Source organism: Gopherus evgoodei, chromosome 5 (genome assembly GCF_007399415.2).
Source record: "Gopherus evgoodei ecotype Sinaloan lineage chromosome 5, rGopEvg1_v1.p, whole genome shotgun sequence".
Taxonomy (NCBI): Eukaryota; Metazoa; Chordata; order Testudines; family Testudinidae; genus Gopherus; species Gopherus evgoodei.
In genome coordinates this window covers 136824896-137401611 of record NC_044326.1, presented here as the reverse complement: position 1 = coordinate 137401611, position 576716 = coordinate 136824896, and the positions used below count along the sequence as shown (strand labels likewise).

The 576716-nt window shown below is 44.4% G+C and overlaps 1 protein-coding gene across 11 annotated transcripts; it reads right to left on the bottom strand.

Annotated features, from left to right (window-relative positions):
* Positions 1-100622: 100622 nt before the first annotated feature.
* Positions 100623-523057, bottom strand: EPHA5 (EPH receptor A5). Of its 11 annotated transcripts, none has more exons than XM_030565412.1 (20): positions 522458-523057; positions 499637-499701; positions 449359-450022; positions 335077-335232; positions 327088-327423; positions 272749-272873; positions 263898-264057; positions 255954-256059; positions 240579-240644; positions 227348-227415; positions 224360-224485; positions 222574-222759; positions 213929-213990; positions 211586-211795; positions 209650-209799; positions 199218-199411; positions 195904-196059; positions 176881-179799; positions 153865-153871; positions 152169-152180 (listed from the first exon to the last, which is right to left on the bottom strand). In XM_030565412.1, the coding sequence occupies exons 1-18, from the start codon at positions 522591-522593 to the stop codon at positions 179694-179696; spliced, it is 3072 nt and encodes a 1023-aa protein (XP_030421272.1). In that variant the 5' UTR covers positions 522594-523057; the 3' UTR covers positions 152169-152180; positions 153865-153871; positions 176881-179693. The 11 variants fall into 11 exon arrangements, with proteins under 11 accessions (XP_030421276.1, XP_030421272.1, XP_030421269.1 ...); XM_030565409.1 differs by having other exon boundaries at positions 255954-256056; positions 522458-523055; XM_030565416.1 differs by lacking the exons at positions 152169-152180; positions 153865-153871; positions 176881-179799 and adding exons at positions 100623-100654; positions 101934-102037 and having other exon boundaries at positions 522458-523055.
* Between the last annotated feature and the right edge of the window lie 53659 nt (positions 523058-576716).

The window sequence follows — 576716 nt, the reverse complement described above, 5'->3', positions numbered from 1 at the left end:
GCAGATTTAATTCCAAACTGTGGAACAAATATGGAAACCAAATGTGATTTTTTGTGTGTGTTTCATGCCAAGAAAACCCAGATGATATTGGAACAATGAACGAAGGAACGAACTTGTAAACTTTTTTGATGTAACAGACAATTACAGTGTCACATCACAAAATGAGCCTGTTTAGCAAATCACGCACATGGTTTCCTTATCAGCATTCAGAATGTCACCCAGCTGGAATAGATCCCTTTTGATAACCAATTCCAGTTGCCAGCATAGAAATCAGAATTGTGGTTTCTTCTTCTCTTCATTTTCTTCCTGTTTCCTAATGTTATTTAGACTGGTGAAATAAATGCAATTCTAAGCACTTGGGTGCTGCTTCCAAGGTAGGGACAAAATCTCATACCTTTAAACATTTAAATCCAGTTTTCTGTTCAAGACCAATAAAAAAAATTAATTTGGCTGCCAAAGAAAACAACCTAGAATAGCATCTTCCGAAGATCTGAGAAAAAAAAACAGTTGAAATGTTTCCAGTCAAAGGCATCAATCCTGCAGTTGACTCAGAGGAAGTGACCTACTAGGCCAAACCCATGGTCAATCCAGCTCCATATCCTGTCTCCAGCAGTGCTCAGAACCAGATGTTGGAGATGACAGACTCCCACGTAAGGCAAAGGCAAACTGTCGAAGTGGATGAGACCTAAGACCTGAAGCACATGCCTTCCAAAACTGTTGTCTAGGAGCCATTGTGGGCACAGAGCAAGAGGACTCTGTTCTGGCATGTGATCTGCCAATGGGGACTCACTTGCTATTTTCATGTACCCCATTTTCCCCTACCAAAGACTGTCATGTCGTAGCTCTTCCTGTGATCTGCATATGACCATAGAGATCGCTGGAGTTTGCAAAACCATTGTATGAATATGACCAAGGCATTCTAGTTTCTGAGGTCACTAGGATGAGATTAAATTCTTTCATACCCATGGGTTAGGTTCTCTCGTGTCCACCACAGGGGCAGGGGGAAAATCCCTATCCTGTAACCAGCCATGTGTCAGTTACTCCCAGGTACTGTTCTCCCAGCCAGGCTTGCACAAACATAAAGTTCTCTGGTCCCACCCCATCCCCTCTCTAGAACTCCCTTACGTCATTCCCCTACAAGAGGGAATTGCCAGCTGGGTGTTTAAGGAGGCTCGCAATAGAGAGGTGCAAAGGAGACAGAGAATATGGTTCTTTTAATTATGATCAAGGCAGAAATGTGTTAAGTTTGTAGAGGCACATTTCCCTACTTGCATAAGCCTGGTTTTAAGTGTAACAGTAACTGTGAACTGGCTGCATTTCCCCTGCTTGTTTTGTTTTTTGAGTTTAGGATTTGTGACTCCCCACCTCCACTTTTTTTGAGGAGCAATGATGTTGTCTTATTTATATAGCAATATAGAAAGTCCAGGGACACAGCGAGTATTTTACATGGATGGGTGCATCTCCACCTCCACTTTGGTTTCACAATATCTGTTCATTTGAGAGCCTAATTTGGACCAGGCGTATTAGCTCCAGAGCACCTTTTAGCACAGCCTTAGGTGTGGACATGCACCATCCCCGAGTCATACAAAGTGAAGATGTAATAGGTCTATGCAGTCAACAAGTATGTCTCTTGCTAATGCCCCTCACGGCCTGTTCTTTGTCCAGTTTTAAAGGACTCAGGCACTTTGGAACTTAAACCATTTTGTAAAATGAGATGTAGGCTCCAGCAGAATGTAGGAGCAAGATTTTCAATGGTATTGAAGCACCTAACGCTCATTGATTTTAATGCAAGATAGGCAACAAAATACGTCAGAAATCTGGCCCTTAGGTCTTGTGATGGAGTGCAGAGCAATGCTTAAATACCCGAACCTTATGCAATGAGGTTTCCATTACTCACTTTGGGAGACGATTCCCTAGTGCATCACCTTCCACTGATAGGAAACTAATGTTCAGTCTAAATTGCCCTTGGCTAACTTTCATGCCATCACTCCTAGTTCCACCTTTCTTAGGGCCAACCCGAACAATTCCTTTCCTTCCATTCTTTAGTCCTACAGCTTGGATTCCTACCACTTTCTTCCACACAGTGCTTTCACAGAGGCTGGGAAGAATTTGATTTTTGTATAATTCCAATGGATAATGTCCAATGTCGAATAGAGGGGAATGATCACATCCCTCGATCTGCTGGCAATGCCCCTACTTATATAGCCCCAAATGCCGTTAGCCTTCTTGGCAACAAGGGCACAGTTAGCTCATATCCAGCTTATCGTCCACTGTAACCCCTAGGTCCTTTTCTGCAGAACTGCTGCCTAGCTACTCGGTTCCTAGTCTTTAACAGTGAATGGGATTCTTCCATCCTAAGTGCAGAACTCTGCACTTGTCCTTGTTGAATCTCATCAGGTTTCTTTTGGCCCAATCCTCTAATTTATCTAGGGCCCTCTGTATCCTATACCTACCCTCCAGCATATCTACTTCTCCTCCCACTTTAGTGTCATCTGCAAACTTGCGAGGGTGCAGTCCATGCCATCCTCCAGATCATTAATGAAGATATTGAACAAAACCAGCCCCAGAACAGATCCCTGGGACATTCCACTTGATACTGGCTGCCAACTAGACATGGAGCCGTTGATCACTATCCTTTGAGCTTGACGATCTAGCCAGCTTTCTATCCACCTTATAGTCCATTCATCCAATCCATACTTCTTTAACTTGCTGGCAAGAATACCGTGGGAGACCATATCAAAAGCTTTGCTAAAGTCAAAAAATAACACGTCCACTGCTTTCCCCTCATCCACAGAGCCAGTTATCTCCTCACAGAAGGCAATTAGGTTAGTCAGGCATGACTTGCCCTTGGTGAATCCATGATGACTGTTCCTGATCACTTTCCTCTCCTACAAGTGCATCAGGACTGAGATGAGGCTGACTGGCCTGCAGTTCCCCAGATTCTCCTTCTTCCCTTTTTTAAAGATGGGAACTACATTAGCCTTTTTCCAGTCATCCGGGACCTCCCCTAATCGCCATGAGTTTTCAAAGATAATGGCCAATGGCTCTGCAACCACATCCGCTAACTTGTTCAGCATCCTCGGATGCAGCGCATCCGGCCCCATGGACTTGTTCTTGTCCAGCTTTTCTAAATAACCCTGAACCACTTTATCCACAGAGCGCTGGTCACCTCCTCCCCATACTGTGCTGCAGTAGTCTGGGAGCTGACCTTGTTCGTGAAGACAGAGGCAAAAATAGCATTGAGTACATTAACTTTTTCCACATCCTCTGTCACTAGGTTGCCTCCCTCATTCAGTAAGGGGCCTACACTTTCCTTGACTTTCTTCTTATTGCTAACATGCCTGTAGAAACCCTTCTTGTTACTCTTAACCTCGCTTGCTAGCTGCAACTCCAAGTGTGATTTGGCCTTCCTGATTTCACTCCTGCATGCCTGAGCAATATTTTTATACTCCTCTCTGGTCATTTGTCCAATCTTCCATTTCTTTTTTGTGTAAGACTCTTTTTTGTGTTTTTAAGATCAGCAAGAATTTCACTGTTAAGCCAAGCTGGTCCCCTGCCATATTTACTATTCTTCCTACACATCGGGATGTTTTGTTCCTGCAACCCCAATAAGGATTCTTTAAAATACACCCAGCTCCCCTGGACTCCTTTGCCCTTCATGTTATTCTCCCAGGGGATCCTGCCCATCGGTTACCTGGAGGAGTCAAAGTCTGCTTTTCTGAAGTACAGGGTATGTATTTTGCTGCTCTCATTTCTTCCTTGTGTCAGGATCCTGAACTCGACCATCTCATGGTCAATGCCTCCCAGGTTCCCATTTGCTTTGCTTCCCCTACTAATTCTTCCCAGTTTGTGAGCAGCAGGTCTAGAAGAGCTCTGCCCCTAGTTGGTTCCTCCAGTACTTGGACCAGGAAATTGTCCCCTACACTTTCCAAAAACTTCCTGGATTGTCTGTGTACTGCTGTAATGCTCCAGCAGATATCGGTATGATTAAAGTCCCCCATGAGAACTAGGGCCTGTGATTTAGTAACTTCTGTTAGTTGCCTGAAGAAAGCCTCATCCACCTCATTCCCCTGGTCTGGTGTTCTATAGCAGATTCCCACCATGACATCACCCTTTGAAGTAGGCTCCCTCCCTTCTTGTGTATCTGGAAAGCACCTTGCTGGTTGTGGATGCCCTTTTCTTCACAAGGCAGGGAGTCTCTAGTTTCAACAAAATCTTTTCCTTTAAGAGTTACATCAGCACCATAATGAATGAAGTTTGGATCCAGTACAGAAAGGTCCTGTCTCTCTCCGTGTCTCTTCCTGTCCTATTTCCTCTCTGCCTTGTTAGATTCATGTTGTGCTCATCAGATGAATCTGTGCCATAGTGGGCCTGGCCATAAATAATAATTTATTATTGCCACTGAAATCAATGGCAAGACTCCTGCTGATCTCAGTGGGAGCAGGAACAGGACACTTCCAAAGGCAGTAGTTAGACAGATGTGGTGCATCACTGCAGTTTGTTATAGATTGCCGTGTCAGAAAGAGTATGTTTTAAGCAGTGGGGGGAAAGCAATTCTGAGAATGCTGCTGGATCTGCATGATAACTTTGTCCTTTAAATTCTCCAGCAGTGAACAAGCAATACGAAAAGGACACCATCGAGGTATTTTTTTTTCATAATTTAAAATGATCATTGTAGTTTATCTGCACCGTTTATATTAATAACCCCACTCAATCTTGACACTGAAATCTGTTTTCTTCCCATGCACATTCCCCTCCACCATGCACATACAACTGTCTGGTTAACAGAAAGAGGCTGGCGTTGAAATGTTGTTAATGTTTTCCCACACTAAAAAGCATCAGACCATTTGCCTTGAAAGAAAACCCATAGAATAATGCTACTAGCTGCGAGGGGAAGGGGGTGTCATTTTTTAAAGGACAGGAGGGCTGATGCCAGATTAGTGTGGGGGAAACAGATCAGGCCACAGAATAATGGGAGACACAAGGGAATCTAAACGATATCTGAAGAGGAGAGAAAGAAAGGTTTTGTCCCTATGGCTTAAAAAGGACTTTAATGCTGCATAGGCCTTGTGTTGATCATCTCTGTAGAATAGGATCTCACCTCTTTTGCATGAGCAGAAGGGAGCTGCTTATTTATTCAACCGGGGAGGGAAACCAGACACTAGGCAAAAACCCAGTTCTGCAACTGGCCCAGTTTGGGCTTTGAGGGGAGTACAAGGCCACATACAACTCACACATCAACCTGAAAATACAACACGGAAGCAATGTTTCAGGAGGTCCCTAGAATTGTTATCCTAACTAGAGCATGGCGGTCAAAACTCCAGTTCTGTGTCCAAACTGCTGGGATTGCTAGTCAAAGCGTCGCACTGCTTTGTGGCTGCTATGTTCCCATTGCTTCAGAGTCAGCCAGCCAAAAAAATTAGAAAAATATAACGCTGTCCTCAGGAGCCAAAAGAATCTTACAGGTGAATCTTATAGGTAAAACAGCGTCATATCGAACTTGCTTTGATCCACTGGAGTGAGCAGCCCCCAGCCCTCCCCGAGCACTGCTTTACCACGTTATATCCGAATTCGTGTTATATCAGGTTGCGTTATATCGAGGTAGATGTGTATGTCTAGTAACATGTAGCATTCATAGCAAACTTTTAGCATCTCTGGGCCAAATCCGCAGCAGGTGTAATCCTCAACTAAATTTAAGGCAGTGGTCCTATGTGGATTTACACCAGCTAAAGATCTGGCCCTACAGAGTTTCTTACACAGGTATCTCACATGTTCACAGCATTTAATGTTTCCTTTTACTGACTTGCATATTTATGCATTGGAATTGAGTACGGTACATTCATTGCACATGGTGGCCTAGATCACTGGCTGTGGGTGAGGACCACACAGTGTGACTCAGGGGGAGGGATACAGACCTGGTCTGAAGCCACCTTTGCACATTACCCTGATCCTGGGATGGCTGTGCACTGGGATCATTTGCATAAGTTAGAGCAGCCTGTAGGCTGCTCTACAGGAGGAGACAATCTGCACACACATACACTGTGAATGGTCTACATCAGTGCTTCTCGATTTTCTACACCAGAGCCTTCCCCCCCACACACAAAGACACCCCACCCCCAGTACCCTTGTACTCTCAGCCCACTTAGTAATCAAGAATAGACTGATTAGGACCCCCAGGCACTCCCTAGGTTGAGAACCTCCGTTCCAGACTGTCCCACTAGGAGGGCACAATAGCATACCCTAGCCAGGCAAATGGCTGTCTAGTCCTCCTGGGGTGCACTGGAAGCATTACCAGAAGTTATTTCACAGTGCAGCATCCACACAGAATTGGCTGCACCGTCCTTGTGAGTGTCTCCTTTCAAGAGACGAGCAAATTAAAGTAAGTTTCTTTCAAACGAAATGGGATTCTTCCCCAGCCTTTCAGGAGTGGCACCCTTCCACTGGGACCGGCGAAGCAAGAGGGTCAGTTCTTGTACTGGATCCTGAAGATCAGGATCAAAGTGAGCACTTATGGTGAGGTACAGATATGTTACAGGGACCTTCCCAACAAAGAAAAAGGCAAACACAGCTCAGGAATTGTCGCAACATGTGCAACATTCACTCCATTGCTTAAGAGACTATCAGGATAAATATACAACACAATTTTAGGTCAGAGTATATAGTCCATTCAGGGGGAAATAAGTGGTTTAAAGTGGTTTATTGACTGCACAAGAAATCTATTTACCTAGCTCTGTAACTCCACAAATACTAAACTTCCATTTTTAGCCACTGTAAGAAAAAAGACAAGTAGTGAGACCTTCAGAGACTCATTAGGCCCATTAGAAAAATGCTTCTAGCAGCTCCTATCAAAACAGCAAAAATAAATAACCTTTGTCCCTGAGATTTGGAATCACCCCATTTTCTGCAGCAGCATTTCCTGTTGATATATTACAGTCATTACCATCACCTATGTAGGACACTATGTACACAAAGTGTGATAGCTTCACCTCCCAGTTGAGGATATTTCCTGCGATATGAATCATTTGTCCATGTCAGATTGGCCAAGGTGAAAGAAGAAAATTTTAAACATGAAGCATGGCTAGGCAATACAAGCACAGAACATGTTTGTCACCCTGTTATTGGGCAGTGGGAAAACCCGCCTCTTTGTTGGCCAAAATAAATTAATTTAATAATAAAATACCATAAGCAGATGTTCTGCTCTTTTCATTTATAAATTACCAGCACCAGCTTCTCCTAACAAACAACTAAGGTCTCCAATTTTCTATAATTTGATGGCATTTGATAACAAAGCTTAATATTATAGAGGGATTTTTCTTAAAAGGAGAGATTCCTGAGCAACAGATATCCATCTGAGAGATGCTGCAAAGGGTTTATCTTAATCTTTTGGAGGATGCTTTTCTCCCCCCACAACGTTAATCAAAACCTAGAATATAAATTTTGCCTGGTATAGAGTAACCCAAATACATTACCCTGCTTGATGAGTTGCTAATCATTGCTAAGGATTTTTTGTATCATTTCAAACTTATGTATTAAAAAGTGTGCCTTTATGCGGATCTTCTTCATGCTCATCAAGTATGTTTCTTTGTTCCTTAAAAAAAATATCCACACCTCTCCAAGTTCACTGGCCACATTTTGCAACAGCTTAAAATAGAGAGAGAAGAAAGGCCTTAACCATTTCTATTAGCATCAGTTATGGCTATTACGGAAGTGCTCAGAAGGCCCAAATGAGACCAAGACCCAACTGTGAGAGAAAGTCTCTGCCCTGAAGAGATTACAAGCTAAATAGACAAGACAGAGAAAAGGTTGAGGGAACGGAAGTGCCATTATCCCTGATCTGCAGACAGGAAACGGAAGCACAGAAAGTGATGGTGGCTTACAACAAATGTGTGTAATTAATTTTTCTGCCATAGGAGTGTTCAGAGTCACAAATATCCACAATGATATGCACTGGGGCAAAAGTTCTCATCTGGGGTGTTCCTATAGCCATCTTGAAATCACTTGGATTTCTCTCCTCTTTGTGAAAACTTAAGCCATGCAACCAGGGAACTACAGATAGCATCATGCAGTTGACTGACCATTCACAACCCCTCTTTCTGCTCCAAGAGCCTGCCCCAGGATTCACCCCTGCATTATTCCAGTATTACCCTAGCCTCATGCTGAATCATGCCCGCCCTTCCGCCCTTTCTTAAGGATCATCAGCTTTTGCTGCTTACTCCCCACCTGACCTAGATCCCTAGGCTGGCACAGCCAGTGCACAAAGCCGACATAAACCCAGCTTAGGAGCCATCTGGAGACCCGGTCTTGTCAGGGCAACATCACAACGGATGGAATGTTGGACCCATCGCTTTTCCCCATTGTCTCATTGTCACCTGGTGCTCCCTGGTTTGCTGTAGCCACGTGTTGTCTTGGGTGTTCTATTTGGAGCGCAAGCTGGTCAGGGCAGTGATTGTCTCTTTGTTGTAGCACAATGGGGCACTGATCAGATCTCTGATACAAACACTAATGACTACACCTGTACATATTATTCTGCTGGGACACAAGGACCAGCTCAGGTGAGGAACAAGCAGCAGGAGCACAGAACCTTGGAGTGGAGGACATGGATTTGGTAGCATTTGACCCTCACTCTGCACAAGTCACCATGGGCACACAAAAAGATGCCAAGCACTGAGTCACACACGCAGATTCTGTGCCTGACCTCTCTGTTACATCCCCAAGGACAAATCCTCAGCCACCTCACCAAAACCAGCAGAGGTGCACTACTGTAGAAACAGTGTGAATGACAGGAAAGTCACACCCTCTGTGTTCCCTGAAATGTCCCTAAGAATATTTCAAGAAGGGGGAAAGAGGATTAACCAAACCAAACATAGCCCTTGTAAACACAGCTGGTTAGACCTTTGGGGCAGTAAATCCAGGACAGATGTCAATGGAGCTATGCTATTATAACTGAGACAGGGTCTACTTACCCCAAGAGCGCCTCCTCCTGACCAGGTGTGTCTAGTGTCTTATTTCCCATATGGCACCCCCTAGCAATGGTCTCTCCATTGCTGCAGTGGTCTCTGTTCCCACAATTCACAGTGCTTGCTCCTCACAGTTCAGCCCTGCAGCTAAGGCACCACAGAGTCTCCCCTTCCAGGGTATCAAAGTCTAGTCAGACTAGCTGTCTAGATAGCACCTCCAGCCGTCCTGAAACACTTCCCATTGGCTGAGGTGGAAATCTAGGTTCTCCTTTACGCTGAGTTCCAAGTCAGCAGCCAAGGATTCTGCAGTCTCCCTCCTTGTTGCTCTTCCCCTGGGCTTCTTCCTCTCCTGTTGTCTCAGACTCTTTCCCCACTTTCACTAGGGCTGACCCTTCTTCCAGGGCTAGGATCCCAGGGCTTTTTCCTCTCCCATCTCTATGTCCTGAGACTGACTGCAGATTCTCTTCCTGCTACTGCAAATGTCCTCTCTTTGTAATCCTTTCCCAGCTTCTCTTCTATCAGGGCTTCCACAGCAATTAGTAGCTATACATCCCAGGGCCTCCCATCAGGTGCAACTGTAACAGTTAATTGACCTCTTCTAGGCCATTTTAACCCCTTCAGGGCCAGTGTGGAGTGAATGCCCCATCACAGTAACATGGTAAGCATTTGGCCTATAGATTCATAGATTGTAGTACCAGAAGGGACCATTATGGTCATCCAGTGTGTTTTCCTGCAGAATGCAACCCATAGAACCTCACCCAGTAATTCCTGCCTCAAGCCCTTATCGTGTGGCTGAGCTAGAGTGTTAGTTTTAGAAAGATGGCCAACTGCATATTGCTTATTGTAACAAAGTTCTGTCCTTGACTTGATGGGTCCTGAGTTTCCTGGCAGATTTTTGCTAGCCTCAGAGGCTCCCTGTGACCCTCCACATAGCTCTTCTCTCTCTAGAGACAAGAGTCACAGCTTACTGAGCCATTTTCATCATGAGCCAACAATGGAGGTGAGGAGAAGCAATCTCCCCTCGCACAGTCTCTGTTGTCTCCCAATCTCAGTGATTAATCAGGGAGGGGAGGGGGGAGCCCAGGCCCACCCTCTACTCCAGGCTCCAGCCCAGGGACTCTAAAATTAGCAGCTATGGTAGCTGACTTTTTGGAAATAGTCCATGTACAATTCCCTGGGCCACTTCTCCACAGCAGCCCCCACTCAATATCTCCTTCACTGTTACCTCAGGGTCTCCTTCCTTCCACCTGATATGACTTTATACTGCTTCTCTCCTCCAACAGTAGCACCCACACCTCACTGACTAACTGGGAGGCTTTTAACTAGTTCCAGCCAGCCCTTGATTGGCTTCAGGTGTCCCAATCAATGTAGCTATCTCCACTGCCTTCTAGAAGGATCTTAATTGGCCCCAGGTGTCTTGATTAACCTGGAGCAACTGCCATTTGGTTACCATAGTACAAGGGGTTTGTTTAGCCTGGGGCTAAGATATCTGTTCCTCACTACTTTACTGTAGCCATCTGGCCTTGCCCCATCACCTTATATACTGAGGGCTTTTTATCAGGAATCAGCTGCTGTTTATGAAAAATCCATTGAGTGCTAGGCAGGCGGGCGGAGTGGGACAAGCCCCCGTGCTCCAACCTCACTCCCTGGCAGGCATGCCAGATGGAGAAGAGCAAGTGATGGGGCCAGAGCAGAGCTGGGGGTGGGAGCTGGGCCTGGATTCTAACTGGGCGAGTCATGGCCCACCCAGGCCCATCTGTGGCTATGTCCCTCACGTAGGACCTCGGCTTGCGACTGCTGCTCCTTATGAAAGTGTCTTCAAAATCCTACTTCAGGGAAAAGCTAACTATTGTTGCAATATATCTATGAGATGGGCCAGGTTTCCTTTGCTTCCCCCCGAAAGAGACATTAGATGTCTCTGTTCAAGTAAAAACTATATAGTAAACCCAGTCTAACTTACTGGGGCTCCAATGGCATATCAGGAGGCTACTGGGTTCTCCCCTCCCCCTCTTTGGGATGAATAATTAAGCAAAGATTGGCATGAATTCTTCCATTATTATACCCTGAAAACACCCCTGTTGGGCTTGAGGAGTTAATGACAACCATTTTCATGCTTATAATACAGAAATGATGATATTGCGGCTATTTGGATGATAGTGTCTAGCGACAACCATGTTGTCCCTTTGCCAATGTGAGGCTCTTAGGGGCTCCATGCCACACCTTGGACCCCATTTCAGTGGTGTGCATATCAACAGGAGGGGAATAGGTGAAATTATTTGAATGGTGGCTGTGATGAATCTCAGAGAAGCCAGGACCATACGTCACCTTGTTACCCCTTACTTCCAGCGAAAGGGAGCCTGGCCCATGCCGTCCGGTTGTCAGCTACCTAACATGACCAGCCTTTCAGCAACTCTCCTCTGGGCTAGGTTAGCCCTCACTCTGCCTTGCAGGTTAACAATAGGTACGCCTCAATCGCTGATCCCGTTGAAGCATTCCCCTGTGATATCCAGCCCCAAGGCTGGCTGCTCACAGAAGTCCCAGATTCTCTGTCCCCGCAGGAACAGTGTACCGCAGTTTACTAATTTTACCTTAAATCACTGCTCGTATCTAAGACACAGGCCTTTGAGTGCTTAAATAAACATGCTTTTGTTTTAGTGTAAGAAAGAACAGTGCTTCAACTGGAAACAAGAGCGTGATGGATACAACATTGTTACAACACAAAACGAAATCAGAAAACAAACTAGGGCCTAGGCTTACTAATCATTACCTTGCCTAAGTTACAAGCCTTGTGGAAATACCTTACATATTACCACTTATAGATAAATACCCTGCAAGTCACGGGGTTGGTGTAATGAGTTTGTCAGGTCTGAGACAAGAGTTGTTTGCAAAGAACAGGGAACCCTTTGCCAATGGACCTCTGTGTCACAATGGTCAGGGGCTAACTAATATCAAGTTGTTAAAATATAAGAAATCAAGTCCTGGTGACTTTCTAGAATAAGGACAGCATGGTTGTGGACTCAGTTTGGGAATGCTCTTCTTGATACAGGACAGAAGATATCACCCCCAACAGTTAAGGGGGTGAAGCCTCGTACCCCTAAGGCTGGGAGGTCTGCTGCCACCACTGATAAGAAACGTAGGGTAGTGGTGGTTGGAGACTCTCTGCTGAGGGGGACGGAGACACCCATCTGTCGCCCTGACCGTTCATCCCAGGAGGTATGCTGCCTGCCAGGGGCCCGTATCTGAGATGTTACAGAGGCATTGTCGAGGATTATCCGGCCTTCTGACTACTATCCCATGCTACTCATCCATGTGGGCACAAATGATACTGCGAGGTGTGACGCTGAGCAGATCAAGAGTGACTACAGGGCTCTGGGAGTACGGGTTAAGGAGTTTGGAGTGCAGGTGGTATTCTCTTCGATTCTTCCTGTTGAAGGTAGGGGTCCGGGCAAAGACAGATGCATCATGGAGGTGAATGCCTGGCTGCGAAGATGGTGTCGCCAGGAGGGCTTTGGCTTCCTCGACCACGGGATGCTATTTGAGGAAGGACTGCTAGGAACAGATGGCGTTCACCTTTCGAAGTGGGGAAAGGCCTTATTTGCACACAGACTGGCTAACATAGTAAGGAGGGCTTTAAACTAGGTTCGACGGGGACAGGTGAGCAAAGCCCACAGGTAAGTGGGGAACAAGACCTGGGAGATGGGTTGGAAACAGGAGGGAGCACGGGCTATAATGGCAGAGAGGAAGGAGGGTCAGGGCAAAGCTGGGAGGCAAGATCAAACCAGTATCTTAGATGCCTTTATACAAATGCAAGAAGTATGGGTAATAAGCAGGAAGAACTGGAAGTGCTAATAAATAAATACAACTATGACATTATTGGCATTACTGAAACTTGGTGGGATAATACACACGACTGGAATGTTGGTGTGGATGGGTATAGTTTGCTCAGGAAGGGTAGACAGGGGAAAAAGGGAGGAGGTGTTGCCTTATATATTAAAAATGTACACACTTGGACTGAGGTGAAGATGGACATAGGAGACGGAAGGGTGGAGAGTCTCTGGGTTAGGCTAAAAGGGGTAAAAAACACAGGTCATGTCGTGCTGGGAGTCTACTACAGGCCACCTAATCAGGCGGAAGAGGTGGATGAGGCTTTTTTCAAACAACTAACAAAATCATCCAAAGCCCAAGATTTGGTGGTGATGGGGGACTTCAACTACCCAGATATATGTTGGGAAAATAACACCGCGGGGCACAGACTATCCAATAAGTTCCTGGACTGCATTGCAGACAACTTTTTATTTCAGAAAGTTGAAAAAGCTACTAGGGGGGAAGCTGTTCTAGACTTGATCTTAACTAATAGGGAGGAACTTGTTGAGAATTTGAAAGTAGAAGGAAGCTTGGGTGAAAGTGATCATGAACTCATAGAATTTGCAATTCTAAGGAAAGGTAGAAGGGAGTACAGCAGAATAGAGACCATGGATTTCAGGAAGGCGGATTTTGGTAAGCTCAGAGAGCTGATAGGCAAGGTCCCATGGGAATTAAGACTGAGGGGAAAAACAACTGAGGAAAGTTGGCAGTTTTTCAAAGGGACGCTATTAAGGGCCCAAAAGCAAGTTATTCCGATGGTTAGGAAAGATAGAAAATGTGGCAAAAGACCACCTTGGCTTACCCTTGAGATCTTGCGTGACCTACAAAATAAAAAGGCGTCATATAAAAAATGGAAACTAGGTCAGATCACGAAGGATGAATATAGGCAAATAACACAGGAATGCAGAGGCAAGATTAGAAAAGCAAAGGCACAAAATGAACTCAAACTAGCTATGGGAATAAAGGGAAACAAGAAGACTTTTTATCAATACATTAGAAGCAAGAGGAAGACTAAGGACAGGGTAGGCCCACTGCTCAATGAGGAGGGGGTAACAGTAACGGGAGACTTGGAAATGGCAGAGATGCTTAATGACTTCTTTGTTTCGGTCTTCACTGAGAAGTCTGAAGGAATGTCTAGTATAGTGAATGCTTACGGGAAGAGGGTAGGTTTAGAAAAGAAAATAAGGAAAGAGCAAGTAAAAAATCACTTAGAAAAGTTAGATGCCTGCAAGTCACCAGGGCCTGATGAAATGCATCCTAGAATACTCAAGGAGTTAATGGAGGAGGTATCTGAGCCTCTAGCTATTATCTTTGGGAAATCATGGGAGACGGGGGAGATTCCAGAAGACTGGAAGGGGGCAAATATAGTGCCCATCTATAAAAAGGGAAATAAAAACAACCCAGGAAACTACAGACCAGTTAGTTTAACTTCTGTGCCAGGGAAGATAATGGAGCAGGTAATCAAAGAAATCATCTGCAAACACTTGGAAGGTGGTAAGGTGATAGGAATAGCCAGCATGGATTTGTAAAGAACAAATCATGTCAAACTAATCTGATAGCGTTCTTTTATAGAATAACGAGCCTTGTGGATAAGGGAGAAGCGGTGGATGTGATATACCTAGACTTTAGTAAGGCATTTGATACAGTCTCGCATTATATTCTTATAGATAAGCTAGGAAAGTACAAATTAGATGGGGCTACTATAAGGTGGGTGCATAACTGGCTGGATAACCGTACTCAGAGAGTAGTTGTTAAATCATGGGAGACGGGGGAGATTCCAGAAGACTGGAAGGGGGCAAATATAGTGCCCATGCCTTTCCTGCTGGAAAGGCATAACAAGTGGGGTTCCGCAGGGTTCTGTTTTGGGACCAGTTCTGTTCAATATCTTCATCAACGATTTAGATGTTGGCATAGAAAGTACGCTTATTAAGTTTGCGGACGATACCAAACTGGGAGGGATTGCAACTGCTTTGGAGGACAGGGTCAAAATTCAAAATGATCTGGACAAGTTGGAGAAATGGTCTGAGGTAAACAGGATGAAGTTCAATAAAGATAAATGCAAAGTGCTCCACTTAGGAAGGAACAATCAGTTTCACACATACAGAATGGGAAGAGACTGTCTAGGAAGGAGTATGGCAGAAAGAGATCTAGGGGTCATAGTGGACCACAAGCTTAATATGAGTCAATGGTGTGATACTGTTGCAAAAAAAGCAAACATGATTCTGGGATGCATTAACAGGTGTGTTGTAAACAAGACACGAGAAGTCATTCTTCTGCTTTACTCTGCGCTGGTTAGGCCTCAACTGGAGTATTGTGTCCAGTTCTGGGCACCGCATTTCAAGAAAGATGTGGAGAAATTGGAGAGGGTCCAGAGAAGAGCAACAAGAATGATTAAAGGTCTTGAGAACATGACCTATGAAGGAAGGCTGAAGGAATTGGGTTTGTTTAGTTTGGAAAAGAGAAGACTGAGAGGGGACATGATAGCAGTGTTCAGGTATCTAAAAGGGTGTCATCAGGAGGAGGGAGAAAACTTGTTCACCTTAGCCTCCAATGATAGAACAAGAAGCAATGGGCTTAATCTGCAGCAAGGGAGATTTAGGTTGGACATTAGGAAAAAGTTCCTAACTGTCAGGGTAGTTAAACACTGGAATAGATTGCCTAGGGAAGTTGTGGAATCTCCATCTCTGGAGATATTTAAGAGTAGGTTAGATAAATGTCTATCAGGGATGGTCTAGACAGTATTTGGTCCTGCCATGAGGGCAGGGGACTGGACTCGATGACCTCTCAAGGTCCCTTCAGGTCCTAGAGTCTATGAGTCTATGAGTCTATGGGCGGCAGGCATTCCTGTCTGACACCTGCGCTGGCTGGCGCTCAGCAAATTGTTACTAACCCTTAACTCCTATAGGCCTTCTTTTCATCTCATGCCAGTTACTGCGGATTAATTCCAGCTCTGTTTCGTATTTCTCTTCACCTGGCTGGAAGGCTGAAAAGGCTGAATGTAGACAGAACCAAACACCACTGGCTTTGTACCACCCATGGGCTCGTCTATGCAAAGGCAGTCTCCAGCTGGCTGTTTAAACCAGATTACCAGGGTGTCATAAACAGATAGCTAAGGATTAATGTTCTTTTACCTGTAAAGGGTTAACAATGGGAACCAAACACCTGACCAGAGGACCAATCAGAAAACAAGATTTTTCAAATGTCAAGGGAGGGAAGTTGTTGGGTGGGTGTTCTTTGTCTTGGTTCGGTGGCCCTCTCGGCTCTGAGAGTGATCTCTCTATCTCCAGGCTTTCTAATCTTCGGTTTCCAAGTTGTAAGTACAAGGATAGTAAGACAATAGGTTTATATTGTTTTTTTGTATTTACATGCATGTAGTTGCTGGAATGTTTTAAATTGTATTCTTTTTGGATAAGGCTGTTTATTCATTTTTTCTTTTAAGCAATTGACCCTGTACATTGTCACCTTGATACAGAGACCATTTTTATGTCTTTTTCTTTCTTTTTATATAAAGCTTTCTTTTGAAGACCTGTTTGAGTTTTTTCACTGGTTAAGGCTAAGAAACGAAGGGAGGGGGAAAATCTCTTTGTGTTAGATTTACTAAGCCTGACTTTACATACTCTGTGGGTGAGGGGAGGGAGAGATTTGATATCTCGAAACTTGTGTTTCAAGGACTTGAAGCAGGGAAATCTGGGAGGAGGTAAAGAGGGAGAAGGGAAGTGGGTTATTTCCCTTTGTAGTGAGACTCAGGGCATCTGAGTCTTGGGGGTCCCCCAGGGAAGGTTTTGGGGAGACCAGAGTGAGCCAGACACTGGAATTTTCTGGCTGGTGGCAGCGATATAAGATCCACGCTGGTAATTAAGTTTGGAGGTTTCATGCTAGCTTCTCATGTTCTCAACTCTAAGGTTCAGATCTGAGTAGGAAAGTTATGACATGAGTGGCAGCGGTGTGGGATAAGATAAGAATCCAGAAGCCAGCAGGAATATTGTTTTCTTTTTCTCTGCTAGGGCTTTTAAGCAGAAAAAAAGAATTTGGTTTTAAAAGGAGCCAGAGAGAAAATTTTTTTTCTGTTCTCTCGTTGCAGTTTGGCTTGCATATTAAGCAAGGAACTATTAAAGGTTGACAAAGGGTCTTTTGTTAAACTATAGCACTCCGATTGACAGTCAAGTACCCAGCACAACACACATGCAAATAAAGTGGTTTTTCTGGTTTACTTTACATTTAAAAGATTAGCTAGAGGAAAAAAAAGCACTGTTGCTAGGCAAACCCCAGGATACAACAGAGAGCCAGCAGTTCAGACAATAAACACCGGAGGGCACCCCAACACAAGAAAACAGGAACCATGACTTTCAAGGCAAAACGGGATGCAGAGGGAAAAATCAAAGAGGCAGACCACAGGCGAGATATGGAAAAAAAAACTACAAGAGATGGAGCTGAGAGAAAGAGAAAGAGAGGTAGCTTACAAAAGAGAACAAGAAGACAGAGAGGCAGCCTACAAAAGAGAGCAAGCAGCCAAAGATGCAGACCACCAAAGACAGCTGGAACTCCAGAGGGAGACCTACCGGCAGGCCCTGGAATTAGAAAAGGCTAAGCAACAGAACACAGCCAATCCTAACAACCCTGCACCAATGATTGTTCCACATCACAAGAAATTTCCCACCTACAAGGCAGGTGATGACACTGAGGCCTTCTTAGAAAATTTTGAAAGGGCCTGCCTTGGGTACAGCATCTCTGAAGACCAGTACATGGTAGAATTGAGGCCACTGCTCAGTGGACCCTTAGCAGAGGTGGCGGCTGAAATGCCTAAGGAGAAAATGAACGACTATAAACTTTTTCATACCAAGGCCAGATACAGAATGGGGATAACACCTGAACATGCCCGTTGGCGGTTCAGAAACCAAAAATGGAAACCAGATGTGTCATTCCCCCGACACGCCTACCACATTGCAAAGAATTATGAAGCCTGGATATCAGGAACAAAGGTTAACAATCTGGACGAGCTGCACCTCCTGATACAAATGGAGCAGTTCTTAGATGGTATTCCTGAGGAAATAGAGAGGTACCTCCTAGATGGGAAACCCAAAACGGTAATCGAGGCGAGGGAGATTGGAGCCCAATGGATGGAAGTGGCAGAAAAGAAAAAAGCTACTGTCAAGGAGAACGAATACCCCAGGGGGCACACCGACAATAAACCCTACAACTGAGGGCAACCAAAGACCCCACCTACAATCCAAGGAAAGCCACAGACGCCCTATTCTTCCACCTCACCAGTCTCCAGTAACCCATCTCAACCCAGTGACCAGTCAGCTGGAAGATGCTTCAAGTGTAATGAACTGGGACATATAAAGTCCAACTGCCCAAAGAACCCCGACCGGGTGCAGGTCATTACACCACCCTCACACCAAAGATCCCCAGGCCCAGATGCCTCTCAAATACCCTTGGAGTGAAGGGAAATTTTGAGAGTGGGCGGAAAGAAGGTTACTGCATGGAGAGACACAGGGGCACAAGTGTCAGCTATCCACCAATCCTTCGTCGACCCCAAATTCATCAACCCAAAAGCCCAAGTGACAATTTACCCCTTCATGTCACAAGCTGTAGACTTGCCTACAGCTGAACTGCCTGTCCAGTACAAAGGCTGGTCAGGAATGTGGACTTTTGCAGACTATGACAATTATTCCATCCTCATGCTACTAGGGGAAGATTTGGCCAACCAGGTGAGGCGGGCCAAGAGAGTGGGGATGGTTACAGGTAGCCAAACCAGGCAAGCTTCCAGACCCATTCCTGTTCCTGAGCCGCCCACTGAGGACCCGTCTGTGTTACCAGACACCCAGACAGAGGTAGTGGACCCGGATCCCATGCCAACAACTGAAACAGCCACAGTGACTCCAGTCCCAGACCAGGAACTGGAAAAACAGCCAGCACCAGAACCGTTGCCAGCACTGATACTAGCGCTTGCAAATCCATTTTCAACCCCAACACCAGAGGGCGCCAGCGAGCCTGAACTGGCAGAAGCAGCAGACAACCACATCCAAGAGGCTCAGCCAGAGCCTGAAATACTCCCTGGTGCACCAGCGGAGAGTGGTTCACAAGCAACGGAAACAACCCCATCACCTACATCGCTTCCAGAGGGACCAAGCCCAAGTCCACAGTCTAAGGAAGAACTGGTGTCTCCAGCTTCAAGGGAACAGTTCCAGACTGAGCAGGAAGCAGATGACAGCCTTCAGAAAGCTTGGGCGGCGGCACAGAGCACCCCACCGCCTCTCAGCTCTTCTAATTGATCCCAATTTGTTGTAGAACAAGGACTTTTATACAAGGAGACTCTTTCTAGTGGACACCAGGAAGACTGGCACCCGCAAAAACAGTTGGTGTTCCAGCTAAGTACCGGGAAAAGCTCTTAAGCTTAGCCCATGATCATCCTAGTGGCCATGCTGGGGTGAACAGAACCAAGGACCGGTTGGGGAAGTCCTTCCACTGGGAGGGGATGGGCAAGGACATTGCCAAGTATGTCCGGTCTTGTGAGGCATGCCAAAGGGTGGGAAAGCCCCAAGACCAGGTCAAGGCCCCTCTCCAGCCACTCCCCATAATTGAGGTCTCATTTCAGCGAGTAGCTATGGATATTCTGGGTCCTTTCCCAAAAAAGACACCCAGAGGAAAGCAGTACATACTGACTTTCGTAGACTATGCTACCCGATGGCCAGAAGCAGTAGCTCTAGGCAACACCCGGGCTAACACTGTGTGCCAGGCCCTAACAGACATTTTTGCCAGGGTAGGTTGGCCCTCCGACATCCTTACAGATTCAGGATCTAATTTCCAGGCAGGGACCATGAAAGAACTGTGGGAAACTCATGGGGTGAACCACTTGGTTGTCACCCAGTACCACCATCAAACCAATGGCCTGATGGAAAGGTTTAATGGAACTTTGGGGGCCATGATCACTCCAATAACTAGGACCTAGTGTTGCAGCAGTTACTTTTTGCCTACAGGGCTGTACCACATCCCAGTTTAGGGTTTTCACTGTTTGAACTTGTGTATGGTCACAAGGTTAAGGGGCCATTACAGTTGGTGAAGCAGCAATGGGAGGGGTTTACACCTTCTCCAGGGACTAATATTCTGGACTTCGTAAGCAACCTACAAAACACCCTCCGACACTCTTTAGCCCTTGCTAAAGAAAACCTAAAGGATGCTCAGGAAGAGCAAAAGGCCTGGTATGACAAACATACCAGAGAACGTTCCTTCAAGGTAGGAGACCAGGTTATGGTCTTGAAGGCGCAACAGGCCCATAAGATGGAAGCATCATGGGAAGGGCCATTCACGATCCAAGAGCGCCTGGGAGCTGTTAACTACCTCATAGCATTTCCCAATTCTTCTCTAAAACCCAAAGTGTACCATGTTAATTCTCTCAAGCCTTTCTATTCCAGAGACTTACAGGTTTGTCAGTTTACAGTCCAGGGAGATGATGCTGAGTGGCCTGAAGGTGTCTACTACGAAGGGAAAAAAGACGGTGGCATGGAAGAGGTGAACCTCTCAACCACCCTGGAACGTCTGCAGCGGCGACAAATCAAGGAGCTGTGCACTAGCTTCGCCCCATTGTTCTCAGCCACCCCAGGACGGACTGAACGGGCATACCACTCCATTGACACAGGTAATACTCACCCCATTAGAACACCACCCTACCGAGTGTCTCCTCATGCCCAAGCTGCTATAGAACGGGAGATCCAGAACATGCTACAGATGGGTATAATCCGCTCATCTACCAGTGCATGGGCATCTCCAGTGGTTCTGGTACCCAAACCAGATGGAGAAATACGCTTTTGCGTGGACTACCGTAATCTAAATGAGGTAACTCATCCAGACAACTATCTAATGCCATGCACCGATGAGCTATTGGAAAAGTTGGGATGTGCCCAATTCATATCTACAATAGACTTAACCAAGGGGTACTGGCAAGTACTGCTAGACGAACCTGCCAAGGAAAGGTCAGCATTCATCACCCATGCGGGGATGTATGAATTTAATATACTTCCTTTCAGGCTGCGAAATGCACCCGCCACCTTCCAGAGGCTGGTAGATGGTCTACTAGCAGGACTGGGTGAATATGCAGTTGCCTACCTCGATGATGTGGCCATTTTTTCAGACTCCTGGCCTGAACACCTAGAACACCTGGAAAAGATCTTTGAGCGCATCAGGCAGGCCGGACTAACTGTTAAGGCCAAAAAGTGTCAAATAGGCCAAAACAGAGTAAGTTACCTGGGACACCAGGTGGGTCGAGGAACCATAAACCCCTACAGGCCAAGGTGGCTGCTATCCAAAAGTGGCCTGTCCCAAAGTCAAAGAAACAGGTTCAGTCCTTCTTAGGCTTGGCCGGGTACTACAGGCGATTTGTACCATACTACAGCCAAATCGCTGCCCCACTGACCGACCTGACCAAAAAGACCCCGCCAAATGCAGTTAAGTGGACTGATGAGTGTCAAAAGGCCTTTACTCAACTTAAGGTAACACTCATGTCTGACCCTGTGCTAATGGCCCTGGACTTTGACAAGCCATTCCTAGTAACCACAGATGCACTTGAGCATGGTGTAGGAGCAGTTCTCATGCAGGAAGCAACGGATCACAACTTCCATCCTGTCGTGTTTCTCAGCAAGAAACTGTCTGAGAGGGAAAGTCACTGGTCAGTCAGTGAAAAGGAATGCTATGCCATTGTGTACGCCCTGGAAAAGCTACGCCCATATGTTTGGGGATGGCGGTTCCAGCTACAAACTGACCATGCTGCGCTAAAGTGGCTTCATACTGCCAAGGGGAACAACAAGAAACTTCTTTGTTGGAGTTTAGCTCTCCAAGATTTTGATTTTGAAATTCAGCACATTTCAGGGGCTTCTAACAAAGTAGCTGATGCATCTCCCATGAGAGTTTCCCAGAATACACTGGTTAAAAAATTGTCCTTCATATGTAGAAGTCTGTTAGTTATATACTTAGTAGTATATGTAAAGGTGCATGTGTTGTATTACTCTGTTTATGACACAGGGCCACTGGGAAAAAAAATACAAAAAAAATTATATAATTTCTACCAAATAAACAGCTTGTTGAATATCCAGCCTAACGGCATCATTATCAGAAGCCATCTGTAGCAGTCACTATACAGCAGAAAGAGCTACTATTTCTAAAATAGGAGACTAAGGTCAGGTTCTGCAGGCCACATGTTCACAAACCTTTTGCATCCACAACTGGGGAAAGATTTTCAAGAGGAACTAAGCTCCTATTGAGAACAATGGGTGCTCCTGCCTGCTAAGCCTTTCTTCTTCTTTTTTTTTTAAACTGGTCACTGCAGTCTCTAGGGGCTTTAATGGGAGCTGTTGGGTGCGAAGTTGAGCTCGTTGAAAATTTTCCTATGGAACAGTTTGCCATCCAAAAATGTTGATCTGACATCACCAGAACAATTTGCAGGAATATATTGATGTAGTCAAAGTGTCCATGGGAAATTATCAGGCTCTTTAATTTTGACTTTAATGTTTCAATAAGGCCAACACAAAATTGTTTCAGAATATTCCATTTTGCAAACACTCAGAAATTGACAAATTTTGAAGTCTCAGGATTTCTCACAGGATGGAAAAGCTGAATTTTGACCAGCACTAGAGGTTTCTGGTACCTAAAGAGGATTTTTTGGGTGCTGAGTATATTCAACATCTTGACCCTAAATCCTTATTTGGGATCCTGGGCTGAGATTTGCAAGGAATTTGAATGCATACATTGAATACAAATGAATAGGAATTGATCAACTCTACCGTGTGGCTTTGAAAGTTCTGACCCATAATCCTTATTTAGGCTTCTAAATAAGCAACCTCATTAGTAAAGAGGTTGAGTTCACATTGACCTCAATGGACTCTATTGGTTGCTCAACATGGTTGAAGTCAGGTTATTTATTTAGGTGACTAAATGTGGACCTAACTTTAGACTCCTATTTCTGGAAATCTGCCTACATGACTTGGAAGTAAACAAAACTTATCACTTTCCTAGTCTAATGGCTTTTTAAGCTTTTTTGTATTTTGACCCATCGGAAATACCAGCTCGAAGATTTCGTCTTCTCCTCTGTCTCCAGAGAAACCACCATCATTGTCAAGCAAGAGTGATTTTCAGCTTGTTTCTGGCAAATAAAAAAATGCATGAAAATTTGAGCATCTCATGCCAAACACATCAATTCCCTTCACTTTCTCTAGAGTCCCCCGTTAAGGTTGGTATTGTGTTTGAGAGATGGCACTGTGTCAAAGTGAATTACAATAAGGGTATGAGGATGATCTATAAGAAGTGGGATGAGGAAGTGTAGTGCAAATGGTGTCAAATTCCTCTCACTTCCCCATTCATCTTGTGGTTTGGATAAAATAGAGATAGAAGGCAACAGTGAAAACTCATCTATTTGAGGGGATTGCATTAAAGATTCTAAGCTGTAACATAGGGACAATATAAAGACATAATAGTGAAATATAATCAGATTCCATTCTGCTCTTTCTGGACAATAACTCTGATCTATGTTCTGGAATAAACCTAATAGAGCACTTTACATTTCATTCCTTCCACTTTATTTTCTTTATTGAGTTCGCAATCTCTCAGGCACCACATTTTAGAACAGTAACTGATCCACTTGGGAACGTAGCCCACTATAATATCATAGTAAGTTAGAAAATAGGCCTTGTTGCTCTGAGGTTAGTGAGGGAGCGCATTGTCAGGTCTTAATCCTTTCTTTGGGAAACCCACATCAGCAAAGTATGATAATCAGCAGGGCTGGTGGGGTAAGGTAACATTTGATTATACTGATAAAGAAAAAAAACCCAGAGGGAGCTGTCTTTGACTGGCGAAATTGAGCTGGAAATCTCACCAGTTATGGCTCTTGCAAGATCCCTGGTACTTCCAAGCTAAAATCAAAAAGTGCAGAAAATCATTTAAAAACATCAAACAAAAAGAAAAACCCAACCCCCCCCCCCCCAAAATAAAAACCCGAAGGCAACCCAACAAAAAAAAAAGAACTTTGCAAAAAGTTCAGGTTAATTTGAGTGGTTGGTGCTGAGATTTAATTTCTAGAAACGTCCCTTTCTGAGAGCTGCATTTCCGATAACAACTGGGACTGAGGCCTTGCCTCACAACAAAGGCAGAAGGCCAAACACCCAATGACTGCCCTTGCTAAGTTATTAATTCTATTGTTATTTATTGTTAATTGCATGACAGTTCATCTAGAGTTCCCAGCTGAGATCAGGGGCCCGGTGTTCTAGGCACCGTGCAGGGTTAGAGGAAAAGCCAGTCCCTGCTTTAAAGGGCTTACAATCCAAGGGTCTGATTGTCAAGACACCACAAGCCCTGAAAGAGGGGCAGTGCACAATCATTCTACCCCAGGAGTAGACTGAATACTGAACCATTCAAAGGAGGGGAGTTACCTGTGCCTGCCCTATATTAGGCATAGATTATTTCCTCCCACATGAAAATTCAGCTGCACTGGCTGGTGGAGTTAAGGCTTCACCTGCGCCCCACCCTTGCCCACTCTATCTGTCAACCTGTGAAGGAAGCAGAGTAGCAGCCCTGTGGAAGCTGCTTTCCATCAGCACTGTAACCTGGGACACAGGTAGCATTCACAGGGGAATGAGGAAGCACCCTGCACTCCTCTGCACAGGCACAAAACCACAATCTCACCTAAAGTGGACAAAGTGAGCATTAATGTCCCCATTTTACAGATAGGGGAAATGAAACAGAGAGATTAAGTGGCTGACCATGGTCATACAAGGACTTTGTGACACAGCCAAAAATGTAACCCATATCTCCAGCGCTCCAGTCCAGCACACGAAATCCACGACCAGCCCTCCACTCTGCGACCCTCTATTTGCAGATGTCCAAATCTTCATAGGGTGGTTCTGCATGGGCCTGATCCTGAGCTCACATCCATGCAGACCAGGAACAAATCCATCATAGGCAACAGTTACTCTAGGAAAAAGTGAAATCGCCCATCATGGCTCTTTACAAGTTTGTCAGGCATCCACACATTGTCATCAGGACATGACATTTTTTAAAAGGGACAAATTTTGCCAGATGTAGTAGGAAGAGACAACATGCTGTTAGGAAAATTTCATTCTATTAGTCCTGATTTGCATGACAATAGAGGACATGGTTCTCCCCCACAGCCCCATGAATTCTAACTTCGTGTCAATTCTGCACTCGGTTACTATAGCCATTTATTTTATGTTCATAACACATTCAATGCATTGAATCAATCTAGTCGTCCTTTGTTGTCAACGGTGGCAGTGCTAAGTTCTATTTTTTATTTTTTTTTATTACTGGGCCAACAGAGGATGAGCAATCAGGAAAATGTTTAGCGACCAGGAGCGTACTTCTCCAAGGGGAATAAGTTTCATATGTGACTACTGCCCCTCAATCATCGTCCCCCTTGACCATATATTAGAAAAGTTTGTGGTTATCATGTCAGCCCCTAGAAATCAATGTCATCAATTACCCAGCCAAGTATAGAACAGAGAAATCGGTCAGTGCCACTATTATCACGGATTATCTCAATTTCAAACCTTGTCTGTGGGAATCGCCCTCTCCAGAGTCTGGAGACAACTGGAGTACTACAGAAAGAAAGTTAGCCTCTGTGTAAAACACACCCAAGCTAAGAAAATATCTCTGGTGTCATGGTTCTCTGTGGGGAAATCAATCTGCTAGCCATCATTTGAGACTGTGAAACCCATTTTGGGCCTGATTCTGGCAGCCTTACCCTCACGACTAGCAGCACCTTACTTCTCAAATAGTGCCATTGACTTCAGTGGAGCAAGGTGCTACTTAGCATGAGTAAAGGGCAAAAGAATCTGGTCTTTTAGATTGGGGGGGGTTACAAGCATTTATGAACGTGATGTATTAGTCTACATCATCAGGTGGATTAAATAAGCACAGCTCCATTGACTTTAATAAAGCCAGGCCTATTTAAACCAGCTGAGGATCTGACCTCTTCTTTCTAGTCTGTTTCATACTATTTTTGCCAGTCATTGGTGTGACATGCTGTGATGTTCCATACCTCAGCGGAACTCCCAGCACCCCCATGTTCATCCTCATTATATAATTGTGTGGTATTTAATGCAAAGTTTGTCACATTGGGTGTCTTCAGAAGGCGCATGATGCACTGAGCAGGGTTGTTATAGTGATGTTACAATAATTGTTACAATAATGTTACAGGTTATAATTTCATGTATATAGTTATGAGGCTGAAAATGTATCCTCATGGCTTAAAGCAAGCCCAGGCAAAAATTCTCCAAGAACAGAGAGGCAGTTCACACCTCATCAGGACAGGTATGGGACAAACCCAGCCCAGACTCACAGGAACAAAGGACGCTGGCCTAGGCAGCAACAAAATCTGTTAGACCCTGAAGGGAGTCACCCCCCTTCCTTTGGTCAGTTTGGAACTGCAATGAGGTAATGCCCACCTGACTCTGAAGGGCAGGGGGACAAAGCCAAGAGGGAAGAAAGGATATGATAAAAGGGAGAGACATTTGCCATGCTCTCTCTCTCTCGCTCCCACCTACATCTACAGACACCACCACCAAGCGAATAAAGCATTGATCAAAGGGGAAAGCCCGGCTGAAGAGCAATCAGTCAGCCTGTGCTGAGAAGTATCTAAGTTTGTAAGGGTATTGAAAGTGTTAAGATCAGCTTAGAATGTGTTTTGCTTCTATTTCATTTGACCAAATCTGACTTATTATGTTCTGACTTATAATTACTTAAAAGCTATCTTTATAGGTAATAACTTTATTTGTTTATTCTATGTGAAGCAGTGTGTTTGGTTTGAAATGTGTCAGAGACTCCCCTTGGGATAACAAGCCCGATACATATCAATTTGTCTCATATAAGCTTGCAGCGTCCAGTAGATATAACTGCAAGATGAAGGTTCCTAGGGTTGTGTCTGGGACTGGAGATATTGGTTAGTGTCATTCAGTTTCACAATCCAAGGAGCAGCTTACATGCCAGAGGCTGTGCGTGAACAGCCCAGGAGTGGGGGTTCTCACAGCAGAGTAGGGTAAGGCTGGCTCCCAGGGTCAAGGATTGGAGTGACCTAGCAGATCACCAGTCTGGATAATACCAGAAGGAAATGTCACACATGTGGTGTTGAAGATCAGCTTGATAAAGAGCTGTATTGTGTGAAGGTAAGTAGGAGATGGAAGCTGAGAAGTAAATTCTGAAGGAGAATGCTGGCCAGCCTGAACTTCACAAGGGTGCCAGAAAAGAGCATTCGAGATGACTGAAAGGGAAATGATCCAATCATTCTAGATCAAAAATTGTACCAAGGAGGAGGACTGGATTGCTAAATCATTAAGGTTAAAAATGCTAAATATAGGACTTGAAAACTTTCATCCTGTTCAGGGGCTAGCACCAAAGGCCATTCATTACTTGTTTGTAAAACAATGCCCAATTCACCTAATAGGTGATTCACAGTGAATAATTCAATCCGCTCCAGAAATCAGAGAAAATGTTCCCATAGAGTCACTCAGAATAAGGCAGTGAAGCACTTGGCAGGAAATGGGTCTATTTCCTGTTTCTCTTGCTGTGAAAAGCCTCAGCCTCAGCAACCCATGCCAGCAGCATCAAGTCAAGAAAATGAGGTGTCTGGTAAGTGAAGAGCATGAGAGTGTCTCCCAGGTCATCTCCATAGTTAGGATCTGATGAGAGTTCTTCCAAGAATTTAGGAGTTTGTGTTAAACTGTGTGTGTAGTTTCAAGACCCAAGGTCAAATCAGGTCCTTCATTTTCCACCTACAGTTCACTCTGTGAGGCCAGAAGCTACAGAGGCCTCATTTTTAAGCCTTGTAAAGGAACAGTAGCTTTTCAAGGGGGCCTAGGGCAGTTTGGGATTTCTATGGGTGTTGGGTTCCTAACTCCCCTAGGATCCACTGAAAAAATCCCACCTAGGATGTTCAGGAACTCTCATGCACTCAAGTGTTACTAGGGCTTGAATAGGACAGGATCTGGCTTATGTGTCCTCACAGTATATTTCTTCATAGCAGTCCCCAAGAAATGAATACTTGTGATCAAGCAAATGATATGTTTGTAAAAAAAAAAATCAAGTCATTAGATGTATACAAACGTGTAGGTAAGAGTAACAGAATAAATCCATTTCATGTAAAAAGTTCATAATTACTTGTTTTCACTGGGCTGCAATTTTAATAGTCAAATAAATGAAATGGGAGAGTGGTACTTCAGAGAGAATATTAATGAAGACTATTTATAATATCCCCTGGAAGAGACATGTTTATTTTATATTCACTGTACCTGCTGGATATCTGCGGAGCAAGATGGGACTTCAGGGAACCGCAGGCCTCCCATTTGAAAAGGGAGAAGAAAAGTAATTGTGAGTCACTCTTATCTACTACTGGATATATTACCTGGTATAACACATTAGTAGCTCTAGATAAGCCTAAATATATATTTGTGCCTGAAAACTGTAGATGATTATTTAGAAAATTGTGATGGGAAATAAACTTTTGCGAGACAAAATCTCCTCATTTTGTGAAGGCCACAGGATAAAAGATGCTGCTGCAGGGGACTTAAGAAGAGCTCAGTGGGCTGGATTCTCAGCGGGTGTAAACTGACATAGCTCCACTGAAGTCAGTACAGCTACATTGATTGATACCAGCTGAGGATTTCACTGGACAGGCACCAGAGTAAAAGTGGAGTAAACGAGCAGGGAATTAGAACTAGGTCTTATAAGGGTTTAAAGAGTTTTCACTGGAAAATTACAGTTCAATACTCCATTGAACGAAGTTCACTATTCTTATTCAGACTTAGAAAACAGTCTTAATCAAGACTGAAAAGTGCAAACTACCTATCACTCAAGGGACTCTGGGATCCAAAAATGAGGAGACAGACAGCTGGAAAAAAGGGCTGAAAGCTTCAATAAAAGGAGCCTCCTGGGAGAATTTTCAATCTCTAGGATGAGATCTTGAGAACCAGCTCTTCTTCCCCTCAGCACCGCTTAGGGGATAAGGGTACAAAGGTAGTTATAACCCCAGTGTCATAACTTAGCTCATAAGAAAGAGGAAAACACAAAATCTAAAGTACCTTTGACCCATTAGACACCTCACAGTTATCCCCCACAAACACAGCTTGCTTTCTGAGGCATTCCCACCTTCCTAAGATGCTTATCCAAACTACTCCAGAATCTGCATTTTCAGAATCAAACAAGCCATCCTTGGTATTACTCTGTGGACTACATTCTACCCATTAGCAAACCATGCAACCCCACAGACTTCAGATGAGGTGTTCACGGACTTCAGATGAGGTTATTTCATTGCACAACATCACTGATTTCACCTTGGATACTACTGCAGACATTTGGCTCCTGTGTTTATTTGGTCTTATTCTGGAACCCTTACCCAGGGTGAAAATACTCTGTAAGCAGCCTCAGTGAAATCAATCAGTCTGCCTGCCCCAGAACGTATTATAGGGTACGATAATGGGAAACAAAATCTGCCTGTCTTTGAGCCAATGAAAATATTGTGCTTGGTTTTCTGCTCTCCTCTTCTGTAAGAAACAGGGATGAAGATTCAGTATGGAGCAGCTTCCATTTAGGCTCCTAATGAAGTGGGCAGATCTTCAGATGTGCTTAGCACGCAGAGAAGCTCCTGTGTGTCTCAGTGGAAGCTACTGGGTGCTGAGTACTTTTGAAAAATCTGCCCCACCCTGCATAGATCTTATCATCATTATTTTAATTAGGTACCTTGACTGGCAATTTCTCTACAGGCTGATTATAAATGAGATATTATGACAATTTTATTAAGGCATGCTGTACAGTTAAGTACCTATTCTAGTACAGATCCACTTTTTAATGAGCTTTTCTTTCTAAACGTCATGTAAAATCTACAAAATCAGAAACAATTCTTTTGTTTAGGAGAGGCAGGATGAGGCCATGGACCAGCCGCAAAATTACACATTGAGTACATGGCAATCTGTTTCCATGATTACACTTATTAGTGTACATCTACAATCTGCAACCGTCCCATTGTATTCACAGGTGTTCTCTTGCCCAAGTTTTATTGGCCATGCTGTTTTGGGAACTGAAGGTGTCTGATTCTCTGTCAGTCTCCATTGTGTTCCTCCTAAGAAGGGTGTATGTTGGAAGAACCTTTAAACTGTTGTTCATTGCAGACAGGTACATTATACATGGCCTTTCTCCTTACGTTCCATTGCTCCTTGCCTTAGATTCTGTCTTCCTGGGTTATTACCAGCTGTTGAATTACACAATTGATTATACATTCTCCCAAGGAGATCACTCACTGGCCATGGGCGTGGAGAATAATGTTGGCAAGTTAATATAGCAGTCTGAAGTTGAGAGTCCATCTTAAAAATAGGTCTAGAGAAGGTGACCAAGCATAATTATTGAGCCCAGGCAACTGAGCTGCAGTAGCTTAATGTGTCAGTGCAAAGATATTTAAGTGCTGTCCTTCTGGCTATGGGAGGAGACTAATGGAGATATCACAATTATTGGAACCTACCTATGATTTTTTTGAATGAATATCCATTATCTCTAACAGGATTGATTTGGGACCTGGTCTATGTTTAAGTGCTGAACCAACATTCATGATCACATGCATTATTGTGCCATTCTGATTGTTGGTTGGCTAATTCACCACCTGAAGGTGACTTGATTGATTTTTGACTATTACATCATGAGTAGTAACACAAGGACACAGGTCTTTCTCAACAAGGGAGGATTACCCTACATGCTGTTCCCTCAGAGAGGCCCATGTCCTATTTAAAAGATGGAGGGTGTTTTGTTTTTTGCATCATGCAAAGTAATCTTACGTATGTTCTGCAAAATGAATCCCCATTCTGTAATTAAATGTCACAGGAGACTCTAGGTGAGTGGTTCTCTTTTTTCATAATCCTTTATAGAGGAGCAGATTGCTTAAAGATCAATCAGATTTGTATTAGTGAGTCTTGGTAACATATGTTTCAGAGCAGGGAAAGTGGCATAGAACTCTGAATTTGAGGCTCGAGAAATCCAGGACTAGAAAAAGGAAACCTGTATAAAAAGCATCCCATTAACATCCATTAATTGGGTACCTAACTCCCTTGGTCACTTTTGAAAATCCCATTCCAAGATTTTTAGCTCTTTGGAACTATCTCTGACTATGTGTCCATGCAAAGCCAAGCACAATGAGGCTCTGAAATTACATCGGCTTTTTAAAAATGCTCTTTCCTTATTTGTTGAGTGAAGTCCAAGGCTAGTTTTTGAAAAATGTCTGATAACTTTGGCAATGGCATTAGCAATGACAGCGTAAGACAGCATAAGACATTACAGTGATGTAAGATATAGTCCTGGCTACCCTTCCAAGTCTTCTTTAATAGCTTTCAATACTGGAACTAATCTAACCCTAACTTCCCTTTCTCTAATTTCCAAATTAAGGAAAAGCCAAACTCCTATGCCGGTCAAAAAAAAAAAATCAAACCCAACAATTTGAACGTCTAATTGAAATGACATTTTTCAATGAGATTTTTTAGGTTTTCAGATGCATTTTTAGAATTTTTTTCTAATTGAAACATTTTGAGATTTCCAAAATTTTTTTTCAATTTTTTTTTAAATCAACTGAAACTATTCACCAAATTCCACCTAATTTTCAAAAAGTTTTGGTGCCCCCCCAAAATGCATGTTCTTGGTGAATTCACTATTTGCCACAAAAACAAAATGAACAAAAAAAAATTCTCCCAGCTCTACCTAAGAGGCATTACCCAAGAGTAGAAAAATGTTGCTATTTCAATAAAACATAATTGTCATTCCTTTAAAAATCAAAAGGTAACCTCATTTATTGGCTGAGAAGCACCAGAATAAATGAGCAATACATATAGTGAACTTTCTAAATATTGCTAAAATAATTTCTTTTCAGTGAGATAATGCTCATGACTCAAGCACAGGTCCGTTGCTGCTCCAAGTTAGTGAAAGGCAAAAAGAGGGAGGGAGGTAGCTAATTAACCTGGCCCATCACTATAAATCACTTGTTTTGCCTCCTCTGCAGCTGAGTTGCAGCCTCATATTGCAGAACTAGTGCATTAGATTTGCTTCATTAGGAGTCACTTTGGACTTCTGCTGCACATCACTGTTAAAACTCAATTCATTCGTGCAATTATAAGAACGGTCATACCGGGCCAGGCCAATCCATCTAGCCTGGTGTCCTGTCTTCTAACAGTGATTGGTGCCAAATGTTTCAGAGGGAATGAACAGATCAGAACAATTATCAAGTGACCCATCCCCTGTGTAATCCCAGCTGCAGCAAAGAAGGGCAATCCTGCCATGACTAGGTGTTATTATTAAACCCAGATAGCTTCTGGCACTCATAGAATCACAGAATCATAGAATATCAGGGTTGGAAGGGACCTCAGGAGGTCATCTAGTCCAACTCCCTGCTCAAAGCAGGACCAATCCCCAACTAAATCATCCCAGCCAGGGCTTTGCCAAGCCTGACCTTAAAAATGTTTAAGGAAGGAGATTCCACCACCCCCCTAGGTAACCCATTCCAGTGCTTCACCACCCTCCTAGTGAAAAAGTTTTTCCTAATATCCAACCTAGACCTTCCCCACTGCAACTTGAGACCATTACTCCTTGTTCTGTCATCTGCTACCATTGAGAACAGTCTAGATCCATCCTCTTTGGAACCCCCTTTCAGGTAGCTGAAAGCAGCTATCAAATCCACCCTAATTCTTCTCTTCTGCAGACTAAACAATCCCAGTTCCCTGAGCCTCTCATAGACTCAGACTTTAAGATCAGAAGGGACTATTATGATCATCTTGTCTGACCTCCTGCACAATGCAGGCCACAGGATCTCACCCACCCACTCCTGTAACAAACCCCTTACCTATGTCCGAGTTACTGAAGTCCTCAAATCATGGTTTAAAGACCTCAAGGTACAGTGACTCATGCCCCATGCTGCAGAGGAAGGCGAAAAACCTCCAGGGCCTCTGCCAATCTGCCCTGGAGGAAAATTCCTTCCTGACCCCAAATACGGTGATCAGCTAAACCCTGAGCATGTGGGCAAGACTCACCAGCCAGCACCCAGGAAAGAATTCTTTGTAGTAACTCAGATCCCACCCCATCTAACATCCCATCACAAGCCACTGGGCATATTTACCGCTAGCAGTCAAAGGCGAATTAATTGCCAAAATTAAGTCTTCCCATTATACCATCCCCTCCATAAACTTAACAAGCTTAGTCTTGAAGCCAGATATGTCTTTTCCCCCCACTACTCCCCTTGGAAGGCTGTTCCAGAACTTCACTCCTCTGATGGTTAGAAACCTTCATCTAATTTCAAAAATTCCTGACAGCCAATTTATATCCATTTGTTCTTGTGTCCACATTGGTAGTGAGCTTACACGATTCCTCTCCCTCCCTGGTATTTATTCCTCTGATATATTTATAGAGAGCAATCATGTCTTCCCTCAGCCTTCTTTTGGTTAGGCTAAACAAGCCAAGCTCTTTGAGTCTCCTTTCACATGACAGGTTTTCCATTCCTTGGATCTTCCTAGTAGCCCTTCTTCGATTCTGTTCCAGTTTGAATTCATCCTTCTTGAACATAGGAGACCAGAACTGCACACAGTATTCCAGATGAAGTCTCACCAGTGGCTTGTATAAAGGTTCTAACAGCTCCTTATCTCAACTGGAAATACCTCGCCTGATGCATCCCAAGACAATAGCTTTTTACACGGCCATATCACATTGGCAGCTCTTAGTCATCCTATGATCAACCAATACTCTGAGGTCTTTCTCCTCCTCTGTTACTTCCAACTGATACCTCCCCAGCTTATAACAATAGTTCTTGTTATTAACCCCTAAATGCATGACCATGATGATGCCCACTTCTCTTTTTTGAGTGGTGACTGCCAATTTAGACCCCATTGTTTTGCATACATTGCTGGGATTAATGTTTTCCCAGTGTGCATTACTTTGTCCTTATCAACATTATATTCATCTGCAATTTTATTGTCCAGCTACTCATGTTGCACTGCATCTTCATGTGTGTGTATCCCCGCTGGAATTAACAAGACTGCTCAAGGAGTAAAGTACTAATCTTAGGAAGGGAGGCACAATCTCATCCTATAGATATAAGTGTAGATCATCAGACATGGCATTTTAAAAATACGAAGTTCCTTCCACCTTCTGAATTTGTCATACTTTGGTAGTCCAGGACCCACCACTGCACAGGGCCTGTAAGCCAGTCGTGTCGGGGCTTGTCCCTCTCAGGCACGGCGGGGAGCCAGGGCGCCTCCTTACACACTGCAGTCCGGGTAGGCTTAACCCCTCCGCAGGTGTTGAGGGGGGTACAGGATCTGCAAACAAGGTAGAGCCCCGGCCCTCTAGCCGGGGTCGGGACTCTCAAAGTAAACAAGCCCCAGCCCTGGGGCAGGGCGGGGCAGTAGCAGTTCAAGCTCAGGCCTCTAGCAGGGGCTGAGCAAACACAGTATCAGCCCAGGCTCTTGGCAGGGTGGGGCAGTAGCAGTTCAAGCTCAGGCCTCTAACAGGGGCTGAGCAAACACAGTATCAGCCCCGGCCCCTGGCAGGGCAGGGCACCAAACACAAGTCTAGTTAGCTCTGGCCCTCTGGATCAGGGCAGAGCAGTGGCAATAGGCGGGAAGAGGGGGAGTCTGCCACCTGGTTACGGGTGGCAGGGGGAACGCAGGCCCTCCCACTCCACTGCGTTCCAGCCCAGGGCCCTAGCAGCGGTCAAGACCTGCTGCGGTCAGTGGGGATCCTGGTCGCAACACACTGACATGGGTTCGGGCTCTTCAGGAGCCAAACCAGGGTCGGCTACCCCCGGGCCACTTCCAACCTCCCCCTCTCTGGGTACCTAGTCCTCACTGGCGTCGTCTGGGGGGTCCCAGACCATGGGCCAGGCTCATCCACGCCCCCCAGGCGGGAAAGGAAGTCTGCATTGGTGTGGTCCTTCCCCGCCCTGTGGCGGTCGGTGAAGACGTAGGGCTGCATGGCTAAGTACCACCGTTGAAGCCGCATGTTGTGGTCTTTCATGCGGCATAGCCATTGGAGGGTGGAGTGGTCAGTGACCAAGGTGAACGGGGCCCCAAGGAGGTAGTAATGCAGGGCATCGCAGGCCCACTTCGCCACGAGGGCCTCCTTTTCGACGACTGCGTAGTTTTGTTCTCTGGGAAACAGCTTCCGGCTGATGTAAAGAACCGGATGCTCCTCCCCATCCACCTCCTGTGAGAGGACAGCCCCGAGCCCGACTTCCGACGCATCTGTCTGTAGGACGAACGGTCGCTGGAAGTCCGGGCTAAACAAGACTGGCTTGCTGCAGAGGCTTGCCTTAAGTGACTGGAAAGCCTCGTCACACTCGGGGATCCAGCATACGTGTCGCGGGCTGTCCTTGGTGAGGAGCCCGGCCATCGCTGCAAACTGGGGGATGAACCGCCGATAATATCCCGCCAGCCCCAAGAACTGGTGGACTTGGCGCTTCGTGGTTGGCGGTGGACAGGCGGCAATGGCCTGAACCTTGTCCACAAGAGGTTTCACTTGTCCATTGCCAACGGTATACCCCAAGTAGGTGGTCTCACACCAGCCGATGCGGCACTTCTTAGGGTTGGCTGTTAACCCAGACTCCTGCAAGGACCTTAGGATGGTGGCGACCTTGTCCAGGTGGGTTTCCCACTGCCGACTGTAGATGACCACGTCATCTAGATAGGCTGCGGCGTAGTCGTGATGCGGTTGGAGGAGGCGATCCATCAAGCGCTGGAACGTTGCGGGTGCCCCATGAAGGCTGAAGGGCATCCGCGTGAAGTGGTACAGGCCGGTCGGAGTGGCGAACGCAGTTTTCTCCCGGGAGGCCGGATCCAGGGGAATCTGCCAATACCCCTTGCTTAAGTCCAGGGTCCTGATATAGCGGACCTCTCCCAACCGGACCAGCAGCTCGTCTATTCGGGGCATGGGGTAGGCGTCAAATTTGGAGACGGCGTTAACGCGCCTAAAGTCGATACAAAAGCACTGGGAGCCATCGGGTTTAGGCACCAGGACGATGGGACTACGCCACTCACTTTGTGATGGCTCAATTACTCCTAGGTCTAGCATCGCCCGTACCTCGTCTTCAACGATTCGCCTTTGGTGATACGGCAGGGGTCTGGTCGTGGCCCGGATCACCACCCCCGGCTCCGTCTGAATCTGATGATAGGCCATGGAGGTGTATCCCGGCTGGGCTGTAAAAGTACGAGGGAATGCATGAAGGAGGCAGCGGGTTTGCTCAATCTGCTCTTCTGTCAGCATTTCCCCAAGCTGGGGTCCCTCGGGGTCTTCCTTAGTGTGTACCTGGGGCCCTAGTTCGGGTTCTGGTGGACAGGGATTGATTAGCAACCCTTCTCATTCCCGCCAGGGTTTAAGGAGGTTGACGTGATACCGTTGGAGATCTCTCTGTCGGTCGGGCTGACGAATTTCATAGGTGACGGGGCCCACTTTTCGCACCACCTCGTACGGGCCCTGCCATCGAGCCAGGATCTTGGACTCGCTGGAGGGGAGGAGGAGTAAGACCCGGTCTCCAGGTTGGAAGTCCCAGGTGCGCGCATCCCGGTTGTACGTCTGGGCCTGCATCTCTTGGGCGGCTTTTAAGTTTGCTTGTGCCAGGGTCCCAGCCTGTTTGAGACCCTCTTGGAGCTGGATCACGTATTGCAGGAGACCCTGGGCGGGTGAGGGGGTTTGCTCCCAGGTCTCCCTCATCAGGTCCAACAGGCCCCGCGGTTGGCGGCCATACAATAGTTCGAATGGCGAGAACTTGGTTGAGGCTTGGGAAACCTCTCGCACCACCAAGAGCAAGGGCGGGAGTAGCTGGTCCCACCGGCGGAGGTCTTCTGGGGGGAATTTCCACAACATATCCTTTAGGGTTCGATTAAACCTCTCTACCAACCCGTCGGTTTGGGAATGATACACCGAGGTTCGCAGTTGCTTGATCCCCAGGAGCCTGCACACCTGCTCCAACAGCCGCCAGGTGAAGTTGGTCCCCTGATCCGTGAGGATCTCCCGGGGCAAGCCGACGCGGGCGAAGACCTTAACCAGTTTGCCTGCGATGGTGCGGGCGGTGATGTTACGGAGCGGGATCGCCTCGGGGAACCGGGTGGCGTAGTCCAGCATCACGAGTATGTACTGGAACCCCGCAACACTCTTAGGGAGGGGTCCCACCAGGTCCATGGCCACCCGCTTGAAAGGGGTCTCGATTAACGGCATCGGGACCAGTGGTGCCTTGGGTGTCCTCGCCAGCGCGGTCAACTGGCAATCCGGGCACGAGGTACAATAGTCCTTCACCTCGCGGTATATCCCCAGCCAATAGAAGTGCCCCAATATTCGGGCCAGGGTCTTTTCAGTATCCAGATGTCTGGCAGCCGAGATGTCATGGGCCAGTTTCATGACCGCCCGCCGATGACAGCGGGGTACGAGGAGTTGTGATCGGGGCTCCCTGGTGTGTGGGTCCCTCTTGACCCGATATAAGCGGTTCTGTCGCAACTCAAAGTGTGGCCACCGGGCAGCTCGCCCGGGATCGAGAATAGTTCCATCCATGGCGGCGAGCTGTTCATATGCCTCACTGAGGGTGGGGTCAGCTCTTTGGTCCCGGCAGAAGTCCGTGGGGGCCGAGGGATCCCTGGCCTCGCCCGGGGAAGCATCGTCCCCATCCTCAGCGGCGGGGTCCTCCGGGGGGTTCAGCTCATCCTCTTCCATTTCTGGGGGCCCCCGCTCATCGTCCTTCCCTTCTGAGGCCTCTCCTTCTAAGGCTGGTACAGGACCCAGGCTGCCTCCGGCATGTCGGCGTAGGACGGCCGGAAACCCGGGCCATTCCCGGCCCAGGATCATTGGATATGCCAGACTCGGTGCGAGACCTACCACCATCCGTCGGGTCTCCCCGTCTATTGTCAGTTGGGCCCAGGCGCTGGGGTACGGCCGTACGTCGCCGTGGATACATTGTAAGCGAATTTCCCCCAGGCGTGCATCCGCCGGGGGACTTAAGTGGTTGCGGATTAATGTCTGTCGCAGCCGGAGTCGAGGAGGGCCACGGTCGGGTACCCCTCAACCACCACAGGCGCCGTAATCTTGGCGGGCTGTTGGCACCGGGCCCGAGCCTCCCCGGAGCAGACTTGGCCAAAGGTACACTCCATTTGGGGGCAGTCCCTCTGGAGATGTCCTGACTTGCCGCAGGAGAAACAAGGCCCTAGGTCGGGTCGTCCGACTCAGGGCCGGGTCCTGGGGGAGTCCCTTGCAGGGTTCCAGGGCACCGTCCGGGGAGCGGGAGTTGGGGCTTGGGCCGGCCGTGCTGGTGGGGTTGCAAGGTGCTGGAGGCATTTCAGCTGGAACTCCTGCTGCTGGTGAACCAGGTCCTGGATCAGCTGGCGCTGTTGAGTCCCTAGCTGCTCGATAAGCTGCTGCTGCTGCTGGACCTGGGCGGCCTGCTGCTCCTCTTGCCGTCGTGACTGCGCCGCCTGCTGCCAATCCTGGTTCTCGGTCAGAAGGGCGGCGAGGTGGGACAGGTCCGTCTTGGGGGAGGGGGCTCCCTCTCCCGCAGCCCCCCGTTCACCGGCGTTAAGGGTCCGCACCCACATCCTGGGCGACAGTCCCTGGTCAGGTACCACGTGTAAGCCGGTCGTGTCGGGGATCGTCCCTCTCAGGCGCGGCGGGGAGCCAGGGCGCCTCCTTACACACTGCAGTCCGGGTAGGCTTAACCCCTCCGCAGGTGTTGAGGGGGGTACAGGGTCTGCAAACAAGGTAGAGCCCCGGCCCTCTAGCCGGGGTCGGGGCTCTCAAAGTAAACAAGCCCCAGCCCTTGGGCAGGGCGAGTCAGTAGCAGTTCAAGCTCAGGCCTCTAACAGGGGCTGAGCAAACACAGTATCAGCCCCGGTCCTTGGCAGGGCGGGGCGCCAAACACAAGTCTAGTTCACTCTGGCCCCCTGGATCAGGACAGAGTAGTGGCAAAGTCAAAGGGGGCCCAGCCCTTGGTTCGGGCGGGGCACCAAACACAAGTCTAGTTAGCTCTGGCCCTCTGGATCAGGACAGAGCAGTGGCAATAGGCGGGAAGAGGGGGGAGTCTGCCACCCGGTTGCGGGTGGCAGGGGGAACGCAGGCCCTCCCACTCCACTGCGTTCCAGCCCGGGGCCCTAACAGCGGTCAAGACCCGCTGCGGTCAGTGGGGATCCTGGCCGCAACACACTGACATGGGTTCGGGCTCTTCAGGAGCCAAACCAGGGTCGGCTATCCCCGGGCTACTTCCAACCTCCCCCTCTCTGGGACCTGGTCCTTGCTAGCGTCGTCTGGTGGGTCCCAGAGCATGGGCTCTTCCGGGTACCGGTCGTGGGGAAGCTCAGGCCACTCCTCCAGGTAGTGGGCGCGGGGCAGGTCCGGCCAGCGCTCCTCCGGGTAGTGGGCGCGGGGCAGGTCTGGCCAGCGCTCCTCCGGGTAGTGGGCGCGGGGCAGGTCTGGCCAGCGCTCCTCCGGGTAATGGGCGCGGGGCAGGTCCGGCCAGCGCTCCTCTGGGTAATGGGCGCGGGGCAGGTCCGGGCAGCGCTCCTGCGGGTAATGGGCGCGGGGCAGGTCAGGCCAGCGCTCCTCTGGGTAGTGGGCGTGGGGCCGGCTGGGCCCGGCGGGAGCCCGGGCGCCAGCGTCTGTCGTCTCCGGCAGCCTGCGCCCAACTGAGCGCTGGGGCCAGGCTTTTATACTTCCTGTCCCGCCCCTTGACTTCCGGGGGGCGGGAACAGGCAGTGCTGGCTCCGCCCACTGAGGCACCTGCTCTGGCTCGTCTCTCTCAGGCGCGGCGGGGAGCCAGGGCGCCTCCTTACAGGGCCCCAAGAGGATTTTATTCTACAAACAACCTTTTCCCAATGGTAACCAAGCATCAAAGGCTCAACTCTATTCTCCTACTGATGGAATGGATTCCATCCTCTATCATCACGTAATACTAATGGTAGCTGATGATAGGGAAACAATAATACATTTGACTTTGTATCTGCCTAAACCAAGCTGAGAGAAAGATAGGTGATAAACCACATCCACCAAATGAAGAAAACCTTGTATAGCTATAATGGGCCTTCATCTGCTCCCCCATAGGCAAGTCAGGCCAGTTAACACAGTATCATTAGCCTTCCTCTCAGCATTGGAACCAAAGCTGATCTCTGCTAGTGTTGAGAATCCCAATCGTTTGGTTAGCTTTGAAAGATTGTATTAATTTGCATCTCACCACTTCTGTTCCCACCCCGAAGGAGAAGTGCTGAAATACTGTGAGAAGTGGTAGTCCGGCTGGAAGAAGGAAGTAGCAGACCTTTTATGTGAAAACAAATCCAGGCCAATTTTGAAGGCTTGCAGGGTTCACATACTCCAAGTAAGGATCAGTGACGTGCCCACACTTACTGCTGCTTGTGCAAACTAAAGACAGTCAGGGGCACATTGGGCTGCCTTGCGGAAGCTGAGTGAATTGATATTTTTCCTGGAAGCCACCATCAGATGTTCCAGAACCATTAAAAAAAATGAAAGGCCAGCTCCTCAGCTGGGGTAAATTGGAGTAGCATTGGTTTCAGTGCCTCTCCCCCACACCGTCCCAATTTTCCGACCTCAGCCCCTCACTCCAGGGACTGATCCACCTTCCACCCCAGCCTCTTGATCCAAAGGCTGCCCCCTCTGCTCAGCTGTGCCCCGATTTCCCTACCCAGGCCCCTCGCTCTTCGGACTGACCCCGGCCATACCCCGCTGTGCCCCAGTTGTGCAGGTGTCAGCTCCTTCCAGCTCTGCAGGTGGCAGGTGAGTCCTGGGGGGTGGGGGAGTAAGCATGGGGCAGGTGGGGCAGGGGAGGAAGAGGAAGGGCAAGGGCGGTGTCTCAGAGGAAAAGGCGGGACAGAGGTTTTTGGTTTTCAGGGATTAGAATGTTGGCAACCCTACTCTCAACCAAATCGTTCTAGTATCAAATTCACCAAATGTTTTGGTCAACCCAAATCTGCATTTTTTGGCCAAAAGGAAGTGAATCTGAAAAAAAAAATCACCCAGTGTTCTAAATATTATTTTTAGTTATAACCATAATATGCTTTTTGCAACGTTCCTCTGACAGGATGCTACTCACCACTTGTCTGGTGCCTCCTCCTGGTCTATCTGGGGATTACCTCAAGGCCAGCATGCCTTCCCGGAGTCACATACCACCACACCCTCTCTCTCTCTCAGGTCTGCAGCTCCTTTCTCATCCCAGAAACCACAGCACCTTCATCCTGACTCAGCCCGCCGGCTCCGTCACTCTGTAATCCCCTCTTCCAGGGTATAGTCCTTTGATTTTTTCTCTCTCTCTCTCTGTCACAGTGACCCAGGCAGTCTTCCAGTTTGCTCTCATGCCCTCGGTGTCTGATAGGGGAACCCAGGCCTACCCACTACTCTGGGTTCCAGTCCAGTAGTTCTGGGCTTTCATCTCCCAGCCATCATTGCTCCTTCCCTGGCAGCTTCCTACTGCTCCTGGTTCCCCTCCTTGCCTGGGGTGTACCAGCTCCAAACCCTCTTCCCACAGCGTGACTGCAGCCAACAGGCCTCTGCAGCCTCTAAAACACTTCTCCATCTTCCTTGGGAGTGACTGCCCCTTCTCAGCAGCCCCCATCTGTTGCCAGCTTCCTGGTTTTATAGGCCCCACCTGTTTCTGCACAGCTGCACCTGCTTGCAATCAATTCCCTGCTCCCTGGCTGTCCCTTCAGCTGCAGCCTGTGGACTTGATGGGCCTACCTGGCCATTTTAACCCTTTGCAGTCCTGTGTGTGGTGGCTGCCCCCTCAAAGTTCCCTTTGTTACACTGTGCGCAGATCTAACTTTTTCTGGACCTACCTCTCCATTGTTGTGGCTTTCTGGATGGTAATCGCCTATTTTCTGTGCCTCTGAGTGTGTGCAATTGCTGCTGCCTTTCCCTAGGGTTTCTGTCACCAATAACAACCCATCCAAGCTAGCTGAGAAATTATGTTTCTTCCTTGTGAAAAATTTTGATCAAAACCTTGGTGGAGAGTGGGGGTCATTTTTTCAAACCAAAATCTAAACCTTTTCAATGAAATCTGAACTTTTCCACATGTGTTTTCATTTTATCAAAGAAACTCCCATTTTTTGCCAAAAAATATTGACAGAATTTTTTTCTTCACTCTAATAAATGTATTTTATAAACATTGGGTATTTTTTTGTTTGTTTGTTTATACTGAATTCCACCTACCCTGGCTCTCAGTTTTCACTTGTTAGTACATCAGATCTCATGACATCCATGATCAAAAAAAGTGTGGTTCTTCTATGCTAAATTTAATCCAGGTGCAGTGCTGTTTGTGGTGCATGTAGGTACCAATGGCATAGGAAAAGGTAGAAGACAGCTACTGGAGGCCAGATTAAGGCCACTAGTTAAGAGACTGAAATCCAGGACCTCCATGGTAGCGTTGCTCTTCTTCAGCTCTGTGTAAGTTCAGAAGCTTCTTTCTCTCACCAACAGAAGTTGGGCAAATAAAAGGTATTACTTCTCGCACCTTGTCTCTGTAACAGTGCGTTCTGTCACACAATCAATTACAAACAGCATGAATATCTCCAAATGTCTTGGAGATGGGAAGTGGAAAGGCATAACTGAGCTACTGAGAAGCAGCTTAGAGGGGACATGATTGTTAAGAGCCAGATTCCAATAACTTCATGCACGCATTACTATGCAAATAGTCCCACTGAGGAAGGGAGGGTAAAGCGTTATTCAGGGTAAGGATCTCACAATCTGCCCTAAAAAAAATCAACCAGGAAAGATGATTTTAACTGTCTGGACTTGATCCCATAACTGTTACTCTGTGTGGAGCCCCAGTGAAATAATGGAGCTGCTTCTCCTGAAGTAAGCCTGGAAGAACATGGATTTTTGTTCTCGTTTATTTAAAAAATGAAAACCAGGGTGGGGTTAAGCAACAATGGAGAGCTCAGAAAGCAAAACAGGGTTTTTATTGAATTATTTTGTTTCTATGTAGAACACATAGCAAGGAGCAGCACTGGCACTCTTACTGAAAGAAGTTGAGCAATATCGTATATCATTCAGGATTGTGTGTTAAAAACAGTTACACTCTGAAATATTAACTTACGCCATTAGCAAATGGTTTATCACTGGCTGTTGGAAAAAGAAAGCCTTTTAGCAAGTCCTGAAACATGTCACATTTGGCCACAACAAAAATATTTCAAAACACTCACAGAATGAAATGATGTTTTGTTGAGCCAAAAGGAAAAAAATAACTATCAAAGGAATCAAGCTGCCAACACTTAACACTTCATCTCCCTGATTTACGGGAAATGACGGGCTCATTTATTGGAAGTTGGAGCTGAATTCGGAATCCTTCTCCACCTTATTGATGTTTTGCCTTTAGAATGGGAACAAGGACTCGCTGCGTTACTGACAAATGCTAAATGCACTACTTCTGCCCAAAGAGACCTTTAACTCGAAAGCAAGATAGGAGACTCAAAAAGACAATTCCAATGAACTCTCATTAAATTGTTAATGAGTCTTAATGTTAACTCCTTGACAATCTTCAAGATCTCTATTGATATCACTCTGTGCTGCTCCCAAGTCTGGATGAATTCCAGGGGCTCTCAGATGTATTTAGCATTGCTGTCACGCTTCTGAATGTCTAGGTATCTCTTTTTCAGATATATTAATGTTGATTAAATTCATGTATACATGCAGAGTCATTTCATTAATATTTGGACAGTGGTAGGTATAATCTGGTTAAATGTGCAGTCCACACTAAACCTGTAATACAGCAGAAACATGGCATGGGCAAAAAATAAAATAAAATAAAAATCAACAGGGGGGACGAAGCACAAATGTACTTTTCCCCGAACTACAGTATGTGTTAAGAGGTCTTAAGTACATGAAGTGCTGCAATCATTCTTGTTAATGCCTGTATGCCTTGCCAGTTTATATTCTGTATGGTGCTGCAAACTCTATTATCTTTGTACTGTACATTCGGTGGCTCTGATTATCTCTCTACAGTTCCAGGATTGTTAATGTGTGTGCCACTCGGATGCCTAGAACGTCTGTTGCGTCGATGTGAAGCAATGAAAACAGATACAAGCATGGTTTAGAGCTCTTTTTGTTTAGAAGATCATCAGGTTCAATCATCACTGGGACTGGAAGACTTGTACCACCCAATTTTTAAGTTCTCAGCCATTTTCAGCTTTTTAAACCAAACCGAAATGTGAATTTACAAGTCAGTCCATGCTGTCACATGAGTGTTTCATCAACTAGTGTTATATACGATCAAGTGCAGGTAGACTTATCATCCAGTTCTGGAGAAATGTGTGATATTCAGTGACCACGTAGTGCTTCTGGAGCTTACAAGAGCTCTGCTTTATTCAGTGTCTGGTTCCAGCAGCATCAGAGTGCCCCACCCAGACTCTCTGGCTGGGAAACTCAGCTCTTAAAGACGTAGCCACTACTACAACAAAATGTGCTTCCTTTGCACTAGGTCTCGTTCTGTGAGGCAACGTTGTAAAAAGCAACACTGCAAAACGAAGTGTTGAGAGACAAGAGCCCATCATGGGACAGATCCTCGGGTGCATAGCTTCACTTATTTCATTGGAACTATGTTGATTTCCAGCAGCTGAAGATCTGGCCCATTGACTCTATGGAGCTATGACAGTTTGCACCAGCAAAAGATCTTCCCCCATTTCTACTGTCTGAGTAATTTAACTTGAAGTGGGGAATAAACAGTAGCAGAACAATGGGAGACGCTGGTGCTGAGATCTTTGGAAAACTCTGCCTACCTCATTTAAATGCCTGAACGGGAGCAGAGTTGAAAATCTGGCCCTGACAGCTGGAATCTTTTCTAACATTTCCCTCCCGTCAGAATTTTTGTTGTTGATGAATTGGCAAACATCCCATTGAGACTGTTAGATATCAGTGCTGAGCCGATGGAGCCCACACAGCTCCCTGGCACCTGGGGATTCCAGCACATGTGGCCCAGAGAAGCCCAGCAGAATTGCCCCAGAGCCAGGGCTCCATTCCCTTTCATGGAGGATGTTAACATTTTGATTTACCTTCCCAATAGGAACAAAATCAAATCTAGAACCATCGGAATTACCTGTCTCCACCTGCGGTAGAGATAGAGAGATTGGAGCCCATGGGCTGGTGCGGGGCGTAAGGTCTGAACCAAAGTCAGGAAACACCAATCTGCTTATGGCAGGGCCTGACTTTTGCTCATAAAATCTTGCTTACAAGTTCACAGTTTGGTACATGGACTTGGCAAAGGCACGGTGAGCGTTGCTAAAACACAGGCACTCCTAAGAAACACTAGGCACTGGATATTCATATAGACACATTCCAGAAGGCTAGTATGGGTACACGCCAACAAACACAATCCTGGGAGATGGTACAGGAACACATCGACCCTGAGTATGACAAGAACAGGAGGACAGCACAGGGTGATGGATGAAGATGTTTTGTTCGAACCAGGTGTGGGGTCAGTAACTATGTCAGGAGAGCAATATGCAACTTGTTTGTATCAATGTATAAAAGAGAAGTCAGACGAGGGTAGTGCTGCAAGTAGAATTTATTTCTACACTGCAGCAGTTAAAGAGTGGGGGGGCACCCGACCTCCCCAAAGGACCCCCCACGTGGCTCTTCACCTGATCCTGCCCTGACCACAGCCCAAGGGCCCGTGCTCTCTCCCTCCCCTCCCCATGATCCATCCTACATTACCTATGGGGGGTGCTCTGTCCTCCTTCCACTGTGCTTGAGACTACTGAACTGCACGGTTCTCCGGAACCGCAGCGACAAAAGGAGCAGAATGTGGGGCTGTCCCTCCAGCACGGCTCTACCAGTACTGCCCCCAGCCCCATCCTCCAGTGGGGCTGTCTACAGACCCCGGACAGGAGACGCTAGATGCAGCTGCATGGAAGGGCTGGAGGCAGTACAGCTGAGGTGGAGGAGCTGCCAGCATGGGGCTGTCCGGCAGCTCTACATTCTGCTGCTCCTGTGTCTTTCTGGCACAGGGTACCGGCTATAAATATCTTACTGGTATGGCGTACTGGACCACCTTACTTCCACCACTGTAGGAGAGGCACCTCCATTCAGCTTATGGGGCAGCAGAAAGTCCTGCTGCTGACAGGGCTGGGTCCATTCTCAGGGGCATACATGTGTTATTGTTCCTGTAGAGTCAATCAGGCACTAATACCATACTTCATTGGCAATAAACCTGGCCAAGTGCTTTCACCACTGAACCGAATCTATGGTCTTTCTGCATAGTACTATCGAGGTCTGCTGGGCTGGTGGCTATCTGCTCAGAACTGGGGCGGCACATGGAGAGAACACCCAAGCACACCAACTGACATCATCACTCCAGCTCCAGTGGGGCACCTTTTAGAAAGTCTGTCCCAACATGCTTTTGTTTCTTCATAAGCTGCCATGCTGATTGTTGAGTTTAGTGTGTGCCTGCTTGATGGTGTTGGCGGCTTGTAACGGTCAAGATCCGTAGGTCTAGAACCTGGAGTTGTGAGGTTGTGGAGACAGATGCCTCCATGTTCCCCATTGGGGAGCCAAGTGGAGCAGCATCCAACAATTACTGGAGAGTTAGGCACTGTGGGAAGTACTACCCAGAGGCCAGAGCAACCGAATCCTGTGGCAACCTTATTGGAGCACACCAACTACATAAACTAGAAAGTTACCTCAAGGAGCCTTATGAGCAATAATGCAGACTCTGGCGTGCTACTGTTTCAGACCTCATCTTTTGCCCTGTCTTGCTCCTGATCCAACCCTGACCTGGCTTTACCTCGGTACCCATTTCCTGACTTGGCTTGGTAACTAGACTACTCCTTCCTTCGACCCCAGCCCAGGCGGCAATACTGGCCCAGCTGCCTACCTCCCAACCATTACCACAATATACCAAAGTCAGACGAAATGATCTGGTGGTCCTTTCTGGTCTTAAACTCCTACTCCTCTTTTTCCTTGCAAAGTTTTTTGGTCTCTTCAACAGAGGACAGCCAGAAAGAACAATTTTGCAGAACAGGAGTTAACCAAGAAGTGCTTTCACTTTCCCCCTGCCCCATCTTCTTTCAGATCTGTTTTTCTAAAGACTTCTGTTGCCAATTTTGAAGCTGACATTGGGGTCAACTAAAATAATTAGGATCAGACAGCATCCAAACATCCCTGTTGCTAAGCCAAGATGAGACACAATCAATGGTGCTGAAAAGAACGAACCAACTTCCACCAGGACTGCTGTGCATGCAACTCTAGATAGAAGCACATAATTACCAGATACTAAAGAAGATTGCAAGGCACTAAACATCATCCATAGCTTATTACACTGAGTGATGGATGCCCCTCACTGCCTCTGAACAATGCTACATACAAAGTGCTCCTTTATAGATCTGTGATTCAATGAGGCAGCTAGATCAGGGGGTTAATGAACTTCTTGCTGTGGGAAGATGGTTTCAAAGCATGATACCTGCAATTTGGGTTATTTTACTTTGTCTGTGGTTTTGTAAATGCATATATCAAAGTAACCATGGGAGAAATGCTATGTACTTTTTATTATTATTATTAAAACCAAGGGAATTGAATTGATTTAAGCTTCCTTGAACAAATTCACTGATCCCGTTGATGCACTAATTTCCCAGACAGAAGGAGAACCAGTTTCATCTAAACCTAAGCCATACATGCAAATTATAAATAAATACAACATAAAAAGCTTCAGCATGTCTTCGAGACATTGAAATGAGATCTAGGAGCCCGAGGTTCAAGTGTAAAAGTATAATTTTGCAGGTCAAGGAAAAAAAATTTGAAGAGCAACTAGCGAAAGACAAAAAAAAAGTTAATTATTTTAAGTACATCAGAAGCAGGAAGGCTGCCAAACAATCAGTGGGGGACGTGGATGATCAAGGTGCCATAGGAGTACTCAGGGAAGACAAGTCTGTTGCAGAGAAGCTAAATTATTTTTTTGCATTGGTTTTCACTGCAGAGGAAGTCAGCGAGATCCCCACACCCGAGCCATTCGTTTTAGGTGACAAATCTGAGGAACTGTCACAGCTTGAGGTGTCAGCAGAGGTGGTTTTGAAACAAATTGATAAACTAAACAGGTCACCAGGATAAAGGGTATTCACTCTTGTAACCAGGCGCGACTCACCCCCGCGGCGCCTCCTGCTGGTTGTCCTGGGAATTAGCTCAAATTCCAGCTTGGCGCACCCTCTGCAGGCCGGTGATCTGCCTTGTTTCCTGCTACAGGCCCTGTGTCCCTCCTTGGACCCCGGTGCCCCTTTTATGTGGGGTTCTGCCCCCTGGCAGCAACCCCTTTTCCTTGGGGGTTTCCCCTCCCTGGGAACACCCCACCCTCTATCCCCACTTTGCCTCAGCGTAGGCTACTGCCAGTCATTGTCTAGCCCCACGCCCCAGGGGTTTGGACCTGCTGCCTTGGTCTACCCCCTGGGTTGCACCCTACAACCCCGGTACCTCCCGGCCTAATTCTAGGCCGCAGCCTGGGGCTTTCCAGGCAGGAGCTCCCCAGCTCCACTGCCTTTCCCCAGCCCTACTCCACGCTAAGTACCTTGTCTGGTTTTCTGCAGCCAGGCCCTTCCCTCTCTCTGAACACAGAGAGAGGAAGACTGTCTGCCCTTGGCTTCCCTGGCCTTCTTATTAGGCCCTGTTGCTCAGTTTGGGGCGTGGCCCCCAGCTGCTGCCACTTCCCCAATCAGCCCCGCCTAAAAGGCTGCTTTCTCCAGCCCCCAGCCCTTATCCAGGGGCTATTTTAACCCCTTCAGGGCTGGAGCAGAGATCCACTCTGCTACACTCTAGAGTTCTGAAGGAATTCAGATATGAAATTGCAGCACTAACTATGGAATGTAACCTATCACTTACATCAGCTTCTCTACCAGATGACTAGTGGATAGATACTGTAATGTCTTTTTTTTTTTTTTTTTAAGAGCCCGGAGGTGAACCTGGCAATTAGAAGCCTATAAGCCTAACTTCAGTACCAGGCAAATAGGTTGAAATTTATAGTAAATAACAGAATTTTCAAACACACAGATTAACACAATATGTTAGAGAACATTCAACAGCTTCTGCATAGGGAAATCATGCCTCACCCATCTATTCAAATTCTTTGAGGGGGGCAATAAACACTGATGAAGGGGATCCAGTGGATATAGTGTTCTTGGACTTTCAGAAAGGTCCCTCACCAAAGGCTCTTAAGCAAAGTAAGCAGTTATTGCATAAGAGGAGAGCTCCTCTTGTAATAACTGGTTATAGGACAGGAAACAAACGGTAGGAATAAATGGTCAGTTTTCACACCAGAGAGAGAGAATTCAACACATTTATAAATTATCCAGAATAAGGGGTAAAGAATGAGGTAGCAAAGTTAGTAGACAATACTAAATTACTCAAGATAGTTAAGTTCAAAGCCGACTGTGAAGGGGATCTCACAAAACTGGGTGACTGGGCAACAAAATGGCAGAAGAAATTCAGTGTTGACAAATGCAAAGTAATGCACATTGGAAAACATAATCCCACCTATACATAGAAAATGATGGGGTTTAAATTAGCTGTTACCACTCAGGAAAGATATTAGCATCATCTTGGATAGTTCTCTGAAAATATTTCCTTAACATGCAGCAGTCAAAAATGCTAACAGAATGTTAGGAACCATTGGCAAAAAGATAGATAAGTCAGAAAATGTCATAATGTAAATCCATGGTGCAACCACATCTTGAATAATGCATACAATCCTGGTCACCCCATCTCAGACAGTACAATTGGAAAATGTACAGAGAAGGGCAACAAAAATAATTAGGGATATGGAATAGTTTTCATGAGAGGTTAAAAGGACTGGGTGTTCAGCTTAGCTAAGAGACAATTAAGTAGGGGAGAATATGATGGAGATCTGTAAAATCATGGTGTGAGGAAAGTGACTTAAAAAGTGTTATTACCATTTCACAAAACACAAGAACCAGGGGTCAGCTGATGAAACTAATAGTCAGCAGGTTTAAAACAAACCGAAGAAAGTACTTCTCCACCAGGGCCGGCTCCAGGGGGTTTGCTGCTCTAAGCAGCTTAAAAATAAAATAAAATAAAATAAAATAAAATAAAAAAAGCAGCAATCGCGATCTGCAGCAATTCAACGGAAGGTCCTTCGCTCCGAGCGGGAGTGAGAGACCTTCCGCCAAATTGCCGCCAAATAGCTGAAAGTGCCACCCGCTCCAGAGTTGCCGCCCCAAGCACCTGCTTGATAAGCTGGTGCCTGGAGCCGACCCTGTTCTCCACACAATGCACAGTCAAGCTCTGGAACTCGTTGCCAAGGGATATTGTGAAGGCCGTAAGTATAAGTGGGTTCAAAAAAGAACTAGGTAAGTTCATGGCAGATAGCTCCATTGATGGCTATTAGCCAAGATGGTCAGGGACACAACTCCATGCTCTGGGTGTTCCTCGGTCTCCGACTGCCAGAAGCAGGGAGTGGACAAGGGGATGGATCACACAATAATTGCCCTGTTCTGTTCATTCCCTCTGAAGAATCTGGCACTGACCTCTGCTGGAAGACAGGATACTCGGCTAGATGGACCATTGGACCTAGTATGGATGTTCTCACGTTGTTCTACTCCCAGGTCTGAGTTGCTGTTTGACCCTGGCAAGTCATTTCACTTTTCTGTGTCTCAGTTTCCCCTCCTGTCCTTTGTTTGTTATATCTGCAAGTCATTGGGGCAGGAAGAGTTTCATATCTTGTGTACAGCACCGAGCAGTAGGGCCCTGAATCTTGGCTATTGCCTCTAGAGGGCTAATAATAATGGCTGTTACTGGCCCATGCTGGGACTGATATATAACTGCTCTGCTCCAGGAGGAGGAATTTGGCACCCCTGGAGCAACCTGGCATCCAGACAGCAACGCTGCTGCCTTAAAGGTCATGCAACCTGGCTAACCATCTCCAGAGAGTGGTGCAGGCTTGCAAGGGCAGCTCCCTCCATCCATTCCACCCTGTCCCCTTTAGAGGGGCAATCAGGCACTCCTCATGTGAAGTCTCTGTGCCCAGGTGAGTACAAGCACAGAGTTAGTCCCTGTGCAGGTCTCTCTTCCACACCTGCACAGCAGGCACCCATGCTCTAGCTCACCTGGGCACAAAAATAATTTAGGGCCAGATCTTCCTACCCTTACTTACATTTGGTATCACTTCTCTCCATGGCTGGTCCCATTGACTTAAATAGGCTTACCTGTGCAGCAAAGTGCTTTATGAGTAAGGGGATCAGGATCTGGTCCTTAATAGTGAATAGCCCTAAAGCTGTAGGTCTCCCAGGATACACTCATCTCTCTCACCCCAACATCTGCTGAAAGGTAGAGGGAAATAGGAAAACTTCATCATTTATGAATTAAGCAGTCCAAAAAGGACCTATGCTAGCACAGTGTGGCTCTGGCTCTGTCTGGTGGCTCGACCATGTACGGAGTTTTATGACTCTTCTTGCTGATGGAGATGATCTTTTAGCTCCAGCAGTAGAGGCACCTGCTGCTAGAGCCACAGCTCCAGAGTGCATTTCCTGCAACCAACTGCAAGGGCTGGACTTAGAGATACAAACGTATCTTAATGGGGCAGATGTGACGTGAAATTGTTTCTGGTCTGTTAGTGTTTGAAAGTGACCCAGGTCTTGGGGTGCTAGAAACCATGGGCTCAAGGTCGCCCATCCCAGGAGAGCAGTACAAAGAAAAGGATGAAGGGCATTTGGTTCTAGCCTGAGGCTGGCTGCCATAAGACAGATGTTAATAGGGAAATGATGAAACAAAGGACAGCGAGAGTTATGTACAGGCTGCATCAGGGGTGACTGCTGGGGAGAGGGTGAATGAAGAGATGATATAACTCAACACTGCATATTAACCAATGGATACCCACTAAGAGAACCGAGATAGTCTGTGGAAACATTAATTGTTTAGAAATTAATCAGTTCCACAAACTGCATGCATCTTTGTAAACGATGATCTATTATTTGTATCAGAGGGGTAGCCGTGTTAGTCTGGCTCTGTAAAAGCAGCAAAGAGTCCTGAGGCACCGTATAGACTAACAGACGTATTGGAGCATCGTGCGTGAATTTGTAGAAGTCTCAGAGATTGCTGCCCCATTCTGCTAAGTGTTGTATGCACAGATAGCAAGAGTCAATTTCTGTTAGAAAACCTTATAATCCAACTAGGCAAGACAAAGCAGAGGAGGGGAAACAGAAGCACAGATGGGAAAAGTGACTTACCCAAGGCAAAATAATGAATTCTTTTGAATGATGAAGTAGCATGCAGAGGCCCCAGTCAGAATCATGTCATATTTTGTTTGTCCAGGGCCAAAGTCTCTGCCCGAACGAGCTCATGATCTAAGGGCTAGATTGTGCATCAGACTACATACTCATGCAGGCGTGTAAAGGAAAAAGAAGAAACCCCTCCTATCCTAGCACAACTGATCAAACCTGGATCTAGGTGCAAAGATGCAGGTGGGCAGGAAGTGGATGGAAGGGAGTGTATGCACCAGTCAGTACAGGTGAGTCAGCACGGGTTGTATAATAATTCACTTCTGCTATAGGTCAGTGGCCAACTCCTCACCCAGAACAAGAGAGAAACAGGAAGCAAACTATACCCCTGTTGACTTCAGTGCCAATTGACAGCAGCTGAAGAGCCAGCCCTCTGTTGTGATAAGGGACCTGAATGCCTTCACATGCACAGTATGCTCTTTGGAAGATTAGTTAGGAGCCACTAAGAAAACCCTCCCCCAAGTAGTTCTAACTGTCATGGCCACACTAGCCATTCCCATGCAGGTGAAGAAATTGGCAAAGGCCTTTGAAATGCACAGATGATTGGTACTGCCATGTGCATGACTTGCCTTTATGCAGCAACTGCAGAATTCCCCCTCTTTAAAAAGGGCGAAATGCAGCTGACAAAGGGAAGTGTCCAGTTCTTAATATAGCACCTAAAGGAATCTAGCCTCTAATTTGGTTCTGTGTAAAGATCTGTTCCCTGCAGGGCTGGACTGGGCAGGCCATCAGGGAGCCTGCTGCAACTCCCAGCTTCTTGTCCTAAACAGTTGCAGTCCCAGCATAGGTTACAGCAGCCTAGAGGCTACTTTAACTTACACCATCTGGTAATGATCCCCAGACACCATCCATCACCTGACAATTGGCAGATTGCAATGAGGCTCTGGTTATGCTCCTGCCTGCCTCCCTCCCATCCCCTTTTCCATTTCAGTCTGCAGGAGGGGTGGGGTGCCTTTGCAATGCCTTATATATGCCAGCATCAGTCGATCAGTTGCACAAAGGTTAAGGTAGATGAGCTGACCGCTCAGTGATGGAGTACAGGATAGTCATCACCAGTAAGAGAATCTCTGCTCCTGAGTGCAACTTAAACAGGTTTGTAAAATGCCATTATAATTTAGGAGAAAAATGGATTAATAGCATTTAGAATGGGGTCATCAGCTGCCTTGGGAAATGTACCTTAACCTTTGATAAGTGACATTTACTTGCCTGAGTGAGGGCTTAAGGTGGCTGGCCTTGTTAACCTGCACCACGGTGTGGAAGATGTGAGTGATCCCTAAAGAGCCTAGGGAAATTATATTGGTTTACCCAAACAAGAAGGTTGCACAGAAACAAACAATTGTATTTTCTAAGAGTTGCGTAGAGTTTGCTAAAGCCCATCAAAAACAGAAAGATTTCCACTGGGCTTTGGAACAGGTCCTCAGTCAAAGTCAGTGGCCAACATCCTCAAACGCAGGTGCCTAAAGTCAGATACACTAATATTCAGAGGTTCTGAGCGCCCATACGTCCTCTTGATTTTAGTGGGAGTTCAGGGTGCTCTGAGAATCAGGCACTTGATTTCAGTGCCTAACTTTAGGCACTGAACTTTGAACATTCCCCTAAGGGCTGTATACACCCACAGACGGCAGTGAGACAGTATACCAGACACCTTGCCCCTGTACGTGGCCCAGACCACTGCAGCATACAGCTAGATCTCAAGGAAAGCGAGAATCCTACACTGCATCTCTACCAGCTGGAAAGTCACTTTGCAGAGGGGAATCACTGGGTGCCCTGTTAAGTCAGTTTCATGTTCCCTTTGTGCTTTGGAAGTCTGAGCTTTAGAAGTCTGATGTTTGCACACACACCTCACATATTTCTGACAAGCTGAGAAAATATCACTGAAATACAGCTTGTTGAACTTTTCAGTAATTAATGATGTTGTAAGTGGATCCTTCAAAGAAGTCACATACTTGTTGAGCTCAAGGTAGAATATCATTAAGAGACTAAATCTTGGGTTTTCATTTCAAGTGAGCCATGGAGAATTAATCTTACCTTTTTTTTCCCTTCGTTGTGTTAGCTAATTCTCTCCCCCTTCAAGGACTGGGAAAACCAGTCAATAAGTGACATTGGGCATCTTTAATTTGACACCAGGATATCAATTATATCACGCTTACTGATTGGCCACCTCCATTCTCGCTCTCATTATCTGGAAACGATTTAAGGGCATGTTATGCTAGGCACTAAGTTGTGTTTGGTGACCAAGCACTCATCAATTTTCTGGGGCATGTCATACGGGCATCCAAGATCTCCTCTAATGCAAGACTTTGGCTAACTGTGGCTTGAGTTGACCACAAAAAAAGAGGGCAAAGGTCAGAACCTTAGGTGGTGGTTCTCATGGAATCCAGAAGACCATGGAAATCCTCATCCAAAACTAAGTTTAATTTAACTCTACTCCTCTGCATGCAAAAAGCCCAAGATGGTCCTGGAGTGGCTTTTATCCATGTAGAATGCAGCAAGCTAGCTAAAGCCATCCCTTTAAAGGCCTACTACTGGCATCTAGTCCAGTGAGAACATCTACATTTCGGCTAGAACAGGGGTCGGCAACCTTTCAGAAGTGGTATGCCGAGTCTTCATTTAGTCACTCTGATTTAAGGTTTCGCGTGCCAGTAATACATTTTAATGTTTATGGAAGGTCTCTTTCTATAAGTCTATAATATATAACTAAACTATTGTTGTATGTAAAGTAAATAAGGTTTTTAAAAATGTTTAAGAAGCTTCATTTAAAATTAAAATGCAGAGCCCCCTGGACCAGTGGCCAGGACCCGCAGTGTGAGTGCCATTGAAAATCAGCTCACGTGCCATAGGTTGCCTACCTCTGGGCTAGAAGATGAAGTCAAAAGCAAAATCCAAAAAAAGGAGGAAAAGTTTTGGATTCCAAATTAGGACACTGTCAGTCTTTGCTTATGACTCCACAGTATTGCCAGGGGGGGGAAAAATTCTTTCCCATTTACAGCTACTGTGTAATGTCTTTTATAACCCCATTGATTTCAATGGAACAGAACAGATTCCCCAGGGTCATAGCATTTACGAGAGTTGAGGAGCCATTCCTATGAGCCCACTTGTAGAGTCTGGAATTACTCAGCATAAGGACAATAGGATCTTGCTCTAAATGTGCATTTTTGTTAATCATGGGATTTCCTGAGCAGAAAAACTGGCAGAATAGAGACAAGAGACAAACCAAATAGACTTACTTTTGAAGAGTGAAAACACACTTTTATGCTCGCCTCAGAGGGAGAGTCACTTGAATATAGAGAAGAGCTCTCTGGAGGCAGAGAGAGAGAGAGTTGAAGAGAGCTGCAATTTGAAAGAAGGAGAGAGATGTGTATTACTTTTAACAGATTAAATGCCAGGTAAATAGTATTTCATAACAAAGCAAAGTGGTTGAAATACTTTTTTTTTTTAAGTTAAAGTGTGAATCTTTGTAGGAGAGTACAAGGACTATATCTAAGGAGAAACCCAGTGCTAAGCTAACAACACGATTACAGCAGAGCACAAGTTAACATAGAAGAGAAAGACATGGAGAAAACACACACACCCCTCAAGACTGACAGTTATACAGAGGGACGCACATTGTGCTCAGATGCACGTGGGCATTTAGGAGCTGTGTGCATTTTGCAGCAAATGTCCAATGATAGATTAAGGCTTTTCATTCCTACAGGAGAAGTATAAATTTGGGAAGATCACCTTGAAAATATGAGCATCGTTGTGGCCCTTACTGCCAGCAGCAAATAATTTCAGTTAAAGAAGCAGAGGCCTTTCTATTTATTGCTGGGTTCAGAATGGCCGGAGAATTAGCAGGCAGAGCAGATCTTTCATGTGCTTCAAAAGCAAGATATAAAGTATCTTGACGGTCACCCTTTCCTTCATACTGTCAGATAAGAATGGATGGGAGGAAAAACTGCTCAGATGTTACTGAGATGCCCAATGGACACTATAGGCCAGAGGTAGGCAACCTATGGCATGCATGCCAAAGACGGCACACAAGCTGATTTTCAGTGGCACTCACACTGCCTGGGTCCTGGTCACCGGTCTGGACGGCTCTGCGTTTTAATTTAATTTTAATTGAAGCTTCTCAAAAGTTTTAAGAACCTTATTTACTTTACATACAACAACAGTTTAGTTATAGATTATAGACTTATAGAAAGAGGCCTTCTAAAAACATTAAAATGTATTACTGGCACGCAAAACCTTAAATTACAGCGAATAATTGAAGACTCAGCACAGCACTTCTGAAAGGTCGCCCTGCCATAGGCAAATAGAGACCATATCCTCCTCAGTACCACTTTCTCAGCTGGTGAGAATCAGCATCTCCCACTGACTTTCTTTTGGAAATGGAGATATAGATTGGGAGATGTCTGGGAAAGTTTTAAAGAACCATTCACTAAACTATTGTCCATTTGTGTTTATAATTTTTCTTTCACTTCCCAATAGATATAACAGGACCAATCCTCAGCTGGTAAAACCAGTGTAGCCCCATTGATTACCATGCCCTTTTGACCAGTTGAGCATCCAACTCATTACATGTAAGACACATTTCAAAATCAAATCTTCACAAAGGTGAAGAAACCTCACCCATGGGTAAGAGGATGCTATTAAGATTGACATGCTCAATATTTATGCCACCCTTAGCAGGGCAGAACCTCAGCTGGTGTAAATCATAGAATCACAGGGTTAAAAAGGGACCGTGAGGGTCAAGTCTAACCCCCTGCCAAAATGCAGGACTTGTTGTGTCTAAACCGTCCAAGACAGTTGGGAAAGCTCCATTTAAATTAATGGAGATTCACCCATTTCCAAGAGCTGAGGATCTGCCCCAATACCTTGTTTAAACTTAGTTCTGATCCTGACCGATCTCTCCATCCACTAGCAGGAGAGCTGCAGCATTAGGAAGATATCAGATACTCTACTACTCCCTTTCTCCTTTAGGAAACAGCAACAGATCCAGGCTACAAGGTTGGGGTGCAATCACAGGTGTTCAAGTGGGCATATGTCAGTATTGTCCCACCTGCCTACACTAAAGGGAAACAGGTGCAGTCCTCAGCATGGAGGAATGGGATGTGCATGACAGAGGGATCACTCACACACACACCCCCCCCCAAACCATAGGTTTGCCAGCTTTGACATGACCCTTTAAAGGCTGCTTCCCCATTGTAAACATTCTTCAATATTCTGAATCTATTTGGAGACAACTTTGTTTATATCTCAAACCCAGGGCCAGCTGTTCAGCTGGTGGAAACAAGTGTAAGTGGGACACTGCTGAATTACTAGCTAAGGAACTGGCCAATCAGCCACATGCTCATGGGGGCAGGGACTATCTTTTTGTTCTGTATTTGTGCGGAACCTCGCAAAACTGGGTGCTGGGCCATGGCTGGAGCTGGGAGTATGGGCTGGATGCTATGCTGGTGTCGCTCAGCATAGCTCCAGTGCAGTCAATTACACTAGCTGAAGATCTGCCTTAAAGATCATGTTTTCACACAATAATCCCTAGATGTAATACAGAGAATATACATGAGACATAACCAGAAGGGACTCAAAAATGCTGCACTCACAGGTGATACAGGATAATCTCCCACTGGGAGTTTTGGTTTCACAGGAGTGCAGGATCTGCTCTTAACAATATTTTAAGATTTTCCATGAGGCATCAGTAAATCTTAAGCATATGAACTCACTGTGACAGCCTAACAAGGGAATATTAAGACTACTAAATTAACTAATCTACTGCCTTTAGTTAAGAAGATCACTAAAAGCAGTGATCAAATAGATTCCTGTCTAATCCCCATGAACAACGGAGATTCACTGACAGCCTTCATTTTACTTGGAATGTTAAAAGGATTAACAAATACTGTGGCATAAATAACACTTGACCAAATAAGACTTGACCAAGAGAGAGCCCATAGAGAAGAAACCATGGTCTTGTGGTTTAGTGTTGTATTGGAACTCAGAAAACTGGGGGTTCAATTCTCAGTCTTCCCACAGGCTCACTTTGTGACCTTAGTCAAGTTACTTCAACTCTTTACTTCAGTTTCCCATCTGTGAAAAAGGGATAAGACAACACTCTTGCAATGCACGAAAAAAAAAGATTAAAAATCCACTGATGACAGAGGGAATATAAATACATAGAGGCAGATAGTCAAGGCCAGGTGTAGATCACCATAAATCAGCTGCTGGAAATCACCATAATTCTATTGATTTCAATGAAGTTATGCCAATTTACACTACCTGAGACCCTCAGAGGTTGTTTTGGTCACGTCTATTATCTCACTTGCCAGTGAAATGCAGGTTTCAGAAATGATTCTGAAATACCATATAGCATGTTGCTGAAAATGGTTATGAGTTAGATCAACCTTTTGTACTTTCTCTCTCTTCTGAGATGCATCAGAAATGTCAATTAGCATCTGGTTAGAGTCAGCAGGGACCCTCAGAGCAGCCAGAATGAAAAACATCCCTCACCCAGGAAAACAATGAGAGTCAAAGGGTGCCAGATATGATCTCAAAGCTGACCTACAAGAAATGGGCACCATAGTTGCAGAGACATGTGGCATACAGCTCCTGAGTGTGAGAACTGCACGCTTGATATATACAGATTGGAAATGTCATACTGCTGGCACTAGGAGAGCCTAGCAAATGACTAAGCAAAATGACAAAAGCAACTATGTTCTTCTTTCGGTATAAAATAGCACTCAAGAGAAAGCGTTAAATTCCTTTGTATTTCAAGCTCTCAAGCCCAGATCCTCCCCACTCCCCAACACCTTACAGTTAAGGCTGTATTCCCTAGCAACCAATCATAGAAGACTAAAGAAGTCACCAGTTAAGGCAATGTTACCATCCAGACTAGCTAGGTGTGAGGGTACCAGGCTCCTAAAATAACCAGGGGGTCAGTTTTAGATCCCATTGTTCCACAAAGGATGTCAGAATTCGGTCCGGCTTTAAAGTTTCATTCTCATAACCTTGCATGTCCCTTGCATGTGTGCGTTATGGTATGATCTTCAGTTCCATGAGCAGAGACTAGTTCTCAAATACAAGTACAGCATTTTTTTCTACAATCTCCTGCTAAAACTTGTCTGTGAATGTAGCCAAAGGTCATACGAAATCTGTGTACACTCAACTTTTAATTTTCTAATTATGTGACCAAATATTCAAACATGGGCTACTAACTCCATATTATCAGATGGGTGGCCGTGTTAGTCTGTAGCCACAAAAACAATGAGGAGTCTGGTGGCACCTTAAAGAGACTAACAACTTTATTTGGGCATAAGCTTTCGCGGGTGTAAAACCCCATTTCTTCAGATGCATGGAATGAAAAGTACAGATACAGGCATAAATATACTGGCATGTGAAGAAAAAGGAGTTACTTTACAAGTGGAGAACGAGTGCTGACAAGGCCAATTCAGTCAGAGTGGATGTGGTCCACTGCCAATATTTGATTAGGCACTTCAATAAATAGGTACTTGACTTTAACAAGAGCTGTGAGTCTCAGTACCTTTAAAAAAAACACTTTTTTTTTAGTTTTGCATTTTAATTGTGTCCTTTTAATACTCACTTGTTTCCTACTGTAACAGGGTCAGGCCAGATGGCTACAAGAGAGTTGTCAAAGGTAGATACATTAGCTCCAGGTTAAGCAGGTCCCTTTTCCCTGGGTAAGATAACAGGGACTATTCCAGAACACTCAGGAACTTTCTAGAACTAATTCAGGCAGGCAGGCTAATTAGGACACCTATAGCCAATTCGGAACTTATTAGAATTAATTAAGGCTAATCAGGATAGCTGGTATAAAAAGGCTCTCACTCCAGTTAGTGGTGTGTGCGTAAGGAGCTGAGAGTGAGAGGCTGTGCTGCTGGAGGACTGAGAAGTACAAGTGTTATCAGACATCAGGAGGAAGGTCCTGTGGTGAGGACAAAGAAGGTGTTGGGAGGAGGCCATGCGGAAGTAGCCCAGGGAGTTGTAGCTGTCGTGTAGCTGTTCCAGAAGGCACTCTAGACAACTGCAGTCCACAGGGCCCTGGGCTGGAACCTGGGGTAAAGAGCTGTCCCAAGTTCTCCCCAAAACCTCTCAATTCCTGATCCCACACAGGAAGATCTCTGAGGCTAGCAAAATCCGCCAATAAGCACAGGACCCACCAAGGTAGAGGAGGAACTTTATCACACTACACATTGATAAATAAAACTATAAAATGGGTCTTCTACCATGTTCTAAACATGGTTAGAACCTGTTAAATAATAGATCAAGTGATTTTGCAAAAAACAGATTTTCAGAAGAGCTCAGGTTTCATTTAGTTATCCACATTTGTAATAAGAGTAAGAAGTGACCACACAAGCTAAAAGTAGAAGTTAATAGTCGTTCCTTCCCCAAAGCACATGTAAATGTAAGTGCCTAGTACTGTGGAAAGCATAGCTGCTATGTTCTCTATTAAAGCAGTGATTGGGAACTGGATACTGTGAAATTTCAGAAACTGCTATTGATCTGAGACTGGGCAATAGAAACCAACATGCAGAAGTAATCATGTATACTAATCTATACAGATTCTAATTTTATTGCTAGACATAATTTACTTACATTCATGCAGATCCAGAGATTTAATGGAATGAAAATTCCCTGGGAAAAAAAGTCAAGAAGGATCAGTTAATATTAGCTGCCGACCAGTTTCTACAGGAAATACTAATGACATATCATGGAGGGTACGGGGAAGGCGAAAAGTTGTTCTAAAAGTTCAGCCTTGAGAAATGTGGAAATTAGTATAGCTAGTAGAACTGGAGAAAGAGGGTCATGGTTTCATGAAAGACCCAGTTTAGCACAACACCAGGACTCAGCAATGTAAGCTGGGTCACAGGCTGCTTGCACTCAATACAAAATAGGATTTTCATTGTGCTCCATGCAGATCTCTTACCTGCAAGAGTGCCTGCCTGCTGCATCATTTATAGCAAATGGAACAGTGTAGCACTGCAGACTCACCCCTGCAGCATCTCCTGCTGGTCATCTCAGGGAATTAGTTCTCCAGCCATTGGAGTGCCCTCTGCAGGCTGGTATCCCACTACCGCTTGGCCCCCTTGTCCCTCCCGAACCCAGTGTCCTGTTATCTGGGGGCACTGCCCCCTGGTAGGAACTCCTCAGTCTTAGGGTCTCTCCCCTGCCTGGGGAACCCCCACCCACTATTCCCACCTCACTTCAGTATACAGCTACTGCCAGTCATTGTCTAGCCCCACGCCCTGGGGCAGACTGCAGTATCAGCCTACTCATCACTGGCAAGGAGGGTTTGGACCTGCTGCCTTGCCCTATCCCTGGGCTGCCCTCTGCAACCCCCAGTACCTGTTAGCCCAATGCTAGGCCGCAGCCTGGGGCTTTCCAGGCTGGAGCTCCCCAGCTCCTCTGCCTTTCCCCAGCCCTGCTCCACTCAGGTACCCTGTCTCTAACTCCCTGCAGCCAGGCTTATCTCCCTCTACAGCCAGAGAAACTGCTGAGCTCCTGGTTCCCAGCCTTTTATATAGGGCCAGCTGAGGCCTGATTGGGGTGTGGCCCAGCTGTGGCTACTTCCCCAATCAGCCTAGAAGCTTTTTCCCCTGCCACAGCCCTCTCCCAGGGCTGTCTTTAAAACCCTCAGGGCAGGAGTGGGTGACCACCCCGCTACAAACAGATATTACTTACCTGACCACCCCCCCCCAAAAAAAAAAAAGAAAGCATCAGAAAAGGTGTGGCTCTTTCATCCCATTTCTCCAGCTGCTATAAGAGCAAGGACTAGGCCATAGGCCAGTATGGGCTTGGAGAGCTGCACTCCACAATGGAAGAGGTCTTTGTGTCATTCCCCTTCTACTGCTGTCTCCATGTGGATAAGCATTGAAGGGAGCCAAAGTGAGTCCCATACAAGCCTGCTTGGCAATAAACATTGGTGGGACAGAGGAGAAAAGTCCTTTAGTGCACATCAGGGAGCTACAGACATAAACCAAGGCTCTACTGATGACTTTGTTTAGCCTGGGATATTCAAAGGGATCTGAGTGAGTTAGGCACCCAACCCCCATTGGCTGAGGATCTGGCACTCACTGAGAGGGGTGGGCTAACTCCCTTTGCAATGGGAGCAGTGTTAGGCCAACACAGCCTGTCTGAAAATCCCACCTGACATTTAGAAGAACCACAAAGTTGCCCCCATTCGCCTATTGATAAGTAATAAAAAAACCCAACTTTGAGCTCATCAGAATTCACCAGGCAGAATAAAACTCTTGAAAAATGTGACCATGCTACTGAAAACCCCTAAAGAAAACATTCAGCTCTCCAGGTTTTACTTGGCCCAAATGAGAAGCACATCTACACACAAAGATCTATTCTAGATTAGGAAAGGTACATGAACAGGACTTGCCAACTCATAAGTCTGCTCAGCCTCCAGCAGGCCTGAGTCCAACACCCGCTCAGCCTCCAGCAGGCCTGAGTCCAACACCCCTGAACGGCTAGTCTCTAAGGTTTCACACAACAGTCACGCACTGGTTCTTAAAACAAAGAAAGAACAGTTTGATGGAGGGCAGCATAACTTTCAGCGGTCTGATTGTGGGAGTCAGCTCAGTCCAGTCCAGCCACTTCTTCAGCAGACTTCAGACATCCTCATGGCTTACTGGGTTATGCAGTTAGTGCAGGGGTTCTCAAACTGGGGGTTGGGACCTCTCAGGGGGTCACGAGGTTATTACATGGGTGGTCGCGAGCTGTCAGCCTCCACCCCAAACCCTGCTTTGCCTTCAGCATTTATCATCGTGTTAAATATATAAAAAAGTGTTTTTAATGTATGGGGGGGGGTTGCTGTGTGAAAAGGGTCACCAGTACAGAAGTCTGAGTTAGTGTAACACAGCCAGCCAGCACCACAGTGCCCCTTGTGGCCAGGGTGCCCTTGCACTACCCTGCTCCGTTTCCCCCACTCTTTGGAGCTCTAAGAACTCACTCAGTTCAAGGGTAGTTCAGTCAAATCCCTTCTCGGAGTTCCATTTACTGGGGCTATCTCTGCCCACTGGCCTGCTAGACCCCAAGCAGTTCAGGGTCTTTCCTGAATAACCCACAATAAGACAAAAGACAAACTCTCACAGCCTTCATCCCAGCTGCCCTTTCGAGTCCTTGCCATCTGGTCCAGGTCTCTTTGAGGCCTCCCTGCCTGCAGGACTTTCTCCCACCCTTTCCTGTTCCTGCAGCTTTCTTCCCTGCTGACTCAGAGCCCTCTTGCTCCCTAATGTAGCTACAGACATAAGGGCAGTCTCCTGGGCCTTCTCCCTTTACTGCAACTTCCAGTTCCTTTTATATTGAAACCACCTCTCAAAGGGAAGCTCATCCTGTAGTCAGGGCTGGCTTAGCCCCAGGTTTTCCAGCCCACCGGACAAGCCGCCCTGTTACAGTAACTATCAATACATAGGGATTGTAGAATGCTGGTATTGTAACTGAAGATCTTCCCTCCCATGTGCAAGAGTGTAGAATAAATAGTTGAAGCAAATGTGATATGTACATGAATCCATACTTTGGAATGGGACTACTTGGAATCACTCAGACAGTGATGCCCAGAAAAAGGATGAATCTTAGATAGTTTTTTTGACTGTTATCTCTTTATTATGGCAGTGTGTACAGGCCCCAGCTGAGATTGGGACCCAGTTGTGTGAAGTGCTGAACGTACATGTAACAAGAGACAGTTGCCGTCCAGAAGAAAGTACAAGCTGAACATATGATACAGACAGAGGCTGGAAGAATGAAAGTGCTGTTGACCCCATTTTACAGATGAGGGCTTGAGACACAGAGGTATTAAGTGATTTTCCCAAGGTCACATAGGCAGTCTGTGACAGAGCCAGGAATTACACTTGTGTCTCCTGAGTTCCAGCCAGTGCCTTATCCACAAAGCCATCCTTCCTGTTTGCATAAATGCAGTTGCCACCCAACTAGCCATATAGTCAGATGAGGCCAGATTAATAATAATAATAATTAATAATAATAATATAATACATTGTAAATCGAAGCACTCAAAAAAATCACTAGTTAGGTCTCATAAAGTCAACCTAAAAATTAAATGATTTTAAAAATAACCAGTACTGGCTTCTTTTTATTTGCCATCTGGCATTTGAGTCTTGAGGGGTCATTTTTTCAAGCTTTTCCCCACAGCCAGGAGGGCTAGAACATTATTATTGTTAAATGAAAGCTGAGATGCTGACATAATCACCTGACTCCAGCAGCTGGGCCTTTAAGAGAAACACCAAATATCACAAGACTTGCAATAAAATCAAGAAAGCTGGAAACACTGGATGAGCTCTGTACCCAGTAACACCCATTTAAACTCCGAAGTGGCCAAATTTCCTAAAAGATCTTTGGATAATTTGGCCATTTGACTTAGGTGGCTGATTAGGAGCTGAAACCCAGAGCTAGGCACATAAATATCTTTGAGGACCTGGGTCAGAGCTCTTTCACATATTTGGTCTAAGCTGTGAGTGCTGAGTACTTCAGGAAATCAGGCCTTCAGTGTTTAAAAAGAACCAGTTGCGACCACGGTAAGGAGCAGAGACCTGACCTATTTTTGTTCTTTAGCAGGGGAAAAGCTACTGACCTCTTTGGTAAAGCACTGTGCCGTACTGATGAAAATTGCTATCTAAAAGGTAGGTATTACTCATGAGAGTAATTTCAGGACTTCAGCATTATTTTCACAGGTAAATAGCCTTACTAATTACAAAGTTTCAAACCACTTTTCTAGCTAACATCCCAGGACTCTGCTTTGCGTTTCTGGATGACTGCCTCCCAGATTGTCTGGTGAAATATTCCATATTATCCTATTAGCTAGTGGCTTGCTCAGAACAAAGCTGTAATATGCTGAAATTCAATACCCAGCGGCCACAACCGTAATAAACTTTCTTTAAACAAGTAATCGTGTTTTAAAAGGCCCCTGAGCAAACCTCTTATTTCATCTGGACTGGGGCCCTAGATTTAGGTTAGTATTTTGCATAGCATTCATGGAAACACACCAAGGCTCCGATTTACAAAGAGTTCTATGGGACTTCGGTGCTCAGACCCCCACTGAAATCCCAGTCCAAAATATTGGCTCAGCAACCTGAGTTTCCTGATGCTGTGAAATGTTTTGTGCAGTTTTTGTAATTACACCAGAATTTAGACTGTTCAGAATGGAAAAGCATTTCAGGACAAGATTTGCCTCCATTCTCCATAGGGCAAGTGGAAGTGTCCCACTGAAACTAATGGAATTTATGCAGAAATATCATGACAGTAATACATCCCTGCATTAGGAAATGTGCTATCCGGCAAAAGAGAATAATTACTATGTCTCTGAAAGCATTTTGAAAGATTCCCTGGATGTTAAGTGAAGCTATTAACTTCTGCATATGCTAAAACATCCTGGCATGGCAATACTCCCATTGTCATCAACAGGACCAGAAGAGGACCGCACTGAAGTGAACAATCAGAAATAAATGCTTGAGTTTCTGCTGAACTCTTCCAAAAAAGACACTGCATGGAATACACTAAGGATAGTAGAATGAAGTGCCTAGATTGCTTCCTAGGTATGATATAAGAGGAATTATTTACTGTGATACACAGGGGTACACCTAAAGCTAAAAAAAGAAGAAAGGAAGAAAAGTACAAATAGTTTCCTTGGGAAGGCTGTGCAATAAGCATTGTCTAGAAAATGCACTTTAGGAAAGAACCCTGCATTGACTAGGAGATGTAATAGATGAGCCAACTACCAACTCTTGAGTCTAACCAAGATAGATTAGACCAAGAGAGAGCTAGAGACTATCATGGCAGTATCTGAACACCCTGCACATCAAAGTAATCCTTCTCATTCACAGGTTTGATTAATGTAATTCCATTGATTTAACTGGAATTGCTTATGAGTTAGAGTAGGAGATCACAGTCGGATCTCTCTATCAGAATTGTTTTTGCACCTTTTGACCAGCTACATGGGAAATTTTGAAACTACTTCTACTTCTCATGGTTCAAAGTGGACCCATTTTCAATTTTTTTGCTAGAGATTTTTTTCAACATCCTTTCATTATTTTTAAATCAAAATGTTTATAAAAATTGTTGATATCTTCAAACATTTTCATTTACCAAAACACACTTTCATTAAACAAAAAATGATTGATAATGTCTCACATGATCTCAAAAATATTGCAGAAACTTTTGCAAACACCAGAAAACTTCAAAGATCTGGACAATTTTTCACAAAAAATCCTCTTTTCTTAAAAAAAGACCATGTTTATGCTGGAAAAAACTTCTTGTACAAAACATTTCTACCATATCTATCTATGCCATTTGTAGAACTATCAGCACCTTTTGGAAAATGAACTATGGGTCATTTGGCTAGAGCAAATATTTTCCCCAGTTCTGAAAAATCCAAGATAGCCTATACCTTCCCAAGTGTCTGTTTTAGACAGTCTGAAATACAATCTGAGCTAATTCTTTTGATCATTTATTGTGCTGGTAAATCATTTGTTTGGGGAGAGGTATTTATTTGTTTGTTTTAAATAAAAATCTTTCCCCCACAAAAATCTTCATGTAATATATTTAGCATGGAATCGTTTCCTTTTGACTCTCATCAGATATCTGCTTAGTCAATCACAAACCAAGAGATGTACTCTGATGACTTTATTCATTTTTAACTCTCTGGCTCTCAGGCAAAATGAGTTTGGCCTCTACATCTAGCCTGACCAAACCTGGACCGCTGGATGCCAATCTTGAATTTCAGTATTGGAACTGTCCTGCAATTTTCAGGATGGGTGGGAATCCTGACTTAGTCAAATATCTCTAACAGATGCTCCGATGAACAGAGTGAGCAACGCTGCTTTGGATATTTTTAAGGCCATAATGAATTTACAGTTCTTTCCAAATTACTAAAGTTAATCTCCCCACAAAAGAAGCCATTTGATATAATTACATACTCAGTGTACTTTGCATAATTGTGTTAATGTCTACCTCTGTGTAATGTGTGTCATGCCAACATCAGCTCACCAGCTAACAGCACAGCTGAGGCGTGAAGAGGCAGTTGCCTTGCAGAGTGCATAATAGGTAAGCACATAGTGTGGCAAGGCACCTCCTCTGTGTCACCCGGGTTTAGCACTTCCACCTTTGGTGCTGGTGCAGCCTGGGATTAGGCAGCCCCACTCTGTTTATCGGTATTTTCAAGGTAGACCTAGGGCAGGCCCAAGGAGCGGTCCTCCACCAAACAAAAGAAACAAATTCACAAACACAGAATAAAGAAGGACACCTTTCCCTGCGCCCTCTCGAGGTGGGGGTGGGTTGTAGTCCTGTTATTGGCCCCGAGGTGCCAGTCTTTCCCCTAGACAGGCTTTCAGCTTGCTTGTTTCCCCTGTAGGAAGGAGAATAATCTCTTGCTCTGGAGAAGCCGATCTCCCTGCTGCTGCTAGTCTTGCAACAGCTTGTCTCTTCTCTTCCTTCTGTCCCACAAGAAGAGGGGTTCTTAAAGGTCTCATGGAGCCTTTAATTGGACTCAGGTGTCCCTAGCTGGCCTGAGGTATCCCCTTCGCAGGTTACAGGGAAAAGGGCCTTAGCATTCTAGGGCTAATATCCCTGCCTTCCACCACTCTCATGCAGCTGCCCAGCCTGACTTTGTCCCGTAGGAAACATTTGCTTCCATATTGCCCACTATGCCTCCCTCAGCCAACAGGGAAGTAATGCAGCTTATCAGACTGAGAGTGCACACCCTCAAAGCCTCTGGTATTGAAAACAGAAGACAGAAATTGTACCACTTTGCCAACAGGGGGAGTAGTTGAGAAATGAGTTTCCAGAGGGCCCATCCTTTCTGGATTGGGAGAGGAGATACCATGAAGCCAGTCATGCCACATGTTTTGTGGATTGGTCTATGTAAACCGTGATGCTATTAATAAGCAGAGCTTAGTCTACCTATCACTTCCATGCAGGACTGGTCAAGAATTTTTCTACAAAGCCTAAATTTTATGGAAGTATATTGGGTTTGAGAGGAAAGGTTTCTGGGGTCTAGGATGGAATTTCGTGTCAAAACTATCAGGAGAGACCCACCCCAGAACAGACAATTGAAGGGATTGTTTATGGCCTGGAAAGTTGGAGCATTATCACCGGGGTCATCTCTGAACTGCAACTTCAAATCTGCAATGCCCCACCCACAAGATTCAAAGAACAGAGTTAGATCAGAATCCATGGGACCAACCCCACTCATGTGGAGTGGGGTTCACATTAGATATGGCTTCCAAATTGAGTTTCCCCTCATAACATTCGCTCCTCACCCCATTCTTGCCCACTATAGATTCATGGCCTGATTTTCAAGAGGGCTCAGCTCCTATTTATGCACTTAAATGAACTGGCCAGATATTCTAAAGTGCTCCACACCTTGCACTCCCCATTGAGATCCCCAGGAGTGGCAGGATGCTGGCCACTGTTGAACAGCTGGCCTTCTATGTGCGTGTATAAAACATGTCAAAGAAAAATGACTTGCCCTGCCACAAAACAAAACATTGAACTAACATGACATTTGCCAGCTATCACGCTTGCTTCTATATTGTTTCACTTCCCCTCCCTCTCTTTCTTTGCCTTGTTTATTTACACAGTAAGCTCTTGTAGGAAGGGACCATTTCGTATAGGTTTGAACGGTGTCTTGCACAATCCTGACTGGAGTCTCCAGGTGCTATTCTATATTTTATTACTATGTGTCTTGTTGTTTAGATAAAGATGGGGCAGAATGAATAGGCTCTGAGTACATTCTTATGCTTGTGACAGAAATAAGAGGTGCACTCAGGACTAAAATTAATGAAGACTGTGATGGATTGGATCACAGAAACCCCCTTGGGAGCTGCCAACTGATGTGCCAAGACTACTTCTATCCCTGTTTTTCCTGCCAGCTCAGGACTCCAGCACCCTGTCTTGCTGAGCCAGACACTCTTGTCTACTTCAACAAAGACCCAGAGTCTGAATTACCTGCCTCAAAGGTGCAGGTTTACCTGAAAACAGCTCACAGAAGTGTGCTTGTCTTTAGCACCCAGATGCTCAACTCCCAATGGGGTCTAAACCCAAATAAATCCATTTTACCCCGTATAAAGCTTATGAAGGGTAAACTCATAAATTGTTCGCCCTCTATAACACTGATAGAGAGATATGCACAGTTGTTTGCTCTCCCAGGTATTAATACACACTCTTAGTTAGAATAAGTAAAAAGTGATTTTATTAAATAAAGTAGGATCTAAGTGGTCCAAGTAGTAACAGACAGAACAAAGTAAGTTACCAAGCAAAATAAAATAAAGTGTGCAAATCTCTGTCTAATCAAACTGAATACAGATAAGATCCTCACCAGTTCCAGAATGCTCCCTTTTACAGGCTAATCTCCTCTTAGCCTGGTCCAGCAATCACTCACAACGCTGTAGTTACTGTCCTTTGTTTCAGTTTCCTTTAGGTATCCTGGGGGGGTGGAGAGGCTCCTTCTTTAGCCAGCTGAAGACCATATGGAGGGGTCTCCCAGGGGTTTAAATAGACTCTCTCTTTTGGGTGGAGACCCCCTCCTCAACTTGTGTAAAATCCAGTCACAAAATGGAGATTTGGAATCACATGGGCAAGTCACATGCCCATGCATGACTCAGGACTGGCAGGCAGCAGCCATTACCCACATGCTACCTTGAATGTCCTCAGGTAGACTTCTTATGTGGATTGGAGTCTTCCAAGCTCTTTTATCTGTTAAATGCCTCTTGATTGAGTACATTCCGTTCCCAAGAAGTGACCAAGTGTTCTAACTAAGGCTACTTAGAAATCAAGCAATTATACAGCCAATGTTCATAACTTTGAACACGCAAATGGTGCCTGCATGCAACTAGGATGAACATAACCTTTACATAGATATGTTACATGCTATATGTAGCAAACCTCTATTCCAGTTATATCATACATACATTTATAAGCACTCCCACCCCATAAAGCCTTATGGGGTACACTGTCACAAAGACCAGAATGTAACTTAAGTATAGTTTAAGCAGCAGGGAAACCCACCGTGGGGAACATACATGTTATAGAGAAAATATCAGAAATCACCCTGGAAATTATTCAAGCAACAACAGCCCTCCACATCAGCTTTATTTTCCTTCTAAAACAAGTTCTGCAGCTGTAATTTGGCTTTGATTAGCCATGACTATCCATCCGTGTTAACATTACATTTAATTAATTGTTAGCAGAGAAGTTTTCAGGTGTGGGGGAGGAAGAGAACGGAAGATGGTTTGAGAAAACGAGGTGAAAGCTTATGGAAAATATTTCCTTGCAGCAGTGATGAGAGAAGTAAAGAAAACTTCAATAAAAAATGGACAATCCTCAGGGATACTTATTTTTAGAATTCAATTAACCCATCACCATCTCAAAATCAAATATTAATTGATTTTAGATGCCTTTTCCTGGGAATGGAAATTAGTTTTCTCTGCACCAGATTTATCAGCCAGATGTACCTTTTGATACTGCTGAGTTAATCTCCACCAGGTGAACATGTAAAACCCCAGTTCACAAAATGAGGACATTTTCCCTGTCTATCACTTCTCATTAGTCTGAAGGTAACCAAAGCTCATGGATTTTGAGTGAGCTTGGTTCATTCAGATCTTAAGATCTACAATGTTTCCGTCTTGAATTTGGATTCAATGACAAATATGCATGAGGGGTGTGGAATTTTTGATAGTTACACATCAAATAATCATAAATAGTATGAACAAGGATTGACAAAGTCTGGTCTTCCTAGTCTGCAAAGTCACTTGAAATAGGGATGTGTGTGTGTGTATGTGTTTTAATGTGTTCTGTTGTTAATAAGAGACATTTAGGCCCCAATTCAGGAGAGTGTCCCTATGCAACAAGGCACATAAAACAATGGAGTTTAAGTACATACTTAAAGTTAAGCATGCGCTTAAGTCCTTTCCTGAACTGAGGCCTAAATCAAGTTCTCTGCCCTCCATCCAGGCACATATCCAGATGGTAGTGAAAGATCTCATGGATGACTTCAAAAGCGGTGTCCTTGGCAATATGCCATCCCTCTTCTGAAAAAAACCCATTCTACTGTGTTCCATTGGCCACTGTGTTGTCATCAGTAGCTAAGTCACTGATCTGTGGACTTTGTGCTTCTTTATCAATGAAAGGACCTTAGATAAAACTCCAAATACTTTTCTGTCCTGCTGTGAAGGATGAGCTGAATTTGATGGGCCAGATTCTCAGCTGATACAAATCAGTATAGCTCTGAGAATCAAGTTAGATATATGTGAATGCTGAGATACTAGGAAAATTGAGACTTCTGGGGCACTATCCTGATTCTATCAGGATATCCTGAATTTAAGCAGTGTGGCATTTTCGGGGCCAGATCTCCAGATGATGTAAATCAGCAGCGCTCCACCAATGTCAATGATGCTGCAGTGATTTACATCAGCTGAGGATGTGGCTTATCTTGACATCTTAAAGCAATTGTTAGGCAATGCGTCCATATTGCAACAGTCTTACAAGTTCAGTTGTGTCCCCCAGATACGGTATTATGTTTATGTGACATCAACCTCCCTTGTAACTCCATCCAGGTTTTTGAAGGCAGAATTGCAGGTGCTATGAGTTCTTTCTGTTGCTCTTCAAAGCTAAGCTGACAGAGAGCCTGGAGATTAAAGCAATGACTCTTGGGGGTTTTCCCCAGATGAAAATTAAAGGATGAACCTAAAATACTCCAAGATGCAGAATAACTGATTTCCTGATTTCCTTAAACACTTTGGATTGCAGGAGTTTTTTTTAATGTGACAATTATCCAAACTAATGGCAGGATCCTCTTCTCTTAGCTCACATTCTATGTTTGCCATCTCCACCAATTACTAACAATTACTGACAAAAAGAAATCTATGAAAATGATATTGCTGTTAAAACTCTAGCTGAAAATTGCCACAGCACGAAGCAATCCCCTTTCCAATGTCTCCACTTTCCCCGTGACATTCTCCCAGCTTGGATGCTTGCTACCGTGAGTTTATCTGCCCAATGATATAAACCATTCAAAAATATGGTGTGCACATTTCGCTTTTTTATGTTTGAACATAACCTTAACATCTTGGGTTTTGCAAGAGAGAAAAAAAGTGAAACCTCCTAATTGGAGCTCAGCCACAGAAATGAGTTTGCTAGAAAGAGCTAGAAGGAGCTGCTGTTCTTCACTAAAACAGCATATGCTTCCTCCCCAACCTTAGTAGAAATCATTGTCAGACAGGCCTCAGAGGAATATGAGTTGCGTGACCTTCCCAATGTGCATTACTTTGCACTACGCATGTTGCATATTTTTTAAAAACACAGATTAAGATTATGGTCTTTTTAACTGACCTGCATTCATTCCACTGAGTGCTTCCAGCTCTCAGGCAGAGAAGCCTGGAGGCTCTGCCATCCAGTGGGGGGCTAAGAACAGGATAATGTCAGAGATTTTATATGCTATTTAAAGGTGGACCTTAAGCTGCTGTGATTCATGGGAAATGTGATGAAATGAAGAAGTGTTGAAGATAACAGAGAACCATTGGCAGTGGTCTCCAATAAGGAATGATCTTGTGGTTTTGACTCTGATCTGGGACTCATAACATCTAGATTCAGTCCCAACTCTACCACAGACTTCCTGTGCTGCTGAAGGCAAATCACTTGGTCACTGTCTGGCACTGTTGTATGTATTGCAATAGGCCCTAGAGGCCTGAGCTGAGATGAGGGCCCCATTATTCTGGGTGCCGTACACACACACGAGAGTCCTGCCCAGAAGAGCTCACAGTCTGAACACACAAGACAGATAAAGCAAATATTGTTATTCCTATTTTTCAAATGGGTGCCTGTGGGGTTTCAATAGATAGCCCACTGAACTGGGATTGTGGTGAGGTGGGTTATATTCTCAGTTCTACCACTGACTTGCTGGGTGCTGTCATTTTCTACCCCACCTATTGTCCTTTCTAGTTAGATACACAATAGAAACAATAGTATGTTGCATAAATGATCATATACAACCAGCCAGCACCATTCAGTGCATGCCATGAACCATTTGCCATCATCTCCGAGAGTTTAAAAAACAAACAAACAAACAAAACCAAGCGGAAACAATTGCTGAATCAATTTAAATAATGAACAAGAAGAAATCTCATTCTATTCTCAGAGCAGAAACAGAGGCTAAACCCAGTTAACTTTGGCCTTGATTCTGTTCTCTCTCACCACAGTATAAATCAGGTTGACTCCGTTGGAATAAAAAAAGTTAGTGTGTGAAAAGAATGGCAAAGAGTCCCGTGGCACCTTACAGACTAACAGACGTATTGCTGCTCTTACAGATCCAGATTAACATGGCTACCCCCTTGAGGTGTGAAAAGAGGATCAGGTCTGTTATTTGTAGTGAAATAGTTGTAGGCATCAGCATATTGCAAAATCAGGGTTTTTACTCACTCAGGTCTGGAAGCAGTGCTGGGGGACGGAAGGCAATTATTTTTCACAATCTTTTTTTTAAAGTGGAAAAAATTACGTCTCTCAAAATAAGAGAAACTCAGTTTTTTTGGTGAAAGTTTACATTTTCAAAATCTTTTCTTTTTTAAGGAAACTCAAAATGTTTACTGAAAAATATTGGGTTTTCATTTTATTTTGTTTTTTCGTAAAAAAAAAAAAAGAAAGAAACAAAGAAAGAAAAGAAAATTTCAACAAACCAAAAATCTCCCAGAAATTTCAGTTTGAGCAAAAATGTTTTGACCAAAAATTATTGAGCTGCTCTTTGCTATAGTGGTAGTAATAGGACTGACTTTTTGAGGAGAAAACCCAGTGAGAGGGGTGGGTCTCACAGCCCAGGCTTCAAAACCTAGGAAGGGGATGAGTAGCACCAGGTTGAGACAGCTAACTCAGGCTCTGAGACTTCCTGCTCTGAGGTTGGTGTGTGTTCACATGCAGTGTAGACATAACCTAAGGCTCACACACCTTGTGAGTGATCTGGATCTAGGTGCAATAAAGGCTGGGTCCATTAGTGGCAGGTTTGCATCATTTGAACTCCTAACCCAAAGTAAAATTCCGTTGGGGCAAGCAACTATCAACGTGTGCCAACCACAGCTGCCCAGAGGAATAGTCGCAGAGGAGGGAGGAGGAGAGGGGATATCAGGAGGGTTGCGGGAGAAGAGGGGCAGGGGAAGGGGGAGGTGCAGGAGGACAGGGCTGGGGGAGGGTACAAGGGGAGAGGTGCAGGTGAAGTGGGAGGTGCGGGAGAAGCGAGAGTACAAGGGGAAGGGGTGTGGCCAAGGAGTGATGGGAGGAGGTACAAGTGAAGGTACAGGGCTGCTAGCGGGGTGGGTGGTGCAAGACTGAGAGGGGCAGCTGCTTCCCCAGCCCCATGCAGGCAGAACCGAGAGGACAGACACTGACCCCCAGGTGCCCAAGCCACGGAGGTCCCTCGCTGTGGCAGTATCCCTGGCTGCCCCGCTCAGAGCCGGGCTCTACCTCTCCCCGCCCCTGGCGCTGTGGAGGCTCGGGGCAAGTAATGCGAGGCTAAGGAGCAGGGGAGGTGCATGGTAGGCAGCTCTGGCTGCCCAGCCACTCACCCCATCAGCGCACGAGCCAGGATCCACGCCCCTGCACAGCCCGGCGGTGCCCTGCACAGCCCACTTGGGCGGGGAAATGCCATGCCACCCTGGGGAGACTCAGAGCAGCAGCGGTGGTAGCAGCAGGACCCCGCCTCTCTCCCTGCATCCCAGGCCCCACTTCCCTCCCTTCCCGGCTCCTCACACACTCCGGGAGCCCCTCTCATCGTCGCAGCCCAGGCTCAGCTCCAGGGGACAATGCTCTGGCTCCCCAGTGGCAGGGCTCTGGACAAGGCCAGCTCCAGGGCCACCCAGAGGATTCAGGGGGCCTGGAGCAAAGCAATTTCAGGGGCCCCTTTCATAAAAAAAGTTGCAATACTATAGAATACTATATTCTCTTGGAGGCCCCTGTGGGGCCTGGGACAAATTGCCCCACTCCCCGCCCCCAGGGCGGCCCTGGCTAGCTCCTGGCTTTTTCCTGCCCCAAGCCAAAAAAAAAAAAAAGAGGTTGGAGTGCCGCCCCTTGGAAAGTGCCGCCCCAAGCACATGCTTGGAGCACTAGTGCCCAGAGCCAGTCCTGAGGAGAAGGCTTAGACCTGAGTCACAGTTAGCTCTGTGCTGCTGCCTCATTCCCACAGCTGGGTCCTAGGACCCAGATCTTGAGTGCTTGCTGCCCTGAGTCAGACTGACTTGTGTGTGGAAGGAATGGGGGTCTGGGATTAGTGTGCAGTGTAGACACACCCCTAAAGGGCTAGGGTCACCCTGTGACAAAGCCAATATCAGACAAAGATTGAAAAGCATATTTCATATACTATGTGTAACCCCACACCTCCTGGGTGTGGTGCTCTGTCCCATCTCTTGGCATCGAGACCACTTCGCGAGAAAGATTAATGAGTCTGCTCCGCAGCCTTAGCTAACAGCCAGTTGGCTTTTAGCTCATGCTGTAGAGGCTCATGCACAAAACTCCAGAAGCCCCAGGTTAAATCCCAACCCTGACGCTGACCAGGTCTGTCAGTGTCACATATATGTGAAGTTCTACCTTATCTCTCTCCCTACACTGGCCAGCAGGTTCGTCTTCCAGGGCTGGATTCCGATACCAAAAATTCCCATGGAAAGAGAACAGCATTGGCAAAGATGTGGAGTTTTGACAGCGCCGGACGTGCTCAACTGGAAATATGTGGAAGCAGCAAGAGCCAAGGTTTGAGCCACACCCTTAGAAAGGAAATTCCATCTGCTCCTATGCACGGTCTACATGGCCCTACCAAACTAATAGTGAATTGGTCATTATATTCCTTCCTCTCCGGTGCCGTCGTTCCCTGCTGAACTGGAGACATAGCAGAGTTTGGAGGTGAGAAACCCTATTTTCAAACCCATGATACACGCACAAAGAGATCGTTTTGAGGCTACGTCTGCATTGCACAGTTAACTCGAGTGATGGCCATGTCGGTCTGAGCACCTGGGTTAGCCTAGCCCAGGTGTGAGTACCCCACCCCCGTTGCTGCACTGCGTGTGTCTGGTGGCACAGCCCAGGGCCCTTTGGGCTGACATGCTCTAGGATTCTCTCACAGCAAGTTGTGGGAGAACTTGACTGTCCTTTGGAAGAAACTGTGGGAAGACACTGGAGGACTATCGGCCCTCAAATCATGCATCCTGCATCCTCACTGCAAAATGGCTGGCTTCCAGCCTGAGTTAAATTGGACATCTAGTTCTAACCTTTACCCTTGCTAGCCTGAACTTAAAGCACCTCCAAATCCAGGGCACAGGTTTTTTCTGAGTGGATGGCAGAGGGGTTAAGGATAAAACCTGGGTCAGAGCCTGGGTTGACTGTGCAGTGGAGACATGTCCATAGGGTGAGATTGTCAATGCTCTGATTGAGCTGCATAGAGTAGTAAGGCAGAATAATTCCCCTATCTAGTCCTCCTCGGATTGTGACTCCAGCCCAAGAGAGGACAGAGGGGGGTTTCTCACGTGGGCTGCTCAAAACAACGAGAATTATTTTCAACAAAAATCAAAACAAAAAAGAGATTCATTTCATTAAAAATCAGTGGTGGGACTGTCCGATCTCCCAATGAAGTGATTCAAAACTAAAAAAAAAAAAAATTCCTATTGAAGCATTTCTGTCTCCCTTCAAACTGGAATGATCATTCAGAGTTTATGGTTATTTCTCTTTTCCCCCCCTTTCAAAATACAGAGAGAAACAGGGGTGGGAAGGGACAGAAAATGGGGGCGGGGATGCCAAAATGAAAAATTTCATCCATTAAAAACATTAGAAATGGTGAAAGGTGGAATAAAAAAGTTTGAATCGCTTGAAAATCCATTTTTTAAAATAACGTGATTTTTAATCAGGTTGGCTGCTTCTCTGATACTCCCCCTGTAGTGAGCAAGAGGCTGAGAAGGGGTGGAAAGGGTCAGGGACTGTGGAGACCCCTGGGTCCACCCACTCTGACTGGAGCCCCTGGCCAAACACACAAGCCACTGTGCAAAAGGGGATGCAGTAAAATCCCCCCGTCCCGAGCTAAGAAGGTTGCGGGGTTTAGGTGAATCCAGGGACAGAAATGGGGTTGAGGATGGAGTTGGAATGTGGATGTGGAGACAGAACTTGTGGCAGCAGTGAGACAAGATGTGTTTGTATTAGGGCCAGCTAGGAGAATAGGAGCAGGGCCACCCAGAGGATTCAGGGGGCCTGGGGCAAAGCAATTTCGGGGGCCCCTTCCATAAAAAAAATAGCAATACTATATTTTCGTGGGGGCCCCTGTGGGGCCCGGGCAAATTGCCCCACTTGCTCCCCCCTACGGGTGGCCCTGGGAAAAATAAACCTTCTGCATCTTAGCACAAAACCAGTTTTGAGAAAACTTCTTTACAAGGTATCACTGGTTCTCAGCATCAGCTAGTGCTAAAAGGCACTCAAGCTCATTTAAAAGGTTGGACAAATATTTTCCATCAAAATTTTTTTTGGATCGAAAACTAGGGGTTTTTAAAAAGCAGGAAAAAATCATGGACAATGTCTGCTTTCCTTCAAAATTTGTTGTGGTTTTTTTTAATTGAAAAGCTGAAATTAGTCTGCCAAAACCTGAACATGGTTTGGGGTTTCAGAAGTGTGTGGCCACGTATTTGCTGCTTGCAGTGTTTGATTGATTGGAATGAGCAGCAGATTACATCCAACATGAACCCACAGATCTCGGAGAAGCAGCCAGAGGCCAGGGTTCTCTACACAGAGATCCAGACTGGGATTTTCAAAGAAGCCTTAGGGAGCTGGGTACCCAAACCCCATTGACCGTAGGCACCTAATTCCCTTAGGCAGCTTTGAAAACCCAAACCCCAATCTCACCATAACAGCTCCTGGCAGCACTGTCCAACCTGGCTCCCTTGGGGATTCCCTGCCAAGGACTGCCCACCAGCAGCTGCTTCTGGCCCCTCTAGGAAGGGGTTCCACAGTGCAGATCCAATTCTTTACTCTGCTCCATTTTGGTTCTCATACTGCTCCCATCACCCTGGTATGTGAGCACCACTGAGCCTGGAGCTGTCTCTTCTTTCACATGGACCCCCTGCTGGCTGCTGTGGGTGTGGGACAGTATCCATAACACACCCAGCCCTGCATCCTTATAACATCGGCCCCAGATGCTTTACAGGTTTCCAGGATGGGCAGGGGTGGAGACTACTATACAAGTGAGTGAACTCACCTCCAATAGCCAGAAATCTTCAGCAGAGCATACCCTAGTGGTAAGATCAATCTCAGAGTATTGTAGTGTGCTATATCCTACTGATTACTGCTCCCCTACATAACCGTGCTCTCAATGACAGTCTAATGGATTATATTAGTATGTGGGCCAGATCCGCACCTTTCCGTACATCGGCACAGCTTCATTAAAGTCAATGGGCCAGAGCCCCAGCTGGTCCAAATCACCATAGACATCAATTTATCTGCACCAATTTAAACCAGCTAAACATCCAGTTTAAGGTGTTTGTGTATTTTTCTTACAGCGCTGGGTGCAAGCTAAAAAAATATTTACAACCTGAACAGCATTTTTATAACTACTAAGAGACCATTGTCCTTAAAAGTAATGTGTTATTTTTCCTGTTGTGATTCATCCTCAGGCTCTCAATTGTTCTTCTTGCCAGGCGGATCAAACAAAAAGTTAGAGAACGAAATGTTGTGCTTTGTAGCAAAATGGCATTTCTTGGAGTGTCCAGAAGAGAGCATGCACAGCTCAGAGACTGGCGTGACTGCAAGCGCTGCGGGAAGGAAGATAGCTTGTCATGGAAATGATTCATTTCCTTGGGTTGCTCCTCAGCTAAGTCAGCTGTGATGGAAGGGGCTGGCGGTTGCTATTATTCCAGTGAGTCAGGCTCGTTCAGTTCGGGAAAGGCAAGCTCTTTTGAAAAGCCTAACTCTATGAATTTATTTTCCAACCAAAGCCAACTAAACCCTATGCTCCAATCTTTAGCATAGCACAGAAAGGAAGAAGGCCGCTAATCTAATCACAGAATGTGCCCCACCCCGACAAAAAGAGAATGAAATTAGGGAAAGCGCTCTGCATAACACGGTGATGATTAACAGCACACTGTACTCTCTGTGTTAGTGGGGTGTGGGATGCCCTTCCGACCCCAGGAGAATATTTTAAGAGTTAATGGGAAAAGAAAGGAGTCCTGCACAGAGAGGAGATGACCTCTGCAAAGTCAAGAGCAGGGCATGGGCTATAGGAAAGAACAGCACTTCCTGCCATGTAAAGAAATTCCTCCTCTGTGCCTCACAGCTAAGGTGATAAATGACAGCGCACATGTTTATTCTGCCTCACTTTCTGACCTGGACACTGGCTTTTTGTTCACAAATAACACTCTCCTGTTAAGGATAGCCATTGATCGTAGGCTTTCCCTATAGTAGGAGTTAAAGGTGTGACATTATCCAACTGGATAAACTCTGGTCAAAGCGATTGGACTTTAGCAGGCACTGTACTGGGGGCAGCTATTCGCACACACTAAAGTACAATCACTGTGTCTTAACTAGAGATTTAGAAGGAGTTAATTAGCTCAAGACAGATAATACCATCTAACAAACCATCTTTAAATCCTAGCCTAGACAAAATCCAGGCCTTGACTCCTCAGGAAAAAAGGCATATTCTGAAGTTAGTTAGTTAACCCAGGATAAAATCATCTTGAAGACAAGGCCAATGTAGTTTTCATTCAAGTTAGCAGGCTGGGGTAGGTAGCTTTAACTCTACCTGCTAGCTCATATGCAAACTACACACACCTAAGGTTTCACCTCCAGTTTGCTAATTGGAGTTAAGGACAGACCTTGTTTTCTAATGAAGAAACACCTTAAAGGTATGTCTGCGCTTCAGCTGAGAGTGACCTTCCTCACCAGGGTAGACACACTCACACTAGCACACCAGAAATAGCAATGTGGATATTGTGGCTTGGGTGGAAGCTCAGGCTTCTAGGCACAGCTGCCAACTTTCACGCGGTAAATAAACCCCCCCGACTTTCACAATAAGCCAAAAATCAAGCTAGTCCCATTTCAAAACAAGGCCAATCCCTAAGAACCCCAGCACTCTATGTGACCAGATCCCGCCTGGTGTGCAGTCTGGAGCTGTGGTGGGCCCACTGTGCATCCCTGATTCTTTCCCCCCATTGCCCCTGCATGCCCCTTGCCCCTGTTTGCCAGGAGCTGATTAAAAAAAAAAAAAAAAAGCAGCAGCAGCAAGCTACAAGCCAAAAACTAGCCAAAAAGCAACTTACAAGCCAATTAAGCCAAAACTAAGAGCCCAATTTCTGTGTTTTTTCTGTGGGGTTTAGCATGTCTCCTTCCAGGTTCCTACCATGAACACGCTCCCCATTGTACTATCGTAAGGTGCTGTGCCAATAGGAGAGGACCGGATGGTATTCACCCAAGAGTTCAGAAGGAACTCGGAGATGAAATTGCAGCACTGTGTATGGTGTGTAAGCTATTGCTGAAAGGAGCTTCTGTATCAGATGAGTGGATGTGACACCAATTTTTACAAAGGGCTCAGAGGAGATCCTGGCAATTACAGATAATTAAGCCTAACTTCAGTACCTGGCAAATTGGTAGAAACTAGAGTAAAGAATAGAATGATCAGGCATGTAGATAAACATGATTTGTTGGGGGAAGAGTCAACATGGCATTTGTAAAAGGAAGTCGTGCCTCACAAATCTATCAGAATTTTCTGAGCGTGTCAACAGACAGGAACACGAGTGATCCAGTCAATATAGTGTACTTGGATTTTCAGAAAAAAACATTGACAAGGTCCTTCACTAAAGGCTGTTCAGGAAATTAAGTAGTCATGGGTAGGGCTCTGGATCTGTCACAGAGGTCGCAGAAGTCATGGATTCTGTGACTGTCTGAGACCTCCGTGACGTCAGCAGGGGCCAGTGTGGCTGACCCCAGGGCTGCCCAAGCAGCTGGCTCCAGGGCCAGCTGCTCAAGGACAGCCACACTGGGAACTGCTGGAGTGGCCCCAGGAAGAATCACAGCAGCCGCCGCTCCAGTGGCCTCTGGCAGCAGTCCTGGGGTGGCCAGAGCAGTGGCAGTCTGCAGTCCCTGGGCAGCCGGCTGGAGCAGTCATGGTCTACGGCCCCAGGCAGCCGTCCCTGGGCAGCCAGCCAGAGCAGTCGCAGTCCATGGCCAGCCAGCTGGAGCAGTCACAGTCTACGGCCCCAGGCAGCCGTCCCTGGGCAGCCGGCTGGAGCAGTAGCAGTCCATGGCCCCAGGCAGGTGTCCCTGGGCAGCCAGCTGGAGCAGCCTCAGTCTGCTGGACCCAGCCGTGGTTCCTGGGCAGCCAACCAGAGAAGCTGTGGTCCGCTGGCCCTGGTAGTGGTACCTGGGCAGCCAGCCAGAGCAGCCGTGTTCCACAGCCTCTAGCAGATGGTGCCACTGGTCCCAGGCACCACCCCACCAGCAGCAGTCCCTGATCTCCCTTCCCAGCATCTTCCCCCAAGATTTAATCACAGGTATTTTTAGTACAAGTCATGCACAGTTCACAGGCCATGGATTTGTGTTTATTGCCCATGACCTGCCCATGAGTTTTACTAAAAATATCCATGACTAAATCTTAGCCCTAATCATGGGTAAGAAGGAAGTTCCTCTCATGGATCAGTAACTTTTTAAAGGATAGGATGAAATGGTCTGTTTTCAGACAGGAGATAGCAGTGTCCCCAAGGATTTGTACTGGGACTGGTGATGTTCAACGTGTTCATGATCTGGAAAAGGGAGCGAACAGTAAAGTGGCAAAGTTTGCAGACAATACAAAATTATTCCAGATAGGTAAGTGCAAAGCCGACTGCGAAGAATTACAAAAGCATCTCACAAAACTCTGAGGCTGGGCAAGTAAATGGCGGATGAAATTCAACAGTGTTACATGCAAAATAATGCACATTGGAAGAAAAATGGGTTCTAAATGAGCTGTTCCCACTCAAGATAGAGATCTTGGGGTCACTGTGGATAGTTCTCTGAAAAGGTAGCTCCGTGCACAGCAGCAGTCAAAAAAGTTAGGAAAGGGGCACAAAATAAGACAGAAAATATCAAAATGCCACTATATAAATCCATGGTGCGCCCACACCTTGAATACTGGATCCAGTTTTTGTCTCGCCATCTCAAAAAGGATATTGGGGAACTGGAAAAGGTTCAGAGAAGGGCAACAAAGATGAACCAGGGAATGGAACAGCTTCCATACAAGGAGAGACTAAAAAGATTAGGACTGCTGAGCTTAGAAAGGAGATGAGGGTGGTGGTGGGGGAGGTCTATACAATCATGAATGGTATGGAAAAAATGAATAGAGAAGTGTTGTTGGCCTTTTCCCACCATACAAAAGGCTGCAGTCATCCAATGAAATTAATATACAGCAGGATTAATACAAACAAGAGGAATTACTTTGCCATACGATGAGCAGTTTGCCTGTCGAACTCACTGCCATGGGATGTTTGGAAAGCCAAAAGTATAAACATTTTTCAAAGTCTGGCCCATCATGCCCGGTGATGAGGTTTTATCAGGGGCTTCTCTGGACAGTTCGCTGCCCCAAGCACGGCGGCATGCCGAAGGGGGCACTCTGCCGGTCTCCGGTTCCGCGGCTCCGGTGGACCTCCCGCAGGCGTACCTGTGGAGGGTCCACTGGTCCCGCAGCTCCACCGAAGCCACGGGACCAGCGGACCCTCCGCAGGCACACCTGCGGGAGGTCCACCAGAGCAGCCTGCCGCCCTCCCAGTGACCAGCAGAGCGCCCCCTGTGGCATGCTGCCCTAAGCACACGCTTGGCACGCTGGGGCCTGGAGCCACCCCTGGGTTTTATATTATTCCTGTCAGTGCTCAGTTTCTGTCCAAGTGTTCAATGCATGATAGTAAAAGGGGACTTGAGAATATACTGTAAGCTAACCTCCTCCCCACCATTTTTTATCCTTCTAATTTCCACAAGTCAATTAATCTGGCCCTACCTCGATTTTTAACCCCGTCACGTGAAGTCACAAAAGCTTCCTTCAGAATTGTCCTATTTAGCAACATCCAAATGCTCTGCAGTACACCCAATAAGAGAGATGTTACTTAATCAGCTCCACGTCACTTAATCATTTCTCTTGCTTCAAAGTACCAATTTTGTGTGCAGACATAATAGAGGTTTGCATAATTTCTGGCTTGATGGGAAATCACGGTCTGTCTAAAAGATGTAAGCATTGCTTGACACGTCTAATAAAAGGAGCAGATTTGGGCTAAATTTTTCCTTTAAAAGCATCTCAAACAAAACATTGCTGTATCAGCCCACAAAACTCAGTGGTAAAGCACGAAACAATAATTATATGTTTCCACAAGCAGCAGCAACGTTCTTCCTTCCCTTGGACTCCACAGAGGAGTCTCTAAAAATCCAGGGATTCACACAGGGAGAAAGTATGAGATGGGAATAGGACCAAGGGAATGCCCATCAGCCCTGGCAACAATGAGAGAAGGATCTAGAGGAAACGTACTGGAGCCACAAGTCATACAACAGCTCTATGGAAATACTGCCTGAAAAGTGAATAGAAATGTTTCAGTGAAATTAAGAAATAAATGAAACCATGGATGGAAATCATCTGTGCATGAATAGGTCTCCTGTTTTTGCAACCCTAACACAGCTCTGCTAACTCTTGCAATTTAATGGTAAGTCTCACAAGATTTGGCCTTTTTCTTAAAGTCCCAGATCCTGGAGTCATGTGAATGTGAGAGACTCTTGGTTTTGTTTTGTTTTTAAGTACATTTTTAGCTTTCATGGTTGCAGAGAAAAACTAGAACACATGAGCCTCAAAGGCTCAAAACCCAGAGGGCAAATAAAAAGAACCCAACCTATATCCATTTTTTAAAACAAAAATAAAAAACCCTAATTCTTAAACTAATCCCATGATATTTCATGGCCTGACTCGTGGTTTTTGAATGTTTGGGTTTGGCAATACTGCCTCTACCCACAAAATCTCTCTCCTCTTTGCACAGGCAGTCACCCCATCATTTGGATTAGACTCGCCTCGAGATTCTAGCATAGCTGACATGTGTTGGCATAATCATCCCAATGGTATACATTGTATTCCTTCTGCTGACCCATAATGCACTTGAGCACTGCTCAGGTGGCCTGTCTGGACATTCTTTGCAAAAAGCATTTTACAAAACTGTCGCACACCCCACTGACCCTAGAGCTGTACACCTCCACTCACCCCACAACGGCAGCTGTGGCTACACATTTTGATATCTGTATGAAATAAACAACTAAGAGAGGAAGGATTTGCTTAACAAGGCACAAGAAGATACAACTGGAAGTGCTGACAAGAAGGATGGTGGTCTGGTGAATAAAGTACTGACTTTGGACTCATAAGATCTTGGTTCACTTCCTGCCTTGTCCACAGACTTCCTAGAGTGACCATAGGTAAGTCATACCCACTCTTTGTGCCTCACTTCCTCCATGTATAATATGTGGCTACTAGGTCTTTCTTGCACTTATCTTTTGTCTATCATCTATTTAGAGGTAAGTCTTTGAGGCAGGGCCTGTCTCTGACTAGGTGATGTACCAGTCTTGCCAAACTCAAGTGCTCAAAAATCATAAGTAGGCCTCAAAAATATCATATTGGCTTAAAAATTCATCACTCTTTTCTTTGTCTTTTTGTTTCTGAGCTTTTAGGTTACACTGGGCTCATGTTTTCAAGCTTTTTCTCTGAAACCACAAGGACTAGAAGCTTACTTAAAAAATAAAACAAAAAATACATTTAAAAAACCTGAAAGCCTCCCATAATCACATGACTCCAGGAGCTGGGGCTTCAAGAACAGCAGCAAATATTGTGTGAGTTGGCAACACTGATACAGAAGCTAGCTCAATGTGTTCCCAATCTCAGCTGGTGCTTTTAGGTGCTACTATAATACAAATATTGATAATAATCCAGGAAATAGATTGAAAAAAAAGATGAAAATCAGGAAACACTTCTTAATGGTAGACTCCATGTGGCTGTGGAATGATGTCCCAAGGGAAGTCATGAAAGCCCCATTGCTTTAAGGTCTTTGAAACTAGTATTAACAAAATGCTAGCAAATATACTGTGGGGACAATCCTGCACTTGTTCCCAAGGGAAAAACTAGATAATATAGTGGCTCACACTTCCATCTCTAACTTATTTGAACCCAGTGTAAGGTAAGAACCTTCAAAGATAAGCCCATATAGGGCTAAACACATCCCTGGTGTAAATGAAATCAATAGAGCTTTACCAGGGAAGAATTTGACCCATACTGAATGGCTTGCAGCATTTAACCTTTTTTTTTCTCTTTTTTTAAAGTATATCAGCTTGGAAAAATAAGAGCAAACTATGGTTTTTCTACCGTGTAAAGCCAAACTTGTCCAAGAACAATAAGGTCAGACTAGAGAGTAAAGCAGTGATAGTCCCTAGTATGGGGCTATTGTGATGGAAATAGCGGTTTCTAACAGAAAATATGACACCCTTTTCAGATGTATCCCACTTTACTGTTCCTTTGGCCATACTAAATCAATTTGCACACATATTAGGGTTATACGAGTTATTTTTTTGCTCAGATGGTAGGGATATATTTATTGTTATTTTACTAATCTTTATTAATATCAAATCAAGTAAACTTGGCTAATGCTACAGCCAAACCAAAAAAAAACTAAACCGTCATGCAAAAAAAAATCCATTTGTTCTCAAAAAATGCCATATTGCATAACTTTTAAAGATACATTTTCTCATAAATGTCAACCAACAAAGATTTTTGCCAAATGTGTTTTTATTAATAAAACTATTGCAGGAGAAGCAGCCAGCAAAGAAAGAAACTTGTGAAATATTGTTGTTGGGGTTTTTCCCAAATGCAATAATCCTGGCTCTATAGGGAAACAGAAAACATCAAAATGATGTTCTTGAGAATACAAAGTTACCAGTTGCAATAAACAATAAGTCTGAATTGAAGCTGGGGAAACACTGCTGATAAAATATCCTTTAAATATAGGCAAGCTTCAAATGTATCACTGGGCCTGTCACTTAATAGGCAGTCCAAATATCTTCAGAATAATGACCAATTTTTGAGACTGCAGTGTGCACCTGCAAAACTGGCAGCTGCATTTTTGCACTTACAATTCAACTGCAGATGCAAATCTGAGTGATTGTTTACATGTTAAGTTGGGTTAAAGATTCAAAGGGTTTTCGAAATCCCAGCCCCATTGAAGTCAATGACTAAATGCCCATTGACCTCACAGAGGTCAGGATTTCACCCATAGATTAAAGCCAGAAAGGACCATTTTGATAATCATAGAATCATAGATTATTATGGTTGGAAGGGACCTGAGGAGATCCTCTAGTCCAACCCCCTGCTCAAAGCAGGGCCAATCCCCAACTAAATTCCCAAATTGCCCCCTCAAGGATTGAACTCACAACCCTAGGTTTTGACATGGGCTGTAGCATTTCACCCAATGGGGCCTCCATCTAGCCCCAAAACTTGTGGCTGAACCCTGCCTAACTTTTAGGAAGACATCCACTTTTGAGACAGAGACTCCGAGTGATGGGAATTTACCACATCCGTTGGTAGTCTGTTCCAATGGCTTTGAATTATCCAGTCTCCTCCTGAAACAGTAACTATGGAACAGATTTTGCCACCCTAATTTATGCTGAACAGTCCCAGGGACCTTGCTCCAGCAAGGCATTTACGTGTGTGCACTTTTAAACACGAGTAGTCCTATTGCCTTAAAATTACAGAGGTGCTTAAGTGCATTTCTGGACTGAGGCCTTGCTCCATGACAAGTCACACTACTCACAGGGTAAACTATTACTCAGTATGAATAAGGACACTGGAATCTGCTTAACTCAGAAAAATCAGACCCTTCTCCATTCCTGCTGCCTCACATCGAAATATGACTATCCAGCTAGCTCCAGATTGATGAACAATGGATCACCATATTCTTATCCATTCAGGAATTTATCATCATATGCTGTAGCAGCAGCATTAGTGTTATGAGGTTATTGGCTTCTTTATTAAGGATGCATAGCTTTGTCTTTATCAATTTGTGGTTCATCTCATTTGCTGCCACATGTTATTTCTGGTCTAGCACTACATCTAATTAATCACTCCATTTTGTTGTAAGTTAATGCCTCTTCCCTCCAGCTCCTTTTCTCCTCTGCTTCTTACTGAGCAGCTAGTTTCTGAGCAAAGGAAAGCAACATTTAGTGCAAAAGCTCCATGAACTATGTAAATGCTATGAGGCTTAAATAGGATGATGCTCCAACCACTACTTCAGTGCAATCGAAATCCTCATTATGGCACCTCTCGATCTTGCCTCGAATTCCCCCGAGGGCACTCTCTGTTAAAATTGCAGCGTCGCCAGCATCCAACCTGTGTTTTCGTTGTCTCCAGCATTATCCACTTGCAAAGGGAATCCTGACCCAATAGGCCATATTGAAATGTGAAAGAAGGCCCAGCCTTCACACAGATGTAATTAAACATTGGCTGAGTCCTTCGCTAGGTCATGGAATAATACCAGCGATCAGCTACCATTTCGGACATTTGTTCCTGGCAGGAGCTATGCTGGGTATCCACACTCTGAATCCAAGCTGGTAGGCAGCTGGGTGCTTATGGCACTAAGCAGGCTGAGAAGCAGCCAGTTTGGTATGTTTCTTATGCTGGGGGATTGTTGCTTTCAGAAGTTAGCGGTGGGCATGGCTTTCTTTCATGTTTACAAGGAAGCCATGGCCAAATATGTCTCCTGCCCACCGGTGGCATATTAGGCATCTGGAGAAGCTTGGCCCCACTGCCCATGTAAGGCTGTGCAGCTTTAGTGTGTCAACTCTTCACAATCCATCGGCTTCAGATAGGAGTTCCTACAGGAGGTTTTTCCTCTCTGCCTTCCTGCTAATTTTTTCTATCCATGTGCAGAATGAATTTTGTTATGCGCACCAATATCGAGGTAATGTGCGGGTGTGCGCCACCTGTAGAAACCAAAAACCTAGCTATAATGTATATGTTTAAAAAGTTACCTTAGGTATGGAAGAAAAAGAAAGAATGTTAAAATAAGGGATCATTAACAAGTGCTGACGCTCACATCACAGCACAGTCCAGGTGGGGAAAGTGACCTGGATGCAGGGAGCCCTGGTGTTGTGCGGACTGTGTAAGGGAGACTGTATGTTGTGTTATGTTGTGGGCAGTGTGTGTGTGTGCCTGAGTGAGTACATGAGGCAGCAGTATGCACAGATCCCCCTCTGTCCCATCATCCCAGCTCAGTGGAGACTGGGTATAAGGGCGGGGGAAGAGGGGCACCCCGACATCAGCCTTCTGCTCTCTCTTCCCCTCCCCTTCCTGCAGGGGCAGCTCCGGGGAGGAACAGAGAAAGGGGGAAACAGGAGCAGCGGCAGCTGCACACAGCAGAGGAGCAGAGGGGAGGAGGGAAACCTCATCTCCAGAGAAACCACCTGACTTGGCTGGTCATCCAACTGCTCCCCCTAAAGCTTGGCTCCCTCTGCCCTGTCCAGATGCTGCCACTCACCTGCCCAGCTGCCACCTCCGTCAGCCCAACTGGCTCTTGGCAGGTCAGGTGGGACTCAAGCAAACCCTGCACGCGGCGCCCCCTTTGGAAGTCTGCCCTTAGCCACCAGCCCAGCACAGCGGTAATAATCAAGTGTGTGGCCCTTGATGGACCATTGCCAGGGCCGGCGCTTCCATTGAGGCGAACTAGGCAATCGCCTAGGGCGCCAGGATTTTCGGGGGCGGCATTTTGGCTGGGGGGGCGGCAGGCGGCTCCGGTGGACCTGCCGCAGTCGTGCCTGCGGAGGGTCCGTTGGTCCACGGCTCCGGTGGAGCTGCCGCAGGCATGCCCCTGCGGATGGTCTGCTGGTCCCACACGGCTCCGGTGGACCTCCCGCAGGCACGGTTTTTCAACTGCAGCTTGGCAAGTAACACAGAGTTTGTATTGACAGGTTTTTTCTCCCATCCTTTTTATCTTAGGTACCTATATTCCCTGCTCCCCATAGACCCTGAGCTGTCTCACAATAATTAATGCATTTATCGTCACAGCACTCCTGTGCATAGGCAGTGCAATTATCCCCATTTTACAGCTAGGAAGCTGAGGCACAGAGAGGCTAGGTGATTTGCTCAAGGTCACACGAGCTGCTGTGACAGAGCAGGGCATTGAATCTAGGGGTCCTGAGTCCCAGGCTAGCTTCCTCCTCTGTCTGTGACAATTATTTAGGTTGTAACATATCGGAGCAGAGACTCTCTCTTACTACATATCTGTACAGCACCTGGCGCAATGAGGCTCCAATCTCAGCTGGCCCCTGCCAGAGCTACTGTAATAAAGATAACAAGAACTACAACCAATAAGGCTCTCCAGCTATACAAGGGGTGTTTTCTTTTGTTCTGAAGGGGGAGAGGTAGGACTCTGACTGCTTCTTGCTAGGGCACACTAACATTTTCTCTTTCTGTGGCTTTCTCAAGACTCCTCTTCCCAATACAAGACAATCAGGGCAGAGGCTGTTCTCATTGTCACTTCTGTATGAAGAGAACTAGCAAGACTTTGTTTCAAAAGTAGCTTCCCACATATTGTCCTCAAACAGCCACCAGCTGAACTTAAATTAATGCCTGTGACATCCAGCTCCAGGGAGACCGAAGGACAATGGACATGCTGAGCAGGGACACATGGCTGAGAAACGGGGCTGATCTCAGAGCTGGTATTGTTAATAATTCATAATACAGTATTGTCTAGAGACCAACCAAGAACATGGCTCAGTGTGCTGGTCACTACAGAGCCACAGAGTAGTATACAATGGTTCCTGCAAGGGAGAGCTTCCAGAAAAAATAGACACAATAGATGGAAGGGTCTCTGCTATGTATTTACTTCCTTGGCCCTCATTGCTGCAATATCTAAGCACTTCTTAGTTGTTAATGGGCTTTATCTTCACATGACACCCCAGGGAATTACTACCCCATTTTACACATGGGAAACTGAGGCACGGGGTAGAGACGTGTTCAAGTTAGTCCATGGCTGGTCTCTTGAATTGCAAGCAAGTGTCCTACCCAATAGCCCATCCTTCCTACCTGTTGTGGGTCTCCTCCATCACAGACTCCAGCTCCAGGGACCACAGGAAAGTGGTCAATGGACAGCATGTTATACAGTGGGCAACTCAAAGTATTTAATGGCTTGAATTCCCAGTTACACAAAGGCCCTAGAATGGGTGTAAATGTAAAAGGGCCTTAGTGTGAGTGAGGATTAGGCTCTGTGGTTTCTGGACATGACCCGTTATCTTCAGCACCGTAAGGGAACCCCCAGAGTCAGGCTGGTTTGGGTTTCTATGCGCCACAGCCTTCTACAGGACACCGGTGCCTGGTCAGGGCTGGCGCTTCCATTGAGGTGAACTAGGCAATCGCCTAGGGCACCAGGATTTTCAGGGGGCGGCATTTTGGCAGGGTGGGGGGCAACAGGCGGCTCCGGTGGACCTGCTGCAGTCGTGCCTGCGGAGGGTCCGTTGGTCCATGGCTCTGGTGGAGCTGCCACAAGCATGCCCCTGCGGACGGTCTGCTGGTCCCGCAAGGCTCCGGTGGACCTCCCGCAGGCACGGCTGCGGCAGCTCCACCGGAGCCATGGACCAACAGACCCTCTGCAGAAATGGCTGCGGCAGCTTCACCGGAGCCGCAGGAGCAGCGTGCGGGGCGGCGAAATGGCCATGCGCCTAGGACACAAAAAACTCTAGCGCCAGTCCTGCGCCTGGTTTCCTCTAGCTGAAGCCATTCCTTAGGAGAACTGGTTAGAGAGTTCCCTCTCCTCTTCTTGGCTCTGACCCCATGGAAGCCCTTGAAAAGGCTTTCATTGAGATGCACTGGGTTTGGATCAAGCCCTTTCTCACTGGCCTCGAGAGGTCCAGATCCCCCTCCTCCTTGGCTGAGAACTCACCAGACAAGAGAACCTGAAGGAAGAGCAACTGAAAAAGCTGGTGCCTGGCTGAAGGGTTTATGGTACTTGTTCAACCTTTCCTTCTCAACAGCAGCACCTAACACGGAAGAAAAGGTGACTTCTAAACACCTCCCCATCCCTAAAGGAAGATCAGTGCTTTCACCCCATCAACTCCCCAATGAAAGAAGCCTTCTATTGCCTCTCCCGTCAGGAGAGAAAGAGAGAGAATGCATAAAGGTTGCATAGGACCTCATTGGCAATGGACATGCATTGGGTAACGCATTGCATGGAGCCTCATGAGTAATGCCTTAGAATCCTCTAAAAGCAGGAACATGTGGGAAAAGACCCCTTGTTTGCATTTGTATTTATGAGTATTGGTTCTCCACCATGGCCAAGTCTAACTGATGAGCTCACTAGGAAATGGGATGGGAAGCAGCCTTGCCCCTGTGCAGTTTATTTTTGTGCAGGCACATGTGGGTGTGCGTGTGCACACACACACACACACACACACACACTTTTGCTTGGCTGGCTCTTGATCTACTGCTTGGGGACATTAACTCCTGAATGTTTCTTCTCCTAACACCTTCCCTTTTCTCGCTGCACCGCATCACCTCAGAATGTTGAGATCCACAATGACACTCAGCAAATGCTGAGTGGCGAGTTCCTCCACACGCCTTTCAATCTGCTGTGGCCACCCAACCCCTTTAGTAAATTTGCATCGCAGAAACCTAATGGAACCTAGTACTCAACTTTGCTGATGATGCACAAGAACAGAATCCAGCCCTCTCTTGCTTTGCGTTGTGTCGGCTCTGCAGAACACAAGTATTTTTGTACTCATGGCAGCAGATAAGGCTCTTAACACTCACCAGGAGTAGATGTGTTGCATAAGACGGTGCAGAGACACTTTGCATATTAAAGCTGCACTTTAAGAGGCTGCTGAAATATTTATCATCCTGTATGCTGATTGTGCTGTCTACGGGCAGCTCTGCACAGGGAGGCAGTGGTAGTTGTCAACATATATTGAGGGAAGAAGTTAGCCGTGACTTTTCATGCACTGGGGGGAAAAAACTGAATCTAATTATTATACAACAGCTTTTCAGTTTCCCATCACCATCTCTATGAGAGTCCCTGGCTATTTGTGTTGCACCTTTGTTCCTCATTAGAGGAGGTTAGCATGTTTCATCCCGGCACTGTTATTACAGATCAGCTGGCAGGATAGCGATGGGCTGGCAGCGTCTAGAGGAGTCAGGTCTCTGCCTCGCAACATTTAAGCGAACAGCAGCATTCGGAATCATGGACCTGATCCAGCTCCACTTGAAGTCAACCGAAAAGCTTCAGTGAGAGCTGGAGGAGGCACAATATTCACTTCATCACAGAGGCCTACCTCGTTTAGCAAGCCCCAGAGTCACAATCACACAGCTACTTTCAGTTAAAAGCTAGCTCCTACCTCTTTGTAACTACGCAATGGCATATTCCATTGCTTACAAAGGCAGAAAACACCAGCCCCCCAGAGTCTAGGATGTTCAGGAGTCAGACACAGCATTGACAAGCTGCCAATGTGTCAACAAGAGGCTCCTACCTACAGCTGGTTGGGAATTTTCCAAAGAACAATGGTTTTTGTGTCAAAAAAATGTTGATTTGTCAAAACCAAAACTGTTTGCGGGAAAAGAAAACGGTGAGAAATAACTTGCCTAAAGTCACAAAGAGGAATAGAACTCTGGCCAATCTTTTGACTCCTAGTCCAGTGCCCAAGGCCATTGGGAGTTAGGCACCTAGATCACTTTGAGGATTTGAACCCTAGCAACTAGCACACTGGGATATTTTGAGGAATCATCCAGAGCAGCAAGGGGTTCGGTCACTGCCTGCCCTGTAACCTGGTGATGCCTTAATGCCTGCTGTGGCTCAGCTCCCCGTCACCAGTCCACAAGCACAAGGTCTCACCCTGGCTTCCACCAACCTAGTTACTCCTTGCAGGGTGACACCAAGAGCCCATCCAGTCTTGAGTCTCCCCAAATCAGTCCTCCCAGAGTTCTTAATTCCCAGGCATTCAGACTGTTCCCCTCTGGTTCGTCAGCCCGGAAGGTGTGAAGCCAGCCCCTCAGATATCAGCTCCCTTTGGCACACACACTCCACACAATTTGCACAACACAGACCTGCTTGGGTGAAAAGAAAAAAGTGTATTTAATAGAAAAAACAGTGATTCAAAAGTGAACTTGTGTGGGAGCCCAAACAGACACGTTACCCAGGAAATAAACAGGAAGGCACTACCTCAGCCTTGACCCTCCCTTTTCTCATACCAGTTATTATAGCCTTTGAGCAGTTTCCCACCATACCCCCTGGCTTAGGGGAGGGCCGTGTCCAGCATTTCACAGACAGCTGCCTGCTTAAAGGCTGCCCATCAGTTTCTGAGGGCCTTTCGCTTCAAGTCCCTTCGTTTCAGGAGTGGTTTTCAGTGTCCTGTCATTTTCTTGAGTCACTATCGATATTCAAAGAGGAGAAGCCCCAGTTGTCTCAGTGTCTTTCCATTAACTTTAGTGCACCACTGCTGGGTTATGCAATGGATCGTTACTTGAGTCTTGTTTTGTGTAAACACCAGGCTGGGAGGTGCCTTTCCCTGTCTGATCATTCACTGTCCAGGTGTGAGGTAGAGCGGAAGTTTTGTGCAGCACAAGTTCTCTACATACACAAAGATGTAAATTCATAATCACAGCTTATATTCACAGCTCATTATAATTATTAGATTTAGAACATTACAAGTTTTTAGAAAAGACCTTAATCGACACATTGTACATTAATCTTGTATATAATCAGTGGCTTTGACTGCTTATTCTTTGGGGTTCAAACCTGCTGTTTCCCCCTTGGGGTGGCTGGATCCTGATTATCACAAGTACAGACAACTCCCAAGGGCAAATTCTAGGTCCAACTCCTAATAGTACGGCTGCCAAAGGAATGTGAGGACCGGGAAATGGCTGTTCACCTTTACTTTGGATTTGCAAAAGATTATTTGTTGGTGTTTAATTTGCACAGTGTGCTGTCAACCAGGTGAGCAGCTTTGTACTCGCTCATTAGATATTGTATTAGAACAACCTTATTAGAATGCCTGTTTATTCTGCTCAGTGGGAACTGCGCTCAAGTGAGGAATGGAGGAGCTGGATGAAGGTAGCAGAGGTGACGAGCAAAATTAGAACCTGTAACTTTCTGTATCTCACACATACACGGTTTGGTATAAACAACCACATAGTTTTCCCAATCTCATTCAGGGTAGAAGATGAATGGTGCACAGGGAATAAGGAGGAAGGGGTACTCGCTCACAACAGCACCATTGTCCAACAGGTAGGACACTGGACTCGGAGCCCAGACACCTTGGTTCCATCCCTTATTCTACCTTTCACCTTGCTTGTACATCTGTGTTCTCTCCTTGTCTCTTTAGACTGTAAACTCTTCTGGAAGATGCCTTCTCTGTTTCCTACCATATTCTTCCCTTTGTACAGTGTCTAGACTAGCCTAGCACCTGGGAGCTTTGATATTGTTTGAGAGGGCTCTAAAAGCTATTGTAACCTAAATAATAAGTGTTAGAACAACATTAAACATTGAAGATTAATCAAATTTTGAGCAGTTGTTTAATTCACTGAGCACCATCCAGCTTAAGCAATAATGTAGGGTCCTGCAGGAAAAGTGTATGTGGTTACACAATTAAATATCATATAATGCATGCACCCAGGAGGATAAGCAGCCATAACTGTAATTTCCTGGGTTTTGTGTGCACCACTTTGTGACCTTAATGTTTTATTAACCAGCACAATCCACAAACTGGCTGGGTCCAATAGCTTTTCCTGTGTACTAAATGGAATGCATTGATGGGACAGTAACAGTAGAAGGAGAAACATGACCCTTTCCACCTTGTTGAGGTGGAAAATATTCATGTGGGGTATGTGCTTTAGGGTGATTTCTTTTTCTTTTGAAAGTTTCAACCAAAAAACAGTTCAGCCATTTCCAAGAATGAAGCTAAGAACAATCCAGCTGTTGTGCCCCTGTTAAAATATTAATGTGACCTTTTCATTGAGAAGCTCTGGCATCCCTCTGCTTTAGAGAAGGGACTTCAAATTTGGCAGTTTTGGCATAGAGGCAGCTCCTGTGTTAGGGGTTGGCCTTTTGCTATTCCTGTGAAAATGCATCGAAATGTGGCCAACTTTAAGCCCTTGACAAAAAAAATTGCAGTTCACACATGCTCATTAGAAACTTTCTAGTGCTTTGCAGCTAAGTTCCCCAAAGATTCCGGCACACTGGGCATGCTCCACCCTAGGCTGTCTAAGCTGTTCTCTGCAATTGCAGAGAGAGCGGCTGAAGGCTGTGCCAGAATGAAGGTCACCTGTACAAAGCTCCCATGAACCTCAAAGGGGCCAGGATTACAGGGGTTATAACTGTGTGCAAACACTCTGGTTCTGCGATCTTTGAGGGCTATGCTCATGTGGGTTTAAATTATATTGTGAATTTCTGCCTCCTCCCCACTCCCTTTCATGCTTGAAGAGTTGTCATTTCTTCTGCTTATCTTCCAGCTCATACTTCCCTGGTTCTAGCATCTGCCTTGTGCCTTGTCTATCTTTTTAATGGATAGAGCACAGAACTAGGATTCAGGGACTTGCCTTCTATTCCCAGCTCTGCTACTAACCTGCTGCAAGTCATGTCACATATCTGTGCCTCAGTTTCCCCAGCTGTAAAATGGGGATAATGACACTGATCTGGTTGGTAAATTGCTCTGAAATCTAGTGAGGAAAACTGCTACTTAAGAACTGGGTATATTATCAGATTCTTTCACTTCCAGGATAGATCCCAGGTAATGTGAGAATGGGCCAAATTTTCAGAAAAGCTCAGCTCCCATTAAAGTACCACATTCCATTGGGTGGTGAGCCCTTTTGAAAATCTGGTTCTACATGGTTTGTTCAGGGGCACTTTCTATTCCCTCCTACAGCTGCTTGCCTAGGTTGCTTTGTAAGAGCCCCTGTTAGAAAAAGAAGCAAAACTTTTCCTAGAGTTAGCAAGGAACCCTAGTACAATGGCTTAAGCATGCGACCATCCCATCTTCTCTAGCCAAAAAGAAAAAGATACCCCGTCTTCGCCAGTGCAAGCAACATGCCAATTCATTGTCTATGACACCAAGAGCAAATAACTGTCACCAAACCATCAAACCACAAATTGCATCATAGGTACAGACCTTGCAATTGTCCAATATTAGATGATTTGACACGATTTTGTGATTCTGTCTCCATTTCCACTGTCCGTATCCTGCTTCTTCTCCATATTATATATATATTGTGACAAAGTTCCTCCTCTATCTTGGTGGGTCCTGTGCTTATTGGCAGATTTGCTCACCTCAGTGATCTCCCCCACAGTCTGGATCAACTCCTCCTGTGTCTGATCAGAAGTTGGGAGATTTGAGGGGAACCCAGGCCCGCCCTCTACTCCGGGATCCAGCCCAGGGCCGTATGGATTTGCAGCTGTCTATAGTGCCTCTTGTAACAGCTGGGTGACAGCTACACCTCCCTGGGCTACTTCCCCAAGGCCTCCCCCAAACACCTTCTTTATCCTCACCACAGGACCTTCCTCCTGGTGTCTGATAACGCTTGTACTCCTTAGTCCTCCAGCAGCACAGCCTCTCAGTCTCAGCTACTTGTGTCTCTTGCTCCCAGCTCCTCACACGCACTTCCTCTCCTCTGGCTTCTCCTCATCTGATTTGAGAGAGTTCCTTTTAAAACCCAGGTGCCCTGATTAGCCTGCCTTGATTAGCTGTCTGCCTTAATTGGTTCTAGCAAGTTCCTGACTACTCTAGTGCAGACCGTGCTCTGGTCACTCAGGGAACAGAAAACTACTCACTCAATGACCAGTATATTTGCCCTCTACCAGACTCCTGCACCCCACTAGCCTGGGTCTGTCACTATATATATATTTAAACAAACATTCTTTTAGATAGAGCTTCATAAATAAAGAGGCTAGAAGGGACCATTGTGGTAATCTGATCTGACCCCCCCGTACAATACAGACCAGAAAACTGCCCCCAAATCATTCCTAGAGCAGATCTTTTACAAAAAGCGTCCAACCTTGATTTAAAAATGATCAGTGATGGAGAATCCACCATGCCCCCTGTCAAATGATCCAATGGTTAATTACTCTCTGTTAAACATTTTCACCTTATTTACAGCCTGAATTTGTCTTGCTTCAACTTCCAGCCATTGGATCGTGTTATCCCTTTCTCTGCTAGACTGAAGAGTCTGTTGTTAAACATTTGTTCCCCGTGAAGGTACTCAGCGACTGTAAGCAAGTCACCTCTTAACATTCTTATCCGGCTTGTGTGTTATATCCCTTTTCCCTAACTCATGTCTGTCTTGCCTAAATAGCTCTGAAGGGCTGGACAGTTTACAACTATTTGTACAGTGCCTAGCACCGGGGGTCCCATTCGTCTTTGGTCCCTAGAAACTAACATAATACATATAATTATTAATCATCAGCATCATCCTGCTCTCATTAGCTGGCTTTGCATAACAAAGTTAACTAAAGAATCCAAAAGGCTTATCCATTAGGTGATCTGAATAGACACATAACATTGTTCCACAGTCCATGGCATCGTCAAAGGAGGAGAAAAGCTATAGAAATGGATTGGATTGCAGCAGCCCTCATCAAATGAAAAGATATATTATTTTGGGAGGGGGCAGGCTGGGGGAAGAATGGAAATTGCAAAACATCTTTAATATTTATGAGCTTTGCAGCTATCTCTCTGGTATGAATGTAAATGCTGCGGATGCTGTCTCTTCATCCAGTCCTGACATTTACCGAACAGAGTTCTGTTATTTGACCTCCCTCTGTAAACATTGACATTGCATTCCCATGTATAATAGATTTCAGTCTGTTTTACCGCAGTCGAATGTTTCCACTGGGAACGTTATTACTTATTATGGCTGGAAATGCACCTACACCAGCTGTGAGGCTAAACATAAAAACACACCAGCCTAAATCCCGGAGTCTCTTAACAGACCTCTGCTGCCTTATTGCCATGAAGCCAACATTTATCCTGAGATGCCAGGAAAGAAAGAAAAAAATCTCACGACCTTTTATCTTCCTTGGAGAAAGGCTGAAGAATTCTGAGTCTTTCTCTTAAATCATTCACCTTCTTCTAAGATTACACAATTAGCTGTATCAGACTCAATAATTATGTCTAAACTCTGTGAAATACAAAATGATGAGGGAACAGGCTTATGCATTCAACCCAGGTTTGTCGTTAAGATGCTGGACTCAGGAGAACTACGTTTAATTCCTTACTCTGCTAGACTCTCTGAATGACCTTGGGCAAAGCCACATTTTCACAGTCTACATGCATCTGATGAAGTGGGTATTCTCCCACGAAAGCTCATGCTCCAAAACGTCTGTTAGTCTATAAGGTGCCACAGGACTCTCTGCTGCTTTTACAGATCCAGACTAACACGGCTACCCCTCTGATACTTGCCACATTTTCAAGAGTTCAGTGTTATGTTTAGAACAATTACAGAGGGAAGTTTGATTAAAAACATAAAATGCTCTCGATGAAAGGTTGCAACATAACAGAATCCAGAACCCTACACATACAGAAACTGAAAACAGAGAGAGACAAAACAGGCTGCTCCCTAAAGCAGCAAGGCACAATTCATCCCGCCTTGCTCTAGGCTGTGGTTTTTTTTGCAGTTTGACTGCTCAAGAGCCAGATCACACACTATCTTACAGAGACCCCTGCAAGCAGGACCAGAAAACCTTGTATAACTTAAAAAGATAGCTTGTAATTTTAAACACAGTTTTCAATACTCCACATTCAGAAGATTCCATTGTTCTCAGTGAGAGCTGCCATGTGCTGAGCAGTATGGAAAAAGCGAAGCATTATTTCTCTGTGGCTCAGTTTCCCATATAAAAATGTGAACAAAATGATTTCATTTCTTCCTTCTCTGTCTGCTGAAATTGTAAACTGTTTGGGACAGTTCTAGTCTCAAGTATGTCTACACTGCAGCAGAACTGGTTTGTGTCTCTAGTTACAGACCTTCAAAATGGGAGCAGAAACTAGACATCTGAACGCATTTCCCCAACTTTAACCTAAGGCTGGGAAAATAACAACCTTTTTCCATAGCACAAAATCTTTACCTTATTTTTTTTTTTTACAGTTAACTCTAATTTTGTTCCATTGTTTTTCACTTCTGCACTTAGTAATTTGAGCTAGTATTGGGAACAAATACAACTGAATTCTGCAGGAAAGGCTGTTTCTGATGGTAACTCTGGAGAAATTACTAGGAAATCATCTTTAGTCCTATTTTGCACACCCAAGAGGTTTGGAGACACTTCAGATCCACATTCAGGCTGATAATTTTAAAGCTGTATAAGAGATTTGGTTGGATTAATATTAATAGGAACTGGGCATCCAAACCCCCGTGGCAGTTTTGAAAAACTACAACTCAAAATATCAGTTGTTCATCCAAATTACACCTCCAGACTGTTGGGGGTTTGCCCAACCCTGCCTCCTTAGCAGTCATCTAACCCACATATGATCACGCTCCATAACAAGTACTACAGAATTCTCTAGCAATGGAACACGACAAGAAAAGACATGGAAGTAACTTTGTTGTAATGAGAACTGGCTGCATGGTGGGTGTCACCATTTCTTCATCGGTCATAACGGAGAATAGCAATTTCAAGACAAACTGCTGAGAAATAAAGCAGACACCCCCAAATTGGTGGTTATTCTCCCATAAGATATACCAAACCAGCAACAAAAGTAAACTTCTGTTTCACCACACTGGCTAACAGGAAGTCAGAAAAGTCAGCTCCTTGGGCATTCCACTCCTTGTAATCACCACCAAAAACCACTAGACTTAAAGATGAGTGGTTCTTTAAATCCAGTTTCATTAAACAAAGGGTTCTTCTGATTCCAAAGGACCAGCCACATACCCAGGATAATATACAACTCAGATCTTACCCAAAAATCACACTGTTACCAATCCTTTAGTATTTAAGAAAGAAAGAAAGAAAGAAAGAAAGAAAGAAAGAAAGAAAGAAAGAAAGAAAGAAAGAAAGAAAGAAAGAAAGAAAGAAAGAAAGAAAGAAAGAAAGAAAGGTGAGAATTAAGATTGGTTAAAGGAATCAAATACATACAGTAATTGCAAAGTTCTTGGCTCAGGCTTGTAGCCATGATGAAATAAACTGCTGGCCTGGTAAGTCTCTGGTTGCTTCCAAATCATTGGAAGTCTTCAGTCCCTTGGCTGGAATGCTCCCATTAGAATAAGCCGATAGTCCAAAGGTTTGAGCAGGAAAGAGGTAAAATGGTGATGTTTCTAGGGCCTTTTATAGCTTCTGCCAAGTGAAGGGAATCCCATTGCTCTCACTGTGGAAATTACAGGTACAAGATGGTGTTTGGAGTCACGTGGGCAAGTCACATACATGGTTTCACTCCGTCATAGCAGAAGCCATTACCTATTCTCCAGATGGAACAGTCACAGGAAAGTCCATTAAGTGAGTTCAGTATTCTTTGATGGGCCATTTGACTTGAATAGTTCCTTCACAATGTGCTGACTAAACACCTTGTTGGTGTATTCACAGGAGCAAACGTGAAATCCAGGTACAGAGCCAATACTCAGAACTTCAAATACAAAAACGATACATGCATACAACTAACATAATCATATCCAGAAAATTATTACCTTTCTATAGACACTTTACTTGACATACTTTGTACAAGATTTGTTGCAATTATATAACAGTGGGAGCAACAATGATCTACATCGTCATATTTTAATCTAATAACGTCACAGTGGTAAACATTGTTCTCTCAGTCCAACCCACGATTCGATTCAAACAGGGACATTCAGGCAACTTTCTGCTCTAGAGGAATGTCTGCTGAGCAGCTTTAGTTCATGTCAATGCAGGCACTCAGATGCAAATGAGGAAATTCATACATGAGAGATTGGCCCAATCACCCCAAACACACTGGCTTTTGGGGTTTGAGAGCCAGTCTGCTAAGGGGCATGAAAAGAACAGAAGGGTGGGGAAACCAATGACTCTTGTGCCAGCCACGTCAGCCCCAGCACAAGAGATTTGCCAGGTGAGACAGATGGACCAAGGAGATGGAGGAGCAGAGTGCCACCATATTCATCCTGCAATGCCGTAAGGTATATCAGCCCTTAGTCTGTCTGCTGGAGCTGGGGCTTGGTTGCTGCCTGTAACCCACTCCTCACCGCCCCTGTGTGCTGAGTGCAGTTCACACACTGAGCCCCTTGATTGCCTCAGCCCATCTCCCAGGGTGGTGGGAGGCTTGTCACCCCATGGGGATCAGCAGGTGTCATCCTGCCTCCAAGTCATAGAATTTAAGACCAGAAGCAACCACCACATCCTCTAGTCTGATCTCCTGTGTGTCACAGTGCTTCCCAGAGCAACCCAGCCACCCTGTGAGGAGACTACATTCTCCTCCATACAACTGGCCAGGCCACTGGACATAACAAGGGGCAGATTCACTGCTATGCAGAGAAGTCTTCTCTTCTTGTTCAATCAATAAAGGCATCAGTTCAGCCAAGCTTAAGTCTCCTTAGTGTTTGGGGCAAGAGTCTGCTCTTTTCTTCTGTGTCAGGTCAGCACCTCGCGCAATGAGCTACCACGATACCAACTATATTAGTAATAGCTTTTTTCTAAATAGGGGTGGACTTAAGCATGCTCTCAAGTTAAGCACATGCTTAAGTGCTTGGCTGAACTGGTGTCAACGAGAGGATTACACTCCTGCAATCTGGTACCCTCTAGCAGTATTAAGCTCACTACAGTTTGCGGGGGGCGGGGTGGGGGAATTAAATAAAAAGGCACCGTTAAAAAATACTTGAGATATTGGAATTTCTCTCAGACACTAAAAAAGAAAAATATGCTGCACTTACCTGGCTCCAGGTCAGCAGCCATCTGTAACCAGCATCTGTTTTGTTTAAATTTTACCTTTTCAACTTGCAGATATAGCGGTTCTGTTCCTTCTTCCTAACAGCTCCTGTGAGACAAGAGAAACAGCATGTTGTTGTTTTTTCCCCAGGTGTTTTATTAACAATCTGGATCTCTCAATAACTCCTCCCAAGAAGGATCCCTCAGTTGGAAAGCACCCTCAGGATTTACCTTTTATACTTTGCTTTTACTCAAGTTCTCTCTCCCCCAAGTCGTTGTGGGAGAAACCTTTGCTATGTAGTGCCACAGCTCTGGTAAAAATGCTTCCCTTGCTAAGGTCAATGTGATCTTTCCCCCCATTATCATATCATATATCCTCACTTAAAAGGGAAAACAGCATTGTAAATCTTAAAAGAAGCCAACACATGGGCAGTATTTCAAAAACATCTGTGCTTTCATGTTTTTTGGTACATCTGGTAACTTTTATAACATGGAAGCTTTCAGGTGGCTGCCTAGAATCCTCGGTCTTGCAACACATCAAACAATTTGCAGGTACGAAAAACATCCTCATTAAAGAAGTATTTCAGGATACTTAGCTGAGGAGCCAATTACCTGGTTTGGGTGAATATCAAATTTTGCTAAATAGCTTAGCTTCTTCACCTACCATTCAGATTTATGCATTTCTCATCCATATCCAGGCTTTAATGACATTCTTCTTAACAGAGCACGAGGGGTACGGTTTCTATCATAATATGAAGAAATATATATGTGTACACATATACAGGTGCATTGTATATAGGCAGAAATGATGGGCTATATTTATCAAAAACTTGATTAAAAGATTCCTTAAAAAATCAAAATATTCACAGAAATTGTTAATTGCAGCTAAATTTCATTTGGGAAGAAACCTGAAATGAAGTGTTTTGATGGTGAAGTGTCCCATTTCAACCTTTTCAGAAGGGAATGCTTCAGTGTTTCTTCTTGAACCAACTGTTCCAAATGAAATTCATTGAGTGTTTGTTTGTTTTTTTTAAATATTAAAGAATGTTCTTTAAAAGTTTAAAGAAGGCCAAAATCAGATTTTAAATGTTTTGATTTCATTGTAATGAAATATTTTGAGCGATCCTCAAAGCCCTCATGTTTCAGTTTGGCTGTGCTTACATTAACATTTTCTGCCTTATTTAATCATGGACATCTGAAAGAGAATATAGGTGCTTCTTGGAGTCTCATTCAAACCCATATGAGACCAAAGAGGCTTCCACTGATGAGGGAGGGAGAGGAGATGCTTCTTGGGTTTGGACTCTGTCTTCTTGGTTTCATTTAGAAGGAATCTCTCCTGAACTTGTGAGAGAAAAGGGGAAATATGAGAAACGGAGTCTGACATAGGGAAAGAGTGATTTAAATGACTACAGATTTCTTATCCTCCTCCTTGAAACTCTTATAAACATCTCTGGTTTTCACCGGAGAATACCAGTTTAATTCAAGCTAAACTGGGTTTGCTCTGAGATTGCTCCAGTTTCCATCTCTCTAGTGGGAGGCCGGAAGACCTTTCACATTCTTCTGCCAAGTTTCCCTCTTCCAATTCCATCCTCCCTTTATAGTCCCTCCAGGTAGGACTACACAGAGCAACAATGTATGTGTTTCAAATTAGAAGTTAGATCTGTCAGCCTTATGGCATTTTCTGGAGTATCTCTCTTTCCAGGAACCTTGTTTCTCAGACTCTGTTGGGCTAGCAAACCACCTTTTATCCCTCAGAAAAAAGCTTCCACAGATTGAAATTTATTGGCTGACTTCAGCTTCTCTGGTGATTAGAATTTTCTTTCTATGCTGTTATTCTCGGGTATTGCTGGCCTCTTCCTATACCCCAGGGGATAGGAGGGGGTGTTCGCTTTGAAAAAGCAATCAAAACATCTTTGCTGGAAAAGATTTTACCAGAAGGCTCAGAACTGAGAATAACAGCTTATGACAGAAAAATAATGTTTAATACGCTTGTACTCCTATGCAACTATCCTTCCTGCATATTGTAATCAATATGCATTTGTTTTAGTTTTTAAGTTTCTAAAGATTATGGCAATCTAGCCATTAGTTCTTTATGGAATGTATTATCTGTTTTCTCTGTCGATATACATTCTGGAATTGCGGGAGGAGGTGGTTTCTTCAAAACTTAAAAGCTCAAACTCCAAACTGGAACAAGAAAAGATTCCCTGGCCCTTTGAGATGAAAGCAGCCCAAGAGAAGGTGAAACTTGATAACCTTACAAGTCTGCTGCAGATGAATATTGCTGCTTTGTGACACTGAGGAGTCAAAAGAGGCACCTCATGGAAAAATGATTTCTCAGGATGTAGGATGATTTTTCATCAGCTCTGCTTCTACTGCTATATCTGGGTGTCCTATAGTCACATTTTAAAAATATATGTAATAGTCATTTAAAGCTAGACTCTGGCCACACTTAGGACTATGAGGAGGTAAAAAAATTTCCTTCTTCCACTGCATGAGTAAATTTGTATCATGGGTAGCAATATCTTCAGTGTTGGGGTTTTGGTGAAATCACAGAAAGTTTCAACAACACTGGGCATTTCCCGCCAAAGTTTCCATTTTGATGAACAAGTCATTTTTTTAAAATCAGACTAACGTTTTGAAGGAAATATGTTGACTAGCTCTGCTGAGAGCTACCAAAGGAAATTGAGTTCACACTCACTCGATGTCATGGACAGCAGCCCAACCCAGACTCACTCACACCTACTAAATACAACGTACTACAGGATGACATTGCTGCAGTATGTAATGGGGGTTGAAACCTCTTACATATTCATGAGAGCAGCAAAGAGTGCTGTGGCATCTTAGAGACTAACAGACGTATTGGAGCATGAGCTTTCATGGGTGAATACCACTTCGTCAGCTGCATGTAGTGGAAATGTACAAGGGCAGGTGTATATATATATATACAAGCAAGAAGCAGGCTAGAGATAACGAAGTTAGTTCAATCAGGGAGGATGAGGCCATCTTCTAGCAGCTGAGGTGTGAACACCAAGGGAGGAGAAACTGCTTTTGTAGTTGGCAAGCCATTCATAGTCTTTGTTTAATCCTGAGCTGATGGTGTCAAATTTGCAGATGAACTGAAGCCCAGCAATTTCTCTTTGAAGTCTGGCCCCGAAGTTTTTTTGCTGCAGGATGGCTACCTTTAGATCTGCTATTATGTGTCCAGGGAGATTGAAGTGCTCTCCTACAGGTTTTTGTATATTGCCATTCCTAATATCTGATTTGTGTCCATTTATCCTTTTCCATAGAGATTGTCCAGTTTGGCTGATGTACATAGCAGAGGGGCATTGCTGGCATATGATGGCGTATATTACATTGGTGGACGTGCAGGTGAATGAACCAGTGATGGTGTGGCTGATCTGGTTAGGGCCTGTGATGGTGTCGCTGGTGTAGATATGTGGGCAGAGTTGGCATCGAGGTTTGTTGCATGGATTGGTTCCTGAGTTAGAGTTACTATGGTGCGGTGTGCAGTTACTGGTGAGAATATGCTTCAGCGTGGCAGGTTGTCTGCGGGCGAGGACTGGCCTGCCACCCAAGGCCTGTGAAAGTGTGGGATCATTGTCCAGGATGGGTTGTAGATCCTTGATGATGCGTTGGAGGGGTTTTAGCTGGGAACTGTATGTGATGGCCAGTGGAGTCCTTTTGGTTTCTTTCTTGAGTTTGTCTTGCAGTAGGAGGCTTCTGGGTACATGTCTGGATCTGTTTCCTTATTTCCTCATGCAGTTATTGTAGTTTTGAGAATGCTTGGTGAAGATTTTGTAGGTGTTGGTCTCTCTCTGAGAGCTTGGAGCCGATGCAGTTGTATTCATGAGAGATCACTTTCCAGATTCATGGGAAATTTGTTTCTTACTAGTAATATTAGAATAGTACTAAGGACATTCCCTCCCTCACCTTCTCCTCCTGCCCCACAGTATGTCGACACTGCACACTAACGTCAGACTCTGACTCAGGTTTGAGCCCACCACCCCCTTCTGTCCACAAACAAATCAGTTTGACTCCAGTCACCAAGCACTCAGGACCCGGGTCTTAAGACTCTGCTCAGGGGTGGGTCAGAGTCCTTCTGCGACTTGAGTCCAAGCCCTGTCATTTTGCAGTGTGGACACAGGTCAAGCTGCAGACTCAAATCAAAAGGTCTGCATAGCACAGCCTAGACACGTTAGCATGGCGGTGAGACGAGGGTCCAGCAATGGAAAACCCAGGCTTTGAATGGAGCATGGATACTCAAATGCAGGCTTGGAAGCACCAAAGCCCACAAGTCCAGGTTCCAGAGACCAGGGCTCAGGGTACAATGTAGACAGACCCACAGGGTGCTGGTTAAATAATGTCAGGGTTTTAGGATCTAGAACTGCAACTTAAGCCTAAGGTAATATCTGAAAGTCCACCCTTAGGTTGTTGTGGCTTATGGTGCTGTATGTAAAACTCACTAGTATTTTAAGACCTCTACAGTTGAGTGTAGGAAAAAAATAGCTGATAAGTCTGAATTTCCCTGGTTTTAGGACAGAACACAACATTTTTAACAAACATAAACAACTTATTATTTTGCATATGAATACAACTTCATGCTTTCATCCCTTGACAAGATGTTCATTATGTGCATTAACTGCCAGCTGTGAAATTGCCACTCCTTATAAAGAAAGGCAAGGAAAATTAAAAAAAAAATAAAAAATCAATGTTTATTCTGTACTTAGGCAAATTCACAGAACAGGAATCTCCTTCAATTCACATTGCTGGAGAAATGAATCTTTTTATGGGCTCTCAGCACAGAGGCAGCATTCACTCATTATGGCATAGCCAGGGGCGGCTCCAGACCCCAGCATGCTAAGCATGTGCTTGGGGTGGCATGCCGCGGGAGGCGCTCTGCCGGTCACCAGGAGGGTGGCAAACAGCCAGCCTTCAGCGGCATGCCTGTGGAGGGTCCTCTGGTCCCGCGGCTCCGGTGGACCTCCTACAGGCATGCCTGCGGGAGGTCCACCAGAGCGGCGGGACTGGCGAGCGACAGAGCGCCCCCCACGGCATTACGCCGTGCTTGGAGCAGCAAAATGCCTAGAGCCGCCCCTGGGCATAGCAAGTATCTGCCTGTTACTGAAAGCCCAGACTCCTTTATACATCTCTTGCACTTGTTTGAAGTGTAACAATGCTTGGCAGTTCAGTGAGGTAGGGGATCTTTTTTTTCCCATTAAAAAAAAAACAAAAATCAACTAACAAACACCTTCAACTGCATCTCATTTAATTCTGAGGACAGTTTGTTGGGATAACAAATGGATTTAGCCCTTGCTGTCAAATGGGCCCAAAAATCCCACACTGGTGAATGGTGTTATTGAAATCAGAGAATGACTAGGCCACCTTTTGCTGAAACCCTTCTTCAGCCAGGCCTGCATATTAACCAACAGTTGGCACTGAGCTCTCCCATTCTACTCTATATGGCTTTTAAAGGGTTATTTAGTCTATTCTGTAACTATAGTTTGTTCCCCTGGACTCCAGTCAGGGAAGGTCAAAGGGGCTCATCCTGGTCTTGCTAGTCGCCATTATCTTCCTAGATACTGCCCGATAGATGAGCCGGTCACAGCATTAAACATTTGATAGTGACGAGTTCCCCCACATATTGATGACAGAACAAAGAGTTGAAAAAAGAACGGAGTTCTACGGTTTGGGGCTAAATGTAAAGCCACAGGGATATGAACCTAGAAGCGGGCACTTAGCCAAATGGGTGTGTCTCATTCACTTGTTACATCATGTCTTATAGGCATTGACCCTGCAATTTACAAAGCACCCACAGTCCCTTGCACCCAAACATTGTAAGTTTTAGAGTTGTGGTTGTGTAAGCTCTTCAGGGCAGAAACTGTCTTTCCTATATAGATACATGTACAGCACTTCCTCTGTCTGGTTCAGGTTCCTTGGTGCTTCCACAATATAAATGTCAAACAAATAAATAATAATATTAAAAGTAACATAGACAGCAATTATGGGCCGGATTCATCACTGAGATACTCGACTTTTACACAGATGTAACCCTATTAATTTCACTAGAGACTATAAACTAGAGGAATGCAATAGTGAAACAGGGACAGAAAGGTCAGCTATGACTGAGGAACAATAACACGTTAGTTCAATAAGAGCAGAGCGGTATGCAGTCATAATCTAACAACTCTTGTGTAGCAATTTTTATGAGTGGATCTCAAAGCATGTCATAATCTTTAATGGTTTTATTCCCTCCACACCCCTGTGAGCTAAGAGACAAACTCCTGGGCTATCACACAGAGATCTCTGTGCATCAGTCATCCAGCACACTTAGCCATCTATGCCATCATGTGAAACATGCATTCCGCTTATTAATCCAGAGGACACGATGCTCTTACTAGCTGGCCTTTTCCAAATTCTCCCTTTCACTAGTGTCACACCATAATTCCCACCTCTATTGCCAGAATTCTGAGCATGCGGAAAGGATTGTTAATGAACTGTTCACACTGGAATCCTGGAGTCAGTTACCAAAATGCAGATTAATAAATGGAGATGTTGTATTGTCCATTTTTACTAGCCTCATTTCAACTCCCTTAGAAAAGTGGGATTTAATGAACTCTGAGGAGTAACTGAGTCACAAAGAGACAAAATTTTGCTCTCACTTGGACTCAAAACCCCTGCAGTGATATCAGATTTAGTCCCCATTTTATGGGAATGAATCCCTCTTCTATGACACTGCCACTCTTCAGTGCTATAAAACATGCCAGGAAAGGGGGGAAAAAAAAAGACAAGACCTATCATTGCCCTATTTGTTTAAAATAACAGACCAGCATGTGGAACACTGTGGTTTCTCTAATCATTCCATCCATGCATGATGAATTGAAATCCACATCTGTCCTGTAAGTTCTGCTCTCCCAGGACAGGACACTGACTTTTCAGTCATACACCAAGACCTGGTGCTGATTTATTACACAAACTGCACCATCAGAACAAGGTCACGCTGCCCATGTGCTAACAGGCATCCTTCTTTAAAGCAAAAGGTGCCACAATGATGCATTACTCACCTGAATCTGTCCAAGAGCAGGCCTGGTTTAATAAGCATTCTGACTGATGCTGGCAGGCCAGATGCCAGCTCCTGCCAAGGCTGCAGGCATTAGCTAAGAACTGACAAACTCATAGCTAGAGACCAGACCAATTCATGTATGTGTCAGTGTTGCTCAAAATAGACTATATGTGGTGTTTAAAATCCATAGAACATTTATAAGTTGCTGCATGCATTCATCTTATATGTAATGTCTGTATTCCACGCTGAAAGGAAATATGGATGTTTTGCCCTATAACTTTGAAAATGTTTGCTCTAAACTTGTGAACCCAGATGGGAAAAGTGTTTCCCTCCCCTCTCTCCTCCTCCCCCCCTCCCTCCGCTTCAGAAGAACCATAAAAATCAGATGGGCCACCAAGGAACATGGCAATACCGAGGATCAGTTAATGGCCCCATCACACCTTGGAAATGCTATGTGCAAGGAAGCGCCTCCTATGGCCTTGGAGGCTGAATGAAGGAAATGAAATAAAAACAGAGGAAAATTTTCCATCCACTTTGCTGTTTGAACTCTCACAGGACCAGAGACACCAAATTGAAGGCAGAGATCCCCAGGGACTACCTCCTGGGTCTGTCCTGTTTTGACAAGATCACTACAACTCTGTCACTCTTAGGATTTAGATTGCATTCGTTTGTGTGTATCTGTTCACTTGCTTTAACCAGAAAATAACTCTCCTATTTCTTTTCCTAGTTCATCAACCTTTACATAGTTCATTACAGGATTGGCCACAGGTGTTGTCTTTGGTGTAAGATCTAGGGTACCAATTGATTTGGGGGCAGTGACTGGTCTCTTGGGACTGGAAGCAACCTGAATGTGGTGTGATCTTTGGTGCAAGTGATCACTGATCACTAAGTCCAGTTTGTCTGGGTGGCAAGACAGAGTAAAGAGTCTAAGGGGACTGTCTGTGACTCTGTGGTAAGACTGTTACAATGACCATAGAATGACAGAATACCAGGGTTGGAAGGGACCTCAGGAGGTATCTAGTCCAACCCCCTGCTCACCCGTAATCCCAAAGTTCACTTTTGTTACTGGCTTGGCAAGATCTAATCATGGAACATACCCCCAGCGTGGTGATATCGACCCTGTTTTTGGCAGTCTGCCCTGAGGTAGGCACTAGTGGTCATGAGCCCCTCCAGATAGTGAGACACTGACATTGTCCTATCAGAGTACCTGCATCCGGATGCAACACCCTGGATGCTTGTTTTGTCCCGTATCTGATAGGGAGGAAAGAACTCCCTTGAATGTCTGGCATACAAAGATAACATTGTGCGCCATCATTTATGGATGAATGAGATCACACTTTTAGAGCCTTAACTTTGATTGGATAAAGCATCTCATTTCTGTTCTACACTTTTACAGCCTTTCTCTGCACTGTCAATTTTCTCTCTCGCATGCAATGAAGAAATGTTAGTGGCATACAGTAAACATCCCCTCTGAATGTAAAAGTGAACAAACACAGCCCCATAAAAATAACATTTCAATATATAATATTTACTGCCTTGTCTTAAATATCAGCTCTGTTGCAATTGATTGATAGTGTCACTGCACCAGGAAATAAACACTGATGCCCTCAGGTTTTCGTGGAATTAGGTTCCTTTCAGGTTATTTATTTTACCAGCCCTGCTACAATGAACAAACTAAAGCCATCCAGAATAGCCCATGAATTATTTCTTTTCTTTCTAACTTACCTCTTTGGGGACATCTCATAAAGGGGCATGCTCCCTCTTCCTCTGACCACACATCTGAGCTCTGCAGCTGGACAGATCTAGGTAGATCAAAGTCTTGAAGAGCTAGTTAACCCAGATCCCCAAAGGTATTTAGGCACCAAAATCCCATTGATTTCCACTGGAGTTAGGCATCTAAATACCTTTGGGGATCTGGGCCCATGTCCCTTCAAGTTTCTGTATAGGCTGAACTTGGATTACAGGCCTGCACAAGGAAGCCAACACTCCCTATTGGCTTATGTGCAAGCTGGAGTAAGCAGGTGCTACATTCCTGGTTACTACCTCCCAGAGACAGGAGAGTGGAGATGGGCAGGCAGTATGCAGAGTCTTTTCTTTGCTGTGACTCACTGGCCACCACAATGGAGCTGCCGTTGGGGCATTGTCAGAATTTCCTGCTGGTACAGGTCAGCTGCAGATTATTAACCCCACAAGGGAAGAAGTGAGGAAACAGACAGGCTCTGACACTGGATTTGGGGAGATCCTGTTAGGTGGATAATGGGAAATTTCACAGTTGCATTAAACTTAGATTGGATATAAACCATCGTGTTTCAGGGCATAAGCCAACAGGAGTCAGGAAGAAACTTCTCCTCTATCAGGTTATTCCATAACTGTATGCTACAGGGTTTCTTGCATCTTCCTCTGAAGCATCTGGTATTGGTTGCTACTGGAAACAGGATGCTGAGCTAAATGAACCACTAGTCTGATCTGGAATGGCAATCACATGTTTCCACTAGGCTCAGCTTCCAGCTGATGGCACCTCCCTCAGCTACCGCGGAACCCTGGTTGGGAATTAGCAGCAGAGGCCCTTGGCTGTTGTGTGCTGGCCTGGTGGGGCCTGGTACAGCAAATCATCCCCTGCATGGAGCACCACCAGGCATCGCCTCCCCTCTATTATCCAATGAAACCTTCCAAGGTCTGCCCAGGACAAGGAACTAGAGCTGGTCAGAAACTTGTCCAGGAAAATTTCGTTGTTAACAAAAATGAGGTTTTGCTGCAGGGTCAAGAATAAACCACTTCCTGCCTTGCTCTGTGATTAGCTGGAGGCTGATGGGACACAGCAGGAAGAAAGCTATGTACAGCCCGATGGCTGAGTCATGCAGCCCTTCTCCTTTGTCTCCCCACCTTTCCTAAAATTATAACATGTATTTTGAGCACCGACTGGATCTCACTCACCCTTCATGTTCACAGGGTCTTTTACTGTGGTAGCAGAAGCGCCCTTTTAAAGGCTGGATCCTCAGCTGGTGTAAATCAGTGTAGTTCTGCTGAAGTCACCCTCTGAGCATCAGGCCCCTGATGCTCAGAGTTCCCATTTGTTAAATGCACTTATGTTATTGTTAAGAAGGTCTGACTGAAAATGATGCTATTTACTAGAAGATCTGTGTCCCCATTTGGTCGTCTGCTTACAGTCATGTTATTTGATCAGTGGAAAGGTCACTGCAGTTTGCACTTTCGATGCAGACAGCCTGCTGTTTGCATGGGTAGCCAATAATACCAGCCTTGTCTGTGTTTTTCTTCTTAATGATGCAACTCTCTCTGTCTGTTCCCATACACTGGTCAGCTGGCTACATCTGATTTCAAGCTCACACAACTGGGCGGTGGCCAATGCTTTCCCCAGACTTTTATATGGTCTAGCATTTCTCCGTCCCTGTCATCCGCGCCAGCCAGCCTCTTTCAGTCTTGCTCCCCAGGCATCAGACCAATCACAGAATAGGCATTTTAGAGGTAGATCTCCACCAAGGGTCAGCTTTAAATGGGACTAAAATCAAATCGGCCATGATTTCCCAATCCACAAGGATCCAGGTTAGCCACAAAGCCACTTGCAATTCAGCTCCCAGGTCTGAGACTAAAATAAACCAGAAAACTAATCGGTGGCATGTTTATGCAGCATAAAAATAAACTTTCTGTAGCTGTTCAGCTCCAAACATAGCTACTGAGCAAATACTTTTCCTGTTTCCTTTAGAACACCAACTCCTCGTTCGCTTGAATGGAAAAGAAATGTTACAGTGACGGGAGAGTACACTGGCAAAATGATTGCATCCAAGCGTGTGGAGACTAGACTCCAGTGTCAGGCCATTTTTGATGGATGGCTCAGTTTCAGCCAGAGGAGAGTTTGACAAATTGGTCATTTCATCCCAGGCAAGTCTACAAAGACTCAGCGATAATGCCACCTGCGTGGGGTCCGGGAGTAGAATCCTGCTCATTTTACAGCACTAGAGGGTTTGGCCTACTGGGTTCACTGGATCTGAGTGCAGTTTACACCAGCTGAGGAAATGGCCAATTGACTTCAGTGAAGCTATGCTGGTTTGCACCACCTGAGAATCTGAGCTTCTGCATATGGGGAAGGACTGCCTTGGCTCCCAGAAACCCATATGGAACTATTTTAGGGCTTACAAAAGTTGTCCTCCAGTGATGGAGATGTAGCTAGGAAAATATATTGGGGGATTTTTTTACAATTGGATTTTTAATTTTATATTCCACTTCCTTCTTTCCTTTTGACCTGATTCTTAATTCACCAGGAATTTACTCAGGCTAGTCCATTGGGGAGGATTCCCAAAGGTATTTAAGCACCTAACTCCCACCGAAATCAGTAGGAGTTAGGCATCTAAATACCTTTGGGAATCTCACCCTTAGAGCTCAACTGTCTGTGCAATGCAGCCTGGATAAGGGAGTAGCATGTAGTCACACTGCCCCAGGAGCAGAGCCCATATCAGAGCACGGCTCTTCATAAATCTGCCCATTGTACATAGTGGCTGAGAATTTCAAAGACACCTAATGGGGAGAGAGAGAAGAGGAAGCCAAATCCGCTTGAAAATCATTGGGCACCCAACTCCAATTGTCTCCTTTGAAAGTCCCAGCTTCAATCCAGGGTTTCACAAATCTTTATGGGAAATATATTTGTTGTGGTTATGTGCTAAGCATGAGGCACACACTAAATATCCTCCTGCTACCTCCTTCCACAGGGCTGGAATCCATTGGCAATGAGCTCTACAATGACAGACACAACCATCCTTTCAGGCCCTGCAATACTCATGACCGCGAGGCCTCCCTGACTTGAGAGCACCATACATGTAAAGGGTCATCCGAGTTCTTCCTTTTTTTTAAAGCAAATTTCCAGCCCTTCTTCTGGGGCAATTAGCCTTAAAAAAGGAAACCACAGCTCAAAGTTTGTCAGCGTTTGACAAAAGATCCTATGTGACATTCCATGCTACAACCCTTATTCACCGGCATCTTCATGCACTCTGGGGGTGGAGAGGCCCCCTGCATAACCAGGAGACCCCTAGGGGTTTGTCTAATTTAGGGCAGCCTCCCCAGGCTGCCTGCTAGGCCATACAGCTGCCTGCTGCAGCACTAGATGCTGCAGCCCCACCTCGAACAAACTCCTCCCACCAAGTAACCCCACCTCCAGCACACCCGCTACACCAGGGGTCCTCTGAGGGCTACCTGACAGTTGTCTTCCCCTGTACTTAGCAGGGACTCTTCCCCTGGCCAGATTCAAGGTTTTGAGAGTGCCTCTGCACTGCGCTGGCCCCTTTACCTGGCATATAGGGGCTGCAGAAGGTGCTCACTCACTCTATGAGTTATTCCTGGCCATCCTATAGGACACATGAACCTATGAATTCCATGAATCACAGAGATTTTGGCGCGATCCCTAGATTAAGTCACAGTTGTAGGGGCCGTGTCACTCAGCCTGAAGCTAGCCCAGCCAGGGCCGGTTGCAGGCACCAGTGCAACAAGCAGGTGCTTGGCGTGGTCAACGCAAAGGGGTGGCACGTCCAGCTCTTCAGCTACAATTTGGCTGCGGACTCCTCCGTCCCTCTCGGAGGGAGGGACCTAGCGTTGAATTGCTGACAAAGAATGAAGAGGCGGGATACAGCTGCCGCCAAAGTGCCACCGATCACGGCTTTTTTGTTTGTTTGTTTTTTCATCACTTGGGGTGGCAAAAAGTCTGGAGCCGGCCCTGAGCCCAGCTGCATGCTCTTCCTCCAGTTGGTTGCCTTCACCCAATGAGATGGAAAGGGGATTTTCTAGAACACCCAATGGAGTTAGGCACCCACTATGCTTCAATGGGAGCTGGGCACCTAACTCCCTTAGTCACTTTTGAAATCCCCATCCTTACAGTATAAGTGGCTGAGAATCAAAATGTGCCGTTGACAAAGCACATGACTGAGAGATTCCTGCATTTTCACCCTGGCTCTGACACCAAATCCTTCTAGAGCCTCAGTCAATTTATTTATTCTTCCTCCATATATTTCCTCTGTGCTAACCTGGGCTGTCGAAACAATTAGTAAATAGTTACATAGGTTACCCAAAATGCCTCTTTGATTAAGTACTAAGATCCAGACTCTGGACTGATTTCCAAGCTCCTTTAATGCAGAAGTTTCCTACAAAGTGTCACACTTTTTTTTTTTTTAAACTTGAGAGAGAAACAAAGTGATCGAGACTTGACTGCATTATCCCACTGTGGCTTTGTCAAGAGAGGAATTAAGTTCTGCTACTAGGGAACATCAGGGGGAAATGACAAGTGATACAGACTCCCAGATGATTACACCTTTTGACGTGACAGTCATTGCTTTGTGCCCAGGGAAACTGTCATGGTCCCCAGAGAAGTCTCTAATTTTCCAATGTTTACTGCAGACTCTGAGCATTTTGTTTTATTTCACCTGTCACTGTGGGTTCCAAAGGAGTATTTACAGCACATTACGGAACTTCTTCCTAGAGCGGTGGAGAAAAGCATTTAGGATAGGGTAGAAATCAGTAGTTTGTGCCAATAGGGGTCAGGTTTGAGCTGGTTTCTGTACAGCGAGTGTAGCCTTTTTTAATTATATGCATCGTTTAGCATCTTCATACCACCAGTATAATGAGCACGTCACAGCCCCCATTCAGCGTTTTCTCTTGAAGTGGAGAATTGGAAGAATATCCTAATAAACACATTTGCTCATTGTGTTAGTCACGTGTCCTGCGTGTTGTCTCATCTCTTTGCTGTTTCTGCTTCGTAAGAACACATTCTGTTCCATCCCACACCTAACTTCCAGAACTGAGCCAGCATTATAGACAAAAAAACCTACAGTAGAAGAACCATAAACTTACAAAGTCGAGTACTCAAAAGTTGGAATATGTCAGAATGGAGGTTATGTGTGCAACCTTAATAGGGCCAGTCTCTGATTGCACGTTGTGATACAGTCATTAACTGCGTAATTGAGTACTATTTTTCCCTCTGGACTCCTGCCTCATTTAGTGATTATAATGGAGGATGGAGAAGGACAGAAGCCAGGATGGGGTGGATAGGAGCAGAGGGGGGAAGGGACAGGTTGAGGGCATGGGATGGAAAGGTCTAGAAACTCTACACTTCCTTCCACAACCTGGAATTGAATCTTGGTGTCTTAGGCATCTACATTGTTCTGCTGGAAACAAATAGCTGAAAGGCCACTGACCAAGTGTGTGTCAGAGAACTGGAACTTAGGTGGTCAGGCCAAGTGGCCAGAGCGGGAACTGGGCCTAGAGGTTGGAGCAGGAGCCAGGCCTAAATGTCAGAGTCCAAATTCCAGAGCCAAGGGCTGAGGCAGACTCAGAATCAGAGACGAAGGTCAGAACCAGATTACCAGGAGTCAGGGAAGGCAGAAGCAAGGCTGGGACAGGATAGGAACACAGATGGGTGCTGGGCAGGATTTGGGCTGGAGCTGTGGAGGAGCTGAGCATGACCAGAACTGGGAGAGATGAGCACAGGGAGGCAGAGAGTTCGTGGGCGTGGGCGTTGAGCAACCAATGAGCCACTGTCCGGTTTAAGAGCCTCCTGGCTTCCTCAGCCAGACAGATAGGGAGGTTTGTCAGGCAGCCTAGTGGCTTGATAGGGTTTCAGAAGTACCAAACAGGCACAGCTAGGGCCTTACTCCTGACAGTATGTCTCATTCCCCCACCACCACCTCAGTGGCTGGCCACATAAAGGATAACAGCCTATTACTGCTACAAGTTACTCTATTAGCTCAAGTGGTAGAGGTCTGTGCAGTGGACCTATGTGTTTCAACCCTGCTGATGACACACATTTGGGGTTAATATGGTCTAACACATTTGAATTTCTGCATATTGGAGATAGATAGATAGATAGATAGATAGATAGATAGATAGATAGATAGATAGATAGATAGATGATAGCAAAGTCAATCAAATGTTATGAAATTTTAGAATGAATGTTGCCCGTGCAACCTTAATTTGGCCCCTTTGTTTCTATGCTTTAAGAGTCTGTGATAGATACATGGCAAAGTTGTGGAAAATTTCAGCCTGAATAGTTAAAGATTGGCCAATTATAAGCAACAGAAAACAAGGTCTTGTGATCAAAAGCATAGGGTGATAGGCATCACTACCAGCTCCACTTATAATTTACACACACACACACACACACATACAGAGGGTGTATACACATTACAACAGATATATAGTGCCTCCATAGTTTGGAACAAAGGTTTGAAATTTGGCCGAGGGTTCACCCTGCTACTCAGGATGTGCCTTTTGTTCTCAAATTTGGCAAACTCCTAAACCATTGACAAATCGCAGTTCACACATGGCTAGTAGAGACTTGTGGAGATGAACAATAAAGTGCCCTATAATGCCAAACACTCTGAAAAATTAGATCATAGGCATTTCAGATTGGGTACCCGAAGTGATTGGATTCTTTTGACTTTAACGTCTCTGTGCCTTAGTTCTCCAGGTGCACAGTGATGATAACAACATTGCCCCCTGGCACAGAGGTGTTGTAAAAATAATTTCATTGAGGCTTGCAAAGTACCCAGAGAGAGGCTGAACCAAAGTAGGCCTGGCCTTGGCAGAACAGTGACACACTAGGTATTAGATAACCAAGTAAATACATTTCTGACCGGAGAGAATGGTACAAGAACACCCAGAATTCTTCAGTAACTGCGTAAACAAATTCCCAAGAGCTGGTGCACGAACACACTGACCCCTCATAACTTAAGGCGAGGATGACAAGATAATGGGTAAGGATGTTTTGTTCGAACTAGCAGGTATAAGGTATAAGGGTGGTAACTAACATGTAACTTGTTTGCATCAATGTATAAAAGGAGAAGTCATAGGATGGGGATCTTTGTACTGACCTAGGGGACACCACCATGTTCTGTTGATTGAGCTGGTACCTTGTCACAGGCATACATGTGTTGGGGTATCTGTAGCTCCTATGGGGGAATAGAACCATGCTTTTTCGACAATAAACCTGGGCACCTGGCTTTGCCACTGAACCAAGCCGTGGGCTCTGTTTATTAACAACATTGAGGCCTGCTGAATCAATGTGCTGCATTCTCTGCTAGTGTGGCTAATGCTGGAGCTCCAAGAACAGCCTTGCTAGCATCATTAACAACCCTGCAGCAATAACAACCACCATCTTGGCAAATGCCTTGAGGAAATTAATAATTCACCTGACTCCAGGAGCTGGGGCTTTAAGAAAGACACCAGATATTATAAGACATGATTTTTAAAAAATTACAAGAGTTCACGGTACCAACACTGCTTATTCAAAAGGCAGTTGGATTTTTTCTATGGAAAAAATAGTGCCATATTAGAGCCCAATCTCTCCATGGCCATCAGGACACCCGAGCTGAGATTTTCAAAGGAGCCTAAAGGCATTTCAATGGAATCTGTGCCTCTAACTCCAATAGTGTCCTTTATCAACCCCAGCCTAATTCAGGTAGGGGCTCCCAGAGCTGGACTGCTAAGCCCATGAAAGCCAAAGGCAGCTGGGTGCCTAACTCCCTTGGTCCCTTTGGAAATCATAGCCTGCGGCACCCAAATAAGTGGCCTGATTTTCCAAAGTGCTGGGCACCCAACAGCTCCCACTGACCCAACAGGGGCTGCAGCAGAGATGATCACTTTTAGATGATGCAGACTGTTCCCCCAGGCATGCCTGGCTAGCTCCATCCACTGGTGCATAGTACAAGGTCCCACCCACTCTGCATCCTCACCTGGATGCCATGCTCCCCAGGGGCACTCATGACACTGCTATTGTGGTTGGCCCCTACACAGGAGATAGTTCCTTGCATCCTTGCACCAGGGGCCTAATGGCAGGTTTTCAAAAGCACTCAGTGCTGGTCTAACTTGGCTTCCATTGTACTGAACGGCAAAACTCCCATTGGCTTCAGCGGTAGCCAAGTGCTTTTGAAAACTCAACCCTGCCTATTTCATGTTAAAAGCGTGAGCAGAGACAGAGCCACCCTTCAAGTTGCCTTCCACAGATTGCTTGAAGCTGAAGAGTGGATTTTGTATGGGCTTTTGATATTCCCAGCCAAAAGATTTTCATTCATAAAGCAAATACCCTGTCAAGTGAAACCCATTCAGAATATATTCATCACAGCTTTTGCATTCAATCATTTTCCTGGGGCTAGCAGGCACAAAGAGCAGCCTATTCATTTCGTCCCTATTAGAATTATTGAATATCATTGCCTAATTGCTCCAGGTATATTACACCCTCACAAAGCCGAGGATCTGGCCTCACTCCGCGTAGCTTCTGTTTTTAGTGGAGAAAGACTGATCTGCATCAACAGAGGATTTGGCCCAGTAATGTGTTTTCAAAATCTTAAAATTGAGATTTTCGTAAGTGACTCATGAAGTTTGGCTCCTCAATTTCTGGGGTGTGCAACTTCAAACCCCTGGAAGGGGGCTGATTTATAGAAAGTCCTGTGCAAGCAAGTTCTGAAAATCAAATCCAAAAACAGAAGGATCAACGAAACTGAGGTATCCTCTAGTCATCTTTTAAAATCTTGACTGAAACATTTGCTTCACTAATGAGTACGGCAGAAATAACCTTCAGATGAGATGTTAAACCCAGATCCCTTCTGCCTCCCTCTGGTGACAGTCCATGTGCAAGGTAAAAGACCGATGACCCAAGTATGTCTACTCAAGCTGGGAATCACCCCCTCATCTCCAAGTATAGATATACCCTTAGTGTGATGACCAACATCTTCTCTCAATGAGAGGACTTCCATAGACCATGGGAATGTCAGAACTGCGAAGTGCTAGTGGATGATCTGCCACATTACCAGTATTTAACTCATCTTCTTGTAACGTGCTTTGAGACACCGAGTATGGAAGCTGTCCTGCGTGTGTGCGTATAAATGAATGCTCTGCATTTTGCCCACTGATGTCTACAATGTAATATACACACCATGGATGATGGGAAGAATCTTGGTCACACAACAAGGACAAAGGGTAAAACAGGTTGATCCCCGGACTGGACAGAGGACGGGCTATATTTACCTTGCCTATTGTAGTGATGGCTTGCATGAAGAGAATGCAATCAAGGCATGGGATTGAAATTCAGGAGGCCTAGGTTCAATTCCTGATCCTGCCAGACTCCTTATGTGACTTTGGCCAAGCTGCAGTCTCCCTGCCTCATCTTCCTAGTAACACTGCCTTCCTAACACATTTTGTTTGTTTAGATAGTGTGCTTCTGTGACAGGAACTGTCTAATGTCCATCTTTGTACAATACATAGCACCATGGACTCTCATCTCAATGGAGGCCGATAGGCCCTACCAGAACATGGATTTATTATTATTATTAAATACACACCTAAGGCCAAATTTCTGTCATCTCCCTTTAAGAACAATGGGAGCTGCTGGGTGCTGAACTCTTTGTGAAAAATCTGACCGTATCATTTAGAAGTTTAAACGAGCACTGAGGTTTTCTGAAAATCCACATACTTCTTTAAGTAAGTACTGAAATCAGGGCTGCTGATTGCTGAGCTGTAGTGGGAATCTGGCCTTGCAAAGAACAAGCCTGTAACTCTTTGAGATACGTAAGAAGTACAGGTGTACATACATTTCTTTTGCCCAACACCATGCATCAGTCCCTGACTAACTGACAGTACATATCCCATATGAAATCGGTACCAGGCAGAGTGCAATGATTCAGCTAGAAACGAAGTGGGCAAACAAGCCTGAGAAAAATGACTGAACTTCCTAAGATTCATGTATTTCGCTGTTTAACAAAGCTTTTGCCAAACAGAGATAAAACATCTATTAGTTCCAAAGAGCCGTTAATCTTCTAGCAAACACATGGTTGTAGGACTGTGGAGATAAGGTAGCCAGGGGTTGGGACGGCTGCTGAATAAAACTGAGTATGATTCAATATTGTTTCAATAGATTTCCTTATAGTTCATTTGGAAATCATGATATCACTCCATGACACTCCCACACACAAGCTGTGCCTCAATGGGAATGTGTTCTAAAGACCTGGGTTTTTTTGGTAGATGTCTGGCATTGCTCATTTTCTTCGTCCAGCGATTAAAACATTAAAACAGCTGATTCTACAGTGAATCCTTTTTTCTCGCCATCATGAAAGACACATTTCCTGTCTTCCGCTTGTGTCATAATTAACGGAAAGTGTCAGGACACTTCTTTTCTGACTCCATCCCTTTAATCAATCTGACCTATTCTGGGAGACAACAGAATGGAACCCCCAAAAGCAGATCCCTTTTGGAAAAGGAAATGGAAATCTTATTATCCCAGTGCAGGGTGCAACAGAAAAACCCGCTAACTGGTATGTTCATGAGCAATGAGAAGAAAGCCCAGCAGGTTGGATTTTTGGTTTGAGACTTAGTTGGTGTTCAGGAGCATTCTGAACCGCTCCTTGCTGGGCAATAGGATTCCAATAGCAGAGATAAAAACCAGCCATTGTGAAGTTCAGGGTATGTTACTGCCTAGAGATCCCCCACCAAATACACACAATTTAATAAATAAATTCCCCTCCACACAATTTATATAGCCTTCCCACTAATGAAAAAGGTCACTCATATTTAACCTGAAATCAATTGCAGTTTTGCTACTGGTGTCAACAGAACTCTATCGGGGCCATTTATCTTGAGTGGAAAGGATATACAAACTATGGACTAGATCCTCAGCTTCTGTAAGCCAGCCTAGCTCCATTGACTTGATGTACATTAGTGGAGGACCTGACCCCTTATTTCTCTGATGTCACACACTAGGGAAAAACAGCTTTTCCTCTCCACTAAACAAAAGACATAAGAATAACCATACCAGGCAAGCCCAGTTTCCTGACTTCCGACAATGGCCAATGTGAGGTGCTTCAGAGGGAATGAACAGAATAGGTAATCACCAAGTGATCCAGCCCCTGTCCAGTCCTAGCTTCTGGCAAACGGAGGCTAGAAGTCTTACAAACCTGCTGGACATTCTGTAGCTTCAATTTAAGTGCAGTTGGTCTGAGAACCGAGACCATCCCACGTTCACGGTATGCAGGTCTCCAGCATATTACAAGTGCCCAGACATTTGCATCCTGAGAGTTTCCTGTTCACAGAATGGTCTTGCACCACCATATTTGCTGTATTGCCACTTCACACCAAGTTTGTGCGTAAACCAAAGGCATACTAGGCAGAGCAGCTGGATACACTGCTGCCTGGTGTGTATTGTCTTTTATTTCTCTCAGCACAACCTTTCTCCTTTGTTTGCCCTCTCTTCTCCCCCTCCTCCCCCCTCTCCCTTCCACTTGGCTTTATTTGAAGAGGGAGAGGTCCATTTGGTACTAAGAGAGGTCCACGGATTTAGCTTAATAAATGCCAAGCCAAAACCTGATTGAAATCAGCTGTGCCTCTTTCCAGACCGATGGATCTTTTCCAGGAAGCCTTAATGTGCGCATAAAATGTCAACTCCCTGAAATAATTTGCAGAAGATTAGTTCCATGGTGATTCTATTTGATAAGAATGGGTATTAACAGTACCTCAGTGGGCCTATTTGTACTCTGCCCAACTTACTGGGCATTTCCATAAAGATCACTGAAGTGTGAATGATAAACTAGCAGGAGAAAGCCTCCCCCCGCAATATCAGCTGTGTCTGAGTTCTGGATCTGAATGCGTTATGCTGGCCTAATTTATTTCTCCATTACATTTATGACCTAGGACCTGGCTTTGCAGCTATCATTGTCAGCCTTTCGGCCCTCTAATTATGCTAACGACAGCACCTGAATGCTAATCATCTTCCCTGTTCTTCACTTCAGGGAGCGACAAAGAACTCATCTGATTTCCTAAGCCTGTTATGAGAGGAGAAGGGGAGGAAATATGAGCTGCATAAAGGACTCTTACCTAACTGGAAGCTGTCCAAAATAAACCACAGTCAGGCTAAGGTCTTGGCTGTCCCTTGGACTGTCCATGCATACAGGAGCCTAATGGGGAGTAAGAACACTCTATAGTCAGGTAGGTAAGAGAAACTGGGCATCATGTACCCACTTCTGAACAATAAGTGGGGAAGGATGGAGAGAGGGTGGAGTGAGGGCTCCACCTTAAGAGCCAACGAGAGTACAGGCTTGAAGCAAATGTGTCACAATCCCAAAGCAATGGGACAGGACAACTAAGACTATAACCGTGAGTCTGTCCGTCTACACGGCACACACAGTGTGGGTCTGTGGGACCCAGACTTGGGACTGTGTTTCTATGCACTTGAGCATCTACCTGGATTTACAATTACTCAAGCTTGGTCTCACAATCATACTAATGCCGCTATACTGCCCTGTAAGACCTTCTGGCTGCGGTCTGCCACATGACCAGCATCCACCCTGCAAAATGACAGGATTTGGACCAGATTCAGACCTTGACCCAGCCCCACAGCAGGGCCCTAGGATCCAGGTCCTGTGTGCTTGCTAACCCAAGTCAAACTGATTTGGGTGTGTATGGTAGGGGAGCTTGGGTTCAGCATGCAGTGTAGACTACCCAGTGGGAGCCATCACTATGTGCCTCCTAGTTGGCAGGTGTGGCACTGCAGTGAGCCCCACCTCACCTTCCCTACTTGGGCAGCAATACATTTACTCCCACAGACCAGGACAATGAGAAACCAAACAAACTAAGCAAAATAAGCCTGTCTCAGACACAGCCTCATGGCAGGAGCATGGCAATAACAGTTCATAGGGCCCAAACTCAGTCCAAATACAAAGTCCCTGCACCTGCTCAGGTTAGTCTCCCAGAGCAAGAAAGAACTCGCCACCTGAATAGCTTCTAATCCCTTCTCCCTGTTCTTCTGCCTGTTCCTGTTTAAATAGACCAGCCACAGGGTGGGGCAGGAATCCTTCTTCATTGCACCCAGATGGTGTTGGTTGAGATTTGGCTGTCTCTTAAAAGGGTAATACATTCCTTCACTGGCAGCCTTTCTCCTGAAAATCCATCTCTGATACTGTGTTCAGAGCAATTATAAAAATCTGACCCTTTGATTTTTTTTAAATAAAATTCAAAGAAATAATATATATTTATAATGTTTTCTTAGAGAAAGAAACCCTACCTAGATATATGTGAAGGGGTGGGCGGAAGTAGATTCTAAAATATATAGTTCGAGGTCAAGACAATAGTAAACATAGCTGGGTGGTACGAATTTCATGGCAGTGCAGGTAACTCAGGCATTCACTATGCAGTAGATGTTAGCTCATTTCCCTAGTGCAACACTGGATGATTTAGTCGGTGTTGGTCCTGCTTTGAGCAGGAGGTTGGACTAGATACCTCCTGAGGTCCCTTCCATCCCTCATATTTTATGATTCTATTAGTTAAAGTCCTCAGGCCTGGGGGTTTCCATTTGTAAAGAAGAGGGATTTCATAGCTGGGATAGCAGACTTCTGATCATTTCATAGCCACAAAGTATGACTCTTTCCACTAGTTAGCCAAAGGATTTCTTCCCTAAGTCCCGGTCTCCCTTCCTCCACTGTAAATCAGGAATAACTCAGTGAATCAGTGAAGTTATGCCACAGTGAAGTTGTTCTTTACCAATGCACTCTGCAGCAAACTGACACCCAGCATTCTAATGCAGCGTCGCAAAGGGTTGCGATGATTAGATGGCAGTGATTCAGCAGGCACACCCTACACTTGCAGAGAGAGTTACGGCTGGGTTTTAATGTCAAGTCAAATTTCCCAAAGCGCCTACAGAACTTAGGCACCTAAGTCTCATTTTCAAAAGCACCTAAGTCACTTAGAGGTGCAATTCACAAAGGTGTTTAGGCATCCAATGCCCATTGATTTTTAATGTTAAGAGCAGGACTTGGGAAGCCATTTGCCCTGCATAACAGCAACAATGACATCATTGCCGATACAACAGCTGTAAATGCCTACCCTCCAGCACTGGCCTAGTTAGTTCAATGACTCAGGGTGGTAGTGGTGTAAGACCCCTCTGTTCCCCTCCCTTCTACCTGCTCCAGAGAGGCAGTAAGAGGACACTCCTATTAGGGTGACCAGACAGCAAGTATGAAAAATTGGGACAGGGGTTGGGGGGCAATAGACACCTATATAACACAAAGCCCCAAATATCAGGACAGTCCCTATAAAATCAGGACATCTGGTCACCCTAACTCCTATGTGCCTGTGCCCAATATCTGGATAGCTCATGGAAGGGGTATGCTTTTCCCTGGATGTGCAGCTTGAGGGAGGAATTAGCTGTAGTATGGCGACTGTGCCTTTTAAGGCTGTGTTTCCCAGCCAGTCTGAATGGGGCAGGGTGAGGGGAAGTTCTTGCTATTTTGCACAGCCAGGTGGCACCAGGCATTGAAGAAAGCAGAGCTGTTGGTAGCACCTTAGGTGTGATGTGATCACTGAATGAACAGGCATTCAGTCTACAGGGTTGTGATTCTGGCACCTTACAACAGCAGCTATGCTGGGATTTTCAAAGAAGCCTAAGGGAACTGGACATCCAATTTCCCTTGATTTTCAATTGGAGTCAGGCACCTAAGTCTCTTAGGCTCTTTTTAAAATCCCAGCTTAAAGTCATATCAAAGGCTGGCTTTTTATAACAAAATATTTAAAAACAAAAGGAAATTTTGCGTCCAGGAAATTAAGCATTGGCCTTTGGGTGTGAAGGGAAAAATATTAAATTGATGCTGTCCTACAATTTACCTTTAGCACAAAACTAGAGGCCTGAAATGGAATCTGCCTAAATAGTGCTGTCATAAACAGATAGCTAAGGGTTAATGTCTCTTTCACCTGAAACACCTGACCAGAGAACCAATCAGGAAACCGGATTTTTTCAACTTTGGGTGGAGGGAATTGTGTGTCTGAGGTCTTTGTTTTCTGGCTGCCTGCTTCCTCTGAGCTTTGGAGAAGTAGTTCTGTTTTCTAATCTTCTGTTTCTAAGTGTAAGGACAAAGAGATCAGATAGTAAGTTATATGGTTTCTTTTCTTTGGTATTTGCATGAATATAAGTGCTGGAGTGCTTTGATTTGTATTCTTTTTGAATAAGGCTGTTTATTCAATATTCTTTTAAGCAATTAGCCCTGTATTGTATCACCTTAATAAAGAGAGATCTTTTGTATTTTTTCTTTCTTTTTTATATAAAGCTTTCTTTTAAGACCTGTTGGAGTTTTTCTTTACTTCAGGGAAATTGAGTCTGTACTCACCAGGGAATTGGTGGGAGGAAGAAATCAGGGGAGATCTGTGTGTGTTGAAGTGGCTAGCCTGATTTTGCATTCCCTCTGGGGGAATAGGAAAGTCCTTTTGTTCCAGGACCGGGAAGGGAGAGGGGGAGTCACTCTGGATTCACAGAGCTTGTGTCTGTGTATCTCTCCAGGAGCACCTGGAGGGGGGGGAGGGAAAAAGGATTATTTCCCTCTGTTGTGAGACTCAAGGGATTTGGGTCTTGGGGTCCCCAGGGAAGGTTTTTTCAGTGGGACCAGAGTGCCCCAAAACACTCTAATTTTTTGGGTGGTGGCAGCAGGTACCAGGTCCAAGCTGGTAGCTAAGCTTGGAGGTTTTCATGCTAACCTCCATATTTTGGACGCTAAGGTCCAAATCTGGGACTAAGGTTATAACAAGTGCAAAACCATCTTCTTCTGGCTATCCCAGCGCATCTGTGTCAGTTGTTTAGGGCCCAACTCTGGTGTTCGTAGCCATGCCGAGTAGTGTCGCAGGAGTGTTCCATATTTGTATGTATGAAAATAGTTAATAGAGAAGGGGTAACATTTTCAAAAGAGCATAAAAGACTTGGGAGCCTAAGTCTCACTTAAAAAAAAAACAATGGGACTTTGGCACCTACATCACTGAAATGCTTTTGGAAATTTTAATGTTAGGCTTGTAAATCACTGAAGCATTTTTTGACAATTTTGCTCGAAGTGCCAGTAGCTGGTATTCAAGAACATGTAGCACAATCCCTGGGTTTTGTAGGGTGAATGGCATGTAGGGTTGCACCCGACAAATGGTTTCCTCTCTGCAACAATTTACATTAGCTCTTCACAAGTACTACTGGACTCCACAAACTGAAGTAGGTGGGGATAATTTGTGGAGTATGATGCTGCTCAAATGACTAAGGGTACCAGAATCTGGCCCTTACACTATAAATTCCTTGAAAACAGGATTATCTTTTTCGGTTCTTGTATACACTAAGTAAACCTGGTGCTCTAAACAAATAAATAATAATCATTAATTACACATGCCCCTCAGTCTTCTAGGGTCCTGCTAGTTTATTCAGTGAAATACAAATGCCCTTCCTAAAGTGAGGGTACTTCTTCAGAGCCACTATAAGATGACAGATCAAAAATACTGGAGTGTAGACTAGCTATGTGCACCAGAAGGAGGAACTTATAATAAGCAAACAGAATCATTACACATCACAACCCACTACAATCCCATTTTCATGCCAGTTTTCTACCTACTCCATGTTGGCAAGGGCAGGAACTAGATTTATATCTAGAGCAAACCAGTTTTGCTTTCCTGTTAACATGATAAATAGAGATGCGGGGCGGTCGGGGGGAAGACATCAGTGAGTAAAGAGGCACAATAAGGTACCTAGGATAGCATAAAAACACAATCCCTGAACCATGAGGGGACTGGAATTGTTTAGTCTGCAGAAGAGAAGAATGAGGGGGGATTTGATAGCTGCTTTCAACTACCTGAAGGGGGGTTCCAAAGAGAATGGATCTAGACTGTTCTCAGTGGTAGCAGATGACAGAACAAGGAGTAATGATCTCAAGTTTCAGTGGGGGAGATTTAGGTTGGATATTAGGAAACACTTTTCACTCGGAGGGTGGTGAAGCACTGGAATGGGTTACCTAGGGAGGTGATGGAATCTCCTTCCTTAGAGGTTTTTAAGGTCAGGCTTGACAAAGCCCTGGCTGGGATGATTTAGTTGGAAATTGGTCCTGCTCTGAGCAGAGGGTTGGACTAGATGACCTCCTGAGGTCCCTTCCAACCCTGATATTCTATGATTCTATGAGCCGTTACACAGGCCAAAATTCAAGCACCTGATTGTTTGTGTGTCTAGCGGATTGATTTTTATGGCAAATGTATTGCTTGGTGGGTGGAGAGGTTGGGTTTTGTACATCTCAGCTGAAGCAGAGCAGTTTGTGGCTGTATGGTGGGGTGTTCACCCCATACTAGCCTGGAAAGGGTTAAATGTGGATGAAAAGGGGCCAGTTAAGCAGATAGCAAACCTAATTCCCCTCAGGTGTGGCCTAAGTTACCCCTGACTGATGATTGAGCCCAACTCCGAAGGAATAGGCAGGGCTAGTATAAAGCTGTCAAAACCTAGTCCCAGATTTGGACCTTAGCATCCAAAATATGGGGGTTAGCATGAAAACCTCCAAGCTTAGTTACCAGCTTGGACCTGATACTGCTGCCACCACCCAAAAATTAGAGTGTTTTGGGGCACTCTGGTCCCCACAAAAACCTTCCCTGGGGACCCCCAGACCCAAATCCCTTGAGTCTCACAACAAAGGGAAATAAACCTTTTCCCTTCTCCCCCCCTCTCCAGGTGTTCCTGGAGAGATACACAGAAGCAAACTCCGTGAGTCTAAACAGAGGGACTCCACCCTCCCCGTTCCCCAGTCCTGGAAAACAGAATTACTTCCCTCTTCACCCAGAGGGTATGCAAAGTCAGGCTAGTATATCTAACCCACACAGATGTCCTCCTGACTTCTTCCTCCCACCAATTCCCTGGTGAGTACAGACTCACTTTCCCTGGAGTTCTTCACTAAAGAAAAACTCCAACAGGTCTTAAAAGAAAGCTTTATATAAAAAAGAAAGAAAAGTACATACAAATGGTCTCTCTCTATTATGGTGACAAATACAGGGTCAATTGCTTAACAGAAATATGAATAAACAGCTTTATTCAAAAAGAATACAAATCAAAGCACTCCAGCAACTATAAACATGTACATACAAAAGAAAAACAATAACCCTTATTGTTTTTATGATCTCTGTACTCACAACTTGGAAACAAAAGATTAAAAAGCAGGAAACAGAAATCACTTCTCAAAGCTGAGAGAGAAGCAGGCAGACAGACAAAGAACTCAGACACAAACTTTCCTCCACCCAGAGTTAAAAAAATCCGGTTTCCTGATTAGTCCTCTGGTCAGGTGCTTCAAGTTACTTTTTTTTCAGGTGAAAGAGACATTAACCCTTAGCTATCTGTTTATGACAAAAGCCAGGAAGTTGGCAGCAGAAAAGGGGTGCAGGAGAAGCAGCTGCAGCTACTGGGAGCTGGACATTTGAGTAGGACCCCATGGGTGGGCCAAAGCACCGAGAAAGAGAAGGGATGTAGGAAGGAGTATAGGGAAATAGCAAAAGGGTCTGGGAGTAAGCAGAGCATGGTTTCTGGATAGAGGGTCCCTGTGCTGGAATCCAGAGGAGAGGGCAGGCCCAGGTTCCCCTTACAGCCACTGGGAAAGTAGCACAATCAGGACAATGATCTGAAGATTGCCAGGGATGGGTCGTTGTGTGGGATTTTGATACCCCAAAAGAGGGAAAATGCCCAGTGACTAGTCATGAGGGCCAAGCCACAAAGAGAGAGCAACTGAGTTAAAGAGACAGGGGAGGTGCAGGGCATATGAAGGAGAGATGGAAATGTACAGAGCTAATTTCTAGAACAGCCGGGAGGAGGTGCCTAGTGCTGAGTCTATCCTAGGACAGGTGAAATTACATTGCTGGGCTTAACCGCTACTTGTTCACATTATGTTATAGCGACATGCATTGGTTTGTAAAATAGTTCTGGGTTTTTAAGTCACTCTCATGCTGGTTTGGGGCCTGACGCGGTTTTTGAACAGATGAGGTTAGCATCACTCTCACTCTCTTGTGTGGTTGCAACCGGGCCCTTAACGAGAGGGCACCCTCCTGAAGGTGATGCCAGATTATGCCCTGGAGATGGAGGAGGCACCACTGAGAGTCTCAGAACCCTGGGTTCCCTCTGAGGTATTAAGACACAGGACACAGCTCACTTGCTGGCTCTGTTCTGCTCCCCAATGCAGCTCGAACTAAATGCCTCTGAATGAAACGAGAACCATCACTTGCGCCAGTGCTGCCCAGAGGTCCAGAGCAGGCACTGAACAGAGCTACAGAGAGGTCTGCTGCCATCTTACAATGGGTGATGGGACGGAGATGGGCAGGGGGAATTCTTACATCACCCACTACTTCATTGTTCTCAGGTGCATTTTTCTGGGAGTAAATAATTAAACTTTGGAGTACAGAGTTTCATGTTTAAATGTCAAGTTTGAAATGTATTGGATGAAAAGAGAAATCTTGTCATAAGAGAAAGAGAAATCTCTTGTCATAAATACGGCTTTTGTTGGTAGCTAAACAAGAAAATGACTGGACATTCCATCTCATGTGTTTTCTAATTCTTGTTTTCCCCCTCACCCGACAGATACATCACAGAACTGACGAGCAGGCACAAATACTTCCCCCTTGGACTCTGCATTATTTTAGGTCAGGAGAGTGGTCACATGTTATTAAAGAGATATTTCCCACCTGCATGCTGCCTGATTATTATATTAACAGTTTGTGGGCTACCACACAACCCACAACGTAAGCTTTCCCTTTTGTCTTCTCTCATGGGAATCACTTACTCTCTCTGAGGCCCAGCTGGTGTAAATCTCAGCTGGTGTAAATCTCCTGGTTCTGATAGAACTACACAAGTTTACACCGCAGAGGTATCTGACTCTGTGTCTCCTCCCCCCGTGCACACACTTAGACAGCTACTGCTTAGAATCAGCTATTTTCTTTTGGTTTGCTCAAACGTGCCAAGCTCAGAAACGCTGCTATACATTTTGGAAGATTTGCTTTTTCGATAGTTAAACAATAATCTTTGAGAGAAATAAGTCATCTACAGAAGATGTGTCAGTCGACAGCTTCCAAGAAAGCTGAATCTTCTGATCAAAGCAAACCAATAGTTAGCTCTGACAAGGGATTTTGAAAGAGCAGATGAGTATAACACCACCAAGCTCCCATACAGCACTTTTCATCAGTGGATCTAAAAGTGCTCTACAAAGGAAGTTAGTATCATTATCCCCATGTTACAGATGGTGAAACTGATGCACAGATCAGTGAAAGGACTTGCCCAAGATTACCCAGCAGGACAATGGCAGAGCCAGGTCTCCTGAAGTCCCAGGCCAGTGCTCTAGCCAGTAAGCAAGCATCTTTTTCATCAGCTCAGAATCATAGCCATGGTCCAAATAAGCTTCCTTCGGATGCAAGAGAAATGCTCAACTGCTTGCTGAAAATCAGATGGGGATGATTGCTTTCACAAAGCACCCAGAATTTCCAGGGCTGACGCTGAACTGAGCTGTAGCTGAGGGATCCAAGCTTCTTGAGTTTGCAAAATCAGGCTGGAGTTCTCAGAGAGACAGTTGTTCAGGTGCGATGATTGCCTCTTCCTGCGTCTAGCCAGAGGTGGTGGAAATGGCATTCACTGGGTGGTGTGCAGGCACCAGAAGGAGCTTAGGTGAGACAGTCTCAGCACTGCACCATTCCAGGGCAGGCCAAGGCAATCAGATTTTAATGGCATGATAAGCTCTACACGCATTGTCAGACCCTTGAGCTGCCCAGGTGCAAACTCTGCTACCCAGCAGAGGCCACGCATAGCATTTGGGGTCTGATCCCCGATGTTCATTCGTCATTGTCCATACTTGATCCAGTGGCAGATTACCACAGAACACAATGCTGTCTCTGCCATCCTCCTTTCGACCAGACCCAGGTTTGCCTGGTGATTTTCCAGTGAGAACGTATTTATGGTTCCTGTAAGGAAATATTTTTCCCTGCACGCCCTTGTAAAGGGTCAGTCTGTCTGTCTCTCCTCTCTCACGCTGGGGGCACAGTCTTTAGAATGCCCTTTGTGCTGCCCAAGTTACAGTGGAAGCACAACACAGCAGTTAAGATACTTGCCCCAGAGACCTGAGTTTGAGTTCTGCCCCTGACTCCATGGGCAAGTCAGTGAGGCCCAGATCCTAAAAGGCATATAGGTGCTTATCTGCCTCGTTAGCTGGCAGAGTCCACAGTTTAGAGGGCACTGACATTTTCAAAGTAGGCAGGGGAACCCCTCACTACCTTTAAATGTCTGGCCTTACTCTCTCTGGGCCTCAGTTCTCCACCTGTGAAATAGAGATAACTGCACTTTAGAGATGTTTAGAGGGTAAATGCATTTAAGACTGTGAGGTGCTAAGATACTAGAGTAATGGAGACCAAATACATTTGCTGGAACTTTCTTGAGGCAGAGTGGGCATTCAGTGCCAGCCATAAACCTGCCGTATAATGCTCCCTGTAACACTCTGCCCATGCACTGCAGGCTGGTGAGGAGAGGGTGTTGGGGTGGGACGATGGCCCTGCCTCTTTCTTGCCCCCTTTGGCTAACTTGCACATCCTAGGGGGCACAAGGAGGACAGGGACAAGCAGTCCCTAAAGCACCCGTGCAAGAGGAGTAAGGGAGTTACATGCCCTTCTGCCCTTGCATGGAACACAATACAGCCCTAGGAGAACTGCCTTTCTTGCAGTAGTTTGGTGTTTCTGTTTCTGGTCTCAGAAAGGGTTGGAGCAGATGTACGTTAAAGAATAAAAGCCAGATGCTCACCTGTCTTATTCATCTCCATTCACTACCTGCATTGTATTTGTGTGGTGAGGAACTCGTAATCACTCACCATCAGTGGCAACAACAAACTCTTTCATTTTGTTTTGACAGGAACAGCAAAAACTACAGCAAAACTGGAAGCAAGGAGGAAGCAGAACTGAACCCTGAGCAAATCCCTTCCTCTTTAAACAACTCATGGATACTAACAACAGCACCCCCAGTGAGTACATTTCCCTACATAAAACTATAGTGATACAATGATCCTATTAGAGGCAACCTAGAGCTCATCTGGACAGTTTAAAAATTGTGTGAACTCCATAGGCAGTTTCCCATGTGGCCATCCTCTTCACACATATCCTTTCCCAGTTGAGATTATATACCAGTACCAGATCCTTGGCAGTCATTTTTGTGACCTGGTCGACCTTAAGAGGAGGATCAGGGAAGAATTCTAACATCAAAACTTCATTTGAAGGAGTAACGGCACAAGCTGGCATCTGTAGCAGCATTTGGCTTAGTGCATTGGCATTGGGGATGAACCTTCCTGGTGTATAAACAATTGTGTAGTCGTAAGCACTTAGCATGACAATCCATTGATGCACTCATGGTGACATGACCAGAGGTGTCGGCTTGTTATTGGAGAGAAGTGGTTTGTGGTCAGTTCGAATCTCAGATGCATAACCATAGATGCAATAGTGGAATTTCTTGACTGCAGCAATGATAGCAAGTGCTTCTTTATCAATTTGTGTATAGTTTTCTCTGTGGATGTTAAGGTTCTTGAATAGTAGGCACTAGGTACCTCAGTTCCATCTGACAAGGAATGGCTGAGAACAAGTCCGACACCATAAGGTGATACATCACAGGTAATGATCAATGGCCTCTGTTCATTGTAGTGGATGAGGACTGAGTCAGGCATTAGTAACTCCTTGATGTTCTCAAAAGCTTCTGAAGTCCATTTTCATGGAACTCCTTTGTTAAGCAGATGAAGAAGTTCAGTGATTGTTCCCTTTTTGGAAGAAAACTGTGGTAGAAATTGACCAATCCAAGGAACACTTGAAGTTCTTGTTTGGATTTTGGGTCGAGGCATCATGGATTGCCCATAACTTGTTTCATGTTGGGTGGATACCAGATGCATTGATGTGATGCCCAAGAAGGTGACATTTGTAACTCCAATTTCATATTTTTCCTTCTTGACTTGAATGCCTAACTTCTCGAATCGGCACAAGACTTCTTGAAGTTGCTTGGCAAGTTCATCCTCAATTGATCCCATAATCAGAATGTCACCAAAATATAGTACAGAGTCTGGAATTCTGGAAAGTAGTGTTTCCATGAAGCGTTGTAAAATTCCCAGTGCAATGGAAATTCCAAACTGGAGACGCTTGACTTGATTATTGCTCATTAAAGAGCAATAATCATCTGCGCATCTACAGCATCTTCATCAACAATCAGCTGTTGATACACTTGGGCAAGGTCTAATTTTGCGAAGACTTTTCCTCCAGCAAGAACAGTGAACATCTGGTAACAGTAGGCATGTCTCAGTGCCTTGTTCCAGTGCACTTATAATTGCTACAGATTCGCACATCACCACTTGGCTTGAGTGCAGGTATGATTGGGATATCCCATTTTGTATGTACAACTGGTTCAAGGATTCCCTGTGCAACAAGATTCTCTATCTCTGTGTCAGTCTTCAGATATAGGGCAAATGGTACATTCCTGTCTTTCATGTGGATTGAAATAACTGTTGAATCCAGATGGAATGATACAGGTAGGTCCCTTTTAAGCTTCCAATTCTTCAGAAAACACTTGAGGGTATTTGTCAATGATTTTTATTATTGCTCTTTGTTGATGTCATGGATGCCTTGGACACAGATTACCAATGCTGTGAACCAGAGATTCTAGTTAAGAAAGACTTTTACATTTACTTTTATGGTGATGAGAGGCAATCTTCCACAGAAAGAGCCTGTAGAGGGACTGCTGCCCCACTCCACGGTAAAAGGGATTAAGAACAGCTGAGGGAGGCTGGCAAGGTAGTTGGCCCCGGTTGTGGCCAGCTCAATCAGGGCCCAGCTGGCCCTGATAAGAGGGCTGAGAGCCAGAGCAAAAGAAGTCTCACTCTAGCCCTGGAGTGGAAAGGTCTATCTGCCTGGGAGTACAAGGTACCTGAGGTAGAGCAGTGCTGGGGAAGTGCAAGAGGAGCTAGGGAGCTGCAGCCTGGCAACTCCCTAGGCTGAGGCTTTGGTTGAGGCCTAAAGATGTATGGGGGCTGAAGAGGTGTAGCCTGGGAATAGGCAGAGGGTCCAACCCCCTTGCCAATGATGAGTGGCCATGATAGACTGCAGTTTGCCCCAGGGAGAGGGGGCTAGATGATGACTGTCAGTAGCCACTGAGACAAGGTGGGTTTAGAGGGTTGGTGATTCCCCTGAGAGGAGAGACCCAGAGGGTGGGGGTATTGATGGGGCAGAACCCCGAGGTAAAGGGTCACTGGGGTCCGAGAGGGACACGGGGCCTGAGGCAGGTGAGACATCGGCTCTGAGGCTAAAGAGCTAATTCCTGGGACAACCAGCGGGAGTCTACTGCATTGGTGAGTCATCCATCTGCTACAGAGCCATAAGAAACATCACATCACAGCTTCCAACGAGGTTGACATTTTATCCATTGTAGTCTTAAAGGTTGTGTGCCAGACCTGACAATTTGGTAGGACAATGTGGGGAAAAAAAAAAGACAGAATGTGTCTTCATTGTTGATTGACACTCAAGAACCAGAGTCAACTTCTTTTTCTCATTCATGGCCATTGGTGAGCATTATTGTGAACATTTCAGAATCTCAAGAGTCCTTCTTGCAGACATTCTGAATATGGTAAAGCTTCTCTACACCTCGTTGAAAGAAGTGTCAAGTTTGTTTGATGCTTGAGGAGCAAGGAGACGGTATTGAAGCACTTTGTTCTGAGCTCCACAAACAAGGCAATCTCACAGCATGTCAGGAATATTACAAAAGTTACTATGTTTGGTGATTCAACATAGCTTAGGAATATAGGCAGCAATGCCCTCATCAGCTCATTGATTTTGTTTATGAAACTGAAGTCTCTGAACAATGACAACTGGCATAAATGAGAAATGTGCCTTAAGCAAAGCTACAATTTCATTGTATATATTGGTCTTGTGCAAAGCAGGTACAACTAAAGATTGTATAACATCAAATCTCTTGGCCCTGCAGACTGCCAAGACAATTGCCTGTTATTGTTCAGCCACCAGTTTTATTGGATTCAAGATAAGAACAAAATCTTTCTGAATAAGAATCCCATGATTCAAGTTGACTTACATTAAAGTCCTCATATGTCCCAGTGTGGCCATTTCAAGTAACTGGCGAACAACACTGGTTTAGATTCCAAGATGACGTCTTCAAACTCAAATGCTTTCTGGTTGTTCTGGAGATCATGTTTTTCTACTGGGGTGGTTCCAAAATCCTGCTACTTCTTTTTAATCTTCAATAGGATCCCATCTTCATTGACAGAAAAATTAGGTATTGTATTTGTGTGGTGAAGAGCTCGTAATCACCCACAGTCAGCGGCAACAATGAACTCTTACTTTGTTTCAACAGGAACAGCAAACTAGAGACAACTGCCTGGTAGCAAGGAGGAAGTTGAACTGAACCCTAAGCAAATCCCTTCCTCCCTAGACAACAGCTCACAGGTATGAGGAGAGATTAAAGAGGCTAGGACTTTTCAGCTTGGAAAAGAGGAGACTAAGGGGGGGATAGGATAGAGGTATATAAAACCATGAGTGGTGTGGAGAAAGTGAATAAAGCAGCACCTCTGGGCGAGTGCATTCCCCTACACAAAACTACAAAATAAGAAAATAAGAACGGCCATACTGGGTCAGACCAAAGGTCTATCCAGCCCAGTATCCTGTCTACCTACAGTGCCCAATGCCAGGTGTCCCAGAGGGAGTGAACCTAACAGGTAATGATCAAGTGATCTCTCTCCTGCCATCCATCTCCACCTTCTGACAAACAGAGGCTAGGGACACGACTCCTTACCCATCCTGGCTAATAGCCATTAATGGACTTAACCTCCATGAATTTATCTAGTTCTCTTTTAAATCCTGTTACATTCCTACCCTTCACAACTGCCTTAGGCAAGGAGTTCCACAGGTTGACTGTGTGCTGTAGGAAGAAGACCTTCCTTTTATTTGTTTTAAACCTGCTGCCCATCTATTTCATTTGGTGGCCCCTAGTTCTTATATTATGGGAACAAGTAAATAACTTTTCTTTATTCACTTTCTCCACACCACTCATGGTTTTATATACCTCTATCCTATCCCCCCCTTAGTCTCCTCTTTTCCAAGCTGAAAAGTCCTAGCCTCTTTAATCTCTCCTCATACGGGACCCGTTCCAAACCCCTAATCATTTTAGTTGCCCTTTTCTGAACTTTTTCTAATGCCAGTATATCTTTTTTGAGATGAGGAGACCACATCTGTATGCAGTATTCAAGATGTGGGCATACCATGGATTTATATAAGGGCAATAAGATATTCTCCCTCTTATTGTCTATCCCTTTTTGAATGATTCCTAACATCCTGTTTGCTTTTTTGACCTCTGCTGCACACTGCGTGGATGTCTTCAGAGAACTATCCACAATGACTCCAGGATCTTTTTCATGACTTGTTGTAGCTAAATTAGACCCCATCATATTGTAGGTATAGTTGGGGTTATTTTTTCCAATGTGCATTACTTTACATTTATCCATATTCAATTTCATTTGCCATTTGGTTGGCCAATCATTTAGTTTTGTGAGATGTTTTGAAGTTCTTCACAGTCTGCTTTGGTCTTAACTATCTTTAGCAGGTTAGTATCATCTGCAAACTTTACCACCTCACTGTTTACCCCTTTCTCCAGATCATTTATGAATAAGTTGAATAGGATTGGCTCTCTCTGCATACATAATATGTATCCTGGTTAGCAGGACAGTGGGGAAGCTGTATCTACACAGCTACCACTCCCTCTCTTGCTCAAGTGGGTGGAGCTCAGCTCTCCCCCTACCCACAATGCACTGATTAGCACAGCTGTACCATCATTCAAGAAAATAGATATGGGCGAGTGCAGGGTACGTTACCCCCAGAGCAAGGGGAAACTGGGAGGCAAATTTTGATTGACCCAGGGTCTGCTTCCAGCCTAGCACGGCTACACTCTGCTCTATAGACAGGGCTTGTGGCAAAACCTAAATCTGGACCAAAATTAACAGAGCACCATCCAGTCTCATTACTGTTTAGGTTCCCTGTGAGATGAAGACACATAGTACAGGCTGTATTTATTCCATCCACTCCCTTGCCCTGGCTGGCTTAGCTTTGGGTCCAACTCCCACCACCTGCATTTGCAAGCTCGGTTCTTGCTCTCAATGCTGCCAGTTACAGAATGGGGTTAGCATGAAACTCGTGCAGAGCACCAGGAGTTCGGCAACATGTACATTGTAATTTATAATTGAGGCAGGCAAGTCTTGCTAATCCCTGGCAGATAAATAACTACTCCATTCCCACTTGACCCAGCACTGCCCCAAAGATGACACTGTATTAATATAATCATTATCCAACTGAAAAATTCATTTCTTACTCTCAGTTATTTCTTAATTGAGAGTGTCGTGGGGAAATGAATTGGGCAATAGGTGTTTAATAGAAGAGGAGGGAAGCAGCTACCATTGCATTGGTGCCATAGTTTCTTGTTTGGATGGCTCCCACTCAGACACATTTTTAAATCTGGTTCTTGTTTACTCCAGCTAATTTGGGGCCATATTGTGAAGCAATTATATTCCTCAGGAAGCAGTTACTGACCTGAGCAATCTCACTGAAATCATCAGGACTGTTCCAGGGAGTAAGTGCTCTGCAGGGGGAATTAAAGTTTCCACAATCTGGCCCTTAGGAAATATGAAATTAATTATCTCTGTCAGGGGCTTGGGGTTCATATGTCCAGACCTATTAAGGTGAGCAGTTCTATCCTCTTCTGCCTTTCACAGGCCCCTAGATGAATTAAGATGTGACTCCTCCTGCCCAATATCTCCTTCTCCCATGGAAGGCCTCCTCTGCATGTCACAATAACTAATCTCAAGAAGCTCAATAAACTTGAACCCAGAAAAGATAACTAAAGGTGAGAACGTGTAGGGAGGACAGCAGGCCATGGGTGACACGGATGGGATGTGAGTGTATGCGTGCAGAGCCCTGTTCACCTGCAAGCATAGGCCGAAGGGAAAGTATCTACAATTGTCACCTCAGACTATTCAGGGGGCTGAGACTTCTCATGTGGACTTCTAGAAACAGGGCATCTCATCTGTATAAGGATCCACTGGGTGAGGAGGCATGAGGGGGAAGGGGTGTGGTGGGTAATGTAGTGACTGTTAGGCTCGCAATTCGGGTAGGCCAACTGGGCTTAACTGCAGGAAGTGGATAGGTGTCACAATCATAGAATCATAGAATATCAGGGTTGGAAGGGACCTCAGGAGGTCATCTAGTCCAACACCCTGCTCAAAGCAGGACCAATTCCCAACTAAATCATCCCAGCCAGGGCTTTGTCAGTGGGAAGAAGGTGTAATGATATAGGAAACAACATCCACTGATTCTGTGCCTGGAGCAAAGGGGCAAGGAGCACAATGACATCTAGGTCACTTCCATGCACGGTTAGAGTCTACACAAAATAAAGGAAGAAGCTGTCAAGTGGCAAACTTGATCCTTATAGGCCTATGATAAAAGTCAGTCACACTCCCCTTCTTGGAAGGTAAAATGATTCTGGTGTTAGATAACATCAATAAAGGGGAATGATAGCTTGCTGGCAGGTAAAAAGGAAACATGTTTCTCAATGAGACTAAGAATCATAGAATATCAGGGTTGGAAAGGACCTTAGGAAGTCATCTAGTTCAAAATCCTGCTCAAAGCAGGACCAATCCCCAACTAAATCATCCCAGCCAGGGCTTTGTCAAGCCTGACCTTATAAACCTCTATGGAAGGAGATTCTACCACCTCCCTAGGTAACCCATTGCAGTGCTTCACCACTCTCCGAGTAAAAAAGTTTTTCCTAATATCCAACCTAAACCTCCCCCATTGCAACTGGAGACAATTACTCCTTGTTCTGTCATCTGCTACCACTGAGAACAGTCTAGATCCTTGCTCTTTGGAACCCCCCTTTCAGGTAGTTGAAAGCAGCTATCAAATCCCCCCTCTTTCTTCTCTTCTGCAGACTAAATAATCCCAGTTCCCTCAGCCTCTCCTCATAAGTCATGTGTTCTAGCCCCCTAATCATTTTTGTTGCCTTCCGCTGAACTCTTTCCAATTTTTCCACATCCTTCTTGTAGTGTGGGGCCCAAAACTGGACACAGTACTCCAGATGAGGCCTCACTAATGTCGAATAAAGGGGAATGATTATGTCCCTCGATCTACTGGCAACGCCCCTACTTATACAGTCCAAAATGCCGTTAACCTTCTTGGCAACAAGGACATACTGCTGACTCATGTCCAGTTTCTCGTACACTGTAACCCCTAGGTCCTTTTCTGCAGAACTGTGACCAGAAATCAGATACGCTGGAGGGTAGGGATAGGATACAGAGGGAACTAGACAAATTAGAGGATTGGGCCAAAAGAAACCTGATGAGGTTCAACAAGGACAAGTGCAGAGTCCTGCACTCAGGACGGAAGAATCTCATGCACTGCTACGGGCTAGGGAGCGAGTGGCTCGGGAGCAGTTCCCGAAAATAATCTTTCCAGCTAAAGGGAAAAGTGAACAAGGGATGTTGGTCAAACAAAAGCCTTATTCATAGAATCATTAGAACCATAAGGTTACAAAGAACTGCAAGGGTCATCCAGTCTAAGGTGCAGGATTTGTTCTGTTTAAACCATCTAGGATGGCTATCCAGCCTCCTTTTGAAAACCTCCAGCTTCCACAACCTCCATAGGCAGCCAGTTGTCTGTTTCATTGTGCTGCTGTTCTTACAGTTAGGATGTTTTTCCTGAGATTTAATCTATGTTTTTGTTGCACTTTTGTTGTTAAAACTTGTGTCACTCAAGGGTGTGAAAAAAACCCTCACATCCTGAACAACAAAAGCTTTAAAAGCAGCAAAGAGTCCTGTGGCACCTTATAGACTAACAGACGTTTTGGAGCATGAGCTTTTGTGGGTGAATACCCACTACATGCATCCGACGAAGTGGGTATTCACCCACGAAAGCTCATGCTCCAATACATCTGTTAGTCTATAAGGTGCCACAGGACTCTTTGCTGCTATTACATATCCAAACTAACATGGCTACCCCTCTGATACTTAACTAAAGCTTTAACAACAAAAAGTGTCGGAATGGACAGTGCTTCATTTGCGTGAGGCACTCTCCTCTGATAAAGCTACTGCCCTCATTGGGGTGTTATCTTGTCATCAGGAGAGCTCGCCTCCATTTACCATAACAATTAGCTGGGTTCCTGACAATAGACTATACAGACTGCCACAAAATTATCCTGGAACTTGCCAGTAGTTTTGCTGTGAGAAATTTAAATGCCTCCCAGAACTTTTTCAAAATGTTTCTTATAGTGGGACATTGGTTTTGCCTGTGATTTGGAACAATGGTGTATCATTTATTCTCAGTCCCTCCCCATCCCACCAAACATACGCCTCTAATCTCCATCTATAATTCACATGCAATTAGCCCCCCTGCTTTTAGCCATAGATTCCATCAGATGTCCCTGGCGCAAGATTTCCACTTTAATTTTGATTGTAGCTCTGGTGCTTGTAACCAAGCTGAAGATGAAAATTCAAGTCCCCTTGACTAATCAGAGCCCAAAAAGGAAGTGAACAACGAACTGCTGCAATTTACTCTTCTCTCCTGCATCAATATAGATCAGTTAATTAGGGAACCTAGACACAAACTGGCGTTAATTTGTGTTTTCTGCCCCATGGGCTCATTTTCACAGCTGGAGGTCACTTGAATTAAAATATGTTGATGACATTTATTCAGAAAGCATCAGGAACCCTCTACGCTATTGGAAGGATACAGGCTATACACTCACAACCAGCATTGCTTTAGCTACCATATGCCATAATGAGCATATGGCAATCCCACAATGAGGAGAGACAGAGTTGTTCAATGCATCTTCCTCAAACCACTTGACTTTCACTGTGAATTATAGGTGTGATTAAATCTAGCATGGTCTTCACGTATTTCCAAAAATCAGAGCTATAGTCAAGCGCTACAGCTGACAGCTTGTTTTTGATTGACGTGCGCTATATTTATTATTATGCCATCTCCTTGGTCCCTTAGTTTTATACAGCTTCACAAAGCTCACACTTCTGAACAGGGATTTCTCAAATGCTTTCATTATACCGCATAGCTAATTGTTAGTGATTCTGCTGCATCTGCAAGAGATAAATATATTTGAGATCCCTTTTTTCTGTGGGAGAGGGGTGAAGGTTATGGCTGGTGGACAAAATGTACAACTTGACCTTTTTCCCCATAACAGAATTAGGAGTTGAGTGCAAAGTTAGCCAAGCCAGACATAATCCTAAATGGGAAAACACTGGGTAAATGGCGTACTGGACTTTCTTCTACAATAATTCTGCATTCAACCACTAGGCTAGAAATTCATGCCTCTGGGCTGTCCATGTCCCTTGGAATGTCATTTTACTCACTCATAATTTGGTTAAATGTTATCCTGAGTCAAAGAAATACTTATAAGTGTGCTTAAATCCCCTTGACGCCAATGAGACTTAGGCAACTGCTACAAATTAAGCACCTGCTTAAATACTTGCTTGAATAGGGATGCTTTCTTGTAGGAAGGCCTAAAATGCTTGTGTGGGAAAGTAGTGATTAACGGTTGTGATTAACGGTTTCAAAAAGCAAAAGGCATTTATTGAACCAAAGACAAGGTCAAATGTTGCTCTTCATTTCATCTCCCACTTCCTTCCTTCTCAACTGGGAACTTGGATCAAATCTCTCTATCCCTCAGGCATTTCAAATACTGCAATAGCAAGGTGGGAGGTTAAAAATTAAGAGCTTCATTAATAGACAATTTCAAAGACTTTTCTTTGTACTGGGATACACACTCAGTGAGGGTCGCCACAGGGTGGGAAGGGCTGGTCTTCTTTTTTTGAAGCTCATCAGCATCCTGCAACTCCCTGCAGCCCTTTTCCACAAGAACAGCTTACAGCAGTTACTGCAGCCTTTGCAACTGATCAAGGGACACTTCTCAGGGCAGTTCCTCAGCTGATGGAAATGGTTCTCATTCCATTGACTTCAACGGTGCTAGGACCGTTTCCACCCGCTGAGACACTAGGCTTGACATCAGTGGGCATTAGATTAGGCCCAAAGGTCCCAGATACACTAAGATATTTAGGTATTGAAATCAGTGAGTTAGACATCTAAATGTCTTTGAGGATCTGGGCCTATGTCATCAAAAAAGTTTATTGAGGGAGGTGTAGAAGACCCAATAGCATCCACCTTGAAATATTGGTTGATTTTTTTTTTAAATTACTTATCCCTCTCTATTAAATTTCAGATTCACACATGCACATACTCAGTTGCTGGGTATAAATACAGTTTGCTAATATATGTTCCAATAACGCTCAGGGCAGAGATGTTCTCACCAGGGCAGAACTGCTGGCAATAACAACTGCTATTTAAATTTGCAATCAAGGAGGCAAATAGTAGTAACTTGAGATTCTGTTCTTTCGGTTCTTTAAACCATGAATGCAACAACAACAAAAATGTACAAAATTAAAACAAAAAACAACAAAACACTGAATCTCTAATTACCCTCCGTGCTCTCATCCGTTGTGCTGCTCCCGTGTGTGAATGATGCCATGCAATGTGCACTGGGATTTTTCCCCTCTCCATAGCAGGATTGTTCTCAATATGAAATTCAAGAGCACTCAGGAGTTCCTGAACATATTATCTAAACCCCAGCAGCATCCCTGATTTCAGTAACTAAGTAACTACACATGTAATCTTTGTCAAGGCTTTCATTAAACTCTGAGGGCAGTTGCTCCCTTCTGTTTCAGGCTTCTGATAGCATTTCACTTTCAGTTGTGATTTGAATTGCTTACAAGTGTACAAAATGAATAATCAACAGTTTTCAATGGACCAGGGTAAACCCTTTTGTTGGTGGGGCCGCTCTTATTAACATTTCCCCTTTGATATTTACATCTGATTGCGCCTTTCCTTCTTGATTCTTATTTTCATGCAAATAAGGCCTGACCTTTAGCATTAGATGTGTTATTAAAAATGCACACTTGGAAGCACGTGCATCCTAATTAGAGAAACATCAAGGGTTGGGCGGGGGGGGGGGAGCGATGTGGAGCAGCATTAAGTGTGGTTAAATTCTTTTTCACATCAGTGTTGCAGAGGCACAGAAATGCTTATTCTGCTGGGCTGTAAAGCGTCTCCTGGAAACTGAAGCTTTTGCCAACCACGCCAGTAAGACAACTTGGTAGAAAAGTCTCCCTCACAGATTTAAAAGCAAAGCATCAGAGCTGACTACATCTAAAGAGATTCTGAAGTGCCAGAGGAAGGAGGTTGGTGGGCATGGTTTCATTGCAGCATGAAACGACTCATTCGCTAGTCACTAAATTAATACACCTGATCAGATTTAGGTATGGAGTGGCTCAGTTGTCCAGGTGTTCTGAATGATTGTATTGGGTCAAATTCACGTGGAATAATTTAAGTGCCACAATCATGGAAGTCTGAGTTAGATTCTGCAGTGACAAAAATGGTGCACGTGATTCTCAGCTCAGAACAGATTTTTTTTTTTAAACTGGTGTTACTCCACTGGCTTCAGTGGAGTTGTTCTTGGTTTACATCAGCATGAGAAAGGTCAGTATCAGTTCTTCTAAATTAATGTGAGGGGTGATTATCAAAGGAGCAGAAGGAGTCAGGCACCCAATTTCTGTTGAAAACCAATGGGATCTGGGTGCTTAATTTTTAAGCTCCTTTGAAAATCCAAGCCATGAACTGGGGCCCAGACCCTCAGGTGCTTATTTAGCATCCTTTAACTCCATGAGATCCTTTAAGGGCCTGGGCCTAGCAGCTTTACTGACCACATCCTATCAGGCCTGTTCCTCACAGACATCAGAGGCACAACTGCTGCTGACTGTTGGGGTGCAGGCACAAATTGTATTTCCTGTTCGGAAGTGTCCCTGTCTTCATACAAAGCAAGGGACAGATTTGTTAGGCAGAGTCTCTCTCTTGTTTGTTCCAAAGCTGATGAGAGGAGCAAGATTGGATAATTAAAAAGATGTTACCTGAGACTTATGTTAGACTTTTCACTTCTTGATTCTTTTTCCCATATACAAGGGGTAGGAGAGACCCACTGTTATGCTGCCTGCAGTGATTGGTGAAATCTAAGAACAGGACTCGCAGCTCACCAGTCTTCAAGTGGAGTCTCCTCAGGCACTGCAGCAGCCTGAACATGGAGACACAGAGTCCCTCTGGGAACTCCTATCTGTCTCGCCACCCCAGGTGAGTGTCCCTTTGTGACAGATGGCCCCTTATGCCAAAGATCACGGCAATATTCTGGTTAGTCCCTGTCCCAAACGACCAGTCACTTACCCCAGGTCAGTTGCACCTTAGATCTCACACCAAAAACAACATCTGGAGTAAATCCTATAAGAAACTATATAAAGATTTATTAAATAGGAAAAGGAAACTGGGGCGGGGTTTGGGTTGGGCTTTTTATTCCCCTCCTGCCATGAGCTCTGAGCTGGAAACTTGTTGATGTAGAAGAATCCATTTTCATGACTCATCTTTGGGGAGCTGGGGGGAGAGGGTGGAACAATATTTTTTTTTCTCTCTTTAACGTCCCGCAATTGTCTGTCTTGTGTCAATGGATCTTTCCTGCTGGGAAGGATGTAACACCTTCTGTTGATGATCTGAACTTCACACTTTTAAATGTTTCTCTCCTGTCTGGTGATCGGAGGCTCACAATACAGTCTCTCAACTATTACCTCACAATATGGGATGCAGATGTTATAAGTGAGATTAATGCAGGCAGCAACACACAAGCATACAATAAAGTCAAAACACTGAACACATTCTTATAAGTCTAATGCTTATGTTAACAGTATTAACATGCGAGTCAGACTGATTCCAGCTATATTTCTGTCAGTGTTCAGTTGAGACATGGTGACTTTGGCATGAGCTGGCACGGTCTGCCCGTGTCACACCTACAATCCTTGGCCACTCCTTCCTGTCCATGGCACCCATTCATAGGTCTTGGAATTCCAGTTCTTTTCTCTTAAAACTTCTCTTGGCAGATGCTTTCCATCATATTTTGACTGTCAGCAGCGACCCCCTAACAGCTAGTAGTTTTATAATAGCTGGCAACCATTAGGGAAAATTGGACATCTCACGGACACAGTAGCCTGAACTTTTGAACTGTCTTACCTTATCAGTCTTGAGGCAGTTGAAGCTGGTCCTAAGCAGGTTTTTGCTGAGCAGATTGCAGAAGTGCAGGGTTTGCTAACCACCAATCAAATGCTAACACAACCGAAGCCTGTGTATGAGTGTATATAAAAGATTCTTGGGTTTTGTATGGAGCAGAGTTTTTTTGTACCAAGGTTCAAAACTCTCCTTTCTTCTGCAGAATAAAGCAACCTTTCCTTATCCCTGTCTGATTGTCATTGGCTCTCAGCTAGGTGGACCTGACATTTCGGTAACAGTTTCTGGTGACCACGAAGGGACTCTCCTAGCTCAGACATCAGACTCCGGACGGCTTCGGCGAACTAGGAGCGGTGCCACCGGGGAGCTTAGCCCCTCTTCCTCACTTCACCGTGGCCCCTGGGGTTCGTGCTCCGATAAGGTGAGCCCTAATAGGATAAGGAAACACCTTCTGGGTTCTGGTTATATTCTGGTTATCTGGTTACTGTATTTCTGTCTTATACCTTTGGGTGTTAGGTGTGTGGGCAGAACTGAGCTTTTTATTCATAATTCCTCAGGGTGGAAGCTATAGCGTGCGAGGAAGCCCTGAGGTCATATTAAGATCCTTCTGTTCCATCCCCTGTAGCAGTCAGTGTAAGCAGAGATTGCTGGCTTGGATTTTTTGGATTAGACCATTATTCCCTGCTTCTTTCTGTTTAATTCTCTATTTGAGTGCCAGAAAAGGGGATGGGTGGGTCTCAGTGGAAACCCTCTTAGGATAGCCCTTTGGATTACATGTTAAATAAATGGCTTTTACCCAGTGTTCAGAAAGGAATGTCAAAGAGGCGTTTATTGCAGCTTTGTACCCAGGATTGGCCAGCCCTGGGTACCAGTTGGCCTGAGTTGGGTCTTTTGACATTCCAACTCACTTAACTCCTCTGCGCCTGGTGCTGGAAGCCAGGCACCAGAACAAATGAATTATTGGTTCTTGTGGGACAATGAAGCTTATCATCGCTTAAAGAAAATACAGATTCAAGCCCCTCTCTACCCAAAACCTTCTGCCCCTAAAGAGGCCGATTTTTGGGAAGAAAATCCCCCCGTATACTGTCCTTGACCTCGGCCACTGGTAGCAGCAGCACTACCAAGTGGGAAGGGCTTGATACCCTCCTCTGCAGCCGTGGGTTCAGAGACAGCAGCCCTACCACAGAAACCCCCGCCCGGGAGAATTGAGGACACTACAGCTCGAGAAGACCAACCGGCTGCTGGCGGGATGATGAGTAGTGGGTCAGAGTCTTTTAGCCTCTTGGATTGTCCATCCCACACTAGATTGAGGTCAGTTTATGGGAAAAAACTCATGGGCAATTTAATTCAAGCACCCCTCCGGGTCAGCCCAGTTCCAACGACAGAAGGGAATGTTGTGAACCATCACATTCATGTTCCGTTTACCACAGCGGACATTATGAATTGGCAAACCACTACGCCCCGCCTCAGAGATGACCTGGATGTCGTCCATAGGCGATTCCGTACCATTTTCCAGTCTCAGAATCCCGACTGGCAAGATGTGGGCCAACTTTTGGATTGTTTGTTATGCACAGAGAAGAAGGAGAGGGTCCTTTGGGGTGCCTGGGTTACCGCGGAAGCCAGCAGCCATTCCCGTGATCTTATAACCCTTGCTAATCCGGCCCAATGAAACCCGAATAATCCAGCCCACAAGGCGAATTTAAAGAGATTCCAGGACTGCATTTTAATAAGTATCGAACAGGCAGGAGAGAGAACTCTGGATTGGTCAAAAGTTCATAATACTTTGCAAGGGAAAGAGGCGCAACCTTCCAATTTTTATGAAAGACTTTGTAAAGCATTTTGTACCTATACTAACCTAAACCCCAAGACTGTGGATGCACAGTCCACGATCCGGCTTACCTTTATTTCTCCGTCAGCCCTGAACATCAAAAAACGGTTACAGCGACCTAAGGGCACTGAAGGGAAATCCTTGGAGGAACTGGTAAGCGTTGCCACCTGTGTATATAACACAAGAGAGAAGGTACAAGAGACAAAGCAAGTGAGAATGTTGGTGGCTCTTGTAAAAACTGGGAATGAAAAACAAGGAGAGTGGAGGGCACCCCCCAAGAGGCAACCTGAAATGGACAGGGTGGGGGGCCCAGGACACGCCAAAAATATGTGTAACTATTGTAAGCAGCTTAGTCATTGGAAAAGAGAGTGCTCATACCGACCCACTGGGTGGCAGCCCCACCGCCCAGACCCACCGCTACACCAGATGACTGTGGGGAGAACAGACGTTAATGACAGTGAGGAATGACGGCGACCAGGGGGTTCTTCTATCACCTATTCAAATGATTTTACCACTTATGTTTGTTCCTCCAATGACCCCTAGGTCCATCTAACTTTGGGAGGGACTGTTTATTCTTGTCTTCTAAACTCTGGGGCTGCCCTCTCCACTGTTACTGTCAAGCCGAAGAAGGGAAGCCTCATGAATAAAAGTATTCCGGTAATGGATATAGGCGGAAAGCCATTTGACTGTTCTTTGTTGCAGGAGGCTACTGTTGAAATTTCTGGTCTCTCTGCCTCCCATGCCTTTTTGCTAGCCCCGAATTCCCCAGTTAACCTCTTGGGCAGAAACCTGTTATGTAAATTGCATTCTCAGATCTTTTTTTCAGATGATAGGATCGTCCTCCGGTTACCTCAATACCAGCTTCCCCAGCTGTGTGCTGTTCTGACCCAGGCTTCAGAGGACTTGATCCTGCCTGCGGACCCGATCCTACCCAAGTGACTCAGACAGGAGGTAAAAGCCTCCCTATGGGGCACTTTAAAAACAGACTTGGGCACTCTTCGGACAAAACCAGTGCGTATAACCTTGAAACCAGGCATTGTAATTCCTCAAATTCGTCAGTATCCCATCCCCCAAGAAGCTCTGCCAAGCCTCCGGAACTTTATCACCACATTTCTGCTGTTGAGAGTGCTAGTTCGCACCAAGTCTCCTTTCAACACCTCCATTCTGCCAGTCAGAAAACCTGACACAGATTCAGAGTAAAAACCGGAATACCGATTTGTCCAGGACTTGCATGCAGTGAATAAAGTCGTCCAGGCTAGACACAATGTGTTACCTAATCCTCACACTATCCTAACTGCCATTCAAGCAGGTACTGCTTGCTATTCGGTAACAGACTTGTGTAATGCCTTTTTGAGTATTCCCCTAGATCAAGACAGCTGGGATATCTTTACATTTACATGTAAATGCTGCGCACAAGCGACCAGGGAGCTTAGCGACCAGGAGCTGCTAACAGGGAGTTTTGCAAGGGAGTTCTCCAGGTGAAGGAGGAGCGCATACAGCATCTGTGGGGTAAGTGACTGTCTGCAGTGTTTGGGTTTGTGTGTGTGTTTGGGGGTTACTTGCTGTGTGCTGAGCTTGTGTTTGTCAGTCTGTTTGGTTTGTTTGTTTGAAGGACCGTGTGCTGTAGCTGGCAGTTGGAGGTGGAGCTACTAGGAAGGTTTGAAAGCTAGACGCCTCTGGTAATTGGCTGAACCTTAACCAGTGGGCGGGGCATTCACTCAGGCCAGGGCTTTATAAAGCTGCGCACAAGCGACCAGGGAGCTTAGCGAACAGGAGCTGCTAACAGGGAGTTTTGCAAGGGAGTAGGAAGGGGGGGGGCCCTTGTCAGTCTCATCTGTGACCCATTGGTCCCCTGAACCCATAACCTGAGCCACATCGAAAACCTTTCTGTTTACAGCAGAGAGGAGCGGACAGGGAGCTGTAGACGGGAATTTGCAAGAGTTTGACAGAGGGAGGCTTACAATGGTGAGGAGGACCCGCAACACCCGTGCCAGCACTGCTTCTGTCTCCTCCACCTGCGCCTGTAGCCAGACAGAGCACCAAAGCATGGATGCTTTTACCCAGATTCTGGTGTGGGCTTGCAAAGACTGTAATTTGCAATTTCCACTTACTGATATCCAGGCTGGGGGTGGCATCCAATGTGAAAGGTGCCTACTGGTGGAATCTCTCAGGCAGCAGGTGGGAGAGCTACAGGAGGAGGTGGCCAGGCTGAGGAACATCTATGTCCATGAGCAATTCCTGGACAGTATCCATGTGGAGACAGCTGACGGTGCTGTCCCAGTTGACAGGACTACCGACACACCAGTGGAGGAGGAGATGCCTCAGGGTGTGTCTGACACACCAGTGGAGGAGGAGGCTCAGGGTGGACACAGCCAGCTGGTTACTTCTAGCAGCAGGCAGTGCTCCACCGCTGCTGTGAACCCTCCTGCTGTGGTAAAAGATAACCATTATGCTCTTCTTGATACAGGAGAGAAGAAATCACCCCCAGCAGTTAAGGGGGTGAAGCCTCGTACCCCTAAGGCTGGGAGGTCTGCTGCCACCACTGATAAGAAACGTAGGGTAGTGGTGGTTGGAGACTCTCTGCTGAGGGGGACGGAGACACCCATCTGTCGCCCTGACCGTTCATCCCGGGAGGTATGCTGCCTGCCAGGGGCCCGTATCCGAGATGTTACAGAGGCTTTGTCGAGGATTATCCGGCCTTCTGACTACTATCCCATGCTACTCATCCATGTGGGCACAAATGATACTGCGAGGTGTGATGCTGAGCAGATCAAGAGTGACTACAGGGCTCTGGGAGTACGGGTTAAGGAGTTTGGAGCGCAGGTGGTATTCTCTTCGATTCTTCCTGTTGAAGGTAGGGGTCTGGGCAGAAACAGATGCATCGTGGAGGTGAATGCCTGGCTGCGAAGATGGTGTCGCCAGGAGGGCTTTGGATTCCTCGACCATGGGATGCTATTTGAGGAAGGACTGCTAGGAACAGATGGCGTTCACCTTTCGAAGCGGGGAAAGGCCTTATTTGCACACAGACTGGCTAACCTAGTAAGGAGGGCTTTAAACTAGGTTCGACGGGGACAGGTGAGCAAAGCCCACAGGTAAGTGGGGAACAAGACCTGGGAGATGGGTTGGAAACAGGAGGGAGCACGGGCTATAATGGCAGAGAGGAAGGAGGGTCAGGGCAAAGCTGGGAGGCAAGATCAAACCAGTATCTTAGATGTCTTTATACAAATGCAAGAAGTATGGGTAATAAGCAGGAAGAACTGGAAGTGCTAATAAATAAATACAACTATGACATTATTGGCATTACTGAAACTTGGTGGGATAATACACACGACTGGAATGTTGGTGTGGATGGGTATAGTTTGCTCAGGAAGGATAGACAGGGGAAAAAGGGAGGAGGTGTTGCCTTATATATTAAAAATGTACACACTTGGACTGAGGTGGAGATGGACATAGGAGACGGAAGGGTGGAGAGTCTCTGGGTTAGGCTAAAAGGGGTAAAAAACACAGGTGATGTCGTGCTGGGAGTCTACTACAGGCCACCTAATCAGGCGGAAGAGGTGGATGAGGCTTTTTTCAAACAACTAACAAAATCATCCAAAGCCCAAGATTTGGTGGTGATGGGGGACTTCAACTATCCAGATATATGTTGGGAAAATAACACCGCGGGGCACAGACTATCCAATAAGTTCCTGGACTGCATTGCAGACAACTTTTTATTTCAGAAAGTTGAAAAAGCTACTAGGGGGGAAGCTGTTCTAGACTTGATTTTAACCAATAGGGAGGAACTTGTTGAGAATTTGAAAGTAGAAGGAAGCTTGGGTGAAAGTGATCATGAAATCATAGAATTTGCAATTCTACGGAAGGGTAGAAAGGAGTACAGCAGAATAGAGACAATGGATTTCAGGAAGGCGGATTTTGGTAAGCTCAGAGAGCTGATAGGCAAGGTCCCATGGGAATCAAGACTGAGGGGAAAAACAACTGAGGAAAGTTGGCAGTTTTTCAAAGGGACGCTATTAAGGGCCCAAAAGCAAGTTATTTCGATGGTTAGGAAAGATAGAAAATGTGGCAAAAGACCACCTTGGCTTACCCTTGAGATCTTGCGTGACCTACAAAATAAAAAGGCGTCATATAAAAAATGGAAACTAGGTCAGATCACGAAGGATGAATATAGGCAAATAACACAGGAATGCAGAGGCAAGATTAGAAAAGCAAAGGCACAAAATGAACTCAAACTAGCTATGGGAATAAAGGGAAACAAGAAGACTTTTTATCAATACATTAGAAGCAAGAGGAAGACCAAGGACAGGGTAGGCCCACTGCTCAATGAGGAGGGGGTAACAGTAACGGGAGACTTGGAAATGGCAGAGATGCTTAATGACTTCTTTGTTTCGGTCTTCACTGAGAAGTCTGAAGGAATGTCTAGTATAGTGAATGCTTACGGGAAGAGGATAGGTTTAGAAGAGAAAATAAGGAAAGAGCAAGTAAAAACTCACTTAGAAAAGTTAGATGCCTGCAAGTCACCAGGGCCTGATGGAATGCATCCTAGAATACTCAAGGAGTTAATAGAGGAGGTATCTGAGCCTCTAGCTATTATCTTTGGGAAATCATGGGAGACGGGGGAGATTCCAGAAGACTGGAAGGGGGCAAATATAGTGCCCATCTATAAAAAGGGAAATAAAAACAACCCAGGAAACTACAGACCAGTTAGTTTAACTTCTGTGCCAGGGAAGATAATGGAGCAGGTAATCAAAGAAATCATCTGCAAACACTTGGAAGGTGGTAAGGTGATAGGGAATAGCCAGCATGGATTTGTAAAGAACAAATCATGTCAAACTAATCTGATAGCGTTCTTTGATAGGATAACGAGCCTTGTGGATAAGGGAGAGGCGGTGGATGTGATATACCTAGACTTTAGTAAGGCATTTGATACGGTTTCGCATGATATTCTTATAGATAAGCTAGGAAAGTACAATTTAGATGGGGCTACTATAAGGTGGGTGCATAATTGGCTGGATAACCGTACTCAGAGAGTAGTTGTTAATGGCTCCCAATCCTGCTGGAAAGGTATAACAAGTGGGGTTCCGCAGGGGTCTGTTCTGGGACCGGTTCTGTTCAATATCTTCATCAACGATTTAGATGTTGGCATAGAAAGTACGCTTATTAAGTTTGCGGACGATACCAAACTGGGAGGGATTGCAACTGCTTTGGAGGACAGGGTCAAAATTCAAAATGATCTGGACAAATTGGAGAAATGGTCTGAGGTAAACAGGATGAAGTTCAATAAAGATAAATGCAAAGTGCTCCACCTAGGAAGGAACAATCAGTTTCACACATACAGAATGGGAAGAGACTGTCTAGGAAGGAGTATGGCAGAAAGAGATCTAGGGGTCATAGTGGACCACAAGCTTAATATGAGTCAATGGTGTGATACTGTTGCAAAAAAAGCAAACATGATTCTGGGATGCATTAACAGGTGTGTTGTAAACAAGACACGAGAAGTCATTCTTCTGCTTTACTCTGCGCTGGTTAGGCCTCAACTGGAGTATTGTGTCCAGTTCTGGGCACCGCATTTCAAGAAAGATGTGGAGAAATTGGAGAGGGTCCAGAGAAGAGCAACAAGAATGATTAAAGGTCTTGAGAGCATGACCTATGAAGGAAGGCTGAAGGAATTGGGTTTGTTTAGTTTGGAAAAGAGAAGACTGAGAGGGGACCTGATAGCAGTTTTCAGGTATCTAAAAGGGTGTCATCAGGAGGAGGGAGAAAACTTGTTCACCTTGGCCTCCAATGGTAGAACAAGAAGCAATGGACTTAAACTGCAGCAAGGGAGATTTAGGTTGGACATTAGGAAAAAGTTCCTAACTGTCAGGGTAGTTAAACACTGGAATAGGTTGCCTAGGGAAGTTGTGGAATCTCCATCGCTGGAGATATTTAAGAGTAGGTTAGATAAATGTCTATCAGGGATGGTCTAGACAGTATTTGGTCCTGCCATGATGGCAGGGGACTGGACTCGATGACCTCTCGAGGTCCCTTCCAGTCCTAGAGTCTGAGTCTATGAGTCTATGGACGGATCCGGAAACCAGGAGGGCAGAACAGCTAACCTGAACTCGGCTACCACAAGAATATGTTAAATCGCCAACCATTTTCTCCTCTATCCTGACACGCGATTTAGCTGACATTAAGCTACCTGGTGGGCCCACTTATCTGTTGTATGTGGATAACATCCTGGTTTGTTCTCCTGATCAGGTAACGTGTGAAACAGACACTATTTACTTGCTAAATTGCTTGGCAGATAAGGGACATAAAGTGTCCCCTTCTAAGCTTCAGTTTGCCAAGGACTAGGTAACCTACCTCGGTCATGTACTGACCCCAGGACATCGAGCTCTATCTAGTGCCCGTATCCAGTCAATCCTTAACATCCCATAGCCAAAGACTAAACGTGAAATGCGGGAATTTTTAGGCCTTGCAGAATTTTGCCATTCTTGGGTTCCAGGTTTTGGAAAAATGGCAAAGCCCCTTTATGAGCAGATAACCCATGATACTGAGGAGCCCCTGCACTGGAATTCTGGGGCTATCAAAGCCTTTCAGGAGGTTAAAACAGCCTTGGCCTCAGCCCTAGCCCTTGGGCTCCCCGATTATCGGAAACCCTTTGTTCTCTATGTGCATGAGTGACTAGGGGTGGCCAGGACCAGCACTAGGGGTTTGAGTGCCCTAGGTGGACGGCAATTTCGCCACCCTGCGCGCTGGTCCCGTGGCTCCGGTGGAGCTGTCGCAGTGGTGCCTGCGGAGGGTCCAGCGCTCCGCGGCTCCGGTGGAGCTGCCGCAGTGGTGCCTGCGGGAGGTCCACTGGAGCCGTGCGAGTAGCTGACCGTCCGCAGGCATGATTGCTGCAGCTCCACCGGAGCCGCCTGCCACCCCCTCCGGCAAAATGGCGCCCACCAATTATTCTGGTGCCCTAGGCGATTGCCTAGGCTGCCTAAATGGTAGCACCGGCCCTGGGGGTAGCCTCGGGTGTCCTGACCCAGACTTTTGGGCCCAGTGGCCTACTATTCCCAAAAATTGGATCCGGTGGCACAAGGCTTTCCTGGTTGCCTTCGGGCGGTGGTTGCTGCTGGCCTTCTGGTACCCCAAGCAGAAAAGGTTACTTTAGGCCATCCGATGGTCCTACGGACCCCACATGCGGTCCAACTACTGCTAGTCCAAAAGGGCACTTAGCATTTAACCTCTCAAAAACTAACCTATTTGGAAGTTTCTTTATTGTCCAGAACCAACTTAAAGATTGAGCAATGCCATACCTTGAACCCTGCAACCCTTTTACCTTTTCCAGACAACAATCATAACCCTTCACATGATTGTCTTCACGTAGTGCATTATCAGGAAAAACTCAACCAGATCTTTCAAATGTGTCCATTCCAAATGCTGACCTGGAACTGTATACAGATGGCTCGGCATGGGTCGTGGAGGGCCAACAAATATCTAAATTTGCAGTATCTACCCAGTTTGAGGTATTACAGTCTGCACCCCTGGGACCCTCCACCTCAGCCCAGGCGGCAGAATTGGTAGCCCTCACCCAAGCATGTGAGCAGGCAGCAGGTCAGTCTGTAAACATCTATACTGATTCAAAATATGCTTTTGGCATTTGCCATGCCACGGGGCAACTCTGGGCAGAGCGGGGTTTTATTACCTTCGGTGGCACTAAAGTAGCACATGGGCCCTTAATTCTAAAAGTATGTAAGGCCGTGCACCTGCCATCCAAGATTGCCATTATTCATGTTCATGCCCACCAGAAGGGAAATGATCCCACCGTCCATGGGAACTGATTGGCTGAAGCAGCATCAAAAGCAGCCTCCCTACAACCTTATATTACCAACCAAATTGTGCTCACACCCTCTCCCCCATCAACACCAGTCCCATTTGTCCCTGAACCATCAGAGGTTAGTCGCTGGGAGGACGTAGGGGCCACTAAGACACCAAGGGGGGAGTGGCAGCTACCTGATGGGAAAAGAGCCTTGCCCTAGGCTGCTCTGCAGCCTGCCCTATTTAAACTACACCAAAAAACACACGGCGGAGCAGAGGCCATGGCAGCTATTGTAAACAGACTGTGGTATGCCCCTGGGGTATTCCAGAAAGCCAAAAAAGTCCTTTCCACCTGTAACATTTGTGCAAAATTCAATCCAAGGGGGGAACCAAAAGGCCCCTCTGGAGCAAGGTTATGGACATATACGCCCTTTAAATGGCTCTAAATTGACTATTCAGAGATGCCCAAGTGCCAAGGCTACAAGTATCTTCTTGTAATTGTATGCCAACTAACTGGCTAAACCGAAGCATTCCCAACTAAACAAGCAACTGCCTTGGAAGTGGGGAAAACCTTATTAAACCATGTTATTCCTAGGTTTGGTCCTCCTAGGTCTATTAACTCTAATCAAGGGACTCATTTCACTGCCCAGGTTATTCAATACATTGCAATACATTGCAAAGGCCCTAGGTATCACATGGCTTCTACATACTCCGTGAAGACCACCATCTTCTGGGCAAGTAAAAAAAATAAACCAAACTTTAAAGTTTAAGCTCTCCAAAATATGTGCACAAACTGGGTTAAAATGGCTTCAGGCTCTGCCTTTTTGGCCCTCTTGGAAGTTCAAACTGCCCCTAGGGGTCGCCTTGGTCTCTCACCTTTTAAACTTTTATTCGGCAGGCCGTACACCAGATTTGCTGACCCAGGACCTGTAACTGATTTAGCCACTTTGGGGGACAAAGACTTAACCAAATATGTTGTTTCCCTCCAAAATACTCTCATGTCTCTTCACAGGTATGCAGCCCGATTTCAGTCCCTACCTGCTAATGTACCTGCTCACCGGATCCAGCCAGGGGATTGGATCTATGTAAAAGAGTGGAAAATCGAGCCTCTCCAATCCCGGTGGGCTGGCCCTTTTCAAGTCAAGTGCTGAGGTGGCTATTATTTCTGAGCCTGCCCCTTGTACAAGCCAACCCGCACCCAGCAGCTAAACCTCTTCAGCAACTGGCCATGTTGGGACACTTGTCTGACTGTTGGTTGTGTCACTGAACTCATTCTGAGGAAGGAATAGGACTGTGGGCTGTACCTTTAAACCTATCTAAAACTCTCTCCCTACAAGTGGTGTGGAAAGCTGAGTGGTGGTGGAAAGGAAAATACCAGTCTAATAAGTATGGGAAAACATTTGAGGTTTGGCATCATAGTTGGGAGGCCCAAGGGATCCCTCTCTTCAATATCCTTGGGTTTGGGTATAAGCTGGCCCTATGTTTTGAGGCTGTTAACGAAATCAGGAAGAAACTGGGTTACATCCCCTTAAAAGCCTATAATCAAACCCTTAGGTTTAGTGTTAAAAATGAAACTTTTTACCCCTTAAAAATTGGTGTAAACACCCAGAGACCTCCCTGCCAGTTTCAAAAGGCCTATATTGCAAAATTAACAGGCAAACGTTATCAAGGGGAATGGTTTCCTTCATTCCTTACCTTGGGTCCCATAAATGAAACCCATGTATATTATATGAACATCTTCTCTGGCATTTTATCACCTCACTCATCCCTTGTAAAAATCTCTAAATACCAGGGGGTGCTAGTAAGCTTTACATCACACTTGTTTGCTATTACATACTGTGGGGGTATCTTAAACAACACCCACGCCATGGGACATTTAAATGCATCCCATTGGCGGTGCCGGGGCTGGGTACTTGGCACCTCAAAACATCGAGATGTTAGGGCAGATTGGAGCCATCGAGTAGCAGGAAGCTGCCTCACCCTTTATTTACAGAGCCCCGGTCTATATTTTATTTGTGGCCATAATGCTTACAAAGCTCTCCCACCAGGTTGGCATGGCCGGTGTGGTGTGGCCAGAGTATTACCAGACATTCAAGTAAATACCACACTGAACTCATGCCAAATCCTCAACCTGGAAACTTATTCTCACAAGCTCTTCACACCCTTAAAAGGGGCTCGGGTTAAACGTGCTGAAAACCCCCTAGTAATCAGGCAAATGGGATTTCATTCCTTTATACGTGAACTAATTCCGGAACTGGGGGTGGCGGATCTAAAAAGGGCAGTGGTAAACATTTCTGCAAAACTTAAAAAAGCAGCTAATGCTTCTTTGGACACATTCCAAAAGTTACAACAAAAAATTAACATCATAGCAAAAGTAACACTGCAAAATAGGCATGTTGTAAATGCCATAAATGCTGAAGTGGGGGGGTCTGTGCTCGCATTGGAAAAAAATGCTGTTTTTATATTAATCGCTCTGGTTAAATTGAAAAGAATTTGCAGGTCATCAAGAATGCAGCTGTTGTTTTCCACACTGTATCTCTTAATCATACCCTTAATTTTGAAAACCTCCTCTCAGACCTTGGGTCATGGTTTACTGGCCTTTTCCATAAAATTGTCAAATGAATTATTTTCTTTCTTTTCTTTCTATGTGTCATTCGGGTAATGTTGCAATGTGCAAAATGTTTGTGTAGTGCTGTTACTAAGGGCTCTACTGTCCGTAGGAAAACACGATATCTCTCCCTCCAGCTTAATCGCAAATTGCGTAACGGGCCTGACAATTTGGATTATCAGGCCTGAAGGGGGGACTGTGACAGTCAGCAGCAACCCCCTAACAGCTAGTAGTTTTATAATATCTGGCAACCATTAGGAAAAATTGGACATCTCACGGACACAGTAGCCTGAACTTTTGAACTGTCTTCCCTTATCAGTCTTGAGGCAGTTGAAGCTGGTCCTAAGCAGGTTTTTGCTAAGCAAATTGCAAAAGTGCAGGGTTTGCTAAGCACCAATCAAATGCTAACACAACCGAAGCCTGTGTGTGAGTGTGTATAAAAGATTCTTGGTTTTTGTATGGAGTAGAGTTTTTTTGTACCAAGGTTCAAAACTCTCCTTTCTTCTGCAGAATAAAGCAACCTTTCCTTATCCCTGACTGGCTGTCATTGGCTCTCGACTAGGCGAACCCAATATTTCGGTAACAATATCCTCAGTCTTCTATGTCCTTTTTTGCTGTCCGCTTCCTCCCTTACTTTCTTTGCTTGATTCTCCTACTAATTCACTCTGTAACTGGGATGGCAAGAGGTGGACTCAGCACAGTGCCTTGTCTCAGTGCCACCATCACTTCAAACCTCTACAGAACTCCAGGTATTCGTGCCACCTTACCTCTTGACTCATCTGTCACTTGCTCTTCTGGAAGTCCCACTCCCTACCATCTCAACACTCCAAACTTCAGCTCCTGTGGAACAAAGCCATATGCTTTCTCCACATCAATAAATACACTTTTCTTTTTTTTAAATCATTCTTTCCAACTCCTGTCTCATTGAAGATATTATTAGACTCCCCTCAGCATGAAATACTTAAGAGTTCCTAGTACTATCCTCTTTCCATCCCCCAGCCCACATGCAGGACTGGCGCCAGGGTTTCTTGCGCCCTAGGCGCACGGCCATTTCGCCGCCCCCCGCGCTGATCCCATGGCTCCAGTGGAGCTGCCGCAGGCATGCCTGCAGCAGGTCCACCAGAGCCGAGGGAGCAGAGGACCATCCGAAGGAATGCCTGTGGCAGCTCCACTGGAGCCGTGGACCAACGGACCCTCTGCAGGCATGCCTGCGGCAGGTCAACCAGAGCCACCTGCCGCCCCCCTGGAAAAATGCCGCCCCCTCAATAATCCTGGTGCCCTAGGCAATTGCCTAGACTGCCTAAATGGTAGCGCCGGCCCTGCCCACATGGCCCAACTTTCACGGAATCTCAGAACTTTCTTTCAAAATCCCCAACTCCTTTCTCCCTTCTATCTATCTCATCACATCAGTAGGAATCTCTCAGGGCTCCTATGTATATTGACATGCAAAACATTCCACATGAAGACATGGAAATTGCTCTAGGTTCACAATGGATTCACCTGTTTATCAGTTTAGTAGATTACCCTCTGTAACATCAGGACAATGACAAGGGCTTGCTTAGCATAAGCGGCTCGTTAAAATGCAATCAAGATGGGAGAATGCTTTGTGTGTAAGTTTCTTATAGTTTTAATAATCCTGACAGAAAACAATGGGGGACACAGATACGTCTCCGTTTGCCATTGAGCGGTCTAGACTTTTCTTCGGCTGCGTGAGTTGATACAAAGGGCTTAGCTGCTTCATAGGGTTAATTCTCATTCAAAAGCTTCACATTACCAGCAGGAGCAAATGAGAAAAAGGCTTTTCTTTGCCTCAGAATGATGATTCCTGAAATAAAGATAACCTTGTCTTGTGGGACCCGCCTGCCTGTTTCAATTAATGCTGCTTTTCAAGATAAAGTAAACAACTTAGCATTTAAAAACCCCACCACCTGAAATTTGTTTCCTTGAATTTGCAATCATAAAAATGCCAAGTTTCTCCCCCCCCCCCAACACCACAATTTATAAGGCAACAAACAAAAGACTCTGCTGAGGGATTTCGCCTCTGTATTTGCACTAGCTGCCAGCTTTGAAGGCACTGGAAATTAGCCCCCTGGAAATCTTGGCAGAATAAATAAAGGCAGTAATAGGAATTTCCATAGACTCTTTCACAGCCTGCTAATGACTTGGGTGACAGGTCTGGGAAATGCCATGTTTGCGCTTTTTATTAGATCCTGTACCACTCACCTAAATCAACAGCTGTATTGATTCACATTCATGCAATTGGGGGCAAATTGGTTTTCAGTCAATATTAACTGGAGCAGAGCTCAACGGAGGAAACTTGTACCAAAAAACCATTCTGCTCTGAATAAAGCAACAGCAGTATCCAGGACTGTGAGAAGCAGCAGCCTCTCTGAGCGATGCCACATGCGCAGATGAAGAACTCCACATGGAGAAGGCTCCAGGTCTGCTTTACTGACCGCTTACCTCAGGGCTTGACCACACTTTTAGGCACAGGAGTAGCCGCAGGAGTAGCCCCAGGAAGTGCTGTGATTCAGGCCCCCAAGTCACAATTCCGCCTCTCTTCTTGTTTCTAAGACAGTAGTAATTTACTCCTGGCCAAATGGCAGGTGAGTAGTGGGAGACGAAACCAAGGTCCTGCCCACTCCCTGCCACTCCCCACCCACTGTCCCGCGACAGCGCAGCATCTGCTGACTCCTGCACAGCCAGACCCCAATCCCAGAAGCCCATTCAAGACACAAGAGTGGGGTGTTCTAACTCCTTCCTTCCCGTAATCTGAGTCCCAATCTAGTCCTAAGTAACTACAACCTTCAGTCTGGCCTGCAAAAGGCAGTGAAACACGCTGCTCAGAGACTGGGAGCCCTGGGTGTGCCACGTAGAGCTGCCCGAGCACCTCCCGGCCATCTAAGCAGAGCCGAGTGTTTAAACAGGGGTCAAGCAGCACAGGGAGCTAATCACTGGTACAGGTAAAAGAGTGGCATATTCAACCCAGACAGAAATGCAAAGCTGTCAGTCAGCCGTAAAGATAACATTTCCTCAGAGTGACAGGCAGGGCAAGGTGATGGAGACACGCCAGACTGACACCCTGGGATGCCAGAGTCCTCCTTGGATTCACAGCAGCAGTTAGAAGTCAGACCAAAAGCACAACCAAGTACATATGTTGGGTCTAAACTTTTGGTGAACCTTGGGAGCCAAAACACACCCAGACTGGCCGTCTCTGCATAATCCTTTCTGAACCCTTTTTGATCAAAGCACTGACCTGCAAACTACTCATGACACCCCCTTTCTCAAGTAGCCATTAGCCTTTATCTCTATGCATTTACTTGTTAAACTTGCTTTTCCTGTAAAATCTTGATTGATTATGCATGACCATTATCTTTTGTTAATCACTTTGTTTACTTCTGTGTATAAATATTGATGCTCACCCCTAATAAAGGGGCCACACTTATTCTAAAGCTTTTGGGATAGTGTGAGCCCGTTGATCAACGCATTGGTGTCTGGTCTCTGACAGAATTGTGTGCCCTATACCAACTCCGCACAAACTCGGGTGCTGGAGAGGTGAGTGAGGACTTGCTTTATTACCTAACACATACACATACAGAGAGAGAGTCCAGGTCTCATTCTCACATGGGGGGAGGATAAACAGAGGCACAGAAACCCAGATCTCCTGGCTCCCAAACTAACACTGTATCCATTAGGCCACACAGTCTTCCAACTGTATCATCTACCCCGTGGCTTATTTATGCTTATTGTGCTCATCCAGGATCAGGGCTGGCTCTAGGTTTTTTGCAGCCCCAAGCAAAAAAAATTTTGGCTTCCCTCCACCTCAGCCCTGGGGTCCCGCCCTCCGCACCACTGCCCTCCCTGCCACCCCAGCACTAGGCTCTCTCTTTACCCCCCACCACCTGCACTCCCTGCTGCCCCAGCACTGGGGTCCCCCACCCAAAGTGACCTCCTCATTCACCACAGAAATCCCACTTGCAGTGGGGATCAAACCTTTTCTCCTATTTTTATTTGACTTTAGTTATAAAACTCTCCCCCATCCCCCACAATCCCATCTTTAGTGCTGCAAATGCATGGAAGGCATAGGGACTAATCCTCAAACCTTGAAAGGGCTGGGGATCAAGCAAAGAGGGTTCAGGCAGAGGAGCGGGTGTGGGGTGCTTGGGGGCTCTACACTGGCAGAGAAGTGGGGTGTGATGTACTAGTGGAGGATGGAGGAGGAGGAGAGGGGGTATCAGGAGGGTTGCGGGAGAAGAGGAGCAGGGGAAGGAGGAGGTGCGGGAGGAGAGAGCTGTGGGAGGGTACAAGGGGAGAGGTGAAGGTGAAGTGGGAGGTGAGGGAGAAGCGGGGTGTGATGTACCCATAGAGGAGGGAGGAGGAGGAGAGGGGGTATCAGGAGGGTTGTGGGAGAAGAGGGGCAGGGGAAGGAGGAGGTGCAGGAGGACAGTGCTGGGGGAGGGTAGGAGGGAAGAGGTGTGGGTGAAGTGGGAAGTGTGTGAGAAGCGGGGTGTGATGTACTCACGGAGGAGGGAGGAGAAGGAGGGGGTATCAGGAGGGTTGCAGGAGAAGAGGGGCAGGGGAAGGGGGAGGTGCAGGAGGATGGGGCTGGGGGAGGGTGCAAAGGGAAAGGTGCAGGTGAAGTGGGAGGTGCAGGAGAAGCGGGGTGTGATATACCCACGGAGAAGGAGGGGGTATCAGGAGGATTGCAGGAGAAGAGGTGCAGGGGAAGTCGGAGGTGCAGGAGGACAGGGCTGGGGAAGGGTACGAGGGGAGAGGTGCGGGTGAAGTGGGAGGTGCGGGAGAAGCGGGGTGTGATGTACTCGTGGAGGAGGGAGGAGGAGGTGAAGGGGTATCAGGAGGGTTGCGGGAGAAGAGGTGCAGGCGAAGGGGGAGGTGCGGGAGGCGAGGGCTGGGGGAGGCTAGGAGGGGAGAGGTGCGGGTGAAGGAAGAGTACAAGGGCAAGGGATTCGGTGAAGGAGCAATGGAGGGAGGTACAAGTGAAGGATGGGGTGTGCAAGGGCTGAGAAGGGCAGGTGCTGACAGCTGCTTCCCCAGCCCCCTGCCGGCAGAGCCGAGAGGAGGGACACTGACCCCCAGGTGCCCGAGCCGTGGGGATCCCCTGGCGGGCAGTATCTCCCACTGCCTCGCTCAGCGCCAGGCTCTGCCTCTCCCCAACCAGGGCAGGCAGCGCGGGGCTGAGGCGGGGGAGATGCGCAGCGGGCTGGGTGCCAGGGCAGGAGGGGGCAGCTCCCTGGCAGCTCGCTGCCCAGCCACTCGCCCCATCAGCGGGCAAGCCGGGATCCACGTCCCCTGCCCATCCCAGTGGGGATGAGACTGATTGAGATCTGTGGGTGGAGTGGGGAATCCAGGGAGATACTCTGACTCGCCGCTACTCCAGTGGCAGCTCTGGCTCCATCCGATCTGCCGCCATCAGGGCTACTTTGGGAATCGCTCTCCGCTTGATCTGGCGTGCCTGGCTCGGTCCATCCCGAGCGTGGGGTGTTGGAGGGGGGTGAGCTGTGGGAAACAGCAGAGTCTGGGAGATTTCTCCTTTGCTTCTCTGCTATGAGCAAGAAGAAAAGGGAGCTGGGGAAAGTCACAGCAGGGGAGGTGTTAGATGAGTCTCGGCGAGCCCTATGGGGAGCCACTTTCCATACAAGGAATAGGAGGCACTTCCAAAGTCAGCATCTGATCTCCCGAGCTTGGGGGGTGGGGGGCGGGGACAGATGGTGCCTAGCTCCAGCCCGCAGCCAGCCACATGCTAGAAAGCCCTGCACAAGGCAGCCTCGTAGGCCAGGCTCCAAACCGGGCTGGGTTTGCTCCACAACGCACTTTGTGTTTTGTTTTATTGACTGGCCCTGTGCTGGAGCCCAGGCATCCTGGGAACTGGAGCGCAGAATGAAGCACGACTCCGGCTCACCGCCTGGTTTGAAAGACTCTCCTGGCTTGTCGCTAGCGGCCCCCTTGGCATGAGCGGCTGGGTCTCTGCACCTCTTGGGCTGCCCCCTGGGTCTGATTCTCCCAGGCAGCCCCTGGAGCTGAGCCTGGGCTGCAGCAAGATGGGCTCCCTGAGTATGTGAGGAGCCGAGGAGGGAGGGAGGAGGGGTCCTGCTGCCGCTGCTGCTCTGAGTCTGTCCAGGGCGGCGGCGTGTTTCCACGCCGGAGTGGGCTGTGCAGGGTGCTGCCAGGCTGGGCAGGGGGTGTGGATCCTGGCTTGCGCACTGACAGGGCGAGTGGCTCTGGCCAGGGCTGGCTCTGGCTTTTTGCCACCACAACCAAAAATAAAGGGGGGGCGTGGAGTGCCGCCTCTTTGAAAGTGCTGCCCCAAGCACATGCTTGGAGGGCTGGTGCCTAGAGCCAGCCCTGTCCAGAACATGACTATGTAAGTGATCAACCCAAAGCAGAGAAAGACCAAAAAGACCTGCAGAATGGGAGAGAGGAGCCAGTTGTTCACATTGGACGCACCTTAGGTCGAACATTCCCACTGCCTTCCAAGGAACCACTCCCAGGATATTCAACGGGAATACGAGAGTCAGAATCCGGCCCTGAAAGAAATCCTTTGCCCTATCCATGGTGAAGAATTGCATCTACCTGCCACCATCCAAATAGAAGATTTCAGCTTCATTACTTTCCTCTCTCAAACCTAAATTTCCCCCTTAATGTGATATTAAAAATAATGAAAAAGAAAAACCAGGTGAGTTTTAAAAAGCCATTATAATTCAGTTTTAATACTTATTGTATTACTGCATGCCAGCAAGTGGATCTGAGCGGCTTTTATAAGATCTAGGGTTTTATTATTATTATTCTTAACACAGAGACTGGCAATACATTATGTTTGGAAGCACCCTCCAGAGGCTGGTAATTCAGATAGAGTTTCCTTTCTTATCGCTATTAGAAAAGGATTGTAACAATTGTGTAGAGTGTCTTTGCATCAGGCCGCTGCAAAGAAGAAAGCCAGCTTCCCCGGCACAGCTCTTTATGTTCCTACTTCCTGCAGTTCCAATCACTCCAATGAAGAACACAGAAAGCCCCAAATGAGTTTAGAAATGTACCCATTATTTTTCCCAAGCATTTTTCTGCAAAGCCCAGTCAGGATAGTCAATAGCTATTGGCCCACTTGTCACTTGTGAAATTATTTCTCTGGGTAATGTATCTAATTTAGTTTCCTTGTTTGCCAAGCACCATAGATCTACATCAAGTGATCCTCGATATTCTATATGTTATTTTTAAAATTCTATGTCCAGGCCAGATTGGCAGCAGGGCTGAATGCTCAGCAGCTCCCATAGAGTTCACTTGGTTAACTGGGAGCTGAGTTCTTTGAAAATCTATGTGTACACACTATTGGCCAGATTCTGGCATCCTTACCCCTGTTAAATATTACCTTACTTGGAGAGTGGTCCCATGGAAATCCATGGAACATCATGCAAAGTAAAGAATCAATGTGCAATATATGGAATAGTCTAACTTAAACAAGGGTAAAATCCTGACCCTACTGAAGTCAACAGGGTTTGAAAATTAACTTCAGTGGGGCTAAGATTTCTTTATTAAAAGAAAATTACAGACAACCAATTCCACTGAAATCAAGGGGGTTACACCAGTGGAAAGCGGGTGTAATGATATAGGAAACAATATCCACTGATTCTGTGCCTGGAGCAAAGGGGCAAGGAGCACAATGACATCTAGGTCACTTCCATGCATGGTTGGAGTATACACAAACTAGAGGAAGAAGCTGTCAAGTGGAAAAATTGATCCTTATAGGCCTATGATAAAAGTCAGTCACACTCCCCTTCTTGGAAGGTAAAATGAGTCTGGTGTTAGTTAACACCAAAAAGGGGGATGATAGCTTGCTGGCAGGTAAGAAGGAAGCACATTTCTCAATGAGACTAAGAATAATATAGAACTATAGAATATCAGGGTTGGAAGGGAACTCAGGAGGTATCTAGTCCAACCCCCTGCTCAAAGCAGGACCAATACCCAACTAAATCATCCCAGCCAGGGCTTTATCAAGCATGAACTTAGAAACCTCTAAGGAAGGAGATTCCACCATCTCTAGGTAACCCATTCCAGTGCTTCACCACCCTCCTAGTGAAAAAGTTTTTCCTAATATCCAACCTAAACCTCCCCACTGCAACTTAAGACCATTACTCCTTATTCTGTCATCTGCTACCACTGAGAACAGTCTAGAGCCATCCTCTTTGGAACACCCTTTCAGGTAGTTGAAAGCAGCTATCAAATCCCCCCTCATTCTTCTCTTCTGCAGACTAAACAATCCCAGTTCTCTCAGCATCTCTTCATAAGTCATGTGTTCCAGCCCCTTAATCATTTTTGCTGCCCTCCGCTGGACTCTTTCCAATTTTTCCACAACTGGATCTCCTTGTTTAATGTCATTTTCCCAAGGGAGCGATGGTTAGAAGCCTCCTGATCTTATGCACGTCTCCCAAATGCTGGACAATGTGAGCTGAACAATGCTAATAAAAGGGGAATGTCAACCCTTTAGTCAATCTGGACCCAGACCTAGATTCCAGCAAGGTTTCCAGTGAATTCCAGAGAATTATTTCCTGGCCATTGTGTTGTATCTTTGCATAGGATGGCAGCACCGGACTTGTTTCCCACAGCTAAGGGATTTGTTCATCCGAAAGGTCTGGGAACAAACTCTCCTCTCAGATCTACTCATTCACTCTCGCCTCTGAGATCTGCAATTTTAATCAATCTATATTAGGATAGCAGCTAGTGTCCCTGACTGAGACGAGTGCCCCATTGTGTCAGGTGCCCCAGGGTGAAAGAGACAGACGCCTCCCCGAGAGTTTACAGTCACTACAGACAAGACAGAGAATGCTGGGAGAAAGGAAATATCCTTATTCCCATTTGTAAAATGGAGAACAGAACCAGAGGGTGAAATTCTGGCCCAGTGACTTTGAGGCTACGATTATATCCAGGCAGCTCAAGAGTAGGGGCTGAGCACCTTCAAATCTGGCCCTAAATGCTTTTGAAAAAGCAGATCTAAATGACTTCTCACAGAAATATGTGGCACAGTGGGGAATTGAAGCCCGGTGCCCTGAGTCCAGTCTAGTGCCTTAACCTCAATCAACCCTCCCCTAAATCTTTCAGTTTCTCTTTACAATGTCTGATTTCTGCTGCCTGCTGTTAATTCATTCTTTCCCCTCTCAATGGGGACTCACGAGATTGCTGTTGCTAGATTACATGTTACGTGCCTATTGTGAGATCTGGCATCTCTAAAACGAAAAGTGGAAGGGAATCCTCAACTGATGCCATGATGAATTTGTACATGTAGTTGTGGAATCTGTTAGCACAACCCCCTCCTGATATGGATAAAAGTCATTGGAGGAGTCAGCGTAATAATATGCTTGAGGCCACCAGATGACGCTGTTACCAGGTGCCTCTGGGAGCCCCGATATCTTAGCATATTCCTATAATCTCAGCAAAGCGGGACAAGACAGAAGGGAATATCTAAACCCCAGGACCATCCATTTCATCATCCCTATTCCATATCATACACTAGATCCTGAGCTGGTATGAATCAAGAGCAGCTCTATTGACTAAACCAATTTACATCAGTTGAGGATCTGGCTCCATTTACCTGGTTGACCACATTTTAGGACCAGGGAATGCATTATAAGAATGATGCCCCAGCATGTGAATTCAGAGCATCCAAAAAAATCCCACTCAGCAACCCCACAGCATTCAGCAGAGCTGTTGCCTAGCACACTTGTCAGAATTCCAGCATTTTTTCAAATGCACTCAGAGAGAGGACTCTCCTAACAGAGCAAAGAGGCAATCAGTAGAACCAAAGAAATGCCATAGCCCTCCCTTTGCCCCCGACAAGTAAACAAAATACAGCTAGAGATACAAGGCCACTGAAATGGTCAGAGGAAGATTTTATAGATGGGATTGGAATTATCATCTATGACAGCAATGAAAAGACGGGATCACGGTCAGTGTCACTGTGTAACATGACAAGAAAAAACCTGCAACCTTCTGCAATCTTAACTATTTTTCCTTTCTTTGTCTCTCATCTCATCCAAGGTTCATCTCCCCTACTTATTCTTCATGTCATTTATTATACATACAGACCTCACATTTTTTTAAGGTTGAAATCTATAAATATCATCTAGATATTTGGATACATAAGGAGAAAGCCTAGGCACCAAAGAAAGCAGCTGAATTTTCATAAATCAAACGGCCAGGAGGCGCCCACCTGTGATCACCTAATCTGACCTGCTGTACAACACAGGCCATAGGACTTCCCTGAATTAACTCCTGTTTGTGCTACAGCACATCCAACAGGCACAGGAGGGAAGAGAAACTGAGGCCCAATCCAATGCTCTACCCACTAGACTGTGCTACTTCCTCAAAACTAGAGATGCCACAAATTAAGCCCAGAGTATATGCTGTACAACCGACCTACATCCCCACTCAGGCCACCTTTCAAAGGGATCAACAGAATGGGCATTGAGCTCTTTGGAAAAATCAGTCCTTGATTTCAGAGCCTAAACGGGAGCTTTGTTCCTGGGAAAAATCTGCCCCCCCCCCCACTGTGGGTGCTGAGCACTTGAAAATATGGCCCTGAGCACTTCTGTAAATCTCGCCCAAAATGAAGTGGCCCCATTCTCAAAAAGGGAGCAGTGTCCGTCGGGACAGCAGGAGCTTCAGGGCACCGAGCACTTTTGAAAATCTGGCCTCTAGTCTTCAGCACCAGGCTGCCTCAGAGCCATAGCGCAGGAGCGTACCGGGAGGGGAGTGGTGGGACAAAAACCTCTGTATTCCTGTTCATTTCATCTTTCTTCTCAAATTGCTTCCGTTTAAGTAAAAACCATTACGTAGCATGGGAGCACTGAGGAGTTATGCAGAGCAGTGTGAAGAAATTCCTGTCAGAACCTTCCAAGTTATTTCCCTCTGTGACAGAAAGAGGCTTCCTCCCTGATGCTGCTGTTTGCTCAGCAAGCCAAGAGCAGGGAGGAGAGTGCTTCAGATACTGTTCGATTAGAGCCTGATCCTGCTCTGATTCAAATCAATAGAATCTCCCCCATCAACTTTAAAGATGATCCAGGCCTCAGAGTGCATCTTGTAGGCAATGGCCCCCGAAAACATTACAGCCATGAACCCGTGCCTGAAATAAAGCTCACAACATGGCGGTGAGGCAGGTAAGTGTTATTATTCCTGCTCCGCCATTTTGTTAGCCTCTCACAGAAAAGGGAGCAAAGAGCCCAGATGCTCTAAGCCCCAGAACCAGTATTGACTTCCCCCCTTCCGCCAAACTTAAATACACTCTTCCCAACCTTGGGGGCCCCCTGGGATTACAGTTTAACTCTTTAGGGGGAGGTGAAGTCAATGGGCTCACAGACTTTGCAAAGATTTCTAAACAGCTACTTTCCACTTAGAGCGCAAAAAGCACAGATCCAGCCAAAACAATAAAACACCTACCTGTGTTTCGCTGCCTCAGTTTCCTCACCATTCTGGATCATTTTTTTGGGCAGCATCCTCTAAGGAATGTAGGCTCCTTCCTCTCCTCCTGCCATGACTTCTTCTCCAGAACTCAGTTTTTCTAAGCTCTTTTAAAGAGGCACTGCTAGATCCTCTTTTATAACCTTTGCCAGGTGACTGAACTCCGGTGGGGGGGACAACTTAGCAGCTAATGAGGCAGACTTAACCCTGGTTTGGGCTGGGTGGTAGCTATTTCTTTGTCCAAGCAGTGCGCATCCAAATGTAAGGGCCCTCTGTTGTTAGCCTTCCAGCACCTGCGAATTTTAGTCCAGAGGAGAGGCAGAGAAAGATTAAGAAGGCTAAGACCAGCCTTACAAGCAAAATGGAGTTTGTAGGCTGAGATAGACATGCAGAGTGCCCCAGGTCCTCCAGAATTCCTAAGCCGCACACAGCAGCTCTGTCAGGTTTAATTAGTTTAATTCATCAGTTTTGATTTAGTGACAACAACTGGGCTTTTGAGGATTTGGCCATTGACACTGACCAGACTGAAGGTTTTAAACAGCCGTGGAAAAGTTTCCCCTATCAAATGCATGTCCCGCCAGGGACGGGAGACAGGTGTGGGAGAGAGTCATTCTCACTTCTTCTGCCTCGTTCCATAGCAAGGGATGGGGGACAGAATGCAAAACGCTGGGGAAATACACAGATGTCACTAATGAGGTTCATGCAATTCTCATGGCCTGGCTGGTGGGGGCCCTATCACAGTGGGTGATGTTAAAACCAGCAGACAAGCCAATGCAGTCATTTGGGGAAGAGCAGAGGGGGCGCCGAACAAGACTATTGCCCTGTTGCAATGGTGCATTTGGGCTAATGGTGTGTATGTGGGGGAGGGGTGCAGACTATCGCACATCCACCTACCTGGGAATTGTTTCACCTTCCTTTGAAGCATCTGGCGCCTAACGCTGTCAGAGGCAGGGCCGGTGCAAGGATGTTTCGCGCTCTAGGCGAAACTTCCATCTTGCGCCCTCCACCGTCCCCGAGCCCCCGCCCAGAGGCGCCCCCCTCTCCTTGGCAGCTCCCCCCCTCCGCCCTGAGGTGCCCCCCTTGCGGCAACTCTCCACCCCCCACCTTCCGCCCTGAGGCAACCCCTGCCCCTGCCCCGCCTCCTCCCCGAGCATGCCGTGGCTGCTTCACTTCTCCAGCCTCTCAGGCTTGCAGCACCAATGAGCTTAGGCGCCGCAAGCCTGGTAGGCAGGAGAAGTGAAGCAGCGATGGCGTGCTCGGGGAGGAGGCAGGGCAGGGGTGAGCTGGGGCTGGGAGTTCCCCTGCATGCTGCCCCCCCCTTACTTGCAGCAGGCGGCCCTCCCCGCACTCCCTTGCCCCAGCTCCCTCCGCCTAAATGCCGGCAGCGACTGGGGTGGCCGAAGATCCGGCCATCGCGGTCGCTGCCAAAGAACATGGTGCCCCCCAAATCCCAGCGCCCTAGGCAATAGCCTAGGTCACCTAAATGGTTGCACCGGCCCTGGTCAGAGGCAGGATACTGGGCTAGGTGGACCATCGGCCTGCTCCACTCTGGCGATGCCTGTGTTGCTCTGCCCAAAGCAGAGAGCTGGCTCCCATGGAGAGTAATCTCTGTGAGATTATTTGGCATGAGCTTCTCTGACAGTGAGTCTCACTGTCTCTCTGCTGCACGTTTGAGTGGAGAGACGGATGCAATAGACTTCAAAAACAATGGGAAATGTATAGTGATTTGGAAAAAAAAATTAAAATCTCTCTCACCAGCTGACTAAGATAGCCAATCAAAAGTCACAGGGTAGCAAAACAAAGCAAAAGAGGATGGGACGGGGAGAAGCAAAAGTATGTTTTCAATGGACTGTATTGATCACGAAAAAATGAAAAATAAGACCCACAAAAATAATCACTTTCCAAACTGACGCAACAAAAATGATTTTGAACTTTGACATGATTTTTTTTCTTTTTTTCTATCAGGATTTATTATTTTACAGGTTCCAACTCTGGGGAAGAAATGTCTCTGTCCAACAAACAAGTTGGAGTCAAGGAAAGTGAAACGTAAGGACTGGGAAAGAGGTGCGGACTGGGCCCCAGAACTGGCGTGGGCGGAATCTCTGTTCAGTTTTGTCCCACGCCCTGTGAATCCTGGCTGGCGTCTGTTGTTCTTATTCACCGACAGCCACCCCAGAATTTCGTGAGCCACTGATCTCACTCACAACTACACATACACACTTGCTGTACTGTGTGAGCTGCTGTTCTCCCTATCTCACACGCACACAGTTGTTTGAGGCAATGTTCTCTCTCACACAAACATCCACCCACAGTATTGTGTGAGCTGATGTTGTCACACACACAGACACACACACTGTGTGTTACTCTTGCAATCGAATAACCACATTGGATACAAACCCATAGGCCAATGCTGCTTGGGGTGTTCATTGCCAGGCACTTTGGGGCTGATTCTCTCCTCTCTCTCCCATGGACTGGCTGCAGCGGTATCCATGTGCAGGCTGCCAGGACCCTCTGCAGAACTGTGCACTGGAGCAGAATGCAGAGACCGATGGGTGCAATACACTGTGGGTCTAGGGAAGACTCGCCTCAGAGCACAGGAGATTTGTAAGGTGTTTCCCCTTTCAGGCCACAGGATGACAGTCTATATGGTGATTGCACCCTCACTCTTCAGGGTGTTTAGCTGGAGGCTATGCTGCTTTTCCTTGCCTTGCCAAAGCATCTCTTTCCACCAGGAACTTCCCATCTCCCTTTCTCTAGATACCTGTGGTACTCACCTGGCCCCCAGCCCCTTCACAGTCTGTAGTGTGTCTATCTTCCCAATGCCCATGTGAGGAAGGAAGTGCTGTTACCTCCAGGGAGTTGAGGCACAGATGGTACGGCCCACATCCACAAAAGTATTTAGGCTCTTTCCGTTGTTATCACTTGACCATGGGCACACAGGAAGCGTGTAGCAGAGCAAGGAGCTACTGATGGTCCACAGATGGTCTCCTCCCCTTTAAGCACCAAACTAAGAATTGCTCTGATTCTACTGTGTTTAAGGACAACCACAATGATTTACCCTGAAAAAAATATGCTACCTATCTCCATAGCATTTCTGTTTTACTGATTCAAAAGTAGTTGATTGTTGCATGCCATGCCATCTCTTCTGGTAGCCTTGCTGACTGGGTAGGGTGTGAGTGTGGTGTGAACTTCATATCACCATGACTGGAGCTGCAGGTGGGGGAAAAGGAGTTCCCTTGCTGCCTGAAGGATGGCAGGAATTCACACGCATGCTACAGGCTTTTCCTGGATTAGCTTAATAAAGCTGTGTCCTGAAAAAGCCTATTAGCCTGATTCAGAGTCCATTGAAGACTCCCATTGACATCTGTGAGCTTGGCTCAGGTCCTATTTGACTATCAAGTGTCCTGAGTAAACTGGAAGTGGGTTCAAATCCTAGACAGAAATACTTAGAACTAAGATACTGTCGGTGGGAGTGTTATAAATAGCTAGACAGATACACAGCACAGTATTGCTAAAGGTAAATGTTACAAAAATTAAGAGGCAGGTACCTCTTGAAATAAGGCGCTTGTCTTGAAAATCATGAGATTTTTTAAAAAGAAAACAATAAATCGTTCTTTATATTTGCTTACTGCTTTCTGAGCCTCTAGTGTTCATCTGTTCAGACGTTTCTCAGTAACCATAAAGGCTAGACATTTATTTTTCTTTTAAATGGAGGCTGAGATTCTCAGGGAATCACGGGACTCCAGGAGCTGGAGCTTTGAGAAAAACACAACTATTGGGAGGCTTCAGATAAGTATCATGAATTCACAGCACTGTAAGCAAGTCAGAGAGAGGAGAGTCTAGCATTTTGTGAGAATCATTGGAATTTATGAGTAGAAACATAAGAACATAGGAATGGCTATATTGGTCAGACCAATGGTCCACCTAGCCCAGTATCTTGTCTTCTGACAGTCATAAAGAGCAGGTGTTTCAGAAGGAATGAACAGAACAGGGCAATTATCGAGCAATCCACCTCCTGTTGTCCACTCCCAGCTTCTGGCACTTGGAAGCTAGGGACACTCAGGGCATGGGGTTGCATCCCTGACCATCTTGGCTAACAGCCATTGATGGACCTGTACGCCGTGAACTAACCTATTTTTTTTAACCCAGTTATACTTTTGGTCTTCCCAACACTCCCTAGCAACAAGTTCTACACACTGACTGTGTGTGTGTGAAGAAATACTTCCTTTCGTTTAAACCTGCTGCCTATTCATTTCATTGAGTGACTCCTCGTTCTTGTGTTATGTGAAGGGGTAAATAAGACTTCCCTCTTTATTTTCTCCACACCAGTCACGATTTTATAGACCTCAATCATCATTTTGAGTCATCTCTTTTCCAAGCTGAAAAGTCTCAGTCTTATTATCTTTCTTCATACGGAAGCTGTTCCATACCCCTAATCATTTTTGTTGCCCTTCTCTGTATCTCTTCCAATTCTAAGATATGTTTATTGAGATGGGGCGACCAGAACAGCACGCAGTATTCAAGGGATGGGCATCTCATGTATTTATATAGTGGCATTATGATATTTACTGTCTTATTATGGATCATTTTCCTAATGGTTCCTAACATTCTGGTAGCTTTTGTGAGTGCCACTGCAGATGTTTTCAGAGAACTCTCCACAAGGACTCCAAGATCTCTTTCTTGAGTGGTAACAGCTAATTTACACCCCATCATTTTGAATGATTAGTTGGGATTATGTACAAAGTACCAAGAGCACAAGCGGGATCCACATCAGGATGTCACTGTTATTCAAAGATTTTTATTTTTTATGAAAAAATATAAAATTTTATATCTTACACTACAAAAACATGTACACAAACAAAATGCACATAAAGCATCAAAGGAAAAAAAAATAAAAATAAAAGGAAATAAATACAGCAATGCTAAGCTTTCTATGAGTTAAAATGCCAATGCAGGAAATTGAGCTTAATGTGATTGGGGCAGTGTTTAATAGAGGTGCTCCGAGTCCTGACCTACCTGCACTAAGGGATTTAGATGGACTTAACAATTAAGGACTCGAAACTCTATGTTACTCTCAGACTGCTATCAATGAATTTCACACACTTCTTAATGACTAGTTTCAAAACTACAGCAGTCTTAAGAGTCACATTTTTTTGACCACTGGGACTTCTACATGTTTATATTCAACACCGAACAGACACAACTTTTTCACCTTCATCATATTTTTGTTAACATAGAGAAGGAATAAATAAAGTTTACAGCTGACTTTTTTCATCAATCTTCTGTTTTTTTTTCTTTTATGATTAGATAACTTCTCCAAAGAATAAAGGGAGGTCATTCTAAACAAGAACTGCGCCTAGAAAGACTTCCTCCTTCAGAGATGAAAAAGAACGTTATGAAAAGAATGTTCCTATCTACCATTCCCTTTGAAATATTCCCTTACAATTAGCAGCAAAATGGATTGGAAAAAAGTAATCTATGTAACCATGTGGGCTACTGAGTTGGAAAAGCAAACCACTTTGACTTACCTAGGTATATGCTCTAAGTACAGCTAATATGTAATTCTGAGGATCAAACTTCACCATCTTAATGTAGGTAACATTTGCATTTTTCTTTCAGGTTTTAATTTCTGGTACACCACTAGTAAGCACAGCTAACTATAGTACTTAGTTTTTTCCCCCTCTATGTTTAGACAGAGCAAAACCAGAAAAATATTGTGACCTGATTCTACTGCATGACAATATATACAATATTCCACTTCTAATACCTGATTTTAACCTACAGTATATAATTTTACTTGCTACCCTTTCTTGTATAATAACAAAAAATACCTTCCAAGAGAAAAATTTCTCTGCTTGTGCTTTGTATGATATCTCAACTCTGCTAAGGTAAAATAAAGATTCATTGACTAAGCTTTTAGGCTGCAATTTTCAGAGGGACCTAAGGGAGCTAGGTGCCTAAGACCAGATCCTCAAAGATCGTTAGATGCCTACTCCCATTGGAATCAAATGGAAGTTAGGAGCCTAAATAGCATTGGGGATCTGGACCTGAGTCCCAGGGCCCCTTTTGAAAATTCCAGCTTAAAAACTGGGTGCCTAAGGATTGGATCCCATATCCATATTTAGGTAACTAAATGAATGGCTTGATTTTCTGATATGCTGAGCACCCAGCAGCTCCCTCTCTGGCTACAATAGGAATCTTGGCTGCACTTTGGAAAATCAGGGCACTTATTTAGGCCCTCCTGTTTTCAAAAATCATGGTCATGGGTTTTTTTCACTCATATACAGAGTCTATTATAAACAGATCTGTAGCATCGGAAGTGCTTGCATTAAATATAACAAGATTTGTATATGTATTTAAATCAGTAATTAAGAAAAAGTGCCCAGCCTATTAACAAATGCAATCTGGTTATGGGCATTCCTTTTTCTGCTAGTTAACCATAAAGATATTCTGAAGGATGGTCCAGCAAATGGCAATTGATTACACAGTTCTTGGACAGTAATTCTCACCCTCCTGTAGTAAATCTCCCAAACACTGTATACGCGTTTGAAAAACACAAATGGCCAAGGGACTTTTGTTTTAAAAGCCCACAAAAAAGAACAAAACCAAACTCCCCCTTGCATTTTTCACAGAGCGCTAATTCACTCCATCAGTTAACAAGTGACTGAAGAGAACAGATAGAAAAGGGAGAGGAAAAGAGCTGGAAGTTGCTAAGAAAACTCTCTCCAAGTACAGATGATTGGCGCAAGTGGCAATTGAAGAATTCCTCCAGAAGAAATAAGTTGTCGTGTCTGTCTTCCTACGGATTATTTTATAAAGCACTGCAGGCAGGAAGACGCAGAGGATCCCACAAGGGTTCCCCTGACAGCTCTAAAAACATTATTTATTATTTGACAAATCTCCTTTACGTGCGGCAATTGTTATGTCTCAATTTGTTTTTGTTTTTCTTTGTGGCCCAGTGGCTGACAAAAAATAAAATAATGGGACAAGAAATCACACAATCAAGATTTGTCAAATCTCCCCTTCTGCTTTGCTGCCTCACTGCATCTCATGAAAGCTCCTTGTATAAATTGTCTCTTTTCCATTTCTCACATTTGCAGATGAATTTGGTACCTTTCCAGTTGGTGACAGGTCCAGGGGTGAACAGATGCAGCAAGAAGGCATTTCTTTACTCCCTTTCCAGATACATCTGCCTTCTTCCTACATCTGTTCACCCCTGGACCTGTCACCAATTGGAAAGACAGTTCTAGAAGGAAGATGGGTTTTTAGGTGTATGCTTTTACTAAACAAGTTTTCAGGAAACTAGCAGATGTATCAAAGGGATTTAGAAGCACAAGCCCCATAGAAAAATTTTCTTTGTGAGAGATTTTGTTTTATTAGAAGCTGCTATTTGTATTTGGGGGTTGAGGAACTATAAAAAGAAGAAATGTTTAAGAACCACCAAAGTGGTATTCAGATCCTTGCTTCTGAATGAGAGGAATGAATAATTTAAGCAACAGATTAGAAGCTCTTTTTTGCCAGAGGTGAAGAAGAGAAAGGATATCATCTTCAAGAAAGAATGCTGCAAGATACTATCCAACCCACATAAGCAACTAATATTCCCTAGAATAATGAAAAATATTTGCCATCATTTGAGCAAGTCTTTCAATACTTATCTTTATCAGAGCCTTTTTTCCTTAAAACAAACTATGAGGCCTACTATGGACAATTGGAGAATTCCATCTATACAGAAATACAATCAAAGTCCCTCATTGTTTCAAGATGGGATTCAATGGGAGCTGGGTGCCTACTTCCCATAGGTTTTTTTGAAAATCCCAGCACCCGTGCTTTACAACGTGCATGTTCAAACAAATGACTTCATTACTATAGGATTCCACTGCATTTATCAAACTGAGCACATTTCTCCTTCTGCTCCTGTATGCTTTGGGACAGAGTGAGACATGTCTGTATCAAACTGTAACAAGGTGGAGGAGGTAATATCTTTTAATGGACCAATTTCTGTTGGTGAGAGAGATGTGCTATTGAGCTACACAGATCTCTTCTTCGGGTGTGGCTTTATGTAGCTCAAAATCTGGTCTCTTCCACAAATTGAAGTTGGTCCATTAAACGATTACTTCACCCCCCTTGGCTCTCTCATATCCTGGGATCAACATGGCTACCACACAGTAAAGAATCAAATTGTAACCTCCATCTTGTGTTAGGAAATCCATTTTGTATGATGTGCCGAACACAAGCCTAATCTTAACCAAGGGCAGGTTATTGAATTGTTTTGCAGATAGACACCCTATCCAGGAAAGCTACTTGACATCTCACCGAAGGGACATTAGGAGAAAGCATCAATATGGCAGTCTAGGGCCATCCACTTTGATGGTCTCCCAACTGCTGACCCAATGGAACAATGTTTTTTCTACACTGGGGCCTGAAGGTGGGGAGGGATAAGCTTTCCAGAGGAGCACCTGGGCAAAGGAGACAGAGACTGCACTTAAGAAGGGTGCTGCTCTGAGTTGGGGAACTGACCATCACCACAGAACTAAAGTCTTGGTGGAACAAGAGGGCAGGAGAGACTTTGTCCAGACCATAGGCTCACAAGACTAATGGAGCACTCAGGACTTCTGTTATTTTTTGATGCTCTGTAACTGCGATGTTTTGAAGAGTAAAGTGTCTGTGGTGAAGAGATTCCTTGCCTAAACTTGTGCTCCCTGCTTCCTTGCCATGTTGTCCTTTAAGGCATTAACCTCATACCCCAGAGAACCCACAGCCTCAGTGGAGTTCTGGGTGAGCGTGTGTAAGCAATTGAGTGGCTCGGGAAGTCACTGGTTTTATTGACTAGGGTGGTGGACTGACAAGCCGAGGAAGGACTCAAGGCTAGAGGTCTGAGCCTGGGAGTGCCCTACAGATCCAGAGCTAAAAACAGTGACTAGTCTCCACCCAGGCCCAGTTGGCTTGGAAGCAAATGGGTCCCTGAGATTAAATCCATTTGCAGCAGACTGGTTACAGTACACAGGGGTGCTGAGCCAGGCCGGATATTTTAGGGGGAGACTTTCAAAGGTAGAGAAGAAATTAGGTACCCAGCTGCCACTGAAAGTCAATGTGAGTTGGATGGCTAACTCCCATTTATGCTTTTGAAATCTGCCCTTTAATATCCAGATCTCATGTAGAAATAGAGGGAGAAATGACTTTTATTGAAACGCATGGTTGTTACCTCACATATGTAATTAAAACTCCTGAAAGCTTTGTTGTTATATATTGTTTGAACCAAAGAGCAGCAAAAAATACAAGTAAAGTGGTAGCACAAAACAACCCAACCCAAACCAACCAAAACCAAATCTAACCAAAAATCCTTGTACCTGGGTGTGTAGCAAACTGTACAGTATATACATATTACTCATGTATTCATCTCCCAGAAGAGCAAATTAAAAGGAACCGTATAACACAGAGGGGGAAAAATATACACCCTGTATTGTATTTGCCACTGAGCAAGCAACATGTTTCTACACTAGTCTCTATAACTTAACGCTGTGTAACAGCATTTTTTTTAATTTACAAAACAAAATATCTATCAAGAAATAATCGAATCATATTGCTCTTCAATACACTTCTGTAGACAATTAAGACTTGAAGTAAACTTCAGTAAACTGCAGCTTTTGTTAGCCCATGAATGGCTACAAAACTTTTCCATTCAAGTAAGTCCTTGGAAGTATTAACATGTGCTGCCATAATTCAGTATATAAAGGTGCTCTCTATATATTCCATGTACAGACAAAGTGTGGTGGGAAGGCTTTTTCTTCTTCTTGTTGCTGAAGCATAAGAAAATGGTTACCCTCATGTACAGTAGATCCATTTCCATGCATGTTACATTTACTTCATGAAGACACAAATAGGAAGGAAAGGAAAATTTTAGTCAAACACTGATTATAAATTATGCGGCAGAGGCCAGCCAATGTCATTCAGTTATAGAAATAACCGACTTTCCCTTTTTTTTTCTTATAATAAATCTCAGGGCTAGTTTACAAAGTGCAGGGTCAATCACTTGAGAAAGTGATTTTAAAACCAAGTTACAATGGCACCATCCCATTCACCAACTGGACCTTCATCTCTTGAAGGCTGCTCATTATCTTCTTCTGGTGACCAACAAGTGTCACTCCAAGCCGCCTCAAATCCCTGTGTGGAGAAAGCACATGTAGGTTCTCTAGATTACTGTGGGCAGATCTCAGTATGTAAGAACTTTTAGGTGCTGTAAATGGATAGTGATACTAACACCTCACGCTTACCGTACATGGATCTCAGACTGCTTTACAAAGGAGATATCATTATCCTTTTTTTTTTTTTAAACAGATGGGGAAATCTCAGGCCCTGAGAAGTGAAGTAATTTGCCAGGAACATATAGCAGACCAGAGCTTAAATAAGGAGCTAGGAGCCAAACTTTAATCTCCTCATTCTGAAAAAGTTGGACCTAACTGTGTAAATGTGAAACATCTGATTTGAACGTCGTACCAGACAAAACTATTTCCTTCAGCTGATGTTCTGAGCAGATTACAGTGAATACATCAAAATGATGGCATAGCCTCTGGCTTTAATTTTCTCATCAGATTGGAAAGCCAAAGCTTTATTCCTTTTATCAAACACACACAGAAATGTCTGGTTGCAGTGAGAGCGCTGGGGGCTACACTAGTATGAAAATCAGCCTCTTAATCAAGCTGTTTTGCTCGATATGTGTATTAGCCAAACCTCAAGTGGGCTCGTTTATACCACAGGAGCAATTCAGCACACTAGGGATGTCCAGTTCAGACTTCCCACTCCTTGAGAAACACCTCCCAGTCTGGGCAACAGACTTTTGGGGCTCAGTGTAATTATCTTAATGGGTTATATGGATATAAACTATAAGCCTCAAGATAATCTGCTGGCAATTTATTGAGTTGGAGGCTGTTGAATGAACCATGCTTGATCCTTGGGAAATTCTGAAGTATGTATAAAAATTTTGTTGCTTGTCTCCACCAGTAGGTGCCAGCGTTAAGCAGAAGAAAGTGCTCTTTTACCTAAAAGTGAATTAAATATTAAAGATCCAATTAGGACTTCATATTTTCTTAAGGAGAACAATTTGAATGGGGAATTTTGCTGTAAAAATTATGCCATAACATGTCTTTAGGGCTATTATTTATGCTAATGTTTTGGGAGGGAAGGATCCAGTCACATGTATTTACATTTCTGACATAAGATGACATGATTGTTAGAATACTTATCAATGATAATGAAGGGATGAGAGGCCCCGTACTGAAGCCTTCCTACGGGAAGAACTCTAGAATTCCACTTGTGAAATGCCTTCTAAATCAGATCTGGAGTAATTAATGTAGCAATTTTTATGATACAAGGGTTCTAATCTCCTTTTTCCTACACATACATAACTCCAATTGATGCCAATGGGAGTTTCATGAGAACATTGGGTGGGATTTTCGAAAGTGCCCAAGTAATTTAGGAGCACTGAAAATCACTGGGATTGTGCTCAGGAACTTCTGAAAATCCCTTCCCTCGAGAAGAATACTGATCACTGTGAGGGCCAGATTCTCCAAATTGCTCGGCACCCAGCAGGTCCCAAAATCTGGCTGCTTCCTTCAGGTGCCTAAATGGGAGCAGAGTTATTTTGACAATAGGGATTCTGTGCTCAATAATCAGACTGTATCTCAAAAACTGTTTTGTACACAAAACAAACAGAACTAACACGGGTATTTTAACAAGTAATCCTGTCCAAGGGAAAGCTAGATCTGTCCTCCACAGACTGACAAATTTTCAGCCTTTTGAGTTGGAGCAAGCCCGCTTTGTTTAGTTACACTGCTACCTTTTAGCTGGTGCGTGAGATGCATAAAGGAAGTCACAACCTGCATGCGACAGAGGTCAGGGAACCACAACTGCATGCTCGCTATTTGGAACAAAGGACTTTTAACGGCTGCAAAAGTGTCTTAACTTTTTCTGAGACAGACCTTTCATTTTGGCCTTCACTGAATTGTGAAAATGGTTCAGCAAGCGACATAGCAATCTTAATAATGAAGAAACAGGTGGGAATGCCATTGCAATAGGTGATTTATTTTCAGTACACAGCACAGCTGGTAATGTACACCAGAAATAGGATGGTAGGGTCAGATTTTTAAAAAGGCTCATAACCCTCCCCCCATTTTTTTTTCAATGGGAACTGTCGGGGGATGAGTGCATTTGAAAATCCAGACCCCTCACTTAAAAGTACCTAAAATGGGAGCTTAACTTTTCTGGAAACCTGGCCCCAAATATTTAACACATTCATAGTTTCTCTGATGGTATCACTCTGCTCCAGCCATGCAATGCCGACCAACCAGCCTGAAACGCTAGTGAGTGTTTGCATTCCACATGCAATTCTATTAATCCAATATTAAAACTCCCTCATAAACTAGAGTAGCAGTTGGTTTCCTCTTCCCAAAGCCAGTCCAGAATTTTTGATACTTACTACCCTGCTCTTTTCCCTTGCCATAACATACCCTCCATAACCCAATATACCTCTTGATTGAAAAGAGAGAGAAAGAGAGAGACAGAGAGAGAGACTGGGAAAAATACAGAAGTTTCCATTTTCGGAGTATAAGCTGTCACCAGGGGATCTACTTTATTAATCAAATATTGGAGTGAAGGGTCCTGATCCTGCTATATATGAAGCCATTGGACATGATTGTGGATGGTACCAGCGCAGGGGAGAGATGTCATGGTGCTCCTCCATCTGCACAGGGTGTGGCCACAAGCCCTTTGGAGAAAACAGTCCATGCTCATCTTTACAAATCACCTTAGCTTCTATGGAAGTTTTCCTTCCTAGTGCCCCAGTGGGTGCTAGCTATCTGAAAGGTTATAAAGAAGGGCAGCAGTAAGGCAGAGCAGGGGAAGACAAGGGTTACTTACCTGTAACTGGAGGGATGTGTAGTCCCTATCTGTATTCCACAGAGGGTTTATGCATGTGCCCATGCATCCAGAGCCAGAGAATTTGAAAGTAGTTGTGTCCGTTAGTCTATGCATGCACCTTTTCTTCACCTCATGGTTCCATCTGAAGCGATAAAGGGCAGGGTGGACTGACCGCATCTATGATTCCTTCTCCACTGCGAATCGAACAGATCTACAGCAGAGGGGAAGGAAGGTGGGACTGGAATACAGATAGGGACCACACATGTTGGACGAACCTCCAGTTACAGGTAAGTAACTTCCTCTTCTTCTTTGAATGATGGTCTCTATTGTAGTCCACTGAGGTGATTGACAAGCAGTACCTAATTCAGAGAAAAGTGCAAGGAAGAGGATGAAACAGTTGAATGAGGGACAGCCAAGCCAAATGAGGCATCCGTTGTAGAGTTCTGCACCAAGGCATAGTATGAAGCAAAGGTATTCACCGAACACTACATGGCTGCTCTGCATAGGACTGGAAGCAAGACATTGTGGAGGGTGCCTGTATTTGATGCCTGGGCTCTTGCAGAATGTGCTCTCACGCCAAGGGGTAGCTGCAGTTCTGACAACTGGTAGAGTGTAATACACCCCGAAATCCATTTGGAAATCCTCTGTGTGGAGATTGCCTGCCCCTTAATCTTCTCAGTTATAGCAATCAACAGTCTAGGGGACTTCCTGACTGGTTTTGTCCTCTATAGGTACAAGGCCAAGGCCCTGCAGACAGAAGGTGTCACGTGAAACTTTGGAAAGAAAGAAGATAAGTGTATAGGTTGGTTGACAAGAAATCAGGATATGATCTTTGGTAGAAACTTGGGATGTAGCCGCAGGGAGACTTTGTCCTTGTGAAACATGGTGAAAGGGGGATCTGCCATCATGGCCCCAAGTTCACCTACCACTCTTACAAAAGTAATAGCCAGTAGGTAGGTGACTTTCATGGAAAGGAGGTACATAGAGCATGAAGCCAGAAGCTCTATGGGCAGTTTCATTAATGCTGATAAAATGAGGTTGAGGTTCCACTGGGGAGTGATAGGTGGTTTGGGTGGGAAAGTCCTGTGGAGACCTTTTCAAAATATGGTAGTCAACGGTTGTGTAAATATGGAGTGTCCTTTCATGGGAGAATGGAAGGCACTGATGGCTGTTATGTGGCACTTGAGAGAATTGATGGAGAGCCCTGATGTCTTCCAGGACAGGAGGTAGTCCAAAAGAACAGGAATGTCCAATTCCCCGAAGGAAAGCCCTTTCTGCTGGGCCCAGGAAGTGATGTGTTTCCACTTGGCCCAATTGGGATTCTTGACTAGTCTCTTTCCTGCAGCTCGAAAGGATGTCTTGCACTGCTGATGAATACTCCCATTCTAGAGAAGATGCCCTTCCAAACACCAAGCTCTGAGGTGAAACATCTGTGCATTGGGATGTCTAATCTTGCCTTTGTGCTGCATGAGCAGCTCCTGGAAAGCAGGTAGGGGAGTGGGGGATGGGCCGACATGTGGAGAAGGTTGGGAAACCAAAACTGAAGTGGCCAAAATGGGGTGATCAGAAGAACTGTGGCTCTCTGCCACCTGTTCTTGTGGAGGACTTGTGGGAGCAGTAGAAGAGGGGGGAAGGCATAGCTGGTCTGGTCCGACCAATGGAGGATGAAGGCATCGCCCTGAGAATGGATGCTGACACCCTGCCTTTAGCAGTATGTACTGCATTTTTTGTTGACATGATAGGCAAAGAGGTCTTTGGTTGGAGACCCCCATTAGCTGAAGAGGTCATTTAGCCTGGAGTCATGAAGCTCCTGTTTGGTGACAAATCTTCCGCTGAGAGAGACTGCAATCACATTCTGAGTCCCTGAAAAATAGGTTGCTGACAACAGGATCTTATGGGCAATGCACCAATCCCAGAGATTGACTGCTTCCGCACACAGAGTAGTCAACTTTGTGCCAATTTGTTTGTTGATGTAATAAATGGTAGTGGTGTTGTCCAACTTCCTAAAAACATGATAGAAGCAAATGGATGGGAGAAATGCTTGACATGTTCAGACCACCCAGAGTTCCAGAATGTTGATGCACATCCTGGAATCCCGATGGGGTCCATGTCCCTTGCATCATGTGGTCCCCTATGTGTGCTCCTGATCCTTTGAGGGGTGTATCCATGAGGATCGTCCTGTCCTGGGAGGATGAGAGGAAGGGGATTCCTATGCAGACCTTCCGGGGTCCATTACTGGAAGGAAGATAGCACTTCATGGAGTGACTGACAGCATAAGGTCCATGGCACATCACGTAGGTGAGTAAACATGCTCAAGCCACATCCGTAAGAAGTGAAGTTGGAGGTGAGCGAAGGCAGTGATGTATGTGCAGGCTGTTATGTGGTCAGGGAGGGATTAGCAAGTCCTGACTGGGACAGACTGTTGACTGCTTGGTCAATGAGTTCCTGCAGCATCTGGAATCTGTCCCTTGATAGATAAGCTCAGGCTGTGACTGAATTGATGGAGGCTCCTATGAAGTCCAAGGACTGTGTGGGAATCAAAAGGTGATTTCTTGACATTTGGCTCCCAGGAAAGAAAGGAATCTGAGCAACCTGGAGGTCTAGATTCGAGTTTCGTCTGGATCATGCTGCTAGTAACCAGTTGTTGAAATAGGAAAAAATAAATACCCTGGAGTGCCTGAGATGAACTGCCACTACAGAGAAAACTTTGCTGAAGACCCAGTGAGTAGTAGTGAGTCCAAACGGACCCTGAAAATGCTAAGGACCCAAGATGAAACTCAGGAATCTTTTGTGTGGTGGATGTATGTCTATATGAAAACAGGTGGCCCACATACTGAGAGTCATAAACCATATGCCTTTTTTCTAGTGATGGTATGATGGCCTCTAAAGTGACTATATGAAAGTTGGGGTTGTGGATGAAGCGGCTGAGGTGATGGTAGATCCAGGATTGGTCTCCACCTGCCCTTCTTCTTGGGTACGAGGAAGTAAGTTGAATAGAATCTGTTCCCTGATAGCTGGAGGAACACACTCTATTGCTCCCGTTTGTAGTAAGGAACCTACTTCTAGAGCAAAGATGCTGCCGTGAGAGTGGTCCCTGAAAAGGGATTGGGGTAGAGGATGTGGATGAGGTAGCATGGTGAACTTGATTGTTTAGCCATAGCGGATGATATCCAGGACCCACTTGTCCATTGTTATTGCTCCTGAAGCTGGTAAAAAGAGAGCAAGGTGACCACCAAAGGGGATGGGTTTGTTGCATGACAGTGTTTGTTCCATGCGTTTGTTGCATGGTGGTTGATGGCTTTCTAGCAGCTTTCAGAAATATCGTTTCTCAGAGGATTTAACATGAGATGATGAAGACTGTGAAGGGGAGTCTGGAGACCGGGATTGTTGGGTCTTTTGGCTTTTATGAGGAGATGAGTATGGTCTTTGATGGAAGAACTGGGGAGTCCTGATCCAATGAGTATGTGGCAAGTGGTAGAATTTCTGTTGAATGCAGATGTATGGATACCCAGCAATTGAAGTGTGGCTCTGAAATCCTTGAGGGAGTGGAGGGAATCATGGGTCTTCAGATTAAATCGGTGTGACTCATGTCCAGTTTCGGGCTCCATACTACAAGAAGGATGTGGAAAAATTGGAAAGAGTCCAGCAGAGGGCAACAAAAATGATTAGGGGGCTGGAGCACATGACTTATGAGGAGATGCTGAGGGAACTGGGATTGTTTAGTCTGCAGAAGAGAAGAATGAGGGGGGATTTGATGGCTGCTTTCAACTACCTGAAGGTGGGTTCCAAAGAGGATGGATCTAGACTGTTCTCAGTGGTAGCAGATGTCAGAACAAGGAGTAATGGTCTCAAGTTGCAGTGCGGGATATTTAGGTTGGATATTAGGAAAAACTTTTTCACTAGGAGGGTGGTGAAGCACTGGAATGGGTTCCCTAGGGAGGTGGTGGAATCTCCTTCCTTAGAGGTTTTTAAGGTCAGGCTTGACAAAGCCCTGGCTGGGATGATTTAGTTGGGGTTGGTCCTGCTTTGAGCAGGGGGTTGGACTAGATGACCTCCTGAGGTCCCTTCCAACCCTGATATTCTATGATTGAAAGGAAGATCCTCAATGGTATTTTGCACCTCTATGGGGAAACGGGATGAGGGCAGCCAGGATTCCTTCTGCATGACAATGCCCATGGCTATAGAACACAACTAGGTATCCACATCATCTACAGCCAACTGCAGTGGTTTGCCACCAGTTTGCCCTCCTCCAGGATAGACTGGAAACACATTTGATCTTGCTGAGGCAGCTTTTCAGTAAAGTTCTCCAACTGTCTGTAGTTGAGGAAGTCATATTTAGCCAGCAAGGCCTGGTACTTTGAAATTCAAAGTTGAAGTCTAGAGGGAAGACTTTGCGTCCCAGAAAGTTTAAGCATTTGCCCTCCTTATCTGATGGGGTGGAGTGTGGCTGTTGCTGTCTGCACCATTCCATTACTGCTTACACCAGGAAGGAATTGGGGGGGAGGGATGGGGAGAGAAAAGAAACTCTGACCCCAGGGAGAACTAGTAAACAAATTCCCCAATGGCCTCCCTTCTACTAAAACTGCTACTAAAAACTAAATTATTTTAAAAACAGCAAAAACTAGAAAACTAACTACAAACTGGGTTTGTCAGAGATAAGAGGACACTAGCAGCTCCGACTTGGACCATGTATCAGTGAGAAGGAACTGGAAATGCAGTCGGTCCACTCCTCTCTTTATTACCTCAGATGAAACAATGAGGTGAAGCAAGGGCTCATGTGCAGACCAACAGACACCACTACTTACAAATTCTCCAGCTCTGGACTCATGCTGTACATGCGTAAATCCTCAGTGGAATACAATAGGGACCATCACTCGAAGAACATCCGTGACTTATTTAATGTTGCCTTGTACATTACAAGGCAAGTGGCGATGTTCTCAAAAGCACCTAAGGGTTGGTCTACACTATGAACTTCCATCACCATAGTTACATCTCTCAGGAACGTGAAAAATCCACACCCCTGTGAGATGTATCTATATCGACATAACCTCCAGTGTAGACAACCCTGGATTGACAGAAGAATTCTTCCATTGACTTAGCTACCATCTCTCAGGGAGGTGGACTACCTACGGTGATGGGAGAACCCCTCCCATTGGCACAGGTATTGTCGACACTGGAGCACTACAGTGGCGTAGTTGCAATGGCACTGCTGTAGCATTTAAAGTATAGACAAGGCCTAAGAAGCCTAGAGGTATCTCTGCAGTGTGATACAAGATCTGTGGCACAGCTGAGGCTGGCCTGGGTCATCTGGCTTGGGGGTTAAAAATTGCAGTGTAGATATTCAGGCTCAGGCTGAAGACTAGGATCTGAAACCCTGTGGGGGGCAGGGACTTGCACCTGGGCTCCAGTCTGAGTGTAAACATCTAGATGGCAATTTTTAGCCCTGCAGCCCAAGCCCCAGGAGTTTGAGTCAATTGACCTGGGTTCTGAGACATGGTGCTGCAGGTTTTTTATTGCAGTGTAGACATATCCTAAAAGTCCCATTTTCATAAATGAGTTAGGCTCTTCTGAGTTCCTAAGGATCTAAGTCGCTTTTGAAAATGGAACTGAGTCATTTTTTGAAAATATTTCCCCAAATCTTTAAAAGATACTTCATCTTCTCCCCTACTCACCCAGGCGCCCACCACTGGGCACAGGCATCAGGCAATTGAATGTGTAAAAATGGCTGCCTAACCATTTGCAAATCAAGTTATTCACTTGTGTGCAGGAATGGCACACAGGATCCTGGGGATTGAGGGTGCAGCAAGGGAGGTTTAGGCTGAACATTAGGAAAAAGTTCCTAACTGTCAGGGTAGTTAAACACTGGAATAAATTGCCTAGGGAGGTTGCGGAATCTCCATCTCTGGAGATATTTAAGAGTAGGTTAGATAAATGTCTATCCGGGATGGTCGAGACAGTGTTTGGTCCTGCCATGAGGGCAGGGGACTGGACTCAATGACCTTTCGAGGTCCCTTCCAGTCCTAGAATCTATGAATCTAAGAATCTGTGCAAGCGCAAAGGCATTGAGCCTCCATTTGTTAAAATAGGTGCCCCAGAGTATCAATGCAGCTGCCATGTCTACACCGTTAGGAGTTCTCTCTTTCTTCGTTTCCTTTCTTTGGTCTATAGTTGAAAATGAAAATAAACATGAGTTCAAAGCTGTGTGCTACAGCTGTGTTAATGATCTGACATCAACAGACCAAAGCCAATGAAATCAGAGCAAAAATTGCTGTTTTGTCCTTAGCTCTTTCCATGGAGCTCCTTCCTTACATCACCACAGATGGCATGTGCTTCAGGAATAGACACTGTCCTGAAAGCTCAGCTCCAAACATAGTTCGGGACAATGCGGTGGTCTCTTTCACTGTGCTATAGCTTATACTTCCATTAACCGAATTCTTATCCTTAAAGATTGGGCAAGAAAAATCTTTAAAACACTTTATTCAGTGACAGTTCTGCTTATACACCATGGACCAGATTTTCAAATTCAAGGCAAAAGGGCTAAGCTTCCATTTAAGCAACTAAGTAAAGAAGGCAGATTTCCAGAAATGTTCGGCACCCAGCATCTCACAACCTGGCTGCATAAATCAGCTGTTTTCCATTTCCCATTTCAGGGCCAGATTCTGCCATTCTTACTCAGGTTGTGTGGTACCTTAGTCCTATGGAATCAATGGCACTGCTCCAGGTACCATATAACTTGAGTGAGAGTGTATGGATCGGTTCCTTAGGCTGCGATTTTCAGAGGATCTAAGGGAATTAGGCACCCACTTACTAGAGACTTTTGAATGAAATAAGCATCTTTGTTTTTTTAAGAGTTCATTTGCTCTTGTTCATTATTCCCTCCCTGAATCATCACAAGGTCAGAGCTGGTTCCTCTGGAAATAACCGTGATGTCACAAACTGAGGATTGGGGTTTTAGGATAAGAACAAGCAGCAAGAGCAGGTGAATCCTTGAATATTTGTCATTCAAATTATTTTTTTAAAAAATTAATAATTAATTTTATTGTATAAGAAAAATTACAATGCAAAGCAACACAACACATCATTACAAATATTCATAGCTGTTCAATTAATAACAACCCCCCAGGTGTCCTGAGATTCAGTAAATACAGATTTTTTCAAAAAATATGGGATAGTAGTCCACATTTCATTAGTAATAGGTCCGATCAAGTGCCAGATTGAGAGTCAAGTCATGGTCTATCTATTCTTGAGTGTTGTCCTGGTCAGGTTATTCTTGTTGTGTAATGAAAGAGCTCCAGACACACTCAAAGTCACTAGCTGGTCCACAAGTTTAAAGAGCAGGCCTTCTCCAATCCACACAGTTTCTTTCAAGTCTGATATCCATTCGGAAACAAGAGCTGGTGGGTGACGCTCCACCTTTCACAAGGTGATTCATCCCTTTGCAAGAATTAGAACTAAATGTAGACATCATTCTTTGAACACATTCATTTTCAGGTCTTTGCTTAAGCAGGCAGAGCTCGGGACTTGGGGCGATATTCACATTAGCGTTTTGGTTTTTAATTTTCCATTTGTTGCTACCAGGGAGTCATTTCTGGGACACATACATTCATTTGAACCTGCCATTGGTGGTAGTTGAGATTTTTATTTGATTGGTGAGAGGACAGAACAGGATTTTCAAAAGTAACCAGTGATTTCAGGGGCCTCCATTTTTGGGTGTCCAACTTGTGATGTCTTAATGAGATCTAGTTTTCAGAAAGCTCTGAGCAGCTGCTCTTTGAAAATCAGACCCGTTTAAGATGACTCTAGTTGGGCACCCAAACTCACTAGTCACTTTCAAAAATTTTGGTTGTAGTCTTTGAGAGGGCTTAATATAATTTTTCAGGTGGAATGTAGAACAGTTCTCTTTATTTCACATTCATTATATTATTCTGTATTATTGGGCCAGGATGGTCCAGCTCTCTTCTATCTAACCTTCACCTCTGTCACCATACAGGTTGAATTTTGCATCTACAATCTTAGATAGTGTTTGGAGAAGACCTCTGTATTTCAAAGGATGTTTTACTGGTGCAATTTGGGAAATGAAAACTACTTACAAATGCTCTTGTTTTTACCTGATCCCCCCAAGTCCCAGCTCTGGAATATATTGAACAATTGCCTATATTGACAATGACGTGTAACATTGAACCTGAATTCTTATTTGCACTGTACAAAATATTATGTTGTCCCCTTTTATGAAAAAAAAATAACCTTTTTAACCAGTAAAGAATGCTGTGTGTTCCCAGGTTCATTTTTTTTCCTAATAGCAATTAAAGAACCTATAGAATTGTAGGATGGATCCACATTAGTAGCCAGAAAAGCATTTCTTTCCTTATTTGAGAAACAACGTCTCAGATCCTCAGTTGGTGTCATTCAGTCTAGCTTTGTTGACTTCAAAGGAGTAATGCTGGTTTACACCAGCCGTGGATCTAACCTCAGTCTTTGACCATTTTCATTTTGGACTATTAAAGTCAATGGAGATTTGCTAATTGACATCAGCTGAGGACCTGGCCATCTGTGTTTTTAACATATATAAAGGATATCACAGAGTTTTGCTTTGTTTTTGTTTTTTTTTTCCAATTAGCCTGTTATAATTTTCTCATGAACACCCTTGACTTGAGTGCAGATTATCTAACCAAACCAAGGTAGCCTGTGTTCTAACTGTAAAGTGAGATTGTACAATGGCAGAAGCTGTCTCAGAACCCAGCCTGACCTGTGGGAGCACCTAGATTCTCTGTCTTTTATTTGCTCACAAAAATACCTTGATAGGGCCTGATCCCGAGCAGGCATAAACTGGTGTAGTCACACTGAAGTCATGGGACCTTTACCGATTTATACCAGCTGATGATGTGATTTATGGAAACTAAGCATAGAAATAGTATGCAACTCAATTTTAAAGGAAACTCCCCATTGATTTTAATGAAGAGTACATTATATGGGTATTTCTTAGGGCTCCGTTGTGTAAGCCTTATTCACATTGGTTAGCAATCGATCGGGCACATAGTCTCATTGACTTCATTGGAATTACATGTGTGAGAAAGGGCTCGTTGTTTTGTTTAAGGCAGTGGTTCTCAAACTTTTGTACTGGGGGACTCCTTTCACACAGCAAGCCTCTGTGTGCGACCCCCCCTTATACATTAAAAACACTTTAACAAATATTTAACCCTATTATAAATACTGGAGGTGAAGCGGTGTTTGGGCTGGAGACTGATCGCGACCCCCCATGTAATAACCTCCTGACCGCCTGAGGGGTCACGACCCCCAGTTTGAGAACGCCTAATTTAAGGTCTTTAAAGAATATATGGGGGAGCAGTGTGGATATAGTTTGAAATATATCATTACAGTTTGGAAGAATGGCCAAGTAGTTGCTATTTACAAAAACACGACTTCAGAATATAACATGGATCTTTCTTTTCAGTTTAAAAAGTCAAACACAGGAAAATAGAATTAAAAAGCCTGCGATACTCTCTGGGGTTCCAACCTCTTCGCATTGCTTTGGGGTTGTGAAGGGATTTCAAGGCAGCTAGATTTGGCCAGCTGAGCAGTAACTCATTGTGGCAGTGCTAGTAAAGGGACAACAGACCCTGATACTGTCCCATCCCAACACAGTGTTGGTATGGGGCCCTAGGATACTGTTACCAGCAGGCAGAGTTTAGAGCATTTCCAAGCTTGCTATAAACTCAGTGAGGGACTTCCCAGGGCAGATCAGGTCAGTGTATCAGGGAGTCACAATTGTTTTCCCCAGCCTCCATATTCCAAGCAAATCCTGGTGCTACGGTGACCAGACAGCAAGTGTGAAAAATTGGGAAGAGGGTGGGGGGTAATAGGCACCTATATAAGAAAAAGCCCCCAGAATCGGGACTGTCCCTATAAAATTGGGACATTTGGTCACCCTACCTGATGCAGAAGAGAATTTCACCCACAGGGCCTGTTTTCACATAAACATTTTCAGGAACGAGAAGAGAGAAGCACAGGAATATTGGAGATAAAGGCTGCGGCCACAGTGGAACATTTTCCAGAGTTATCCATGAAGCATCAGATGTTCTTTACTCGGGGGTTGGACAGGGCTGGTTTGCATCTATCTGATCCCCTGGCATAATCTTCTAACCTCTACTTCTGTGTCCCGTGCTGCTCTGCTACATGCACGGGCAGCACAGCTAATGAATTTAACAAGGTGTCTGTGAGATCCATTAAAGCAACAGCGCTCCATAGATCTTGTTAATTTCTGGCACCTCTGTTTGCAGCAGCAGTGAAGTGGAGCAGGGCAGAGGAACGGAATGGAGGAGCTGAACCAGGAGGAGGAAAGGCTGGGGAAGCAGCAGGAGATTGGTAGAGGGAGGCAAGGAGGAAACTGAAGCAGGAAGGAGGGGAAAGGAAAAGTGGAAGAGGGGGTAAGTGGAGAACAAGAAAGGGAACAAACTCAGAGGGAAAGAAGTGAAAGAGGAAGGGAGAAAAAAAGACAAAGGAGAAGAGGTGAAAGGAAATACAAGAAAGGAAAGGAGAAAGCAATCACAGGAGACAGCAATCACAAAATGAAAGGATGGGTATAAGCAGGAAAACACCACGTGCAGTAAGAAGTAGAGAGGAAACAATGCAGGAAGTTGGGACCCTGTGATGGCAAATGATGGAGCAGGGTGAAAATGATCCACAGTAACTTTTCTCCATGAAAATAATGACATTTTGGCACAATGGGATTTTGTGAGGAAATTTCCACCTGAGTGAAAACATCACAGGCTTTTGATGAAAAATTCCACAAAACAATTTTAAAAAAAATCTCTTGCTTTGCCATATTTCATGTAAAATGAAATATGTCTTCTAATCAGCTCTAGGGGTAGATCCTGAACTCAGTGAAGTCTTTGCAAAACTCCCATTGGCTTCAAGGATGCACAATCCAGTCTTAGAAGCTGGCCGCCTACATGCAGCCGGGGGGAAGCGAAAAAGACATGGGGAAACAGCACAGAGAACTTGGGAGGACAGAGACATAGAGTGGGGTCACTGGTCATCAAAGAAAAAATAAGCAGGCTTCATTTACTTTGTTGATTTTATATTTATAAATAATTCCTTTTGGGTGGAGAACTATCTACCTCTTTCATTTTAATATATGTTGGGATGGGCCATAACCATGTAATCATGTAGCAGTGATCAAATATTTCTGATGAATTAAACCCTGATTAGGTGCAAATACAAACCAGTGTGGGGTGTGGTTTTACATCCATTTCATATGACACGATGTTGAAGAAATATGGAAGAACTTAACATGATGAGTGGTGGAAGGCAGGGACGGTGAGAGTGGAGTATCTTGGGATTGTGGGTTTAGTCAGTGGGCAAACCACCACACCTGGACTTCTTAGGCATGTGCTAAACTTTAAGCATTGGGAATAATCCTAGCAGCTTCCACTTTTCTGCTCAGCTCTAGTCATCCTTCCCCAACCCTATTTCTGTCTGGTGCTCTTGGCATGTCCCCTCTGCCATGTAGATTGTGAGCTCTCCGGGGCAGGAACTGTAGTCTTTGATCTATGTCTGTGCGGTGCTGGGCACAACAAAATCATCACAGAAGCATAGAAATATCAGGCTGAAAGGGACATCAGGACGTGATCTAGTCCCATCCCCTGCACCTGATCCTGGACTGAGGTTCCTAAGGTGCTCCGGAAATACAAATAATCAAAAATAAGATGCTGATGCTACCTCACAGTGCACGAAGTTAAACAGGAGCATGCTTACAGGACTGGGGTTCGAGATTGCAGGGGTGGTGAGGAATGTTAGGACTGTGGACATGGCAAGTAGGGCCTGAGTGAGAGAAGAGGCGCTGATACATTTTGACCTCTGCTCTTTAATGTTAAGAGCACTGTGGGGGGATTTTCTACCCTGTGGGGTGAATTCCACTGAGCAAAACTGAGTTCCTATGACAAAGTGACTCCCTTGCTGCAGGGTAGGAAAAACGTTAAGGTTCTGGGAAAGCAGGGTTTTTATTTTATTTTAAATTGATGCAATAGGCATATTGGCCGGCAGCAAGAGAGAGAGAGAGAGAGAAAGAGAGAGAGTGTGTGTGTGTGTGTGTGCGCGCGTGTGTGTGTGTATACACACACCCCTGGATCACAAGGGGTCATATTCCTTTACATTCTAATTCAACATCTGTGATAACCTGACTTCAATTTAATCCCGCTGGAAACACACTCTCTACGCTCAGTTTGAATAAGTGACAGGATAAGGCATAGACATTATTACACAAACAATACACGCCATTTAAAAAAACAGCACACAGTTCACCAATAGCCCTAAGGCATTTACCACATGACTGTAGTGCTGTGGATTCAGTCTGAGCCAATCAGGCTGATCGCAGAAGAATATACACATGCACACATAAAAGGTCCCCAAAACTGTTCACCCAGAGCCTAATTCTGCATGGTGGAGATAGAGTTCTGCCCTCAGAAGAAGCTGACTCCTCCTGCGGGAGTTGAGCTTCGGGCTGGGCTCTAGTGTAGGATCTGAGTTGTCCTTGCAACATTATATACGATACAGAAGTACAGTTAATGATCAAAATGATCCTAATTCTTCTACTAACAGCTATGTTTTGGACTGGATGTTTTTCATGCACATTCTGGGTCTGATTCATATTTACACTAAGGCCTCTGGCAGTTTAAATGTAATTTATGGCCAATTTAAATCCTCTTTACACCACCAGGATTCAGAACTCAGAATCCAGCTGTGGGCATTTATTACACAGATCTAGATTTGACTGATGTTTCTCAGTTTGTCACTGTTGCAAAATCAGCCATATCAATTGTACCTAAATTTATTTGTATCTTTTCTAGGTAAAAATCATATGCTATGACATCACTTCCTGTGCCTGACTCCCCACTCACAGTGGTGTAAGTGAGGGGGAACTCCGCTGCAGCCAGTCATACCAGTGTGAAAGCACACTCAGCGAGAGGACATTTTTGCCCCACTATATTTACTTGCATAAAACTGTGCCAGCAACAGAACTTTAAAAAAAAAATAGCAACCCATAATAATCCCATTGCTATTATGCCAGAGAATGGTTTGTCAGTTATTCAAACTCAAGTGTAAATTTATTTCAGTAAAGGAGCCAAGGTATTGGCTGCAAGCACAGTGACCGTACGTTCAACCCTCTCATGCATTTGTTATCATCGACACAGGCTATAAAAGACGAAGCTTCCTTGGAAACTGCTGACTGCGCACAACAGTTAATTGCTCCCCTTTTTCTTTTCCCCTCCCCCAGATCTCTCTACTACATTTAAATCAACGTGTCTTCTCCCCAACTACAACAAAGCCGGTGAAAACGATCAGAAAACTACTCACTCCAAGGTCACCTGAGCCACGGCATCCATTGAACTGTATCCGTTTTCCATGAAGATCTCCGTGTACCGTCCCATTTTGATGGCTTCCAGCCATTCACCTACGGATCTGTAGGCACCACTTCCCAAGGGGCTATGCTCTACTAATAAATTTGACACTCTAAAACAAACAAAAAGGTCAGTTTGAAGATGTACCCAACTCCACTAATTCACTTACAATGTTTTTAGATTGCACTTTCCTAGATAAACCAGATACTTGTGCCCTTAATTACATCAAGAGTTGCTTAATCATAGAATCAGTTGCATTAGTCTGCTTACTTACACATGGGAGTAAGTATTGCTCAATATGAGTAAGGGTACCAAGGGTAGTCTAAATACTCCTGTCAATCGGAGTTTTCCCATTGACTTTGGTGTGAGCACTTAGGCCGACGCTGAAAGCTTTTGAAAATCCTGCTCTTTAAACTATTTTACCAGCAAAAAGAAGAGATGAAAGCATCACAGAGGACCAGATAAGCAAGAATTTGCACAGATCACAACCTGCCTCTTTATCTGTTTGCATTATTCACTGCAGCATTACTCTTTGCACCATTCTTTTGCTTTCCAGAGCACAAAGGAGAAGGCCTCAGCAGAACAATGCTGTTAGCACTTGTCAGTAGAACTGCTCATTTGTAAGGAGGCTGCCATTCTATGTGGTCCCGGCTCCTAGGAGTAAACTGCTCGAGACTGCATACCTTCAGGACCTCAGTTTTGTCATTCTCCTAAATCAAAGAGTCCAGATCCCAGAAGCCAAAATCTATTTCTAAGCACGTCAGGAGGAGGAAGGCAAACACAAATCATATTCCCCAGTACTGAGAAACCAGACTGTGGTTAGAATATAAATGCCTGATTCTGCAAACTTGGACAAGATTCTCAAAAAGTGCTCAGCACCCAGCACTCCCAGTGATTTCAGCAATTGATTAAATCAGGCCATGGATTCAGGAGGTTGGCTTTAGGCACTCATTTAAAACAAACAAACAAAATTATAATAATCTTGGCCTATGATTCAAGTAGCTTAGGTCATGGGAGTTGTTCCACTGAAGTCAACAGAACTATTTGTATTGTGTCTATCACAGTGAGGTCCCATTCTTGGTTGGTCACTAGGTACTACTGCAATATAAATGACAATCCCTAGCTCTTATACAGCACTTTTCAACAGCAGACCAGTATCATTATTCCCATGTTACATATGGGGAAACTGAGGCACAGTGGGGTGAAAGGACTGCAAAGTCATCCAGGTGAGTTGGGGATGGAACTCATGCTTCCCAAATACAGGTTAGTGATTTATCCACTAAGTCACGCTGCCTAATAATAATATAGCCCTGTGGAATGCTATCCACAGGTATCAGCATTTGCAGGGTTGAGCCCTGAATATGTAAATTCAATTCAAGTGTACCTGACTGGAAGAACATCCAGGATATTATATTATTTAGCACTTCAGGAATCTTCATATATTTTATGATCACATTAGTATTATTTGTTAACTTAATGGCTATACTGAAGGGTCCAATAAAATGTAAATATTGCCAGTAACAACAGCATAATGCTTTCACATGATGTTTTAAACATAGAAGGGATTTAAACTTCCTTACTAATCAGAACAAAAAAGTGGATTCTCAGTATTAAAGCCATGAGGAATCTACTGCTGTGCACACATTGTAATGTCACTGTTCCCTCTTGTATTTGTATTAATGGGACATTTTTAATACGGAATATGTTATGTTTGAAAACATCATTTAGTTCTGCATTGCATTTAACTAAGGATTGATTCAGTAATGTTCTATTATGGATACAGAATGATATGGGTAAAAGGAACCTGACTACAAAAAAAAGGCTGTTCGGATACACCACTCTCTTTGGCAATACTCACATTAGTAGATATTAGGAATTGTTTGAAACTGTAAATGCATTAACATATCAGCAAAGTGCTTAGCACCTATAAGAAATGGTTTACTGACAATTTTTACTTTCTGTAGTACACTCTGATAGAGCAGTGCATGAATCACTACACAACATGCCCCAAAATGATTATTCCAAGCTGAAAATGAAAGAGAAGAGTTCCACATTTTATGCTACCATAAACCTTTTTTATGCAGATGTGCTAGGAATGACATTACAACTGATTGCTAATAAGATTCATTCTCCAATAGCTTCCTCAGAAAGTTAATGATTCATGGGAAGAAGCCTGAAGAATCATGCCTACTTTGTATTTAAAAATGACATGTACCCCAATAAACAAATATTGCCTCATAGGTCCATATCTTCAAATGTATTTAGGAACCTAACTCCTGGAGTTCTGTGTCTAACTTTTAGGATCTGTGTTATGGAGCCAACTGAACTGTTCCCAACATATTGCTTATTTCTAGACTGTTGCTACAGTTAGTCTCATCAATATAAATACTTGTGTAATATCCTCCCCAAGATGAAAATGCAGCTCTTACAAAGCCAGGGCCAAATCCTCAGCTGGTGTAGATCAGTGTAGCAGTATAATTAAGTAGTAAGTAAAATAAGGCTGCAGAGAAAAAATGCAATGCACCCATAATTAAAAAAGTTATTCTTCCCAGGCTTCTGCCATGGTGGTAAAATTGTTATCTGAGATGACTGACCGGCAGGAATTTACCAAAATATTTATACTTCTATTTCCTACCACGTCAACCTTAATTGTAGGCTTGCATTTATCATGTTTCATACTAATATTGCATGCTGGCTCTTAATGTTTTTTATAAACTTGTGCACTTTTTTTTTGGAAACCACATGGATTTATTAATGTTTGAAAATCTGTTAGAAATGGAAGTAGACACTAATGGACTTCCGAATGATTGTGGTTGGTTATATCAGGGTAGGAACACATCTGGTTTTACTAATCCCCAGAATTTGCCCTAAAGGATTTCTTTCCTATTCATATTACCAGGATAAAGTCAACAGAGAGATAATTTGAGTGATGTTTCATATATACTTTACAGGCCAAATCCTGCCCTCCCTTTCCTTGGGTGTAAATCACAAGTAACTCCATTCTGTAGCTCTAAACATAGCTGAAACTCAAGCTTTTCCAAGACAGATCATGATAATTTCAGAATGGATGCATTTATAATGTGATTGAATTGGTCACGTATCTGCCAATTTACACAGAAAGAGATGATTTGGGAAAACTATTCTGGACACAATGAAGCTTGCGGTACATCCTCCAGGGTTTGCACAGATCGGAGAGTGAGAGCTATTTCAGTGCCAGGGTATTATAACATGAATCATGCATGGAGAAACAGAAATGGCCTGAATTTATACCTGCTCGACGCATTAACCAGTGTCTTCAAGCTGCTCGGGTTACGGATGAGCTTGTCCAACATGCTGACAATTTCATCAAACTTGGGCCTGCTGTTCCGATCTTTCTGCCAGCAGTCGAGCATTAGCTGGTAAAGAGCAGCCGGGCAGTCCATGGGACTTGGCAAACGGTAGCCCTCCTCCACAGCTTTTATCACCTAGGGGAGACAAAACAAGAGAGTGGGTTGTTTTCTTGTGCCAAATGCAAATTGTTTTAACTAAAAAGCTTCATGTTCATCAATTCATCCATCGTTTCTTACCAAAACACACCACAGATCTCTGTCAGACATGTCACTGCCCCATGTATCTTTATTAATCAGGAAAGGAGGGGTTGAAAAATTAATTTTCATTAACTGAAAGAAATTTGATGAAGATCCTCAGCTGATGTAAATTGCCATAGAATAACTGAAGTCAATGGACCAAATCCTCCGCTCCGTTTAAATCTATAGGCCTGAGATTCAGCGGGTGTACATTGCCAGAATTCCAGTGAAGGCAGGCAATTGCTTCGTCAAAGTCAATGGACCTACTCCAGTTTACACCAGCTGAGAACCTGTAATCCATCATGTTTATCTGCTCTTGAATTCTGGGAACAGCAGCATATGCTCTTTTTAGCAATTTCTCGGAAAAGAAAATATATATTTTTTAATTTAAAGGCATGCGCTGGACCACACATTTGTTATGCAACAATAAAAGTCCACCTTTATTTCAAACCAGACTTTGAATGCTAAATGATGGATAGATTCAAGGCAGAGGCAGCATGGCCATCTCATACATCATTCAATAACGTTGGGGTCTAGTCATTTGTTATTGTGTACACATTTCTACCAGGAAATGAAAATGCTTGCATGATGGTACCTGGCCAATAAAAGCAGAGTAGGATTAAAATCCATTGATTTTAAATGGAAATGTAGAAAAATATGATATTTTCATAACATGGCTCTGTAGCTAAAAGAACAGTTACAAATGTGTGCTTTCTTGTTTCCTTTAGAGTGAAAAGACATGAGAACAACACACACTGAGTGCAGAACAGACCTTTTTTTTTTTTTTAATGAAGACAGAAAGTAATCAAATCCATTCTGATTACAAAACAATTTACTTTCACCATTTTGGTGCATTAATTAATTGAAAGTTATGAGGTAAATTTTTAAAAGAGGTCAGACCCAGCAGCTCCTAATTAGGTATTGTGACAAAGTTCCTCCTCTACCTTGGTGGGTCCTGCGCTTATTCGCAGATTTGCTCACCTCATTGATCTTCCCCACAGTCTGGATCAGCTGCTCCTGTGTCTGATCAGGAGTTGGGAGGTTTGGGGGGAACCCGGGCCCACCCTCTACTCCGGGTTCCAGCCCAGGGCCCTGTGGATTGCAGCTGTCTATAGTGCCTCCTGTAACAGCTGTGTGACAGCTACAACTCCCTGGGCTACTTCCCCATGGCCTCCTCCAAACACCTTCTTTATCCTCACCACAGGACCTTCCTCCTGGTGTCTGATAACACTTGTACTCCTTAGTCCTCCAGCAGCACAGCCTCTCACTCTCAGCTCCTTGTGCCTCTTGCTCCCAGCTCCTCACATGCACTTCCTCTCCTCTGGCTCCTCCCCGCCTGACTGGAGAAAGCTCCTTTTTAAACCCAGGTGCCCTGATTAGCCTGCCTTGATTGGCTGCAGGTGATCTAATCAGCCTGTCTGCCTTAACTGGTTCTAGCAGGTTCCTGATTACTCTAGAGCAGCCCCTGCTTTGGTCACTCAGGGAACAGAAAACTACTCATCCAGTGACCAGTATATTTGCCCTCTACCAGACTGGTCTGGGTCTGTTACAGTATCTAAACCAGTCACTGGATTTTCAGAAGAGTTCATCTTTTATTTAGGCACATATGGTATGTGACTATTCCAAGATAGTCTTAACGTCCCTTCCTGCATACTCTGTGCTCCCAGTCCTGTTGACTCAATGAGGTCGAAGGTTGCTGCCATTGATGGTGAATGTTATGTGATAAACCATGGTGTTCTGATTGCGTGGATTTCAAAGAATACCTTGCAAAAAAGTCTCCATCATTTTAACACCCTGCAGGACTTATAATTACAGACATCTAACACCATTGTTTTCAAATACAGTCAGCAGTTAGCAAAATTGTTCTTGTAATCTTAATCCAGACTGCGTTCATCTGTGGTAAAGGCAATCAGGCAGACCCACTACAGGCAATCATCATTATTAAGAAGGTTACAAAATGCAGGTCAGCTATAATACCTGAGTTTGCTGATACAAGTCATTTCACATTGCCCTCCACCAGGGAACCCTGTCTACAACTGGTTGGGAACTTTTTGACTGATTGATTTTTCATGGGAAAATGCTGTTGAGACCAAAACTTTTTGCAGAAAGATATCGATTTCAACATGAGTTTTGTCAGGAAGGTTTCTCATATTCAGCATGGAATTAATGGTAAAACCAGAGAGAGAAGGGAAAAGACTTTAAGAATAGCCAACAGCCTAGTGGTTAGGGAACTCTGCTTGGATGTTAGAGATCCAGCTACAGCAAGGGAGATTTAGGTTGGACATTAGGAAAAAGTTCCTAACTGTCAGGGTAGTTAAACACTGGAACAGATTGCCTAGGGAAGTTGTGGAATCTCCATCGCTGGAGATATTTAAGAGTAGGTTAGATAAATGTCTATTAGGGATGGTCTAGACAGTATTTGGTCCTGCCATGAGGGCAGGGGACTGGACTCGATGATCTCTCGAGGTCCCTTCCAGTCCTAGAGTCTATGAGTCTATGAGGACCGTGCTCTTGCTAATCCAGACCAGGGCCTTAAAACAAGGCTCTCCCACATTCCAGCTGCTCTAATCACTGAGATTCTGGGTCTCTCTTTTTTGTTATTTCATGACAAAATTTGAAATGTCTTGGATTTGGGCCACATCAGAACAGAAACAAATGCTGAAACCTCAAATTTTTCAGGAATTGGAATTTTTTTATACCAGCTAGAACCTAGTCTTGCACCAGCTGGAATAGCCCCTTTCATTGGCAGCACTGACCCAGGAGGGGAATGAGGCCATCAAAGCTTCTACTAGCCGAAACTTTGGTGCTATCAAGTCTTCTAAGGACATATCCTAGTGAACAAAATTACACGGTGCATTGTATTTTCATTGGGTGCTGATGGGTACTGAGCACTTCTGAAAATGCAGCCCCAGTGTCTACATCAAGTAAACCTTTTGAGCCCAAATGAAGACCCATCCAAAGCCCTCTGATGTCAATAGAAAGACTCCCATTGACTTCAATGGCCATTGGAGCAGGCTCGTGGTTCTTCTATCCCATTTAGGCCAGAATTAGTGAGTGGTCTTGCTCTGTGATAATGGTTTTGTTCACAGCACAGTAAGTAGGCCCGACCTACTTCTGTTATCCAGATTCTCTGCTTTTTGCATCATGTTTCTAGTCTCTCCTTGAGATCAAATTTGCAGCCATTGAATAAAATCATCCCATGTGGCATGGGCAAAGGATCATGCAGCGCCTAAGTACTCTACCTGCACGTGTATTTATAACCCAGAGGGCTCCTCCTGCAAGATACACCAACAAGAATATAGTAGCAAGATGGGTAGCAGACAAGCTGGAACCAGTACAGAATAGATCTGAACCATATCTGCAGTGAGGGTAGGTACATTTTATATTCCTGGCACTAACATCAATAAAGCAAACTCAGTTTAAAGGATATTGTCCATTCTGGCAATACAATGCAAATGGTATCACAACACTGTAAGATGCCATGATGCTACGGCATCTTTTTTTCACGGTGCAGATGTTCTCAGGCATCCAGTATGAGAAAGAAGCAGCAGCTAGCAAGGCTCTGGAAGCAACCACTGTATGGGGGCATCACACAATTTTGTTCACTAACACATGCACCCTTTGATGGGCCAAACATTTGAGCTGAGAGAAGACTTGAGGGCCCTAAGACACCCTGTAATCATTGCTGTCCATTTACAGAGCAGTGCCAGTTGGCTCAGGGCTGCTTGGTGGAGAATGAAATGAGATAGCTTGTGCTAACGCAGGTAATATATTTAACCCAATGGTTTCACTAATTTTAAAGCCAGAAGCAACCACTACAATCATTTAGTCTGATAACCTGCATAACACAGGCCAGAGAATTCCACCCAACAATTTCTGCATCAAGTCCACATCTTGTGGTTGACCTAGAGCATGGTTTTTAGAAAGACATCCAATTTTGATGTAAACACTTGATTTGTAGCCTTCTGAATAACAGTGACTGCCCATATTGATTCTCCCTATACTGCTGTTAACAATGAAAAAAAACAAACTGAATTACAATTAGAGAACAATTTTGCTAACCACTGACTATATTTTCAAACAATGTGTTTTAACTGGCTGTAATTATAAGTCACACACCGAGTAAGAATGATGGGAACTCTTTCACGAGTTGAAATCCATGCAATCAGAGCACCATGGTTTACCACATAACATCTACCATCAACGTCAGCAACCTCTGACTCTTTGGCCAACAGGGGTGGTAGTTGAGTATATGGAAGAGAGGAGGCAGAAAACACTCTGGGAACAGTCACATACCAGACTGGGAAACACCCTTGAGTTAAATTTGTTTGTTTACTATGATCGATTCAGTTGCCAAGTATATGCAATATAGGCGCAGAGGTAATCCAAGCAAAGCTTGGACAGGAACCAATGCTAATTTCAAGAGCCAAATCTCTTATTACTTCTCTAATCTGCATGTTTTGAAGAGCCAGATTAATGCACCTCTTTTCCAAGATGCATTTGTGAAATTCATTCAATGTCCAGCAGGATGTAGCTAAATTAATTTTCTCCTTTTTTTTTTTAAATAAAGGGTTCTAGAAAATGTTCATGTCTGAAATGTTCACTATCCACAAGAGTGATTCCTCTGGCGGTGGGGTGTTATCTTGATGACTCCATATTGCATCCTAGTTTATAGCTTGGCATTTACCTAACATCTGTGGCATCTCAGTGCATTTGTATTAAAGCCAGTTAGAGCTGCTTACTGCAATGGCAGAAGAGACAAACTTGGGACCAAATGTATTCATTTTCTGCATTGGGCATGGCAGAAAGTTTGTGATTAGATTGGGATAATCCCCTGGTAGGTGTACATAGCATCTTAAGAGATGACTAAAAGGGGATACGATAGAGGCCTACACAATCATGACCGGTGTAGAGAAAGTAAATAAGGAAATGTTATTTGCTCTTTTTCATAACACAAGGTCTAGGGGTTACCAAATGAAATTAATAGGCAGCAGGTTTAAAACAAACAAAAGAAAGTATTTTTCACACAAAGCACAGCCAGCCTGTGAAACTCCTAGCCAGAGGTGTGAAGGCCAACACTATTATAGGGTTCAAAAAAGAACTAGGTAAGTTGATGGCAGATCGGTCCATCAATGGCTATTAGCCAGGATGGGCAGAGATGGTGTCCCTAGTCTCTGTTTGCCAGAAGTTGGGAATGGGCGACAGGGGAGGGATCACTTGATGATTTACCTGTTCTGTTCATTCCCTCTGGGGCACCTGGCTTTGGCCACTGTTGGAAGACAGGATACTGGGCTAGATGGACTTTGGCTGTTCTTATGTTCTTCATGGTAAACTTCCTTTAAGTAAGGTAGCAACTGAGATGGAGAGACTTAGGGCCATGGTTGTTCTGAGTCAGCAAAATAGCAAATCTGTCTGCCTGGCTGAATGCTTTCTCTGCCCTTTTTGCTATGTGTGACGGTAAGATACTGTCTTTGCTTGGATGTTACCGCTGACCAGGAAGGACAGATAGGATTGTTCCATGCAGCAGGTGATCACACACTTGCTTATGGTGACAGAGGCGCTAGATAAAATAAGGGAGAAGCAGGAGTCTCCAAAGGAACTTTTATGGTCAAGGTAATTGCTAACACCAAAAGGACAAGACCATTTTATTTTAAACATTGGGTCTCCTGCTCCCCTGTGTGTGTTGGGGAGAGGTTGCCGCCATGGAGAAGGGGAGTTTTGCCCATGTGACACGCTCCCTTCATCCCAGAAGTCTCTCTGAGAGGAGGAGCAGGTAGAAAGAGGCAGTGATCAAATGCCTGCTGGTCTCTGCTAGAGTCTTCCCAACCTGTCTCACGAAGTTCCTAGAGGCAGAGGAGCTGTATTTTTCTTCCATGTTGTGAAGCCCCCTTTAGAAGTGCCTTTGAAGCCTAGCTCCTGCATTCAGTATGGTCCAGGGATATGTAAGAACCAGGCGGCAAAGAGTAGGCAAGGGGAATTGGAATGAATACCTCCTGCAGGCCCCTGAGACCCATGTGTATCTTGGAGCATCTGTGGATGAATGGAGTGCAGCTTCTTCCTGGGCTATGGGATTCAGACCAGGGCAGAATTCAAAGGGAACTCTATGAATTAGGTTTCCCAGGCTTCTCTTTCCACTACAGTGATTATCCTGGCTTGGAGGTAGGATGGTACCCTGCATTTCTTACAATGCTGGCCTTAAAAGTAATGCAGTCCCATTAAAAGTAATACAGTGAAACCAGCTTCGGATCCTATTCATTCCGCTCTCTATGCAAGGAAACGGGAATTTGCTATTGACTGAAAATCATATGTCAGAAAAAAGCCCAACATCTAACTCATGAGACAATAAGAAAGCAGCTCAGCAGCGGAATGATGAGAAATGGTCTGGTATTCTAGTAACCAGTCACTACTCAATCATGCCTATAGTGAGAGTCATGTAGGGCCAGGTTTTCACAAAAGCTCAGCTCTCAGTTAGGCACCTAAGTAACGGGTCCAACTTTTCCAAAGCAGCTCCCTTGGAGGATAATGACGGGCACTGAACCCTCTCGAAAGCTTGTCCCCTCCTTTAGCTACATACCGAAATGGAAGCTGAGCCCTTCTGAAAATCTGTCTCCGCTTGTGGGTTCTGAGCACTTTTGAGAACGTAAGGTTAAGCGAAGCATGCAATTGTCATGAAAGGCCCTTAGTCTCTATGCCTTACCCTGCAGTCATTAATCACTTGACCGCATGCTTTTCTTTATGCAGACCCCCTGCTTGGTTCAACGTGCAGGCTGGAGTGTGTGCACAGAGTGAGGGAGGATGCACCAACTTATTTTTGAACAACTTACTAAGGCCGAAGAGGACAGCAGCACACAGCAAAATTGCTGCTGTCACTTCACAATATAAAATCATTTATTTCCCCGATGAAAATTAAATTGATATTCTATCTATCCATCACATTGATTAATTGCACCATACTATATTTTATTACATTATTTTTTAATCTTCACTGAATACTACCCCACTCCCTCCATTCACCGTGGACTGGATCAGCTCCTGGGTGTTATATCAGCATAGCACCAAGGAAGTCAATAAAGCATTGCTGATTTGCATTACCTGAGGACCTCACCCACTGTCTGACCTGCACACTGAATTCATTCCCATGCAGCTGCTCCCCACAGAGGACTGAGATCTTCATGCTTCTCCCAGAAGCCCTTGCTCACTCCCAGTCAGATGTCTCAACAGAGGCAGTGCACAATCAAAATCCAGGGTATACAGGCCCCTTAAGGGTATAACCTGGTCTGAATTACTGTTGTGAGTATGAGCTCCTTTAACATCAGGCATTCAGCGTGCTTTGTAGTCCTGAGGGAGAGCACCTAACTGAGTTAAGGCATCCGGCCGGCAGCAAGCAAGGGCTTCTGGGAGCAGCAGGCTACATACAGCCCTCTGTGTGCTGAGGGGAGCAGCTGCTGCTGTTGTCTGTGGGCTGCTTAAGACTTCTTAGTCTCTGGTAGCACCTTGTGTTTTGACCAGCTTGTGGAAGCCTGCTGTTCTTAGTGACACTCCAGCACACATGCTTCCAGCTGCCAGAGAGATACACATACTTGCTCACGGTGGGACTGATGTGACAGGCAGGCCTTGTTGTGGCTCTCTGCACATGGGTGGTTTCACCCTGACAGAGGCAGGGGCCCCGAATCTCAGGGCTGGGTCCAGGGGTTTTGCCGCCTCAAGCAGTTATTAAAAAAAAAAAAAAGTGGCAATCGCGATCTGCGGCAATTCAGCGGGAGGTCTTTCGCTCTGAGTGGGAGTGAAGGACCCTCCGCCGAATTGCAGCCGAATAGCTGAACATGCAGCCCCGCTCCGGAGTGGCCGCCCCAAGCACCTGCTTGCCAAGCTGGTGTCTGGAGCGGCCCTGCTGACTCTGGCCCCAAGTCTGCAGAGTGGTTTGAGTTACTTTAGAATAAAAAAAAGCTCTATTATACAGGCAAACTACTGCAGTAAAAGTGAAACAAGATAACCATCTTGGCCTGATGCAACTTCCATTTATTCAAGTTTCCTTGACTTAACCAGCAGTTGGATTGGTCCCTCGGATTGATATCCCTGGACTTTTCTTTGAACTCGCTGAAAACGACAGGACTTGAGTTTGCAGCATTTAAATGAAACGTTTTGCTTGCTTTAGTTTTACTCATCTCTCTCATCACAGGGATAAAATTATGGTGCTACAGCTGGCATACATTCTGCAGCAACTAAAATGTGCCAATCTGATGGTACATTGATTTAAAACACAACCTTGCAGGATATTTAGCATTCTTGGTAAACATTCAGCACCTCATAGGCCCAAGCATCTGTTCCATTATTATTATTTATTTGTATTACCCTAGTGCCTAAGAACCCAGCCATGGTCCAGGACCCTTCTGTGCTAGGTGCTGTACAAACAGAACACAAAGACAGGGCCTGCTCCAAAGACCTTACAATCTAAGTAGACTCATAGACTTTAAGGTCAGAAGGGACCATTATGATCATCTAGTCTGACCTCCTGTACAACACAGGCCACAGAATCACACCCACTCACTCCTGTATCAAACCCCTGACCTATGTCTGAGCTATTAAAGTCCTCAGCTTGTGGTTTAAAGACTTCAAGGTGCAGAGAATCCTCCAGCAAGTGACCCTTGCCCCATGCTGCAGAGGAAGGCGAAAAAAACCCCAGGGCTCTGCCAATCTGCCCTGGAGGAAAATTCCTTCCCAATCCCATATATGGCAATCAATTAAACCCTGAGCATGTGGGCACGTATAGCCCTAGCAAAGAGTGTATGGCCCTATTGTGCTAGGCATTGTCTACGTACGATGAGAGACCATCCTGATTTAGGGTAAGTCTATATTACCCGCCAGATCGGTGGGTAGTGTTCAATGTATCGGGGATCGATTTATCACATCTTGTCTAGACGGGATAAATTGATCCCTGAATCGACGCCCGTACTCCACCTTGGCAGGAGGAGTAAGCAGAGTCAACGGGGGAACTACAGCAGTCAACTCACCGCCGGGAGGGCAGCCAGGTAAGTCGAACTCAGATACTTTGATTTCAGCTACACGAATAGTGTAGCTGAAGTTGTGAATCTTAGTTTGAACCCCTGCCCCCCGCTAGTGTAGCCCAGTCCTTAGACGTCAAACTCTTCAAAGCAAACAAGACACAGGGTTGGAGGGGAAAAAGCGATGAAGTGTCATGCTCGTGGTCAATGGCACAGGCAAGAAGAGGATCTAGGTTAAGAGCCCTATCCATTACACCACATCACCTCCCTCTCTCTCAGACAGATCTCAAAAATGAAGCTATATTTAGGTAACTTTGTTTTCAGTTTTTGCTGATTTTTTCGCCCAAATTTCGGACCATTCAAGTATATGGAAATATGGATTATGTTAAGAAAATCCATTCCATGACATTAAGTAGATGTGTTTATGTTACTAATAACTTAGTCTAAGTGTAAATGTGAGCTGGCTGCTAAAGTATGGCAAGGTAGTAGAAAATACATATGCATACACATGTATATGTACTATTCATGTACAGTTCATGAAATAAACCACAGCTTACACTGCTTTTATTTTAAATACTCTCACGTTTATCTATTTGTTGCTTTTTTCCTCTCCTCTTGTCCCCCAATATTAACCTCAATATTTACCCAGAAAACCGTGAAGTTAATTTTTCGTACTGATTTTTACTCATTTTTTAATTTTTATAATAAACACGGATACATTCCCAGTAAATTTTAAATGAAATAAAAATGGAACCCAAAGGGCTTTTGCTATAGTTGACTGGATGAGTTTGTAAATGTAGCTGAAATTATGTCATTTATCAATATGCATCCTTTGGCAGACCTTCATCTTTAAACATAATACTGATGGACTCTGGCAATAACTGCATCAGCGGCACTACAACAGTCTGTCAAGGGAGACAGTCTTTACTCCGTACAGACTTACTTCTCTTTATGCAAAGCTTGTTTTGAGCTGCAGCATAAAAGGGCATTCAATAAAAGAAATTTCAGGGGGAAAGCAAAATCATTTCACTGGGCTTTTTAAAAGCAGCTCTCACTTTCAGACTGAAAGCCCTGTGCCAGTTCTGTCTCTGATAGCAAGAGACTTGTCATACAGTGGCTTTGGCAAGTACTTACATCTTGATTGGTCATCTCCCAGTAGGGTCTCTCTCCATAAGACACTACTTCCCACATCACTATCCCATAGCTCCAGACGTCGCTAGCCGAGGTGAATTTGCGGAAGGCGATGGCTTCTGGGGCTGTCCATCTGATCGGGATCTTCCCTCCCTTGTGTGAAAAAAAGAGAAGGGGGAAGGGGAGAGAAAAGCAACATTTCTTAGAGCATCAAGGGAGATTTTTTTTTTCTGTTCCTGAATGATGCTGGAAAGAGATGTAGAATTGTAAAGTAAATCTGATTGACAGCATGAGGCCCTTCTCCATATTATCTCAGCCCATAAGCATTTGGAGCTGACTACTAATTGGCTGACCTGAAGGGTTGTTGTTTAAATTCCATTTGAATGCTGGAACATGTTTAGCAGCCACATCTCCATTATGTTGCGTTGGTTGGTAGGAGGAAAAGCCAAGCACTCAAGCAATCGATACAGTGAACTTTCAAGAGTTTCTGACAGCAAATGGGGAAGGAACAAACATCTTAAAAGCTCTAGGTGACTCTGGTGTAATGTGAACTTCATGCAAATTACAGGGCAGGGAGCTGGATTTTATTTTACAGATCTTTGACCCCAATCATGCAGTTGGATCCAGGTAGGTGGGCCACTGAAATCAATAAGGTCATGAATGCAAGGTCAGCCAGTGCAAATTTGATTGCAAGACAGAGGCCTACGTAAGAGATGAGGAGGCCAGATGAGTGACAAAAACATCAATGATTCCTTCTCTCTTTGATGATTATTGATTTTTTATAATATTTCTTGCATAACTAACGTCTCCCTGCACACATCTAGGGATTTCAGGTTTAGGATTTTCTCCCTGCTTTCTAATTTTTAGATGTTTAACTTTATGCAAATTATAATAATACTTTAATGATAATATAAATCATCCCTAAGATTTTCAGGATTAAAAAGAGGATATTAGTCAGGATTTAAAGAATTGTTTTCCTTGAATTATATCAAAATAGGCCCTCCTTTGAAAGCCATTGCTCCCAGAAATGAGCCACATGCAAGGCTAGGGGATATTCAGGGAACCTCTTCAAACAATTTTTACCTCTGCAAAAACAGTAAAATTTCGGGTATATTTTTAGAAAACCTTATTCTCACAATTTTTCTTCAGTGAAGCATTATTAGTTCAAACCTTAAGCCAGTGGGGGCCAGATTCTTAGCTAATGTCACTCAGCATATCATAACTGTTTATCCCAGATGAAGATCTGGCTCCAAGAAACCCTTATATGCCTAACTAGGTTCTGATCCTCCAGTGGACAGGCAGACTCCAGTTGCCAACATTTTTCCAGGGTGAAATCTCCAGATAAGGTGGTGGCTCTGAGTTACTGGAGGGTTCTGAGCACAGATGGTGAATTTATGTTACATGCAATATGATACTTTAGTCATATGTGTAAAAAAAATTACATGTATATGTTGATGAATATGAGCTGAAGCTATGATAAGAGGATTCCATCCAACTTTCACTATTACAAAAGGTCTCATTCTCACAATGTTTCCAGTACATTTTCAGTACTGGTGGTATATATTAACATATTTGATAGATATGATGAATCCCTGCATCAGAGTTTATGGATGCCCTAGCCTGTTTGCATGAAGCTCTGTGGGATTTCTTTCAGTGGTCTGTTCTTGATTTTTGTTGCCTGGGTTCGAGCTGCCTGCCTCTAACAAATTCTGTCTCGATGAGCAAGTCTACTCTGGACCTCCTGAAACATGGGATGGGCAGCACTCTTAGCCTGTCAGTCACATGGCCAATGTAGGCACCTAAGCGAAATGACAACTGATGGACACTGAGCGCTTTTCAAAATCCGGCTCCAACTGCAAGCGTGAGCACTTCTGAAAATGCCACTTGGCCGTATCCCTCATTTCCTTTCCTTCAATGGTCCAGTATCCCCAGCACCTACCCTTGTTGTGTACGCTGCTTCAGGGTCATCTTCTAGGACTCTGGAGAGCCCGAAGTCAGACACTTTGCACACTAAATTGCTGTTGATGAGGATGTTTCTGGCAGCAAGGTCTCTATGTACGTAACCCATGTCTGACAGGTACTTCATGCCTGATGCAATGCCTCTCAGCATCCCAACCAGCTGAATGACAGTGAACTGCCCATCGTTCTTCTGCAAAGATAAGGGGGGATTTCAATCACTGTGCGCAGTGTTCTTCACACCCTAAGTTACACACATGCACAAATAACGAGTCAGGGGCAAGTCTCATGCAAAGGCAAATAGAGGAATTCATAATTAATGACCATGATGCTCCGGCCCAGAGGCTCCTGAAGGTGTCATTATTTGGAATAGTGATCTCTAAAGACTAATCTGAGACAACAGAGTTCTTAACTCATGATTAGGGAATTTCCTAATGTGACACATATAGTGTACATACCTATCTATGTAAGCAAGGTCAGAATGAATTCTCCCCTGGCAGCTAGCTAGGAAGGGGAGAGACTTCAGGAGCAAACTGTATTTACATGAACACACTGTATTTACATGAACAGTGTTGCTCAAAGTAATCAACTTTGGCCGGTGTTGAGTTACAAATCACTTTAGTACTGAATGCAGGGGTAATGAAATGCTGTTATCAATGGTGCTGTCACTATGGTATGAATAAAGGGGAGAAGAACTGTGCTTAATCTGTCCCAAATGAGGGGGTCACCCTCAGTTGAAAGGACCTCAGTAAGCCAGGGGCTCAAATGCCAGACCCCTGTGAAAGTAAGAGAGGTAAGGACTCTCCCCAAGGGTCCCCAGTCTGATTTAACCTGTTTCTCCCCACTGTTCAAAGAAAAGGTTAAATAGGCTTCATTAGGAGCCTCTTTATTACTTTAAATGCTCAATCAGAGCTGAAATCAGTTGTGGTGGGACTGTGTGTCTGCCCAGCCTGCTAAGAGCGAAAAATCACTAGGGGCTTGTCTACACTGGCACTTTACGGCACTGCAACTTTCTCGCTCAGGGGGTCAAAAAACACCCCCTGAGCGCTGCAAATGTCAGCTCTGTAGAGTGCCGGTGTAGACAGTGCCCCAGCGCTGGGTTCCTGCACCCCTCATGGAGGTGGTTTTTTTATAGTGCTGAGATAGCTCTCTCCCAGCACTGGTGCCACGACTACACAAGCCACCTTAAAGCGCTGCCACGACCAGCATTTTAACATTGGTAGTGAAGATGTGCCCTAAGAGACTGACCTGCAGAGGTCACAGTAGAGACGCAGGTAGCAATAGAAGTTGACTGGCTGACGGGCGGCCGGCAGGAGCGGCCTGTGAGAGCGGTGAGCAGGTGGCTCACGAGGCGGCCAGCAGAACAAGCAGCTTGCAGAGTGGTCTGCAGAATGAGAGGCTGGCAGGGCAGCCAGCCAGAGCAAGTGCTCAGATGGCGGAGGAAGGAAAGTGCCTTCTTCCCCGGGTGGGAGGTGAGCTCACACAGATGCACCCCTGAACCCTGGGTCCTCACTGACCAAGGAAAGCCACTGTTAGTGGGGCATGGTAAAGGGACTTTTGGTTGTATAACGCAAGAACATGAGGCAGAAGGCACTGCCTCATGCACTCTGGGGTGGGTGTCCTGCTCACAATTTTATGGTTATGAATCCTGCTAGTGTCATTTTCCCTAATTAATGTCGGGTAACTTCTCTCCTTTCATTAAAAGTTTCTTTTCTACACTCAGACTCTGTTCTTGTGAGTGGGGGGAGTATTGGTTCTCAGAGGCACCCAGGGTGGTGTGTAATTTTCCCAGGTTACTGGGTGGGGGCTCGAGCCGATTCTGTGTTGTATGGTTGAAAAGGAACCCCTAGATATTGAACCGGCCCTGGTTGCTGCTGGCTCCACCTGGCAGAAGGATTACATATGTAAAAACCCCACAGATGACTATCCCTCTGAGTCAAGGTTGTAAACAACACAGCTTACATGCAACCCCCTCCCTGCCCCCGTGTTTCTTGCCCACATGATCTAATCCTCACTACTGACAAAGTATCATCAAAACACATGTAAATCTTTACTCCACAGGGTCATTTGGAGGGTTGGTGTCAAAATGCAGTTGTGTAAAGGGAGGCATGAAAACCAGTGCTTTCTGATGCAGAGCTCCTCACAGAAAGAAAAGGGATGCTTTGCATTTTGTTGTTATTTTATTTATTTGTATTGTGGTAGATGGAGCTAGGACTTGGGGACATGTAACTCCACCAGCACTTCATAGTATTTCCCAGGGGGAATGACCTTTACAAGAGACCCCATTGTCCTCCAAGAAAAACCATCTGAGCATTTTGAATCTTACCTTTAAAAATGTGTCGAGAGAGCCATTCTCCATGTACTCTGTCACTATCATTACTGGCTTACCTGAAAAAAGGAAGATAGCAAGTTTATTAGCTGCAATTCATATAAAAGAAAACCCCCAGAGTCTGTCCACTCTGATTCTTAATGTGCACACACAGCCATGTTGAACCCATCTGTCAGTCACAAACATGTACAGATACACAGTGAGAGACAGTCCCTGCCACAAAGAGCTTCCAGTCTAATTAGACAAGATTTGCAACGGGTGAGATAAAGGAAATATTGTTATCCTCATATTAGAGATGAGGAACTGAGTCATAGCCAGGTTGGGTGATAACGTCACACAGGGATTCAGGAGAAGGGCCAGAAATTGAACCAGATTATGAATCCAGTCCAGGGCCTTAACTATCAACTCAGCTTCATCTTTTTCCTCGAGTGAGCTGAAAGCCTGTGAAACGTGCTCTGCCCAAAGGAACCCAGGTTCCATTGCACCAGATGAAACTTCCCAACCATTGTGGGGAGCTAAATAGATGGAGGAGGAGAAGAAAGCAGAGTGGCCACTCTTGCGGATGTTGAACTGTATGAGGTAACGAAGAACCTCTGCAAAGACCTACCAAAACTGGCACAAAAGGGAGGAAGTAGAACTTCCAATCACTACCCCCCAAACCCTCTCCAAGCACCAACCCAGGGCTGTGTGAAGGAATGTCATCATACACACGGATGCAAAAATATACTACATGAGGTCTAAACGTCGTGACCTCTCGTACAAATGGGCGATATTTATTCCAGGTGTCATTCCAGTGATGCTGGGGGGACAAATTTGACCAAATGGTTTGTGCTTCATCATGAAGCCTATGGAACTCATTGCCACGTGATTTTGATGCCAGGAACTTGGTGGGATTCAAAGAAGGATTAGACACTTCTATGGATAACAACAATATCCAAAGTTAAAATAGCAACTACATTTAAAAAAATACTTTGGAAGCGAATACCCTACGCTTTAGGGTTTAAACCAATCTCTAACTAGTGGAGACAGACCATCATAACTGCCTACTGAGGGTTTTTTGTTTGCTTGTTTGTTTTTTGTACCTTCTTCTGAAGTGCCAGGTGCTGCCCACTGTTAAAGATAAAATACTGAAGTAGATGGACCATGATGTGTTAGACTAGAGTAGTGTTTCCCAAACTTGGGACGCTGCTTGTGTAGGGAAAGCCCCTGGCGGGCTGGGCCGCTTTGTTTACCTCCTGCGTCTGCAGGTTTGGTCACTTTCGGATCCCACTGGCTGTGGTTCGCTGCTCCCGGCCAATGGAGGCTGCTGGAAGTGGAGGCCAGTATGGCCCTTGGCCAGCACCACTTCCCACAGCTCCCATTGGCCTGGAGCAGTGAACCGCGGCCAGTGGGAGCCGTGATCGGCTGGACCTGCAGATGCAGCAGGTAGACAAAGCTGCCTGGTCTGCCAGGGACTTTCCCTGCACAAGCAGCATCCCAAGTTTGGGAAACACTGGACTATAGGATGGACAAGCTGACACAGTACACCAGTTTCTATGTTTAAAAAGAAGTGCACCCAATTACACCCAGGAATCCTGCTGGAGTTGCAATTAGAGCCAAACTTTGGCTGTGGATGTTAGGTATACTCTCTACTGATTATGGTAACCGAAAAAGGAAGGTTTTTCTCCAGATACATGTACTGAAAATATGGCCTAATTCAGGGAGGAAGAAAAAAGACGATCCAAACAAAAGTTCAAAGAAGACTGTGGCCTCCAACAGTTGGTAGGGATAAGAATGTTTTTCCAACTCCATTTGATTAATTTTCATGCCCGAGTCATTTTAATGGTAATTATATATAATTTTTGCTCAGTTTTTATATCTAATTTCTCACTAGCTTGCTACCACGACATAGCACTAATTAGCGTGGCTTGCTCCAGGCCTTGTAAGTCAATGAAATCTTATAAAGAACATGTACATTATTTTTTATTTAAATCAATTTCCATTAACTAGCATGGAACACAGACAAAAGAGAAACCATCAATTATTTCTAAACTGCATTACAATGACTCGCGTAGAAATGATCAGCTAAAGCTGCTGCATGTCATAACATGATTATCAAGGTAACTGCCCTTAAAATAATTTTCTATTTTGCTGTTTAAGTTGATCTTAACCTTTGTATATTCCTGTCATGTTAATTGTTTGACTAATTTATGGTTTAATAATCTATGTAAATAAACATAATTATGTATTCATCAGTCAAAACGCTGAGTGCCATGCAGATACGACCCTGGAGCATTGTGGGTTTGCATTTCTTTAATTTCTCAATGAGCATTGGAGTTACCCCCTTGTATGAGTTAAAGATTTGGCAGCTGTGTTATTATTCATATTACTGTGGCAGCTCAGGGCTCTATATGAGATCAGGACCCTGTGTAAACACAGTCTCTGCCACAAAAGATCTTACAATCTAAACAAACAGGGTGAGAGGAAACAGAGGTGTGGTCACTGGATGATCAGTGGCATAACTAGGAACAGAACCCAGCTCTTTAGTACGTGAGCTATCAAACCCTTGCCACTGCCACTCCCTCAACAATGGTATTGCTATTGCCATTATAATGACATTTGGTGTTTGTCCTCTGCCAACCTTAGGTGCTTCAGGAAGGAGGGTGTGTACTGTAATCTCCGTGTGCAAGAGGGGGACGCTGAGGTATCGATAGGTGAAGTGACTTGCCCAACATCACGTAGCAAGTCTGTGACTGAACTTGGAACAGAGCTCTGTGGCCTCCCTATTCACTGGCCCCGTTCGGCTTCTTCAAGTCAAAGCTCACTATAAAACCCTAAGACTGTTTTCTGGGAGAAACTCTGACCTGGCAGGTCTGCCACCCCTGAAGTAGAATGATACATGATTACCTCTCGGGGACTGCTCTAACCACTGGTTTATAGAGCGATCCTCAATTGTCCTCTGGCCCAATTAATATTTCATTAAAGTGGGATGGCTTGAACAAGAGAGACTGAGGGAGTCTCATAACCTAATATCCCATAGTCAGAGCACTCACCACAGAGAGGGGAGACGTCTGTGAAAATCCCTTCTCCTCCTCAGGCAGAGTGGGGCATTGAAATGGATCTCCTGCAGCATCCCAAGTATGTGCCATAACCACTGGGCTAAGGGTTATGGGGGAAGCTCTGCTAAGTCCCTGTGTAAATCAGTACCACTGGTGACGTAGCAGCATCTGCTGGAAACAGCTGTAAAAACTTAACTGGATTTCTGATCTTCTCTCCTACTTCTTCTGGAGGAGTGGGGCAGCTTTTTTTGCCCAGAAGAGCAGAAGACTGTAGAGTGCTCTTTCCTCCCATTCAAGGAAGAGCTGGCAGAACACAACATCCTATAGAGGAAGTACTCAGCACCCTGCAGGACCAGGGCTGGGGTTTCTTTCTTCCAGAACTTGCTCAGGGCCTGGTATATTTCCATTCTGTTATTCTTTGAAAGGTTGTTGGTTTTTAATGTGAAAAAAAGTCAGTCCTTTAAATAAAAAGAGCCTGTGAAACTCCCCAAAGCCCCCACTGTGCATGTGTGCATGCATTACAGCAAGACGTCTCTGTGCATCATAAATGAGTAATTGAAGGTAAAAGACTCTTCAGTAATCAAATCTCTGCAGACATCACTGCATTTATGGTGTGCCCCGTTTAAGGACAGATCGCAAAGGACTGCAAAGTTGGGTCCCTTATCTCTGATATTACCAGGCAGTGTCAGAGGGAAGATAGCAGCTCAATCTGACACCACCTTGAGGAGTACTAATCAGGGTCCCAACTTCAGTCTCAATTAGAAGATTCCCTAGCACTTATGTTTCATTATCAGTGTGCTGCAAATGGAGAGTAACTGTAGAATAAATTAGCATCATACCAGACAGCATAAAACTAAAATTACAAACAGAGTGAGATTCAACAAGTGCCGGCTTTCCTGACCAACTGGTCTGATTCTTATTTGCACTCTGGCTCCTTTCTGGCAATAGGAAGGGGACTTGAAGTGGGTGTGAATGTCTTTTACTAGGGTGACCAGACAGCAAATGTGAAAAACCAGGACAGGGGGTGGGAGGTCATAGGAGCCTATATAAAAAAAACAAACCAAAATTGGGACTGTCCCTATAAAATTGAGATATCTGGTCACCCTAGTCATTTACACAAATGTCAAGCATATACTGGTAGATCAGTGAGAAGGGGCATGAATGTAGCTCAGGCCCTGATCACCTTTGTGAAGCAGACTTGTCTCTTTGTGGCTCTGAGAGACGAAGTGAGAAGTCTGCGGCAAAGTAGGGAATTGAACCCTTCAGAGAATTTTTACTGATGAGAAAGTGAGGTGCAGAGAAACGATGTGACTTATGCAAGGTCACACAGCAAGCCTTGATAGAACACAGAATGTAATGCAGGTCCTCCCAGTCCCAGGCTAACACCTTCCTCCTGCCTCCCTCACATTTGCACAGGGTAAAATGTCACTCCATTGATTTAGCTAGGCACTGACAGGATTCAGGGCCTCTCATTGACTTCCAATAGGGCTTGGGCTCCTAAATCCCTTAGGCACACCTGAAAAATCTCCCCATATTTATTATCCAGCAGTCACTCTATTTTTCAGATGACTGTGTGATAATTATGTAAACAATCCAGGACTTTGTTGCAGTTTGGTGTTTATATTTAAAGATTAGGTTTTCTTTAAAATGGAATTTTAGCCTGATAAAGATCAAGAAGGGGGTCAGTGGATACAATTTTGGATGGACTATTGAAAGAGAAGGGAAACACGGTTTTACGTTACTTAAATTTTGAATTTGTATTTAAATTAATTATTTTCCCTCCAGCCCTTGAAAATGTTGGGGTTTGGGACCCAAACAGACTTCATATATACAATTTGAACTGAAGTGAACAAACAGGCTTACGCCAAGAGTGAGTATGATGTTACCAAGGGGCAGGGGAATGTAGAAAGCAACAGGTGATCCAGAATTTATTAGATTAATCAGAGCTACTTCTTTCAGGATTCTCTCTCTTCTTAAAGAAGCAGACTCTTAACATAGGGCAGGGCAACTCTGGTTTTTTTAGTCTGAAGCTTGATTACATGTGAGCCAAGGGCACTGAATTAAAAACTATGCCTGTAAAATAGTCCACTCTCTCCTGAATAGTTTCAGGAATAGTGGCAAGGAAAAGGCATATCCAGAAAGGACCTTTGCTAAGGCCTTAATACAAGTGGAGGCAGTTCACAATGGACCAGAAGCCCAAGGGACTCAGCGGCTGAAGTGCAGTACCAGTGACAGCTCTTATCCACCCATGCAGATCAGCTTCAGACAGAACACAGCAACAGAAATAGACCAAGATCTGCTAACTCTTCTAAAGCAATTTTTAAACACATTTTTTAAAAGCAATTTTTAGTTCAGACAACTTCTTTTCTAGGCTCTATGGCATACGAAGGGATGCTATTTATTGTATGGTATGCATCAGTGTCAGAAGCAAACAAGACTAAGTTAAAGAAGTTATGGGGGGGAGTGGGCAGGGCAAGTATTTTCTGCTTCTTTAGTTTTGATTTTCTTTCTCTCGTATGAATTATAATATATGATGTAACTGATATAAGTACCATAGAGATGGAGGCGATAGATCTGCAGTCAGGAGATTGGTGAAAACATGATAACTTGCCTATGACTGCATTATCTGTCCCCCAATCCCTCTCCCTGAGATTTAATCTCACATCCAATCCCCTGAGCAGCTTCAAGGATTTGAAGTAAATGGAAGACTTGTGCAGATTTCAATGAGTTTGGGTCAGACCCTCAAACAGCATTGCTCTAAGAAAAATCAACCTTCCTTCTCTAAATGTGGAATTCTGACTCATGAGTAACACCTATCCAAGGCCCAGGATGCACAAGACTCGGGCCTGGATCAGACAAAAAAAAGGTCACAGTTTGATTTAGTTGGGGATTGGTCCTACTTTGAGCAGGGGGTTGGACTAGATGACCTCCTGAGGTTCCTTCCAACCCTGTGTTTCTATGATTCTATGATTAAAGTCCAATATTACTCACTCTTGTAGGGCTGGACATAGGAGTTTTCCACCAAGAACCATAGAAGAGTCATAGCAATCATATGACCTGGCAGATTGTGCATTGGCCTGAGACTGTTGTTCTGTTCCCAACTTGGTCAGTGACTTTGGGCTAGCCACTTTAATGGCTCTCTGCCTCAGCTTCCCCATTTGTAACAATGATACTGACCTCCTTTGTAAAGTACTTTGAGATGTACTGACGAAAGTGCTAAATAAGAGCTAGGTAATCTCATCATGTTGGTTTTATGCCTAGAAAGGCTATGTAAGGCTAACGCTGAGAGTGTTTGATGTTCCCTTGCTCTGAGTTCTGTACTGTTGAACTCCTGGTACCTAAGGCACAAGGCTCCTCATCCCAGACTCATACTGATAAAACCTCTACGCTACACCTCACAACCATGTATTCCATAGTTAGTCGGATAGAATTGTTCATTGGATTTTACCTGTTAAGTGACATATTTTAAAGTTACCTTTCATTGCACTAGTTATATACTTCGTAAATATTAAAATAAAGAATAGTAAAAAAATGGTGCCTACTAACTAAATTTTTCTATAGGCAAAACTCCGAAATGGAATGGGCAAATTCGGAGGGTTAGGTTAAATACCCAACTACCTGATTTGCACATGCAAGTGCAGGCTGTGTGTACTGGCAAAGCCATAGAGTATTTTTCATTATTTTATTTTTTTCCTAAATCTTTTAGGAAATTAAATCTAGTACAAACACAATAAAAAGAGTCAACGACAAACAAACATCACTTCTCAAAATACTGCAGATAATGTAGATCAGCAAAGACAAAGTGAGCGGCTGGAACTTTTTATGGGCTTTTGTTTTGCAAATCCCAATTAAAATACCTCATTGCTTTAAATAAAAGGAATCATAACATTTGCGAAGCTGTCTCTGGCGACTGTGGGGTATCATGTGAAGTTTACCAAATACCAATAAAGTTGATATTTAAATGGTTCCAACCAATCTTTGAAGTTAACCCTCATTAAGGTGGGTAGACTAAAGTGGGTATTTCTCAGCTGAAGATTTTTTTGTTCTCCAATGCTGAGTTAAAACTAAATTGGCTAATATTGTTAAGGCCCTTTGCAACAAAAAAAGGCTAGAAATAGCTTCCTTTAATGAAGCTCAATTTTTGCTGGAAACTGCCAAAAAATCCTGCAAATGATTAAAACTGGATATCTGACTCCCCACCCCCTACTATTGTAAATCTGCAAAGCGCCAGATAAAGCTGGTTTACCTCAGCTGGGGGATCTGGCTCAACATCTTTAACCCTATAATCTCAGTTTTGTTCAAAAACTTCGTTTGCACTTGAAAATTTCCACGCTTATTTTCAGACCAGAAACAATTTGTCTGAAACAAACCATTCAAGCTGTTTTGGAGTGAAAAGACAATAAAAACTTAACATCTTTCTGATATTTGCAAAAGACAAACAAGCACAACCCTTTTGTGTGTCTCTACAGCTCCCATATGGGCTGGTTGTACAAGCTCAGAGGTCTCATCCATTCAGTCCATCTTAAAATCTAGAGTCTGGAACAAAACTGGTTTGAAGAAATTATTTAAGGTTTTGCTAACCCACCTGTTAGACTCCAGGGGCATTGGTACCGGGATATGTAGTCAATGATTTGACAGTTAACCTTTCCCCAGGAACCCCACACACTCCCGCTCCCAGCAAGGGGGATTTCTATTACTCTTGGCACTGCGAGCAGTTCTAGAGGAAGCTTGTGTTGCAGTATATCTGCATTGCAATCAGAGGTGTGACTGCAGCATGTGTAGACACACCTGAGCTAGCTTTGATGGCACTAGCTTGAGTAACAATAGCAGGGAAGCCGAGTGGTAGCATAGGTTGTACAAGACCACCTGGGACTCTGGATATGTTTTCAAGTGACCAGTCTGTGCTGCTGCTCATGCTGCCACAGCTCCAGTGCTACGGTTCTGATTATAATGTAGATATGCCATTAGTTAAGGTTATTCATAGTCCTACCCTGTTCAGATGTGCTTCTGTCCCACTGCCCTGCTACCAGAGTTCCTACTGGCACCTTTTAACCCCAGTAAAGGGGCCACTCCATGCAACAAACATAAGTCTACTCACAGCATTGCAGACTGGGAACTTGCTGCATTATTTAACTGCATCACAACAGAGCGGGAGGAAGGAAGGGAGAGGTGCAGCATGGCACCAGCCCATAGTGTTCTGGGTAACCCAGCTAATCCAGTCATGACAACTTCACAGAAACACTACAACTTAGAAGACTTGTGTTCTTTTCCCAGCTCTGGTCACTAATTGGCTGGATGACCTTGGGCAAGTCACTTCACCTCCTTATGCTTTGTCTTGTCTGAATAGCTTGCAAACTCTTCAGGATAGGAAGTACCTCTCATTGTGTGTGTACGGTACTTAACACAATGGGAGCACATTGTGCATTTTTTAGTTTGCAGTTAGAGTAACTACAATGTTCCTTCCTGGCTGTTTTTGTGAGAGATGACAAGTTTAGCAACCTTCACTTGAAAGTTGAACAAGTTCTCCTGACTCCCGGGCATTATAAGGAATATCAACCTATTTGCTTCATCAATGAGCAGACGTCTACAGCAGCAGGTACGTACTTTTTGTGACAACTCCTTCCAAGTGAATGATATTGGGATGGTCGAACTGTCCCATGATGCTTGCTTCCCCCAGGAAATCTCGTCTTTGCTTTTCAGTGTAGCCCACTTTGAGGGTTTTTATGGCTACTGGAAACTCGCGTTTTCCAGGCAGTTTCAGACGCCCACTACAAACTTCTCCAAATTCCCCTGAAGAGAACAAAGTAAATAATTATTGTATGTCTGAAAAGCACCTTGCAAGTTTGTGGACATTTCAGTACATTGGAACAGTAAATTATGATTAATGATAAACAAGGATGACATAGTAAAACCAGAAGAGACAACTACAATGATCTAGTCTGACTGCCTGTGTAACACAAGCCATGGAATTCCATGCACTCAAGATTGTTATAGAGGCCAGAATCTTGTGGATGAACATGAGTATATCTTTTAGGAAGACACCCAGCCTCGTTTTACAGACTCCAAGTGATGGAAAATCTACCATATTCCTAGGTAAGTTGTTCCAATGGTTAATGATCCTCACACTTGAAAAACTGCCTCATTTCCAAATTGAATTTTCCTAACTTCAACTTCCAGCCATCGGATCAAGTTATGCCTTTGTCTGTTGGATTAAAGAACCCTCCAGTATCAGACATTACTGGAATAAATTGCCTAGGGCGGTTGTGGACTCTCCATCATTGAAGATTTTTAAGAGCAGGTTGGACAAACACCCGTCAGGGATGATCTAGATAATATTTAGTCCTGACAGGAATGCAGGGAACTGGACTAGATGACCTCTCAAAGTCCCTTCCAGCCCTAAGATTCTATGATCTATGATCATCCTGTGTAGGTAATTAGAGACCATGATCAAGTCACCTCTGAATCCTGTCTCTGGTAAGTTAAATAGACAGAGCTCCTTTAGTTTTCATTATAAGGTGTGAGACAAGGCAGTTGAAGTCAGATAATATCTTTTAACGGACCAACTTCTGTTGGTGGAAAGTACAGCTTTAGTGCTACATTGAGATCTTCAGGTCTGGGGAAGGAAATCAGAACGTCTGAGCTAAATACAACTTGGAATAGATTGTTAAGCATAAGGGGTAACATGTTATAGGTGGTCACCTGAAAGGAAGTGGACAATTGAGGGTTAGATTGTTATATAGAAAAGGTTTGAAGTGGGCAGTTAAGGACAGTGGGCAGTCTGGTGTGTTACAAATTGTTGTCATGAGACATAAAAACAGTGTCCCTGTTAAGTCCATGGGCTTTGGTGTCTAGTAAAGTTATGAAATTAAGTTCCCAAGCCTGTCTTTTTGAGGTATTGTGCAGGTTTCCTTTGAAGATGTATACTGAAATACAAGATATGGAGATCTGTGAAAAGTGTTTGCCCATGGGTGATAGGGCATCTTCGTCTTTTTAATCACTATGCTCTCAGATGAACTCACATAAAAAATGATAGAAAAAAACCCAAACACCTCACCTATCTTGTCTCTCTCAGATCCTGGGATCAACATGCCTAAAGCAATGCGGCAAACAACATGGAAAGTGTGTTTTCTGCACCACAATTCATTCTCAAAGTTCTTCTCTGAACCCGTTCCCATTTTTCAACAACCTTGTTAAAGTGTGGACCTCAAAACTGGACATGGTATTCCAATAGTGGTCTCGCAAGCACTGTACACTAAGGTAACCACTCACAATGGGCATACACAATACAAATATTTGACTGGCCCGTTCTGTGATTTTGAACAGCAATGTGATAAGCTCCTCCAGGATGTTAATGGCAGTTAGAAGATGGTGATTAAAGATAGCTCCATACCGGCTCCGATAACTCTTTCAATTGTTATACATGAAGCTTCAATTTCCTTGGCAAATTCATGGACGGCTTGATTGGGGTCTTCATAGGTATGTGGGTCAATGTAAGTCCTTAATCCGGGCAATTTAACTGTAAACATAAATTAAAATTTAAATGGCACATGTAATGATGGGTGAGGATAATACTAAGTTTGTCTCTTGTGCCAAATTTACTCGCACTGGAGAACACTGTCGAGGAAAACCAATTTTCATGCAAAAATTAATAGCTGGACACTTTTTTAATACTTTGTATCTTGAAATGCAAGGCAGGTTCACACTGCTGGAAAAATGTTACATTGTATTATTCAAGAAGAATATGGTGCACACGTAACTTTCCTTACTACATTCAAAACCACTGGGGTGGTGTTCAGCTAAAATCATACGCAGACTTATAGGCTATATAAGTGCTGACTGGAGATGTATAAATATCTTCTGTCTGTGTGTTCCATTCTATGCATCCGAAGAAGTGAGCTGTAGCTCACGAAAGCTCATGCTGAAATAAATTTGTTACTCTCTAAGGTGCCACAAGTACTCCTGTTCTTTTTGCGGATACAGACAAACACGGCTGCTACTCTGAAACCAGTGGTTAGAGAGTTAGCCTGGGTTAGTAGATCTGGGTTCAGTTCTCTGCACCGCCACAGACCCTTGTGTGGCTTGGGCCAGTTATGTAGGTCCAGATTTTTAAAGAGACAAGGAGGGTGAGGTAATATCTTTTATTGGAGCACCTTCTGTTGGTGAGAGAGACGCTTTCAAGGTTTTACAGAGCTCTTCGGGTCTTCTCCCACACCTGAGGAGAGCTCTGTGTGAGCTCAAAAGCTGGTCTCTCTCACCAACAGAAGTTGGTCCAATAAAAGATATGACCTCACCCTCCTTGCCTCTCTAATATCCTGGGACCAACACAGGTACAGAAACACTGCATACAACAGATTTTTGAAGGTATTTAGGCACTGCTGCACTCAGTGTGGCAAAATCTACCAATTTAGGAGCCTAACTCTATTTTCAAAAGGGGTTTAGACCTTCAGGAGCCACCATTCTGTTGACAGTCTATGCAATTTAGACTCCTAAGTGCTTAAATCACTTTTGAAACATGAGATGTGGGTTCCTAAATCCATTAGGTATTGCAACGCTGAGCACATCAAAGCTTAATTACCTTCACAAAACTGGATCTTATTCTCAGAGCCCCATCTGTAAAACTTGATAATCCTGCCCCACCTCACAGGTATGTTATGACTAAACTCTGTGAGGTGCTCATTGTTACGGAATAAGGATCATAGAGAGAAGACAGCCTAGGTGGACAACCCAGCCAGGGGAAAGGCGGACTGAATGTGAAAGACCAGCAAGGAAGAAATACGAAGGACCAGATTTTCAGAAGAGCTCAATTCCCATTTAGACACATGGGGGAGGTTTTTTCCAAGTGATTTGTGTGCCTAATCTTTGAAAATCTCCTCTCTAATTGAGAACAACAGGAGTTGCTGTGTGCTGAGTCTGTTTGAAAATCTTGCCCAGACAAACCATCACCCTCATGCTTTGGAGCTGCAATGAATTATACCAGGGGTAGGCAACCTATGGCATGTGTGCCTAAGGTGGCATGCAAGCTGATTTTCAGTGGCACTCACACTGCCACCGGACCAGGACGCTCTGCATTTTAATTTAATTTTAAATTAAGCTTCTTAAACATTTTAAAAACCGTATTTACTTTACATATAACAATAGTTTAGTTATATATTATAGACTTGTAAAAAGATATCTTCTAAAAACATTAAAATGTGTTATTGACACGTGAAACCTTAAATTAGAGTGTTTAAACGAAGACTTGGCACACCACTTCTGAAAGGTTGCCGACCCCTGAATTATACCTCTCACCTAATCAACTAACTACATTAGTTCAAATAGCATTATCATGAATTAAAAACTGCCCAGATCACATGTTTGCAATACAACACATCTTCAGGGTTGCACTCCTATGTAATAAATAATAATAATAAATAATAATAATAATAGGCTTTTTCCATGGGACTCAGGAGCGGGAAGGTACTTTCACAAGAATTATTGTTACTTTTATTGTAAGTTTGTTTTGAGAAGCATTAAAGCTACTGGCAGAGTAAGTACTCATCAGTTTGAGTAAGAGGTTCACAATGCAGGCCTTGAATTGATTGGCTTCCTGCTGTCTGCATTAAATAGCAGGGATAGAGATTTGAATATACTCTAGTGCAGACAAGGTAAAAATGCTTTGGATAAGTAACACCCCGCTCTTATATAGAAGTGCTTGTCATCTATAGATCCTACAGCACTTTACAAAAGTTTTGTAAAATCAGACCCTAGATTTATAGAAGGGCTATAGTAGTACTTCACACGTTCAAGTCCACCTACAATTGTTAACTAACTAATTCTCACAACACCCTAGTGCAGAAGAGAAGAGAAGTATTATACAGCTGAGGAAACTGAGGAAGAGAGCTGAGGTGGACTAAGTCCACATTGTTAGCAAAGAGAAAAATCTTCAGGTTCCAAAGGTTGTGCTCATTCATGCAAACTACAAAAGTGTCTGGCTGCAATGGATTAACCGAGGAAGATTAAAATTACGTGAATCATAGAGGAATGCAATAAAATTGTTGAGATATTACAGACTAAAATGGTAAGTTACAATTAAATCACTCATTTGGGCCTCAGTCTTGCAAAGACTTATGCACATGCTTAACTTTACATGCGAGCACTCCCACTGAAGTCGATGGGACTATTTTATGCATAAAGTTAACCATGTTCTTAAGTCTTTGCAGGATTGGGATCTTATTGCATAAGAGAATCAACTGATCTCTTTTCCTACTGGATACCAACTGACCATCTGCTGAAGAAATCTCGATTGTTATTCATTATTTGTTGTAGTAGTAGTATCGTGCAAAGCCAGAAATAGAAGCTGAGCCACAAATACATATACGTATTTTAAGTCTTCACTTACTATGACCATTATGAAAATGCATCTTTTCTTCTTCTGGATCTTGTTTAGCTTTGCTGTATCCACATCGCCTGGAACAGAATAAGCTTTGATCAGTCAGATATAAAAAATCATTTCATTAAGTCAATCATATGAAGCACAAGAACCCAGAACAGATTCACAGGGAGCCAATATACCTATGTCTTGCTGCCAGTGTTATGTCATCAAAATATTCCCCTTTGTCTTTTATTTATTGAGAAGGAGGTTATTTGAATTTGTCAGAAGGACATTCCCTGGCTCTTATTGGCAGTAGATCTCAAAATGCTTCACAAAGGAGAGCAGCGTCACTATATCCATTCCACAGATGGGGAAACCGAGGCACAGAGTGATGAAATGATTTGCCCAGGGTGACCCAGCAGGCCAGTGGCAGAGACAGGAATAGAACGTTATTCTCCTGAGTCTCAACGCTATGCACTAGCCATTAGGCAACACTGCCTCCATCTACATGGCCCACTGACTTTCAGTTGGAAGTGTGCTCCTAAAACCTTTGGCTTTTTTTTTTAAATCCCAGCCAAAGATATTGTTAGTTTTGCTATTATTAAAAATAAAGGGATGAGGAGGAACAGGGAAAGACAACTGACAGGAATGTAATAAAACACAACAAACCTAGTTAGCATTTATACAGCACTTTTAGATCTCAAACTCTTTACAAGGGAAACCAGCTGCCATTATCTCCATCTTACAGATAGGCCAAAAGGAGGGAGCATAAAGGGAATGGGACTTGTCCAGAAAAACCTCACAACCTTCACAGATGGTTCATGCGTGCCAAGGATGTAGTGTGCTTTCTGGGCAGCTCCAGCCTTTATGCATGGGCGCCATCATACATGCATTCCCCTCTTGCTTGTTAATCACCTTACCTGCCCAGATCTTGAGATAAGTGTTTAGCTGCTTCTGCCTCGGCATGACCATCACTTGCTTGTGCTGCTCCCCCTCCCTCTAGCAGGTGTTAGTGCATTAAGATTAGGCGGATACCTAAGCTGCTCCCAATATGAAGATGTAATCAGTGGAGCACAACATGGGCACAAGGGGGCACGGTGGACGGCAGGATGTATTCTGCACATACCGTATCTAGATGGTACCAGAATTTTTCAAACTCATCACTTATGGACCAAGGATCTGATCCCATGTGGGTGGATCCTCCCTATACAAATCTGCCTGTAAGGTGGAGTACAGGCTGCAGGAAGAAGGAAGGCTACAGGTACAAGGCCAGCATGCTTACCACAGTTGTAGCACCTCTGGCAGGCACCCTGGGTCTCAAACTCACATGGGAGCCTAGCAAAAACTTTACCCTCTGTACCACTGTACTGCAAGGTTTGATGAGGGAACCACAGCTAGCACCCCACTGCCAAAGGCTCCCCCTCTGACTCAGCAGAGTCAGGTGACTAGCAATGGACTGCTGATTGGACACCACCAGCTATAAAGCTTCCTGTTCCTTTCCCACCCCTTGTCTGAACAACTAGTTGCTAGCCTGGTCTGCTGATGCCGCCTAGACTGCTGAGACCAAGTTCCTGTCTCCTTGCCTGGTTCTCGCTCCTGTTTCCTTGCTCTCCAGTTACTGGCCTTGGCTTTGATCCTTGGTGTGACTTCGGGCACCCGTTTAACCCTCACGCATGGCTTCTGACTCTGCCTTCAGCTGTGGCCTGTGGCCTGACTCCTGACCCTGACTCTACTTTAGGCTCTGACCTCTAGGTCAGACCATCCATGTTCTGTGCCCTGACAACCTTTGTAAATGGTTCTTAATAAACAGACAGTTTAGCTTTAGAAACATGGAGTCCTGCTATCATCCAGCACACGACACATGAAACATGGTGGCAGCAGTCAGTCTAGTGCAGGGGTATGCAACCTATGGCACATATGATTTTCAGTGGCACTCACACTGTCCGGGTCCTGGCCAGCGGTCTAGAGGGCTCTGCATTTTAATTTAATTTTAAATGAAGCTTCTTAAACATTTTAAAAACCTTCTTTACTTTACATACAACAATAGTTTAGTTATATATTATAGACTTATAGAAAGAGACCTTCTAAAAATGTTTAAATGTATTACTGGCACGTGAAACCTTAACTTAGAGTGAATAAATGAAGACTCAGCACATCACTTCTGAAAGGTTGCTGACCTGTGAGACCCATAGTGAGATTAACAGGCCAATAAACCAGCACTCAGAGCAAGGCAGGAGCTGTGAAACACACCTCGTCCATGTGGTGTCCCACAGAAGTCAATCTACATGGTTATCAGGGTCCAAGCCACAGACCCAATTGCCACATGAGGGCCTAAGAGTTGTAAGGAGGTGTCATAAACAGATAGCTAAGGGTTAATGTCTCTTTCACCTGGAGCACCTGACCAGAGGACCAATCAGGAAACCGGATTTTTTCAACTTTTGGTGGAGGGAATTGTGTGTCTGGGGTCTTTGTTTTCTGGCTGCCTGCTGTCTCTGAGCTTTGGAGAAGTAGTTTCTATTTTCTAATCTTCTGTTTCTAAGTGTAAGGACAAAGAGATCAGATAGTAAGTTATATGGTTTCTTTTCTTTGGTATTTGCATGAATATAAGTGCTGGAGTGCTTTGATTTGTATTCTTTTTGAATAAGGCTGTTTATTCAATATTCTTTTAAGAAATTGCCCTGTATTGTGTCATCTTAATACAGAGAGACTATTTGTATGTATTTTTCTTTCTTTTTTTTATATAAAGCTTTCTTTTAAGACCTGTTGGAGTTTTTCTTTACTTCAGGGAAATTGAGTCTGTACTCACCAGGGAATTGGTGGGAGGAAGAAATCAGGGGAGATCGGTGTGTGCTGAATTGGCTAGCCTGATTTTGCATTCCCTCTGGGGGAATAGGAAAGTCCTTTTTGTTTCCAGGACTGGAAACGGAGAGGGGGAGTCACTCTGTGTAGTTTCACAGAGCTTGTGTCTGTGTATCTCTCCAGGAGCACCTGGAGGGGGGAAGGGAAAAAGGATTATTTCCCTTTGTTGTGAGACTCAAGGGATTTGGGTCTTGGGGTCCCCAGGGAAGGTTTTTCAGGGGGACCAGAGTACCCCAAAACACTCTAATTTTTTGGGTGGTGGCAGCAAGTACCAGGTCCAAGCTGGTAACTAAGCTTGGAGGTTTTCATGCTAACCCCCATATTTTGGACGCTAAGGTCCAAATCTGGGACTAAGGTTATAACAGGAGGCTAGTGGGAAAGTTGGGGGATGGAAGGAAGGAGATTGTAGAGCTCATGGAAACAAAAGGGAGGCAGAGAAGAGAAGATGCTAGAGAGTGTGGGGGAAAGGGATGTTGAGAGACTATGGTTGGAGTGAGCTGAGGGTGGTGGGGTTGGCAGGTGAAGGGGAGTCTTCAGTAAGCAAAAAAGCCCACAGTGCAGAGCATGACCATGGCAATGGTCAGGGAACTTTCACCAGCAGAGAGCAGCTAGCACTGAAATCGGAGGGTAATTTGGTAGCCGGGTGAGAGTCACTGTGATGTGGAGTCCTGGGCAGCAGGGAGTCGCTTTTTCTGGTGCCTTGGCTCTGTTGTTGGTGGCTGCATATTGAGGCACTAACCAGTGGCAAGGGCCTTTATAACCTTGCGCTAGGATGTGTATGGGGTCGGGTGGTTTGGGGGCAGCCCTGGCTACGTATGTCTAGGGCAGCAGTGGTTAGTCTCTCTGATGGGGCAGAAGTCTCCGCATTCCCTCCTGGGTCTGCTGGTAATGGATATAGGCCAAGGCACTTTCCTGATGGTTGGTGGGTCTTTATAACCTGCCTTAGGCTGGACACAGCAGGAAGCTGCGCCAGCCTCATTAAAATATCCTAAAATCCTTTGTCCTCTTTTGTAGGTGAAATCAAAATTAACCATTTGTATTTTCCTAAAGATCCACATATTGTCAGCTGTTTATTTTAACATCCAATCACATGCCACATGGTACCATCAGGTATTCTCTGGCTAGCTGGCTTAGTTGAGCTTCTGCTAGGGAATTATGAGAGCTTGACTTAGTCTCCAACAGTTCCCCTGGGCTCCCCAAAGTATCCTATAAGGCCCTTTGAAATTTCCTAGAATCACTTGCTTAGGGGTGCTGTCCAAGAGATGTGAGACAGTTACCCGAAGGTAGTGAAACTGTAACGGTGTAGTACCGGAGCAGTGTGGACATGAGGCAAAACTGATATGGTCCTTAGCTCAGAACAACATGGCCAATCTTGATTTTGGGCTTACAATGGTGGTTGTCCACTTATTCAACCAGTCATTGTTCAATTTTCTAGTGTAGACAAGACTTCCATTTCATAAGAAAGTTAATCAAATTCTGCATTTCTTGCAGGCCCCAAACTCCACCCAGCAGGTGAACTCCATACTTCAGTGGGAGTTTTGGGTTCACCAGATCTAGAGCAGAGCTGGTTGAAAATGTTGGGTATTGTCCCCCATAGAAAATTTAAATTCTTTGTCAAAACGTGAAACACTCAAAACTGATTTTTGGTTGCTTTTTGGCAAATCAAAATATTTTCAGTTGAAAACTACCCAAAAATGAAACATTTATAGCTCAAAAAGTTTAATATTTTCACCTAAAAATTGCCCCTAAATAAAACATATTTTTTTAATTTTCTACTAAAATATTTTCAGTTGTGTGGATTTCAGTTTTGGGATAAAAAAATTTCAGGGAAAGCAGGGAATTTTCATGACTTTTTAGTTAATCAAAACCCCAATTGTCCATTTTAAAAAAGGGCTGTTTTTCAACAAGTTCTATTTCTAGGAAAAGCTTGTGCAGACCCTTGTCCTGTTTACCTTTTAAAGCAAACATGCTCCTCTCTCTGTCACACTCAAATCTCTCATCTGAATACCTCTTCTGTAAGTACCCTTTCCTAACATTACCTTTCTCATTAAACAGGGCTCCTGAAAATTTAATTGTATGGAGATGCCTACTATAAAATTGGAAATAAAACCTTTAATCCCTCACAAAACATGCTCTAAGAACACACTGGTGCAAAGTGGTTAATGTTTTACTAGCTAGGGTGATATTCAGAGAGTCATTTTTGGTTGTGGCCATCTCTGGAGTTCTATAACATATGCAGCAGCAGGTCACATTAACATATAAAATCAGGCTCCGAAACCCCTGAAAGCACCATTAAAACAAGTAAAACTACAGCTGGTGTATGACTGGGTCTCAAGTAACTATTCAGAATTGCTAACAAACCAATGTAGAAAAACTGTCCATTACATGTTATCTTCTGTCTCTGTCACCGATACACAGTCTTAACCAATGCGATAAATAAGCAATAAAAACCCCGTTCCTGGCTTAAATTGTACTCCTTCTCTTCTGGAATTTTAACAGTTTTTTTTTTTCCACAAGGAAGAGGCATAGTGTTCTTTCTTTACTTCTCCCCACCTTTCTATTGAAATTATATTTGATCTATTCCATCCAAAAATATGTGATTTCAGGATTATCAGGCATATGACATGCCTTTCAATAATGATCTTCTCCCATATATGTGGTGTTTTTGGCAAGTAAAAGTATCCAAATATTCTGCTTTTAAAAGACATTGGTGTAGGAGGGGGTGACGGGAATGGTTCCACTTTGTTGTATAATTTGATTTTCACATGTGCATTTATTTTTAATATTGATTGTAAAAGATGCAGAGCAAAGATGCCCAATGGACCTTCATCACTGTATTTTGATGGTGGCTGTAGATAATATAGATTTTGTCTATCTTTTCTATATCACATATTGTGAAGATATAAAGACGTTGCTACTCGCTTTCTCTCCCACTGCTCTGAAGAAATTGGACAAGAAACTCAGTAAATCTGGAAAGCTCCTGAATCTCCACTGATTTACATTTGCTGAGGATCTAGATTTGTTTCAGTATCTTGAAAGCAATGTCCCCCCTGCAACATTATGTCGGTAGGGCCCATCACGCTGAAGAGTAAGACCTCAATCATAGCTTGTGGTGTTTTTTAATAAAAGTATAAGAGAGGAAAAAAGACATTTAGATTTTAAATATTCTTATGGCATCGTGTCTGATATAAAACCTGCTTCCACACTGGCAAGCAGCTAATAAAATATTTACTGGGCAGATTATAAAAGTGAGGTTGTAAAATGATCCGAATATGGGTTTATAACATAAAGTGGAATGGAAGAAAGATGAAGAATCTGATTAGCAAAAGGTAGGACTGAACGTTACCTAGCATAATGTAAATCACTTCACAAGAGCAAAAATGGAGAGATTGAGATAACTTACTGGTCTAAATTTGTTGTCTGTAGTGTGTGTGTTTGTGGTGTACTTGCTGCTTGACTGAAATATACAGTGTGGTCTGTTGGTTGGGGGACACGTGTGCTGACCGTGTGTGTGCTGAGTCTAGCAGCCTCCTAGGCAAGGCTGAGAGCTTCTTAAGGAGGCTTTGATCCCTAAGCACTTTAGCATCCATTAATCCTTAAGAAGAGAGTGGGGCTACTCTGTAAGACCAGGACTTTAAAAAGCCCACTCCTAAGTGACCAGAGGAACTAGCGAACAGAAGTAGATAACAGGGGAGTTTCATAAGGGATTTTAGAGGCGGGAGCCTGAGCCGGGAGGCTAGACACACTCAACATTCTTTATACTTAAAGTCAAGCATCCCCTGATAAAAACAAAACAACAAAGGAACAAGCTGCAGGAGTAAAAGGAGAATGCAGGCAGAAATCCAGCAACAGAGTTGGGGCTATCCAGTTTATTGCACCCAATGCAGCATGTATGATTACCTGCCCTATGGGCTGGTGGCATATGTCTGCATTCGGTTCCAGGGAGCTCCTTGCCCTTGGAGACTGCTTTTGGACTTTGGAGACCAGAGTACCTGAACTGAAGGAACTAAGGGAGACAGAGAGGTACATAGATGAGACTTTCCGTGACACACTAGAATGGTCCCACCTCCAGTCTGATAGACTCTGTGCTGTTCAGGAGGAGAAAAGTCTCAGGAAAAAGAACATCCAACTGGAGCAGAGGGAATTTATCCCATAGTTGGGACCCTTCTTACAGATGACGTTGTGGTGTCCTCTCGCACAGAGGTTACCTCTCCAGAGGAGGGAACTCCAGTTATTAGGAAGAGATAGCTATTGGTAATGGGTGATTCAATCATTAGAAACATAGATAGCTGGGTTTGTGATGACCAGGAGAACCGCATGGTGACTTGCCTGCCTGGTGCGAAGGTTAAGGATCTCTTGAGACATCTAGATAGACTTATGTGTAGCGCTGGGGAGGAACTGGTGGTCATGGTACATGAAGGTACCAATGACATAGGGAAGGATAGGAAAGAGGCCCTGGAGGCCAAATTTAGGCAAGAGATTGAAGTCCAGGACCTCCATGGTTGCATTCTCTAAAATGCTTCCAGTTCCACATGCAGGGTCAGTTAGACAGGCAGCACTGCAGGGTCTCAACGCATGGATGAGACGATGATGTACGGAGGAGAGGTTTAGATTTATTAGGAACTGAGGAAACTTTTGGGAAAGTTGGAGTCTATACAGGAAGGACAGGCTTCATCTAAACCAAAATGGAACCAGATTGCTGGCACTTAAAAAGGTCATAAACTAAGTTTTTTAACTAATGGCTGGGGGAAAGCCGACAGGTGCAGAGGAGAAAGTGGTTTGGACAGAGACATCCCTTAGGGGAGGATCTACTAATGGAGATTGTCTATGTCTTAGTAAGAAGGAGAGGATGGAAGATGGTAAAATGCAGGTACAATCTGATAAGAAACAGTCAAATGAAAAAAAGTCCCATTCAATTACATTACGTAATGGCAGACAGCTAAAAAGTGACAAGTTTTTAAAGTGCTTATATACCAATGCTAGAAGTCTAAATAATAAGATGGGTGATCTAGAGTGCTTAGCATTAAATGAGGATATTGATATAACAGGCATCACAGAAACTTGGTGGAATGAGGATAATCAATGGGACACAGTAATGCCAGGGTACCAAATATATCAGGAGGATAGAACAGGTGGTGCTGGTGGGGGAGTGGCACTCTATGTGAAAGAAAGCATAGAATCAAATAAAGTAAAAATCTTAAATGTACCAAACTGTAGCATAGAATCTCTATGGATAGTAATTCCATGCTTGAATAATAAGAATATAGCAGTAGGGATATATTACCGACCACCTGACTAGGATGGTGATAGTGACTGTGAAATTTTCAGGGAGATTAGAGGGGCTATTAAAATTTAAAAAAAACAACTCAATAATAATGGGGGATTTCAACCATCCCCATATTGGCTGGGTACATGTCACTTCAGGACGGGACGCAGAGATAAAGTTTCTTGACACCTTAAATGACTACTTCTTGGAGCAGCTAGTCCTGGAACCCACAAGAGGAGAGACAATTCTTGATATAGTCCTAAGTGGAGAACCAGACCTGGTCCAAGAGGTGAAATATAGCTGGACCACTTGGTAATAATGACCATAATATAATTAAATTTAACATCCCTGTGGTGGGGGAAACACCACAACAGCCCAACACTGTAGCATTTAATTTCAGAAAAGGGAACTACACAAAAATGAGGAGGTTAGTTTAAAAGAAATTAAAAGGTACAGTACCAAAAGTGAAATCCCTGCAAACTGCATGGAAACTTTTGAAAGACACCATAATAGAGGTTCAACTTAAATGTATACCCCAAATTAAGAAACACAGGAAGAGAACAAAAAAAGTGCCACGTAGCTAAACGACAAAGTAAAAGAAGCAGTGAAAGGCAAAACGGCATCCTTTGAAAAGTGGAAGTTAAATCCTAGTGAGGAAAATAGAAGGGAGCATAAACTCTGGCAAATGAAATGTAAAAATATAATTACGTAGGCCAAAAAAGAATGCGAAGAACAGCTAGCCAACTACTATCATTCACGGTGTCACTTTCTTTTAAAAGTTGAGGTTATTTCAGACTGCGCCTTCTTTCAAGTATTTTTCTCTGTAGGGCAGATTATTGTGAGTTAATATTTGTACTGTGGTAGCCCCTAAAGGTGCCAGTTATGGACTGGGACCCTGTTGTGGAAGGTATGATGTGCCTATAATAAAAAGACATTTCGTGTCCCAAAGAGCATACGGTCTATGGCCTTGATCTTGCAAAAACTTCAGTGCATGCTTTACTTTAGGCACTGACTTGAAGTCAATGGCATCTCCCAGTGACTTGGACGGAGCTAGAATTTCACCTTGTCAGTAGTCCCGTTGACCTCAATGCATAAGTCTTTGTAGGATTAAGCCTAAGCAATGTTGAGTTGTTATTTTATAAGTGGGTTTTTATTAAGGACAAAGGAATTATTGTGTACACTGGGATAATACTCAGTTAGAAACCTTTATATAAGGTGTCAAGCCACAAACCCAACATAATGCATTCCACTCCCAGTGACACAACAATCAGGGCTTTGTCTGCTTGGTTTAAAGCCCTTGGCTTCAGCTTGGGAGCTCTGGTTGTACATAGAGATGATCAGTGGATAGGGTTTCCCTGCTTATGTGACAACAACTTTATGCTGGGCTAAACATACCCACAGATTGAAAGGCTGGAGAAAATCTTTGCTCCGCGGAGGTCAATGGCAAAACTCCCTGGTGTTTAGAAGCCCCTGATGTAGTTACTACCTTAAAAACACAGAGGACCCTCCTGTTATTATTCATCCTTGTCTAAAATGCATGCTCCTCTGACTGAAAGGTGCTCTCTATCTTCCCACCCACTTTCCTCCTTTCCGTCTTGCATTCAGCCCATCCCTTGGGAGGTGCACCCACAGGAAGTCATTTTTGTTCCACTTGGTCAGATTCCCAGGGGAATCTGGCATAAAGTGATGTAGTTCATACCAGCTGAGAATCTGGCCCATTACATGTACTCTGAACCCTCTCCCCCTTCATACTGCTGTAGAAGTGCTCCCGCCTGAATAGTGGCATCAGAAGAGGACATTCATTTTTTTCTCAGTTCTTGACGGTGGCTAAACTACGGGGCTGAGAAACAGCATAGTTTGATCTGTGGCTCATCTCATTCACAGAGCAAATACGTGGCTTTCCCTGCAAGTGGAGGCTGTCCGAAGCACCAGGCAAATTTCTCCAGGTTTTCACCGCACTAACCTGATGCAGTTTGTAAACTTCAATGATAATAGCTGAAATGGTGCCTGTGCTGCGCCTTGCTCCTAATTGCAGACTCACTGGCTTTCTCAGCAATTTTTCCACATGCATTGGCCCACTCTGTACCGTACTATGCTGTCTTTAACCTCAGATTGACTGGGAAGTCTTACAAAGGAAGTTTTGAAAATGCAGCAGAAGTATTTTTAGCTTTTATTCTTTCCCTCTCATTGCTTTGGATGGCTTCTTGCCTTCTGCAAGAACTAAAAATAATTTAAACAAAACACCGTCTCCCCCTCTTTGCAGGAAGCTATCTCTGAAGTGATCTCTTGAAAGAGGCTGCCCTGACATCCTATAGCACAGTTATCGTATTTGTGCCTGGAAACCACTTCTCCCGTTGCCCCCTTTGCAGAACACCAGCTTGCTGCTACATTATTCTCCCTACAGTGCAGTAGTAAACTTCGGGATGGTTTAGAGATAACACTTTCCAGCTCAGCCAGTCTCTCATTTATATCTCTTGGATCTCTTTCTTTTTTTTCTCCCACCCATATGTTCTGGTAAACAAAATGGGCATGATCATTCTGATTTTCTGGGCTCTTGAGCACCTTCTACCCTTCTGAATAGGCATGTTCAGAGCTTCCAAACACTGGCAACCCTTTAACATAAGAACATAAGAACATAAGAACGGCTGTACTGGCTCAGACCCAAGGTCCATCTAGCCCAGCATCTGTCTACTGACAGTGGCCAACGCCAGATGCCCCAGAGTGAGTGAACCTAACAGACAATGATCAAGTGATCTCTCTCCTGCCATCCATCTCCATCCTCTGACAAACAGAGGTTAGGGACACCATTCCTTACCCATCCTGGCTAATAGCCATTTATGGACTTAAGCACCATGAATTTATCCTGTTCTCTGTTATAGTCCTAGCCTTCACAATCTCCTCAGGTAAGGAGTTCCACAAGTTGACTGTGCGCTGTGTGAAGAAGAACTTCCTTTTATTTGTTTTAAACCTGCTGCCTATTAATTTCATTTGGTGACCCGTAGTTCTTGTATTATAGGAATAAGTAAATAACTTTTTCTTATCCACTTTCTCAACATCACTCATTATTTTATATACCTTTATCATATCCCTCCTTAGTCTCCTCTTTTCCAAGCTGAAGAGGCTAGGACTCTTTCCTCACATGGGACCCTCTCCAAACCCCTAATCATTTTAGTTGCCCTTCTCTGAACCTTTTTTAGTGCCAGTATATCTTTTTTGAGGTGAGGAGACCACATCTGTACATAGTATTCGAGATGCGGGCGTACCATGGATCTATTTTATGCCTCATTGAGGAAATCAGGGCTCAAAGCATGAAACAATAATACCTGCATTTCTGGGTACAGATGGGCCATCAACCTATTGGAATCTTTCTTTTGACATCATCATGGCAAAACTGACAAGTTCAAACGATAACTAAATATATCCACAGAACACGTGGCAGCCAAACACTTCAGACTGAGCTTCTGAGTCCAGTATTTCAATGCCAAGCATTCAAGAATCATAAGGCTTCATCAAAAATCATGATGTGTTAAAAATAATACAGTTGGGGTTCTTTTTATTTCTCTTCTGGTTCTTGAGCCTGTCAGATTCATGTTTTCAAGCTCTGCACTGCAACCAAGAGGGCTAGAAAACGCAAGAGTCTCACATAATCACAGGAGCTGGGGCTTTAAGAGAAATACCCAACATAGATAGACTGGCAATAAAATCATGAGAATTGGCAACAAAACAAAACAGAAAAAAAGATGTTTTCTGTTTCTTGTACCTGTGTAAGCTCAACAGACCTGATCCTTTCTTCACTTATGAATATCTGTATTGCTATAAACTGGAATAATTTGTGTTTAAGGAACATGAAAATATTAAAACAACCCACCAAAATACAGGAGGTTGGAAGGGCTGCAAACCCTCCTGTCACAGGGCATGAGCCAATCGAGGTCAGATGGAAACTTTCTTGGAGGAATGTTAGCCCATAAACGCTACTGTAGGGTTCTTACACCTTCCCCTGAAGCATCTGGGGTGGCCATGGTCAGAGACATGACAGTGGGCTAGATGGACCATGTGTCTGATCCACTCTAGCAATTCTTATGTTTCACTCAGAAGACTGCACAATGACTAAACTGTAGCTCTGCAGAATCTTGATGCTCCCCAGGACAGCTCTGTGTATTTCCATTGTGTTTTCACAGCAAGGCCTGGCATGAGCAAAAGTGGGAGGTCTTAGCTCTCTGTTTCAGTTATTTATATCCTATGAACTCAGATGGACACTTCCTGAGTGCAATTTTATGAGTTGCTCTCCAGGCTTAGCCAACTGGGAGCTGTCTGCCTGCACCCTCATCAGCTGATTCAGAAATCTAAAATAAAAAATAGTTTTTGCTTCTCAAACGATCCAAATCTAATATAAATACACTGCTATCTTGATATAACGCCACCCGATATAACACAAATTTGGATATAATGCAGTAAAGCAGTGCTCTAGGGGGGCACACTCCGGTGGATCAAAGCAAGTTCAATGTAACACGGTTTCACCTGTCACACAGTAAGATTTTTTTGGCTCCCGAGGACAGCGTTATATCAGGGTAGAGGTGTATAGTAAAAGCACCGCCCATTTTTTCAGTCAGCAGTGTGAGCAACCGCATCGGAATGGACATTGCTTATGCAACTTGGAAAGGGATCGGGTAGCTTGTGGGACAGGCGACTAGGTCTCAGCACAAAGAAGCGTTGTTAGTAGTGGCATGACACTGCAGAAAACAACACACTTCCCTTCACTGTCATACATGCTACACGCCATGAAACGCCGCAATCTTTACCTCTGTCTTTTGGAAAATAATCCCTTAGTGATGATAAACAGGAAGTGTCCCGCACATGAGTTATATGATCTTTGATTTTAATGATTATACATGAAGCTTTTGGTATGCTGTCTGGGTCAATCCATCATGGAATAATAGGTCAGATTCTCCATGGGGACCCCGTTCTTTCTGGAGACATATATGGGGCTATTTTCTGTTGTTGAGACAGACAAGCTGGGTGCTGAGTTCAGATGAGAAAGAGAATCCAGGCCAATACAAGAAAGGAAGAGAAAGCCAGGCTAAGCACAGAAAACACTGAGGCAGGACATCAAATAGAGCAGGTGGGAACACTGACCATATTAGGCTTGGATACGCAACAGCACGCAGGGAAGAAGCCCACCCACAGCCATGATTGCAGCAACTGAAAAGCAAACAAAAAGGCCCAGGATAAGGCATAAATCCCACTGCCTTGGCAATGTGCAAATATATTTGCAACATTTGCATATGCACTGTATGCATTTGAACCCTGAAAAAGTGGGTTTCAAGATTGTCATTGCAGAAGCTATGAAATGGGGATAATCTCCTTGAGATATTGCACAGGCCCCAATCCTCTGAAGCATTTAAGAAGGACTTTATTTTACTTATGTAAATATTCCCACTGGAGTAAGTGGGGCTACCCATGTGCTTAAAGTTAAACAGGTGCCTGGGATGCAAGTGCTTAAGTGATTTTATGACACACAGAATGTGTTCAGGATGATCATGCAGTTATCATTTAATATCATGTTCAAAGGGGTATGAACCTGTGTCCTTATTTTGCAAACACTTAGGAATGGTGTACAAGGAGCATTTGTGCACCTCGGCTGGGGTTGAGACTTCTAGTCTGTCCCAGCATGCAGTGCACTAACTGTCTGTGCAGATCCTGGTGGCACACACTAAAAATTCCCTAGTGCACACGGAGGTACTCTAGTCCTGTTTGAAAACAGGACTCCAGGAACACACACTAGGGAACTGTTAATGCATGCCAGCAGGGTCCACGTGGGCCAGTTAGTGTACAACATGCTGGTGCACACTAGAATTAATACCCCAGCTGGTGCTCACTTACACTGCAAGTACACAAGCCCTTACACAAATGCGTAACTTTACGCACTCCCATTGACCTTCATGGGACTACTCATGTGAGCAAAGCTAAGCACAGGATTGGGGTTCTATTTGCATGAGTGAATATTCTGGGGTATCCCTTCTCTTTAGTGATTTGCCCAGAATGTGTATTCAAAGGACACTGTGTGAAGCCACAGTTCATTTTAAGAAGATTGGTGAGGAATAATTCCAAGCTAAACAGTTCATCTGACATCAGTCAGTTCTGTGAAGCAGGATGTAACTCTGTTAGTGGCTTTTATCCACTAGCACAGAAGATGCCCTTTGTTACCAAACTTCACATAATATTAAAGTCGTGTATCCCAGAAAAGAATACAGTGCAGGAGAAATAAATAATGTGTCACAGGTTCAGCTGGGGTAAGTCAGTATAGTTCCATTTTCTTTAGCAGAGCTATGCCCAATATTTCTAGCAAAATTATCATAATGTGCACTTCATTTTAAAAAATGATTCCCTCTCCAGATTTTTAAAGTAAACTCTAAAAGAACTTCTTATAAATGTTCTACCAGTAAAACAACTTTCACACAGCATTGCCAACTCTTGTAATTTTATTACGATGTCTAAAATATTTGGTGTTTTTCTTAAATCCCCAGCTCCTGGAGTCAGGTGATTATGTGAGACTCTCAGCTTTCATTAAAAGAAATGCATATATGGTAAATTAATAAGAAGAACCCAATATTTAAATGATTTTTAGGTCATGGCTCACAATCTTTGAATATCTGGAGTAAGCAAGGCTAGATAAGACCTATGTAGCCCACTCCAGGTTGTAATAACTCTCTCTCTCTCTCACTCACACACACACACACACACACCACACACACAAACACACACACACACACACACACACACACACACACACACACACACACACACACACACACACACACACAATTATTCCACCTTCTACAAAGGAATGAAATCTATCATTCTAAAATAGTAACACTCTAGCTAGAATTTTCTAAAGTCTTCAGCAGCCAGAATCAGGATCAGATTTTCAAATCAGTTCAATTCCCTCTTGGGACATGTCTACGCTGCAATTAAAAACCTGTGGCTGGCTCATGCCAGTTCACTCCAACTCATGGGTCTTGGGCTAACAGCTGTTTAGTTGCAGCATAGACATTTGGGCTAGTTCTGAAGTCTGGGCTACAGGGCTCTGCAAAATGGGAAAGCCCAAGAGCTTGGGCTGTGCCCTGAATCTGAACATCTACCCTAAAATTAAACAACCCCTTAGCCCAAGTCAGCTGACACAAGGGGATGTCTCATTGCGGTGCACACACACCTTCAAATGCCAAAAAAACTGCCTAGATTCTCAAACGAACCAAGGTGCTAGGTGCTGAATTTTTATGAAAATCTGGCCCTTCTTTAAGTGCCTAAATGGGAGCTGAGCTCTTCTGAAAATCTCGCCCCAACTGCAGACACTGAATATGTGTAAAGCTCACCCTGAGTTTATTGGAAAAATTGGTCCCCAATTTCAGTGGAGTTGCTCAGGTGTCAGTGAAGGCAGAACTTGCGTCTCAATACACTTAAAATCTGAAATTTACAGGCAAGTTAAAGTTATTTTTCTAGATCTGTGTTGCACAAGATTTTTTAAATAAATGAGAATCCAATAGGCTCAGAATAGTACGTATATCTTACAGAAAACACACATCTGTTTTACAGGTAAATTAAATAGATTCATGGGAAAACAGAATTAACTCCTGGATGCTAGAAATCACAACGTCTTGATGGCAAAGAACACAGATGCTTGCACTAGGGCAGTTAACGCAAAAGCAGGTTTTGTGATTGCTAATGTACAGTACCCATCATCTTGGTGGTGACGCACTTGAAAACCAGATATTAGAGCAGTTGTCTTCTCTATTAGCTGGACCTCTCAAACGGACTTCAGAGGCTGCCTTAGTAGAGCATATTACAGCCTGTTGCCACAGGCTGAGCTGGCCCTTTAATGGGGCTCTGCTAACCTCTCCAGATGGAGGGATTGGAAACAAGGGTCACATGGGGAGCATCTAATGAAGAACCAGGCCTGCTGGGAGAGATAAGGGCAGCCATCAGGAGCGTTCAGAGAGAGACTCAGGGCCTGGGAGGGGAAGAGTTGAGAAGATGTCACTGGGGATTTGGTCTCTGTGAACAGATTGAGCCCAGCATCCCTGGACTAAAGCAAGGGAGCCTAATCTAGCTAATTAAAGATGGTGGGACTACACCTGGGCCTATAAAGGGCTGCTAGCAGGCAGCTGAGGAAGAAGGAATGAGACAGGCTGAGCCCTGGTTGGCAGAGGCCACACTGGAGTAAAGCTAACTCCTGTGGTGGGTCCCTAGAGCAAGGGGGCTCAAGGAAGGAACCCTGGGGGTCCAAGAGGGGAGCAGAGCTGCAGGAGTCAAGGAAGCTGCCAGGAGTGGAGAGCCACACACCCCTGAGAGGGGTGGACTCGAAGCCTGCGGGACAGGTATTGAGTTAAGACTGCCTTCTGCTGGTCTGTTATAAAAGAATAAACCTTGACTGGGCCTGGATGTGGCATCACAATCTTGGGATGGGGTACAGCGGCGGCCCCCTGGTGACAGTGGGGTATGCCATACAGCAAGAGTCTCCATTGCTGCCAGGCAGGGGCTCTGGGGAGTGCAGATCTGCAGAGCGCGGAAGCCAGCTACAAGGCTGGAGTGTGGGGGTGCTTGCTGCCAGAAAGCCCTGGTGGGGACAGGACTAAGAAGCCTGCACCGAGGGTGGTGAGCCAGCTAGGAAAGTCCATTTGAAGTTCCTGGGGTGTTTTTTTTTTAATGTGATATTAATAAGGATGTGGTGTGTGCCTGTAATCCCAGCTACGTCAGAGGCTGAGGCTGGCAGATAGCTCAGGGGTTCTGGGCTACGGTGCACTATGCCGATCAGGTGTCCGGTGCCACTGACAGCCTGGCCAGTAGGTGGCTGAAGGACTGGCTAGAACAACACGGAGGACGTGTTCTGATCAGTACTCTCTCTGTGAGGGATGATGGACCGATCGATCAAGTGATATTAATAAGATGGACTCCAAAAGGTGGGGGAGTTATTGAGACAACAAGTGCTGAGTGACCTTTTTTTAAATGGGGAAGCTGAGGCCGGGCCCAAACCCACACCTGGTTAGTCCTACTACACTTGATAGTAACACAGGTGTGGATGATCCAAAGCACCTACTTTGGAGCTATGGCCACTATCTCCTCTCTAGAGTCAGATGGTAAAAGGCAATCCAAGCCATTGATGCTACCTGGGAACCCAGGAGCATGGATGCACTATGGAGGGCCCTGTGAATCTTTTTGGTGGGAGCAGGATATACACACACAAAGACCATCATTAATGTTGCTAGATGCTTCCCCCAGGCAATAAGCATCCCTTGTGCCTTGGCTAGGTTGAGCAGCAGTTCTTATGTGTATTAGATGGCAAAACGTATGATCTTCAAGTTTCAGAAAAGAGAATGCTGTGCTACCAACATATAGCATGTCAATATAATACAAACAAATTGCATTGTCTAGGCAACAAATGAAGACAGTTGCTCTAGGAATACTTCTATATCAGACATGCTCTGATTTGTTACAAAACAGTGAGTCTGCCTACTTCATTAATGAGCCCATATATTGCAGCTACCAACCAATGTGTTATAGCTATTAATCAATGCAGCTAGAGAACCGAAAACTGACAGATAACGCAAAGCCTGTTTGTTTTGCACCTTGCATATTTGTGGTGACCACAGATGCAACTATGAGCATCTGCTGTACACAATTCAGGTCACTCCGAGTTATACGTTAAGGAATTGATCATGAGAATCAAAAGCACTGTTCTTAGTTTTCATAAGATATTCTTCTGAAGTCTACAACTGGAGAAGACAAGATTCTAATGTTAATGGAAGACTTTTTTCTAACATTGTACCCAGCCCTAAGATGAGGGGTGATTATTCCATATATCTGTATAGCAGAAGGCCAACAGGGTCACCTAGCTCCCACTGAAATGATACACTTCTCTCAAACATGAGAGGAACAACATTACATATTGCAAGCTGTTGGGAAAATATGTCCAGCTTGTCTTGTTTCAATACTCAGTTTTATTGCTATCCATATGACTTTCCTAATATGGGTATATGTGATCTCTTTAGCACTACCTGCTAGGGCTTACCCAATTTACATGTTCAGACATGTCACCAAGTTTTTTTTTTTACAGTAACTGATAAGAACAAAAGATAGAGCAGATGATATGTATGCAGTCAAAGAGAGAGAGAACAACTTTCTAGGAAAAGCATTGTATTTGAAAAAGACCACTTGGAAACATGTGCTTGCAGAAAACATCATCTTATGCCTAGGTTATGGGTCTATTACAGGGGTGGGTGGGTGAGGTACTGGCTCGCAATATACAGGAAGTCAGAATATATGATCACAATGGTTTCCTAAGGTCTTAAAGTCTATGAGATACAAATAAGCCCCAACTGATTTTTTCCCCTAGACCATACGATTAATTCTACACCCCTGATGTATATCTAATAGAGTTTATCTTCTATCTTCTCAAAGAGCACCCAACAAGATAGTATTTGAAGAGCTGAGAGCTTGTTCTCTTCCGCCCCCTATGCTTTATCCTTTCCATAGCCAAGAAGAGACTTTGTGAATTCTACAAAGTATTAAGGGTGGGATGTTCAACAGTGCGAACCAGTGGCCTAACACTTCTCCCTCTGACGTGAATGGAATTCCCGCTAACTTCAGTGGGAGCAGAGTTAGGCTAATGCAAAACATTTTTTACAGTTCCACTCTAAATCTTTATTTCATGAATATCACAGTATTCACTGCATCCCCTCAACTAACACAGGACTATATGGTGACATCATCTGTTAAGCAGAACTTCCTTGTTGATTTCAATGAAGAGTTCTGCATGATGTACCTCATGATGGGTGACAACCCCTCACCATGGTTTGCGATATCTTTCCCTTCCACCCTCTCATTAGAAACTTTGACTGAATATGCGACAAGATTTAGACATGCTAAATGCATACCTACTGTTAGCCATTCTTCAAGATCCTCACACCTGCCAAGTTCCCTGCCTGATGCTAAAATGACATCCTGAAAAACACTACTTTAACTAGGAGTCGGTCTCTGGGTCTTAGTGCTTAATAATGGCCCTGGCCCAAGTGGGGAGCATTCAGCTCACTGTCTGAGCAAGGAAACATGAGCAGAGTGAAGAGTACTTGGATTGGCTGACCCTCTAAATATCCCATTTTCCTAGCTGGGAGCAACAGCCTCTAAAAGGACAAATAGGAAGAAAGGTGGCAATTAATCCCTGAAAGCAGGTGGCTTCTGCCTGTCTTTTGAGGCTTTGCATATCTGTGCACTGCTCTGAGGTATTTCTAAGGCAGGGTGGTTGGTTTTGTTTTGGTTGTTGGGTATGAAGAACCAGGTAAGTAGATCAACAAGGGAGGTTAGTTCTAGAGAGAGAGAATTCTTGGAAGATGTAGTTGAGACAGTGATTGTGGCCTGCAGGCTGGCAAGACTGGGCCCCTCGGATTTGGAGAGGCGTAATCTCATCCAGAAGAGTTGGGAGAGTGACTAGAACTCTTTTTTAATAGGGCAGCTGACCAAGTTTCATTCTACTTATAGTAGCCAAATTCACTTTGAGTGAGAGGGCATTGCCAAAAAGCTGAGTGGCCATTGGGGTGATGACCTGGGGCAGGATGCTGTAGCTCTTGGATCAGCTTCCACTGACTTAAATGAAAGCAGGATTGCCCTTCCTGTTATTGGCTGTGACTCTTGACAAAAGTGGGGCCTGTTCTCCCAAAGTCCTGCTTGTTATCAAATGTATCTTGGGGGTGAGGTGTAATGCACTGTACTAGGAAACAGACATAAATCTTTATCTGTATATTTCTGCCCGCTTTCCTGTAGGGCATCACCTAAGATGCCCTACAGGAAAGCGGGCAGAAATATACAGATAAATATGTCCTTTAAAATGGCACAACAAGTCATGACTCATGCCATGAAAATCTGTCACTACTTCTGAAAAGCATTATCTACAAACTGTCTCCCGTGTTTCCTACGGAAATATCAAGTAAAGTGAACTATTTTAAAGCTCTGGCACATACTGTAACAGTAATTTTCTTAGTGGAAAAACTCATCTGTTGTGACCTTCCATGTCACAGAACGTTGCAAATCTTGGCTCAGCACCTCCGGTACACAACTCACTCACCCCAAACCTCTCTGCACTGCGAAAGTCACCTTTTAAAGAGATGTACATTTGTGTCCAGAAACTAGCCATCTGCAGCTGCTGGGGCTAACATTTAAAAGGCTAAATCAACTGAGGTCAAGGTTGGATAAGCTGCAGAAGCCAGCAACTGCCAATACCCAAGTGGCAAAATTGCCTTTTCTTTTCCTTTTGAAGGCTGATTCCTTGCCAAAGGAGAAATTCTATATACAGTAACTCCTCACTTAATGTGGTAGTTATGTTCCTGAAAAATGCAGCTTTAAGTGAAATGATCTTAAGTAAATCCAATTTCCCCATTAGAATTAATGTAAATAGGGGAGTTAGGTTCCAGAGAAGTTTTTTTCACCAGATAAAAAACATATTAGAAATTGTTTGTTTAAAACTTATGCTGTGTGTGTGTGTGTGTATATATATATATATATATATATATATATATATAACCCGGGCCAGTGGGGTACAGGAGTCTGGTAGAGGGCGAATATATTGGTCACTGGCTGAGTAGTTTTCTGTTCCTGAGTGACCAGAGCAGGGGCTGCACTAGAGTAATCAAGAACCTGCTAGAACCAATTAAGGCAGACAGGCTGATTAGATCACCTGCAGCTAATCAAGGCAGGCTAATCAGAGTACCTGGGTTTAAAAAGGAGCTCTCTCCAGTCAGGGAGGGGGGAGCCAGAGGAGAGGAAGTGCATGTGAGGAGCTGGGAGCAAGAGGCGCAAGGAGCTAAGAGTGAGAGGGTGTGCTGCTGGAGGACTAAGGAGTACAAGCGTTATCAGACACCAGGAGGAAGGTCCTGTGGGGAGGATAAAGAAAGTGTTTGGAGGAGGCCACGGGGAAGTAGCCCAGAGAGTTGTAGCTGTCATGCAGCTGTTACAGGAGGTACTATAGACAGCTGCGATCCACAGGGCCCTGGGCTGGAACCCAGAGTAGAGGGTGGGCCTGGGTTCCCCCAAATCTCCCAACTCCTGATCAGACATAGGAGGAGTTGACCCAGAGTGTGGGGAAGATCACTGAGGTGAACAAATCTGCCAATAAGCGCAGGACCCACCAAGGTAGAGGAGGAACTTTGTCACTATATATATATATATATATATATATACACACATACACACACACATACAGCATAAGTTTTAAACAAACAATTTAATACTGTACACAACAATGATGATTGTGAAGCTTGGTTGAGGTGGTGAAGTTAGAGGGTGGAAGAAGAGGGTGGGATATTTCCCAGGGAATGCCTTACTGCTAAATGATGAACTAGCACTCGGCCGAGCCCTCAAGGGTTAACACGTTGTTAATGTAGTCTCACATTCAACAAGTCAGCACAAATAGAGGGGGGGGAGACAGCATGGCAGACAGAGACAGACACACACCCTATGTGTGTGAGAGAGATGCCTATTGCCCCTTTAAGTACGCTGACCCCATTCTAAGTACATTGCCTTTAAAAAGATCAGGCAGTTGAGGCATCAGCTGCTACCAGCAAGCTCCCTCTGTCCTGTCCCCACCCTGCTCTATATGGAGAAGGGGTAAGCGTGGGGCAGGAGGAGTAGTGGGGAGGGGGACACTCTGACATTAGCCTCCCTCTTCCCCCCTCCCCTGCAGAGCAAGCAGGAGGCTCTGAGGAGCAGCTCCAAGGCAGAGGGCAGGAGCAGCACATGGCAGTGGGGGGAGGGACAGCTGAACTCCTGGCAATTGTTAGCCTACTGGGTGGCTGCTGCACAGGGAACTTAGGGGAGTGGAGAGCCAATGGGGGGCTGTTGGCCCATTCTGGTTCCAAGCCCCCACCAGCTAGCTGCAACGGGCTGCTCTTCCTGCAAGCAGTGGACAAAGCAGGCAGCTGCCAAACAACCTTATAAGGGAGCATTGCGCAACTTTAAATGAGCACGTTCCCTAACTGATCAGCAACGTCACAACAAAACAACGTTAACCGGGATGACTTTAAGTGAGGAGTTACTGTATGGATCATTGAGGGCAAGGGGCAGTTTTCTTTGTTTCAAATGTATCTTTCCGAAGGTCCATGACAGACTCTCTTGGATTCTTTGGCAGCTCACTTTAGATGAAAAGGTCATCAATAATCAGCAGTGCATACATGACATGTCCACACCCCATGCGTTTGCTATTTTGAGTGGGATTTTCAAACACGTTGTTCTAACTCTACGCCCACTGAACTCAATAAAATCCCACCCCTTGTTCACGCTATAATGCTATAAAACTTTTTTTTAAAAGTCTCTTTACACCCATCTTAAGATTCATAGTGTTACAAAGGAGCCTTAATGTAAAGAAGAATCAAGCCTGTTAGTATCATGTGCTATACATTATTATGTACACTTATTTAGATCTACACACACCTACACATACATGTCAAGTGAGAGGCCTATTTTGGCAGCTCTGTAACTCCTTAAGGGCCAGTGATATATAGCAGGCTTGAAGTTATATTACTTTGAGCCTATGATCTGTGTCCCAGGCTCTGTAACAAACCACAGAGTTACCAAAGTATCTTTTGTCTCACGTGATGCTTTCACATTTGGCTACCTCATGACACATTCCTGCAGCACGGCTGGCATGTCATGCACCCAGCAAGACTCCTGTGATTCTCTTATAGATCTTCCTCCGGGCCAGCAGGGTCTCTGGGGCAAAGGGATAGCGAGACATCAAGCTGTCTCCTCCTGCTTTCACTGCTTCCCTGGGTGGATCTGAGCCCAACATGGAGCAACTGAGAGCAGATGGTGGTAGCAGCTGTGGCTGAGGGGACGGGATCAGAGAGGCTGAGAGGGGCAGAAAAGGGCAGAGGGCCCCAGAGCTGCAGAAGGATTGACTTCTGCCCCCTTGCTCCCACTTGGCACCAGTGGGGAAACAGACACAATGAACCAGTGGAATAGCAACGGGGTAGCGCAGGGCAGCATGGTGGGTCTGCTCAGGGACAATCTGCTGCCGATCTTTGCCTCCTGCTCAGGTGGGTGATGAGTGGCCAGCAAGGGAAGGTCCCATGGGAATGAGTTGGGCTGGGAATAGGAGCAAGCAGGGTGTCTGGGGCCCTGGGAGGCCCTAGTGTTGAAGTCAGCTGGTATGTATTGGAACCCACCTGATCTTAGCCTCCAGCATTTCAAGGGAGGGCCTCAGCCACGGTGCACCTGTGCTGTGGTACCAGCCTGTGCCATGCCACCTGGGATTATCTGACAGCAAGGGTTGGTACCACAGGAGACCATGGAGGGAAGAGAGCGTGTTTTCAGTAACTTCTTCACCCTGGTTAGAAATGACACGTGGTGAGCAGCTCTGAATGGATCTTGGAAGGATTGTGAGACACTGAAATTCCAAAAGGAATTGTTGGTTGTTTGGGGGGCGGTGGATTGTGTTTTGTTTTGTAATTCACACATTTCAGTCAGTAATGAGAATGCGTGCAGTACCCATACAAACACTGCTAGGACAGCAAAATTTAGCATGACTGGTAATTGTAAAATGACTCCGTTTTTTGAGGAGAGCAGGTAACCGTAAGAAACCCATAACGATAGCAACTATATATTGTGTAAATCAATGCTTATGCCTGGCTTCACAGTGGTTTTTGTAAGACAACTCTCTTTCTAACTCATTAACAACAAAGGTTTAATTTAATGAGCTTCCATTTTAATTTTCAGGTCGGATTGTTATGCAATGGCTAATAAATTATTCTATGTCACTTTATCAAAATAAAAAAGCAGTTCATTAAAATAATTATCAGACATTTTGCTCAGCAACTCTATGACCTTGTTCAGAGGACAGATTAGTTGCAAAGAGTTTCCTCCAGCAAGTAGAACAGGTCTGCAATGCAGCTTAATTGTTTTGGGTAAAGCACACACAGTTTCAAATTCCCAGGAACCTCCCGCTTCAGCAACAAACTCTGTTTCTACAGATGGACGCTGGCGTGCGGAAATGCCACAGTGACTAATGGTTCAGCTGACCTTTGGTTTAGGGCTGGCTGCCAATGGGAAGAGCCAAGCTGTTATTTACATTCACTGGAAAGACAAGAGGAACTGCAGAGACACCGGAAGGCAAATAAAAGGAGGTGTGGAAACATCTACCTTAAGGGACCCAGCAGAAAAGAGACTCTACAGCCCTTCAAAATTCCCAGAGGCTGGTCCAGATGTGGAAGCGATTTCCTATGGACCCTCTACGCTTCCCCACCTAGGACCAGTTGAGGGATTAGATATTTGTTGAGACCCTTCTCCCAAAAGGCTCAAATCAGATCTCCTTTCCCAGCCTACCAACTGAGGGAGGTGTTGTCCTCCACCTCCTCCCTCCCTCCTCCCAAAATATCCCAACGTGCTCTTTTACATTCATGATTTAACCTGGCTGATTGAAAGCCAGACACAAACCTTCTCCATCTGGCAGCTGCATGGGGAGCCCGGTCTACTGCAATTCTTGTGGCTGTGCAGCCACAGGGAGGGAGCACGGCCGATACTCTGAACTGGGAATAGCAGAGAGCCGGAGGCAAGGAGCTCAGCTGCCTGAGCTGTCCTACCCTCCGGCTGCTGTACTGCTTTTAACCCCCAACCTAGAGGATTTTTCCATTGTTGGTTCTGCTGCAGGTTGATCTTTCCCCTGTTCGCCTGAAGCAGCAAGAGCGTAACCACAACCTTGTGCAGTGGATCAGTCCAGCTGAATCGGATCCCGGAGTTCAAACTGTCTGTCTTGCTGGAACTCACAAATGGGAAAGCATTTGAAAAGCAAATATCTGACCTTTGGTGCCAGGCACTGGAATGTGTAAATGCTCAACAGACAGAGCATCTTACAGATCCAGACCCTAAAAGGGATTACACCGTGACCTGGCATACATTTCTCATCCTGGTACTGTCGCAGCATGATAGTCACTCCAGGAATTGTCTTGAAATCATCTCCAAGACAGAGCAGCATGACTGAAATATTTTAGTGGCATTTCTGCTTCAGCGGTGACTTTTTTTTTATTTACTTTGTTTAATTTCAAAACTGGCTGCCAGCTTTATGGTTTCTGTGGTAGTGGTTTATTTTTCTGTTGTCAAGAGACACTCAAAATACCAGTCAAGCTTTACAGTTTGCAAGGAAAAGAAACTTCTAAAAAAGCCCTGCAATTCTGAAGCCATTTTGCTAACGATGGAGGGGAATTCGTGACAATTACAAAGCTGCTCAAGGCTTCTGCACCAATCACAGCTGAGGAGCTGACTAGACTCCCCTTGATCTGGGGGCTGAATCTGCATCTACTACCTACTATCCCAGACTTTCAGACTTGAGCAAGAAGCCTTTGAAAACAGCATTTGTGGGACAGTGGGGGAATACCAGTTCTGCCTCGCATTGTAACTCTCTGTGTGTGGAAAAGGAAACTGTCATAGCTCTGCTGATGTCTGTGGAATGCCATTTAGAATTTACACCAGCTGAGCATTGGCCCCCGGGTGTTTTAATTCATGCATTTCCCAGAAATGTTCTGTTGAGGTGGGAGAGGCAGGGTTCACCACCCTACAGAAGAAGCTAGAGGTTCTGCCTTCCTCAACTACTGATCGGGCCCACTCCCACCAGGCTGCGGCCAAGATGTTCAAAAGTGGCTAGTATTTAGTGCCTCAATTTTGGGGTGCCTGACTTGAGGGATCTGAAAGAGGCCTGATTTTCATTAGTGTGGAGCACCTGCCTGCTGAAATCCAGGCCCCTTGCACATATCTCAAGGTGGGTGCCTCAGACCACTGCTCAACTCTGAAAATCTCTCTGTAGGTGTATTTTGGCTGGTTCCCCCTCCAGACAGTGCAGGGGTGGGGAGAAGCCTTGCCCATTGCTCTGTCCCCTCCTACACACACAAGCTGACCCCAGGACTTGGGAATGTCTTCTGTGTCCCCTAAGCCTGGATCAGTGGACAGGGATGGGAGCGCGGGGCCCCAAAAAGAAACATCCCTGGTCACTAGGGCCGTTAAGGGTGGCAAAATAGCAGAGGGCATTAACATTAGCCAGAGGAGTTATGGGTAACAAAGAGTTTTTACAAACATATCAAGGCATACTGCTCAAGAGGAAACTGACAGAAGCCCATTAACAAAGGAGAGGGAAATTAAATGAACTAGGATTGCAAAACAGCGAAGACACCGATACACTGCGGCTCGGGGCTCTCCTGGGCCTTCGGTGCCATGCCATAGAGGGAAAGAGCAGAATGGCCACCCAAATGAGCATTCAGGCAGCAAAAGTGGGCTTCATAGCATGTGCTTGCTCCTTGCCAGGAGCCTGTTGGAGCTCCAGTCTGCCCTTGCCCCACACCCACACACGGTTGGGGATCTGCATGTGTGGGTGGTAGGAATGTCAGCGCTGGGAGGGGAGAGAGATGGCAAAGAGGCGTTCTCTGTGGCATGCTAAGCACAACGCTGAGCAAACACTAGCACAGAATTCAGCATGGATGGGCAAAGGTGTATTATAGGGAGTCAATGGAAGGGGCAGGAGGACCCCCAGGGTGGCGTTGGCTTTCCTTGCAGCTATCCCAGAATCCATTGGCAGCAATTAGCTCAGCAAGTCCCCTGAACTCAATTACAGGGAAGCTTTGAGGGTGTCCATGAGCCTGCCCTTGACGAGAGATGCCCAGGCAGGCTACCTGTACCTCTGTGGACAGGAAACAAACCAGCATGACCTTACAGCTGCCCTTGGCCTGCAATCATGCTACTCAGGCTGGCTGGCCTCGGCACAGACTGCTTTGTGTCAAAAGAAGCTAGTCTCCTTATTGAAATAATATCCTGATCCAGCCAGTAACTTTCCAGTTGCTCTGTCGCCATCTCACAGCTATCCCTACAATCGGTCACCATTATACAGCCGTGCGGTATATCCAGTATACCTCGCACACAACGATATACGGCGATCAAAGGGGAAAACATCTACTTCCCTTTGTGTGGTGGGGAGGAATGGGGAGAGGCAGTGAAATGTACAGATGTTGGCATGGTGTCTTCTGTTAGTTTGTACGAAGGGCGCTGGACTGGTTTGACAGCTGCCATAAAAAATAATTTGCATTGTGCTTTGATAGGAGTTCATTAAAAAGATATTTCATCCTCTATTGGGAATATGTAGTATATGAACACATGTCTCATATCCTGTATATTGGCATCTATGAAAAATTAGAGGTGCAGTAAAAATGGATATAGACAGAAATCATAGATTTTTCCAACCCTGCTGTTCATTTTGCATTGAAGACTTCTATTGACTTCAGCTGGAGTTGTCAAGAACTGTACGGCTCCAGCCCAGTCAGGTACTGAAGCATCTGCCTGCATGTAATCACATGAAGTCAATTCAAGTCACTGAAGTCACTGGGACTACTCCTTTGGTTCAAGTTAGGCACATGCTGAAAAACCTCGGTGACTCAGGCCCTAAGGACGGACCCTCCATCAGAGGGTAGCTAACTACTGAATTTACCCATATTCAGTGTGTACTTAATTTTTTATGGCCCAAAACCTGAACACAGGGGGTGAAATCCAGACCCTACTGAAGTCAGCGGCAAATTTGCCACTGGGCCAAGATTTCACTTCTTGTCTGTATTCATGTTTTATATCACCACCCAGGGAGTTTTCCCGAGAAAGGCCAATTTGCAAAATATGAGTGTAAGCCATGTTAGAACATCTGGATTTGAGAGTGACTGTGTATAAAGGTACTTGATTCCACAGTGCATCAGGGGACCTTTTGTACAACACAAATTCTGCTTATTTTTAAACAAATGAGAAAACACTCTGGTGCGAAAGGAAGCTAATAATGAAACAGGGTCTATGTATATCAGTAGTGCCCCAACTTTTTCTGTCCGCGCCTCCCTCTCCAGTACTTCACAGAAGAGGCTTACTCAGCAACAGAGCTTGGGCTGAAGGCAGAGCTGGGAGCTGAAGTGGGGAGGGGGGAGAAGCTGAGGCTAGAGGGAATGCGGGCAGAGCTGGGCTGGGGATGGAGCAGAGGTGGAGTAGAGCTGCAGCTGGACGGGGAGCGGAGCAGCACTGCAGCAGGGCTGGAGCCGGACAGGGAACGGACCAGGGGATGGAGTGGAGCTGTGATTGGGGGCGGAGCAGCACTGCAGTGGGGCTGGAGCCGGACAGGGGACGGACGAGGAGGTGGAGTGGAGCTGTGACTGGGGGCAGAGTGGGGCTCAGTGATGCTCCTTCCCTGCCCCTCCCCACCTGCCATGTGCCCCCCAAATGTTTCTCTGTGTCCCACAGTTTGTGGGCCACTGATCTAGATAGAGATGAAAATCACTGGGAAGCAAACTACATATATAACGGACAACATGTGTTTCTGATTTCAACATATTTATAAAATCAGGATGTCCACAAACTGCACTGTGTTACATGACAGCATTCCCTCATTTTCTAGCCTCCACCAAAATATAGATATCTATATAGGCGGAAAAAGTATAAATGCACAGCTCCTTCTCTTACCTTCCACTGAGAAGGAAACCAATCACAACCGCCAACAGGATAACTCCCACTGTTACTGACACAGCAATTATAGGAATCTGGCTCTGATCACTGGATGCAGCTACTGCTGAGATGAGAAACAAAAAATGGAGATTAAGGTTAAAATGATAGCCAATACTCACAAGAAACTTTATTTCAAGGCTGCCAGAGCTATTGCAGTTTCACCAATTCATTAATTATTTCACAGGTTGGTTGGTTGGTTTTTCCTCATCTATTCTTTTTTGAAAGAAAAATGGAGGGTGGGGGGAAGGGTTCAGGTTTTGGAAACTTTAATTTACCATCCTCATCAAAATGTCACAGAATTTCCAAATGGTAAACTGGAATCTGTTTTCCTGATTGTGCAGTGCTAGAAATCAGTCAGGGAGGAGGAGATGGACACCAAAGAAAGTTCTTTTTTTTTGTGTGTGACTATTTAAAGACAAAGTTTGCGGATTTAATTCCTATTAGCTGGAAGATATGACATAACAACGGTCTCTTAAATAAAAGGCAGATATAATGCCCATGACAAGACTGAATAAAATTACCTCAGCCTTAGGAATCTTCTGAGGCACCTGCATTAACTCTTTGTAGCACCTCCAGCGTAAGACCAGCTGGTGCTCTTTGGAATAAAGTTGTGCTGAAGACTAATCTTTTGGTTGATGTCTGTTTACTGTAAGGAAAGCAGAATTGCTTCCAGATTGTGTCCTTTCAAAAATCCCCCTCTGCAGATTGCTTGAGAGGAAGGATTGTTGCATGATTAAAACACTGGACTAAGGAGACCTCAGTTCAATACCTGGCTCTACCAGCAGCTTCCTGTTAGACCTTTAATAACAGACATATTAAGTCTGTGCCTCAGTCCCTGTCCGTAAAATGGCGATTATAATAGCACTTAATCTCTGCCTTGTCTGTTTAAATTGTAAACTCTTTGGTGAGGGAACTGTCTCACTATGTGTTTGTACAGAATCTAGCACCATCAGGCCCTGGTCTTGGCTGGGGCCTCTCAGCACTTCTATAATCAATAACAAAAAAATGTCTACTCTTTAGAAACACAGTGTCAGTGTTCAACCAGTAGCTAGTCTCATATTTGAGGTTAAATGCAAGCATTTTAAAATTAATTCAAGCTGTCTCATTTTGGCCTTAAATCATATGACCTTCCTAGTGAACTGCTTGCCTAGAAAACATTAATCATCCTCCTAACTGGGGATAAATGTTATCTGAACCATATTTACATTTTCACTAAAATGTCATGGTTCGAATAGATAATCAGAATCACTCACCACAGTAGATATAAATGTTATAGACAATGGTCACTATTGAAAAAAAATCAAAAATTGCCAGCATTTAACATGCATTGTTTTTTTAGATTAACACAGTGCTTCTATCTCCTTGGAATAGAGATATCTGCAGAATCTCTGCAGTAACAGTTGGCATTCTAGCCTTCATGGTTGCAGAGAAAAGCTTGAAAATGTGAACTCTAAGGGCTGCAATATCACAAAGCAAAGAAAAATTAGCCCAAATTTGGTGTTTTAAAAAATTGCGTGTAATTGAACAGGGCTTGGCAGAATTTGATTTCTATACATAATGTTGATGGACAATATAAATATTCAAGAATTTTTTTTTACATTTTTATCCATTTGTGGGAAATCTTGGGGGTGGTCAAGCAGTAGGAGTAGGGTGTCAAACAATAATTATTTAGTGAGAATAGACACCGAGATTCAAAAAGTTAAAGCTTGATAACGGTTTAACACAAATTATCAATAGCATATGTCAAAATATACAAAGTAAATATAATTACATCTAATTCTAAGAAGTTCTCCTGTGGCATTTTCCTGACTCTGATTTCACTGATCATAGATGGAAACATGCTCTGTCTGTTTGTGTGTGTTCGGTGAGATCAACGTTTACCGACATTCACCGATAAAATTAGACTTGGAAGGTTTAGATTGTTAAAACAATCACACAATTTTTGGGAACTCTTGGGGTTGGCAGTACTGAAAACTGGGTCGAAAAAGTGCTTTCCACTGTGCCTTGGAGAAGGGAGGAGCTGAAGCAGAGATAACTATGCCCCTTAATTTCAAGGGCAGGGGATATTGGCATGTAGAGGTCTCCTTGGGACATGGCTGATCAGGGGAGGCATGGTCAAACTCATAGTTATTTTGGGAGATGGGCTTCAATACAACCACAATTACAGTATGACATGGGGGACACATTAGCACTTTCCCCCCAAAAGATCAGCAGAAACTGATTGCCGTCAAGCAGGCCTTCAATTAAAAGATGGAAGGGGAATAGAGTCCTTAAATTTATGGAAGCTATAAAATAATTGGATAAGGTCCAATATTAAATGTTAAAAAACACATAATGTATTAAACATTGATTTTGCAATAGGTTTCCAAGTAGCACTTTATATGGTAACTCTCTGATTGGCAATTCATTACATATAGTAGGGCCCAGCTAAAGTACAGTCGATGATTTCACAATGATTGGGCCAGAACATTGAATCTTTTTTGTCTAACTACTCAAAACCTACACCATCACCTAGAGATTTTACTAGCATCACAAATGTATAGTTGTCATAGACGGATAGTTAAGGGTTAATGTCTCTTTTACCTGTAAAGGGTTAAGAAGCTCAGTAAACCTGGCTGACACCTGACCAGAGGACCAAAGGGGGGACAAGGTACTTTCAAATCTTGGTGGAGGGAAGTCTGTGTTTGTGCTGTTTGTTTTGTTCGTGGTTCGCTCTTGGGGCTAAGAGGGACTAGACGTACACCCAGGTTTTCTCCAATCTTTCTGAATCAGTCTCTCATGTTTCAAAATAGTAAGCACTAGCCAGGAAAGGCAGATTAGTCTTATGTTTGTTTTCTTATTTTGCAAATGTGTATTTTGCTGGAAGGATTTTTACCTCTGTTTGCTGTAACTTTGAATCTCAGGCTGCGGAAGTCCCTCTAGTCTATATGAAGCTGAATACCCTGTAAGCATTTACCATCCTGATTTTACAGAGATAATTTTTACTTTTTCTTTCTTTAATTAAAAGCTTTCTTTTTAAGAACCTGATTGATTTTTTCCCCCTTGTTTTAAGATCCCAGGGGATTGGGTCTGAACTCACCAGGGATTGGTGGGGGGAAGGGAGGGGGGGAAGGTTAATTCCTCTTTGTTTTAAGATCCAAGGAGTTTGGATCAGTGTAGCCTCTCAGGGTAACCCAGGGAGGGGAAAGTCTGGGAGGGAAAAGGAGGGGGGATGGTTCATTTCTCCTTGTTTTAAGACCCAAAGGGTCTGGGTCTTGGGTTCCCCAGGGAAGGTTTTGGGGGAACAGGAAGTGTGCCAAACACTATATTTTGGCTGGTGGCAGCGTTATCAGATCTAAACTAGGAATTAAGCTTAGAAGGGTCCATGCAGGTCCCCATTTTTTGGACGCTAAAGTTCAAAGTGGGGAAAAAACCTTGACAATAGCAGTTCCATTTGTAATTTTATTACTATTTGCTGGGGGATGGAGAAATAAAGCCAAGCTTGCTGGGAGATGTTGGGGGTTCCCAGGCAGCAGAGGAGAGCCAAGATGTTAGGAATCATAGAAGATTAGGGATAGAAGAGACCTCAAGAGGTTCTAGTCCAACCCCCTGCTCAAAGCAGGACCAATTCCCCAACTAAATCATCCCAGCCAGGGCTTTGTCAAGCCGGGCCTTAAAAACCTCAAGGATGGAGATTCCACTATCTCCCTAGGTAACCCATTCCAGTTCTTCACCACTATCTGAGTGAAAAAGTGTTTCCTAATATCGAAATATCAGGGTTGGAAGAGACCTTAAGAGGTCATCTAATCCAACCTCCTGCTCAAAGCAGGACCAACCCCAACTAAAGAGGATGAATAGCAGAGAGAGGGGGACCTGCATGGTGCGGGAGAGGCAGGCATGGGGCGTAACTGCAGTGGAGGGCTGGAGAGTTAGGTGTATGAGGGGAAAGGGGAGCAGCTGGGTAGTAGTGAGCCAGGCTGCTGGAGAGACAAGACAGTTAGCACCAGTAGATGTGAACGTAGAATCCTCATTTAAAATTAATTCAGGGCAGGATGTGCCCCCACTGCCCTCTTGCCCTGTTGCTAATATCTGCAAGTTGCCGATGTTAGGCTTAGAAGCTGTAAATAACCACGCTGAGTTTATTGCACTGACCGCTGTAGGGCCCAATCCTGCAAACCTTTGACTGGCACATAGCAGAATCACCGGAGTGACAGGTGACAGGAAGCACGATATGTGCCGATCGCAGAATCCTGTCCATAAAAACTAAGGGCTGAATTGAGAGGGGAAGCAGAGAAGCTGCCAGATCTTCTGTGTTACAAGGAGCCCTGTTGGCAGATGGCAGGATTCCAAACTGCTGGCTAACATTGCCCAGGTGGGACATTCATTGCTGCTTCATTCAGCTGGTACATACTGCTCAGTACTAGAGCTGGCAGCTTCTGTTGGCATGCTCTAGCTAGCCAGCCGCACTCCTTTCCCACACAAATCAAGCCTCTTTAGCGTGTGATACACCCTGCAGGGTGGTAGCAGCTCGTCTCTCCCAATGCTCCTGCTTGCTATGAACAGACGTACACTAGCAATTCAGTGTGACAGCGGCTGAGACTGTGTGCAGTATAGGGCCTGCCGATGCACTTTCCCCTCTCTGCCCCACTCAGAGCAAGAGCAAGAGCAAGGTTTCCCTTTTACATGTCTGTCAAAAGAACTGCTTCCTGCGCGGCATGACCAACATTAAAACACAGGCCTAGGAGCTGCCAATCTGAACTGTATTCCTGGCTTTGCCACACGCTTCGTGTGTGACCATGTGGAAGCCATTTAGGGCCAAATCCTCAAAAGAATTTAGGTGCGTAAGTCCTACTGGTTTCAATGAGAGCTAGGCATCTAAATGTCTTTGAGGACCCTTGTCAGAGGGCTTTTTCCAAAGCCCATTGAGGTCAATGGAGCAGCAGTTGAGCAAAACATTTAAGCACATGCTTAAAACCCATCCCTATTCTGCAAGGCTTTTAAGCGTGTGCTTAAGTCAATGCTGAAGTGCTTTGCTGCATAGGGGTGCAATGCTGAATTGGAGCCATTCCATTGACTTCAGTGAGTTTTGTATCAGACGCGTAATCTTTGTGCCTCAGTTTCTCTAGCTGCAAAATGGGAATATTAAAACAGAGGGGTTTGCAAAAATCAATTAATTAATTAGTGGTTGTAAAGTACTTTGAAACATTATGATGCTATGCCTTGTAAAGTACAATGAGCATTTCCAAGATTTACATGATTAGTCGTTCAAAACTATGATTCTTTTGGCTTGTGATATTAGGTCATGGTGGCAATGGACCAAATGTGTAATAGTGCCACTCTATTACTTATTAATATTCTCAAACATGATTACCGAACTACTCTAAATTAGAAATTTTTCTACTGCATCCAGCCCTTGCCTATCATAATACAGAATTATTTTCCAGCATAATATGGTTTGGTTTCTACTTCTAGGACATGAGTTAGTGGTTAATGCAATAAGAAATACATTCAATAGAAAAGGCTTATTGCATTAAGGTTTGCATCATTACGCTATTTGCACTATGTTAGCTTTGCCACTGACCCCAGAGCTAGGATGTGAAAGGGAACTCTCATTGAAATGACAACATTGTATCTTTCTTAAAGAACTTGATGATGACTTTTAAATGAACCAAGGAAGCAGTAATTAAACAGCTGATGAATGTAAATTTATAAGGAAAACATATAGCAGGACTTGTTATTCACCAAAGGAATGAACAGAATATTACAGTGATGAAGCCTCTCTTGCATACAAATAGTACACAAGGTTAATAAATATCACTTGTACAAATTGAAATAGGTACACAGAGTACATATTTTATGACAGTGAAAATTATCACTGACACCACCGCAAAGAATAGGTAAGAAAGGGACAAAAGGTATTTCTCCATCATAGTCTATAAAAGCAATTGAGGCTATGTCTACACTGCACTTTTGCCAGTAACATTTTTGTCAGTCAGGGGTGTAAAAAAAACACATCCCTGGCTAGCTGTGAACTAAATTAAAGTGCTTAGGACTTTGCCCACATGGCAAACAGCTTAAAACTGATCCTTTAAATATAAGCAGGGCCCACACACTCCACAAGTCCATGGAATTCACCCCTGCCACAGAATTACGCTCTGGAATCTGAGCTTCTATTTAAAAAAAAAAAGTAGTGTTCAGTCCTTATGGTTGCTTGAAAACGTGAACTGGTGCAAAGTGATGCAGTGTCACCCACCTGAGCATGCAAGCAGCCTGAATCAGTTGCTCTATGACTTTGCCCCTATGGAATTTAGCATCTGCCCACTGTACCACAGAAGAAAGCATTTCCTCAGAGAACTGGCCAGTTTGCTGCAGTCAGATGCCCAGCACTTTGTTTTCTATGTCCGTGCCCTCCCTGGACCTGGCTGCATTTGCCTCTTGCTCTCCATCTAGAGGAGAGAGCTAACGGGGCTACAGGGCATGCTTCCTGCACCATTACATCGAGCCAGGCAGCAGGGGCATGTTTGTGGGTGGGGAGCGGGGGTAAAGGGTATTTCCTGGCTTTAAATTAGTCGATTTAACTGGCTATGAATTTACACAATGGCATCTCTAAATACGCACCAACAGATTTAGGTCCCAAACCTGCAAACATGCAAGTGTGACCCTTAAGCACATGCGTTGCTCCATTGAAGTTATGCTAGAAGTTAAGTGTGTGTGTAAAGTGTATATGGGAGTGAATCCTTAATAGGCCAAATGTTGCCCTCTATTTTATCTGTACTGTTATTATTGTGAGAATTTCGATACCACCTGGGAACCTCAGTCATAGACCAGGACCCTGTTGGGGTAAGTGTTGTACAAACACTGAAGTCAATAGGGCTGTGCAAAAGGGCAGAAAATAGCCCAAGGAAATGATCTGTCATTTGCGCTCAGGACATAATCTTCAAATGCTCAAACTTTAGATACTCAGAAACATTTTATTTTTTTTTATAAACCAAACAGAATAATTAGTCTTCAAGGAGAACTTTTCCCTGCCCCAGGCCAAGGCTCACATTTCAGACCTTTTGTTATAGCCCTTCCCAAGAAAAAAAAAAGTTTTGCTTGATTACGTTGTTGTTGTAAGTTGTAAACTGCATCTTTTCACTTCCAGTAAACTCAAAAACACATGAAAGGATTCTTCCTCTCCTAACCAACCCTCCATCTCCCCTAAATTTCAGATCAAAAGGTGACATTTTGGAAAAATTAGGAGCACTGGGATGGGGTTGGAAGCAGTTTTTGCAACTTTAACTACAGTGCTTGCAGCAGAAAGATTCTAAATGTTCAACGATTTCTTTGATGTCAAAGCTCTTTCTCTTATAGATGCACCACAAGTGATGTTGGGAGGTTTTTCTATTAGAACCTTTTTCTAGCAATATGTTCAGAAGATATTTAAGAGATGTCTCAGAATCCTCCACAGACCACATTAAGAGGTGTGCAACAGTACAAGAGCCTGGTGAAATGTATGCCAGCCTCCCTTCCGCCCTGGCACTAACTTTCAAGGGTTCTACAGGGAATTCCAGACTATGGGAAGAAGAATGCAGTAAAAACCCAAAGACACAGTAATGAGTAAATGGCAACATTTCAATGCAAGGGAGACAGCAGTAAACAGACATTTTCTGACCAGCAAGCTTCATAAATTTCCTAAGTTTAAAGACTTCCTGATTTTTTCATCTCTCTCTAGACTAAATGAAATGAGGAAACAGGGACCAATGTATGTTCACTTGTCTAACCTGCAGCAATAACATGACTGATACGTCTTCACTAAATGGATCAGATCAAAGAGAGAGAGAGGATGATAGGGAGACTGACAGAGTTCCTTGCAAAGATCCACTAACTCTTTTCTGGTAATCATTTCAGAGACATGAGCTGACAGTAATTAAAATGACTTACACACTGGACTGGTTTCAAACTCAAATCTTCGACTGAAGCCACCATATCCTGCTGCCGTGCGCGCTCGGATTTGGAAGATATATGTCGACGCTGGTTTCAAGCCATTCACCGTGATTTTCGTCTCTTTCGATTTGATGATGGTGTAGCTGGTCTCTTGATCCTTCCCCCCCACAAAAAATGCAGAGTTCAAGCATGTAAACAAAAACACTAACAAAATACAAATTGCTAATTAACACAGCAGCAATAGTACTAATAATGACTATACCAACATGTTTAGAAAGAATAACTAAACATGTATTAATGAGACTCTCTACCCCACAAAAATCTATACAAAGACTACATACTGCAAAGACATGGGGTCCAATTCTCTATTGCCCTTCACTTTATATAGTCATTTACGCTAGAGTGAAGTGGATGTAAAATATAACAGGTCAGGAAATTTTCCATAAAATGGTGGTGGGGGGGTTAATTGGATAATGCTGATTTGTTGAAATCGAATCCTTCTCTGGTCCAGGATGGAATTTCTGATTTTGGCCAGAGAACATGCGAGACGTCCATCCCCCAGAATAGCCAATGGCCCAGTGGTTAAGGCACCCACTCTGGCCCAATAAGAACAAAAGAATGGCTATACTTGGTCAGATCAATGATCCATCTAGCCCAGTGTCTTGTCTTTTAACAGTGGTCAATGCAGGGTGCTTCAGAGGGAATGAACAGAACAGGGCAATTATCAAGTGATTCCTCCCCTGTCATCCAGTCCCAGCTTCTGGCCCTCAGAGGTTAGGGACATTCCTAGCACGGTGTTGTATTTCTGCCTATCCTGACTAACAGCCATTGATGGATCTATTCTCCATGAACTTATCTAGTCTTTTTTGAACTCTGTTATAGTTTTGGCCTTCACAACATCCCCTGGCAACAAGTTCCACAAATTGAATGAATATTTAATTATTTGCCCAAAATTGGAAGACCTCCAGTGGGACAAAGAGACTGACACTTTCTATATATAGCAGGGACTTGAACTTGGTTCTCCTATGTCCTAGGGAAGTGCCCTAATCAATGGGGTGACTCACCCTCTCTTTCTCTTGTTAGTATTTTTTTTTCCCCAAAAAAAATTCCCAAGGTCAAATTTTCTTTCTGATGCAGAATTTAAACAAAACTCAAAACCTCACAATTGTTAATGAAACAGAAGTCTTGTTTTCTGGTCAAACGCCACTGACTCAGGACACAGCATTTTAAATCCACTTTGCACAAGGGTCAACCACAACTTAAAGGGCCTGATCCTCATTTCCATTCAATCCACTTTACACTGCTCAGGCAGTGCAAAGGGCCACAAAGTAAGCAGAGGTTATATTTACACTGCCAGAACAGTATAAATAAGAATCAGGGCCAAAGTGTAGGGAGATGGAAAAATCAGTCCCGGATTCACACTAAGGCCACTTAACATCTTTCTGGCAATATAAAGATGCCTTAAAGTGAGCCCCTTTATATGACACAGTGTACCTTGCCAGTGGCCAGAGTGAAAACGAAAATCAGCGCTATTATCTAGATTTTATGCCTGGTTAGAAATAGTAACCAAAAATACTGAAAATCAAATACACACAAACAGATACAGCTATCTACACATACACATATTATATACAGATATAATGACACACACTTTTTGTGTGTGGTGAGGTCCTTTTAAATAAATTTGCTGAAATAATCTGCAAGTAAATAAGTTTTGAGTGTAAACGAGCAGTTTGTGGTCGTCTTTGATTTAACATCAGACTCAAATGTTTGGTAATTGCCACTAGAAATATTTACTTACTAAACAATCAGCATCCGATCATGTAAATTAAGGGCAACAGCATTGAACACAGTTTTGTTTTTTAATTACTATATCCCTTCCGATCTCCATATTGGTATTTCAAGGTAAACACATGATTTCGAGGCAGATCTTTTAAGGTCTAATGCAAAGTCTCTTGAAGTCAATGGGCATCTGTCACAGGATGGCTGACCTTTAAGGGGATTTGGTCCGAGCCTTACCTGTGACCCAGCAAGAGAGTCTAAATGCCAGCAAGTATGAGGGAGTTGTGGGAGGAGTGGTGCACTCCTGTGGCTGGGCCTAAGTGAGGGAGCAGGTCATGTGTAAGGAATGGCTTCTAGGTCCCAGCAGCCTGTTCAGGGAAGAGCTTTGCTTGGTGTTACCTTCTGAGTCTGATGTTCAAAGAAGACAACAGTGCACTGAAAGAAGGGCTGAGCAAGCTTTGGACATGGTATTAGTCCTTCCTGGGCTGAGGGAGACAGGCCACCAGCCCCACTAACGTTAATGAGCTGTGGATCAAGCACCCGAGTGATCACCAGAAAACTCCAAACGTAGGGTACTCCATTTTCTAATTAAACCATGGAAAATTTGCCTGCCCAACTAATGGGCCTGGGTTGGACAAAAAATGGAAAAAGCTATTCTGTTTACTTTTAGGATGTGATTTCTCTTAAAAGAATGAGATTCAAGCCTTAATTTTCTCAGACTCTCAAGACAAATAATTCTTATAACAAGGGGACATGCTTTCTTAATTTATTATTGTACAGGGCTCTATGGCAAGAGAATGCAAATTAAGTTAATAACAAATGAGACGTGCTAAGGATGACATAGCAATTAGCTGAATGAATAGTGGGGAAAATGGGATGTTAATATTAGTTCAAATTCTGACTTGCATTTCAATCCGATTACATTCACAACTCATTCATGTTTGCTTTCTGCAAACTTTTGAGTGCATGAGCTTTACTACTGAAAATACCAAGCTTCAGTATTAACCAAAAGCAAATTTCAAACTATATATTCAGTTTTATAATTTACATTTATATTGTTTAGTTACGTGAAAAACCTAGCTTCCAGTTCAGCAAGGCATTTAGACACATACCTGACTTTAAGCTTCTCCATACTCCCTTTGAAGTCAATGGGACTACACACATGGAAAACTAAGAACATGCTTAAGTATGTTGTAGATTCAGTGCCCCCAATCAGATAACAGAAACAATACCACATGACTTATGTAAATGACCAAGACAGCGTACATTATGAATGGTTGCAACAGCTATTTATGAACAATTTGCAGACTAAGAACTATTTGATGAAGATATTTGAGAATAATTTGAATAAAACTTGTGAACTATTTAAAGACAATTTGCAAACACAACAAAAGAAAAAAAATAATCATGCATTTTTCATTGTTAATTACTGGCTCATCATTAATGGTGATGATAGCAGGCTAAAACATCGGAAATAATTTACCCCAGTCTAGTCAAAGGGAAGTGCGAAATGTACCGCAGCGTAACGTTGGTGACATATGTAACAAAAGAATTAATGATTGTTTATTTCAAGCAAAGACAAATTCTAGTTCCTTGCTTCATATCTCATCACAAAAATCACCATTTTGAAACAGCTACATTTCCAGTGCCGAGGAAAGTTCAATTTCAATCAACACTTCAAAAATAACAGGGACACTTCAAATGTGCACACAGATCTCCCCTATGTTAAATTCTCCTCACACCTTCTATGGGTCATCTCAATTATCACTTCAAAGGTTTTTTTTTTCTCCTGCTGATGATAGCTCATCTCAATTGATTAGACGTTTCCAGTTGGAATGCATACTTCCACCTTTTCATGTTCTCTGTATGTATAAATATCTCCTGTCTGTGTGTTCCATTCTATGCATCTGATGAAGTGAGCTGTAGCCCACGAAAGCTTATGCTGAAATAAATTTGTTAGTCTCTAAGGTGTCACAAATACTCCTGTTCTTTTTGCGGATACAGACTAACACGGCTGCTACTCTGAAACAAATCTTAAAGCCCTTCATCTTCTGAATATGGAGACAAAGAAGGTGAGTACTTCTTCAGAGCAAATCTTTCCTGGAACTATGCCTAAATCAAAAGAAATTGATCAACCAAAAGTCTTTTCTCTCTACAATGTCAGTGTTACTTGGACTCACTGGAGTAGTGGTATTGGGTCCCATCCTGAAATGCATTGCATACCCCCTGGCAGCCCTGCAAAGCTGAAACACAATCCTTCCCCAGAGTTTCTCATAGCATGTGCCAGCCCCGCTCTGCCCCAGAGACGAGCTATACCCCACAGTACAATCCAGCCCGATGTTCGGACTGCCCATTGCAAGCCTTATAAAGTAACCCAGGACAAAGGGTGAAACCTGGACTGGCATATATGGACAAGTTAAACTGAGAGTCAGCTTTTCAAAAGGTTTCAGCACCCAGAAGCTCTCACTGAGAACCACTGGGTACTGAGCGAAAATGTGACCCCACTTGTATAAGTTGAGTGCTTTACAAAAGCTGTCCCTGAGAGGTTTATTGGGGGAGGGGGTGGAGATAATAAGAGAATGGGTTTATTTTATACTGAAACCATGACCTTTGGTGTATGTGCATTTTAGCACATGACCAACATTGTAGTTGTGAACTAACCAGTTTATTTTCAATGCAGGGTATTAGCGCCCGGATGTCATTCAGAATAAAACATTGTTCTCTCCTTTTATGGGAACAACTGACTTGAATCTTTTTGGAAAAATGGAGCAAAAATCCATTCACCTGAAGCTCTGTTAAAGGACTTTCAAAGACGCAGTAGGCACCAGTATCAGCAAGGGCTTTTCTGGGTGAAAACAATGTTCTAAGCACTCTAACTACATCATTGCTGCACGCTGTTGTGCCTACATAGTTAAGAAACTTTGGCATATTTCATTGTTACTTGACTGATCATTGCTGAATGTCCTAGGGATCTCTAGGGTGGGAAGGAGTGAGGGGGGAACAATTGTGCAGCTGACTGTATCAGCTATGGCCTCACACAGCACTGATTCTGTGGACAATGGCAGCACAGCTGGTTTGCTGGAGAACAATCAGTGAAAGGGTTAAAGGCCAACCTTCTTGTTTTTACTGTTCTCTAAACACAGCTTGTTGCATTCATCTAATGTAATTTACACAATTTGAGAAATATAACCACAATTACAAGGCTTCTCTTGTGTGATACATTCTTACATTCTATTTCACTAACCATCCACATTTAGCAGTGGATGTACATTTCGCATACACGGCTCTAAAATGAATCAAGTCTTTTCCAAGGGATTAAGGACACAGTCCTGGAAGGAGCTGAGTAGGACTGGTCTAAATTTTTCTGTTAATTTTTTTTTTCCAACAGAAAACTAAAGTTTTTTTTTTTTGCTGAAAAGTGCTTTCTTCAGAAAGTTTAGATTTTTCATTAAAAAAAATACAAATACCCCAAAACCAAAAAAAAATTTTTTCAGATGAAAACTGAAATAATTTTATTTGGCTATTTATCCTGGTGCCTCATAGCAGTTGTGGTTTAGTTTCCTCTTGTCCCCTCTTCTCTGTGGGCCAAGCTCCTCAGCCAGACTTTATCTCCCATGATTCACCATGGCCAGGGCCTCCCTCCAAGTGTCAGAGGGGAGACTGTTGTGCACTATGGTAGATGTATTCTGAACAAGGAGCCTGGCCTATAGAAGAGAATGGGAGAGTGAGGAACCTGAACTACAGCTCCCACAAAAGGGACATTTCAGAATCAAAAATTTTTTTTTTAAATTATTTCACCAAATAGTTGGGATTTTCCATGGGAAATCCCCCTGCCCTCATTTTCCAACCAGCTCAGTAGCCATGCACCCTCAGCACTTGTTGACTTCATTGGGAATTGAGGACATTCAGCAATTCACAGGATTATATTTTTCTAGGAATTGTAAACCTCACACAGCCTTGAAAATTACTGTATAGCATGGTCAAGATTTACAAAAGTAACTAGTGATTTTGAGTGCTTCAATTTTTTGATTCTTAACTTGAGACACTTTTAAAGGTCCTGATTTTCAGAGGTTGGGTGCACAGCATTTTTTGAAAACCAGACCCTTTTAAGGTGTCCCAGGTTGTGCATCCAAAAATCAAAGCACCCCCCATCACTAGTCACTTTTGAAAATCTTGGCTTAGGTGCATAACTCTCACATATTATTTATACAATTGTATTTGTTATAATGTCTATTGTAATGTCGTCTTTTTTTTTTAAAAAGTAAAGAATAAAGAACATTGTGTAAAAGAGATTTGACACTTATGAGCTAATCAAATATGTACAAATATTAATAATTTGTTAAATAATTTATTCATTTGATGAGCAAATGCAATTGGACTGTTCAAGCCAGGTGAGTAGGATGATGAAATATATGGTAATAATACCTATTCTATAGCACTTTTCACCAGTAGATCTCAAAGTGCTTTACAAAGGAAGGTAGTATTACTATCCCCTTTCTACAAATGGGGAAACTGAAGCACAAAGAGAGGAAGTGATTTGCCCAAAGTCACCCAGCAAACCAGTGGCAGAACCAGAAACAAAACTCAGACTTCCTGAGTCCCAGTCCAGTGCTTGGTCCATAAGGCCACACTGTTACCCTACTCTCTGGTCAACATTTCTGGGAGCCAAAATCTACTGTCTGTCTGGCTGATGGATGAACAGATTTCCATCTCAGACATCTGGACTTGGTTCTGCCCTTCCGAACCTCTCATCCCCTCCCCTTCTGCTCCACAGAACTCATCCTTATTCGTTTGTTAGCAATACTGGCTACTTCCCTCCCTCCTAGGCTAACGTGTCACAAGGTGAAAAAGTCTCTTCCTCTGAACTGGTGGTGTATTCCTCTTGGAAGCAAGTTTCTGTTAGCATCTGCAGTGCCCCAGAATATTTTTTTTTTCCCAGTCAAAACTTAGATCCACCCTCTTTCCCTGCCAGAACTCCTGAGCTTCACTAAGTGTAACTTAGCACAGCTGAGGACTGAGCCCTGTGAACCTAGAATATTTTCATCCTTCCTCAAGCAATCTGTCCTGGAGAAACGGCATTGGGGGGTGGGTGGGTGGCTGGTACTGACACTCTGGGTGGGACACAGGATGTTGTATGTATTGAGAGCAGTGAAGAGCTAATAGCAAAAGAATCAAACATCCAATTTGGCTCAACACTGACAGGTTCAGATGCTCATTTGCAGTTTATCCCAATTCTTTGTGTTTAGAAAACCGGGCTAGGAGTTACATCACACCCAGTGTCCTTGTGAGATGCGAGATATATCCTGTTCCAGCCAGGTAAGAAGCAGCAGAAAAGCCTTGCTCAGTGGGTTTACCGGGGCCCAGAGGCACTGGAACAAGAGAACTATGCAAAAGAAAACAAACATCCCAAACTTTCTGGAGAGCACAAAAAGGTTCCAGTTGGAGATCTGGACAAACACTCAGGGGGTGCCGACTATATCCAAACGAATGTGCCTGTCCTGAATGACATGGAAAGTTGTCCTGATTCTTAGCACCTTTGAGCCACTGTTTATTTTGAAGACTGAGGGCTAAATTTCTGCCCTCAGACCCAGGGAAGCAATTCCAACTGAAGCCAGTGGGAGCTGCATGCATTTCTGGGGGCACAACTTGTCCCTAAATGTCTTGGGCCAGGTACTGATGTCCCTATTCAGGCTGCCCTTTATGTGGGTGCAGAGCACAAACAAACCTTCCCCACCTTGTGCTGCCCAGGCCAATGCAAGAAGATTTGAAGGCCCTGTGCTCTGGGTCACTTCCTCTGTTACACTGCAAAACTAGGGTGACCAGACAGTAAATATGAAAAATCAGGACAGGAGGAGGGGGGCAACATAAGCCTATATAAGAAAAAGACCCCAAAATGGGGACTGTTCCTATAAAATCAGGACATCCGGTCAGCCTACAGGAAAACTGAGCTGGCCTGCTTGCATAAAGTAGTAAGTTGCACCCCATGAAAGAGAAGGTTGTGGGGATGCTGCTTCTATCAGCAGACATCCTGCCTTTCTGAGACTGGAAGCTCCCTGGTGCTCTCCTTGGAGCATGGCAGCTCCGCTCTGCTCCAAGGATGGGGACATGCCTATGTGGTGCAATGACACTCGCCATTTTAAAGTATTTTGTGCCTACCATAGTGCCTAGATGCTCCCAGCCAGATCAGGGCCCCATTGTGCCAGGTCCTATGTGTACACACACACACACACACACACACACACACACACACACACACACACACACACACACACACACACACACACCACAAGAGACAGTCCCTGCCCCAAAGAGCTCACGCTCTAAACGAACAAGACAGATGAAGTGAGGAAGGGGAAACAGAGAAGAGAGAGGGGAAGGAACTTGCCCAAGGTCAATCCTCTGTCTTTATTCTGACAAGCCTCCTATGGACTTCAGTAAGAACTCTGCCTCAAGGAAGACTGCCCAGTGCTTCAGGATGTGGCCCCCTCCACTGGAAGTCCCTTGGGACAGGGATTGTCTTTTTGTTCTGACTTTGTACCATGCCTACCACAGTGGGGTTCTGGTCCAGGACTGGAGCTCCTAGGTGCTACCATAATGCAAATAAATCGTAACAACAACAACCTATTGCAGAGATACAATCAGAACACCAACATGCCCTGGCAGACAGTTCACTGAGCACTGGCATCAATGCCAGCTGATCCTTAAAACCAAAGCTGAAGTGTAAAATTAAAAGATTGGGGATTGCCTGATGCTCTGTGTGAGAAGACGGATGCTAGTTCCCAGGTTCCTTTGATTCATAACAAATTAGTATACTTTAATTTAATGTGATAAGACTGGAGATGAAACTGACATGCAGTTTTAATTTATTTGTTCAACAGAAGTGGCACACTAATGGAAAACAACACACACATTTCAAGTCTACCTAATCATTTACTGCAGAATCAATCTGACATTGATTTATGCATAAAATTGCTTCATTCCCTTCCAAGCATAGGATAATTATAACTAAAAGAGAAGGACAGCAAAGAGAAGGTACTTAGGATGCTTTGCAATCAGTCAGTCACACCTTTTCAAAATATTTGATTTCATACTCCAGGATGATGCCGTTGGGTCGATCCGGCTCCTGCCAGGAAAGGGAGATGCTATTTTTAGCTATCTTGCCTTTTTTCACAATACTGATTGGAGAAGGTGCTGCAAGACAAGAGAAAAACAGAACAAGGCAGTAGTTAGTAGGACAGTATCTTGTTTCCTAATTTAAATTCAACATTGTGGATGCTACTACGTAGAGTCCACTGATGTAAATCGGTGTAGTGCACTTTGACTTCAGTGTGGATTTATATCAGTTGGGATCTGGCCCTTTGGTCTCAGTGGAACTATGTGATTTTCACTAGGTGAGGCACTGTTCCCACTGATGATTTCTGATGAATTCAGTCCAGCTGCTGTTACAAAAACTCAGTGTTGTTTTCAAAGAATTGTTATGAGGCTGGGTAAGGCAGAGCAGGAGAGATTGTCAAAATTCAAGGTTTTCCAAAGGAAAAGAAAAAGGGAGGGCATTCTTTTCACAAAATGTTTGCAAAGAAAATCCATCCCATTATCTAACCAGCTCTAGCAACTGGCAAGATCCGGAGTGGGGAGGCGGGCACTCAGAGGGAGTCAGAAGTGACGCACAAGGGATTAGGAGTGTGAGCCCAGGAGTCTATGAGAGCGGAGAAGTACTGCTGCATGGCCAGGCAGATGGCAGAGCGTGGGGAGGAGAGAGAGAATTTGCAGCAAGGCAAGTCAATGTGGGCACAGTACCTCTGCCAGAGCTCCCCACCAGTGCGAGGATCAGTAGGTGCTGGGGGCAGCGAGGGGTTGGCAGTGTTGTTCAGTGTAGATAATAATTTAAGGAAATTTTACACCCTTGGAGGCCACTGACGTACTTGAAAAAATCAGCGTTTGTTTGGCATTTAAACTTGCTGTCAATGCTGCATGTGGAAGGAAAGTCAGCACGGTGTGATGGTGCCTTATTTTTCAAAATGATTGGTGTTATTTCAAGCCAGGGAACACCTCTATTGATCTGCCTGCTGATCCACCTGCTGTACCTAGCTAACCTCAAACTTTATAACACAACCATCTCCTCTGTATCTGAGTCTGCTTTACTGCAGTGTGGTTACTGAGAGAGTGTGTTGTCCAGCTTTGCTCGCAGGCCGTTGGGATGGAAGCATAGTGCCTGATCATTTAAGTTCTATTTTTTCATATATTTTCATCCTCACTAAATTTGCCTCTAGAGGGGACATTGTAGGTTCTTTGTCCAGAAGAGCTCCAGAAACAATGGACAAGTTTGGGATGTCTCAAGGAATGCATTCAGGGCTTGTCTTTACTGCACTGTTAGATCAAGCTAGGAAGGCTTCTCCCCTGTTAGTCTAGCCTGAGTGAGGACAGGCCCACTGGCAGCATGGTGATTGTATTAGTAGTACAGAGTAGCGGCGGCAGCCCTGCACCAGCAGCGCTCCAGCTGCAACTTGTACCCCTCAAAGGGTCAGGGTAACTTGAGTTTAAAGCTTCCCTTCAGTCAAGCTAGAGATTGGTGTGTGTGGACAGGAGTGTAAGTTATCCCTCCAGGTAACACTGCAGTGAAGATAAACCCAGAGACACCAACAGGGCAGCGTGCTGCGCTGGAAGTCTAGCTAAGCATGTGGAGGCTGATTCTTGGGTCTACTCCAGCCCCTTTGGGCTGCCCTGACAGCTGTCACCTAAGGGTGGCAGGAAATGGTGTTGGCATTCAATAAGTCCCTTGGCTCATTCCTGACTTAGGGTATGCCAGCATGCACTGCAATAGAAAATCCTGCAGCAGCGAATCTCAGAACCCAGATCACCTGACTTGGGCTCGCAGGGCATAGGCTGCAGGGCTAAATACTGCCAGTGTAGATGCGGGAGCTCAGGCTGCAGCCCAAGCACTGAGACCCTCCCCCCTCACCGGGTTTCAGCCTGAGTCGAATGTCTACTGCTATTTTTCGCCCAGCAGCCTGAGCCCCGAGAGTGGGCTCAGAGACTCACTGCTGTGGGTTTTTCTGTTGCAATGCAGACAGTGTCCTGGCAGAAAGAGCCCCTGCTCTGTGCTAGCACAGGCACTGCTGTGCACAGGTTAAAATAGCTCCATCTGTTGCTCCCGAGGCAGCTAAACTTCAGTGCTGAATACAATGGCTGACGTTAGAATCTTTACCATTTCCTTGGTTTTTTTAATTAACATTGCTGAGATGATACCCTGGATGCCACCATGACATCAATTCCTTGCAAATGGAAATTGTAACGATTTTAATGGAGACCACTAGGCAGCAAGCCCAGTGTGCGGTTTGTGTATTGGACTTTGTGCCGGCTCTTGGAACCTGCAGAATTAAAGGAACTATATAATTTTACTATTCAACCTTCCCAGGCTATTTGCTATCTTTCCAGCTCACACATGCACTGCAGATATATTTGATGGTTCATTTTCAACTCAGAGACCTAAACAACTTTTAAAGTTATGTTTTTTACAACCGCTACCAGCTCCCTCGCAGAATGTCCCGTGGAAAATAAAACGTGGTGCTTTTAATGCTCTCCTGAGTCCTTGATGTGTCTGCGCAGAGTTGACTGGGGCTGTGGTGGTCTCCAGGGATCACACACAGAAATTTGGAAGGGAGTCAGAAAGAGAATGATGCACAAGCTAAATAATACCAGTGTTTTTTAAATCGATGGCAAAACCCACAGGTCTAAAAATGACAACAAGGAGATATGAGAGCATCAGGGCAACACACATCTGTCTAGGTACCTAGACTCCTTGTTGTTTTTCGAGATACCTATATGAACTCCAGTACCACAGTATTTGAGCACCTCACACGACAATGTGTTTATCCTCACAACACGCTGTAGAGTAGGAGGACGACACTTATCCTATTTCACCCATCAGGGCGTAACATACGCAAAGACTATGTGACTTGCCCAAGGCAAGGCAGGGAATTGAACCTTTCCACCCCACTTCACTTGAAGCTGGCATCCTGCCCACCATATCATCTTTTCTTTTATAGATGAGATTGCATAGCTTCTCCATTCAGCTCCGCATCTCTCTCTGCTGCCCAACAAACAATAAGCATTTTGTGTTTGCTGTACAAATGATAATCCTCAATTCAAACATATTTTATCTTACAAAATTTCACTGAACCATAAAAATATTACTTTTCGTAGGCAAGAGGAACTAATTAACATGCTACCAAAAAAAGAAAATCCCAGTTAAATAACAAAGACAACAAACAAACTCATTTTGCCAACTCCAATCTTCAGCCAGAAGGAATATGAGAAATCTTCCAAATGTTTATTCCTGGATTGGACACTGTTGGAAAGCTTGTGTTTTTACAATCAGGACCCTAAATCTGAACCTCTTCCAGGTAAACATATTCACCTGCTGTCTACTAATCTCTCATCCCTTTGGCTTTCTGAGGACACTGGAGAGTACTACTCTTTCCTGTATGGTCTTTTCAGAAGAGCAGGTCTCAGCTTCACAGTCACAGCACACACTCCAGGGTGCCCAGAATTGAACTGCTGAGAGGGTATAAGCCAGAGAGGTGTGAACGGCCTTGAAATTGTAGACAGTTTAATTGATTCTAAGACCAGAAAGGACCACTATCATCATTCAGTCTGACCTCCTGCATAACCAAGCTACAGATTTTCACCATTTACATCAAGCCCAATCTGATGGTTGAGCTAGAGGATATGTGTAGAAAGACATCCCAGTTTGATTTAAAGAATTCAAGTGATGAGACTCCCACCTCTGACAAATGAGAGTGCCTCCCTTGAGTTAAATAGGACTCTGCTTGTGCAAGTGGGGCTTCCGCTGTCTCTCACACCTAGAACGAGCTTCTGTATTACCCATCCAAGCACCTCAGAAGCTGGAACTCCGAGAAGCACAATACCTCCCAGAGGACTTGTGCTGCATGGGGAACGGGGGAGTAATCTACTACAACTGTTTTCAGGTGCAGGCTACTCCCTGTCTTTGTGCAACCAGCCAAGCATGGAAAGGGGAGAGATTGGGGAGATGCCATGGTTTTGTCTACTCCTTCCTTCCTCTCTATCCACTTGCTTCCTGGACAGACCATCTGGCATGTAGCCCCCACCCAGCCCCCAGCAGCTCTGGTCTGGACAGCCCCAAAACAGATGCAAAAGGCATGGAAGGGAATGGAGGGAAGAATCATCCCTCATAAACTCTTATGCAGCCACAGTATGGCTAGTACTGTTCTTCTGATGGATTTACATCATCACACAGGAATCTCCATTGGTACTGATCTCCCTCCTCCCCCGACATGTGATGACCAGGTGTGATGTATCAGACATGTGAGTTGTGTGCATGAGAGACGTGTGTGTGTGTTATGGGGAAATATTAGCCAATAGCGAGGGGGCAGTGGTGAAATCTCCCATATTGGGAAGAAGTTGCTCAGAACACGCTCCTCTCATGATCCACATGAAATTGAGAGCTAAAGGAGGCCAAGCTGTCTCCTCAGCCATTGAGGAGCTGGTCACATGTCATATAACCAACACCTCCTTTTGGGAAATGGTGTGTTTGGGCCAAAACATAACTCATTCTTTACTTTTCTTCTCTCAGCTTCTCCCCAGATCTAGGGATCTAGAGCTGTGCCTACCAGGGCCAGCTCTACCATTTTTGTCGCCCCAAAAAACACTCAGACTGTGCTGCCCCAAGAATGGCCGGAATGCCACCCCTTAACATGTTCCGCCCCAGGCATGTGCTTCCTTTGCTGGTGCCTGAAGCCAGCCCTGGTGCTTACAGAGTCTCAAAGGGCATCAGGAGTAGCCAATGTGATCTTTAAGAGACTGCAAGCTTTGCAATGCATTTATGTCCCTTTACGCTGCTTTGCACTTTCAAAGTTCCCTTCACAAAAAGGAAGGCTGTGGAACATATGTTTAAAAAGAAAAGAGAGAAATCTGAGATTATTTCTCGAGTTTGTACCCTAACCCTAACGAATCAGGGAAACATCAGACCATAAGATTTACAGCGCATGTTCTGCAGCTCAGCTGAATTTCAGCTCTTCCTTTCTGTGTCCATGCATCTCAAGCTTTCCACCAGAAGACAAAGCCTCAATAGAAGCGACTTAGCATCAAGAATGCTTTACCAGATAAAAGACCTTTCATTTGCTATGTGGTAGATTTTCTAATTTGTCAAAGAGATTTAGGAGTGCAAGTCCCATTAAAACAACGCAGTTTGTGCTCTTCAATCCCATCAACCCTTTTGAAAATCTCCCTCTAAGATTTTAAAGGCAGTTCGGTACATCTCCTATAGCACAGAAATCAGGATACCAATCTCCTTTCTGAGAACACATGTAACAGAAAATGTACCATCCCTGGCTCCAATTATAGAGAAAAATAAACATAGCAGGGGTATAGTAATAAGCATGTTCAAATTACCGTGCAAACAGTAATCCTCATCATGACACTGGGACGGCGGAGGGAGGAGTATGTTTAGCCCCATTTTAATAATATGAAAACAAAAGTGGAGTTGAAGTATCTTGCCCAAGGCCATGCAATCCAGTGGAAGAGCCAGGATTAAATTTCACAAGCATCTGATGTGGCCAACTGGCTCACATGTTCAACTGCAATCCCAAAGGTCATGGGTTTGAGTCTTGCTCAAACTCACACTGAAAAGCCAGCCTCAGAGTAGAGCCTAGTCTGTGGGGTTAGGGAAGCTAAAAGGAGTCAGATGTGATGCTAGCAACATCACCTCCTTGTGTACTATTGAATATGGAAACTGACATGTCTGCCTGCTGAACTACCTGGCTCAAGGCAGACTTTGAGTGTCTCACTTCTAATGGCCTTAAGACATAGCTCTGCCTTTGCAAGCTTACAAACTTTAATTTCTGGCTGCATAAGTAGCCTGCATGTTCGGTTGCAGCCAGGCAGAATGCTGAACTCTACCGGGAAAGAAAAGCAAGATAAGAAAATGGGTAAGCGAACTCCCAAAGTAAATTAGAGAGGCAGTAACTGTATCCATTTTGGATCTTCTTCCTAAGAAGTGTTAAAGTGTAATCATAAGATAAAGACCAATTAAGTATATTTCATCAATCCCAGTGGTGCTGGAATGATACCGCAGCTTCTCTGCATCCTTAACACATTGAAGTTACAATGCTCTGAACTGAAGGAAAGTATTAAGTATTTTAGAGTTTTCTTTATCAAACAAAATGTAATTCAATCTGAGCCATCAGACAAAGTCTGCAATCATTCCATCTTAAAAGCTTGCAACTGAATACTGTGCTATATGATCTCAGGAAAATAAAAGGATTATACTGAAACTTGCTTTTTAAAGGTCACTGGTTCTACAAGGGCATTATCCTTTTAATAAAAGGGAGCCCATCCACTGAAAAGTTCCATTTAGAGTATAAAATTCAGGATGTGTAGAAAATATAATAATTTTTGCACAAAGGGGTGAGTGGGTAGGAAGGAAATTCTTATTTAAATCTTTGCCTTGATGTCAAAGGAGTGGATGTAAATAATATTTCCTTCTGATGCTGTTTACAAGCGAATCTGCACATTCATGCTAACTTCAAACAAAATTTGTAAAATGAAAGTGGGAGATTACATCATTTGCATTTACTGGTTGCTGTTCACCAAAACAATCATGAACGTGATGAAGACAAACAGAAAATGTGACAAGGTGTGAAATTACTAATGTACATTTTGCTTTCTTGACACTAAACCTAATCATAAACCAAATAACATCTCCAAAAATTGGTCTTACTTTTTATGCTGTTTGTAATATTTCCTCAATAGCTTTAAGTGGCCAGACTAAATAAATAAAAGTCACTGCCAATTAACCATCATTATTCACATCTGAATAACTACAGAACAGGATTTCATAAGAAAAAGACCTTTTAGAACATTTTTCCTCTGCAACCTTTTATAATGACATTAGCATTGAATTAGCCAGTGAGGCGCCAAACATAGTATCCAAGAAGTACTGCACTGAGCCTTAGTAAAATCTAATGTACAACAAAGTTTATGGAGATAAAATCTTAATTGTATTTTAAGACAAACTAATGTTATCAGGTAAATGACCACTGCATCAAGATAAAATAATTAATCCAGATTCTATAAGTCATATTCTAGATAATGCTATCCCTGGCCCAATTAATTTTGTCTTTGTATATTTCACTTTGGCACAGACAGCAGCTAATGTTTCTTCATCTCACTTCCCAAACCCAAATCTGGTGCAGCTTTAGATTAACCAGTAGAGACGCTGGGAGAAAAATACAAGTTTGGCTCATTCTTGTTGCACTAAGCAAGCTATTTTCCCCAAGCCAAGACCCTCAATCCACCCCTGATCTCCATGGGGCCAGATTGTCACTTGGAGTAAATCATCATGCTCCTCTCAAATCACAGATGCATGCCAATTTACACCAGCTGAGGAGCTGACCCCACTTCTCCTTGTTGTGAGCTCTCGGCTTCAATTTCCTTTTAAAAGAAGATTAAAGTATCAGCAAAGAAAAAGATTCTGCTCTTGCTGTCTTAGCATTGAAAGCCACAGCGATCTGTACCGTACATGCAGCTATGCTATGGACCTTAGCTTATTTTAGTAGTGTTTTATATCTGCCGGCAATTTACTGAATCCGATTACATTTCTCTATGTGTAAACATGCTACGGTCTAGAATTTCAACCTCCTAAACACCTTGGCATTCTTTCCTAGATCTTGTGCCAATGTTGCCTTGCAGTCGGAAATCATGGCAAATGGCACAAATGTCAAACTCATGTTTAAGATTAGATCGAATCCATCAACTGTCATCACAGAACCAGAAAACCCACAGTATCATTAACACACGGTAGCACAGGAGACTGGCTGTAACTGGAGAAATGCAGAGTCTACTGGAAAATTAATGTTACTTGTTTCCTAGTTAACACTGGCCACACTTCAAAAGCCTAGTTTATTGCAATTTTTCATTCTGTTTCTAATTAATGGCATTATTGGATTTTTTCCTTAAGGTCTTTAGTTATTGCCGAATGTGGAAGCTACATGAGCGTTGCTCAATTTGAATGAAACAACGTATATTTCCAGGTAATGAGAAATTACAGTAAACTTCCCACAGCAGTGAATTTATTTGTTTTTAATGATAATGGTTTAGAAAAACAGAAATATGAAGTTAAAAGGGACGGTGGGGAAAATGTTAGTGACTTTATTGTCTTCTCTGCTTGGATTGCTAGATAATACACCTATCCTTTTACCTCAGGCATCTTGGGTCATGCTTCTAAAAGAGCTCAGAACCCACCAGCATCTCAATCAGCTGTTGCCTGTAGCACTTTTGAGAATCTAGTCCATGAGGTGAAATTCACCTGAGCGATACACCACTTCGGTTCCACTGCAATTCTATTTTGAGATCCCGCCCTGGCCCATTTTAAGGGGGTGACTATTACCACACGATTAAATTCTGTACATTATGCAAAATAGGGTCCCACTCTTGTAACATCTGAGTCGTCCTAAGTCAATAGGGCTCCTTGAATGACTAAGGTCTTCTTTGTGCTAGACATCTACACAGGGGCAAAACTTAGCCTGTTTACATTAAAACATGAACACATCCTCTATAAAACAATGTCATTTCCTTAGAACTTCTACCTGCCCGAGTTCATAAATAAATGCCAGGCCTCAAACTGACCCCCAGCTTCCCTCCCCCACCCCCACTCTGAAAGCCGCAGAAAACAGAGAGGGCCCTTGCAGCAGGCCCTGAAATTCAGCAGACTCAAGTTCTCTCAAACCAATGGGAGTTGCAAGTTCCAGAGTCGAGGGACCCTCGCTGAAGATGGGCTCCCCATCTCAGTCATCCTGGGCATAACTAAGGAAAGCAGCCCAATTAATCTTAGCTGTTTTAGCTCCTCCTGAGGAGAAGGGCTCTCTCTCAGGTTGCTGCCACCCCAACTCTTCTGAGTTTTAACAATTAAAACCAGATTCATATCAGGCTATTAGCCAGAATGGGGATGGTGGCTGAGGCTGGAGCCAGAACAGGCAGAGGCTGGAGGTGCCAGCTGGGAATTCTTCCCACAAGGTAACATCACTGCGCAGACTGGAGTGGCTGTATCTCTTAGGAACCTGCATACCTGCCTTGGGGGCACCTGGTCAGACCCTTGGTTGTGGATTGGCTGGGCCCTGGTTGGCATGGGCCTATCATCAGACTTGCAGGGATGACTCGTTGGGCTCAGAACACTCATCAGCTCAGGCCCGGGGACGGCTCCTCTCTCTCCATGAAGCAGACAGCAAGATGAAGCAGGAGCCAGCTCAGATCACGAGGCACAGAGTCCACCAGGAATCTGCACCTCTGGACCATATGGGGGTTTTGAATCAATCCAAGCACATTGCACATGGAGACGGAGAAACGGAGTTTGTTTTTTTCTCTCTTCCATTGGAGATCCCTGTTGTCTTTCATGAGGTCACTCCCCACCACTTTACTTCCCTTATGCTATCCCAGAGATGGCTGGGAAAAGCTACAGTAGACAGACAGAACTGTGTTACGAGCACCATCATCCTTTTGTTTTTAAGTGACAACAAATCCCCTGCAGATAAGGTTTGGGCTTTTTAACTCAAAATTAAAGCTTCACTTTCTCATTCCAATAATAACAGTTTACGAAGTCACTTGACAGCATGGGACTAATTTTTCTTCTTTTTTATATTACAGCAGTGCTTTCAGAGCCAGTCGAGATTAGGACCTCACTGTGTTAGGTGCCGGGCAGATGCATAGGAAGAGACATTCCCTGCTTGAAGAGTTTGCAGTCTAAGGGTACTGCTACATTGCAAATGAAAGTGTACGCCCGCTTTAGTCTAGCTAGCACTTGTAATAACGGCAGTACATCAGTCTAGTGCTGTAACAAGACCATGGCTCCATGTAAAGATACCCTCTAGTTCTGTGCTGACTTCCACTCCACTGAACCCTCTGACTCCAATGAGATTGCATGGAATGACCATCAGGAAGAATTTAGCTCTATATTTAAAATAAAATTTTATATATATATATATACACACACACAGAGCTACACAGAATTTCATAGAAACTTAACTACTTTCTATTGTAGAACTACTACCAAACTACAACCAAATCATCTACAAAGTTCTAATTGCCTTTTGCTGCAGACCCATTTATAGGGCCCTACCAAATTTACGGCCATGAAAAATGCATCATGGACCATGAAATCTGGTCTTCCACTGTGAAATCTGGTCTTTTGTGTGCTTTTACCATATACTATACAGATTTCGCGGGAGAGACCAGTGTTGCTCAAATTGGGGGCCTTGAGTTACAGGGGATCACAAGGTTAGTTTAGGGGGGTAGTGATATTGCCACCCTTACTTCTGCTCTACTTCAGAGCTGGGTGGGTGGAAAGAGGCGGCTGTTGGCTGGGTGCCCAGCCCTGAAGGCAGTGCCCTGTCAGCAGCAGTGCAGAAGCAAGAGTGGCAATACCATATATACCATCCTTACTTCTGAGCTGCTGCCTTCAGAGCTGACCGATGGCCCAGCCTGCAGGCAGCAGTGCAGAAGTACGGGTGGCAATGCCATCCCATGCCACCCTTACTTCTGTGTTTCTGCTGGCGGCAGCTCTGGCTTCAGAGCAGGGCTCCCGGCCAGCAGCTGACCTGCTCCAGCTGCCCATCTCTGAAGGCAGCGTCGCCACCAGCAGCAGCGCAGAAGTAAGGGTAGTTGTACCACAACCCCCCTACAATAATCTTGTGACAACCCCACAATTCCTTTTTGGGTCAGTAGCCCTACAACAACATCAAATTTCAGATTCAAGTAGCTGAAATCATGACATTTATGATCCAGTGACCATGAAATTGACCAAAATAGATCGTGAATTTCGTAAGGCCCTATCCATTTAATAAAATAATTTGGTCATAATATTTAGTTATCAATGTAAAACTAAAACAAAATTGCATAGGAGCCATATTAATGCATGTACAAAATTATTACTCAAATCATTAATACCTTAATTTGTGTTATAAAAATACATCCATGAAATATGTTCATTTTATTGAGATTTTCCATCACTTACTGATGTATGTATTATTAAGATATTAGAAAAAGTATGGCTTTGAAATGTTTAAGTTCAACAGCTTTCTCTTAATCAAAGCACAGACCTAATCTGAATTAAAGCAGTGCTAGACGCTTAGATCTTAAAAGATAGTTGCTGCAATTCCAGCTCCGTTGAAGTCAACGGGAGTTTTACTACTGGCTTCAAAGATAGACTGACCAGATAGCAAGTGTGAAAAATCAGGGAGGGGTGTAATAGGAGCCAAATAAGAAAAAGCTCCAAATATTGGACTGTCCCTATAAAATCAGCACATCTGATAACCCTATTCAAAGGAGCCAGGATTTCACACAGCTTCTCCTTAAAGAATCAGAGTGAAGGGAAGCAGTATACGGAAGAGCTGCAGCCTATCTGTTTTGTCCATGTGTTCTCTGGCTAACATTATTAATTCAAATCATCATTTAAGCTGAATTTTACATATGGGGCCACAAATTGATGCACTAGTTCAACCACTGGATGGTATTTATTATTTTAAAGCAAAACTTTTAATAAAAAAAGAAAGAAAAAAGTAAAAGGTTTATCTCTGCAATTTAGATGGTAAAAAGTTACAGGGTCTTTTAGCTTATAGAAAATGGATAAACAGCCTTATCCAGAAAAAATACAATTTAAACTATTTCCAGCAAACTACACATTTGCAAATACAGAAAAACAATGTAAAAGCCTATATTGTCTTTCTACCGTTGTACTTACAAATTGGAAACAGAAGATTAGAGAGCCTGGAGATTCGTGTGGTCACTCTCAGAGCCCAGAGAGAAAACAGCCCAAGAACAAAGGACCCACACCCAAACTTCCCTCCACCCAGATTTGAAAGTATCTTGTCTCCTGATTGGTCCTCTGGTCAGGTGTTGCAGGTCACTGTTTGTTAACCCTTTACAGGTGAAAGAGACATTAACCCTTAGCTATCTGTTTATGACAACCCCCCATCAGGGATTGCTGCTCCACGATTATATCTCCACAGCCCACAGCAGCAAGCATCCTTCTTCTCTCCCTAGGCTTCAGAGCCTGAGCTCCAGCCCCAGCCACAACTTCAATGCACTGTCTGTGCAGCTATTTTTAGGGCACCAGAGCGAGTTCTTGTCTATCGACCTGGGTTGAGAGGCTCACTGTTGGAGGCTGTGTAGATGTACCTATTGTGCTAAGAGCTGTGCACACACAAAATGAAAGGATGATCCTGGCCTTTGCAATAAACACATGACAAGAGATACAGATACAGGTGACAGAGAGAGGCAGCACCAGGTAAAAGAGTAATGGCAAAGCAACACAACATAGAGTCCCTAAAGCAGTGAGCTTGGCAGGAGAAGGCCTTGGTCCTGCCTAGTTCTTACAGGGGGTTATGGGCATTGGGAAAGCAGTAAGATGCTCCCCACTTTGCATGGCCTATGAAATGCTGCCGAGAGCTGCACAACACCCCAGTGGGATAGGGAGAGGAGAACATTAGATGAAGCAATGGCTTCACCCCAACTCCTGCACTGGCCCATTGGCTTGGTTGGCTGCATACTTGCTTCCAGATTCACAACCTGATGCTCCATTTTTTTAACTTACTTCTAAAAAGTACTTATAAACAATTATAAAAAAATCCTGCAAGGACTTTGGCACTTGCACTTGGTACTATGTAATGACCCGACATGGGATTGCTCACAATGCATAAAGTTAGGCATATGCATACATCTTTGCAGGGACCCTAAATTATAGGTTCATTTGGATAGGAGCCATCTTTTCAGAGTGTGTGTGTGTGTGTGTGTGCGTGCGCACGCGCACTGTGCCTAGCACACTGGGGCAACAATCTTAACTCCTTACTGCTAGAGCCTTGACAGCTCCAGGCATTGAAAAATCCTGAGTAAGCCCCTCAAAAATCCTAACACTGGCTTACTCGTGACACATACTGGGTTCTTGTAAATTAACTTCTGGTTATTGAGCCTTTAGGGTTCATGTTTTCAAACTCTACTCTGCAATCACGGCGGCAAGAAATTTACATTTTAAAAGCAATGAAAGCTGAAGTTCTCACAATCACATGACTCCAAGTTTTGGGGATTTAAGAAAAACACCAGATATCATGAGACTCATGATAAAATCGTGAGCGTTGGCAACACTGCTCCAACCATCCCAGCAGGATTCATAGAGGATTCATGCAAACAGTCCCTACATGCTGGCCACGCACACAGCTCTCCCAGGGCTTATCTGGAGCATATATTGTACATACGCTGAACAGATATGGTCAATATTATGTTAAAAGCACCTAGTTACCAGAATTTTAAGAGCATGTCAAGCCAGGAATGCCCACACAGGGGAAGCCCTGATGTGCTATTTTCATGCTCTCAGAGCATTTCTCAGATAATTCAATACAATTTTGTACAATATTTTTCTGAAATCTTATGGCCCAATGTTACGACCATTTGTACACCAGAGTCATTTTACCAGTACCATTCAGCTGGACGGGGCCCCCAAGACCCACCTGTGGAGGAGGTCCTGGGACAAGGCTGTGGGCAGGGCTGTTATCAGTTCCCAGTGGCCGGCTACTGCAATACACTGATTTCCTGTGGGGGATGCTGCTTTAAGATGAATCAGCCACAAGTGGATCTGCCATGGCCCACACGGAATGGCAGGCCTCCTACCATGACACCATTTCTGACTAGAAGCAGCTGCCTGCAATGGCTTCTGTACCTCTGACCTCCCATCCCCCCTCCTGTGGCCCTTTCCCCCAACTCTCTCCCCACCACATCAGCAGCACCCAGGGCAACCACTGAACTGGTTGGCACCAATCTCCACTCCTCACCCTACCTCCTGCCTGCTCCTATCACCTGTTGAGTCCATCACTCCATGCTAGCCTCTTCCCACATGGCCCAGCATCACCAGCCCATCCTCCTACCATGCCACTCTTCAGTGGCCAGCTCCCATAGCAGCACCAGCTGCTGCCCTCTGTTCAGCCCCTCCTGCCACCCTGAAGACATGGGAAGAACTTTGCCCAGGTTGTCTGCTCCTCCAACAGAACTCCCTCAGAAACTCCCCTGTTTACAGCTCTGTTTGCTGGCACCTGTGCCGCTGCCTGACTGGCTGGCTACTTACCTGATTAGGGGTCCTATATAAGTAGCCAGCCAGTCAGGCAGCGGCACAGGAGCCAGCAAACAGAGCTGTAAAGAGGGGAGTTTCAGAGGGAGTTCACAGGGGGAGGTTGCAGGGGAGACTAGGACAGAGGGACTGACAGGCTAGGTAAAGGAGTGGGTGGTGGTCTGGTGCCTGCTGGGGGGTTGTGTTGTGTTGTGTTGTGTTCTGTGGACTACCAGGCTTTAGGTGGGAAGGCTATGACTGATACAAAGGCAGCAGTGAAAGACACAATGAGGATGACTGGATGTGGAAGCTGCGGCATGTACATCATCCTGGAGGGGGCACCTGAGAAGAGCTTTGTCTGCATGAAGTGCCGCCTGATAGAGCTGATGGAAGAGAAGATCCGAGGACTGGAGATGCAGGTGGAAACTCTGGTTGAGTTTAGAAGAGGGTTTGAGCAGATGATGGAGCACAGACACAAGGGGGCTGAAGGGATAAGCTCACACGTGCAGATGGAAGCAGGACCAAAGAATTCAGAGGAGAGACTGCTGGGTGAGGAAAGTGGACGGTGGAAGCATGTGACTAAGAGAACCAGGCAGAGGATAAGACGGGCCAGTGAAGGAGAAATAGAACTCAGGAACAGGTTTGCAGAGTTGGAAAATGAAGAAGGGACACAGCAGGTGGCCGCTGAAGGAGAGAGGGCAAGGAAAAAGAGAAGAGCTGATAGTCCTACAAGAGGAGGGGAGGAGTCAATGGAGGCAACACCAAATATGAGCCCCAGGAGGATTGCACGGGTGAATAGGAATCGAGAGGACTTGCAGCCAGTGGGTGCAGGGGATAGACCGGAGAATCACACTGTCCCCAGGAAAAGGCAGGTCTACGTGACTGGGACTCCTTACTGAGAAGAATAGACAGGCCTGTAACTAGAGCTGATCCAGAGAACAGAAGGGTGTGCTGTCTGTCGGGTGCTAAGATACAGGATGTGGACCTGAGGCGGAAAAGGATCCTAGTGGGAGCGGGAAAGAATCCGTTGATTGTCCTTCATGTGGGAACGAATGATACGGCTTGATACTCTCTGGAATGTATCAAGGGAGACTATGCAAGACTGGGGAAGACGCTTAAGGAAATCGAGGCTCAGGTGATCTTCAGTGGGATTCTGCCAGTTCCTAGAGAAGAGCAACAAAGGTGTAACAAGATTATGGCGATCAACAGATGGCTCAGGCAGTGGTGCTATAAGGAGGGCTTTGGGATGTACGGCCATTGGGAAGCATTTACGGACAGAAGACTGTTCTCTCGGGATGGACTTCACCTGAGTAAGGAGGGAAATAGACTCCTGGATGGAGGCTCGCCCAACTGATTAAGAGAGCTTTAAACTAGAAATTTGCTGGAGATGGTTGGGAGATGTCCAGGAGATCTCCACGCCGGAATTTAACCTTGAGAGGGAAGTAAACAAAGTAAGAGGGGATACAGCCATGGACAGAAAAATTGGCATAAGGAGGAAGGGTAGTGTAGAAAGCAGACTAACAGGTGATGCTGGTGGTAGAATGTCTGTGCCTAACAGGGTAAAGAATGTCAGTGAAGCCAAACGGCAAAAATTAAGATGTCTGTACACTAATGCGAGGAGCCTAGAGAACAAAATGGAGGAACTAGAGCTACTGGTGCAGGAAGTGAAACCGGATATTATAGGGATAACAGAAGCATGGTGGAATAGTAGTCATGACTGGAGTACAGGTATTGAAGGCTATGTGCTGTTTAGGAAAGACAGAAATAAAGGCAAAGGTAGTGGAGTAGCATTGTACATCAATGAGGAGGTTAACTGTAAAGAAATAAGAAATGATGGAATGGACAAGACAGAGTCTGTCTAGGCAAAAATCACACTGGGAAAGAAAGCTACTAGAGCCTCCCCTGAGATAGTGCTTGGGGTGTGCTACAGACCGCCAGGATCTGATTTGGAGATGGATAGAGACCTCTTTAATGTTCTTAATAAAGTAAACACTAATGGGAAATGTGTGATCATGGGAGACTTTAACTTCCCAGACATAGACTGGAGGACAAGTGCTAGCAAGAATAATAGGGCTCAGATTTTTCTGGATGTGATAGCAGATGGATTTCTTCACCAAATAGTTGAAGAACCAACAACACGGGATGCCATTTTAGATTTGGTTTTGGTGAGTAGTGAGGACCTCATAGAAGAAATGGTTGTAGGGGACAACCTTGGTTCGAGTGATCATGAGCTAATTCAGTTCAAACTAGATGGAAGGATAAACAAAAATAGATCTGGGACTAGGGTTTTTTATTTCAAAAGAGCTAACTTTAAAGAATTAAGGAAATTAGTTAGGGAAGTGGATTGGACTGAAGAATTTGTGGATCTAAATGTGGAGGAGGCCTGGAATTACTTTAAATCGCAGCTGCAGAAACTATCAGAAGCCTGCATCCCAAGAAAGGGGAAAAAAACCCTAGGCAGGAGTTGTAGACCAAGCTGGATGAGCAAGCATCTCAGAGAGGTGATTAAGAAAAATCAGAAAGCCTTTAAGGAGTGGAAGATAGGCGGGATTGGCAAGGAAAGCTACCTTAGTGAGGTCAGAACATGTAGAGATAAAGTGAGAAAGGCTAAAAGCCAAGTAGAGCTGGACCTTGCAAAGGGAATTAAAACCAATAGTAAAAGGTTCTATAGCCATATAAATAAGAAGAAAACAAAGAAAGAAGTGGGACCACTAAATACTGAGGATGGAAAGGAGGTTAAGGATAACCTAGGCATGGCCCAATATCTAAATAAGTACTTTGCCTCAGTCTTTAATAAGGCTAATGAGGAGCTTAGGGGTAATGGAAGGATGGCAAATGGGAAAGAGGATATGGAGGTGGATATTACCACATTTGAAGTAGAAGCCAAACTTGAACAGCTTAATGGGACAAAATCGGAGGGCCCAGACAATCTTCATCTGAGAATATTAAAGGAACTGGCGCATGAAATTGCAAGCCCATTAGCGAGAATTTTTAATGAATTAAATGAATGAATGAATGAAACTCCTGAGTTTGTACCGTACGACTGGAGAATTGCTAACATAATTCCTATCTTTAAGAAAGGGAGAAAGAGTGATCCGAGTAACTATAGGCCTGTTAGTTTGACATCTTTAGTACGTAAGGTCTTGGAAAAAATATTGAAGGAGAAAATAGTTAAGGACATTGAGGTCAATGGTAATTGGGACAAGTTACAACATGGTTTTACTAAAGGTAGATGGTGCCAAACCAATCTGATCTTCTTCTTTGAGAAGGTGACAGATTATTTAGACAAAGGAAACGCAGTAGACCTAATTTACCTCAATTTCAGTAAGGCATTTGACACGGTTCCACATGCGGAATTATTAGTCAAACTGGAAAAGATGGGGATCAATATGAAAATTGAAAGGTGGATAAGAAACTGGTTAAAGGGGAGACTACAACGGGTCGTACTGAAGGATGAACTGTCAGGCTGGAAGGAGGTTACTAGTGGAGTTCCTCAAGGATCGGTTTTATTTAACCTTTTTATTACTGACCTTGGCACAAAAAGTGGGAATGTGCTAATAAAGTTTCCGGATGACACAAAGCTGGGGGGTATTGCTAACACAGAGAAGGACAGGGATATCATACAGGAAGATCTGGATGACCTTGTAAAATGGAGTAATAGTAATAGGATGAAATTTAATAGTGAAAAGTGCAAGGTCATGCACTTAGGGATTAATAATAAGAATTTTAGATATACATTGGGGACACATCAGTTGGAAGCAACAGAGGAGGAGAAGGACCTTGGGGTATTGGTTGATCACAGGATGATTATGAGCCGCCAATGTGATATGGCCGTTAAGAAAGCTAATGCGGTTTTAGGATGCATCAGGCGAGGTATTTCCAGCAAAGATAAGGAGGTGTTAGTACCGTTATATAAGGTGCTGGTGAGACCCCACCTGGAATACTGTGTGCAGATCTGGTCTCCGATGTTTAAAAAGGATGAATTCGAACTGGAACAGGTTCAGAGATGGGCTACTAGGATGATCCGAGGAATGGAAAACCTGTCATATGAAAGGAGACTCAAAGAGCTTCGCTTGTTCAGTCTAGCCAAAAGAAGGCTGAGCGGGTATATGCTTGCTCTTTATAAATATATCAGAGGGATTAATATTAGGGAGGGAGAGGAATTATTTAAGCTTAGTATCAATGTAGACACAAGAACAAATGGGTATAAACTGGACACTAGGAAGTTTAGACTTGAAATTAGATGAAGGTTTCTAACCATTAGAGGAGTGAAGTTCTGGAACAGCCTTCCAAGGGGAGTAGTGGGGGCAAAAGACATATCTGGCTTTAAGACTAAGCTTGATAAGTTTATGGAAGGGATGGTATGATGGGATAGCTTAATTTTGGCAATTGATCTTTGATTATCAGCAGATAAGTATGCCCAGTGGTCGGTGATGGGATGTTGGATGGGATGGGATCTGAGTTACTGCAGAGAATTCTTTCCTGAGTGTTGGCTGGTGAGTCTTGCCCACATGCTCAGGGTTTAGCTGATCGCCATATTTGGGGTCGGGAAGGAATTTTCCTCCGGGGTAGATTGGCAGAGGCCCTGGAGGTTTTTCGCCTTCCTCTGCAGCGTGGGGCATGGGTCACTTGCTGGTGGATCCTCTGCAGCTTGAGGTCTTCAAACCACAATTTGAAGACTTCAATAACTCGGACATAGGTTAGGGGTTTGTTATAGAAGTGGATGGGTAGGGTTCTGTGGCCTGCTTTGTGCAGGGGGTCGGACTAGATGATCACATTGGTCCCTTCTGACCCTGGAGTCTATGAGTCTTGCAGGCTCACTACTGCTTGTGCAGGAACAGAAGAGGAACATGCCAAGGGAACTCTGCATGTCAGGTAACAGTCTCCGAAGACCCTAAGTGATTTAGGAGCCAAAGTCCAATTTCCAAAAGCTGTTTTGACTTTCAGTGAGAATTCAGCTCCTAAGTCACCTAGGCACCTTTGAGAATGTTACCCCTCCCCTCGTACATCCCTCGGCCCACGCCACTTCCCGCAGCCCCCATTGGCCTGGAGCAGCGAACCGTGGCCAGAAGGAGCCACGATTGGCAGAACCTGTGGACACGGCAGGTAAACAAACTCTGGCGGGCCGCATGCCAAAGCTTGCTGATCCCTGACATAGGAAGTAGGCGTGGCAGACTTTGATTATTAATATTTTATAAATTTGATTGATAATATTCACGTTTATTTTTAAGCATTTTTTTCCAACTTTTCTCCATTTAAATGTTCACAGTTGCAGGAAATTATGGGGGTTTGTCAGACTATAGGAAGGTCTGTTGAGCCACGTGCCAGAGGTTGCCGATCCCTGTCCTATGTCAAATATCAAACCAGATACCTTTGAGCAGGGGTGGCCAACCTGAGCCTGAGAAGGAGGCAGAATTTACCAATGTACATTGCCAAAGAGCCACAGTAATACATCATCAGCCCCCCATCAGCTCCGCTCCCAGCACCTCCCGCCACTGGCAACTCCATAGATCAGCACCTCCCCCTCCCTACCCACACCTCCCGATCAGCTGGTTTGTGGCATGCAGGAGGCTGGGGCCAGGGGAGGAGCAAGGGCAGGGTCAGAGGAGGGGGCGATGGAGTAGAGACAGGTCCTGTGGCAGAGCCAAGGGCTGAGCAGTGAGCACCCCTGGGAACATTGGAAAGTTGGTGCCTGTAGCTCCAGCCCCGAAGTCGGTGCCTGTACAAGGAGCCGCATATTAACTTCTGAAGAGCCATGTGTGGCTCCGGAGTCCCAGGTTGGCCACCCCTGACTTTGAGGTATTGACTCTGGAGGAAGCCAGTATCATGGTAAAACGATTACTTTAGGCCAAAGCTTTCCAGCTGGAATGTCTGCAATTAGGCATCTAAACCCATGACTGGCCACTTAAATAAATGGTCTGATTCTGTGAGCCGCTCAGCATCAGCAACTCCAGCTGACTTTGGGTCTGTCTGCACAGGAGCTGTGAGGTCTGATGTATCAGTGCTAGTTCTGCTCAAGCCAGCACCAAAAAATGGCAGGGTGGCCACAGCCCCATGGATAGCTGCCCCAAGAAAATTCCTGCTCATCTTCCAGGGTACGTATTCGGGCAGCGAGTCTCAGATGCTGCCCATGCCACCATGGACACAGTGCTCTTTTTAGAGCTTGTGCCAGTCCGGCTATGCAAGCTGGGAATTGCGCCTCCCAGTTCAAATGTAGACGTAACCTTGGATGGGAGTTTCAGACTGTCAGCTCCTCAGGAAAGCAGGCTGTTAAACTCCTTTAAAAGATGGGGAACACTTGATAGTTAAAAGCAGAGTTTGGTTTCTTCACACCTGCAAATGCCTGTGATTTCCCTAAACGATCTACATTCCATTAGTGGTTTTGTGGTAAAACTTCAGAGTCCTAAGCAGCATGTGCTGAACTTTAAGCATGTGAATAGTCAGAAGTCAGTGCGTTCAAGGGCTTTCCTGGATCATGGCCAGAGCAATCATCTTGCAGCACTGAAATCTAAACTATCAAAGATTCTAATCAAGGCATCTTTCAGCACAAAGAATACTTCTTCTACTGCTTGCTACTCATCTGTCCTTAGTACTTGAATTATCTCATTTGCATTTAAACAAAAGCTTGCTTCTAAAAACCAGGGACTATTACCAAAAAATCTTCAGCCAGCGAATGAAATGCACAAAATATATTATTCTTCCTCTCTAGTGTGACAAAGTTCCTCCTCTACCTTGGTGGGTCCTGCACTTATTGACAGATTTGCTCACCTCAGTGATCTTCCCCACAGTCTGGATCAGCTGCTCCTGTGTCTGATCAGGAGTTGGGAGGTTTGGGGGGAACCCGGGCCCACCCTCTATCCCGGGTTCCAGCCCAGGGCCCTGTGGATCGCAGCTGTCTATAGTGCCTCCTGTAACAGCTGCATGACAGCTACAACTCCCTGGGCTACTTCCCCATGGCCTCCTCCAAACACCTTCTTTATCCTCACCACAGGAATTCCCTCCTGGTGTCTGATAACGCTTGTACTCCTTAGTCCTCCAGCAGCACAGCCTCTCACTCTCAGCTCCTGGTGCCTCTTGCTCCCAGCTCCTCACACACACTTCCTCTCCTCTGGCTCCCCTGGCCTGACTGGAGTGAGCTTCTTTTTAAACCCAGGTGCCCTGAGTAGCCTGCCTTGATTGGCTGCAGGTGATCTAATCAGCCTGTCTGCCTTAATTGGTTCCTGATTACTCTAGTGCAGCCCCTGCTCTGGTCACTCAGGGAACAGAAAACTACTCATCCAGTGACCAGTATATTTGCCCTCTACCAGACTCCTGCACCCCACTGGCCTGGGTCTGTCACACTAGATAAACACTTTCCTTCAACAAGACCCATTGCACTGTTCTCCCAGCTGTTATTAAATGCAAACCCCAATAAATATGCTAAGTTTGTGGCCCATTTTTAAACGGTGTGGGAAATTTCCTCCGGTGCCTCCATGGGTCTGTTAGCTCATGTTTAGAGCACAACAGTGCTGCATCTGCATGGGCCTATGCCTCAAACCCACCTGGAAACTGAGCAGCTGCCTTACTAAGCAAAGCATCTCATGGGGACCAATGGTCTGCTCCCTGATTGGTTCTGGTGGCTTAGTGGTCTCCAGTTGGAGTTTAAGGCATTGGTTCTGACCTACAAAGCTCTCAAGAGGCCTGGGACACCCCTATGACATTCTATCGTGGCTGTGGTCAACTGAGGTCCTCATGCAGGAGCTTCTTTCGGGTCAAAGAGAGGTAGCTGCTGGCAGGATGTTCTCCACAAGGGCCTCTTGGCTCTGGGTCCTTGCACTCGCTCTAGTTCAAACATAGCCCACAGTGGAAAGACCATGGGTGAAACGCCCTTGATTTCACCGGGGCCAGGATTTCATCCTGTGGGATATACCTTTGTTGGGGGTAGAGAATATGGGTGTGATAAAGTTTGGGTGGAGACTGGAATGAATTCTGCTGCTTCAAATTATTAGCTGGTCAAGGTAACTTGGCTTTGCTGTGGCGGGAGGGAGGAGGTTTGATGCTGGGTGGCTCTTCCAGGGTGGACTGTCCTTCAATGATCTGTCAGGGAATGCAGAGCTGGGGACAGATATCTGGCTGGGTTTGTATTTCAACTGCAATATTAACATCATCTGAGCTACCAAAAAAGCCAGACCCTGGGAAAAGGTCCATTTTGATGTTCTACAGCTCACATACACCTTATTTGCAACATGGCTAGAATGCCACCTACTCAACAAACCTTTCAAATCTCTACAGAAACCCCTGGGTTCCACCACTAGTAAATTCTACAGGATTATCTCTATCACAATTAATCTTTTCTCCCCAAATCTACGCTGTATAAATGTGAGATGCTGACACTAATTGGCATTAAAAATGAATACAATTAATCAGGCAGAGTAATTAAATAACAGTAACTGTAGATACTGCGGAATATTCATCTATCTGCCTGCTGACAATGACAATTGATGGTTCCTAATCTATGCCAAAAACAAAACACAGATTACCGCCTTTTAGCAATCCAGTTTCTGCTCCCATTGATGAGTTTCCCTCCGAACCATTTATACAAAAGAAAAGCACATTAACTAGGTCTGACTGTTCTTAGTTCAGCAGCATTGAAAACTGCATCCTAACAGTGCGTGCAACTGATCCCATTTTTAAAAAAAATATCGACTGGGACTTTTTGGGGAGTAGTCCACATGATCTAAGTGTCCATATTATCAAGGTTACTGCAGTGAACACTGCGATACAGAGAAAATATTTTTTCATTTAGAAAGGTTCCTCTTAACACATAGCCAAATGGTGGCCAAAGAAGACAAGTCAAGTGTGAGAGCTTTAGGCCAGGTCTAGGCACAAAATTGTGTTGGTTTAACAAAAAAAGATGTTCCATTTTCAAACCAGTTTAGGTAAAATCCTGCCTGGAAACTTTTAACTCAGTCTAAACCTGGCATATGCCAGTTTAGCTTCTGTCCACAAATTCACAAATATGAGCCAAATCAATATAACCAGTTTTAAACCAATGTTTCTATAGTTTAAAGCCAGAAAGGACCATTGTGCTCATTTAATCTAATCTCCTGCAGAACAGAGACCAGAGAATTTCTCCTAGTATTTCCTGCACAAGCCTATAACTTTTGGTGAGCTAGAGCATATTTTTTCAATAATCCATTCTTTATTTAAGGCCTCCAGTCCCCACTCTTCAATAGTTCTTCCTGACTTTCATAACCCCTACAGTACTGACTTTATAATACATAGTCCTGATGGTAACCGAAAGTCTTCTACATCATGGAAAAGTATGGTTTGTCATGGGTCGGACTCCCTTTCTAGGATGCCACCTGATGTGCTGGGGTTTAATTGAGCCTCCCCTGTTCAGTCAGCCTGGGTTCCCTCTTACTGCTTTGCTGAATTAGGCTCTCCGGCCTCTTGCAGCACACACACAGGTAGGACAACACTCAGCTGCAGACATGGACTGAAGTCAGCTCTGTGTGAGAGGATTCACCCACCACTCACATGCCCATCCCTTTTGGGAGATAAACTCAAACTGCTACTTTCTTGCACTATATAGAAATATTTGTACACCACAAGCTCATAAAATTCTCCCCCTTCCTCAATGTGGAGGGAGATATGTACAACTTCTTGCCCCCCACCCTCAATGAGAAATTACATAAACTGGGTTATATTATAAACAAGAAATAAGTTTATTAACTACAAAGGGTGAATTTTAAGTGAATATAAGTGATAACAGACAGAACAAAGCAGATTACTGAGCAAATAACGTAAAAGTAAAAGAAGCAGTGAGAGGCAAAAAGGCATCCTTTAAAAAGTGGAAGTTAAATCCTAGTGAGGAAAATAGAAAGGAGCATAAACTCTGGCAAATGAAATATAAAAATACAATTAGGAAGGCCAAAAGAGAAGTTGAGGAACAGTCAGCCAAAACCTCAAAAAGTAATAGCAATTTTTTTTAAGTACATCAGAAAAAAGAAGCCTGCTAAACAACCAGTGGGGCCACAGAATGATTGAGGTGCTAAAGGAGCACTCAAGGACAATAAGGCCATTGCGGAGAAAATAAATGAATTCTTTGCATCGTTCTTCACAGATGAGGATGTGAGGGAGATTCCCAAACCTGACCCATTCTTTTTAGGTGACAGATCTGAGGAACTGTCCCAGATTGAGGTGTTATTAGAGGAGCTTTTGGAACAAATTGATAAATTAAACATCAATAAGTTACCAGGACCAGATGGTATTCACCCAAGAGTTCTGAAGGAACTCAAATGTGAAATTGCAGAACTACTAACTGTAGCCTATCATTTAAATCAGCTGCTGTACAAGATGACTGGAGGATAGTTAATGTGACACCAATTTTTAAAAAGGGCTCCAGAGGTGATCCCGGCAATTACAGACCTGTAAGCCTGACTTCAATACTGGGAAAACTGGTTGAAACTATAATAAAGAACAAAATTGTCAGATACACAGATGAACATAATTTGTTGAGGAAGAGTCAGCATGGTTTTAGTAAAGGGAAATCACTCCTCACCAATCTACTAGAATTCTTTGAAGGGGTCAAGAAGAATGTGAACCAAAGAGATCCAGTGGATATAGTGTACTTAGATTTTCAGAAAGCCTTTGACAAGGTCCCTCATCAAAGGTTCTTATGCAAAGTAAGCTGCCACAGGATAAGAGGGAAGGTGCTATCATGGATCGGTAAGTGGTTAAAAGATAGGAAACAAAGGGTAGGTATAAATGGTCAGTTTTCAGAATGGAGAGAGGTAAATAGGGGTGTCCCCAAGGGGTCTGTTCTGCGCCAAGTCCTATTCAACATATTCATAAACGATCTAGAATAAGGGTAAACAGTGAGGTGGCAAAATCTGCAGATGATACAAAATTACTGAAGATAGTTAAGACTCAGGCAGACTGCGAAGAGCTACAAAAGGATCTTTCGAAACTGGGTGACCTGGCAACAAAATGGCAGATGAAATGTAATGTTCATACATGCAAAGTAATGCACACTCGAAAGCATAATCCCAATTATACATATAAAATAATAGAGTCTAAATTAGCTGTTACCACTCAAGAAAGAGATCTTGGAGTCATTGTGGATAGTTCGCTGAAAAAATCCACTTAATGTGCAGCGGCAGTCAAAAAGTGAACAGAATGCTGGGAATAATTAAGAAAGGGATAGAAAATAGGACAGAAAATATCACCTTGCCTCTATATAAATCCATGATACATCCACATCTTGAATACTGTGTGCAGATGTGGTCACCCCATTTCAAAAAAGATACATTGGAATTGGAAAAGGTTCAGAAAAGTGCAAAAAAAAATTGATTAGGTGCATGGAACGGCTTCCATATGAGTAGAGATTAATAAGACCAGGACTTTTCAGCTTGGAAGAGAGATGGTTAAGGGGAGATATGATTGAAGTCTATAAAATCATGACTGGAGTAGAGAAAGTAGATAAGGAAGTGTTGTTTACTACTTCTCATAACACAAGAACTGGGGGTCACCAAATGAAATTAACAGGCAGTAGGTTTAAAACAAATAAAAGGAAGTATTTCTTCACACAGCGCACAGTCAACCTGTGGAACTTCTTGCTAGAGAATGGTTGTGAAGGTCAAGACCATAACATCGTTCAAAAAAGAACTAGATAAGTTCCTGGAGGATAGGTCCATCAATGACTATTAACCAGGATGGGCAGGGATGGTGTCCCTAGCCTGTTTGCCAGAAGCTGGGAATGGGCGACAAGGGATAGATCACTTGAGGATTTACCTGTTCTGTTCATTCCCTCTGGGGCACCTGGCACTGGCCAATGTCGGAGGACAGGATACTGGCCTAGACAGACCTTTAGTCTGACCCAGTAGGGCCATTCTTATGTTCTTAAATAAAACAAAGTACACCAGCTAAGCTCAGTATACTTAAGCAACAGGTTACAAAATGTAATTTCGTACCCTAAATATCATTTTAGGCAGGTTGCAAAGTTTCTGTGGTTCAGAGTTCTAGTTATATTTCTTTTCAGATTGGACACCTGTCTCAGTCTGGACTCCCCCCTGCCCTCCCTTCAGGTGGCTTTAGCAGTCTTTCTTTTTGGGCAGACAGGCCATGGAGACGTGGAGTCCCGTTTGCCTTCCTCTCCATACTTAAATAGGAATTACATTAGGCAGAAATCCTTTGTTTCTCAAACTTGACCCTCCCTTCTTTTCCAGTGGAAAGTTACATGAAGTCCCAGGTAATGTTTAGTTTAAGGTGACAAGACCACCTGAGCTAGTAGTGTCACAGTTAGGTCCCTGGACAATTCCCAGGAGGGAGAGAGATTAGTATCTTCATGGTTTTGTTGTTCCTTCCTGATGGCTCTTCAAATCTGATGGCCTGTCATCTGGTGGGTGTCTTCCCAATACACACCCAGTTGTAATTGTTACATAGTCCATATTTCTAACTTTAGATACAGAAATGATACATGCATACAAATTGGATAATCGCATTCAGTAGATCATAGCATTTCCAATGATACCTTAGAAGACCCATCTTGAATAAAGTATATATCAGTTATGTCATATTCATATCATAAGCATATACCATAAAGAATATGGAGTGAAACATCACACGGCTATTTCCGGAAATGCTTATCACCCTCTCTTTTGCAAGCTATTTCACAATGATGCTACAACACATTCCATTTGTCCAGCACAATATGAAGAATGCATTTTTCCATTTACTCTTTATAGATGCATTAATGTCTCCTATCCATGCTGAGTGAGTACTGTCCATGTGTTTCAGATAAGAAAAGTGCACCTCAAAGAGCAGAACACTCCTAGTTAAAAAGGAAACAGTAATTTTCATGCTTCAGGGCGTAAGATGAGTGCTGTAAGAGTCAGGAAGTCATTTTCAAACTCCCTCTGCTACCATTTTGTGAATTTAGCCCTTCATTTCAAGTGCCATGAAATAGTTCATTTTGGGATTGAAGGAAATGGCTTGTTTGACCCGAAACAATAATTGTCAACTTCTTTGATTTTCATTTTCAGTTTGGGTCAAACTAAACTTGTTTTTACTTTTCCCCAGAACACCCATCAAACTGAAAAATCAGTGTTTGCCCAGCTCACGTGTGTAATTTAAAGAGATAATGTCAACTCAAATATATTTTAAAACTTAGCTCTTGTACAAAACAGATTTTTGTAAAACCTAAGACCAATAAAAATGCATTGATTAGTGTATCTTTAAAAATTAAAAATTATTTTTATTCAAATGACTATACTGTCACAACATCTGAAACCCAAATCAGACTTTATCGAGAACCTGAAAGTGCAAAACAAAATGGAAATTTTCCATTTTCATAATCAAGGGTTGTATTGGAACACAAGTATGAATATATGTTTAAATATGATTTTTAAGATGACTAAAAACAAGATGGAGTCCTTGCAGCACCTTAGAGACTAACAGATTTATTTGGGCATAAGCTTTTGTGGGCTAAACATGAAAGCTTATGCCCCAATAAATTTGTTAGTCTCTAAGGTGCCACAAGGACTCTTGGTTCTTTTTGCTGATACAGACTAACACGGCTACCACTCTGAAACCTGTCACCATTTAAGATCAGTGTCCCTCTAAGACTGTCAGACAAATGCCACAGAATTTTGCAACATTTATCAGTCTAATACATAGTTTGCTCATGTTCACAGTTTAAAAATACTGTAATGATGTGCAAGTATCAAACCATCATATTCAGTCTGTATGATCTCCCAAGCACTCAGTGCTATATACTTTTTAAAAGCACAATGGTTAGAATTCAGTTCTGTGGATTATCTTCACAAGGAGCTTTTCTATTAGTGATTAGCGTATAAAAGAAAAGTGAGATCCATTGAATACATACTGTATTTTTCCTCCTCTCTTGGAGTCCAACTCAGCGTATTAATCAGCCAAGCATAAAACAAATTCCACTCAATTCTACAAGCTACCAAACAATTGTTTTCCAAGCTGTATATTATTTCATTTGGAGCACCACACTTACTGTACTCCAAGCAAGAATTTAAAATTACTCAAGCCATTAGTGCTTATCAAGCTTCTTGTTCATTGATCTGTCATGAATTTCAAGTTGCCTACCGATTTATCCTGTCAAAACATCTCCATCCCCTAACTAGATGGCACATCTTGCCATATATTTCAAGGAAAGTGCTATTACAATCACTGTGTTGATCACCACTGGCTGCTCCTTTGTAAATTTGGACCATAAAGCAGAGTTTCCAAGTGGTACCACTGGATGCTGCTCTCATTTTAAAGCTGCTGGAACTACTGAAAAGGTGGTGGTGTCTTTCATGTGAATTGGGAGCAGGGCTTTTCATGTCTGGGTGCAGCATTTAAAATGATGGTTTCACTTTATATCTTTCCTGTTGTCTTCTCTTGGCAATGAATGCGACTCTCTCACTGGTACATGGCTGTCTTGGTATATAGTTGTCTCGCTGTTTTAATTCTTTGGACCAGTTTGTTCACTAGCTAGACCAAGATAGTTACTTTACTAAGCCGCAGGGACTAAAAGTACTTTAGTGACTGGGTATCCTGAGTTCACTGCTCTCCCTCGCAGCAAGATGAGATGCCCATACACTCTGCATGTCCAAGTAACAAAACAGCTGCAAATGGATTCTCATGAAATTGTGGCAAAAAGCAGTCTGACCACAGGAATTGAAATAAAAAAGGAGTGAAAATCAAAAGCAACATACTTTGGTAAACCAAGCTTGGGCAGTTTTTGAAAGTCCACGAGAAGCAATAAAGAGGAATATGGAAGAAAAAATGCCAGGACCACTGGAATGTGAGCAAACAGCTGTGCAGGCATTGAGAAAATGTCAGGAATGATTTTAAATCAACTTTAGACAGTAGGCCTTATCCTGCTCTCTCTTCTGAGGGTGGCAACTCTTACTCATTTCAGCGGGAGCAGCCACCATGTAGCTGAGAAGAATTTCATCCATTTTGAAAAAGTGTAGTGTAATATATAACTCTGGGTAGTAAATCAACCTAAACAACAAACAAAATGTCCACAAAAGGCCACCAAAACCAATTTCCCTGGCCTCAATTAGTGTACAAGTAGCTGTCTTTGCCCTTTATGAACTGAGCCCTGAAAGACTTGTACAATCAGAATAAGGCATGTACCATCTCCTCACCTTGATGAGGTAGGTAGGCAAGTCACTTCACTGCTCTGTGCCTCAGTTTCCCTATATATAACATGTGGATGATGGCACTTGCTTCTCTGGCAAAGCACTTCATGATCTATGAATGTTAAGTGCTCCATAAGACTCAGATATGCATGGGCAGGCACAGGTTATCACCATCGGATGTTACAGTTGTTGCCACCTTCCTATCCTCTAGCTAAACCCATAACTCTCTGAGATATTAATTAAACAGATTTTTTTAAAAATTAAACTCTCGCTGCTGCTGATTTACTGATGTGATTCTTTTATAGGAAATTCCTCGCCATTGTCCAGTTGCTTCTCCATTACTCCTAGCCCACAGGTTTCAGTCTTGCCTATTTCTCTAACAAGCTTCTTTCACTCATGATTCGATGCACTGACAATAAAATTTAGATAATCCCTATCTTCAATCCTCTCCTTCATCGCGTGATCTGAATTATTTGATAGGTGCGTTTCTTACACACAAATCATGCCCAGCGGTCAATGTTTCTATCCACCAATTATGGTGTATGGGAATATCATACACAAGTGAGCTTAAATGGAAGTGAACTTGGCTCCTCCCCTACCTGAACCCTGACTGAATTGTTTCTGTTTATAAAACATATAGTAGCGAATACTGCAGCAAAACGAGGGGAAAGCACCGAACTGCATAAACACCATAGCTTGTGAGCCAGCAGCCTTCAAATTCAGCAGTGCTATAGGAGATGTTTATTGCCTATGTGAACCCTCTCCTATCACTTCTTCAGACATCGGCCCAGATGAAAGGGACACCATTCTAACAGGCTTATACATATTCTAAACTAGAGTAATCTATGTGTAACATGCAGCAGAAAGGGATGGGTTTTTAATAGTCCACAGTGCCAGGTTCCATGATCAATATACACTTCCTACACATGGCTAGGGCTTTTTCTTTAATGGCGTTAAGATGATTCCATTATAGTAAGTGCCAGATGAGAGCCTGGCAGTTATACTCCATTTTATCTTACTACGGACATTCTTTTCAATAAACAAAGATTATGGTTTGACTGTACCAAAGAAAAAAGAGTTGCTGCTTAGATTCAGAGGTGAGTTCCTGGCTCCATTGAAGTTAATAGATACATTCCCACTGATTTCAATGGGGCCAGAATTTCACCCAAACTGTTGAACTGCTATTAAATTATGCTGCTACCCTTTCCCTTAATTAATGTTAGGGCGTACCACTCCTCCAGATCCCCAATGACTGAATAGACAAACAACAAGGAGTTCTTGTGGCACCTTAGAGGCTAATAAAATTTATTTGGCTGTAAGCTTTTGTGGGCTAGAGCCCATTCATCAGATGCATGTAGTGGAAAATACAGGAGCAGGTATAAATACATGAAAGGATGGGGCTGTTTTACCAAGTGTGATGTTAGTCTAACGAGATAAATCAATTAATAGCAGGATACTGAGGGAAGAAAAATAACTTTTGAAGTGGTAAGAGAGTGGCCCATTACAGACAGTTGAGTGATGTTATCTGAAAAAGAAGTAACATTGCTGTACCTCAGTAGCTAATTCCTGTTACCGCACAGCTAGAGTTTCAGCATGTGTCATTCAATGGTTTCCAGTTTTACCTTTACTCTAATGAAGAATATTGCAGTATTTGGAGTATTCCCTAACAGTGGATTGGGAATCTGGAGACCCAGGCTCTATCCCCAGCTCTGCCACTGGTCTACTGAGTGATGATGGACAAGTGATATCCCTGCTATTTGCCTCAGTTTCCCCATCTGTAAAATGGGGGTAATGTCAATGACCTCCTTTGGAAAGCACCGTGAGATCTACAGAATTGAAAAGTGTTACATATGAGCTGGATATTACTAATACACAGAATACCAAAGTAACGAGGCATAGTGAATCAATTACACACCTCAACTATGGAGATTTTAACGGCAGCCACTATAAGTGTAAAAGTTATAATACAATAAGGAAGCTTCAGTCAGTCACTGAGCTCTACAAGAAAGGAAGCAAAAGGTAGATTTTTCAAAAAAGAAATTGATATTACCCTAACACCGCTCGCCACTGATGCCGACAATAAAGCTCACCTTGATTCCAATGGGAGCAAACTTACACAAACCCTGGATGCTTTTTTTAAGATCCCATCCCAAAGTTACTTCCTGACATTTAAATGATAAGCTCTCATATTATATGGGTAAGAAACCTACTGCATGAGGTTATAACAAGGTAACCAATGTCCAGGACAGGGAAACCATAGTTTTAAAACTGTTCTAACCAGCCATGCAAGTGGGGAGACAGATGTTGTGATATGTCTGTGTCTGCCTTTTCTGGACTGCAATTTTACAGCACAGAAAGCAGTATCACCGTAGTGCGGTGATTGCAAATGATCTTTCCCTGACTCTTTTAAAAAGAATAAAGAAAGCTTGCGTCTGACCCCTTTATGAGCAACTTGCTCTTGGGGAGGGTAAAAGGAAATAAACACCTAAAAATAGAAGTGTGCAAATGATGCCATTATGAGTAGCAAGATTGTTTACCATACTTCTTAGCCCCAGATTTATCACCATGCTTTTAACACACAGAGTACATCTTTTTTTATTTATTTTTTATAATTGGAACTCAGCCTGTGAAATGTAATTAAAGAGCTCATAAATATTGCCAGCAAGTGCACCTTTTCCCCTCAACTAACTATTAAAATTTTCAAGCAGATCTCATCAAACCTTGATGGAATATGAACTAAAATATCTATTTGCACATGGTTTGGGATTGAGAAATTAATCTGTCTTTCTGTCTTCAATAAAATTAAAGTCACCTCTTCCCCTCCTTACACTTCTTCCCACAATCTACTCATTTCTTTCATATGATTTATCCATTTTCTAATCTTGAACAAAACTCAGCACTCAAATAAAGTCAGTGTGGTTCTGAGTAGAGTTCGATATTGTAGCTGCCAGGTTTCAGTTTTGCTTCTTTCCGCCTTACATCTTGTATTGAAATAAGAGCACCTTTACCTGCATTTAAGGAGGATTATTTGGTGCAATCTAGAGAGTTTATTCATGCATATGAGAAAAATTCTTTTCCATTCAGTGTAAATGACTGAGACCTGAACAATGAAACTCAACCCCATACCGAAGACCCTCTAATGGTACTTCAAAGACTTTGCTGGGCCCTAGAGGGTGTGGAGGGGTGCCCAGGGACTGAAAGAAGGCCCTGTAAACAGAACAGCTGGCCTCCAGACTTTGGTCTGTGAGAAGCACCTGCTTCTCTTTGTGAGGCAAGTGCTCCTGACTAAGCCAAATGGCAGCAATGGAAAAGTTCGACTGAGGCACATCTTGAGATTCACAATCCTTTAGCCGCCACAGGGTGTGGAATGAACTTCAGGGTGCTTTCATAAAGACAAGTGATAAACCCCTTCATATGAACAGCTACAACGTACCCTCAGGCACAGCCCTGTGTGAGCTGCAGTATCCCAGGAATGGCCCCAAGGGATAGGGGAACTGAGTGTTCGGTTTTCAACCGGAACATTCGGTCAAAAAGGGACCCTGGCAGCTCCGGTCAGCATGGCCGACCGGGCCATTAAAAGTCCAGTCGGTGGTGCTGCGGAGCTAAGGCAGGCTAGTCCCTAAATATCCTGGCACCACGCTGTGCCCCGGAAGCTGTCAGCAGGAGCACCGGCTCTGCACTCCCAGTGGCCGGGAACTGCATTCAATGGGAGCTGTGGAGGCGGTGCCTGCTGGTGAGAGCTGTGCACAGAGCGGCCTGCCGTGCCTCCACCTGGGAGCCAGACCTGTTGGCTGCTTCTGGGGCGCAGCACAGAGCCAGGACAGGCAGAACATGTGCCTTAGCCCCTGTCACTGCACTGCTGACTGGGAACCACCCAAGATAAGCCCATGCCCCAACCCCCTATCCCAGCCCTGAACCCCCCCTCAAACCCAGAGCCCCCTCCTGCACCCCAAACCCCTTGGCCCCATCCCACACCCCCAGTTAGAGCCCTCATCCCCCTCCCACACCCCAACCCCCTGCCCCAGCCTAGTGAAAGTGAGTGAGGATGGGGGAAAGCAAGCCACAAAGGGAGGGGAAATGTAGTGAGTGGTGGGCAGGGCTTCAGGGAAGGGGCAGGGCAGGGGGTGTGGCCACAGGGAAGGGGAGGGGCGAGGGAGTTCAGTTTTGTGTGATTAGAAAGTTGGCAACCCTAGGGGACCACTGTGACTTGGTGACTCCCTTCAGAGATGTCATTCCCCCTGCCTTGCTCTTTTAGTCTTTGGGATTGTAATCTGCTGCTGGTACAGACCTCACCGGCAACAAGTTCTGGCATCCTGCAATGTGCCGGCTCAGCTGAACTAGCTGGTGCATTGGGGAGGGTGGGAACACAGCCCCTTCTCAGCCATCGGGGCCCAGTGCCAGCTCTGGGCATCCCACCCAAAGGGAGGATGGGATTTTTTCCCTCTCCCGTTCTGCCCTGCACAGATGTTTAGCCCAACTCACGGTCCAGTCCAAAATAAATGGTGTGCGCAGTAATGCTGATGCTACTGTTTTAACGCCACACAGAGAGACTACAATGGAGCCAGGACCTTAGCTGCCACACTCTGGCCTATGAAGCAAGGGATGACTTCTGGTGACAAGATACCACTGTCACCAGTCATGTCACTCTCATCTTTTAAGAAAGGTAAAGGGAGCCGTGCTCGAGTGAAATCAGTGCACTGTAGAAAAGGCTTCCCATGGAAGGTAAGTGGTCCTATTACCATAGTATCTGAGCAGCTCACAACCATGACATGAATCTATCCTATGTCTCCCAAGTTCCAGGTTAGCCCTCTAACCCCTGGACCAGCCTTCCTCTCCTTTCCCCTGGTACAGACCGTTTTGGAGCCCATTATCACGGTTCAAAAGTTAAAAAATACCAGAAGCAATTGAAATCTTTGGGAAGCTCTCTAGAGTAAACAGCGTCGAGTCTTCAGCACTTCATTACTGCTTATCTTTTGATTTTGTTAAGTGCTGTTTTTGGCCCCTCATGGATGAACTGTTGCCAGGATGTTCTGAATACTATTACTGCCAAAGGCAGAATAAACTGAACGTATTCACTGACACAGTAGCAAAACACTCTCTCTTTGGGTAAGAGATCATATCGTTGGCATTGAGTTACACTTTATCATCAAAGCGCAGGAGTTTGCAAGCCCTGGAATGAATGCAGTTCTAACGGGTAATGGATCTGTTTTTTGCAGATGAGGCAGAGTTCATCAACCAAACATTTGACATTCAGTACACTCCACTCTGGTTATGAAGGGCAGAGACTTTACTTACAATAAACAGTTTCTTGTCATTCCAGTGCCTTAAAAGGGAGGGTCAGGAGAGCTGGTAGGCAGCTGTGCAGAGAACTACTGTACAAAATGTTCCCTGTAAAATATTTTTCCATAATCTATTTACATTATTTTAGTCCAACAAACACTATAAAGGAAACTATTATGATGAACTGTATTCTAGTAGCAGCGAACGGACCCTTTGTGCACGGGACTGTTCAAATTTATAGTAAGAGAAAGTCCTAGCCGGAGAGCTTAGGGTGTGAACAGACAAGGCCGACAGAAAAATCAAGGAACAGAGAAGTGAAGTGACTTACCTAAGATCATACAGTAGTTCAGGGGCAGAGCTGGGAACAGAATCCAGATGTCCTAAACCCAAGTCCAGTGCCTGATCCATTAGACTGGGTTTTTAGTAGCAGACCATTTTTACTTTTACCCTTGTGGTGACCTTGAAACTAGTTCAGTAAAAACAGCTCCGGTTGCATTAAACCAGATCTGAGCTGTGGTTGTAACCTGCTTTGAAATCAGCTTAGCTGAACTACTTTGAAAACTGGTCAGAAAATTTCCCCAGGAAAGCCAGGCCCTGAATCCATGGTAGTGACCATCCACATGCCTTCTCCCAGGTCCTCCTACATGCTAAGCTCTGCAAAGCCCATCTCCATGGTGTGCAGGGTGTGCAAATGCCCCTATGCACCTGTTCTGAATCTGCCATTCCCCATGTTGTGTAACTGGGGCAGCCCTGCTGTGCTAGGGCTCATGACCACTGCTACATTTGGTGAAAGCCACACAGTCAAATATACAACATGAACCAGTGGATCAGACCTGGAAACAATGTGTCTGCTCTGTTTTCAGCCTGATTCACCTCGCTCTGTATGATCTATAATGTACATCATCAGCGGCTACCTGATGTGGGTTTTTTTTTAATAGAGGTGCTATGGAGGAGGCTGCATATGTCACCAGAGTTTCAGAGTAGAGTTTGGGGCTCTATGCTGGCAATGCCTCTGCCTGCTTATTTAGAAGGCTGGCAAGCCATGCCTGCATACCTGTTTTTGCTCTCTGTTTTATGCTCTTAGGTCCAGGTTTTTGACAGTATTTAGGCATTGCTGTGCTCGGCATTGAAACACCTCACTAATTTAGGAGACCAAATCTCATTTTCAAAAAGATTTATGCACTTAGAAGCCTAAATCCCATCAACTGTCAATGGGATTTTGGCTCCTAAGCACCTAAAACCCCTTTGAAATGAGATTTAGGCTCCTATATCAGGCATTGCAATGTTGGGGCAGCAATGCCTAAATATCTTCAGAAATCTGGACCTTAAATGCTACCCCTTGCAAGCATTCACAAATACACTCAAACTGAACCAAGCACATAGCGGCATGTTTGGAATAGGCAAGGCAGGAGCATATTTTTGGAAAATATATAGTTCTGGACATGACAGAGGGAGAGGTTGGAAGCGCAGACGTGTCCATGGTAACAACCCGAACTAACAGTATGAAAAATGACTGTGGTGTCAGTGTGATTAATAATCCACTCAGCCGAGCACACATTTCTATGCGTTGTTTGAAAAACAGCTGGAAAGATGTGAACTATTAACAAGTTTCATGCAGTGCCCTGAAAAGCCACAGAGACCAAAAGGGGCAGGGGAAGCCCAGATCCCTTCCTTTATGTTATTTCAACATTCTCTCCTTTCATCTCTTTCAGGAATACCGAATGGAGCAGTCGCCCTGCTCTCACCTACTGGAATGAGTCATGAGCTCGAATGAGTGGAGATGTAATTCCAATAGTGTTTGCAAGAATATTCTCCCAAATATTTAACTGGCAAGATGAGTAATTGCTATGCAAACCGCCTTGAAGGCAGTGACAGTGAAGTTGACTCTCCTAGCAATGCCAATTCCAACCTGGCACAGCAAGAAAGGAAATTCCTGTTAATGGGTACAAGTGTGGATAGAGGAAGAGGAATTCAGTTTCTCTGCTGGTGCCCTGCATTGAAGCTTCATAGTATTCACCACCAAAATCCTGTGATTTTCCTTTTGACGCTATGGCACAGAGCCACTGGTGCCAACTGGCCATTCTTTACCAGCAACTCCTAGCTCAGACATAACAAACTCACTACACCTAACATACCACTGTCATGGTCTTTATTCAGAAAGGGCAGCATGAGAGGTCTCTGATGAAAGCCTGTAACTTTCCAATACTCCTTATCATTGTGAGATGTGTGTGTGGGTAATACTGAAGGAATAATGTAACTATATTGAAAACTATGCCCGTATGCTCTTGGAGTGAAAGTGAGTCACTAGTGAATCATATCACTCAGCGATGGCCCACTCAAGTGTAAGGGAGTTGTCACCCCTCCCTGGCTAGCACATCATGTCCACTTTTGCACCAACTCCCAGAAGTCAGTGGAAAACTATCCACAAAACTAAGAGCACCGAAACCCCTTGGAAGTGAAGAGGAACGACAGGGCAGCGAGGGGATTGCCATCAGTCAATCAAGACAAAAGACTGATTCAGTACGGCACAGGGTGGGAAAAGACCTGTGCATCCATCTACTGAGCAGGAACCTTAGTGAGCAGGGAGGATCCAGGAAAGACTGGGCCCTGGCTCCTTGGGGCTAGAAAATGCAGCAAAAGACTGAACTTTGGGCTATTAACCTACTTTCTTAGCTAGGAAAGGGTAGGGCCTAGGTTGTGGTTTGTGATTTTGTTTTGGATTTAACCATTTGTTTCCATCTCTCACTTGTTTCTATTTCTTTCCTCAAACAGATTTCCTTTTGTTTTCTTACAGCTGAACTCAAGTGCTGTGTGTGACAGAGGAGCAGAGGGCTATGGTTAAACTGGGAGACGTTGCTCCCTTGGGAACGGAGGATTTGGGATTCTGTGGGTATCCAGGGGAACATTCTGAAAGGATTTGGTGGCTGGGACACATCTATTGTCAAGAGGCAGAGCTGGTGTAGCCCACAGGAGAGCGCCTGAGCATCCGACAGGCTGGTGGCGAGAGGGGGTAAACACCCAGCTGACAAGAGCAAGACTCCGTCACACTGCAGGGAGGTGACAACATGGTGACTGAAAGCCCTGGGTGTGCCAAGAAGCGTCACGGTGGCAGCTTCGATTCTCTCTGCCGAAGACGACACAGGGCTCTGCATTACGCAGCACAGGGGAAAGCAAACCAAAACCATGCTAACGTGTATGTACTTCTGTGGCGTGTAACTGCCTGAGAGTGCCTGGGAGAGCAGGCAGCCTCTACTCCAGTCCACTCCACTCCTCTCCACCACACAGTTCAGGGCCAAATTTTCAGGTGTTCAGCATAAAATCTGGGACTAGATTTTCAAAATGTCTCAGCACCCAACAGCTCTCACTGGGACACTGTTTGGGGCTGAGCTCTTCTGAAAATCTGGCCCCAGTTGCGGGCAAGCGCCTTTGAACAGCTGGTGGCTGGTGTGGGATTTCTGCTCCCGTTGAAGTCAACGGGAAGTGTCCCATTGCTTCCACAGAATCGAGGGCGAGTGTAATGCTGACTCCTTCCATATTTCCCACAGCCATGCTGTCTTGTCTCTCTGGAAGGACACAAGTGTATCTACATGGGAACCAGGTGGCTGTCTTAACCCTTCTTTTTGTACCCTGTTTAAAGTCAGCTGTAAAATTTGGCTCATATGTGCAAGATCCTGCATGCTCTGACCTGATCCTGTAAGGCACTTACGCTCTTGCTTAGCTATGCACGTGAGCATTCCCACTGATCTCAGCTGTACAGATGGAGGCGTGGCCGATCTGCACATAGTACCAATCCTGCTCTCTGGAAATGCAGCCGTGAATCAAATATACTTGTTTGTTTCCTGGCTCTTTCCCATTTTGCCATTTTTCCAAACTTTGAAATGATTTGTTTCAGGCCTTCCAGTTGAACGGATGAGGGGCAGCATGTTCAAATTAATACTAACTAGCCCCTGTTTATCCATTGTATTGATCCTTTGCTGTAACTCATGGATGAATACCAATGGCACAAACAGTATTTCTGAAGGGTTACTTTTTTGCTTTGTTGGGTTTTTTTTAGTATACTGTAGTATCAATGTACTTCTGCGGAACAGGCATCTTTAAACCTTTACAGTCAAGCTGAAAAGTGACTCCCCAAGAAACAGAATGTCAGAGTAGGGAGGAAAATAAAGGATCATCCAATATCATTTTTCTAACACTCTAAAAGACTCTTAATGATTAAGTGTATCTTGGTGGAAAAAAAAAGTAAATGGTAGAGAATGACCAGGAGAGTCTGTTCCTGATTCAACAAGATGCTAAAGCACGTGCATAATTTTAAACCTGTCAGTAGTTCCATTGAAGTCAATGCTACTCATGTGCTGAAACTTACGCTTGTGCTTAGGTACCTTACACAGAATCAAGACCATTCTCTGTTTGATAAGTTGTCAGCAGCATCACCAGCAGCAGGAGACAGAGTTCACAGAGGTTGCACAAAGAGACTGGTGCCATGGTTAGTCTCCTAGTCCATAAGCAATCACAGAAGCTACAGCTATACCCAACGTATCAGGCTTTGGATGTACTTTGCATGGACGTGGTACACGGCCTCTTGCTATTTTTCCTAAGTTAACCGCAATCTGCTCTTGTACCTGCCACTTCTACCCATCACTCTACTAATTTCTGTGGTGCCCTGATTGATACCAGGCTCAAACAAGACACAGCAACAGAGATCGATACAGCCCTATGGAAAAGCGAGAGAGCGGCTGATAGAGGAACAGAGCAATAAGCTGGTAAAAAGAAGAGTTACAAACCAAGTTTTAAGGCCTGGGCAAAGGCTCACTAACTTCAGTGGCGTAGCATGTTCTACACAGGAGTCCATCCATGTGCAACAAGTTGCAGGATTAGGGCCTCTTCATTTAGGGCCTGACCCAAAAGTCATTGAAGTCAATGAAAGTAATTGACTTCACTTGGCTTTAGGTCAGGCCCCTTCCCTCACGGAGCGTGGGATATAACTAGCAGGAGAGGAAAGGAGGAATAGAATTCATATAATATCACACAACACAGGATTTAAGTCATAAATTGAATCTAATTACTAGTGTCTAATTGTAGGGCTGGGAACTTTGATGTCTTTTTTTTTTGGTTACATGCTGTGTTTATTTATAGCTATAAATAAGACATTTTAATTTCATGTCATAATTAAATAGTCTTTCTGCAGATATATGCAACATTTTTATTTTACCCTTTAATGTGTTCATATATCAATGAGTGCAGAGAATCACCTACTGTAAGAATAAAAATGATCTAAACTGGTGATAATATTCTGAACAGAGAGAAAGTTCCCCCATTTCGAGGAATTCTTTTACTGTTAAAATGGATTACATGTTTCTACCATTCTGAGTATTATATAAAGTCTGATAACAAACTAAGAGAAAGCAACAATTACCCATGAGGGACTTATAAATAAAACTATAAAATATGCAACTGATCCATAATTCATTTGGTAGCAGACATCCAGCCATCTGGGCTGGGATAAACATGCGACTTAGGAATAGGATGGCTGGTGATGAAGATTTTATGTATGGAATGGATACAGTCATTGCAAGCTTGTGTGTCGCTAGATTTTAGGCTTTGTTTTACACAATCGGTACCTCCATTTCTCTATTCCTCTGATTATATGGGATAAGACTTCATAAAAATCACATGTGAAATCCTGGCCTCACTGAAGTCAATGGGAGTTTTGCCATTGACTTCAATGGAGTCAGGATTTTACCTCATCTATGTATGTTTTTATTTCTGTTGAGCATGTGTTAGTGTATGCAGCTTAATAATATGGGATTCTGTGTGTTTATGTCTATTTTTAAACTGTGTTCATTGAGGTTAAACATCAACATGCACAATTCAAATTTTAAATGAAAATATCTTCTCCTCCCCCTGCCTTAAAAATACAGAGACTAAGGGCTTGATCCTAAGAACACTGATATCAATAAGAATCTTTCCATTATCTTCAGTGAGGCTTGGATCTAGCCACAAGCAAAGTGTGAAGATGACAGGAGGCTATTTTCAAAAACACTCCATGCTGCCGTAACTGTTCTCACTAAAGTTAATGGGAAAACTCCCACTTACCTCCATGGGAACGATGAAGCCAATGCTAAGCGCTTCTGAAAATCCCATCTGGAGAATAAATGACCATATCATTCTCATTGGAAAAGAAAAGCAAAGTTATCGCTGGAAAAACACAACAACTGAGCGCCATCCTTAAGGATCTTTGTGTACTTTATTTCATCTTCCTCCATTAGTCTACTTAAAAAAATAATAATCTGTTCATATAGCTAAGAAAATTAAAGAGAAAGAATAGAAATTCTTCAGGGTCACAGATAGGGTGACCAGATGTCCCGATTTTATAGGGACAGTCCCGATTTCTGGGTCTTTTTCTTATATAGGCTTGTATTACCCCCCACCCCCATCCCGATTTTTCACACTTGCTGTCTGGTCACTCTAGTCATGGAGGTGAGGGATTAGGGAGGGGGAAGGGGAAGCAATAAGCTGGTAAAATGAAGAGTTACAAACCAAATAAGTGCTACTTACACCTAAATTCTGACCGATTTGCATCCAGTGTGCAGCCAAAACTAGAAGGGACACTGTGGCTGAATTTAACAGCAGGGTCGGTTTCTCATTTCCAGAAAGGCTCTTTTACACCCCAGCACTAGAGAAAGAACTTTAGTGTAAATAAGAATCAGTCCCAGCTCTTTGTAGTGACAGACACCCAGCAACTGAGACAACGGAAACCATCAGGCGTTTCTGCAGAAATATAAATGCACACTTCCATTTGGGTGAAAAGTCCTTCTCCAACACCTTTTTTTTTTAAACAAGTGTAAAGCACTGTTGGCTCAGAGATGTTTATGCCACACAACTGTGCCTCATTATTAAAATGAAAGAAAAGTGGGGAAAATGAAAACAAAATGATGTGAAAATGGAAGGGAATATCATCCCTTTTACTGGTGACAGATCATTTCCCCACCAATTCTAGCACTGGTGAAACAACTGCCACTTTCTGGTGGTGAGTGAAATGAGCAAGAATGGTTGCATTTAAAAACATAGCAAGATGCAAATCCAGGTCTTGTTTCTTGTCTGAGACCTTTGGGTAGAGTACTTATGCTATACACTCTACTTAGAGATGATTCCCTGTTTGAAATTCCCTGCCAGGCTGAGTGAAGACATTCAGGCATGCAAGGCAAGCAATCCCTGAACTTTACTGGACTTCACCTAGATGTTTTTCAGTGGTAAAGTCAGAAAATAAACACACTATACATGTGTGCGCACACAGCCACACCCACACAGATGAGGATGCTGCCTTCATCATCGTTACAAACACGTTTCCCTATGTAGTATAATTTTCACATGGCTGCAGCCCTCTACATGGTGTCTACCGACTCTAAGTGCACACGGTTTTTGACATAAGATTATAACAAGATGTACATTGTAGGTGCCTCCTCACCAACTTGTGCTGGGTTGGTTTTCATAGACAAGAAAAGCCTAACAACTAAGGATAAACGTGCTGAAACGCCCTCTTTCCCAGCCACGTTGCCCAGTCTATGCTGTTGGAGTTGGGACAGAGAATCAGGACTCTTGCCAGCAGCCCAATTGATACAGCATCTCATATTTTTTCAGATACAGAAAGACACAGTGCTCAGCAGTGACCTGGCCAGGTTTTCAGATTGGCTGTGCTGGCTGCCGGATGCCCTCAGCTAATGTGGTTACTTGGCTTTCAGCCACATCAGCTAGGACAAAGTTCTCATCATTATCCTGGCCTCAAAGGGGCAGAAACAAATCACAGAAAATCAGATTCTCTTGTATCTTAGGGTGGCCCTGTTCTCCCCTTTAAGCAGCCAGTGTCAGTACTGGGGTCCCAAGAAGCCCATGGTCTCAGGCCCCTCTGATATGGGGTACTAGAAATGTAAAAGAGAAACTCTGTTTTCATTAAGTACAAAAAGCATCCGGATCTTTTTCTTGAAAAAAACAGTTTTGAAAATGCAAAGTGACAAAGGCCAAACAGTCAGATTCAGAGTGGCATCCACTTCTGCAGCAGGAGGCTGGTGGGGACCTACCAATCCACCATGTATATACCCCCCACCCCTTCATAAGGCCGAACCTGTTATCAGCCTGACCTCAAGTGCAGCTTGGTGCTCTGAAGCTCAAGACTAGCATGGGCTTTGGAATGGCTAACCTATTCCAGTGTTCAAGCCGGCATGCCCACTACCTGTCACTAACAATGGTGGAGAAATGTAGCCATTAATATCAATAAAGTACCTGTACCCCTTTCAGTATCTCTCGTCACTGCAAAGCCACATCATGTTACAACATGATGTTGAAAAGTCAAGCGAGATGGCTTGATGTCTGCCATGACCTTGCAGGTGAACCAGTTGTGTTAACATTGCATCCAGCTGGGTGTGGTTAAATCCTGATCCACTACAGTGGTGACCATGACAAGCTGGCACATTTCTAAGAAGAATTTTCTTCTGCCAGGGAAAGGAGAAGATCAGAAGACTCCATGAAGCCCACTAGAGATCTCACCATGCAAATCTATTTTATCTGAAAGTGCTTAGATACTGTATTTGATGGAAGCTATAGAGAATATTTATATAGACAGACATTCCTCCTTTATAATGCCCTGCACCTTCCCATAGTATCAATAGAAGACGTACAGTATTTGCAACGCAGTCTCCAAAAGGTTAAAAACCATGGAGACATGCAGCCAGTGTCACAGATAAGAGGAGAGAAAAGCTGTAGGATTAATTTATAAAATAATGAGAATTTGTCCATCTTCAAAAGATACTTATCGGGTTTAACTTTGGATAACACTAAAAAAAAAAAAGCGGGAACCATTCATTTACTTTAGTTGGGAAGTGATAACGGCTGCGATGCAATGCCAGATAGATAGAACCTTTCATTTGAGTCAGACCCACTAGCCCAACACAATTCATTGTTTGAATAGGTAACTAAACGGCAGTTTTCAATATGTGTTAAATCCTCTGGCTTTCTAGGCATGAAGAGTAAATAAGCTCTCTATTTCTTTCTTACAGATAAGGGAAATCAATAACAAATAAGGCTAAAACATGGGGCACATAGGATTTCCAATCTTCCATGACCGAAGGTGAAAGTAACTCAGAGGACTTACCAGTACACTGGAATCCTGAGCAGGGGGCGGGGCCTCAACCAGAAGGGGCGTGGCCTCAACTGAAAGAGACGGTCCTTTAAATCCCCAGGCCCTTTAAATCTCCGCCAGAGCCCCAAGCCCTGGTGGTGGCAGCTGGGAGTCCCCGGGGCTCCCTTGGTGATTTGAAGGACCTGGGGCTCTGCTGCAGTAGCAGCAGCTGGGAGCCCGGAGCCCTTTAAATCACTGCCAGAGCTACCAACAGCAGAGGTGGCTGGGAGCCCCAGGGCTCAGGGGCAATTTAAAGGGCCCGGGACTCCACCCACCACTACCGCAGCAGAGCCCCAAGTCCTTTAAATCACCGATGAAGCCCCAGGGGCTCTCAGCTGCTGCCGCTACCACAGGGGTTGGGGCTCTGGCAGAGATTTAAAGGGCCCGGGGCTCCACTGTGGTAGTAGCGCCTGGAGCCCCGGGCCCTTTAAATCACCACCGGAGCCCTGCCGCTACTACCCCAGGTCTCCGGCAGCTGGGCTTGGGTGGCGATTTAAAGGGCCTGGGGCTCAGCCACTGCCAGGAAACCCAGGCCATTTAAATCGCTGGCCCAGGGAAACCAGCCCGGTACAGAGTGCCGGCTCTTGGCAGTATGCCATACCGGACCATACTGGCTTACTTTCACCTCTGTCCATGACCATTCTGACTTTTTCCATGGTCTGACCAAAAAGACATTCCATCCATATGTGTTTCACCCGGTATGTATGTCAAAACCTGTGAGCTGCCTGGAGTCCTGATCATACATATCACAAAGGATAGGTCTCTATATAAAAATTCAGGGAAATAACTCTGTTTGTGCAAAGATCAGAGGAGGCAGAAGACCTCGGGGGCTCAGATATCAGGATTAATAGTTACTGTGCTATTTAATCATAAAGCTTGGAAAAGAACTCAGAATAATCTCACCCGACATTTGCTTGGGCAGCAAAAGGAATTAATTACAGCAGTGCTCACAACCCCTTTTCGGGTTTGCGTTCTGTGAATATTCTCGCAAGCCAGTCTATTGGCAGCAATGTGCACCGAAACAGTGATCAACACAGACTATTTTTGGAAAGTGAATTTTGAACTTGCAAGCATGAGTATTCATACTGAAACCTGATGCCATGAGTTACATTTGTGCCATCAGGGAACAAAAACAGTATAACCTAGTTGACCGGTCATTACGCAACAAGGACCTAATATCCCCAGACTTTATTCATCAGAGTCTTACTCCCACCATTAGTTTCACTGATTTCAGTGAGGCTGCTTGGCTGAGCAACAGCTTACAGGGTTAGGCCCCAGCATAGCTGAATTTTACATATAGAAAACAGGCAACTAACAGCTCATGGTCAACCTACAGACCAGGAATGCACCATGGGAACAATATGCCAAAGCGTTTCACAGAATGAATATTCATGAGACAATTGTAAGCTGCCCACAGACCATTGTGAATAAGGAAGAGGCTAAATTCCTCAAATAGTGATGTGCTCTGAATTATTCCCTACGCTGGACCCTGTCATAAGATGCAGCACACCTTCCAGTGCACCGGCTGACTGAGGGGCACTGCACCGCATCTGTGGCCAGGGAGGTGGTGCTGGGTACAGCTTTTATAGCTATACCCATTGTAGAAGAAACTTTGGCCACCCTGGAGTTGGTGCACTGGTGGAGGGAGGGCGCCAAAACAATCCTCCGGCTCTTGCATCCATGCATCAGAGCCTCACTAGGGAGCGGAGTCGCTGCTTCCAGGTTGAAAGAGGGGGGGTGGGATGGGACGGGAGCGTGACTGAGAAGCAGCCTGTGGAAAGGATGGTAGGGCAACCTCTGTAGGGCAAGCGACACCCCAGAGCCATCCAGAGGAATTATATTTGAATTGGCCCAGCCTGTCCCAGGACCTAAGCAGCAAATACTGCCAGCATGTCTGAGGGTGTGTGGGATACACTGAGGGCCTTCGCACTGCATGCCCTTATTCAGGCCTGCTGGGAGAACAAGGAAACTTCTCATCTGGTGCAGCTTGCATAACAAGCAGCCACAACTGGTCAGGGGAGCACAGGTGCTGTTCCTCTCTGCGGCGTGTCAGACACCTCCGTGGGGAAAGGAAAACCAGACTGTGGCCCCACTCCCTTCCCCACCTGCCCAGTGAGCAAGCTGGCGACAGTACAGCCTGCAGACTGGGCCACAGGGAGTTTGGGGAAAGACCATACATCATCCCTGAGGTACACACAAACTCCAAACGCCCATTGGGGTGGTGTCCCTCTGCAGGGCAGTGCTTGTCAGGCACATTTCGGCTCTGAGAGCGCTTGGACCGATAATGTACCAACTGTCCGACTGCCATAGCAAACAATAAGCACGGGCGAGGACCATCCAATTCTAAGTGAGTTAAGAGGTTCTGATTTCTCTGAATTGACGGAAAGGGATTCTCATACAGCAGTTTGGTCAGGTTAGGTTTTTTTCGTTGCAATGTTCCTAACTTTAAATATCCCTCTGTAACAGGGCCAGCCACCTCCTGAGCACCCACTCATGGCCAGAGGCAGGGCCGTCCTTAGCGTCCTTAGGCATAGGCAACATAGGCAGCTGCGTAGGGCACCTGAAAATTTGGGGCACCACTGGGTCTTAGTGTCCACCATCTTGTTTTCCTATCCCTGTTCTGACCCTTCCTGCAGGCTCCCACAGATGGCTGCTCTAGCCTGGTGAGTCTTCCTTGGGAGGGAATCTAGTAGTTAGAAGTGAAAAAACCTCCAGTCTGCCAGACCTATTAGCACAACATTGAAACTGTTAAAGAGACATTCAAGGTGTAATAAAGCCATTTAACAGGCATTTGCCAACCCCAAGGTATATACTGACAGGTTTCAGAGTGGTAGTCCTGTTAGTCTGTATCAGCAAAAACAAGGACGAGTCCTTGTGTCACCTCAAAGACTAACAAATTATTTGGGCATAAGCTTTTGTGGACTAGAACCCATTTCATCAGATGTCCACGAAAGCTTATGCCCAAATAAATTTTTATACTGTCAGTTTCTGACTTTACTGACAAAAACAGTTGTGCATTAATGTAATATTTACACAGAACATGTCAGTCTACAGGACCTTAGTTTAAAATTTGCTTTAAAAATATTTCATTAGTGAGCTGGTGAAGATTATAAAATCACATTTCTAAAAAATGCTTGCATAGAGTTTTAGATGCACAATCATCTTTAGCCTTAAATGTGTGGATCTTCACACATAGTTTTTTAAATAAATCCTTCAAAAGACCTCCCTTATCTAAAATACACATTTTAATTACTATAGTTAAAAAAAAAGGGCTTCCAAGTCTTCCAGTCCTTTCTGTCCATCCCTTCACCACCTCTCCCCCCACTCCCCACTGAAGAGAGCCCTTAAAGGGACAACAGTCCTTCCCTTCCAGATAGCTGGACAAAGAGTTCCCTTTCTTTACTTCTGACTATCCGACAAACTAGTTTTAAAAGAACCCTCCAGCAAAATCAGTACCTTAGTAAGACAAAATCCTTGTTATACCTAAAATCTTTGGAAACATATTTTTTTAAAGTTGGTGAAATTTCATAACCATGTCTATTATTATGGAGATCACGCAAAGTAAATTACTGTTCCCTTTTTCTAAAAGCAATGAACATTGTTATGAACACACTAAACCTCTCTGATTAATTTAAAAGAATGTCTTTGTTTCAATGAGTTAAATATGTAGTAATCTGGAATGCTGGCTTAAGATTTGAGTACATTTAAAATATAAATTCAACTTAGAAATACTGATGAAGAAAATGTAAAACAGAGAAGAGCTGCATCATGTTTTCCATTATATGTAATGTTGTATTCAGCAGGACAGCTGACTCACCCTTACTATGAAGTTTTTGCAAATAAATCTCTGACAAACTTCAGGACATATCAAAAAAACCTGTGACTGACATTTTTTATTCCCAAATTTTAGTGCTTTTAATTAGGTACTTTCTTCATGTCCATTCTGCATGAGAGAGAGGGCATGGAAGTCTCTGCGGGGAACTGTGACTCTCCGCCACCATGAGGCAGGCTGGGCATCTCATTATCCTTTGCTGTCAAGTCCCTCCTCCCCCTCCCCCACCAGGCTGTGAGCTTGGGCTGCCATCCGGCATAGGGACACCAGTTTAATAATACTGCGTAGGGCCCCATAAATCCTAAGGACGGCCCTGGCCAGAGGAGCCTCTACAGTGCCCCTGAATACCTCACAGTCCACAGGTAACTACCACAGTCCCTTCCTAGGGTCTCATTTATCGAGTCTTTACGTACTGACCCTCCAGCCCTAACCCTGGCTCTCCCCCTTCAGATAAGGAGCCCCCAGTCCTTTTCCCAGAGCTAGGTCCCAGCTCAAAGTCTCTCTGGCTTTACCTGGCTGGATATCAGCCTTCCTCTGCCCCTCTGGCTTCCAGGCCCCAAGTCCTTGGGTCTCCAGCAGGAGCTAGGCCCAGGACTCCCAGGCTTTACCTGGCTGACGCTTCCTCAGCAGTCTGGTTCTGGCTTCCAAGCCGAAATTCGTCTTTCAGTCAGGGTCTCTAGAAGGAGCTTTCTGTTCACAGCAGCTCTTCTGTGTCACAGCCCCCTTGGTCTCAGGGTCTTCCCCGCAGGAACCTTTCACACTCTGTAGCCTCACCACCATTTACACACACACACACACACACACACACACACACACACACACACACACACACACACACACACACACACGATCATAGGCTTCTGCTGCTCCTTATGGGACAATCCCCCTGATCTCTCCCAGATATAGCTCGTTCTCTAGTCAGGGTTAGCTAGCTCCAGTCCCTACGGAAGAACTATGCTAATACACCCCTCCCACCAGGAAATCCCACAACGTGGAGTAAAAACACACAGGCTCCATACTAGTTTGGTTCTCACTAAAAACACTGAATACTCAAAGTAGATTGTAGATGTTCTCTGCACAAGTCTTGCCTGACCTAGATACATGATGCACAATCTGTCCATGAAACCTTAATTCAGATGCTTGGGCAAATGCGTTATGACACCACCTTTAATTACAGGACCACAAAGTAGTTTCCCCACCACCGTGGACCCCTGCCTCACCCAGGGAATAGATCTGAACTATGCAGTGATAAAGACTGTTCTCTGAAGGACAGGGGCTAGCAACGTGTACGTACATGGACACAAGAGTCCATGGTAAATATTTTGAGGCCCATGGTAATTTTTCCAAAAATGGAATGACTGAATGACATACCCCACCCCCAATGTCCATCACTAAGGACAGTAATTTTATCAAGTGTCCGTCGCACCACATGGCGGTGCCGACCCCTGCTGAAGGACTCCTACTTCATCCACTCTAGAAGACGGCATCTACAGGATGAGGCAGGGCACTCCAGGGAATGAAAAGTCTGGGCCTAAGGTGCTTCAATACTAATTTTGGGCCCAGTTTGCTTTCTAAAGATTATCCTTCTCCCTCGGGGGGAGGGGGAGGGATAGCTCAGTGGTTTGAGCATTGGCCTGCTAAACCCACAGTTATGAGCTCAATACTTGAAGGGGCCATTTAGGGATCTGGGGCAAAAATCTGTCTAGGGATTGGTCCTGCTTTGAGCAGGGGGTTGGACTAGATGACCTCCTGAGGTCCCTTCCAACCCTGATAGTCTATGATTCTACCCCCTGACTCTGCATGTTCCCTTTGAATGGTTAATGTCCTCTGCTACCTCCTTCCCTCCTACATTCCTTCTTCCTTTGCTGCCTTCTCCAGGAGCAGGGAACAGGGAGTCAGTTGGTGCTCAGCACTTCAGAAAACCAGGCTTTTATATAGAACTCTAAAAAGGGATTTAAGAACCTAATTTTAGGCTCTTATTTTTTAATATCTTGAACTGGTGCTGTTCAACATACTCATTAGTGATCTAGAAAAGGGCGTGAACAGTGAGGTGAGATGATACAAAATTATTCAATATAGTTAAGTCCAAAGCTGTCTGTGAGGAGTTATAGGAGGATCTCACAAAACTGGGTCCTTGGATAATAAAATGGCTGGTGAAATTCAGTGTTGATAAGTGCAAAGTAGTGCACACTTGAAAAAATATTCCCAACTGCATATATATAATGGTGGTGTTTAAATTAGCCGTTACCAAGAAAGAAATCTTGGAGTCTTGAGTGAGTCTCTGAAAACTTCAGCTGAATGCACAGCAGCAGTCAAAAAGGCTAACCAAATGTTAAGGAGTATTAGGAAAATATCATACTGCCACTATATAAATCCATCGTATGCTCACACCTTGAATACTGTGTCCAGTTCTTGTTGCCCCCTCTCAAAAAGGATATAGGAGAACTGGAAAAAGTTCAGAGAAAGGCAACAAAGATGAGCAAGGGCATGGAATGGCTTCTGTAGGAGGAGAGACTAAAAAAAGATTCGGGCTGTTCAGGTTAGAAAAGAGATGCTAAAGAGGGTGGAGATATGATAGAGGTCTATAAAACCATGAAGGGTGTGGAAAAAGTGAATGGAGAAGTGTTATTTACTCTTTCCCACCATTAATAGACAACAGGTTTAATTCAAACAAGAGGACATACTTCTTCACCCCACATGCAATTAACCTGGGGAACTTAATGCCATTGGATGTTATGATGGCCAAAAATATAACAGGGTTCAAAAAAGAACTAGATAAGTTTATGCATGATAGCTCCATCAATTACTGTTAGCTAAAATGGCCAGAGATGCAACCTCATGCTCCGGGTGACCGTAAACCTCTGATCACTCCAATGGCCCTGCTCTGTACACTCCCCTTGAAGCTCTGGTACTGGTCACTGTCAGAGACAGAACACGGGGCTAGATGGACCAGTGGTTTGACCCAGTACAGCAGTTCTTAGAAACAGTTTCAAGAAAGCACGATTTTTTATTATCCTTCTCCTAGAGACTGCAACGGTATTGTGTTTGTGACAATGTTGTTAATACTGATAGACAGTCATAAATTAATCATTTAATCACTCAACTTCTTCAGCAGAAAATCATTATTGGATTCCATACACTGATCAGCAGAGTTAGCTAATCAGTTTAATCTCCCAGCTTACTGTAATATTTTTTTCATCTTGCACACAGAACTAGCTATTTTTCTTGTACTATCAAATCTAATTTTGAATCGAGACGGTTCACACATGTCTTGCAGTCAGAAAGGAAAATTACATCAGTCTGAAAATGCTAGACTGACTACTGGTGCCAGTTTAAAAAAAAGAAAAAGAGAGAGAGAAAAATTACTTAAGAAATAAACAAATTTTTCAAGAAACAATCCCTACAGGAATCTAAAACCAGATACACACTGTTTGTTGCCAAAAGTTTCATATATAAAAAACATCTGGTGCGTCCAACATCCTGCTGTTTGTGCATTTTTTAAAGTTCTGAAATTAGCAAGGTCTTGGGATTGACACAGCAAAATGAAAGAACAAACCCAGGCAATCCATCTGCGATGCTGCTTAGTAAGTATCTATTAGCATGACGTGCCATTTTTAATTTCCATGGGCCAGTATTTCTTATAGCAAGAGTTCTTTTTTCCCCAGTTCAGTCCTCATACCAACCCAGTAGGAGTCTGATTCTCTAACCCACTCCACCAGTTTCATGCAAGCTTAGTTCCATGCTGGCATGCAATGGGTGTCATAGAATGGAGAATTAGACCCTTGATCTCTGACTGTGTCCACCCACGCCATCTTAAGGCACAGAGAACTCTCACTGAGTTCCGTGGGAGCTGGAGGTGTATAAAGCCTACAGCCTGTCTCTGGGGGTCACACGTTTTCAATCTCAGGGTGAGCGACTGATATACTGCAGTTGTGGTGGCAGGGGGTAGGGGGGAAGACAACTACAGGCTCCTAGGTGCACACATCTTGTTTAGTAGCCACAAAGGAGTTTTCCAAAGGCACGAAGAGCAGTCAGATGTTCAATTCCTATGGAAAGTCAAGGTGAGTAATTCCCACTTGTAAAATCCCCCCCTCTAGCTCTATCTCCCAGTGCAAAGGATCCTCTAACCTTTGACATCTAAGGGTATCTAAAGCAGCAGGAAACAACCTAAACTTCCAGGCTCTTTCAGGGGAATGTTTGATATATAAATCCAGCTACTTTTAGCTCATGCAAATAACTCTTGCTCATCTTCTGAATAAGGACTGAAGGTTGAACCAGAAATACTGCATTCTCCTGGCGCTATTGTTTAATTTGGACAGGGCTCTACGATGCCTACGTGGATGCGTAATGGATTGTGCAAACGTCACATACTGAATCAAACAGAGGAAGCATAAAGATGTCGCTTCAAGACTGCACAATGAAATAAACACATAGAGTCCATTTTGCTATGATGTTACTCCAGTTCTGCTACAGTGAGATTCCATTGATCGCAGTGCAGTTCTGCTGGCGTAAATCCAGAATATCACACTGGCGAATCAGGGCTATAACTTCCATTATTTTTTGACATGAGCTGCATTTATCATCCAAACCCAACAGGCTACGATTTCCCCACAAAAGATCTGGTAATAACTGTATAGTGGGTACATTCTTATCTCAGTGCACAGAGAGTCAGCTATGCATATAACTTCTAATACAACTAGTGGGAGATTTGGGCATAATTCACAAGGTGGAAGCGTTTCTTTACAGAAAGTGGGGATCGTTCATATTTGATCATCTCACCTACTGCTACATTTATCAATCTTTATGTGCATTTAGCTCAGCGCATCAGGGAAACCTCCACTGCTGTTTATGAAATGCTAGAGTCAACCCAATAACCTATTTCGCCCAAGAAGAGAACTGCTGGCAGCAGGCTTTGTGATGGGGACAATGGTAAATTTCGTTAACGGCCATGACACTTGTTTATTTGAATAAAACAGGTGTTTTTGCAGGTGTCATGCTGGCTTCTGCCAGTGCTACCCTTGAAGGCTTCCTGCCACGTCAATCAGCAGTGAGCAGTAACCCAACAGTGCTTTTATTTCCTCTCCTCGAGCTACATTCGCATGCTTTGCCTGACACATCAGCAATCCAAATTAATTACCGGGGCACTGACTTGATTAGTTACAACACATCAATGGCCTCTCAGGTGGCTGCTGAACCTACAAACGTGTACCTGTGCTGTTCTAATGAAACTTAATCCTGCTCAGCCTTGCGTCCTTCTGCTTTGCAGCCAGGACTCTGAAATTTGTTTGTCACTCGGTAGCTCGTGCCAGATTTCTCCAATAAGAGCATTTCCTTTAAAAGGAGCAGGAAAGGCTGGAATCCGGCAGCAGAGAAATGAAATGTATTTGCGAGAGCTCTGAGGCTACGTCTAGACTACCCGCCGTACCGGCAGGTTAAAATCGATTGCTCGGGGATCGATATATCAACGCGATATATTGATCCCTGAGCGCGCTTATATCGATTCCAGAACTCGACAGGGGGAGCCGCAGACATCGATTCCACGCGGTGAGTAATCCAATCTTAGATATTCAACTTCAGCTACGTTATTCACGTTATTCCCCCCGTAGTGTAGACCAGCCCTCAGTGTGGATCATAAGGCTGGGTCCATGCTCCCAAATGCCATTAGCTGGCTATGCTTGAGGAGCAGGGTACTAAGCCCTTGCAGGAAGGAGCACCTCATGCTCCTGGGATTGCAGGAAGCTGACTGCATGGGTTCCGCATTCAGCCCTCCAGTAAGGAAGATCATTTGCAATACAGCAGCTTTAAGGGAGGGAGAGTGAAGAGAGGCAGAACATGGTAGGACTTTTGAGGGCTCTGACCACAGTGCCTACCAGGGTGTATGAGATGCAGAGAAGGGTGCATACGGTGCTGCATCCTGTGTACTGGGCATAACCATGGCTGCCCCTTCCTTGACACCCTTGGTGTGTCTGTGCTTCCTGAGTACAAACTATGTAAATTTGCTTGGGCTTTACATGGCCTGTGCGAGGTGGGTCAAGCTCTCTATTCCCTCTGCTCCCTGTCTGTGCACAGAGCCTAGCCCTGGGTAAGGGGGGAAAAAATCCCCACCATCTTCATTTGCACGATGCAAAACTGAAATGAGACAATGAGCAGTGACATCCCTGACCTGAGCCAGCAACACCTCCCCATCCCGAATCTGTTCGGTTTTTCACTGCGATGCTAAAGGGGCACTGGGGCAGCCTCTATCTTTTCACTTTCACTCCAGCTGCCGCTCCAAGATCAATTAGCCATTTGCTAAACCAGCGAGTCCATTTAAACTGCACTACACCTGAAATCTAAAGGTTCCCGCTATGACGTCCCTCCACCAATAAGGGAGACGATTACGTTGCCCTTGTTTTAGTGGGTGAAGACATGGAAACTTTAAGCTATGAAGGATTCTTCGTGCCTAATTAAAAACAAAAAACCCCGACCAAAATGCACCCTGCTGAGAGGGAACATTCCTGGTGTTCCAAGGCTGCAAGAATTATTCTGTGAAAAACGGAGGGGAACGGGGGGACCACAACCGCCTGCATATGAAAGGATTCAAGGCCCAGTCTTGCTACTTCCACTTATTTCAATGGGAGTTCCACGCAGGGCGGCCGAGAGCAGGTTCAGGCCCCGGTGAAAAAATTTGTTCGGGTCCCTCAGCAAGGGCTGACGAAGCCAGGGAAGCTGGGCCCCGGGCCCCCTTCCAGACTTCTGGGCCCCGGTAATTTGTACCAGCTTCTCTCCCCTCTCATCGGCCCTGGTTCCACCTCACGGAATGGCCAGGGCCTCCCACCCCAGAATCTTAGCCCTTTTGAAGTTCCACTTACCTGCCTGATTTGTGGTTACATTTACAGCTACATACTGCCGCGCTGCAGGGCTCTGGTCGGACACTCCATTCACTGCCTCAATTTCAAAGGTATAGTTTGTGTGAGCAAGCAGGTCCACCATCATGACAGAGGTGTTTTTCAGGCCGATTTGCTGGGGGAGGTACCTGACATGACTGCCACACGCCTCACACAGCCCCGAGGGGGAGCCGCACTTCTTGCATGCAATATAATAAGACACATCTTTCCTTCCACCGGTGTCAGCCGGGGGAATCCATTCCAGGAAGACACTAGTCTCGTTAACATTTGAGATGGCATTCCGAGGAGCTGAGGGGGGTCCTGGTTTGTAAAGTAAAGTGAGAAAAACACAGGGTAAAAATAGCATTCTTGTCCATCCAGTCTGCGCTACTCTCTAGGCTGAAAAGAGGGGCTGCACGGCTCGCATGCCATGAGGCACCCGCAGCCAGTGCACAGCAGCAGCTGAAGGGCTGGCAGGGCAATGGGGGGTCACTCTTAGCTGTCCCTCCTCACTTTGAAGTGTGCGCGTTGGGACCCACCCACCCATCTGATCCAGGAAGACAGGGAGGAGTCTCCTACCAAGTGTGTTCCCTTGGATGTGCTCCAAGCCCCTGCCAGCCAAGAGAGCAGGCATCAAGGCTGAAATCCTGGCCCCACTGAAGTCATTGAGGGTTTTGCCATTGATTTCAGTGGGGTCAAGGTTTCACTCTAAAGGTACGTTTGCATGGCAGCTGACAGCTGCAGTTCCCAGCTTGGGGAGAGAGAGACAATGATGAGCACGCTAAATATAGCAGCAAAGTGGCGACAGCACGGGAAGAGGCTCAGATTCGCTGCCTGAATGCAGACCTTGGACGGGGCCTGTACTTGGGCGGCTAATCCACTGAGCTGTCCGCATCTCCATGTCCATGCCGCTGATTTCAGTGCACTAGCTCAATCAAAGCAAGCACATGTCAGTCAAGTCGAGCTGTGAAGAACCGTCCAGCTGCAGTGTAGACACACCCCGTGTGGATCTAGCTCCTGTCTAGACACACTCCGTGTGGATCCAGCTCCAGACTAGACGTACCCCGTGTGGATCCAGCTCTGGTCTAGACGTACCCCGTGTAGATCCAGCTCTGGTCTAGACATACCCCGTGTAGATCTAGCCCTGGTCTGGACATACCCCATGTGGATCTAGCCCTGGTCTGGACATATCCCGTGTGGATCTCGCTCCCGTCTAGACATACCCTTTGTGGATCTAGCTCCCATCTAGACATACCCTGTGTGGATCTAGCTGCGGTCTAGACATACCATGTGCAGATCTCACTCCGGTTTAGACACATGCTGTGTGGATCTAGCTCTGGTCTAGACATGCCCTGTGTGGATCTAGCTCCAGATCCTGGAGAACAACACATACCGAAGAAATAGCCTACCCAGACTGTAAGTGATATTACTGCATCCATGTGCTAAAACAGCAGCCTTTTCCTCTGCCTCAACAAAGTGTTGCATGACAAGATGTTTGAATGGCTATTCTCCAGTTTCTTATTTTGCAGAGTGTCAACGCTTAGGATGTCTGCCTCGCCCGGGGAAGGGTGTTCAAGGGTTAAAAGTGCTGATGCAGCTTTTCGCAGCTCCTATAAGAATGGTACTTCTTTGCCATGAGCCATATCAGATATTCAAGCCAAGATTTTCAAAAGTGACTAATGATTCTGGATGCCTCCATTTTTGGGTGTCCGGCTTGAGACACCCTCAGAGATGCTGACTGGTAGGAAATGCTGGCCATGTGCTCTCTGAAAATCAGATCCCTTTCAGGATGATCAAGTTGGACATCTGAAAATTGAGGCATCCCAAATCCCTAGTTACTTATGAAATTCTTGGCGACACTCTATGGTGGAACTCCCAGTGAAGCCAATGGGACTGTCACACATGGGCTAAGGGCAATGCATGAAACGAAGGACATATGGCTTTTTTCTGGCCAGGTTATAACAATCGCAAGATCACATTTTCTTTTTCAAATCCTATTGAGTTATCAACAGATATTGATTTTGGAGGAGTAAAAATACCAGCCAAACTCTGTTTTAGGAAATATTTTTTTATAAATTTGCCTTGGAGACTGAGGACAAAATTCTCCTCTGATGTGATGTGAAAGATAATTTTGTACAGAAGGATGGCAGTAGCATACAACATGCTGGTGATCTTAACAACAGATCTGCACATTGTACATTAACTGCATTATGATGCAGGAGGAAGAAAGGAACATTTATGAAAGAGTTTCGCTGGTTTTGAGTCATGGTGTCACTGGGATTTTCAAAAGCCTAAGGGAGTTAGGCACCTAATTCCCATTCAGTCTGAATGGAAACTGGGTGCAAAATTCCTGTAGGTGCTAAAATCAGTGAATATCTCCTTGGAAGCCAGCTCCAACGTGCCTCCCCCTCTCCCCAGAAAGTGCATGCAGATTTATTTAACTGCATTTCCTGACTCTGTGTGATTCTAGTCATATGGCTATAATATTTAAATATTTCAGATAGGTAATTCTGTGAACTTGCAATTATTTTGTAAACAATAAACTGTTTCCCTAGCTACTTTTTCCTATTTTCTTTTTTTATGTCCGTAAAATTGATAAAACTCATTGGGAAACCTTGTAGCAATTTGCAGCACGTGCGCTATTTCACCTCAAGCTGCTCTGATTCTCCTAGGAGATAACATTTTAGCCAATTCTAAGAGAAATTTGCCCTCACCAAACAAAACAAAACAAAACAAAACAAAACAAACCCTTGATGTAAAATGAAAACAAAAAGAATGGCTTAGGAAAGTGCAACTCAGCTTTTTCGGAGTTATATATTCAATTCTGTGGATTCTGTTTTTAAAACAGACTGCCTTAACTGCACACACACAGGCAGTTAGTTGAGCGTCTAAGCGCCTATTTGTGCATGCAACTGAAGGAGCCATTGGGGAAAATTTGTCTTTGTGTGTCTGCTCTGAGTCCAAAGAGGTGGAGTTGAAGAGGCTAGTAAGAACTGAATCCTGCAAATGTTTATGCACACACATAGCTTTAAGCACGTGAGTGGTCCCATTTAAGCCAATGGCATCTTAAAATAAAGCATATGCTCAAATCATTGCAGGACAGAAGTGTATGGAATGAATTGCAGCATATGTGCAACCAGGGCCGCCCCTGAGGGGCGGGGGCAAGTGGGGTAATTTGCCCCAGGCCCAGAGCCCCACAGGGCCCCTGCAAGCTCTGGCCCAGCGGCGGTCTGGGTTTTTTTGGGGGGGGGGCTTCAGTGCTGCAAAAGACACGGAGTGATTGAAGGGCCCTCCGCTGCTGAAATGCCTTGCGAGCCTTGACCTGGCAGCGGTCCAGGTCTTTGGCGGCAGGGGGCCCTTCAGTTGCTCCGGGTCTTCGGCGCATTTCAGTGGCAGGGAGCCCTTCAGTGCTGCCGAAGACGTGGAGCGACTGACGGGCCCCTCACTGCCTAAATGCCGCCGAAGCCCCGGACCACCGCCGGGTGAGTACAAACACCGCAGCTCCCCAACTTTGCCCCAGGCCCCCTGAATCCTCTGGGTGGCCCTGTGTGCAACTCCTACTGTAGCCAAAGGGAGTTTTTCATGCAAATGAACAACAGTCATTCTAATGATAACTATGGCATATTATTCAAGCCAGAAAACAAAAATTAAACAAACTCATACAAACTGTGGCAATTTGCAGTGAGCACTCCCTCAAAAGTATTTGAGAATCTTTATGGATTCCACGTTAACACTCACAAACCACCCCAAAGGCATCCAGCATGATTTAGCTAATGACATCATAGCACATGAACAGTTAAAACAACTTTCAGCCCGTCAGACCTATACTACGGAAGCTACAGAAATTCAGGCCTGGAGTTGTGCTGAGTTAAATGCATTGAACACAACTACCTTTGACCTGTTAAATTGCCCAGTTTTTCTTTCCACTATGTGATGACTCTTCACGTATACTAATAAACTAAGGGGGAATGTAGAGTGCAGGAGGGGGAAGTCAAGGCCAAGAAACACTTATTGGACAATGTGTCTTTAACAGTAGGTAAATTATTACTTTACTAAAGTTGCCAGAGTTTTTTACTTGCTCTGTACAGAAGAGTCAGCTGCTCTTCTGGAAGGCTTAAAACCATCAATTTCAATAGCAATGCTTTGAAGTCACTGGCACTCCATAACCGATAAAATTGGCCTTCTCAAAGGGGCTCTACGAATGGTCTTTCGTAGTTTGGAGAAATCTAACAAGTACTATTTGAAGAATCTTGAAACTGTGCTCCACTAAAACTTTGAAAAAAATCACAGTGGTGAGAACAAAATGCTATTTTATTTTCTGAGGATCAGGGAACCTGCTATCTGCTCAGATGGTACAATTTTATTTATTACCTCTCTTTGTCAGGGACAAAAAAGTTAGTTTACCAAAATAATCATAATAAAAAAGACAGCTAACTTGTATATTAAGCAGATATTGACTTACCCACCCCAGATCATGATTAACTGACTCAAAATGAAACTGGCTGAAGACAAAGTCCAGATTTTCTTTCATGGACAATAAATCTGAAATATTAAATCAATGTGTGTGTTTTTTAAATACATTCTCAGAGACAAATTCTGCTCTCTGATACTTACACACAACGCACATTAAAGGGAATTGTGAATTTTTTTTTGAGGGCAAAATATTCCCTGAAATGGTCTAATCAGAAACTTCTGTTTTATGTTACATTTTATACCATCTGAAAACTTCTCCACTATGGCCATAAATTTCAAAAGTGTATCCGTTGTTTTTTTTATTTTTATTTCCTTTTAAATTGATGTCCCAAAGAGGACAGAAAGCTATCATTTTATTTTTAAAAGCTATTTATCTTCTGGGAAGTGAATAATAATTTTCACAAAATTCCCTGAGAAAAAGACACAGAGTTTGACTGAGAACATTTTTCCAAAATTTAACAGTGCATCATCGATTTTAAATTCACATTAAAAAATTATTACTTATTGTTACAAATTTCAGTTCTAAGAAACTAGAACTTAAAGAAATTAAAGAACAAAACATCTTTCTCGACTCCTTTTTTGTTATTCCTTTGACCATTTGACAGCCCTTCATCTATGATCAGTTTCTGTTTCGCTTTTATGGTGAGTTAATCAGTTTCCCCTGTTTGTTTGGGTCTTTCACATAGCAACATGGAACTGACAAGCATTTTGAAAAAAGCCAAGAAGGCATCATTATAAAACCATAAATATTGGCAGGGAGACTGGGCAATGTAATACTTAAAACTAATTTTAAGACCCCTTTTACTAGATTTCAAGTTGATGAAATCTCTTAGTGCAGAGGGCTGGACTAGATGACCTCTTGAGGCCCTACATTTTGATGATTCTATTAACTTCTGAAGAAGTAAACAACAGAAACTTAGTGGCTCTGAGGGTACGTCCAGACTAGCCGCCGGATAGGCCGGTAGCGATCGATTTATCGGGGATCGATATATATCGCATCTCATCTAGATGTCATATATCGATCCCCGAACACACTCTCGTCGACTTCGGAACTCCACCAGGGCGAGCGGCGGTAGTGGAGTCGATGGAGGAGCCACAGCCATCAATCCCACGCCATGAGGACGGGAGATAAGTCGAAATAAGATATGTTGACTTCAGCTACTCTATTCCCGTATCTTACATCGACCCCCCCCACCACCACCAGTGTAGACCAGGCCTAACAAATGACTCTTGTCAATCAAACATGATGCAGGATTGTTTTTTCCTGTATGTAACTGTGGAGTGGTCATCGAGGTCCACAGTTTCACCAGAGAGGACCAGGATGTGTTGTAGAACGGAGCTTAATAAATAGGTGGGAACTTCCTGGTGACCAAGTTCTCTAGTTGCTGCTTAAGGCCTGGTTCTTTGTATCTGTGTCCTCACATAAAGTAACACAGAGCAATAAGCCACAAATTGGTGTGTGTTGGTAGGAGGTTTGTTGCAGATTATAGGTGTTGTAACTTTCATCTGCCCAAGGAATACCACCAAACCCTACTAACGCACAACCTGGCATGCCTTATTCTGCTGGCAGAATTGGACCTATTTAACATATGTACTCTTCCACTATACAGCTGGGATTGTCACAGAAACCCAAGGGAATCAGCCACTCACTGGCCACTGACTTGCAATGGAAGCTGGGCAGCTAACTTGCCTGAAGCCCCTTTGTGAACCAGCCTACTCATATAACTAGCTTTTTATCTATGTTTGGAACGTCTTTTAAAATAAAGATTTTTTTCTCCCCTCCCCCCCCCCCCCCCGACAACACCAGGATTTCACTAGCTGGACTCTTCTTCCATCTATCTGCCTGTGACCTTAACGCAGCATTGAATATCACAAATGATGTGAGGCTCCCCCTTCCTGCCCTGGAGTCGCACGGCCCTTTCAAGATAGCAGCACGTTTCAAGTCACCTTCTACTGTGAAAACCAAGCGGAGAGACGTTCAGTGTTCCTAGGTCAGACCCCGATCCTCCGGCTGTTCTGCGTGAGCCATCCCTTCCAGTGCCTGGAGCCCCCTGGAGGCAAAGGGGTTCATCGGTGTGCAGCAGCTAACAGGATCGGGGCCAAAACCGAGAGCGAATTGGAAGTGGCCAGAAAGAGCATCAGGGTTCATTGGGAGACATGGGTGGGAACCATTCCTGATGCCCCGACCCCAGGCCCTTACTTATTCCCACTTCTCCCTACAGCCCCTAGCACCTCTCTCCCAAGGTGCTTCTGTCAATTTATCCAGCCTAGCTTAGAACCTGCCCTGGGAACTGCTGCCTGTCCTGTTTTCTGCAGCAAGGGTGCTAGTCAAATAACCACAGTGACACGGCGCAGAACAGTAGAGTGCTGACTGGTGCACAGCTCTTCTAGGGCCATCATGACATCTAACCTTCTACTGCTGAAAACAGTCCCTAGTAGAAGGAGAGGAGAAAAATGGAGAGCAGAAGCTCCTTCTTCACCTTGTCCCAGCTGTTCTGAATATATTGGCTTTTTATTATCCCTCTTCCATCTCGGAGGGTCACTTCTGCCTGTTCCCAACCATAGAAGCTTAGGTACTTTTTCAGTTCCTATCAACTCCCTTTCTACTATAAAATTCCATCTGGAATATTGTCCAGTTCCTAGTGAAGGCCCTCATCCTGCAAAGATGTGTGGGCATTCCTAACCTTATGCACCGTGGTAAGCTGACTTCAGTGGGACTTCTGACAGGGTGAGGTTATGCATGTGTGTAAGTGTAAGTCTTTGCAGGACCAGGGTCAAAGTATTTAGAACAGGAAGTGGCCAAGATGCAGCTACTGATCTACAAGCTGCAGATGAAAGGGTAGCTTCATACTTTGTGGAGAAAAGAGTGATTGAAAACTATCATTTGCCCCCTTCCTCTCCTCTGTTTCCAGCTCCCAACATACCAAACTGCTTGTTATTTCTCCCCCTACAATATTTGCCTCCCCCATCCACTGAATATTGTGGACATAGGGTTTCTTTCTTTGCGGTAGCTTTAGACAGTCAGTAGCTCCCACCAATATCACTATCCTGAAGTAGCTAGGAGTGCTAGACACCTCATTATTTCTCTGGTTGCTCAAGCTGACTATTGGGAAATAGAATAACTCGTGACACTAAGTGGCACCCATATATAGTGTGTCTACCTAGATCTATAGCTAAATAACTGTAGTTTACAACACAAACACACACCAGCAGCGTGCAATTCTAGATGCTGCACGTTCAGTTCTACATGCTAAACTCCACAAACACCTACTGGATCAAATCCCTACTTTAGAGGCCAAGAGCCCTGATTCTGCTCTCAAGACCAGTGGTGTAAACCCGGAGTAATTTAGATGAAGCCAGAGGATTACAGCAGTGTAAAACTAGCACAAGCCAGGTCAGGATCAGCCCAAAGCCTGTAAAAGCACTTTCTTTATTGTCGTTGTGCCCATTCCTTGTGTGCAACAGCGCAAACGGATTAAAAGATACACAGTGTGTGCTTACTTGTACAAGCCATGGTGGGTGGGTCCGACTCCCTTCTGAAATAGTGTTCTTCACACAGACAGGAGGTGGATGCTTCCTCATGCGTGTAGCTGTGAGGGGGGCATTTACTGCAGGATGGGCTCTGGGGAGAGGCCTTGAAGAATCCAGGTCTGCAGACTGCAAGAGAGGAACCGGAGACTAAATTCTTCCAGCAAATATTCATCCTCTTCCCATTTCTTTTTAACACACATCTTTAGAGGCCCTCTTCACTGCAGCGGGGAGGTGGGATTCCCGGCTCAGCTAGACATTCATGAGCGAGCTCTGCTCAAGCTGGCGTGCTAGAAACAGTAGCGTGGCTGGGGCTGCATGGGCCAGCAGCTGGGATCTCAGGTGGCACTGAACTTGGACAGGTAGCCCAAGCCACAGCCCACATCGCCTTGGCCACGCTATTTTTAGCCTGTCAGCTTGAGCAGAGCTAGTGCCGGCATGGCTCCTCTAGCTGGAAGTTACCCCCACTGCAGTGTAGACATAGCCTTAGTGAGAGAGACAACAATAAACACTCATGAGCTATTTTCTCATGAATTATTTAAAAAAACACAAGAGAGAGATGGGAGATTTTCATGATAATATGTGGTACATGTTTAAAATATTTGTGCAGAAAAGAATGAGGTCATTTTGGCCACGGATTTCTCTAGAAGCAGCATTGGTCAGATAGTTATTTTCCTTGCTGAATGTATTAGACCTAACAGATCTTCTGGCTTCTCTCTCTGCTTTGGAAACCATCAAAGTATTGCTTTTTCACTCGCTCTTAGACACAACTTAGGAAAGCAGTAAAATACATTTTGTGGTTTTCATTTAAGATGTCCCATGCTCAGAAATCAATGTCTCAGCAAATAAAATAATCATGCCATCCTGGAGAGGACGGGATATCTGTACAGACAGCTTTAAGACATTCTAATAAGACTTTTTCCCCAGGCTTTCTTCCAGAAAACCTGTGAAGAATTTTGAACCGCTCCATATAAGACAGCTATCTCTGGGTACCCCCGGAACTAGACATGCTCACTGTATAATACATTCCCTCTAGCTGTAATGTATTTGTATGATGGGCCTTACAGACTGAGAGCTATTATTTTTGTTCTCTTTTTTCCCCCATACACCACACGAAGCCAGTTGGTCAGCTCAAAAATGCTGTTACTTTTCTGATTCCTTGAGAATCACTGTAAAATAATTATGACCATTCTGTTACTAATGATACATAGGCATTCAGATATACTTACAGAAGGTACATGGAAATTAAAAAAGACTTTCAATATGTCATTCAAAGTCCTTGCCTGGCAAATATTGTGCAAAGAAAATCCAGTATATTGGCAACTATTAAAATCCTCACTACCACCACAACAACATGATGTACAACTACAGTATCAGTTTTTAAGATCTGTTGCATGAATCTGAGATCAAAATGTTGCCATCATGTTGGATGAAGTGTGGATTTTTTTTTCTTTTTTAGTGGATCAGGGTAAATTATGCAGTTAACCAATTTCTAGTCTCTGCACATATGAAAGATTTCACACAACTCTTCTTCTATCACAACTCCTGCACATTGGCTTCTTCTGATTGAACATGATAGCACAACACCTTAAGTAGTTATCATGACAACAGGGTGATGCAAAAGCTACTCTGATTTCAGTTCCTCCCCCCACCCCTGATAGGGACAAACAGTACTGTTGAAATCAACCAGCCACCCTAGGATTAAAACTGCAGCTCCTGCAAATCTGGCTGCATTCAGAAACAAACAAGAAACATGGCAGTGTGGTAAGAATACACAGAAATTCTCCATATTTCTTTGGTTTATATACCATGGGTGATTGACAGTTCTTGCTTCTGGAGAGGAGGAGACAGAGTGAATACAATGATTACAAGATGGACAAGACAAGAGAGAGACCAACCAACAAACAGCGACCTTAGACATGGTCACTGTAGCAGCGACAGTAGTTCTTAATTTTCCTTACACTTCGAAAAGGGATTGGTGCATACCCTTAGGGAATGTTATATATTGAAGACAATGGGAAAGTGTTTAAGGGCAATCATTATACTTGGCCCATGATATTGACAAGGAATTTTAGCTTGTCAAAAAGGTTAAGGGGTAACCTTTGTAGCCTTTTACTGTATTTAATGTGAACTTTGTAATGTGGTTTTACACCACCACAGGTTCGACTTTGGTGGCTACAGTTTCAAACTTAAGACAGTGAAAGTCATCTCTGCTACTTGCTTTAGATCAGGGTAGGCAACCTATGGCATGCGGGCCAAAGGTGGCATGCGGACTAATTTTCAATGGCACTTATACTGCCCAGGTCCTGGCCACCGATCCAGGGGAGCTCTGCATTTTAACTTAATTTTAAGTGAAGCTTCTTAAACATTCTAAAAGCCTTATTTACTTTACATACAACTATAGTTTAGTTATATATTATAGACTTACAGAAAGAGACCTTCTAAAAACGTTAAAATTTATTACTGGCATGCAAAACCTTAAATTAGAGTGAATAAATGAAGACTCGGCACATCACTTCTGAAAGGTTGCCAACCCCTGCTTTAGATGTAGAGTCTCTAAGAACACAAAGACCAAGGGTAGTGACCCCACAGTCATTCATAAGTCCAAGGTCTAGTCTGTTCTACAAGTTTTATTAAAGTTACAATTAAAGTGATGATTACCCAAGCATATAGAAATTCTATACAGACCTATGCACAAGTTACAAATACAGTTCTACTCATATTCTTCACAGTAGTGTTAGGGTCTGATGGGTCTCTCACAGATTGATCATCAGTTGAGGAATGGTTCCTGCTGGAGTTTCTGATAGGGAGCTCAATTTTCCTAACCTAGGCACCCTCTTTTATAATGTGATTCAGACTATCAATCATTAGCATTTCTGCACATAGCGCACTCTGTGGTTAGGGCATGTGTTAGAAAAAATGTGATTACCAGGTATCTTGTAAGCAAAATATTACCTTTACTGTTATTTTTTTCCAATATCACTAATTGGTATATCTTTTCCAGTAATCTTAGGGCGTCGGGTTATTCTTTAGTCACCTACTTATATCAGCGCTCCTTAACTCTATGGCTTACATATGGCTAAGCTAAAATCTTACAGGCCTCAGCCTACAGGTCTTGCATTTCAGCCCTATTTACTTAGATACCAAATACATGATTATTCTCTCTACATACGGATTAATCTTGTACTTTTATAATCCTATCACTTAACTCTATTTAGCATACAATGATTATATCTGACATAACATGTTAGCTAGTTATAATATCACACAATAGATGAACAAGAAACTAAAATCATTGGCTACACCTTTAAAATTAAAATGAAAGTTTAAGGGCCCAATATCCAAAAGAGCTCAGCACCCAGCTATTTCCAGTTTGGCACCTAAATAAGCTGGGGCTAAACTGTATTTAAAAACTGCTCCCAGTGGTGGGTGCTGAGAACTTTTGAAAATCTGGCCATAACCATCCGTATAAATAACAGAAACAAGTAGCCTTATAGCATGCTCAGCTTTGAATTTATTCTGGAGGGTTGTTCAAGAACTGGCATGATTTATGGCACCATGCCCAGCTCCACGCCTGAAATTCAGGCCTTTTATTTACTTCACATCTACCTCCAAGTTTTGCCTTATCTCTAATGATGCATCGTGTTACAGTAGAATATCTGCAAAGATCTGGGGGAGAAAAAATACACCCAGTTCCTCCCTAATCCCAATTTGTACTTCAAAGCTAAGCCAAATTCACATGCATACGCAGACAACATAGAAGATGAAATGAAAGCAAAAAATGCACATCATCTAACAAGGACAACTGATGTCTAGAGTGTACAATATGTAATTAGCCTTCAAAAAGGTCTTGAATTTATCTCATTATGTTTCATCAAGAAAGACAGAAAATCATTATGGCACAAGAGTTTGCTGTGGTTCTATTTTCTGTGAAGCAGCACATGCAAGATAAGTCAGCTTTCTCTGACAGATTTTCAACCACGCACAATTTGCCAATGACAGTGTGATATATAGCTCGGCTTGAATAGAATGTTTTATTTTCATGAATAAACACGTTGCTAACAAATATGCCCCAATGCTTGCATCCCAGGATATGCACATAATATTTTAATAATGAACATTAAATGAATATAAAAGCTGTATCCTTTTTCACAGCAAACTGAATGCCCACTCAGGCTGTATGACACCCTTCTGTGGAGCAGGCTGTATGACACCCTTCTGTCGTAAATCACTGCTGCACTTGGCAACCTTAACATGGGATGCTTTTTTGTGCCCATGCATCCAGGGGCAATTTATGATGCAAGTATTTTTACCCTTGACTGTTCCTGCCACATCACTGTGTAGAAGAATTGGGGGAATTTGTGCGTTACACCATGTCAGGGGCTGAACAATGACATCACGCCGTAAAGCAGGATGTTTGTTGTGGAGGTATTCTTGTTGTACCCCTCACTCATCGCACAGCACATGGGAGCTTGCTGTGCCCTTCTAAGACGCTACCTGCACTTACTCATCTGATTGCCAATACTGACTGCCACCCCTGAATCACCTGCTACTTATGGCCATCTCGTTAAGCAATGTCGTTGGTGACCGCGGCAGTAATCGGCATTGAGGACAATAAGCCAGTTTCCATCCACTTAATTTCTGGTCCAAAGTCTGGATTCAGTCAGGTGCTTACAAACACCCCAAGGACTCCAATGGGACTAGTCCCATGATTAAAGTCAGGCACTTGTTTAAGCACGAAGAATCCATAGGACAGTATTAGTACAGTAACCAAATGCACACTCACCTGCAGTCTGAGCTCTCACTTCATTCTGATTATGTCACTTTCATCAAGATGCCACCTGCCAATGGGAAGCTCAGAAACTGGAGTTTGAATTAAAACCCTTTTCTTTATAAACATGTCACAGTCCGCACGAGTCTTACACAAGTTCCACCTTCTGGGGAAAAGGAACAATTAATGTCATTTAAAATGCACGTATCCTAGACATTGTGCCGACTGAACTGCCTGCCTGAATTCTGATGGCTGAGCTAAAACACATGGAAGAGGAGGTCCACAGGCATCTCAGAAGAATATACAAGACTGCAGCAATTGTGGGCATCACATCTAGGACAAAGCTCAGCCCATGTAAAGCCTCACAACGGAACAGAGTCTGAGCCACCTAGAGGAGGTGTAATGAGTTCCAGTTCAAAAAGGGAACTCGACACAGAGATGGGAAAGGAAAGCATCAGGGAATGACCGAGATGGACTTGTCCTGAGGACGCAGTGACTCATAGGCCGAGATGGAACAGTGCAAAAATAGCCAGGATAGAAGTACTGTCTTCTGAGGGATCCTTAAAACAAGTTGCACGTGCTGTGTTGCATGCTGCAAAGCAAAAATGCTTTTGGCTAGAGGACAGGCAGAGAGCGAGCGAGAGCGAGAGCGTGTGTGTGTGTGTGTGTGTGTGTGTGTGTGTGTGTGTGTGTGTGTGTGTGTGTGTGTGTGTGTGTGAGAGAGAGAGAGAGAGAGATATCTCACCGCCACTCTGGTTACACACCTCCCCAGCCACAGACACCAAGGCCCACAACTCTAGTGGAAAGTTCTGCCTCAACTTTGAGGGAAGGAGTCCACTTCTTGTCCCAACGACACGCACTTCTCATTGCTGTAAAGGAGTATCTGGGCCACAGAGGCCAGCCCTCCTCACCATGTGAACTTTTCCGTTCCTAACATGAGCAAAGTAAAGCTTATTGTCTGTTCCAACTAGAACCTCAACAAGACACCCACGCAACTAACCTGAACAGGTTTTCTTTAATCCAGGCACTGGGTGGGATTTTTAAAGGAGCCTAAAGGAGTTAGGCACCTACCGCTCACTGAATTTCAGTGGAAGTTGGGCACCTAACTCATGTAGATCCCAGTCATAATTAATAAATGCAACAACATTCATAAATTACCGTATATTTAGTAGGACGGCTGCCGTCATGACCAACATGCTGGACACTGAGTCTGGAACCTCCAGAGCTAAAGCACAAACTGCCTGAGCTAAACAGTCAAACCGCCATAGCTACAGCTGTAGCAACTCATCTTCTCCAGGGATTGGGCACAGAGGGGGCCTCTACCACAACCTCCCCTATGGGATATTTAAACATATCTTGAGATCTGGTCTATTATTTCACAGATTCTCTGCTTCCATTCCCTCTGAAAAGCACTTTATGCAGTATACATGACTTTACTTAAAATTACCCAGGTCTCTGGGGCTTAATTTCTAATAAAATCTTACCTTATTCCTCTTTACTTTATTTTACTATTTCTTATTCACCAGCTTTTGAAAAGGTACTTATCTCCAGCCTGACATACAGATTCATTTTCATGGCAGCCCCTCTCATTTCAAGAGAGGAGAAAAACCAGTAGTGATAACCTCTAGGATTCCCTCTCATTTGCGACAAGACAGCTACAAGAATTCAAATAAAGTTTGGAGCTGTAAATGACACCCATCTCTTTGTTCCTAAAATTAGAATTGCTGCCCACTTCGCTGGTTAACCAATGTGCGAAAATATTCTTTAAGTACAAATGATGCTAAAGGAAAAGGTCTTTTTAGACACAGCAAATATGCCAGAGTCCAGGGACAATATGGTGGAGTCAGACACAAACAAGAATTTGTTTCTGTCAGCAGAACATCCATTATTAGCAAGTCAAAAATTTGGCCTTTTTCAGTTTTAGGGAAAAAAAGGAAAAATTTCCACATGGACTAATAATAGCTCGCTATAGCTTATTCTGTGCGTGATTCAGTGCTGGATTAGCAATGTGAGAGAGGACAGCAGGAAGAGCCTATTGGATCTGGAATCTTGTAGACTGATTCCTCAAACTGGCAGCTGGATTAGGAAGTGAAGCTTTGCAAGAGGCTAGGATGACCAGACAGCAAGTGTGAAAAATCAGGATGGTGGTGGGGGGTTATAGGAGCCTTTATTAAAAAAAGACCCCAAAATCGGGACTGTCCCTATAAAATCAGTACATCTGGTCACCCTACAAGTGGCAGAGAAGATCCATGGCTGGAAACTGTCCCAGAGATTAGGGGTGGGGGGAAAAGGCATTGGGAGGGTTTCATACTGGCCTTTTGCAGTGATACAGCTGAACTTCCTGTGCAATGTAAGTACCCGAGGCAGCAAAACACAGTAGCAAACATCAAAGACAGAAGCAAAGCAAACCAGACAAATACCAAACTCACGTAACAGCTGAACTGAGGCCAAACAATCCTTGGATTTTCTTAACATTACATGACTAGAACCATAAATAACCTGGGCCCAATTTTAACAATCTCTTTCCACTACTCCGCTGACTCAAAAAGGCCACAAAGCTGGCTGATCTGGCAACCTGGGAATTTTCCCTGTGCAGAGGTTTTTGGAGCCTTTATCCTCTACGACTCTGCTATGTTTTATAGGGGTCTGCAATAGGCTCTCACTCTCTGATGTCCCTTTTAAGGGGCTGCCTTTCTCCAGGCTTGACAAGCCTCACACATGTGCTGGGTTGAGGCTGATTGTGCTCAGAGGAGTTTTTTACTCCTTCCTGACCATGAGGTGGGATCTACACCACCACAGGGCCTGATCCGAGGTCCAATGAAGTGAGTGGGAGTGCTTAGTGTAAAAAAAGAAAAAACTGCCTGGGTACCTAGAAGAGAAGGCAGACAGAGCCTTCTCTCCCTTGTGCCCTACATACAACAGGAGCCTCTGTGCTCCCATGAGTGCTCCCAGCCAATGCTCACCCTTGGGCGTACAAAAGGGAAAAAGAAGAGGCAAGACACTTCCTTCCTCACCACCAAGCACCCAAGAAAAAAGCAAGCTAGCCCCTGCTAGAGGCTGGTGCAGAAGGCACACTCTCCCTGTGGTGAGGAGAGCCCTCAGAGGTGCAGCCTTTCTCTGAGGCACAGTGCCTTCCCATGCTCTCGTGGGCTGATGCAACTCCACACCACCTCTCTCCTACGGCAAAGGCAACTGGCACAAGCCTTCCCCGGTCATTCCACAACGATTTGGCTCACTGTTAAATGTCAGCGTTGAGTCAAACAAAATACAGTAGCACAAATTAACAGTTTGCAGCCAGGGAGATTCAGGTTCAATTTAGGAGAAGCTGTCTAATTCACAGGGTGGGTGAGTACTGGAACAGGTGACCTAGGGAGGCTGTGGTATCCCCATCACTGTAGGTTTCTAAGAACAGGTTGGACAAACACCTGTTAGGGATGGTCTAGGTTTACTAGGTCCTGCCTCAGCACAGCGGGCTGGACTTGATGGCCTTTTGAGGTCCCTTTTTAGTCCTACATATCTCTGATTCTTATCAAAAGTGCTCCAGCTTGTCTGGAACTGATACATCCTCCACTTACAGGATATGACCTTAAGCCTCTCAAAGAAAAAGGAACTAGGCCCAAGCACAAGTAAAAAGTCTGTTGTCTATATTCAGCTGCCTATATTCAGCAGTAAGAAAACAGCTGCTAATCAACTCTGCCTTCATTAGCACATTGCTCTAGCAAAGGGAGTACACTTTGAGATTAGGCAAAAAAGAGTTACAAATAAATCAGATCCAGTTCGGAGTTTCCAGAGTTACTGTGCCTTCAAGCATTTAAATCAATATCTCACTAACTTCAAAAACAAAAGGCCAAGCAGGGTTTTTTTGAACAAATTTTGAAGTATGGAATCAATTTAAGCAACCGAGTTGTTCTGAACCTTGATTTGTGATAATGACATACATTTCTACTTAAAAAAAACAGATGAAGCAGATTGTCATGGTTGTCTTATAACCAAAAATATAAAACAGATGATCTCTAAGCCCTTTTAAACAGTGCAAAAGGACTCCACAGGAAAATCAAATCTGTTCCTGCAGGATTTTTCAAGCAGGTTGTTAAGAATTAATCCTGTACTTCCTAACAACTGTCCTTGAACTGCAGGGTAACTCAAACTGCTGCCAAGCATATACTGCCGCAGGAAACATATAGACTTCCCTAATAATGTCTCCTTTTTGGTTCAGCGTTAGTGTGTGTGTCGTTCTCTCTCTCGGCATACCTTGGGGAGCTGAAGGGAATTGAATAAATATCCACTAATAAAACACTATAAGGCAAAGCTGTCAGTTTCTCTGATGCCCTGGGTCTTCCCAGAATCCTTAGGCAGCTCAAGCACCTTTGCTGCAGTTCAAGATCTGTTGAACGGACCTTTTAGGCAGTTGCATGCAGTTGTTGAATAAATAGGTCCTCTGACTGATTTGCACCTTAAAGAAGAAGGCACAGAAACTTATCTTGAAGGTAAGCACATGGGGAACATTCTTTTAGAGAGGGCATGTTCTTAGGGAATATCATGTATTTTTATGCTAATCTGCCCAACCTCACTTCAATCCAGGTTTAAGGGTTATGTAGGCATTGTGCATTGAAATCATCTCCAGCTTCTGAATAAGAAAGCAACCTTGAAAACTAGAGTATAAATAAGTTAGTGCTTTCACTTCCTCCCCCTGAAATATCACTTCTTCACTATGTGAATCACTAAACTATCGGACAGCAATTTATGACAGGAGTGCACCATCTGGGAAACCAAGAATTAACAACTATTAATGAACTAATGAGGGTCTTCTAAACTGAATAAAACCTCATCAACATTTCATTACAGGCATTGTTCTGAACATGGCATCAGATCCCCAAATCAGCTAGGTCTGCAATCCATAAAGAGATCTATGATACAACATATAGGAAGGTATAGTGGCCTAGTGGAGAAAGCACTGAACTGGGACTCAGGAGGCCGGGGCTTTATTTCTGGCTCTGCCACTGGTCTGCTGGGTGACGTTGGGCAAGTTGCACCATCTTTAAAATGGGGATAATGATTCTGACCTCCTTTGTAAAGTGCTTGGGGATCTGCTGATGAAAACCACTAATTAAGAGGGATTATTGCCGTTATTAATTATGATAGGATGTGGGCTCTGTGGTGGTGGCATACTGTAGGGGCTGGGGGACTGACTGGGCGCTGAGTACTGTTGGGGTGGCTTGTGGGTGGCTCTGGTGGCCTTGTAAAACCTAGTGCAGCTGGCTGTGGGGGGAACGGAAGGAGCCAGGGCCCCTTACCTTGCTGAGACCCCTTCCTCTGGCTGCCACACCCCACTGCCCCTTCCCAGCTGCACACGAGGGGAGGGGAGGCAGTGAGAGAGGAGAGGTCCAGCCGCCTGCCCTACAGGAGCCAACACAGCCTCCAGATGGCACAACCACAGCTTCTGCCTGCCAGTCGGCCAAGGGTGAGCGATGGAGGCTGGGCTGTGGGCAGGTGGGCCAGGGTTGCCAGGTAGGATGAGTGCCATGTGGCAGCCCTGTCATTTGTTTGCACACTGAATTCAAATTCCCTACCCTCTGGGAGCCCACTCCCTTTCAGACAGCGTTAGAAGGTGCCCGTCCGGGTACGGGGGAACTCACCAGGGAATATTAATCATGTGTGCACACAGGAGTACACAGCCTCAGAAAAGCAAAAGCTTGTTTTAATCCGTGCCACATTGGGCTTCTCCTTTTTCCTTTTCTTGAAGAGGGAAAGCTGCAATCTCCATGAATGGGCTGAGATACTAAACACAGTTATGGCTCCCGCAGCATCTATAGCTCAATTCCATTGCATATACTTGTTTATTTTGATTTCAGTAAGAAGACACCTGTACAAGACTACTGTGTCATTAGTATTACAACCAAAACCACCCAGCTGTGTTACAATGACCATTCAAACAGGCACTCTGCCCACTAAACCAGCCCCTCTCCCCTGCTTCATCACTGAGGGATGAGTACCCTTCACCCTCTCCAAACCACCCCCGATCAAACGTCAGCAGATCCCCCTGTTCTCTGTGGCACCATGAGACCAAATTCCAGGGTATCAGCCTCTAAACTGTCCAGAGCCAGACAAACTCAGACTGGAAATGAGGCATTTTTAAAAGTGAGGGTATTTAACCATTGGAACAACTAACCAAGGTCTGTGGTGGAGTCTCCGTCCCTAGCAATGTTTAAATCAAAATGAGATGTTTCCCTAAAATATCTGCTCTAGCTCAGACAGGATGTACCCCGGGGAAATTCTCTGGCCTGTTATTCAGAAGCTCAGAAGAAATGATCACAGTGGTCCCATTTGGCCCAGGGATCGATGAGTGTATAAGTCCCATATTGGCTTTCATGTATTCTATTGCTGAGAGCCAGGCTTTGTTTCCATCATCCCATCCCCTGCACCAAGGTGGCAAGGACTCGTTCATGTACAATTTCTCAGTGACTGTTTTCACCTGACGATTTCTGAGAAGGGTTTTTGGCTCTGCTGTATTACCAGCCCAGCTCCTACCCTGTTCCCTTGAGCCAGTTCTGACACTTCCAGGGAAAGGGGGCACCTCTAGCTGGCCTCATCTCCCCAGATCCTACAGGCTTCAGCTGCTGCCCCGTTTTCCATGCAGTCCCGCTCAGCAGTCTATGTTTTTGGCTATCCCCATTCCCCAACTGCAAAGTGGATTCCAGTTCTGGCTTCCCAGCCCCCTGCTGCCTGGCTTCACTGAACAATGCAGGGAGCATGTGCAGTAATCCAATCCGCTCCTCCTTGTGGGGAAAGCTGGGGAACATGGGGCAGGTCCCAGCAGGGCAGGGAGACAGAACCCAGAATGCCCGGGCTTGGCTGCAGCGAAAGGGCAAATTCCATAGCAAAAATGCTGAATTCTGCTGCATGTTGGGAAAAAGCCAAATTCTGCAGCCACAGACTACGTGGAGTCCTGACTGAGATTAAAAAGACTGTTTACATGTCTCAGAACAATTATTGTAGGCTCTCTGCAGACTCAAGTAGGCAGGCTAGAAACATATATCAAATGAAAGCTGAGATTCTGTAGATCATTTCTGCTGCCTGGGGTGAATTCCACAGCTGCAGAATACATGGAGTCCTGATAGTAAGGCATTATATATCTGTAAGATTTTTGTATAGAGAGAGAGATTTTAAAAAGGAAAAATAAGCAGCGCTGGATTCTTTCATTTGCTTTGTGACCTTTGAGCCTTTAGGGTGCACCTGGGTCACATTTTTAAGTTTCGGTGCAAAACCATTTTTAAAAGAAAGTTGAGATTTTCATACAGTCACATGCCTCCAGGAGCTGGACTTTTAAAAAACAAACATGCAATGCAATGAGACTTATGAGAATTCGCAACAATTTATTCCAAAGTAGAAGTAGCCAATTTTTTCACTCACTTTCATAAGAGTGAACTGGAATAACTCCATTCATTTCAAGTTATCCACGGTATATGCTGGTGTAACTAAGAGTAGAACATGGCTTCATATATGACATGAGAACATGTGCCAATAAGCATGACTGTAAATTTCCTGATATTTGTGTGAGTAAAATATCAGCCACAAGATTGTAGGCATATTTTTTTTTTGCATCTGCAAATACTCTGGTGTTATTGTTCTACTTTATTCTCTTTTTACTACATCATTTTTACTTGAAATGTCAGGTCAGCATCATTACTACAATTTTTAAACCAAGACTGCATGTTTTTCTAAAAGATATGCTGTGCAAATTATTTTGGGGAAATTCTGTGATCATAATGGTCCTTTCTGGCCTGGGACTCTATGAATCTATGTGCCAAGTAAGAGGAACAGCAATAGGCCAGATGCTTCAGTCCTTATTCAGGAAGAACTCCCGAGGAGTTCAGTGGGAGTTTTGCCTGAATAGTGACTTAGGGCTTGTGTACACTACCCACAGGATCAACGAGCAGCATTCAATCCGGCAGGGGTTGATTTATCTAATGTGATAGATGTGATAAATCAACTGCCAAGTGCTCTCCCGTTGACTCCTGTACTCCACCGCCGTGAGAGGCGCAGGCGAAGTCAACAGGGGAGCATCAGCAGTCGACTCACTGCAGTGAAGACACCGCGATGAGTAGATCTAAGTATGTCAACTTCAGCTGCGTTATTCATGTAGCTGAAGTTGCATAACTTAGATCGATCCTTCCTCCTCCTAGTGTAGACAAGGCCTGAGTAGGAATAGAAGGATTCAGTCCAAAAGGTTCAGTTCTACTCCCATTAAAATCAGTGGCCCAACTCTCACTGAATTTAATGGGAGTGGGATGAAGCAATAGTGCCTGAAGTTCCCTACATGTTAGCACAGACATCTGTGTCTCTATTCATGTAAAAATAATCAATTGGTAAAATCCACTGGAAAATGGACTAACTTTCCCAAAGCCAGATGTTTGCTGGCACAATATTGCAAAAAAGATCTAGTTCTCTATTTCAGCCTGCCATATAGATTTGGATCCTGGCCAGCAAAGACAGAAAGATTCTCTAATTATGCTGTGGTTTAGAAAATTGCAGCCAATTGTGGTTAAGAAATATGACATTTGGGAAGATTTATGTTGATGATTTATGTCATAGATGTTTGTTCAACTAGCATTTCAGGGCTTTCACCTAAACTAATGCACTATAGATGTGTTGCCTTTCAGCAACAACTAAATATTCTTGAGATGCAACGGTCTGGATGATCTTATGTTGTATGACTTCATCTATTGGAGATGTGGGCCTGCCAGTTCTGGAGTACTTCTAGTGACAGCAAGAGTCCGTTGGGGATAAAGAAATACAGGATTATTGTATTTTAAACCCCTTTGGGCCTGATCCTCAGCTAGTGTAAATTGGCATCTCCTTCACTGATGTCATTTGGCATCTGGGTCCAAAATGAGCTTCACTAGTCATTCTGCAGGAGGGCTAGGGCATCAAAAATTATTATTTTAGAAAGCTTGATTTAAACACACACACACACACACACACGCACACACACACGGCTTTGTTTTCATAGAATCATACAAATTAAGACCAGAAGGAACCTTGAGAGGTCATCTAGTCCATGCAGGATTAAGTAAACCTAGGCCATCTCTGACAGGCATTTGTCTCATCCAGTCTCAAAACCTCCAGTGAGGGGAATTCCACATCCTCCCTAGGCAGCAAGCTGGAACAGGTTACATATCCGAGTTAGAAAGTTTGTTTCCTAATATCCAACCTAAATCTTGCTTTTTGTTTTTAGACTTACAATCATCTGTCTCAGTAGAACTTAATCTGTAGCGTGTAATTTAATTTTAAATCAGTTTAATCAAATGGAATGGATTAATATGCATCCTGCAGAACACCTCTATTCAAATTCCCTCTGAGCACGATTCAGACACACCTTGTACACTCCACAGTCTCTGGGCCCTCAGTGCAAACACACACAAGGGAATAAACCTGAAGTCAGGTGGGCTACTCATGAGAGTAAAGTGCAGAAGCATATGCAAGTCCAGACTCTATTTCATTAAACCCCAGAAACACCACCGGATAATGAAACTTCCCAGTAGTTCTGCTGCAGGTGACATTCCTGTCAGAGAGGCTGGGCACTGACTGTCACGCTAAAGCAACACTCAAATCTACTGTGTGGCTCTCTCTTTTGACTATGCTCCTTTTCCCAAAAATCCTGTGGCAAGACATCCCAATCCAATTCCGCCCTCATTTCCATCGATGCAACTTCCATTGGGCCAGATTCTGCCCTGATTTACAACCCAGGCAATTGCACTCAGTTCAGTGAAGTCAAACAAATTAAAGAATGTACGAGGGGGATCCTCCCCGAGGGCAAGTATGAGTGCTCCAGGACACTTTACAGGGGAACCCAGAGTGACTCACTCACGCTAATGCAGGGGTGGGCAAACTACAGCCCACAGGCCACATCCAGCCCGTGAGACCGTCCTGCCCAGCCCTTGAGCTCCTGGCCGGGGAGGTTAGCCCCCGGCCCCTCCCCTGTTGTCCCTCTCCCCCACAGCCATGCCACCATGCTGGCAGCGCTCTGGGTAGAGGGGCTGCGAGTTCCTTCCAGGCAGTGCGGGGGCATGGCTGGCTCCAGCCAGGGAGCGTGGCTTATAGTCCTGCCACTCTGAGCGCCCTGGTAATGGGGCGGGGAGTGGGGGGGGGGTTTGGATAAGGGGCAGGGAGCCCCCAGGGGCAGCCAGGGGACAGGTAGCAGGGGGCGGTTGGATAGGGAGTGGGGTCCCAGGGAGCCAGTCAAGAGAAGGGAGCAGGAGGTGTTGGATGTCGGGGTTGGACGGTGGGTGGGATTGGTCAGGGGACAAGGAGCAGGGGGGGTTGGATGGGGTGAAGGTTCTGGGGGGTGGTGGTCAGTGGATAGGCAATGGGGGGGTTGGATGGGACAGAGGTTCGGGGGGTGGTCAATGGATGGGGAATAAAGGGGGTTGGATAAGTGTGGGAGTTCTGGGGGGCCTATCAGAGAGTGGGGGTGTGGATAGGTCAGGGCAGTCAGGGGACAGGGACTGAGGGAGATGGATAGGGCGTGGGGTCCCAGGAGGGGGCGGTCAGGGGATAAGGAGCATGGGGGGTTGGATGAGGTGGGGATATGAGGCGGTCGGGAAGGGGAGGTGGTGGAAAAGGGGTGGGGGACAGGCTGTTTGGGGAGGCACAGCCTTCCCTACCTGGCCCTCCATACAATTTTGCAAGCCCGAAGTGGCCCTCGGGCCAAAAAGTTTGCCCACCCCTGCGCTAGTGGGTCCAACAGTGTCCACAATCTAAGGCGTGATAGTGTATCCGAACGCATACACACAGACTTAAAAAAAACAGTGATGAGTCCCTCTCTTTCCCTCCTGCCAGCCCTCCTGGGGCTTCTGTTAAACTAACGTGGTATCAGAATATGGGAAAGCTGATTACCTTAGTCCATTACGATTAAGTGAATACTATAACCCCCCAACTTTCTTCCTAACAGCTGTACCAAATAGAGCCCCCTTTACGAACTACGCAAAATGAATGGAGTTCTGAACACATGGAATTATGCATTGCTGCAACTCTAACAGTGTTACTGACAGTCCCACAACATTTGGGGGTTTTCTAAAAGCCCCATCTCCTGGAGTCATGTGATTATCTGAGACTCTCAGCTTTCACTTTAAAGACGTTCCTAGCTCTGACGGTGGTGGGGAAAAGCTTAGATATATGAACCCTAACGGCTCAAAAACAAGGTGGCCAATAAAAAGAGCCCTGTTATTTACTTTTAAAAAATCACTCAAGATTTTAAAGACAATCTCAAGATTTTGGAGGGGGTTGGCTCATGACTTCTGAGTGCCTGGGGCTGACAGCCCTGCTTATGTGTTAGTGAGGAACAATGAATACCCAGTCACAAGCACCTCAGGCCTAAGGACACATGAGGGACGAGTCCAGAGCAGAGAATTTTGCCTTTAGATTCTAATTGGCACTTTGGTGGGTATTATTTGGAATAGAAACACTGAAGATGCTTTTGTGTTTTGGGACTGTTCTCCTACTGCCTGTGTCCAAGGTCGATTAGAATTCACCTGCTCTACACTTAGCTGTGCTCTGGAATTGGTCTCTTAGCAGGTGCAGCTGTTCCAAAACTTTGGAGGAGGAGAAGAGAAGCAAAGCAAAGGTTTCTTTTCTTTCCCTACACACATAACCTGACTAGCCTTCCTTCCCTGACAAACCCAGTTCCCACTGCCAGACTTCAACATTTCATCAAGCACTAGCCTGCAGCGCATCTAGCAGCAGCTGTTCTGCTGGTTCTGGCAGTTCGTCAGATTTAGAGCTGTCAAAGCTTGATTTATGAAAGTTTCATTCCCAAACTATTAGGAGGGATTACTATTGCTCATCTTAAATGTAATTGGTTCCCCAGCTATACCCAGAAAAATAACTAGTGTCCACAAGCACATATTTATGTTGGAAACATACAACATCTTATTAAGATTACCACTCCTCTCTTCTTCCTTGTATTAACTTACAAATTCTTCCCCTTATTAATTACTTCATGTTACAGGGTAAGGGCTTCCCTATTTCAAACAAAACATATATGTGTCGAGTTAGGCACTGGTAACCAAAGACCATCTTCTTCCTTTGTTGCATGTGTGGAATACTACTCACTAAAGTAAATGAGAGGTCTGTGATAAAGTTGAAGGCAGAGTATGCCCATAAATCCATCAAACTAGAATCGTCAGAATAATAGTAGGGAGTGACATGTTACTCCAGGTGAGAGAGGCAAGTGATGACCTCTGGGAATATCTTGAAAGCACAGTGACCAGCATTTCTCCTCCCCCACATAAAAACTTGCCATTGTGAATTCTGTTCCATGGATGAATGTTCTCCAGTGTTGCCAACACTCATGACCTAATCACTACTCCTATGGGTACCTGGTGTATTTTTCTTAAAGCTCTAGCCCCTGGAGTCCCATAACTCATAGGAGGATCTCAGCTTTCATTAAAAAAAAGTAACTTTCTAGCCACCCTGGTTTTACAGAAGTGCTTGATAACACAAGTTCTAAAAGTTCAAAAAACAGAAGACGAGTCACGTTTGGGTTCTTTGCTTATTTTCTTCAAAATCTTGTGGGTTTTTTTGAGTCAACCTCACGATTTTTGAGTTACCGAAATGGGCAATATTGTTTTCTAGAAATCTCATGAAATGTGTTTCTTTGGTGTACTTAATTGTTTCTGATGTTGTAGAATGTACATCAGAAAAAGCCATAGAATGTGCAGAAACGGCACTGTGGTTACTTATTGTTGTGTTGTTAAGATGCTTGCACACCCAGACACACACATGCCACGGACATGATTTTGATATCCATGACACACGTGAATGAGCAATGGAATCTATTGCATCTTAGAGGCATATTTGACTAACTCACCTGCACTCTGCCCATCAGTGCAGCCTTTGTGCCACTATCCTTGCATCTCTGCATTCTCCTCACTAGTGATGCTAGGCTAGTCCCACACAGTCCTTGTGCTTCAGTATTTCAGCAGCTCTGTATACTAGTATCTCTAGTCCTGTGTGGTCCTTGTGCTGAAGCAAGACCAAGGACTGGGACTGTGGCAAGCATCTGAAGAGTGGACACAAGATAGGAAAGCTCCAAACTTTCTCCCTGCTCCTATGCCTGCCTGTCTCTTTCCCCTGCATCTCTTCCTGTTGTGAATCATTCCCTCCTTATCTTCCTTTCCATTTTCCTGTGTCCTTGCTATTCCCCCTTCTGTCCCACTCATCTCATAGCAAGCCTGCAGTGGAACCAGCTCAGTGGATTTCCAGACCTGAGCTTTAATCACAGACTGCATCCATTTGCTTCTCCAACATCTACAAATGACTAAGATATGTAGGTGCTTTTGTTTTTAGAAAGAGAGAGAGAGAGAGAGAGAGATGCGTGAAATGTCGAATCGCAATGTCTAAGGTCATGCAACTTAACTCAGTTTTACATAACTTTTTAAAAAAGCATATGGATAAGTGGTAAAAAAAACCATAGGAATTATTATTTTGAATGCAAGTTCTCCTGCCATCCAGCCAACTTTAAAAACAAAAAACATGGCAATTAAATTTGTTGCTACTTTATGTAGATGCATTCTATTTATAAAATGCTTCTATAAAATATTTCCCTTCAGCACGGTGAGAATATACTGCACTTTTATCAGACACTTTCTCCCCTGTTCACAGATTTATGTTGTCAATGCTGGCTACCCTATTTTTTCCTGCATTACCTAATGCTCATCATTTTACAACAACTGTCTCTGCTACTTTAACTTTAAAGAATCACGGCTGTAATCTAAAGCTAACGTTTATGTTTGCGTTGATTATTTGTAAGCTAGGTAGCAGTTGAATGACAGATAAAGAAGAACTGGTGCATTTCCTTTACTATTTCAAGATTTTTTCTTCCTCTACATTTCAGTCTTAAGACTGCTAGAGTAAATGAAATATACACACGTACTGCTGCCCAAGGCTTCAAAATGCATATTAATTCTGCCAGGAATTATAGACACTCCGAAGAATTGCTAATTTAACAATGGACTGTGAAATTATTTTTTCTTTCTTTATTAATTGCTCTGCTATTTGAAAATGACTTCCCTGCCCTGGACTTTTTACTGTATGACGAAGTGTGGGCAATTCATTCCAGCATATTGAAAGCTCTCTCTCTGATAGCCCATTGCTTCTAACTAACTATAAATATGTGAAACAATCTCTGATAAAAATAGGTTAACATTAGGCAGGTGTTGCATTGTCATTTTATCTGGGTGATATTAGCAAAGTCTGACAGGAGAGCGCAGCAATACATTTCACTCGTGTCTGACATTTTGAGTCTGTTTGTTAGAGTGTATGCGCAGGGATCTGGCTTTCTCTCCAAGACCTCTATTTCTGTCAGCCTGTGCAAACACTATTTGACAAGATGTCCATTTAACGGGGCGGGGGGGGGAGGAGAGACCAAGCATCTGGGAAAGCTGCAGTCCAGTACAAAAATGGATGCTCCTCACATACTGAATGGCTTATAAAGAGAGTAGCTTGAAATGCAGCTTGAATTGCAAATTTTAATCAATATCTCCCTAAAGGAAAATGACCAAGAACAATATAAAGATTGGGTGGAACAGGCAGTGAAATGTTAGCTATATATTCACCTTCATGAATTTTTCAACTTTTTTTTTGGAGGGGGGAGGGCGGTTTTTTTTAAGCTCTCTCTTGCTCCCGAAGAATAAGATACAGGGATCCATACACGTAAGATGCCCAAAGGCAAGATTCTACCTTCAAAAGATGGGTTACAGAGTGGTAGCCGTGTTAATCTGTATCAGCAAAAACAACGAGGAGTCCTTGTGGCACCTTAGAGACTAACAAATTGATTTGGGCATAAGCCTTCGTGGGCTAAAACCCACTTTATCAGATGCATGGAGTGGGTTTTAGCCCACGAAAGCTTATGCCCAAATAAATGTGTTAGTCTCTAAGGTGCCACAAGGATTCCTCGTTGGTTTTACTTTCAAAAGAGTACTCTGTACGGCCTCAGATAAGTGAAGGAAAGGGTGACAGAGTCTCCTTTCCCAGGAGTGATGCAAGTGAGTGTCCTGGGTATTGAGCCCTTCAAAAATCTCTCTCTCAAAGAACCTGGATTTAATTCAAACCAGCTAGAAGGGCTTCAGGGATCTATGAAAATGATTAAAATGACGGCAGAAGGATTTACCGGCAGAAGCAGGAATGACGGATGGAGCCTCTCCGTAGAAATCATGGCTTAAAACCATGCAAAACTTCACCTCCAGGAAGATGGAGTAAAATACAGAGCTCAGCAGCAGAAGGGATGAAGCAGAAAATAAATCTTGTGTTTAAGTAACTGACAATAACGGGAGGTTAGTGATTCACCTTTCTTTTTTTTTAGGGAACAGGTTTCCAAGGGAGGCTGTAGAATCCCTGTCATTGGAGGCTTTTAAGAACAAGTTGGACAAACACCTGACAGAAACTGTCTAGGTTGACTTGGTCCTGTCTCAGCCCAGGGGGCTGGACTTCATGACCTCTCAAGGTCCCTTCTAGCCCTACATCTCTATGATTTTGACAGCCTGAAGGATTCTCTTCTCTTGTAATTTCAGCAAGAATACTTTCAAAAGGAAAAGGTCCTGAAGTTGCACCAGCATCGCAAACTCATAATTCATGTCAAATTTAGAGAGACTAGATTCTCTCACAAAGGTCTTAAACAGAGGTATTTCAATCCAGCTGCAGGCTTTAAAAAAGAGTCAAAACTAAGACCCCACCCTCACCCCCAGGATAATTCAGCATTATTAATTTTACATCACAGTTTCTTGGGAATTTTGGAGTTGACTGAGAATAACAGTAATGTGAAAGCCAAATAGTCATGACAGGATCTGGGTAAAAGAGGGACATGCCTTCCAATGAAGTTTTGCAAAAGCATTCCTGTGCTGATGAGCAAACACGTAAGGGTGAAACCTTCCAAGGAGATCCACTGAACACATCTGAGATACAGTGAGTGGCAAAAGCAGCATCTTCTCTGGTTGCAATACGGAAATGTGGCTTCTCTAGATAGCTCCATGCTACAAGTGAAGATGTTTGCAGTCTGAGCACCACATGAAGCTTGGTCACAACACATCTCTCATGGCTACTTTGTGACTTTAGGCTCAGCCCCAGTCGAGGGAAAGTGAGTCAACTACACAGCACCAAGGTTAGCCCAGAAGACTTTGTACCATTGTAGCTGCCAACACAATACTCCTCTCCCCATCAAATCCATTTGGCTCCTCTTCACCCATTCACACTACCACCTGCTCACTCCTGTGCACCCTAGGAGCATAAAGGGGAGGTCTTCCTACCTTTTGGCATGAGCGTGTAGTCCATATCACAATCTATTAGCCAGGGTAGGCAGGGACGGTGTCCCTAGCCTCTGTTTGCCAGAAGCTGGGAATGGGTGATGGGATGGGTCACTTGATGATCACCTGTTCTGTTCATTCCCTCTGGGGCACCTGGCATTGGCCACTGTCGGAAGACAGGATACTGAGCTAGATGGACCTTTGGTCTCACCCAGTATGGCCCTGAAAGGGGGTAGTCTGTCCCCAAACTGGTGGTTTTGGATGCAAATACAGTCTATTGATTAAATATAAATCCATGCCAGGTGGAAGATACTCTTAGCAGGGATAACTGATGAGTAGCAGCCAACACAGAAATGAAGACCCTCTGAGCTAGATTCTGATCCCCTCTCTCACACTGCATAGCACCTTATTCCATGTTGACATGAATGGCACCAACCATGGAATAAAAAAGTAGTATTCAGCCAGACTAAAGGTATGAGAATCTGGTCCTATCACAGAAAGATGGAGCAACGTGCAGCAACACATGCACTGATATAAAAGGTCATAAACCAAATACAGTAGAACCTTGATTTTATGAATACCGATCTTACGAATGACTGGTTGTACAAACCATTTTTCCTGATTGGGCAGGAGGGAAAAATCATATAATGAAAGTGATTTCAATGAAGAACAAGTTGACAGCCTTTCACATTTCGATGCCTTCTGTGCATTGGAAATTGCTTTGCCATGATTTGAAGGACAAGAAGAAAGCAGTGTGCCGTACTGCAATTTACGCACTTCATCTACTGTAATTTTGAGATGTTCCATTTTATAAAGTTTTCAATTTTATGAACACCTCAATTTCCAATTAGTTAGTAAAATAGAGTTTTTACTGTAGTAGCAACAGAATCCCAACATGAATGTGGACATCCCACGGAAGATGAGTCTCAGAACCCCCTGATATAATCAGGAAGATTCTATCTTCCTGTGTGTTTGTTACTCTTCCAATTTTGGTGTCATCAAGAAGCTTGATTTCAGTTTAATTGACACCAGAGACTCACCTGACAAAGAATGGCATGAAGCTGCGTAGGTTTAGAGTTTTAAGTCTTGTTGTTTGGAATAATCTCTGGCAAGCCAAGATGAGGACTGAGCCACAGCTGAACATCCAAAACCCATTTCCAAGAACCATGCAGCTTCCAGAATGAGCCACTACCTCACAAAAGAGAAGGCAGAGAGAAAGGGAGAGACACATTGGATCTGAGTCACATTTATACTAAGACCTCTTCACACTGCTCTGACATTTATAATTTACCTTTATATTGCCAGAGATGTGCAGAGAGGCCTTAGCGTCATTCAGAATCAGCCCTCTCTCTCTTACTAGTTCTTCTAGAAGTAGGAAACTCATTATCTCTGAAGGCTTAAAGTGTTTACGGTTACCTCTCAAAACTAAATAAAATTCAGGGCTGTAGGTAAATAACTGACCCCTCTGTCCCTCTCTATCCCTCTTATTCATGCTGCAAAAAAACCTTGGCTTTTCTCTGTGGCTTAATAAAACCTGTCGGGAATCTATTTAAGGTTTTCATTCATTATAGCTAGCCTTTAATGTTACATTCTGGATTTCCTTGAGGGGAAATGAACAGTTAAGAATAATTAATGATTTACCGATAGACTTACCAACAAAGATGCATTGTATTGAGTTACAAAGCTGAAGGCTTCTAAGTTCCCATTTGTGGCTTATGATTTCTACTTCTTTTCCAAAGCGTCTGTATTTTAATTCAGTTCACATTCTGCTACTGCTAGTAAAGTGGCCTGAAGCAGACGGCAAGAGGGGAGCACTAAATCAAACACTTAAATTACTTCTTCCTCAGTTCCATGGCAGATTTAAAGAGCATCCTGGCACTAGCACTTTGAAATAATATACTGTCAGATCTGACACAGCAGAGAGACTCTGCTTCAATCACACAATAGTCCAGGTGACCGTGCAATTACAATTAACCTCCTACCCACTGTGCCTAATGATAAACGATCATTTGAATGATAGACTCAGCAAAGCACCCAGGTATTGGGGAAATGATTTCTGATTCTTACATATTTAAAAAGCAATTTCCAGTTAGGAAAAAGCCAAGGGACACTAATTTTAGTTTTGTATCCAAAAGAAATTAATAATCTCTGCCGATAAGCATACAGGCACAGCTACACACTGTCAGCTTCCTAGCAGCAAGATGTATGCACAGCACTTGAAATATTCTGAGAGTTGCCTTGCAAAGTCTCATACTGCTAGAGTGCTGTAATCAAAAAAGACCTAATGATCCAAATGGCCATATGTCTCAGCAAGCCAGGCCAGATCCCCTGTAATTCATCCATGATAAAGAACAGACTAAAACATTCATATTGCACAAACTATTATGGAATCTTTGTTGATATGTATACTGGGACAGTGACCAATATCATCTCCTTGTTTTCTTGGTGCTCTTCAGTCTATATTCACCTGTTGTCTCTTGTCTTATGCTTAAGGCCCTGTGTAAATCGTGGGGTTTTTTCCCCCAGAAAACAATTCCAGCAGAGTCCCAGTTAAGTGTTCTAATTTCACGGGATATTCATGGCTGCCAAGTCCTCTCCCTTCACCTGAGACGCTGCGATTTTTCCAGTAGCAGGGAGGCTGGTGAGGAGATGGGGGCGTGTGGCAATTTGAAACCCAGGCGCAGCCCAGCCTGTCCCACAGCAGCCCCCGGCAGAACCAAGAGACACTGCAGCGCTGGCTGATAAGGAGCTGAGACCGGGATCCGCCACTTGGAGCACAAGCAGGCGTATGTGGCGGCCCTGCCCTGCATCCGGTTGAGTCCAGGATCTATTCCTTCCCCCAACACACCCCGATCTCCCTGCCAGGGCAGGGGCTCAGCTCCATATCACGACACTTTGCCTGGGCCACCCACCCCCCCAGAATGTAGCAGGGGAGCGACCCAGGCCCCAATCTCTGCTCCCCAGACGGGGCTGGACCAGATGGCCAACACCACCCACTGTGAGCAGACAATTAACCTAATACTGTGATTTAGCAGCTGAATTTGCCAATTCTTGCTCCTGCCTCCGCACTGGCGGTGCAAGGGCGGGGGGGGGGGAGGAAATCACAGTATTGGACTAATTTCATGATTTCCATGCAGTGCATGAAATCATGATTTACACAAAGGCAGGGACCATCTCTTTGCCCCTAAGACAATGGAGCACTGACCCTTCCCTGGGACTCTAGGTGCTACGATAATACAAGTCATAATAATGAAGATCACACTCCTGTCTCCAAGGGCTTGCCTCGGGTGATAAAAAGGAGTAAGACCCCCTCCCCCCCACACACACTCAGAGCTCAGGTCTGGATACAAAAGGACCGAGCGGGGCTATTCGCCAGCTCTTTCACTCCCCAGAGTGTTCCAGCGACCTGCCCACTGGTCAGCACAGTGGAGCTATTGCAGGAGCTGTCACACCAAGGAGGAAGCAGCAGACAGACCGTGGCCCAAAGGAACTGCAGCATTCGCTGCAGTGACCACTCCTTCTTCAGCTCTGTGCATAGCGGCACAAGCTAGCCTCAAACATTTCATCAAAGGAAGATGACGGGATCATCACTGAACTGTTGGGGCTTCCCCTTGGAGCAATGCTGCCTCTGGGTATTGGCTTTTTCTTACAAGAAAAGACTGTCAAGAAACAACAGCCTAAAAACCCACAAAACATTACGCCCTCAACAAATGGGCAGTCACTGAATCCATGCTGTCCTAAGTAACTGTTCAAAATGCTGGTGTATTAGTCGCATGCCTGAAACGATTGCAGTGTTTACAAAAAACTTAGCTAGGTATTGGAAGAGCTGAATATACATCATTGCAAATTCCAAACACCAATTACAAGCAAGCCGGGCACTTCCTAGACACCCACGTCCCACAGAAACTTCTCCAAAGGTTTGCAATGTGAAGTTTTATTTACATGTCCTCTCAGCTGGTAGCGCAGGATCCTGCAGGGAGCAGATCAGTGCTGTGAGGTGCTGAGCTCACCTTTATGGTACAGCATGTTTTCCCATCCACCTCAGTGAGCCCAAAATATCATACAGGACGGAGCCCGCAGACATGGGGCCACATCCTCAGCTGGTGTAAACTGGTGTAGCTCCAGCTATGCTGATTTACACCATCTGGGGATCCAGCCCATTGACATCAATAGAGCAACACTGATTTATGCCAGCTCGGGATCCGATCCATAATCCTTATGGCCTGTAAGAAATCTCTAGGTTCCTCTTCCACAACTGAATTATTTTACTAGCTAAATCACCCTAAACACAATTACAATTAACCTATATTCATAAAAACAACTAACATATATACATAATATTTTGTATTATCATGCATTAGTATCTACATATATTTCAAACACCTGTTTCACCTTGCTTTTAAACAAAAAAAAACAAAACAAACAAATGCAAATTCTGCATTCAAGCAATTTATTCTAAATGATTGATTATAGGAATGTTGCTCATGAATTCTAATCATGACATATCCTCTATTCTTTCCATTTCAATTGTAGAAAAAGGAATGGCTTTCACATGCCTGTAGGTTTGTCATTTTCAAACTGAGCAAATTATCTACCGACAGCTCTTAAAACCAGAATATGGCCTCATGGTCTCTGAAACCCATATGTGGTTTACTCTTACCTTGGGATGTCATTTTAAGGACAGCAAATACAGAGAGGCTACTTCTCAATTTTTAAACATGTCAAACCAGTCAATCACTAGATTGCTATCTATCAGTTCTGTTCAATGAGGTTGTTGCTTAAAAGGTTATAAATTACAATGTTTTAGCCTTTACGGGATGCTATGCATTTAACTTCTCACATCTTCTTACAGGGATCCAATATGTTCTGTTTGTTGTCAGATTATCTCCAGATGACGCTTCTCCAAAACCCAGAATGTTATAGTGACTATTTCCCTACATGTCAGGATGTGCCCAAGAGCTCTTGCCTCCTGATCCTCATAAATCTCTCTCCTGCTTCTAATGCCCCACCCCACGGGCATTTTAACAGCTAAAATTGATAGTCTCAGGCCTACCTGCTGTAATTTATAACATTATAATAGATTTAATTTAGCTTAGTTTTGCGCTTCACTTGTCTAAAATTTGGCTGAGTGGAATGGAAATTGTGCATACAAATAGACTGTGACTGTTTTGTTCTTTTTACCTGGATTTTAATCTTTGTCCACTGCACATATTTCTTTATGCATCCTTGGAGTTTGGCGAGAACAAGGAATACAAGATCAGATTCCTCTGGGAGGTCCTGATCTGGCTGTGAAGATTAGCACCCTGACTGAGTGTTAGCTGTGAACCTAATTCCATGCTTGCCACTCTTAAAAATATATGGTCATATGCAAAACATTGTCAACTGTGCAAATGAAGCACAACAGATTTGGTATCTAGCCCCACATGTCCTCCTTTTCCTCACAGGACATATTCTCACACAGTAATTTAATTTCTAGAAAACAGAACTCATCTTATCCAGGTCTCCATATTGATATCATCAGAAGGTCATAGATGGAAGCCACAAAGAACTTTCAAACCTTTACCAGCGAAGAAAACTGTATGTTTGCCTTCTTTTATCCTCTCATAGGGCTTTAATTCTTTCCCTTTTCATATAATAGGAATGATGTGACTGCTGCTGACTCCGGAAATCTTATCATCAATGTTGTGGTCATTCAGTGTTTTTCTTAAAGTCCCAACTCCTGGAGTCACATGATTACATGAGATGCTCGGCTTGCATTCATAAAAAAAAAGTTTCTAGCCTTTGTGGTAATGGAAAAACTCTTGAAAAGACAGCCCCCAAATAGAGCTTGGTAAGAGGCATGAATTGGTTATTTCCCTTTCACGCGGTGTGAAACAGACTCTTTTAAAAAATGTGATTTATGTTTTAATTGCAAATGTTATCCAAAATGTTAGTGGAAAATTTCAGTAATGTGTGTTTTATGAAAAAGCCCCTTTTTTAAACTATATTTTTAAAGACATAATCTCAACCCACTGACAGTACTCTAAATAGCATGTCTTCTGTTTGAACCTGTTTGTAGGATAGTAAATTAACAAAGGTATCCTAAAAACGCAGCATTGTAGCAATGGCACATTTTAGAAAGAAGATTAATCCAAGAAAAAATGGACATGTCTATCAGCTAAAAGAACCCTATCTTGCAAACAGAGATTTAAAAACAATTTCAGAGACTCAAAGTTATGTAACATACTGTGTTTCTGTGTCAACAGTGTACTTGAGTAACTGGAATAAATCTAAAAATTAAAATCTGTAAACTACATGAGTACCTCTTTTTTAACTAAACAGAAACGAAAATAATTCTGCTCTTCATTTGTTCTGCTGTTCTGTAATAGATCCATGCATCAGCCCGTGCTGTTATACAATATCTGGATTTAATCTCTTCTGGAATTTAGATTCCCATGCAGTAGTCATGCTTAAAAACTTTTCAGTTGCCTGAGAAAACTACATAGCTTTACTTTGATGTTTGCAGTATACCATAGGAATCTCCTATGCCAAGTACAGAGGATCCTGCCAATTCTGAGGTACAACTAAATAGTTATCAAAGGCAAAACTGACAAGTTGGATGTTTTTTGTCTTTTTTTTTTCACATGAAAACACTGTATGTTGCATCATAACCCTGTAATGTTACTTTGATTCTTCATGGTCCATGTACAACACCTTCAGCTCTTTGCCCCAAGACACAACATAATAATCACTGAACCAGTCCGTGGGGGGGAAATCCTGGGTTTATTAATGGCTTAATCCATAATACAGACTCTTGGGGGGGGGGGGGTTTCCTGGTCTCATGATAGTCACTGACAAGGCTCAAAAGAGCTGGTGCCTAGGTTTGGTTCAGATAAACCTCCAACGTGCACATGCTTATCCAAAAATTATTTAAACTACCTATCAGGGAGAAGGACTATCCAGCCATCAACCCAGGCTCCTCTCCCTGGAGGCTTGTAACACTAGGCTGAACTCAGAGCAGACTTTTTAGATCTTCTCGTTATGACTGTGCCTCTTTCCTTTCTCCGTCCAGCACCTTGGTTTACCCTTTGTTCATGTTTTGGAGGTTATTGTTGCCTCTCTAAGGGCTAGATACTCATATTTCTTTTAAATGGAAGCTCAGATTTTGGAGCACAAAATGGAATCCTGCAAACCTCTCTCTGTGTCACAATGAGCTGGTCCAGTACAACTCCTGATCTAAGCTATCCTAATCTTTTGTGTGATCCCTCCCCCAAATCACATGATCCTTCCTCCCCCGCCTCCTCCCCCCAAAATAAACCCCTCTCCCCCACCTTGATCCTTACACTTTTTGTTTGAAAATTAGGTCTTTTTGAGAGGAAGGCCCTGAAACCTGCTGCTCCTTCCATCTTCGGGTCTTCCCTTTGCAAGAGCGCATGGATTCTGAAGAGACCTGTAATGCTAGAGATCTCTTAGCACTTAAACCCCAGACCAGCAGGATTTTAGCACAGGATGTTGTGATCCTTAGTGTTCCAGAATGGGGAATAAAGGACCCCAGTAGGGATGTGAGAGTGAGCCGTCCAATTAGCTTAGCCCCTGAAGAAGACATAAGGACTTAATTGGGTCAATGGGGCAACTCTAAACTGACTTCCTGGGGCAGTACTTCAGTACCTCAGTTAGAACACCAAGCTATGTTGTTGATCATGAGTAATAAATTCCACCTTTATATTGAGAGGGATGAATATATTAATTCCTTTAAAGAACATAAACCCCTTTGCAAGCCTGATAAACTAGAAGGGCACCTTTGTGTCACCAAGACAGAAAGAGTAATAGTGACATGGCCCACGCAACCCGGAGTTTGGAAATCATGTATTTATAGAAGTACATTAAGACCAATTTAGAAAAGGTTGATTAGATAAAGTAATGTTCATTCAGGCAGGCCTAAACAATTTTCTTATTTCATTGAATCAGCAATAATGTACTCCTCAAAACACTATAAATATATATCCAATAACTGCCTTCTACCCCTCTTCGTTTAGTTAGAAGTATTTGTTTGGGGGTTATTTTTAAACAGTAAGTCATTTATTAGAAGTGCTCTCCCTGGTCATTTTATTTTGTCTGTGTAGCATAAGGCAATCTAGAGGATGAAAACATTGTTTACTGATTAATACAAAGTTTGAACTTTAAGATAATGTCAATGAGATTGTGGAAGAAAATTGTATTGTTTTCTTTATTATTCTGTTAAACACTTGAGGTAACAAGCTAGACAACAGAAAGGTCTATGGGGAAAATGATTGTTTAATGTTGCATGTGCCTGCCCAGAAGGTGCTATTGGTCTGTGTGTGTTGAGAGATTTTACATGACCATCCCTGTATTCTAACTGTAGTTCTTGATAACACTAGTTCTAAGCAATGCTAACTTTAATATGAGGCAATAATTCAGATGCCAAAGCATTTATTAAAATGTATTGACTGTTTAAAATGTTACTATAGCACAAAAAGATACAGTAAAATCCAAAGGAAACATTCAGGTCTTACAGGACCCGATGCGACAAACAGAAATGTAAGAGTAATCATGTGAGTAAAGTCATCTCCAATGGTCTCTGGGATCAAGTCCACAGACAGCATATTCCATGTTTTATGAAAAAAAGTTTATATTGCATTTTTTATGGATCACCTTCAATGATCCCCGTTATACTTTATTAGTCTGTCATGCAGCCACTGGTTTAATATTTGAGCTCCTAAATATTTGCCTGTTTCCACCACATCCACTGCCTTCTCTCCCCTATCAAATCATCCATTTGATGTTTTTTAAATCAAGGAGAAGATGGAGTCCATGCGATGCTCACGAGAGGTCTGAGGCAAGCCCAGGCTCCCAGATTACGCACCACTGGGATGCGCAAATCAAAACAGACATTGTCTCAGATTCAGGATCTCGCCACTGTACCTCGAGCCACACAAGATATTATTTAGGGACCAGAGTGTCCAGAGAATTCCACTCACAAAGTTGGGGCCAGATTTTCAAAACAGCTCAGCTCCCATTTAGATACCAAAATGAACCGGACAGATTTTCAAAAGGCCTCGGCGCTCTGCAAGAGTCCATTGATGCAGCTCCTTACTGAGGTGGTAAAATTGAAATAGGAGCTGTGGGTTGCTGACCTCTTTAGAAAATCTGGCCTAGGCTTTGACTGTAACCGTGATTGCGCTACAATGCTCCTGACATTCCTCCAGTACTGGGGTGAAGTGAGGTGGCCAAGCCAGGCAGCATGGTCACTTGAGAAGGACACATGGGTTCTGCTCCTGCATCTGCTGCTGACCTGCTGTGTGACTCTGGGCAAGTCACTTTCCCTCCCACCTTTCCTCTGACACCTTTAAGCTCTTCAGTGCTGGCACATGCATCTGATGAAGTGGATATTCGCCCATGAAAGCTCATGCTCCAATATGTCTGTTAGTCTATAAGGTGCCACAGGACTCTTCAGCGCTAGGACAAGCCCTCACTATGTGTCCTCACAGTGCCTGGTACAATGGGGCCCTCTGTCAGCTGTGACATCTAGGTGCCACCCTAACACAAATAATTAACAATAGTGATCATCAGCTGCCGGAGTTGGCTCCCACAGGGCAGGGCTTTTGAGAGCTGACTGCTCCTTGAGGACTCGACTCTCTCCTGTTACCTATACTGTGGGAATAAGCTTGCAGACATGTGCTTCTCTGGGGAAGCGTCAGAGGGCAGTCCTGACTGGAGCACTCTCCAGCTGCAGACCATCGCATGATAGGTGCATGTGCCTCAGTTTCCCCTTTCAAGTACCCCAAGGACTCTGTACCAGGCTCACCTGCTTGAATAATACCCTTCCTTGGCCCAGTTTATTACAAAAACACAGGTCATTTAATCCCCAGCATAATCCATTTCCCACACCTACTGCAAGCAGTCATTAAAACTCAAGACATCTTGTCCCTCAGTTTCCCACATACCCGCACTGGTGCCTTCAGCCACACCTGGGCTGTCTGCCAGTCCTTTTCTGTCCCTGTGCCAGGGTAGCCCACCCCTGCCCTTCCAGCTGAAGGGGAGCCTCGATCTTACCATGGGAACCTCCACAGCCTCTCGCCTGCGAGATCACCCTCACCAGGAGAGCACCCCTCATTCCTCCTGGCTCTCTCATTGTCCCTCAGGCTCCTGCTCTTCAGGAAGGAGTCACTATCAGGTAAGTCCCTCTGGAGCTCCCCTGCCTTCAGGCCTCTCTGGCCCAGAGCATGCAGGCAACTCCCTCTGCTGCTCCCTAGCCTTCAGCCCTGGCTCTCTGGCTTAGGGACCTCAGGCAGCAACCCCGACTTGTTGCTCTCAACCTTCAGCCTTCTCCGAGGAACAATATAGTCTCCAGGCTTTGGCAGCTCTCAGCTCCTGCTCTCCCCTGACTGACCCAGGCTGCTCAGCTCACCAGGTCTCTCCCACTCGCTGGGTCTCCCTCTGACCCTGCTCTTTTCTTGTCCTCTCTCTATGACCCAGGTGCCTTGATCCTTTACAGCCCTGGGATGCTGAACCACCTTCTTAGCTGGTTAACCTGGGAGCACCTGTTCTGGCACCGGGACACTGGATTTACTTCAATCCCAGGGAGTTCCATAACATATTCTTGCCTTTTCATAGCACCTCTCATCACCAGCCTTTACAAATACACATCCTCACTATGCTCCCAGAACAAGTAAGTCTATTTATCACTCTTTGCCACCGACATTGCAGTGACAACATCCTGCTATCACGGCACAAACTCTCCCCCCAGGGTTGTGGGTTTGTGTGTATCTGGCTCAATCCTCTAGGGTTAGACTTTGGCAGGATGATACAAACCTGCCTTGCTTAGATGAATTGTTTGCCTGACCCTATTATTTTGTTTTACTTTAGAAACAATTAATATTCATTAAAGAGTTAACATGTAGAAATGATTATATAGATCACTTCCATTCCATGCTAGCATTTACTGCTGCTGCAGGAATACAGGTGAATGGTGCTATCACAACTCCATGAAATAGAAGCATAGCGAAATTCCAGCAGTTGGAATCAATTAGTGCATAAGTTTGTCCCAGGCTCATGCCTGATTTCCAAGTATATGATAAACTTAAAACCCTCCATCGTGGCTGAAGTGACATTTATAAGGGAATCATTGCGAAAGGGATCTATTTTTCATCCCATGTTACAAATTCAAATGTAGTAAAGAACATAACCTGAGCAGGTATTTCCTTAGTTCCCTAACCAGCTCCAGTATCTGTTTCCTTTTTAGTCAAAGCTAGGAATGCTCCTGAATTGTTACCTGAGCTGGTTTTATTTTAGGGCTTGGCTACACTGGAGAGTTGCAGCGCTGGTGGTGGGTTTACAGCGCTGCAACTTAGTAACTGTCCACACCTGCAAGGCACATCCAGCGCTGCAACTCCCTGGCTGCAGCGCTGGCTGTACACCTGGCCTGCTTGGGGTGTAACGATTGCAGCGCTGGTGATGCATAGCTGCTCATCAAGTGTGGCCACCAAAAGCGCTGTTATTGGCCTCCAGGGTATCAGGAGGTATCCCAGAATGCCTGCTCACAACAAACCGGAAGAACGGCGGAACTCCGAGCTGCTTATCTAAAAAACAAACACAGCTCGTGTTTGCTTGATCGAGCGGAGGCAGGCAGGGGAATTGTTTTGGAAGGTTCACAGCTGTTTGCTTGAAGAAAGAAGTCACACGGAAGGGGGGGGAGGGGGGAATCCATGTTGAGCAGCTGCTTATGTGGTCTGAAGGCTATTTAGGAGTGCATAATTTGCATTTAGTGAATAAGAGAGAGGTGGGGGAAGGGCTCGAAACTTTTAAATTGATTGCAGGTTGGTGATGTGTATGTTCCAGCCCTTAGAACTTGCAAGGCAGGGAGCTGACAGATCCAAAAATCCACTCTCTCTCTCTCTCTCCTCCACGTTCCCCCTCACCCGCCTCTTTTGAAAAGCACGTTGCAGCCACTTGAACGCTGGGATAGCTGCCCACAATGCACCACTCCCAACACTGCTGCAAATGCTGCAGATGTGGCCACACTGCAGCGCTGGTAGCTGTCAGTGTGGCCACACTGCAGCGCTTTCCCTACACAGCTGTACGAAGACAGCTGTAACTCCCAGCGCTGTACAACTGTAAGTGTAGCCATACCCTTAGAGTCAAAAGAAAACACTAGCTAGCTAATAACCGAAGGGCACCACATTAAATCATCATATTTATGGCAGCATGCAAGTAACAGAGTATGAGAAAAAGTTATCAGAAGTGCCTAAGGGCCAGATTTGAAATCACGAGGAGTTAGGCACGTAAATACCTTTAAAAAGGTGGTCCTTAGTGACTCAGGAGCATAGGTCCAACTGACTCAGTGCAACTTGTGCTCTCAAGCAATGTGAGACATTTTTAAAAAGCCCATCTCTTAACAAGTAACCTGATTTTCAAAAGTGCTGAACACCCAACAGCTCCCATTGACTTCTATACAAGCTGCCAGGAGCCAGCATTTTTGAAAGTCAGTGGTGAAATTGTAGCCCTATTGAAATTTTGCCATTGACTTCAGTGGAAGCAGGATTTTACCCCAGGTTCTCATTTAGGTGCCATAGGGTGGATTTAGGAACCTAACTTTAGGCTCCTGGCTTTCAAAATCTTGGCTTAAATGTTTAGCCTAGCTTGTGGGGCCTTAGCTTTGTAACCAATGTTAGTTAATAATCATTGAAATGCCTATTTCTTATATGGCACTGTAGCCGGGTGGTCACCCCGCTCCTGCCCTGAAGGACTTAACACAGTCCTGGGAAAGTACTGTAGTGGCGGAGAAAGAAAGGCTGATTGGGGAAGCAGCCACAGGTGAGGCCATGCCCCAATCAGGCCACGGCTGAGGAACAGAGACAGAGACTCTCTCTCTAGCGGAATGAGAGAAAAGGACCTGGCTGCCTGGGAAGCTGAGGAGGGTACCGAGGGTGCAGGAGTGCTGGGGAAGGCCAGAGGGAGCTGGGAAGCTCCAGCCTGGTAAAGCCCCAGGCTGCAGGCCTTGCTAAGGGCCCACAAGAAGGTACTGGGGCTGCAGAATGGTAGCCCAGAGATAGGCAGAGACGTCTATTCCAACCCCCCCTTGCCGCTGATGAGTGGTTTACAGACTGCAGACTGTCCCAGTGAGCGGGGCTAATTGGAGACTGGCTATAGCCACTGAGGCAAGGTGGGGAGAGAGAGTTGGGGGTTCCCTTGGGTGGGGAGACCCAGACAGTGGGTTACTGCTGGGGGGCAGAACCCTGATGTAAAGGGCACTGGGATCCAGGAGGGACACGGGGGCCAGCGACAGGCAAGACACCAGCCTACAGAGGGCGCTCTGGGCTTGAAGAGCTAATTCCCAGGATGACCAGCAGGAGGTGCCGCACCAGTGAGTCTTTGCCCCGCCACAGGCACTTTTTATCAGTAGATCACAAGGCACTTCCCTTTTTTTAATGTCTGTATCTTCACAATGTCCATGAGGTAGAGATGGATTATCATCCCCATTTTATAGATAGGGGACTGAGGCACAGAGAGATGAAGCATGTCTACATGGCAAAGACAAAGCCACGGCACCAAATTGCAGTGCCTGGCTCAATGAACTCAGGCCAATGGGATTAAAAATAGCAGTAGAGATGTTTCAGCTTGACCTGCAGCTGGGCTCAGAAACCTGGTGAGGGTCTCAGAGCCCAGGCTCCAGGCCAAGTAGGAACGTCTACATGGCTAGCATTAGCTCTGCAGCCCAAGTCAGTTGAGCCAGGCTCTGAGACTTAGTACCATGGGTTTTTCTTTGCCGTGTAGACATACCTTAAGTGACTTGCCAAGGACACATAGGAAGTCAATGGAAGAGCAGGGACTTGAACTTTGGTTTGCTATATCCTAAACCGGTGCCATAATTTCTAAACAGCAAGGCGTTGCACTTAAAACACACTCCTAACCAGTCAGGTTAGCTTCAACATGGTGTCTATTTTCTAACACCTGTATTAGAACTGCACTTGACTGACCACTAACTTTCTGTTGAAAACCAAACAGAAAACAAAAAAACACTCGCATTCTCCAAATTTCAAATGCTGATTGGAACTGGGAAAATGTTTAACTCCATCGTCTTTTGTTGGTAGATAGATTTAGCTCAAAACCCCGTCACTTGGTTACATGCTACAATTACAAGCTCAAAGGGAGTGACGACACATTGGCTAGTGAAGAAAGCAGGGAAAGAGACAAATGTAAATGCTGTGAGGTTACAAGAAACAGATTCCATTAAAGAAGTTTGGTTTTGCATATCTGACATGATTTTGTGATGATACGCAATATGCATTCAGCCCTCCTTCTAACACAAAGAGCGATCGCTATGGAAATGTCAGGTTATTTTCATGGGTCAAGGCCTAAAATTCCAGTGCATGGGATATGCCCTGTTCATACCAAGGAGTACCATACTCCACAGAATATTGCACTTTCTAAAGCTGTAGTCCATGGTATGCTGTGCCCCTACCAAGGAGTACCATACTCCTCCAGAACATTGCACCATCTTTCTGATCTCTCTGTGGGGAGCTGTAGAGTTGACAGCTGTCTGTTCTCCACCCTTCTTCTGCTTCCTCCTATCACAAATTCTCTCCTCTCAATCACCAGCATCTCTTGTTTGGCAGCATATGGCAAAAGGCAGCTTGAGCGTAGCCCCAGAGGCAAGGCAAATAGAGAGAGCAGAAGGATGAGAACAGGATGACACCAGAGGGCGCTGCAACCAACATGGATGGAGGTTACTTAAACTCTGAAGCAGCTCATGGGCAATCCCCAAACATCATCCCATCATCAACCTGGAGAAATATTGTGCCTGACTATGGATCCCCCTCAAGATTCCCTCTAGGTCTGCACCTTCCTCTCTAAACCTGAAATCACCACAAAACCAGAGGAGATCTGCTTCCCTGCTTCTACAAACAAAATGGTGCCTGGGTCTGGTGGAATGCAGCTGATGGCTGAAATACAGCTGGTGGCTGCAGATACTGTTGAAATTAAATCTACAATTTCCACCTTACAGACCACCATGACTGAGATTCAGAATGCCCTGCAAGCTCTATCCAGATGGGTCTGTGAAGCAGAATACATACTTTCTGAAATGGAAGATGATCTCAGAGCGAACAAATTACAAGTTATGAAGAACTGTAATGATATCAAGACTATTAAGGTCAAACTAAATGACCTAGAAAGCAGCTCACAGTGATGTAACATGAGGATTGTGGGTGTCCCTGTGGGAACAGAGAAAAGTAAACAGTCTGAATTTGTCCACAAACTGCTCTAAGTTGTTAGATCTGCTGGTAGATTTTTCTTTTGATACACAGCAGGCATATTGGTCCTTGTCCCAAGCCAGCTCCAGGAGGTCAGCCTAAAGCATTGCTTGTGAAGGTCTTGAAGTTTACCCTCAAGGAGCTTATACTGCAGAACTTCAGAGGAAATAAAAGGAGCTGTTATGCAGATAGCTAGCAATTAAAACTGCTCTTTCAAGCTCGTTGCAATGAGGGAAACATTTAATCAAGCAAAACAATTGGCCAGGAAGATGGACTTGAAGTATTTTATAAAATACATAGAGACACTGCCTATTAAGAATGGTGAAAAGATAGTTTCATTCAGTTCCCCTCAGGAGGCAGAAATATCAAAAATCTGCAGACTCCTCCTTTGCAAGAGGAGACATCTATGGAAGGATCCACCCATACGGAATTTATGTACTGCTTTCAGAGAGCTGATATGGCCCCTCAAACAAGCTGATGGGCACTAGTTCACATTGATGTGTTAGTTCCTTTTCTTCCCCACAACCATTAGCACTGGAGGGTTAAAGAGTTATCAATTACTTCCTATTGCCTTAACTCATGGGAAAGGAGCAATGGATGTAAAATCAATCATTTGATTAGTAATTATGTTTTCAGTCCTTGCCTTATTAGTTGGTGTGTCCTTATGGACTGTATCAAGGTCTATTGCTAATAAATGATTAACTATAGTTGAAATGTTTGGGGCCCCAGGGACTATAAGGATCTCCAAGTTTCACCTGATTTCTTCCCACCCACCCCACTTCGTGTGTCAAATATCAGTGGTGGGGTTGGACTATTTAAACAGATTCTTCTTTCTGATTGTATGGTACTACTGTGTATTGCTCTCTCCACTATCTTTTCACTTTTGTTATTTTCATTTTCTGCCCCCCTCCCATTGCCTTCCTATGCTGGGAATTTCCTTCTCACTGGGTAGAATATGTACCAGCAAGGAACACTCTACCTTGCATTATATAACTTGTATGCCGCTCAGGAAAATTTGCCATTTCTCATTTATTGACAAAGCGACCTTCTATTTTAGCGTGTATATTTTTTAAAATGATGGCTCAGGTAATTCAATGCGTTTCCTGGAACATAAAGGGTTTTAATAAAGCTATTAAAAGGAAAAAAAGTATGTACCCAGTGCTTAAAAGAGAGAACGTTGACATCACCATGCTATGGGAGATACACCTGACAGAACTTGAAGCTTGTCACTGGAATAGAGATGGGGTAGGCCTCCCAGTTTCTAGTTGCTTTAAGTCTAAAGCAAGGGGTATTGCTATACTAATACAGAGTAGCCTAATTATTCACACATCACTACCTCAATACAACACCACCCGCTATAACACGACTTCGTCTATAATGTGGCAAAGGAGTGCTCCGGGGGGGGCGGGGCTGCACACTCCAGCAGATCAAATCAAGTTCGATATAACACGGTTTCACCTACAACGTGGTAAGATCTTTTGGCTCCCAAGGACAGCGTTATATTGGGGTACAGGTGTATATTGAGCACAAGATCTGAAAATGAGGGCAGCTTTATTGAACTCCAGGCTGAAACTAGCAATTCTATAATCCCCATTGCCAATCTCTGGGGACCAAATCAGGATGATCATAAAGACATGAGCCACCATCCTATTATTATAGCTGGAAACATTAACAAAACTCTAGACCCAGCCCTTGATCAATCTTCTTCATCTCTACCAAAAAAAACATCAATACTCATCTAGTACTTCAAACATACATGGATGATTTAGGCTTATAAAATGTGTGGAAATCAGGTGATCCTATGGTAGAGACTATAAGTTTGATTTGGTTTTCCTGCAACTCTTTCAACATATTCAAGATTGGACTATTTCTTAGTGTCTTAAGACTTGATCAATTCTGTCATTGATTGTGGCATTGGTACTGTTGCTACATCTGCCCAGACTCATGCATATGCATTTAGGTCCCCAGGATATGCACCCCCAACTAAAACATGGAGATTAAATACCTCTCCGCAGTTTGATACATCGTTTGTTAACTCCATCCTGCAGAAGTTAGATTTAAAAAACAAAACAAAGAGAAATGCTTCCACTGTTTTCGTCAGCTGCCACACTTTGAGAAGGTTTTAAAGCCTTCATCATAGGCCATATCATCTCTTATTCCATCTTTAAAAAAGAAATGGAGAGAACAGAGAAATGATATCCTTGCAAAGGAAAGTAAGACTTGACGTAGACGAGGCTTCTACCCCCTCCCCAGAGAAACTCACAACACACATCAGTCTACGTTATTAAATCAACAAGCTTCCTTCCCAAAAGACTGAGTTTGCTTTATTCTGTTTGAAGCAAAACTACTCGGAATCTGGTGAGAGAGCCAAGCTGTTGGCATATAGGCTTAAGCCAAATGCTAACAGAAATAAGATTGCTGTTATTCATGATAGTAGCAATAAATTATATGCAACACAGTCAGAAAATAATAAACAATTTCAGCATTTTTATTCAAAACTATATTTAACTAGAGAGGTAATCCGTAAAGATGACCCAGGTAACTTTTTTAGTGGATTGTCTCTGCCACAGATCTCTGACTCTCAGAAGGACCTCTTAGATGCCCCTCTAGAAATTGCAGAACTGACTCAGGCTGTAAAAGAAATGAAGGTCAGAAACACTCCTGGTGCAGATGGGTTCCCCACTGAATTTTATAAAAGGTTCTCTGGAACTTTAACGCCGAGATTATCAAATATGGTCAATGAGGCCAACAATGAGCAAACTGTCTCACCTTCTCTAAGGGAAGCTGTAACTTCAGTTATTCCTAAACGTGGCCAAGATGATGCTGTTTGAATGCTAAGTGGAGATGGGATCCAGCTAATGATGAAAATGGAGAGTATCTTTGGATATAGACTGCTAACCTTGTGTGGCTGGCTTTAAATTAGATTTGATGGAGGCAGGAGACAAAAGCCCACAGGTGAGTCCAAAACATGGAGAATTAGGTGAAGGGTTGGAATCTGGGGGAAGAATTATAGCTGAGACAGGGGAGAGACAAGAGGGAACATAGGGGGAATCAAATCAGTATCTTAGATGTCTGTATACCAATGCAAGAAGTATGGGGAATAAACAGGAAGAAATAGAACTATGTAGTTATCCCAATGACATAGTTGGCATCACAGAGACTTGGTGGGATAATACACATGACTGGAATACTGGTATAGAAGGGTACAGCTTGGTCAGGAAGGACAGGCAGGGGGGAAAGGGAGGAGGTGTTGTCTTGTAAATCAGATGTATACACTTGCACTGAGGCTGAGATGAGAATAGGAGACAGACTTGTTGCAAGTCTCTGGGTAAAGAAAAAAGGGGTGAAAAACAAACCACTAACATAGTACTGTACTCTATTTGGGGTGTGTGTGTGTGTGTGTGTGTCTTTGCTGCTGCCTGATTGTGTACTTCTGGTTCTAAATGAGGCGTGTGGTTGACTGGTCAGCTCGTAACACTGGTGTTCATAACTCTGAGGTTCTACCATATGTCCTGAGGTATCTCCCTATTTATATTCCTCAAAATTATTTCAAGAAATTAAAAAATAAATATTTTTAGAGTGTCCCTTTGGGGCGCAAGTAAGAAACCTAGACTGGCTCTGAACAAATTGCAGCTCCCCCTAGCTCTAGGTGGATTTCATTTTCCAACTTGAAAAGTTATCATATCTCCTTTTTGTTAAGCCAAGCATCTTTGTGACTGTTAGATATGACCACGCAGACCCCACCTGGGTTCACATTGAATGAAAACTGGTAAACTCTCTCCCGCTTTCAGGCATTGTAGGATCAAATTATTATAGATATAATGGCTCCAGAGTTCCCACAATAACAACTGTGAGACAAGCTTGGTCAAACTTATCTAGAAAGTCCTGCTTCCATCCATTCTCCCATGTAGAGGTGGTTCGATGGAGCAATCCTTTTCTTAAATTTGGTGGCAGAACCTTGACTTGGAGAGATTGGATGGAGAGGGGAATTTTGATTGTCAACTAGCTGCAACACCATGATAAACCATTTGTAGATCTTCAGCAAGAATTTGGCTTGCCCTGCTCTGGAGCATGGAAATATCTCCAATTAAAATATTTACTTACAAATATATTTGGACCAGAGGCACTGGGAGCTCCAGAACTTCCAGAGCTTTTATTATTTTGGGGAGAATTTCCTGGATTTACTTGGCCAGCAGAATCCTTTTACCATTTTCTGGCCCAACAAACTCTGCCAAAGATTGATAATTTGAGAGTTGCTTGGAATACAGAGTTGAATACACAACTATCTCTGACCCAATGGAATTACAATTTAATATAATATTTAAAAAGCAACTACAGACCTGAGTCCATGACTTATCACCAAAAGAAACCTTTTCAAATATACTAGTCCCCACATAGGCTAATAGTAATGGGTCTCATAAATGCTGACCGCTGTTGGAAACGTCACTCCCTTGATGCTACATTAGCTGTTTTGGGAGTATCGAGAATTTCTGGAATGAGGTGGGTCAAAGGACCAGTCTGATACTGGATGCTAAGCTGGAGCCCTCCCTCTTAAGTTTTGTTCATGGACACATTCCTTACACCTGAAGGTTACCTAGTAGCAAGGCAGCTTGGTTCCAATGCTGGTCACTAAAAAATGAATCCTGCAAAAATGGAAAAGTCTATCCCTACCCAGTATTGATCCCTGGCTCAGTGGGATGGCTGACCTCACAGCTAAGAATGATTGGCATTTCTCAGAAAGGAACTAATCAGAAACTTCAAAGCAATTAGGGCTGACTTTTTAGAGCCCCATGAGTAATACAGATACAGAGGAGAGATACGTCGCTTCCCCTCCCCCTTCCTTTAGTCTAACCATCTTTACTTAATTTCTGTATTACGATGAACCTTGTATTGGGCTATCTTTGTTGCAGTTGAAAGAAATAATAAATCATCCACATAAAGACAGGACTAGAGTGGGAGTAGGGAATAGAAAGAGCATGAGGACTATGAGGAAACGCTGGAACAGAACTGGAGGGGAAAAGAGAGAGAGAGAGAGTGAGTGTGTGTGTGTGTGTGTGTGTGCGCGCACGTAAGAACTACGGGAAGGGGGAAGGAATTGAGGGGAGATGGGAGTGGGGGAAGAAATACAGAGCCAGACACTTCGCTGTGGCAAATAAAATACAATTCTATTGCTTTGACACTGACTTCCATCATCTGGGAGTCTGGCCCTACACTGTTTCCTGGAGAAATTAACATAATGCTGCATGTTCCAAACACGGCACCTTCCAAGGATTTCGATTACATAAGAATCAGCCAGCAATACTTGGCAGCAATACTTGGCAGCAATCACACCCAGACGCACGGATTAAGAACAATATAATACACTTCCTATTACTAGGTGAAGGTGGATGTGCACCTGCTCCACATTGCTTCAGGCAGACAATTGCCCTTTCCTAACCCTTTCCATAGCTAACATGGCAAGCAATTTATCACTGTCGTCTAACTTCATTCACTTCTCTCGCAGAATGACAGCCATCAAAAGCCTCTCGTTATTGGCCTGTTACTGGGTGGCAAGGCAATCACGGTCTCTAACAATGTCTTCAAAAGAGAAAAAAAAACAAACATACTGAATCCCTCCCTCAGTGGAAGTTTTGTGTGCATGGGTGGCAAATGCCAAACATGTCCCTGACCTCCTATAACAATCGTGACCCCTGCAGCTGGGGGACTTAAGCAGGAGGACCCCCATGCAGATAAAAGTCCCTTCATTTGGTAGTTTGCTGACAGATTTTTAAAATCGCTCCAATAGTTAAATTTCCCTGATGTTCTTGTAGCAGATAAACTTCCTAAAATCCAGTATGCAAGCCTTTACGATTTGGATATGCAGTGCAGTAAATAGCTATTGTAGCAGTTTCTGTATGTTGCCCTGAGCATATCTTTGATGCAGTACCAGCAAATTACCATATAATGAGCCAGGGGTGAGCCTGCTGTTACAAAGGAGATGAGAAAACCTTTTACTCCATTCATTTTGCAGGTGTTGAGTGCATGACACAAGGAGAAGAATGGAGATGGCCACATTTGGGAGTAGAAGATAAAGAAAGAACCAGAGATTACAGCAGCAACCAGAATTCATTTAGTGGTCGGTGCATTATCCCACAAGAGACATGCCCTGCAGGTCTAGAGATGCTGGGGATCCCACTGGCTACTGGCCAAAACAAAAGGCCCAATTAGAATCCATTTTGGAATGTCTTTTGTCTTCACAGTGTTACAGCTCTTTCATGTAGCCTTGGGAGAGTCTCCTGTTCACCTAAAAAGGAAGTTACTTTGAATCCTCTTGGGGTTAGGAACTGGAGTGACTGCTCTCATTAAAGTAAAACCCGAGTGGTTGGGGGAGGGGGAGTGAGCATCGGTTGAGATGCACACACAGCAAAACACGTTGAGACCTCAGTTTTGGACTGCTCTTCTGAGCATGCTGTAACCATGAGACAGACACATCTAGCACTCAAGAACAAGCAGAAGTGCCTATATCTGAAAACAAATTAGAACCTGCACATTTTCCATCTATATTCCAGCCTGGGGCTCCCAGAAATCTATTGACCATAGTGACATGGGGGGATTTTAGGGACAAGCCACCCTGATGTGAATTGATCAGTTCACATCAACAGATTGTCTCTGGATAGATGATGCAACTGGTGGGCATTGTCAGAGATGGAAACCTTGCATCTGAGCTTACAGAAAAGGAACTAATCAGCAATTCTGTTGCAGTGAGGGCTGAAAAGTTCTGAGTATCTCCTGAAATCTGTGCAATGTGTCTTTGTGCTGATAGGAGGAAACTGCCTATTTGCATGAGGCATACAGAAAGAGAATTTGAATTTTCTTTCTGCTTCCTTCAGTGCTGGTGTATGGGGTAAGCAATTAGATGAGATTTCACCTGTCGCCATAGGAACGGAATTGTCTCTGGATAGGGAGAACATTTCTCTCACATCTATGCCTCCTGACAGTGACATCGTCATTAAAAAGTGTCATCTCTACATTTTAGTTCATGGTCTTTAGAGGTGAGAAAGGCAAGGAAACCATTACCCACAACATCCCCACCGTACATTTCTCCTTTGGCTTTGCTCTCTGTAGCAGCAAAATACCCAGCTCTGCAATCCCTGGTTGCAGTAGGAGTCTACACCTTTCACCTTGTCATCTTACCCTTGGTGAAACTAGGAGAGGCAACTCAGGAAAACAACTTGTAATGAAAAGTCAAATGGAAATACGGATCCGCTCAGCAGAGAGGTGCTCTCACTGCAAGAGGAAAGTGCCCCCAAAAGTCAATTACAGGAAATGCTACATGTCAGGTGAGGAACAAGGAGAGGAACCTATTAGCTGATGATGATGGAACTGTTGTCTCTTTTGGGTCAGGGGCTACTTGGATTTTCTATCAAAGCACCAAGACTCAACAATAACTACGATTGTCTGAAAACGTTCCATTATCTTTTTTCTAAATGAACATTTTTTCCCTAAATGTTAAATTTGATTGAAAATTTCCAATTTGTCAAAACACCAAAAAAATTTGTCAAAATACAGGTGGTTTGGGGAAAATTTTACCAAGAAAATGTAATAAGTCTGTGTTTCTTTCATTCATCCTCTGACTTGCTGTAGTAACAACATACATGCTATGAGCGTTACTGATGATGCATGAACTTTTCTTCAGATCCTCACAACATTAACCTCCAAAAATCCTATCTGGTCATGCAGTGACCTCAGTGCAAAACCTAGTTGAGATTAACTGAGGGCAGCTTCTTCTTTGGCTCTTGGTCAGACATCTGAAAGTGAAATGTCTGTGCCCAGGACACAAAACAAAGTCAAACCATAACTGAACAGCAATATAATGACATACTACATTCAGATAGTGCTGGAATTGAAAGTTGTTGTTAACCTTTCTTTAACAAGCAATTATGAAGTTATACAAATGATCTTAGAATGTCTGAACACCAGACTGCAATACACTGAGATAAGAGTTACTGTTGTACAACCACACTGAAGTCAATGGACTAAATTCACCTCTATCATTAGTGAAAGCAAACCATTACGTGAATTCTGCTTGTTTATTCCTTGAGTGATTCTAGCCAAATGGTTATGAAGAAATGTGCAAAGAAGCAGAAGGTAGCCAGTACAGGCACTCATCAGACCCTTATTTCAAGACACCATGATCATGCAGAGTTTAAAGACAAAGATACCAGAAGAAACTCTTAACAACCCTTAGAAAGAATGTCAAGGAGCATTGGGACACTTGAAGCTTGAAACTTAACAATTGCTGTCAAGGGAAAATGTAAAATAAGTAGGGCAAAATGCTGCAGTACTGAAATCCGTCCTTTCCTAACACATAGTATTAACCAGATGGTGCTGCTCTGTCATTTCTGTGAGATATAAATAAATGCACATCATCCACATACATATATTCTGACCTTCATCTCATCCCCTAGCAGTGAGAGGTTATTCAAGTACGTCATGTATTAAACATCAGCTAGCTTCATTTTTATATATTTTTCCCAGACTGATCAAACATTTTTTTATTCCCTGCCAGAGGTGCTCCATCAGTCTGAAAAATGTCCAGAAATACAAAATCAAAAGGTCCAGTATTCCTGGTAACCAGGAATTCTCTTACCCAGGGAAAGGACTCTCGTAAAGTGGGTTCAGACCCAGGGCTGGATTTCCAGTTAGGCACAGTAAGCACGTGCCCAGGGGCACCTGCATTCTAGGAGCATCTTACCACTCTAAAACTGTGTGCAACATAAACATCAGCTATAGGCAGGGGCGGTGCTGAAGACACTGTGTCTAGGGGTGCGTAAGGTGTAAATCCGGCCCAGTTCAGAACACAAGATTAATTGCTGACTGGATAAAATCTTCAAGAGGGTCCATACAACACCTTACTGAGCACATCTGAAATTAAGTGTCTGTGTCAATATAGCACCTGTTCAAAGAAACTAATAGACTTTTTTTTTATATAACAAATACATTACAAGCTGACCTTTTAACAAGCACTCTTTGCTAGAGAACTCAACATTCAGAGGAATACAATTTGTTCTTAAAAATAAATACACTTTATTTGCAGCATGGATCAATTTTATTTCTAAAGAGGAGTAAAATTTTATTATTAACAAGCTTCTTAATTAGTGCTTGCCAGGTCTTTTTATGCTGTTGTATTGAATTTAAGTGTATGAGGCTTAATGGACAGATGCTGCTTCTCTAGGTGGTTTAGGAGCTAACGTCTCATTATTTGAGAATATTTTCTAAAGGGTTGTTGTTACTCATGTGTCCCGTGCTCATTGCATGATCACAGACACATGAAGTCAACCCAGACAAAGAGACTACGAATAATGACTCCTTTCCTGAAGTCTGCATCTCTGTCCGTGAGGGTCATGCTAGGACCATTTCAGTGCTGCAAGATAGGTTAGTCTATCCTCTGGGCTTCAGAAAGCGTTTCCTTAATTTATCTGCAAATATAAATTTTGCAGGGTGAGAGGTTTTAATAGTGAATGTGTCCCTGGAAAATCAGCACTATTAACACATTTTCACTGCCTTTTTTGACCCTGCAAAGAGCTACTTTAATATTATACCAACCAAGGGCAAAATTTTTAAAAGCACCTAACTCACTTAGGAGCTTAAGTCCCTAAATCCTTGGGCTTTAGGGGGAGGAATAGCTGACTGGTTTGAGCATTGGCCTGCTAAACCCAGGGTTCTGAGTCCAATCCTTGAGGGGGCCATTTAGGGATCTGGGGCAAAAATCTGCCTGGGGATTGGTCCTGCTTTGAGCAGGGGGTTGGACTAGATGGCCTCCTGCGGTCCCTTCCAACCCTCATATTCTATGAAACCACTTAGGAACTTTTGATAATGTAACACCTAGCAATATTTTACTTTGACAATCTCCGCAGGCTGTGGTGTCAGAAGGATTATTTTAAACAAACAAGCTTATTTAGAGTGTAAGCTATTTAGGGCAGGGACTGTCTCTGTTCTGTGTTTGTACAATCCCTAGCATGATGGGCCCCTGGTGCATGATTGGGGTGCACAGGCACTAAGGTCATACAAATGAAATGATTAATTATAATATTGCAGACAAATAACACAGAGAAACCTGCATTAAGAATGGCCCTTGGCAACTTTCCCCACATTGTAAACGTATGGCCAAGTAAAGTACCCCCAGTGATTCATACAATTTCATCCCACCTGATTTATTTTTGCTCTTTTCTGGGGTGTCTGCTCAGGAAAAGGTTTCACAATCTAAAGCTCTAGGATACTAATTTTAGAGCATGGAAGTGGTGACATTTTACTTGCATAGAATACCTGTCATCCCCAAACATTTTGCAGAGCATACACTGTACACACTACCGCCATGCAGCCCTTCCCAGGGAAGGAGGCAGGTAGCAGCCAAAGCAGTGCCAGCACAGTGAATACACAATAGCAGAGGGCAGGGGATTTTTTCCCCTAGGGCACAAAGCAATCCAGTGCTTTCCTAAAAAGCTCCGCTGCCTCTTGGATGTGCTGCTCTGCAATGACACAAGTGGAAAATGGACTTCAGTGAGGGCAGCGCAAGGACAGTGCTGAAAGGTTTTGAAAAATCTCCTCATCTACCCAGAACAAACAGGAAGGGTTCATTCTGTAAAGCTGTCATATACGGAGCAACGCACAGAATAAACTGCATGGAGCCCAATCAACTTATGTCCAAATGATGAAGGGCTGAGTTAGCCTTGCTGAGGCTGGGACTCATGATTTCAAGGAATCTGAGAATTTCAAAACAAGATGCTTTGACCACCTGTAGATGGGCAGGATCACCCCTGCAGCGACTCCTGCTGGTGACTTCTGGGAATTAGCTCAATTTCCAGCCCAGTGATCCACCTATCCTCTGGCCCCAAGTCCCTCCCTGGACCCCGGTGCCCTTTTACATGGGGTTCTGCCCCCTGGCAGTAACCCCTCAGTCTTAGGGTCTCCCCTGCCTGGGGAACCCCCACCCACTATTCCCACCTCACCTCAGTATACGGCTACTGCCAGTCATTGTCTAGCCCCACACCCTGGGGCAGACTGCAGTATCAGCCTACTCATCTCTGGCAAGGAGGGTTTGGGCCTGCTGCCTTGGCCTACCCCTGGGGTGCCCCCTGCAACTCCCAGTACCTATTAGTCCAATGCCAGGCCGCAGCCTGGGGCTTTCCAGACTGAGCTCCCCAGCGCCTCAACCTTTCCCCAGCCCTGTCTCACTTAGGTTCCTTGTGTCTCACTCCCTGCAGCCAGGCCCATCTCACTCTACAGCTAGAGAGAGACTGACTGGCTGCTTCTGGCTTCCCTGGCCTTCTTACAAGGCCCTGTTGCTCAATTTGGGGCATGGCCTCAGCTGCAGCCACTTCTCCCAAACAGCCCAGCCTAAAGGCTGCTTTCTCCAGCCACAGCTCCTTCCCAGGGCTGTTTTTAACCCCTTCAGGACAGGAGCAGGGGTCCACTCTGCTACACCACCACAACATTATAAAATATGGACAAACAGCTAATCTCAACACATTCCCAGGTATGCACAGCACGTTCCACCCTGGGAGAACCAGCGCTATGAGACCCCTGAGCTGGAGTGTAATTTAAACCGTTACGCTGCTGCTTGCATGGTGGGGCATCGAATCCATGCTGAGAACAGATATAATTACCACTGGCCATGAAGGAGGGTGGATTTGGAGAACAGTGTTGCTTGCTCCTATCTGAATGCAATACCTCCACCAAAATTATCAGCCTCAATGAATGCTTGTCAAAGCAGCATTGACTTCTGTCCCACCTGATCCCCTCCCCGTGGAGGGTCAGGTACACTGTGGACAGGCAGTGGCCCCACAGCTTGCAAGGGAACTGCCAGGAGGAAGAGTTCTGAAGAACACCCAGAGCCATGGCTCTCTGCATGGCTGCTCTGGGATCCACAAGGCAGAGGCATCTTTTCCTGTGGGGTTTGGCTGGCTCGTGGAATCTGTGTCCTCTTCACCCTCGGGAAACTCACTGAACCCCCTGTCATAAACAGATAGCTAAGGGTTAATGTCTCTTTCACCTGAAACACCTGACCAGAAAACCAATCAGGAAACCGGATTTTTTCAACTTTGGGTGGAGGGAAGTGTGTCTCTGAGTCTTTTGTCTGCCTGCCTGCTTCTCTGAGCTTTGGAGAAGTACTTTCTACTTTCTAGTCTTCTGTTTCTAAGAGTAAGGACAAAGAGATCAGATAGTAAGTTATATGGTTTCTTTTCTTTGGTATTTGCATGAATATAAGTGCTGGAATGCTTTGATTTGTATTCTTTTTGAATAAGGCTGTTTATTCAATATTCTTTTAAGCAATTGACCCTGTGTTGTATCATCTTAATACAGAGAGAACATTTGTATTTTTTCTTTCTTTTTTATATAAAGTTTTCTTTTAAGACCTGTTGGAGTTTTTCTTTACTTCAGGGAAATTAAGTCTGTACTCACCAGGGAATTGGTGGGAGGAAGAAATCAGGGGAAAGCTGTGTGTTGGATTGCTAGCCTGATTTTGCATTTCCTCTGGGTGAAGAGGAAAGTGCTTTTGTTCCAGGATTGGGAACGGAGAGGGGGACTTACTCTGCGTAGTTTCACAGAGCTTGTGTCTGTGTATCTCTCCAGGAGCACCTGGAGGGGGGAAGGGAATCAGGATTATCTCCCTTTGTTGTGAGACTCAAGGGATTTGGGTCTTGTGGTCCCCAGGGAAGGTTTTTCAGGGGGACCAGAGTGCCCCAAAACACTCTAATTTTTTGGGTGGTGGCAGCAGTACCAGGTCCAAGCTGGTAACTAAGCTTGGAGGTTTTCATGCTAACCCCCAAATTTTGGACGCTAAGGTCCAGAATCTGGGAATAAGGTTATGTCATGGTGGCAGTGGCGGGAGATAGACAGAATCCAGAAGCCAGTAGGAATATTATATTTTTCTTTTCTCTGCTAAGGGCTTTTTAGCAGAGAGAAACAGTTTGGTTTTAAAAGGGAACCAGAGAGAATTTTTTTTTTTCTGCTCTCTAGCAGTTTGTGGTTTGCATATTAAGCGAGAAGACTGTTAAGGGTCTTTTGTCATGCAATAGCCCTCCCATTAGGAGGCAAATACCAGCACTTATATGCATGCAAATAAAGTGGTTTTTCTGGTTTCCCTTCATTGAACATTAGCTAGAGAGAGAAAGGGAAAAAAACACTGTTGCTAGGCAGACTCCAGGAGGGAACAGAGCCTGCAGTTCAAAAGAGAAACACCGGAGGGCACCCCAACACAAGAAAACAGGAACCATGTCTACCAGGACAAAAATGGAGGCCGAAGACCAATTCAAAGAAGCTGAACACAGGCGAGAGATGGAAAAACACAAACAGGAACTAGAAATAAAACAAAAAGAGATGGAGATAAAAGAAAAGGAAGAAAGCCTCAAACTGGCAGCCTTCCAAAGAGAACAGGCAGCCCAAGAGGCAGCACACAAAAGAAAACTAGAAGAAGAAGAGGTGGCCCACCGCCAAGAAATGGAAAAGCACCAAAAAGAAATGGAAAAACACCAAAAAGAAATGGAAAAACAACAAAAAGAAATGGAAAAAACAACAAAAAGAGAATGAAGAGAAGGAAAAACAGAGAAAACATGAACTGGAGATGGCAAAAGCTGGGCTGCATGTGCCAGCCAACCCTAACAACCCGGCGCCAATTATTGCTCCACAGCACAGGAAATTTCCCACCTACAAGGCAGGTGATGACACCGAGGCCTTCTTGGAAAATTTTGAAAGAGCCTGTCTTGGGTACAGCATCCCCGAAGACCAGTACATGGTAGAATTAAGGCCACACCTCAGTGGACCTTTAGCAGAGGTGGCAGCTGAAATGCCCAAGCCGCAAATGAATGACTATAAACTTTTTCAAACCAAGGCCAGATACAGGATGGGGATAACCCCAGATCATGCCCGTCGGCGCTTCAGAACCCAAAAATGGAAACCAGAGGTGTCATTTCCCAAACACGCCTACTACATTGCAAAAAACTATGAGGCCTGGTTAACAGAAAACAACATTCAAACCTTGGAAGAAGTGAACCTCCTCATACAAATGGAGCAGTTCTTGGATGGTGTTCCTGAAGACATCACACGGTACATACAAGATAGAAATCCCAAAACTATCGCTGAGGCGGGGGAGATTGGAGCCAAATGGATGGAACTGGCAGAAAGCAAAAAAGCTACTGTCAAGGGGAACGATTACCCCAGGGGGCACACAGACCATAAACCCTACAACCGAGGACAGCCAAAGACCCTCCATACCACCCAAGTAAAGCCACAGATACCCTACTCTTCAACCTCACCAGTCTCCAGTAACTCACCTCGGCCCAGTGACCCATCAGATGGAAGATGCTTTAAGTGTAATGAACTGGGACATATCAAGGCCAACTGTCCCAAGAACACCATGCGAGTGCAATTCATTACACCACCATCACCCCAAAGATCCCCAGGCCCAGATGCCTCTCAAATACCCTTGGAGCGAAGGGAAAATTTGAGAGTGGGCGGAAAGAAGGTTACTGCGTGGAGAGACACGGGGGCACAAGTGTCAGCTATCCACCAATCCTTCGTTGACCCCAAATTCATCAACCCAAAGGCCAAAGTTACAATTTACCCCTTCATGTCACAAGCTGTAGACTTGCCTACAGCTGAACTGCCTGTCCAGTACAAAGGCTGGTCAGGAAGGTGGACTTTTGCAGTCTATGACAATTATCCTATCCCCATGCTACTGGGGGAAGACTTGGCCAACCAAGTGAAGCGGGCCAAGAGAGTGGGAATGGTTACCCGTAGCCAAACCAGGCAAGTTTCCAGACCCATTCCTGTTCCTGAGCCGTCCACAGACGCCCCGTCTGTGTTACCAGAGACCCAGACAGAGGTAGTGGACCCGGATTCCATGCCTACCACTGAAACAGCCACAGCATCTCCAGTCCCAGGCCCGGAACTGGAACAGCAACCAGCACCAGCAAGTGCAACCACATCTTCAAACTCAACGCCAGAGGGCGCCAGCGCGCCAAAACTGGCAGAAGCACACGACAGCCATACCCAAAAGGCTCAGCCAGAGCCTGAAATACCCTCAGGTGCACCAGCGGAGAGCGGTTCACCAGCAACGGAAACAACCCCATCACCTACATCGCTTCCAGAGGGACCAAGCCCAAGTCCACAGTCTGAGGAGGAACTGGTGACCCCAGCCTCAAGGGAACAGTTCCAGGCTGAGCAGGAAGCAGATGACAGCCTTCAGAAAGCGTGGGCGGCGGCACGGAGCACCCCACCGCCTCTCAGCTCTTCTAATCGATCCCGGTTTGTTATAGACCAAGGACTTTTATACAAGGAAATTCTTTCTGGTGGACACCGGGAAGAATGGCAGCCGCAAAAACAGTTGGTGGTTCCAACTAAGTACCGGGGAAAGCTCTTAAGCTTAGCCCATGATCATCCCAGTGGCCATGCTGGGGTGAACAGAACCAAGGACCGGTTGGGGAAGTCCTTCCACTGGGAGGGGATGGGCAAGGACGTTGCCAAGTATGTCCGGTCTTGTGAGGTATGCCAAAGAGTGGGAAAGCCTCAAGACCAGGTCAAGGCCCCTCTCCAGCCACTCCCCATAATTGAGGTCCCATTTCAGCGAGTAGCTGTGGATATTCTGGGCCCTTTCCCAAAAAAGACGCCCAGAGGAAAGCAGTACGTACTGACTTTAGTGGACTTTGCTACCCGATGGCCAGAAGCAGTAGCTCTAGGCAACACCAGGGCTAACACTGTGTGCCTGGCCCTAACAGACATCTTTGCCAGGGTAGGTTGGCCCTCTGACATCCTTACAGATTCAGGGTCTAATTTCCTGGCAGGGACCATGGAAAAACTGTGGGAAACTCATGGGGTGAATCACTTGGTTGCCACCCCGTACCACCATCAAACCAATGGCCTGGTGGAAAGGTTCAATGGAACTTTGGGGGCCATGATAAGAAAATTCATCAACGAATTCTCCAATAATTGGGACCTAGTGTTGCAGCAGTTGCTGTTTGCCTACAGGGCTGTACCACATCCCAGTTTAGGGTTTTCACCATTTGAACTTGTGTATGGTCACGAGGTTAAGGGGCCATTACAGTTGGTGAAGCAGCAATGGGAGGGGTTTACGCCTTCTCCAGGAACTAACATTCTGGACTTTGTAAGCAACCTACAAAGCACCCTCCGACACTCTTTAGCCCTTGCTAGAGAGAACCTAAAGGATGCTCAAGAAGAGCAAAAGGCCTGGTATGACAGACATGCCAGAGAACGTTCCTTCAAGGTAGGAGACCAGGTTATGGTCTTGAAGGCGCAACAGGCCCATAAGATGGAAGCATCATGGGAAGGGCCATTCACGGTCCAAGAGCGCCTGGGAGCTGTGAACTACCTCATAGCATTTCCCAATTCCTCACTAAAGCCTAAAGTGTACCATGTTAATTCTCTCAAGCCTTTCTATTCCAGAGACTTACAGGTTTGTCAGTTTACAGTCCAGGGAGATGATGCTGAGTGGCCTGACGGTGTCTACTACGACGGGAAAAAAGACGGTGGCGTGGAAGAGGTGAACCTCTCAACCACCCTGGAACGTCTGCAGCGGCAACAAATCAAGGAGCTGTGCACTAGCTTCGCCCCATTGTTCTCAGCCACCCCAGGACGGACTGAACGGGCATACCACTCCATTGATACAGGTAATGCTCACCCAATCAGAACCCCACCCTACCGGGTGTCTCCTCATGCCCAAGCTGCTATAGAACGGGAGATCCAGAACATGCTACAGATGGGTATAATCCGCTCATCTACCAGTGCATGGGCATCTCCAGTGGTTCTGGTACCCAAACCAGATGGGGAAATACGCTTTTGCGTGGACTACCGTAAGCTAAATGCTGTAACTCGTCCGGACAACTATCCAATGCCACGTACCGATGAGCTATTGGAAAAGTTGGGACGTGCCCAGTTCATCTCTACAATAGACTTAACCAAGGGGTACTGGCAAGTACCGCTAGATGAACCCGCCAAGGAGAGGTCAGCATTCGTCACCCATGCGGGGGTGTATGAATTCAATGTCCTTCCTTTCGGCCTTCGAAATGCACCCGCCACCTTCCAGAGGCTGGTAGACGGTCTACTAGCTGGACTGGGAGAATTTGCAGTTGCCTACCTCGATGATGTGGCCATTTTTTCAGACTCCTGGCCCGAACACCTACTACACCTGGAAAAGGTCTTTGAGCGCATTAGGCAGGCAGGACTAACTGTTAAGGCCAAAAAGTGTCAAATAGGCCAAAACAGAGTGACTTACCTGGGGCACCAGGTGGGTCGAGGAACCATAAACCCCCTACAGGCCAAAGTGGATGCTATCCAAAAGTGGCCTGTCCCACGGTCCAAAAAGCAAGTCCAATCCTTCTTAGGCTTGGCCGGATACTACAGGCGATTTGTACCACACTACAGCCAAATCGCTGCCCCATTGACCGACCTGACCAAAAAGACCCAGCCAAATGCCGTTAAGTGGACTGATGAGTGTCAAAAAGCCTTTACCCAGCTTAAGGCAACGCTCATGTCGGACCCTGTGCTCAGGGCCCCGGACTTTGACAAGCCATTCCTAGTAACCACGGATGCATCTGAGCGTGGTATAGGAGCAGTACTCATGCAGGAAGCAACAGATCACAACTTCCATCCTGTCGTGTTTCTCAGCAAGAAACTGTCTGAGAGGGAAAGTCACTGGTCAGTCAGTGAAAAGGAATGCTATGCCATTGTGTACGCCCTGGAAAAGCTACGCCCATATGTTTGGGGACGGCGGTTCCAACTACAAACTGACCATGCTGCACTAAAGTGGCTTCATACTGCCAAGGGGAACAACAAGAAACTTCTTCGTTGGAGTTTAGCTCTCCAAGATTTTGATTTTGAAATTCAACACATCACAGGAGCTTCTAACAAAGTTGCTGATGCACTCTCCCGTGAGAGTTTCCCAGAATCCAGTAGTTAAAAAGTGTTCTTAAAATGTAAAAGTCTGTTAGTTATATACTTAGTAGTATATGTAAAGGTGCATGTGTTGTATTAATCTGTTTATTTTCAAGTTCTAGAAGGAAATTGCCGCCAGTGAGCTTCCCCACTGTCTGCAATTTGGGGGGCGTGTCATAAACAGATAGCTAAGGGTTAATGTCTCTTTCACCTGAAACACCTGACCAGAAAACCAATCAGGAAACCGGATTTTTTCAACTTTGGGTGGAGGGAAGTGTGTCTCTGAGTCTTTTGTCTGCCTGCCTGCTTCTCTGAGCTTTGGAGAAGTACTTTCTACTTTCTAGTCTTCTGTTTCTAAGAGTAAGGACAAAGAGATCAGATAGTAAGTTATATGGTTTCTTTTCTTTGGTATTTGCATGAATATAAGTGCTGGAATGCTTTGATTTGTATTCTTTTGAATAAGGCTGTTTATTCAATATTCTTTTAAGCAATTGACCCTGTGTTGTATCATCTTAATACAGAGAGAACATTTGTATTTTTTCTTTCTTTTTTATATAAAGTTTTCTTTTAAGACCTGTTGGAGTTTTTCTTTACTTCAGGGAAATTAAGTCTGTACTCACCAGGGAATTGGTGGGAGGAAGAAATCAGGGGAAAGCTGTGTGTTGGATTGCTAGCCTGATTTTGCATTTCCTCTGGGTGAAGAGGAAAGTGCTTTTGTTCCAGGATTGGGAACGGAGAGAGGGACTTACTCTGCGTAGTTTCACAGAGCTTGTGTCTGTGTATCTCTCCAGGAGCACCTGGAGGGGGGAAGGGAATCAGGATTATCTCCCTTTGTTGTGAGACTCAAGGGATTTGGGTCTTGTGGTCCCCAGGGAAGGTTTTTCAGGGGGACCAGAGTGCCCCAAAACACTCTAATTTTTTGGGTGGTGGCAGCAGTACCAGGTCCAAGCTGGTAACTAAGCTTGGAGGTTTTCATGCTAACCCCCAAATTTTGGACGCTAAGGTCCAGAATCTGGGAATAAGGTTATGTCACCCCCTTCTGAACTTCAGGTTCACCGTTCCTTGGGGGCTTTCAAAGGGAGGACACAAGATATTCAAATGCAGGGAAAAGTCTCCTTTATCATTAGTCTGCTCCTTTTGTAGGAATGCCACAGTCCATTGGTCAGGATGTCAAAATCATGTCCTGATTGAGTCTGATAGCCCATTCAATGCATGGCGACATCAACTAAGTAAATGAGGTAGCTTGAAGAAGCTGGTCGGAAAAACAAAACTGTGCCAGTTAATATATATCTCACTATGTAGACATGAGAAAAATATTTGCAGTAGCTGACGACGAACATGGCTAGAAACAACCATGCTAAACCTTGTGACTCTGATACTAAGCACACTGAAACAGTGACAGTTTTTCGGCTGACTACAGCAGACTTTGGACTAGGTCTTAGACACTTCTTGTTGAGCAAGATGCAGGGGCTTCATTACAAATACCAAAGTTCATGGTGAATGGAGACATGCAGAAAACCTTTCCAAACCCCTTGTGATGGAAGATAAAACCCAAAAGCAGCCCATGGGCCTTTGCAGACAGATTCTGAAATCCTGATATTGCCATAGACTTTAAGATCAAAAGGGACCATCATGATCATCTAGTCCGACCTCCTGCACATTGCAGGCCACAGAACCTCACCCACATCCTCCTGTAATAGACACTTAATCTGTGGCTGAGTTACTGAAGTCCTGAAATCATAGACTCAGACTCATAAACTCTAGGACTGGAAGGGACCTCGAGAGGCCATCGAGTCCAATCTCCTGCCCTCATGGCAGGACCAAATACTGTCTAGACCATCCCTAATACACATTTATCTAACCTACTCTTAAATATCTCCAGAGATGGAGATTCCACAACTTCCCTAGGCAATCTATTCCAGTGTTTAACTACCCTGACAGTTAGGAACTTTTTCCTAGTGTCCAACCTAAATCTCCCTTGCTGCAGTTTAAGCCCATTGCTTCTTGTTCTACCATTGGAGGCTAAGGTGAACAAGTTTTCTCCCTCCTCCTGATGACACCCTTTTAGATACCTGAAAACTGCTATCATGTCCCCTCTCAGTCTTCTCTTTTCCAAACTAAACAAACCCAATTCCTTCAGCCTTCCTTCATAGGTCATGTTCTCAAGACCTTTAATCATTCTTGTCGCTCTTCTCTGGACCTTCTCCAATTTCTCCACATCTTTCTTGAAATGCGGTGCCAAGAACTGGACACAATACTCCAGTTGAGGCCTAATCAGTGCAGAGTAAAGCGGAAGAATGACTTCTCATGTCTTGTTTACAACACACCTGTTAATGCATCCCAGAATCACGTTTGCTTTTTTTGCAACAGTATCACACTGTTGACTCATATTTAGCTTGTGGTCCACTATGACCCCTAGATCTCTTTCTGCCATACTCCTTCCTAGACAGTCTCTTCCCATTCTGTATGTGTGAAACTGATTGTTCCTTCCTAAGTGGAGCATTTTGCATTTATTTTTATTGAACTTCATCCTGTTTACCTCAGACCATTTCTCCAATTTGTCCAGACCATTTTGAATTTTGACCCTGTCCTCCAAAGCAGTTGCAATCCCTCCCAGTTTGGTATCGTCCGCAAACTTAATAAGTGTACTTTCTATGCCAACATCTAAATCGTTGATGAAGATATTGAACAGAGCTGGTCCCAAAACAGACCCCTGCGGAACCCACTTGTTATACCTTTCCAGCAGGATTGGGAGCCATTAATAACTACTCTCTGAGTACGGTTATCAAGCCAGTTATGCACCCACCTTATAGTAGCCCCATCTAAATTGTACTTTCCTAGTTTATCTATAAGAATATCATGTGAGACCGTATCAAATGCCTTACTAAAGTCTAGGTATATCACATCAACCGCTTCTCCTTTATCCACAAGGCTCGTTATCCTATCAAAGAATGCTATCAGATTAGTTTGACACGATTTGTTCTTTACAAACCCATGCTGGCTATTCCCTATCACCTTACCACCTTCCAAGTGTTTACAGATGATTTCTTTAATTACCTGCTCCATTATCTTCCCTGGCACAGAAGTTAAACTAACTGGTCTGTAGTTTCCTAGGTTGTTTTTATTTCCCTTTTTATAAATGGGCACTATATTTGCCCCCTTCCAGTCTTCTGGAATCTCCTCCGTCTCCCATGATTTCCCAAAGATAATAGCTAGAGGCTCAGATACCTCCTCTATTAACTCCTTGAGTATTCTAGGATGCATTTCATCAGGCCCTGATGACTTACAAGCATCTAACTTTTCTAAGTGATTTTTTACTTGCTCTTTTTTTATTTTATCTTCTAAACCTACCCTCTTCCCATAAGCATTCACTATATTTGACATTCCTTCAGACTTTTCAATGAAGACCGAAACAAAGAAGTCATTAAGCATATCTGCCATTTCCAAGTCTCCTGTTACTGTTTCCCCCTCCTCACTGAGCAGTGGGCCTACCCTGTCCTTGGTCTTCCTCTTGCTTCTAATGTATTGATAAAAAGTCTTCTTGTTTCCCTTTATTCCCATAGCTAGTTTGAGCTCATTTTGTGCCTTTGCCTTTCTAATCTTGCCTCTGCATTCCTGTGTTATTTGCCTATTTTCATCCTTTGTAATCTGACCTAGTTTCCATTTTTTATCTGACGCCTTTTTATTTTGTAGGTCACGCAAGATCTCGTAGTTAAGCCAAGGTGGTCTTTTGCCACATTTTCTATCTTTCCTAACCATCGGAATAGCTTGCTTTTGGGCCCTTAATAGCGTCCCTTTGAAAAACTGCCAACTCTCCTCAGTTGATTTTCCCCTCAGTCTTGATTCCCATGGGACCTTACCTATCAGCTCTCTGAGCTTACCAAAATCTGCCTTCCTGAAATCCATTGTCTCTATTTTGCTGTACTCCCTTCTACCCTTCCTTAGAATTGCAAACTCTATGATTTCGTGATCACTTTCACCCAAGCTTCCTTCTACTTTCAAATTCTCAAAGAGTTCCTCTCTATTTGTTAAAATCAAGTCTAGAACAGCTTCCCCCCTAGTAGCTTTTTCAACTTTCTGAAATAAAAAGTTGTCTGCAATGCAGTTCAGGAACTTATTGGATAGTCTGTGCCCCGCGGTGTTATTTTCCCAACATATATCTGGATAGTTGAAGTCCCCCATCACCACCAAATCTTGGGCTTTGGATGATTTTGTTAGTTGTTTGAAAAAAGCCTCATCCACCTCTTCCACCTGATTAGGTGGCCTGTAGTAGACTCCCAGCATGACATCACCCGTGTTTTTTAGCCCTTTTAGCCTAACCCAGAGAATCTCAACACTTCCATCTCCTATGTCCATCTCCACGTCAGTTTAAACCATGATTTAAAGACTTCAGGTTACAGAGATTCCACCATTTACACTATTTAAACTTGCAAGAGATCCATACTGCAAAGTGTGGCAAAGTACCTGCTTCTCCTCTGCTGGCTCAGTCTCTTGTTGCCTTGGAGCCACAGGCTTGGGCAAAGCAAAAGTCCTTCCCAGTCGCGCAGGGTCTGGCTGATCCTTTCTCAGTCAGTCCCTTGCACTGTTTTTCTCTCTTTCTGGGGAGAGTGCAATCTTCCTTGCAGTAAGAGTTTCAGAGTCCTGCTGCACCTACTCACTAGCAGCTACTCTACTTCTCTCACTCCCCTCCCTCCCCCCTCCCCCGCTTCCCTGCCAGAGAGGATTTAAAAAGGTCCCCAGCAACTGAGGCCAGCTGAAGCTAATTAGTTCCCTGGTAACCCCTGTTCCAGCTGAACCTTATTTCTCCATGGCTATCTCCCCTCAGTGGATAGGGAGAGGCCTTTTAACCCTTCTGGGACTAATTACTACCCCTCTCCTGGTAGCTAATTGTCTTGAGTTTGCCACAAAAGGAAAGCAAAAAAATGTTTTCTAGAGGTCTTCAGAAGTGGCCAGTGTTGCTCCTCCAAGGCAGCATGCACAGTTTTGACTTGACTTTGGTTTTGACTTTACTCCTCCCAGATTTCCACAGACCTTGGACCTCTTTTGAGGGAATGGGTGGCACAATCTTCTCTGTGGGACAGTTGTTTTCCAGTTTTAAGCTGGTAGCACAGCATACCCTGGAAGAGGCTTTAACATGTGTGTAGAATTTAGAGGCAGGTCTCCCAGTAAGTTTCTGCAATTTTTGGCACACAGGTAGCAGCAGAATATGGTCCATCATTCTTCAAAACTGGAAAGGAATGAGATTGTTTTGTGGTACAGTCACCAACAGCAGGAGCCGATTCTGCAACTTCTATACATACACAACTCCTGTACATCTCACTGGGCGCTCTGCACATTTAGAAGAGATAGGATCAGGTGCTAAGGGTAGATCTACACTGCATATGAAGATGTGGTTGTAGCATGAGTAGGCATACCCCTGCAAGGTTAATTTTGCTGGCTAGCACTGGTAACAACAGCAGTGAAGACACAGCACCATGTGCTTCAGATGGGCTAGCACCATGAATATGTCTTCACTGCAACTGTTACCTGCACTAGCATGCAAATGTCTAACTGGGCTACAGTCACACCTTAATTTGCAGTGCAGACATACCTCTTCGGCTATGTCTACACTGCAAACTTCTTTTGGCGGTGTGTAGAGTATGCAGTTGGGTAACCCCCCTCCGCCCAAGCACAGGTATCTGCTTCAGCCCCCGTGGAAGACCACAATGGAAACGTTGAGGGGGACAAGTCAGGGCATTTACACAGATCTCCTTCACGATTGTATGAGTCCCATTCACAATTGGAACAGAAAGATGCAGCTGCTACGACAATGGACATCACCTGCATTGCTGCTCCAGACTCTACTCAGGCTTTATGGTGGATGCTCTGGCATGTGTTGCTATGTGTTGGGAGATCTATTTTGATTTCCCTTGCGACATAGAGCATGGCACAGTGTCAGAGTTTCCCAATTTTCATTCTTCTGTTAAAATCAACATTAAGGAAGGTGACACAGTACATTTCCCTTTCTGCAAACATGACACATTGACACGGCATGTGATTATTTCTATGCAAGGACTTTGTGCAAATGTGATTTATTGCTTTGCTGGCAACACAGCATTTTGTCTCTCTAAAGTTATTACATTCAGATTTTTCACATTTAAAAGGCAACACTCTGAGCCGTTGGGAGAAAAGATGTGATGGCAGAAATGCATTAAAAATCCATAAATAGAAATGTCAACAAAAAAATTATTCTAACTCTTGAGAGTTCCCTAGGTGTGTTTGGTCCATAGTACTTTCCTTTAAACCAGAGGTTAGAAATAAATGTTCAAATACAGTTAGGGCTCATTGCCTCCAACACCACACCACCCGTGATCTGCAGTACTAATTTACCAAGATACACAGCAATACAACAAGGGCAAGATTTTCAAAAATAGGTACATGAAGTTAGGCTCTTAAATCCATACCTAGGCACTTAAATTACCTGATTTTCAAAATCTGCTGAGCATGCAGCCACTACCCTTGACTTCAGTGAGTCTTGGATCAGACCTATGGTGCCTTATGCCTAAAGGTTTCGTATGGGCATATGCTGTAAGGAATATAGCACTGGGTGGGATCTCCTGGATCATGGACTCCAGTCCCATGCTATCACAGGCAGCCCCGTCATATAATCCCACAAAGAAACAAAATCCATTTTAAAGCTAGTGAGGTTGTTTGTCCTCAGTATTCCTATTGGGAGGTTGTTCCAGATCCTCCATCCTCCTTCTAATTGCCAGCCTACATGGCCAGTTTATCCCCTTTTGTTCTTTTGCCAAGATTGTTCTTTAGCTTCAATAAGCTCTTCTCCCTCCTAAGGCCAGCAGGGGCTCTCAGGATCATCTAGTCCGAACTCTAGCACAATGCAGGCCACAGAATTTCATCCAGTGAGCCCTGCCTCTGGCCCATTACCCAACTACAACTGAAATGGAATGTGTTCCCCCGGGCAGCACAGGGACATGTCATCTGAAGTCAAAGTATGTCCATTGCAGTTTGAGGCAGCAGTACTCAAACCTGTGTCTCCAGAACTTGCAGGAGTTCTGCAATGCTGCTTCAGTCATGATGGAGGCCTGCATGCCAGTCTTCAGTTGGGCTGACAGGGTGCCTGAGGTGTTCTGCAGGCACAGGGCCTCTGAGCAAATGACCCTGGCATCATGTGGAACTGCATGGCTTCAGGATGGGTCTGGTGTATTTTCTGTGGGATGGAGCAAACTCCAGCCCATTGATGAAACAGTGTGGGAAGAAGAGTATCTATGTAAGGAGATTTCCTCCTACCAAAACCCCCTGTGCTAGGCTTTAACACAGGAGGAGATGACCTGGCCATTTGGGATGGGGAGGTTATTGAACAATTTATCAATTTATTTGATTAACCTTTGTGGTGGGGTTCGACTGGCTCCATACATGGTCACATATGAGACATCAATTTATTTGACAAAAGACAATAATATTCACTGAATAAATGAAACAGATTTAGGAAAATAAAAATCTTTCACTAGCTCTAGTACAAAGCAGCCTAAAGAAATTATACCCACTGCGTTCAAACACCTTATCTCCAGCTTGTTTTTCAATACTGTCCTTCATACTGCTTTTGTCATGTGATCGAGTGCTTTAAGCCCCTGCTTCTGCAAAGCTTTATGCAGATGCTTAACTATATGCACTTCAGTTGAACTATTTGCCATGTGTAATGTTAAATATGGGCATAAGCCTTTGCGGGATCAGGGCCTGTATGGTGCAGGGATGTTGACTGAAAGGGGAAAGTAGCTTTTGAGAGAAATCCTCTCCCTTAAGGAGTAGCCCACCACATAACCAGGCTGGAAAATCACTGATTGCCAGGACCAGGACATGGACAGTCTGACCTAGTGGTTGGTGCAGGGGTGCTCAGCCCTTGCGGTCAGAGCCAGAGTCCAAGCCAGTGGTGAGAGCCAGAATCAGAGTCAAGGAACCAAGGCTTGGTAAGAGCCAGAGTTGGAAACTAGGGAACAGCAAGAGCCAGGTCCTCTACAACAGCCAGTCGGGAAGTCTCCCAGTCACTCAGACAACTTCCTGTGCCTCCTTCTGGCTTAAACAGTCTGGTGGGGCCACTCCCTGGGGCTGGTCATCATCCTTCCAATCAGGATCCCTGTAGATGGTACCTCTGGAAGGGGTCAGCATTGTGCTACCCCGTCTCTTCTAGGAGTTCTCGGTGAGCTGCCCAGTGGTGGCCAGGTTGTGGTGGCTGCTTAGGAACCTGTGTCTCCTTACACTGATCTATATAAACAATTTTAATCACCACAGTACACCTTCATCTGGTATAGGACTCTCAAGTATTTCCCTAGTTTTTCCTCATTACAAAGGAAACTGTATCATTTCTAAACCACAGTCCATCACTTATTTCTCCCCCTCCTTTAGAGCCATACGACAAGCCAGCATCACATCAACAACACCTGTCCACCAGGACACCACTCTCACAGTGCAGCAGTGGCTTGGTTTTTATTCCCACCAAAAAAAGCTCTATCTTTAATGAAGCTGTTCAGCCTTATGTTTGAACAGCAAAAGCAGACGCCGGCTTCATCAGTGGTTAAGAGTTACAGAGGCTGAGAATGTTTTCTCGTTGAGCATCAGTTCCAGCTCTTTTAACCAATTGCCGCCGATTTCAGCAGCTTGCCCACACTACAGTTTTCACATTTAGCAACTGTAAAATGGTTAAAGCAGTCTCTTTCCACACGGCTGCGCCGTTATTAGCGCTTCGTTTGGCATGCCACCTTAGTTACGGGCTCTAAATGCCACTTTCGGCACTTCCCAGGGTAACCTTGGCCGTGAAATTGGAAAAATCAGATCATTTTCTGGTCTGTTTTCTTCTTTTTCTCTGGATGAGATTAGATTTTGCTACGCTTGACTGACAAACCTCATTTGGGATTCAAGTGGCGGCCAAAGCCCTGACCTCCTTAAGAAGTGGGAGGCAAGACGTCTAAGGCAATGACGAGCAAGAAAGAACTAATTTAAACACATCACGTAAAGGGCAATTAGTAATTAATTTGCACAGAGAGGCAAAAATACATGTGAATGGTTAGTTTGTCTCTCAGTGTCAGCTCTGGACGTTCATTTTGTTTCTTTAAAACAATGCTGAAATGGAAGCCCTTTTCTCCCTGTGTATTGTTGGCTATTTTCTATTGTACTTAGCAGAAGATCAAAGTACAGCACTGGCTTTTTGCATTTTTAACTAAGCCCAGAAAAGAGACATCTAAGTAATACTTTCAAGGGCAATTATTTTTATGCTTGTTTAAATGACTGCTTCACTTTTAACTTGTGATAATCTTTATACAGTTCATTATGTTCCCAGAATGTCAGTGCAGTATTCACTGCTGAAATCACTTGCTAAAAAACAGAAAAGATTCCAAACTGTATATTATTTATGGGTAAACCTCAAAAGAGTGAATTTCCAATGTATATCCAGACTACTGTATAAAGTTATTAATTATTATCAAATCACAGAAAAGCAAAGTTGGAAGGGACCTCAAGAGGCCATCTAGTCCAGCCTCCTGCACTGAGATAAGACTTCGTAAACCTAGAGCAGCCCTGAGAGGTGTTTGTCCAATCTGTTTTTAAAAGTGATGAACAAGATTGATATTCTGCAATCATCATTATAGGCCAGATTCTCAGCTGGCATAAAGCAACAATTGATTCGGCTACAATGAATTACCTCCGCGGAGGATGTCGGCCCATTGACTAAACTACTCTGATTCATGTTATTACAGAACCTGGACCATTGATTTCATGAGATTTATGTTGGTTATTATGCTAGTAGCATTTACTCAGGAATTACACAGGCATCAAAACAGCAGGTAATCAGCAGTGCCCAACACTAAGGTTTTTGAAATAATGCTTGTGGTGATTGTTATATCTAATGCTGACTGCACCAAAACAAAACGAGACACTCTCAACCATTTGAAAATATTGTAAACTGGGAGGCCAAAGTAGGCCAACAGAGGCCAAAAGAAAGCTACAATTCTTTAATTCTTCTCCCCACCCATGTGCCTAAAGCCAAATCTCTGGATGTGAAGGCCCCAGTCAAGACAAAAGTACATCCACACTCTGCAACACAGCTGCCCTGTTTTATTTGTATCTCTTGGGGGAACTGTTCGTATATTTGACCATCATTGTGCCCCAGGCAAGGTTTACTGTAAACGACTGTTCATTCTGTGAAATCTGGGTGAAGGACTTACCTAGAAATAGATGAATATAAGCGAAGGTTAAAAACAGCCAATGCATATAGGTAGTAAGTGAAGGATGGGGAAGGCAGGATCTCCAGCTGGAAATATCCACACACTGTCCTTCTCGAATGCACATATCTTTGAAGAAAATGTTATGGCATCACTTGTGCAATTATGTCCTGGGTCAGCTCCCCAAACAAAGCTCAAGAGGTTGCTTTGGAAACTGTTTAAGAATTGGATTTATCCAGCTGGAATCAGAGAGAATTGTGTGCCCTTGTTTTTATTCTGAAAGAGGGAAAGGATGACGGAAGAAGAGAGGCAAGAGGGAGTGCTTCCCTGAGGATAGAAGGGTGTGCAAAGAGCACTCTTCTCTCCCTCTATCCAGCTGCATGCCAAAGCCCTTCTGTAATGCACCTCTCTGGCACTCCACCAAAATTGTCCACTGCCACCACCACCACAGGAACCACAGATCTTCACTTTGACTATCTGGATGCCCAGTGCTGTGTGTGTTTGCCTCTGCCCACACTGTGGTTTGGAAATGGTGGATCATATAGAAATGGAAGAAAAGAAGATACAGGTAGTGGAAAATAATATACTGAGACGAGAAGGCAAGTGGAATGTAGAAATTAAGACATTATTAAAGTGAATGTGAACTTGGCATTCTCAGTGTCAGATAGCGTGGAGAGTACATGTTTGAGATGGGCTGGACATGGGATAAGAATGGAAGAATGACCAGCAAGGAAAGCACGGGAGGAAGAGGACAGCCAGAAAGGATTTGGAAGACTGAGAATATGATGGGAAGACTCTGTCAGGAGTCTGAAGAGAAAAGGACTGAAACTCCATCTGTGCTATGGACTGGCAAAGAACCATGGGCGCCTCTGACCCCATATGAATGGGAAAAGGAGTCAAGATGGGAAGTGTATCTGATTGCCCAAGGCATCCTACCAACTTTTCAGTGACTGGCAATTATCCCCAAGCATGTAAGAGGAAGTGTAATTGGAGCGCACTGGCAATTGACAGTCATCGATTTTTTAGCATGCACTTTTATATTTCAAGTAGGAGTGCCAAGCTAATGAAATAAGCTAGTAAAGTACTAAAATGGATTACAGCATGTCAAAGAGTGCGGAGACAGGAGCCTGTGAAAAACACCCCTCTGGATGTCAGTCAGCTCCTCCACTGGTACCACACTTTGCATAGATCACTCAACTTAATGACTTCAAGAGCTTCAGTAAAGTGTGTACATTAGAGCTGTGTAAATTAAACCCACCAAGTTCAGGAGAGAAAAACACATTGGTTACAAGAAGAGAACGAGCAACACAGAATATAACATACCGCAGAGATTTTAGAGAGCTTGCTGCCCGGCAAAGAAATTTCCTACTGGCTCTGTGCCCATTAGCAACCTGCTAACGGGCAGGGTCAACAGACATTCCCATAATTAGCCATATTTTCCAGAATTGTTTTCACTCAAGACTTGACATACAAGCTATTGGCCCAGAGCTGATTCCCCTCCTTCTGCAACAATACTTTAATGTAATTTAGCCAATTTTAAGGTGTCAGCAGTCAAAAAAGCATTACTTTGAACAGTTGTGCCTAAGAGACAGAATCATTTTAAAAGCTGAAATCCTGCAGGAGTTTAATCATAATACCTGGTCACATTCAAGTAAAAAGAAGAAGAATAAACATGCAAGTTGTTTAATTCTGAGCTCAGCAGAAGTGCAAAATCAAGAGCTTTAAGGATCTGATCCAGCATCAGCTGAACATCAGTGGAAAGGCTCCCGTTGACTTCAATGGCTTTGGATCACACCCTAAGAACTTATGAAGGGCGTGTATTACTGTCATCTGATAAAGTCACCATCTCCCTCAGACAACCTATTGTTTCTAGAGTAGCCAGACATTCTCCTCAAAGGGGAGTATCATATCTCCTCATGAGAAAACCCCCTGGATGGGCGTGGAGTGACCAGGAAATTCCAGGAATGCTGTTCACCTCACACAAGGCCTTCCCACTTATCCAGGTACAACTCTGCTCTAACTCCACTGATTTCTGTGGATCACTGCTGACATACAGCCATGGAAGGGAGACCAGAGCTAGTCTACAGCATCTTCCCTCAGGCACTGGGGAGGCCAGAGATGGGTGTGGATCTCTGAATAATTTGATCCAGTGGATCTACTGGGAATGCTGCTCCTAATCTCTTGGTTCGCAGAGGACTCATGTGCCCCTCTTACACTGTTCTGCAATTTCCACACCCAAGCCCTAGAACCATAAGGATATGTGATTTAACTGGCTTCTTTGCCCACACCTGCAAAGCCTTCCTCTCCACAGTGGGGTGCAGGTCAGGCATTAATTTGATTCCTCAAGGAAGGATTATCCCCCCATTTTGACATCCCTAAAGGAGCATGTCAAGGAAAAGAGCAGTTGCTCCCTGCCCAAACCCCTTGCCATTCCTCCTCCCCTCCCCACAGGGTCAAGCGACATGGCTACTAATGGTGCTGATCAGAAGTGAACAATTTAGTACTGACTCCTCTGTATCACTGCCATATGGGATCACTAACAAACACCTTTCCTTCTTGAAACCACCAGACCCACCTCTGTATGTTCTTGCTCCTGTCTGCACCACCACGTGACACGAGCGAAGGAATTCATTCAGAGCCCCGCAGTCCTAGTCCATCCAAATGAAAAGTACATTATGCAAACCGAGACAAAAGATCACTGCAAAAACACCGATTCCCAGATTGATGTTGACAGATGGCTCAGCTGTGTGCAGCTCTAAAGATTATTAACAATGCCATTCATTGGGATTTAGATCAAGTGCTGTAAAGAAAAAAAGAGAATTCCTTGCTCTTCTACCCAGAAGCCTATGCTATAGAACAGTGGAAAGGCTATCCATTCCCTTCCCATGCTGAGCAACTTGAAAGTAAACTGTGTCTGCAGCTTCACCAGGCTTTCTACAACAAGATGCAAAGTAAGTAGAGTCACTGTATCCCCATTCACAGCCCCACAGCCTTTAACTGCCCCTCCACCCCTACAAAACCACTCCCAATTTTCGGGACAAAATACTCCACCTTTATATTCAGATCCTTCTTTATTTTTCTGCATTGTATCTTGATTAAGACAAGTTTCATGGAAACATTGAATGATCCCAGTATTTCAGACTCATGGCACAGAAAGTTGGCTTCTGGTTAACACAAAATACAAAGTCCCAACAACCCTCTGGAAATCCATCTCTTCTCAGCAGAGGGTTGATTCATTGGGTGTTTGTGAAAATCTCCTCTTTGACATTTCACTGTTTTTTTCCCATCAGCATCACTGGAACACAAAGGGCCCTACTCCGGGACTATGTGCTGTGTAAACAAAGAACTAAAAGACGTCCCCCGTTCTCTCTTCTGGTCTGACTGTGAATTGCTAAATCCTAAGGGACGGGTTCTGGCTCTCGCAGACAGAGGTGCATTGGATGGGATGCTGAGGGGGACAAACAGTGGCAGCTCTGCTATCTTTGCAACAGGTGCAGCGTGTGCTTTCCCTGTGCTTAGCTAGCTCTTTTGCCCGGTGCTAAGTGACAAAAGCCATAGCCCCTCTCCGTCCCCTTTTGGGTGGCTAACACAAGCAATGGCATTCGCTGGACACAGTGCCTACCACTTCCCAATTGCAATGTGCCTAGATACTGCCTTGAGGGAAGGGTGAAGGGAGATCCCTTTTGACCCTCTACACACCCACTCAAAATTGGAAACAAACTGGCCAGGAGACAGCAAAAGGAGGTTGCAAAAATAAATTTTTAACTTTGCTCTTCAGGAAATGGGCATGTTGTGCCCAGATTAGAAAAACAAAACAAAAGAAAATAATGGAACATGTATCTCAAACTGTGACAAAACATGCCTTTCCACTATTAGATCGTGCTATGCCCACACGCCTTTAAAGACCAAACAACAATGGATGCTGTGTTTATGCAACTTTGTCGAGCCCATATCCCAGTTAGAAGATTACTGATGAGTAAGGGACGAGATACAGCAGTTTGTGCAGTTGTTGAGAGAGAAGCTCATTCCCTGGATTTGTGGTGAGATAGGAGGCCAAAGGCCAAATTCCTCAAGCACTTGACTCAACAATCACAAGACCTGCCACTGTTACTCCACTTACAAAACAGGATAATTTACTTTTACAGTGGTGATAAATGTGGGTAAAGCGGATTCTTAGCTGTGCAAATGTTGTCGCAGAACCATATGAGTTGAAACCATCAGCCAGTCAGATAGCTTCTCCAGCCTTGTCCATTTCCTACATTTATACTAAGAATGATTAAAAAAAAATCTCTCTTCCCCACCGTGTAATTTAATATTAATAGCTTGAAATTTCCTTTTTCATGTTAAAAAGTTATCTGTCGTAAGGCTTATATTTGATCATGATCTGCTCTGCGTATGCTATATTTTCATTATGAACAAAAATAATAAAAAAGAGTAAGGTAATAAAATAAAATAAAATGAAATTGTGTAAAGTATATCTTAGGCATTACAACTGGAAGGAAATGAGAAAGATCCATAGGGCGGCATTTTCATTCAACAGGATATTAACATACAAGTCTTAGAGCTTTATAGTACAGAATCTTTTTAATCACTTGGTGTGATACGCAGGACTGGAGGAGAAAAGTCTTGTACATAAGATGCTCAGATGCTGCAAGTGAGAGAGGCCATATAAAGAGGTAGGCAGATACATCAAAGCCTGTCTTACACTAAAGGTTCTAGTCATTCTGCTCACATTCGCACCCCACACAAAAATAGAGAAGCTGGCTTCAGAGCTCTCCCTGAACTGATGATAATAATAATTGTTAGGTGCCGGCGTGATTACAGCTGTACTCAACAGAGAAGGGAGAAGCAAAGTAATCTCTGTCTCAGGGACCTTATAAAGTTAAGGGAGAGATTTTCAAAAGTGTCCATGTCATCTCAAAGGCACTTGTGTTCGTAAATCCTGGAGATGCTTTAGAAAAATCTCCCCCTAGACAAATACATTGGTAATCCTTCACTAGATCATTGGCGCAGGCTTGAGCATGGTGGTGTCGTTGGTAGTGATGGGTTGTTGTTGGGGTATTTTGCTGTTGTTGGTTGCTTTGTTAGCCTAAACCTTGAGGGCTGTGTTCTGATGTTCTGTTCTTAATGTACTCTTGCTTAGTGTATGTCTACACTATCCGCCGGATCGGCAGGTAGTGATAGCTCTATCAGGGATCAATTTATCGTGTCTAGTGTATACGTGAAAAATTGGTCCCCAATCGCTCTGCCGTCAACTCCGGTTCTCCACCAAGATGAGAGGCGGAAGCGGAGTCAACCAGGAAGTGGCGGCAGTCGACCCCGTGCCATGAGGATGCGAGGTATGTCGACCTAAGATACATCGACTTCAGCTACGTTATTCTCATAGCTGAAGTTGCGTTTCTTAGTCAATCTGCCCACCCCAGTATAGACCAGGCCTCAGTGCACAGAATAATGGCTGCCCAGCCCTACTGATTATAAAAGTCTGTGACATCCTTACAGCTACTCAGTCCGTGATGCAAAGTCCTGGGGCTCAAGGTTCTGAGATACATCCCCACTGATGACCATGGTGTCTATATATATGTCACCACCATTTGTTACAGATACAGGATCCTTCTCTCGTCCCCCACCCCACTAGTTTTTGTACCTCACAAGGACAGGTCACCCTCTCATGAGTAATATTAGAATACAAAGCTCTATGGTCCCCAATGGGATCTATGGATTTTGTAAAAGTACAAAATGAAGGGTGTTTCTCTGTCCCATGTATTCCATATGTCAGCCAGTCCAGCTCATATGACAGGCATTGAGCTGCGAAGACCAGACAATCTCTTTTGCCATGCCAGGTTGATTTATTTTAATTTTTATTACAGCAATCCAAAGATGGGAAAAATAAAGCAGCTTTGCTTGATGTTAGCAAGTTACAAGCTTGTTGAAAAGGCTAGACAGCTGTTTTCAGGAAAGTCCCCTTACATGTCAAAATTACCAGAGTAAAAAGTTGTGGTAGTATATTTCTGAGCCCTAGCTGACCTGATTTTAAAGATCATATTACACCTACCCATAGGTGCAATCAAATATCACAATCCATATTGTCTCAGACCAGTCCAAAGTCTCAGATCAGTATCTCTTCTATTTTAGGCACTGAAAAATTCCCAGAGAAAATATATTAAGCTGGAATTAAGGTTCAGAGTAAAAGCCAGTAACGATGGGAAAGAAACTTTTGGTGCCAGATTCACCAGTAGATTCTCTCTGCTTGAGCTATGCTGGAGCAGTGCAAAGCAGTCAGACTATAATGGTCAATTAAATGCTTGGGATATAATTTTCACTAATGCCTAGATGACTCAGCATCCCATTAGGAAAGTGACTTAGGAATGCAGTGCTCCGATCCTCAAAGGTGCCAACTCCCCTGGAAATCAATGCTCTATCTGCTCCATAGAAGTGTGAATGCTGAGACGGATGAGTGGTGTCAGCAAAAGAGAACGCACAACGAAAGTGTGTGTTAGAGACATGCTCAAAGTAAAACTCATGAATAGAAAAATGAGGGAGTGCAGGCTCAGAGATTTGGTCACGTAAAGCACAATCCTGTCTACTATGAGTCCAGTGGCTCATAGCTGAAGGGAAAAGAGAGAGAGGCCAATGCAAGTGGTGCGAAGTCATAAAGGAAGAGGTTAGCATGAGGGGGGGATAAGGGGAGGGATCACTCAGTGGGTTGAGCATTGGCCTGCTAAACCCAGGGTTGTGAGCACAATCATTGAGGGGATTATTTAGGGAACTGGGGTAAAATTCTGTCTGGGGATTGGCCCTGCTTTGAGCAGGGGGTTGGACTAGATGACCTCCTGAGGTCCCTTCCAACCCTAATATTCTATGACACACAGCAAAAAAACACAACAGCCCTGCAACAACAAGACTCAGAGTAGGTCTTGCAGGGCTTACACTGCGGGGCTAAAAATAGCAGTGTGAGCAGTCAGGTCCAGGCTGGGACTGAGGCCCTGAAACCCTCCCCACTCACTGGAGAGAGAGGACTTAGACAGTGGACCCCATTTGATGGGATTAACACAAGGAAGAAGCAGCTATAAAAACACTTTAAAACAGTATTTCTACTGAAGCTGTGATATATCCCCAGAATGCATTTGTTATTTTTTCACCAGGGCAAAATTCTCACTGTTGCTCTAGAATCAGCCAATCCATCTAGAAAAGGTCACCCGCTCCCCACCTCTGGTCCAGAAATACAGCAAAATGCAGGATCAGGGCTGAGCAGGTATACACCGGTGACAATGTGCAGTTACATAAAGCAGTGGTTATGGAAATTATTATCCTCAACTCACCGACTCTACACTGTTTGGAAGCATTTGAAAGTCCTATTGTAAAAACTCGGAGGGAAACTCTTAACTTGTCAGCTCTCTGCAGCTGTAATACAGGCAGAGACTACAATGGATTTTCTGTTTGGGTAACTTAGAGGGCACACACCACAAATGAGCCTGCTGCTCTTCAGCAGCAAATCATTTCTTTCAAAAGGAGCATCCACAATGTCTTGTCTTTACAGCAGCCCTGAGGTCCTTCTGTGGTCCCCCAGCAATGCATTGTTTTCACAGTGATTTCATAGGCTGTTCATTTTCAATAAATAGCAGCCATCTGAGCCGTCTGTGCAGCATCCCCAGTCTGCATGCGTCCATGTATGTCTCTCCCAGCAGCTTCAGCAAATTCCAGACTCAATTTATTCATACCTTACAGCTACAAAATACTAATTACAAACTAATTTCCGAACCACTGACAGGTTTCTTTTGTACTGCTGATATCTTTACACATGTGAATGCCCAGACGGCAGCAAAAGCACACTTGGCCTCTAGATCAATGATCAACATTGATCAGGAAGCATGGGCATAAGGGAGAAAAGCAAATGCCCATTATCAGTGTTCTTTGAATTATGGGAATGCTTATAGGCCGCAACTAAGGTTGGGAACTCACTCCGCTATGACTGTGCATACACAAGGTCCTGTCCCAAGAGATTACATTCTACATACAAATGATGAACAAAGGGTGGGAAAGGCAACAAAGGCACAGAGGAAGTGACTTGACCAAGGTCATATAGTAAGTCAGCGGCAGAGTTATGAATTAATCTCCTGCATCCCAGCCCAGGGTCTTATCCACTTGGCCACGTGACCTCCATGCTAAACTATCCTGTAGGTTTACATATATACCTTCATGGTTTGTTGCAATGCCTCCTCCTTCAGGGGTCAAATATGTCTTGTTTTATACCCAAAATATACTTCCAGACTTAAAAATGTTCATTCGGAATTTCATTTGAACTCTTACCTATATTGGGAGGGAAGGCTAGCTTTTGATAAATACTGAACAATTTCTACCTCACAGCCTCTGTAATGAAATGCTTCCTGTCTTCCTCTTACTTTCAATTAGGGAATTTGGGCTTAAAATTTGGGAATTTTAAAACTAGGGTTGGGTTTTTCAGTGGGAACTGGGACCTAACTCCTTTAAACTCCTTTTAAAATCTCACCTTAGGTGCCTAAAGTTAATCTGCTACACTCCCATGTGAATGCCCAGGTAAATAACCTGATTTTCAGAAGTGCTCAGCACCCTCTGCTGACTTCACCAGGAGCTGCTGCAGGATGCTCAGCACTTTTGAAAATCAGGCCACTTATTGAGGACCCTCAGTATGGATTTGGGGCCTCCTACTCTTGCAATTTCGTCAATAGCTCATAATAGCGGTAGGAGGAGAGGAGAATGTTTGCACCTGCTATAATTAGCTTTTAGTTCTTTAAATACTATTTCAATCTCAGCGTGTGGAAACACTGCATATTTAATGACCGGAATAGAAAGCATTTTCTTTTCACTCCCTGTCATCCTCAGTTTTCTAACCTGACTTCATTTGCTGCACCCTGATAAGAAACAAGCGACTTTAAATACACCTTTATAAACAGGATGAGCAGGCACACTTGTATTGAATTCACTAGGTGTCTTCTACACATGTGAGGGCATGCTTAGGCCTTAAAAAGGAATAAGTTTTGCCTTTGAGCCGTGCGTAAAACTGCTACGGAGATCAATGGAGAAACACACAAGGACAGAGGCCCTTGGCATGGAAGTGCAGTATTTACTCGACAGTTACAGTATACACCTAGATCGGAACCGCTCAGCACTCAACAGCTGCTGCTTAGGCACCTAAATAAGTGGTTGGATCTTCAAAAGTTCGTGGCTCTCAGGCCACAGAATGAAATCTCATTCTCAATGGGCAGAGATACTGGGCCCTGAGCACTTTAGAAAATCTGACCCCTAATTTGGACACCCCTTCCTCTGTCAGCTTCAACCCGAGAGAGCAGAGAGAGAAAGAAATCTTTCTGCCTGAAATTCTGCATGAGTGAGCTGTAGCTGAAGGGGAATACAGGGGAAAATGTGGAGGTTTATAGCGCCTTTTATTATATGGAACTTTCAAAAACTGAAGGGCAGGGGATTTTCAGAGGTAACTAGTGATTGGCTGCATTTTCAGGTGCTCCGCTTGAAAGATGCCTGGTTTTAAGAGGATGGCTGCTCAGCACTTTCTGAAAATCAGGCTTCTTTTATGTGTTCTCAAGTTAGGGACCCATTTCCTTCCCCCTTTCCTCCCACCAATTTTCAATATAGAGCAAAACCCGCTCAATTACCATACTGGAAGCACATTAAATGTAGGCCGGGGAATTATCTTAGTACTAGAGTTATTTGATTTTGGGTCACATTCATACTAAAAACACGATCAATCATCATGATGTAGTTACGTAACTCCACACCAGCGCCTCCCATCACACACCGGCTACCAAATGAACATGGCTGCCTTCTAGATCAACCACCCACTGAATTCAGGAAACATCAATGTCATCTCCCTTATCTTGCTGTACAAAACCCTTCTGTAGCACTGGAATGGATCCTGAACTCCACTAGGTGCAGGGTCTGAAGAAGGAACAAAGAATGCAGACCATATTTACAGGAGGGGGGATGTTATCCTGGGAAGCAGGGATCTGGAAAAGACTTGAAGCTGGTGGTGAATAATCAGGAGAACATGAGCTCCCAGTGTAATGTGCAGTGAAAAGTGCTAATGAGATCCTGGAATGTATCAACAGGGATTCTCGAGTAGGAGTAGAGAAGTTATTTTACTTCTGTAGTTGGCACAGGTGAGACCACTGCTGGAACATTGCATCCAGTTCTGATGCCCCAATTCGAGAAGGGTGTTGACAAATTGAAGCAGGTTCAGAGAAGACCCATGAGAATGATTCAAAGACTAGAAAACCTGCCTGATAGTGATAGGTTCAAGGTGCTCACTCAATTTATTTTAACAAAGAGATGGTTAAGAGGTGGCTTGATTACTGTCTATAAGTGTCTACACAGGGAACAAATATTTAATAATGATCTCTTTAATTTAGCAGAGAAAGGTATAACAACATGATCAAAAGGCTGGACGCTGAAGCACAAAATGACAGTGGAAATAAAATGTACATTTTTAACAGTGAAAATAATTTACCATTGGAAAAATTTACCCAGGTGGTGTCTCCATCACTGGCAATTTTTAAATCAAGATTGGGCGCTTGTTTGAAAGATCTTCTCTAGCAATTATTTTGGGCCAATTTTCTGGCCTGAACTATACAGGAGATCAGACTAGATGATCCCAATAGCTCCTTCTGGCCTCAGATCCGTGAATCTACGAAGGCCTGGTCAGGGAAAGAAGCAAAAGCAGCTCCTAGCTATCCAGGGATTCCCTTTGGGATGGGGATCTGGCTGACTGTCTCATAGCCCCCATTCTACTATGAGCCAAAAAGCACAGACTTCAGCCACTTTCTAAAGTATACATTGATTAGAATATCAATTTTTTGTCTTGTGATATTACTCAGCTATTTCACCACAAGATGAGCACATGGTGAACATAGAGACAGGATCAAAGTTAAGGTTGTTTCTGGAACCTTAACTATGACCTTCCCTGTGTAGGGATGTGGAAAAAGAACAGTAAGACACTATGCTGTACTCTGTAAAAATTTAGTGTATCATCATGTAATTAAAGACTGTATTGTAATACCTATGCAAAAGGGGGCAGGGTTAAGGTTATTTGTTCAACTTCCACTTTTTCATTTTCTGACTTCCCAGACTTGACATTCAAAACCCTAACACTGCACTGATGTAGCCTTGTAAAATATTATTTTCCCACTCATTTAGGGCAAGCAAATATTATTTTACAAAGCCTAAAATAACATTAGTTTTTATCATTATGATCAGCAGTATAATTATAAGAATACACGAGTAGATTTTGCTGGTAAACGGTCACAACAATTTTGCAGAGTTGCATTAATGGCTGTTCTTGTATTTTAATTTAAAATGTACCAATGCAGTAAAGAGAAGTCAGAGATGCAGGTAACAGGAGATAATGCAATGCAGGTTTTAATGGACAAGATAGAGTCCTCTTGCTTTCCTCATAAAAGGTGGGTTCTCTTTGTTTTCACAAATCCTCTTCATAAAGTGCTTTTTAGTCAAAGGATACATTCTGGACAGATACATGCACGGATGCACAGAGCCCAGCAATATTACTGCTACCTAGAGGCATATGGATTTTTGTTAATAGAGTCCCTCCTTGCCCTACTGTGCTCTCACTTTGGGCTAGACCACACACTCCTCTACTTAGCATCAACTGCAGGAGCTGGTCACAGTTGTGCAATAGTCACTGATAGTGCTAAGCGCGCTGAGAGGGGCCAGAAGGAGACAGGACTTTGCACTGGCCTATGGAGATGACAGACCATTGAGGCATGGCCTCCACTGAGAAGTTTTATTGGCATAGTTCCACTGGTCAGGGTGTGAAAAGACCCACATGCTCCTGACTTATATAGCTATGTCAGCCTCACCCCCATTGTAGACCCAGCAATGTTGATGGAAGAATGTGTCCATCGATGTAGCTACCGTCGCTTAGGGAGCTGTTTTCCCTAGGCCCACAGAAAAAACTCCTGTAATGTAGACATACCCTTCAAGAAGCACACAATGAACCCAGTCTGTGCTTCCTGGTGCTCCCACTGGGGCCATGCACATCCACACACATCCCATAAGGCCTGTAACACAATACCAGGAGACTTTTACCTCAGCCTCCTCACACGGTCACCTTCACGTTTTTTCATGATGTCCTCTATTCTTACCCAAGGCCAGCTCCAAACATCACTGATGCCATGGAAGTGTTCTGGCTGACTTACTGCGCTTTGGATCAAGTCCTCTGAGACTATCCCTACTCTTCTAACTCTCTCCTCAAAACCCACTTCTCTCTCTGGCTTTCCGCCTCACATTCCCCTTCCTGCTCTGGTTGCCCTTCCCCTTCCACCCTACTTCTGTCTCTGTTTAAAAAAGTTCATGGATTTATAGATTTTATAGAGAGGCTGACTATACCCATCTAACTCTGACCTCCTGCTCCACAGAGGCCACAGAGTTTCACCCAGTGATTCCTGCCTCAGGCCCCAAAATACCAGAATGCATACACTCCATTCACAATGACTTGCATCACCTTTACATTTCATCTCCTCCCTGGTCCTCTTCCTTGCTAGACTACCTCCATTTCCTATGTTTGCTATTAGAGTTTAAGACTTTTTTGGCAGGGTACTTATTGTTATTTTTAAATCTCTGTAAATCCTTATGTGAATTTATGTCTCCCTATAAATGTTTATTGTTAAATACTAATAATAACACTGACACTAATAATAATGTTGTGTTGTCCTTGGTGAAGACAAGCCTTTCTAGATTAAATAGGCCCAAGCATTAGTGCCAAAATAGAACCCAGGAGGGGGTCTGCTGGAAAGGAAAGCACTGCCAAAGAGGTGTGGGAGGGGGAGATTTATATACAGTGCACTCTCTGTGATGGGATCTCGGGCACATTCATTATTATTCATACGTACAGTTTAGCATTATTATACTATAGTTCCAGAGGGTGAGTGGATGACATTTGAAGTGAAGAACACATTGATTACATGTGATCTTTTTTATAAAGGGAGAAACAAAGCTGCTGGTGGTTTTATTTTGAGAATTGTGTTTTTTTCTAGAGTTTTACAATTTCAGTTGAAATATTTCCTTCCTCTCCTCCTCCCTCTCTCTCCCAAACTAAATCAAAAAGTGCTCAAGATTAGCTGAGTAATTCAGTTACACCATGGTAAATTTAGAGCAGTGGTTCCCAAACTTTAACAAACCATGAACCCCTTTCACTACAATGTCAAGTCTCGCGAACGCCCTCCTAAAAATGAATATTTCCAGGGATATTTTCCTTTATCTGAGTATAAATTATAAAAGCCGTGATCTTGGAAATACAAAATTTGTTTTTATGACATGCTTATTACACACTATTTATTATTATTTTTTATAATTACAGTATTTTTAGTACATAACGAAAACAGCAACACTCTTCCAAGACCTCACTTTCGTAGCTTGTATCACTTTGAATAAGCCTGTTATAAGACAAGGCTCCTATGTTTCATCAAGGAGTATCAGATGTGAAACAGCATGAAGGTATTTAAGAAGCTACCTCAAAGAGTTCCTCCTACACAAGCATTCAGGTCTTGAGCAGTCCACCCAAAACAACATACGTTACAACAAAGCTTAAACTTGTTCTTCATAATAATTTTTAAAACAATACTAGCTGCCTATTTAATTTTAAAAACAGCAAAAAATACCTGCCTCCCTTTCTATTTCTTATAAGGAGTCTTGAAGCTCAAATCTCATCAGTGTGATAGAGATGCTTGCTTTGATCTACTTAGCTCTTGGAGGTCCAGAGGCTCTAGGCTGCTGGCCTCATGCTGCCCGGGGTCCCTAGGGACAGCTCTATCTGCCATTAGGGAATTTTTTCCCAAGAACCCCCTGTAACATTTTGTGAACACCAGTTTGGAAACCACTGATTTAGAGTGACTCCATTGGCTTTAATGAGGTTACTGCTGATTTCCACTGATTAAATTGAAATTGGAGTCTAGCACACTGACTTTTACTGTACTTTTTGTATTTACCTTGAGCTTCATTAAAAACCTTTCTAGCTTTATCCTGAAAAAAAAAATGCTTCAAAGGGTTCTCTTCCATTAGAGAAAGACCCATGTGACCTCTTCAACACCTATTAAAAGATCTAAATCTAAAGCCCTGCAACTCTTTCTCATGAGAGCACAGCATCCAAAACAATCTGTTTGGCCATTTTATTTATTCCAAGCAGACAAAGAGCAGACAAGTCACAACATACCAATAATCTAAATGCATTAGATTGCAGTATGTATTAAACTGTTAAACACATAATACTCTCAGGCAGATTTACTTAGATGTAACATAGGGTTCTGTGAAATGTACCGCCCCCTCAGTTACAATGCATCTGGTGGCATCCCGTAGGATTTCAATAAATCTTTTAGCAGGAATCCCAGTTGTCCAGAAGGCTGCCTAATAGAAGCATCAGCCACAGGAAAAATGTGGAGTGAAGAATGTGGAAAATGACTTTTGTGGATTTCTTAATGTTTGCAGAATCAATTTAACACAATTATCAGCTTCTATTTTTTGACCGAAATCTTGATAGAGTGTGCAGTGCTACTCCAATTTAATTCACAGCAGTGAAATGGAGCATAGGGAGCCCTGTGCCACTGAAGTGGCTAGGAACATCTGCCAGTGAGCAATGCCCAGGCTCATCAGTCACAGAAGCATTGTTTACTACTGCTTAGCTTGAACAAACTCCATTGCAATTGACAGCAGGACTAATTACTGTGAATCATCCTACTCACAAAGACTAATCCAGGTAATAAATTGGCTCATTTGACATATTACGGTGGCTTTTAGTAGTTTCTATTCTCCACTGCTTGCAGTATGCTCTCAAGGTTTGTCTACCTGGAGACACTCAGGAAAGTTAATCCAAGTATGAAGATAAAGCGGATTTGATAAATTGCATTAAACCCTTGTGGATGCTCTTATTCAGAATTAAAGTGGGCTTGGAACATAAGAATGACCATATTGGGTCAGACCAGTGGTCTATGTAGCTCAGTATCCAGTCTTCTAACAGTAACCAATGTGAGATGCTTCACAGCGAATGAACAGAACAAGGCAATTAATCAAGCAAACCATCCCCTGTTCCAGTCCCATCTTCTATCAGAGGTTTACGGACATCCGGGGCATGGGGTTGCATCCCTGACCAGCTTGGCTAATAGCCACTGAAGGACCTTCCCTCCACAAACTTATCTAATTCTTTTTTGAACTCTGTTATACTTTTAGCCTTCACAAGATCATCTGGTAACCAGTTCTACAGGTTGATTGAATTGTGTGAAGAAGTACTTCCTAATGTTTGTTTTAAACCATCTGCTCGTTTATTTCATTGGGTGACTTCTGATTCTCGTGTTATGTGAAGGGTTAAATAGCACTTCCTTATTCACTTTTCACCTTAATTTACTTTAGATTATTTAAACATAACTAAATTAAACCAAAATAAGGCTGCTTTAATTCTGAATTAGAGTATCCATACAGGGGTTTAAAGTGTTTTAACTAATCAATTATGAAAGTTAATTCAGAGGAAATTTTGTGAGTGTCCCCATGTAGACAAGCCCTTAGAATATCGAAAATAACTCTTCTCAATATCAGAGGGGTAGCCGTGTTAGTCTGGATCTGTAAAAGCAGCAAAGAATCCTATGGCACCTTATAGACTAACAGACGTTTTGGAGCATGAGCTTTCGTGGGTGAATACCCACTTCGTCAGATGCATCTGACGAAGTGGGTATTCACCCACGAAAGCTCATGCTCCAAAACATCTGTTAGTCTACAAGGTGCCACGGGATTCTTTGCTGCTGTTCTCGATATGTACTTTTTCATATGCTTGCACGGAGCTAACCAAGAGCAGCTGCTCTCTTAAGAATCAGAGTTTTAGTAACACAGTATTGCCATCCATAATCATTGGAAAATCATGAGTCAGGTCTCAAAAATTCATGATATTGGCTTTAAAATCATGAGTTTTAATAAACAATAGATTTGGGGAGGTCTTTTTTATTAGAGCATATTAGAGGTCACATTTTCAAGCTTTCCTCCACAACTATGAAGACTAAGAAAGAAAGGTTACTTACTCTATAGTAACTGGTCCTTTGCGATATGATGTCCACATGGATTCTGCTCTTGGTGCTCATGCACCCCAAAGTAGGTAAGATCAGATTCTTATGAATAGTAGTGGGACCTGCACCATGGCCACCCACTCATTTCATGTAGCCATAGGTGGGGTGGTCTCAACCTGCACTCAGCTCCTTTGTCAATAAATATCCCATAAGAACAGGACTTTGACTAGAGGGAATGGAGAGTGGGTTGTGGAATGTGTGGACAACACATCTCAAAGAACGACAAATTTTGTAGGGCAAATAACCATTCTCTAGTCTTCGAGTGATTGCCCCCACAGATTCCACTCTTGGCAATTCACAAGCAGTGGCCCATTCACTGAGAGGGAGGCAAAAGGAATCTAACTTGACTAGAGATTGCAGGACTCCCCTAGCAAAACTAGCATCTGGCCTGGATGCTTGAACCAAGAAACAGTGAGTGGTAAATGTATGGAGAGAGCTCCAGGTTATATCTCTCTGATATGGGGATGCTACAGAGACAGGCTGTTTGAGCCCTAGTGGAATGAGCCCTAATCTGTCCTGGGACAGATCTTTCTTAGCTAAATCATAACAAGCTTTAATACAACCTGATGTCCATTTGTACAGCCTCTGAGATAATATGGATTGTCCCTTAACTCTCTCAGAAAACAGCACAGAGTCGAGGCATGCACCTGAAATGAGTGGTCCTAGCTATAAATAAAAAGACACGGCTCTCTAACATCCAGCCAGTGGAGTTTCACTTCACTCAGGGCAGAGTGTGGCTTAGGGAAGATAACCAGGAGGTGAACAGACCAATGGATGTGGCAGTCAGTGGTTACCTAGGGCAGAAACTTTGGGTGAGCACTAAGGGTGACTTTGTTTTCATGAAACACCATGCAGATAAGCCCATTAAGAGTGCCTGGATCTCCCCATTCTCCTTCCTAATGTGATCGCTACCAGAAAGGCTATTTCCATAGGCAGCTGGCAAAGAATGCAGGTAGCTACTGACTTGAATGGGGAATCCATCAGTTCACACAAAACCTGGTGAAGATCCCATGAAGGAGGGGGTTCTCTGACCAGTGAGAAAACATGGGTGAGCTTTTTTAAAAACTCCACCACTGTCACGTGCAAGGAGATAGTATGGCCTTAGATGGGAGAATGATTAGTAGAGGCCACCTCAGGTGCACTTGTATGGAGCTGAGGAACAATTCCTTTTGTTTCAGGGGAATTATAGGATAGTATTGTGGAAATTAGAGGTGTCAAGATGAGCGAGGTCACTGAACTGCCCAGGCAGAAAACCTCTTCCATTTGGCCTAGCAGATCAGCCTAGTCACAGGTTTTGTGTTCTGTATCAGGATGTCCTGATCTACAACAGAACTGCTTCTCTCTGTATCCATCATCCAGGCTGTCAGGTGCAAGGATGCTTGTCCAGGTGCATCTGAGAAGAATCCTGTGCTCATGCCTCCTCTGGAACATTTGTTGTTGTGACATGTCAGAAACAAGTATTACTCGTGGGAACACCCATCTGAAAAAGATTATGTGGAAAACTGGGGTCTGGATGGGGCAAGTCATGATTTTGGATAAATCTCTGCTGAAGATGTAAGAACATAAAAATCGCCATAAGGGGTCAGTCTATTGGTCCATCTAGCCCAATATCCTGTCTTCTGATGGCCAGCACCAGATACTTCAAAGGGGGTGAACAGAACAGGGCAACTGATCAAGTGATCCATCCCGGTTTCCAGTCTCAACTTCTGGCAATTAGAGGTTTAGGGACACTTAGAGCATGGGGTTGCCTCCCTGAGCATCTCGGCTAATAGCCATTGACGGACCTATCCTCCATGAATTTATCCAATTCTTTTTTGAACAGTTATACTTTTAGCTTTCACAACATCCCCTGACAATGGGTTCCACAGGTTTGCTGTGTGCTGTGTGAAGAAATATTTCTTTTTGTTTGCTTTAAACCTGATGCCTATTAATTTTATTTGGTGGCCCTTAGTTCTTGTGTTATGTGAAGGAGTAAATAATATTTTTGGATTCACTTTCTCCACACCAGTCATGATTTTATAGACCTCTATCATATGCCCCCAGCTAGTTATCTCTTTTCTAAACTGAACAGTGCTAGTCTTTTTAATCCCTCCTCATAGGAGGGCGGTTCCATGCCCCTAATCATTTTTGTTGTCCTTCTCTGTACTCTTTCAAAATCTAATGTATCTTTTTGAGATGGGTCTACCAGAACCGCACACAGTATCCAATGGGTGGGCATACCATAGATTTATATAGCAGCATTATGGCATTTATTGATCATCTCTCTCTTTTCTCACTTGTTCCTAACATTGTTAGAACTATCCACAATGACGCCAAGATCTCTTTCTTGAGTGGTAACAGCTAATTTAGACCCCATCGTTTTGTATATGTCAATGCGATTATGTTTTCCGATGTGCATTACTTTACATTTATCAACACTGAATTTCATCTGCCATTCTGTTGCCCAGTTACCCAGTTTCGTGAGATCCCTTGTAAATCTTTGCAGTCAGCTTTGGACTTAACTACCTTGAATATGTCTGTCAGGGTATTCTGCAGGCCAGGAAGCTGAAAGGCCACCAGTGTGACCTGATCACAGATACACTAATCCCACAGACATATGGATTCCTACCTGGTGGAGAGCACCAGGGGGCAGGTGAGGCCCCAACGGACACTGCTGTTCAAAAGAATACAATCTCATGTGCATGGGGCATATGTGCACCAAGAATGGAATCTGTGTGGACAGTCACACAAAGAAGAATCAACTTTTTTTAAACAAAACTGAAACTCTTACATAATAGCATGACTCCAGGAGCTGGGGCTAAAAAATCCCCACGCAAAATATGCAAGGTTTGCAATAACACTGCAAGAGTTGACAACACTAGTAAGATTAGTAGGATATTTTTCTTCCATAATTCTTTCTCTATACATTTTACTGCAAAGATCCTCTTGCAAGTGTGTATTATAATGGCCACACCGGATTATTGTAATTGGCATGCCCTCATTATTCCCCCTAGTAAAGAAACATTCAACCACCTACTACATGTAAGCTGTAGTTTTGTTTCTTTCAACAACAGGGAGTAACAACTGAAGAATTTGTGTTTCACACACACGCATTCCCCCCCCCATACACATTGAATACGCCAGGCGCCATGGTCCCGGGGACAACTTTCACCATTTCATCAGCACAAGGGTGGGCAAACTACGGCCTGAGAGCCAGATCCAGCCCAGCAGGGCTTTGGATCCAGCACATGGGATTGCCCCCCGTGACCCCATGGGCACTGTGCTGCTCTCAGAAGTGGCCAGCACACGTCCCTGTGGCGCCCGGGCAGGGGGGCAGAAGGCTCCATGGGTTGCCTCCAGGCACCGCCCCCCGCAGCTCCCATTGGCCAGAAACGGGGAAACCTGGCCAATGGGAGCTTTGGGAGAGGTACCTGGAGGCACGGCAAGGGCAGCGCACGTGGAGCCCTGTGCCCCTACTCCAGCCGCCCCCAGAGCTTCCTGGACTGGCGTGAGGCCAGGGACAGAGCAGGGGCGCACGGAGACTACCCTGGCCCTGGTGTGTGCCGCTGCCACCCCGGAGCCCAAACCCCGCCCGCACTCCACCCCCCAACTCCCTGCCCTGAGCCCCCTGCCATATCCCTCCTGCACCCCAACCTCCTTCCCTGAGCCCCCTTCCACAGTCTGCACCCCTGCCCTGAGCCCCTTCCTGCACTCAGCACCCCTCCTGCACCCCAATCCCCTTCCATGAGCCCTCTCGTACACCCCACATCCCCGTGCACCTCAACCCCCTGCCCTGAACCCCCTCCTGCAGTCCTCACCCCTCCTGCACCCCAATTCCTTACCCTGAGCCCCATCCTGCACCCTGCACTCCCTCCCACACCCTGCACTCCCTCCTGCACCTCAACCCCCTGCCCCAGCCCTGCATACAATTTCCCCACCCAGATCTGGCCCTTGGCCCAAAAAGTTTGCCCACTCCTCATCAGCAGCACCAAATCAGACTGAGTAGATGATCCCATTCAGACATTCCAAAGCTATTCTCAGCTGTGCTTGTAAAATGAATTGCAGGTATGTACAGGTACATACCATAGTTGTAGGCTGAGATCTGACCTGGGACCTTCAGCTGCAGAAGTCCCAGCCATTACCACCTAAGTTCAAGGAGCCACTCTACCACTGTCAGGAAATAGCAGGCTCTTATCCTCACCAAAGTCAGCCTCCAAAAGGAGATAGGATCACATAGGCAAATCCAAAGTACCACACATGCAGTGGACTAATACACACTGGATTAATTTTAAACCAGGTGTGAGGTGACAATTCTGCTTCATCTAGGTCAAGAATTTCCTTGTGACAATACAAAATATCCCTGAAATCCCCCATCAGGGATAGCAATAGCTACTGGGAAATGAGTGCTGCAAAAAAAATTTCCAATGAGGATCTTCCTGAGAATCACAGTGAAGGGGCTAACATCCACACATAGGCTCTGATTCAGCAAAGCACTTATGCATATGTTTAACATTAAGCATGTATAAGTCCACTAAAGTCAATGGGATTGTTCACATACCGGCATTAAGCACGTGCCTAAGTGATTTGGACACATAATGCTATCAGTGAAATCCACAAACATAGCCTGGACCTAAAGTGCTATGAGATCCATACACATTTGCCAACAGCAACTCAATTCCCTAGTCCTTTGTAATTCTGCATTTGCAGTACAACTCACTTCTGTGCCATGGTGTCCCCTTTTCTTTGGTTTCTCCTTCAGGACTTGTGGACTGGCTTTGTGAAAGAAGGCTCCTATTTTAATCAGTCACCCTTCCCTGACAAAATAATCACCGAGTCTTGGGAACTTTATGGATTTGTTTACACACAAACACCCACTAATGTGTTAGGAGGTATGTCATCTGTGAAGCACAGCTTAATGAGTAGTTTGTGTGTAATATCGTGCAATGTTTCATCTTAAGCATCTCTAACAAAACAAGAATATGCACAGTGTGTTGCTCTTAAATAATTTACCAGAGCCTGGGTAAGATCTTACTTTTACTTATTTATTTAGAGCTGGCAAAAAAAAAAAGCAGATTAGCAGCCCTGGAGGCTGAATTCCACTGTCCAAGGAGAATATATATAGCATAGGACATAGGTAATGGCAGTGCAGATTTCTAAACCCTACCCTCCGATCTAAACACTCTTCTGAGGACTGCTTCTAGAAGTGGGAAGTTAGTTTAGTCTTCAGGCTCTTTCAGTTCCTTAGCCTGTCTTCTGAGCGACATCAAGGATACCAATTATTTACAGATTTTAAGGCCGTAAGGGACCGTTACTGTCATCTAGTCTGACCTCCTGCATAACACAGGCCAGAGAATATATACCAATAATTCGAACAAGCTCCGGGAACTATGTGATTATAGAGACTCTCAGCTTTCATTTAAAAAGAAATATAAGTTTCTAGCCCTCCTGGTTTCAGAGAAAAACTTGAAAGTGTGATGCCTTAAAGGCCCCCAAAACAGAAGGCAAATAGAAAGAATCTAACATTTCCTAGTTTTTAAAACTTTGAGACTTTTAACCCATTCTCACGATTTTGGAGGGTCTGACACATGATCTGTGCACATTTGGGGTTAACAATATTGTGATGCTGACATCCGTCAACTAGGAAAAGAACTAAGAAACCCCATTCACACACAAAAATAATTCCACCAAACGGTAACAACTTCTGGTCACTGCTGGCTTGAGATAAATTGAACTCATCAGTCGAGAATGGAAAAGCTCAGTTTCACATCACCAATCACCTGAACCACGCAGGGCACGTCTACACTACCCGCTGGATCGGCGGGTAGCGATCGATCTATCGGGGATCAATTTATCACGTGTAGTGTAGATGCGATAAATCAATCCCCAATCGCTCACCCATTGACTGCTGAACTCCAGCTCAGCGAGAGGCAGAAGCAAAGTAGATGGGGGAGCGGCTGCTGTCAATCCCAAGCCCGCGAGGACGCGAAGTGAGTGAGTCTAAGTTGATCTAAGATACGTCAACTTCACCTACACTATTCTTGTAGCTGAAGTTGCATCTCTTAGATTGATCCCCCGCCCCCCAATGTAGACCAGGGTTAGAGTTCATTTTCTAGAACACAAGCCGTACTGAAAGGACAGGGGAGAAGGGCTTACATCATTGTGTTCAGGTGCCTTTCCCAACCTGCTCTAAAACAAAGTCCAGCCAATGAATAAAGTCAAACACTCATCCCCTTCCTGGGATTTGTCTGTATTAACGAAGAAATTAAACCTCTGCCTCCTTGGTACTACTCAACCCACAGTATAGATCCTCTCAGTATTTCCCTTATGCCCCGATGTGTAATGAACTACTGTCTTACTGACTCAACACCTAACAACATTCTGTTTAATAAATAGCTTTTCAAACAGACTATTATTTTCCTCTTATGAACACCTAATATACCTTTTACAAATGTAAACTTATTTCACCTTCCTCCCTCATGCGCTGCACCGGAGAAAAGCTGAAGTTGAGGGATGGGTTAATAGGAAAAGTGTGAGTTGTACACAATTCTGGCTCATAACATATTTTCAGCATAAATTCTTTATGTCCCTAGTTAACTGCATAGAAGCTTTCTTGAAACAAATCAGCTTGTGTTCAGTTCATTACTTCCCATGAAAACAAAGAGAAAGACAAGGACTGCTTTTAGAAATGGATCAGGTGAGATTCTGATCAAGGGAAGCCTTCTGATAAAATGAACTAAAAATATTCTTATACAATTATACATCTTACCCTGCCTCCCTTCTTGTTTTCAACATTCATAAATCAATTTTGATTTGTCCATGCTATATTGTATTTCACCTCCAACAAAACCTCACAGTACTGTATTATTCAAACCAGCATCATGACTCTTGTTTTTGGTGTACCAGGCACATTTGGGTATTTCCGCTAGACTTTTATTTCTAAGCAGAAATGCAGCCATAATGGATAAAATAATCTCCCAAGTGGGTCGTCTTTAGCCCTGTTAACAAACCAAATAATCTCTCTTTCGTTTTCCACAAACTTGCCAAGAGATTAAGAAAACAGTTTATAGTCCATAGCTCTTTTACAAATTTTATTACAATCAGGATAGAAAAGGAGTTTTGCATATTTGTTCTAGAGTGACTCTCTTCCGCCAATGAGACAAAAGAACTGATTTAATACATCAGTGCATGGTGTTTTGATTGTTTGTGCTTTTGTTTTGTTTTTATAAAAGTGCCAGCCATAAAGTATATGAACTGTCATTTCTAGAAATTTTAGTTTGGAAAGCTGGCCAGTTATCAGTGGGGGGTCCTGGGATTGTTTAACCTGCAGAAGAGAAGAATGAGGGGGGATTTGATAACTGCTTTCAACTACCTGAAGGGGGGTTCCAAAGAGGCTGGATCTAGACTGTACTGAGTGGCACCAGATGACAGAACAAGGAGCAATGGTCTCAAGTTGCAGTGGGGGAGGTTTAGGTTGGATATTAAGAAAAACTTTCTCACTAGGATGGTGGTGAAGCACTGGAATGGGTTACCTAGGGAGGTGATGGAATCTCCATCCTTAGAGGTTTTTAAGGCCAGGTTTGACAAAGCCCTGGCTGGGATGATTTAGTTGGGAATTGGTCCTGCTTTGAACATGGGGTTGGACTAGATACCTCCTGAGGTCCCTTCCAACCCTGATATTCTATGATTCTAAAGTGATTACAGTGTTTCAGTTCCCCACTGGATACAATGGCATCTCCATGCAATATTTACTATTAGTATAGACAAAGACAATACTCACTATTAATGTAGACCCATTTGGAAACTATGGGGCAGATTTTTCAGTTGCCATGCACCTTACACAGTGCAGAAAATCACTTCTGCAGAATGATAATAAATTGTTCTCACTTTTACAATACAAAGTGCAGAGAAATGGAAAATTTGTCCCTATATAAACATAAGTTTAATCAAAAAGCCAAAAATGACTCCATATAACTATTCTTCTAATAATAATACCAATCCAATGCTTGCATATTGAAACAGATACAGAAGAGTTGTAAGCTCTTTGACTGTTTATCTAAAACATGCTAGTTAGAGTAGATTGCCTATATAGAGGAAAGAGATGATGTACCACAACAGAAGCTGATGGCTGTTTAGGAATAAACCATACTCTTGAAAACCTTCACACATTTCAGCACTGTTAGAAATCTGTGTGAAAGGCCCAAGAGAACAAATCTGCAAGAGTGGAAACAACCTGAAAACGCATCCACAATAGCATGGAATGTTACAAATAGATTTATCAACCTGTCAAGGCTCAAAGATGGGCCTCAATGTGTGACAAAGACTTGAAATGTGGGGCACAAAGAAATTCTCCATGCAGGATTCATGGTTCAACGTTGTGAGTTCTTTGGGTTGGGGACTGTCTCTTTGCTGTGTGTTCGTACAGCACCTAGCACCACAGGGTCCTGGTCCGTGACTGGGGCTCACAGAAGCTACCTCAATACATACAACAAACAATAATAATGTAAAGGTCACCTCAGTTTCCTAGTTCTTTATTTCTGATGTAAATAATTTTGAGCAATACTAGTGAGGGAACACCAAATCTGTATGGGATTTAAAGTAACGCTGGGACTAAAGTAAGTGATGGTCCTTCAAACAAGGTACACTTCAGAGTTATAGTTCCAGAACAGTACGGCAGATTTGCATCACCTGTCTTCAGTGCTAAATCTATTCCAAGGTATTTAAAAAAAATTGAAGGTGACAATATTTTTATTTCAACAAATTAACAACAGTTGTGGCTAGCAAATTCAATCTGTGGTTTTAAAACAAAAAACAAAGCACAACTCTGTCAGAGCATAATTAAATCACTGAAGATTATTTTGTTGATAGTTTCAGCACCAGGAAGCCTGAAAAATTAAGGAAACCCACCAGCAGATGTGAATGTTCGCTACATCGTCTGATTAGTATTCTCTTGTCTCCCAAAATGAAGTTCCTAGGTAACATAACACGATAAAATGGTTAAATCTAAGATACTTGAACTGAAGCTCATGACATGCACTGCTTTTACCCAGACTACAGTCATGCTATGTCTTAGCTCTTTTGTCTTTTGACTGTACAAGCAGTAAGTCTGAGAGGTTTTGTTTAAACGGTAGATTGTCCATTTTGCATGAAGGTACTAAGTACTTTCCCCCCTAACCTTAAAGGGAAAGTCTAGCCATTTTACTGCAGGATATAAAGATCGAGGCCTATTGCTTTGTAAAGGACTGATCCACTTTCTTTCTTTTTCTTTAATGAGACGGAATTAAATAGATAGCATATTTATGCACAGTAACACATTATTCTAAGCCAAACATTGGAGCATGGAGCACTGGTGGTTCAACAAAACAGAAAAACAGGTTTCAAATAATCCTTTCTAATTTTTAAGAACTCAGCACAGAAGAAAAGGCCTAACAATCCTTTCTCAAAGGTGGAGGATGAAGTCTGTAGCTTGGTACCATGGTGTACTCCCTTTGTGGTGAAATTTACATAGGATATTGAATACATTCCATTTCTCAAACATCTCAGGACATTACAAATGAGATACCTATATAATAACTCTACATTATTCTTCTGCCCCTTGCTTTGCTAACCCAGTAGAAAATATCCTCTGGACTGCAGCCTCATGCCATACAAAATTCAATGAAACGTTCCATGGAACTACCCAGGAAATCCTGGCCATATTGAAGTCAATGGCAGAACTCCCATCGACATCAGTGGGGCCAGGATTTCACTGTACGTGCTTCTTTCCACGCTAAAGAATTTCACTCATTTATTTCTTTGTCATTGTCACAACAATTTCTTCTGTACTCCCCCACAATCTTCAGCTCAAGACTTCTCCCAGTTCCCAAAAGGCCCCAATTCAGCAAAATATTTAAGCACATTCTAAAGTGAACCATAGGGACAGGACGACCCATGTGTTTAAGTAGGTTGTTGGACAGGTGCCCAACACTACAACTAGCTGTGTCAGTGCTAAGGAGGCATATTGACATTATTTTATCACCAGGGAACAAATGAAGAATACCACTACTTGGAAAGGGTTAGAAGACAAGCACAAAGCAGGTCAATTTGAAACCAAACAACTTCCTCTTTGTCTCTGTATTGACAGTGTTCATACTGTGTCACTAATTATGTAAAATATTTAACAGCAGAAGGTACTTTGCTTGTCCCTGCTTATGTCCTCTTGGCTGGATCACACAGTGCACACAGCAAGGTTATTTACCCTTGTACATGACCAAGCGGAAGGGAAGGGGCATAGAGCAAGAGCACATTTTATTAAATAAATATTTTCAGTGAGTAAAATGACTGATTTAAAAAACTAATGGAAAGATAGATAAGCTCAAAGACCAGACCCACACAGGGATTTAGGTCACTAAATTCCAGATTTAGGCACTCAATTGCCATCTAACCCCGTAGGTCCCCAACTCACCCAGTAAGCTAAACTCACCCCATGCCTACATTTCTGCTGTAGATGTTCACTAGGAGCCTACGTTTCTGCCTCTGAGCATGTGCACCAGTGCCTCAGGCAGACGAAGCTCCAGTCTGCAACCCACAACCCAGGTGAAGATAAGTATCACACCACCTATGCCATCTGATTCAGTAGGTTTGCTCTGAGCATGCCTAACTCCACACCAAACAGCCCAGAGGGGATCGGGGGAGAAAGGGCAGGGGGTGTTGGTTTGAGGGTTGCATCATGCTGAGCATTACAACACTTAAGTCCCTGCATGTATCCAAGTGATATTTTCAAGGCTATTCTGTCTTCCCAATGAGTGCAGAACCCCCACTGGCACTACGGACAGTTCTGTCTTTGTAGGGAGTAGAGAAGAAATGTCACACAGAAGTTCACTGTGTGACCAGAGGGAAGAACTGTGTACTCAGATTTGTAAGGTATCAGACATCCTGGCCAGTGAGTTTTTTCCCTTGAACAGTTACACATACAATTTTAGAAAATGCAGGCATTGCCAATCCACACGTTATGCACCTCTGCTTATTGTCACAGCATGACCGCAGTCCAACCTCCTGCAGACAGGTGCACACCTGGCCAAACCCACCACCCCATTTGCATACAAATTCAGCTCAGAGAATGAGGATTTAATGGGCACAGACACTGAACTGCTGTCTCATCCCCAGAGGCAGTCAGGAGCGAGGTGCTGTGATAGGACAGTGCAAGGAAACTGCTCAGCTGCCTGTTCTGTGGATAAACAAAGGACTTTGGTCTCCACGGCTGATAATTCAGCATCTTTTGTGAGCATTAAGTGAGGGATTTTTAATGGCACAAAAGACTGTTAGGTGTCCAACTACTATTTGTACCTTTGACAATCCATCTCCTTAAATTCATACAAAAATTATGTATAAAAAATATGCATTTGCTGAGAGGCGCCTATAAATCACAATTTACATTATTTCTATTCTTATTGTAACCAACTGCCCCTTAGGGTAATGAATCACTTAAGAAGAGCAAATACACAGATCCACCCCAGTAGACTCCCTAACATGGAGGCTAGAACAAAAGTCAGTGTGCATATGTTATATATGAGGCAGTTAGTGGATATGACACCGAAATGAGACTTGAGAGACCAGCAGTCTATTCCTGGTTCTCCAATTGACCTGCAAAGTGACTGTGGGTGAGGCATTTCACCTCTCGGTGCCTCAATGTCCCTATGTGTACAATCAGGATAACAGAAAAGGCCCACAGGTTAAATATGAGTCAATCGTGTAATGCAGTGGTGAAAAAGGCTAAAATCATTCTGGGGTGTATTAACAGAAGCCGTGTATGTAGGGCATGAGAGGTGACTGTCCCATTCTGCTCAGCACTGCTGAAGCCTCAGCAACAAAAATAATAAAAGATAAGGAGAAACTTACCCTATGATGAAAGGTTGAGGGAGCAGGGCACATTTAGCCTTGAGAAAAGATAACTGAGGGGACACCTGATATATGCAGTGGTGTTGTAGCTGTGTTGGTCCCAGGATATTAGAGAAACAAGGTGGGGGAGGTAATATTTTTTATGGGACTAATTTCTGTTGGAGAGAGAGACAAACTTTCAAGTTTACACAGAGCTCTCCTTCAGATCTGGGAAAGTTTCCCAGACTGTGGAATCCCCATCATAGGAGGTTTTGAAGAACAGGTTGGACAAACACCTGTCAGGGGTGATCTAGGTTGACTTTGCTCTGCCTCAGCCCATGGGGCTGGTCTTCAGGGCCTCTTGAGGTCCCTACCAGATTGACATCTCTATGATATTGACTTCCTTTGTACAGTATTGGAGATCAGCTGATGAAGAGGGCTACGTAATCATATAAGAACAAGTTTCATGAATTCATCCTAAAAAGGGAACTGCGTTACAGGGGGATATACTATTGCTTATTCATCTCTGAAGTGGATTCTCTTTCAGCAATCAAAATGATGGATTTCTGGCAAGTTGATCTATCCAAGAGGGGAAAGTCTCCCATCCCAGTGTCCAAAGCAAAGAAAAGTAATAACAACTGTGTGACAAGATAAGGGTTAAAGGCTTGATCCTAGTACCCTCAACGTCAATAGTACAATTCCCATGAACTTCAGGAGGTGCAGGGCTGGATCTTTGGAAGGGTAAAATCATCCTTCTCGTAAATACATTGTGGCACTGCTCTGACATTATTATTACAGATTAACATCTTCCAGTTTAGGTGTCCAAAGCTAGACTTATAAACTCATAAACGCTTGTATTTCAATGCCCGAAAGTGGATTTTAGATGTTTATTTTTTGCGCCCAGGTCTGAAAATTTTATATTTGTAAGGATGGAGATTTTCAAAATCCCATGGCTGGTTCATTGCAAGTCAATGGGAGTTGTGCTCCTGATGTTTTTGAAAATCCCACCGTTAATAATCAACCTTCGTTTTTAGCTCAATCTATGCAATACACTTAAGGAATAAAGCTACAAAAATTGTGGAGGCCACATGCCTGACAAACATCACGTCAGTCTCTTGGCTGGTGTGTGCTCTAACCCATCTCTGTTTATTCAGGCTGTAAGCTCTTTGAGACAAGGATCTGCCGGCTTACCTGTTTATGAGTCCACTTTTGAGTACTATAACATAGTAAATGATCATTATTTTTTTATGGCATTGGAGACTGGGAAGGGAGGCTTTTCCCCCTGGGATCAACCTGCCATAGATCCATCAGTTTTATTGCTAAAAGTGAATCCATTTCAGAGAAGAATAAGCAAGAGCACATCCCCTTGGTCACATGTACATAAACTCCAATGCAGAGAGAGAACTGGGAATTCATATTGCAACCCAATGACTGATGCAAACACAGGACACCTTTACTTTGCTACTTATGCCAATCAATTTGAACGGCACAGCCTCTATGTACAAAGCTAACAGAAAACTTGCTTTCAAGACAAAGTAGCGTGTGAAATAGGTTAGCACACATTTACTGAGGGTCATAAGTAACTGATGAGATGCTTAGAGACATAGAAGACAAACCCATTCCACTTCTGATCATTCACACAGTTACAATTTAGGTACAATGTACTTATTATTCCACTACCTTTAAACAGCTTTGAAGCAAACACCGAACACATAGCATTATTCTGTAATTGGAGCAGATTAAATTACTTACATAACACAATTTAATGTATGACTGGAGCACCGGGGCCCGCCGAAAGGCAGCTAAACTACCTCTTTAAACTGAGTGCATAATAGCAAATGTAAAACATCATCTTCAGTTCTTTTCCTAAAATCTTGGCACCCTTTTAGAAAGCCAAAGGGCTGTAATTTGCAATTGCAAGTGAAGAGTATATTATTCATCTGTGCTGCTATGTTTTTGCCTGGGGCAGCGGGAGCAGGGAGCACTGTACCCACAACACACCTGTGTGTTTGCCTGGAAAGTTACCTTTAAAGGGTTGGGTCTTTGTATGGCTCTCACTGTAAAGGTTATGAATCACTGTTGGAACTAAATCCTTAACTTTTCACTATTGTTATTTATTGTTTGTTCTGGGGTAGCCCCTGGAGGTTCCCGGCCCTTTCATGCTAGCCATTTTACATTTTACATGCTTGTTTCTGGTGATTTGTCTGAGTGGGTCTTGTCTGAGATGAACACACACTGACACTGACACACAACACAGAGCAGACAAAGGAGCCCCAGCCCCAGTTCCACAAAGTTGTGTGAAAAGTCACAAGGCAGACTTCCCCTATCCTGAACAACCTCATGCTGGGCCAGTGAACGGGGGTGGACGTGGGGGTGGGGGAAGCGACACATATAAGAAAAAGTTGATCCCTGCCCGCTATATCTCAACTATCAGCACAGAATCTGATATCCGTACTCACTTCTGGACTGCTGGAGGAATCAGGTACAGTACTTCTCAATATTCTGCTTGGCACATCAGGTGGGGCATGGGCCATCAGGGAGCTAATTACAAGTCTCTGGTTCTACATTGCCTTGGCATGAGTTAAAGCAGCCTAGGGGCTGCTCTCATTTACATCACTTGGTGCAAGGTCACAAGAAGGAGCAGTGGAATAACAGAGAGCTCTATCATGCTCCTTTCCCCATCTCTGGCAGCCCTCTCCCTATCCTGGCCCACCCATTACAAGGAAACAGATGGCATGTGCACTGGCTTCGTTGGCTTTATACCAGCAGGGAGTTCCTATCCACCACAGGCATTCTTCACTGGGTATTTACAGGCAGAATCTGGCCCCGTGTCTTTGATGAGTCTGCAATGCACCATGTATACTTCTGGGACTACATATATGGTTGTTGTTATTACAATTCTAGCTATCCCTTTCAATAAATAATGCATAAACCCTTTCTATCTGCTTGATCCCTGCACTCACTGAGAATACATCCCTAAATCCTCTAATGAACTCCAGACATGTCATGATACTAGCTTTCATCAGAGTATGTTTTTATTATCGTCTAACATGGAAAACCCAAGTTACAGTGTGTGTTAGATTAAGTTGTATGTTTGAAATTCCACCCTCCCATACACACACACAAAAACTGAAGCCTCGCAGTCCTAGTCCCACTTCAGAAGAGCTTAATTTCCACCAGAAGGAAATTCAGCAAATGGAAACAGTACACATGCAAAACAAGATGGGTAGTAAGGAAATGAGTCAAGATTTCTGAAAAATATTTACTTGCAGCTTTGCATATGCAGAAATCTTGAAAATTCCACCATAATAATTTCAGAGAGACTTGCAGAAGAGGGCTAGTTAACAAAGGCTACATACGGTCAAATTCTGTAGTCCTTACTTTTCCCAAACTTCCAGAGACGTCAGTGCAAACGTCTTCTCAAATCCCTTGATGACAAAGCAACGCTTTGCAATAGTGTCTGCTGTATATGCCTATTTTGTATTCAGAGTGATACAAGAAGAGTGCAGAACCAAATTCATGTTGAAAACAGAAAGGGAGCCTAGTGAAGCACTTGTTTCTGTTTGAAGTGAAGTTCATATGCGTAAGGGACCTGGATTCTATTCTCAGCTCCTCCACTGACCTGTTGTGTGATGTGGGACACCTCGCATCCCCTCTCTGTGCCTCAGTTACCCCTACACACTTTATCTCTTTAGACTGTCAGTTCTTTGGGACAAGGAGGGTCACTCTCTATCTGAATGTACCGCACCTAGCACAATGAGGCCCTGAACTCAGTTGGAGCCTTTAGGTGCTACCACAATACAAATAACAATAATAATACTAGTCCCCATAAGAAGTAACCTCCTGCCACTTGCTTACATATGGCAATGCCAGGAGTGTATTAACTACACTGACTACAGTTTACCATGTGCAGGTTTCAGTAAGAAAAGCAACTTAAAGTGAAATATCAGAAATATAACTCAAAAAACAAACATCTCCCAAAAGACTTTCCAAGTTTTTTCCTTACAAAACAAAACCAAACAAAAAACCAATTTCAGGCCAGGCTCATGGTAGAGAGAGAGATTCAGGCTGCAGCTTAGAAACACAGGGCCTGATTCTGCAGGACAAGGAGCACTCTCAGATGCCACAGACTCAAACAGGAGTCCCAGGCACTCCTCATCTTACAGCACTGAACCCTACGGTTGCAGGAAATGATTCAGATTCTTGAACACCGATTCAATGAAGGTTGCAGACTACTACAGAGGTAAAGTGCTTTTCCTCTGGAGGAAGGAAGGATCAGATGAATCACAATATAGTAAAACTCCTGCTGCTGGATGACTCATAATGCTATACTGGTGTCAGGGAATGCTAATTACCAGACCTCTGAACTAAGAATGTATTTATGTTACCTAAAGAGAAAGAAAGTGAGTGTGATCGCCCTCAAACCCCCACCACCACCACCACCACACACAGTTTAAATCAGGCTGGGATGCCATATGCAGCTGAAATGCACCAGTAACAGCATGAATTTCGCAGCTTACACCTTCAGTAAGATGCTCCTGAAAACACAGTACTAGATCCACTACTGGTGTAAACAGACAGTGCCCCACTGACTTCTGTGGAGCAGTACTGAATTAAATAAGTAATCTCGTATTTTACACTCTCTAGGAGGCATTTGCCCCAACCAAAAATAATAAATAAATCAGTATTCTAATCTAAAACCACAGCCCCTTGTTGATATCTGAAACACTGTTTTCAGACTACGTGAAGCACATGATGTAAACTGTATATCATAAATATAATTCTACAGGATTAAATATGACAATCGTATATAAAGGTTTTGTTATTGGAAGTGAAACCATTTGCTGCAGATAAAGGCCCAGCAGAATAAAAGCTTGATTACTGTGATGAATAATGCATATTGCCTATGGTACTAATTAACCTTGTACTCAAGTAAGAAATTATGGAACAATAAGGCCAATTTGAAAGTGTCCCGACACTTTTCCCAGTGGCATCTGGCAATCACACTGTGGAATATTGAAAAACTGAGTCTATTAAACAAGGAAGATTTGCTCAGTAACTCATACTTTTTTTGTATATTTCTCAAGTGTTCTGTACAAATTGTTTGCTGTATGTATATACAGGATAGAAAACTCATAAGCTACTAGACAAACAAAACTGTCAGACCTGCTTTTCACATGCCCTCATGTGCACACCCAGGGACAGAGGCAGAGAACACGCACATTTGACTCAATCCAGCCACATTTCTACAGAGTCCGGTGTATGTATCTGGAGTCAATCAAGTTTAGAGTTAAGCAAACGAGAAGCATGCCAATATTTGCTCAGGGGTCAGATCGTATCTTTCAAAAAGTGAACCTTTGCAGGAAACCATCTTGCACCTTCCTCTGAAGCATCTGGCCACTGTCCAAGAGGATACTGGGTGAGGTGGATCTCTGCTTTGATCTGGTCTGTCCATGCCTAAGCAGCTTTACGGTGTGTCTACAGACTAAATCCAGCCCATTATGCTGTGCAAGTAGATCCAACGTAGATATTGGGGATGGTACATTTTGGGGACCACACACCAAGGGTCTGTGTCAACTCACAACAGCGAAGGTGAGCCACTGGAGGAATGGGAGAAATTATATGGACCCACTGGTTACGAGCCCAGACTGTGCTGGGTGTAGCTATGGAGTGATTCCACTGGCTCTGTGTCCTCTGGGAGTAAAGGCCCCTTCCCTACAACATCTCTCTCAGTCTCTGGGGCTATGGGCCGGCTTCCAGGATTTGGCTCAACATGCTATAGTGCTGTCCCTTATGCCATCAGCAGTGGCCACTAGATGAAGCACAAGCTGCTTTCAGGAACATCCTTTAAATGCAGCACTGAGCCTACCACAGCCATTAGTACTTTACAAAGTATCCTCAAAGTATCGTATAGCTGTTGCTTTATTTTCAACTGTTCGTTGAATTCAGATCAGATGAATGCTACAGAGCCAGATTCTGCCCTCAGAGATGGCATGTCTAGGAGCCATGCAGCTTCAATGGGAGTCACACACATATCTGGGGGCAGAATTTGTCCTTTAGTTTAAAAAACAAAATCTTTGAACGGTGACAAAGAGACTGTCTGGGAGTCTTTCTCCTGCCTCCGCTGACATCATTTTCCTTTTACATTGAACTAATTGTCAGAATGTTTGCAACTGCCTGATCAAAACAACTGTAGGAAACCCTGGGACAAAATACGTGAACTTAAGTGCCCAACTTTCCACTGTAGTATTCTCAGTTCTTTCTGGGTTTTGTACAACATTTATCTCATGACTAATCTATCAAATTTACATGGATAAACTCATAAAAAAAACAACTAGTACCAAACTAAAAAGCAAAATAAAAACCATTTTAAAAATATAAATCCAATACAAATGGATTGACTACCAAATTTTCAAGGCAGCCTTCCACCTGACTTGTACAGCCAAAGACCATATCTTCTAAGAACATGAGAATGGAAATGCTGCATCAAACCAACGGTCCATCTAGCCCAGTATCCTCCTTCCAACAGTGGCCACTGACAGATACTTCAGAGGGAATGAACAGAACAGGGCAATTATCCAGTGATCCATCACCTGTCATCCAGTCCCAGTTTCTGGCAGTCAGAGGTTTGGAGACACCCAGAGCATGGAGTTGCATCCCTGACCATCCTGGCTAACAGCCATTGATGGACTTATTCTCCAGGAATGTATCTAGTTCTTTTTTGAACCCTGTTGTGCAGGTTGACTGTGCACCATATGAAGAAGTACTCTCTTATGTTTGTGGTCTATTAACTTCACTGGGTGACTCCTGGTTCTTGTGTTAACACTTACTTATTCACTTTCTCCACAACCTTCATGAATGTATAGACCTCTATCATATCCTCCCTTAATCATCTCTTTTCTAAACTGAATGTCCCTGTCCTTTTTAATCTCTCCTCATCTGGAAGATTTTCTATGCCCTTAATCATTGTTATGCCCATCTCTGTACTGTTTTCCAATTCTAATACCTTTTTCTGATACAGGTGACCACAACTGCACTCAGTATTCAAAGTGTGGGCGATTACAGATTTATATGGTGGCATTATGATATTTACTGACTTATCTCTCTCTTTCCTCATGATTCCTAACATACTGTTAGTTTTTTTGACTGCTGCTGCACACTGACTGGATGTTTTCAGACAACTCTCCACAATGACTCCAAGATCTCTTTCTTGAGCGGTAACAGCTAATTTAGATTCATCATTTTATATATATATTTGGGATTATATTTTCCAGTGTGCACTTCTCAACATTGAATTTCTTCTGCAATTTTGTTGCCCAGTCACCCAGTTTTGTGAGATCCCTTTGAAACTCTTTGCAGCCTGCTTTGGACTAATCCATCAGCATCAATTCTGTATCATCTGCAAACTTTGCCACCTCATTATTTACCCCTTTTATCAGATCATTTATGACTATCTTGAACAGCACTCTGCAGTGCAGATCCTTGGGGGACCCTGCTATTTACCTCTCTCACTGTGAAAACTGTCCATTTTTTCCCACCGTTTGTTTCCTTTATTTTAACCAGTTACTGGTCCCTGAGAGGACCCTCCCTCTTATCCCATGACTGCTTAATTTGCATAAGAGCCTTTGTGAGGCTCTCTGAAAAGGATTTCTCAATGTCCAAATACACTATATCCATTGGATCACCATTCTCCACATGCTTGTTGACCCTCTCAAAGCATTCTAATAGATTGGTGAAGCATGATTTCAACTTACAAAAGCTGTGTTGTATCTTCCCCAACATATTGTATTCACCTGTGTCTCTGATAATTCTGTCCTTTACTATAGTTTCAACCAGTTTGCCTGGTATTTAAGTCAGGCTTACCAGCGTGTAATTGCCAGGATCACCTCTGGACCCTTTTTTGAAAAATTGGCATTACCTAGCTATCCTCCAGTCATCTGGTATGGAAGATGATTTAAGTGATAGGATACACACCACAGTTAGCAGTTCTGCAATTTCATATTTGAGTTCCTTCAGAACTCTTGGGTGAATGCCATCCGGTCCTGATAACTTATTGCTGTTTAATTTAAGACTTTGTGCCCAAACCTCCTCTACTGGCACCTCAATCTGGGACAGTTCCTCAGATTTGTCACCTAAAAAGAATGGGGTTCAGGTGTGGGACTCTCCCACACATCCTCTGCAGTGAAGACAGCTGCAAAGAATTTATTTAGGTTCTCTGCAATGGCCTTATCTTCCTTGAGTGCTTCTTTTACATCCTGACCGTCCAGTGGCCCCACTGCTTGTTTGACAGGCTTGCAGTTGTTGACCTACTCAAAATATTGCTTTCAGGTTTTGTATTTTTTGCTAGCTGCTCTTCAGATTCTTTTTTGATCTGCCTAATTATACTTTTACACTTGACTTGTACTCCTTTCTACTTTCTTCCTCCTGCAGATATATGTCTAGTTATGCAAATTGGCTAATTACAAGCAGAAGTGCCTATTTGTACATGTAAAAATGCATTTAGGCACAAAAGAAATATGAGATTCTGAGCAAGCAAACATACATGGGATAATATTGACGGTCCAAATTTAGGAGGCTGCTTTAAAAACTCAGCCCTTGGAACAAAACTCAGCCCTTTGCCCAGTGCCCAACTCCACAGAAATAGAAAGACCATCAAGAAGCATGACCAGTTTTGTGGGTCTGCTCCATAGTGGAGTGGCAGGTTGGAAGCCCCCGTGCAAGAGATCTATGTTGTGGACCTATGTTACGCAGGGATTCTGTCCTTACCTCTATGGAGGTGGATTCTGGGGGATGAGGCCAGTAGATCTGCAGCTATGCCAACCTCTCCCAACAAACATGTGTGTGTGCAAGAGAAAAGCAGATGCCAAGGGGGAGGGGGGAAGAGAGTAAACAGCTGCTCCACAGCCTAGGGAAGGACTCACACCCCTTTAGAGCACTCCTACATCCAATCCACTTACTCTGGATATGCACAGGGTCCAGGATTTGCCCCTGTATTTAATCTTAAGTATTTAGTCTTAAGAGCAGTGTGAAGAAATACCCCTCATACCACATCTGTGGAGCAGAATGAAGAACTACATGTGGCCTACATGAGATTTAGCCTGCATATACAGAAGAATGTGATCCAGGGATCTCTTGGTGACAACTGGCAGAGGGCACGGGGAGTGCATAGGGTTTTACAGGGATCCCCTGGGTCAGATGTATGAATTATAGTTCATCAAAGGGGGCAGGTGAGATCTCTATCTAGAACCAGTAGTCCACTGGTCATCACCATTACTGTGAAATGTATATATGGCTAATATTGAAGGACATATGTGTCTATTTGGTAGTCAATCCATTTGTATTGGATTTATATTTTTAAAATGGTTTATATTTTGCTTTTTAGTTTGGTACTAGTTGTTTTTTTTTATGAGTTTATCCATGTAAAATTACATTTTAAGGTCTTGAAACCAAGACAGGACGTGAGGAGATGACATACCCCCTGCCTCCAAGGAACATTGCTGATGTAACAGATGCCAATCTCTCTGTCTCGTCATATGGATATGATGTAGTGTGTGCCTCACAATGCAATATGTGCAGAAGCAGTGCCAGGGTTTTTGCCACCCTAGGCAGCAGTGCTCCTCCTCTGAGCATTCGGCGGCGGGGGGTCCTTCCGCTCCGCATCTTCAGAGCACTTCAGTGGTGGGTCCTTAACTTGCTCCAGGACTCCCCGCCAAATTTCAGCCGAAGACCCAGAGCAGGACTCCTCGCTTCCGAATTTCCGCCAAGGGTGGCAAAATGCCGCCCCGCAAATCCTGCCGCCCTAGGCGACCGCCTAGGGTAGCCTAGTGGAAGCGCCGGCCCTGAATTTGTGGTATTTGCATACTGAGCCAAGGGTTAAACAAGAAAGCACAAAATCTATAAGAGAAGGATATACAAAGAAAAAATAACCAGCAGGGAGGTGCCTTGTCCATGAAAAAGAACAATGGATTGATCTGATCTATCTAGGGATGCAAACAGACTGGGATCATTCACCGAAGAGCAAAGCAGACAACGGGTTTCTCTCATGAATGAAGCGGTCTAAGCCAGCCTGTCTGTAAAGCACTGCAAGGACTTTGGGTGAGCATTGCTCTACCCGACATGAGAGTATCTTGTTAATTAAGTCTAGGCTCTAGACCAGGGGTCGGCAACCTTTCAGAAGTGCTGTGCTGAGTCTTCATTCATTCACTCTAATTTAAGGTTTCGCGTGCCAGTCATACATTTTAACATTTTTAAAAGGTCTCTTTCTATAAGTCTATAATCTATAACTAAACTATTGTTGTATGTAAAGTAAATAAGGTTTTTAAAATGTTTAAGAAGCTTCATTTAAAATTAAATTAAAATATAGAACTCCCCGGACTGGTGGGCAGGACCCAGGCAGCGTGAGTGCCACTGAAAATCAGCTCACGTGTTGCCTTTGGCACGTGTGCCATAGGTTGCCTACGCCTGCTCTAGAGTTTATTTGTTCCCAATATTTCCATTTGCCTTTACCAAGAGTTTCCCTCTACTTTGTTATACAGGTTTTCACTCTAAACATATCTCAGTGCTGGGTGTTAAGTGGAGGTGCTCCTGGCGTGCTGGATATATTACTTCCTTGGAAGCACCCAATCTGTGAACACTGGGAGAGACCAATGGAACAAGGTCCGGATGATCCAGGGGGACTTTGGAGAGGTCAGGGGTTGGGGTGTGCTTATTGCTGTATACATCTAAGGTAACACCGGTATTAATCCTGTGGGGCTATATGTGGGCAAGCACCAATGGACAAGTCTCTTTTTTCTCGGGTGTGATCAAAATTCTCCTTACTGGTCTAAATTCCTTTTTCACATGAATGACCAATTAAGTCTCTCAAGCCTGTGCGCCTGGTGGTGATTGATGGTGGGCGGGGGGGCCACATTGGCCTGACCTGAGATCTGTCCATTGGTATTACCACTGTCTAAACTCCCTGCCGCTAGCTTTGTCAGGGGAAGCTACTGCTGTCACAATACAAGTGCAAGCCCTAGCAGCTGTGACACGTCATTTGTCTGGGCAGCAGAGTATGCCTGGAAGACCGACTGCTGTGCTTTGGTGGAAGTGTGTAAAACAATCAAGCCCAGTTAAGCAAACCAGTTTTGACATATTAAATTATGCTTGAACTGTGAGGGCACAAAAGAATGTAAAAACTCTTCTAAAAAGTCTTCTAAAAAGTCTTACAGAAATAAATTAATAAAGGCCAGCAGAGAAATGGCACGGATGCTCAGATAAAAATAAAATAGAATGGGCTGTGTAGGAAAAGTAAAATTCTAACAATTTTCATAGAATTCAAGGAGACGTCTATTGTCCAAAAATTGCCTTGTGCTGCATTAAAAACACATTTATCAGACTTTCCTATACCTTTGTACAACCATGAGACCTGGAATGTACATCAGGGTACACTGGAAATTAATCTGATTTCACTTTTGTCATGGTCACTGATGAGTATCCTGGTAACTTTTTCACAAGCTTGCTGCTCAGAATGGTTGCGTTTATTTGCTATCTATCCAGTGCGGACAGCATGCTCTGCGACATGCAAACATATGCAGAGATACAGTATTACAGTGTTCATGGACCTCACAATTAATAATCACAGTTCCACCCATCCTTCAGTTGCATGCATCATCTTGAATTCCCCCCACCCTATCCCACCAGATGGATTTCTTGTAGTAATTAATGTGGGGGATTGATTCTGATTTCCACTAATGTAACAAAGGCTTCTGCCCATGCTCTAGACTCCTTGGCATCCCTTTAACAAACACAGATCATTGATTTGGCACAGCGCTCCTGTTATCTGGAAGTCCATAGTCATGCCTCTAATGAGATCTGGGCAATCGGCTATCTGCAAAGCCATTCAGAGCTAGGAAGCTGCGACCCGCAGAGTATTTTCACCAAATGCCAAATTGTCACATCCCCCTCTCTGTCCTAGGGAGCAGCTTTTCCATTCACTCTGCAGTAATTAAAACACTTCCCTTCCAGACAGCTTTGGAACATGATGACAGCGATCTCCAGTATTGATTGTGACCAGGGTGGCAGACAGCAAGTGTGAAAAACTGGGACAGGGGTAATAGGAGCCTATATAAGAAAAAGACCCCAAAATCGGAACTGTCCCTATAAAATCGGGACATCTGGTCACCCTACTTGCAAATGGATAACAGACCATTCCAACCCCATGTAATACATCAAATATATCATTAGAGGAATTAGCATCATAGCAAAGGGACCCTAGGACCACATGGCAGGGATGCCCTTCACTCAGTGAACAGTAACCGTGACTCACAAGTACAATAAGCACATCATTGTCTTCCTATGGACACCCATTTCATGCAGTCTGTATGAGTCACCTGTGCACAGATATAACCTATATAGTAGAAAGCAAGGGAGGTAGTGGAATCTCCTTCCTTAGAGGTTTTTAAGGTCAGGCTTGACAAAGCCCTGTCTGGGATGATTTAGTTGGGGATTGATCCTGCTTTGAGCAGGGGTTTGGACTAGGTGACCTCCTAACGTCCCTTCCAACCCTGACACTCTATTATTCTATGATTCATTTAGGATCTATATTTGCATATATACACTAACCACCCGACTCTCTGTCACCCTCAGGCCTCTTTCTATCGCTCCGGCAGTGCAGATACCTTTATACTTCCAGAGTGCTATAAACGGGCTTTCGTGTAAATGAGACTCAGTCTCGGAATATGCACATCTAGAGTAAGATTTTCAAAAATAGGAGCCTGATTTCAGGCATGTAAATGGCTCGATTTTCAGAAGTGCCGAGCTCCCAGCTGCTCCCATTGACGTCAGGGGGAGCTACTGGGTGTTTGGCACATCTGGAAGATCACGTTTAGACCTAAGGATATGTCTACACAGCTGATGTTACAGTACTTCCGTGAGGGGAGTAGCTGGGTGCACTGTCTTCTCTGTCGCTTTACAGACCTGCAACTTACATCACTTGGGAGAGGGGAGGGGGGGTTCACACCTCTGAGCCAGGAAAGTTTCAGCGCTGTAAGAGGCAGCGTAGACAAGCCCTATGTAAAGATTTAAGAACTCAGCTTTAGGCTCCTATTTTTAGAAAATCTTCTGTTTCAGTCACACTTTGCTTGACTATACCCTTAAGCACGTATCATGCAGTTTAAAAAAAAAAACCCTATTAAATACTGGAACAGTCAAATTTTCAAAAGCTAGAAAATTCTCCAATATGGTTAACTGCAGTCCAAGTCTCAGCACTGAAGAGATTTTACTTTCTTAGGCTCTTATGAAAATGTCCCCTATTGCAGTCACACGTGGTACACAGAGTATAGGTGACTTGATTTATGTTAACTAGTGAGTTTTTTTAACAGTCTGTATTAACTGTTTCTCAAGTTACATTGAATTGTCACTAATCTAAAATGCCAACATGCTACTAAACAACTCAAAGATCATTCTCAACCAAGGCCCACAGTTAGCACCTATTCAACATACATCTATCTCATCTTTGCTTTGACTTTACCATCCTTTATTTTCTCCCATATCACCCTGGTCTAGAAATCTGCCTGCTAACAGCTCTGATATATGACCTGTAATTCTATTGTGCCTGCTTCTCTATTTATACAATTATTTGGTCTAATAAAATATGTTACTTCACCTACCTTGTCCCTCCATTGTCTTCTCATCTGTACTTCACCGTACTTTCTTCTTGCTGGATGTGGCCTCCTCACAGCCTAACCCCTTTCTGCCCGAATAAATGTCTATAGAGGCAGGCTCGGGGGGGGGAGGGATTGAAAAGGGAAGTAGCTCGTGGATCGGGTCAGTTGTGTCAGTTTCCTTTTTTAGGTTCATTTTAGGTATATGTTTTGTGTTTGCATAGCACCTCAGCCATGAGGTCCTGTCCCAGGACTGGGGCTCAGAGGTGTTGCTGCAATACAAGTGTAGGGGACCCCGGAAAATATTGTTACGGTTTAGCTAGGGCCTGCGCTTTCTCAAGGAGAGGTTATTAGTGGACAGAAGTTGCTAGCAGCTGCTGCTTCTAACTGGTTAGAACTGCCCTGTGTGGGAAGCCCCAGTGTTTTGGGGAGCTGCAGAAAATCCCTGCCCCGAGGCCAGGGGAGGAGGCCATTGCTGTTGGAAAGTCCCCTATTGCATATGTAGAGGTTGCTTTGCATGATATTAGCATGATACTATAATTGCTATGGGCTGGAGCTTGTGTGTTGGACTTCGCACCTGACCGAGCTGTTCGGACGTTGGACTCCCCAAGCCAGTGGCAGCAACGCGTGGAGTCCCCGTTGCGGGTGTGTCACTTAACCTTCATTAAAGCCAATTAACTCACCTGTGTGTGTGGGCCTCGTCCTTGCAGAGCATCCAGGCACGTAACAACAAGTAAAAAAATACTAATAAATAAGGGGAATGGGATTTCTTGTGTTGAATTTTAACATTTGAAATGGTTGGCATGTCTTGAGATAGGATGTTTAGAATTTGTGGCAACTATTTTTGTTAATTACAGGGAGCCAAAGAAATGTGGTTTCGGCCCAAGTTTATAAGAGAATTGTGTTTACATTTTCCAGTGCCCAAGTTAGTAAAGATGTTTCTAAAAACTTACACAGAAAATGTAATTGTCCTCTGAAGAGCTATTGTGATAAAGTCAGAGACCAAATTCAGTTGTCAACATGTGAAATAAGTGTCGCTGTCAATGAAACCTTGGCTCTGAGCTGTCTATCATTGCTCCATGTTTATGCAGGGATAACTTCTCTGATGATCAAAAAGGCCAAAACTCTAGTGAAGTCACTGGAATTATGTCTGTTTACATCAGAGGACAATTTGCCCCATTATATACTGAGAGTGTCTATATTACAAGTTCATCCTATAAAACAGTGTCACTTGTTTAAGGCAGTATTTGTGCAATGAAACAAAATAAAATGCGAGCTGCAAAATTCTACACTTAAGGCAAAATCCCGCCTCCAATGAAGTCGAGGGTGTCACGGGCGATGGAACTGCTCCCTATGAATCCAGTCAGGACTCTGGTGAAGTCTCCTCTCTGTGAGCAGACTGTCTTCAGTCTGCTCACACAGCTTCATCTTCCTGGGTCTGACCTTGGAGCATTCAGCATCCTCTGCCCCTCCATGCGCTTCCCACAGCAAGTCCACCCAGTCAGAGTCCTGGGGAAACCAGAGGGTACTGCACCCCAACTTCGCAGTCAGTCGTGACTCTCAGCCAGCCAGTAAAACAGAGGTTTATTAGATGACAGGAACATGATCTAAAACAGTTTGTAGGTACAGAGACAGGACCCCTCAGCCAGGTCCATTTTGGGGGGCAGTGAGCCAGACATCCATGTCTGCATTCACTCCACGTCCCCAGCCAGCCTCAAACTGAAAACCTCTCCAGCCTCTCCTCCTCTGGGCTTTGTCCTTTTCCTGGGCCAGGAGGTCACCTGATCTCTTTGTTCTCCAACCCTTCCAGCTGGCATCTTTGTAGAGGAGGGGCCCAGGTCATTAGTTGCCAGGAGACAGAGTATCAGCCATTTTCTGTCCAGCTAGCATCACATCTGCCCTCTAGGGCTCTGCCACAATAACACCCCCTTCTCTCACCACCTAGATACTTAAGAACTGCATAGGGGAAACTGAGGCACCCACACAGTATTCAGAAAAAACATTATGACTATTCCCACTTCGTCACAGATGACAAAACTCCGATTGACATCAACAGAGCCAGAATTCCAGCACCAATGTGGGCCCAATGCACGTTTAAATGGCCAAGATATAAAGCCCTGCAAAGAGGAAGTTTTATAGTTGAAAAGTCAACACATCATTAACTACTGCTAAACGCTATTATAATAAGATGCACAAAACCGATAACCTTCTTCATGAGGAACACAACATACAATAGTACCCCTGATTTTAATACCTGATGTAAAGTTTGTAGAGTCAGATTGTTTTTGAAAACTGTAACTGAGAAAGCAGCTGAAAAGTCAAGGAAGACCACAGCCATATGAACTGGGAAGCACCATGACTGACAAGTATTGTCTTCCACATCGCCTCTCCCTATGCCATAATACTCTCTAAAGAATTTTGCTTTGCTACAAGGAGGCCTTCATTCAAGTCTTCTCAAAGATCTGTATTCAAGTAAAACTAAGCAGTTTTTCTGGGAACAAACATATACACATAACCTGGAATCTGCCCCAATTTGAGGATTGTAAATTGTCTTTTGATTTATAAGTAAATATGACATTGGCACTTCAAACTTGCCAAGCAAATTTTGATCCTTCATTTCACCTATTGTAATCTTATTGTTTACTCTATAATCCAAGGGATAACAACAAAGGTGGGGGCAGGGGGCTAATTGTCCTACCGGGAGGTGGTTGCATAGTAAATCAGATTGCATGGAACAATAAGGTTAAGTCAGACAAAATAATGGTTCCAAATCTCCTCTACTAGGGTGTGCTGCTACAGAATGAGAAAGAGATCTTCAAAGTCATTAGGAGTCATTACCATACTAACTTCATTTGTGGTATAGTGTGTATACTCCAATCACGTTTCCTATAACTAAGCCCTATTCATGTGCAGAATAAAACAAAGAATAAAGCAATATTTAATCAATCCTGCTGTGATGTGAGTTTGGTTTCAGGAAAACACTCAACTGCTTTTACCGAATATATCAACCCCAGAATGCACACAACTCTACAGAACAAACCATTCCCACTTCAGCGATAACCGCCACTTTGCTAAAAAGCGACAGTCATGTCATTTTCTTCATGTTTAAAAAAACTAAAACACACAACACAGCTAAAAGCTCAGCTACTTTGATGTTGGTTGGTCGTGTGCCTAATTAAAATCAACTAGGCTCTTCAGCTCATAATTATATGAATGCCTAATATGCTGCACTCCCAGCCAATTTTGTTTTAATCACAAAAATGCTCCAGTAGTATGAATGATAAGCACAGAACTCCCTGTAGTCTTGGCACTATATTTCTGAATTCAGTATTTTCCATGTACTGTGTATTTCCATCACTGTTTTTCCTTGCTATGCAATCACCTCCCAGTAGAACAATTAAAACAGGTTGTTTTTTTTTAATGCACTGGACTTTGCTTGCTATCCATTATACCTCTAGGGGGAAATTTTGCTTGCCTTTCTCACGTGAGTTGTCCCAAATGGGAATACTCCCATATTCTTCTGTGTTTTTAGCTTTGACAATGATCAACCGTTTGAACTTTAAAGCCAGAATGTAGCAGCTCTTATATGTGTGGTGCAAGAGAGAGGACAGGGAAAATGCTTTTCCCTTAGAATATCAGTGTTGGAAGAGACCTCAGAAGGTCATCTAGTCCAACCCTCTGCTCGAAGCAAGACCAATCCCCAGACAGATTTGTGCCCTAGATTCCTAAGTGGCCCCCTCAAGGATTGAACTCACAATCCTGGGTTTACCAGGCCAATGCCCAAACCACTGAGCTATCCCTCTCTTCCCCTTCTGTACCCACTCCTGCACTGGAGGTGGTGAGACCTCCTGCACATTGCAGGCCACAGAACCTCACCCACCCGCTCCTGTAATAGACCTCTAACCTCTGCCTGAGTGCCCGAGGTCCTCAAAACATGATTAAAAGACTTCAAGTTACAAAGAAGCCACCATTTACACTAGTTTAAACCAGCAGGCGACTCTGCCCCCATGCTGCAGAGGAAGGCAAAAACACCCAGGGTCTCTGCCAATCTGATCTGGGGCAAAATTTCCACTGATTTTAATGGGGCCCGGATTTTACCCAGAATATCCTGTTTCCACTCACTGAGCTCAACATGGGTGACCTACACCCAAAGACAACCTAGCTGTAGAAGGTCATGCTCATTAGCAGTCCAGCTTCAGTCCTAATGGGAAGTGCGCACACTGAATACATATGCCTCTACATGCGTGCTATCTGCCTCAGCCCTCCCCAGGCACTGAGCCCTCTGATACCACTGCAGCCATGCCACTTTGCACCAATTCCCTTCCAACACACCTGCAAAGGCCACAGTCTGGCTAAATCTCTTTCCACTACTCGATAAGCAAGCAAGGCACGGAGAAGTCATTTCAAACAGCTCCTCAACTGCAGCACTGTCTGCTGAAGATTAGTAACTTTGCTTTGCCTCTGAGTAAAGCAGCAACACAATCACCTGGGAGTTGATTCAGCAGGTAAACTTTTGAACTATGGGAACTTGGATACCTTTGTCAATGACTTTTAATTAAATCCAAAGCAGAAATTTGTCAACATAGATTTTCTTTTTTTTTTTTGCTGAGAACTTTGTTTCTGACTAAGAATCCACTTCTTTCTTGGCAATAACTAGCAGGAATTTCAACAGAAATAATGAACAGTAAGCAAAGAAAAAAGTTTGGATGAAAAATACTGCTTCAGCAAGTTGACTTAGAAATAGTGAAATAATAATTAGGTTAGATCATATTTCAAGAAAATAAAGCTGTTTAAACATTCCTAGTTGTAAAAAAAAATAAACTACAAAATATTTCTTCAGTTGGCAATTCTTTTCAAAAGCACACACATTGTCCCCCAGTCATTTCCAAAGAAGTTCTTCCCTTGTAAAGACTGGCATTAAAATAAGATTTGGCTTAAATTTTCTTCCATTATTTTGCAAGATCCTGTATAATTACAGTGCGTTCCTGTTTCAAGTTGGCTAAAATTGGCTTCCTACTTTTACCACTGCCTCATGCCACTTACAGCTGGAAACTGGAAAAAAGGTCATTCGTTGTATTCCTCTGAATTCATTACTGTTCCTTGGTGTAGTTTGTTTCTAATTCATTTCACTTCTTTAATTCTCATATATTTGTGACTCTACTCTGAAAACTGATTGTAAGAAAATGGCATTGCAGGGCATGTGTTCACTGCATTCCAATCATTTCCATTTTGGTTACTCAGAGTTTACTGGTAAAAAAATGTCTTTTCTACCTAGCAGCCTTGCAAATTTAACCTGGGATCTGAAAGTCAAGTTGGGTTTTCTCCCCATCATGTGTACCAGAAAAAAAGGTTCTGTAGCCCAGATTAAAGCCTAGATTTTCAAAGGTATTTAAGTGCTCAACCCCCAGTGGTATATCACCTAAATACCTTTGAGGATTTGGGACCATGTCCTCAATTACAGTTGCGTAACCCCATTGTTGCCAGTAGGATAACACAGGTTTAACTGGAAGGCTGCATAACTGGAACTTGGTAGACAATTCTACTGACAGCACACAAGGAAGACAGGAAAGAAGCTTCCTCCCTTTTAGCTGTGTCGGTTCTGCAGTGTTTAAAGCAGTAAAAAGAAGCAAAACCATATTGCTTGTTACTAAAATGGAACGATAAAGCTGAATACATGCAGGGAACAGATCTGCTGAACCAGAAGGTGCCCTTTTTATATAATCACTTTTCAAGGAATATTAGCTCCTTATGTAACTCCCCTATAGGGAGCCCAGATGCGTGCAGTAAATATATCCAAAATTACAGTCACAGTAAAAAATACAGATATTCAGATGCAGGAAGTAGATAAGAAAAAACAAGATTAGAAAGTGTAATTTGGGCCAAATCCTAAGATTGTGTAAATCATCAAAGCTCCATTGATTTCAGTGGAGCTACCATCAATTTATACCAGCTTAGTATCTGGCCCTTTGCCAACTGAAATGCACTCCCTGATGAGGCCTGCACAAGAGTGGCTAAATATCACCAACCAAAACTGAAACTTGGTACGACAGACAAGTGAATATTGTCAGAGATGCTTTTAAGAACCCATTGAACCAAGGATAACATAACCGAGCCAAAAAGAACAGGATACTGTGCCCAATCAATGCTGTGGAAAGCAGTGTACCTACATGGGGAGTGCTACCTTTCATTTTTATTATTAGCATGTGCAGCAATTTATTCATGTGAATAATAATGAGCCTTGTGCACAGGGCTTTTCACTAGCATTTTCCCACATGGTGACAATTTATCACAGGTTATCTCATGACAGCTGATGATAAAGTGGCTGAGTTGCAGAAAGAGGTATGAAATACAAGAAGTTTTGTTTGTTAGATAAATACCATTTGACTGCCCATGTTAATTGAAATAATAACTGAATTATATAATGAGATTAAGCCATGTCAGATGTGTCACCTGAATGTCCCAAGTGATACAAATTGCTCGGTTGCTGCTGCCGGTTCCTCCTTCATAAAGCACCCTGATGACAAGATGATGAATTGAAGATATCATTGCCAATTCATGATTTTTAGACAGAAGGGATTTCAATCGTTCCCTCATGTTTGTGAGGGTGAGTGACATTTGCATCATCGTTAACACAAGAATGGAGTCTGCTATGGGCCAGACAAGATGTTATGACTCAGTGAACATTATCTTTGGAGGGGAAATGCCAATAAACAAATTCAGGTTCTTCTGTGGTGGAAACACACCAGTTTATTGTCCCAGTGCAGAGTATAGCTGAAAAATAATCTGTATTATGTAGCTCAAGCCTAAATTAAAGCTCAGGCCCAGATCCTATGAGATATTTAGGCACCAAACTCCCTTTGGGTTCAATAGGAGTTGAGCACCTACATACCTGTGAGGATCTGGGCCCCAGGATCCCAAATGCCTCTGACTTGCAAGGGAATTAAGAACTTAGCACTACACCCAAGAGTTGACAGCTTAGACTGGGAATGGTTGGGTCATTACACTAATTGAATCTATTTCCCTATGTTAAGTTCTCCTCACACCTTCTATCGGTCATCTTAATTATCACTTCAAAAGTTTTTTTTTCTCCTGCTGATGATAGCTCATCTTAATTGATTAGACTCTTCCTCTTGATATGCATACTTCCACCTTTTCATGTTCTCTGTATGTATAAATATCTCCTGTCTCTGTGTTCCATTCTGTGCATCCGAAGAAGTGAGCTGTAGCTCATGAAAGCTCATGCTGAAATAAATTTGTTAGTCTCTAAGGTGCCACAAGTACTCCTGGTCTTTTGGCATAGAAGTGTTCATTCTGGCATAGCTATTCTCCTACAGGAAGGGGCACCATCATACTAATACTGTTCTACTTCACCCACATGAGAGGTTACCCTGGTCTACTGCCTCTCTGTGGCCCTGGCCAGCTTTCCAAGGCAAGTGACGAGTTTTCGGTTTATTTAAAGTCCGTGGCTGTTAGTCTGGATAATCTTCATGGCTGCTGCTGAGGAGAGCAGCCCGGAAAGAGCCAATAAAGCAAAGCAGAACAGAGCAGCAGCTCTGGCAGCCAATGGAGCAGTGAGTGCAGGAGGGGAGGGGAATCGGCGGCTCAGTAACCAGCAGAAGTGCCCAACTGCTCTGGGTTACCATCACGTGGTGCCCAATCAGTGCTTGCTATCTTGGGGCCATGTATGTTCAGCAGGCCGGCAGGTTCTTGCCAGTATGTCGGCTACATTCCCTTGCCTGCAGAAATCAAGATTTCCTCCATTTTGGCTGGTGCTGCTTGGTTCCTCCTGTGCCAAATGCTTCCAAGCAGTTGTCCAGAAGGGAGAAAACAAACCTTTAAACATTTTATCATTCAAAAATGCCAACGTTCAAAATATAGAAACATTTTATCATCCAAAAATGCCAAAGTTTTATATATATATATATATATTATAATGAGCCAGATTCTGATCCCCTCATTCACACTTAATAGCACATTACGCCACAAGTACCACCACTGGGCAGATTCTCAATGCTCTGGAAGTGGAAAGAGCCTTTAACGAGGAGTAAATTACAGCCTCTTTCCACGGCTCTGGTGAATGAGAACCAGGTCCATTGACTTCAGTGAGACTATCTATGGCATATGGTACTGTGCAGCATGAAGGAGCGTACCCGAACATAGCCCAAGATGTGTGTCATGCAAAACCAGAGCACTGGTTTCCCTTGCAAATTCTTACCTTGACAGGTGCTGTTCTTCTCTTCGTACCCTGCCTTACACATGCATTTTCCAATGGGCACCAGCCATTCCCCTTCGGCACTGCAGTGCATCTTTGGAGGCTCATCGGTCACAGAGTGGTTCACACACGAGCCAGACACTTCCAGCAGCTGGGAGGAATCTGCCCCAGTGATGGTGTCGGGAAAGAGGGCCAGGTTACGGATAACGGAAGGGCACTTTTTGTAATACACTCGCACGGACACCAGGGCGATGCAGGCACCTACATCCTGGAAAGCCAAGTAAAATCCCTTTTTGGTCAGAGGCCCAACATCTCTGACCTCAGTGTTCAGCTTCATGACTCGGTCTCCAAGGTCAAGCTCTGTGAAGCTCTCATCCGCGGCAATGGTGTCGATCTTGATGTACTGGTTTTCTTTGATGTTCCTCCCGTCTTCGTCATCCGATTCAAAGTAATACACATTGAAAGTCTCTTTGCAAGTCCCGAGTCCTCCTGGAAGACTGTTACAGTCCCTCAGAGTGAACTTGAGTTCAATAAAGATGCGGGAGGCTCCTTCATTGGAGATCCAGCTAGTCAGAAGCCAGTTGTTCTGATTCTGTTCCATTACTTTGCACACTTGATATGTGTGTATTGGAGCATAATTTTCATCCACCTCACCAATTTCTTCCCACTGTGCAAAAAGAGAGAGGATTACTTAAAAAAAACAAACAAAAAAAATGCAAGCAAGCCACAAATCTCTAAAAATCTTAACTTTCTTGCAAGAGAGCTGTACGGCTGGAAGAAATGAGAATGTTAAAATGACGGAGATTTCAATACCCGAGGCCTGACCCAATGCCCCATGAAGCCAGAGGAAAGATTCCTACAGAACATAAAGGCCACTGAGGGCATGGCTATACTTGCAGATGTAGAGTGTTTTGAATTAAACCAACCTTCATAGAGCGCACTAGGGAAAGCACTGCAGTCTGTCCACACTGACAGCTACAAGCGCACTGGTGTGGCCACATTTGCAGCACTTACAGTGGCCAGAGAAAGCAGTGCATGGTGGTAGCTATCCCAGCATGCAAGTGGCTGCAGTGTGCTTTTCAAATGGGGGTGGGATGGGGTGGAGTGTGACAGGGAGTGTGTTGCGTGTATGTAGGGGGAGAGAGAGTAGGTTTGGGGGAGCTGAGAGCATGTCAGCATGCTGTCTTGTAAATTCAGACAGCAGCAGATCCCCCATCACCCCCCACCTCTCTGTCTCTTACACACAGCATTCCACAGTCATGGTTTGCTTTGATATCCACATTCCTGCAGCAATTCCAAAACAATAACAAGAGTGGCCACTTGATTTCAGGGGATTATAGGACCAGGGCCGTCCTTAGGATTTATGGTGCCCTAGGTGAGATTATTAAACTGGTGCCCCCGTGCCTGTCTTGCTCTTAGCAAGACAAACATAAGCTTACAGTACTGGAAAACTTGCCACATGCATGTTATTAAAACCAGTTTAACTTAATTAAGCACACTGTAATGCTGATGGACTAGCACTAAAGAAGTAACACTATAGAAAAAATTCTGATTTGACAGAATGATGCAAATAATATCATTTTTTTTAATTTGTCAACATTTTATTGGAAATTTCTTTGAAGAGGTATTGAAACAAGGATTCGTTTTTAATTAAAAGCAATCTTTCTGGCTTTTTTGGCTGCAAAATCAGTAATAATATCATCATATGACAAAGACAAAGTGATGTCTTGTTCGATTGCAAGAATAGCAAGACCAGTCAAGTGTTCCTGATTCATTGTAGAGCTGTAGTTTTGAAAAACTCCGTTCTCCTGATGCTACTGTTACAGGAATTGTTAGTAGAATACGAGTGGCAATGTACACATTAGGATATATGTCAACAAGTTTGCTGGTATGAATAAACTGTACAATGTCCATTATCAATTTTGCATGTGGCAACAACTCAACTTTTCGTACAGTTTCAAGTCCATTTAAATCAAAATGATCACCATGCTTCAGGAAGCTCTTTAGGTCAGGGGTCCCCAACACGGTGCCCCCAGGGGCCTCTCAGTGCACCCACGTACTGGCCAGAGGACGAGCATCTGCCGAAATGCCGCCAAAATTCGGCATCATTTCGGCAGATGCTTGTCCGCCACCATGGTCCTTCATCTGGCGCCCGCCAGACAAAAAAGGTTGGGGACCATTGCTCTAGGCTCTTGCACTTTGTCATTAGTTGCTCTTGTTTTCCTATTTCGTTGAATTTAGTCCTGTCAGCCCGCTGCCAGCTGAGTGAATGGAACCCCAGGCCAATCGCGGGTTGAGTGGCTCAGCCGGGGTCTCAGCTACTGGCCTGCTCAGCCGCTGCCAGCCAGGGGTTCCTTGGGGGTCCCCAGGCCAGCAGTGGGTGCTGAGTGGGGCCAGCGGCCGGGACTCTGGGTGCCAATGAGGCAGCAGCCGGAACCCCAGAGCAGTGGCGGGCTGAGCTGCTCAGCTTGCCACTGAGTGCCAACAAAAATCAGCTCGCGTGCCACCTTTGGCACGTGTGCCACCGGTTGCCGACCCCTGCTCTATACATTAGTAAAGAGATGAACATATTACAGTTGTGAGAGGGCTCTATTTAGCAGTAACAGGGCTATAGAAAAGTCAGTCAACATTTTTTGTTTCTCTGATGAAAACTGGCCCACTCCCTTCCCCATACCAAACTTGTCACAAATAATTGTCAACAACTTAATTTTCTGTTTTGGGCTAAGATATTGATTTTTTATTAAAAAAAAACATTGAAATTGAATTCAGGATTGTTAGCAAGCATTTTTGGCAAACAAAGTTGTTAAATGACACTTTAAATGGCAACACAGTACTGCTTTCGTGCTTGGCTCACCCCCCAGCCTGCTGGTCCAACAGCTGCAATAGAGGAGGAGATAGGTGGAAAACTGCAGGACCCCAAAATCCACCTCTTGGGGTGCGGAGTGGCAACAGCAGCAGCAAACCCTCAGGTCTGATCACACGGCAATGGGCACCACCGCCAGCCCAGAGGACCATGGTGAAGTTAGCACAGCATCTGATCTCAGGGACGGGGCATCCATGGAGCCACAGCAGCTCATCCTGCCCTGTACAGCTCCCCCCGGATGAGATGGATCAGTGCCAGCCCAGGGGAGAGATGCACTCCCCAGCTAGGGTGATCAGATCCAGATGTCCTGATTTTATAGGGCCAGTCCTGATATTTGGGATGTTGTCTTATATAGGCACCAATTACCCCTATCTAGGGTGACCAGACAGCAAGTGTGAAAAATCAGGATGGGGGTTGGGGGGGGGAATAGGAGCCTACGTAAGAAAAAAACCCCAAAACTGGGACTGACTCTATAAAAGTGGGATATCTGCTCACCCTACCCCAAGCACCTGTCCTGATTTTTCGCACATGCTATCTGGCTAATCCCAGCCCAGCCCTGTGCGACCATTCCAATCCTGGCTGCCTGCCGAGGAAGTAAGTTACTTTCACTTTCATTCCTCAGCAGGCAGCCAGCCAGCCTCCCCTCCCTCCCAGCACCTCACCAACCCAGCCCTGACGGAGGGGAGGGGGAAGAGAGGGGTGAAGAATGGACCTTATGGGGGACAACAAAGGATATTGCCAGAGCCGCAGAGCCTGCCTCACCTCACGCCAGGGGAAAGAATCACACTCACAGGTGACTTCCTTCGCCCACCCCTTCCCAGAGACCCTAGCAGCCAATCCCCTCCCTCAGACGGTGCTGCATTCAGCACTCTCTGGGACCCAGCAGCCCTGCTCTTACATGCTCCATTGCTTCCCATCTGTTCAGGCTCTCGCAGAGCAGTGCCCCCAGACCTAGTGGTGCCCTAGGCAGCTGCCTATTCTGCCTATGGCTAAGGACGGCCCTGTATAGGACGTTTCCGGAGGCCAATCAGAGCACAGTAATGCAACACCCCATTCACACTGTTGCCCAGGTGTTTCTCTCGACGCTCACCAAGTGTGATGCTGTTTGCCGAGGTGGATTATCAGGAGCACTCTAGCCATGGAGTCAGAGCACTCTAAGTGACTTGCCAGTGTGGACGGTTGGTGAGTTAAGGTGACTGGGGCTGCTTTAATGTGCTCTAACTCGCAAGTGTAGCCAAGCCCTGAGTAACGCCTTCCGTTTGGAAACATGTGAGATCTGGTCAAAAATTCTTTTTTTACTGTCGCTTTTGTTAAGTATTGGTTTGTTAAGCAACCGCACTAAAAGAGTTGCAGTATTTAAGGCAAGAATATGGCCATGGCTACACTAGAGAGTTGCAGCACTGGTAAGGGGGTTACAGCGCTGCAACCTAGGATGTGGCCACACTTGCAAAGCACGGCCAGCGCTGCAACTCCCTGGTTGCAGCGCTGGCTGTACACCCGGTCGAGCCTCGGGTGTAGGGATTCCAGTGCTGGTGATCCAGCGCTGGTCAGCAAGTGTGGACGCCCACCAGCGCTTTTATTGACCTCTGGGGTATAAGGAGGTATCCCAGCATACCTTAGAAGCCTCTCTGGTAATCATGCACACTCCACTGCCCTGGGTTCAGCTGACTCCACCTTTAAATGCCCCGGGAATTTTAAAAATCCCCTTCCTGTTTGCTCAGCCAGGTGTGGAGTGCTATCAATCATTCAATCACTCAGCGACCATGCCTCCACGCCCCAGACGAGCCCCAGCATGGAACAATTCCGAGCTGCAGGACCTCATCAGTGTTTGGGGTGAGGAAGCTGTGCAAGCACAGCTGCGCTCCAGAAGGAGAAATGATGATACCTATGGGCAGATATCGCAGTCCTTGCTGAGAAGGGGCCATGAACGGGATGCGTTGCAGTGCAGGGTCAAAATAAAAGAGCTGAGGAGTGCTTACTGCAAAGCCCGTGAGGGAAATCGCCGCTCAGGAGCTGCCCCAACAACCTGCCGTTTTTACAAGGAGCTGGATGCCATACTTGGGTGTGACCCCACTGCCAATCCTAGGAGCACGATGGAGAGTTCAGAGCAGGGAGAAGTGGGGGATGGTGTAGAGGAAGCGGAGAGTGAGGCTACTGGGGTGGAGGGAGACACCCCGGAGTCCCAGGAGGCATGCAGCCAGGAGCTCTTCTCAAGCCAGGAGGAGGCTAGCCAGTCGCAGCAGCTGGAAGTTGCTGGTGAGGAAGAAGCTGAGGAGCGTGCTCGGGGTAAGCAGACTTTTATGTTTTGGGAGAGGAGGGTTTGAGTTATGGCTGCCTGCATGCATGCCTAAACGTGGAATAGCCCATTGATTTGCTCTATCACGTCTCTGTAATCTGCCTCGGTAATCTCTTGAAAAGTTGCAGCCAGAGCGTGGGCAATGTGCTTTCGCAAGTTTATAGGGAGAGCCACCGTGGTCCTTGTCCCGGTCAGGCTAACTCGTCCTATCCACTGTACAGCGAGGGGTGGGGGGACCATGGCTGCACACAGGCAAGCTGTATAGGGGCCAGGGCGGAGTCCACATTGCTGTAGAAGACCCTCCCTCTCTTCCCAGGTAACACGCAGCAGTGATATATCTGGCAGTAGGAAACCCTGTTGAGAATTTAGGGATACTTGAGTGCAGGGCGCCAGGTTCGCGGTCCCCCCCCCAGCCCCGCGGTGCGTTCCGGTCTCCCCACCCCCTTCCAGCACGTAACCAGCCCCGCGGTGCGCTCCGGTCTCCCCCACTCCCCTTTCCAGCAGGCAGCCAGCCCCGCAGTGCGCTCCGGTCTCCACCCCCCCTTTCCAGCAGGCAGCCAGCTCCGCGGTGCGCTCCGGCCTCCACCTCCCCTTTCCAGCAGGCAGCCAGCCCCATGGTGCGCTCCGGTCTCCACCCCCCCTTTCCAGCAGGCAGCCAGCCCCGCGGTACGCTCCGGTTTCCCCCCCCTCCTTTCCAGCAGGCAGCCAGCCCCACGGTGCGTTTTCCCCCCCCCTCACCAGCAGGCCGGCATTTACGCGGACCGCCCCCCCCACCAGCAGCTCACCACCTTCCTGTTCACTACTGTCCCCTGTGCAGGACACCAGCTACCTCCTGTACCCAGTGCAGATAAACCCCAGTGACCCATCGGTCAATTCCCCCTCCCAGGTGCACTCGGGGCAGAAACACTCACCCCATTGCTCACCATGCCTTCGCTTCCCTGGCCTCTCTGTGTTATGTTAGGTATGTGGGAAGGATGCTACAAAAAGTCTAAAAACTCCTTCACGGTGTGATAATAAACAATGTAGCCTCTGTGTATTACATGTTTCTGTCTATGTTTTTTTTAGTGACCTTGACTAATGCAGCCGGATCACCGGCCTCACGTCGCTTGCAGAACTTGAGAAAAAATCCGCGAAAATCAAAAGAAGAATTGATCAAAGCAGTTATGATTCACTACAACAGAGAAAGTAGGAAGACACAGGAATGGAGAGAGAAAATGTATGAGTGGAGGCAAACAGAAAGCAGGAGAAAGGAATTGGCTACCAAAAAAACCTCAAAGCACCTGATAAGCCTCCTGGCTTGCCAAACTGACTCTTTCGAGTCTCTCGTAGCCACGCAGGCAGATCTGTACCATGGTAACCCACACCCCGCCCAAAGCTCTCTTTCTTGTTCCCCAGTATTTGCACAAAACACCTTTCTCCAGCAGCCAGTTTCTTATTACCCCCAGCTACCCCCAACACCTGTACGATCACCTACCAGCCCTGATAACTACAATTCTTACCCTGTGCACTCCACCCCCATTAATCTGCAGCATAGTAATCCTGAAGTGCAGCAGACATTGAACAGTAATCCAAACAGGACATATTCAAACCTCTGAATGTACAGTCCACCACCCTAACCCCCCTGGCCTTTTATGTACTGTACTTTGAATAAAGTATTTTATGGCTTTTACAATACGTTTTATTATTGCAGGAAGTGGTAAATATTGTACCCCAAGGTAGAAAGATGCACAGCAAAGGCACCAAACATTACTGTTGGCTCTCAGCATCAAATTGCTCCCTTAAGGCATCCCTAATCCTTGAAGCTCTTTCCTGGGCCTCTCTAGTAGCCCTGCTCTCTGGCTGTGCAAATTCATCCTCTAGGCGTCGAACCTCGGAGGTCCATTCCTCACTGAATCTTTCACCCTTCCCTTCACAAATATTATGGAGGGTACAGCACGCGGATATAATAGCGGAGATGCTGCTTTCCCCCAAATCTAGCTTCCCATAAAGACACCTCCAGCGCCCTTTCAAACGGCCAAAAGCACACTCCACAGTCATTCTGCACTGGCTCAGCCTGTAGTTGAACCGGTCCTTGCTCCTGTCAAGCTTCCCTGTATACGGTTTCATGAGCCAAGGCATTAAGGGGTAAGCGGGGTCTCCAAGGATAACAGTGGGCATTTTGACGTCCCCTACTGTGATCTTGCGGTCTGGGAAAAAAGTCCCGGCCCTCAGCTTCCTGAACAGGGCACTGTTCCGAAAGATGCATGCATCATGCACCTTTCCAGGCCATCCTGAGTAAATGTCAGTGAAACGCCCACAGTGATCCACAAGCACTTGCAGAACCACGGAGAAATACCCCTTGCGATTAACGTACTCTGATGCCAGGTGGGGTGGGGACAGAATAGGAATATGCGTCCCATCTATTGCCCCTCCACAGTTAGGGAAACCCATTTGTGCAAAGCCATCCACAATGTCCTGCACGTTCCCCAGAGTCACAGTTCTTCTTAGCAGGGTGCGATTAATGGCTGTGCAAACTTGCATCAGCACTATTCCAACGGTAGACTTTCCCACTCCAAACTGGTTCGCCACCGATCGGTAGCTGTCGGAGTTGCCAGCTTCCAGATTGCAATAGCCACCCACTTCTCCACTGGCAGGGCAGCTCTCAATCTCGTGTCCCTGCGCCGCAGGGTAGGGGCGAGCTCAGCACACAGTCCCATGAAAGTGGCTTTTCTCATCTGAAAGTTCTGCAGCCACTGCTCGTCATCCCATGCTTGCAGGACGATGTGATCCCACCACTGAGTGCTGGTTTCCCGAGCCCAAAGGCGCCGTTCACGGTGCTGAGCACGTCTGTTACTGCCACAAGCAATTGAGTGTCTTCAGCATCAGGCGTTTCAATATCATCGTCTGACTCCTCACTGTCACTTTGCAGCTAAGGAATAGCTCCACTGCCATGCGTGATGTGCTGGCAACATTCATCAGCAAGGTCCTCAGCAGCTCAGGCTCCATTTGTAACAGAAATCTCAGAAATTGTGCTGCAGACTCACAATGGCGACAAACTGCTTGGAATGTGCAGCAAAGCACCACGGGGCGTTGGAACAGGAAGCGGAAAGACCTGCACACTTCCTTCCCCTTCCCACAAGCCACAGCGCCAAAATGGGACGAGGTGCTCTGTGGGATAGCTGCCCACAATGCACCACTCCCAACAGCGCTGCAAGTGCTGCAAATGTGGCCACACTGCAGCGCTGGTAGCTGTCAGTGTGGCCACACTGCAGCGCTGGCCCTACACAGCTGTACAAACACAGCTGTAACTACCAGCGCTGCAAAACTGTAAGTGTAGACATGGCCTCAAGCTTGCTCTATGCAGCCAGGCAGTGGAGTGAAGGTGTATAAGGGTCCCCCGTTAATTCATTGCATGACCCCACAGCATCACTGACCAGGGCACAGGAAGAATAGCGGATTCCTCAGGGCCACTCTTCCCCTCCGTACAGGTGGGCAGGGAATGGGCAGAGAGGGGCATGGAATATGGGGGGCTTTGGCAAGTCAGAGCAAAGAGAGAAGGAATCTGCTATCAATATAAAGCCATAGCCGGTTACTTCCCCTAGAGCGAAACAGGATGAATTGTGAACACTGGACTACTCCAGGGATTGTGAACTATACATTGCTTCTTATGCAGGACACCGGGTGTAGTCACAATCAAGCCATTAATGAGGATTGTCTAACAACATTTCTGATTTCAAATTATTTTTAAATGTATCACTTTGAAGGAATGTTAGTCAACTGCACAGCTGCAAGCAGCACAGAGATAGCACCTAGAATAACACTCTGCTATGCTGAAATCTGCTTTCCGCTAGCATCCAAGTTCTCTCTGCTTTTCGCAACTGAAGTGTCACATTTAAAGACCTGATCAATCCACTAAGTGATACAGTGTTGCAGATGAGAGCCTTCGAAGAGCTAACCATGTTTTCAGTGTTGCTCATTTCTCCTACTTTTGATCTGTTCACCTGGAAGGATCTAATGCCTAAGATCTCTTTCATCTACTCTCAAGTTTGTTCAGTTTTGATGTTTGCTTCTGATTATATTGGCCAATGCCTCATTTCAAGACATCAAAGTACATAGAGTATAATGGGAACATGAGGCAGACCCCAGTAACAAGTAATAGCCACATCCTGGGCTGAATACACTCTAAGACGAAAGACCTGTTTATAGCAAATATTGTCTGAAGTCTTCAGCATCAGGTATTATTTCAGGGCAGAGGAGACAGAAACCACCCTCAAGTTAGTATCATCAGGCTGATTTTTTTCATGAAATTTTTGACACACATTTCAAATGAAAGAGAAGGAAATACATGACAGGAAAACACAACAGGCTGCCAGACTGCTGAAAGAAGAAGCTGTAGAAAGAAGAAGCCTTTTGTCCTCTCCGTCCACCACTCCCTCCCTGGCTATGTCTATGCAGCAGTCTAGTGAGCGAGTACAGCAGGTGTGGATAGACCCGAACTGGCTTTAATCCAGCTAGATGAAAGTTAGGTTGGGTAATAACAGCTGCAAAGCCCACCTGGGCCCCTGAGTACATCACTGAGCGGTCTCTGCCCATGCTGGAGTCACACTTCCCAACTGCAGTGTAGACATACCCACTCTTGCTCCACTTTCTCTTCTTGTTCACTCTGGCCTTCCCCTCACCTCCTGGCCCCGTTCCCCTCCCTACCGGTTGACAGTCTCCCCTAGAATCAGGGGGATTTATTTTGGGTTACACTGTGTGTCAGAACCGATCTGGGAGGAAAGGCTGGAACACTGACAATGTGAACAATGAGCTTGCTTCACCCTTCTGGGCACATGGAGCTGCAAACTGCGGCCCTCTGTCCTGGTGAGGGTGTGGCTGTCATGACACAATCAAATCTACTCTTACAGGGCCAGCATCAGCCCCTTTTCTCTCAGTGCATGGCACCTCACTCTGGAAGCAGCCCCCTAAATAAGGCCCCTATGTGACAAAGCTTTACACATGTAAGATTCCAGAAGACTGGAAAAGGGCAAATATAGTGCCCATCTATAAAAAGGGAAATAAAAACAACCCAGGAAACTACAGACCAGTTAGTTTAACTTCTGTGCCAGGGAAGATAATGGAGCAAGTAATTAAAGAAATCATCTGCAAACACTTGGAAGGTGGTAAGGTGAAAGGGAATAGCCAACATGGATTTGTAAAGAACAAATCGTGTCAAACTAATCTGATAGCATTCTTTGATAGGATAACGAGCCTTGTGGATAAGGGAGAAGCGGTGGATGTGATATACCTAGACTTTATTAAGGCATTTGATATGGTCTCGCATGATATTCTTATAGATAAACTAGGAAAGTAAAATTTAGATGGGGCTACTATAAGATGGGTGCATAACTGGCTGGATAACTGTACTCAAGAGAGTAGTTATTAATGGCTCCCAATCCTGCTGGAAAGGTATAACAAGTGGGGTCCGGCAGGGGTCTGTTTTGGGACTGGCTCTGTTCAATATCTTCATCAACGATTTAGATGTTGGCATAGAAAGTACGCTTATTAAGTTTGCGGACGATACCAAACTGGGAGGGATTGCAACTGCTTTGGAGGACAGGGTCAAAATTCAAAATGATCTGAACAAATTGGAGAAATGGTCTGAGGTAAACAAGATGAAGTTCAATAAAGATAAATGCAAAGTGCTCCACTTAGGAAGGAACAATCAGTTTCACACATACAGAATGAGAAGAGACTGTCTAGGAAGGAGTATGGCAGAAAGAGATCTAGGGGTCATAGTGGACCACAAGCTTAATATGAGTCAACAGTGTGATACTGTTGCAAAAAAAGCAAACGTGATTCTGGGATGCATTAACAGGTGTGTTGTAAACAAGACACGAGAAGTCATTCTTCCGCTTTACTCTGCGCTGGTTAGGCCTCAACTGGAGTATTGTGTCCAGTTTTGGACATCGCATTTCAAGAAAGATGTGGAGAAATTGGAGAGGGTCCAGAGAAGAGCAACAAGAATGATTAAAGGTCTTGAGAACATGACCTATGAAGAAAGGCTGAAGGAATTGGGTTTGTTTAGTTTGGAAAAGAGAAGACTGAGAGGGGACATGATAGCAATTTTCAGGTATCTAAAAGGGTGTCATCAGGAGAAGGGAGAAAACTTGTTCACCTTAGCCTCCAATGGTAGAACAAGAAGCAATGGGCTTAAACTGCAGCAAGGGCGATTTAGGTTGGACATTAGGAAAAAGTTCCTAACTGTCAGGGTAGTTAAACACTGGAATAGATTGCCTAGGGAAGTTGTGGAATCTCCATCTTTGGAGATATTTAAGAGTAGGTTAGATAAATGTCTATTAGGGATGGTCTAGACAGTATTTGGTCCTGCCATGAGGGCAGGAGACTGGACTTGATGACCTCTCGAGGTCCCTTCCAGTCCTAGAGTCTATGAGTCTATGCTCACCGAAGCTGGGGATGCAGTGATGCCTAGGGGCTAGTGCACTAGACTGGGACTTAGAAGACCTACGTTCTATTCACAGCTCTGCCAGTGACCTTGGATAAGCTTCTTTGTGCCTCAGGATGCCCCTTTCCCGGAGGTGCACTAGTTCTGACCTCCTTTGTGAAGCGTAAACTTGGAGAACTACTGATAAAAAGTGGTAGAGAAGAGCAAGGCATTTTACTTCAGTGGATGCGTGGTAGAGGCCCGAATATGATATTTAGAGAGCATCTGACCCTCCATATCATTTGTTCCAAGTAATTACACTTTGCTGCAGTTGACCGTTACACCATCTGACAATTTCTAACAATTGCTGTACTTCTGGGCTCGGCACCTTTCAGAAGTGCTGTGCTGAGTCTTCATGTATTCACTCTAATTTAAGGTTTTGCGTGCCGGTAATACATTTTAACGTTTTTAGAAAGTCTCTTTCTATAAGTCTATAATATATAACTGAACTATTGTTGTATGTAAAGTAAATAAGGTTTTTAAAATGTTTAAGAAGCTTCAATTAAATTAAAATGCAGAGCCCCCTTGGACTGGTGGCCAGGACCCGGGCAGTGTGAGTGCCACTGAAAATCAGCTTGCTTGCTGCCTTCGGCACACATGCCGCAGGTTGCCTGCCCCTGCTTTACTTAAAGGAGTGTTGAAAATTTGCAGAATTATGTTGCTTATTGTCTATCTGCACAAGACTGGTGTTCAGAAAACCCAAGTCTCAGACTTTCTGCTGTTGCGAAATTAAGCTGATTTTCGTAACACAAATCTAGAATTTATGGTTATGGGAATATACAGAAATAGAAGGCTCATTTGTTTAGATATTAAAATTAAATCCAGCAATATTTCCTGTTTCCTCCACATGCTAACACAACATAAGACAGCAGATACAAGTAGAAATAGATTAATTGAGCCAGATTCTGATCTCAGTTGCAGCAAAGTAAATGGAGCATAACTCCATTGGCTGCAGTCAGGATATGCCAATTTACAGCATTGCAGCTGAGATCAGAATCTGTGGCATCAGTCCCACCTGCCATCAAAAATAGAGCTGTCATCAGAGATGGAAAGGAAAGGGAAGTGCTAATGAGTTAAGGCTGCTTATCTCTGTACATCCACAAGGGAAAAGCATTCAGATCTTATCAAGGCCTCCCACCTTTCACACTCCACTCTGTCCTGCCATTTAATCTGATCTTCTTTGTTCCTATCTTCATGGAGGAGAGCACCTTTTATTTCTCCTCTGATTTGGTGAACCATGTTTTTGTTGTTGTTTTTGTTACTCTGGAGATTCTAATCAATCTGTTACTGTTCTGATTCTTACATCCATCCCTGAAAAAGCGTAAGGGGCTAATCACCATCTTTTCAGCCTGGTCTTGACTTTCTTGATTAATATTTTAGACATTACACAAAGCACTTCAAACAGCAAAGGAATAAACACAAACTAGAAGCCCTAGCTGTTGAAATATGTGCCGTAATGGTTCATGAAAAGGAAAACTTGCCACATTAATATGACAACATCTAGCTGAACGTATTTGCATGAAAAAAATTAAGTACAGCACAACTGAAAAATTGCATTACACATTTTAATTCCTCTCTGCAGCACACGTTTTTGAGATATAAATCAATGCTATCTGCAGGATTCAAACAAAAATGCAACATTAATTTGGTGCTAAATGTTTCTTCTAAGTCTTTAATAGCCTTAAGAAGGAAAACACAAACACACTTCAGTGGCCTCATGTTAAATCGTTTATAGAAGGCCTGTTTCTGAATGCGAAATGTTCAGTAGGCTTCAGCTAGTGAGTCAACAGAAGCTAGAGTTGCCTTTTTTCTATCGCTACGGGGACATTCAGTTCACACAGACTGCCAAGGAAAAGGCCCAAAGATACCATGGATGCAAGTCAGAATACAATCTGAAGTGTTCGGGACTGTTCACCCTCATGTTGAAGTGCTAATGTTAAACTACATACACAAACAGGCAATACCTCTTTCAATCAGTGCCATTTCAGGAGTCACCACTTGATGATGCACTCCTACAGGTTGTTACTTTAAAAAAAAATTACAGAGTGAGAGAAGGGTTCAAAATTTCAGTTACAACAAGAATAGGATCATGAGAAACTTAGACACTGGTCTCTTAGGTTCTCCATTTAAAACTATCAAGGGGCACATAGCACGACTCCATATTGCTTGATGGTGATAAGTGAGAAGCTAAAATAAGAACCTGAAACATGTTACCACTGTCGGGGGAGGGGTGCCATACAAGCATCAAGGACAATAAGATGAGACAGGGGATCTCAAACTTTTTCAGAGTATGGACCACATCCCCGTAGATACCTCTCCTCCTATGGGCTATCTTATGAACCACTGCCCTCCCACTGGTGACCACACAAATCTTCCCCATTGATTACCTCCCCTCCTCTCCCACTGGCTTCTTCATGGACCACCTAAATTCCCATGTGGTGATTAATGTGGCCACCCTGTGATTTGCTTACATGGAAACGTAATATTAGGGAAGTACTGATGTATTTCAAACTGAGTCTTAAGAGATCAGGATTTAATCCGTTTGGAAAAATAATTCGTCGCATTGTCTCTATTCCCACTTCATTTTCTCCCCCTCTCCCATCCATTCTGTCCATCTCTCTCTCATCCTGCCCTTATGCACACATTACTTTGTCACTTGGTCCCTCTCCCCTAGCCCGCATCCTTCCCTGATGCATGGTTCCCTCCCACTTTGGGCATTCCATTTCCATGGACGGGTCTGCTTCCACTCCCACCCCATCCTGCTGGCTCTCAGTCACAGGCCCGGGGTGCAGCCTGCCTTAAACACGAAAGGGCTAATAAATTATTATTTTTCCATATGTTGGTACATACCCAGAGTTGCAGTTTGGGAGGAAACTGTAACACACACCATGAGAAAACCTCACATATATCAGGACAATATTCTCAGCCATCCAGTTATCATATACTCCCCCATAGAAACCAAAGGCATCCCATATAACCCATCAGATTCCTCCCTAAAGCCAACCTCCAGCTCCCTCTGAGCTTTGCAACCTGCTTGGAAGGCTAACACACAGAAAGAGCTCTGTTAATTTACAACCAAGCAGCTGCAGCTGGATCACTTCCATCAATCTCAGATACTGGCCAACATGGACCACTGCTCTGATCTGGTAAAGCAATTACTATGTTCCTAGGCTCCCACTCCCCTCCCTTTGCACCGTGTATATTCAGTTAACTGTGCCAGCAGCAATCCTGCAGCTGATCTTGATCATCCATGGTAAGTGCCCTCACCTCCACCAGAGATCTGTGGGGTTGGAGCCCCATAGGATGTAGGGTGCAGGGTGGGTTGGAGCAGGGCACCACACATTCCTCTCCCCATTGTCCCTTGCTGACCCTGAGGATATCCAAGTCATGATTGAGTTGGGAGTGGTTCCACTCTCTGCGGCTGATACATCACAGCATCCATCAAGCTCATAAAGGGGCCACAAGGAATAAGGAGCATAGGGATGACAACGAGAGGCCAGTTCTGCACATGCCAGCTTGGGGCTCTCCTTTCCTACAGATCCCTGAGCTCTAACCTCTCCCACCCAACCCCATCTTCTCCTGTCTAAGAGGGAACAGCTGCTTACAAAGGAAGCTCCATGGGAACTCCTGCACCCCAGGCACTCCTGAGGTTCTCTCCATTGCAAAGGAGGATCCAGTCCAGGCTCACATCCTTTGCTTTGAACATTTGAAAGCCACAGAGATAACGCACATGTTCATATCCATCCTAGAATGAGGCAAATTCTGCCCTGAGTTATAGCAATGTAGCCACAGTGACTCTAGAGAGCTTGCACTGATGCAAAGAGAGCAGAATGTGGGTACTTGTGAATTCCTGCACTTGAGACAAACAGAAAACCCATTCCCTCCACACACTTCTGCGCTTTCAGGCATATAACGTAGGGCAATCTCTATCATTTCCTTAGGAGATGGCTACTGATCAATAGCCTCCAGCTCAACACTAGCAAGAGGCAAACACTACTTCCTAGCGCAGAACTTCTCTCAGGCAAGTATCAGAGGGGTAGCCGTGTTAGTCTGGATCTGTAAAAGCAGCAAAGAATCCTGTGGCACCTTATAGACTAACAGAAGTTTTGGAGCATGAGCTTTCGTGGGTGAATACCCACTTCATCAGATGCATGTGGTGGAAATTTCCAGGGGCAGGTATATATATGCAGGCAAGCTAGAGATAAAATCAGTTTCTCCTCCCTTGGTTTTCACACCTCAACTGCTAGAACAGGGCCTCATCCTCCCTGACTGAACTACCTCATTATCTCTAGCTTGCCTGCATATATATACCTGCCCCTGGAAATTTCCACTACATGCATCTGATGAAGTGGATATTCACCCACGAAAGCTCATGCTCCAAAACGTCCGTTAGTCTATAAGGTGCCACAGGATTCTTTGCTGCTTCTCTCAGGCAAACTGCTCCTTTCCTCTTTGGGATCGGGATTGTCATTCTGTGCATTAATTCCAGTTTGGGACACTGTGAACACTGTTATGAGGACAGTGTACATCACTTCCAGAACATCATGCTAGGGAAGGCACGTGACAATCCTACATCTCACAATTATTGCTAAATGACAACCGGTGTCTTCCAAATAAGGTGTAGGTATCCCTGAATCATTCTTTCATTAGTTCTCAGTGACTTCACTGTAAGGCAACTTAGTCTGACATTCCTCTGTCTCTTGAGGGTCATTTGAAAATTGCCTGGACCTTGGTTACCTTACCAGGTGTACCACCTATTACTGTTACCAGCAAAATAGCTCTAATATCACTTTCAGTGACCACATCTTCCAGAATCAAAAGCAAAAATGTACCTTTTCAGCCATCTGCAAACTTGCCTCCAGCTACAGTATTAGAAAATTCAAAAAACAGGAAATCTGTCCAAGCAGATTCTCCTCTGGTGTATACCCTGTGCAACCTTACTGGGGTTAGATGAGGGGAAATCTTTATTGAAAAAAAGAATAATGCATAGTCTCCTGTACTGCAGAAGCCTATGGAAGTGATAACACAATTGTTTCTGTGTGCTCTCATTGGCTGCAGCAACGCACAGGCATAGTAGCATGGAGGTTGCTTTGCCACTCTGCTATTCAGTCAGATGCCAATGTGCAGTGCTACCATGTTTTCCCATTTTATCATGAGGTTAAGGAGAGTTAATGCTATTCTTAAAGCCCCAGTTCTTAGGTCATGTGATTATGTGAGAATCTCAACTTTTTTTTTTATTTTTATTTTCTTAAAAGAGAGATTCTATCCCTTCTGGTTTGGGAGAAAAACTTCAAAATAGGCTCATAAACTAGGCAGCAAATAAAACGAACCTGACATTTATTCTACATATACATCTCATGATTTGGGGGTCCTGACTCATCATTTTTGAATGTTGGGGTTGGAAGCCATTTCCCCTCTCCAAGGAAATGTGCTGTCTAAGCTGGCAAACACTCTGGATAGCAGTAATGTCCCATGTGTGGTTTCTAGGCACTGCAGAGGTGATGGAAGGAAGTGTGGTGGCCAATCACAGGCTTGCAAGGAGCACAGATGCAGTTGGCTTAAAGATCTGCAGGATAAACAGGGCCATCCTATGTAGATTCCGAGGCAAGGTGAAAACACATTGGCTACCTCTCCCTTCCATTTCTGAGCTACCACTCGCTCACCGGCTCCAGTTCAGAACAACTTAGGCACGTACTTAGCTTTAAGCACACAGATCCCATTTATATCGATGGGACTGCTCGTGCTTAAAGTTAAACTTCTGTGGAAGGGTTCTGCTAAACAGGACTAGCCACGGGGACTAGCGGCTTCCTTAAAGATACAGATCTACAGCAGCCTGAGGTCAAGCTGGAACAACTTTGCACTGGAAGGGGGGTATATTGTGTCCAGCACCACATTTCAGGAAGGATGTGGACAAATTTGAAAAAGTCCAGAGAACAGCAACAAAAATGATGAAAGGTCTAGAAAACATGACCTCTGAGGGAAGATTGAAAAAAAATGAGTTTGGTGGGGTCAGACAATAATTATGTAGTGACAGTAGATACTAAGATCCACAAAGCTAATGCTTTATAACCATTAAAACACCAATTGTCAAAACCACATGTAAACAGATCTACAGAGTTTATATGAAGTATATAAAGAGTTTCTGGAGCTGCCTATCTGTGTGTGCAAAGTGAAATCAACATCTACTGATTAAAATCGAATCCTTTCAACCCTAAAGTCAACCAGCTTCCAAACATTTTTTCCAAGGTTTGATATTGAGGAAAAAACTTCAGAACTCAGGAATTAACTTTCTTATATTTTCTTGCTGACAATTCTTAGTTAAGGCAAAGGGACACAATGCACAAAAGACATACAGTAAAGAAAAGATCTAACCAATTTTTTGACTCAGGTAAGAATTTGGCCTAATTAAAAAAAAAAGTGTGTAAAGACAAATAGTCAGCAGCAGAATATTTTATGGTGGTTTGGTACATTCTCCTCGATTTCACTAGTTTAAAAGAAGAGAATATAAAAAATTAAGCTATTTTCCTAACCCTTTTCTGCCTGGTTGCACTTTTCTGATGGCTTTCATTAGAGCCACGCTGTTTATAGTCAAAGAAACAAAGCATGTGTAGTACATACTGTACTCAAAACAAGGTAGGACCTAATTCATAACGCACAGAAGTCACTGGGAATCTTTCCATTATCCTCACTGTGGCTTGGATCAGGCCTCAAAAGATTATTTTTCCTAATGAAACAAATTGGACACAAAATCTTTAAATTGAAAGAGGGGGTGGGGAGGAGGCGCATAATGAATTGGGACTCTAAAACGCCCAGCTTGAAATCCACTCGATTTGGGTTGCATAATATTTTCACATCCAGCACACCGGAGTCATAACAAAAAACTCTATAAGATATTAAACAGTTGGAATAGATACAATTTAAAACAAATAAAAGAATTGCAAAAACTCAGGCCATATTTTTTTTTTAAGTTGGATTCATCTTCCCCAAAAAGGTTTTTTTTTTTTTTTTTTAAATCTGGTAAGTCAGAACCAATCCCAAATGCTTGACAAAACTTGTGTTCCATTTATAATTTCATGGCACGCCAGTGGCATATCAAAAATCATCCAGGGAAGGAGTTTAGCATTTCAGTTAGGACTCAGAAGGATGCTGAAAACAGCCTGCAGCTTAGGATTCTCATTCCCCTTCCTCTGCCATCCCCCACACTGCTCTTTCAGCAGGAAATTCCTATTTTTGTGTAATCACTTCAGCAATTACCAATACTCTCACAAGACTGACACCTTCAGACATGCCTGCCATTTCAGCAGTCGCCTTGGTGGTACGGGCTTGTCTACATCAGAAAGTTGCAACGCTGGTGAGGGAGTTACAGCGCTGCAACTTAGGAGGTGTACACATCTGCAGGGCACCACCAGCGCTGCAACTCCCTGTTTGCAGCGCTGGCCGTACTCCCGTTTTGTCTCGGGTGTAGAGGATCCAGCGCTGGTGATCCAGCGCTGGTAATCAAGTATAGACACTTACCAGCGCTTTTCTTGACCTCCGTGGAATAAGCAGGTATCCCAGCATACCTGAGGAAGCCTCTGGTAATCAAACTGGTCTCCTTCCTCAGCTTGCTCTCGCGTTCCCCGAACCCCGAGCAAGCAGGTCTCCTTCCCTGAGGTTTGCTGGGTGGTTCCAGGAACGCGAGAGCAAACCGCGGCGAAGCTGGTCTCCTTCCCCGGTTTGCTATCGCGTTCCCCGAACAAGCAGGTCTCCTTCCCTGCGGTTTGCAGGGTGGTTCGGGGAACGCGAGAGCAAACCGCGGCGAAGCTGGTCTCCTTTCCCGGTTTGCTCTCTCGTTCCCCGAACCCCCGAGCAAGCAGGTCTCCTTCCCTACGGTTTGCAGGGTGGTTCGGGGAACGCGAGAGCAAACCGCGGCGAAGCTGGTCTCCTTTCCCGGTTTGCTCTCTCGTTCCCCGAACCCCCGAGCAAGCAGGTCTCCTTCCCTACGGTTTGCAGGGTGGTTCGGGGAACGTGAGAGCAAACCGCGATGAAGCTGGTCTCCTTCCCCAGCTTGCTCTCTCGTTCCCCGAACCCCCCTTGAAGCCGCCCAACAGCGCTGCAGTGTGGCCACATCTAACACCACTTGCAGCGCTGGTTGCTGTAAGTGTGGCCGCTCTGCAGCGCTGGCCCTATACAGCTGTACTAATACAGCTGTAACAACCAGCGCTGCAAAATTTTAGATGTAGACATTAGAGACCAGTGTGGATAAAAAGGTCATGGCTAACACAACCATACTATTTCTTTTGCGCATTCCGACAAGGAGATGCACACAACATGATTTACAGGCTGGGCACAGGATCCTGCCAGCAGGAAAGACAAAGTTGCAGCTACAAAGAAAGCCAGCGCTACTGCCTGATGACGGTGCCTTGGGTTTCATCATTCCCTCAGATTCAGTTTGTCAGCCTCAGAGCTGATATCTATATTAACGAACGAATGCTCACAGATTCCCTGCCATCTTTTGTGTGCTAGGTTTCAAAGGGAAAAGTCTTGCCTGGCAGAGAGCAGGCTTAAATAAATAAAGAGAGGAATATATTTCTAGTTCCTGAACAAATTCTCACTAAGGCTTTTTTCAGGGGCTCTAACTACATAAGTGCATCTGAAAAAAACATCTGCAGCAGAAGGGTGGCAAAGTAGCTGACCAAGAAAACAAGATTTAATCCACGTTAAAGGCTACCCAACCCCACACTGAGATTTATCAAGGCCGGTTTTAACCAGAGACCTTCTTTTATGTCCCTACATGATGCTGAACCTTAGGACAAACCAAAGATTTAGCACAGGTTTGGAGAATGGTTCATGTCCCATTTCCACTACAAAATGGAACCATGTTGTATGTGAGTTGGATGGCACCAACCCATTCTCCCCTCTCTGGGCATGTGCATTACACAGTCTTTAATTACATGACCACTTGCTATTTTTTCCATAAGACCTTTACAATATCACCATCCCCAAACGTTCAAGTACTGTGAATCAGGTCCTCCAAAAATCATGCCCTTAGCTTTAAAATCATGAGATTAACACACACACACACACACACACACACACACACTCTGCACACACACCCTGAAATGTGGGGTTCTGTTTCTTTGCCTTCTGGTTTTTGAGTCTTTATGATGCACTTGGGGCACATTTTTAAAGCTTTTCTGCACAACCATGAGGACTAGACACTTACTTCTTTACAATGTAAGATGAGAATTTCTCATAATCACATGATACCAGGAGCTGGGGGTTTAAAAAATACAAAATATCACAAAATTCACCAAAAAAATGGCAAGAATCAGCAACACTGCCTCTACGTTACTCAGTTCACAGAATGGAAGCATTAAGGTTGCACAGGCAACTCTAAATCTGGCCACTCAGTGCTTCATTTTATAAACTAAATATTCTTCTAATACGCAGGGATGTGGTGTGGTTTTTTTTAAATGCAATTATAGACATTTATTTCCTTGTGCCTACTGCCCTCCATTCCTCAACTACACCCTAGAAGGGAACAGTGAAGAATCCAGGTCAAAAATCTTTGTTCTTCCCCTTCATTCTGACTGCTGGAAGGGAGCAGGAGAAATTTCTTTTCCTTCTCCTTCCTCGCTCTCTTCCTGGCTTCTCCAAGAGATGTTTCTTTTCTCTCTTCATCCTTGGCCTTGTTGGTTGCTGGCAAGGATGATCAGGGAGCCAGCAGTTCCTCTCTGTAGCTCCCAAGTTTCCCATCTGGAGGACTGTCTTACAACCTTTCTGTCACAAAATCTGATCAAACACATGAACCAAGGGAAAATGTTACAGCAAATCATATGCATCTGTAGTGATGCCAACTGAGTAACTCAAGCGCCACAAGACCAGCAAAAAGATTATTCAGCTAATGTGTTTGTAAAGCCAGCACACAGAGATTACCAACTCATGTTATGGATGATCTTGCAACACCTATTCACACTGAGTAGCACTTGCTCATGCAAGAATTTCCATTGAGGTCAGAGGTTCTCCTCATGTGAGTACTACTGAGGGTGAAAGTAAGACATGCAGAATGGAACAAAAATTTGGACAGCTACTGAATCTAATTAGTGTCATTGAATAAATCAGGGGTGGCCAAACTTACTGACCCTCCAAGTTGCAGACGATGATCTTCAGACGTTCGAGAGTCGAGCATGCCTGCCAGAGCTCGGGACTTCAGCCTTCTTCCTGCTGAAGTCCCAAGTCCCAGCAGGCAGCTCCCACGGGGCTGAAGCCCCAATACCCTCCTCCAGGCAGAGCAGAAGCCCCCACCCCACCACACTACTTCAGCTCTCCCTGCTGCAGTCTGGTAGGTGGAGAATGGAGTGCAGTGGAGGCGTGGGGGACTCTGTGAGCTGTGCTTTAACTGTAAAAGAGACAAATGTGGCTCACAAGCCATGGTTTGGCCACCCTGGAATGGATAACAACCAATACAAATACTTGCAGATTCTAGATGTCAATGTAGATAACAAACAATAATAATTTGCCCCCAAAAAATCCCACAAGAAGAAAGAATAGGTGTACAACCTCAATGTTTTTTTAAGGCACTTTCACCCTAAGCTATAATATCTGGGAGATACACGCTCAGTAACGTTACACCCAGGTGTTAACAATGCATTTTTTCCCAAAAGGTTTCTTCTGGTGCTTTAGTCCTGAGACAGAAAGCTTTGCTCGCACTTTGCTTACTTATATGTGCAATCAGCATTGTCAGAACCATCATCCAAATGGGAGGTGAACTAGGTTGGAGGTTACTGTAATCAAAACAAAAGAAGTGCCAGATCTCTAATCAGAGAAGGCTCTGAGCTAGACCAAGAACAAAGCACGCTGAATACATTATTGTCAATCCACGCTTTAAAAAAAAAAGAGAAAAGGGTTGAAAACCTGTGTGCACCTTCTTTGGATTAAAGGTACGATCCTAACAATTCAGCACCAGGGCTCAAATACCATGTGATCAGCATGAGAGACACAGTCAGAAAGACAGCACAAGCACATTACTTTTCATTGCTTATTATAAAGATCATTGCAGAACAATTAAATACATGACAGAGTGAATGTGTTGCATACACCTGGCAGATTAATACACAAAGACTCATAAAACCAGATTTTCAAAAGAGCTCAGCCACACAGCAATGCCTCTTTTAGGCATCTAAACAAGTGCCTGGATTTTCAAAAGGTCTCAGGGCCAGATTTTCAAATATACCTAAATATGCAAATAGGTATGTAGTGGGACTTTTAAAAGTATTTCAGCAGGATAGGTACCTAACTCCCGGCTGTGTCTTTGAAAAGCTCATCAAAATTCAATGGAACTTAAGCATATAACTCCCTTAGGCTTTGAAAATCTAAAATGGCGAGTTTTTCAAAAGCGCTCAGCACCCATCAGCTCCTACTGGAAATAAGGGAAACTGCTGAATACTGGGCATTTTGAAAATCAGCCATTTCACTTATGTACCTAAATGGTAGCTGTGCTCTTAAAAATCTGCCTCCTGATAGGTGGCTGTTGAGCACGTTTGAAACTCTGGACCACAATGCCCAAAAATTGAAATTTAGCAAATAAGTCTATTTTCCAATATATATTCTAACATTTCAGTAAATAAATCTGTATTTTAATCTTTTTAATATTAAATCTTTGGGGCCTTTGTAAAGTTTATGTTGGGAAAGATACTTTCCTCCCAGCCAGAATAAGCCTCATTTCTCCAAACTTTAGCTCTTGCTAATTAGCTCAACTCAAGTTCTTAATAATCATCATCAGCTACCTCATATTCTCTTAGAGCGAAATAAAAAAAAAAAGAGTTTAAAAGTTTCCAGTGAGAAAAGTCATTTGACCGAAGAGTGCATTAAAAGAAAATAAAACAGATTAACTTTTTAGTTCTCCTTATGCTGCAGACACAATTATACATACACTGGCCAAACAAATGTCACCGTACACAATCTGCAGTGCCAGATTATAGCAGCCTATACAATGTATCAGACCTTGCAGAGAATGAACTATTTCACTCCTGCTCTCTAATCTGCTCAAAGCTTTTCACATACACAATATTACATTCATGGCTTAGGCCTCAACAACCGCACCCATAAATCAATTTCAAATCTTGCATTAATCATCTTCCTGTAATCAGGAGCTATTCAGCACAAATTTACATCTCATTTCTGTTGGTCAAACAGCCACATTAGTCCTCGAAGCTTATTCAGGCTTAAATGATTATATTCCCCTAATAAACGATGAAGTCTGCTCAGTTCACTTGGCGTGAGCTGCATTAACGACATTCGGCAGAAGCAGAGGCCTTGGAAAGTCACATTGTGTGCAGCCAACACCAGCTGCCGGCACAGCGAGCCACTGTGAGACTTTTCTGATATTCCCAGACAGCGGCTGCGTATGTGTGCGTAGGCACATGCACACTTGTGTGGGTCTGTGCCTGTGTGATGTGCATGCACATGGTGGCAAACATTCGGGGCGATATCGTGCCAATATGGGCCTGCATAGATAAGGGAAACTTGCAATGAAGTCTCAGTGCATGATTCACTTCCCCCACACCGCCCCCCACTCCTAATGTAGTCACAAGTGCAAAAATGGGCTCTGTGATTTAATCCACTGATCTACGGGCAGTAATTCACACTAGTGCAAGCAGCCTTTTACATGAGTGTAGTGCATCGATCCTAGGGGTTTGCACTTGTGTAGCTGCTTGGTAGAGGGTGTCTCTTTACTGCAATCATGGAGTGTGATTGCAGCTTGCGTGGGGCCTGGCAAAGTAAAGCTGTGGCAGTGTGACTGTCAGGGCAGGCCAGCCCCACAACTAGCTACCCAGGGTCCTGGGCAGCTGAAGCTCACACTGCTAGCTCACCAAGCTAGCAACCTTAAAGCTAGCTCAGGCATGTCAGCTTGAGCTGCAATTACCCCCATGACTGCAGCACAGACATACCCACCTCCAGCAGGTACTGAAATGTACGCCTGTTCCATCGGTGTATTGGAAGGGGGCAGGGGGCGCTCACAAATTCCTCTGTCTCCTCTTAGGGGTGCAGGTGTAAAATGACTCAGACCTTGCAATGGTACAGGGACCTTGACCTTTAGTAATCTGCCAATGTCACGCAACCGTGGGCAGGAACAGAAATGTTAGCCATTAGTATTAGTATTACCACCATGCACCGAGGGGCCCTGCTCATGGATCAGGTGCCTGGTGCTGTACAGACACTGACCCCAAGGTCAGTCTCTTCCTATCAGTCCTGACTGCCACAGCTTTATCAACAGAGGATGTCAGAAGAAAAGCAAGGACTGGATTTTCTAAAGAGCTCAGCTCCCATTTAGGCAGCTAAATGAGGAGGGCATGTTTTCAAAAGGGCTCAACACCCTGCAGCTGCTATTGAGAACAATGGCAACTGTTGGGTGCATAGCTCTTTGGAAAAGTTGCCCTCAAAACCCATCAGGCAGCTGTAATTTGTTCACACCACCTTTGAATCTGGTCCCACGTGGCTTTCTTTGATCAGCTTAGTACAGGTTATTATATTTTGAATGGCTAACTCTGCACTTCCTTTCTGGATTGCCCCCACCTCATAGGTGCGACACAGGAGATTAGCACTTACCAAAGGTTGTATGTAGCTAAAGCACGAATAGTTCAGGATGGGTTTTGCATGTTCTTTCCTGTGATCCCGATAATGAAGCAATCCATCTTGACAGAACAAAGAGCAATTATTTAATTAAAAGATCCTCGGTAGTCTTATACTATTTAACTGATATAAAAGGCCTCACAGTGACTGTATATTGTCTTTCAGTAAAGAGCTGATTCACTGTACTGAATAATATCTGAAAATGAATGAGTTTGTTATGACTGCTGTTAAGTACTTATCCAACACAGGTGATAAATTATATATGAGTATGTATTACTGTTATTCCACAATCTAGTGGCTTTTTCTATTATTTGAAGCCTAATTCGCCATTGCAGCTCACCAGTGGTGTTACACTGGTGTAAAAGAAGTAATGCAGTTGTGAATCTGGCCTTAAATGCCTCTCTAAATGTGAATGTGAAGAAACACTGGGATATTTTATTTGATGATGGACACTTTATCCACTAACCCATCAGAGTAAACCTGTATTTATGAGATGTTTGATATCATAACAGTTATTTTTCCTGACCTGCAACTGAATACAATCTCCTCTGTCCACCTTTCGTCTAAAATGTTATTTAAAGAACCAACTGAACATGGGTTTTCTGTGTGATGCAGTGGCTAAAAGAACAAATGCAAATCCTTTGCTAACATTGTTACTGGAACTCTACGTCCGGGTCAGGTGTCCACATTTTAAAAAGGACAGTGAACATTGGAAAGGGTTCCGAAAAGATCTACAGTGATGCAAGATCTGGGAAACCTGCCTTACAAGCAGATACTAAAGAATCTCAGTCTAGTTAGTTAAGCAAAGAGTAGGTTAAGGGGTGACTCGATCACGGTCTCTAGGTACCTACATGGAGAGAAGATCTCTGACAATTAAGGATATGAGTCTGCTACAGAGGTCCTGGATTCCGTGACTTTCCAAGACCTCCAGGACTTCTTCTGGGGCAGCAGTCCCAAAGCCACTGGAGTAACAGCTGGGGGTGGGTCAGCATCCTTCCAGCTGGAGGAGCAGTGGTCAGACCTTCCCGCAGGACTGGAGCAGCCGTTGGCAGTCAGCCCTGGCGCAGCTGAAACAGGAACACTGGGCCCGGAAGAGTCACTAGAGCAGTGGCCGGCTCCAGGGCCACCAAAACAGTGGTCCTCATGCCACTGGCGCAGCAGCTAGGGTTGGGTCAGCCCTTGCTTCAGGAGCAGCTGCAAGCCACCAGCAGTGCTCTGACTGTCGTCCCTTGCCCACAGGGTCTTTTTTAGTAAATATCAGGGACAGGTTGTGGGCTTCCATGAATTTTTATTTACTGCTTGTGACCTGTCCTGGACTTTTACTAAAAGCACCTGGGACGGAATCATAACCTTACTGATAATAGGTGGCTCTTTAATCTAGAAGACAAAAACATAACAAGATCCAGTGGCAGGAAGCTGAAGCAAGACCAATTCAAACAGGACATAGGGTGTGGATTTTTAGAGAGGGTAATTAACCATTGGAACAATTTCTGTAGGGGTGTGGTGCATTCTCTATCACTTGAAATCTTTACATGAAGATTGGATGTCTCTAACAGAGATGCTCTAACCAATTGCAAGATAATGAACTTCATGCAAAAATCACTGGGTGAAATTCTCTGGCCTCTGGTATACAGGAGGTCAGACCAGATGATATAATGGTCCCTTTTCTGGCCTTAAAAACCATAAATCTATTAACCTTATAGCCTTTTATTTATTTGATCTAAAATGACTATGTAAAGTCCTACACATTTGTTTCTTGGAGATGGGAACATATGCATAGGGGGCTTACATTACATGAGTCACTCCCACTCGTACAGCACTGCTCTCTTGACCGTTTACAGTTGTGTGTGTGTATGTATGCACACTCGCTCCCCGGCATGTATGTAAGCTTCCTCCCCGCCAAGGGCCTGTGAATTTTTGCATAGAAAAGGGCTGTTCTCTGTTTGTTGTGTACAGGAGACATGGAAATAACTCACCCACCTACAAAACAATTAGGGAAAGCCCTGACATACTAACCTTTTCCCTACACCTCCAGCTGGTATGATCATCAGAGGGAGGGATGATCATGCTCCTTATGTGTTTGTTACCTTTAAATCAATACATGCATGCTGCTGCCAATTTCTGAGAGTTTTAACTTCATTTATTTTTGTATTTCAGTTTCTTTTACCACTCCTCTCGTCTTCCTCCCCCTAATTTTGTCAGAGTGGTGTCCAAAGTAGTTTATTAAAGACGCAAGTTTTTATTACAATACACTCCTATTTTCAGTGGCATTTGAGTCACACTGACACTTCTGTCTATCTGGCCACTCTCCTAATATCCTAACAAAATAATGATGGGGAAGAATGTTAGGACTAATTTACACTTAAAATTTGGATTGACCTAGTGATGTCACTCGGCAGTATGGACAATTCACACTGCCAAGGAGTGGTAGTTAAGTCACTCTAACCCCTGGTGTAGATGCGGAAAGGTCAACAGAAGAATGCTTCTGCTTGGAGAGGTGGATTAACTGCAGTGACAGAAAAGCCTCTTTCATCACCATAGGAAGTGTCTACTCAATGGTACTACCGCACTGTATCTGTGCCACTGTAGCCCCATAGCGTCAATGTTGACTGAGATACAACAGAAACCTCTATTTTCCTCTCTAATAACAAGCCATCAGTAGGTGCCTCTACCATGCTCAAGAGGCTAACATACTGGATGAGAAATATCAGGGGGATGTGATAACTCCAGGGATGAAATAGGTCAAAGATTCCTTTCCACTTGGACCGACACTGGGCCAGTGACTAGGGCAGGAGCTTGGAGGTGTGTGTTTAAGAGAAAGAACTGCAGGAGCTCGGTGCCGGTGTTTTTAGGAGTGCGGAGGAGTTCAGACAGCAGAAAAAAGGGATGATGGGTCTAGGGGAAAGAAAAAGAATCTGGTTGGGTTGAGCGGTGAAGGGACACTTCTCAGGGCCTATCTGAACCTTTGGCAGTTAAGAGCCCTGCCACTATGTGTTGCAATCCCAGGAGATCTCACAAGCCAGTCTGGATCAGTGGTTGGATCCAAGAAGCACATCGGTTTGGCAAGCAAATGGTGCTGATGATTCACTAGAAAGAATTTGTCCTCGTGAACCAATATTAAACCAATTCCCCAGAATGGCAACAAGCATCATGCTGCAGGATGTGCCATCTTCCAGAGAAGACGTGATACCTTGCTCCTGATCACATGTGACCATTGAGAACTCCCTAGTACTGGCCACAAGACTCAGAAAAGAAGGGGTGTTAACCTCTGGCAGAGCACCAGCTCAGTTAATCACTCCACCTACTTCACTTCCAGCTGGAATTCTATTTGGATTCTTCATTTCCTCTCCTATACTGGGCTAGACGTTGTGTTGGGATTCACCAGCATGCCCCACCCACCCAGAATCCCAATGCAATTTTGTAACTCCACGTGGAGAAGGGGTCCTAATGCAGAATCTAAGCCATCTTGTGTGGCTTTGTGCTGTCAAACAGTTGCATCATCTCAACATCAATGTGGCAGCATTTCATTGGTGGGTAGGGCGATCCCAATCTTTAGACTGTATCTTAGATTAAGATTTTAAAATCTGCAGGAGTCTGTTGTAGGAAAGGCACTACCACATACAAATGACACTTACTTACCAGACCAAATTCTTTTCTGATTCACTCCAGAAATGAACAGATGGGTTGCCAATTTGCTGAATACACATGAAGTCAGAAGTTGGGTTTATTATTATTAAGCAGCATATTTACCCCTAGGAAATCAGTCTTTGATGTCTGTTCAAACTTCAGATCTTTTCACCAAAATGATCCCAATAAAATGCTGAAATGTTTACTTTGTTATCAAAGAAGGTGTATAAACATACTGAGGGAAATTTAAATATAAAAAAATGCCATTCTGGTCGAAAGAACTAATTAACATAGGCAATACCAGCACTGTCAATTAAACAAGATATCATAATCGGTATTCTTCTTACTGAAATACATATCCAGTGAACATTTAGATTAGAGGACTATAGAAATGGTATTCAGATGTTGAAAAGTTGCCTCCATAGCGTTTAATACATAAAGCTTTCTAATAATGTGTGCTCTCATCCATAAATTATTGAACACAAAGGGAACTTCAAGTGCTAAGCTGTGGAAGAAATTTCATACTAAATAAAACAATATACTGCTCAGGAGAAAGCCACACAAAGAAAACCCTGTTGTTGCATCTGTCTTGTTTTTCCCCCCTCAAATTGCCTGTTTATCATATGAGACATTTTAAAGCTGTCACTTGACCTTGTGCAGCATGTCTCTGTGTGAACGTATATACATTTATAAGTACCTTTTGCACCATTTTAAGTAGACAGTAATTAATCTATTGATTTATTCCAACAGTAGTTATCTCATCGCTAATTCATTTCTACAGTAATTATGTTCCCAGATCTATTCCCAAGCTGTCTATCTGCATCGCCTAGGTGGATGATATGATACAGATGGCACACTGAACACAGTCACACCAACGTCACAATTTGACATTTGCACTCATTTGAGCCACCTGCGTTGTCCACTCCTGTTGGTTGTATTCAGCTGTACACAAGCCCCATGAGTCCAAATCTTCAAACCCTTCCTCAGCAGCTTCCTTACTTAGGACCTGATTCAAAGCCCACTGAAGTCAATGGGAGTCTTTCCACTGACTTAAGATCAGGCTTTTAGGTCTCAACCCTGCAAAGGGCCCTGCATGGACAGACATGGATGCCTGCACAGAGTTCCACAGACACAGATGGGACTCCATGAGGGCATAACTGTTTGCCCATAAAAATCCTTTGCAGGATCAGGCCCTAAACAGTCCCATAAGTCAAGGGTACTACATATCTGGGCAACGATTACTTTTTGGATAAGGGGTTGTGTGATTGGACTCTTATGCTCTATGTTATAATCACACAGCTTTCCAGGAAGGCTATGCTATACTCTTTTGCCTTATTTCTATTCTGTGTATGCAGACATACACAAAGGTGATTTTCTTATATCTGTGTGATAATGTGGAGAGAGAAGGGATACCTTTATGGATCCTCCTAGGCAGGAAGTGAGCGGTGGGTCCCTTTGAGAAACTTGGAGTCTCCCCTTCTCAGTGGTATAAAGATCCCATTTCTAACCCCAAACGTGTCATGAGATATAGAAGCTACTCCTGGAGGAATTCTGCGCCAAAAATCCCAAATTCTGCACCAAAAAAAATTCCCAAATTCTGCAAAATTCTGCATATTTTATTTTTCAAACTAATGCAATATAATCACACCAGTTTCACTTATTTTGGTAAAATTTCTTTAAACTATCAGACGGGGGAAAAAATCACAATAACTGTTCAGCATTTCCTAAACACATGAAAGTTAAGTTACAAATACTTGGTAACCAATACCCTGCATTCCAATTATAACCCTGGATTTTCATTTAAATTACATTACTTTTACTTTGGTGTTTGGTATTCTACAAGGTAGAATGTTGCTTTAAATTGCTCAGATTTTCACCCATGAAAGTCATACAATTTTGCTAATCATTGTCCTGCATTTTTTTTTAAATGGATAAGTAAAATAGTCCCTAAGCTATAATATAACCTCATTGTGTCTCCATGGCACAGGAAAAAAAGTGAGAAATCTCACAGACACTCCCAGCTGAGGATTCCCTTACTGTCATTTACAATAAGGCTCCTTTACACCATTCTGGCAAAGTAAAGGAGCCTGAATTGACTAAGAATGGGAACAAATTAATCAACAATGGGAACATTAGCAGCCTGCTTAGCTGTTTCCGCTCTGCCTCAGGGACAGAGCCTGCTTCACACAGCCCTATGCCTCTGAGCCCGGGATGCAGCAACAGGGAGGAGAGAGACAGAGTGAGGTCTGGTCCACACTACAGCGTTAAATCGATTTAACGCTGTTTAAATCAATTTAATGCTGTATCCGTCCACACTACAAGGCACTTTAAATCGATTTTAAGGGCTCTTAAAATCGATTTCTGTACTCCTCCCCAACGAGAGGAGTAACCCTAAAATCGATATTACTATATCGATTTAGGGTTAGTGTGGACGGAAATCGAAGTTATTGGTCTCATTCTTTTAGTGAGCTACCCAGAGTGCACCGCTCCAGAAATCGATGGCAGCCCAGGACCATGGATGCACACCACCAAATTAATGTGCCCTAGTGTGGACGCATAAAATTGATTTTATAAAACCAGTTTTATAAAACCGGTTTTAATAATTTTGATTTTATGCTGTAGTGTAGACATGGCCTTAGTCTCTCTCACTCCTTCATAGGCAAGCACATACCCAGCCCCACTCCCTTAATGCCTCTCCAGGGATGCAGGCACGCTCAGCCTCCCTGCTCCCCCCAGCAGTGATCTGCTCTCTGCTGGCAACTACTAGGGAAGGGGCGTGTGTTCACCACAGATTTCTTTGCTCCTCCATTCTTCTGCGGGGGAGCCAAGAAATCTGCAGATGGTATGAATTCTACATCCCCGTGGCAGCGCAGAATTCCCCCAGGCGTTAAAAGCATCATGTCTGTAACGACTTTACAGATATGATGCTTTTATATCTATTAAAGCAGTTGCTGGCCCAGGATTGAATATTGCCATTCCTGGGCTTTCGGAAGATGTGAGCATCAAGGAAAGGCCCTTCAGAATACTTATCCATTTTCCTCCATTATTTGCCCCCTCACCCCATCAGGGTGCTCCGTTCTCCCAGCTAAGGAGGGCAGTGGCTGTCTCTGGAGAGTACAGCACTGTGCCTGGGCTAAGAGAGTGGGGCGAGGTGCTCCTCGCAGGACAGAAGGATTCCAGTCCTTGCTGCACCATTTGGGACATCTGAGCCTCTGTGTTTGACCATTCTGTATGTAGGGTAGATCAGCTTTTCCGAACCTTGAATAGTTTCCCCTCCTAGCTACTCTTCTCCTTCACCCTTCTCTCCATGAGCAATGTCAGGGTACGCCAACACGGAAAAAACATGGCAGCAAGTGACAGAGCCCAGGTCACCTGCTCACACTGTGGTCTAGCAGTGTCAGACATTCCCATGCAGGCTGGCGCCCAGACTCTGAGACCACCCCCTGGCTGGGTTTCAGAGCCCAGGCTCCAGCCTGAGGAGGAGGAGGAACGTGTACACTGCTAATTTTAGCCCCATAGCATGTCCCAGGAACTCAAGTCAGTTGATCCAGGCTCTGAGACTCACAGCCATGGTGTTTTTTAAACAATGTAGACATACCCTCAGTTGTCTTCTCTCCTCCACACTCACCAATAGGCCCGTGATGTTGTTTCTCTTCCCGTACATGCCCAAGCAGCAACTGGCTCCCTGTCTTCTTCCAAAACAGCAATATGCACCTGTCTTGCCAACGCATTCATGTTGAGGCAAGAAGGTATTAAATTACCCTAAGCCTCCTAGCTGGGTTCCACTGCAATGGGAATGTTCTGCTCCCTTTTCCTTGTCCTCAGCTCCCCTTTCGTGTCTCTAACATTATTTAAAGAACCAAATCAACAGGAGCCTGTAGAATGATTAGGCGGCTAAGAGAGCAAATGCAATCCTCTGCAAAGGCCACTGGAACACTGCGTCCAGCTGAGGTGTCCATATTTCAACTAGGATATTGAAAATGGAAAAGGGTTCAGAAGAGAGCTGCAATGATTCAAGACTTGGAAAATCTGACCGGTCATGAGACTAAAGAAGAGAAGGTTCTGAGGTAGCCTCTCTCTGTCTATAAGTACCTATGTGGGGAGAAGAATACTGACAGTGGCGGGCTCTTTCATCTAGCAAAAAAAAAGGCATAATAAGAACCAGTGGCTGGAAACTGAAGTTAGACATATTCAGACTAGAAGCAAGGTGCAAACTTCTTCCAGTGGAGGGTCATTAAACACTGGAATCCCTAGGGATGTGAGGGATTCCCCATTATCTGAAATCTTTAAACTAAAATGGGATGTCTTTCCAATGGTAGCGATCCTAACTTCCTTTGTAAAGCACTTTGAGATCTCCTGATGAAAAGCACTACCCCAGTGTTACTATTATATCTAAATGATGAGCTCTAGCTCAAACTGAAGCGACTGGTTCTATCCTAGAGCCACTCAGTATGTTGTGCGGGAGAATAGATCAAATAATTATAATAGTGCCTTCCGGCCTTAAAACCTACAAATCTACGAAAGCAGCAACTTTCAACCCAGCCCTTACTTTGAAATGGAAATAAAAACCAGACACATGCTCTTGTTTAACAAACCATTATTTTTATTTTATTTTACTGATCTAGCCAAGTAGGAACATGGAATTATAATTCAGAGAGAAACAGCACGTGAAGAACGTTGATTTTTAATTAACAATGATTTTTAATTAACAATTTTAAACAGTGTGGGGTTGCTGAGTTTCTTTTTTTATTATTATTATATTGATTACACTTTTCTTGATTTCGTTCGTAATGAAGGGGGAAAAAAACACAATTAAAGCAACAAAATAGTTAGGTGCTTAGAAATGTAACGGTGTATGCCTGGCAGAGAAGGACTGGGCTACAGTGAAAGGAAATGTGTCAGCAGTGACTGACTCAGACTCCTTTCTCTATTAGTAGGAATGTTGATTTCTGGTTTTGAAGAACAGATAAAGCAAAGCACAAGAAAGTAATATCAAAAGACTAAAAATAGAACTCACAGGAAAGGTTGTAGGGAGGACAATCTTGTGTTTATGGGACTGAAACCAGGTCTCAGAAGATTACAGTTTAATTCCTGGCTTTGCCACAGATTCCCTATGTGATCTCCGTAAGTCACTTCCCCTGGCCGTGTCTTAGTTTCAGATCTACAAAATAGGTGTAATCACACTCGCTTCCTTTTCCTGTCTTGTCTATTTACGCTGTTCTCTTGCTGGGGCACAAGCTGTCTGATATTCTGTCTGTACTGCGCCTGAAATGCTGGGATACTGATCACTACTCAACTCTCACGGGTACTCCAGAAAATAAAAACAACAAAAAACAACAGCTCACTCGCCAATAGCAGTCTAGCGTAAGGGTGTGGTAGCAGTGCAGTTTTATAACAATATGTAAATAGAAAGTGTCTTACAATTTATTCTTGGTCTACTCTTTAAGACAAAAGGAGGGTGTGGCATAGCGCTATCGTTCTCACTGCTCTCTATATAAAGAAAATATACTATACGATACAGAGAGTTCTACGCCAGCAAAACCAAGGCCAGAAAATTAGATTTTTTTATTTTTTAAGCTGGACATTTTCAGTAGAGTCCAAAAAGTGTTGCCAATTCTCATGGTAAGGCTCCAGCTTTCTTCTCTTAAGAAAAGTCTGTTTTTCTGTAACATGCCTGTTCCAGGTTTTCTGGACTCAGTTATTGTTTCCTGCTGGGGTACAGAGTTCCAGTCAGCTGTTGGAACTGGTCTAGCTGACAGTAAAACAGGGTGAATGCTGAGGTCATGCAAAGAGTATTTTGCTCTGTCAATTGAACATCAGCTTGGGCCATTTATACTTGTCAGACGCTGGAGAACCTGGTCTCTCTTCAGTACTCTGGACAGTGCTGGCCTTTCACCGCCTTTATATATTCAGCATCATAAACAAATTCGTTAAGAGCAGCAAATCTTCTCTGGGTTAAAACATATACACTGAGCTGGGGTCTTAGCAGCCTCTAAAAATAACTGAAAAATGTCACATTGACACAAGTAAATATGAACATTCCCAGGAGAATAAGACATCATTCCCTATGTTCTGAGTAAACGAAACATTCTTAAATAAATGTATATGTACAGCAGGTGGGAACTTTGATTTATATTTGTCCCAAGGTGGCTGAAACACCAGGAGCTGTTATTGGTGGATTGTCACATGGCCTTGTAAGCTAGGAGCTGTGAGCTTTCCACCCTACCAAATGGATTAGGTTGCTCAAATCCCATTAAAGTTAACAGGAATTAAACATCTAAATTCCCTGTTGTATGCAGTGTTGTTGTAACTGTTGCTCTCAGGATATGTATTTAGCTATGATTCTCTGAGTACATTTCCCAGATATGAAGAAGAGCTCTGTATAAGGGAGCATGTCTCTCTGACCAACAGATATTCCCTCACCCACCTTGTCTCATCCATATCCCCATGGCAACTCTGATCATCCCATTCTGGATGTTTATGAGGAGAACTCAAACCCCTATCATCATCCAGCCTGGGCTGAACCTTACAGGGGAATACTCTTCTCACACTGCTTTGGCTCTCCGGCTTCTGTTCTTACATGGGACTAGGAAGTCCAGAGTTATGCAACAGTGAAAAATACAAGGAGGCCATGGGCATGGGGATTAGTCAAATATTTCCAAGCCTGAAAAAGTTTAGTTTGGGATCAGGCAGAGTCTGGAGAGAAGGGGGTTGGTCTTGATTTATCTGGAGTGGTTTGCCTATCCTGAATTATACATCCTTTCCCCACCCCCACCGCCTCTCATGAAAGCATTGATCTGTCCGCAGTCACGTATCCTAGCACATTAGTATTATGTACGGAAAATTGCAAGTCGTTTTTTTTTAAATCACCTGACAATACATTTATTTTGATGGGCACCAGTGACTAATTATGCTCCCTTATACTTTCCTTAAAAATCATTTGTATTGATTTTCCTGCTGCTGGGATTGAAATCATCAGGGCTTTGCCTGATAATTATCTTAACCATAATCCATATTTTTAAAGATGTAAAATAAACTCCAGAATTAGTGGAGAGACAAAAAGCAGATATGCCACCATTAAGGTTAATTGCGCAAGTCCATTCAGTTATTCAGTCTGGCATCAGAATAAAGGAAACCGTAAACCAGGAGACGGTTTGGTAATGAAGTGACTTTATCTCACAGGATTATACTTGTGGCTATGGCTTTAATTGTACAATCGAGAAGGATTTGTGACATAAACTGACTAATCTTGCATTATTGTAATGATTTGTAATCATAGCACTGGCTATGATTTACTGGCTTATTATATATTTGCATGTTATAATCAGCAAGAATAGGCAGTGCATGCCCTACAATTCATAACAACACTTAAAATTATACATCTTGCAATGAGCTTTGACAGCTGGCCAACCATAAACAGCTTGGAGGTCTGAAACCTGAAAAATCTGAAGTGTGCATCATTTCAGCTCCTCGAGAAAATAAAGCTAATGAAATTAAACTGAACAACAATGTGTATATTGAAAAAAAAACATCTAGGACTGAATTTTTGCTGTGATTAAGTGAGGACTAATAATTCCATATGGGAGCAAACAGACCAAGTGCCGTGTCTCTGGGGACCATTCTGCTAGCCCTCTGGCAAGGTAGCAAGTTACTGAACTGATGGCCCCGCTTCCAGAATGATCTTGAGATGTTCACACATCAGGCTAGCAGCAGCCAGGAGAGTCCCGGATGTAACAGAGTCAGGGCACGTCTCCACTGGAGCTGGAAATGTAATTTTGAGTTCAAGACGACATACCCAGGCTAGCTCTGATTGAGAAAGCATGGCAAAAACAGCATCCTAGCCGCAGGTCACAAACAACTAACTACCCTAAGCACGTATCTCTGGTCTCACAATGCAGTGGCTACTCTGCTATTTTTACCATGCTAGCTTGATCAGAGCTCTTGCAAGTATGTCTCCTCGAGCTGGAAATTATACCTGCAGCAGCAGTGTAGACATGTTAGTGTCATGTAATTAGCGCCCCAAACTGCTGTGTGCAGGCACACGCCACAAGGGGCCTCAGAAAAGGAGAGAGAACTGGGCCCATCGTGGGAGGAAGTTGCCATCACAGAATGAAGCGTTGGCTGACAGCCTGAGGATGAGGCACAGACTGAACAAACACTCATTTCCATCTGCAAGAGAACAAAAGCTCCAGACCCCTCTATCGCCCTACTTAACAGTCGTTAATGGGGGTAAGGCTTAGGGATTTCACTATCTTTATGGCCTGGCCCTGCAGACGCACACATGAGTAAATGTATCCAAGTGAGCAGTCCCTCTGAGTTCATTTGGGCTAGTTGCCTGAGTAATGCTACCAACACGCTCAAGAATTTGAAGGATTGGACCCTTAAATAGTGATAAATTATATTATGGCAAGTCAGATGACATGATGATATTTCCCCCTCACACACACACACACACACACACACACACACACACACACACACACACACACACACACACACACACACACACACACACTGTGGGCTACCGTTCTTCCTCACTTTTAGGGCTTGATCCAAAGGCCGAGGCAGAATGGCCATTCTTTCATGCAATGAGACGGGCTTGAGCCCTTAGGTAGCAGTTGCCCTCCCTGGATGGCAGGAGTGGCTGTCACAAGCATACAAACTCATGTGTCAATATAGACCAGCTATGAACTTCACTCACATTGAAAAAAGATCGTTCTCTCATGTCTCTAGCTCTCATTCACCTCTGAATCTAACCTTGAGCTCAGCCACAGGGGACACGTTCACTTAACTGTATTTTGTATTTTAAATAAAAATAGAAGAGTAATTTTAAGCTTAATTATACGTAGGGAAGTCTGTAGATTCTCTTCCAGCAAATGCTAATAACTCTTCCAGGTCTGCAGCAGTAGGTTTTTTTTTGTTTTTTTTAAAAGCACACTGTTACCTGACAGGGCACAGCAAGCTGCAGCAGCGACCTGAGCCCCGTGGTGCGCTTTAATTCTTTTATACTCACCATACAGCTCATGGGAGGCTTACAATAAATCCCAGGAGCATCTCAGCATGTGATGTCACAGCAGTACAAGCAGAGATGATTGACAGAAGTGGTGTCAGCAATGCAGCTACAGTGATACCTCTCTGTGCAAATTTGGTTCCATTTAAATACTAGTTAGTAACGCTATCAATTTTCCTTGTGGCATTGGAAGTAATGGGAGCCTATAGCTCTGGTGGGTGCTTTGAAATAAAAAAAAAAACCACACAGGACCACCAAAAGTGGATATTTGTTATACCTTCTGTAACTTGTACTTAATGTCAGACTGTTTCTATACCTTGAACGGTAATAAGAAACAATGACGTTGTATCGTTATAACATTTTGTCCCAATAGAAGATGGAGACCATACACTAGATAATAGAGCTGGACCATTGTTTTTTCAATCAAAAATGAGGTTTTGTTGCAAACAATTTTTTTTTTGGAGGGAAAGATGTGTTTTCAATTAAGCCATTTGAGTTTTCATTGAAAGAAACCCCCAAACCAACAGATTTTTGGATTTCAGCATTTGAAACAAAAACCTTCAGTTTTCTGGGGGGAAAATCCCACCTGTTTTTCACGGTGGATTGGGGATTTCCAGGCTAGTCAGGGTGAGTAAGAAAAAAAAGTATTTGTGGGGGATAAATATTTATTTATTTGAATTGGAGTTGTTTTGATTTCATTATTTGAAATTATAATAAGTTTATAATAAGTTTTTCTTTTTTTTAAATAAACCCTTTATGGTGGTTCTAATTAAATTCCAGTTATCATCCAATGCATCTTGATGCAAATAAGCAAAAAGTTATCCAGTAAATATTCTGACTACTTTCTAACACAATAAAATGTAGAATCAATAAGAAAATGAAACCTAAGCTATATAATTGCTTAAATAAATGTATATTGTTACAGTATACACTCCTAGGTAGCAGAAATATGCACCAAATCTAGTCTAAAGGTTCTATCTAGTTGCTAATCAACATGTTTTAATGGTTATATCAACCAATGAGACTCCATCTCTCTTTAGGAAATAACTGAAGTACAAATAGAAAAGTTGATTAAAATAAATGATTTAAATCAAGCCTTTCCACCTGGTGATTAAAATCATTACATAAATTGCAGATTTAAATCAATCCACCCTGTGACCAGCTCTGCTAAGCAATATGAAGCTGAAGCAGAAAGTTTATTAGAGGCGCTTAACGACAGGGATATCCTCTGCTTGATCAGTCACATAGCTGGAGTTTGCAGTTATTCAAAGACAGTCAACTGAAAACCTCTCTCTCCAAGGCCTCACTCCTCTTACACGTGGGGGGGGGGGGCAGGGGAGAGTTCAGAAACACTAAGCATTGACCTAACTCTGCTCCCACTGACTTGAAGGGGAGCAGGGTTAGGCTAATGATCACAGCTCCAGAAAATCCCACTTCCCACGGTTTCTATTCTCGCACCTTTTTTTCAAAAGTTTATAATATTCCAGAACTTTCACCTTCCAGACGGAACTTAATAGGGTTTGTCCCCGTCTGCAGTTGTCAAGGTTTAAAATTTGAGCAAAAAAAGTAGTCCAGTTGTTTTTTGGTCTTGAGCCAAAGCTCGGAGAAGTCAGTGGAAGGACTCCAATTGACTTCAGTGGGCTTTGGGTCAGAGCTTTTCAGAGCTAGTCAGCAAAAAAAAAAATTTATAATAAATAAAATTAAAAAAAAAAAAATCCATTATAAAAAACAAAAGCTTACTGCAATCTTGAATTAATTGTTAGCCACAGTGCAAGTATCTAGAGTAAAAACACATGCAAGCTAATGGAACAAGACCAGGACTACGTGTTTCTTAGCCATACAAATGGCTTATGTGGTTAAGTGATAGGTGGAATGCCCGGTATGTGAAGAGATGGGTACATGCTTTAAACTGGGCAACACAAACTATAAACTCTAATTCAGGTTTTAAAGACCTGCATTTTCTAACGCGAGTGCTGTAACAGTGGTGTTTAATCCAGGAAAATTTAATATTATTCAGGATCGCACTAACTATATATAGTGTTAGAATGTCATTACTAAAAACACATTAGATTCAAAAATGCCTGAAGTTGTGCATGAGACAAAGAGAACACAATGCTCTTCGAAGATAACGTCATTCGAAGCGCTTTGATTCCTGAATTTTAATTCCTGGATGCTGGAGAAAAACGAATGTTTCAGCATAATATGAGATTGTTTATTCAACGTGCCCGTACAGAGGAACCTAATTCTGACAATTTCATTTACTGAGATGCAACAAGTTCTTCTATGATATTGGCTCAAGAAATTAACATAGGGCTAGTAACGAAAAAGATTTGTTTTCACATTACTATTAATAGTCATTTATTTTATAGCACCTGAGAGTATGCTCAGCACTTCACACGCAGTTAACAAGTTACGATCCTTTCCCCCAAGCTGCCAACAGACTAAGGCCCAAATCTACAAGGACTCACACATCTGCTTAACTTTACACACTATAACAGTCCCACTGAACTCAGCTATTCTCTGACGTGATCCAATGTCCACTGAAAACATGGAAACCTTTCCAGTTACTTCAGTGGGCGTGGATCAGGCCCCCAGTGCATGTCCATAAGTCTTGGCAAGATCAAGGCCCTAAGGAATCACCCTACAAGCTGCTCTGCTTGAGTGACAGCCCATTGCTTTCAATGACGCCGCACAGCTTCGAAGATCCACGAGCATAGGGAAGGATCGGGGCCTAATTTCAGGCAGCATGCAATTAGCGACAATAACCAGATGGAAAGAAGGGGTTAGAGAAGAAGGTCATCAATAACATTATAAGGCTACATAGTGAGGAGTGCTCTGTAGCGTGATGTAGAAACGATTATTTTTAAATAATGGCAAATAGACGTATTTAATTTCTGAGGTTGCTAATTTCTTGCAGGCATCACAGAAGAAATGGGTCTTGAGGAGGGATTTTTAATGAGGAGAAAGTGGCTTTTTGAACAAGCTCAGAATAAATACGCTTGGCGAGGTGAGGGGGATCTCACACAAGGCATGTGTATTTAGGTGGGGCCAAGATTCAGCCTGGGGCTATAACCACACACTGATTCTGATCTCACATGCACCTCTTCAGCTGTAGACTTCGCAGTTACTCTGACATGCACTGGTATATCATAGAATCGTAGGACTGGAAGGGATGTCGAGAGGTCATCTAGTCTAGTCCCCTGCACTCATGGCAGAACTAAGTATTATCTAGACCATCCTTGCCAGGTGTTTGTCTAACCTGCTCTTAAAAATCTCCAGTGATGGAGATACCACCACCTCCCTAGGCAATTTATTCCAGTGCTTAACTATCCTGACAGGAAGTTTTTCCTAATGTCCAACCTAAACATGCCTTGCTGCAATTTAAGCGCATTGTTTCTTGTCCTATCCTCAGAGGTTAAAAGGAACAATTTTTCTCCCTCCTCTTTGTAACAACCTTTTCTGTACACCTCTACCCCGATATAACATGACAAATTCGGATATAACACAGTAAAGCAGCACTCTAGGGGGCGGGGCTGCGCGCTCTGGTGGATCAGCATGTCTGGCTCTGACATTCTGTTCTGAGCAGCATATTAAGGGTGGGAGGCAGGCGGGAGGGCAAGCGGAGTGAGGAGGCAAATGGGGAGGTGAGCGGCAGGCAGAAGGAAGGTGACGAGGCAGGCGGGTGGGAAGACAGCAAGCAGGAGAGCGGCAGGCTGGTGGATGCAGGGAGGTGCACTGGACAGATGGTGAGGAGACCAGTAGGGAGGCGAGCGGCAGGCAGGCGGGTAGGTAGGTGAGGTGAGGAGGCGAGCCGTGGTCCGGCAGGCAGGAGCACTGGGCGGATGGTAAGAAGACTAGTGGGGAGGCTGATTTGTCCTGAGCCCCGCACCTTTCTAGGGACAGCTCTGACATACTGCTCTGCGGGTGCTGGGCCGGGGCCGAGGGGTTGGATAAAGGGAAGAGGGTCTTGGGGGGGAGTCGGCGGACCAGGAGCCTTCCCTACCCAATATAACGCGGTTTCCATCTATAACGCGGTAAGAATCTTTGGCTCCCAAGGACCGTGTTATATCAGGGTAGAGGTGTATTTGAATACATGGCCCTTCAGTTTTCTCTTCTCCAAACGAAACAAACCTAATTTTTTTCAGTCTTCCTTTATAGGTCATATTTTCTAGACTTTAATCATATTTGTTGCTCTTCTCTGGACTTTCTCCAGTTTGTTCACATTTTTCCTGAAATGTGGTGGCCAGAACTGGACACACTATTCCAGCAAAGGCCGTATCAGTGCAGAGTAGAACAGAAAAATTACACAAGAAGTACTAAAGGAGTACTGTGGAGAGGGATCTTGTAACGCTGTTGCAAAAAAGCAAACGCTCCTGCTAATACATCCCAGAATGATGTTTGCTTTTTTGCAACAGCGTTACAAGATCCCTTTCCACAGTACTCCTTTCTAGACAGCCATTTCCCATTTGGTATGTGCACAACTGATTGTTCCATCCTACGTGGAGTACTTTGCATTTGTCCTTATTAAATGTCATCCTATTTACTTCAGCCCATTTCTCCAGTTTGTCCAGATCATTTTGAATTTTAATCCTATTCTCCAAAGCATTTGCAATTCTTCTCTGCTCAGAATCATCAGCAAACTTTAAAAGTGTACTCTCTATGCCATTATCTAAATCACTGATGAAGATATTGAACAGAACCAGACCCAGAACTGATCCCTGCTGGACCCCACTCAATATGCCCTTCCAGCTTGACTGCAAATCACTGATAACAACTCTCCGGGAACAGGTTTCCAGCCAATCATGCACCCATCTTATAGTAGCTCCATCTAGGTTGTATTTCCCTAGTTTGTTTATGAGACGGTCATGTGAGACAGTATCAAAAGCCTTACTAAACATTAGTAAGTTTACTAATGGTCAACATGGTCAAGATATACCACATCTACCACTTCCCCCCATCCACAAGGCTTGTTACCTGCCAAAGAATGCGATAAGGTTTGTTTGATATGAAGGTCTGTGGGATAAACACAGGTGTGTAAGCTGAGGCAACGTCATTGACTTTAACAGAGTTGTGCCCATTTACGTTAGGCCTAATTTTAACAAACAGGAAATGATGGTTTATTTATGTATATAATTTGTTATTTGTCCAAATTCAGCCCTAGTGTAAGGGGGCACAACTCTGTTAAAGACAATGATGTTACTCCAGCTTAGACACCAGTGGCTATATGTGACCCTCAGGTATACAACTGTATGTCAGAGTAACTCTACTCAAGTCTACAGTCAGAGATATGTAAGTGAGATCAGAATCAGTATGTAAGATATATATAAAGCTACTATGATTTATTTGTATATATGATAGATAGATAGATAGATAGATAGATAGATAGATAGATAGATAGATAGATAGACAGAACCACACACACACAATGGGCCCAGCAGTTTATTTAAATAATCACAATGGTGTTGCATAACAAACAAGTGATTAATGTTTGTCATCATTACCATGCAATAAAAGATTGCAAACTTTGTTGCAAAAAGATAGCACTGGGCCTATGTAGACCAAGCACACTGGTCCTTAACAGAGGTGATGCCAAAAAGAAAATGATGCTACCATGGGACCGTGGTCATTAGGCAAGAGAATGGGATGACAGACGTTGGCTATATGATCTCTTCCATCGCTAAGGCACCAGGACCCAATGCTGTAAACACTTATATAAGAGTCTAACTTACCACATATGTGCAGCCCAGCTGACGTCAAGGGAACCAATCATGTGTGCAAAGTTAAGCAAGTAAGTATGTAAAAGATCAGGGCTATCGTTCCCAAAGGATATAACATGTAATCTTGTGAAAATGGTAGGTCGTATTTTGCCCCATTACACTTGACATCATCCCTTAAAATATTCCTTTTAAAATATTAAAATGTTGCTTCAGATTGCCTCAATTTTCCTCCCAAGATGTGTGCAATTTATCATATTTATTCCTCTTGTAGCATAATTCTTTTTGCATTCCTAGCCAAATTAAGGGCGGAGAAGTGCTAATGTATATTTTCAGTATTATTTTCATCTTTACTAGACTCCCCACTGCTAGCATGAATTCTAGCCTCACCCTTTTAGTGTCTCTCTCTGTTCTGCCTTCAACGTTGTTCACAACTTAACAGCCGCATTCACTGGAAACAACAGAGGTTTCCAACTGTGGTGCCCTAAATATGCCAGTTACAATCAAAGCTACATGACATGGCTCAATGGTGCCAAAATCCTCCTTGTTCTTCCATCCCTCCTTTTTTTTGAAAATTATTATTATTTCTACCCTAAAATCAGTCAACAGTGCAGGGATTTCAATGCAAAATCTCAGGCTCCACTCAGAACGAGAAAGAGCAACTCGAATATATTCATGAACCATGCTGACTAATCTAACCCTTCGTTATTTTTATCTTCAAAAGACATACACATAAGGGGAGCTCTCTCAGAAGAACGAACCAGAAACACTGCTCATCAAAAACCAAGCACTCCCCCCTACTGCGACAACAGACATCTGCAAGGTCAGCTCTGCTGAATTTCCCCACTGACATATGCGTTTTGCCCGGGTTTGCTTTCATCGGCAGGGGCAACTGTTTTCTCTCTTTCAGAACAAATGTAATTAATTAGTCAACTCTTTAGTATCTGCTGCAATGAATGAACAATTATCAGCAAACCCAGTATCCTCAACATCTCCACAAGACAAGGTTCCTTAGTGCATGTTTGTTTTCCTCTCTCAGCTTAAAAAAACCCAGAACATGTAGCTGTGCAGTGAGCCCCAGCAAACAGCCGAGTCTCAAAGGACCATCGAGGGTTTCCTGCTGCATGCTGCAGGAAGTTCAGAGAAATCAACAGGGAACAAAAAAGACTGGTTATACAAAAGTACAGCAGGTGTGTCATGTTCTAATTTGGAAAAAAAAAAAAGTCCTAAGAGGTGTTTGCAAGGAAGTTTAAAAAAAGCCCACAAGAGAGAAAGTTCTAAAAACACTAACCCAACTGATTGTTACTACCGAAACAAAAATATCAGACATATTTGCTGAACAAATAGAGCCAGCTAAACCCCAGTGTTTACTTTAAAAGGCAATTGTTGCAATTAGCCGGATGTAATTACAAGCATGTGCATTTCTGTACGGCCAAATCAAACAAGATGTAAAGCATGTGTCTGCAGGGAGTTCTGGGTGGGGTGTACCCAGACCTAAGAGCCTTGCAGGGTGTCCTACCCTGATTCTGCCCCTCTCTGGATCCTGTCTGGATCTGGTATAAATATTTCTCTTACATCATTTCCCATTGTTTCGATGTCTGTGGGTTTGATATGTAATGAAAGAGGATGTTTAGTAAAAGCAAGTGCAGTTGCTGCTTGTCAAGCTTAATCATTGTCACAGCCACAACTACATAAATTTCTAATGTGGCTCGCTTTATTGAAATCTACCAAGTACCCTAGGAAATGCGCCAGGAGGGGTATAAAGTGCAAGCATGCTAGACATGCCCATTTTTAATAAAGAAAACTGAGCCACAAATGTTGGGGATTTTTGTTTATCTGGACGTCTTTTAGCTCGTGATCACAACTACATGCATAATTCTGCTCTCAGGTGACTCTAGGGTAATTCAGAGAAGTGAAACCAGATTTACAGCAACTGAGAGCTGAAGGCAAAATTGTCCCCTCTGCCAGTAGTGGTGATAGGATAAAAACTTTGCCCAGGTGCTGCATCAAGGGGCACCCCAGGCATCATCAACGCTTTAGGACCACTTAGGATGGAAGAATCCCATATGCTGCTACAGATTAGGGACCGAATGGCGAGGCAGCAGTTCTGCAGAAAAGGACCTAGCAGTTACAGTGGACGAGAAGCTGGATATGAGTTGACAGTGTGCCCTTGTCGCCAAGAAGGCTAATGGCATTCTGGGCTGTATAAGTAGGGGCATTGCCAGCAGATAGAGGGATGTGATCATTCCCCTGTATTCGACATTGGTGAGACCTCATCTAGAGTACTGTGTCCAGTTTTGGGCCCCACACTACAAGAAGGATGGGGAAAAAATGGAAGGAGTCCAGAAGAGGGCAACAAAAATGATTAGGGGGCTGGAGCACATGACCTACAAGGAGAGGCTGAAGGAACTGGGATTGTTCCGTCTGCAGAAGAGAAGAATGAGGGGGGATTTGATAGCTGCTTTCAACTACCTGAAAAGGGGTTCCAAAGAGGATTGATCTAGACTATTCTCAGTGGTGGCGGATGACAGAACAAGGAGTAATGGTCTTAAGTTGCAGTGGGGAGGTTTAGGTTGGATATTAGGAAAAACTTTTTCACTAGGAGGGTGGTGAAGCACTGGATGGGTTCCCTAGGGAGGTGGTGGAATCTTCTTCCTTAGAGGTTTTTAAGGTCAGGCTTGACAAAGCCCTGGCTGGGATGATTTAGTTGGGAATTGGTCCTGCTTTGAGCAGGGGGTTGGACTAGATGACCTCCTGAGGTCCCTTCCAACTCTGATATTCTATGATTTTATGATTCTTTAACCCATAGTCTACAGATGGCCTCCTGGGATCTGATCCAGAGTTTAGCAGATGGCAGGTCGCGGGTGGGTACTTCCTGTGCTTTACCCCTCCACAACCTTTTTGTGAGGATTTTAACAGATACAAGCATGGGAAATGCTTCGCACAGGCTCTGTTAAGGAGGGGGCTCCAGGGATAGCAGACAGTGAGAGAGCTATGCTACCAGGTACTAGGAGCAGAGCAGGGAAACCAGGAGGAGAAAATAGCACCATATATAGCAGGAAGGATAGTCCAGGGGATCGGGCATTGGATTATGAGTCTGGAGACGTGGGTCCAATTCCCAGCTCTGCCACAGACTGCCTACATAGCCTTGGGTAAGTCACAGTCTACTCCAGGCTTCATTTCCCACCTGTAAAATGGAGATAAAACTTCCTTACCTTCCAGGGTGTTCAGAGAATAAAGTCCATCCATGACTGCCAAGTGCCCAGTGATATGACTCAGGGAGGGTTGCTACCCACCCAGACTTTACCGGGTGCCATAGGTAAGCAGTTAAACAGACTGGACCGACAGTTCTAACCTTCAGTGCTTTCCCCAAGAACCACAAAGTCAATGGGCCAGAACCTGAGCTAGTGTAAATTGGCATAGCTTTAATGAAGTTCCACTGATTGACACCAGCTGTGGGTCTGACCCACGGTAATTAATTAAGAAACGGCAAAAATGGCTTATTTCTATCTGCAGACATAGCTGTGGGAAGAGCATGCACAGCCCTGAGCCCTGGCTCCAGGTTGGATTGGATTGCCCCTCCACCTTCATGATTTGACTTCTCAAGCTGCTTGCAGGTGGAGTGGTTTTCACCAGTGGCGCTACTCTCCATTTCACTGGTGAGGGTGAGATCAGGAGCAGACTGAATTAAGGCCAAACAGGAATTTTCTTCCTGTATATTTGGAAACAGCTTAGCAAAACTGAGGCTGCTACCACAATATAAATAATAAGTTATCATCTAATAAGTTATCATCATTTGCAGTAACAGGATGTAAACAAAATTATTGCCCATACTGACCACCCCGTGGAACCAATTGATTTCAAAACATGAAAAGTACCATGTGTCATTCTCAGGATAACTTAATATTTTGCTAAACCGCCCTAAAATTATTCATCTTTGTACTGAAGACAAGTGTTGAGAATTTCAGTCTGAGTCTAATGCTGTCCTGAAAATCATAAGTGTTCATAAAAATCATGTGCCCAGTCCAAAAATCATGAAATCAGCTTAAATATCATGAGGGTTTGTTTTTTTTTTAAACTAATAAATTTGGGTCCTATTTTTATTTGCCTTCTGGTATCTGAGCTGGCTTTTAGGGTTCAGTCACTCAACATTCCCACGCTTTCCTATGCAATTATGAGGACTAGAGGTTTATTTTTGTAGGAAAGACGAGATTCTCATGCAATCTCTTGATTCTAACAGCTGTAGCTTTAACAAAATATTAACTTTCAGGAGACTCATGATAAAATCATGAGAACCGGCAAGACTGCATGAATTACTGAAAGGAGGAGTTTCAGGAGGATATATTATCATAATAGTAACTGTAGTATCCCTGCAACAGTCGTATAATAAACGTAGCCATAAAATTCTTGAAGTGAATAGAAACTGAAGGATGGTATTAGATAGGGGAAGAAATATGATGCAAAGGGGTTGTTCCAGTACATATACTATATCCAGACACAGTTCTCACTGACAGGAAGTGTTGCATGAGGAAAGGTTTCTCCTTTGCTTCCTGCAGAGATGTGTACGTATCCATTCCCTGAACCTTCCCCTCAAAGGATGTCCTGAGAACAACAAATTTGTCTTGAGAAACCTGGCTTCCCAAGGAATAGCCCACCTTCCTCTGATCTTATTTTAAAATTAAAGCTCCCCACTTCCAAATCTGTATGCCAAGCTGAGCGTTATTTTAAATATTTACATCAGGCTGATCTTTAAAAGAAATATTACATAAACGAGAGGACTGGAGCTTTGCTGACTGTAGAGGTGATAAATGGGTCGGAGAGGCAGATCAGAAAGATACTTCTCACCACTTGAAAAATACTGCCAATATGTTAGGCCAAACAGACAATTGGGCTAATTGGACCTCATGAATTTTTATGAAGCCCCATGAAAACGAAGGAAATTTAGGGACTTCTGGCAATTCAAAAACCAATTCTGACTGCCTGATTCACTTTTTATTGATTTGGGCAAGTTAATTTAAGAAACAAACCCTTCTCTATTGACTCAATTACAAGTTGATTTGGTATTCATGGGTCTAGCTTATGATTTTAAACCAAGGGAGGTAGTTGGAAAGTAAATCTATAAATATATAAAGCTTTTCTAGGTAATGGAAAAAGAAAGCTGAGGCCTATGCTTAGAACAGTTAGCGTCTTCCCTGCTCCAGATTGCACATGCACATACAAATCTATGGGACATTCGGGCTGTTACGAGTTCTGCACTCATGGCTGTAACAGTGTTCTAGTATTGCTGAAAATACAATACCGCTGTCTTATGCTGTGGGGGAAATACTAGAAAGGGTTGGCACCATAGAAAATAATAATATATTATCCAGTACCTAAAAAATCTTTTGTTAGCGGGACATTCTCCACTCAGGTCTTCACAGCTCATCTTAACTCTATATGTTGTTCTGTGGGCATGTGATCATTGAGATGCCCACACATGTAGTATAATAATACCTAGCTCTTATAGAGCACTTTTCATCTGTCTATCTCCAAGCGATCCACAAAGGAGGCCAGTGTCATTACCCCCACGTAGAGAGAGCACAGTACAACAGTCAAAATCCTCCATGCACATCTCAAAGGGGAACTCTGCCTTTAGGGTCTGATCCAATTTCTATTAACATCAATGGAAAGAATTGGATCAGGCCTCTAGTGCAGTTCAGGAGAAACTCTCCATTCTCTCCAATCTCTTACATGTCTGAAGTCAAAGACAACTACAGTCAGCTTTTGGCTATCAGTGACTGCTGGCATACAACCAATCCAAATTAGGCCTCTGTTTCCATATATAAATTATTGTCATTTGCATGACAATCAGTAGCCAATCAAGATTCGATTCCAAGATGACACTGCAGTCATTTACAGCTGCTGACTGTCTACAATTCCAGGTATGGTATTTCAGAACCCTCTCCTGATTAAAGACTCCTATGAGTCCCACTCAGCAACTGGTGCAGGAGCTGGGGATTCCCAGCAACTCACAGGAATGCTCAGCCCTGTGCAGGATTAAGCCCCACATTGTTTCATCAAAATTCTCTGTGCAATCGTAGTATCAAGCCCATCCATACAAGGCAAAACCACAGCAAAGAATCACAAAAAAACCCTTACTTGCATTCCTCTCTCTCACGGGTGAGCCCATAGTTTTCACTATGGCTGCTCACAAGATGCAGAATAAGGCCAAATATAAATAAAGACATTACACTGTTGCCAAAGCTTGGAATTTTATCATAAGACTGTTTGAAGTGCCAGCTCCTGGAGTCATGTGAAATCCTCAGCTTTCATTTAAAACAAAGAGTAAGTTTCTGGCCCACCACAACTGCAGAGAACAGCATGTAATCATGACCCATGTGCATCCTAATGGCTCTAAAAAGAGAAGGAAAAAGAACTCCCAGTTTATCACTTTTAAAAAAGTCATGATTTGGGGCGGGGGGGAGGTCTGACTCATGATTTTTGAACATGTGGGGCTGGCAATGCTGCAGAAATAAATCAATCCCTGACCATGCAGCTTCATTTTTTCCAGTCACAGCTTGTTGTTTTGATTTGTTTCTTTTCCCTCCTGTTGCCAGCAATTCCCTTGGGTGAATTTTCAACACAGAAATCTACATTCAAAATGGAAACTATGAGTGCTGCTCTTGGCTTCAGAAAGCAAATGTCTGAGACTTACCCCATTTTTCGGGTAGGCTATCCATCCCAGATCCCCCATGACGGTGCGTGAGTCCAGTAAATTCACTAAACAGAAACGAGAAGAAGAAAGCCTTAATGAGGCTGCATGGATACAAGCGTCAGTAAACACATGAGGCTTCGCTGGCCCAGGTAAGGGCACTTGGCAATTAACAGAAAGGGAATCTGATTGCTGTTAAAAGAAGATACAATCAAGACAAGTTATTGCAATGTTTAGACTAGAATCCTGCAGGCATTTAAGAAGCTGCCTAGCGTTACTCAGATAAGCAGTTCAATTACTTGTATTACCATAGCACCTGCGAGTCCCAGCTGTGGACCAGGGGGATCCTGTGGTGCTAGGTGCTGTACAAATCCAGACATGTCCATGTAACTCTTTGCAAGCTTGGGGCTTCAGACGAAGTTCTTTGGGGGGCATGAGTCCATCATTTTTATGACGTGCGTACAGTCCCTAGCATGGTGGGGCCTTGATGCCCCAATGGGATTATGGCAGTATAAAGAACAAACAACTAGTAATTTATAAATGGAACAAAGAGTGCAAATGATTCTGTTAATGTAAAGTTGCAGCTCACTTCAAAAATTAATGAGCGGGCCCCTTTATTATTTTGTAAAACATGGTGGCGGGCAGGAAGCAGTCCTTACACAACGCTGTGGGAAAAAGTTCCAGCCTATTTCTTCACTAAAGACTGTGCATCTCTGGAGTAAATTGCAGGCTGCTTGACTGTGGCTAAATTCACTGAATTTTGCCCTGGCAAGCCACACGAGCAATTAAAAAAACAATTTACATTAAACAGCAATAAACTATTCCCAAGCTTATAACATTTTTTCATGAATTCCCTAAAATCTGTAGTCCAAATAGTGAGTGTAATTAAAAAATAAATCTACACACACTTAGCCAAGCTAAGAAAAATTGCAGAAGCTCTTGGTGCTGTCTCTGTAGTTAAGAGTTTGTTGTGCTTTGCATTATTAGCTCTGGTTATAGAGCTGTAAAACTGTTGGATACAAATGGTCTCAGGACTGAAACTTGTCATACAAAGTTGCAGACAAAGAGGAAGCTTCTCTCCTAATGGAAGAGAGAATCACTTCTCTTCCATGAACAGATGTCCTTTTCACAATAGATTTTATATTTATGCCACACAACCTCACTTTCCTCATTCAAATCCCTCCTCAAAGCCACTTCTTTCAGTCAGCCTTTCATTTCTGGCCACCACACTGATTATAAAAATAAACTCAGACGACAATTTTCAAAACTGGTTACCTAAAATTAGGATCCTAAGTCATTGGTTAGGCATTTAAATAAACAAAGCTGATTTTCAAAAGGTACTAAGCACTCAAGAGAACCTCTTGTAGACAATGGGAACAGCTGTGCTTTCAGCACCCTTTGAAAATTAGGCCACTTATTTGGAGTATAAACATTCACTCCGAAGGGGAACTAACGTGTATGTAACATTAAGCATGTCATAATAAGCTACATTATCTTCATAGCTTTCCCATCAATCCTTTGTGCTTTCTGTCTGCACAGAGATAATCAAGTGGACCAATGAAAACTCTTGACATGTGTATAGCCCCCCACATACACACACTCAATTCAGCCAATTGGACTTCAGTATGCAAATTAATGTGAGAGGAATGCTGAGGATTGGTTGAGCACCTTTGATGTCACAATGCCACTACTCGCAAATAACCCGATCAGCTGTACTTGGCTGGTGAGTAATTACAATTGTTTACATCCTATTATTAATAATTTGTTTTCATTAGAACCTAGTTTTTCAAATATGCCTATTATTCACAGATCAGTCAGTGAGAAGCTTGAAGGTTTAGTAACAAGTCATTTGTTAACTGGAAGAGTGTGAAAAAAATGAGATTAAAATAAAAAGAAATTAAAAAAAAATCTCAGAGGATTTTAAATTACTCTGTTTTAAATTACTGAAATACAGATTTAACTGAAACAAATCCTCAGCAAATTCAGTCTTTGCTCATAGATTATGTGCTGTAAACTGGGAGGAGGCCTGCTATGGCTTTTTTTAAACAAGGAGCTTAAATTCCCCTACTTGAAGTGAAAAAAATGACCCCAACCTTAACTCTGGAGCTACACTCAGTACCTATAAACTAGTTGCTTAGCTAGACATTCATACAATGCTCATCACCTCGGTACCTGGGTGCCATCTCACAAGAGCAGGCACCTAGATTGTGTCTAAGCTAATACATCTCCATGAGAGTGTAGCAAGAATTCTCTAGTCCCTTTCAGCAGCTCAGCTGCTGGATGGCTGGGCTACTTCCAAGTTTATTCCTTCTGGTTAAACAAAGGCAAAATTGGGACTTTGCTCTTCTGCCAATTTGGAGCACCATAAGACCAGGAATGGCTTCCTGGAGGATGCTGGGTTATAGTCAGGATCCAGCCCCTCCTTGGCTGCCTGTTTAACCCACCAAATGATTTAACCCAATTATTCTCCACTGCTCTGGATGTTATTGTGTAAGAGCCAGATTCTGCTGCCACTGAATTCAATGGGAAAAATCCTCCTGTTGACTTCAATGGAAGTGGGATACACTTGAAACAGAAAGTCCAGTACCCAGGTACTGTTATACAGTGGTGCAGCTTCTGCGCTCATAATACCCAGCAAACTTACACAATGAATACACATAAATATGAACGTTTTAAGTAACTCTCCCAATTATATGGTTGCAAATTGTCAAAGAGGACTGTTGAAACAAAATGGCGGAGTCACCAGTAATTCCCACTACCACAATTGCTGTAATTAAATTGTTCAGAACAGTATATTCTTGTTGTAAATTGCAATGGAGGCACAATGACTATTGATTTACATTGTACAACTTAATTAAAACTTACTTGTCCTGGAGAAGCCACTAATGAGTGTAATTAGATGGAATGTTTGATACCACATAGTTGCTTTGTAAGACATTAAATATCCAAAAAAATGGTAGGAAAAGGTGTTTTTAATCCAATATCAATTTCTAAGAGGAATGTGATACAGCGGTTAGGTGTAATATCTTTCTAGGCGGTTATCAATCGTAATAAAAAAATAAATTTCCATACAGAATGACAAACGCTCACCCAGCTCCCACTGAAGTAAATGTGAATCTTTCTACTAGAGAGGTAAATGAATGGAACCAAATCTTAAAACCCTGCTCAGTCGTTCCGCAGGTACAACTCCCACTGAAGTAAAAAATGAGCAAAATCTCCAGAATTTGGCCCAAGATTCTACTGAAATTATGGCGCAGTGCAGAATGCACAACCGGGGAGGGGGGGCGTATGGTGGCTTTAAGCTGCCTTTCTGTGCCCTCCTGATTCTGGGCTGCTTCAGGGTATGGATAGGGCCTGGCCTAATTTAGACAGCTCTGAGGTCCCAGACTCTCCTGGCTGTGCTTTCGGGAACTGCCCCAGATTTCTGCAGCTGTGCGCACTCTGGCCTCCAGCACACTATCTATACCAAGGTTTGTGATGAGGTCCTCACAGCTTTATGGTAGTCTTCTGCAGTGCCAGCACTGTGGGGGAATCATCCCATGGCCACACCCAGGATTTTAGGGCTTGTCTATGGGGCCATGGCTCTTTTACCCAACATAAAAGGGTCAGCCTGGGGGTAAGGATTTCCACCTGAGTTTTGGATAAACTAGCAGAAAAATTGTGTGGCAGACAAACCTGCATGAAGAGGGCTGCTTATCTAATAATGATCCCTACACTTTCACTGTATATCTTCCAAAATGCTGTGATAAACTGATCTACTTCAAAGAATATTTTTAATCAATAATCAGTCTACATTGCCTGAAAAGGCAAAAATACTGCAAAGAAAATGGCTTATGTAAGCACTGATTGTAACCACTCCAGGCAGATGTGAAATAAATGCACTTATTTTCACCATGTGCCCATTATCAATTGGTCTGGCTTGCTCCTTTCTACCTGTATAAGCATCAGACCTTCTTACTACCCCGTTTCCTAGTCAGAAGCCAGGATAGAGCAGTCATCCTTTTGCTCTGAAAAACTAGATGTTCCTGCTGCTTTAACTAAAGAGAACTCTCCTTTAGATACAGCAGTCTTTGGGCTTGTCTCATGACACACATCTGAGCAGGTATGATACTCCATCCCACAGTCATCAGTGCAACACACCTTTTAACCAACACCTTACACACACTACTTCAGGCCTCAATTTGGCAACATCCCACGTTATTCATACTAACCACCAATGCTCATTTAGCCAGGCTTTCACCAGAACCAATTAAAATCAAACTTAGGAGTTTGCATGGGAGGAATGATCCCAAATTATGCCCCCCTCCCATCCTAAAATGTGCTTAAATTCATCCCTGTTCAGGACAGCACTTGATCATGTGCTTAACTTTCCCACTGAAGTCAACAGGATTTCAGTCCATGTTTAATCATGTGCCTAAAGTTAAGCATGTGCATAAGTACTATCCTTAGCAGGGATAATTTCCTGAATTAGGGTCCTAGGCTCTAATTCAGTGCTCAGAAATCTGATGCCCACATTTGTGCCCTGTAGTTTTTGTGCAACTTGAGGAGTTCTTCCACTGATGGAACTCCCAAAATCACTAGCGACCATCACTAATGCCTGATGTGTAGAGGTACTGGGCCTCCGTAAGTCTAACAGCATTTAAATAGGAGTGATTTATTCATACCACTACTACTCAGCATCAGCTAGAAGAATGTGCTGAGTGTCTCAAAGAAGCAGCAAGAACCCACACAGCCCATAGGCGCACACACTTACTCTCAGACATTTTTGCCAACAAACTTCAAAACAGAGAATATGAAAGAGCAAATAAGTGCAAAACTTCTCATCTTCACCATAAGCGCAGCCCTCCTGCAAGCCCTAAATATCTCTAATGTTCTATCGAAAGAAACATACCAAACTGCACAGGATCTATATAATCATTAGCTTACACGCCTTCCGGGTAGGATAAATGGTGATGAAGTCTAAACTCACACCAGAGCCTGTTATTTTTTTAGGACAGCACACAAGGGGAGGTTTGCATATGATCAAACTGCACATTCTCAGATGGGCTCTGTTTTCTAGTGATGAGTGACCATTTTGGACCAAATGAGAAGTGATATGAATCTTTGCCTGGAACACAAACTGTTTCCCATAGATGGAGATTGGACCAGGTCCTCTATTCCAAGTCTTCAACCCCCACATAGACTGGCCTCTCCCAATCCCTTCAATATGACAGCGTAGATAAGATCATTGCTGGAAGTAAGAACAGACACAAGATGGAATTTTTCAACTGGCTATCAACAGCAATGGGAGTTTAACCATGGACTTCACGGGAACAGAATTGGACCAAACCTGAGCATTTAATAATACCCAGCTCTTATACAGTCCTTTTCATCTCATCAGTACATCTCAAAGCTCTATGCAAAGGAGGTCAGTATCATAAGAACAGCCATATAGAGCCAGACCGATGGTCCATATAGCTCAGTATCCTGTCTTCCAACAGTGATCAATGTCAGGTGCTTCAGACGGAATGAACAGAACAGGGCAATTTACCAAGTGATCCATCCCCTGTCACTCATTCCCAGCTTCTGGCAAACCGAGGTTTTGGGACACACTGAGCATGGGGTTGTGCTCATGACCATCTCGGCTAATAGCTATTGATGGACCTGTCCCCCAGGAACTTATAAAATTCTTTTTTTAAACCCACTTATATTTTTGGCCTTCACAACATCCCCTGGCAATAGATTCCCCAGATGGATGGTGCGTTGTGTGAAGAACTACTTCCTTTTGTTTGTTTTAAACCTGCTGCCTATTAATTTTATTGGGTGACACCAGGTTCTTGTGTTATGTGAAGGGGTAAAGAACACTTCCCTATTCACTTTTTCCACACCATTCATAATTGTATTGACCTCTATCATATCTCCCCTTAACCGTCTCTTTTCTAAGATGAACAATCTCAGTCTTTTTAATCTCTCCTCATATGGACGTGGTTCCATACCTCTAATTATTTTTATTGCCCTTTTCTGTACTTTTTTCCATTTCTAATATTTATTTATTTTTTGAGACGGGGCAACCAGAACAGCACACAGTATTCAATGGGTGGGCGTGGATTTATGTAGTGGCACTATGATATTTACTGTCTTCTTATCTATCCCTTTCCTAATGATTCCTAACATTCTGTTAGTTTTGTTGACTGCTGCTGCACACTCAATGAATGTTTTCAGAGAACTATTCACAAAGCCTACGAGATCTTTCTTGAGTGGTAACAGCTAATTTAGAGCCATCATGATTCCCATTTTTCACAAATGGGAAATTGAGACACAGGGCAGTGAAATGATGGGCCCAAGGTCACCCAGCGGGCCAGCGATAGACCTGGAATATAATCCCAGTCTCTTGCGTCCCAGTCCAATGCTCTACCCTCTACCCCATGCTGCCACTTTTGAAAATGCCACTCACCGAGCCTGCTGCCATTCCCTCTGTTATGGGCATTCTAATATACTAATTATTGTTCATGAGGGGGCATAAAATGTGATTGGCAAGTTACAGACAAAAAAACAAGACAATCACTACCCTGAAGAGTTTGCAACAATACAGAGAGCTAGGACAGGAGACAAGAAGGCTGGGTTAGGGGAAAATGATGAGGATTATGCCAGATACAGTCACAAGATTACATGGTTTTATATGGCTGGATTTTTAAGCGTGCTCAGCATTGACTTAACTCTGATCTCATTGAAGTCCGTGGTTACCCACCCACCATGTAAGCTCTGCTTTTTAATGTATAATTAATATTTTAATGGTCTAATTACTTTGATGGAGGAACATGGGCCAGCATTGTAGAGACTGTCACAGAATGTGGATTTTGAAGAGGCATTTTCGGATAAACTGGATGTGGGGCAGCATACCAGCTCACATCAATACATGCATTGCGGACAAAGTGAGACCAAGCAAGTGCCCATGGTGATGGGCACTTGCTAGAGAGATGGAGGAGCTTGTGTGTGAAATATACAAGCCCCTCTTTAACTGATCTCCTATCTAAGATATGAGACCCATCGATCCACAATTTGTCAAGAAATCTTCCAGTCAGCTCACCCTTTTTTTCCCTCTCCTCTAGCATGCCTAGCACTCTCAGTACAGTAAGGTTTTAACTTTAACAGTGTGATGTGCCTCAGGAAGTTATTTTCTTCCATTCTTCTTCCTCTCTGTTTTCCCTGCACAGTATTAAGTCTCCCCACATTCTGAGGGCTTCACCCATCAGGATTCTCAGCCTCCCTCTGATCCAGCTTCCCCTCCTCCAGGACTGGCTGGGTCTTGCATGGTGCTGAGCACTCCAACTCAAATCCAGCAGATCATATAAGCAAATGCTGACATTGAAGCACATGAGAAATCTCACACAAGGCAATAGGAACATTCTCATCTGTGAAACGAAGCACGTGGTTAAGTGCTTTGTTGGACTGGGGCCAGAGTGCTCAGCACTTTGCAGGATCGAGCCCTGGCTGAGGACATGGAGGAAAAAATAAAAAGGAAGGTACTGAGTTACGTTACAATCCTTTCCTGGGCAGTTTGTTTGAATGGGATTATACGCTTCCATCATTCTTTAAGAGTCCAAGCAACTGAAAAGGTGATGTGCAAGCCCCAGTCTGGTATGATAGACATAGGTGTCAGGATCCCCAATTTTTCTTTACAGGAACCAACATTTTATTTTATGGGGAGGGCTAGCTCAGTAGTTTGAGCATTGGCCTGCTAACCCCAGGGTTGTGAGTTCAATCCTTGAGGGGGCCATTTAGGGATCTAAGGCAAAAATCTGTCTGGGGATTGGTCCTGCTCTAAGCAGCGGTTTAGACTAGATGATCTCCTGAGATCCCTTCCAACCCTGATATTCTATGATTCCATCCCCCAATAGCTCTGAGAGAAATGCAATGCCTCCAGCAACAATGGGGACACCCCCACTCTGTGAATCAGCCAGTAAGTAGTATTCCATTCTCTCCTCCAATTTCCCTGTGCTCAAGGTGGGGAAGATATTGGCAAAGCATATGATAAATAATACACTGCACAGCAAGAAACCAGTTACACCACAGTCCCACCTCCCTCTTATGGGAGTTCACAGCACTACCAAGACATTCAACAGCAAGGCCCCTCCATCATCACAGTCAAACTTTTTCTTCCTCACCAATCTCTACCAGTTTTATTGCACCACTTCTGCTATTCATTTTCCTGCTGTTTTCCCTGTTGTGCTAAATATTTCTACAAAGTTGTAAATCCAAAAGTGCTCCTAAAATAAGTGACAGTCAAAAATAATCCAGGAAATCAAAAACAAATGAAAGACTAAACCCTCAAAAGAAATCAAAGCCATTATGGAGCAGATGTTTTTTATTATTTGCCTTGAGTTAAGACCAAAAAAATACCATGCAAAAATTGGGAAATATCTATTTATATGCTAGTGGAGACCAACTCTGGAGAAACATAGGTTATGGAGAGCACCTATTATTTATAGGCCAATAGAGGAAGAAAATACACACAATTTAATGAACCCACAAAATGATATTAGCTACAGATTGATATTTTATTATGATGACTCACTTCTGCTGTAGGTTTTCTATAATCTCCTTTACAGTAAGTGCCAAGATGCTAGAGTCTGCATCATAGATTTTAAGGCCAGAAGGGACCATAAAGAATATTTAGATAAGTTGGATGTATTCAAGTCAGCAAGGCCTGATGAAATTCACCCTAGATATTTAAGGAACTGGCTGAAGCAATCTCGAGACCATTAACAATTATCTTTGAGAAATACTGGAGGACGTGTGAGGTGAAGAGCAAACACAGTAACTGGTTTTAAAAAGGGGAACAAAAAGGACCCAAGGAATTATAGACCAGCCAATCTAACTTCGATACCTGGAAAGATACTGAAACAAATTATTGAACAATGAGTTTGTGAGCACCTAGAAGATAATAGGGTTGTAAGGACCAGCCAGCATGGATTTGTCAAGAAGAAATCATAGCAAATTAACCTAATGTCCTTCTTTGACGGGGTTACTGGCCTACTGGATTGTGGGGAAGCAGTAGACGTGCTATATCTTAATATCAGTAAAGCTTCTGACATAATCCCATGTGCCAGTCTCATAAGCAAACTAGGGAAACTTGGTCTAAACGAAATTATTGTTAGGTGGGTGCAGAACTGGTTGAAAGACCAGACTCAAAGAGTAGTTATCAATGGTTCGCTGTCATACTGGAAGAGCGTATCTAATGGGGTGCTGCAGGGGTCAATCCTATAGCCATTACTATTCAATATTTTTATTAATGACTTGGATAATGGAGTGAACAGTACGCTTACAACATTTCAGATGACACCAAACTGGGAGGGATTGCAAGCAACTTGGAAAACAGGATTAGAATTCAAAACAACCTTGATAAATTGGAGAATTGATCTGAATTCAACAACATGAAATTCAATACAGATAAATGCAGATTATGTCATTGAGAAAGGAAACATCAAATACATATAGAAAAATGGGGAATAACTGGCTAGGTGGTAGTACTGCTGAAAAGAATCTGAGGTTTATAGTGAATCACAAATTGAATATAAACAAACAATGTGATATCATTGCAAAAAAAAATATTCTGGGGTGCCTTAACAGGAGTGTCCTATGTAAAGGACTGGAGGTAACTGTCCTGCTCTACTCAGCTGCAGTATTGTGTCCAGTTCTGGGCACTACACTTTAGGAAAGTTGTGGAGAAATTGGAGAGTGTCCAGAGGAGAGCAACAAAAGTGACAAAAGGTTTAGAAAACTTGACCTCTGGGGAAAGGTTGGTTTTGATAAAAGACTGAGGGGAGACTTGAAAATAGTCTCTAAATATATTAAGGGCTGTTAGAAAAGAGGATGATGATCTGTTGTTCTCCATGTCCCCTGAAGGTAGGACAAGAAGAAAAGAGTTTAATCTGCAGCAAGGGAGATGTCGGTTAGATATTAGGAAACTCTTTCTAGCAGTAAGGGTAGTTATATTCCGGAACAGGTATCCAAGGGAGGTTGTGGAATCCCCATCCCTGGAGGTTTTTAAGAACAGGTTGGACAAATGCCTGTCAGAGGTAATCTATGTCCTGCCTCAGTACAGAGGGCAGTACTTGATGACTTCTCGAGGTTCTCTTCAGCCTGACATTTCTAGGATTCTGACAAGAACACAAAGAATAGAATTTCACCCAGTAATTTCTGCATTAAGCCTGTAACTTCTGTTGGATCTTATTGCTTAGAACTGGTGTGATGCCGCCCATTCTGTTAACCTTTCTCCAGATGGTGTGTGGGTTTGTTTGTTTCCGTACAGCACTGATCAGTGACTCAGATGAAAAGGCCCCAGTTATGTCACCGGATCCACGCCACAGTGTGTGGTAGCTCCAGTGACACAAATAGGGTGCTTTATTTGATCCAGTTTCAAGACCAGGGACTGGGTAGTCAGTTCTTCCTAGGATACATTTGTATCATTCCTATAAGAAGAGCTAGTCAGGAAATTTTTTGTTCTTTCGGCCACGAAAAAATGTAGACAAAGAAAACTACGTGAAAATTGTAGTTTTTAGGATGTTCTGGGTTTTCATTGACGAAATGAAAACGGAAGAGTTTGAAACCAAAACATTTTGGTTTTTCTGTGAAACCTCCCAAAACTTGACAACATTTTTCCCACTATGATTTCCATTTAATCTAAAAAAGCCATTTTCCTTAAAAAGTGGTTCAAAAGCCCAGCTCTACCTATGAGGCTCAAAATGGGAATTCCACAACATACTGACATGACAGTAAACCCCATAAGTTGCACTTGGCTTTAGGGGACGTCTCCTGCCACTGGTGCAGTCCCAGAGCTGGTAACAATGATGGGAACATGACAGGACACCAGCATTTTTAACACTGTGTCAGCTATCCCGGCTCTGTGCTGACCTGGGTGACACACTGGTAAAAATGCCAGCAACTGCACTGAACCCTGCGTACATTAGTGCGCTCACCAACGGCGGGAGATGTCCTCCAGGACTCCAGCGTAGACAATGCCACAGACTGCTCTGCACCCACTTGCAACACTGGGAGTTCCATGGCAGACTGAGAGCTGTAGATAAACTTCAGGGCCTGAATCAATTGATCATCCCTGTTCAGAGCTGATGGAATTTAACCGCATGATTAAAGTTCAGCATCTGCTTGGGTGCTTTCCTGAATCAGGGCCTGAGTGACTAAAAAGAAATCCCACTTCTGCTTTTAAAATACTTATAATCCCAAAGTGTGTGGGGGGCAGACTTCTCCTAAAAAGTCCACCCATCAAATATCCTTTACAGGCATTTTTTCCCCCTAGAATGTGAATATTGAATTATGTTACACATACTATTAAACTGGATAGAGATAAAGAGACAGAGCACAGACATAACTATAGTTGTCAACTTACCCTGACAGATCCTGTCCAGCCTATCCACCACCAACAGAGCCTTCCAATCCACAATAATAACCATTTTGCTGCCTTTGAATTCATTCAAGTAGAAAAGCGTAACTGACATTATGTTTGGATGGCTCTTGGGAGCAAACGGTTAGGATGATTTATTGGCTTTTCTAATGTTTGACAGCTTATACCTTTGTGTGTGTGTGTGTGGTTGGTGGAAAAACAAAAATATTTTTCTCCTATTGTCTTCTGAAAGTAAACTTTTAGTAGCAAAACACATAAAAATAACTTGGGAAAAGCAAGTGATGATAATAGAAGTCTAAGCTGCTTGATTGTTCATATGTAAAACTGACGGCATGTAAAGAAAAGCGACGTAGAAGATAGCGGCAAGTAATTTTACCCATTTTGAATATGCAACATAGAAGAAAATGGATCCCAGTGAATATTATAGCATCCGGACAATTTTTCTTGGGGGAATAACATGAGCCCGAACATCTTCGCTGCAATTTTATAGCCCCACAGCCCCAGGCTGAATCAGTCTCAGGGCTTTTATTGCAGTGTAGGCATACCTGAGTGCAGGCTAACCTGCTCTATGGGACTCGGCATGGCTGCAGAGGGCCTTCATGTAGACTGGTATAATAAACTGGATGCATACCGGATGTGGGAACAACAACTGAGAGCATCAACACAGTTAAAGGAAACAACTCAGTTCTTCAGAGGAAAAACAAAATGTTATTGGACCTTGCACAAGCCCAGTGAGAAGGTGGGAAAGGTGGCTCTAAGACCCTTTTGTGTCCCACCTCTTTCCCTCCTACACACACACACAATCCTGGGACTACAAGCAGGGGTAAAAGTAACTTAAAGGACTTACCGGTATGCCAGAGTCCTGAGTGGGGGCATGGCTTCCAAGGGAAGAGGCGGGGCCTCGATGAGAAGAGCATGGCCTTTCAAGATTTAAAGGCCCTGGAGCCCCGGCTGGGAGTCCCATGGCCTTTAAATCACCCCAGAGCTACCAGCTGCAGAGGTGGCTGGGAGCCCCGGGGCTCAGGGGTGAATTAAAGGGCCCGGGGCTCCAGCCACTGCGGAGCTAGGGGCCCTTTAAATCACTGCAGGAGCCCGGCTGCCGGAGCTCTGGTGGGGATTTAAAGGGCCTGGGGATCCCCGCAGTGGCTGGAGCCCTGGGACCTTTAAATCACTTCTGCAGAAGCTGGTCCAGTCCGGCACGGTGTACTGGTTCTTGCCACTATGCCGTACCAGACGGGACCGGCTTACTTTCACCTCTGACTACAAGGGACTCGATCCTGTCCCTGGTGTATGTCAGAGCACCCTGAGGATGTTCTGGCAGCCCTGGATCAGACAGATGCAGCAGTGTCTCAGCCGCACCCCTTTTTACCTGGCCACAGCCCCATGCCAGCTGCCAGGAGAAGTAGCGGCTACAGCAGCCTGGGGCCACTAGAGCCTTCCCTACACAGAGGGACATTCTCCACTGCCCCCATCCGCCAAATGTAGCATCACTTTGTGTCAGCAGGAGGTGCAGAGCAGTCATGGCTTGGCTGTATTTCTGGACTTACTGCGGAACTCATGAAAGATTAGCACAGAACACCAAACCCCGTGAGATCACCAGACTAGCCTTAAGGGTGGGTGGCTTGTGAAGCTCTCTAGCCCCTTGAGAATGTCAATGGTGAGACTTACAGAGAGGAAGGAAAGTCTCGTGTTTATGGGACCAGCCTGCAACTCAAGAGACCTGGATTCAGTTCTCTGCTCTGCTGCAGGCTCCGTGTGTGACCTGGGGCAAGTCACTTATTCTCTCTCTGCCTCAGTTCTCCATCTGTACAATGGGAAAAACAGCACTGCCCTAAGCCACAGGGGTGTTGTGAGGGTAAATATTCTGAGAGATTATAAAGTGCTCAGATTCTGCAGTAAGGGGGTCACGTAATTACTTCAGATCAGTGACTGCCCTCAGCTGTGATTTGCTGAAGAAACAAATCGGGCTGCTGATTTCTGGATTACATTCCACAGCTATTTCACTAAACACTCGCCCTGCATGCCCAGAAAATAAATAGCTAAGTCAAAAGTTAGTCAAAGAAAGCCAACAACCGGTAGAATGAAAGATCTCAGACACTGAAGGCCAACCCTTACGTCTGCCAATACAACTGCTTGCGAAAGCTGCTGAAAGGCCAAACGCGTTCTCTTCTGCAGAGCTTGCCATCCAACTGTTCAGCTGGGCACACAAACAGCAGGGCAGGATGGGGACAAGAGTGGCACGAGCAAATGAAGAACCCCTCCACTTCTCCCAGTTCATTTGTGAGGAGAAAAAAAAGTAACAATTTGAGTCCAGACAATGGCTTGCTGGTCAAGTTCTCCTATGTATGAGTCAACTCCGGCTCTCGCTAAACAAGGATCAGGCACACATTGCTAATGAGAGAGCCACACTCAGATTAAAAAATGATTTCAAAAAATGAATTTGGGGTAAGTACAGGAAATTGTCAGGTTTGTGAATTCCTTGCTTACCCAACAAGTAGGCCTGGCAGAATTTTCTTTTTATAGATAATTTCACTGGATAGCATTTTATTTAATTTTATAATTTATTTTCAAGCATTTTTCTCTATTTATATCAATGTAAATTTTTCCACTTGCAAGAAATTATATGTGGGGTCAGACAATTATTTAATAACAGTAGATGCTGAGATTCAAAATGTTAAAGCTTTATAACCATTGAAACACAAACTGCCAACATAACCTATCAAAATATACAGAGTAAATACCCATAACATACAAAGTAAATATCCAGACATCCCACACTAAGTTCTCAAGCAGCATATTTCTTACTTTGCCTGTCTGTAAATTTCAGCCATAGATGGAAATACTTTTTCACCAGTTTGTGCGTGTGCAGTGAAATCAACATTTATCGACACTTACCAATAAAAATCGAATCCTTCCAAGCCTACTGATAAAGGTTACAAAGGTGAAGCATTGATTGAAGAGGAACTCTACACAGCACTCTTGCCCTGAGACATAGCCCTATAGTGTCATTAAGAAAATGTTCAGGACTCAACACTCTAAGGAAACGTGAGGATCTATTTCAATAAAACACCTAAGCACGTGTTTAAGCCCCTCCCTATTCAGTGAAGCACTCAAGCAGGTACAAACGTGAACTTTAAACACGTGCTTAAGAGCTTTGCTGTACAGGGATAAACTGCTGACTCGGGGCCTCATAGAGTGAGACTTGCACCAATTGAACTAGATGTGGGAATGTAAACTGATTCTGTAAACCCATGTGGACATTCTTATTTAGGTTTAGGAGTGCCTTAGCTTTCTTTAGCTTAAGTCAGTTGGGAGCAAGTTTAAGCTAAACCAAACTGTCACTCTTAAATCTAAGAAAGTGTGCCCACACAGGGGTTTACAGTTTAATTAAATTGGTGCAAGTCTGTATGTAGACAAGGTCTAATTCAGGAGTAAATCCTCGCAGAGGTTAATGGATTTACACTGGTGCAAAGAAGGGAATCAGGCTTCAAATGTCTTGAACTCTGAGAAAAGAAGTAAACCTCTTCAAGCTTCAATTCAAAAACCACATATATTGACTTTGATGGACCTGATGATCCAGTCACTTCTGTCCCCATCCTGCAGCGTGGTACACTAGCATAGACCCCTTTCTGTGCCTTTGTAGATTCCTGATGACTCTGGTGCAGGGCTCTGTGCTAGCAAACCGCATTGCAGGATTAGGGCTGCAGCGGAGTCACTTCAGTCTAAAGCCATTGGAGTGGCACTGGTGGAAAACTGCTACAAGAGGAGAATGAGGTCCTAAGATTTAATTCATTAACTGATGTCGCAGAAACACATCGTATGCACGAATCATATCAAACACTGGGCACTGGCTTTTTATTTAACTTACACAACTTTATTCGGCTGCGCTTTAAAAATTAACATGACATGGCTCATGGCATAAAATAAACTGATCTGGTTTTTTGCATCTTCTTGAACACTTGTTGAAAGTTGTTCTTTTTTCAGAGAATTAAAATATTTTTAAAAGCATTTTGCAAATGATGCAAAATATAATTACAGAAACACTTCCTTGGCTGAACTAAAATTTAATTTTATGATTTGCACCACACAAAGGAAATTGAAGGCATGCAGATGAATAGTATGTTATGGTTTTAAATGATACTGAGGAGGGGATGAAGGTCAACCATACTAACTCTGCCGTTTCCCACTGGGAATACCTGTCCGTTTAGCCAACTGTAACTTGATTTGCAAATAGCTGCTTTATACATCAAATTATGGTGTCAACATTTATGATACTATAGGAGGAAAGTCTGTCAATTTTTCTATTATAAGATGCTTTGCCTATTTATAATCATTGTGATAATGTGCTTTAAGATGTAACCTGGCTTAGATGCAGTCTTGGGGTCAATTGTTATGTATTTTTAGAAATACATAATACATCATTCATAAGTTGCCTTATTTTAAAGTCATATTTAAGAGCTATGTTTAAATTGCTTTTTGTATAGCTAAAGCAAAAAAAAAAAAAAAAAAAAGAAAGATTTTATTTAAAACTGAAACCGGTATTTGATTCTTACTAAAGAAGGTATAATTGCTTTGACTATTTTGAAAAGAAAAAGTTAAAACTGACAGAGATGTTTAAAGACCAGATTCTGAAAACCCTGTTTCCTCTGACTCATATCAGCGGTCCCATTGAATTCAATTGAAAGTCAACAGGATTACTTGTATAAGCAAAGATTATTTTTGTAAATCAATGCGCAGGATGGGGTCCCAAATAAAAAAAGAACTGTTCCAATGCCATCCACTGAAGAGGTTATTACTTTTTAAAAGCTTGTAATATGTACTTTATTAATAGACTGGAATGGCTCCAAAGTTAGATATCTATTTTTACACAAACACACATTAAAATATCGCCAGCTTGCATAGTTTCCCAATCTATAGCCTTGTTAAAATAATGTAAGAGCTGTCTGAATATGTGATTTATGAAGCTGAGACCGTACTGGCTATGTAAGTAATACCTTTTTAAGAAACCTGGTTACATCCTTTTTTTTTTTTACCCAATAGATTGGAATAGTTTCAAACGGAAGTATACAATACAGATTTAGGTTGCTTTTTAAGCTCATTAAAAGACAGTTCTAACTGGTTAGATATATATGTTTTGATAACATACCCAAATATGTATTTACTCAATAGGCCAGGTCAGTGGGAGTTCTGCCACTATCAGATAAATACATACTCCATTAAGACATTAGAACAGCTTGAACCATTCCAGTCTCTGGAGTAAGCAACCTGCATTTTATAACCTTCATCTAACTCTGCCTGTTCCCGCTGTCCCTATAAATAAATAAAATTAAACTATAAATAAATCAATTAAATAATCCAGCCAGATAAATCCTCCAAACCACAGTTAGTTAAAATGGACAAATCCCTGGAATTTCTAAGTTAACCCTATTACTCTGTTCGTAAATTACTGAAATAGCAGACAGAGATGTGTTAAGGATGAAGATTCGACCTTAATCTTGAATTTTCTACTTTTGTCCATTTAAGCCACATTGACATTATTTCAAAGAAGTGGTTTTGTTTTTTTTTCTTTTCATTTGTTTAACAATCTACTTACCAGTCATTACAGTACTGTCTGATCAGCACTTATTTCTGCTGAGTACTTCTAATTTATTCTTTATTTTTAGTGGTAATTATGCAAATAAGGTAGCTGTGATATATTATTAAAAACAATCAGAAAATATATACAAGTCTTTTGAAAATCTGCCAGTAAGACACTTTAATGTCATCTGGGTTATTTCCAAATGAGATCTTCAAATCAGTCCAAATGTACAGAAAATGTGAACCAAATCATTCCTTAAAAAAAAAAAAAAAGAAAAAGCATAAGCTTTACATAAATAATTTTTAGAAGTCACTTCCAAAAACCTTAAAGCTTATGACAGAATTTAAATTGTGCACACTTTTAACATTAAGGATGTACAAGAAATAAAGTCTTATATAATGCAGTCCCTAATGTCAAGTAAGGGTTCAGAAGTTACTGCCAAAGGGGAAAAAGAGGAGATACAGCCCACACAGAAACATAATCTACTTGGGTTCATATACTGTGCCTTCCAACATAGTATCTCAGTCACGTAGCAACTTTGATATCAAGCAGCTTCCAGAAAAACGATAACTCAGGCAATTACTGTGTTAACATTGTTGTCTTACAGCCTCAAGCAACATATTTCTGATTAATTGCTATCAATATTCTTTGCTGTGCAAAATAACTCCAGCCCAGTATGTTCATTCCGTCAATAAAAATAAAACATGCGTGACTGTAACTCAGGGGAAGTCATTTCTCTAAGGATATATCATGCGTAATGCGTTTAATGGAAAGAACTGCTTTTGAAATACTGGCCTTCGAATATTCTCAATAGAGTTGAATTTCTGATTGTGTATTATTAGGAGGGAACAAATACAAATACTAGGATTCTAACTGGTAACATCTGTAAAGGAGTTCAATAGTAATAGTCAAACAGTGACTCACAGATGCCATTGTACTGAGCCCTCTTCCTTTACTGCATGTTATATATTCAGATATAGTATGATTGCTACTAAAATGGTTTTCTCTTCATAACAAAACTGTGGCCAATATTTTTAAACCAGGTGTCTACTTTGATCCTCCTAAACCCAAATTTAGGCATATTAAAAAAAGTGTGTTTAGCACCCAACCAGCTCCTGTTGAAAACACTGGAAGTTGTTCGCTGCTCAGCTGTTTTGACAATCTAGCCATAGAGCAAGGTGCCCAAATATGGATTTAGGATCCTAATTTTAGGCTTCAATTATTTTTTTTAAATTGACCTATATTTCAAACAAAACGTTCACAAGCCTTCCATCTCCATAGCTATGCCTAACATGATCCACAGTGCATGACATGGATTTCACATCTCTTACCTAGAATACCACGGCAGTTAAAACAAAAGTTCAGTTTAAGATTCACTCAGTACTAACATTTGATTCATAATATAAGTGGAAATAAAATTCTCGCAATTGTTACTGGAAAAGAAAAGCTATTGACCTAACACAGCCAAGTGGTACAAGTTCTTTGCTGACCAAGTTATTTTTAAGCACAGCAGAAACAAAATCACAATGGGAACAACCAAAACAAAACAAAAACACCAAGGAAAAGTTGACTCACTTTTTAATTCTCCCATCTTCAAGAAGTCCAACCCCTCCTCCCCCTAGTTGGCTACAAATAAACCTACGATCTCTCAGCTAGTGTAAATTTTCACATCTCTATTGAAGTCAACTGAGCTACTGATGGCAATTCACACCAGCTAAGGCTCTGTCCCCCAGAATGCACCTTGAATGCTGAGAGAAGCAAAACTGAACTTTTCAAAACCAAACTGTTGACAAGTGTCAGCAGCATATGGCTCACGGACTTTAGCAACTCAGGCTCTAATGAATTAGCCTTGATTCACCGCAGGGTGAATCATTTTCAAGTAGAACTGTTCTGCAGTAATTGGCCAAGAGCCATGCTGTGAAAAGCACTTGTCAGATAATGCTTGTTTACAAATAAATCTACAAATGATAAAGAGTGGCTGTTACTGAATAAGTTCAGGTCCATCTCTAGACTTCACTTCCTGCCCTGGGCTTATGAAAAGGATAAAAGTTGAAGATTGTGAATAAAAGGGGAGAGAGTATAAAGCCAACCCATGTGCTTTCAATAGTTATTGTAATATTCCCCCATCTCTTCTTTCTCTAAAGATCTCACTAAACCATTTAACTAGGCCATTTTATTTTTAAAAATCCAGTGTTCTGTCATACAATAGAGGCCCGATCCTGCAAGTTTTTGTGCACAAGTGGGCTTTACTCCCTCGCAGCAGTCCCTTTGACTCCACTGGGACATACTCACATAAGTAAGGACCACCTGTGAGTAAGAGATTGCAGGTGCAAAGTGTCTGTCTGTGTTTACTAATATATCCATGCAAATCAGGATAAACCAGAACAAAAACTACATACTCCCAATTTAGAAACTGCTCATATAAACACCCAGTGAGTAGTCCCTCCTGAGAGCAATCCAACTGACTTTACTGGAGTGAGTAGTCCCAATGAATTTATTCACAAGCATGGATGTGTTTGCAGACTGGATCCATAATGATCGATTTGTAGAAGAGAAATCTGAGGAAACATTCACCCTCCCCTAACCTATGCATTCTCCACCCCTGAGCACTCGGTAACTTCACAGCCAGGGGAATGTATGTGTCCCTTCCTCTATATATTTTTCTGTGATTTGCATTAATCTCCTTTTCTAAAACATATTATGACAAGCTATTTACCTCAGGCCGCAGCTTTGAAACCTCCCCGTGCCTTTGCCCCTCCTCCTGCCTGGTAGGAATTTCATTAATAAATCACTGTGTGTAATAAGCTTGGTTTATAAGCAGCTTCTTGGTCTGAAAGTTTGTGTATTACAACTTGCATGTGGATCCAAAAACAACAACAAAATCTCAATATTATCTTCCTTGTCAATTAAAAAACACACCAGGCTTCAGAAAAACTGGGAAGCATCCCAGCCAATCGGGAAACCTTGTCAGATCTCTTTACATATTGACTTTAAACAGAGGAAACTTTTAAATTGTCAGCAATAATCAGCACAAGTCTCCACTCTGCTTGTCGCAGTGTTATGGGGTAACAAGTCTTAAGTTCTCTTTTCTCCGAGGTCTTTCTCCTTCTTGCACAAAGGAACTTAAAAAAAAAAAAAGGAAATAAACTTTGGACAGCGTTTGAAATGCGCCAGAAATAAATAAATATCGTTGGGGGGGCGAGGGGCAGGTATTTCCTAGTCCAGCCTCTCTCCTCCTGGACATGTTTAGCTTTAATTTGGGTTTGGATTTGTGTTGTCCTGCTCCTGGTAGCTCTGTTTGGGAGCTGGGGTCTCAGAACCTTATTCGGGGGCTAATTCCTGGGCTCTGGAGCTGGAGCAATTTAGGTGCGACACTAAAAAGAGATTTTAAGCGTCTGGCTGGAAGCGCACAATCCAGTCCAACCACACAACACAAGTGCACAGTACAGCCACACAAGCCCAACGGCAAATACACACACAGCACAACCCAATCCAAATACAAAGCACACACATATTCCCCAATACACACCAGACAGCCCGACACACACACACACATAATCACATACAGCGTCACACAACAGCACACACACGCCACCACTGCAGAACACAGACACGCAACCCCGGCCTTGCACCCTGGCCCCGTCACACGCGCCGCCCCGCGCACAGGAGCGCCCGGAGCCCTGTACCCCGCGGGGCGCCCCGCGACTCCCCGCCGCAGCCCGGCGCGCAGCAGCCGCTCAGCCGGGAAGGTGGCTGCCCTCCCCGGGAACCTGCAGCCGGGAAGAGAGGAGCCAGCCTCGGGGAGCTGCGGGCCGGGGGCTAGAGCACTGGGCGGACGGGCCGGAGGGGTAGGACACGGGGCAGGGCGCTGTGTGCCTGGGGGGGCTGAGGGCTGGGAGCTATGGGAAGACCCGGGACTAGAGGGGCAGGGCGCTGTGTGTGTCTGGAGGGCTTCTGGGGGCTGTGGGAAGGTAGCTATGGGGGGATCCGGGAGTGGAGGGGCAGGGCGGGTTGTGGGCACGGGGCAGGGTGCTGTGTGTGTCGGGGGGGGGGTTGAGGGAAGGTAGCTATGGGGGGATCCAGGAGTGGAGGGGCAGGGCGGGTTGTGGGCACGGGGCAGGGCGCTGTGTGTGTCGGGGGGGGGGTTGAGGGAAGGTAGCTATGGGGGGATCCAGGAGTGGAGGGGCAGGGCGGGTTGTGGGCACGGGGCAGGGAGCTGTGTGTGTCGGGGGGGGCTGAGGGAAGGTAGCTATGGGGGGATCCAGGAGTGGAGGGGCAGGGCGGGTTGTGGGCACGGGGCAGGGCGCTGTGTGTATGGGGGGGGGTTGAGGGAAGGTAACTATGGGGGGATCCGGGAGTGGAGGGGCAGGGCGGGTTGTGGGCACGGGGCAGGGCGCTGTGTTTGTCGGGGGGGGGGTTGAGGGAAGGTAGCTATGGGGGGATCCAGGAGTGGAGGGGCAGGGCGGGTTGTGGGCACGGGGCAGGGCGCTGTGTGTATGGGGGGGGGGGGTGAGGGAAGGTAGCTATGGGGGGATCCAGGAGTGGAGGGGCAGGGCGGGTTATGGGCACGGGGCAGGGCGCTGTGTGTGTTGGGGGGGGGTTGAGGGAAGGTAGCTATGGGGGGATCCAGGAGTGGAGGGGCAGGGCGGGTTGTGGGCACGGGGCAGGGCGCTGTGTGTGTCGGGGGGGGTTGAGGGAAGGTAGCTATGGGGGGATCCAGCAGTGGAGGGGCAGGGCGGGTTGTGGGCACGGGGCAGGGCGCTGTGTGTGTCGGGGGGGGTTGAGGGAAGGTAGCTATGGGGGGATCCAGGAGTGGAGGGGCAGGGCGGGTTGTGGGCACGGAGCAGGGCGCTGTGTGTGTTGGGGGGGGGGTTGAGGGAAGGTAGCTAGGGGAGGATCCAGGAGTCGAGGGGCAGGGAGGGTTGTGGGCACGGGGCAGGGCGCTGTGTGTGTCTGGGGGGGCTGAGGGCTGGGAGCTATGGGGGGATCCGGGAGTGGAGGGGCAGGACGGGTTGTGGGTACGGGGCAGGGCGCTGTGTGTGTCGGCGGGGGAGGGGTCTGGGGGCTGTCGGAAGGTAGCTATGGGGGGATCCAGCAGTCGAGGGGCAGGGAGGGTTGTGGGTACGGGGCAGGGCGCTGTGTGTGTCGGCGGGGGAGGGGTCTGGGGGCTGTCGGAAGGTAGCTATGGGGGGATCCAGGAGTCGAGGGGCAGGGAGGGTTGTGGGCACGGGGCAGGGCGCTGTGTGTGTCTGGGGGCTGTCGGAAGGTAGCTATAGGGGGACCTGGGGAGTCGAGGGCAGGACGGGTTGTGGGCACAGGGCAGGGCGCTGTGTGGCTGGAGGGGCTGGGAGCTATGGGGAGACGCGGGAGTGGAGGCGCAGGGCGGGTTGTGGGCACGGGGCATTGGGCTGTGTGTCGGGGGAGTCTGGGGGCTGTGGGAAGGTAGCTATGGGGGGACCCGGGGAATCGAGGGGCAGGGAGGGTTGTGGGCACGGGGCAGGGCGCTGTGTGTGTCGGGGAGGGCTGGGAGCTATGTGGGGATCCGGAGAGGGGCACGGCAGGGCAGGTTGTGGGCACAGGGCGGAGGGGACCTGGAGGCGGCGAGGGGCAGGGTAGGGAGCGGTGGTCAGGAGGCTGGGGGCGCTCGGGGGCTGGACAGCGGGACCAGGGGGCTGGAGAGCGCTAAGGGAGCGCAGCCGCCCGCTCCCGGGAGCGGACCAGGTGCTCCCCGAGACACACGGGCACCGGGGGGGGGATGCTCCCTTCCCCCCAACCCAGCGCCAGACAGCCCGAGTCCTTCCCCGGCTCCCGCAGCCCCAAGGCAGGTCCCCCCCGCGCCTCTCACCTTCGTTGCTGGGGCTGGCCAGCAGGCTCCGCAGCGCCCCGCACAGCAGGAGGCAGGTCCAGAAGGGAGCTGGGGAGCCGCCGCCGCCGCTGCAGCCGAGCCCCGCTGCCCTTGCCCGGACGCCCGAGCCCCGCATCCTCCTCCGCAGCCGGTTCCGTCGCCTGCCTCCCCGCTGCGGCTGCTGTGCGCTCCGCTCCCTTAGCGCATGGGTGCGCGCTGGCGGGCCGGGGCTCTCCGCGCTCCCAGCTCCAGAGCCGTGCCAGCCGCGCTCTGCCCGACCCGGGCTGCGCTCCGGAGCCCAGCAACGCGCGCTGGGGAGGAGCGGGGCAGCCCCAGCCGCAGATGGAGGCTTGGAGAGGGGGAGGCACCGCCAGAGCAGCCCTGGAGGAGGGGGGGGGGGAGGAGATGGAGATGTGCGCCCGAGATGGACAGAGCGCTTGAAACTGCACAGACCGCTGCTGCGGCGTGTGTCTGTGTGTGTGAATCCGCCCCCGACCCGCTCCGCTCCGCTCCGCTCTGCTCTACGTGCCAGCGGGGATGAGACGCGCCACAGAGCTCCCCTGCCCGGCTGCTGGGAGCAGCGCCAGCCGCCAACTGGGGCTCGGCCCTCCCCCGGAGCGCCAGGGAGACACAGGCGGGAGAGTGAGGGGCCAGCTAAGACACCACCCAGCGCCTGCCTCCGCTCTGGGCATTGGAGCTGGAAGGATGCCCGATGCCCACAGCCCATCCTCCCCAGCAGCTCCCTTACGCGCACACACCGCGGGAAGGAGGCAGTGCCTGGTACCCTCTCTCCTCACCCTGCACCCTTCCCTTCCCTGGGATTGTTTAGTTGGGAAATGGGGGGAAAATGGGACTTCCCAGCTCCCTGGAGACGACCCCCCCACCACCACCACCACGGGACGCCTGTATTTCTAAGTGGGGAATCGTGGCTAGGTTTTGCTGGCCTGGATCTATTTGGTATTTAAAGTACCTTTTAGTGCTTGTTTGCTCATGTCACTGTACTTGGTATTCAGTTTATTTTGTGTCATGCCAAGGTAAGCCAGGAGCAATCACCTTCCAGAAGGACTGGAGATAGTTGGCTAACTGCCCTAGGTGAAGTAAGTGTGCGGTATGGGTGAAAAGCCTGATCCTATGGAAGTGAATGAGAGTGTTGTCCCTGACTCTAGTGGAACCAGGATTTCACCCTCGGTGTTCATATTAGCCTTTAGACAAGTGACTTCTCCCCACTCCTGCCAGCAATGGCTCTGTCTTCAAGTCTAGGTGACTCAGCCAAGTAAGGAGTTGCAGGATCCCAAATTCTTAAACTGGTAGCCAAAGACTAATAACATGGGAGTCATCCGCTGCCTACAGGTGAAGAGGGAGGATGGTGTTGAAGTTAAGGCCTTGGCTTAGGACTGTGGAGATCTGGGTTCCCTCCCTGGCTTTTCCACAGACTTCCTCTATGACCGCAGAGGTTAAAAAACCTAAACTTTCTGTGCCTTAGTTCTCCCCTGTAAAATAGGGATAAAAAACCATTATTTCTCACATCCTCTCTGGCTTAGACTGAAGATCTTCTAGGTAGAGACCATGTGCATACAGCACCTAAGGGGTGCCTGCTCTCAGCTGGAGTCTCTAGGCACACCTAATAAAAATGAATTAAAAGCATTGAGACAAGTTCAGCAAACCCAGTGCAAGTAGCCATGTGTAACATGTGCCTCATTTTGCTAGCAGAGCTCCTTGCACAGCAGGGAGATTCAGCCTCGCACACAGCACGATGTTTGCCACTGCCCTCCCTGGATTTTCAAAAGGGAGGGTTGCAGCATTTCACAAGAGCTCTGCTGGACTCCAGAAAGCCTTGACTCAGTGGCTATATTTGGCCAATTTGGCCAGATCCTTTTGGCACCAGACCAACCGCTTATATCACACTCTCTTCCCCTGCTAGAAATTCCTGTAACAAAGAATGCCATCAGGGCTTTCTGGCCCCTCTGACTTATGATCTCCTTCCACATTTCTTCTCCTTCCTTCCCCCACCTCCACTGTGTCATGAAGAATCATCTCCCACCTCACACTGGCATTGGTGGTGACTGGAACCAGAGGTGGCTGCAACAGTGAGGGATTTAAAATAAAAGGGTATCAATGAAGTCAGATAGATCAGTGGTTCTCAAAACATTGCCTATGGCACACACTCATGGTCTGCAGAGCACTTGATGGTGGGCTGTAGAAAGCTAGATAGCAGTTTTACCAACCCAATATGACAAGGATGCTCAGGAGTCACAAGTCTAGTTCCCTGCCCCCTCCCCCAGTCAAAAGATTGATGTAAAATGATGCTTTTTAAATGATACATTTGGTGTTCTTTTCCTTTGAGCTTTTCGGGTACACTCAGGTCACATTTTCAAGCTTTTTTCCACAACAGTGAGGACTAGAAATCTGCAACTATTAAAAGGCTAATAAAAAATAGCTGAGAGTCTCACACAATCACTTATCTGCACAACTTGGGACTTTAAGTGAAACATCAAATATCACAAGACTTGCAGTAAAAACAGGAGAGTTGTTAACTTACCGGCCCTGTTATTAGCTAACAAATTGCATTAAAGACAACAGAAAATGCATTAAATACTTCCTGAGCAACCCTTTTGCATGCAAGTAATTGGTGCAGTTGCTACAGAAGTGTTACATGAACACAGCTGAGAAGGAAGGGGAGGCACGCAATTGCAAAGGGATGAGAAGGTAGGCCCATGAGACACTATTATTAAAACATGGTCAGTGTTGCTATGACAAAAAGCTTAGGAGCTCCTGTAGAAGCAGTTCCACTCCCCACTCTCTCCTCAAGCCATGGGATTGCAGGCAGGTCTTTGCCGCTAGCACCCCGTGTTGAGCATCAGTGGCCCTACAATAGCTCTTTCTGTCAACTTGAGGACTTAACAGTGAAGTCACATCTAGTCCAGACTCCCTTCTAGGGTAACAAAAATTCACACAAACAAAAGATTCCGTCATCCTGTTTAGGCTTTTCAACCAATCCTCCAGGCTCACTTCCTCACCCCTTCTTGCCTTCATTTAAATCACCCAGTAGCTCTAGATTAATCTCCTATAATCCCCTCAGGGCCTCCCAACACTGCTCCCTCAAACTTACTCTTCTCAGCCGTTTCACACAACCAGCTGTCCCCTGCCTCCTCTGACTAAGATGCAGCTAATTATGGCACAGGTAGGCTGACTGGCCCTTAAAGGGGCAGGCCACCCTCTAACAGCCCAAAATACAAAATAACTACACCGAGGATCTGGGTTTGATTGTCAAAGGTCCATTGTTACCCATTGGTCATATCCCAAATCATCTCAGTCATGATGATAAACATCGGATACTGCGTCTAATTCTGATACATTGAATAAAGCTTTGTGAATTGTAGGTCCAGAAGGGACCTGGGTGATCATCTCACCTGACCTCCTGCAGTATATTTACTTTTCCCTTCAATTTTAATGGTTAATAGGGAAAGAGGTGTGGCTGCTAATTTGACAAAGCTACTGAAGATGCATGTCCAGGTTTTATTTTTTAATCTTCCCAAGATATTGGCACCAAGAGCACGGCTTTGAATTCAGCTCCTACTGTTTGTTTCATTCCAATGTTTATTTCCCACCTTTTACTTCTCTGAATGACCCAGCCCAGGTGTAACATTTTACATTTCTGCAACAGAGCACCAGCAATTGATCCGCCAGGTTTACTCACCTATGGCAGTTCTTTGCTTTGGCAAAAAGCCCACAAAGAGATCAAAGGTTTGACTTTATATCTCAATTAGGAGACCAAAAAAAAATTAAAAAATCAGTAAATAAAATAACAAAATAAAGCCCCATAAGCCTTGTAGGTACACTAGCCTGAAGCTAAACAACAGTCACAAAAATGGTTCTTTGATTAACATGATTCTGCCTGTATGTCACACCCCCTGTGTAACCTGTGGGTGGGACTTTCACATGCTCTCAGCACTGGCCTAACTTGACTCCCAGTTAAATCAAACCCCGCTGATTTCAATGGATGAAATCCTGGCCCTAGTGAAGTTAATGGGAGTTTTGTCACTGACGTCTCTGTGGGCCAGGATTTCACCCACGTATTTACATTACAAGTCTCCCCCTAGTCTCTGGATCACACAGATTTAGACTGAGGACAGTGCAATGAAGGGTTGTAACAATGTGCGGTGGTCTGTCCCTTTAAGTCCCAAGGGCCGGCCAGCCCTGTTTGGGGACAGAGCTCTTTTCCCAACAGGTGGTTTGGCCTAGGGGGAGGGGACTGTCTGACCCAGCTGGGAAGGGAATCGGGAATTCTATAAAGGGGGGAGAGCACACAGCTTAGAAGAAAAGTAATAGGAAGGGTTTTGTGGCTTGTTCTGCAATAGAATAGAACTTGCTCCTGGGTTTCTGCTTTGATCAGGTAAGCAGCTTTATTGTGGTGTTACTTTGTGAGTCAGGGGTTTGAAGAATGAACTGTGCCCTCATGGAAGGGCTTGACCAAACTTTGGGAATAGTGCTAATACTTGCTAGCTAGAAAGGTAGGTCAGCAGCTCTTCAGAGTTATTCACTTCTGTGATTGCTCTGCCTCTAAAGAGGCGCTAGTGAGTCATCCCTTAGAGAGCTCCAGAAAGGTGTGAAAAGCAAGAAAGAAAATCTGGTCAAGCAGCATCTTGCTACTGTTCCATCATGAAACAGTGGATTGCTTATGTGGCAAAACAGCCCAGCTGCTCTGAGGCTTCCATCTACTGAGAGACAGGAACCCGTGTGATGGGATGGGTGAGTCTCCTTCATAGAAATTGGTGGTACAAAATGTTTTCTGTTTTCATCTAACATATGGTAATTGGGTGTCTCTGTGGACTGGCTTCTTTGTAAATTGGAGAAACTACAGCTGGTCTATGAGGGACACCTTAATTTTCTAAGAGAAGAAAATGACAGTTATTTTGTATATGTTATGAGCTAGTTAAGAACAGCAACAATGGTCCAGATTTTATCACTGTGTGTGTATATTTGTCACTTCAGACATTCTTATATGGCCTCCTTGTGACCGAGGTAGTGGCTGCTGTATTTAATAAGAAACTCTATAGGAGCCTTTTTCTTAAAGAGTATCTGTGCCAGCAGACATAGGAGTTGAGAGAGATGTTCAGAAAGATACCTGTTAAATATGCTTAACTTGGCTCTATCTAGATATCTATCCCAAATGACACTTGAAAGTGAGTGCACAGTATAAACCGGCTTAGCCAAGCTGTAGCAAAACCAGCTCTTTCACTGTGGCATGTCTACACTGCAACTAAAAAGCAGTGGCTGGCCCCTGCCAGCTGTTTAGTTGCAGTGTAGATGTTTGGGCTCAGGCTGCAGCCTGAGCTTTGGAATTCTTCCCACCTCACAGGGCCCTAGAGCCTGGGCTCCCACATCAGCCCAAAAATCTACGCTGCAATTAAATAGCCCCTTAACCTGAGCCCCGGGAGCCTGTGCCTGCAGGCATGGGCCAGCTGGGGGTTTTTAATTGCAGTGTAGACGTACTCCGTGAGACCAAACTTGAAAAGTGACTCCAGTCTCCTCTCACAGGCTGGCACTGACCCTCACTGCATGGCGTTCAGAAAAAGCCCGTCCGTGACACGTTTGAGGAGTCACACCCTTATTCCACACGGGCGCTCGGTTGAGAGGGCCTAGTAAAAAGGGTGCAAGACTTGGATTCCGCAGAGACTAATGGTTCTACTGGAAGACTTGCCATTGATCTGCTCAGTAAAGCTAGCTGCATCTTGTCCCACCGTCTGCCTTGTGAATTAAGGGCTTGTCTATACTAGAAGCACTCTAGCATTCAAGTGTAGACAATATTTACCCTTCAGGGGCAGGAGGTTAGGAGAATCATAGACTGTGAGGGTTAGAAGGGACCTCAGGAGGTCATCTAGTCCAACCCCCTGCTCAAAGCAGGACCAATCCCCAACTAAATCATCCCAGCCAGGGCTTTGTCAAGCCTGACCTTAAAAAGCTCTAAGGAAGGAGATTCCACCACCTCTCTACGTAACCCATTCCAGTGTTTCACCATTCTGAGTGAAATAGTTTCCTAATATCCATCCTAAACCTCCACACTGCAACTTGAGACCATTGCTCCTTCTGTCATCTGCCACAACTGAGAACAGCTGAGCTCCAGTCTCTTTGGAACTCCCCTTCAGGTAGTTGAACACATAGGCCCTAACTCCATGGGTGCTCTGCACCCACCAGCAGCTCCCCCGCAGGTCACCTCCCCCTTTGCTCCGCCTCCTCCCCTGAGCATGCCACTGAGTCCTGTTTCTCCCCCCCCCTTCCAGCGCTTACACTGCAAAACAGCTGTTTCTCATGGCAAGTGCTGGGGCGGGGGAGGAGGAGGAACACAGAGTGCTCAGGGAAAGGGTGGGAATTTGGGGAGGGGGTGAGTTGGGGTGGGGCCAGGGGGCAGGGCTGGGTGCAGGGGGCACAAGCACCCACTGATGCCAATGAAAGTTGGCACCTGTGGTTGAAGGCAGTGATCAAATCCCCCCTCACTCTTCTCTTCTGCAGACTAAACAATCCCAGTTTCCTCAGCCTCTCCTCATAAGTCATGTGCTCCAGCCCCCTAATCATTTTTGTTGCCTCCCACTGGACTCTTTCCAATTTGTCCACATCCTTTCTGTAGTGTGGGGCCCAAAACTGGATGCAATACTCCAGGTGTGGCCTCACCAGTGCCGAATAGAGGGGAATAATCACGTCCCTCGATCTGCTGGCAATGCTCCTACTAATGCAGCCCAATATGCCACTAGCCTTCTTGGCAACAAGGGCACACTCTTGACTCGTATCCAGCTTCTCATCCACTGTAATCCCCTGGTCCTTTCCTGCAGAACTGCTGCTTAGCCAGTTGATCCCCAGCCTGTAGCAGTGCATGGGATTCTTCCATCCTAAGTGCAGGACTCTGCATTTGTCCTTGTTGAACCTCATTAGATTTCTTTTGGCCCAATCCTCTAATTTGTCTAGGTCATTCTGGACCTTATCCCTACTCTCCAGCATATCTACCTCTCCCCCAGCTTAGTGTCATCTGCAAACTTGCTGAGGGTGCAGTCCATGCCATCATCCAGATCATTAATGAAGATGTTGAACAAAACCGGCCCCAGGACCTACCTCTGGGGCTCCGCTTGATACTGGCTGACATTTAGCCGTTGATCATGAGCTGTTGAGCCTGATGATTTAGTCAGCTTTCTATCCACGTTATAGTCCATTCATCCAAACCATACTTTAACTTGCTGGCAAGAATATTCTGGGAGACGTATCAAAAGCTTTGCTAAAGTCAAGATATATCACTGCCACTGTTTTTCCCATATCCACAAACCCAGTTATCTCATCATAGAAGGCAATCAGATTGGTCAGGTCCTCCCACTGGTGTAGGTAATCCCATTGCCTGAGAAGTAGTAGCTAGGTTGACAGAAGTTGTCTTTTGTTTATATAGCACTGTCTATGTGTAGACTTAAGTCTGCTGAGCTATGCTGCTCAGGGGTGTGGATTGTCACACCCTAGAGGAATGTAGCTAGGCTGATCTCTCTAGAGTGACCAGCCATTAGAGGGTAAATTCTTTGGGGCAGGGACTGTCTGTCTCTCACTATGTGCTAGGGTGATGTTTTGTGCAGTGGGTCTCTGGTTGTTTTCTAGATGCTACTTAATAGAGACAGCAACAAAAGGTGTCCACTATAACTTAGTGCTGCCCTTGCCTGAGGCAAAGCAGCGTCCCTAAGCCTGACATGAGGAATGAACACTGCTCTCAAAAAAAACCTACAGCACTGCTGAGAAGCAGAGAAGAATTCAACAAACTGAATCACAGAAGCCAGAGAAATCAGAGGATCAGATAGGGAGTAGGGTGAGGGACTACTATTCTCTGCCAAACCAGGGAGTATATTTTGTAATGTATTGTTCGGACCAGCTATAAAATTCCCCTTGATACTACTGATGCATCTAATTCATCTCACGGTCATGGCACATCTCGTGATATTCCACCTATGTTTTATTTTCTCTGTTTCTTCCCATTACCCCAGCTATGTCCTGCACAGTCACATGCACAAATTCCTCTCCTTCCTTGGTGGTTACGCCCCTCAAATTTGCAGAGTATCACATCCTCACTTAGTCACTGGTTAGCCAAGATAAGAATATTTAGCTATCTTCTCACAAGTCAATCCTCCAGACTTGGATTATATTTATTGCTGTTCTCTAAGCTCCCTCCAGCTTGCTAATGTCTTTCTGGTAATGATTGGCCAGAATGGAGCAGGAATTTCCACCTACTGTAGCCTCAAACCCATCCCAGCTCTGTCACGATACCTTTGTCTGAGGCCTGAAATTGGATTGGCCTTTTTTTTGCACCATGGGCCACTGCCAATTCCCTAGGAGGTAACAAATAGCATGTTATAGATCTTTCAGTATTGCTACTTACCATGTGCCTTCTTCTGGTTGAGCTGATGTTTCAATTCATTTTTCTTAGATATGTTAGTGGGGGGGAGGGGGAGAGGGGAAGAAGAGGGGGTTTCCAAGCTGAATTACACTTTATTTCTCCGCACGTGCCATCTTTTCTCTAGTTTCCAGTGTTATTTCTCTGTCCTGGGTGTAGCAACTCCTCCTAACTCTTCAGTATCATTTGTTAAATTCATTTATTCCACCATCCAGATGATGATAGATTAGGATGTTAAATAAGATTCACCCTTGCAGATTCCTTCAGTAACCTGCCTTCTGCAACTAGATACATTGCCCTTTACCATTATTCCTTACTAAAATCTAAATGATGTGGCATCTCCTCCTCCCCCCTCCACCCACTAAGGTCCCATCAAGAAAATAATTAAGCATATGCTTAAATTTAACCAGATTATAGAATATCAGAGGTGGAAGGGACCTCAGGAGGTCATCTACTCTAACTTCCTGCTCAAAGCAGGACCAATCTATTGGTTGATTACAGGATGACTGAGGTTGATCACAGGATGACTATGCGCCGCCAATGTGATATGGCCGTTAAAAAAGCTAATGCAATTTTGGGATGCATCAGGCAAGGTATTTCCAGCAAAGATAAGGAGATGTTAGTACCGTTATATAAGGCACTGGTGAGACCTCATCTGGAATACTGTGTGCAGTTCTGGTCTCCCATGTTTAAGGAGGATGAATTTAAACTGGAACAGGTTCAGAGATGGGCTACTAGGATGATCTGAGGAATGGAAAACCTGCCTTATGAAAGGAGACTCAGAGCTTGGCTTGTTTAGCCTAGCCAAAAGAAGGTTGAGGGGGGATATGATTGCTCTTTATAAATATATCAGAGGGATTAATATTAGGGAGGGAGAGGAATTATTTAAGCTTAGTACCAATGTAGACGCAAGAATAAATGGGTATAAACTGGACATTAGGAAGTTTAGACTTGAAATTAGAAGAAGGTTTCTAACCATTAGAGGAGTGAAGTTCTGGAACAGCCTTCCAAGGGGAGTAGTGGGGGCAAAAGACATATCTGGCTTTAAGACTAAGCTTGATAAGTTTATGGAAGGGATGGTATAGCTTAATTTTGGCAATTGATCTTTGATTATCAGCAGATAAGTATGCCCAGTGATCTGTGATGGGATGGGATCTGAGTTACTGCAGAGAATTCTTTCCTGAGTGCTGGCTGGTGAGGCTTGCCCACATGCTCAGAGTTTAGCTGATTGCCATATTTGGGGTCGGGAAGGAATTTTCCTCCAGGGCAGATTGGCAGAGGCCCTAGAGGTTTTTTGCCTTCCCCTGCAGCGTGGGGCATGGGTCACTTGCTGGTGGATTCTCTGCAGCTTGAGGTCTTCAAACCACAATTTGAAGACTTCAGTAACTCAGACATAGGTTAGGGGTTTGTTATAGAAGTGGATGGGTAGGGTTCTGTGGTCTGCTTTGTGCAGGAGGTCAGACTAGATGATCATATTGGTCCCTTCTGACACTAAAGTCTATGAGTAATCTCCAGACAGATTTTTGCCCCAGCTCCCTAGATGGTCCCTTCAAGGACTGAACTCTTAACCCTGGGTTTAGCAGGCCAATGCCCAAACCACTGAGCTATCCCTCCCACCATTGTGCCCATTGAAGTCTTGTTTTCATTGCATGTATGGGACAGAGTCCCTTCTTTTGTATGACTGGTATGGAGGGAGCAGCACCTACAATGTCACCTGAAGTTGATCCAGCCAAATGACTCCCTCGGGAGTCTTGTTGTATGGCCCAGAGGAGGAACTTTAGGATTTGTTGAGCTGCTCTGATGACCAGGAGATCACTGAGTGATGTTCGGTTGCTGAGTTGATGGCATTCATTGTGAATTCTCACTTAACAGAGTGGGCCTCGTGAAGGCTGCCATCTTCCACTCCACAGAGGCCCAGATCCAGTATAACAGGTAAGCATGCTATAAACTAATGTCGGAAGGAGTTCCAGACCTGCCATCTATAACTTTTTCTTAAACAGTCACAATATTACACTAACTAGAGAACCCCAAGAAACTGCCTTATCTAGCTTAATTATCCTTCTTTCTAGTTCCTTCTTAAGGCCCCAACCACCTCAAAGTCATTACTTGGCAGGCGTCAAATGCATATGAAAATTGAATGAAGACCCTTGTCTGATTCCCGCTTGCATCTGCTGTTGTCTCGGAGTTCTGATGCATTTGACCACATTTGCACAGTACATATCCATAACGCGAAGGCACGATTGTATTTGTTCTTGTAATGTCTCTTTCCAGTCAGCTTCCAAAAATGCAACCTCTAGTGTTAACACAAATATCTGGTAGGCAGTTGGATTCAGAAAGAATGGAAATCCAGCTAGGCCAATGGAAACTGAAATGATCTTAAACCTTTCCTCCTCCCAAAGTGCTAGAGAAAATCTTCACCAGTGTAACTAGGTATTAAGGAGGAAGGAGTTGTCAAGTGCAGTTCTGCCCCCTTCTGGCCTGACAAGGTATAGCAACAATTACCCCTGTCAATCATTGCTGAGTACAGCATATTTGATACTCACAATGGCAAAGACTGCAAAGAGGATACAAGCAAACAATACTTGGGAACAGAAACAAGGGTACCTAGCAGAAATGCACAGATGGGAAATAGTTGCATTCCCATGAGAACATGAGCTGCTAGAGTCTGCAGTGGGAGTTGGTGGATGCTGAAACACTTTGAAAACTTGACCAATTAACTTAGGATCTTCACTGAGAGCAAAGCTCTCTTGAAATTTTTGCCCACTGTGTAGAAAACGACTGTTTTAATGAGAATGCTTGGAAGATAGGGTGACACTTCAGCCTGGCACAGCTTGCTGGGGACCATCTTGTCATCCTCACTTGGTCTTGATTCTAGTTTATTCCCTAAGGCAACTTGGTGATGGCAGTATTCTCACATTTTGCAAATATTTTGATTGCTGTTTGTATTCTGGTAGCACTTCAAGTTCAGAGCCTTACAGTGACAGGCATTGTAGAAATATAAAACAGTCCCTGCCCCAAAGAGCTTGGCGTATCGTAGCTTCCATTTAAAAAAAAAAATCTAGATTAGTCTCTCAATCAAAGTATGAGAGTATAACAGGTGGATACAGCAAACGTATGTAGGGACCCAAAGCAACAATGAGGCATTGCTTGCCAGTGTTGTACGCAGCACTCTCAGAATGCCAGCTGCCTGATTAAGGTGAGATCTTTGTAGACATCCTAGCAGAGGACTAGGAGGTGAATTTGAGGAGCTCCTCATGGAAAAGGAGCAGCATGGGAGACAGTGTGAAGGCTAAATGTGTATGATCATGTGTAGTAATGTGGCTAATCTGGATTTCTCATTTTTAAAGTAGTGACCGGGCCCGGTCACTAGTGTCTGAACACCTCATGATTTTCATTGGTTTTATCTTTGCAACCCTGTGAGGTTGTGTGATTATCCCCCATTTTACAGATAGCGCCGTCAGGGTGCAGAGACTAAGTGACTTTCCCAGAGTTGTACATGGAATCAGTGGCAGAGCTGAAAATTTAGCCAGGTCTCCCAAGCTGTTGTCTAATGCCATAACCCCTGGACAGTCTGTTTTTCTGCTCTGTCCAGTAACTCTTTCCACACTGTAGCTCAAGCTTTTAGTATGCTAAAATTTCAGCTGCTGGTGCGAGCAGGCAGTCAGTTCTGGTCCTTGACTCTTAAGATGCCGATGCAGTCATAACTTCACAATCTCTGCTGTCAATATCCAGAGGGACGGTCCCTTTTGAACCTCTTACTGAGGTCACTAAGGCTAAGAGCCGTCTGTCTGGACAGCTCCATTTTTATTAATGGGAACTACCAGCTGCTAGTCTGGGCCCACCAGTTTCTATGCCTCGTGTGTGGTGGACAGCACTCCAGTGTGGCTTCTCCTAGCACATTCGGGGGGCATGTCCAATGCTCACCTGTCATTCACCCTACTGTGCTTTCTTAACAGAATCACGGATTTGTGAGTCACTTCATATCTCTCATACTTGCCGCTGGAATTGCATTCCTCTTTGTTCTTGTCAAGGGACATCTGGATTGCTGCAATAGCCCCCGAGTCGCTTCTGTCCAGTTGATTGCTCTGGCATTTTGAAGACAGTTGTATGTTTAACTTTTCTCCTTCCTCTGCAGTGCTCAAATAACACCATTAGCTAGGCATTGTCTTCCAAACACTTAAGGAAGTGCTTAACTCCAGTGTGTGACTCCAGGGTCTACTTATGCAGAAAGTGCTTTGGGAATAAAATATTTGGATTTTTTCTATATATTGTCACCCTCAGTTGTTTAACAAGCTAACATCTGGGCTAAATGTCCTGGGACAAACAGCCCAGCGGTAAATCTTGGCACAGAAGCATTCCATGATTAAACAAGAACTTTGTGGTGTCAGTCAATTTTTTTTTTTTCTTGAGTGGTATTAACAGCCTGGAGTTTCAGAGATGGAGACAAAGTTTGGAAGGGAAACACAGGCTATGTCTACACTGACACTCTTGTTGGTAAAACTTGTCTGTCAGGGTGTGTGTGTGGTGGTGGTGGTGGTGGTGGGAGGGGGGAACCCCCTACCCCCTGACCTACATAAGCTTCACTACAGAAGCAGTGGTGTGGATAGCCCTATATTGGTGAGACACACCCATTGCCACTCATTAGGTGTGGTTTAATTATGCCAGTGGGAGAGCGGTACAACAGTGCCTGTAGTGCAGATACAGCCAACATTGTTAAAAAGCACCCACTCCCCTGCCCTTCTGATACAGACACTGCATAGGACTTCCCAGGTACTAGAGAGAGAACACTGGCCATTTGACATCTGTGAAATAGTACTTTGTGCACTAGATCAGTGACATGTAAAGCACGTGATCTGGACGATGAAAAATCTAAATGGTTAAACTCCCCTTCTATAGTTTCTCTCTGGCTTTTCTTTGCCATCCAAACATCACTTCATTTACTGAGATCTCTCAGGTTCAGCCTCCTTCAGCTCCTCCTCTTTGTACACCTCTCCTTCCTGTACAGGGCCGGTGCAACCATTTAGGTAACCTAGGCTGTCGCCTAGGGTGCTAGGATTTGGGAGTGGCATTTTCTTTGGCAGCGACTGCCCAGTCTCTGCCAGCATTTAGGCAGAGGGAGCTGGGGCAGGGGAGCGCGGGGAGGGCCGCCTGCAGCGAGTAAGGTGGGGAGAGCGGCACGCAAAGGAACTCCCTGCCCCAGCTCACTCCTGCCCCACCTCCTCCCCAAGCACGCTGTGGCCGCTGCACTTCTCCCGCCTACCAGGCTTGTGGTGCCTAAGCTGATTGGCGCTGCAAGCCTGGGAGGCGTGAAGCAGAGATGGTGTGCTCGAGGAGGAGGTGGAGCAGGGATGAGCTGGGGGGGGGGCTCAGGGCAGAGGGTGGGGAGCTGCTACGGGGGGGAGGCACCTCAGGGTGGGGGTTTGGGGAGGGTGGAAGTTTAGCCTAGGGGCGAAACATCCTTGCACCAGCCCTGTGCCTGTACAACACAGACACCTTTCAGCTCAGGCTGATCCTGTTTCCTGCCTTTCAAAATTCTGCCCCCCAGCTAAACAGAAGAGTGGGTGATTACAATTTCACTCAATCAAGAGGTGAAGGAGATGCGGGCATAAGCACAATATATGGAAAAAGTGGCAACCAAATGACAAAATCTCCTGCTCTAGTCTATATCTGTAATGGATCTCTGGTCCAGATCACGTCATAGACATTCTGCCCAGAGTGAGGTAGTGAGGCAATAACACTTAAAATGTTTTTTCTTGTTCAGCATTTATTTAAAACAGTTAAATCCATTTTGGGTCCACTGACTTGTACAGGATACTTTCTGCAGTGAAACTGGTTTAAAATAACCACTCATCTTTTCAAATACAATCAGCCCATTTACATACTGAATAGATGCCCTCAGTATTTTTCTCAACATCTTTCTCCTCTAGCCAGTTCCAAAGCCTGATAGAATAACCTTTTTAAAGTTGTTTTTTAACTGTTCAAAAAGGTTCACCATTATTAGAAATACATGCTGTGCTATACAGATCACTCATCAGAGGTGTAGCCGTGTTAGTCTGGATCTGTAAAAAGCGACAGTCCTGTACCACCTTAGATTATACAGATCGCTGTATCTAATGAACAAAACTAAGAAAAGACTTTTTTAAAATTTAACCCTCAGTGGCACAGGTAGCATCTGGGACATGTGTGAAAGATTCGAAATGAAGGATTCACGAACTGTGCATGACACTTAAAATGGTATGGGATTCACCCCCTTAGAAAACTGTCTGCAGAGTCCACCTTTTGCTATATTGCCGCAATATCTAAGCTTAGTATTTAAAACAAAGGGTGAAATCCTGGCTCCCCTGATGCAATGGGACTATTGCTATTGACTTTAAGGTTATCTTGAATGTGCAAACACCTTCAGACAATAGCTGCATAGGAGGTATGAATCCCTCCATTCAATTTCAAGGTGGTGGTGGCGATTCGGAAATCTAATGACAATACGTGCCATTGTTTACCATCCATTGCAGATCATCTTAGCAGAGGCATCCAGTTAATAGCACAAATTCTCAAACCTGAGTCTCTGTTTAAACACTTTAGGGCTTCATGGGAAGCTATTGTTCAATAAGCTAGGGTTAGGCAGAGCAATACCTAACTACCTTTAAAAATCTGGGCCTTTGATCTTGTCTACATGGAGAAATAACCAGCATTTCTATACCAGCAGTACAACTCTACTGGTATAATTATGCTATAACTCAGTGTGTGGACACACAGAATAAGTACCCTCTTATGTGACGTCATGGCAAATCCCAAAGAGTGATTGAACACCAGCCAGATCAGTCTCTAGCTAGCTGCTTAAGATGACATGGTGGAATAGTCTGTTTGTCCATCAGTGATAATCCTGGGGTGCCACAGAAGCTTTTGGTGACCATGTGATTGCTGCCATGTAGCGGCATTCCTTGGTAAACAATACTGAAATTATATAGAAACCTTGCCTGGGGGTGGATTGTTTCTGTTTGTGTTTTTTGAAGGGCAGGAGTAGGTGTGGTAGTATTGCAGGTGTCATTTTGGCTATGCAGGAAAAGCTTTACCCAAGCGTTTTGGTGTTTCCTGAAGATGGTCAGACTATTCTGAAAGCTCATTTTATAGCCAGATCCTTTTGACTGAAAAGGATTTCACACACTCTGCCCTGAGCTTTGTGATCTGCATTAACAAAGGTAGAGCACAACTGTCCGAGTGGTTCATGGACTGAAAGGATGCCGGCCCTTAATGTAGCTAGGACTTGGATCCAACTGTCAAAGCAATTCATGGGTCACAGTCTTAAATGGGCAGCAACTGAGTACGGAACCAGGCAGGAACTGGAGGACAGGCTTGATGTGCTCAGAAGGGGGACATGAAGTGTAGAAGGAGCTAAAAGATGGTGGGTGAATTCCAGGTGTAACTTGGAAGGGAAAGGACAAAGATGTGAGATCTCCCTGGGGATGCAGTAAGTGAACCACCCAGTCCCTTCCTGGAAAAAGACACTGTATATTTTTCACATCTTTACTAGAAAAGACCCTTTAGCCTACAGCAAGCTTGACCTAAATTCTGTGGTGTTTCACTGAAACAGGCTATGTTAAACTATGCAGAAGAATAACACAATCTGTTCTACTGTCCTTGTATTTAGACAGGAAACTAAATTTTCTGCTGTCCTTAAACTTTTTCATGTGTCACAGGTCTTAATCATAGAATATTAAGGTTGGAAGGGACCTGTCCAACCCCTGCTCAAAGCAGGACCAATTCCCAACTAAATCATCCCAGCCAGGGCTTTGTTAAGCCTGACCTTAAAAACCTCTAAGGGAGGAGATTCCACCACCTCCCTAGGTAACTCAGTCCAGTGCTTCACCACCCTCCAAGTGAAAGCTTTTCCTAATATCCAACCTAAACCTCCTACACTGCAACTTTAGACCATTACTCCTTGTTCTGGTACCACTGAGAACAGTCTAGATCCATCCTCTTTGGAATCCCCTTTCAGGTAGTTGAAAGCAGCTATCATATTCCCTCCTCATTCTTCTCTTCTTCAGACTAAACAATCCCAGTTCCCTCAGCCTCTCCTCATAAGTCATATACTCCAGTCCCCTAATCATTTTTGTGGCCCTCCTCTGGACTCTTTCCAATTTTTCCACATCCTTCTTGTAGTGTGGGGCCCCAAACCAGACACAGTACTCCAGATGAGGCCTCACCAATGCCGAATAGAGGGGAATGATCACATCCCTCAATCTGCTGGCAATGCCCCTACTTATACAGCCCAAAATGCCATTAGCCTTCTTGGCAACAAGGGCACACTGTTGACTCATATCCAGCTTCTAGTCCACTGTAACCCCTAGGCAGGGCTGGCTCTAGCATTTTGCTGCTCCAAGCATGGCGGCACGCCACGGGGAGCGCTCTGCCGCTCGCCGATCCCGCAGCTCCAGTGGACCTCCTGCAGGCGTGCCTGCGGAGGGTCTGCTGGTCCCGCGGCTCTGGTGGACCTCCCACAGGCATGCCTGTGGATGCTCCATTGGAGCTGTGGGACCAGCGGACCCTCCGCAGGCATGCCTGCAGGAGGTCCACCAGAGCTGCCTGCTGCCCTCCCAGCAACTGGCAGAGTGACCCCCGCGGCATGCCACCCCAAGCACGCGCTTGGCGCACTGGGGCCTGGAGCCGGCCCTGCCCCTAGGCCTTTTTCTGCAGAACTACTGCCTAGCCACTCGGTCCCTAGTCTATAACAGTGAATGGGATTCTTCCATCCTAAATGCAGGACTCTGCACTTGTCCTTGTTGAACCTCATCAGGTTTCTTTTGGCCCAGTCCTCTAATTTGTCTAGGTCCCTCTATATCCCATTCCTACCCTCCAGCGTATCTACCACTCCTCCCAGGAATGATTCTACATAGCTTCATTGCAGAACTTACTGGGCAAGACTAGAAGGGGTAGATGTGTAGATGCTTGAGGCTTTTGGTGCCTGGAAAGATATAGGAATTGGTTTGGGTCTGTTTGTGGTTTCTGCTGAAATAATCGGCAGTGAAATAGTTAACAGTGACAAACTACCATCACTAGGCTTCAGGATCAACACTTCCGCATCCACGGTGAGACTTACCTATCCAATCAAGGTAGTGACATTGCTGCAGTTTTGTAATCAGGCCCGCATTTAACCACAGTGGTGGTGACCAGAAGTAGGCTGTCTTGTCAAATGGTTCCAGGAAGTGACATCTCTAGCCTATCTAACGTTTAAAACCACTAATTCTTCAAGCTTCTGAACCTCTTTCTAGACCTATATAATAGACAAATTTTAAAAGGCCATTTGTTTGCAAGAAGCAGGCAAACATACTGTAGTGCCTCCGCCCCTGCTCTCCCCTCCCGCCTCCCCAACCATTGCTAATTTTGAGGGGAAAATCCACAGACAACAAAATATCCCTTTGGGCCACTACAGAACTGCTACTTACTCCCACAAAAAGCTGCCCATTACCTCTGAGTTGGGTTCTTAAAACGAGCTCTACTCGCATCTAGGAAGGGCAAAGTCCTCTTTGGGAGCTGGGCCATGACAGGAGTTAAGAACTCTCACAAATCTCCCCACCTTCCGCTGTAAGGGCAAGATGCATTTCTTTGGCCCTGCCTTCTCCTATGTGAAAAGGTAACAACACGTATATATTCTAAAAATATTCCAAAACACTCCCCTGCACACTGCTCTCCCAGGGAGAGGATGAGAGAACAAATGGGACAGATGCTAGTCACGCTGCTTACTGCATTGCTGCCAGTGCTCGGATGAGTGGTAAAAACCTATATAGAGTAGGTTAGGCTCTTAAACAAATTGAGAACAATGGGAGCTGCTGGGAGACTCGAAGGAAAATGTGGCCCTTAGTGTTGCAAATTCCATGTAATTATCCAATTCTGCTCTTCCATTGGCCTATGATTGGGTGACCTGCATTCAGTTCCTTACTCTTCCGCAGACGTGCCATGCCCTCTGTGATCTTGAGTAGGTTTCTCAATCTCTTGGAGCTCGGTTCTCCATCTGTAAACTAGGGATAATACGTTGTCTGTCTTGTCTATTGAGTCTTCAGGGCATGGATGGTCTTAGCACATAGCACGCTAGGACTCTGTTCTTCACTGAGGCCTCTATTGTACATGTCAGGTCCCTTCTGACACAACACAAATGCACCGCTCCACTAGGTCAGTCTTAATTTTTGCAATAACTTTGAGCTTGTACTTCAGTCTTGTTGCCTCTTAATTGGCCTCTTTGGCAACAAAACAAACTTGTCTCCCATTGACATATAAGCCCCTTCATTGTGTTAATCATTAATGCCTTGCCTCCAATAGGATGACTAAAACTTGATGCTCTGCTCTGAATGCAGTCTAAAAAATGCATTATGAAACATGACATCCTTGGATTTCCATATTTATGAAAATGCTTATGATATGAATGACATAACTGAGATACTTTATGCAAGATGATTCATGTGAGATCTCATTGGAAGGGTTATGATTTACTGAATATGATTGTCCAATTTGTGTGCAGGTATCATTTCTGTACCTAAAATTAAGAATATGGACTATGTATCTGTATTTCAACTACGTTACTTTGAGTGATGCCCACTGCTAACACTTCAAGTACAAAATGGACAAGCCAGACAGCGCGGATGGCCCATCCGTGAGGACAATGGACTGTGAAAAGCTTGGCCTTCCTGTGGACGCTCCATAGTGCCACTGACTCCTGGATGCTGTGATCCTACCGAATTGGGTTGTCCTGTCACTTGATACTAAAACATTATGTGGGGTGACTTGTAACTTTCCCCTGTAAGGGAATGGGAGATCAAACCTAGGAAACAAAGGACTTTCTACCTTATGCAAATCTTATTTAAGGGTGGAGAGTGAGGTAATCCAGGTCATCAGTTCTCTCCAGCTACCCCACCCAAGGTGACTGGTAGAAACAACTAAGTCTGAACTGGGAGTAAGAACTGGACCCAGGCTGGAAGGGTGTCTGACGTGAAGATTATTAGAACCGCATATAGGGTGAGAACTTGCATGTAACCAGTTTCTTTAGCGTATTAAGCTTAGTCTGCGAGCTCTGTTTCATTTTCTTAGTAATCTGCCTTGTTCTGTCTGCTACCTGTCTCTCTGTGCAGCTGGGTGTGGCCCTGTCTGTGTGCTTGGCTGGGGAGCCTAGCCCAGCTAGACCAGGAAAAAGGGAGCCTAGGCTGGCAGAACAGTCTGCCTCAGTGGCTTCCCAGCACACCCGGTGACAGCCCAGGGGATCTGACCTGTCACAATGGGCTTGATGTTATTGGGTGAGGTCTGACCTCATACAGAACACAGAATTCATTTGGCTAGAGTAGTCCCTTCTGGCACTAAAAATCTATATGCTTGTACTTCTATAAAATAGCCCCGTTCTAAAGACCTGGCCTAAAAATAAACTTGTGCAAAAGCTGTGAGCCTCTTAATGACACAGCTCTCATTTTTGAAACACCAAGATCTTTACTGTAAAATAAAACAGATCTGTTCCTCTCTAGCTCAGTGTGTGTGAGACACAAAATCATGAACAATGATGGAACAGACGCTGTCGCAGTGGTGAGTATATCTGAAGGTGATGGCAGATGCCACTCTGTAACAATTAGCCAGTAAAAATGTGGACATTACTGTTTACCACAACTCCAAATGTGCTGGGCTATTGGCAAGCTGGAAAACACACTGCACCTTTATGCAAGATAAGTGAGTTGTGTTTGTGCATGGAATCAGGATCCTGAGTCTGAGACCAATAGATGAGATTTGATGTGTTCACTTTACACTAAGAGGTAGTGACTCAGGTGCCAGGTAACAACCTCTTTATGGTCTCAATACTTTCACTGCTCTTTCTAGAAGAAGACATTACTATATTCAGTGCCAGAAAGGTGTAGAGCTAGATAAAATGAGCAGAATCACTGAGGATGAGGTGGGAGCTGTGAAAGTCAAATTACATCTCTTGCCAGCTGATCAAGCTATTTTCTATCCAACTGACCTACCCTAACTACAGTTCTAACAGTAATTACTGAGCAGGAAGCTGTTAACCAGCTATGGTAGTGCCTACACTTTGCATGGGTAGGAGTTCCTAGCTCAAGGAGACATACCCATGCTAACTCTAGTCAAAGCATCATGCTAAAAATTAGAATATAACTATGGCAACATGAGCTGTGGGAGGGGGTAGCTGCCCTAGTATGTAAATCATGCCCTTGTGGCGTGCTCTGTTTTTTGTGTGTTGTCCAATCAAAGGCCTGGTCTACACTGGGGAGGGTGTGTCAATGTAAGATATGCAACTTCAGCTACAGGAATAGCATAGCTGAAGTCAATGTATGTTGTTTCAACTTACCTCCCATCCTCACAGCATGGGATTGACAGCTGCAGCTCCCCCGTTGACTCCACTACCGTCGCTGGCCCTGGTGGAGTTCCATAGTCAATGGGAGTGCATTTGGGGATCAATATATCGCGTCTAGATGAGACACAATATATCGATCCCCAATAAATCGATCGCTATCCGCCGATCCGTTGGGTTGTCTGGACATACCCAAAGCTAGGGCGGGCAGGTCTCCTCAATCAGGAGACCTTAGTGGTAGACATAACTGAGAGGCAGTGGGTTCAGTACATAGGATATTCACTTAGCACTTGAGTTCTAGTCCTCAGCTGGTATAAATAGTCATTACTTCACGGGAGTCAATTTACCCCAAGCTGTCTGAGGTTCTGTGCCTCACTCTGCCACAGACTTCGTTGTGTGACCTGGGACAAGCCACTTCCCCACGCCTATTTCCATTCCCATCCTTTCTTTGAACCAGGGACCATCTCTTACTATGTGTGTTGAACCATGCCTATCATCATGGGGCTGCAATCTTGATCTGGCTCTTCATTCAGCATTACAGTAGCACCCAGATGGGGGTAGTTTAAAAAAAAATCACATTTTACATCCAGCCTTGGCGTCAGCTATGTTGAGAATTTTTCTTTAGGATAAAATAGCTGTTTCTTTCCCTAGACTAAAAAGGATGTATATACCTTCTTACCAAACTCTTTCTAATGTGAAAACTAAAGCCAGCTAATACAGAGTGAATTGGCATTAGCACCAACCTGAAAGGAATTGGAAAACCCTGTCATCTTTCCGAACAGAGTATCTCTCAATTTCAATCCCCTCTTAAATATGGGTATGAGACAAGAGAGAGATCAGTTCCCTTCTATAGTTCCAACTAAAACAAGTTTTCAAAGATTATAGAGACTTTCTCCTGTGATGGACACTGTTAATAGCTTCTATCTTGTTCTGAATTTTGGAGTTAGTGTTAGTCACTGAACATTATTCTGTCTTTTCTATTTTCGCATGGACTACATGAAATCTAGGAACAATACTATTGATTTAACGTCTATATTTCTAATGATGTGCCAAGGGCACTCCTAAAGCATTCAGTGTGGGTTCCTTCAGGGGAAACCTCACACTTTTATAAATGAAACCTTCATTTTAACCATTTATAAAGGGTTAATAAATGATTAATAGATGGTATAAGCCTTTTGGACATGAGGAGTAGCTGTGATAAGCAGAGCAATAGAAGGTGATATAGATGGCTATAAACCATAATTTAAAAGCAACCTGTTGACCTCAATAACTGTTAACATCTATTGACTTATTAACCCTTTATAGGCTCCAAATGAATGGACCCTTAATATTAAGGGTGACCAGAAATGCTTGGCATCGAACCAAATCCATGCTACTTGCCCATTCCTCTGGAGGGAGGAGAGTGCTACAAACCTCTGACCTGACAATCCTCTTTAAATCACGCTAACCTGGGAGGAAATAAAGGGGTAAAATATATTGTCCCTATTGAAGTCAATGGAAGTTTTGCTATTGACTTCATTGTGGCTGGGATTTTATCCATGTACTTGAAATGCTGAAGAATCAGATACGGGTTAGAATCATAGAATATCAGGGTCAGAAGGGACCTCAAGAGGTCGTCTAGTCTAACCCCCTGCTCAAAGCAGGACCAATTCCCAACTAAATCATCCCAGCCAGGGCTTTGTCAAGCCAGGCCTTAAACCTCTAAGGAAGGAGAGTCTATCACCTCCCTAGGTAACCCATTCTAGTGCTTCAGCACCCTCCTAGTGAAATAGTGTTTCCTAATATCCAACCTAAACCTTTCCCATTGCAACTTGAGACCATTACAACTTGTTCTGTGTAGTTAGCAAGTGTGTAGTTCGAGTACTGGTACAGCAAATAGATCTCTCCAAGGCCCTGCTCCTGCAGGGTGCACCATACAGGGACACGGAGTTAATCACAAATAGCAGACTTCAGCACCTAAAGGGCTGCCCATAAATTATTTAATGTATGAGGTGGTGGGCAGGTCCTTAATTGTGTGTCAGTGTTAAGAGGTTGGTGGGTCTTGAAAATCACCCGAAAAGTGTCACAATATTTGGACAGCCCCTGTGTTTCTCTAGGTGCTACTGACACTCTCAAAACCTGATCCTGTAGGTGCCTAATTCCCCACGGGTGCTGGTGTTTCCACCAGTGGGCACATATGGAGCTGTTTAAGTTTTGGTGATGCCTCAGAGCTAACGAGCTGCTTGTCACCTGAGCTCAAGCTCCAGCCCTGGTGGGAGGAAGGCTAGTTGAAGAATCCCACCAATCTCCCCAGCAGGGCCCAATCCATGGCTGTGCTCAGAGGACAGGGATCAAGCCCTGTACAAAAGATAGCTGGGGCAAGCAGATCCGGAGATCTCTTTAGGTGCAGTCCTTGAGGGCTTAAGTGGCATCAGCCTGTGCCTATATGCTGCTGAGCAAACACTGCTGCCTGGAATATGCCTAGCACTGTGTTACAGACCCATCTCTTGCATGCCCTCTAAGTATGGGGTCCTGTGGGGTCCTTCCACAGTCCCTGAGCTGGGTGCATCCTCTCCTGGCCCAGTCCAGGGCTTTCAGACTCTCCCTATTCCATTCCAGCCCTTTTTACTTAGCTGCAAAGGGAGTGAGAATATCATAGGCGCTGACTCCATTGGTACTCTGGGGTTGGAGCACCCACAGGGAAAAATTGGTGGATGATCTGCACCCACCCCCACCCCAGCTCACCTCCACTTCTGCTCTGCCTCCTCCCTGAGCATGCTGCGTCCCTGCTTCTCCCTCTAGCTCCGAGCACTTCCCTCCAAGTGCTGAGAGAAGGGGGAATGGGGCGCACTTGGGGAAGAGGTAGGGATTTAGGAAAGGAATCCAATGGGGCAGGGAGGGGGTGGAGTTGGGGTGGAGGGGGGAGGGTCGAGCACCCACCAGCCCCAGGAAAATTTGGCGTCTATGGAGAATGTAACCTTTGACTTCTTAGTACAGTGTCCATATAGAGTTAGGCACAAAATGCAACCCAGTGAGCAGGATCTTGGGGGCGTTTCTTCAAGAGTGGCTAAACGTGAGAAATGTGCTGAACTGGAAGTCAAGGATTGCGAGGTAAAACCCCATAAGGGCAAACCTGTATATAACACTACACTTGCACTCTGAGCCTTGCAGAGGACCAAGGTACACAGGATATCCTGAATATGGTTGTGATAAAAAATGCTGACTTTTATTTTTTTTGAAGTGTTGGGAAATGCTTGACCCCAGGGCCTGCCCCATCCCCCCTTCTCCCTAAGACCCTGCCCCTACCCCGCCTTTTCCTGCTCCATTCTACCCTCACCCCTGAGTGTGGTGTGTCCTCACTCCTTCCCCCCAGAGCCTCCTGCCTGCCGCAATCAGCTGTTTAGCGGCAGGCAGGAGGCATGGGGAGAGAGGGGGAGGAGTTGATCAGTGGGACCCACTAGTGGGTGGGAGGCACTGTGGGTGGGATGGGGGGAACTGATAAGGGAGCTGCCAGTGGGTGCTCCGCACCCACCATTTTTCTCCTGTGGGTGTTCCAGCACCTATGGTGGTGATCATGATAAAGGATTTGGAAAGACAAATACACAAGCTCTGGCTGAGATTCTTGAGAGTGACACATCCAAAATATCTCGTTTTCAGATGAGGAAAGATTGTCCAAGGACTAGAACACTTCACTGACTCTAGTGGCCTGGGCTCATGTCCTTGCTCTGCAGCAGAGTTCCTGTGTGACCTTGGGCAAGTCATTTAGCCTCTCTGTGCCTCAGTTTCCCATCTCTAAAACTGGGATAATAGCATGATCCCACCTCCCAGATGTTGTGAGGCATTCAAAGGTAAGTGTAACTGGGTCCATATTAGATAAAGGGCCTGATTTATTTTTTTTTCCTCCTCTCCAAGAAGTGCTGAACATCCACCCTCAAAGTCAGGCCTCTTGAAAAGGCCTCCATTTAGGAATCCAAGTAACCAAAACCACTTCTGAAAAGTTTGGCCCATTATGCTTTGCTTGTGTGATTGCAATTATCTTCCATAATCATCCCAGCAACAGGCTTATTTCAAACAGCAGCCTCCAGATGGCTACACTAATGAAAAATAATCAATATATTAACTTTGCTTTAGATCTACAGCAGTAGAAGGCAGGCTGGAATCTTACAGCATCGCTCATCTTGTCTGTTCTGGGAGCGATTGATTTTCCTCCACTAGGAGTATTTTATCGACTAGTACAATCGTGTTTCATCTCGGCATAGAAAATTTAAACACAAGACCTTTAATTCAATTAATTGTCTATTAAGGACCAAATCCTGTATTCTTACTCAGACCAAACTCCTGCAGACTTCCATTATTATCGGTTACAGTTGTGGCCATGGGCTGCAGTGGGTGCTGCAGAGAAATGGTGAGAGACGGTGGATGAAACAGTCCGTCGACGACAAAGGCTGGGCCAAAGGAAGCATTATTTGCTATTTCCACAGTTGCCAAGTTCTGAGGGGCCCAGGTGACAGCTGCTGGAGCCCTTTGTTCTTAAAGGGCTGCATGGCTGGCTGCTGCTTCTGGGTTGGTGGCAGGAGGACTATAGTGTAGCTCTTCACAACTGTGTCCTTGCCCTTGGTAGTCTTCTGGTTCCAGCCCTCAACTCGTCTCCATTGTACTGGCCTTCATGCTCACTCAGGGAGCCTGGGGCAGTCTGGAGGTGAAGTAATAGGGTGGTGAATTAACTCTGGGTGCTGAGATGTCTAAGGGCTTCTTTATCCCAACTGGACTGACACTGGGTCCCTCAGGTCATAATGGTGCTGTCACCACAGGCTTCACACTACTCCTGCCTGGAACAGGCTGAACAAGAGGAGCAGTGACATCAGAAGCAGATAGGCCCTTGTTGGCTTGTGTTGCTGGGGCCACAGAGGCCTGGAGAAACCACTGAAGGCAAATACCTTCTGCTTCCCCGTGGCTCAGCAGGGCAGTGGCCTACATGCCATGATCTCGTCCTTTGAGGTGGTGGGCGCATATGAAAACAGGACGATGCATTGTCCCTGCAGTGGTACTAGCCTAACACTCCCTGAAAGAGGGGTAGGCTGCAGAAGCACTGGCAACTCGGCGGGGCCTATAGGGAATTCACACTGGCCCAGAAATCAGTGTGCTGTGACTGTCACCCACCGTTCGCCGTCTCCTTGTTAATTCCCTCTCCAACCCTCTGGGGAGCACAAAGCACTTCTCTTAGAAAAGGCTGATATTAACGGGCTTTCAAATTCAGGCATAGAAAGTGCATTTGTACCCCAAAGCTAGTGTCCTCCAGCATTGGTGGGAGAGCAAGGAGCTGCAGAACTCATGCTTCTGGCTCGCCAGTAGCTGCGTGGTAAGCCTTGCAGTGGTGTGAGAGGAATTGTCCTTGCTCTTGGTATGAAAAGACTGGCTGAGCAGCCCAGGAGTAGGTTCCAGCATTGCTGCTGCTTTGGCTGTGTGTTTTCACTTTCCACTCCATGTCCCTGGCAGACACAAGGGCTGGGAGCTGTCCTGGGGAGTTAGCACCTCACTCCTTTTGAATTCCAGCCTCTGTAAGTGCTTAGCATTGAGTTGGGATGCCCACTTTAGCCACCTCAAGGGGTCCTGGGTTTTTTCCCCCAGAGTCTCAAGCTGGCCACCCAAAATCACTAGGACAGATTTTTAAGGGTATTTGACACCTAGGTAGATAGTAGAATTTTTAAAAGCCCTCATCTGCATCATTAAGTGCATAGATACCTTTCAAAATCTGTCCCAAGGCATTTATGAAAATGTAGGATCCAACTCCCATTGAACTGGAGGGATTTGGAGCTTAACTCCTGCATTTGGTTTTGAAAATACCAACGAGGGTGCTATTTTCAAAATAAAAAATCAGAAGACATTTGTGGCAAGACTTCAGCATTGAAAATCAGACACAGGACACAACTACCCTCTTTTTAATGTGTGGTGGTGTTGCTGCTGCGTCAGAAGCTGGCAGAAGTGACAGGTCCATACATTGTTCTCATAGAATGGAGGAGGAGGGAGTTTCCTGTAATTCAGGTACTGATCTTGCAATGAGCTCTATGTAAGGCAGAAGGTCTCTGGGCTCACACCAACCCTCTGGCTTTGCTTGCCCAGAGCTCTTTGCCAGCTGGGTCTATGTTCTGAATGAGGTGATCACAAAACACTGCCTGAGAATCTTACCGTCCCTCCTAGCAAAACAGCTGAGTGTCCAATTTCTTACTCAACACACTGTTTATCACACTGAAGGCTTGTGCCACTGGACAGTTTGTTGCTAATAACCACACAGCAGATTCTACTGGATTACATCTTGCGATTATATACAGAACAAACAGACTGTAGTTACAAAATTGAGTTATTTGAATTGATTCAGTTAAAAACTAGAACATCCAGAGGTCTCCGAAGTTCCTGGGATCCCACTTCATCATATCGAAAATAGGACTGTCCACCAATACTGACTTCTATGGAGTGAAGTCTTGGCCCCCTAGAAGTCAATGGGAGTTTTGTCACTGACTCTGAGAGGACCAGGATTTCACTCATGGTCTCTTCAGATAGAGGGAGGATGTAGCCACTCCTCACTGGCTCTGCAGTGGGAAAATGATGCTATAAAAATAGCTTCGTCCTGCTCAGTTGTATGTTTATGTTGTTTTGTTTTTGTTTTTAACTGCTTGCTAGCTGCGTGGGCTCTGTCATGCTCAGAAGGCAGCTGCCAGCACTGTACCATCCGACAGGGAGCTGTGTCCTAATGCCAGTGTTCTCAGGAGGAGCAACTGACTCTGGGCACTTCTAGCATCATGTCTTTCAAGCAACAGCCATTATGCAATGTCACGTCCTAGCCCCCTGGTCTTGGCTATTGGTTGAGTTTGTGCCTGGCTGATCTGCACTAACTGCTACTCTTTCCAGGGGTAGAAGAGTCCCTGCTGCTGTTCCTACCTTGTGAGGGTGTGTGAGGGGGGTGGGGTGGGGTGGGGTGGGGAGGGGAATAGTCCTAGGTTCCCCAAGATTACTAGGTCAGATCTTTTAAAAGTGCTCAGCCCTCCCAGGCAGGCCTGAAACTAACAGCAGCTGCTGGTTTCAGATACCTCTTGAAACTCTAACCACTTCCTTCTGTCTGTTCAGGGATTATCTGGGCCCCCCGCCACCATAATATGTGAGCATCTCCCCTAGCACAGTGCACTGTTTCCTCTCAACACCCCTGTGACGTAGAGCAGTGCCGTTCTGTGAATTGTACAGAGGGGGAAACTGAGTCACAGCCCATGTGACTTGGTCAAGGAATTGTGGTGCAGAGTAGAGAAGTCAACTCCAGTCTCAGTCTAGTACCCTAATTACTGAACTATCCTTCCTTTCCCACTTAGGTAGCAGAGACTTGCGTTTCAGTCAACATCTGACCCTTACGTTAATTTTTGTATATTACACAAAGGAAAGCACATAAAACTCATATCAAAACCCTAGTGCTGATGGCAAGGTAGAATGCTGATAGTATTTTTGCTGGTCTTCCATACAAAGCACCACATCATGGAACACGTCAGAGTTAAACCTCCAATCAACCTCTTATCTCATAACATTGACACAATAAATTCTAATGGTTCCTTCAAACTATCATGTCAAGATGTGTATTTGGATTAGGATGTTTAGTCTGTGAATTACTGACATAACAGCAGAATCCATGGTCTCTGGATATTACATCAGGGCCAGATCCAGGGGTTTTGCTGCCCCAAGCAGCTAAAAAAAAAAAAAAAAAAAAGCCGTGATCACAGTCTGCAGCAATTCAGCAGGAGGTCCTTCGCTCTGATTGGGAGTAAGGAACCCTCTGTCAAATTGCTGCCAAATACCTGAACGTGCTGCCCCGCTCTGGAGTGGCCGCCCCAAGCACCTGCTTGCTAAACTGGTGCCTGGAGCTGGCCCTGTATTACATAATGGTGTAAACTGTGGATTATTGACCAGCAATGCAGTGGGCAATGAGTGCATTCTGAAGGTGCTTGTTGGCTTGAAAAACAAGAAGCTTTTCCCACTTGGAAGGACAAATGATCCTTACAAAACGACAGCATAGATATAACAGTGCCTGTTAAATTCATAACTACATCACACCGTCACACTGCCACAGGTAAGGAGACAGGCCCTTGGTTTCTGACTCGGCTCCCACGGAGAGGGCAAGGTTGGGACCAGACAAGGTGCACCCTAACCGTAGTGCATCTCACTATATATCCTTGCACGCATTCATTCCTTTAACAGTGGATTTTGCATCTAATTAAGAATAATTACTGTAGGCAGTGTAAAAGGAACTGAATCCTGACTTGCTGCATAGTGCACGCAGTTCCTACAGCTCTCTGGATTAAAAGGAGAGAGCTACATTTCAAGGGCTTGATTCTGGCCTCCAGTCTGCAGGGCAAATGTGGAACATGCACGAAGGAGCAAAATGTGGTTGTGACACAGATACATGATGGTTATGCCGGTAGATTGGCAGCCCCAGGCTGCTAGCAATTTTACAGATAAAGGTAAATATAACATTCTCAAAAGTGTAGTAAACATAATATTTTCTTGCGTTTGTGTCTTCCCTGAAGAATAGAAATGACATCTGTAGTAGTGTAAAATATTTGGGGATGGGGGTGTAAAATGAGCCTGATTTGCAGAAATGCTGGGCACTCACTGCTGTAACTGAAGGCAAGGGGAGTTGTATATGTAATCCTGCAAATAAAGCCCGTATTGTAATGCAGACCCATAAGGGAGTGGAACTAAGATTGCAGGGGTGGACTTAATGCTGGCACTCCTTAACTTGAGTGCTTGGCTTTGCAACCGTCATGTTCTTGTACCGTAGTTCCATGTAGAATTTGCTAGCTTTTTGAAACAAGCAACCTGAAAAAACACATCCCACTGTCTGGCTTACCAGAAGAGTTGGACTCATGAGAGCCAGAGCATGGCTACCTGCCACTTGAGTTAATGGAGTCACTGCCAACACTAATAGGCTGCCATCCTCTATGTGCACCGGCCACTGAAGAGGGATAAGCCGCGTGCTTTGCCAGAGTGGTTCACAGACATTTCCTGACGGATGAAGAGGGGTCACACAGGAATCTTGAGTTCCCTTCCAGGCACTGGAGGGGAGTATTTCAGTAGCCACAAGCCCCTTTGCTCCTGTTCTTCCCCAAGCCTCACCCCTTCTGTCCTTTCCTCAGCCCCATCCTATTTCATCCTACTTGTCTCAGTCCCTGTCTCCTCACTTACCAAATTCTGCATTTCCTGCTCTTAGCTCCCCATCTTCCCCTAGTCTTCCTTTTAAAACTGCATTTTCAACACCTAGATACTATAGTGAGAGAGAAATACCAAAGGTAGGTTGACTTTGTCTGTCAGGTGCCATTACTCTGGCCTGCTGCCCCCATGATGAAGGGTTATTCACGATCCATGTAATCTACTTCCCTACTAATCATTTATTCAATTTTCTGTTAGAACTCAGCCAAGACACAACCCATCCCACCAACAGAACATATCCGATAAAATGCTAAAAACCAATCATTAATTACTTAATTGTTTCTAAAATCAATGGAACAATCTCATTACTGTAACTAAATGCAAAACAAATCACACAAACCGAGCACATTAGAAGTGCGGGAACCCTAGCTGCACCCAGGCTAAATTTAAATCCCAGACTGCGCAACGGAGAATGCTGGTAGAAATGACTGAGTCTAATATTCAGGGCCATCATATTTCAAGCTCAAGATCCAATGGGCCGGATCCCTAGCTGGTATAAACTGGCATAGCTCCATTGAAGGACTAATATTTTCACACAAAAGGGGAGACTTCCAATAATTCCCAGGGGGTTCAGGAGCACCAGTCCCTCTGACTATCAATGGGACTGGTGCACCTAAAGGCCTTAGGTGCTCTGGAAAATCCCCCCCCCCCACCAATGCCTACATTTCATACTCGCTCACTTCTAATGTCACTTGGCCTACATGGGCAAGAGCATCAAAATGATGCATGATTCTGATTCTGCATTTTTGGTGCTTCCACAAAGTCATAAATGATGTAAAAAGTCTCCTATAACAATTTTCCCTGCTTCTCCTGAAGACATTTTATGAAGTTACCTGCACTCAACATCTCATATTCTAACAAGGTTTTCTGCACTCTCCCCAGTCTTTTGATTAAGTGAGCAATCTTTGCTGTCGTCTTCTTTCCTTTTAATGTAATTAACTTCCCCAGCACCAATGCTGTGATTGATACCAAAGATACAATACGTAGGGCATAAAATAAAGACTCAAATCAAGGGCTAGGCTGGGTCATGTTTTTAAGCACTGCAAGGGGGAGTTGCTCAGAAAAAAGCATGCAGTGGCCCTGTACGAAGAATTCCAATCACCTATAATGCCTTGAGATCCCTACAGAATAATTATATCATGGGAAAAATAAGTGCTCAACATCATCTGGAAAATCTCTGTGTAACATGCTCTTTGTGGGTTATTGAAAGTGTGTGGGGGAGAGAGGGGAGCGTCATAGCCAAATACTACCACCTACTCTTTGCCAAGAGATCAGAAAAGTTTGTCCGATTCAGCCAAGTCACGGTTAGCTGATGAATTGTTGAGTTGTCATCTATGAAATGCTGGAGCTAATTTTGAGTCAATGTTCTCGAGAGAATTTTCCAAAAGTCAAACAGGTGCAGGGAGGGGGTAGCTGGGGTTGTGTGTGGGCAGAGGGGTAGCTTGGGGTGCAGGAAGGGGGTAGCTGGGGCTGAGTGTGGGGTGGGGGTAGCTCAGGGTGCAGGGAGGGGTAGCTGGGGCTGTGTGCAGGCAGGGGGTAGCTCAGGGTGCAGGGAGGGAGTAGCTAGGGGCTGTGTGTGGGCTGGGGGGTAACACGGGGCAGGCAGAGGGTAGCTCAGGGTGGAAGAAGATGGATACTAGGGGCTGTGTGAAGTGAGGGGGTAGCTCAGGGTGCAGGGAGGGGTAGCTGGGGCTGTGTGCAGGCAGGGGGTAGCTCAGGGTGCAGGGAGGGAGTAGCTAGGGGCTGTGTGTGGGCTGGGGGGTAACATGGGGCAGGCAGAGGGTAGCTCAGGGTGGAAGAAGATGGATACTAGGGGCTGTGTGAAGTGAGGGGGTAGCTCAGGGTGCAGACAGGGGGTAGCTAGTGGCTTTGTGAAGTGAGGAGAGTAGCTCAGGGTGCAGGCAGAGGGTAGTTAAAGATTGTGTACGGGTGAGGGGGGGCTCCCAGCTTGGGTTGTGTGTGTGCATGCTGGGGCTCTTGGCTTTTGGGCATGGGGGGAGGTTTGCTGGCTTCAGCCCCATACCGCTTCTGGCTTTGGGGCAGGGGGCAGCTGGCTTCAGCCTCGTACCATTATCACCAGCTTCAGCAGTAGGACTCGGGGCACCGGGTTTCAGCCACAGGACTCTGCAGCCCCCCGGAAAGGTATTTAGGTGCCCAATGCCCACTTAGGTGTCTAAATACCTTTAAGGATCTGGGCCTAAATGATGCAAGATCCAAGTCCCTTTGACTTTCAATAATGGAGTAAGTTAGGCATGAACCACTGAAAGGGGGACAGTGCTCATGGGGAGGGGACTTGTATGTTCTACCGTGATACGCTGGTGGAAGACATTAGACACTGTACAGCATCAGCTTCGAGCTGTCTTCCAGCCAGAAGGAGCATTCTGACTTCCAGCATCCCTCCTTTGGCAGTTTCCAGCTGGGAGTGAACAAAAAGGAAAAAAAGGACTGAACCAGCTCAACTGAAAAACTGCATGGGGCTGGTCCAAAGTCCACTGAAGTCAACTTCCATTGATTTCAATGGGCTTTGGGTCCATCCCCATATTCTGCTGGAGCAAGCAACATGTAGCAATTCAATGTTTTCCAAGAACACACAACACAAATTTCTCTGAGACCAAAGGTACTGTCCAGAAGACAGTATTTTTATGCCTCTTGTGCTTTTGAGATGTTCTGTTCAATAACAATTGACAGTCTTTCTTCTGATGGTAGAAAAGTAAATTTTGCTCATCTGGTAACACAATCTGTATGGCCAACTCTCACAATTTTCAGTATATTCATTATAACAGAGAAAAGAAGCAATTTGGTTCTGTTCAGATTTGGAACAAAACCCCCAAAACTTCAAAATTCTTTGTGAAAGGGAAGAGAGCCTGGGTACTGGGGCAGGTCGCCTGGCAGGCTGTCTTGGAGTTATGGACTCTGGTCTCCCTGACTTCAAAGGCTGTCTACATAGCAGGCTGCTCCAGAGCCATGGACCCATGAAACCTGGACCCTGAGGCAGTCCAACAGCTGGGCTTTTGAGGAGGCTGCAGGAAAACAGGCAGAGTTTCTTGGAACTTTGCCTTGGTCCTACTGGAACTTCATCAAAATTGAACCATTTTCAAGGAAAGTTGGTTTTCATCAAAATGGCAGATACTGCTGAAGCCAGGGAACAATGTTTCACTGACATTTTTCTGACCGGCTCTGCTCTTAATATGGGGATGTTTTTTTCTTAAAGCCCCAGCTACTGGGGTCATGTGATGACATGAGACTCTCTGCTTTCCTTTTAAAAGAAGTATCTTTCCAACCCTCATGTCAGTGGAGAAAAAACGTGAAGCTGGTGCACCCTAAAGACTCAAACAAGAAAGCAAAGAAAAAGAACTAAAACTTCTATTGCCTTAAGTCTTGAAGCTTTTTAAAAAACCCTCAACTTTGGGGGCCTAGTTCATGATTTGAAGCTGAGATTGCAGTATTGCCACCCCCATTTCCTTGAGTGCAGTAGGAATTGTTGGAATTCCTTCTGGAAGTGAACTTCCTCCACCCAAACAATTGTTTACCCTATTGCTGGCAGTTGGAACCATGTTCTCTGGCTTTATATGACTTGATATACGGAATGTGCAATTTCCTCCTTACTTAAAGCTATAGCTGCTGTTCAGATCACTTCTCTCTGTGCCTCTCAGACACATGCCATCCCCTTCTTTTGCAAAGAAGTTTAATTAACCTGTTGACTCTGGGTCAGTCTTTCCAAGGCCCTCAGCACCCTACAGCCATGGATTGGGCAGTGGGAGCTGATGAGTGCAGATCCCTTTTGGAAATCTAGCCCATAACAAATATGGGGCTGGTGGTTTTCCAAGACTCGGTTTTTGAGCCCTGGCTTAAAAATGAAAGGGAAGGGTTGGGTGTGACTAAGGAATGGTGTGGCCATTCATGCATTCTAACAGAGGTTTAGTTAGTGGCTGTATTTTTTTCTTTAAATCGGCACTAGCCATTAGAAGAACATAACTCTCCTTAAATGACTTCATGGAAGACGGGGGAATTAAGGATCCTCCCTAGCTTCTACCCACTGTGCAAGGGTAAGGCTGCCTTCTCGAATACAAACAACCACAACTGAACACTACATCACACACAATTCTCCCCCGGGGGAGGGAATCCGGGGGAGAGTGAACCACACATGACTCATATTAGACAAGGTGCTTACCTGCAAGGTGCGTAGGCACAAAGAAATCTAGTGCTAACTCCCGCTGATTTCAGTGGGAGTTAAGTACTTAAATACCTTTGAGTATCCGGACTGTAGATCCTGAGGGCCCCATAACAACCTCTCTAAAATAGACGAGACTGTGTGCATCGTTCATTTCAGACGTACGTTAGTGGGCTTCCCCTCCTGCTCTAGCTGTGGTTGAAGATGGGTGTTATTAAGAGAAGCTAGCGGGGAATGAGAATTGAGACAGTGTCCTTTTAAAGGGTGGGACTGCAGTAATCAGCTCTCTGGCAGGCAGGCGCTGCTGGGGGAGGGCTCAGGCTGTATTAAATCTGCTGGCTAGTGTGGTTGGTCACCTTGCCTCATTCCTTCAATGCCTCCTCCAATTTTTATCAAGCTAAAATACCATGGAAGGCAGGACAAACGAGGAAGGACACAGCCTCCCGTTCAGCGTTCTCTGCAAAGGAATGCATGGGCTCACTTGCTCGATTTGCTCTTGGCCTGTGCACATGCTGATCTTTGCACCTTTCGAACAAGCTATGGAGTGCATTGTCTGTGTACACTGCTCATGCGAAGGGAGATCCACACCGGATAGGGTAAGCTAAACAGGCTTTTGCTACACACTCTGTTCAAAGCAGCACAGTTCAGCCTATGCACATGCAGATCCAGAAGCCATATAAGGTCACTTCCCGTGCACCTTAACTGGTGCATTGTCTGTCTATTGTATTGCAGCACAAAGACAACTGTCCGGTTCCTAATACTACTAACTGCTGTTCAATTAAATCCTGCTTCAGTTGGTCCTCCTGATTTACAGAGAGTATGGAGTGTGGGGATCAGGCTTTCTTCATTGCAAAGACCTGCAAAGCAAGAGAGGGATGCCAGTACTGCGGGGCTGTTTTTCCTTCCTCTTACCTGGTAGAGGCCAGTGTAGCTGGATGGGTCAGGGGTGGTCATGGGGAGACGCCTGGAGGCAATTCCGATTCCTGTGCCATGTCCGGTCATGTGGGTTCTACTCCCTCTTCTGCTGCTGATCTGCTATGTGGCCATGGGTGAGTCACTTCTCCCAGGGACCGCTCTGGTAATAGCTAAATGGGGCAGCGGGTTCTGCTGAGAGCCACAGGGGTGCCCAGGCCAAATCTGAGTGGTGCTCTGCCCCCTGCCACCACCACCCAGATCACAATGCTACTCACTCACATTTGGCCTGGAAAGCCCCTGACTCTGTCATGATGGAAATGTGACTGGACCAAACCTGAGCGAGTGGTGCTGCAACCCTCCTGTATAATGCCACTCTGGCTGTTCAAAAATGGAGACTCAATATATGTCAGTGATCAAATTAATATCCAATTTGCATGGAGAATTCTAAAGGCATAATGAAAGTTCTGACCTTTCCCCAGTACCTTTGCAGGCTCGTGATTGCTTCAATGTGCTTGCATCATGTTGCTAGTCTAACACTTACAGGCGTGTGGCAATTCTCCAAAAAAGGCCGTATCTTTGCAGTGTAATGTAGCCACACTTACCCCCCCCCAAACACACACACACACATCAGACAGCATTTGAAACCTTATTTTATGTATGTTTAGATGAGGGATGATGGGGATCTGTCAAGTGGTGCTGTAGGAAAGGTGAATCAATGGTACCCAAAATGAGTCTTTTTTTTTTTTTGCACAGTTCCAGAAACACTGCAATGTCACTGACCACAGTTCTTACTGTTTATGTTAATTTCAACACCTCACGGTGGTGTTCATTGGTCAAAGCTAAAAGATTTCTATTGCCTCTTTTTTATTTTCATTTTTTTGCATGGTCAAGTATTTTTTTAGAAATGATGAAGCTGTTTAGCTTGTGGCAAAAATGGCAGATCTGAACACTTTGCAATATACTAACATGAATTCTTTCCACCTCGACAATTAAGAATATGCAATGTATCAAGCGATAGTTTCCTATATTTTTCAGTAGAAATTTGCTGACCAGGACAGTGTCCCAGTGAAGGTTGTGCACCAGTAGCATTAGATTGCAAGTCTATACATAGTACTACATTCAGAATTCATGTACATTTATATCTACTGGCTATGCAACATTTCTCTATTTATACGTATTAAAGCTTGCAGTATAGCATCCAGTCTGCCAGTAGAAGGTTTTAATTTTGTATTCTGTATGCGTGTAGTACCAGCCCTTGAAATATTCTAAAACTAGCTTTCTGATTCAGTGACACTTATGCATAGGTCAGCATTAGTGTTAGATGACAGTATGCAGCTTCATATTATGAATTTGCAAAAGCTACGAGAGAGAGAGAGAGAGAAAGTGATTCACAAAAAGTAATGAAGATGAACTCCACAAACAAGTGCTTGCCTTTGCACTGTAGAGGGATGAAGAGCCTGTTACAGCTCTTACCAACCATGTTCTCAACCATATGAGAAACACATTTGATCCTGAATCACGTTTGGAGGTGCCTACAACAATCTAGTGGACCGCATGTAACATCAAATATACAAGAGTCTTGACTGATGTTGGCGAAGAACAAATGGAGAGATTTACGAGATGCACTTGATTCTGATGGTGGGGAAGGGGGAGAGTAGTTTCTTCTGGGATCAAAACACTTGCTAAGATGGCCAGGAAGATCAAACTTAAGTCTGGCAATAGGGGGACAATCACAACAGCAATCACTCTGGAAATTGTGTTCCTCAGAGCCCTGTCCTTAATGAGAGAGATGTTTTAGTGGCAACTGATCTCAGTCACCCAATGGAGCCTGAGCCTGAGCCTATGTCCCTTTTCCATGCTGATGGAATGAGAAAGAACAGACAAGGCTGAATGAATCCATGAGCTAAGAGCACCCAACAAAGAAACCACAGCGCACATCAGAGATGCCGTGGCTGTCTTCAGCCATCATCTGTATGATCAATTTGACCCATTCAATTTGGTTGCTGAGTACTTGAGGAATCCTAAAAAGGTTCGACAAAGCTAACTCTGTGATCAGTCTCTTTGACAGATATGACAAAAGCAATTGGGACAACTGCAGAAATACAGCTCCGGACAGACTCTGAAGTTAGATGCAAGAAATACCAGGTGAAGGAAAGAGTTTCTAAACATGGCATCCAACATGCACTGACTTGTAAAAGTCCCCTGTGAATATATGATTCAAATGCACTGAAGAGGAAGCTGACATGAGGATGTTTCTGCATGCTGTATGTGCCAATATAGCTTTTGGGCCTTGGAGTCAAAGATCACATGATGCAACTGCTTTGATTCTTGTGGCTTCATAATTTCAAAAAATGGAACACAGATAACATGGACTGAAACAGGCACCTTACCAGCACAACAGACAAATGTTGCTTCATACATGTGCATGCAACTGGTGATGCACTCATTCCTGACTTCTGCAACATACTTCCTGCAGGACACACGTTAACAGGACGAGACTGTCAAAACAAAGGGATCTTGCTGCTTGTGATCCTGCTCCAAAAAGGCAGGCTGCAATGTCGGCAGCAAAGAAGCTGGTAGCAGTGCAATCTGACCACAGCACGCGAGGAATGGAGACCCGCCGAGACCTGAAGTGCTTGCATCTCAACGTAGCCATCAAAAAGAACAAGTCACCAGCCAAACTCCCCCATGTGAGGCCACTTACGAAAAGCAAATCAAAAGAGAATCTTTACAAAGAAAGATGTGGATGTCTTCGCACATTGGTAAACCAGATATTGGGTCACCATTGCAGCATGGATTGCGATTGTGGATGAACTATTTCCTGGATTCTTCAGTGGCATCTGAGCTTTACAAGATCTTATCTGTGCCTGTACCAGTAGGGGTTGCTATCCAAATAACTTTGTCATCAGAACTGTGTACACACTGAAGATTGTAGTCACCCACCTGCTCTCAGACCAATACTATGAACAAAAGGACTATGTTGACTAGAAACGTCTCTAGTCCTGTTACCTTTCAATGAAACCTGGACCAATTTATTAATTTTGTTTTACCCTTTAGATGATTGTGACACTTTGAGGTCACAAATCTAATTTTGTCTCAATTAGTCATTAAGCCAACCAATCTTAATATTTCAAAGGGATCATTTTAAAATGTTGAGAGTGTCATTGTTTGCCCATTTTTATGGTGGTAACACCACTTGAGCTATGACGCAACACACTCAACTGAAAGTAGACAGATACTTTCAAGTTTATATATGAAGTGCACTTGTGTAAAGAAGGTACGTGAAGTTGACCAAATGATGGTGTCTGCTGTTTGCCTATTATGTACTTCTAGAAAGCTTACCACTGCAGCTTCTCTCTTACTGGATTTGGAACATTATGCTTCCTTTAAATCCTTCCTTTAAAAAATAATAATTTGACAGCAGGATTGCAGAACGCCTTGTTAATTCAATTTTTAATGACCAATGCCCGATGGGGCTTTCTCTTTGGTAGTCCTAGTTTGCTTGCATGAGCAGGGTATACCTTTTTAGCTGGCTACACTTGTTAAGCATGCACATGCCCCTAGGTAAAGTGAAGTGCTAACCATGTGAACAGGAAAGGGAAAAAGCTTTGGTTTAATACCGAAAAGTGGAATTTTTGTACATTTTGTCAGTGTAAATTTGGTGGGAAGGTGTCTAAACGACAGAATTGTGTTTTATTGAGATGAAGATATTTTAAGCCACTGATTTCTTTTTAAAAAAATTCCATATGCTCTTAACATATTTGCTCCCCTCAGTCGGATGAGTCTAGTGTCTTATGGAGTCAGCCTTGTGCTTCACTTTCTTTCGGTATTTAACAATGCACTGTCGTTAGAACTGGGGAGTGTTTAAATACCAGGACTAAATCAGGAACACTGACGAAAAAACCCTTTCTAGTGTGAATAACTGCACCAGTTACATAAAGTAGTAACTTATACTGTCTGAAAAGGAAAAACTAGCATTAGCTTATAACATTTAGTGGGAGAATACATTCACCTTTGGACCATGAACTGTTCTTATCTAAATTACATCTCGCTACCTTGCACAGTATAAGTCTGGCATACTGGGCCCCTCTCCTCTGCTAGCTTTTGGCACTGGGCCCATGGTCATGGGATAGCTGGAATGTCCCTCTGCTCCAGCAATCTCTGGGTAGTATAGCAGCCCTCTGGCTAGCTATGGCCCCAATGGAATTCAGCATAGCCCTAGAGGAAGATACACGTATGGCAGTGGTATATACTCTTTACTAGTTCCTTAAGTGCCCTAGTCTTCTGCACTTCAGGAAAAATTATTAGATCAAAAAAACCCCAAATTTTTAAATGCAGGGCAAGAATCATGTAATTCCTTAATTGTGCAAACAATGTAGTCTTAAAGCAAGGATCTAACAAAGGACGGAACAAATAAATGAAGATCATAGGCTGCTGTTACTAAGGGACAGAGTTGAGGCTTTTTGTGGGGGTTTGGCTTATGAGTATGTCAGATGGCAAGGGACAGGATGTAGCTTGTTTATAAATTGCTTAGTTACTGTATAGAGCATTTGACACCATTTTATTATGGATTTCCTAGTTTATTAACATTTCGGTTCCTCGGGGCTGTATTTGAGACACCAAACTGCAGTTGTTTTTTTTAAATATTACAGATCTCTTCCAGATACATAGTAATAGCCACTTTCTTCAAGTTACATGGTCACTTGCAGTAGCTTCAGTCTTGACCCCCTAAAGAGAAATGTTACCATCTGCATGATGAAAAATCAGTTTCTGAAGGGGTGATAAGTGCATAATCTGCCCATGTGGGGTTATTAAACTAAAAGAGCTACAGGATATTTGGTCAGTTGAATTCCCCTATTCAGTTTGAACCTGGACATCTTTGAATATGCATGGGGAGCTAATAAACAGAAATGGCAAATGCAGAGGGATTACAGGCATTCAAGTAATATCCTCCCAATGGGATAACTGTTAAGAAAAAAAATTGTAATAATATCTTTTTCCATCCTCTGTGATATCTCCTAAGAGTTTGGAAATTCTGCTTCAGCTCACACATCTTTCCTCTTTGGAGGCCTGCTGTGAGCTGTTCGCCAATGGTCTGAACTCTAAGGAAAAGCCCCTGCACCATCATAGAGGAAAAAACTGTTTACTCCTCTATTTAGTCTACTGCCTCATGGCTGAGTGACTTCGTTGTGCCAGCAGGTGAAACAAACTTTTCTGATATCTGGATGCTTTGTCACAGAACAGCAGGATTCACTTTGCTCTGTCCCAGGGTTCCTTCCAGATTCTTCCAGGAGATGGTTTCCCTAATCTGAACTATGTGCAAAATGACCTCATTGCTTTCAGGGGGAGTTTTTTAGAAGTGCCTAAGGAATTTAGGTGCATAAGCCCCATTGGCCCATGGGCCCCACCATAAAGATATTGATGGAGGTGGGAGTCATGTAAGGAGTTAGTGCAGGACTAACACCACAACTAGTTACTTTATCATCTTTCTTTCTCAGGCTGCAGCCCAAGTACCCATTCCTACTTAGGAATAAGTTTAAAAATGTGCTTGACTTTAAGCACATGCTTAGGCCCAGATCCTCAAAGGTATTAGGCTCCTAATTTGCATTGAAAATCCATGCAAACTAGAAGCCAAAAATACCTTTTTGAGTATCTGGGCTTAGGGCTTTTCTGAATATGGACAGACCTAAACACATGCTGAAGTGCTTTCCTGAATCAGAGCTGTAGATGATAAACATACCTTCCTGGAGAAGCATTTTAAGTTCTTGTGGTTCTATCACCTCAAGTGTAACAGCTTTTAAATTCTTTGACACACTGTAGTGATATCTAATAGGACTGACGTTGGAGTAGGACCTAGATCAGGGGTAGGCAACTTATGGCACGGGTGCCAAAGGTGGCATGTGAGCTGATTTTTCAGTGGCACTCACACTGCCCGGGTCTTGGCCACTGGCCCAGGCGGCTCTGCATTTTAATTTAATTTTAAATGAGGCTTCTTTAACTCTTTAAAAACCTTATTTACTTTACATACAACAATAGTTTAGTTATATATTATAGACTTATAGAAAGAGACCTAAAAACGTTAAAATGTATTACTGGCACGCAAAACGTTAAATTAGAGTGCATAAATGAAGACTCGGCACAGCATTTCTGAAAGGTTGCCGACCCCTGACCTAGATGCATCTAGCACAATGGGACTAATGCTGTAGAAACACAACAAAAAGATGCTCCTGTCCTGAAATGTCTTTAGGATTTTTTTTTTTTGCATGCTTTCCCACAAAGTTGCTCTGGATAATAGCATTTTAGAGGCTGCCTTTCCAGCCTCTGCTTTAACAGAAGGATGCATTCCACTTTCATTGTCACGGTTTCAAGTTGCGCTGCTGCATACTTTCCCCAGTGGGGAGAAGAATGGGCTATGGGTAAGGCTACGACTTACTCATGGAGGGTGTGGAAGTTACAGAAGTCACGAAATCTGTGACTTCCAGCAACGTCCATGACTTCAGCTTGTGCTGGTCAGGAGCTGCATGGTCCCCGCCGCTCACAGGGGCAAGGAGCTGCAGAGTACCCATATCCCCTCTGGTGGCCCCCGCAGCTCCTGTCTGCTGTGGGCAGTGAGGGAACCCCCGAGCTCCCATCCACCACGGCCAGCAGGGGCCCCTGGAGCTGCCAGTGGCAGGGGAAACCCCGAGCTACCATCCGCCATGGCCGGTGGGGGCCCCCAGAGCTGCTAGTGGCAGGGGAACCTCTGAGCTCCTGGCTGACATGGGGGAACCCCTGAGCTCTTGGCCACCACCGGCAGCAGGGGAACCCCCAGAGCTGCAGGTGACAGGGGTACCCAGCAGCTTCCAGTTCCTGCAGGCAGCTCCTAGCCCCTGCGCAGCTGTCCTGCTTCAGGTGGTGTGAGGACCTCCAGATCCCCATTTTTCCCAGATATTTTTAGTAAAGGTCATGGACAGGTCATGACCTCCATGAATTTTTCTTTTTTGGCCCGTGACCTGTTTGTGACTTTTACTAAAAAATATCCATGACAAAATCTTAGCCTTCGCTATGGGATCAGTATCTAGAATTTGCCTGGCATGTGAGAGGCTTGAACACCTTCTCTCCCCAGATTAGGTGTGCTGGGTGATCCACCCCCTCTTCTGGGCTTGGCTGGGGAGCTCCTCCAATTGGTGATGGGGACTCCAGGGGAAAACCCCATGTCTGGCAGTCTGCTGTATGGTTCCCCTCTCCTCCAGCAAATAGAAATAAACTTCCTAGTCAGAACGGGGCAGAAGCTGGATGAAAAAATGGATTTTTTGCAATCTGTGAATTTTCCAAACATTTCTCAGAGCTTCTCTGATTCTCCAGTTCATTATTTTTGCTTGCTAACCTCTCCCCTCTGTGGCTCTGCACGCTGCCGACCATGGAAAGATTCAGCCACCAAAACTGAATTGTCTACTCTACTGCAATATAGTGACCTCACTCTTCCCTCCTTCTGTTTCCTAGCTCTTTGCAGAACCTGTTGTTCTGCTTGCTCCAAATATGAATCTGTTCTGGTGCCTGGGAATCTGTAAAGAGCATCAAAGTGGTTGGTTCAAATCCAGGTCACGTCAGCAGTGAGGAAAGTCATTTCTTTCTGATGGCTTCTCAGAGGTGTACGTGAAATGAGTTTGAGCTCATTGCAAGCCCTGGAGGGTGAGTGTCCACAGGTGTCAGTGACTGCACAAGGCAATTGAAAATCACCCCCCCTTGTTTCAATTAACTGTGAAGTGTGGTTCTACTCTGACAAATGGCTGCTTCTTACCCAACAGAGCTAAACCTTTCTAGCTGCTCACTTGAGTGTCAAAAACATGACATGCTGCCTTGACTTCCACTAGCTGAGTATGCTCTGCAATGCTGGGAATAAGCCAAAGTCCTATTCTTGTGCTTTGTGTGGGGGGTGGGATGTAGAAATCTCACTCTGGTCCAGGAAGGGCTAATACACTGCTCTGAACACAGTCAGCCCCACCTTGCTACACCTGCAAGGGCTGTCAGGCTTGGAGGGAGCAGTTGAAAGAGTTAGCTCAGTTGGGAGGGAGAGTGCAAGCTTCCCAAAGGATGGGCTGGCTGGGACCCAGCTCCCATGAGAGAGCCAAAGCCCCAAATCCCCCTGAGTGAAGGTGGGCCCGGTTTCAGGCTGTTCTCTCTAGTCTTCCACACGGGACCTGCTTATGGTCTGAATGGGACTGCCACCCAGGCCATAGCCTCCCCTGAAGGAGGCTGACTTCCAGGGATAACCCTCGTTTGGCTTGCCCCACTACTGGAGTGCAAGCAGTGCTTGTTCGTGAGCCTGGAAAGGACGTGGTCACATGCTTCATCAATGAGATGGGCTCCTAGCTTCCAATGAGATACCTTTGGGCAACCCCATGAGGACAACACCATTGCTGAGGTGTGTGACTGAGGGCTTCAATCATTACTGGTGATGGAGCGTGAAGAAAAGAACTGAGTTTGGCTGTGGCTTGAGAGGCAGTGCGCTCCAGTGGAGCGGCCATTGTACTAGGGCTCTGGAGGGAGGTGTTTTATTCCCAGTTCAGCCTGTAGCAAGTCACTTCCCTTCTGTTTTCCCCTCCCACACTCTGTCTGCCTTGTCTGTTTAGCTCCTCAGGGCAGGGATCTCTCCTGTGTTTGTACGGCACAAGCACAATGGGGCCCTGATCTCAGGTGGGGCTTTTCAGGTGTTACTGTAATGTGAATAATCTCTCAGACTCTTGTCAGTAAGGTGAGCAGGCTTGATAGTGAGTCACTCAGACAGTAGGCTATGGAAATGCCACTCTTCCAGAAGAGGAGAGTGGGCTTTAAGTCTTACACTAGATTTGAAACGGGGAGAAGCAGGGGGTTAATCCTCCAGCTGACACCTCAGGCTTTGTTACAGATACAGTTTAGTCTCGTTTTTTTTTTGTTGCCTTTAAGCTGTTTCATCTTTATTATTATTATTAGGGTCAAATACTTGAACTGCTCCCATCAACTGCAGCTGCAAGTGAAGCTGGCCCTTAGCTGACAAACTTTCTAGTCTAGACTCTTCTAACCTTCTGCTTTTCTCTTCACTGGGCCTCCAAGCAGCTTAGCTCAGATAATGTCCCAACACCTCTAATTTCCTCTCTGGGTCCTCTTTTTTTCCTCTTCAGAATTCTGTTGGCTGAAATGTTAACTTTCTCCTCTCTTCTCATCAGCTTCTTTTTCAGGTTAGGGTGGGGTTATGTGATATTAACATTCAAAGGAGTAATATTTGGGTTGATGGACATATTGGGCATCCAATGAGAAGCAAGAAAATGCCTGACACATCACAGCCCTGTTATCCCCTCCATCATGCACAAATTCAGACCTTTATGGGACAGCAATTGCATAAATGGAAAAATAGTTCTCACAGGAGAATTGTGTGACTGGATGCCAAGGGAAGTGGCCAGGGTAATAATATATGGGATGGGAAGCATCCACAGGACAGTCTCTCCATTAAGCTGTGATCCACCCTCAGTATTAACAGGGCACCCATATAACGAACACCTAAGTTACCCACAGAAGCACTACTGCCTCCGAACAAATGCATTCGGTGGTCAGAAAAGAGCATTTTATTTGAAAATTTTCAAAAGAAACAATGCTTTGATTTTCCCAAAGCTGAAATGTTTCCAGCCCTTTCCCAGTTTTTGTTGAAAAGCCAAAAAACGTAGCTATCCATGAAACTTTATTTCAGAATAAAGGCTACATTTTGACCGCTATATTGCTATCATGAGGGCATAGCACTCTTTCTAGCGGTGACTGGAAGCTCTCTTTCCTAAACTAACCTTTTCAGGGGGCTCACATCTATCAGGAGTGAGAGAACAGCTCGTCTTCTGTATTTGTGGTCTTTCGCCTGGTCTATTTAAACTCCTAATTCTTTCACCTGCCATGTCTTCATTTCAATAATATTCCTTCTTTCAATTACTCCCTTGTTCCAAATTTGGATTGAATTTACCACTCCCAGTGTATGCTGTGCATTCTGCCTTAGGCTTAATGCATTCTTAGAATAATTGCTCGTAGGAGCAAAGAAGCATTGATACAGCCGCTATACATCTCAACTACATATTTATCTAAACACACTCTATCGCACTGATCTAGGGGCATCAATTCTGTAACAAACGTTAATTTCAGTTCTGTTTCAGCAATACCTTTTTCCTGCATAATATCCAGCGTTTGTTTCTGTATTATGTTCATAAACAACTAAATGCAAGCATAAAAAAAACCTAGGGATATGAATGCCCTCGTTTCATGGAAAGACTCGTCTGTGGACAATGATGAATATAAGACAAACCTAACTTCTGATATATGAATCTTTATTCTGGAGGAAAACATAGAGGTTCCATCAGCCCCCTCCACTCCTTGCCGATATTCAGAGCAGCTATTTTCTCCTGCAAATGACAATTTTCATTTCAAGCGGGCTAAGAGAGGTCCTCTAGCTAATTCATGTGGTGATGAGATGGGGGCAGTGGCATGAAACTGGGAAATCAGGTGGATATGTAGCAAATAAGGCAACACAAAATACTTGAAGTGCCATTGCTGACAGCGTGTGCAAGTGCAGATTAAGGTGTTCCTGCTCTAAGATAGGCATGTGCTTCAGGCACACAATTAGCCTCTTGACATGAGCGTAGTGCATGCACTCTGGATCACCTGATCATTTTTTCCAATCTTTGATTAAGAGCTGCCGAAGCACTAAGATTCTGTATCAGCATGCTTGATAGTTGGCTTCTAATTATAACTGATGCTCCTTCTATGGAAGTGTGGAGTTGATGCTGTTGAAAGTCACACACAAAGGGCCTGATTTCTTGTCTCCAAGCTGTGCGATTCAGTGACTTTCAGCTTAGTGACAATTTAAACCATGTTATCCTTTGTGAGTAATTCTACTTATGCCATGCTATTCCAGGAAACAGTATCCCACCAGTGCCAACGCTTGACATGCATTTTCTTCCAACTCTTGCATTGCTTTTATATAATTTAACTATCTCACAAGGGACACGATTACGGAGCATGGAATATTTGGTTCTTAGCGACGATTCTGGGTGAAGCTCTGAAGTTTGAATTATAGACTAATAAAGTGAGGTTTATAATTCATGTTGACAGGGAGGGGTAATTGAGGAATATTTTCTCCTGAATGCCTCATCATTATGGTTCTCACAATCCCTTAAATGCTACATTAAAATGAAAATTTCAAGTCAGCCAATAAACTACAGCAGTATAATAGCTGTCTTAAAATCCTGCAGCTCTGCATGGGTGCGGCTGTGGAGCACCATTCAGGGACTGGGTGGGGAGAAGGGTCAGAATTCCCACCTCTGCCTGCAGACTCGCAGTACAGCTATTCTGAGCTCCCTGGGAGATGCAGCCACCACCAGACTCAAGGGAGAACTTTTGCCACTGGTCTGCGGTAGCTGATCCACTGACTGTTTCCCAGATCCATCTTTCTTCGGATCAAGAGAAAGTGTAGGTTGTCTACTTAGCAGGGAAGGAGAGCTAATAAGTGATGACATCAAGACAGAGGTGTTTTAATGCTTATTTTGCTTCAGTCTTCACTGAAAAGGTTAATGGTGACAATAGGGTGACCAGATGTCCCAAATTTATAGGGACAGTCCTGATTTTTGGGGTCTTTTTCTTATATAGGCTCCTATTACCCCCCATCCCTCTCCTAATTTTTCACACTTGTTGTCTGTTCACCCTAGTTGACAAGCAACTCAACATAATTACAAGCGGGAAAGAAAATATTCCAAATAGGGAAAACAGGTTAAAGAATATTGAAATAGGGCTGGATGTATCCAAGTCATTGGGATCTGAGGAAATTCATTGTAAGGTACTTTGCTGAAGCAATTACTTTTAGAATTCAAGAGGACTGGTGAGGATCAGAGAAGGGGAAACGTTGTTTCCTTGTTTTAAAAGACAAGTTGCAAGAGGACCTGGGGAAATATAGACCAATTAGCCTAAGTTTAATAACTTTTTCTAATATTTTTCTAGGTATCAAAAATCTATTTTGTAAGCCCCTAGAGGATAATAGGATTATAACGAATAGCCAGTATAAATTTTCAAAGCCAAATCATGTGAAAGCATCCTAATTTTTCTCTGACAGGATTACTGGCCTAGTGGATAGGGGAAAACAACAGACATCTTTTTAAGTACGGTTTTTGATAGGCCCATATGACATTGTCACAAACAAACTAGGGAAATGCAGTCTAGATGAAACTACTATGAGGCGAGTGCACACCTGGTTGCAAGACCATACTCAGAGTAGTTACCAATAGTTCCCCCCCAGTTTGGCAGTGTGTATCCAGTAGGACCCCACATGGGTCAGTCCTGGTCCAGTACTAGTCAATACTTTCACTAATAACTTTGGATAATGGAGTAGAAAGTCTGCTAATAAAACTTTTGTATGTGGTGATGCCAAACCAGGAGGGATTGCAAGCACTTTGGAGGACAGGATTAGAATTCAAAACTTCCTTGACAAATTAGAGAATTGGTCTGAATTAATCTGGATGAAATTCAATATGGAGAAGTGCAAAGTACTTCACTTAAGAAGGAAAAATCAAATGCACAACTACAAAATGGGGAGTAACTGGAAAAGTGGCTTGGTGGTGGAACTTTCTAGCTAGAAGGGTAGTTAAGCTCTGGAACTGACTTTCAAGGGAGGTTGTGTAAGGTTAAGAACAGGTTGGACAAATACCTCTCAGGGATGGTCCAGGTTTACTTAGTTCTGCATCAGTACAGGAAGCTGGATTGGATGACTTCTTGACGTCCCTTCCAGGCCAACCTTTCTATATCTTCCCACTATTGGGAATTGTCAGTATGGGTCATTCAAAACAAATGTTTGGATAGATTAAGATGACATTGACCTGGTTGGCTTCAGCTTTGACATGTGTAGTGTTGGAGGACAACATACACACAATGTGTTGCTAAGGGGAAAGTAGGGACTTTCATTTTTCTCTAACGTGGTAAAGAGTAAAAGTGATCTGGTCAAGAATGCACAATCAGTGTGTTTTTGTTGGTAATAAACCAATTATAAAAGAGAATTTTTGCTGTCCAAGTTATTTTCATATTATGTAAACTGAAGCCCACACGTGCCTTTTATAGGAATTGCACAAGCTGCATAATATTCAGGAAACTTAATTGTGATTGGATGACTGCTAATAAATTGGAGGTGTATATACGTCTTAATGTGAGGAGATAGAGCTTCACAGGAGAAATCCAGCATGATCCACCTATGAACAGTATCTGGCCATTTTCTTTTTCTGTGCATCCGTTTCCTTCTTTAATAACTAATGGCAATGCATGCTTTTGGTTCTAATAATGTTTCCAATTAATAAACATGAGTGTCTCAGACCCGAATATGTGGCTTTCTTAAGCCGCACCACCTGTATCTGTTTCCAGGGGACAGAGTGCCTGGAGGCAATACTTCATGGGGCACAGGGAGTGAACCTCCCCTTGCAGCCTGGCATTTGGTGTTTTAATGATTTAAGATGCAGCACTATAGCTGTATGCCTTGGATTCCCTTATCCCTTGTCAGCCTGGGTACTGTAGTTGCACTGGTTGATCTCCTCCAGGAGACAGATCAGAGCATCTGTCTTGACATTGTTAAACTATTGGCTGTCTGAACTGCTATGGGGCTTAGACTTTATGGGGCTGCTATCAGGTGGTTTTGTTACTATCTGAGAGTTTCCTGACAGCAGTGTTGGGGAAATTACTCCACTACTACCCCCATGGTGCTCCACCATGGAGTTCCATCCCATCCTCCCTCTTGGCTACGGAAGCTTGGCTTGTGCTGTCTTCCCTAAGCAGAGGAGACACACTTTGATCCTCCCGTCTCTTCTGATTCAGATGTTGCCTTTTCCCAAGGTTCGGCTGAGATTGGGGAATGGAGGAGAGAGTGCTGGCTCAAACCAGATTAAGCCTTATAGGACAGGGGTCTCACACACACGGTCCCCTGAGTTATTTCCTGAGGGCCACCAAACTCCCCTCTCCCTGCTCCCTCTCCCCTCAGTGCGCCTCATGCCCACTTCTCTGCCCATCTCCGGGCGCTTCGCGCTTTCCAGGTGGGAGCGGGGAGGAGCAGGAAGTCGTGGGCTCAGGGGAGGAGGCGGAGAAGAGGTGGGGCAGGAGCAGGGATTTGGGGAAGGAGTGGGAAAAGGTGGGACGGGGTGGGGCCTCATGGAAGGGGTGGAGTGGGGGTGGGGCCAGGAGCGGGAAGGGGGCTTTTGTACCTTTATATGAAAAAGGTGTCAGTGATGTGGCCCTCGTGGTGATTCAAGTTTGAGATCCCTGTTACAGTACAACACACTTCTACATAGAAAAAAAAATTAAAAATTTGACAAACTAGTCAAAAGCTGCTGACAGGGTGTGGGGCTTTCCAAGGAGATCTGGAGGAGAAGGGAAATAAGGATAAAAGTTTTCTTTATATCCTCTTAATGTCATCTTCCCCTCCACATACTGAACACTTTAGGATGCCTAAGAAAAAGGCTCATTACCTCAGTTCAGTCTATCATGTCTCCTCCATTCTTCTACTGTAATAGTCTCAGCACCATTAGACTGTGGAAAGAAAGAAATATGTTTGCGATAGGGAGGGAGAGAACCTGCTTTTTCTTGATCTTACACAGGCCTGAAGGAAACACTGGCTCTCCAGAGTGTTTTTGTTTTCCTGGATTTCTATACAGTAAGTACCTTCCACAGAATTGCAGATAGAAGGGAAATTGACATATGAATGGAATATTCCTGTACTCTCAGAGGAATGAGAAACTTTCAGAGATCAATTTAAATAAATAGCTTTGATAGAGCCTGATCCACAGGCTAATGTAGTCAATAGGTATTTCTGATGCGAATGGAAAGGCTTCCATTCATTTCAGAGGGCTTTGAACGTGGAACAATACTTTTCAAATTCCTTGTTACCCAACTTTTTGACTGAAAGCAGGCAATTGACTTTTTTTTCCAATGCAAATCCCTTATGCCATATAGTATAAAATTAACAGTAAAGCCAACTTTCTTGATGAGTATATTTAGGTACCTCAGTACTTTAGACTGACTTTCAGCTGTAGCTACTTGGGGTTTTTTGGGGGGGGTCTCTTGCCCATAGAGATGAATGAAATGAGGCTACTTAAACAAACCATTTCATTATTTGATGATATTCAATCTTGGGCTTCAATTAAAAAAAAAGTGTACAGAAATCTTACTGACAAGCATGAAAAATGTGGTGTTCTATTTGGCAGTGTTTGTAGGGCTTTATATCTTGAATTGACTATTCAGGATATTGATCATGAAAATCAGAAATGGGATATTAGAAGAAACTGGAAGAATAATCCAACAGAACTCTTTCAATAGAAAATGCTGCCTGCTTTTAAGAACATAAATGCAACTTTGATCCTGCAAAGGCTTATGCATATGCTTAACTCTTCACATGTGAGTAGTTCCATTGAAGAAAATGTAACTAAGTATACTATACCTCTACCCCAATATAACGCTGTTCTCGGAAGCTAAAAAAAATCTTACTGCATTGTAAGTGAAACTGTGTTATATAAAACTTGCTTTGATCCACTGAAGTGCACCCCCCCACACACACAAACCCTGGAGCGCTGCTTTACCACTTTATATCCGAATTCATGTTATATTGGGTCGCGTTCTATCAGAGTAGAGGTGTGTGTGTGTGTGTAAAGTAGCCGTGTTCTTAGCTTTGTAGGATCTAGCCCCAAGTGATTACCTGCAATAAATGAGGATCTAATTCTGGAAGCCCATTTTTTCCCTATGTAGGTGCTGAGCACCATAACTCTGGTCCAGCAAAGTGCTAGCATGTGAGTTGTCTCACTGACTTTAATATTAATCACACTACTGTGAATTTCCTTAATGTAGATAGGGCCTCAATTTGTTGTCCAACAGCTGAAAACATTCCTCATCAAGGCAAATCCCAAGGGACGTAACCTTCTCGAGTACTGAGCACCACCTGGATTGTTCTCTTGCTAGATCCTTAGACGGTCTCAGTCCTTGGACCTTATTACGACGCTGAAGCTTTTGGTGAGCAGGTGATTACCTCAGCATTCCTTCCTTGAGAAACATGCTTTGTCATTCATTAGTCTTACCTCCTCATGTCCATTGTAAGAAAGCATCCATAACCAAACCACTGGTGAGGAAGGCAACTGGTAGGTTCAGTTACACATTTTCTCAATCTCATCTTGTTTTGCCACACAGTCTTTCCCGAGCTGCTCTGCATTGAGAATCAAATGTCAATAATCACTCTCCGACCTTCCCCAGGGCCCATGACTCACTGCCGTACAAGAAAGCTGGAAACTCTCATCAAGAAATGTTACCCTCTTCTAGATGTCTGGGTCCACTTGATGCTCTCCTTCCAACCCTCCAAATGCTGCTGGAGGAAAAGTTACAACTTTAGGTATAGCTGATCTAAAATTCTCACTTCCCACCCTCTTTCAGCATCACCTGCCTAGTAACGTTCATGGCTGGCAGCTAGCGGGAACAGTAACTGACTTGCTACTAGGACTCTAGGATGTCATGCATTCAACGTTTTTTCTTCCCCCCTGAAAGCCCTAAAAAAGGTGAATAAATGTACTATTCAATAGATGTGCACACAGAGATCAAATCTCCCTCTGGTGTCAGACAGTGCTGCTAATTGCCAATTACAACATGCTATCAGTATCCCATTGCTTTCGGTTCATACATTTAAATATACCACCATTTTTGAAGTAGCATAGGTAGGTAGGGGTATGTGTGTGTGTAATATTTCTCTCTCTCTCTCTCTCTCTCTCATATATATTACAGTGAAATGCCTATTTGGATTGAAGGACTTTCCATAACTTTAACACCTCATCTGTTTTGGAATGACGTGAGCTCCAGAAGCTGACCCACTCTTTGCTTCAGCTTCTTTCTAAAAGGACTAGAACATCTCTGCTTCACTACAGTAAGAACCAAGCATGTTACATACAATCTCCTTTGTATTGTAAGAAAAAGGTAAAGTGTTTTGTTTTCCTGGAGAATGGCATAAATTTCCCATTAATCCCTCGAATCTAGTCAGACTTATTTGTATAGACTGTACAAATTACATTGAGAATTCAGTATTTTTTGACTCTGCTGTGAAGGCAAACTTGGTGTAGAGACTCCTCCTCTTCCCTCTGATCCTGAGCCAAAGTCTATTGAAGTCAGTGGGGATCTTTTCATTGACTTCAATAGGCTTTCGATAAGGCCTGCCCCAGTCTCATATTTTCCATGTATCGATTGCATTAAAATATCACATCATGGAAACTGTTTTGGTTTTTTTGGTATTGCGGTTAAAAAAATTCAGTAAATCTTACCTAATTGTGATATTCTATATTGGGAAATCCACTCATTCTGGAAACTTCTCATGGAACCAGTTTAAGACGAATGCTCTGAATAGCTGCTGGTAAAGGAGGATGAGAGTTGTGCTAAGAGGGGAAACTTTCTAGTGACTTGGTGCCCACATTTTCTCTTGTGTCTCAATCTTCTCTGGGTTCTGTTTGCTGTAAGCTGTTTGCCTTGTCTACATAGGGGCTGTGCCATGGGTTAGCTACCCCTTAGCTGCCCCACTGTAAACCCTCAGTATGGAGAGACAAAGCCAGTATTTGAACTTCTAATAAGATCTAGGTCTTATCTTTAGCTCTCAAAGTGCTTTGCAACATGAGGTGAATATTACTATCCCTGTTCTACAGATGGGGAACTGAGGCACAGAAGCAAACGATTTGCCCAAGGTCACCCAGCCAGTCAATTGCAATGCTGGGACTCGAATTCAGGTTTTCTGAGTCCTAGTACAGTGCTCTATCCACTAGGCTATACTACTGATTCCCCACCACCTCTCACTTCTGCACAAGTTCTGTGTAAGCACAAAAGCTTCTCTTTCCAACAGAAGTTGGTTCAATAAAAGGTGTTCCCTCACCAACCTTATCTGGCTAAGAGCTAGGGACCAACATGGCTACAGCACCCCATATGATTACCTAACTGTTTCCATATGCATTCAAAACAGAAATCAGACATGTTCTGCCCAACACACAAGGGGAAATTTTACTTTCTGTGACGGTCATGTGAGCTGGTTAAGAAATATTTTTCCCCATGAACAACAAAGGAAACACTTGTTTGTTTGGTCAACATTTTCGCTGAATTTGTCAAGTTTTTTTGCACTATAACATCTCCGTTCCCCTGCCCCCCCAAAAATCCACAAAAATAGAAACTTCCTTGGGAAAACTTCCATTTGGTCCCCAAGCCACTTTTTTTCAATCAAAAGTTCAATGGAAACCTTCTTAAATGGCTTTATTAAGCTTGGGAGAAACCTTCTTCCTAAGCACCCGTTCTCAGTCAGTCCAAATAGAGCAGTAGTGTTACAGCAGAATTGAGATACCAACAAGAAATGAAGACCATCACCTACGTTCCACATGAAGTAGAATCCTTCCTGAGCATTGACTAAATATAAGGGCCAAATTTTCAGAAAGGCAAAATACTTAGTATCCCCAATGCATGCTGAGCATGGCTGAAAATGTGGGCACATCATTTAAGTGCCTACATGAGAACTGGTTTCAGAGCGGTAGCCAGTTAGTCTATATCAACAAAAAGAATGAGGAGTACCTGTGGCACCTTACAGACTAACAATTTTTTTGAGCATAAGCTTTCGTGGGCTAAAGCCCACTTCATCAGATGCTTTAGCCCATGGAAGCTTATGCCCAAATAAATTTGTTAGTCTCTAAGGTGCCACAAATACTCCTCGTTCTTTTTACATGAGAACTGGCACTTCTGAAAATCTGTCCCTAGTCATGGGTCCTGCACACCCTTGAAAATCTGGCCTCATATTTTGTTTTGTCCAAGTCAGCAGCAGCATGGTATCATCCCCTTCGGCCTGTTTGTTCTTTGTCTACACACAACGATAATAATCTGGCTTCCATCCCGTGTGCTGAGGTGAAAGCACCTACTAGCTGTAAAAGCAGCCTTGTCAAATTCACTGATCTGAATCTCTTGACAAGTTCCTACCACCACTCCCCATCCTGCTTTACACCGCCAGTGTTGATTTGAATTCCTAACTGTCGCAGAAGTTCCAGATTTCTATCAATACAAAGATTTTTACTATATGAAATATTGGTGGATTGTTGTTTTGCCATAAGATGTTTTGACACCTGCACCTACCTTTATATTCTCAGCTCCAGGCTAAATTACTGCCGTTCCTTGTGAATAC

What these genes read in the sequence shown, in the direction of transcription:
- EPHA5 (XM_030565412.1), bottom strand. Translation starts at nt 522,593, where the DNA reads ATGCGGGGCTCGGGCGTCCGGGCAAGGGCAGCGGGGCTCGGCTGCAGC. An exon ending in GGCCAGCCCCAGCAACGAAG is followed by an intron (nt 499,702 to 522,457) that starts GTGAGAGGCGCG and finishes GTTTCTGTTTAG; the next exon opens with TGAATTTACTGGACTCACGC. An exon ending in TGTAACCACAAATCAGGCAG is followed by an intron (nt 272,874 to 327,087) that starts GTAAGTGGAACT and finishes CTTGTCTTGCAG; the next exon opens with CACCTTCTCCAATCAGTATT.